Source organism: Eumetopias jubatus, unplaced genomic scaffold, assembly GCF_037043125.1.
Source record: "Eumetopias jubatus isolate StellerSeaLion01/CBP00866 unplaced genomic scaffold, mEumJub1_p1.0 scaffold_10, whole genome shotgun sequence".
NCBI lineage: Eukaryota > Metazoa > Chordata > Mammalia > Carnivora > Otariidae > Eumetopias > Eumetopias jubatus.
In genome coordinates, this window is record NW_028274816.1 from 74,244,974 (window position 1) to 74,821,689 (window position 576,716).

The window sequence follows — 576,716 nt, forward strand, 5'->3', positions numbered from 1 at the left end:
AAGTTTAAGAACCCCGTCGTTGGGCGGGGGACACCTGGCTGGCTCAGTTGGTGGCGCATGGGACTCTTGATCTCGGGGTCGTGAGTTCCAGCCCCATGCTGGGCATGGAGCCTACAAAAAAAAAAAAAAAAGAACCTCCTTGTTGGAAACCTCAGAACCCTAAATCAGAGCGATCAAGGTAAAAAGGATCCCAGGGGTCATGCTTTCTGTCTAGTATCGGGCGCGGCTCGTCCAGAGGGGAGTTGGCTCTAGCTGTGGTTCCATCTGAAGCTCCTGTTAAGTTCTACCTAACACCCCAACCCTCTACACTGGCCTGGGGGCTGCCAGGGAGTGCCACTCCAAGTACGGTCTCATCCTGAAACTATGAATCAGAAAATACATTTTCATAATATCCCCACGTAATTTGTATAGACATTAAGTTTGAAAAACAGTGTTTTAAGCACCCGACATTCCCTGGCCTCCCCAAATATACTATTTATGTCACCATCTTCCTTTCAACACACTCTGGGTTCCCTCGCCCACCTCCTCTGCAACTTTTTTTTTAATAATTTTTTATTGTTATGTTAATCACCATACATTACATCATTAGTTTTTGATGTAGTGTTCCATGATTCATTGTTTGTGCATAACACCCAGTGCTCCACGCAGACCGTGCCCTCTTTAATACCCATCACCAGGCTAACCCATCCCCCCACCCCCTCCCTGCAACTTGTAAGACCAAACATGGTCGTTATCATGAACTACATAAAATGACCACCTCCCACCAAGAATCAAGTTTCTTCCATTGCTTTGCACAGAGACTTTGATTTTAGGAAGGCAGCAGCTAAAAGCAGCAAAACAGTCCTCTGTGAAGCTAAGAGTTTCTGGGCCAGTGGAAAGGTGATTGGGAAGGTGGAGACCTGGGTCTCTGGGTAGAGGTATCTCTTCCTATAATAGAATGAGCAAGGATACAACATGGCAAGTAATCTAGACCATGGAGCTGGACGATCCCTGCCCTTTGGAAGCATTGCACAATGTACACAAGGACCTCCTTCTCGAACCTCCTTCGGCACTGACCTTATCTGTGCTGGAACTTCTTCATAGCATGTTGGAAATGTGTCCTCGGTCAAAAGAGCCCTGCCTTCTTGCTGTAAACCCAACTTCAGCCTCATCATGATTGCTCAGATGCTAACAGTGGCTGGAGATAGGGCTTAGGAAAAGTAAATTGGGGAGGTAATAAAGGCATATTGAAGATGGGTAGATGTACTTAAGTGGAGAAGCTTTCATTTTCCACTCTGCCTCCCAACTCCCTTCAGAGGGTTTGGCTGACCCAGCCATATCTCCAAGTCTAAGTAATTATAAACACTGCCGAATCCCCATCTAAGAATCAGTAGCCCATCTTGCACTTGTCGGTCCTGAGGAATCCTAAATGTGGGGTCCTTTGAGGGGAAATCTTATAAGAACTGGGAAGAAAAGTTTCCCATCCAGGCTGTCCGGTCCAGAGTACAGGCTAAATATCCTGTCTACGTATTCTGCATGGTGCTGATGAGAAGAGAACAAATGACAAAGAAAAGGAGGATCTTTGGCTCCCTACCATTCTCTCCTTTGAAGGTGCAGATTGGAAGATGGCCTTCTTTTCTTTGGGGTTTATATTTTAGTGCCTGGAGGGGTTAGTATCCAAAATCAAATGAAGTTCTTCTTTCAAAATATGAACATAACTTACCAACAATTAGAAAAGATTGGTGCAGAAAAAGAAGGCACTGCCCTTCCCAAACAATTGTTTTGTATTTCCATTGGCTTGGCCACTTTGGCAGATTAAGAAAAGGCATCCACAGCCCTATAGTTTTGCTGACAAATGAACCAAATATAGTATCTTGTCGTCATCCAGCTCCAGATGCAGCATGACCAGATAACGAAATAGTTCTATTCAAGCAATTTTCTGACACTTTATTCCAGTATCTGCCAGTAGGGTTCCCAACCAGTTCCTGTTGTCTAAATGTCACTGTTGCATGTGTATGTCATCTCATTTCTCATTTCCAGCTCTTTGGAGATTGGAGTGGTGCCAAAAATTAGCTTGGAGGACTTTTGGTCTCCCCATCCCCGTAAATACTATGAGAATCCCACCCCTATTCTTTGACGTGGATAATTGATTTATTCACAGTCTTATGTAAAGTGCTACAAGCCCTCCTTTCCAATTATACATATTTCTTTAATAAAACTTGTTGTTTCTTTGATAGAAATCCTAGAGGCAATACTAGAGATTAGGCAACTATTAGGAATGTATATTTTTAAGATTTTATTTATTCATTTGACAGAGAGAGAGAGAGAGCACAAGCAGGGAGAGAGGCAGAGGGAGAGGGAAAAGCAGATTCCCCACTGAACAGAGAGCCCAATGCGGGGCTCGATTCCAGGACCTGGAGATCAAGACCTGAGCCAAAGGCAGATGCTTAACCATCTGAGCCACCCAGGCGCCCCAGGAATATTTTTTAAAAACCTGCAGTTTTCCAGTATTTTTTTAGATTGTACATGAAAAGTTACATTTCTTTGTCTTTAAAGAGGATGGGAGTAACAGATTAAGACCATTGCTATGAGCAATGTATGTCAATATCAGAGTGCCCTGTCCCAAAAGAGGGTGCAGAAAAAAGTAATGTGCATATCTCCAACTGAGAGCACCTTTGTTTAGAAATCTAGCTTGCTGGTTCTTTTTGATACCTATGTCTCAATGGTTAGATTATAAAGACATTTCACTTCACATTTCAAATAAGGTAAAAGTAAGTATATCTAGATTTCCCTTTAGGACCCCAATTTCAGCCTCTGAGGAAGGAGGGAGTGAAGCATGATTGACTGGGAAGGGGCAGGAGGGAACTTTCTCATGTAATGGTCATGTTCTATACCTTGACAGGGATTGGGTTACACAAGTGTATATGCTTATCGAAATGCTGCAAATAAATGATCTAGATTTGTGCATTTCAAGGTATGTAAATACACATTGAAAGAAAAAACTAGAAATAACTATCAAGTGGTATGAATGCTAAAGTCTTCAAGAGGACATATATCTGCAATTTACTTTGAAATGTGTCAAAAACAAGATGGCTGAATGAAAGGAGAGCGGAATGGATAAATGGATATATATGTGCTAAAACAAGTGTAATACAATGTTAATGGTAAATGTGATACAACGTTAATGGTAAATGTAATACAATGTTAATGATAAAATCCAGGGGGTAGACTGATGTGAACAATGATCTTTTCCATTGCATGAAATTTTTCATAATAAAATATTAGGGGAAAATGAAAAACAATAAAACAAAAAAAGTGCACAGAAATTAAACATATTGCTAAATTACATTGCCCCCTTGAGCAAAATCACAAGCCAAGTGATGTAACTTCTAACGACTAAGTATAAATTTGTCTAACTAATTTATCGAATGGGGTAGGTTTCCTATAAAAATCAGAAATTATTGAAACTTATTATCTAAAAGAGAGGAATCGGGCACCTGGGTGGCTCACTCAGTTAAGTGTCTGACTCTTGATTTGGCTCAGGTCATGATCTCAGGGTCGTGGGATCAAGCCCCGTGCCTGGCTCCGCACCGCTTCTCCCTCTTCCTCTGCTCCTCCCCTTGCTCATGCTCTCTCTCTCTCATACAATAAAATCTTTTTAAAATAATAATAATAGGGGCGCCTGGGTGGCTCAGTCGGTTGGGCGGCTGCCTTCAGCTCAGGTCGTGATCCCCAGGTCCTGGGATTGAGCCCCACATCCAGCTCCCTGCTCAGTGGAGAGCCTGCCTCTCCCTCTCTCTCTCTGCCTGCCACTCTGCCTACTTGTGCTTTCTCTCGCTGTGTCAAATAAATAAATAAAATCTTTTTTTAAAAAAATAATAATAAAAGAAAGGACTCACCTAGGGTACAGCCATACAGGGTCCTCATGAACAAGGACATATATTGCTGTGGACTTACAGGAAATCCCACAGGCATCTCTAGCTAAATCAAGATCTTAGGACTTAATAATTACTTAGGGGAGGACATTGTGGTTTTTGTTTTTGAGATTAAGTAACAATATCTGGTCTGAATTTTAAAACATTGTTTTGTTTCATTGTGATTTTTTGTAACAGCTTTAAGCTATAATTCACATACCATAGGACCTGGTTGAGAAGTACTGATCTAAGCTTTCCTTAATGTGGATTTGAAGTACGTTTCCTTAATTTATTATATTTAGTAAGGGAAATTTTATCGATACCCTTCTTTAATTCAGGAGGATGAAAATGAACATTTGTCATTATTGTAAAACCTAAATAAAGTTACTTTTTACTTTTGATATGACCCACAATAATGTTTTCGTATGGGTTGGTCACTTCATAGAAAAAGAAAAAGATTTCCTACTCATCATCTGAATGAAACTGGACAAGCCCATTATAAAGTTCATATGGAAAAATAAACTGAAATAGTCCCCCCAAAAAGTCTGAAAAAGAAGAAAAATAAGGGGATTTAGCTCTGCAAAGATATTAAAATATTTTAAATCTACAATGATTAAAACTTTATGGAACTGGCACGTGAATAGACAGACAGATGGAACTAATTAGGAACACAGGAAATAAACTCAAATACTTATAAGACTATAGTATAATTAAAAGTAGGATCTCATTCGAAGGTAGAAATCTGGAGAGAAGTAAATTTCAATCCATACCTCGAACTTTAATGCAGAATAAGTTCCAAATGAATAAAATATATTAGTGTAAAAGGGAAAAAAAGAAACCATTAACGCATAAGATGAACCCATCCTTCCTAAGCATGACACAGTCAATTAAAGAGAAAAATCTTCAGGATGCCTGGATGGCTTAGTTGGTTAAGCGTTGCCTTCCGCTCAGGTCATAATTCCAGGACCGGGTCCTGCGTGGGGCTTCTTGCTCAGCAGGGAGCCTGCTTCTCCCTCTGCCAGCATCTCCCCCTAATTTTGTGCTCTCTCTCTCTCTCTAACAAGTAAATAGATAAAATCTTTATTAAAAAAAAAGAGGAAAAAATCTTTAAGTCTTCTTGGCAAAAACCACAATAAGCACAGTCAAAATACGCAACTAACTGGGAAAGTTGTGTTTCAACTTATAACACAGATAAAGGGTTAATTTCACTAATAGAGTTCCTATAAATCAACAAGAAAAAGACCTATAACCTAATAGAAAAATAGGCCAAGGCTATCAAGTAGACAGATCTCCAAAAAGGAATGTAAATGTCTGTTAAAAATGCAAAGATATTTAACCTCATTCAAAGCAAACAAAAGCAAATTAAAAACCACACCGAGATATCACTCTTTCAATTATCTAACAAGCAAAGTTTAATAACACAATATGTTGATGAGAGTGTGGAAAACTGGCATTCTATACGCTGTTGGTGGGAATACACATTTGCACAACTCATTGGAGGACAGTGTAGCAATTTCTATCAAAATTACAAATGCATTTCCCTTTATCTCATAGATTATACTTCTAGAAGCTTATTCCTGCAGATGCTTTCATGTTCGCAAAACCTCATATAAGGTTATTGAGTATAGCATTTTTACAGCAAAATATTAGAATCACACTAAATGTCCTTTAGTAGGTGAACAGTTAAATAAATGCAGAGGGAATACTTTGCAGGTGTAAAAATAAGAAAGCTCTTTATGGAGTGTTATGGAATGATTAACTATATATAATGTTAAGTGAAAAAAGCTGGATGAGGAACACCATGGTTAGTATATTACTATTTGTGTGAAAAGAGGGAATGTGTATATTTAATATATGCATACTTGCTTAAAATATATATGGATGGATACCCAAAAGACAAAAATATTGATTGTGCCAAGGGAGAGAAACTGGATTGGGAGAAAATCTTGTCATTATATACTCTTTGGTAGCTTATAATTTGTGAATATTGCAAAGGTAATACCAAGAGAAAATTAGTTAATTAATATGTAGCTAAACCAGGAATGATGGCTGTCCTTTCTTTCGCTGTTGTAATGAGCATTCTTATAAAACAGTTACAGAATATTTATCACTACATATTTATATTCTTTTAAACAGTTACATTTTAAAATGACTCAAAAACACAAATTATTTTTGAGCTGTTTTATAAAAAGGTATGTCTTTTCCTTATACATATGTACTATTTCACTTACAGAAAATGTTTCTGTTTTTCTTTTTAGTAAATCAGAAATGTACTGTTTTGGGGCACATGCGTGGCTCAGTCGTTAAGTGTCTGCCTTTGGCTCAGGTCATGGTCCCAGGGTCCTGGGATCGAGCCCCGCATTGGGCTCCCTGCTTCAAGGGAAGCCTGCTTCTCCCTCTCCCACTCCCCCTGCTTGTGTTCCCTCTCTCGCTGTGTCTCTCTCTGTCAAATAAATTACATAAAATCTTTATAAAAAAAAAGAAATGTACTGTTTTTATTCTCTGTTCCAATTCTACTTGAATACCGAATAATTATAAGATTTATAGATGGTAAATCCTGCAAGAATTCATTCAGTGGATATTTATTACTAGATTAATATAGCAAAATTCATTAATAGTACTTTTTCACTTAGAAGTCTTCACTGGGTCTCTTAATTTTCAAACTTGGGTGTGTGGATGGTTCTAGGAGTGGCCCTGTAGGGACACACAGACTCACAAAGAAGGTTGTCTACACCAGTCCATATCTCTTTAAATATACCCTCGAATAATGTGAGTTGGAGGTGCTGACCCACCCACACCCTCGGTGGAAAATCCATGTACAACTTTTGGCTCCCTAATATCCTAACTACTAATAGCCTACTGTTGACTAGAAGCCTTACCAATAACATAGTTGATTAACCACCTATTTGTATATGTGTTATATACTGTGTACTTACAATAAAGTAAGCTAGAGAAAAGAAAAAGTTATTAAGAATGTCACAAGGTGCAGGGCGCCTGGGTAGCTCAGTCGGTTAAGCATCTGCCTTCAGCTCAGGTCATGGTGCCAGGGTCCTGGGATCGAGCCCCACATGAGGCTCCCTGCTCAGTGGGGAGCCTGCTTCTCCCTCTCCTTCTGCCCCTTTCCCTGCTTGTCCTCTCTCTCCCTCATAAATAAATAAAATCTTTTTAAAAAAGAAAGAAAGAAAAGAAAATCACAAGGGGCACCTGGGTGGCACAGTAGGTTAAGTAAGCATCTGACTCTTGGTTTTGGCTCAGGTTGTGATCTCAGGGTTGTGGAATGGAGCCCTGGGTCAGGCTCTTTGCTCAGTGCAGAGTCTACATGGGACTCTCTCTTTCCCTCTCCCTCTGCCCCTCCTCACCCCCACTCTCTCTCCCTCTAAAATAAATAAATAAATCTTTGGGGAAAAAAAGAAAATCACAAGGAAAAGAAAATACATTTACAATACTGTACTGAAAAAAAAATTCAGGTATAAGTAGACCTGCGCAGTTCAAACCCATGTTGTTCAAGCGTCAACTGTGTATGTTTTCAGGTACATGGAGGAAATTTAAGATGGTTCAGTGGACTCTGAGAAAGAAGTCTAGATCCCACTTTATAGTCGAGCACAACCCTGAATACTTGTTTCCCTCTCCCAGATGGGACTTGCAATTCTAACTCCTTCCTTCCCTTCTTTTGCCCCCAGTGCACACTGGCTGGGATCTATATTACTCTGGTGTTCCTATGTCATGATTTTTCCAGGGCACTCACAATTTCAAATACTATGTTCCCAATTTTGAACCATGAGATCTGAATTCTGGTTCTGGAAATATAGTTACAGTATACCTTGGCTAAATTCTAGTCTGTTGACCTTAATCAATTTCTTAGTATTTCTCTCTTGGGAGTTCCTCCCCAGAAAAATATGAAAATTGGAGAAGAAAAGTTCCTAGATGCCTGGTACCTCAGATAGATGAGCAAGTTATAAATGTACTGACCAGGAATAAGGCTCTGACAAGGGCAGTACCCTGCCCAGTCTACAAGTACTCAGGCTTGCCTTCCCCCCCTGAGTCCTCCCAGACCCTCTGGCCAGGAAGCTCTCAGGCATCCCCCAAGGCTCTAAAACCCAGAATCCAAGGTGGGCATTATTAACCTCTCATCTCCTGTGTTCTAGATAATATTCTTGAGCAATCCTGTGCAAATGCCTTCAGAGGCCAGGTAGTAAAGTCCTGTGAATATGTAAAAAGATCTGATTTAAAGGGATGGTCAGACAGGGTGAGCAGGAAACCTGCACCATAAAAAGCATTCCCATTCAAAGAAAGAATTGTTAAAATTTTGCTTGCCACACGAAATACTGGCTGTCCCTTTGCAGCTTCTGGTTTGGAGGGTCTACAGTGGCATCAGAGAGAAGGGATCTTGGATAGAGTTCTGTAAGCTATAAAGAATACATTCCAGGAGCGCCTGGGTGGCTCAGTCGGTGAAGTGTCCGCCTTCGGCTCAGGTCATGATCTCAGGGTCCTGGGATCGAGAGCCCCGTATCAGGCTCTCTGCTCAGCGCGGAATCTGCATCTCCCTCTCCCTCTGCCCCTCCCCACTGCTTCGGAGCTCTCGCTCTCTGTCTGTCTCAAATAAATAAATAAAATTAAAAAAGAGAATACATTCCATGCCTAATTCTTGGTAATCAGCTCCTTCCAAGATGGGCTTTTTTTTTTTTTTGGTGCCTTTGGCTACATGCTGTTTCTTCTGGAGGTCTCCATGGGCAACCCAAATCTCTCTATGATGGCCCCTCTTCAAGACTTTCTAAGATAGGCTACCACTGCTGATTAACTTCATTTTTTCTCTGTTCTCCTAACACTACATCATGAATAGGCTACATTCTGGAAAAACAGGATTTTTTATGTTTTTGTTTTTTTAATGAACCCTGGTGTCTGGTTAATGCCAATCCTTTTTTCTCTGTGTATTCTCCAACATTCAGACCCTTTCTGCTAATTAGGAGTGACAGATGAGTCACCTGTCTGGTGATCTCCCCAAGGGAAGAAAAATCTTGCTTCTCTTACTGATCTAGGAGACCTTCAGGAGTCACCACATGCTCTGAAAGCTTCTGTCAGAGAGAGGAAAGGTCAATGTGAAAAACCCAGTGCAGACAGAAGCTAGACATGGGCAGATGTCCAGCCATCCCTAGCATCAGACAGTAGGGACAGATGGGGCTTCCCACTGTTCAATGCTGATGGGATTTTTGGGAGTCCAGGCCATCAAGTAGAGGTAAATGTCACAGACTTATTAAGGGCAAGGGCTGATCGTCCAATGTTGGCAGGCTCATCAGCTTAGCAAAGGGTTATGCAGCCTAAAGCAAAGGAGTACGTAGGTGCCAACAAGTGACCATACAAAAAACAGAAGTCAGTTAGCAAGGGGTCAAGATGAGGCACTTATGTGGACTAGAGAAGGAGAATTCTGGGTGGTGGAAGGTGGAAGGGGGCCTGAGTCCTCTTGCTCAATCCTCTAAGGTTGTTGCCTGAATAGAACTGCCCAAGGTTTTCTTTTTTTTCTTTTCTTTTCTTTTTTATTATGTTATGTTAATCACCATACATTACATCATTACTTTTTAAAAATTTTTTATTGTTATGTTAATCACCGTACATTACATCATTAGTTTTTGATGTAGTGTTCCATGATTCACTGTTTGCGTATAACACCCAGTGCTCCATGCAGAACGTGCCCTCTTTAATACCTGTCACCAGGCTAACCCATCCCCCCACCCCCCTCCCCTCTAGAACCCTCAGTTTGTTTTTCAGAGTCCATCGTCTCTCATGGTTCGTCTCCCCCTCCGATTTCCCCCTTCATTCTTCCCCTCCTGCTATCTTCTTCTTCTTTTTCTTCTTCTTCTTCTAACATATAATGTATTATTTGTTTCAGAAGTACAGGTCTATGATTCAACAGTCGCACAATTCACAGCGCTCACCATAGCACATACCCTCCCCAATGTCTATCACCCAGACACCCCATCCCTCCCACCCCCCACCACTCCAGCAACACTTAGTTTGTTTCCTGAGATTAAGAACTCCTCATATCAGTGAGGTCATAGGATACATGTCTTTCTCTGATTGACTTATTTCACTCAGCATAACACCCTCCAGTTCCATCCACGTCATTGCAAATGGCAAGATCTCATTCCTTTTGATGGCTGCATAATATTCCATTATATATATATATATATATATATATATATATATATATATATATATACACCACATCTTCTTCATCCATTCATCTGTCGATGGACATCTTGGCTCTTTCCACAGTTTGGCTATTGTGGACATTGCTGCTATAAACACTGGGGTGTATGTACCCCTTTGGATCCCTACATTTGTGTCTTTGGAACTCCCCAAGGTTTTCAAGGTGCTCTGGTCTTCATCATGAGATGAAGAATCACCTGCAGAGTCAGATGCTTTGCAGATTTGCATTTTTCCAGGAAAAAAAAAAGCGGGAGCTCTTTTTCTGGCATGAACTGAAATTCAAAAGGGGAATCAACACGTAGAAAGAGTCTTGACTAGGTTTGAGCCCAGCATTTCAGTGAATTTTAGAACTAACCCTCTTCTTAATGGAGGTAGCTGAAATCTTGATATCTGCAAGGACAGAGATGAAGCTCAGAAGCTGAGGCAGACCCTAAACAAAGAAATAAAATAAAATCAAGATTGGGCCTGTCACAGAAAACAGCATTAGTGGTAGATAGATGGGTATCTCTATGAGACAACATCCACAGTTTCCTTTGGGGATTACTTGTAACTTGAAGAAATAGGTGATATTTATTACACTAGCAGACTGTCATGTTTTACACAACTAAATTCATTTAGTTGAGACTTTCCACATCTCTAGTCATTCCAAAGTGTTTTTTTTCTTCTCGGATATTTGGACATTATGTTGAAACACTGTGGCAAAGCGCTTATGCTCAGATATAATAATTTTTTATTACCATTCTTTTCACGAATCCATTCTAAAAAGGATGGTACATAAATATTAGGATACCAGTAACAGCGAGATTTTACTACGTGCCAGGTGCCATTGTGGGCATTTTACACACATCATTTCAGTTAATTCTCTTAACAATCCTAAGAAGTAGGTGGCATTGCATCTCTCGTTTTACCCATGAGAGGGCTGAGGCACAGAAATGTGGCCACGCTATGACCCTAAAGAGGTTTCCATGCTAAGAGGTTTCACTGATAAGTCGGCACTAAAACTTGTTCTGTTTTAGCTTCCTGATGACCAGTCGACTGTGTTACTCCCTGTGCTGTGTTATCATTATTCCTGCCCAAGTAAGTTCTGGAAACTCACTAGATCTGTTTGTCTCTTGAAGTTTGAGTTAATAGACAATCACCTACTGGGCACTGTAATGCTTCTCCTCAGATCAATGCCAAAGCATCCCTTTGGAAATTTGTTTAAAAATCATATATCCAGGTCCCACCTCTCAGAGAATTGGATTAGGAATGAACGCAAGAAATCCGGGCTTAACACGCTTTCTGTGTGAGTCTGATATGCAGCTGGATTTGAGAAGCCTGATTTAAAGCAGTGGGCTCATGGGCTTGTGGGTTCTAGTCTTTTCTAATTAAACAATCTCTACCAGTAAAAAAAATTGGGGGTTAGGTAGCAACTATTTGTAGGTGTATTATTCATATATAATATACATGTATTATTTTGCCTTTATATTCTATATTATAAAACCTACAAAATAAAAGTCAAGGAAGGCTGAGGTGAGAATAAAGAATATTTGAAAAATATTTATTTTTCTCATTGAGTAATGTTCTCATAAAAATATGATGAACAATGAAATAAATACGCCACATTCTCTGATCAAATCTTGGTTTACACTCTGTTATACAGAGATTTTTCAGGTCTGGTTCTAAGTTTATTTTTGACATTAGTTTTAATGGTTGCCATAAGTGAAAAACACACAAAACCTCCAAATGGAAAAAGTACATTGTTGGCAGGACATATTCATTATTCAGTACCATCTGCTACTTAAGCAAAAGTTTTTGATGAAATGGGGCTAATAATTTCCACAGTCCCTGATGTAAGTCAGCACCTCTTGCAAACTAATTGGAAGATACATTGCATTTTTAAAAAAGATTTTATTTATTTATGTAGAGTGAGGGTGAGTGGGAAGAGGGTAGAGGGAGAGGGAGAGAGAAAATCTCAGGCAGACCCCAAGCTGATCATGGAGACTGCTGCAGGGCTTAATTTCCCAACCTTAAGCTATCGCTTGTGATAGCTTAAGCAAAGCTCATGTACGCTTAACCAACTGAGTCACCCACGTGCCCCAATACCTTGCAATTTTTTAAAAGATTTTATTCATATATTTGAGAAAGAGAGTGGGAGAGCACAAGCAGAGGGAGTGGCCAAGGGAGAGGGAGAAGCAGGCTCCCCGATGAGCTGGGAGCCGATGTGGGTCTTGATCCCAGGACCCTGGGATCATGACCTGAGCCAAAGGCAGGCACTTAACCAACTGAGCCACCCAGGCGCTCCCTCTGCATCTTAATAATGTCAACCTGCAGGCTTAAAATGAATAGCACTAAAACTTTTTATATGGGACATTTTTGTGTATTGATTTTCATTCATTAGGACCTGATAAGAGGATACCAAACATTTTTCTTTTCTTTAAAGATTTTATTTATTTATTTGAGAGAGAGAGAGAACACAAGTGGAGGAGAGGGAGAACCAGGCTCCCCACTGAGCAGGGAGCCTGACATGGGGCTCGATCCCAGAACCCTGGGACCATGACCTGAGCCAAAGGCAGATGCTCAACTGACTGAGCCACGCTGGTGCCCCCAAACATTTTTCATTAGACTTAGTACTTGATAGGATATTGTATGACCTTAAACATTGCTGAAAAATTATCTTCATGTTCTGGATATATTTTTTTTCTGGATATATTATATATATAATCTGTATGTATATACTCTCTTTCTCTCTATATATATAATCTATATTACATAATCTCTATATTATAATTTATATATATTTAATAATCTGTATATATACACTGTCACATATACATACATATTTACATAGAATATATACTTATATTTACCAGTGTAATTGTACATATATACACATGCGTATATATACTTTCATACAGCACATATAAGTAACATATTTTTGTGTATATAAATATATACATTATATACAAATATACATACATATATAGTTAAGGTGACATTCATCATCAATGATAGCGGATATAAATGTATGTTTCTAGGGCACCTGGGTGGTGCCTCATGGCATGGACCTTCTCTTCCCTCAGGGTATCTCCCATACTGTGACCCAAGTCTGCTCAGCATATGACAAATGAGGGGACAGTTCAGTCCATTTTATTCAATAATCATGGAGCTTTATTTCTCATCTCTCTGGCTCCATGGGTTTAGATCTTTCAAGGCATCTGCTTAAGCATGCAATGACTTTTTATACTTAAAAAAAATCATAGATCCATTCGAGGAAGTCTCCAGAAAAATTCCTATACCTACAAACACCTGCACTAAAGGGGGGGGGGCTTGTTCATTGAAATCCTGAAGCCTCAGACTGAGAACCCCTTGTCTAAAGACATTTTATGTCCTCAGGAATTTGGTTTGGTTAGAGAAGCATCAGGATTTATCCACAGATTTTTTTTTTTTTAGAAGGACTCCAATTTCTCCAGTCAGGTCTGTGGTCCCTTGTGTCACCTGTAAGCACATAAGAAATCCTCTCTCAGCCCCACCTGAACCTTCTTGAGCATCTTAAAGACCTCCTTCAGGACACCCCCTCCTCCCACCCCCCCGCATAACACAAGTGATATGTTAGGACTTCTCACCAGAAAAAAAAAAACTACAACAGCATTTTGTTAAATACTCTCTAAATAGCCCATCGAAGACAATGCAGCTTCCATTTGCCGTGAATTAAAATCATGGTTTGCTCCAATGAAGTCAGCAGGTTACAAACCACATCTTGCTGTCACAGGAAGAGTATTGAGACTGGTTTCTGTTCCAGCCTGCCCTTCTTGCTCAGTCCATGTGGTCAGCATTTCCACACAGCCTCTGCTGGTACCCTCTACTTCCTTAAACTCGAGTCAGTCTGAATCTCCTCCACCCCGCTGAAGTCAACATCCCTTTTCAAATCTTTGTTCCTAGGTTTCAGTGATTTGTTAATGAGATAACTGATCCGACCCACTGTAATCTCACGCAATTTAACTTCATTCTTAAATTCATCATCGATTTTTCTCCTAAGAAATCTCCCATAATACTTCCAAAGCTTACATGATCTCTCTGAGCAATGTGTCTTGGCTGCCCCGCTCTATCCTGGGGCACCGTGCAGCAAAGAGGGGCAAAACCATGAAATTTGGAGTCAGAAAAAAGTTTAAATTTAGGGTCAGCAACTGAATGTCTTTGTGGCTTTGAGTTAGGCAGGGATCCCTACAGATCTCAGTTTCCTTATTTCTACAGTGGGAGTGTTGTTGAAAACCAGCCTCTGTTCTCGGGAGCCAAAATATGTAACATGAAGACAGTTTGGATGGAAAGAAGGAAGAAAATTTATTACTTTGCCAGGCACAGGAGGGCTGCAGCAGGCTAATGCCTGGGGTAAAAGGCTGAGGGGTTTTATAAGAAAGTACAGGATCTGGGCGGTTTCCATGGGAATCTGGAACGTGCTGCTAGCCAAGTGTCATGTCTTCAAGGTGGTCTCATGACCAGCGCTGCCACCTGCCATCAGAATCTCGTTACTAAGTATACATTGAGGTCAGCGAGATGTCAATATCGATACCGAGTTCCTGGAACAAAGGAGTCTACAGAAAAACAAGTGTGTGGAGGGTGCTTCAAGAGTGAGGAAGAGAGAAACGTGTTCAGTTTGAAGTTAAGCCTTGCTGAAGCCCTAGTGTGTTCATCTTAATTTCCATCCATCTTTAGGTTTTTTTTTTTTTAAGATTTTTTTTTTTAAATTTATTTGTCAGAGAGAGAGAAAGTGAGAGTCAGCACAAGCAGGGGGAGCGGCAAGCAGAGGGAGAAGCAGGTTCTCTGCTGAGCAAGGACCCCGACTCGGGACTCGATCCCAGGACTCTGGGATCATGACCTGAGCTGAAGGCAGATGCTTAACCCCCGAACCACCTAGGCGTCTCATCTTTACGTTTCTACAGTGGTTTCAGGAGCAAGGATATTTGCTGTGTCTGCTGTCATGAGGACTGGACTTTTTAATTTCAAAGTGAATATTTTTTAGTTTGTAAAAAACATAATTGGCTCTGTGGTTTCATTTTGTTGTATTCTTCCTTCTCTCTTTTCTTTCCATAATGCTCTTCATTTTTTTTTTTTATGGTTTCAACTTCTTTTTCTCCTTGAACAATCCAGAATACTTTCTTAAAAATCTCTTTCAGGGGCGCCTGGGTGGCTCAGTTGGTTAAGCGACTGCCTTCGGCTCAGGTCATGATCCTGGAGTCCTGGGATCGAGTCCCGCATCGGGCTCCCTGCTCGGCAGGGAGTCTGCTTCTCCCTCTGACCCTCCCCCCTCTCATGTGCTCTCTTTCCATTTCTCATTGTCGCTCTCTCAAATAAATACATAAATAAATAAAAATCTTTAAAAAAAAAATCTCTTTCAGATTGGGGCACCTGGCTGCCTCAGTTGGTGCAGCATGAGACTCTTGATCTCGGGGTTGTAAGTTCGAGCCGCACATTGGGTGTAGAGATTACTTAAAACTAATAAAAAAAAATCTTGGGCTGCCTGGGTGGCTCAGTCGGTTAAGTGCCTGCCTTCAGCTCAGGTCATGATCTCAGGGTCCTGGGATTGACCCCTCATCAGGCTCCCTGCTCAGTGGGGAGCCTGCTTCTCCCTCTCCCTCTGCTGCTCCCCGTCTTGTGCTCTCTACTCAAATAAATAAATAAAATCTTTAACAAATAATAAAACATCTTTAAAAAATTCTCAAATTGTTCTATTATCTCTTATTTGTGGGGCACAATTTCTCTCATTTAAAGAAATAACTGGCAACTGCCCCTTTTGATGGATTGTTTCTGGTGCAGCTTATAATTTTTGACTTTCAGCTTCTCTTCCATGAAGAATGTTTTCTGTGGGTGCCCCACGTGGCCTAGATTGGAGTACCCTGGAGTTTTGTTACTCGAGGATCAGCCTCTCCTCTGCTCAAAGATACTGTTCCGCAGTTGTCTCTTCCCTCCCATGCCTTTCAAGTTTGTCCTCCCTGCTGGATCATTCCACTCAGCATATAATCACGCTGTAATACCTCCTAATTTGTCTCGTTTTGCTATTTCCCTTTATAGCAAAACTTCTTGAATGACTTGTCTCTATTTGTTGCTCCAATTTTTCTCTATTGAAGTGTTCCATTCAGGCTTTCTCCATTCTCTGCTACTCTTGCTAAGGTCACCAGTGATTCCCCTGTTGCTGAAACCAATGGTCAATTCTCAGTCCTCATCATACCTTTGACCACTAGCTTTTGATCCAGTTGTTTACTGCCTCCTTCTCTTTTTTTGGACATTTTGTAGTTGGGCTCCAGAACATCAGTCTGTCTTTGTTTTCCTCCTATCTCAGTGCCCCTTGATCTCTTTCTCCATTGATGGATCCTCCTTATTATGTCCTTGACCCTAACGTGTTGATGTGTCCCAGGACTCACTCCTCATACCTCTTCTCTTATTTTCACTCGTTGTCTCAGGACTTGGGCATTTGTTATTTCCTGTGTCTGGAAAGATTCTCCAGATACCCACAAGCTTTGCTCCTTCACTCAGAAGTTCTGGGTTCTGAGTCATTTTATCAGTTAGCTCTTCCCTGATCATCCTATTAAACTACACTCCATCCCCTAACACTGTCCATCCTCTCACACCTTGATTTAATTTTCTCCACAACACTTACCATTATCCAACATACTTACTATTATTTGTGTATCTATTTATTGGCCAACTCTTTCACAAAACATAAATCCTCTGAGGGCAGGAACCTTATCTGTTCAGTTCACTGTTGTATCACCAGCTGTTGGAACAGTGTTGGGCACGGGAGGCATCTGATAAATATTTACTGAATGAGTGAGTGAATAAATGAATGGAAAGAGATGATATATTTCCATTACTTCCTAGACTGAGATAGATATCTCTCGACTTTCAAAATATATTTTTTAGTTGTTCAGTCTGTTCAGAAAGAAGGGAAATTTCATGTGCCAGTTTATTTTTATTTTTTATTTTTTTAAGGTTTTATTTATTTGAGAGAGAGAGCGAGCACAGAGGAAGAGGGAGAGGGAGAAACAGGCTCCCCACTGAACAGAAAGCTGGACACGGGGCTCCATCCCAGGACCCTGAGATCATAACCTGAGCCGAAGGCAGACGCCCAAGAAACTGAGCCACCCAGGAGCCCCTATTTTTATTTAAGATTTTTTTTATTTATTCATTTGAGAGAGAGAGAAAGAGACAGCATGAGCAGGGTGGATGGTCAGAGGAAAGGGAGAAGCAGACTCCCTGCTGAGCAGGGAGCCTGATGTGGGACTCAATCCCAGGACCCCGCGATCATGACCTGAGCCGAAGGCAGATGCTTAACCGACTAAGCCACCCAGGTACCCCTCAAGTTGCCAGTTTATAAAGAAATTATTAAACTACTAAGTGTCAATTCCACGTCAGAAGCCATCTATCAAGGATAGAGTTCTCACCCTGAGCTTCACGGGTTCTGAGAATGGGCTTCAGAGCTCTGTGAATGCCCTAAAAATGTTGTAGATGTGTATGTGCATTTTCCTTGGGAAAAGATTTATAGCTTCCATCATAGTCACACACTATCTGTGACCCAACTAAAGGTTTTGAATTATTGTTATCTTCCTTGGGTATTGATCAACTAAAAGCTAAAACGTTGGAAGATAAAAACTCATCATCTTCCTTTCCAAAGTCTCTTGACTTTCTTAGAAGCAAAGCCCTTTGTGTCAGGAGAAACAGCCACTGCAGGCATCCCTTTAAAATGTTCCTGATAAATTGCTACCCCTGCTGCTTCAGAAACTCATAAAGTAGCATTGTTAGACAAGTCCACGTTAGAAATTTCCACTTGGGTTAAGCTGAGATAGTTTTCACACGCTGGGTCTTGTTCAGGCCCTGGGACCTAGAAGAACATGTTAAATCCCCTTTTCCACTGGTTGGTTTCTCAGATTTGTAAAGATAGCATGATTCACACCTCCTCCCTCTTCCAAAGCCTTATTTCTTCAGACGAGATGTCTCCAATTTCTCTAAACGTGGGCCAGGGCAGCTCACCACACTGCAACTCCGTTTCTGAATTCGCCAATAGCCCAAGACTGAACACACAAAGGATACACACAGGAGTCCGGTCTCGCAAATTTGGACCCGATACTTGTACCAACGCCGCTTAGTGTCACAAAACGACTGTTGCCCCCGAGGGCAGCATGGATGTAGAAAAGAGACAGGTGGAGAATAGAGAGGGGGGAGGTGGAGAGACGAGGCAAAATCAGAGCACTTCTCGACTTCTGGCCTGCGGGAAAGGGAAGGCGGAGGGGAGCGAGGATGACAAATATGCTGAAGCAGAGAGTCTGGGGGAGGCAGAAGGAGGAAGACAGACAGACAGACAGAAGGGAGGCGAAGGTGGGACAGGTTAGCTAGCACCTCGCTGAATTCCAACACAAGGAGGTGGAAAGAGAGCGCTAAGGAAATGCGGAGTCGGTGTGAGTCTGGAGCAGCAAGACAGGGAGGTCGGGGTAAATCAAATGCTGCAGGGAGGCCAGAAAGGGGGGGAAGGGCAGCGAGCAGACGCCCCGCCCGAGCACCTGGGGTACTGGCAGAGTCGCCAAGGTGTGGGGCTGACGCAGGGTCTGCGACAGACAAGGGGATTATCTTGGTGGACCGTCGCAGCGCTTGGCCCAGCGCCTGGCCCAGCGGAGGGGCTCACTAACAGACCGCTTGGTGACAAGCGAAGGAGCAAATGCACCAATCTGGAATGAATGACCCAAGCTTCCGCTGCGTGCGACCGGGAGCAGCCTCAACGCCTGGAGGACGCGGGAGGGGCGGGGCGACGCGGGCGGCCAATGGGAGCCCGCGCCTCAGCTCCGGCCCCGCCCCCAGCCCGCCGCGCCGACGCCGGCGCGCGCAGTCGCCCGCCTCGAGGAAGTGCGCCCGGAGTCGGCGTCGCGGGCCGAGGTGAGCGCGCGCGGGCTGGGCGGGCCTGGCTGCGGCCGCCCGGGATGGGGCGTGACGCCGCCAGTCTCCGCGCGGGGGCTGGGCTGGGCCCCCGGGAGCAGCGGCGGGGCCGGCGGACGCGCGCCCGACGGTTTCGGAGGGAGCGGGGACGCGGCGGGTGCGGGGGAGGGGTGGCGGGCCGAGGGGGCTCTGGTGCAGCGGAGACGCCGCTGCCGGGAGCTGGCTCTGCGCCCCTGAGCCTGTGGACCCTGGACTCCCCGGCCACGCCCCTGGACCGGCACCGAAACCGGGCCGCTTTCTCTGCCTTACCCCGGAGGCTGGAAGAGAGCCTCTCTCCCCGGGGTGCTGTGGGCGTTGGGGAGCGAGAGTGGAGGATCCCTGGGTGGGTGCCCCGGCCTCCGGGACCCAAAATGCCGGTAGTCCCCCAACCTCACGGCGTTTGTGACAGCCCCTAAACCCTCCTCCCCCGAGCCCCCCAACGTTGGCAGCTCTCCTCCCCAAAACACAGGCCTTGCTTGGAGCCTCGTGGGTTCCAATTCGGCCGCCCCTTTTGAGCCTCCGAGGTTCCTAATCAGTCAACTCTGATACTTGTCTTGCAGGGGGATTGTGAGGATTAGAAATGGCATGAACAGGGCCTAATATGGAGCTGCTACGTAGTGTTGGAGAAAAAATTACTCATATGCTCGTTAAAGACGGTAAGGCAGAGTTTATTCAGGGGCGCTACTACAACGCGGTTTTGCAGGAGCAGAGAGCAATTGGGCCACACTCTGCAACGGGGAGGGGTGGAAAATTGTAGCCGAGGAGCCTGGTGGGGAGGTGGGAGGGCTCAGTGGATGGAAAATGACTAAGAGGCAACGTCCGGGGTAAAGGGAACTCTGGCTAAATCGACTTGACTGGAGTTTTGCTGAAGACAGGCCTGGGTGATACGGAATTTGATCAGATATCAGGGCTGGTCAGATACCAGGGTTGATGTAGAATTTGAGCAACTATCAAAGATGAGGGACTTTCCCTAAACCGGACTCAGCAAGAATCTTGCTAAAACGGGACTAAAAGGGTCAAGGACAGACCTGAAAGACCAGGCCTAGTTGAAAAGACTGCGGAGCTTGACTAAAGTTTGCTTAAGGAGAGAGTGTATGTCAATAGTAGGTACACAGCAAAGGGCTCGTATGCATAGGTATAGTAAGTATGCTTACCTAAGTTGTACATTTGAAGTTCACTCTCCTTTGTTACAGTTTTAATAACACCTACACATTTGGGATTACTTGAAATGTTTTTTCATAACAGGAGCAGATACCCATGAAGTCACTGGAATATAAACTACACCCTCTATAAAGTAATTTAATTTGGAATAATTGAGGCATTTTTCTTAGCATTTTTGTTAGGATATAATTACTAAAATCAGATTTAAGTATTTTGTAAGTTTTCTAGTTTTCCCTAAATGTCATTTTCCCTAAATGGTATCTAAACAGCCATGTTCATTCAGGAAGCAAATAAATTTGAATAAATCTACCCGTTAGTCTCTTGCTATCGGAAGTCTTTCTACTTGTTATTTGAAACTCAGGAGCCAGATAGATTTAGATAATGAAGGATGCTTTTATATTTATTCAACATTTATTTAATATTTATTTATAAGATTTTTATTTATCTTAGAGATGAGTGGCAGGGGCAGAGGGAGAGAGAACCCCAAAGGGACCCCGCGCTGAGTGCTTGGAGCCAGAAGCAGGGCCGGATCCCAGGACCCCAAGATCATGACCTGAGCCGAAACCAAGAGTCAGCTGCCCAACCAAGTTCACCACCCAGGCACCCCATTTGTTTATTTAAGTAGATTCCATGCCCAGTGATGTGGGGCTTGAACTCAAAACCCAGAGATCAAAAGTAGGACACTTGACTGACTGAGCCACCCAGGTGTCCCTTATTTAATATTTTAACATATGTATTCAAAACTGTACATTTTTTCTCTGGAACTTTAGTGGTTACCTCTAAATTTTGATACTGTGTTTTCACTATCATTCAATATGAAAACATTTTGATTTCCAGGGCACCTGGGTGGCTCAGTCAGTTAAGTGTCTGCCTTCTGCTCAGGTCGTGATCCCGGGGTCCTGGGATGGAGCTCCAAGTCCGGCTTCTTGCTGGGGGTGGGGAGTGGGGGGGGGCAGCCTGCTTCTCCCCCTCCCCCTGCTGCTCCCCTTGTTTATGCTCTCTCTCTCTGTCAAATAAATAAAATCTTAGAAAAAAAGGAAAAGAAAACATTTTAATGTCCATTGTGATTTTTTCTTTGGCTATAGGTTGTATTAGTTATTCAGTAATTTCCATATATAGGCATTTTCTAGATATCTTTTTGTTACTGGTTTCTAATTTCATTGCACTGTGGTCAGAGGATATATATTTTGAGATTCCAGTCTTTTGAAACTTATTTATGGATATGGTCTGCTTTGGTGAATGTTTCATATGAACTTGAAATGAATATGTATTCTGCAATTGTTGAGTCTGAATGTCCATTAGAATGAGTTTGTTTATAGTGTTCAGATTTTCTGTAGCCTTACCGATTTTTTTTTTTTGGTCTTGTTCTATCACCTATGAGGATTTGTCCCTTTAGACCTGATAGTAGGTGCATATACGTTTAGGGTTTTGTGTTCTAAATGATTGGACCCATTTATTATAATGAAATGTTCCTCTTTTTTTTCTTGAAGTCTCTTGGTCAGATACTAATATAGCCATACCAGCTTTTGTATGCTTGCTGTCTGCATAGGATGTCTTTTCCCCATTGTTTTGTTTCCAAACTTTTGTGTCTTTATGTATTAAATATCTCTTGTAGACACCCTGTGATTGGGTCTTACTTTTCCAAATCTGGCAGTCTTATAATTCGAATGTTTAGCCCCTTTACATTTAATGTGATTACTTATGTGGTTGGGTGTTAGCGTACCATATTGTCTTTTTTTTCATTTGATCTTTCTGGTTTTTATTCTCTTACTGCATTCTTGGGATAGTGAGTGTTTTTTAGCATCCTTTATTGGTGTTTTTTAGCTGTACTTCTTTGTATAATATTTTTACAGCTACCAGTATGTATCTTTAAATTATCAGAGTTTACTTTAACTTATTAGAGTCTACTTTAATATTTGTACCACTTTGTACTAAACAATTTACATTTCTCATTCCTGCCTCTCATTTAACACCTTTACACTTCCAATTTGTCACCCGACATGTAGCACCACTCACTTCCCACTTCCTGTTCCTCATTTAGCAATTCATAAATGTAATAACCTAACAACCTATTAATTCCATTTACCCAGTCCTTTGTGCTGTTTTTATATCTTTTACTTTTACTTATCTCTTTACACACTGTGGTTATTTTTGCTTTTAATAGTTGCCTTTTAAGGAAGTTAGGAGAAGTAAAAGCATAGTATTTCTGTATTTATTTGCCATATATTTACTATTTTTGGAGATCTTCATTTCTTTCTGTAGATCTGAGTTTCCCTTCAACTGGAAAGGTGTCCTTTAGCATTTCTTATAGTACAAGTCACTGTTGAGAGGCTCTTGGGTGGCTCAGTCAGTTAAACATCTGCCTTTGGCTCAGGTTGTTCCACGGTTCTGGGATCGAGCCCTGTGTCAGGCTCCCTGCTCAGTGGGGGACCTGCTGCTTCTCTCCCCATGTCCCCCACCCCCTCATGCTCTCTCTCACTATCTCTCTCCGTTTTTCAAATGAATAAATAAAATAAAAAAAAAATCACTGGTGAAAAATTCTCCTAGCTTATTTATCTGAAAAATGTCTTTACTTTTTTATTAAAATGTAATTAACATACAATGTTATATTAGTTTCAGGTTTACAACATACTGATTCAACAGTGCTATACATTACTTGGTGCTTATCACAATAACTGTAGTCACCATGCAACATTATTATAATATTATTGACTATATTCTCTATGCTTTTGATCTCTGTGATTTGTTTGATTATACTGTATAACTTGTGATAACTGGAAGTTTTTTATCTCTTTAATCTCCTTTATTTATTTTGCTCATAACCCCCACCTCCCTCCCCTTTGACAAACATCAGTTCTTTGTATTTAAGAGTCTGGTTTGTTGTTTATTCATTTGTTTGCTTTCTTTTCATATTCTACAAATATGTGAAATCACAAGGTATTTTTCTCTCCCTGTCAGACTTATTTCACTTAGCATAGTGTCCTCTAGGCCCATCCATGTTGTCACAAATGGTAAAATTTCATTCTCTTTTATGCCTAAGTAATACCCCATTGTATATATGCACCATATCTTTATCCATTCATCTAGCAATGGACACTTGGTTTGCTTGCGTATCTTGGCTATTGCAAATGCTGCAGTAAACATAGTGGTGCATTTATTTTTTCAAATTAGTGTTTTTGTTTTTTTGTATAAATATCAGTAGTGGAATTACTGGATCATATGGTATTTCTACTACTTTAAAAAATTTTTTTTAAATTTTAATTTTTTAAAAAAGATTTATTCATTTGAGAGAGAGTGAATGAGACAGAGAGAGAGAGAGCACAAGAGAACACAAGCCAGGGGGAGGGGTAGAGGGAGAAGCATACTCCCCGCTGGGCAGGGAGCCTGACATGAGGCTCGATCCCAGGACCCCGGGATCGTGCCCCGAGCCAGAGGCCGACTGAACCGACTGAACCACCCAGGTGCCCTGGTATTTCTACTTCTCAATTTTTTTCTGTTTTCCACAATGGTTGCACCAGTTTACATTCCCACCAACAGTGCATGAGAGTTCCCTTTTCTCTCCATCCTTGCCAACACTTGTTACTTCTTATATTTTTGATATTAACCATTCTGAGGTATCATTGTGGTTTTCTTTTGCATTTTCCTGATGATTAATGATGTTGAGCATCTCTTCCTGTGTCTCTTGGCCATCTGTAGGTCTTTGGAAAATTTTCTGTTCAGGTTTTCTGACCATTTTTTAATTGGATTGTTTGTTTTTTTGGTGTTGAGTTGTCGAAGTTCTTTGTATAGTTTGGATATTAACCCCTTATTAGTTATATCATTTGTGCATTTCTTTTTCCATTCACTAAGTTGCCTTTTTGTTTTGTTGTTGGTTTCCTTTGCTGTGCAAAAGCTTTTTATTTTGGTGTAGTCCCAGTGGCTTATTTTTGCTTTTGTTTCCCTTGCCTGAGAAGACCTATCTATAAATATGCTCCTAAGGGCGATGTCCAAGAGATTACTGCCTGTGTTTTCCTTTAGGAGATTTATGGTTTCCGGTCTCACATTTAGGTCTTTAATCTATTTTAAGGTAAATTTTGTGTATGGTGTAAGAAAGTGGTCCAGTTTCATTCTTTTGCACGTAGCTGTCCAGTTTTCCCAGCACCACTTATTGAAAAGACTGTCTTTTCCTTATTGTATATTCTTGCTTCTTGCGTTGTAAATTAATTTGACCATATGGATGTGGGTTTATTCCTAGGCTCTCTATCATGTTCCATTGATCCGTGTGTCTGTTTTTATGCCAGTACCGTACTGTCCCAATTGTTTTGTAGTCTATCTTGAAATCCTGGAACAGAGACACCTCTAGCTTTGTTGTTTCTCAAGATTGTTTCGCTCTTTGTTGTCTTTTGTGGTTTCATGCAGATTTTAGGATTATTTTAGTTCTGTGGAAAATACTGTTGGCATTTTGATAGGGATTGCATTGAATCTGTAGACTGTTTTGGGTAGTATGGGCTTTTTAAACATATAATTCTTTCAGTCCATGAGCGTGGTATATCTTTCCATTTCTTTGTGTTGTCTTTAGTTTCTTTGAACAATGTCTTACAGTTTTCTGAGTAAGGTCTTTCACCTCCTTGGTGAAATTTATTCCTAGGTGTTTTTTTTTTTTAATTTTTTTATTCTGTTAATCACCATACATTACATCATTAGTTCTTGATGTAGTGTTCCATGATTCATTGTTTGTGCATAACACCCAGTGCTCCACGCAGAACGTGCCCTCCTCAATACCCATCACCAGGCTAACCCATCCCCCCAAACTCCTCCCCTCTAAAACCCTCAGTTTGTTTTTCAGAGTCCATCGTCTCTCATGGTTCGTCTCCCCCTCTGACTTACTCCCCTTCATTCTTCCCCTCCTGCTATCTTCTTCTTTTTCTTTTTTCTTAGCATATGTTGCATTATTTGTTTCAGAAGTACAGATCTGTGATTCAACAGTCTTGCACAATTCACAGCGCTCACCATAGCACATACCCTCCCCAATGTCTATCACCCAGCCACCCCATCCCTCCCAACCCCCCACCACTCCAGCAACCCTAGTTTGTTTCCTGAGATTAAGAATTCCTCATATCAGTGAGGTCATAGGATACATATCTTTCTCTGATTGACTTATTTCACTCAGCATAACACCCTCCAGTTCCATCCACGTCGTTGCAAATGGCAAGATCTCATTCCTTTTGATGGCTGCATAATATTCCATTGTGTATATATACCACATCTTCTTTATCCATTCATCTGTCGATGGACATCTTGGCTCATTCCACAGTTTGGCTATTGTGGATATTGCTGCTATAAACATTGGGGTGCACGTACCCCTTCGGATCCCTACATTTGTATCTTTGTGGTAAATACCCAGTAGTGCAATTGCTGGATCGTAGGGTAGCTCTATTTTCAACTGTTTGAGGAACCTCTGTACTGTTTTCCAGAGTAGCTACACCAGCTTGCATTCCCACCAACAGTGTAGGAGGGTTCACCTTTCTCCACATCCGCGCCAACATCTGTCGTTTCCTGACTTGTTAATTTTAGCCATTCTGACGGGTGTGAGGTGGTATCTCATTGAGGTTTTCATTTGGATTTCCCGGATGCTGAGCGATGTGGAGCACTTTTTCATGTGCCTGTTGGCCATTTGGATGTCTTCTTTGGAAAAATGTCTGTTCATGTCTTCTGCCCATTTCTTGATTGGATTATTTGTTCTTTGGGTGTTGAGTTTGATAAGTTCTTTATAGATTTTGGATACTAGCCCTTTATCTGATATGTCATTTGCAAATATTTTCTCCCATTCTGTCGGTTGTCTTTTGGTTTTGTGGACTGTTTCTTTTGCTGTGCAAAAGCTTTTTATGTTGATGAAATCCCAATAGTTCATTTTTGCCCTTGCTTCCCTTGCCTTTGGTGATGTTTCTAGGAAGAAGTTGCTGTGGCTGAGGTCGAAGATGTTGCTACCTGTGTTCTCCTTTAGGATTTTGAAGGACTCCTGTCTCACGTTTAGCTCTTTGAACCATTTGGAGTCTATTTTTGTGTGTGTGTAAGGAAATGGTCCAGTTTCATTCTTCTGCATGTGGCTGTCCAGTTTTGCCAACACCATTTGTTGAAGAGACTGTCTTTTTTCCATTGGACATTCTTTCCTGCTTTGTCAAAGATGAGTTGACCATAGAGTTGAGGGTCCATTTCTGGGCTCTCGATTCTGTTCCATTGATCTATGTGTCTGTTTTTGTGCCAGTACCATACTGTCTTGATGATGACAGCTTTGTAATAGAGCTGGAAGTCCGGAATTGTGATGCCGCCAGCTTTGCTTTTCTTTTTCAATATTCCTCTGGCTATTCGGGGTCTCTTCTGGTTCCATACAAATTTTAGGATTATTTGTTCCATTTCTTTGAAAAAAGTGGATGGTATTTTGATGGGGATTGCATTGAATGTGTAGATTGCTCTAGGTAGCATTGACATCTTCACAATGTTTGTTCTTCCAATCCATGAGCATGGAACGTTTTTCCATTTCTTTGTGTCTTCTTCAATTTCTTTCCTGAGTATTTTATAGTTTTCTGAGTACAGATCCTTGGCCTCTTTGCTTAAATTTATTCCTAGGTATCTTATGGTTTTGGGTGCAGTTGTAAATGGGATCGACTCCTTGATTTTTCTCTCTTCTGTCTTGGTGTATAGGAATGCCACTGATTTCTGTGCATTGATTTTATATCCTGCTACTTGACTGAATTCCTGTATGAGTTCTCGCAGTTTTGGGGTGGAGTCTTTTGGGTTTTCCACATACAGTATCCTATCATCTGCAAAGAGTGAGAGTTTGACTTCCTCTTTGCCGATTTGGATGCCTTTGATTTCTTTTTGTTGTCTGATTGCTGTGGCTAGGACTTCTAATACTATGTTGAATAGCAGTGGCGAGAGTGGACATCCCTGCCGCGTTCCTGACCTTAGGGGAAAAGCTCTCAGCTTTTCCCCATTGAGAATGATATTCGCTGTAGGTTTTTCATAGATGGCTTTTATGATATTGAGATATGTACCCTCTATCCCTATACTCTGAAGAGTTTTGATCAAGAAAAGATGCTGTACTTTGTCAAGTGCTTTTTCTGCATCTATTGAGAGGATCATATGATTCTTGTTCTTTCTTTTGTTAATGTATTGTATCACGTTGATTGATTTGCGGATGTTGAACCAGCCTTGCAGCCCAGGGATAAATCCCACTTGGTCATGGTGAATAATCCTTTTAATGTACTGTTGGACCCTATTGGCTAGTATTTTGGTGAGAATTTTTGCATCCATGTTCATCAAGGATATTGCTCTGTAGTTCTTTTTGATGGGGTCTTTGTCTGGTTTTGGGATCAAGGTAATGCTGGCCTCATAAAATGAGTTTGGAAGTTTTCCTTCCATTTCTATTTTTTGGAACAGTTTCAGGAGAATAGGTATTAATGCTTCTTTAAGTGTCTGATAGAATTCCCCTGGGAAGCCATCTGGCCCTGGGCTTTTGATGGGAGATTTTTGATGACTGCTTCAATTTCCTTAGTGGTTATAGGTCTGTTCAGGTTTTCTGTTTCTTCCTGGTTCAATTTTGGTAGTTGATACATCTCTAGGAATGCCCCCATTTCTTCCAGGTTATCTAATTTGCTGGCATAGAGTTGCTCATAATATGTTCTTATAATTGTTTGTATTTCTTTGGTGTTGGTGGTGATCTCTCCTCTTTCATTCATGATTTTGTTGATTTGGGTCATTTCTCTTTTCTTTTTGATCAGTCTGGCCAGGGGTTGATCAATCTTGTTAATTCTTTCAAAGAACCAGCTCCTAGTTTCGTTGATCTGTTCTACTGTTTTTTTGGTTTCTAGTTCATTGTTTTCTGCTCTGATCTTTATGATTTCTCTTCTACTGCTGGGTTTAGGCTTTATTTGCTGTTCTTTCTCCAGCTCCTTTAGGTGTAGGGTTAGGTTGTGTATTTGAGACCTTTCTTGTTTCTTGAGAAAGGCTTGTATTGCTATATACTTTCCTCTCAGGACTGCCTTTGCTGTATCCCAAAGATTTTGAACAGTTGTGTTTTCATTTTCATTGGTTTCCATGAATTTTTTAAATTCTTCTTTAATTTCCTGGTTGACCCATTCATTCCTTAGTAGGATGCTCTTTAGCCTCCATGTATTTGAGTTCTTTCCAACTTTCCTCTTGTGATTGAGTTCTAGTTTCAAAGCATTGTGGTCTGAAAATATGCAGGGAATAATCCCAATATTTTGGTACCGGTTGAGACCTGATTTGTGACCTAGGATGTGATCAATTCTGGCGAATGTTCCATGGGCACTAGAGAAGAATGTGTATTCCGTTGCTTTGGGATGGAATGTTCTGAATATGTCTGTGAAGTCCATTTGGTCCAGTGTGTCATTTAAAGTCTTTATTTCCTTGTTGATCTTTTGCTTAGATGATCTGTCCATTTCAATGAGGGGAGTGTTAAAGTCCCCCACTATTATTGTATTGCTGTCAATGTGTTTCTTCGCTTTTGTTATTAATTGCCTTATATAATTGGCTGCTCCCACGTTAGGGGCATAGATATTCATAATTGTTAGATTTTCTTGTTGGATAGACCCTTTAAGTAGGATATAGTGTCCTTCCTCATCTCTTATTACTGTCTTTGTTTTAAAATCTAGTTTGTCTGATATAAGGATTGCCACCCCAGCTTTCTTTTGGTGTCCATTAGCATGCTAAATGGTTTTCCACCCCCTCACTTTCAATCTGGGGGTGTCTTTGGGTCTAAAATGAGTCTCTTGCAGACAGCATATCGATGGGTCTTGTTTTTTAATCCAATCTGATAGCCTGTGTCTTTTGATTGGGGCATTTAGCCCATTTACATTCAGGATAACTATTGAAAGGTATGAATTTAGTGCCATTGTATTTCCTGTAAGGTGAGTGTTACTGTATATTGTGTGTGTTCCTTTCTGATCTGTGCTGCTTTTAGGCTCTCTCTTTGCTTAGAGGACCCCTTTCAATATTTCTTGGAGGGCTGGTTTCGTGTTTGCAAATTCCTTTAGTTTTTGTTTGTCCTGGAAGCTTTCTATCTCTCCTTCAATTTTCAATGAGAGCCTAGCTGGATATAGTATTCTTGGCTGCATATTTTTCTCCTTTAGTGCTCTGAAGATATCATGCCAGTCCTTTCTGGCCTGCCAGGTCTCTGTGGATAGGTGTATGGCCAATCTAATATTTCTACCATTGTAGGTTACATATCTCTTCTCCCGAGCTGCTTTCAGGATTTTCTCTTTGTCTCTGAGACTCGTAAATTTTACTATTAGATGTCAGGGTGTTGACCTATTTTTATTAATTTTGAGAGGGTTCTCTGTGCCTCCTGGATTTTGATGTCTGTTTCTTTCCTCACATTAGGGAAGTTCTCTGCCATTATTTGATCCAATATACCTTCTGCCCCCCCCTTTCTTCTTCTCGGATCCCAATTATTCTAATGTTGTTTCGTCTTATCGTATCGCTTATCTCTCGAATTCTGCCCTCGTGATCCTGTAGTTGTTTATCTCTCTTTCTCAGCCTTTTTATTTTCCATCATTTGGTCTTCTATATCGCTGATTCTCTCTTCTGCCTCATTTATTCTAGCAGGTAGTGCCCCCATTTTTGATTGCACCTCATGAATAGCCTTTTTGATTTTGACTTGGTTAGATTTTAGTTCTTTTATTTCTCCAGAAAGGGTTTCTCTAATAACTTCCACGGTTTTTTCAAGCCCAGCTAGTATCTTTAAAGTCATGATTCTGAACTCTAGGTCCGACATTGTACTAATGTCCGTATTGAGTAGGTCCCTGGCTGACGGTACTATCTCTTGTTCTTTTTGCTGAGGTGATTTTTTTTCATCTTGTCATTTTGTCCAGAGGAGAATACATGAATGAGAGAACAAAATGCCAACAGGTTAACAACGTCCCCAGCAAATATACTCTATACAAATCAGAAAAGATCTGAAACCAGGGGAAAAGAAAGGGAAAGAAAGAAAAAAGAGAAAAGAAAGAAAAAAAAAAAGAAAAAGATAAAAACAAAAACAGAACAATACAAAAAAATAAAAAACCAAATAGATCACATATGATCAGTCTAGTGCAAAGATCAGTGCCACACACTAGATTTTGGGTGTGTTTTAGTCTTTTAGAAAAAAGTGCCTGCTAAAATTTTAAAGGAAGAAAGACATATATGTACAAAATAAGGGTTGATACAATGAAGGGATGGAAGATGAGTGTAAAGATGAAAGTTATAAAAGATTTTATAAAAGGAATTGATACGATAAGAAGTTGTTTGAAAAAAGAAAGAAGATTTTAAAAAAATAAAAAGGGAGAGAATGTGATCAGGCAGGAGACTAGAACAAAGCCATACACTAGTGATTTAGGGTATATTTTGATCTGTTAGAAGAAACTGTATCTCAAAATTTTAAAGAGAGAACAACTTATATATATATGCCAAAAATAAGGGTAACTACTCTGAAGGGGTAAAATATGACTCTAAAAATGAAAAATAAAAAATGTTTTTTTAAAAAAAGGGATTGATAAGATGTTGGTTGAAAAAGGGAAAAAGAAAAATTAAAAAAAAAAACAGTTAAAAAAATTGACTCATGGTAAAAAAAGCCATGAATTCTCTGTGCAGTATTCCCCTAGCGCTGGAGTTCTCCGGTTCTCCTTGATGGGTAAACTTGGTCTTGGCTTGCTGGCTGTTCCTGCTGATCTTCTGGAGGGGGGGGCCTGTTGCCGTGGTTCCCAAATGTCTTTGCCGAGGCGGAATTGCCCCGCCCTTGTCGGTCGGGGCTAAGCAAGCTGCTCGGGTTTGCTCTCAGGAGCTTTTGTTCCCTGCAGGCTCTCGGTGCAGCTTTGGAGGACCAGGGTGAAAATGGCGGCCTCCCAATCTCCGCTCGGAGGAGCCGAGAACTTGGGGCCCTGCTCCTCAGTGCGCCCCCAGAGAAAAGCAGTCAGTCACCCCCGGTCTCCGGCCCCACTCCGTGCTCACCCGGCCTGTGACCGAGCATTTCTATCTCTGGCACCCGACCCCGTGTGGAGTCTCCAAACCCAGCAGATCCCTGCGGTGCGCTCCCGCGCCGCTCCTCCCCGGGGAGGAAGGGGAGTCTCCCCGGCTCTGCCGCTTGTTGGGTCCCTGCTGGAGGAGCAGTGGCCCGACTGGGCCGCGGATCACAGTTTATGGCCACCCCGAGCTGAGAGCCCGCGCCTCGTCTCCGTCTCTGTAGCCGGCTTCCCCGCTCTGATACCTGGGAGCTCTGCCGCACTCAGGCACCCCCGGTCTTCCTGTGACCCCGAGGGTCCTGAGACCACACTGTCCCGCGAGGGTTCCACCCCCCGCTTAGCCACTGGAGCGACGTCCCTCCGCGGAGCCGACTTCTAAAAGTTCCGATTTTGTGCTTGCAGCTCTAGCACTTGCCAGAAGCGGCCGCTGGAGGCCCCTCCCCCGCCGTCTATCCTCCTGAATATTGCCTCGGATTCACTTCTCCGCACGTCCTACCTTCAGAAAGTGGTTGCTTCTCTGTTCAGAGAGTTGTTGCTACTCTCCTCTTCGATCTCCTGTTGCGTTCATAGGTGTTCAGAATGGTTGGATCCCCATTCAGCTGAATTCCTGAGACCAGATGAAATCCAGGTGTCCTACTCCTCTGCCATCTTGCTCCGCCACCCTGTTCCTAGGTGTTTTATTCTTTTACATGCAGTTATAAATGGGATTGTTTTCTTAATTTCTCTTTCTGCTATTTCATGATTAGTGTATAGAAACACAGCAGTTTTCTGTGTGTTAATTTTGTGTCCTGCAACTTTACTGAATTCATTTATCAGTTCTAATAGTTTTTTTGATGGAGACTTTAGGTTTTCTATGTATACTCATGTCATCTGCAAATAGTGACAGTTTTACTTCTTCCTTACCAGTTTGAATGCTTTTTATTCCTTTTTCTTGTCTGATTGGTACAGCTAAGATTTATAGTACAATGTTGAATAAAAGGAGTGAGTATTAAGGAGGGCACGTACTGCATGGAGCACTGGGTGTTACATGCAAACAACGAATCATGCAACACTACATCAAAAACTAATGATGTAGGGCCGCCTGGGTGGCTCAGTCGTTAAGCGTCTGCCTTCTGCTGAGGTCATGATCTCAGGGTCCTGGGATCAAGCCCCGCATTGCATTGGGCTGCCTGCTCAGCGGGAGGCCTGCTTCTCCCTCTCCCACTCCCCTTGCTTGTGTTCCCTCTCTTGCTGTCTCTCTCTCCGTCAAATAAGTAAATAAAATCTTAAAAAAAATAAACATCTTTTTTAAAATTAAAAAAATAAAAAGGGTGAATGGACATTCTTGTCTTGTTCCTGACCTTAGAGGAAAAGCTTTCAGTTTTTCTCCACTGAGTGTGATGTTAGATGCAGGCTTTTTGTATGTGGCCTTTTTTTTTTTTTTAAGGTATGTTCCCTCTAAGTCCACTTTGTTGAGAGTTTTTATCATAAATGGATGTATTTTGTCAAATGCTTTTTCTACATCTATTGAGATGATAATGTGGGTTTTTTTTTTCTCTTGTTAATAAATGTGATGTGTTACATTCTTTTATGAATATTGAACTGCTTGATTGAGGTGAATGATCTTTTTAATGTATTGTTGAATTTGGTTTGCGAATATTTTGTTGAGGTTTTTTGCATCTGTGTTCATGAGAGATATTGGCCTATAGTTTTCTTTTTTTGTAGTGTGTCTGATTTTCTATTAGGATAATGCTGGCCCTGTAGAATGAATTTGGAAGTTTTCCTTCCTCTTTCATGTTTTGGAATAGTTTGAGAAGAATATTTATCAACTCTTTTTTAAATGTTTGCTAGAATTTACCTGTGAAGCCATTTGGTGCTGGACTTTTGTTTATTGGGAGTGTTTGGATTACTCATTCAATTTCATGCCTAGTTCTTGGTTCATTATAATTTTCTATTTCTGAATCAGTTTTGGAAGGGTGTAGGTTTCTAGGAATCCATTTTTTTCTAGGTTGTCAAGTTTGTTGGTATATACTTTTTCATAATACTCTTTTGTAATCTTTTGTGTTTCTGTGACTTGAGTTATTTTTCTTCTTTCATTTCTGATTTTACTTAACTTGAGTCCTCCCTCTCTTTCTCTCTTGTTTATGAATCTGGCTGAAGGGTTTACCAATTTTTTTTTAAAGATTTTATTTATTTTACAGAGAGATAGAGCACAAATAGGCAGAGCAGCAGGCAGAGGGGGAGGGAGAAGCAGGCTCTCTGCTGAGCAGGGAGCCTGATGCAGGGCTCGATCCCAGGACCCCGGGATCATGACCCGAGCTGAAGGCAGCCACTTAACCGACTGAGCCACCCAGGTGCCCCAAGGTTTATCAATTTTTAAAAAAGATTTATTTAATTCAGAGAGAGTATGCACAAGCGTGAGTTGGGGGGAGGGACAGAGGGAGAGAATCTCCAGTAAACCTCCCGCTGAGTGTGGAGCTCAACACAGGGCTTGATCTCAGGAGCCATGAGTTCATGACCTGAGCCAAAACCAAGAATCAGACATGTAACTCACTGAGCCACCCAGGTACCCCAAGGTTTATCAATTTTGTTGATTTTTTCAAAGCACCAGCTCCTGATTTCATTGATGTGTACTATTGTGTGTTTGTTTGTTTTTAGTTTCTGTTTTGCTTATTTCTGCTCTAATCTTTATTATTTCCTTTCTTCTACTGGTTTTGGGTTTTGTTTGTTCTTTTTCTAACTTCTTTAGATGTAAGGTAGATTGTTTATTTGAGATTTTTCTTCTTATAGTAGGACTGTATTGCTATAACTTCCTTCTTAAGAACTGCTTTTGCTACATCCCAAAGATTTTGGTCCATTGTGTTCTCATTTTCATTTGTCTCCATGTTTTTTTGGATTTCCTCTTTGATTTCTTGGTTGACCTGTTGGTTGTTTAATATGTTGTTTAGCCTCCATGTGTTTGTGTTCTCTTTGGATATTTTATTGTAATTGATTTCTAGTTTCATACTGTTGTGGTTGGAGAAGATGCAGGATATGATTTCAGTCTTCTTAAATTTATTGAGGCTTGTTTTGTGGCCTAACATGTGATATGTCCTGGAGAATGAATTGAAAAGACTGTATCCTGCTGTTTTTGAAAGGAATGTTCTGTATATATCTCTTAGTTCCATCTGGCCTAGTATGTTGTTCAAAGCCAGTTTCTTTGTTGATTTTCTTTCTGGATGATCTATCCATCAATGTAAATAGAGTGTTAAAGTCCCCTATTATTGTGGTATGACTGTCACTTTCTTCCTTCATATCTGTTAATATTTGCTTTATGTATTGAGGTGCTCCTATGTTGGGTGCATAAATATTTACAATTGTTACATCCTCTTATTGTATTGGTCCCTTTATCATTATATAGTGCCCTTCTTTGTCTCTTGTTACAGTCTTTGTTTTAAAGTCTGTTGTCCAATATAATTACTGCTACCCTGTTTTTTGTTTTTGTTTTTTTTAAAGATTTTATTTGAGAGAGAGTGAGAGAGCACGATCAGCAGGAGGGGCAGAGGAAGAGGGAGAAGCTTAACCGACTGAGCCACCCAGGCACCCTAACCTGGCTTTTTTTTTCTTCAGTTCTATTTGCATGGTATATGTTCTTTCATCCCTTCACTTTCAGTCTATATGTGTCTTTAGTTCTGAAGTGAATCTCTTACAGCAACATATAGATGGGCCTTTTGTTCCCCTATGTCTTTTGATTGGAGCGTTTAGACCATTTAGAGGAATTGTTGATAGTTAATGTATTTGTTGCTATTTTGTTAATTGTTTTTTTGTTATTTTGTAGTTCTCCTCTGTTCCTGTCTTCTCTTGCTCTCTTTCCTTGTGGTTTGATAGCTTTCTTTAGTGTTGTGCTTGGATTCCTGTCTCTTTTTTTGTGTGTGTAACTATTACAGGTTTTTGATTTGTGGTAACTACTAGTTTCATATATAATGTGTATAGCAGTCTCTATTTAGTTGATGGCTGCTTCAGTTTGAACACTTTTTTTTTTTAAGATTTTATTTATTTGACAGAGACATAATGAGAGAGGGAACACAGCAGGGGGAGTGGAGAGGGAGAAGCAGACCTCCTGCTGAGCAGGGAGCCCGATGCGGGACTGGATCCCAGGACCCTGGGATCATGACCTGAGCGGAAGGCAGATGCTTAACGACTGAGCCACCCAGGCGCACCCCCCCCCCCTTTAAAGTAGACTCTGCACCCAGCGTGGAACCCAGCACAGGGCTTGAGCTCACAACCCTGAGATCAAGACCTGACCTGAGATCAAGAGTCTGATGCTTAACTGACTGAGCCACCCAGGTGCCTCAATTTTGAACACATTCTAAAAGCAGATGTCTTTATTTTAATTCTGATTTTTGAAAGATGTTTTTACTGGATGTGGAAATCTGGGTTGATGGTTCTTTTTCTAGAATTTGCATTTGGTTCTTTTTATAATTTCTGTTTCTCTGTAGAAAGTCCCTATTTCTTCTCTCATTATGACTATATTTTTCTTGCAGTCCTTGGACCATCTTTGGGTTGGTTTCTCTTGAATGGTTTTTCCATGACTTTAAGTCATATTTTCATGTTTTTAAATTAAATAGTTTGGGGTTACATCTTAGATATTGTGGATGGCACATTGTAGATGCTAAGGATTCTGTTATCTTCCTCTGAAGAGTATTGAGTTTTGTTCTAGCAGGCAGTTGAGTTACTCACTGATCACCTTTGACTTGAATTAGCTTTTTTTTTTTATTTTTTAAAGATTTTATTTATTTATTTGACAGAGAGAGACACAGCAAGAGAGGGAACACAAGCAGGGGGAGTGGGAGAGGGAGAAGCAGGCTTCCCGCCGAGCGGGAAGCCCAATGTAGGGCTCGATCCCAGGACCCTGGGATCATTACCTGAGCCAAAGGCAGATGCTTAACGACTGAGCCACCCAGGCGTCCAGCTTTTTTTTTTTTTTTAAGATTTTATTTATTTGACAGAGAACAAGAGTGCGCAAGCGGGGGAGCAGCAGGCTCCCCACTGAGCAAGGAGCCGGATGTGGGCCCCGATCCCAAGACCCCAGGATCATGACCTGAGCTGAAGGCAGATGCCCAACTGACTGAGCCGCCCAGGCGCCCCGAATTAGCTTGGTTTTATACCTTGTTAGGACAGATCTCTGGAAAGCCCACAGTGGATCCTGAAGCCTTCTAACTTGATCAGACTAGACTAGTAGACTGGGTTTCCTCTGCGGATCTCATTGAGGCTTGTCTTTAGGCTCTTTTAGGGCAGGTTTAGAGTATGTCTTATTCTAGGATATGGTCTTTACTCCCAACATGCAGCCTTTCTGGTATCTCAAGATGCTTTGGGTATTAGTGAGGTCTCTCCATTGTCAGTGGTCAAAAACTCCACTATCTCTCATCACTGACTGGCATTTGTATTTCTTTTGCTCCTAACCTGGTTGCAACTGCTCTCTGTTAAACCTTGCATAGTTTCACCCTGCTCATGTGCAGTCCAACCCTTGGCTCACAGGGAAACCCCACATGGAGTTCTGCCTGACCCCCCCCCCCCCCCCCGCCCGGTCACAGCTCCATTCTCTCCACTACGCTGTTCTTGAGAATCCAGATACAAAAGCAGCTCCAAGTTCTGATCTCTACCTCCTCGGTTTGGTGAGACCACTGAACTCTCTGTGAGCTGCAGCTTCCTGCACTGTTGTTGGGGAAATTGTCCCCATGCAGAAAGCCAGGATGATCGTGGGTCTCACCTCATGAGTTTTTCTTCCCTTGGGGATTTCATTCTTGTCTGCCTGTTGTCTAGTGCTTGAAAACAGTTGTCTTACAAGTTTTCTCCAGTTCTGTAGTTGTTTACAGTGGGTGGGCCAGTGTGTACTGCCAGTTACTCTGCCATGGCCAAAAACCGAATTCCCCAAACATGTATTTACTGAGCACATAATATTGTAACACCCTGGTTTCTTATGAATATATGAATGAAACACATGGGTTTCTTTATGAAGAAAAAATACATGCACGGAGGTCTGCATGAGAAACATGTAACATTGGGGCGCCTGGGTGGCTCAGTTGGTTAAGCGACTGCCTTCGGCTCAGGTCATGATCCTAGAGTCCCGGGATTGAGTCCTGCATTGGGCTCCCTGCTCAGCAGGGAGTCTGCTTCTCCCTCTGACCCTCTGCCCTCTCGTGCTATCTCTCATTCTCTCTCTCTCAAATAAATAAATAAATTCTTTAAAAAAAAAAGAGAAACATGTAACATTGGCTTAATCCCTCTTACCTCGCTCTTTCTTTTTTTGCTTGAAACATTTTCTTTTCTTTTTAGTTTTTAAGTGATCTGATATGGGATACATTGTTTGAAGTGCTAGGGATGAAGACATTCCTTATTATACCTCAAGGAAAAAGCAGCTTTTATTTATTTATTTATTTATTTATTTATTTATTTATTTACCATGTATTTATTTATTGTAGAGAGAGAGTATGGGAGCCAGTGGGCTGGGGAGGGGTAGAGGGAGAGAGAATCCTAAACAGATTCCATGCTGAGCACAGAGCCTGACGTGGGGCTCGATCTTATGACCCTGAGATCATGACTTCAGCTGAAACCAAGAGTTGGATGGTTAACCAGTGACCTACCAAGGTACCCTGGAAAAAGCAGTTTTTATTTTTTCTTTGTATTTTTTTTAATTTAAATTCAATTAATTAACATATAGTGTATTATTAGTTTCAGAGGTAGAGTTCAGTGATTCATCAGGTGTATGTGACTTCCAGTGCTCATTACATCACGTGCTCTCCTTAATACTTGTCACCCAGTCAAACCATGAGAGACGATGGACTCTGAAAAACAAACTGAGGGTTCTAGAGGGGAGGAGGGAGGGGGGGTTGGGTTAGCATGGTGACGGGTATTAAAGAGGGCACAGTCTACGTGGAGCACTGGGTGTTATGCACAAACAATGAATCATGGAACACTACATCAAGAACTAATGATGTATGGTGATTAACATAACAATAAAAAAATTAAAAAACATACTTGTCACCCAGTTACCCCATCTCCCCACCAACCCCCCCCCCAAAAGCAACTTTTAAAAGCTGGAGTGTTACACTGATCTCTGATTAAGCCAGACAGATTTAGTGATTAGGTGTGTTTGTTTGTTTTGTTTTTATTGTCGCAGTTAGTGTTACAGGGAAATGATGACCTGTAGCTCTTTAATAACATTCAAGGATTGACCTAATGATCCAATATTAGAATCTTATGCAAGAAAGTGAACTCGAAATAGTACATGATTCTTTAAACATTTCTAAATACTAACTTTGTCATTTAATATTTCTCTTTTCACTGTCTTAGTTACTATCTTCTAAATTTTTATACCAGTTGCCATAAAACAGTGCTCACTTAGTTCAAGGCCATAGGAATGTTTTTGAGGTAGTTATTATTTGTTCTAAGTCTTCTTTAAGCCCGGGGTTGAAAATTTCAGTTCCGACAGGTTTTCCTAAGTTCCCAAATAGTCCAGTTTTCCATGTGGCACTCAAAAGAGATCACCTAGAAATTTCATTGCATCTTTTGGGGAAAAATCAATTTGTTCTCTTCAACCTCCTATTTATTACAGAAGCATCAGATTATTTCAACATTAGCCTTTATTTCTAGGGCATTGATGTCTTCATTCAGCTTTACTTTTTGGTCTGCAGACGTACAGATGCAGATAGGAAGTGTCCAGAAGAGCCGTTTGCTAGGAAACCAGTAGTGAAAATGCTTCACATGGTGCATTTCATTTTTCTATTTGGCTTGCACATTTGGAGACAGAGGGAATGTTGTAAAAAGCTCAGGGTGATGATGCCAGTTTAGATACAATATTAGCGATTTGCTTGGTCAAGGTTATAATCTTTCTCATGTGGGGGGTGTGCATTCGTTCTCACCGATCATGTGTCCCTCTTCTCTGCACAGCCCTGGCTCTCATTCCCTCTCTAGGGCCCCTGTGAGAGCCTCCGTGAAGCCTTGGTCTTCCCCAGCGACAGGTCCACCCCAGAAACACTTCACCTAAAAAAGGACTTGCCAAGCCAGAGGATGCCTGTCGAGCTGGGGCAGGCCCTGGTCCTGCCACCACGGCTGGCGAAGGCCGAGGATGCCCCATTCTCCGAACCAGATGCTGCCCCTCGAGGGGAGCTCTCTAACCCCGAGGCCGCACGCCAGCTTTTCAGGCAGTTTCGTTACCAGGTGATGTCTGGGCCCCAGGAGACGCTGAGACAACTGCGGAAGCTCTGTTTCCAGTGGCTGCGGCCAGAGGTTCACACGAAGGAGCAGATCCTAGAGATTCTCATGTTGGAACAGTTCCTGACCATCCTGCCTGGGGAGATCCAGATGTGGGTGCGGAAACAGTGCCCCGGCAGCGGGGAAGAGGCCGTGACCCTTGTGGAGAGCTTGAAGGGAGACCCCCAGAGACTGTGGCAGTGGGTAAGCAGAGGGTTGAAGGTGGCAGTGGGTAAGCAGAAGGTCGAAGCTGCCAGTGACTCACAGGGCTCCTCTAGGGCCTTTACCAGGTGTGTTTGTCTTTTTCCTGACCCTCAGTGTGTGTGGTTTTCCATACTAACAACCCGTTCTCCAATTCGCTGATACCAGCGAGGTGTCTTACAGTTCAGTTCAAATCTGACACTAATATTCTCGGGTTGGCAGACTCAGTGGGATAAGGGTCAGTCTCATCAGCCTGCTCCCATTTCAGACACCAAGCACAAATCACCTGTGTACATTTGGAGGGTCCCACAACCCCCTCCTCGGGTTAGTTAGTTTACTAGAATGACTCCTAGGAGGAGACTTCCCTGGCGTCTCTGGGCGTGCCATCCTCCCAGCACTTCTTTGTGGCCACCAGCTCAGGAGCTCCCTGAACCCCATTGTTTAGTGGATTTTAGGGAGGTTTCGTTACTTAGGCACGATAATCATTGGCCATTGGTGACTGAACATCTCCAGCCCATCTCCCTTCCTCAGGGGTTGAGGGTTGGGGCTGCGAGTTTAGTCCTCTGGTCACCTGGTTGGTTCCTGTGGTGACCAGCCTCCATCCTGAAGCTACCTGGGGGCCCACCGAGCGTCACTTTCTTAGCATAAACTCAGATATGGTTGAAAGGAGCTCATGATGGCATATGCTCCTCACTCCTGTCATTTAGGCAGTTCCAAGGGTTTTAGGGACTCTGCCAGGAACCTGGGACAAAGACAAATACATATTTCTTACTATACTACATCAGTATATCCCCATATCTCCCTTAATTCTAAGGCTCTCTGACTCAACACTTTCTCGTCATTACAAATAGAAGATAAAGTCTCTTGTCCCATTCCATCTTTCTACTAAAGTCTTTGAGAAGTTATTCAAAAGATACCTGAGTTTTAATTGGTGGAGACTGTCCGGTAGAAACACATTATTAATGGCGTGTTCAGGGTCTCCTAGGCTTGATTTAGGCCTCAGCTTTTGGCCCCTCTCAGGATGTTTTCCTCACAGGTTCCTGCTGGTCTAGATAGAGAAGCTGGTTTTCCCTACTCCATGTCCCTAAGGACTGACTTATTATCTGTTATAGAGCGTTACCTTTGTGTCTTTCAGAACCCCTCAGTCTGGATCTTTCGGTAATTAGTAATATGTGGTCTCTAGATCAGCATCCAGGTTCTAGGACAGGAAATCTTGTCAGAGAAGATGGAATCTGCAAGTTGCCAAGTGGGGGAAGTAGAACGCCATATTGAAGTGGGGCCTCAGGAGCTGGGACTTCAGGACTCACCCTGCGGGCTGCTGGAGCCTCCGAGCCATCCAGTGAAAGAGGAGTCTGACATGGAGCAAGAATTAGGTGAGGGGCAGTTACTTGTGGTGTGTGGTGCTTTCTTGGGGAGTTTTGGGGATTGTGGTTAGAAGGCCTCAGAGTGAGTTGAAAATGATATGCTGCTCAGGTGAGGGTATCTCCAGAAAGTTTGGAAACAGGGTAGACCTACTGAATCCCTCTGATGTGGAGATTCAGTCTGTGAATCTCCTTTATCACTGGGCCAGACCATTTGAATGTTGGTTCTGAGGAAGGGGGAGGGAAGGAGGGGGAAAATACGGGGGAAGCTGTTTGGAAGGTTGTGGGGAGTTGGAGTTTGTTAGGGAGGTAAACACGAGTCTTGACATCATGGACAGTGGGACAGGCATCGGTTCTCATTTGGGACAGTTTTCATCCGTACCCTCCGGGGAGTGGTTTGCGACGACATCTAGAGTCTTCAGACTTTCTGTTCCTCCCTTCAGTGGTGGCTGCTACCCCGCCTCCTGGCCCACCAGAGGAAAGGCTCATCAGAGACCAGGACTTCGGAGCCTCCTTTCTCCAAGCAGCACCTCTGGTGAGCTGGCTTCCCTGCCTCTCTCACCCCAGAGCGGGGCTCGAGGGTGTCAGCTGGCAGTCAGGAGGATGGAAAGGGGACGCGTTCTCAGAAGCGGAGGAGAGAGGACCGCCTAGCAAGGACAACAAGAACAATACACATGGAATGAAACCTGAGTCTCGGCATTTCCCTCGAGGCTGAACGTTTAGTGGATAATGGAATCTGGGTCCTGGAAGAAGTGGCCCTCTTGTTTCTCCCTTTCCTGTTCCTTGGGCTATGCTGAGAAAAGGCTCTGTTTCATTTCCTGGTCTAGGCCTCGCCCGATAGGAGTCAGTCTGAGATTTTGAATGCTTCTAGCTAATGTGGGTCAGGTGGCCTCCCCCAACTTTACAGAGGCATAATGGACAAACAGCGAACTGACCATATTTCGAGTGTACAGTTTGGTAAGTTTTTGATACATACACACGTGTGTGAAACCATGACCACAATCAGGATGATAAACATACTTGTTACGCCCAAGGGTTTCCTTTTGCCCTTTTGTGATCCCTCCCTCCTGCCCCCTGTGCTCCCCCGATCCTGAGATCATGAGGCCCCCACTGAGCTGCCTTCTGTCACCATACGTTAGTTTGCATTTTCTAGAATTGTATATAAAATGGAATCCTGCCATCTGTACTCTTCCCTTTGTTTTTCTGCATGTAATATTGTTTTCTTGCTTCTTTGAATATTTTCTCAGTGGTTTTTAACCGTTGGACTATGATGGACCTGGGAGTCATTTTCTTCATGTTTTTGTGCTTGGGATTCTTTGGGATTCTTGGATCTGTGGGTTTATAGTTTCCAACAAATTCGGAAGAATTTTGGTCAGTATTTCTTCAACTGTTTTCTATCTCCCTTCTTTCTCCACTTCTTTGCAGACTTTGAGAATAAGACCCCCATGGGCTGTATACGATGATAATGTGCGGACATATGTTAGATCTCTTGAGGTTGTCCCAGAGATTATTGATGCTCTTCTCTCTCTTTTTTTAAAAAAAGTCTGTTTCATTTTGGATGGTTTCTGTTTATGTGTCTTCAGGTTCACTGATCTTCTCTTCCACAGTGTCTAATCCACGCTTAATCCCACCCAGTATAGTTTTCATCTCTAGAAATTTGAACTGGGGCTTTGTTATATTTTTCATGTCTACACTTAACATATTGGGTCTTTCCTACACTTTCTTGAACGTACAGGATGTGGCCATACCATCTGTGTTAATGTCCTTGTCTACTAATCTATCACCTCTGTCATTTCTGAGTCAGTTTGGATGGATCGATCTCATTTCGAGGTGTTTTCCTGCTACTTTGTGTGCCCAGCAACCTTTGTTTGATTGGACGTTGTGAATTTTACCTCAATGTTGGGTGCTGGGTATTTTGACATTCCTCTAAATGTTGTTGAGCTTTGCTCTGGCATGTGGTTGAGCTACTTGGACGTAGTTTGTGTTACGGCACCAGAGAAGTCTTTAGTCTGGGCTTGCTTTTCCCACTACTGAGGCACTACCCTTCCGTGTATTCCACCTGATGCTGCCTGATGTACAAGGTTTCTACTCTGGCTGGTGGAAAATAACTATTTCCAACACCATGTCAGCTCTATTTCCTCCGCTTCTTTTGGGGGATCTCTCCCAGACTTCGGGGGAACCCCTGTACGTCTCTGGAGCTCTCTCTGTTCGGCTCCCTACTCTGGTCTTCTGCCCTGCTAACTATAACTGCCTTCACCACCCCAAACTCTGAGCTCTTTCTGCCCGCACCTGGGGTGCTCTCTCCCGGGCCAGTGCAGGGCTCACCTAATTTGTTTCCTCACTTTCAGGGATCGCTGCTCTGCTCTGCCTAGCAGGTGATGTCTGTGAACCATTGTGTCATATATTTTGTTCTCTTTTTCAGTTGTTTCAGGTGGGAAGGTAAATCTGGTCTCTGTTACTCCATCTTGGCTGTGAACAAGTTTGGGAACAGGTTTATTTTGAATACGTAGTTAAATTAACAACTCAGAAAAGTTGTGCTTGGCTAAAAATAAAGTTTTTCTGGAACCTGTACGCCTTGATCAAAGCATTGTTTCAGACCTTTGGGGAACCCTTCTTGGGACTTGCCTCCCGAGGTACTTGGAGTGAAGGTCAAGGTAGGGAAGCCAGTAGGTGGTGCTTCCAGGTATGAGCCTCAGCTTCCCAGGCTCAGAGACGGAGAAACCAGAATGCCTCTGTAGTAAGGAAAAGTATCCGTATGAAAGATCTGTACAATTTCTGAACATATTTTAACCAATAGAATTAAGCATTAACTATACATAACATAACAACATTATTCATGACTTGTTTTGGATAGCTCAAAAGACTAAAAATGTTCAGCACCACTGTGTGTGTGTGTGTGTGTTTCCTTATACTGAGCAGGCAACTGATTAATAGCCACTCAGTCCAAACAAAAGTCACTCTTATCCAACCCCAGTATCCCTGCTCCAAACCCTGACAAAAACTATTTGCATCAGAAGGACCTTGATATTTAATGGATGCTTTGTGAAGTGAAGGAGATATTAAAAAAGATGGAATCACTCCCTCTGATCTCTTTTATAGGTTAGGAGCTTCGTGAATAATGCCAGAATAATGAAGTAGCATCCCTACACAGTGGTCCTTCATTGTTAGGAACTGTGACTGAGTTAGAGCCTCACGTAGATAGACTTGGGGATGCGTTTACTCACATTCCTGTTCGCAGCCTTCAGGAAAGGAACAGTGCGAAGCACTCTGCAAGTCAGCTGTGCAGTGTCTCATGGACCCACAAGGTGGTGCTGTCTCCATACAAAATCAAGATTACTTTTTTTTTTTTTTTTGGTGTGAAATGACTCATTTATTTCAGTGAATTATTAACCCAGAAGCCTAGCCACAATTATTCTAATCAGACTGTTCAAGCAACTCTGACCATTGAGGAAAGACCTAATCAATGAATTAAAATCACAAAACATGCTGCCCAGTGTCACCTTTATCACAGAATAATAAAACGTTGGGATCAGAAGGGCCTTCAGAAACAAATCACGAGAGACTCATAACTATAGAGCACAAACTGAGGGTTGGTAGAGGGAGTTGGGTGGGGGATGGGCCACGTGGGGGATGAGCACCAAGGAGGGCACTTGTTAGGAAGAGCGCTGGGTGCTGTGCACAAACGACGAACCACTGAACTCTACTCCTGAAACCGACATTGAACTGTATGTCAACTAACTAGAATTTTTTTTAATTTTTTTATTGTTGTTAATCACCATACATCATTAGTTTTTGATGTAGTGTTCCATGATTCACCGTCTGCGCACAACACCCAGTGCTCCACGCAGAACGTGCCCTCCTTAATACCCATCACCAGGCTAACCCATCCCCCCAACCCCCTCCCCTCTAGAAAGCTCAGTTTGTTTTTCAGAGTCCATCATCTCTCAGGGTTCGTCTCCCCCTCCGACTTAACTCCCCTTCATTCTTCCCCTCCTGCTATCTTCTTTTTTTTTCTTAACATAGATTGCATTATTTGTTTCAGAGATACTGATCTGTGATTCAACAGTCTTGCACAATTCACAGCGCTCACCATAGCACATACCCTCCCCAATGTCTGTCACCCAGCCACCCCATCCCTCCCACCCCCTACCACTCCAGCAACCCTCAGCTTGTTTCCTGAGATTAAGAATTCCTCATATCAGTGAGGTCATATGATACATGTCTTTCTCTGATTGACTTATTTCACTCAGCATAACACCCTCCAGTTCCATCCACGTCGTTTCACATGGCAAGATCTCATTCCTTTTGTTGGCTGCATAATATTCCATTGTGTATATATACCGCATCTTCTTTATCCATTCATCTGTCGATGGACATCTTGGCTCTTTCCACAGTTTGGCTATTGTGGACATTGCTGCTATAAACATCGGGGTGCACGTACCCCTTCGGATCCCTCCATTTGTATCTTTGGGGTAAATACCCAGTAGTGCAATTGCTGGATCGTAGGGTAGCTCTATTTTCAACTGTTTGAGGAACCTCCATACTGTTTTCCAGAGTGGCTGCACCAGCTTGCATTCCCACCAACAGTGGAGGAGGGTTCCCCTTTCTCCACATCCCCGCCAACATCTGTCGTTTCCTGACTTGTTAATTCTAGCCATTCTGACGGGTGTGAGGTGGTATCTCATTGAGGTTTTCATTTGGATTTCCCTGATGCCGAGCGATGTGGAGCACTTTTTCATGTGTCTGTTGGCCATTTGGATGTCTTCCTTGGAAAAATGTCTGTTCATGTCTTCTGCCCATTTCTTGATTGGATTATTTGTTCTTTGGGTGTTGAGTTTGGTAAGTTCTTTATAGATTTTGGATACTAGCCCTTTATCTGATATGTCATTTGCAAATATTTTCTCCCATTCTGTCGGTTGTGTTTTGGTTTTGTGGACTGTTTCTTTTGCTGTGCAAAAGCTTTTTATGTTGATGAAATCCCAATAGTTCATTTTTGCCCTTGCTTCCCTTGCCTTTGGCGATGTTTCTCGGAAGAAGTTGCTGCGGCTGAGGTCGAAGAGGTTGCTACCTGTGTTCTCCTTTAGGATTTTGATGGACTCCTGTCTCACGTTTAGGTCTTTCAACCATTTGGAGTCTATTTTTGTGTGTGGTGTAAGGAAATGGTCCAGTTTCATTCTTCTGCATGTGGCTGTCCAATTTTCCCAACACCATTTGTTGAAGAGACTGTCTTTTTTCCATTGGACATTCTTTCCTGCTTTGTCAAAGATAAGTTGACCATAGAGTTGAGGGTCCATTTCTGGGCTCTTGATTCTGTTCCATTGATCGATGTGTCTGTTTTTGTGCCAGTACCATACTGTCTTGATGATGACAGCTTTGTAATAGAGCTGGAAGTCCGGAATTGTGATGCCACCAGCATTGCTTTTCTTTTTCAATAGTCCTCTGGCTATTCGGGGTCTCTTCTGGTTCCATACAAATTTTAGGATTATTTGTTCCATTTCTTTGAAAAAAGTGGATGGTATTTTGATGGGGATTGCATTGAATGTGTAGATTGCTCTAGGTAGCATTGACATCTTCACAATATTGGTTCTCCAATCCATGAGCATGGAACGTTTTTCCATTTCTTTGTGTCTTCTTCAATTTCTTTCCTGAGTATTTTATAGTTTTCGGAGTACAGATCCTTTGCCTCCTTGGTTAAATTTATTCCTAGGTATCTTATGGTTTTGGGTGCAGTTGTAAATGGGATCGACTCCTTGATTTTTCTCTCTTCTGTCTTGTTGTTGGTGTATAGGAATGCCACTGATTTCTGTGCATTGATTTTATATCCTGCTACTTGACTGAATTCCTGTATGAGTTCTCGCAGTTTTGGGGTGGAGTCTTTTGGGTTTTCCACATACAGTATCCTATCATCTGCAAAGAGTGAGAGTTTGACTTCCTCTTTGCCGATTTGGATGCCTTTGATTTCTTTTTGTTGTCTGATTGCTGTGGCTAGGACTTCTAATACTATGTTGAATAGCAGTGGCGAGAGTGGACATCCCTGCCGCGTTCCTGACCTTAGGGGAAAAGCTCTCAGCTTTTCCCCATTGAGAATGATATTCGCTGTAGGTTTTTCATAGATGGCTTTTATGATATTGAGATATGTACCCTCTATCCCTATACTCTGAAGAGTTTTGATCAAGAAAAGATGCTGTACTTTGTCAAATGCTTTTTCTGCATCTATTGAGAGGATCATATGATTCTTGTTCTTTCTTTTGTTAATGTATTGTATCACGTTGATTGATTTGCGGATGTTGAACCAGCCTTGCAGCCCAGGGTTAAATCCCACTTGATCATGGTGAATAATCCTTTTAATGTACTGTTGGACTCTATTGGCTAGTATTTTGGTGAGAATTTTTGCATCCATGTTCATCAAGGATATTGGTCTGTAATTCTCCTTTTTGATGGGGTCTTTGTCTGGTTTTGGGATCAAGGTAATGGTGACCTCATAAAATGAGTTTGGAAGTTTTCCTTCCATGTCTATTTTTTGGAACAGTTTCAGGGTAATAGGTATTAATTCTTCTTTAAATGTTTGATAGAATTCCCCTGGGAAGCCATCTGGCCCTGGGCTTTTGTTTGTTGGGAGATTTTTGATGACTGCTTCAATTTCCTTAGTGGTTATAGGTCTGTTCAGGTTTTCTGTTTCTTCCTGGTTCAATTTTGGTAGTTGATACATCTCTAGGAATGCCCCCATTTCTTCCAGGTTATCTAATTTGCTGGCATAGAGTTGCTCATAATATGTTCTTATAATTGTTTGTATTTCTTTGGTGTTGGTGGTGATCTCTCCTCTTTCATTCATGATTTTGTTGATTTGGGTCATTTCTCTTTTCTTTTTGATCAGTCTGGCCAGGGGTTTATCAATCTTGTTAATTCTTTCAAAGAACCAGCTCCTAGTTTCGTTGATCTGTTCTACTGTTCTTTTGGTTTCTAGTTCATTGATTTCTGCTCTGATCTTTATGATTTCTCTTCTCCTGCTGGGTTTAGGCTTTATTTGCTGTTCTTTCTCCAGCTCCTTTAGGTGTAGGGTTAGGTTGTGTATTTGAGACCTTTCTTGTTTCTTGAGAAAGGCTTGTATTGCTATATACTTTCCTCTCAGGACTGCCTTTGCTGTATCCCAAAGATTTTGAACAGTTGTGTTTTCATTTTCATTGGTTTCCATGAATTTTTTAATTCTTCTTTAATTTCCTGGTTGACCCATTCATTCCTTAGTAGGGTGATCTTTAGCCTCCATGTATTTGAGTTCTTTCCGACCTTCCTCTTGTGATTGAGTTCTAGTTTCAAAGCACTGTGGTCTGAAAATATGCAAGGAATAATCCCAATCTTTTGGTACCGGTTGAGACCTGATTTGTGACCTAGGATGTGATCAATTCTGGAGAATGTTCCATGGGCACTAGAGAAGAATATGTATTCCGTTGAAGTTTACTTTTTTATCAGAGTCCGTAGTTCTGTCCTTCTGGAATAGGAATTGAGATTTTTTTTCTCCTCTTATAAAAATGAGGAGAAGGCAAGATGGGTGCAGTTGTGTCTTGCCTGTAGAGTGAGGGCTTTATTCACACATCCCTAGCTTCTTGGCAGTTCCCTGATTGAGTGTGTGGCTTCATGTGGAGGTATGCTGTTTAGAGCCCTCCTGAAGCATCTTTTCTGAGTTTAGAATGAGCTGATTATGGACCTTGGGGATTTTGGTGGCCACACTCTCTGTTGACTTATACTGTCTTTTGGCGCTTCCATTGTGGTGCCCATGGAACCGGCTGTGTGTCCAGCAGGCCGGGCAGCCGAGCAGTCATTCCTGTGCTCGACATGCCCATTACTCTCTCTGGGACTGCTGGAGCAAGGGTCTGTGTCTTCTGATTGAAAAGACTGAGGGGTCCCGTATTTAGCAAACTGGTTATTTGCTCAAACTGGTTATTTTCAGGAGGTTGTTAAGGTAGCTTCACTCACAGATTAACAAAATAAGCTTATAACTCTGAATTCCTTTAACAATCAAAAATTCTAAATTAAAATTCAAATTAAAAATATGGTTATAGAGATGCCTGGATGGCTCCGTCGGTTAAGCATCTGCCTTTGGCTCAGGTCATGATCTCGGGGTCTTGGGATCGAGTCCCATGTCGGGCTCCTTGCTGAATGTGGAGCCTGCATCTCCTTCTGCCTGCCGCTCCCCCTGCTTGTGCTCTCTCTCTCTCTCTCTGACAAGTAAATAAATAAAAATCTTTAAAAAATGTCATATTTAATACTTAAGTATATGGTAAAATATATTTAAGTCACTTTTCGCTTTTTTTAAAAGATTTTATTTATTTTAGAGTGGGGGAGCTAGAGCCTGAGCAGGGGGAGGAGCAGAAAGGGAAAGACTCTCAAGCAGAGCCCCACACGGGGCCGATCTGGGACGCTGAGATCATGACCTGAGCTGAAATCAGGTGTCGGACACTTAACTGAGTCACCCAGACACCCCCACTTTTCACATTTTTTCCTAAGAAGAAATCCAGACCGTCTTCTGCTTTTTAAAATTTTTGCTTAGTATCTGCTCGTTGCAGACTTTTGGTGTCTTCATTCTTTTTCAGGTCTTCCGCTTCCCTTTGGTGTGCTGTGGGGCACACTTGATTTAGGACCGAGAATGCCTTCCCTGGGTGTACCTGTGTCGTAGGACAGTCTCGTTTTCTTATTCGTCCTCCTTAGTTTTGCTCCCCGTAGCGAGCTATTCATGATAATAATGGATGGCTCTCGGCTTTGAGGTTCCGGAAGGTGCACAGAACGCCTTAATTCTCTCTGCAAACCCCTGGTGGGGCGTCTGGGAGGCCGAGCATCCCGTCGACCACTTGTAAGATAATAACAGTAATAAACGTAACCCTTCCTGAGGAGTTATTTGCCGAGGGCTTTGTTTCTGCTGGACCGCATATATCGAATGCCTGCTCTGTGCTGGGCATCGTTGTGGGGACTGAGAACGTGCAGTGGAGGGTCCTTTTCTCATGTAGCTCACATGCTAGTAGGGGCAGCTCTTAGAGACTTGTGCGTATGCGCGTGTGTACACACGTACGTACACGTAAATGTTTGATAAACTGATGAATGCTACGAATGAAGACTACAACATGCTGTGAAAACAAGTGACGCATTATTTGTTAGCTTTTGAGTTTCCTACTCTAATCAAGTGAGGACGGAGACTCACAGCTTATATAACTTAAGATCACACAGGTGGCAGTGGCAGATCTGGGACTCGAAACCTGTGTGTCGGTCTCCAAGGGCTGTGATATTTATGAGTCGTGCCATTGTACAGACTGAGTCTCTAACAGTCAGCTCCTTGGTGGGAAGATTGGAATTTGAATTCACAGGAGACTCCAGTTAGGTAGCGTTCCCAGTTTTGAGTCTCTAGTCTCCAGTTTCCTAGGAAAAGAAGGGCTTGTTTTGGGGGATAATTGAGGCGCACCTGGCTCCAGCGAATCCATCGATTTTCCACTAAGTGGGAGGAAAACTGGTCTAATGTTAGACCTTAAACTCAGAACTGTTGGGGGCTTTCCAAGTGTGCACGGAAGCAGCCTCTGTCTCTGCTCTGAATCCACTGATCCGTGTCAGGGAGACAACGCAGTTGACTTCCTCTTGGGCTCTTGCCACCTTTTTGCTGATTTGTGCTTGCGTTTCCAACTCCTTCCCTTTTAATTTCTTTTCCCTCTTGAATTTCCAGATTTTAATGAAATATTGGGACTATCAGGCTCCTACCGTTCAAAGACCTCTATTATAAGCACTGAGTTAAAAAAAGAAAAACAGTAACGGACAGTGTAGAAAAGGCCTCTGCCTTCTCTCTGTGTCCTTCACTCTTAAATATGTGCAGCTGGAAAAAAAAAATCCAGAACTTTAAAACCTGAATGTTTTTTAACCAGGGCAGGAGATAGTGAAGTGGAGACTGTGGTTTTCCCCTTTGGCCTCTTCTGGTGAGCCACCTCTCGTGATTCCTTAGATCTTTGGGTGGCCAGGCCGCTAGGGCACGTTCCTGTTTTCCTCTAGGTGGGGAAGGCTGGTTCACAGACCCGCAGTGGTGTCATGGCATTGTGTTTTCCAGGAGCAGTGGAGGCACCTGGATTCCACTCAGAAGGAGCAGTACTGGGATCTCATGCTGGAGACCTACGGGAAAATGGTCTCAGGAGGTGAGGGCGTGCGCTAGTCTGACGGGAGGAGGCATTAAACATTTCCCGTGTCCTGTTAGAGACAGCTGCTCCACATGACGTCCCCTGGGTCAGGGAGGGCATGAGGGGCACGGCTGGGGACTGGAGATAGCATTTTAGTGAGAGCTTCCTTGTACTGGAAGGATTCCGTGTGCCTGGAACTGTCATGGCTGCATTCCATGTAGTCACTCCCTAAATCTGCGGGATAGGTGAGGGTCTTCCCGTGTTGGAGATGACCAAGGTGAGTGTCAAATCCAGCCATGTGCTCACTGTTACGTAGGTCGTAAGTGCTGAGTTAGGATAGAACTCAGTGTGGCTGACTGAGTCCACGCTCCGTGTCACTAAACCACAGTGTCCCAACCAGCCGTTGGTGGGGCCCAATCATGAGCTTTGCACCTGCCAGGTGGTATGGAACCTCCCTTCTGGTCACCCGTCCAGACTCTTTTTTGTGACCTTCACTATGTATCTTAGTCATCTTGTGAGTTACCGCGGTCTTGGAAGCTCCCAATAGCCTAAGATAAGTTGCCTTTTTTTTTTTGTTAAAGATTTTATTTATTTATTTGAGAGGGGGAGAGAGAGAGCACACGAGCAAGGGGAGAAGCAGACTCCCCGTTGAGCAGGGAGCCCCATGCGGGGCTGGATCCCAGAACCCCGAGATCGTGACCTGAGCTGAAGCAGACACTTAACTGACTGAGCCGCCCAGGCGCCCCAGATCCTTCATAGTTCCCTTTTACAGTCAGATTGTACCTTTGAAGGACACAGCTTGGTCCCCAGTTCTCCCCATTCATCTAGGCTTCCTGTTATCTCTCTGCGTGCCAGGTATTTCCAGTTCCAAGTCTGATCTGACTAATTCAACAGAATATGGGGAAGAGCTGGTGGGACTGCACCTTCCTGTCGGCGAGAAGATCCCAAGACCCACCTGCATAGGTGAGTGATCTTTCACTGGGCCTGAGCCATTTCTGACCTCCTGTCATTAAGTTGGAAGTGGTGGGGGAGGTACTAGGACCTGCTGTCTGACCTTGTCTGTGAGGGGCCATGATCTGGTCGGTCCAGTGGGAGCGCTGACATGGGGTCTCCCCATCTCTGGTGCGGGGCTGTCGACGCATACATATGTCCTCAGGGAACAGAGGCCACACATTGGACCTGCTGCCTTCGGTCTTGTCTGCCGCGACAGCTTGCTTTCTCAGAGAGAGTGAAGATCAGGGCAGATGGACACCGATACAGATATGAGTCGAATTCCACTACAGAAAGCTGGCACAACCGCAGTTACTGCCCTTCCTGGCTCTTTCGTTTTTCTTCTTTCTTTCTTTATTCTGGTCTAGCGAAATGAGAACTAATGAAGACAAAGAAACGGAAAAACATGTTCGATCTCTGAGCCACCTAACTTTCACTGAACAGCAACGACAAACACTTCCTATAAGTCATGTATTTTAAGGCTGGAGAGGAGGAGCTATGTGACCTTGTTCTGTTGTAGTGCAGCAGTCACCCTTTGTTCGCTGCACTCTGTTGAAAACATTGCAGTCACGTAACACCTACCTGTCATGCTTACCTCCACAGCCCCCCCTTCTCTGTAGACAGAAGACCCCAGAGCTGTGAAGGAAGAAAAGGGCCAGGGATGACAGTTGCATGACAAGTCATTCTTTCTCCCCAGTGGGATCGAATGAATTATTTTCCTTTGCTAATATAGTACAGAGACCACAAGCATCGAATGAAACATAGGGTTTTAATTCCAGCCGATACATTTATCATAAGACTATTTCACAAGGATTCCTTTGGAGCAGTATTTTTCAAACTGGGTTGCATGACGAGTCAGTGTATTGTGAAATCATCTTCTAGGTTGCAGCCAGCATTTAAAAAATTGCAGTGATAAGACCGAATAGAGAATACCAGAATGCAGGTAGAAAATCTCAAATGTCAGGGTAGGTAGCATTTCAGGAAATTTTTGTTATAAATATGTGTGTGTGTTCTGTATTTCAGTATGAACATACTTCTTACTGTAGGTGGCAGACAAAAGTTTGAAAACGCTGCTTTACAGGTTGTTGCAGTAGGGTTTTTGTTTTAATAGCTTCAGGTTCCCAGCAAAGTTGAGTGGAAGGGACAGAGATTTCCCATATGCTCCCTGGCAGAGGGATTTTATATGTGACATATATGATGATAGATTTGTGATACATAGCTCATGTATCCCCACTCATTCTTTTTTTTTTCCTTCTCTCCCTCCTCCTTCAACCCACCTGCTGACATGGTCCCCTTAGATCTTAACCTTGAAAGAGACTGCTGAGCATCTATAAAGCTAGCCTGCCTTAACTGGGCAAAGAAATGCCATTGTCGGTTCCTGAAAGAGAGGCTCTGTAGGAAGAGAGGCCAGGGAGGTAGACATGTGCAGGGTGGACTGGAAGGTATGCTGGAGGAACCCTGTGGAAAGTCGATGCCAGAGCCAGGGGTGCAGGGACGGGCACAGACTAGTGTGGGAACAAGTAATAGGACCAGAAAGGGCTGGTCCTGTCTCAAAGATGCAGCAGTTAGCCAGTCTGCCAGGTCTGGACTCACACCAATGGGGCAGAAGTCTCGGAAGAGAGCATGTATGCTGTTTGACCATATGGAAGAATCGTTCCTAGTTAAAGCAGGCCAGCAGGGGAGTAAACCTCAGGAAGCCATGTACTCACCTCTGATCAAAATCCCAAGGGATTTGCCCCCCCACCCCCCCAAAAATAAGGAAAATGAATCTTCAGTAGTTATCTGGGAGAATACTGCAAGAATATGAAAGAGTCTTGGAAGAAGAATGTTTCATCAACATTAGATCTATAAATATTAAGAGTCTGTCATTTTAGTCTGGCTGGTTCAGTCAGTGGTGCTTGTGACCCAGTCTTGGGGTCATGAGTTCAAGCCCCACGTTGGGCGTGGAGCCTACTTTAAAAAAAAAAAAAAAAGGAATCTGTCATTTTAGAAAGGTGAAGTCATGATGGGATACTGATATAAAAATAGCCTCACAGACTGATGGAACAGAAAAGGGAACCTCAGAAGAGACACTGGTCTGTATGAGGATTTAGCGTGTGGCGGGGGAAGAGGGAGTGCAGATCCATGGGAGGAGGGGTTCTTCATGAATTGGCTTAAATTTGATGAAAAAGATATAAATATGAAAATAATAAGGAAAGATGTGGGTGAATATTTGACTCACGTCTGGGGTGGGGAAGATTTTATCAGTATAAAAGCTACGGAAGAAAACTGTTAAAGGAAAAGATTGGTAGAGTTGAGTATATTTAAAAATAAAAGACCCCCACAACTTACACATATACATAAATAACTCCAAACATGAAGAACCCCAAACAACATTGAGGTAACTAAATTGGTGAAAAACATTGTTCATTAACCTGACAGATTAATGATTATTTTTCTTAATATGGAGAGAGTTAATGCAGGTTAATAAGAAAAAATGACTTTTCCAATAAAAACATGGACAGCAGTCTTAGGAAAAATAGCTCATAAATGTGAAAAAAGTCATCCTTTATTAACTAAGGAATTAAAATTTATAATAATGAAAAACATTTCACCGCTCTCAGTGGCCAATATTTTAGAAATATTCAGTATTTAAGTATCGAACACTCCCCTTCGCTTAGCCCAGCTAAGCAGGAGGGCGTAGTCTTTCTGGAGATGGATTTGCCAGTCAGTGTCAGGAGCCTCAGAAAGAGCGTCATGTCTGTTGACAGGGTAGTAACACTTCAAGGAACCTAAAGTAGTCAGAAATGTGGGCAAAAATGGAGGAAGAAAAATCGCAGCATTATTTACAGCAGCCAAACTACAACAAACAACTTCGATTTCCACAGTGGAGAATTCAGTAAGTCATGTGCTTAGTATTATGTGTTTATGGTGATGTCTCCATGATGGACTTTTATTCAGCTTTTAAAATGATATTTATAAAGGCTTCTTTAAAGACAAGAGAAAAGTACCTTTGTCATTTGAGAGGAATATGTTCTAAGACTCTGTGGATTAACGAGTCAGGTCTAAGTTGTTAGCAGATTCCTGGGTCTCTAACAGATAATTTGAAGACACTAATACAGGAAAGAGAAAGGATCTAACCCTAACCCGAATTTATAAAAGTTGGACACAAATTCTGCCACCAAAATAAAAGCTTTTACTCTATGTATCATTTAGTGGTAATAACCAGAAACTTAGGAGAAAAACAAAATCTTTTTAAAGATTTTTATTTATTTGAGAGAGAGAGCGAGAGCATAGAGGGAGAGGGAGAGGGAGAAGCAGACTCCCAGCTGAGCAAAGAGCCCCTTGTGGAGTTCAAACCCAGAACCCTGAAACGCTTACCGACTGAGCCACCCAGGCGCCCGGAGAAAAACAAAATTTTAACTGTTAATCCGAGTTAGTAAAACACAGGGAATGCTGCATTCAGGCACAGACTGAGGGATCCACTTCTGTGCCACAGCTTCACTGTGCATTAAAGCCACGCAGTAAAGTGACACATTAATGCATTTCATGAAGTTTTAGGTGACTCGTGAATGGGAGCATCCATGTGAAATTGGTAAATACCGCCATTTACAATTTAAGTGCCACAAAGCCAGGTATGGACCTGTGTATGCAATATGATATCAATTATGTAAAAAAAGAAAGAAAAGCATGCACATACATACATAACTATATATGTAAACTATGCATATGTCTAGGTTAAACAAACACCGGAAGGAAATGTATAATCATGGTTGCTACCTCTGGGTAGTATGACTGAGGTTGGTTTGGTTTTCTTCTGTTTTTCTCTCCAAATTGTTTTTAATGATCAGACTTATGTTTTATGTAGAACCAGATAAAAACGAATCCTTTTTCAAAGTAACACCCTTATATAATACCCTTGTTTTTCCCGGGCCTTAAGAAATGCATGCTGCTCGGGCGCCTGAGTGGCTCAGTTGGTTAAGCGACTGCCTTCGGCTCAGGTCATGATCCTGGAGTCCTGGGATTGAGTCCCGCATCGGGCTCCCTGCTCAGCGGGGAGTCTGCTTCTCCCTCTGACCCTCTCCCCTCTCATGCTCTCTCTCTATCTCATTCTCTCTCTCAAATAAATAAATAAAATCTTTAAAAAAAAAAAAAGAAATGCATGCTGCTCGTGGTAGCCTGGCTGGCTCGGTCGGTGGAGTGTGCGACTCTTGATCTCGGAGTTTTAGGTTCAAGTCCCATGTCGGGTGTGGAGATGACTTAAAAATAAAATCTTAAAAAAAGGAAATGAACGCGGCTCATTTACGGGGGCAGGGGCAGTCGGCAGGGCCCTCTGCGCGCTCCCTCTGCTGTGAGACGTTCTCCTCGGCCCCAGAGCTGGATCACTTAGCCTGGACCCCGGCCATGAGTGCCAGGCGCTTAGGCTGGATGATATTATCCTTCCTCACTCACTGATGCTCCCTTGACAAGAAGAATTAATGTTTCATGATGACCCTTTTTTCTTCATACCAGTTAGAAAACAGGGCATCCCATTGATTGATTTCAAATCTTTTTCTTCTTCCAGGAGACAGGCAGGAGAATGACAAAGAGAACGTGAATTTGGAAAATTGTAGAGGCCAGGAAGCTTCTGATGTCTCCTGTCAAGCATCAGGTGAGGCTCCTTCTCAGGCTTCCTTGGGTGGCCTCGTCAGTGAGGATGAACCAAGATGCTTTGGAGAAGGGGACAGTCTCCCCGAGGCTCTGGAAAACCTTCAGGGTGAGGGGCCAGCGAGCCAGCTTTCGCCCCACGGAAGGAATTCTGGGAAACAGCACTTGGCTAATCCCCATCCGGAAGAACTGTCCCTGCTGTGGCTGGAGGAGAAGAGAGAGGCCTCTCCAAAAGGGCAGCCGAGAGCCCCCATGGCCCAGAAGCTCCCCACCTGCAGGGAGTGTGGGAAAACCTTTTATAGGAATTCTCAGCTGGTTTTCCACCAAAGAACTCACACCGGAGAGACGTACTTTCAGTGCCCCACCTGCAAAAAAGCCTTTCTACGGAGTTCAGACTTTGTGAAGCATCAGAGGATCCACACGGGAGAGAAGCCTTGTAAATGTGATTACTGTGGGAAAGGCTTTAGCGACTTCTCAGGATTGCGTCACCATGAGAAGATCCACACGGGAGAGAAACCCTATAAATGTCCCATCTGTGAGAAAAGTTTTATTCAGAGATCCAACTTTAATCGACATCAGAGAGTTCACACAGGAGAGAAACCTTACAAGTGTTCCCGCTGCGGGAAGAGTTTCAGCTGGAGCTCGAGCCTTGATAAACATCAAAGATCCCATTTAGGAAAGAAGCCCTTTCAGTAGTCAGGCTCTCTTAGCCCAGTTCTGGCTCTGGTCCTTTTAAAAATACTTCGTTCCATCTGGAGAAACTGCAGCTCTTAAAGACCAGCCCTGTTCTCTCTTCTTTTATCATCATGGATGAGAGAGGAGAGTTACCTGAACACGGCTTTGGATTGGGAGGACATGGTGGCCTCTGGGTTGGATTTTGCCTTGGTTTATTTTCTTGCTTCTGTGTCAGGAGAAGGAATAGTCTTCATCTTTCAGCTCATTTCTTGTTTTGGAGATCCTGTTTTATAAGTGCTGTCTGGGGAGAGTTTAACTGGATGAGCCGCAGTTGCTGCTCGTGGGAAGAACCTCAGGTCAGCTCTTTAGGTTGGGGGTCCTAGAGCAGATCTCCTGTTACAGAAGGGGCAGCGGAGAGGGCCAGGGAGCTCCCGTGTGTTCTCTGTCACACAGGTACAAAAAATTAACTTCAGGTGTCCCTCGTTTTAAATAAACTTCTTAACGTCACTCTCTGCCTTGTGTCTCTAGTGTCGACTGTGTTTTAACTGTAACTCAAAGTGCATTTTCTCATAGAAGACCCTAAATGGTGGTTGAGCTCCTGATCATCCCGTACAAACTTACCAAGTTTATCAGTCAGCTGAAGAGTAATAGGAAATCACTAACCTGGTGTCCAGGTGTGAGAACTCGGTTAGTGCTGGGCATTCTTTCTCTCAGGTAAGTGTGTCATCCCTGGTGTCCTTCTGAGCTCACCTCCCACTTGCTCAGCTGCCGCAACCTGCCCCTCTTTCTCCTGGCTGTCAGTTTTCCAAAATGTTGTGTGCTTAAAAATGATTTTTTTCTTTTTTCTTTAAGTGGGCTCCATGCCCAGCGTGGAGCACAGCGTGGGGCTTGAACTCACGGCCCTGAGATCGAAACCTAGGCTGAGATCAAGAGTCGGGCGCTTAACCGACTGAGCCACCCAGGCGCCCCTAAAATGATCTTCATTATCTCATTTGGTCAGTAGGTATTAGGAATAAGTCAGTAGTAGTGATCTACTTTGAGTTCTGTGTGGAGGTGTGACCCAAATATCTAACCAGCACACTTGTCCTTTCTTCCAAATCACATGCCCCAAAGTGTCCTGCTCTCAGAGAGTGAGACTTCCGTCTTCCTTCCGTGTTGATCCTCCTCTTGCCTGCTCTTGTTTTATTGTTGCTGAGGACCAGGAAGGATGAGGCTCCTGAGGAGGGCAGAGCTGTCCCTCTGCAAACAGATTAATCTGGAGGCACGAAACTAGGTTGTCGGCAAACCATGGCAAGTATGTTACAGGTTGATGAAGAGAGACAAAACTCCAGTTGGAATTCCTGGATTCCAGAGGAATTTATTAACTCCCTTACGGCATGGAGGTGAGGAGTAAGGCCCCTCATTAGGGGGTGCAGGAACCACAGGGCAGAAAGCAGGAAAATCATGGAGGAAGTAGCATTTGATTTTGTATTCGGTACAGCAGAGATTTGTAGGGTGTTGGGATTTTATTTATTTATTTATTTGACAGAGCACAAGCAGGGGGTGGTGGCAGAGGGAGAGGGAGAAGCAGACTCCCTGCTGAGCAGGGAGCCGGACTTGGGACTCCATCCCAGGACCCTGGGATCACAACCTGAGCCGATGGCAGACACTTAACTGACTGAGCCACCCAGGCGTCCCGGGATTTTATGTTTTAGATCAGCAGTTCTGCAGGTGTGTTCCCTGGACTGGCAACATTGGAAGTCTGTTAGATTTACTGAATCATAAATTCTGAAGGGTGGGGCCCAGCAGTCTTTGTTTTAGCCAACCCCTCAGGGGGACTCTGATGCCTGCTCAAGTTTTAGGGCCACTGTTCTAAATCATAATTCATTAAGGGTATGTAGGATTAAGGGTTCTAGAAGGAATACTGGGCCCTCCTGGACTCTTCTTAGCATACAGGCCTCCCTATAAGAGCTCTTTAGAATTCTGGAACTCTTTGGGCTTCCAGTGAAAATCTGTTCCGCAGAGAAAAACCTAGAAAACTGTTAGGTTCAAAAGCTTTAGGTGAAGAGTTTCTCCATAGGTCCCTCTGAAATGATCTGAAGGATGAGAGAGATACAAGGAAACAACCTACCTCATTCACAGTTGTGTTCTCAGCGGACCGAAGGTGTTGGACAAATTGAAGGCATGTGTGAATTAACGAAGGATAAATATCATATGTATACTTCCCTTATCCTCTAGAGCAGTGATCAGCAAAATATGGCCCACCATCTGTTTTTGCAAATACAGTTTTATTGGAGCCCAGCCACACCCAGTTATGTATGTGCTGTGGCCACTTTGGGTCACTGCAACAGAGACAAATGCCCTGCAAAGCCTAAACTGTTTACTGTCTGGCCCTTGACAGAAAAAGTTGGGTGATCCCTAATCTAGAGTACTGTTTCTCAAACTGTGATGTGTGTACGTATCACTTGGGGAGCTTGTCAAAATGCAGCCTCGGGGGTGAAGCTGAAGTGTCTAGTCCACAGAGTAGCCGGGAGCTAGAGCACTGATTTCAGTGCCGCACACCAACATCGGGGCTCAAGGCTCTGTGGTTCGTTTCTCTTGGTCACTTCAGGATCATGTATGACTCTGCCGCTCTCAAAGCTGGGGCCAGACACACTTAAAGAATCAATCACTTTATTAGGAAAGGTGCAGTGTTTTGAAATGCTTCTCCCCTAGTTCCTGGGTCTGGACTCCTCCGGCTCGGCCTTCTCTCCAGGTTCCCTACAAGAATTCTACAGAATTGTGAGTATGTGTGATTCCTTATCTCTACGTCTCCGTCTCCCCTCGCCCACTTGTCTGGGCAGCCTCCAGCCCCGCCTTGTTTTCTTAGTGGTTGTGCAGGCAGCTAAGTCTGGAGAAGCAAAGCGACTCCAGCTAGAACCCACTTAGATGGCTTCTCCTTAGTCTTCAGGTTGAAAGTCCACACGTAGGTGGGTCCCCGCTGACGAGTCCTGTACACAGGACAAGGACAGATGCTGTGGCGGTCCTGCTTATCTGCAGGAATGGCCCTGATGAACATCACAGGCATGGGGGGTGTCAGATCCTTCAGCGTTGCCTCTGTGATGATCCCAGCCTGAGGACAAGAACAGGAAAAGAGCCAGCTTAGATGAGATCCAGAGCCTGGCCAGCCAGCCTTCTGTCCACAGACCCAGTAGCTGAGAGCCTGGGAAGGCCTGCCTTTCAGGTTCACTCAGCAACCCACGTTGGAATGCATCTGAGATGCGGAAAACATTATTTCTACTGTTTTCCAGCCTAAATCACTTTTTGAAGGAGAGTTCTAGAAGTTGTTACGTGCCATATACAAATTAATCCCTTTGAAACTTGAGTCTCTTTGTATTTTTTCACGCATTCATTTCATAAGCATGTCAGAGGCAACTGTTTGCTGGGTGGTCCTGCTAGGTGCTAGGGATTTAAGGACGGGTAAGACACAGTTCCTGCCAGCAAATGCTTTAGATTTTAAGAGTTTGGTGATGTCCTGTTCAGTTTCATATGGGACCTCATCCACCCTCAAGAGCATTTGGACTTTTTGAGCAGAGCTATGTTCTCTCTGTAGTCATGTGATAGGGAGCTAACTATTCTGTAGCTTTCCAGCCTCTTTGGTTTTCTGAGATGTCCCACTAGACTGATCTAGGACGGTTTTTTTTTTTAAATTACTGAATTTATTTATTTATTACTAGTCCTGAGAAATGTTCTGAGGAACAAAAGGGTTCCTTCATGAAACAAGCTTGGGAAATGGTGCTTACCACTACCCTGGGCTTGAAGCTTTACAGTGCATGCTAGCACACTGAGGACAAGAAATCCTAGCAGTAAAGAAAAGAGATGAACTTCATTTAACCTGGGGTTCCCCAAACTTATTTGACCACAGGACTTTTTTTCTTTGCAACCTATTTGTTTCCCATGGTGCTAGTGTTTTATGGAGCATACTTTGGGAAGTGTTGACATAGACTGATTCACAGATTCCTTGCCTTTGTCCTGGTGATGGGGCTCCTTCTACGGATAGAGCTTGGTTTATTTTCCATGAAATTTATTTAAAGGGGAGAATGTGCCTTTTCAGTTGTATTAGAAGTTGGTATGAGGCATGCAGAATAACAGAACCAAGGTAAATGGTGGGGACCCCCTTAAGCCCAACAACCGAGTGTTTAGGGCAGGGAGTGGGAGCAGGGGTAGAACCTTTCTTTTTTCCCCACCTACCATAAAACCAACCCTTTTAAAATGTGCAAGTCAGTGTTTTCAAATTACAGTCATCACTTTGTAATTCCAGAATATCTTCATCACTCCCAAAAGGAACTAACCATTAGCAATCACCATTAGTAGTAGGGTATTGGTGTCTCCAGTTATGGTGGTTGAACTCTCTATTCGAATGGCATAGTCGTTGCCATCTCTTGATCTTCAACCTATTGTGTCTTTGAATCTAAAGTGTGTCGCTTGTGGACAGCGTACAGCTGAATCAGAAAAATCCATTCTGCCATTCTCTCCTTTTCAACTGTAGTGTTTAATCTGTATACATTTAATGTAATTACTGATAAGGTAAAGTTTATATCTGCCACTTGATTATTTGCTTTCTGTGTCTTCTTTTTTGTTCCTCGGTTTCTCCTTTGCTTCCTTCTTTTCTGTTCAGTAGATATATTTTAGTGTACCATTTTGATTCCCTTATTAATGCTTTTATTGTTTATTTATTTTTATTAGGTTTTTAAATTTTATTATGTTAGTCACCATACAGTACATCATTAGTTTTTGATGTGGTGATCTATGATTCATTGTTTTCGTGTAACACCCAGTGCTCCATGCAGTACGTGCCCTCTTTAATACCCATCACCAGGCTAACCCATCCCCCCACCCCCCTCCCCTCCAAAACCCTCACTTTGTTTCTCAGAGTCCATAGTCTCTCATGGTTCATCTCTCCCTTCGATTTCCATCCCCCCTTCATTTTTCCCTTCCTTCTCCTAATGTCCTCCATGCTGTTCCTTATGTTCCACAAATAAGTGAAACCATATGATAATTGACTTTCTCTGCTTGACTTATTTCACTTACCATCATCTCCTCCAGTCCCATCCATGTTGATGTAAAAGTTGGGTCTTCATCCTTTCCGATGGCTGAGTAATATTCCATTGTATATATGAACCCCATCTTCTTTACCCAGTCATCTGTTGAAGGGCATCTCGGCTCCTTCCACAGTTTGGCTATTGCGGACGTTGCTGCTGTGAACATTGGGGTGCATATGCCTCTTCTTTTCACTACGTCTGTGTCTTTGGGGTAAATACCCAGGAGTGCAATTGCTAGGTCATAGGGTAGCTCTGTTTTTAAATTTTGAGGCGTCTCCACACTGTTTTCCAAAGTGGCTGTACCAACTTGCATCCCCACTAACAGTGTAAGAGGGTTCCCCTTTTTCCACAACCTCTCCAACATTTGTTGTTTCTTTCCCTGTCCATTTTTGCCATTCTAACTGGTGTAAGGTGGTATCTCAGTGTGGTTTTGATTTGAATTTCCCTGATGGCTGATGATGAACATTTTTTCATGTGTCTGTTAGCCATTGGTATGTCTTCCTTGGGGAAGTGTCTGTTCATGTCTTCTGCCCATTTTTTGACTTGATTATTTATTTGGGTATTGAGTTTGAGAAGTTCTTTATAGATCCTGGATACCAGCCCTTTATCTGTAGTGTCATTTGCAAATATCTTCTCCCATTCTGTGGGTTGCCTCTTTGTTTTGTTGACTGTTTCCTTTGCTGTGCAGAAACTTTTTATCTTGATGAAGTCCCAAAAGTTCATTTTTGCTTTTGTTTCACTAGCCTTTGGAGATGTATCTTGAAAGAAGTTGCTGTGGCCGATGTCAGAGAGGTTACTGCCTACATTCTTCTCTAGGATTTTGATGGATTCCTGCCTCACATTGAGGTCTTTCATCCATTTTGAGTTTATCTTTGGGTATGGTGTTAGAGAATGGTCGAGTTTCATTCTTCTGCATGTGGCTGTCCAATTTTCCCCGCACCATTTATTGAAGAGACTTTTTTCCATTGCATATTTTTTCCTGCTTTGTCGAAGATTATTTGACCATAGAGTTGAGGGTCCATATCTGGGTTCTCTATTCTGTTCCCTTGGTCTATATGTCTGTTTTTGTGCCAGTACCATGCTGTCTTGGTGATCACTGCTTTGTAATATAGCTTGAAATCGGGCAACGTGATGCCCTCAGCTTTTTCTTTTTCAACATTTCCTTGGCAGATTGGATAAAAAGACAGGACCCATCCATATGCTATCTACAAGAGACTCATTTTGAACCTAAAGATACATCTTTTATTGTTTTAAAAAATTATTTTCTTAGTGGTTTCCCTCGGGATTATAATTAACATCAATGTATAAAAATCTACTTCAGGCTAATAACAACTTAATTTCAGTAGTATATAAAAACTTTATTCCTAGATAAGTTCCATTCCTTACCCTTCCTATGCTGAAGACCTCGTGTTGTTTTCATTATACAAATTACATCTTTTATGCTTATGAGCACAGATTTATAGTTATTGCTTCTTGCAGTTGTCTTTTAAATCAGATAGGAAATCATGGAACACTACATCAAAAGCTAATGATGTAATGTGTGGTGATTAACATAACATAATAATAATAAAAAAATCAGGAAAGAAATAAAAGTTACAAAAAAATTCATTTATACTTTCTTTTATATTTACATACATAATTACCTTTACTGGTATTCTATTTCTTCATGTGGACTTGAGTTACTGTCTTGTAACTCATTTCATCCTGAAGGACTCCCTTAAGTATTTCTTATAGGTCTGGCCTGCTAGTGGTAAATTCTCTCTCTCTGTCTCTCTCTCATTGTGAACTCATGACCCTGAGATCAAGACCTGAGCTGAGATCAAGAGTCGGATGCTCAACAGCCTGAGCCACCCAAGTGCCCCTCTTTCTTTCTTTTTAACCTGGGAATGTCTTAATTTCTCCTTCAGTTTTGAAAGATAGTTTTACTGGATATAGAATTGTTGGCTGACAGTCTTTTTCTTTCAGCAGTTTGGCCTTTCATTCTACTGTCTTCTGGCCTTCCTGGTTTCTTATGAGAAATCAACTGTTCATCCCATTGAGGATGAACAGTTGTAGAGCCCTTGTATGTGATGAATTGCTTTTCTCTTGCTGCTTTCAAGATTCTCTCTTTATCTTATAACATGTCAAGGTATGGATTTCCTTTCCTTTTCCTTTCTCCTTTCCTTTCCTTGTTTCTAAATAGGCTCCACAACCAGCATGGAGCCCAATGCAGGGCTTAAACATATGACCCTGAGATCAAGTCCTGAGCTGATACCAAGAGTCGGAGGCTTAACTGACTGAACCACCCAGGTGCCTCAAGGTATGGATTTCTAAGTTGATCCTATTTGGATTTTGTTGAGATTCTTGCATGTGTGGATTGATGTTTTTATCAAATCTGGAAAGTGGTCATTATTGCCTCAAGTATTCTTTCTGGCTCTGTTTCTCTCTCTTCTTTTGGGACTCCCACTGTGTGGATGTTCGTATGCTTGATGGTATTCCTCAAGTTTTTAAACTGTTCATTTGTCTTCATTTTATCTTTCTGCTTCTCAGGTTGGATAATTTAATTGATGTATTCCAAGTTTGGTGATTCTCGCCTACTCAAATCTTCTGTTGAATCCCTCTATTGAATTTTCATTTAAGGTATTACAGTTTTCAGCTCTAGAGTTACTACTTGGTTTTTTAAAATGTAATTTCTATCCCATTATTAGTATTCTCTGTTCAGTGAGACATTGTTAACATACTTTCCTTTGGTTCTCTGAACATATTTAAAATGGCTGATTAAAAGGCTTTGTCTGGTATGTCCTGCTTCTGAACTCCCTTAGGGACCATTTCTGTTGACTGCTTTTTCCCCTTTTTGTTTCTTTGCATGTCTCATAATTTTTTGTTGAAAACTTGAACATTTTAAATAATATAATGTGGAAACTCTGGTGATCAGATCTCCCTCCACAGGATTTGTTGTTTGTTTAGTGACTTTTCTGAACTTATTCTGTAAGTCTTTGTCACATAGCACTATGACTACTGAAGTGGCCTGCTCAGTTAGCTTAGTGGTTAGCAAGTAACAGGACAGAGATTCTGGTAAGTCTTACAGATTTTGCTCAGGGGCTCTGTGTATGAGTTGGGCATGCCTTCAGTGCTCAGCAGGGCAGTTTAACACTGTGCCTTAGCCTTCACTTCCTGCTTTCACAGAGCCTCGAGGTCAGCCACAGGTGAGCTTCCAGCCTTCTCACGTGTTTCTTGAGCATGTGCACAGTGCTGCACATGGGCGTGGCCTTCTGGGTTTCCAGTGACATGTTGGAGTTCATCTCATTCTGCAGCTTGTCCTTGTGAGTTTTTGGTTAGCCCATTATTCGCACTGTTATCTACCACCTCAGGCAAGCTGCAAGGTTAAACAGTTGTCTTTGACTGTTTTCAGTCACCAGTTTTGGTAGACACTGTTTCAGTACATGCCCTTGGGGAGACAGGCTGTTGCCTTGGGTGAGCTCCCACTCAGGTCAAGTAGAGACAGACTTTTAAATGGGGTCTTCTGGGAAACCAACAAGTAGGGGAAATTATGACAGTTTTCTAGGAATGGGGCTTTGAAAGTACTCCAACTCCATTTTGCCTCCTCCAGTGGCTGGGAGGCTGCTGTTTCAAGGCCACCACAGAGTTGGTGGGGATGGGTGGGAGCAGAGCAAGTTAAAAGGCTGCAAAGCTTGCTTTTTTTGCTGAGGGTTGGACATTTTTCTTTAATAAGCACTCTTTGGGGGCGCCTGGGCAGCTCAGTCAGTTAAGTGTCTGCCTTCGGCCTAGGTCATGATCCCAGGGTCCTGGGATTGAGCCCTGCGTCAGGCTCCCTGCTCATCGGAGAGCCTGCTTCTCCCTCTGCCTCTGACCCTCCTCCCTGCTTGTGTGCACGCTCTCTCTCCCTGTCTCAAATAAATAAATAAATCTTAAAAAACCAAAACAAAACACGTTTGGATTCCTGAAAGCCTTTGGTTGATTTCTAGAGTTCTTTTTTTCTTCTTTTTAAAAAGATTTTATTTACCTATTTATTTGAGAGAGAGAGAGAGAGAGAGAGTGAGAGAGCACAAGCAGGGGGAGCAGCAGAGGGAGAGGGAGAAGCAGGCTCCCTGCTCAGCGTTGAGCAGGGAGCCTGATGCGGGGCTCGATCCCGGGACCCTGGGATCATGACCTGAGCCAAAGGCAGATGCTTAACTGACTGAGCCACCGAGGCACCCCGATTTCTAGAGTTCTGTGAAAAAGTCGGTTCTGACAATTGTGGGGCAGTGTTATGATTTTATGGGGGAGAGGATTTTTGGATGTTCTTACTCTTAATTTTGCTAAAATCTTTCTGGAGGCAGAAACAGAACCAGAGTTCTTGGTGGGTGGGTATTGCTTTTTGGGAAGTTATTATTATGAAGAAACAAGGTAATAAAATATTGGAGGTAGATGATTGGAATCCGTGTTCTTTCTCCATCCCTCACAGTGCCAGTGCTCGTCTGAACTTCCCTAATGGTTCAGTTTGGTGTTTTTTGGTATTCTAGTTCTGGCCACCCTAGGCCACCCTATACCTACAATCCATGTGTGATCCCCACTGACGGAATCTTGGACAAATGTTCAGGTGGAGGGGGGATGTCAGCTTCCTTCTCAAGGTTCAGGCTGTATAAACACTGTCCTGCTTCATTGTCCTCTCTGTTTGTTAACAGGCCCTCGATTGGTTTCATTGGGCTGCTGTAACAAGTTACTACAAATTTGATAGCTTAAAACAGAAATGTCTTCTTTCACAGTGCTGAAGGCCAGAGTCTTAAATCAAGGTGTAGGCAGGGTCTGTTCCTTCTGGAGGCTCAGAGGCAGAAACTAGCCCATGCCTCTCTCCTAGCTTCTGGGGGTGCTGGCAGTCCTTGGCGTTCCTTGGCTCGTAGATGTATCACTCCAGTCTCTGCCTCTGTCCTCACAGGACATCTGTTTCTGTGCTTCCAACATGGCCTTATAAGGATACCAGTCCTTAGATGTAGGGCCTGCTCTGCTCTAGTATAGCCTCATCTTAACTCCTTATCTCTGCAAAGACCCTATTTCTAGACAGGGGCACATTCTGAGGTTCTGGTAGAATTTTGGTAGACACTGTTTAATCCAGGACAGCTCTGTATGTATATTTATAGGACCTTCTACGATACTGTAGATCTTCTAACAGTTTTTCCCCATTAACTTTGTACCGATTGCTGGGAACAGTTAAGTGTCACTTACCAAGCAGGGTATTTGACTAAGCACTTCTTCCGGGTCGTGTGTATAACAAACGTAAACTTGTTCTCGAGTTACCCATCCTTGCTCGTGTCATTTATCCGAGCCAGTCTCACAGTGACTCCAATTTTTAATTAGGCTTCAGTGAGAAATCCTTTCAGAATGTCCTGTGAAATAGTATCCACTGGGCTCCCTTTGCAGATGGGGGCAAAGTAAAAGGCAGAAGGGACGCCTGCCCTCCTAGGGCTCATGAATGAGGAAAGTGACTGTGGTGGCGGCGGGGGGGGTGGTCAGCCAGTAGCATGGATAGCCGACTCCCAACACTTTTGGAGCACTCTCTATGTGCCAGGCAGGCCCTATTCCAAGGGTCCTCCATAGAAACTAATTTAATCTTGGCAGCAACTCTCTTTTCCCATTTAACACTTGAGGAAACAGATTTGGAGAGCCAGAACCACATCCCAGGGTCACAGCGGCAATAGATGGTGGTGCTGTGATTCAGATCCAGCCAGTCGGGGTCCAGAGCCCTTGCTTTTAATCACTGCACTCTACCCATGCTGAAGGTCTGTGCTCTTTGCACCATCCCTGGCTGCACAAAAGTGGCTTGACAGCCTCAAGGGAAGGGTACCTCGGTCAGAAGATTCCAGGGCATCCCTTTTCAGGATCACACTCTATGGAGGCAGTATTTTTAAGTTAATCAGCCCACAGAGGATGCCCTGAGGCTCCCCCCAAGACTTACCTGTGCATCCCAGCGAGCGCCTTCCATGAAGAGGCCATGGATGTAAGCCCCTTCCCGAGGGGGGCTCCTGAAGTCTTCCCTGTTCTTCTTTGTCACGTCACACTGCAGGGCCATCTGGTCCAGTGGCCACTCATTCTTGCGGGCTGTGGACTGCATGATGGCGGTCAGGAAGGACTGGGGGTTGAAGAAGCCTGTCAGCCACACTGTGGAGGGCATTGCCAAGTCTCCTAGCCAGGCCTCCAACTCTTTGATTCGGTTTAGAAGGTCCAAAAACCAGGCTCCCAGGCCTGCCGTGGAAGGGTAGGCTCGCCTGGCCCAGGGCTCTGGCACTGTGTCCAGGTACAGAGCGTTCTGTAACATCTCCATGTCGCTGGTCATGGTCAGCTCCCCCTGTAGACAAAGAGCAGGAGGGCGAAGAGTGAGGGGGCAGGAAGTCCCTGGAAATAACCTGCCTTAGGGACCTCTGGCTAGTGGCACACAGCTAGACAGACAGGAGATGGTGACATACAGACTGTCCCTGTCTAATACTTGATTTGTAGACTTTAAAACCCTCCCTGCTCCACGATATCAGAGTCTACACCCATCTACTGACGGTAGTTAATGTCCACTGCGGACCTCAGACCCCCTGTGGGTTCCCTGCTCCTTCCACCCACCCTGAAGTTTGGGTTCTCCTCCCACCTCTGCAACAGCCCTGCAGGCTTCTGTGCGCAGCTCAGAAGCACAAGAGGCCCAAGCCTGGAAGATCTGTGTGGCCCCAAGTCAAGGATTTCCTCCGGAATCAAGGTATTAGATACATAGTCCACTTGAAGGAACCCTCTTCCAACCACTACGTGAAATTTGTAAAGAAAGGTTCCATTGAAAACCATTGTTAAATTTGATTTTGTAACTTTGGTTATGACAAGGATCTCCAGCAATTTCTTGAAGACCCCATCTCTAGCACAGCAATTTCTGCACCGGGGTTAGAGTATGCGACAAGGCTTGTGTTAGGGACCGAATGTTTGTGTCCCTCCCCCACCCACCCAAATTTCTATGTTGAAATCCTAACCCCCCGTGTGATGGTATTAGGAGGTGATTGGGTCACGAGGTGGGGACCTCATGAATGGGATTAGTGCTCTTGTTATACGAGAGCCCCCAGACAGCCCACCCCCTCGCCCCTTCTGTCTTGTGAGGACAGGGTAGAAAGATGACTGGCTGTGAATCAGGAAGTGGGCCCTCCCCAGACACCAGATCTGCCTGTGCCTCTGGGACTGTGAGAAGTACATTTCTATTGTTGATAAGCCACCCAGGCTGGTATTCAATTATAGCAGCCTATGTGGACTGAGGCCGCTTGGCTTGCCCCAAGTGCAGACTGCTAAAATGTCGGAGAGGCCTCTGTGTGGCCTGGAATCACCTTGCTTGTGGGATAGGAGACCTGGACCATGTAATTCTAGGCTCAACTCTTTCTCCTAACTGTCGCATACTCTAAGTTAAAAAAAAAAAAGTTAAACACACCTTTTTTTTTTAAAGATTTATTTATTTATTTTGAGAGTGAAAATGAGAGAGAGAGAGAGAGAGAGCACATGAAGGGGGGGAGGGTTAGAGGGAGAAGCAGGCTCCTCGCTGAGCAGGGAGCCCGATGCGGGACTTGATCCTGGGACTCCAGGATCATGACCTGAGCCGAAGACTGAGCCACCCAGGCGCCCCATAAACACACCTTTCTTAAAGAGGAACGTATTTCGGGTCCCAAGTGACAGCTAGAGACTAACCCTCTAACCCCTGATTTATAGGAAATAGATGAATAACTTCTTTGTGAACTTCACAGAGAGACTGTAGCTATTTCATATATACTTTCTATACATGGAGTCGAGTGGCTGGGCTATTTTCAGATATAAATACCTTAATATTTTAAAGAAAAGGCAAACATCCCAGTCAGACCAGTGCCAGGTCAGCCAGCCTGAACTACAGCCTGAGTTACAGATGTTTTCCCCTCAAGTAAATGGACTCTATTACAGCGACAGAAAACATTTCCTTCCTTGTGTGTGCTCAGCTGCATGGAGGTGGCTGACCAGAGCATGGGGAAGGGTTCTGAGGCCACCTCAGGGTGTCCTGTGTGGGTAGGTTTCCCCAAGGGTCTTCTGACATGGACAGTATTATCGGATTGAAACAAAAAATTGTTCTCTTTACTGGACTCTCTACTTCAGAGGACCCTTCTGAAAAGATGCTTTAAAAAAATACTCAAGCTCGTGAGACAGAGTCTTTGTCATGCCTGCAGTGAGTGTGGTAATTCATTATTGATTTTTATTTACTATTTTTTAGAGTGTGTGTGTGTAAATGGGATTTGGTGGGGAGAGGGAGAGAGAATCTCAAGCAGACTCCCCACTGTGTGTGGAGCCTGAGGCTGGCCTCGATCCCACGACCCTGAGATCATGACCTGAGCTGGAACCAAGGGTCAGACATTTAACCAACTGCGCCACCCCACTAATTCATTATTATGTGCAGTTTATAACTTAGGTATTAATAAAGTTTCCCTAAAAACTGTTGATTAATAAAATAACATTAAGTATCAAAATTAAATTTAGTGCAAAGGGAAAAAAAGGAGTTCAAACCCTCTCTTTTATGAGACCCTGTCTGTGTAACTTTTTCTTGCCTTATTACACTATCTAGGACCACCTTTACTATGATGAATGAGAGTCATAAGGGTGGACATCCTTGCTTGTTTCCAAACTCAGAGGGAAAAAATTGTCTTTCATCATTAAATGTGGTCAGCTTTTCTTAGATGTCCTTTATTTAGTTGAGTAAAGTCCTTTTTCTTATTTTTCTGATATTTAAAATCAAGATTTGGTGTTAAATTTTTATAAAACCCTTTTTTTTTCATCTTTAAAGATGATCATACGGTTTTCTTATGTAGTACATTCATACAGTGAACTCCATAGATTGATTTTTGAATGTTAAAGCCAACCTTGTAGTTCTGGGATGAACCGCATGTAACCATGATGTATTATCCTTTTCTTGTCTTGTATGATTTCATTTACCAACATCTTGCCAAGGATTTCTGTATTTGGGTTTATGAGGAATATTTGTCCCTTATTTTCTTTTCTCATAATATCTTTGGTTTTGGTATCAAGTCAATTCTGGCCTTATAAAATTTATTGGGAAGTATTTCCATTGCTTTCTATTTAAGCTATTTGAGGGGCGCCTGGGTGGTTCAGTTGGTTAAGCATCTGACTCTTGGTTTCGGCTCAGGTCGTGATCTCTGGGTCCTAGGATCAAACCCCACATCAGGCTCTAGACTCAGTGGCGAGTCTGCTTGGGATTCTCTCTCTGCCTCTGCCCACCCCCACCACGCTCTCTAAGATAAATAAATAAATCTTAAAAAAAAATTAAGCTATTTGAGATAATTGTAGACACACTTGCAGTTGCAAGACATAATGCAGACAGGTTTTGTGTACCCTTTGCCCAAGTGTCTGCAGTGCTAATATTTTGCAAAACTACAGTACAATATCACAGACAGGATGCTGACATTGGTATGGTCAAAATATAAACATTTCCATCACCACAGCATCCCTCATGTTGCCCCCTTCTAGGCACACTGACTTTCCTCCTGGCCTCACCCTTTCCATAACCCCTAGTAATGACTGATCAGTTCTCCACTTCTATAAATGTGTCATTTCAGCCGTATTACATAAATGGAATAATTTATAAAACCTTTCACATTCTGGGATTGGCTTTTCACTCAGCATAATCCCCTGGTCGTTCACCCAGGCTTTTCATTGTACCAAACAGTCGGTTCCTTTTCATTGCTAAGAAGTATTCCACGATATGCATGGTAGGCAGAGTAATGACCCCTCCAAATATGTTCACGTCCCAATCCCTAGAACCTGTGAAGATGTGACCTCATGTGGCAGAAGGGATTTTGCAGATGTGATTAAGTTAGGAGTTTAAAATGGGGATGGGAGCTTATCCTGGATTATTGGGGTTGGAGGCAGGCAGGAGGGTCAGAGTCAGAGATAGATTGGAAGATGCTTTGCTGCTGGCTTTAAAGATGGAGAAAGGATCCATGGGTCAAGGAAGGGAGAACCTGGGCAAGGCAAGTGAGTGGATTCTTCGCTGGAGCCTGCAGAATAAATATAGCTCTGCCCAAATCTTGACTTTAGCTAAGTGAGACCCATTTCAGACTTCTGAGCTCTGAAACTGTAAGATAAAGTCTTGAAAGCCACTAAGCTGGGGTAACTTATTATAGCAGCAAGAGGAAACTTATACAGGATAAGTATACTCTTAACCCCCATCACTTATTCCCCGCCCCCCACTCTTCTCTCCTCTGGTGACCATCAGCGTGTCCTGTATAGTTAAGGATCTCTTCTTGGTTGGTCTCTTTTTTCCCTTTGCTCATTTGTTTTGTTTCTTAAATTCCACATATGAGTGAAATTATACGGCATTTGTCTTTCTCTGACTTGTTTTGCTTAGCATTATACTCTCTAGATCTATCCATGTTGTTGCAAATGGCAAGATTTCATTTTTTAAGGCTGAGTAATATTCCATTGTGTGTGTGTTCAATTACATATTACATATTATATTTATATATATATATATTTACGTATATATAATCACATGTTCTTTATCCATTCAACTATGGATCAATACTTGGGCTGCTTCTATCTCTTGGCTATTGTAAATAATGCTGCAGTAAACATAGGGGTGCCTATGTCTTTTCGAATTAGTGTTTTTATATTCTTTGGGTAAATACCCAGTAGTGGAACTACTGGATCATATGGTTGTTCTATTTTTAACTTTCTGAGGAACCTCCATACTGTTTTTCCACAGTGGCTGCCCCAGTCTGCATTCCCACCAACAGTGCAAGAGGGTTCCTTTTTCTCTGCATCCTTGCCAACACGTGATGTTTCTTGTTCTTGTGTTGTTGATTTTAGCCAATCTGACAAATGTGAGGTGATTTCTCATTGTGGTTTTAATTTGCATTTCCCTGATGATGAGAGATGTTCGATTACTTCTTTTTTTTTGGTGTTAGGTTGTATCAGTTCTTTGTATTTTTGGGTACTAACCCTTTATCGGACATGTCATTTGTAAATATCGTCTCCCATTCTGGAGTTGTCATTATTTTTTGTTTTAGCCATTCTGATAGGTGTGTAGTGATATCTTGTGATTTTAATTTGCATTTTCATAATGGCTAATGATGATGAGTGTCTTTTCATGTATTTATTTCTCACCTGTATACTCTCTTTGGTGAAATGTCTTAATATCTTTTGCTTATTTTCGAATTTTTTTTTTTTTTTACCATTGACAATGTAAAATTATATATTCTTGATATTAGTCCTTTTTCAGATATGGGGATGCAAATACTTTTACCCAGTCTATGGCTTAGCTTTTCATTTTCTTAAAAGGGTCTTTTTTAGAGCAAAGATTTTTAATTTTGATGAAGTTCAGTTTATCAGTTTTTTATTTTATGGCTTGTGTTTTTTGGTGTCATATCTAAGAACTATTTTCCTGCCCCTGCCCCCCAGCTTGAAGATTTCTGGGTTTTTTTCCCCCCTAGGAGTTTTATAGTTTTAAGTTTTACACTTAAGTCCTTGATGCATTTTGAGTTAATTTTTTACAAGGTGTGAAACTTAGCTTGAGGTCAGTATTTTTGCCTATTATGTCAAATTACTCCAGCACTGTTTGTTGAAAGGCTTTCTTTCCCCCATTGACTTGCTTTTGCACCTTTGTCAAAAATCCGTTGGGAAGAATGAAGGGGGGAAATCAGAGGGGGAGACGAACCATGGGAGACAATGGACTCTGAAAAACAAACAGAGTTCTAGAGGGGAGGGGGGTGGGGGAATGGTTTAACCTGGTGATGGGTATTAAAGAGGGCACGTTCTGCGTGGAGCACTGGGTGTTGTGCACAAACAATGAATCATGGAACACTACATCAAAAACTAATGATGTATAGTGATTAACATAACATTACAAATAAAAAAAAACTAATGATGTATGGTGATTAACAAAACACAATAAAACAAAACAAACAAAACAAAAAAATCAGTTGGGATATTTGGGAAAATCTATATCCAGTTTCTTTATTCTGTTTTGTGTGTCTGTCCCTCTACCAATACCACACAGTATTGATTACAATAACTATATAATAAGTTCTGAAATTAGGGAAACTGCTTCCTCCTACTTTAGTCTTTTTCAAAATTGTCTTCACTATTTTAGTTCCTTTGCTTTTCCACATAAACTTTAGAATGATCTTCCCTGTATCTACAAATGGTTCTTGCTGGGATTTTGGTAGGAATTGCATTAAACCTGTGTATCAATTTGAGTAAAATTGACATCTTTACTATGTAGTCTTCTAATCCGTGAACACAGTATGTCCCTCCATTTATTTATATATTCTTTAATTTCTCTTATCACTGTTTTATAGTTTTCAGCACACAAGTCCTATACATGTTTTGTTAGATTTGCATGTAGGTATTTCAGTTTTGTTTTTTTTTTAATCTAGAAAAATGTTTCTATGGCTGATGTCAAAGAAATTACTGCCTGTGTTCTCTTCTAGGATTTTTATGGTTTCAGGTCTCACATTTAGGTCTTTAATCCATTTTTGAGTTAATTTTTGTATGGTATTAGAAAGTGGTCCATTTTCATTTTTTGGCATGTGTCTGTCCAGTTTTCCCAACACTATTGAAGAGACTGTCTTTTCCCCATTGTATATTCTTGCCTCCTAGTCGTAGATTAATTGACCATATAATTATGGGTTTATTTTGGGCTCTCTGTTCTGTTCGATTGATCTATGTATCTTTTTTTGTTCTAGTACCATACTGTTTTCATTCCTACAGTTTTGTAGTATACCTTGAAATCTGGGATGGTAATACCTCCAGTTTTGTTCTTTCTCAGGATTGCTTTGATTATTTGGGGTCTTTTGTGGCTCCATATAAATTTTAGGGTAATTTGTTCTAGTTCTGTGAAAAATGCTGTTGGTAATTTGATAGGGATTGTATTGAATCTGTAGATTGCTTTGGGTTGTGTGGACATTTTAACAATATTGGTTCTCCCAGTCCATGAGCATGGAATATCTTTCCATTTGTATATGTGATCTCCACTTTCTTTCATCAGTGTCCTATAGTTTTCAGAGTATAGGTCCTTCACCTCCTTGGCTAAGTTTATTCCTAGTTTTTTTTTTTTTCTTTTTGTTGCAATTGTAAATAGAATTGTTTTCTTCACTTAATCCTAGCCAAAAGGCCAAGAAGCAATTAGAATTGTTTTCTTATTTCTTTCTGCTCCTTCATTATTAGTGTATTGAAACAGTATGAACAGGCTTTTGTATCCTGCAACTTTACTGAATTCATTTTTTACTTCTAATAGTTTTTTTGGTGGAGTCTCTAGGGCTTTCTGTGTATAATATGTTTTTTTTGCAAATAGTGACAGTTTAACTTCCTTACCAATTTGGATGCGTTCTATTTCTTTTTTTTTTTTTTTTTTTTGGTCTCATTGCTGTGTTTAGGCCTTACAGAATTAAGTTGAATAAGAGTGGTGAGAGTGAGCCTACAGTCTTGTTGCTGATCTTAAGAGGAAAAGCTTTTCAGTGTTTCACCGTTGAGTATGATTGTTAGTTGTGAGTTTTTAATATATGGTCTTTATTATATTGAAGTATGTTCCCTCTAAACCCACCTGTTGAGAGTTTTTATCATAAATGGATATTGAATTTTGTCATGCTTTTCTGTATCTATTTAAATGATCATGTTTTTAATCCTTTCTCTTGTTAAAATGGTGTTTCACATTGATTGATTTGTGAATATTGAACCACCCTTGCATCCCCGGAATAAATCGTGGTGAATGATTTATATAATGTATTGTTGAATTAGATTTGCTAATATTTTGCTCAGGATTTTTGAATCTATGTTCATCAGAGATACTGACCTGTTGTTTTCTTTTTGTGTGTGTGTCTCTGCCTGGTTTTGGTATCAGGGTAATGCCATACTAGCTTTATAAATGATTGATCTACTACTTTTATGTTTGCTTTGACTCATGAAATTTAAAAAATAATTTTCTTATTTCTAATTATGGCCTTTTCTGCTTAAAAAGTCTCTTTACCATTTCTTGTATGGCTGGTTTAATGGTGATGAACTCCTTTAACTTTTGTTTGAGAACTCTCTTTAAATTCTGAATGGTAACATTATTAGGTAGAGTATGCTTGGTGTAGGTTTTTTACTTTCAGTACTTTGACTATATCATGCCAGTCCCTTCTGGCTTGTAAAATTTTCTTTTCTCTTTTAAGAGAGAGAGTGCGGGGTATGAGAGGGAGAGGGAAAGATCCTTAAGGAGGCTCCATGCTCAGTGCAGAGCCTGACGTGGGCCTTGATCCCACAACCCTGAGATCATGACCTGAGCCAAAATCAAGAGTCAGACACTTAACTGACTGAGCCACCCAGGTGCACCCTGGCTTGTAAAATTTCTGCTAAAAACTCAGCTGATAGCCTCATGGGGTTTCCCTTGTATATAACGTTGCTTCTCTTTTGACACTTTTTAGATGCTCCCTTTATTTTTAATCTTTGACATTATTATATGTCTTGGTTTGGACCATTCTTGAGTTCATCTTGTTTGGGACTTTTTGTGGTTCCTGGACCTGGATGTCTGTTTTCTTCCACAGGTTAGGGGAGTTTTCAGCTATTATTTCTTCAAATAAATTTCCTGCCCCTTCTCTCTCTTCTTCTGATGGATTAATCTGCTCCCGGTCCCTCACTATTATCCCTCCCCACTGTATGTAGGCCCTCTATCCTTTGTTGTGCAGAAGCTGTTTACTCAGCCCTCACTTCCTTTTCAGGAGGAACTGTTCTATATATAGGTGTAGACTCGGTGTGACCGTGGAGGGGTTGAGTTCAGGGTCTACTTACATCACCATCTCAGATTCTCCCCTCCTCCTCCCATATTTTGGGGTTGGTTTGTTGGTGACAAATTCCGTTACGATTTTCCTTCATCAAAAAATGTCTTGATTTCCCCTTCATTCCTAAAATATTTTCTCTGGATATAGGATCATACTCTGTGTGATACCTCACAGGAGGGCTATAGCATAAGGAAGTCTGCATATGGATTTCTCCTGACTCTGCCTGTGACTTTTTCCTTCATGATCCAGCTGTGTGTGTATTCTTACTGTCCCATTATAACAATCTCAGTCATATGTATAACTGTATGCTAAGATCCAGCCTTCAATTGAGGGAGTGATCTGGGGACAGGCTCCCAACACAACAGCATATTATTACATCTTGTTTATCTGTTCTGACAGTTCTAATCAGTACTTTGGACACCTGGACTATTTATATTTAATGTAATTATCAATATGACAGAGTTTAAATCTACCAATTTTTTTTTAAATTTATTTTAGTGGTTGCCCTAGGGCAGGGGTTGGCAAATTTTCTGTAGAGTGTCACATAATAAATACTGCAGGCTTTGCAAGCCACACGATATCTGTTGCAGCTGCTCACCTCGTCAGTTGTAACACAAAAGCAGCTATAAACAACGTGTAAATTAATGGCTGGCCATGTTCCAGTAAATGTTTCCTTACAGAAACAGGTTGTGGGCTGGATTTGGCCTGCAGGCCAGTAGTTTGCTGACCCCGCCTCTAGGATTTACAGTATATGTCTTTAAGTTACCACAGTTTACCGTCAAATAATATGCCACATCGCGTACAGCATATTAATTGTGTTTTCCCCTCTTATCTTTTATGCTATTGTTGACATTCATTTGGTTCTACATATGTTATAAAGCCCATAGTAATTACTATTTTTGTTTTAAAAAGTTAATTATTTTTTACGATTTTTAAGTGATAAAAAATGTCTTTAATACAACTCACATATTTACCATCTATGGAGACAGTTGTTACTTTGTGTAGATCCTGATTTCTTTATAGTATCATTTTCCTTCTGTCTGAAGAATTTCTTTTAACATTCTTATATTTTAGGCCTACTGGACATGAGTTCTCTCAGTTGTCTGAGAACATGCTTATAGGCATACCTCAGAGATACTGTGGGTTCCGTTCTAGACCACTGCAAGAAACTGTATATTGCAATAAGGCGAGTCAAATGAATGTTCTGGTTTTCCAGTGCATGTGGAAGTTATGTTTACATTATACTGTAATCTACTAAGTGTGTAATAGCATTATGTCTAAAAAAACAATGTACAGGGGCGCCTGGGTGGCTCAGTCGTTAAGCAGGTTGGAATCAAGTTCTTCCAAACTCCTCCTGTTCATGTTGGTATTTTGACCTCTTCCCATGAATCACACATGTTCTTGATGGCATCTAGGATGGTGAATCCTCTCCAAAGGTTATCAATTTACTTTGTCCACATGCATCAGAGGAATCACACAATCTACGGCAGCAAGAGCCTTACGAAATGTATTTCTTAAATAGTAAGATTCGAAAGTTGAAATGACTCCTTGATCCATGGGCTACAGAATGGATGTTGTGTTAGCTGGAGTGAAAACAACATAAATCTCACTGTCCATCTCCATCAGAGCTCTTGGGTGACCAGGTGCATTGCCAACAAGCAGTAATATTTTGAAAGGCGTCTTTCTGAGCAGTGGGCTTAAAATATTCAGTAAACCATGTTGTAAACAGATGTGCTGTCATCCAGGCTTTGTTGTTCCAATGATAGAGCAAAGGCAGAGTAGATTTAGCATCATGCCAAAGGGCCCTAAGTTTCTCAGAATGGTAAATGAGCATCGGCTTTAACTTAAAGTCACCAGCTGCATGAGCCCCTAACAAGAGAGTCAGCCTGTCCTTTGAAGCTTTGAAGCCAGGCATTGACTTCTCTGCAGCTATGAAAGTTCTAGATGGCATCTTCTTCCAATAGAAAGCTGTTTCATCTACATTGAAAATCTGTTGCTGAGTGTAGCCACCTTCATTAGTTATCTTAGCTCCATCTTCTGGAGAACTTACTGCAGCTTCTACATCAGCACTTTCTGCTTGACCTTGCACTTTTATGTCATGGAGACGGCTTCTTTCCTTAAACCTCCTGAACCAACCTTTGCTAGCTTCAGACTTTTCTTCTGCGGCTTCCTCACCTCTCTCCACTTTCATGGAATTGAAGAGCGTTAGGGCCTTGCTCTGGATTAGGCTTTTGCTTAGGGGAATGTTGGGGCTGGCTTGACCTTCTATCTAGACCACTAAAACTTTCTCCCTATCAGCAATAAGGCTGTTTTACTTTCTTATCATTTGTGTGTTCACTGGAGAAGCAGTTTAATTTCCTTTAAGAACTTTTCCTCTGCATTCACAGCTTAGCTAACCATTTGGTATAATGGTTATATAAGGGACCTAGCTTTTGGCCTCTCTTGGCTTTCAACATGCCTTCCTCACTAAGCTTAATCATTTCCAGCTTTTGATTTCAAGTGAGAGACGTGTGACTCTTCCTTTCACTTGAACACTTAGGAGCTATTGTAGGGTTATTAATTGGCCTAATTTCAATACTGTTGTGTCCCAGGGAAGAGGGAGCCAAATGGAGAAGGTGAGAGATAGAGGGAGGCTGGTCAGTGGTGCAGTCAGAACACATAAACATTTATCAAGTTTGCTGTTTTAAATGGGCATGGTTGGGGCACCTGGGTGGCTCAGTTAAGGGTCTCCCTTTGATTCAGGTCATGATCCCAGGGTCTTGGGATTGAGCGTTGTGTTGGGCTCCCTGCCCAGCAGGGCGTCTGCTTCTCCCTCTGCCTCTCCCCCTGGCTTGTGTTCTCTCTCTCTAATAAATAAAAAATATTTTAAAAAATGGGCATGGTTTGTACACTCCAAAGCAATTACAACAATAACATCAAAGATCACTGATCACAGATAACCATAATAATAATGGAAAAAGTTTGAAATATTGTGAGAATTACCAAAATGTGACACAGAGAAACAAAGTGAGCAAATGTTGTTGGAAAAAATGAGACCTATAGACCTGATCGATGCAGGGTTGCCACAATCCTTCTATTTGTAAAAAACAAAACAAAAAAACAGTATCTCTGAAGCTCAGTAGAGTGAAATGCAACAAAATGAGGTATGCCTGTATTTAGTTTTCTTTTTTGAAAGTTTGTTTGTTTTTTGTTTTTGTTGTGGCTACTCAAAGAGTTCTGGGTTTATCCTTTTCTTCTTTTTAAAGATTTATTTATTAGAGAGAGAGCGAGAGCGGGGAGGAGGGGCAGAGGGAGACAGAGAATCTCCAGGAGAATTCCCACTGAGCAAGAAGCCTACCACGGTGCTCAATCCCATGACCCTGAGACCATGACCTGAGCTGAAATCAAGAGTCAAACACCCAACTGACTAAGCCACCCTGGCACCCCTATCATTTTCTTTTTGGTGCTTTTCCTTTAGTATTCATGATATCTCTCCACTGTCTCCACCTTGCATAGCTCCCTGCGAGAAGTCTGCTGTCATTTCTCTCTTTGCTCCTTTGCATATTCTCCACCCCCACTCCCGCCTTGCCCCTCATCCTGCCTGCTTTACCCTGGGGTTTCACCAGCTTCATCATAAGGTAACTTTACATAGTTTTCATTAGGTATATTCTGCATGGGGTGTGTTGAGCTTCTTGTGCCTGTGGATTTGTTTTTGACAGATTTGCAAAACCATGGCCCTTATTTAAGTATTTTTTTTTTTGACCCTCTCCCTCACCTCCATCTTCCTGGGACTCCAGTTACATGTGTTAGACCGCTAGATATTATCCCACAGGTCCCTGATGTGCTATTTACTTTTTTTCAGTATTTTTTTCCTTCACTTTGGGTAGTTTCTTTTGCTATGTTTTCATCAGCTGTAAATCTTCCAAAGGTCTCATTTTTCATTTGGCTATTGCATTTTCCATCTCTGTACGTTCTGTTTATATGTTCCATTTGTACTTCATCACGTTTGTATTTTCTTCTGTCTCCTTCAACAGACACAGCAAACTCAGGATTGTGTCCTAACCACCCTGCCTGCGAATTCCATCATCCTTGCCATTTTTGGTGCCATTTCAACTGATCCAGTCTTCTCCTGGATATGGGTCATATATTCCCGCTTCTTTACATGTCTGTAATTTGTTTAGTGCATGTCAGATACTATGAATTTTACATTTTTGAGTGCTGGATTTTGTTGTATTCCTTTAAATAGTGCTGAAAAGAATTTTTAAAGATTTTATTTATTTATTTATTTATTTGACAGAGAGAGAGAGAGAGTACAAGCAGGGGAAGCATCAGAGGGAGAGGGAGAAGCAGGCTCCCCGCTGAGCAGGAAGCCCTATGCAGGGCTCGATCCTAGGACTCTGGGACCATGACCTGAGCCAAAGGCAGACGCCCAATGACTGAGCCACCCAGGTGCCCTGGGAAAGAATTTTTTTTGCCTGCAATTAATTTACTTGAACTCAGTGGATCTGTTGGCAGCTTTAATTTCATCTTTGCTGTTGGGGGAGTACAGACTAGCTTTCAGTCTTAGTCTGGGTCCAATTTAGTCCTTTTACTAAGTTGATACCCTTCTGAGAATCTTCCCTGAAACTTTGTTTTTTAATTTCTCTGTATGCCAGCTAGTGGGAACTATTCCCAGCTCTGTGTGAGCTCTGCGGATTGTTCTCTCTGCTCCTGTGTCATGGTTCCTTCCCAGCCTTGGGTAGTTTTTTTCTCACTCATGTACAGAGCAGTAGCCAGCCAGAGTCTCGGTCCCTCTGCGGATGTCTGAGGCTTTTTGTCTGGGCAGCTCCCTGCCGTAGGCACTCTGCCCTACACACCCCACTACCTTGGCCTTTCTGAGCTCTGTTCTGTGTGTCCTCAGTTCAGTGGAACTGTGGGGCTCTTTCCTGAGCAGTAGCCCGATTTCCATAGTAAGTCTGTACAATGAAGGGATCGCCTTTCTTCTTCCCTTTCTGCCAAGTATCACAGTCGTGTCATACACATTTGTCCGAATCCCTGGAATGTACACCATCAAGAGTGAGCCCCAATGTAAACTATGGACTGTGGGTGATTGTGGTAAGTTACTGTAGGCTCCTCAGTTGTAACAAGTGCACCACTGTGCTGGGAGACGTGGATAGTGGGGCAGGCTCTGTGGGAGGGCAGGGAGGATGTGGGAAATCTCTCTATGTTCCTCTTGATTTTGTTGTGAACCTAAAAACTCTAAAAAAATGAAATCTTAAAATATATGCCATACTTAATTTTTAACAGCATTTGGACTTCTGAATTCATTTTGATAGAGGAGCGTAAAATGTGTAACTTGGCTTTCCTAAAAATTTCTCACATCTGCTTAAAATATGATGTTAATTTATTCTGATCACGATTTTGCATTTGCTAATTGAATGTGGGAGTGAAAGAAACTTCAAGAATGTACTGTCTCTGAGGTTTTGCCAGTTTGAGAGTGAAGAACAATTCCGGAAAAGAGGAAACCATTGGATCCTCTGTATCACTGATTAATATCTGTACTTGCTTGCAGGTCAAGAGTCAGAAGAAAACTTACCGAGAAAACACTGAATCCCTGTCTTAGGAATTTGCTGCATTTCAGGGTCCTGTGACTTGCTTGCTGCATGTCAGCATGGCAGGTGAATCTAGAACTAAAGGCTGGGGTCAGTGGGGAGCCCTTATCATAGATACAAAGGCTAGCTGGCTCTGACCTTAACCACTTTATTCATCCCTATAAAGACATGCTTTCATAATCTTGAGTAAAAACCTTATTTTTCCTATAGGTCTTCATTCTTTGAAGTCAGTGAGCTATTATTAGTTTTTTTTTTTTTAAATAAAAAAGCTCAGATTCCTAGGCTGCAATCTAAGGACTCCAACCTCCAGAGGGCCAGGAACGTCCATTTGGAAAGGGCACTCCTGATGGGTCTGAAGCAGCTGGTGCCCTGGGCTCACAAGGGGGTCAGCAACACCCATGTTCTCCTCCTCGAGGGACGGCAGGCTGCACCCTGTCCTGACGGTCAGTTCCTATCTGCTTTTTCTTCCCTGTGAAAATGGTCTTTGTAACCAGCTTTCATTTTTCTGGAGCAGGGGAGGGCATCCCTGCTCCAGAACTGTGGAGGGCAGTGGGAATGATATGGGCCATGCCCCTCAGCTTCCAGACCGAGAGTGACCGCAGTCCATCCAGCTGGGTCTTCTGACAGAGTGCTGGAAGGCCTGAAGGCATGTGGGCCAGGGTGGCTGTCTGGTGAGTGGTGACTGTAAGCCGTCCAAGGGTCAAAGCAAGGCCCTATCAGAACTGCACTATCAAGTCAGCACACAATGGATCAGAGTAAAGAGCTGGAGTAGTTCTCCAAGTCAGCAAGCTGGACTTCAACTTTGAGCATCCTTCACGTATTTAGAAACAGGTTTTGTGAATTAGCCACCGGAAGCTTGGGGAAAAAAAATAGTCTGATGTCCTAAAACATCTGAATAATCAAAAACGATTCCTGGGGTGCCTGGGTGGCTCAGTCAGCTAAGTGTCTGACTTCAGTTCAGGTCATGATCTTGGGGTCTTACGATTGAGCAGTGGGGAGTCTGCTTGTCCCTGTCTCTCTGCCTCTCCCCTTGTTTGTGCTCTCTTTTCATATATGGCCTTTATTATGTTGAGGAAGGTTCCTGCAACCCTACTTTGTGGAGGGTTTTTTTTTTTTTTTATCATGAATGGATGTTGTACTTTGTCAAGTGCTTTTTCTGCATCTATTGAAACAATCATGTGGTTTTTATCCTTTCTCATTTATGTGATATGTCATGTTGATTGATTTGTGAATATTGAACCACTCCATCTCACGGATAAATCACACTTGATTGTGGTGAATGATTTATTTAATGCATAGTTGGATTCAGTTTTCTAGTATTTTGTTGAGAATTTTTGCATCTATGTTCATCAGAGATACTGGCCTATAGTTCTGTTTTTATGTAGTGTCTTTAATCTGGTTTTGGTATCAGGGTAATGCCAGCCAAATAGAGTGAATTTGGAGGTTTTCCTCCGTCTTCTATTTTTTGGAATAGTTTGAGAAGAATAGGTATTAACTCTTCTTTAATGTTTGGTAGAATTCACCTGTGAAGCCATCTGGTCTTTTGTGTTTTGGGGAGTTTTTTGATTAGTGATTCAATTTCATTGCTGGCAATTGGTCTGTTCAAATTATCTATTTCTTCCTGATTCAGTTTTGGGGGTTATATATACTTTTAGGAATTTATCCATTACTCCTAGGTTTTCCAGTTTGTTGGCATATAATCTTTCATAATCTCTAACAATCCTTTGTATTACTGCAGTGTTGGTTTTTACTTCTTGTCTTTATTTTCTGATTTTGTTTGAGCCTCTTTTCTCTCTCTCAAGAGAGCGAGCGTGCATGAGTGGGCTGGGGAGGAGGAGAGGGAGAGAGAAAGAATCTTGGCATGGAGCCTGATGTGGGGCTTGATCCCATGACCCTGAGATCATGACCCGAGCTGAAATCAAGAGTTGGATGCTGGGGACACCTGGGTGGCTCAGTTGGTTAAGTGTCTACCTTCGGTTTGGGTTGTGATCCTGGGGTCCTGGGATTGAGTCCCATGTCAGGCTCCATGCTCAGCAGGGAGCCTGCTTCTCCCTCTGCCTCTCCCTGCTGCTCCTGTTCTTTCTCTGACAAATAAATAAATAAAATCTTAAAAAAAAAAAAAAAAGTTGGATGCTCAACCGACTGAGCCACCCAGGCACCCCCACCTTGCTCTCTTTTTCTTAAATGAGTCTGCCAAAGGTTTATCAATTTGTTTGATCTTTTAAAAAAAACCAGCTCCAAGTTTCATCGATCTGTTCTATTGTTTTTTGTTTTTCGCTTTGTTTTGTTTTAGTTTCTATTTCATTTATTTCTCCTCTAATCTTTATTATTTCCTTCTTTCTACTGATTTATGCTCCTTTAGGTGTAAGGATAGATTGTTTGAGATGTTTCTTGCTTCTTGAGGTAGGCCTGTATTGCTATAAACTTCCCACTTTGAATTGCCTTTGCTGCATTCCAGAGCTTTTGGATTGTTTGTGTTTTCATTTGCATTTGTCTCCATGTAATTTTTTTTAAAGATTTTATTTATTTGAGAGAGAGAAAGAGAGAGTGCGAACGCATGAGCAGGGGGAGGGGTGGAGAGAAAAGCAGACACCCCACTGAGCAGGGAGCCTGACGTGGGGCTCGATCCCAGGACCCTGAGATCATGACCTGAGCTGAAGGCAGACGCTTAACCAGCTGAGCCAGCCAGGCACCCGTCTCCATGTATTTTTTGACTTCTTTGATTTCTTGGTTGGCCAATTCATTGTTTAGTAGCATGTTATTTAACCTCCATGTGTTCTTTCCAGATTTTTTTCTTGTGGTCGATTTTTTTGTAGTGTTGTGGTGTAGTTTTGTAGTGTTGTAGTCAGAGAAGATGCATGGTGTATGACTTCAATCTTTCTAAATTTGCTGAGATTTGTTTTGCAGTCTAATACGTAATCCATCCTGGAGAATGTTCCATGTGCATTTGAAAAGAATGTGTATTCTGTTGTTTTAGGATGGAATGTTCTGAACATATCTGTTAAATCCATCGGCTCCAATGTGTCATTCGAAGCCATGGTTTCCTTGTTGACTTTCTGTTTGGATGATCTCTCCATTGATGTGAGTGGGGAGTTAAAGACCCATACTATTATTTTATTACTGTTGATTACTTTATTATTAACTGTTTTAAGTATTTGGGTGCCCCCACGTTGAGTGCATAAATATTTACAGTTGTTGGGGCGCCTGAGTGGCTCAGTCATTTAAGCGTCTGCCTTCGGCTCAGGTCATGATCCCAGGGTCCTGGGGTCAAGTCCCGCATCGGGATCCCTGCTCCCCTGCTGTGCGCTTGCTTGCTCCCTAACAAATAAAATCTTTAAAAAATATTTACAATTGTTATATCTTCTTGTTGGATCAACCCTTTATGATTATGAAGTGTCCTTCTTTGTCTCTTTTTAGTCTGTTTCAAAGTCTAATTTGTCTAAGTATTGCTACCCCACCTTTCTTTTCACATCCATTTTCCAGATAAATGTTTCTCCATCCCTTTGTTTTCATTCTGCATCTGTCTTTAGGTCTGAAATGAGTCTCTTGTAGGCAACAAATAGATGGGTCTTATTTTCTTATTTACTCTGTCACTCTGTGTCTTTTGATTGGAGGGTTTAGTCCATTTATATTCAAAGAATTATTCATAGGTATGTATGTATGTATTGCCATTTTGTTACTTGTTTTATGATTGTATTTATAGTCTCTGTTCCTTTCTTCCCTTGCTCTCTCACTGTAAGTTGGCTTTCTTTAGTTACCTGTTTGGATTCCTTTCTCTTTATTTTTTGCATATCTATTACTGTTTTGACTTGAAGGTACCATTAGGTTGGTGTATAACATCTTCTGCATATAGCAGTCTATAGGAAGTTAATGGTTGCTTAAGTTTGAAATCTAGAAGCACTAAATTTTTACTCCTTTGTCCCCCATATTTTAGGTATGTGGTGTCATAATTTATATCCTTTTATCTTGTGAATCCCTTGAATGATTTTTATAGATACAGGTAATTTTACTGCCTTTGTGCTTCCTCCTTTTCTTCGTCCTGCTTATGGTCCTTCCTTTCTACCCAAAGAGTCCCCTTTAACATTTCTTGTAAGGCTGGTTTAGTGGTGACGAATTCCTTTTTGTCTGGAAAACTCTCTCTCTCTCTCTCTTTCTGTTCTGAGTAACAGCCTTACTGAAGAGTATTCTTGGCTGCAGATTTTTTCCTTTCAGCACGTTGAATATATTGTGTCACTGTCTTCTGGTCTGCAAAGTTCTTGCTGAAAAATCCACTCATAGCCTTAGGGGGTTTCCCTTTTATATAACTGCTTTCTTTTGCTCCTTCTAAAATTCTCTTTATCACTACTTTTTGTTGTGTGTCTTGGTGTGGACCTTCTTGGGTTGATTTTGTTGGGATTTCTGTTTTCTTCCCCAGATTCAGAAAGTTTTCAGCTATTATTTCTTCAAATAATTTTTCTACCCCCTTTTCTCTCTCCTCCTTCTGGGGAGCCCTACCTTCTTGAATGTTATTATGCTTGATGGTGTCACTGAATTCCCTAAGTCTTTTCTCATTTTGTGTAATTTTTTTCTCTCACCTGCTCAATGACTTTCCATTACCTCTGTTCTGGTTCATTAATTCATTCCTCTACTTCTTTCCTCCTATTTATTCCCTCTAGGGTATTTTTAATGTCATTTATTGTGTTCTTCATCTCTGATTAGTTCTTTTTTATCTCATCGGTAAGGGTCCCACTGATGTCCTCCATTTTTCCTCAAGTCCAGTGAGTATCTTTGATCATTACTTTAAATTCTCTATCAGGCATATGACTTGTATCCATTTCACTTAGGTCTCTTGCTGCTGTTCTTTCATTTGGGACATATTCCTCTGTGTCCTCATTTTATCTGTTTGTGTCTGTTTCTCAGTGTTAGGAAAGTCAGCTGCATCTCCTGCTCTTGGAAATAGTGCCCTGTTTGCTGGAACCTAGCACTTCAGGGGTGTCTCCTGTGTGTGTGACGTGTGCCTTCCTGTTGGGGCTGAGCCACTCTTTCCTTCAGTCCAGTCATCTGCAGTGGCTCTCTTCACCTGTTGTGGGCAGGGTTTGGTCCATGTCCTGTGAGTGGGCCAGTCTGGGGCCACTGTGGGTTTGAGTTGTCAGACCAGGCGTTTGCCAGAGATGTAGTGGCAGCAAACTGCAGGGCGTTTTTCCTGTATTGTCCCCTGAGCAGCTTTCATTGTTGGGTGGGGCTGCCGTGTGCAGGTGCGCGCGCGCGTGCGTGCGTGCGTGCATGTGTGTGTGTGTGTGTGTGTGTGTGTGGTTGTTCCCCCCCCCCACCCCCCAAGGCAGAAGTCACTTTTGAGTGGTGCTGGCCCAGACATGGAGCTGCTTGCACACTGCGAGCTTTGAGTTACCACTTTGGATGGGCTCTGGCCCGGAGTGTATGGAGGGGGGCAGCTCCGCGATGCGTGTGGGGTGTGCAGCGCTGGCAAGGTTTGTGCGTTGGTTCTCTAGGGAGGGGACCTGCCGCTGCCCTGGGGATTAAGGCCAGCTGGGTTGGAGGGGGTGGATCTGCAAAGTGTGTGAGCTGGGGTGGGGGGGGATGTGGTCTTAGCAAGATTTGCACTGGGCTTCTGGAGGAGGGAACCCACAGCATCAGGCTGGAGGCATGGGGCGCAGTGGAAGCACGTGGTTCTCACCGGTGGTGGTGTGGTTATGCTGGAGGGCAGGGGAAGGGAAACGGCTCCTGGCAGCTCCTTTGTTCCTGGAGGAGTCTCCCTAGCATCTCTGCCCCTCCAGACTTGCTCTGAGATCAGTAACTAACTGTCCCTCCCCTATGCCCCAGGCATTTTTCAAACTGCTGCTCTATGTTGTATCTGCACAGGCCCTTCATTCACTGTGCTGCCTCCTTAAGGGCGGGGACTCCGTTTCCTCTAGGCCTCTGGCTCTCCCAGAGCTGAGCCTGCTGCTTTGTAAAATTCTAGGTTTAAGTCGCGCTGGTCATATGAACTCATGTAATTTGGCCTCTCTGGTTTTCAGAGCCGGGTGTTACGGGGATCCGTCCTCCCGGTGAGGACTCCTTGGCTGATGGTCTGTCTCCCCTTCTGTCTGTAGCCGCCTGCCTCCCATGGATGGCCACAGTTGCTGTAGCTCCACACAGTGTCTTCACCCTTCCCACCCTCTTTGCTGTGGCCTCTTTAGCTTTAGTTGTGGAGTCTGTTCTGCCAGTCTTCGAGTCATTTTCTGGGTTAGTTACAATGACGTGTTACCTTGTTGTATCTGTGGGCGAGGTGAGCTTAGGGCCCTCCCACTCCACCATCTTCCCAACCTCTTTCCTAAATATGGTGTTTAATTTATGCTTACAGAACTAGTCACATTTTAAGTGCTAACCTATCGTTGGCTGCTACTGTAGACGGTAAAGGTCTAGGAATTTAGCTTCTCATAGAATTTATCTACCTAGGCAGAGGATTTTCTGGGCCCACTGCCATGAGTATATGGCCCTTTGAAAGTTATACCTAGTTAATATAGAGAAACAAATTGGCCTTTAGGAGTTTTGTACATCAGGGTTTTGTGCATTTGGTTAGTGGGACTCAGGACCTTTGGCCAGTCAGCTTGGATACTCGCAGAACCTGTCTTCATTGTGTAAGGCTAGGAGCCAGATGTCTTACTGTGGTGAATTTCTCTGTGGGAACATGGTTATGACAAACTGACCTCTCTTTGGTGCTTACCCTATCTTCCTCTACCACTTTTGTGTGCTTTGAGCTCCTACAGTCCTCGAGCTTAGCATTACTGTGCCTCTCAGTTCAGCTGATACTTTGTGGGTGGTAGCCTTATGGTTTCCCATCCAGCCAATTACGAATGGATACAAATAAAAGTTTATCATAAATGCTAAGAGCATTGACTTCATGATTTAAAAAAGACCTCTCCTGACTTTGGTGTCCCATCTGGGCAGAGCGTTTGGGTTTGTCTGTCTGATGTGCTGGGTAGTGTGAGTTGCCCTCTGTCCTCTGTGACTGTTGTCAGTCCGAATGTGTCAGACACTGCGCAGTGGGGCCGTCCTGTGGACCCTCCCGTTCAGGTGGCTCCTGTCTCTGCTGCCTTTCCTTTCTCTCTCCCCTAGGCTTAAACACTCTCCCTTCCCTGAACTCGGCTGCCGTCCCCTCGCACGCTCCTTTTCCATCTTTTCCCTCCACCTGCTTGTCTTAACACTGTGCTTCACAAATGGCCCATCACCAGAATCACCTGGCCACTGCTTAAAGCCCAGCCACAGCGGTGGGACTGGGACGTGTGCTGTGACAAATCCCCCGGGGGGCCCGACGGCCAGGCCATGAGACTGGGTTTAGATGACAGCATTTTAAAATGCCTGCTCTCCAGCTCCCAGAAGGACCAGGAGAGAAAGGCAACCCACAGCTGTCCTGACTGCCTGTCACACGTCACATTTACTCACCTGAGTGGACCCTCTGCTCTGGTCGAAGCAGGTGACTCAGAGCAGGGTTAGGGCTCCTCTGTCGGCCGTCTGGAAGAGTCTTCTCCTCCTCCCGCCTGTTGAACTCCCACCCTTTCTCTGCTGGAGCCTCCCCTGATGCCACAGACTTGTTTCTTCCTTTCTTTTCCCACATCTCTCTGTGTGCCCTGTGTTATGATCTGCCTGCCTGCTCGTTCTTCCAAGGCCTCCTTCCGGAGAAGCCTTTCCCCTCTCCATCTCCCCTGCACCCTCCAGTGGGGAGTGCTCAGACCTGCCCAAACTGCTCATGGTCAGCTTTGCTTGAACTAGACTGAGAGCAAACAGACACTTCCTCACCTGCCCCCTTCATCTACACACAGGCATGCTCGCGATTCATGCCACCCGACCACGGCCATGGCTCTTGGACGAAAAATGCACGAACTGGAAGGCGGATGGGTAAATAGACTGTGCCAGTTGCATGGACTCCGTAAGCTGAGAGTGCAGCAAACCCGCTCGAGGTCATTACTAGTGGAGACCTGTGTACCGCAGTAATAGAGCTGCATACTGTGACCTGCCAAGTCCTTCTTTACATTTGAGATCGTCCTATGGGATGTTGTATTTCATTTGATTAGAAGCTGGACCGTAATTTGGAAACATTACCAAATACTGTCTTCACCATCCCTTTCTGTCTGTCCTTTCTCCTTACTTCCCTCCATGTATACTAGGGAGGAGGAAATTAACAGATTAAAAAAAAAGAGGCCCACTAATGTAGAATTTGCAGTCTTGTTCCATAGTTTCTAGGTGACTACTTGTGACAAAACACACAGTTGTTTCTCCCGCGCTCACGTAACTCCGAGCTACAAAACTGGGTTCTCACCTTCCCTCTGTCTGGGGCCGCAGTTCTGTTAACGTGCCCGTGTATGCTGACAACAGTCCCCTTCCTCAGCTCCTGAGAGGCAGCAGGACCCCCCCGTGTGCCTGTCACAGAGGTGCCCGGTAATCACAGTGCTCCTCTGTGAGGGTCCGGGCCAGGCCCCTGACGTAATTACCTCCTGGCACATCAAGTAAACGTGTTTAGGTAACTGGGGGTAGAAACAGACTCTTCCATTGCTCAAGAGAAATGCAGAGTTTGTGCAGTATCTTGGATCTTTCCTGCAACCTCGGAGTTGTAAAAAGATGACCATTCTTTCCCCTAATGAGGCGATAATAATTATCAGCTAATACTTTGGGGGTACTTACTACACACTAGGGATTGTTCTAAACATTCGATGTAAATGAATTTATTTCATCCTTCCCCAAAGCCTTATGAAGTCAGACCATCATCCCTCTTACAGGTGAAGAAGCTGAGACACAGTGAGCTCTAAGCCACTTTAAGGCCTCGAGAGAGGAAGTGACGCTGGGGCCATCTAGTTCTAGAACCTCTTTTTTTTTTTTTTAAAGATTTTATTCATTTATTTGACAGAGAGAGACAGAGAGGAAACATGAGCAGGGGGAGTGGGAGAGGGAGAAGCAGGCTTCCAGCCGAGCAGGGAGCCTGATGTGGGGCTCGATCCCAGGACCCTGGGATCATGACCTGAGCCGAAGGCAGACGCTTAACGACTGAGCCACCCAGGTGCCCCTAGAACCTCTACTTTTATCCAGTGCTCCTTTGCACCCCCACGAAAGCAACTATGTCAGTAGAAGACACCAGGCTGTCAAAATTTTCGTCTAGCTTGCTCCTCAGAGTGTGGTCTCCTTGGGCAGCTCGCATACACTGACCAGCCAGTCTAGCACATTCTAACTTCAGTACGGCTTCAGACTTTATAGAACTTTGGGTCTTGGCCTCCCTGCAGCCTGGCCGCTTCCACTTTCTGGGAGTGATGCCTTCTCAGGCATTCGGATTGGTCTAGGACAACTCTCCAGCTCCCAGGTCCCCGGTAACCCCTCCTCCCTCTCTGCCCTGGGGGGTCCAGCTGTGTCCTCTGGCCTTGCCCCTTCCCACCAAGACCCCCCCCCCACCCCCTACCTTTAAGCCGAGGTCCAGCTCCCTCAGCGAGCGCCGGATCTCCCTGGTGAGGACGTTCATCCGCTCACACTCCTGGAAGGCGACGACGATGTAGGGGGTGCGCTCCTCCACTTTGGCCAGCAGCTCTGGCATGTTAAACTCGTCTGTCACTCGCTCGAGGATTTCTTCCAGGAGGGCCTTGACCTGCCCCGCAATGGGAAACACGGGGTTAAGAAGGGCTTCGAACCCTCCAGGACTCCATTCCCCCGTGACACGGAGGTAAAGATGCCAGTCGCCCACCCACGGGCTGACCAGCTGAAGAAGAGAACACAGGTGCCTTTCCAAGAATCAGGAGTTGGGAAAACCCAGAGGCTGACCTGGTTAGCAGTGGGGATCAAACTGGAAAGGCACAGGATAGCCCAGGGTGGTCATCTGAGACCATAGGAAGCTGCAGTGATGAGCAGTAGTGATGAATATATATAAATTCACACTCTCCATTCTGAGTTTCCGTGAGGCTGCCCTGCACTTTCTGTCCTTGGGTCCTGAAAGAAGCATCCCCATCTATCATGTCAACCTCCTCCCAGCCCCACGATGCCTTTCACCACACAAACTGTCAGCCAATTAGAGCAGGGGAGCTGGAACCACCAGGGTGTCTCTCCTGGAAGATGGGAACCGAAGCACTGAGATCCTGGGTTATTCGGGAGCAAGCACTTGGAGGCTGAGTCTGCCATTTTGAGGTAAATGAGTAAGGCCAGGAGGTCTGTCAGCAGAGAAAGAAAAACGGAACAAGTGCGGACATAATAGAACATGTGGCCAATGGGGAGGGATGGAGGAGGGCGCACACCAGCGAGAGGAAGCCAGCCCTTCCCGGGTCATGAGAGCTTGGCTCCAGGAGCACCTGCTGGGATGGGCATTGTTCCTCATCTCCTATAACAGCTCCCCATCTCTGCTTGTGAAGTCCCCTCCTCCCCATCGTTTTGGGGTGCCATCATGGGGCCCCATCCTCCCATGATCTAAGTAGGCCGACCAGATCCTCATCCCCAGGAGCAGAAAAATGTGAGTCTCAAGCCTGAGATTCAGGGACAGGAAATGGATGGAGCCACTGACCCAAGTGCCCTGAAAGGACACTCTTCTTTCTCCCTAGGACCTTGGAGCCATTGGGATTTCTGTCCTTTCTCAGGTTGATTCCTTTGACACAGTGGGCTATTTCTTGCCTGTTTCAGCTAAATTCGCCTCTGTTGCTTGCAACCAAAGACCCTTGGCTCAGTTAATAAAGTTCTGTTATGCATTAACCATGTGAGTGTGAGCAAGTCAGCTAGGCCTCCATTTTTATCTATTAAAATTTCCAAGAGCATCTTTCTCCACCTGCCCCCTCCCCCCCAACTCCCAGGGCTGACGCAGAGATCAAATCGAGGGAGCTGATGGATGTGGCGGCATCTGAAAGCTATACAGAGCTACAGAAAGGATTATTAATATTCACTTTGCCTTGTATTGTTAACACACAATACAGTCTCTAGAAAAAGAGCTGATGTCTGAAAAAGGAAAGTAAAACCTCCACTCCCTGTCAGAAAGGGGTCTCTGGGGCTGTCACAGCAAAAACCAGAACAGAATTTTAACGGTACCTGAGAGGTGCTGCTGGGATAGAAGACAAATGACTAAATTTATATCATGTTTCTATATCTAGAGCGGAATTTGAAGAAACAGCCCCATATCAGTGAGCGGCCATTCGGACACTGCACAGAGAGATGAAAAGATAGTCTGGAGGCACTGTCCCAAAATACACGGAACATGGAGAAACAGGGTTCTCTTCTGTCTTGATCAGGCCGAGCAGGATTTGGAGACCAGGCCAGAGGACAGGGAGGACAGCCAGGGAAGGGAGCAGGTGCACAGACCTGGAGGAGCCCAGGACGGAGGACTGCCAGGGAAGGGAGCAGGTGCACAGACCTGGAGGAGCCCAGGACGGAGGACTGCCAGGGAAGGGAGCAGGTGCACAGACCTGGGGGAGCCCAGGACGGAGGACAGCCAGGGAAGGGAGCAGGTGCACAGACCTGGGGGAGCCCAGGACGGAGGACAGCCAGGGAAGGGAGCAGGTGCACAGACCTGGGGGAGCCCAGGACGGAGGACAGCCAGGGAAGGGAGCAGGTGCACAGACCTGGGGGAGCCCAGGACGGAGGACAGCCAGGGAAGGGAGCAGGTGCACAGACCTGGGGGAGCTCAGGACGGAGGACTGCCAGGGAAGGGAGCAGGTGCACAGACCTGGGGGAGCTCAGGACGGAGGACTGCCAGGGAAGGGAGCAGGTGCACAGACCTGGAGGAGCCCAGGAGAGGGGGGACTGCCAGGGAAGGGAGCAGGTGCACAGACCTGGAGGAGCCCAGGACAGAGGACTGCCAGGGAAGGGGGCAGGTGCACAGACCTTGGGGAGCCCAGGACGGAGGACTGCCAGGGAAGGGGGCAGGTGCACAGACCTTGGGGAGCCCGGGACGGAGGACTGCCAGGGAAGGGGGCAGGTGCACAGACCTGGGGGAGCCCAGGTCGGAGGATTGCCAGGGAAGGGAGGAGGTGCACAGGGAGGAGGTGCACAGATCTGGAGGAGCCCAGGTTGGAGGACTGCCAGGGAAGGGAGCAGGTGCACGGACCTGGAGGAGCCCAGGACGGGGAGCACTGCCAGGGAAGGGAGCAGGTGCACGGACCTGGAGGAGCCCAGGATGGGGAACACTGCCAGGGAAGGGAGCAGGTGCACGGACCTGGAGGAGCCCAGGATGGGGAACACTGCCAGGGAAAGGAGCAGGTGCACAGACCTTGGGGAGCCCAGGACGGGAAGGACTGCCAGGGAAGGGAGCAGGTGCACAGACCTGGAGGAGCCCAGGACGGGGAGCATTACCAGGGAAAGGAGCAGGTGCACGGACCTGGAGGAGCCCAGGACGGGGAGCACTGCCAGGGAAGGGAGCAGGTGCACGGACCTGGAGGAGCCCAGGACGGGGAGCACTGCCAGGGAAGGGAGCAGGTGCACGGACCTTGGGGAGCCCAGGATGGGAAGGACTGCCAGGGAAGGGAGCAGGTGCACGGACCTTGGGGAGCCCAGGACGGGAAGGACTGCCAGGGAAGGGAGCAGGTGCACGGACCTGGAGGAGCCCAGGACGGGGAGCACTACCAGGGAAGGGAGCAGGTGCACAGACCTGGAGGAGCCCAGGACGGGGAGCACTGCCAGGGAAGGGAGCAGGTGCATGGACCCGGAGGAGCCCAGGATGGGGAGCACTGCCAGGGAAGGGAGCAGGTGCACAGACTGATAGAGGAGTGGGCTGCAAGGGATGTGGTCTAATTATTTCCACAAGCAAACTCCTCTGCCTTTTTTTTTTTTTTCTTTTTGGGAAGTTAATGCTGTTCATAAAAACCAAGCATTACAGACACTTATAATATTAGGAACAAAATCCTGTCTCAAAGGTGGGAAAGACACTCTTCACGGCTGTTGTCTTCGTTTCTAATTCCTGCAGATGTCCTTCAACGCACAAAACTCTGTCCATCATGTACCAGTGATGTTCGTCTGTCCTGCCTCCCCTCTCCTCTCTGTCTCCGCTCCAGGCTCCCCGTCCTCTGCCCTCTGTGACTTTCCATCCATCACTAGTGAAGTCATGCTGCACTTGCTTTTCACCTTATAATAAATCCTGGACACATTTTCTTGTTAGTACATGTAGATTTGCCTTTTTAGAAAGATCGTATATATTTTATATATGTACCGGGATATATATATATATTATATATAAATATAGTAACATAATAGTATATTATATATATATTATTTCACTGCTTTGGCATACCACAATTTATTATGTCACTTTCCTTTTGATGGATATTTGGTCTGTTTATCATTTGTACTACTATAATTTGCAGTACTATAATCAATCCTGTAATAAATAAATAGACCATAAAATCTGTGCACTATGGAGTGTGTCCACTGGTTGAATTCCTAGAAATAGAATTACAGGGAAAAAATATGTACATTTTAAATATTAGTAGCTATTGTTTCAGAAGTTAGACCCCCACCAACTGAGAGAAAATGCCTGTTTTTACGCCCTCACGACTGGATACTGTCGCTTTTAAAACTCTCTACCATTAAGTGAAAAATGATGTTTCACATACCTTCGTGTAGTCAGGAGTGACATTGAGAACTGTGCTATTTTTATCGGTCCTTTGTATTATCGTGTGACTTTGTGTCCCTCTGTCCTTCCCTCTTCCTCCACATGTAAGAACTCTTCATATAGTGGCCGGATCTGCCCCCTTCCCAGTGTTTGTGTGGCAGAGTTTCTCCTAGCTTGTTTCTGACTTCGTTAGTGGTGTTTTTAGCTTTGCAGATCTTTTTCTTTTAAAGATTTTATTTTATTTATTTGAGAGAGAGAGCACAAGAGCGGGTAGGGTCAGAGGGAGAAGCAGACTCCCCACTGAGCAGGGAGCCCGATGCGGGACCCGATCCTGGTACTCCGGGATCATGAGCTTTGCAGATCTTTTAAATTTTTCCAGTCACCAGATTTGTCAATCTTTATAGATTTGGAGTTGCGCTTTAAAAAAAAAAAAAAAAAGTTTTAGACTGCCTTCCTCTTTGTACGATCATAAACGCATCCACCCAGGTTTTCTTCCAGTACTTTTCATGCTTTCATTTTTAAAATGTTTAAGTGTAGGGGCGCCTGGGTGGCTCAGTCGTGAAGCATCTGCTTTTGGCTCAGGTCATGATCCCAGGGCCCTGGGATCGAGCCCCGCGTCGGGCTGCCTGCTGAGCCGGGAGTCTGTTTCTCCCTCTCCCTCTGCTCCTACCCCCGCTCATGCTCTCTCTCTTACTCTCTTACTCACTCTCTCTCTCAAATAAAGAAAATCTTCAAAAAAAAAGTGTTTTAATGTAGCCATCTGAAAAGTACTGCGGTATAAGGAGTCAGAGCACCTGTTCCGCTTTCCTCCGGACGACTAGCCACTTGTTCAACGCTAGCGAAATCCAGTAGTCAAGGGCAAATGGGGGAGACAGACTACCTCGTCCCCTGTACAGGAAGGGTGTACGTCCGAGGGAGGTCAGAGTGATGGGCTGGATCGTGTCCCCCTAAAACTCACATGTTGAAGTCCTACCCCCCAGTGCCTTAGAATCTGGCTGTGTTTGGAGTTGGCGCCTTTAAAGAGTTAAATTAAATTAAAATGAGGCTATTTACATGGCCCTAACTCAATCCGACTGGTATCTTTATAGGAAGAGAACAGTTAGACACAAAGAGAGTGGCACCAAGGGCGCACGAGCTTAGAGGGAGGGCCTCACGGGGCCACAGGAGATGTTGGCCATCCACAAACCGACGAGAGAAGCCTCAGAAGAAAAGCAACCTTGCTGACACCTTGACCTTGGACTTCCAGCCTCCGGAACGGTGAGAAAATACACTTGTTGTCTGAGCCTTCAGGTCTGTGGTACTTTGTGATGGCAGCCTAGCAAAGTAATATGGCCAGGCACCCCCCCGCCCCCCCGATGAGTAACAGGCTCATCTGCCTGCAAGAGGCCATTTGGGGACAGCAGTTCTGGCTCAAGTCATCAGAAGAGCCCATGGAGTCCCAGCAAGAACATCCAAGCCTGGACTGAAGACCGTGGTGGACGGCCGTGTCTCCTCCCCAGCTGCCCGGCCCCCGGCTTCTGTCTCTCCTTCCCCCGGTGCCTGGCGGCCCAGGGGTACACCTGTCCCAGGTTCTCGTTCAGATGGCAGTGGGCAGGGAGCAGATTCGTGCAGTGTGCCACCTCTGGGTCACCTCCACTTAACAGTAAAACACGTTCTCCGCTCTGGCGCTCTGCCACTCCACTGAGCTGTTGTGTTGGTGTGAAGGAGAAGGCGTGAGCTCAGCACGCAGGGCCCGGCCGCATGAGCAGCATACCCACAGTGGCCCTGCACGGGCCATTCACCTCTGCAACAGGCCCACATGTCATTTCTGGAGCTGCCAGGAACGAGAAGCTTCTCTGAACCCCGCCTGAAGAGCCCTGAGTCTTTTCCTTGTATAGCCCTGGCCTTTTTCAACGTTAGAGCTAGGAACAGTTTTTCATTCCAGCTGGTTTGGCTTCTGGACAACATAACATTTCTTCTCTTCCTTTTGTTCTCAAATTCTATCTTAGGCCATCAAATAGTGGGATCGGCTGAGTAGTGTTTCTTGAACTACGCTCGCCTGCAGCCAGATCACCAGGGTGCATATACCTGCGCCTAACCCCGGACCCCAGAGGCAGAATTCCAAGCTCCCGGGCTTGCCCTGGGGCATGTTAAGATCTGAGAACTACCGTATGGACCACTCCACTCCACACCTTTAAACAAAAGTCCAGCTACCTTAGTAGGAGGCGGGTTGTTTTCCTAAAATCTATCCCTGGACCCTAAGTGTCGCTAACTACCCAGCTTCCTAACCTTTAGTCTTCCGGGTATGTTTCCTTGTAAACCCAGTTAAAGGAATCCAGGCTGCACTGTGGAGCGGAGGGGGAGGGGGGATTTCATCTGGGGAGAAATCAGGGGCTCCTTCCTTTCCTGCCCTGCGCACCACGCACGCCAGGAGCAGGGCCCTCAGATGGGCTCCGGTGGTGGGACCTCACCCCAAGCCTCACCCCAGGCTGCCTCTCCATTCCACGGTGCCCCTCTGCCTTCCTGACATTCCTGGAAGTCCTGTGCCCAGCGTTGGAAGACTCAGATCCCGTGTCATTCACGCCAAGAGAAGGCATTTTCGTTTTCAAGAGTGACTACGCCAAACGAGCATCTAGTTGGTGGCATGAGGGTGGCCCTCTTAAGGACAGCCGCCCACCCCGCACTGCTCAGTTCGCTGAGAAATCATGAGGTCCCTCTCTAGCTCCCGACGCCACCACTGTTCCCGCCTTGCTTCCTTTTGGCAGAGAAATGGTCTTTGGGTGAACTAGAAAAGCCAGCCGAGCCCAGTGGCAGGCATGTCCTGTGGCTAAGCCGGACAACCGGCGCGGTGGGTCAAGGCTGCGCCAGCCACGTGCGAGTGGAAGGCGCGCAAGGCGTGGTCTGCGGTGCCCGTGGTGGGCGACCAGCCGGAGGAGCGGCTTGCTGTGCCCACCTCGGGCGCCCGACAAGGGGCTCGGCAGTGCCCCCCGCCCCCCGCCCCCGTACCTTTTCTTCCCTTGTGGCTCCTCCTCTGTCCCCAGCGTGGCTGTCCCGGGGCTGCAGCTCCAGCACCGTGCGGAAGAGCTTTTCCGAGGTCTGGGTCAGGAAGCCGATCTCGGCATTGGGGTGCAGGCCGTAGAGGTAGGGCGACTCTGCAGGCAGCTCGGCATCGATGTACTGAAAGTCAGGGGCGAGCTCACTGACACACAAACCGAGACGAGTCTCCCGCTCCCACTCTGGTTCACCCTCCGAGGGGCCGTCTGTGGGCCCCCGCGGCCCTCTGGCCGTCCAGGCGAGCGCCGCTCACCGGCTCTGGCTGTCGTGGGCAGCTCTCCACCTGGCGCACATCCCTGCAGCCAGCCTCGTCCTGACACCGTGTTACCCTGTGCCGGGCCAGTTTTCCAGAACGTCCATGCCCATGCGGGCATTCTCTTTTTCAGGAAGCTTAGAGGACCAGATCTGTCTCCAGTCTCCCCCCCGCGCTGCCCGCTCCCTGGTCTACACCTGTCCCTCCCTCCACACACAAGCCTTCCCAGAGTCCTTGAGAAACACTGACCCCTACCTCGTGTCTTAACTCAAGCCCTCCTAGGACCCCCACTCTCTTGCCCTTAAAGTCCTTTTCTTTCCTATTTACCGGAGTCAGAGATGACAAACCTAAATGCAAACATGGGACCACGCATGCACAATCCACGTGTGAATCGAGCGGTGGAACAAGGCGAGTTTTGCTGTTAACCAGGGAATTCCTGCCTCTGGCAAAAATTATTTGAAATAAAACATTTTTTAATTGTGCCATCCGAAGAACGCATCCCTGCGGTCAGTTATGGTGGGCCACCGTTGGCTGTCCTTAAAAAACCGTCCCTCACTTTCTTCTCTGTTTTCTGGGTACCCCCCACTTCCAGTGCTTTCCATTACCATGAGAAAGCGCCCCTCAAGGTGAGCTCCTAATTTGATTTTGATTTCCTGGTGTATCCTCTTGTCTAAGTAAAAGATGGCTCATTCCTTAAAGGCAAATTCATGTGTTTATTTTTGTATCTCTCCCAGCCCCCAGCAGACTCCTGAACTCTTCGTAGGTGCCCTGCAACCATCTATAAACTGGCGGATTAAAGAGAGATGTAAAGAAGATGAAAATCTGGGTCAGTCATTTGGAACTGTGCAAACTCCGCCTCGAGCCTCTTGTCGGATGGTCTGGCGGACACTAGGGGGCGCTCTTGCACAAATTTCACGGCCTTCTCGTCAAGCAGTTTTTTTTTTTTTTTAAATCCCTTTTCTTTAAATAGTCTTACTGTTTGAAATTTCTTTTCATAGGTTCAAGTTTTTCTGGTTTGAATGACTTTGGCAGTTTATCTTTTTCAATTTTATGGTTTTTTAAAAAAAATATTTATTTAAGTAATCTCTATACCCAACGTGGGGCTCGAACTCATGACCCCAAGAGTAAGCGTCACCCGTTCCTCTCACTGAGCCAGCCAGGCGCCCTTCTGTTTAAATTTTATGAATTCAAAACTTTTTTTTTTTAAGTTTGCAGCTAATGTTTCTATGGTATTTCCCTTAAGGTTGGTATTCAGAGTTATTTTAGGCATGTTCAAAAGTCAAGCAACAGAAAAGGTTGTTTTTTTTTTTTTTAAATTATCTTTTAATATATCTTCCATGGCAGGATAAATAGGCAAAGATGAGCACTTTAAAAATAGCTGTGGTCCTAGTAAAATGAGAACTCAAACAGTACAGAAAGAGCTCCCTAGGAATGTGTGTGTGTGTGTAATGTGCCGGTGTTTGCATCAGTCAACAAAGAACAGGAGGAGTAAATGATCTGCCCACAAGGTCATGTCCCTCTGAAGATATTTAGAATCGCTAAACTTTACTCAAAGTTGACTAGGTTCTTAACCTGGAATTTTGCTCCTCATGGCTTTGTCAATATCTTGGATGAAAACAATCAAACGAATGCCCCAGATGTTATTTGTAGAAAAGAGCAACAAATAGAATTATTGAACCAAACATCAAGAATAGAAAGATCTCCGAAAGCTCAATTGTATCGCTAATTTGAGGCCGGGAATCCTACAGCTCTCAAATCAAATAGGGCAAACTTGGGGCTGAGAACCACACTCCATATGAGCTCTGTTCTATAGGCCATTTTCCCCTGGCCCTGTGTGAACATCCCTGGTCCTGCAGGACAGACCTGAAGGAAGACCCAGGTCCTGTAGGAGCAGAGCCTTACCTGATGGTAGCCAATGTAATCTAGGTTGCCCGGGAGTGGGAAACCTGGTGCCAGAGACAGCTGTCCTTCTAGCATTTCTGGTCGGATGAATTCCTCCAGATACGTCCTGCAGAGTCTCCTGTCCCAGTCATCTGTGATATGGCCTCCATACATGATCTCCCCAAAGAGGTAGCGCAGATCATCATAGGGGACCTGAGAGACAGGGAAGAAAGACCTCCACACAGACATCGGGGCTGCCCTCATCTGTGGGCAGAGCGTAAGCCACAAGACGGGATGTTGCTCAAGATTAGGAGCAATGTTGTACTCACCTGCACACCCCTAGTGCCCAGCAGGGTCAGGCATACCTGGGAGCTCGTTAAATGCTTGAAAAATTACATCCAAGGGTGAGCAGAGGCAAGGTGCCAACCCCCTTGCAAAAAAGCCTTCCCTTTCTCATGGTCATTAAGTCGGGCTCTACCGACAAGTCCCTTCCATGGGCGAATGTCACATGGAACAAAGTAAAGACCAGGGTACTTTCCTAATTCCCTACCATTGCTTAGCATATTCAGGTGCTCCTTTTGGCCTCGCACTGGTCCTGGGCTGGCCTTTCCTTCCTGTACTTGGAGAGGGTGGAGACCATTCGCAGTGCACGCTCCTTCTCCCCTGTGCTTATGCTGCCTCATCCTTCTGAGAGGCGCCCCCCCTGCCCTGCACTGGCCAGAAACTCTACCTTTGTGTTGGCCTCCAGAAAGTTGTAGAGCACGTTCACAGAGATGGTGAGGTCCCCGGTGTTGAAGGGGTATGAACGATTCCATCCCTGTGGCCCAAACTTCCGTCTCTCTGCCACCACCCCATGAAAGTAACAAAGAGCAAAGAGGATGCTCTTAAACTCCATCTCCCGGGAACACATCTCCAGCGTGTCCTGCAAGGAAAGTTGCATCCAACGTTAGCACAGATCTGCTGTTATGCAGTGCAGACCAGCGTATGGGTTATGGTGGTTGGAAGGTGCGTTGGAAAAGTTTCCTTTATGTGCTGGTTAGGTTTTGAGCTAAAGACTACAGATTGCATTGTGGGTAGGCGTGGGCTTAGGGTTCAAGGGGACCTTGGGGAGGGGGTGGGCTCTAGTTTAGAATCGGAGTTAAGGTTTAGATTCAGGTTATTACAGGGTTTGGTTTGTAATTCATGTTTGCACCCACGGATGTGCCGATTAAGTTCGCAAGCGCAGCTGATGGAAACCAGGGTAGTGGGTCCTGAGGGGGTGGCATGTGTCAGAGGAATGTCACTTTGTGCTGGGGTGTGGGGGGGACTCCTACAGCATCATCTCAAATTTCTCCCCTTCCTGCCATGCTTCTCTTGCTCATCTCGGAGCCAGAGTACGTGTGGTCATGGCCCGTGTGACCGAGGGGGAGGATGGGAATCAGAGCCACGAGGGAAAGAGGAGTGCCGTGCCCTTGACCGTGACAACTGCTCTTCTAAACTTGAGCAGGGGTGGCCAGCCATGCGGCTGCAGGAACAGGAGCCCAGAGAGGTCCTGCCTGCAGCGCATAAGGCGTGGGGTGGGGTGGCGGGGAGATGGGGCTCATGAAGAGGGGATGAAAGAAGGGACAGAAGGAAGGAAAGCGAGAGCGTGCAGAGGGAGGCAGCGGGTTGTCCTTGGCGGATTTTAAGAGGGGATGGCGGTGACGGTGTGGCAGACGGGGAAAGCCTGTATTTTCAAGGGGTGGATGGACAAGAATCCTTAGATTGCCTGGAATGAACAATGATTTCCCCTGAGTGAGACCCTTTGTGACCAGGGAGGGGCAAGACGTTGCAGACAGAGCCTACGAGGGGCGCTTTCAGGGCTCGAGCAAACTGGACCGGGTTGAGTCCTGCCGTTTCATCTGAGGACTGGTCCTTAGACTTGGCTCACCTGGGCAGGAAAAGCAGAGGAGACAGGACCAGTTAAACTTGTAGTAGACCTGACTTTTCCATGAGGAACCCAGGACAGTCTCTGGATAGATGGGGGTCCCCCTGTGCCTTTGTTGGGTACCATATTTGGCAGAAAGGTATGGATATGAAAGGTCATAGGTGGCACAGAGCACAAAGTCACTGCCTCGTGCAAGCAAGGACTTAACTGCTTTCTGGATAGAGCTGTTCTCTAGAGGCATGTAGGATGCTTCCTTTGTTATTATTATTTTTTTTAAATGGGAGAAGTACTTTTTTTTTAGATTTTATTTATTTATTTGAGAGAGAGAGAGAGAAAGTGAGAAAGAGAGAGAGAGAGAGAGAGCACGAGCAAGGGGATGGGACAGGCAGAGACAGAGGGAGAAGCAGGCTTCCCGCGGAGCAGGGAGCCCGACGCGGGGCTCGATCCCAGGACCCTGGGACTATGACCTGAGCCGAAGGCAGACGCTTAACTGACTGAGCCACCCAGGCACTGGGCCCTGCTGAAAAAGACCTCTAAGCACAAAGACAAGGGGTCCTACATTAAGATGCTGAGGCTGATTGATGGTGGCACGCTCAAACAAAATCAGAATAAAATAATCATCCCCAAACAGCTCAGGTAGCAGGGATAAAAAGAGCTCAGTTCTGCCATATGTCCCTTAAATGGGCTAAAATAGGGTTCTGAGGGAACAGAGTGAATAACAGGCGGTATTAACCGGCTCTCTGTTCCAGGGCACGTAATAGAAGCAGAATGGAACAATTAAAACACGTGTGAGCAATGAATATACTCCTAAATCTCTCTGTTTCTCAGAATGAGTTACTGAAGATGGCTATAAATGGGCCGAAGCCCAACTGTGCTAGAGCCTGAATAACCAGGAAAAGCCTTGCATCCCTTGGGATTTAGATCCCCGCTAACCAAGACTGGACGTGGAGCTTGCAGGGACAGGAACCCAAGAGCAAGGGTCCATGGGGAGGCTGAGAAGATGAAGCTGTGTACAGATGATAATAATCCTACTGAGGCATAATTTTGTAATATTAATTACCAGGAGATCCAGCATCTGAGACACCTACTGCCCTTCTCCCTGGATCTGTCCAAGACCCTCAAGGCAGAAGATCGGAAAATGGTCTGTGTGTACTTCAAGAGAGCTAGCTAACTGCATCCTAGCGCCTTTTTCTTTTCAATTATGAATTAAAAAAAAAAATTCCCGGTAGAATACACAACATAAAATTTATCATGTTAACCATTTTTAAGTGTCCATGTCAGTGGCGTGATGTGCTCTCACACTGTTGGGCAACCGGTGACCAAACAAATGGTCTTGCTTGGAACCAGCTACCAGCCTCCTGGACAGAAGGCTGTAGGCTTCAGAGTTAAGGATGTGTATTTCCCCTACGTGGAATACGAAACATAGAAAATTTAGAAGTTCTGGCCACTGGTACGGAGTACTTAGAGGAGTTTAGTGAAGGCCTATTTAGGAACAAAATTTTTTAAAGAAAGGGCCCCTGGACAAGAGAGCACCCTATTTTCCACTCCATGTTGCGATGGGCAGGTGTTTCTTAACAAAAATGTCAAGCGAAAGGATCCCGAATCTCCTGGCAATGTTCCCCCACTCCCTGTTCCAGATTATGAGTGGGGTTTGGAGTTGGGATGGGAAAGGGGAGTGAGAAGGGAGGCTGGACACGTTTCGCTTCTCCTTGGAAGCTTTCTTCTCCAAGTGGGGCCGCTTGATCCCCACGCTACAAGAGGTCTCACGTACTCAATAAAATCTCCTCAGACCCTGACTGCCATAGAGCCTTCAAGTGTAAGTTAGACCAGGCGCCCTGCAGGCCCCTAGTCCTGGTGGTTTATGTTGGACTAGTGATAACAGTTGCCCTGTTGGACGGCTGGTTTCAGGTTTCCGAGTTGACCCCTCTGGGACTGGTGGTGAGTTTTAGCATGGGGTCTGTGAAGCCAGAGATCCGCGGGTGCTATTCTAAGACAACATCAGAGAGGGCAGATCCTAGACCCCTCCCCTTGGACTCCACCAAGGTCCAGTGTGGTGGATGGACTTCAAGGTGGCCCCATGGCCTTGGATCTCCTGGCATTCACACCTTTGTGGATTCTCCCTTCCCAGGAAGCTGGAGCTCCCCAAGAGAGCAGTAACTAGACAGGCTGCCTTCCTGAGAAGGTGAAGAAAGCCTGAGCTGCAGACTTCGCAAGTCAATTCATACATAGGGTTAGTCACCCCTGGGCCTCTCTTGGCCTTTAAACACACGCTCCACCCCACGAGTCTTGGATTCCCACTAAAGGAAGATTCCAGTACGCAGTGGCCTACGTCTGAACCTTCTGCCCTGAGAGTCTCAGCTTCACTGTAGCACGGTGTTCTCCAAGGGGGCAGTACAGTGGAATGCCCTGGAGAGCCTGTTGGCACACAGGTTCCTGGGCCCCCACCGCAGAGTTTCTGATTCAGTGGGGCTCGGGTGCAGCCTGAGAAGTTGCATTTCTACCAAGTTCCCAGGAGGTGCTGTTGTTGCTCCAGGGACCACAGTCTGAGAGCCTGCCACGCGGTGACGTTCCAAGTCCAGATCCCACCCCTGACACCTGGGCTGTGGGAACCCTGGACACTCAGGACGCATGCAGATGGCAGGTGTTCTCATCTGAACATGCGCATCCGTCCCCTGCTTGAAGACAGCGTGCTTAGCCAGTAAATGTGTGACCAGCGTAGCACATCTCCTCTGTGGGGTATTTCATTAGCAGGGAGATTTGCGGAAAGTTCCCCCACACCTCTTGCCGAAGAAAGACCCCAAGCTTGGCTCCCCCCCGGGGGGGGTACTGGGGAACAGACAGCTGGGTGGTACGCAGCGGGCACTGGGAGGAGGTCAGTCACAGAGGGGACACACCGCTCCACAGCCCCTTGCAGCAGGGTGCTCTTCGACCCGCTGAGTCAGCCCATGGTGAGGTGCGCTGCTCGTCCCCCACGCCCTTCCCGGGGCTGTACCTGAGTGAAATTGTCCAGGGCCTTGTGCAGGTTGGCATGCATGCCTGTGGGAGGCTCGTTGGTGATCTTGATGGAGTTCTCCAGGATGCCCTGGGGGATGATGTGGCCCTCCGGGGAGGGTGCAGGCTCCGCACTGATGAAGACCCTCAGCTCCGGGTGGCTATTCTCACCATACTCTGCCAGCTTCTCTTCCAGGGTGCCGAGCCACTTGGCCACCAGGTGGATGTTCTAGTGGGAAGGAAGGCCCCCCCCCCAAAATCAGGCACCGCTTAGTTTTGTTAGTGGTGGATGGTTTCAGGAAGGCAGCTATGGGGGGCGGGGGGTGGCCTTCAAAAAAAGCTCATCACAGCAGGTATCTTGGGTTTCCCAGTGATGGGACCTGCCAGTCCCTGGCAGTTGAACCCTATTCTCTTATCTCCCAAGTCTCCCCACAGTGCTCAGATGTGATGCTGCACAGGAATCCCCTGCAGGGCTTCTCAAAACAAAGATTCTTGGGTCTAGGGTGAGGCCCGGGAATTTGCATGTCTAACAAGTTCTGGGCGATGCCGAAGAATGCTGGTCTGTGGGCCACACTTGAAGCCTCGAACATACAGTCCAGACGCTCCAAATCCAGATCCCCAGCTCTGACACCTGGAGGATTTGAACCCTTGATAACTCAAGAGCAGGTCCCATGGACCAGCAGTGTTGGCATTCCCTGGGCGCTATCTAGAAATGCAGACTCTTCGGCCCTACCCAGATTTCCTGAATCAGTGCATTTTAATCAGATCCAGCCGTGATTTATATGCATGTTAAAATGTGAAAAGCACTGATTTAAACTTCTTCTCGCTAGCTTTCTTGCATCCTCTCTCCCTCTCTCCTAACCATTCTGCTAATTGTTGCCAGACTTATCTTCCTAGAACACATGGAGACATTGCTGCTCATACGCCGGAAAGGCTTCTTACTCCAAGCCCAGCTCCTCCGTCTGCACCCTTCTCCTCCCCCACCCCCCCCATGTGATTCCTATCCGCCTGTCTGTCTCTCTGTCTGACCCTACGTTTATTTCTCAGCACTACTTTGCAGAATCCACCTTTCGCTGTAGCCAGGATGGTTTCTTTGCAATGTTTCATTATGACGGACAGATAAAAGCTCCTCCATAAATATTTGAGGAAGCCTGCTCGCAGAGCCTTAACTACACAGATCAGCACAGCGCACAGTACTTGGCCCTGGCAACCTGGTCTCTGAGTGCTGATTTCTCTTCTATAAAAGGAGAAAGACCAAGAATGTTGGCCCTACGAACGACGTGGATGGAACTGGAGGGTGTTATGCTGAGTGAAATAAGTCAATCAGAGAAAGACATGTATCACATGACCTCACTGATATGAGGAATTCTTAATCTCAGGAAAGAAACTGAGTGTTACTGGAGTGGTTGGGGGTGGGAGGGATGGGGTGGCTGGGTGATAGACATTGGGGAGGGTATGTGCTACGGTGAGCGCTGTGAATTGTGCAAGACTGTTGAATCACAGTTCTGTACTTCTGAAACAAATAACGCAACATATTTTAAGAAAAAAGAAAAAGAAGAAGATAACAGGAGAGGAAGAAAAGGGGAGTATGTCAGAGGGGGAGACGAACCATGAGAGGTGATGGACTCTGAAAAACAAACTGAGGGTTCTAGAGGGGAGGGGGGTAGGGGGATGGGTTAGCCTGGTGATGGGTATTGAGGAGGGCACGTTCTGCATGGAGCACTGGGTGTTATGAACAAACAATGAATCATGGAACACTGCACCAAAAACTAATGATGTAATATATGGTGATTAACATAACAATAAAAAATTAAAAAAAAAAAAGAATATTGGCCCTACGTATTTCAGAGAGTCGCCGCAAAGAGCCAGAGGTAATGGATTTGAAAGGGCTTTGTGGACCATAAACCGCTATGTAAGCATGAGGGGTGGCTGCTGAAATGAACATTTGTTAAGGAATTCATTTATAATCCCTGTGGTGGAGCCAAGGCTTCAGGAGGCTGCCTGGGAATGCCCGGGCTGTGTTAGCCAGGCCGGGCCAGCGACCCACCAGCGAGCCCTCCACTCCTCCCGGGGGAAGTCCAATTCCTGAATTTAATCTGGGAGAGCTTTCAGGAAAGGACGTCGGCAGATGCGAGAGTCCTCACTTCAGCAAGGCCAGGGCACCCCGACAGAGGTTTGGCCCAGCCCCAGCTCCCCTGCAAGGTGCATGAGCCAGGGATGAGGGGACAGGCAGTGGCAGAAGAGGGGCCGCCCTTATGTCTTGTGGGTTCAGTGAAGTTACCAGCAGGAGGCGTTCCAGATTGGCACCCACCACCAAGAGCTCTGGGTGCAGAGGCTGAGGTCCAGTCACACCTGTGCTGCTGTAGTCACGCGTGTAATGGAGAACACAGAATGCAGGGCACAGAAGGGCAGAGCAGTGGAAAGTTCTGTGATACGCCTGGGAAGAGGTTAGCGGGCAAACAAGACCCGGCTTCCACCGTCTTCAGCTGGATACCTACTCCCCGAGCAGGCTCCAGACTGGGATGGAAGTGGAGCTATTTCAACTAGAGAGGGGGGCGGGGGCCTGTGAGCGCCAAGGGCCAAGGAGTCATGGGGAGGGGTGAGGGGGACCCCAGAGGAGGGAAGGAGAGAAGATCAGGCAGTGAGACGGGCAAGGGTGTGGAAGGAAAGGCGGGGAGAGGGGCGGAGAGCCCAGAGGAGCCCAGACATTATCCTGTGAGGTCCAGACAGGTGGGGGCCAAGAATGACCTTGACCATGGCAGAGAGGGCGTACCTGCAAAATAACCCAGTGGCCTTTCTTGGCAGCCAGGTCCAGCGCCGCCTCAGCCACTATTTCCTGTCCTTGCCCCAAAGACACGTTGTGGAAGTTCCTGTTGTTGAAGGTGTATCCGAGCTTTTTACCTGAAAGGGGTATGGAGTTTTCCTTATTCCCTCTTGTGTCTGCCATCTTTGTTGTCCCGTGCTCCCGCGGAAAGGCCCGTCGCCATATCACTGCTCAGACACGGGCGTGCCTGAACCCTCATGCCCTTCCCTGTTCCTTTCGGGAGTGTGTTGGGGGGGGAGGGATACCTCTTCTCGCTCTCTGTTCCCAAACAAAAGGAAGCACTCATCTGAATTTCAACCCTTCCCCTTCAGTTAATCCCCAAGGATGGGCTGAAGTGCTGATGCTCTTCTGGATAACTTCACTTGAAGACCAGGCATTGGTCCACTACCCTAGAGGCTGAAACAGCCCGCAGATGAGCAAGTATGTGGGTGTGGCCCCTCCTGACTTGCTTTGTCCTCTGACTACGGATTCTCCCTGGAACTCCATGGGGAGGGATGGCTGGTAGAGGCAGGACTCAGGTAGCTCTGGCTTCCTGTACCTCACTCCGTATTAGCCTCCTCTGCTATTTTTTTCCCAACACATAGAAATGTCTTGTCTCACATGAAAAACTGCTCAACATCGCTCGGCATCAGGGAAATCCAAATCAAAACCTCAATGAGATACCACCTCACACCTGTCAGAATGGCTAAAATTAACAAGTCAGGAAACGACAGATGTTGGCGCGGATGTGGAGAAAGGGGAACCCTCCTACACTGTTGGTGGGAATGCAAGCTGCTGCAGCCACTCTGGAAAACAGTATGGAGGTTCCTCAAACAGTTGAAAATAGAGCTACCCTATGATCCAGCAATTGCACTACTGGGTATTTACCCCAAAGATACAAATGTAGGGATCCGAAGGGTACGTGCACCCCAATGTTTAGAGCAGCAATGTCCACAATAGCCAAACTGTGGAAAGAGCCAAGATGTCCATCGACAGATGAATGGATAAAGACGAGGTGGTATATATATACAATGGAATATTATGCAGCCATCAAAAGGAATGAGATCTTGCCATTTGCAACAGCGTGGATGGAACTGGAGGGTGTTATGCTGAGTGAAATAAGTCAATCAGAGAAAGACATGTATCATATGACCTCACTGATATGAGGAATTCTTAATCTCAGGAAACAAACTGAGGGTTGCTGGAGTGGTGGGGGGTGGGAGGGATGGGGTGGCTGGGTGATAGACATTGGGGAGGGTATGTGTTATGGTGAGCGCTGTGAATTGTGCAAGACTGATGAATCACGGATCTGTACCTCTGAAACAAATAATGCAACATATGTTAAGAAAAAAAAAAAGAAAAAGAAGAAGATAGCAGGAGGGGAAGAATGAAGGGGGGAGAAATCGGAGGGGGAGACGAACCATGAGAGACGATGGACTCTGAAAAACAAACTGAGGGTTCTAGAGGGGAGGGGGTGGGGGGATGGGTTAGCCTGGTGATGGGTATTAAGGAGGGCACGTTCTGCGTGGAGCACTGGGTGTTATGCACAAACAGTGAATCATGGAACACATCAAAAAGTAATGATGTAATGTATGGTGATTAACATAACAATAAAAAATTTAAAGAAAAAAATAAAATAGATGGTACATGATAAATGTAAGGAAATATTAAAAAGAAAAAGAAATGTCTTGTCTCCTCATTTTGCAGGACTGAGAGGGATGAGGAGCAAGAGGCAATACAAGAAAGGGCTTGGCTGCAGGTGGAGATGCTCTGCATGCTGGGAAGGGCGGCTGCTATCAGGAGCGCGGCAAAGGACCTGCTACAGTAAACACACATCACAACCATCTCAAAGGGTGTTCTGCCAGCCCAGGAAGATCTTTATACAAAGCAATTAACCTTAGGTTCGAGGACCACTTCTGCTTGGGTGTCAGCTATTAGGCCCGTACAATAAAGTTTAGACAAATTACATAATATTCTTTAGACAGAGGATCATAAAAGTGTATATACTGCCATGCAGGAATCATTGCGCAATTTTCTTCTGGGAAGATAAAGTACGTGACAGAAAAGAGAACAAATAAATAGAAAAAGGCTAAAAAAAATATGTCCTTAAACATTTCATTTCAGCGGAATTGAAATTGAAGATGCAATTCGATACTTGTGCAAGAAAACTTAAACCAAACTGTCAATACTGGATATTTCTTTTAAATACTAACAAAAAGTACAGAGTCTCCTTCGTAAGTCTTTATGAGACAAGGATGATGACTTTCTGCCGCGAAGGAAGAGTTACTAGAGATTCAATTGAGATGAACCCAAGAAACGCCCTTATTAAACCATAAATCCTTGCTGGCAACAGACGTGATGTTAGCTTTGGAACCAGCAGTATAAACAACTTATTCCAGAGAAAATACCAGGATGAAAGGTGCCGGGATTATTAGACAGTCTCCTACTCACAAAAGAGCCAATTTCTTTTCTTTGTCAGAGAGATGTAGGAGAAGAGGGGCTCACTGAAGATTAGTTTGCGAGCCATGGGCTGCGGAGACCGTTTGGGGCAGAGGCCGGTATGCCTGGGGGGGGTTCAGGTTGCATTAGTCTAGGCTTGAGGCATGATGACGAGGCTGACGTGGACATGTTGAGAAGGGGAAGCATTGATGGGATGTGCAAGGTCGGAATGTGCCAGCCCTGTGATGTGCCTTGTGGGGTCCTTCCCTTTGCAACTGTGGGGCTCTCGGGACGCCCTTCCCTGTCATCAGCAAGCCCCTCTCGCCAGCCACGTTCCCCCGTGGCTTTTCACCTTCATGCTGTTTTGTACCTTGGATTCCATGCCCCCCACTCCCCCCTCCCTTTAACTCGTCTTTCCTTTCCTTTTCTGATCTTCCTTCCCACTCTCCACGTGGCAGTGTTACCTGGGGTGGTGTCCATTGTAAACCTCCTTTCACACCTTCCCAGCGTGCTTCTTTGTCTGTCTCTGAGGACGTGGCAACTTCCGTGGCCCTCTCCCGAGCTCCATGTGCCCATGGGGCTGGGAGGAAGGGGAATGTTTTTCTAGCTTCCTCTTGCTGCTTGCAGGTGATTTCTTCCCATCCCCATATAGAAACCCCTTTTCTTTTTAAGCATGTGCCATCTGGCTATATTATCTACTCACTTCTATATTCTCTGCCTTCCACCAACTTCCCAGTGAGATTCACTTCCATTAGGGGCTCTGGAATTCCGTTCAAAATCTTCCATATGTCCCGTTTCATCATTATCCCAGTAAACCTCGAGGTTGTGACAGATGACTCAGCCAACCTCCAGCCTCATACCTCGTCATCTTCAAAGAACTGAACTCCATCCACTTCCGTTACTCACTCCCCATGGCTGTACCCAGGACTTCACTCTCGCTGAGGATTATGTCGGACACATTCTTCATTCGTGTCTACTCCTATCGCTTTCTACTTTCCAGGCAGTTCCCTCTGTTACTCCCTCCTCATCTGTTATTCTACTTCAGTGAAATGCCCAGTCCATTGGCTCCTCTATTTTTTCTACTCCTCACCTTGACTTCCCTCTTATTTTAATATGGATTCAATAATCCTTAATTGGAACGATGATCTTACAAAATCCTCAATTCTGGTGCCCCTTCTATTTCTGCGCCACCCAACTTCTGCTAAATTCATCCAATCCTGGATGAATTAACAAGAGAGGAAGGGAAACATTTGGTGAGTTGGAGCCACCCCAAGTTCATGATTCTCATCCTCAATGCTGTTTGGCAATTTTCCGTGTGCCCAGAAATTGGCTGTATTGCCCATTCCTTTTCTCTTTAAAAGGCCCCACCCTACTTACTCCCAGCAGCTTGCTTCATTCTCTACTTCTCTGGGGAAACATATGCCATGTGGCAGGAACTCCTTCAGTTTTCTGCCATTTTATCTGCTCATCCCTGTATGTCCCCGTCTCAATGGAAGAGGTGTCCTCCCTCTGCCTTTCACTCTTCTGTTCCCTGAATCCCATCTCTCCTTGTGTCATCAACCTTTATCTCCCTATTCGCTCTCCCACTCCCTGGCACATGAACCAATTGGTCTCTCTCAACACAAAAAACAGTATTTTGCTAATCTTGAAGCTGTTCGCCAAGACTGCACTTGCTTCACCTCACCAAGTTCCAATGGACTATTAAAAAAAGAGAGAGAGAGAGAATAGGGCCAGGAACAATAAGGAGGCGGCTGCATGCAAAGTGTTGATAATCTGGCTACAGAAACACTAAATTGAAAACATCCTTTGAACACACTGGGTAGCAGGTTTGCAAAAATTGAAGTGAGCTCATAGTTCTGACCAGCACATTGGAGAGAGAGAAAGGAAACAGTGGAAGATAAAACAGTGGTAGATACAGCTTCTTCCTGATCACAACATGGACATAACAGAATTATTTGTTAAAACCAGATAACTAGGGCGCCTGGGTGGCTCAGTTGGTTAAGCGACTGCCTTCGGGTCAGGTCATGATCCTGGAGTCCCGGGATCGAGTCCCACATCGGGCTCTCTGCTCAGCGGGGAGTCTGTTTCTCCCTCTGACCCTCTTCCTTCTCGTGCTCGCTATCTCTCATTCTCTCTCTCTCAAATAAATAAACAAAATCTTAAAAAACAAACAAACAAACAAACAAACCAGATAACTGAACAAAGGAGGAGAGAGACCGAGCAAGATCATGTGAGAGTCAAGTGAAAGACAGAGAAGATGCCTGTGAGTTAGGGTGGAAAGGGGAGTCGTGGGTTAGGAGGGCCAAGGACGAAGCTATGCTTCGAAAGGATGTAGAGGAGGGAGCCAGCTGCGCTGCCTTAAAATCTTCATTAGAATGTCATACAACGCTACTGTATTTCGAACATTTCAAAGTCTTTTCATGTCCGAGATTTCATTTCTATCCTACCGTAGCCCTAGGAGGCAGGTATTATGGGTGATTGGAAAAAATGGGTGATTGCTTTTAAAAGAAGCAAAGGCAAGAATAAATGTGCGAATAAGGAAGTATGGCTCATTCAGGAAGGAGGTGATGAGGAAAAAGAGAAAGAGGGTTACATTAAAGCACTTTAGGGGATTAATCTGAGAAGGCAAGAAGGAAAGCAGTGGGGGTGGATGGTGCTAGGTTTTGTGTTAAAACAGAAGCCAAGGAAAGTGGATGGAATTTTCTCTTCCTCCCCGCCCCTCCTGCCCCCTTCCAAAGTTGTTGAGGAAGGAAAATCCTGGAGGGGACCAAGGCACAAACGTGCGAGAAAAGCATAGATTCCTGGTCAAGGGTCAGTGGATGAGCTTTAAGGGACTAGAGAACTAAAATCTTACACAGAACTTTGTGGGTTCAGTGCATCTAGTTTGGGGGTGGTGGAATGAGAACGAGGCAACAAATCTTTCATTTGACTCTCAGGTAGGTAGGCTGGTTGGTTCATTCATTCATCCATTCATTCATCCATTCATTCATTCAGCTCCATGCCCAGCGTGGAGCCCAATGTGGGGCTTGAACTCACAACCCTGAGATCAAGACCTGAGCTGATATCAAGAGCCAGGTGCTTGACCGACTGAGCCACTCAGGTGCCCCTGACTCTCACGTTTTAAAACCCTACCCAATATTAAAAACTGCCATGTTGAAACAAAGGGATAGAGAAATGAAGGAGTTAACACAAATCACAAACTCAAAAATGGGCAAGGATGCCAAGCTTTATAAGAGTCTATGTGGAGTAAAACAGTGAACTGTCTGATACACGGACTCTCCCCAAGCATAGAGACAGTAAATTTACTTAATCAGTTGGGGCTAGAGAGAGAGGAAAGTGTGAGTCAGTTATGTAGATTCCTGACTCGAGAAGAGGAGCCCATCAGGCAATCTGATTTGATTCAAGATGCAGAAAGCATGGCTGTCACCAGAGTGTATGTTCTAAATGGGTGAATTAGAAAATAAATCAAGCCATCAAGAAGGCAAGGAGGGAGAGGGCGAGAAGCAGGCACAGGTGCCTAAGTAATCTGTAGCTGATGAACAGTAATATTGCCTCTAGTAAGGAAATACACGTTAAGATTAAGCCAAGGGCAGGGCTGAGATGATGTATTCAGAGACAACCGATATGGATCAAGGAGGGGTCAGCGTCCCTAAATGACAGAAAGCGTCAAAGTACATGATGGAAGAGATGGAGGTCAACTGGCAAAGAACAGTAGGAAATTGCTCATAAACAGGGTATATGAAAGCTTCCAAAAAGGAAAATACTGAATCAAAATGAGGGAACTAGATTTTGCCAATATGAAAGGAATAAAACCTCCAGAAGACAGAAGGAATACAGAACTCTTTAAAAGGGTGAAAACCAGGAATAACTCAGCTAGGGTAACAGTTCTTATGACATCCCTTCATTTGTTAATTCATTCAACAAATATTCACTGAGTGTCTTCTCTCTGCTAGTTATGCTTTTAGGTATGGGTTAAAAAATGATAAGCAAGAGGACATGGTCTTTGACCTGAGGATCTTAATGAGAAGCTGGTAGGCAAATGCAAATTAAAATTATAGAAGAAGTGTTTATTTATTGATTTGAGAGAAAGAGAGAGCAGCAGAAGGAGAGGGAGAAGCAGGCTCCCTGCTGAGCAGAGAGTCCGATGTGGGGCTCAATCCCAGGACCCTGAGATCATGACCTGAGCTGAAGGCAGATGCTGAGCCGTCTGGTGCCCTTAAAATATATTTAATTAGAAGTGTATTGAATGCTCTGAAGCAAATACATGTATAACAGGGAATCACTGGTCTTGCAGGGATGTCAGAAGAGGCCAGTACCAGCAGCATGAGTGGGTACTGCACTCTTGAATTGCTGGGGAAAAATATTTCAGATAAAAGAAATCTCTTGTGAAAATGCCCTAGGTCAGGAAGGCTCATAGTGTGGCTGAGGATCTAAAAGGGCTGTGTGGCTGGAGTAGAGTGAGCCTGGGGGAAGGAAAGATCCAAGGCTTGGCAGAAAGCCCAGGCCATGCTGGCCACACAGATCATGTCAACGGTACCAGACTTTCCCTAAGAACAATGGGAAGCCACTAGAGCCTTTTAAGTAGGAGAGGGATACAATCCGATTTGAGATTTAGCAAGATGTCTTTGGCTGCAGAGTGGCAAAAGCCTGCAGTCGGGGGGAGAAGACTGGGGATGAGTTAGGAGGCCACTGTGTCAGTCCAAGTGAGATCACCGTGACTCACACCAGGGAAGCAACGATGAAGATAGAAACAGTGAGATCAATCTGAAATGGATTTCGGAGGTAGAGTCAGTAGAACTAAATGTGGTGCGTGGTAGAGGGAGTGTCTAAGGGTGACTGATTCCAAGGTTTTGGGGATGAGCAACTTGGTGAATGGCAGTGGTATTTACCAAGAATAACAGAGCAAAATTTCTGGAGGTAAAAGAAGTTAACGACTTTTCCACTTAAAATGGCATGCTGAGTGCTGAGCAGATGAATGGAAAAGACCCCCACACACCGAACACAGCTCATGGTATTCCAGAATACAAGCTAGAGAGATGATCCTAAACTTTCCAGAACAGAAACAGGTAACCAACAAAGAAGAGAAGAACAGCACCCTACGGGCATTTGACCTCAACCAAACATAACTGACTTCTTGAAGACAATCGAGCAACGTGGACGCATTCTGAATAAAAACCATTTTGCACCTTGCAAAACTAGTGAAAAAAGTATATAGGCAAAATTAAAGCCTTTTTAGACACCCAAGGATTCAGAAATTTTACTTCCCATGATTCTCTTCTGATGGTGCATGCTAGCAAAACTGGGGTGAAAATTGGAGATAAAAGACACAGGATCCAAAAATGATAGTACTTGACTTGACTATAAAGAAAATAAGTCCCAGGATGGCTAGAGTGCAATTCATCTATTTTAGAACAGAACATAAGTGGGCTCTAGGTAGAACATTTTCGGGAGGGATCCAGTGGATTCTAGTCAATACATACAGTAAATAAGAAGTGTGCAATATTAGTGATAATGGCAGAGGGGGCATTTATTTCTTCTCCCAAGAACAAGGAAGAGACATTCAGAAACTCTAGGAAGAACTAAAAGCTATCCAAGAAAATCATCATCTAAATATGAAGCAAACTGAAATTTGATAGGACTTTGAAACTCCGCGCTGAGAACATTCTTCTTTGAGAGACCTCTAGAGATTAGGACACTGGATCCATTGGAAGAAGGAAATGCAATCCTAGCATGTTTACTTGCCTCTTTGGTGACTAATACGTGTATGTTAATTATGACATAAATGCTACTGGTTTTCAAATGTTACAGTTAACTCGTAGACCAGGCATGAATAAAATTAATGATGGTAACAGAGTAGAATGAATACATATTCATCCTTGTCTATGGAAAAAGTAAGGCACAGCTGATGCAAGTTGGCACACTGAAGTCTCAGCTTACAGAGCAGGAAGTCAAGAGAAATGATCTAGAATTCATAAAATAAAACGTTAAGTTTCACTAACACTGTTTAAGTTAACAGAGCCAATAGAGGAAGTAAACATTTTTTTAAAAGACTTTATTTATTTATCTGAGAGAGAGAGCCAGAGACAGAGAGGGTGCACAAGCAGGGGAACATCAGAGGGAGAGGGAGAAGCAGGCTCCCCGCTGAGCAGGGAGCCCGATGCGGGGATCGATCCCAGGAGCCTGGGATCATGACCTGAGCCGAAGTCAGATGCTTAACCGACTGAGCCACCCAGGCGCCCTGAGGAAGTAAACATTGTAATATAGATACCAATATTTGGGAGCTTGCCAACAAATTAGGTAATTGGATAAAATAGCCAAATTCTTAGAAATAAATACCAAAACTGACTCAAGGAGAAATTAAGAAAATCAGAATTGATCTATAACAAACAAAGTGAATGACCTAGTAATTAAAAAACTTCCCACCAAGAGAAGCTCAGGTCCAGGTGGCTTCACCACTGAATTCTATCATACATGAAGAATTAATATCAATCTCTCAAAAGTCTTTCAAAAACAGAAGAGGAAGGAACACTTGCCAAATCATTCTGATGTTACTAGTTTTGTCATTATACCCCCAAAAAGACATCACAAGGAAAGAAAACAACAGGTCATTATCTCTTATGAATATAGATGTAAAAATCCTCAAAGAAATATTAGCAAGTTGAGTCTAGCAATATATAAAAAGGATTATATACCAGGATCAAGTGAGATCCCAGGAATGCCAGGTTAGCTTAACTTCTAAAAATCAATTAATCTATAGAATAAAGGACAAAATGATATCATCTTAATGGATACAGAAAAAGCATTTGAGAAAATCCAACACGTTCTCATGATAAAGGAAAAAAAATCATCAAACTAAAGGAAACTTGCTCAATCTGATGAAGGCTATCTATAAAAAACCCACAGCTAACATCATATTTAACAGTGAGGACTGAATGATCTTCCTCAAAGATCTAGAATAGGCCAAGGGTGTCCAAGCTTGCCATTTCTACTTAAAACTGTGTTATAAATTTTAGCCAGGTCAATTAGGCAAGAAAAGGAAATAAAAAGCCATCTAGATTGGAAAGGAAGAAGTAAAACTATTCATAGATCACATAAACTTGCATCTGCAAAAAACCTAAGGAATTCACAAAAATTATTGGAACTAATAAACAAGCTCAGCAAGGTTGCAGGATAGAAGATCAATATACAGAACTATAAAAAAATCATTAACAGTGACCATTCCAAACACAAAATTAAGGAAATAATCACACTTTATAACAGAATCAAAAGGAACAAACTACTCAGGAAAGAATTTTTTTTTAAAGTTTATTTATTTATTTGACAGAGAGAGACAGTGAGAGAGGGAACACAAGCAGGGGGAGCTGGAGAGGGAGAAGCAGGCTTCCCGCTGAGCAGGGAGCCCGATGTGGGGCTCGATCCCAGGACCCTGGGATCGTGACCTCAGCCGAAGGCAGACGCTTAACGACTGAGCCACCCAGGCGCCCCAGGAATGAATTTAACTAAAGAAATGCAAGGGGATTAAGAGTACACTTATTGTGATGAGCACTGAGTACTGTATAGAAATGCTGAATCATTGTATTGTACACCTGAAACTAACATAACCCTGTATGTTAATCATATTTCAATTTAAAAAAATAAATGCAACACTTTTATACTCCAAACTATAAAATATTAATAAAAGAAATTAAAGAAGATCTTAATAAGATTCTATGTTGATGGATCAAAAGACTTAGTATTGTTAAGATAATACTTCCTAGATTGATCTACATGGAATATTATCCAGCCATGAAAGGAATGATATATGCTATAGCTCCAACATGGGTGAACCTTGAAATTATGCTAAGCGAAACAAGCTATCAATGAACTAGGGTTATAAGATTAGTAGGAAATAGAGAAGCAACTACCTGGAGGACTAAATTTAGAAATTGGCAAAAACAAAACCCCAAACCCCCCAAAACTCCAAAAACAGAAAGCAAGTGTCTGGAAAGGGGTAGACTGGGGAGGGCTGGCTGGAGCCGAGAACTGTTGCTTTTCATTTTGAATTCTTTATTATCCATATTTTAAAAATGTGCGTCACTTGAAATTTTAGGAGACTATAAAAATATACATAAAAGTAGTGCGTACGATAATTCTTTCCCTCCCATAGATACCCATTCTTCTTCATCTTTTTTTAAAAAGAGCATGGAGCCCGACATGGGGCTTAATTTCATGACCCTGAGATCAGGAACTGAGCCGAAACCAAGAGTCACATGCTTAACCGACTGAGCCACCCAGGCGCCCTCATCTTATCCATTCTTTAGCACCGAATCAGCTTCATCTCAACGACCCCCAAGCACTAGGCATGGACTATGGAGTCCTTTCATTACATAATGAAGAGACTGCTCTTGGAGATACATTACCTGGGCTTGGCTCTAACCTGTCAGGTCTTTATTTAGCTTTGTGAAATGTTGTCGTTTTGCCAGTGTTATAGTTTCGATTAGTCATCCGTTTGCTCATTCCTTCATTTAATGTATATATTTCTTGAATACCTACACACAGTGCTAGGAACTGGGGATATTCTGGTGACAAAGACACCCGATCCCAAGGAGCTCTACTCTCTTAGGAAGGCACAGTAGTCACTAGACAATTATAAGGTGATGGACATAAAGAAGGGCACTCTAGGAGTGCATGGGAGGGGAACCTACAATCTTGGAAGTCAGCAGGGCTTTCTGGAGATGGTGACTTGAAATTGGGATCTGAAGGATGAATAGAAGCTAGCCTGGTGAAGGGGATTCAGGAGGGGGCATAGCAGCCTTGGGAGAATGGCTGCCATGTAGACTGCAAAAGAGGGGATTTAAGGGAAGGCAGGCAGAATGGCAGACCCCCAGAGATGTCCCTGTCCTAATACTCAGGGCCTGTGAGCACACGACTTTACAGGGCAAAGGTTCTGCAATGTGAGTTAATGTAGGACCTCAAGATGGGGAGCTTATCCTGGATTACCTAAGTGGCTCCATATAATCATAGGACTTTTTATAAGGAAAAGAGGAGGCGGTAAGACCCATTTATGATTTCTGATCTCCAGAACTGCACAATAATACATTAGTGTTATTTTAAGCCTCCAGATTTGCGGTAATTCATTACAGCGGCAATAGGAAACTGATAATGGAAAGAGGGCGGGAGAAATAGGGAGGGACGGGAGGATGAATTTCCCCGGATGACATGTTAAGGAGTTTGGATTTTATTCTCAGGGCAGTAGGGGCCTTGAAGGGTCATACTTGTGTTTCAGAAAGATTGCTTCAGGCAAAGTAAGGGGGAAGTGGGGGAGGTGGGTGGCAGGACCAGGTCGCCTCATGAACCTGCTAGCGTGGACTCTTCCACACACCGCCCTGGACGGTCCTTTCTCTGGTGACGGTCCCCTGGTGTTGGCTCAGCAACGACCCTGACTTCTCTATGTCAGAAAATACCGAGTACTCCATACTGAGCTTTGAGCCAGGAAAAGAGACACGGACGGATGGATGCAAGGAGTGAAAGTTCCCGGGGCTGGGGCAGCCTCGGCTCCAAGAGGAGGTTTTCTCACCTTGGTTCTCCACGTCCTTCAGGGGGTCCACCCCTGGAGACAGGATGAAAAACATGGGAGTGGCTGGTCCTGATTCCTCAAATGAGGTCGCAAAGTCTGGCGCTCTTCCCGCCACGTATTGGCTTCCCAACTTCTCCTCGACAAAATCTCTGCCGGGAAAGAAGTACACACACGTATATCCATCACAGAACTGTGACACTTGAGACAGGGAGGCCTACAGACATGGCAGAATGTACTCAAGGTCATGGGCTTGGTAGTTAGTTACAGAGTTGGGGCCAACTTCCGGTTCCCTAGTTGTTAAGTCGATGCTTAGAACCTGTGCCGCTATTGCTGGCCTGCTGGCCTAGATCAGGGCTTGTTCTGAATCCCCATCCGACCACGTCACTGCCAACTCCTCTGGGAAGCCTGGGTGTCCTGTCCCATCACCACCATCTGCCGGAAGATGGCCAGGATCAATGCTTTCTGGAAGCCTGCAGAGCCTGCAGGCAGCTACATCCTTCATACTCCTTATGCCTGCGGTCTCCCTTCCCTGCTCAAGATTTAAGGCCCTCCGTCTTCCTATGCTCTCATGCTCCTATCTCTGTTTCATCTTATTCCACTTACCAACGTTCCTTCCTAAACCTTGCAGCTGCAACCACTTATTGGTCATCTGGCCCAACTCTTGGCCACAACTCTTCCCCAAAGACACTATTCTCTCTGCAGTCTCTTCTGTTGGGCTCATTTCCTGCCTCTGACCTACCTCAGGACTGAGTTGGGATCGCTTTCCTCCTCACCGATGACTGCTATTTCCAAACCATGACTTCTCCGTGCTTGGGGGGCTGTGGACACCACGTTCCCCTGGCTGCATCACCACGACCCCTGCACGTCGATGTCGCCCACTATTCCACCATCACTCTACTCCTTCCCTGAACACTTGACTCATGGACCATCTCCACTAGCCCGAGTGACATCAACATCCATGTGGATAATCCTCCAGATTCTTAATCTTCATATCTTCCCCCATTCAGCCACCTGAATTCATGGCCACACCTTCATCCTTGTCATTACTTGAGGACTTTTTCTATATCTGAAACCTTACATTGAAACATCGCACTCTCTAAGACTGTTGAATCACAGATCTGTACCTCTGAAACAAGCGCAATATATGTTAAGAAAAGAAAAAGAAGAAGAAGATAGCAGGAGGGGAAGAATGAAGGGGGGTAAATCGGAGGGGGAGACGAACCATGAGAGACGATGGACTCTGAAAAACAAACTGAGGGTTCTAGAGGGGAGGGGGTTGGGGGGATGGGTTAGCCTGGTGATGGGTATTAAAGAGGGCACGTTCTGCGTGGAGCACTGGGTGTTATGCACAAACAATGAATCATGGAACACTACATCAAAAACTAATGATGTAATGTATGGTGATTAACATAACAATAAAAAATTTAAAGAAAAAAAGTTCGCTGTTTAAAGGGGAAAAAAAAAAAGAAAGAAACATCGCACTCTCTGACTAAAGCCTCCTATCAGCAATTCAACAACTGACCCTAATTCCACCTCTTGTTTGCCTGCATTGGTGTCATGACAGATGTAGGATTTTCAGTATTTTGGTCTCCCTGTTTTCGTTTTTAAAAATCATCCCCTTACTCGGGCACCTGGGTGGCTCAGTCAGTTAAGCATCTGACTCTTGATTTTGGCTCAGGTCATGATCTCAGCATCAGGCTCCACGCTCAGCTTAAGATTCTCTCTCTCCCTCTGCCTCTGCCCCTTGCCCCCTTTCCTGCATGCTCTCTCTCTCTCTCAAAAAAAGTTAAAATAAATAAGTAAAATAAAATCATCTCCTTACTCTCTTCGTTTCTTTCCTATACAGTGTAGACTCCATGGCCTATAACCTTAAAAAACAAACAAACAACTTCTTGAGGTACAATTGACATACCATAACACCCATCTATTTAAGTATACTATTCAAAAATTTTTGATAAATTTACTGAATTGTACAGCTTTCACCATAATCCAGTTTTAGAACACGTTCGTCATGCCAGTAAGATTGCTCCTGCCTACTCTAAGAATTACTGCTCCCACCATCCAGCCCCAGGCAGCTGCTAATCTGCTTTCAGTCTCTACAGACTGCATGACTTATGATGTCCAGTCTTATCTCACCATGACTTATGATGTCCAGTCATTATCTCGCCATGACTTATGAGGTCCAGTCATTATCTCGCCAAAATCCTCACTCCCCCTTGCCTAACTCCTACCCTGACACGCCAGCTTGAACTGAGCCACACTCTGGACCAACTTAACTCTGCATCTACACCTGGGCTATTGGATGTTGCCGTGGAAAACCATCCAATGGTGAAGACTTTCGTGCCGTTACCAACATAGGATCGTAACGAGGGAAGCCCTCAATGCTGCTGGGAGTTCTTCGGGTTTTGCTGGTCGGCCTTCTCGCCCACTTGTCACAGACTCTATTTCAAACTCTGCATCCTCCTCAAACTCCAACCCTGCCACCTCCTCTGACACACAGACTCAACTGATGGCCTTGCTCCCGACTTCTCAGAGAAAATAGAAGCCATTACACAAGATCCTCCCCAGTTTTCTTCATCCTTCTACTACCTCAGCTACAGCCTCAGCTCGTCCTCTCTCCCTTCTTTGTGGTCAGAGAGATGTTCTTCCTCTTTTTTTTTTATATGAAAAGATGTTCATTGTCATTAGTCATTGGGGAAATACAAATCAAAACTACAATGAGATACCACTTCATACCCATTAGGATGGCTATTATCAAAAGGAGGAGGAGGAGGAGGGGAGGGTGGGGAGGGGCAAAGGTTTTCTTCCTGCCGTGGATGACCCTTGCGCCTCTGCTCCGGGCACCATTATCTCTCACCACATCAGGGGTACCCAGCATCCTTCTCAATGCTGATATCGACGAGCACCTCTTTCTAAACTGTCCACTTAGATATTAGGAAAATACATGGCAAACACAGAGCCATAGGCCTTGTGGGATTTGGGATGTTGGTACAAAAGCTCCTGTTACTACGAACACATGACCTTTGTGCTCAGCTCTGCTAGTTGGGCCATGCTGAGACTGCCCCATGCCTGCCCTGGGGTTCTCCACTCTCCCGTGTCCCTTACCGCATGGCGTAGGTCATCCGGTCCGGCCGCATGACTCTCATCATGCAGAGGCGCTGCAGGGCTGTCTTGTTCTTCCACTCCTGTGGAAACTTCTCCTTCTCGGGACATTCCGATTCCACAAACTTTTTCCAGCTCTTGGCAGATCCCTCAATGTCCCGATCCAGATTATAAAATCCTTCCATTGATGCAAGTGCCTGAGAAATTTTAGAGAATCTTGCTCTGAAATGCAGTTTCTCCAGAAAGCTATAATTTTCATTGTGTTGGGGGAGGGGGTCAAAGAAGAAGATCATAGTGTAGATATAATTCTGTCTCATTCATACTCTTGTCTGGAATCTTGGACCTTTCCCCCCAGCTAAACTCAAGGAAGCAGAAGGCATTGATTCAAGTTACCTTCTGCAAACTGCACCAATAACGTGCAAGATTTAGCAAATAAAGTGTTTGGATTATCAGGAGCAGCACTTGCCTGCAGGGTATTGTCTGGATGGAGGGACAAGAAAGGATGCCATGAATTTTCTGGTCATGGAGCCCAGACCTTTTAAGTCTCTGACTCCTTTGTTCCAGGACTCACTCCGCTGGCAACTCCTGTCGAGTTCTCTCTCAAGGCGTCCCTAGCATCATTGACTTCGTGTTAATGCCAACACTAAATTTTCCATGAGTTGCTTGTTTCCGTAAGAATGAAGCACAAATGCATAACTTGGTAGTCAAATGTCTTCATTTAGTGCTTCCTTCCGATCCATCCAGTGAACCAGGCACCCTGCTTCCCTTCTACTCTGTCCAAGAGTATCTGTGGCCAACCTTGGAGCTGTGCCAGCCTCATTACCAATTCAGCTCCCCGTTTACTCTGCTTTCACCATGTGAGAGGTCCTTGTTCTTTCCTCTCCCCAATTCCACTCCTTCCTTTTCTTGTGCTGGTCCTGATTCGTATGTGTTAAGGTCCTACAAGTTGTTAAAGTCCTGTTCATAATTAGCAACCTCTCTCAGGTTCATCCTCTCTAACCTAGAACACAGAACCTTCCCATCCTCCTTGTGTGTGCTACTTGGAACTACCTGTGGAGTTGACATCTTTAATAAAGGGCCTGACGCAATGTTTAGATGTTTGATTGTGATGGCTTTAAAGTCTTATCCCTCCATCTTCCTTTTCTGCTCCACATCCAGGCAAGCTGATAAGAGCGTTGGCCCTCCCTCCTCTTGTGCTGGAGGGAAGTTGTGGCATGTAATCTCCTGCCCACGTACAGGAATACTCACCCTGGCCCCAACCCTAAACTACCAAAAAAACTCCAAGGGGGTCTCCTTCCTCGGCTCCCCCCAAGCCATTTTCAGACTGCTTGGGAGCTCCTCTGCTCTCCCAGAAAGACTCATTAGGTGAGTAATAAACTCTTTAATACTCTCTTGGTATGTGTGTGGCATCATCAGTCTTGATATCAGAACAAAATTTTGGGTGGGGTTTCTTCTCATTCCATTTCTCCAGAGTGCCCACATAAACATTAGTCACTTGGGACATTTATCTGCAATCTTTCCATGATTACTCAACTCTGCTTGTATGTTTGGTCTCTTCAATGAGATTAAAAACTAGACTATGTCCAAACCACCTACCAAAATGCCACGAATTTTAAGGATCCCGATACATTCTTTCTATTTGAATTCATTCATTCATACATTCAATTCAACATTTACTGAATGTCTACTACATGCCAGGTACTTGGGTAGACAAAGGAAAACAAGAAAGGACACATGCCTTCCAAGGAGCTTGCAGTCCCAAGTTAAGGAGAAAGAGGAGATGAGGGAAGCCTTAGCAGGTATACACAATTCATTTGGGCAGAGACAGAGATAAAGAGAAGGCAAGGGCATTTGTAGGGTGGGGTCAACAAGAGTCAAAGTCTGGAAAGGGAAGAGTGTGGGACATGTGAGAAAGCAGGGTGACTGCAGGAGAGGAGTCTTACCAGTGACCGGGGGCAGGTAAAGCTGGAGAAGGGCAGAGACCCTTAACCTGGGCTTGCCTCGGCTCATTTCTCATGCGGATGAACCCATGTCCTGTCTTTATGTGCCCTTTCACATGGGCTCTGTGGTCCCCCAACTTCACCCTGGCCACTTAGCAGGGGATGGGCGTAACTCGTACTGAGAAGTGGGGTGGGGAGCAGTGTGTAGGATGGAGAAGGGAGCACCAGCAGTCGAAGGTTCTGGTCTCAGCCCCCCTCTTAGGAGCCTCCTGTGACTCAGAGATTGCTTTTAAACCTTTGTGGGCTTTGATTTTCTCATTTGGAAAATGAGGCCAAGTCATCCTTGTCTGCATAGCTCATTTTCTAATGCAGATACAAGTGCTTCGAAGACTATAAAGGCCTCCCTGGTGCTTCCTTGGGGTGCCTACAGTTATTGAATTGCAGTTGCTGGTGTACTTGTCTGCCACTTCCCACAAGACGGTGAGTTCCCTGTGGGCAAGAACTTTCTTAGGCGGCTTTGTATGTCTTGGCCTTGCAGGCTGCTTGGCACTTAGAAAGTGCTCAATTAATAAAGTTTGACATCTGTGTGGACAGCGGGAGGGCTCTTGACAGGCTGAGAAAAGCTGCCGCTGCTGTAATCACTTCTCTCTGGGCTGAGGAACTGGCTCCCATCTTCCTCCCAGCCTGCATCACCATTAACCCTTCTGAGCACCCATTACCCCCTCCGGCGACACCGCAAAACGGAGCAAATGATGCTCTGATCAGTGTCCCCAGCTGCCGCGACTGGGTCTGGGACGGACTTTCTTGAAGCTCTGGGTTGAACACAATGGCCCCATTTAATCTCCCAAATGAGGGAAAGGGATTTCTAGCCTTCTAATAAGCTAAATGGAAATGACTAATTAACCTAATTGCATTGGACTGTGTAGCAAAACACAACTGTGCTCAATTGGCATCCGGAGGGGTTGGGGAGAGGCTGACAGGGATGTGCATCACAGATGAGATTTTTATAATGAAGAAACAGAACATGCCCATTACCTTCAAGTTCAGCATTCGGCGAGATTTAAGATAAAAAAAATCCTTACAGAGGCTAAACAATAAAAGCACTGTTTTATCACCCAGATTTCACTCATTACCCGCTTATTAGTTCTTTTGGAGGGCAACAAGGCAATTGACCTTCCTCACAGATAGAATTAAAAGACATTTTTTATCATGTCTTATTCAATCATATTTGTTTCTTTAGGCTAAAATCCAATGGAACACTTAAAAGGAGCCTTTATCAAAGGCTTCAGGGATGTACGCGACACACTGCGTTCTGTTTCAGCTGCTCACATCTGGCCCTGTGCTTGAGTTGGACGGGTCTGGACTCTGCCGCTCCCCATAACACAACTCACAGAAAGAGAGAGAAAGCTTCATGCATTTCTAAAAGCCTTTGAAAAGCCAGAGAAGCCTAGCCCACAAAACCAAACAAAAAAGCAAAGCAAAGCAAAGCAAACAATCCGCCTTGTGAAAAGAGAGATGGAACCAGGTGGCTCAGAAGCTTCGGAGCGGAGTAACGTAAAATGAAAATAGTAGGGAGTGGCTTTGAATCCTTTATTCTTTCTGACTTTTGCTGCAGAGGGTTTTGTGGGATAACATAGACAAAGGCAACTGGACTTGATCCAAACTCACAATTCCTCAATGTTTTTCCTTCAGTGGGCAAATGCCATCAGGCATGACCCACATCAACCACAGCGTACGTACACACCACAGCTGGGTGATGAATAATCGTAAATCTTAGGCGTGAACTGTGTTCCCCAAAAAGACATGTTGGAGAAGTAACTTCCCAGACTTGTGGACGTGGCCTTATATTTGGAGACAGGGTCTTTGCAGGTTCCATCAAGGTGAGATGAGGTTACTAGGGTGGGCCCTAAGCCATTAGGACTGGTGTTCTTGTAAGGAGGGAAGATGGTCACCTGAAGACCATGGGGATGGGCTGAGTCTGCCACAAACCAAGGAGCACCTGGGGCCACCAGAAGCTGGAAGATGCAATGGAGGAACCTCTCCTAAGAGGCTCTGGAGGGAGCATGACTCTGCTGACACCTTCATTTCAGACTTCCAGACTCCAGAACTGCAAGAATACCCAGCTTGGGGTGCTTTGTTATGGCGGCTCAAGGAAACTAGCTACTGCAATCAGTTCACGTTTACTGACCATTTACTGTCTGTTCGAACCCCATGAAATGGGTATGATGACGGCCATTTTGCTGATGAGGAATGAAAAGTTCAGAGGAATAAGATAATATGCCAGAGGCCACATACACTCAAACTTGAACTTGAACCCAGGAATGTCTGACTCCAGAGCCTGTGTTAACCAGTCTATCATTGCAGCAGTTCTGCAAAGGGGCTCAATCAGAACTGATTTCCAGAATTTATCTTCCATAAGGGCACATAGGAGGCACGATTCTCAACTCTAGGTCTACACTGTCCAACAAGGTTGTCAATGAGCCGGTGAAATTGGCTCATGTGACTGAGGAACTGTGTTTTTAATCCACCTAATTGTAATTATTTTTAAAATTTAGGTTTAGAAACTGGAACTTGCTTTCATAGTTGGAAAACTTTTAAGTATGTTTGGAACAACTGAGGTATAGGAATCAATGATTTTAAATCTAGATTTTAGGAAATCTAAATACTTTATCAAGTATTTTTTAAAAGATTTTATTTTATTTAAGTAATCTCTACACCCAATGGGGGGCTCAAACTCACAATCCTGAGATCAAGATCACATGCCCCAGGCGCCCCTTAAATATTTCCAATGAAAATTTAACATCTGAACTGAAATGAGCTATTAGTATAAAAAATACACACCAGAATTCAAATACAAAAATATAAAATATTTCATTAATAATTTTTTTTAAAGATTTTTTTTAAGATTTTATTATTTTATTTGAGAGAGAGAGAGAATGAGAGACAGAAAGCACGAGAGGGAAGAGGGTCAGAGGGAGAAGCAGACTCCCCGCCGAGCAGGGAGCCCAATGCGGGACTCGATCCCAGGACTCCAGGATCATGACCTGAGCCGAAGGCAGTCCCCCAACCAACTGAGCTACCCAGGTGCCCTCATTAATAATTTTTATAACAATTGCATATGAAACGGTAATTTGGCTACACTAGGTTAGAGAAAATACATTATTAAAATTAATTTATTTCCTTTTATATTTTTCAATGTGGCTACTAGAAAATTTTATTTTATTTTTTTTAAAGATTTTATTTATTTGTCAGAGAGAGAGCAAGCGAGCACAAGCAGGGGGAGTGGCAGGCAGAGGGAGCAGCAGACTCCCTGCTGAGCAAGGAGTTGATGCAAGACTCGATCCCAGGACCTGGGATCATGATCTGAGCCGAAGGTAAACGCTTAACTGAGCCACCCAGGTGTCCCGAAAATTTTAAATTACATATGTGACATGAATTATATTTCTTTCGGACAGTGCTACTCTAGAGTACGTCAATTCACTCATATCTTATGTAGCCTAGAAAAGTTGATGGTTTTCTACACATATCTTCACAAATCTCTGCATTTATTATGATTTTTCTTAAGCATTTTAGAAATTGTTGTGAATGGGGTTCTTCCTTATTTCTTTTCCAATGTAGTGTTCCTCTTCTTATTTGCCAGATGGAGCCCAGGATGACAAATGCAGTTAATAGATGAAAGTCAAATCACACCTTTATTATTTTGGCCAGGGATCAGCAAACTACAGCTTGCAGACCCAATCTGGCTCACCACCTGTGTTTGTAAATAAAGTTTTATTGGAACTCAGCCATTTCCATTTGCTTCCATATTGTGTGTGACTGGCAGAGCTGAGTAGTTGTGACAGAGTCTGGCCCTCAAAGCATAAATATTTACTATGAGACCCTGTACAGAAAGTTTAATGGAGCTTGATTTAGATACAGCCCTGATTTAGCTACAGACGATGAAAAGAATAGCTGCAGACTCTGAAAAAGAAGTTAGAAAAATATTTTGGGCAGTAGTGGCATGAGTGGTATTAGCCTTGAATTTCCTAAGATGGTCCCTTTGAAGAGGAGAGCATGCATATAAATATTAAGTTGTGGGCTTCCGTTATAAAGTAAATCAACTTGGGTGGCTCTCAAGGGAATTATGCTCCGCGAACAAGCCAGTCTGCAAAGGTTCCATACTGCAGGATTCCATTTACATAACATCCTTGGGAGGATAAAATTACACAAACGAAGAATCGATTAGTGGTCGTCAGGCATTAGGGGAGGGAGCACGTTGTTCTGGTTAAAAAGGGCAACATGAGGGATCCCTCTAGTGACGGAATTTTCTGTATCTTGACCAGGGTGGTGGTTACATGAATCTTCACATATGAAAAACTAAACACACATTCACACACAGGTGCATAAAAATTAGTGAAATCACAGCAATATCAGTGGATTGTATCAATGGAAATTTCCTGGATGTGATGTTGCATGACAGGAATGCAAGATGTTATCGCTAAGGGACAGAGGGTACAGAGGATATTTCTGTTTCTTATAACTGCATGTGAATTTATTTATATTATCTCAAAAATTTAAACAAATCAATAAAAAAATATAAAGAGAAAGAGAACCAATCCTATTACTTTAGACTCCTTCTTCTTTGTCCTATGAACCATGTATAAGATGGAACAAACATGGAAGATTACAAACAGGGTTCATTCTGTGTAGATGCCAGAGCTCCCAAAGCACCAGCACCTGCTCTGTGTACTCATTCAGGTGTGGACCTAACAGCTGCCCACGTGGACAGCAGGCCAGGCCTCTGCAGTGGGTGGTCACTTCGTTAACGTTACTGCCCGGCATCACGTCACACCCTGTCCATGCATGCATGGTCCCTACAGAAAGGAGCTTATAGTTTGTGATCTTTTCATAGAACAACGTTCGTAGAATCCCAACTAAACTAAACTAAACTGCACAACATGGGAGCACCCGGGTGGCTCAGTACGTTAAGCGCCTGCCTTTGGCTCAGGTCATGATCCCAGGGTCCTGGGATCGAGCCCCGCATCGGGCTCCCTGCTCAGCAGGGAATTTGCTTTTCCCTCTGCCTCTAACCCCGCCCCGCGCTCGTGTGCATGCGCATACATGTACGTTCTTAGGCGGCTTTGTATGCCTTGTACTCTCTCGCAAATAAATAAAATCTTTTTAAAAAATAAACTAAGCTGCACAACATGGCAAGAAAATGGGCTTTGCATTAAATGGGAACAGATACCACCTACCTCCTGGGTGAACGTGAGAAGAAAATGCATTTCGAAGGTGTTCAATAAATGTGAGCTATTATGAACCACTGAGAATCCCAGGCTGGAATGCATCCCCTGCTTGGAGGCTGAGTTGGGACTCACATTGACATGCCTGAACAGAGCCTGGCATCTGTCTGCTTCCTGGAAGCCCTGTTGCAGCACCCCGTGCCAGCCCCAGGGCCTCACAGAGGAGTGCACGTGCCAGCCCTAAGCGCAGGCAGGCGCAAGGCAGGGAAGCTTGCAAGATCTTACCGCTTCCCCACATCCTGGAGGCAGAGCCCTTAACTTGCATGTACCTGCTCCTCTACAGAGCCTTCTCAGCAGGCCCAGGAAGGGTGAGCTCTGCTGTGGGGGGCCAGGTAAAGGCATGCACCTATGTTTAACACAGCTCCCTGCAAGAAACCTCAAAGGAAGCCCTGCTGACTTCATGGGGAAAAACTCTAAGAGATGAGAACCTGACTTATTCCTGGAGGCCTTTCCTACTGACCTTGATGCCTCCCCAGGCCTGATGGGAGAGGAAGCCCACGGGACTGGTGACACCCGTCTGTCCTGGAGATCGAAGCAGGAAATCCAGCTCTGCCGCATCAACTTCCCGGTTCATGAGGAGAATCTGCAATGTAGAAGAATGGTACCACATTTCTTTAGGGGGTGGGAGTCACAGGGTTCTGGAGATCTTGGGGTTGGCACTCAGGGTAATTATTGATTGCTGCTTTGAGCCCTAGAGTTTGCCACCAGTTTTGGTTGTTGAAAGAGGGTGGAGAGTAAGAAATTGGGTATCTCCACCTCACACCAGTCAGAATGGCTAGAATTAACAAGTCAGGGAACGACAGATGTTGGCGGGGATGTGGAGAAAGGGGAACCCTCCTACACTGTTGGTGGGAATGCAAGCTGGTGCAACCCCTCTGGAAAACAGTATGGAGGTTCCTCAAACAGTTGAAAATAGAGCTACCCTACGATCCAGCAATTGCACTACTGGGTATTTACCCCAAAGATACAAATGTAGGGATCCGAAGGGGTACGTGCACCCCAATGTTTATAGCAGCATTGTCCACAATAGCCAAACTGTGGAAAGAGCCAAGATGTCCATCGACAGATGAATGGATAAAGAAGAAGTGGTATATATACACAATGGAATATTATGCAGCCATCAAAAGGAATGAGATCTTGCCATTTGCAACGACATGGATGGAACTGGAGGGTGTTATGCTGAGTGAAATAAGTCAATCAGAGAAAGACATGTATCATATGACCTCGCTGATAGGAGGAATTTTTAACCTCGGGAAACAAACTGAGGGTTGCTAGAGTGGGGGTGGGGTGGGAGGGATGGGGTGGCTGGGTGACAGACATTGGGGAGGGTATGTGCTATGGTGAGCACTGTGAATTGTGCAAGACTGTTGAATCACAGATCTGTACTTCTGAAACAAATAATGCAACATATGTTAAGAAAAAAGAAAAAGAAGAAGATAGCAGGAGGGGAAGAATGAAGGGGAGTAAGTCGGAGGGGGAGACGAACCATGAGAGAGGATGGACTCTGAAAAACAAACTGAGGGTTCTAGAGGGGAAGGGGGGTGGGGGGATGGGTTAGCCTGGTGATGGGTATTAAAGAGGGCACGTTCTGCGTGGAGCACTGGGTGTTATGCACAAACAATGAATCATGGAACACTACATCAAAAACTAATGATGTAATGTATGGTGATTAACATAACAATAAAAATTAAAAAAATATATCATTATCCAGAAAAAAAAAAAAGAAATTGGGTATCTGCGCAAATCACTCCTGGGTGTGTGTGTATTCGCCCCAAATAACTAACCCTAAACCTTGGTTAGCAAGCATTTCGTACATCAGTCCTAAAGGCCACGGAGTACATCTCCGCAATAGAATTAAGAAGATGACACATACAGGGGTGCCTGGGTGGCTCAGTCGTTAAGCGTCTGCCTTTGGCTCAGGTCATGATCTCAGGGTCCTGGGATCGAGCCTCGCATCGGGCTCCCTGCTCCGCGGGAAGCCTGCTTCTCCCTCTCCCACTCCCCCTGCTTGTGTTCCCTCTCTCGCTGTGTCTATCAAAAAAATAAATAAAATCTTTAAAAAAAAAAAAGATGATACGTACAAATGACGTGATTTGAGGAGAATGTCGAAGTCACATGTAGATATACGCAAAACAGAAATGCATACATGAATCAATAATGCAAAAGTTTCCAGAATAGGGGAGTGGCCAGCAAGCAGGGGTGAGGAGATTAATTTGATTAAACCTTCTATATGTAGTTTTGAATTGGGTGTTGGAGAAGCTAAGAGGTGGGACTATCTAGGCAGGGAGGGAAGGTGCTCCGGAGAGGGACTAAGGAGTGGGCAGAGGCTAGGAGGGGGAGTTGGTGAGGAGTGTGCAGCGGAAGGTAGAGTGTGCTCTAGAGCTAATAAATGATTCACACCGAGAGGTGCTTGGGAAATTGTCCAACCCCCTTTAAATGGTGTTCTGTGCTCAGAACAGATGGGAATGCTAAGAAATAATAATGTGGCAAGTTTGAGGAAGAGTTTCTAAGGGAGGAAAAAGGCCTGGTAAAATGAGGTTAAAATATTTATGAGGAGAGAAGAGCGAAAGCTAGGGTTGGAAGCTCCTTGGGGCCTGGGGGCAATGAGTGTCAGGAGGGAAGATGCTGGGGTTCAAGTTCTTTTTTTAAGTAGGCTCCATGCCCAGCATGGAGACCAACGTGGGGCTCAAACTCACAACCCTGAGATCAAGACCTGAGCTGAGATCAAGAATCAGATGCTTAACTGACTGAGCCACCCAGGTGCCCCAAATTAAAAATTTTTTAAAAGTAATCTCTGTGCCCAATGCGGGCTCAAAGTCACAACCCCAAGAGCAAGAGTTGCATGCTCTGCTGACTGAGCCGGCCAGGTGCTCCAAGGTCTTTTTATGATGGCCACACTCATCTGGGCTGGAGAGGGAACACAGAGGGTAAGGGGGAGAAGCCATACTACCACATCCCCGTGCATTCAGGCTTTGCAACATGCAAAAAGAGTCAGCCCAGAAGTGATCATAGACTGTCCGGTGTCTAGAATTGAAAGAGGCCTTCAAGATAATTTAGTGTGTGCTTCCAATTAACTTAGGGAAAAAATTCCCAATCCTAAATGATTAGAGGGATAAATGCAAGAAAATAAAATTTTCTTGGCTTTTTGAAGTTGATAATAAGTGGAAGACAAGGCTTTTCTCATTAACACTGGAAGTTCCTGATGCACCCAAACCCTTGAGAATCAGAGTTCTTAAGGACCTCTTCAAGGCCAAGGCTGCCATGGCTATGGAAAGCATTTGTAACTTCTTATTCCATGGGAAGTTTGGGACATTAAACCCGCATCTCTCAAGGTAAATAAATAATGAGGATGCTGCAAATTTTCTTACAGCATCTCAAAAAGTATCTAGTTATTTGTATGGCCATTGAGTTTCATTGTTTGTGCCAGTTTGGCACAAACTGGTAGGCTGCTGGAAGGCTATGTTGAGGAGGATCTTAGGTAATCCGAGGAAAACAAGAAGTACAACAGTTGATCAGCCATGGCTGCCATGAGTGGGACAATCGTGAGGCAGCACGTGTGCACCATATTGGACCTTCTTGTCCGATGCCTCTGCTTAGAGCCAAACTGTCTTCACATTCTATGGGAAGCGTTATGAAAAGAAGAAACTTTCTTTACACCTGCTGGTTGGGCACTGGAAAATGACCTCTTTTCTAGAAACTTCTTCAATCCACTTTTACCTGAAAGGTAAGCTGAGCAAGATAAGTCAGCTTATCACACTCGAAAAGCCCACGGGTGGTGTACTGGTACACAGAGAAGGTGATGCTGTCTATCAGATTGGTCACGCGCTCCTTGAGGCTCTCATCTGGGGCAGCCTTCTCCACAGCCTTCTGGAAGACGATGCTGAACGCCTGGGGGCAGGAGGTTGGACACTGGTAATTTACACAGATCTCTTTGTATATAGCCAGTAAACTTAACCTGTGAAGAATATTGTAATTTGCCAGCCACAGAAATGTTTTCCCAGCATATCCTGCCAAGAAGGGACCGTGGCAACAAGACAACATGCTATTAGCTTTTTTCTTAGTTTGCTTATATGAATTATTATGTTGCCATGAAGTGGGCAACGCTTTGAGGCATACAGACAAGAGCCTACAGTTTTGACCAGTGAAAAGTAACTATCCAGTAGCCCAAATCATTAAATTAGATCCAGGAAGTTTTGTTGGATAACTACCCGCAAAAAACACAGCCAACAATAACCAGTTGGGATTAATGATCCCAGCCAGTAAATTCCAGATTTCTTGATGGTAGAACCAAAATGTGTTGGACAAATTTGTTGTCTTAAAGGGCCCCCTGTAAACACCCTGGGCACTCAGAATATTTTAAAATAATTATTTTTCCATTTGGGAATGATCAGAATCTCATGTGTTGTATTTCTTCCTATGAACTGTGCATTCATTTGGAGAGTCCACTTACATGTTCCTTATTTCCTGATAGACCCTTCCTTCAATCAGAGAGCAGGGAGCATAGCCTGCTTTGGCTATATCTTCTGAACATGAAGGCTTTCGTATGAAATACCAATTTACATGAGTCAATTTTTCATTATTTTAAAGTATACAGCATTTATAAAAGTAAATATTAGTAATGCTACATTTTGAATGTGATATTTATACAACGCATCAGTAAAGGAAATCGAAATCAAGCTATCATTGGGCCTTTTCAATTCGTGGCTATGCAGATTTCCAGTCTTTCTCTATTTTCCTTTCGTGGCTTCAAAAAGAAAATAAAAAAATTCTTAGGTCTTTCTAACACCAGGTATTGAACCTCAATGGAAATGATATACAATCTGTGTCTCGATATTTCCTCATTTGCAAAATGGGGGGGAATATGAATTCCTCTATTTCATAGTTCCATTGTGTTTCTTGTTACTGAAACCCTTGCAGCCTTCCTTCTTCATTCAGTGTTGAGGACTGCAGCAACATCTTCTGACCACCCTCAACCCAATCCCCTGGGATGTTTCCCTGCACTTGGAAGGCTGGGGATTGGAAGAACAGCTTGGTAGAAGCAGATCTTGCCCTGCAGTTCCACACAGAGCAATCTGAGAAACTTCCCCTTGCAGAGCAGGTCTGTAGAGACCATGTGGGTAGCTTCCCTCTGCCCCCCAGTGGTTAGTGTGGTATTTTTTTCCCCTAAAACTCTTTCTTGAAATGACAGCAATCAGTAAATAATTTCTAGTTACTAAGCTTAAACAAAGTGATTCGCAAGTCAGGAAAAGATCAAAAGAACATTTAAGGACCTAAGTACACTCAGCATTTTTTTTTTAAATTTTTTATTGTTATGTTAATCACCATACATCATTAATTTTTGATGTAGTGTTCCATGATTCATTGTTTGTGCATAACACCCAGTGCTCCAGGCAGAACGTGCCCTCCTTAATACCCATCACCAGGCTAACCCATCCCCCCAACCCCCTCCCCTCTAGAAACCTCAGTTTCTTTTTCAGAGTCCATCGTCTCTCATGGTTCGTCTCCCCCTCCAACTTACTCCCCTTCATTCTTCACCTCCTGCTATCTTCTTTTTTTTTTCCTAACATATATTGGATTATTTGTTTCAGAAGTACAGATCTGTGATTCAACAGTCTTGCACAATTCACAGCGCTCACCATAGTACATACCCTCCCCAATGTCTGTCACCCAGCCACCCCATCCCTCCCACCCCCCACCACTCCAGCAACCCTCAGTTTGTTTCCTGAGGTTAAAAATTCCTCCTATCAGCGAGGTCATATGATACATGTCTTTCTCTGATTGACTTATTTCACTCAGCATAACACCCTCCAGTTCCATCCACCTCGTTGCAAATGGCAAGATCTCATTCCTTTTGATGGCTGCATAATATTCCATTCTGTATATATACCACTTCTTCTTTATCCATTCATCTGTCGATGGACATCTTGGCTCTTTCCACAGTTTGGCTATTGTGGACATTGCTGCTATAAACATCGGGGTGCACGTACCCCTTCGGATCCCCACATTTGTATCTTTGGGGTAAATACCCAGTAGTGCAATTGCTGGATCGTAGGGTAGCTCTATTTTCAACTGTTTGAGGAACCTCCATACTGTTTTCCAGAGTGGTTGCACCAGCTTGCATTCCCACCAACAGTGTAGGAGGGTTCCCCTTTCTCCACATCCCCGCCAGCATCTGTCGTTTCCTGACTTGTTAATTTTAGCCATTCTGACGGGTGTGAGGTTGTATCTCATTGAGGTTTTGATTTGGATTTCCCTGATGCCGAGGGATGTGGAGCACTTTTTCATGTGTCTGTTGGCCATGTGGATGTCTTCTTTGGAAAAATGTCTGTTCATGTCTTCTGCCCATTTCTTGATTGGATTATTTATTCTTTGGGTGTTGAGTTTGATAAGTTCTTTATAGATTTTATATACTAGCCCTTTATCTGATATGTCTTTTGCAAATATTTTCTCCCATTCTGTCGGTTGTCTTTTGGTTTTGTGGACTGTTTCTTTTACACTCAGCATTTTCTTTACACTCCACTAACTCTGGCTTGCTTTTCCTTTTCATCCTAAAAAGGACTCCTTGTCCTGCTCTCACTTCCAGTGTCTGCAGAGCCCGGCACCAGGCTGACTTCCATTTGCACGACCCCTCTTGGAGGTCGTCTGCTGCACACACAGTCTTATGGTAAGTCTTATGTTAAGTCCACCTTGTTGCCCTTCCAGGGCCCTTGTCCATTGCCTTGTACCTTAGATATGTTTCATCTTGTCATTTATCAGATTGTGGGCACACTGAGATCAGGTCTCAGCAACTTTCTTCTCTTCCCTAGAATCCAGCCCAGCTCTTCATGTATGGAAGTCACTGGAAAGATCTGTTAATGAATGACTGTGTCACACTAGTGCCCTGAAGAGCTTAGGCAGAGCATGAGAGATGCTCCAGACCAGGGATCTCAAACTCAAATGCCTCCAGGGACTGGGTGTGTAAGACCAAATTGGGAGGGGGGGAAAGAACATGGTCACAGGGAGGCACAAGCCCATCTGGGAGCAGCCATCCCTTAGCTCTGGCAAATACGTGCCCTGCGTGGAGCGCAAGCTCAGTGTTGCCAAATCTTACACGCTTTCATGGGAAGCCAGAAATTTGGGTTTGTATGAAATCTCCTCACTTTTAAATCTTCACACCCAAGAAAGGTATATGAAAAGCCCTCTGAAAACAGGTCAACAGGCCTTCAGCTCTGTGCTCTTTGCTTCTACGTGATTCTTCCCTTCCCTGTCTCTTTGAGAAACCTCATTCCTGCAGCTGGGTCCCACAGGGAACCTCAGAAAGGTGCTGTCCTTCTCAGGACACCCTGAGCACCTGGCAAGTGAAGTCTCATTAACCCCTCTCCTTGCCTTGGGCTGAGTTTTGAAGAAAAATGACAATCACATGGGTTTCATCTTAACCATGTTATGAACTTCCAAGCTTGTTCACGACTGGCTCTTGAAGAGTTTTTGCTTGTATGAAAGCAAATAGACACATGTGAATATATTCCTGCTCAAAACAATTTAGAGGACTGGGATGTGCGGCCCCTGCTCTGAGAATGCCTCTCCTTTCTCTGGAACAACAAATATCGAGTCCAACCTCAGACCAAAGCCAAGACCACAGAGACTCCTGTGGCTGGTTTTTCGTCAAATCACACAAGGCTTCGAAGTGTACTGTTGTTTTGGTGCCTCTGAAGACATTTCATCGCCTTATCATTAAGCATTTAAATATGAGTTCAATGACCAAGCTGGTTGGCGATTCTTAACAACAGTATGGGGCCCCAAAATGCCCTCCTCCCCCAAATAGCACTTCCAATGATGAAACAAGCCTCTACCAGGATGCTATTGCTGCAAAACAACTTACAACATCTTTGGGAACACATATTTTCATGGGTTTCATTTAATTTCTTTTCAACTACTCTCAGAACTAGGGAGCAATCTTGCAGTTATGAGGCTTATCATGCTAATTTTCATACTGTCTTAAAATATTTCATAATTCTTTCATCTGTTGCTTTGACCTGAATACAAGGTTAAGTATTTCTTTTAAAAACATAAAATATTATTAATTTTTTAGAGGGGTGGGAGGGGCAGAGGGAGAGAGAGAGCATCTTAAGCAGGTTCCACACCCAGCGTGGAGCCTCGTGTGGGACTCGATCTCATGACCCTGAGATTATGACCTGAGCTGAAATCAAGAGTCAGATGCTTAACTGGCTGAGCCACCCAGGTGCCCCAAACCATAAAATATTATAAACACATTTCATGTAATCTGCAGAGACCCTGAGTTGAGGGAAGGGGACATGGAAATGGTTAAACGCCACCTGCAATTTAATGAGCTCCAGGTCCTGGAGACATTCTGATTTCTCACCGGCTCACCTCCATCCCCACAGCGTGGCCCCCCATATGGCAGTTTACCTTCCCAGAGTAAGCTGTGTGCTCTGAGTGTGTGTATGAGGGTGTAAGTGTGTGTGTCTCTCCTCCGTTAAGTCAAACAAGGAGGTTGTTCAGAAATACCCCACTACCCCTGTTGCCACTTCAACTGTGGTATTTCCGTGAATACCCTAGGGGAGAAAGATAGACTTTTAGCGACTTGCTTAAAATTTATAGGGCTTTATTTTTTCATTAGTAAGTTAAGTTTAGTCAGCACTTACAATTTGCTAACGTCTTTGGTTTAGAAATATTTCAGCAACCATAAAGCAGTAGCTTTGAGGATATTAGGGTAATAAGACAAGTCACTTAAGGATGGGCTGCGATTATTGCCTGCTTTGGTCTTTAACTGGTATGAATGACATGCACCTTTGGTTGTCCCTCTATCATATTTTAAGATCTTTGGGGGCAGGGGTCACTTCTGATATTTCTTGGTCCTCCTCCCCGCAATCAGTAAGCTCAGCACCCACCACGTCATCTGTGCTCACTGAGTGAGTCAGCCATCTTCTGTTCCAGCCGAAGTAACCCGTGAGTCCTGAATGACCCAATTAAAGAGATGAAGATTGTAATGCTGGTCTGAAGGCACTGTAGCTGTCTTCCCAGACTTGATCTGGAAGACCTGCCCTAGCTAATGAAGCCCACAGATAAGCTCTCACAGAGAGTTGTGGTGGCTATATTACGATGATTATGCAAAAAACTGCAGGTGTAAGTCACCTTGAGAGAAAACTGGTACATCGGGTGGATCTTGCTGAGGTCATTCATGATGAAGTAGAGCAGAGAGGCTCGGGCAGCTGCTGGCCGGTAGTGCTCTCGGGCCTCATTGATTTTCACTTCTGTCACCTTGGCCTCTTGGACCTGTTAAGGAGGGAAACAGTGGTCCATTGTTCTAACCAACCCATCAGCCTGGCCTCTCTGTGTCAATAGACGTGTCTATGTGCGGAGGGAGGGATGGGTCTGGGTGGGGATGGCAGCCAGAAGGTTAGGAAGCTGCCATGTTAATTAATTAATTAATTAATTAATATTTTGGAGAAAGAGAACACACATGTGCTTGTGCATATGTGCATGGGGGAAGGGGCAGAAGGAGAGAGAGAATCTTAAGCAGGCTCCACACCCAGTGTGGAGCCTGACGTGGGGCTCAATCTCATGACCCTGGGATCATGACCTGAGCCGAAATCGAGAGTTGGACCCTTAACTGACTGAGCCACCCAAGTGCTCCATGCTGTGGTATTTTTTTAGTAGTGCTTCAGTGAGAAAGGAGGCGACATACTCCATCTTTCATGAGGGTGAGAGTGCTAGCTCTTCCAGCTGGGAAGTGTGGGCCATGCAAGCTTCTGAGCTCCATTTCAAATGAGAAAGATTTCATGGAAAAAATATATATAACTTGAAAATAAATAAACTTATGTATGTATGTATGTGTATATATATATATATATTTACATATATAGTACTTGAAAACAAACCAGAATTCCAGGCAGTGAAAATCCAGTGAAGAGAGGAAGAAAAGATGGTGGAGGAGTAGGGGACCCTATTTCAACTGGTCCCCGGAATTGAGCTGGATATCTACCAGACCACTCTGAGCACCCATGAAACCAGCCTGAGATGTAAGAAGATCTGGATCTCTACAAACAGAATATCGCAGGCGGTTGGTTTTGAGGTACGAAGCGGGGAGCCCTGATTCCGGGGGCAGATTTTGGAGGATAAACGGCAGGGGGAGGGAGCCTGTCCGTGGGGATCCTCCACCGCCAGTGAGCGACAGCCTTGAGTGCTGGCGACAGGGCACAGACTCACAGACCGGTAGCAGAACTGAAGAACTTTGGGGCAGCCCCCAGGATGGAAACCCAGAGTGGAGGGGTCATGCGTGCGATCTGGGAGTGGCTGGCGGTTTTAGAAGCACAAAGGGTAGAGACGTGCCCCAACCTGGAGGCAGGACTGGGGGCGCTGCAGAGGGGCGCACAACCCAGGACACTGCAGTTTATAGCAGTATGGACAGAAACGGAGACAGTGTGGCCTGGAGAGCTCACTGAAGAACAGACTGCAATCTGCTCTGAGACAGAGGGCTGGACATGGTCTCTTCTGCTCTGACTTGGGGAAGAGATGCAGAAAGCTGCCAGGGAAAGCTGCCAGAGAACAAAAGCCCCCAAAACTGATTCCCGCTGAACCCAGCCCCTGCCACAGGTGGGCAGGGCAACTCCGCCCAAACAGGGTTGCCTGAGTCACAGTGCGGCAGGCCCCTCCCCCAGAAGACAGGCTGGGAAAACAAGAGGCCAGCAACCCTAAGGTCCCAAGAAAACAGGTGCATCTTGCTTGGGTTCTGGTCAATAATTTGGACTCTATACATTCCCTCAAACACCCATCAACAGAATGACTAGGAGGAGGAGCCGCCAAAATAGAAGACTCAAAGATTATGACTTAGGCTGCAGATTTAGAAATGCATGCAGATATAACCAAGATGTCAGAGATGGAATTCAGGCTAGCAATTGTGAAGACAATGGCTAGAATGGAGAAATCAATTAATGGCAACATAGAGTCTCTAAGGGCAGAAATGAAAGCTGAATGGCAGAACTTAAAAGTGCTATCAATGAGATAGCCTTGATCCAATCTAGATCCAATCCAATCTAGATAATCTAACAGCTAGGGTAAGTGAGGCAGAAGAACGAATAAGTGACCTGGAAGACAATTTAATAGATAAAAAGGGAAAAGAGGAGGCCAGGGAAAAACAACTCAGAATCCATGAAAATAGAATCAGAGAAATAAGTGACACCATGAAGCATTCCAATGTCAGAATAATTGGAATCCCGGAGGGAGTGGAGAGAGAGAGAGGACTAGAAGATGTATTTGAGCAAATCGTAGCTGAGAACTTCCCTAATCTGGGGAATGAAACAAACATTTGCATCCTAGAGGCAGAGAGGACCCCTCCCAAGATCAAGGAAAACAGCCCAACACCCTGGCATGTAATAGTAAAACTCACAAATCTTAGAACAAAGGAAACCATCTTAAGGGCAGTTAGGGGGAAGAGATTCCTTTTGTACAGAGGGAGGAACATCAGAATAATGTCAGACCTATCCACAGAGACCTGGGCAAGCCAGAAAGGCCTGGCAAGACATATTCAGGATACTAAATGAGAAGAACATGCAGCCAAGAATACTTTATCTGGCAAGGCTGTCATTTAGAATGGATGGAGAGATGCAGAGCTTCACAACCAGCAGAAACTGAAAGAATATGTGACCACTAAGCCGGCCCTGCAAGAAATATTAAGGGGGGTTCTATAAAAGGAGAAAGACCCCAAGAGTGATATACAACAGAAATTTACAGGGACAATCTATAAAAACAACACCTTCACACGCAACATGATGACAATTAATTCATATCTTTCAATAATCACTGTCAACATGAACGGCCTAAATGCTCCCATAAAACAGCACAGGGTTGCAGACTGGGTAAAAAGACAGGACCCATCCATATGCTGTCTACAAGAGACTCATTTTGAACCTAAAGATACATCCAGACTGAAAGTGAAGGGATGGAGATCCATCTTCCATACCAGCAGATCTCAAAAGAAAGCTGGGGTACCAATTCTTGTATCAGACAAATTAGATTTTAAACTAAAGTCTGTAATTAGAGACACAGAAGGACACTATATCGTTCTTAAAGGGTCTATCCAACAAGAAGATCTAACAATTATAAATATCTATGCCCCCAACATGGGAGCAGCCATCTACATAAGCCAACTGTTAGCCAAAATGAAGAGTCATATTGATAACAATACGTTAATTGTAGGAGACCTCAATACTCCACTCTCGGCAATGGACAGATCATCTAAGCAGAAAATCAACAAGGAAACAAGAGCTTTGAATGATACACTGGACCAGATGGACCTCATAGATATATACAGAACATTCCACCCTAAAACAACAGAATACTCATTCTTCTCGAGCGCACATGGAACTTTCTCCAGAACAGACCACGTACTGGACCACAAATCAGGTCTCAACTGATACCAAAAGATGGAGATTATTTCCTGCATATTCTCAGACCACAATGCTTTAAAACTGGAACTCAATCACAAGAAAAAATTTGGCAGAAATTCAAACACTTGGAAGCTAAAGACCACTCTGCTCAAGAATGTTTGGGTCAACCAGGAAATCAAAGAACTTAAACAATTCACGGAAATCAATGAGAATGAAAACACATTGGTCCAAAACCTATGGGATACTGCAAAGGCAGTCCTAAGGGGGAAATACATAGCCATCCAAGCCTCACTCAAAAAAATAGAAAAATCCCGAATTCACCAACTAACTCTACACCTTAAAGAACTCGAGGGAAAGCAAAAAACAATGCCTAAGCCATGCATTAGAAGAGAAATAATAAAAATTAGAGCAGAGATCAGTGAATTAGAAACCAGAAACACAGTAGATCAGATCAACAAAACTAGAAGTGGTTCTTTGAAAGAATTAATAAGATCGATAAACCACTGGCCAGACTTATCCAAAAGAAAAGAGAAAGGACCCAAATTAATAAAGTTACGAATGAAAGGGAAGAGATCACGACTAACACCAAGGAAATAGAAACAATTATTAGAAATTATTATCAACAACTATATGCCAATAAATTAAGCAACCTGGCAGAAATGGACGCCTTCCTGGAAACCTATAAGCTGCCAAGACTGAAACAAGAAGAAATTGACAACCTGAATAGGCCAATAACCAGTAACGAGATTGAAGCAGCGATCAAAAACCTCCCAAAAAACAAGAGTTTAGGGCCTGATGGATTCCCTGGGGAATTCTACCAAACATTCAAAGAAAAAATAATACCTATTCTACTGAAGCTGTTTCAAAAAATAGAAACAGAAGGAAAACTTCCAAACTCATTCTATGAGGCCAGCATTACCTTATTCCCCAAACCAGGCAAAGACCCCATCAAAAAGGAGAATTTCAGACCAATATCCCTGAGGAATATGGATTCCAAATCCTCAACAAAGTCCTAGCTAATAGGATCCAACAATACATTAAAAGGATCATCCACCACGACCAAGTGGGATTTATCCCTGGGATGCAAGGGTGGTTCAACATTCGCAAATCAATCAATGTGATAGATCACATTAATAAGAGGAGGGAGAAGAACCATATGGTCCTCTCAATTGATGCAGAAAAAGCATTTGACAAAATACAACATCCTTTCCTGATTAAAACTCTTCAGAGTATAGGGATAGAGGGAACATTCCTCAAGTTCATAAAATCTATCTATGAAAAACCCACAGCAAATATCATCCTCAGTGGGGAAAAGCTGAGAGCCTTTCCCTTAAGATCAGGAACACGTCAAGGATGCCCACTCTCACCACTACTGTTCAACATAGTACTAGAAGTCCTAGCAACAGCAATCAGACAACAAAAAGAAATAAACAGTATTCGAATTGGCAAAGAAGAAGTCAAACTCTCTTTTCGCAGATGACGTGATACTTTGTGTGGAAAACCCAAAAGACTCCACCCCCAAATTACTAGAACCCATACAGCAATTCAGTAATGTGGCAGGATACAAAATCAATGCACGGAAATCAGTTGCTTTCTCATACACTAAGAACGCAACTGCAGAAAGAGAAATTAGAGAAACGATTCCACTTACAATAGCACCAAAACCCATAAGATACCTCGGAATAAACCTAACTAAAGAGGTAAAGGATCTATACTCTAGGAACTACAGAACACTCATGAAAGAAATTGAAGACGACACAAAAAGATGGAAAAATATTCCATGCTCATGGATCGGAAGAATAAACATTGTTAAAATGTCTATGCAATCTACACCTTCAATGCCATCCCGATCAAAATTCCAATGACATTTTTCAAGGTGCTAGAATAAACAATCCTAAAATTTGTATGGAATCAGAAAAGACCCGAATTGCCAAGGAAATGCTGAAAAAGAAAAACAAAGCGGGGGCATCAAGTTGCCCGATTTCAAGCTATATTACAAAGCTGTCATCATCAAGACAGTATGGTACTGGCACAAAAACAGACATATAGACCAATGGAACAGAATAGAGAACCCAGATATGGACCCTCAACTCTATGGTCAAATAATCTTCAACAAAGCAGGAAAAAACATGCAATGGAAAAAAGACAGTCTCTTCAATAAGTGGTGCTGGGAAAATTGGACAGCCACATGCAGAAGAATGAAACTCGACCATTCTCTAGCACCATACTCAAAGATAAACTCAAAATGGATGAAAGACCTCAATGTGAGACAGGAATCCATCAAAATCCTAGAGGAGAACATAGGCAGTAACCTCTTTGACATCGGCCACAGCAACTTCTTTCAAGATACATCTCCAAAAACTAGTGAAACAGAAGCAAAAATGAACTTTTGGGACTTCATCAAGATAAAAAGCTTCTGCACAGCAAAGGAAACAGTCAACAAAACAAAGAGGCAACCCACAGAATGGGAGAAGATATTTGCAAATGACACTACAGATAAAGGGCTGGTATCCAAGATCTATAAAGAACTTCTCAAACTCAACACCCAAAAAACAAATAATCAAGTCAAAAAATGGGCAAAAGACATGAAAAGACACTTCTCTGAAGAAGACATACCAATGGCTAACAGACACATGAAAAAATGTTCATCATCATTAGCCATCAGGGAAATTCAAATCAAAACCACATTGAGATACCACCTTACACCAGTTAGAATGGCAAAAATGGACAGGGAAAGAAACAACAAATGTTGGAGAGGTTGTGGAGAAAGGGGAACCCTCTTACACTGTTGGTGGGAATGCAAGTTGGGACAGCCACTTTGGAAAACAGTGTGGAGGCTCCTCAAAAATTTAAAAATAGAGCTACCCTATGACCTAGCAATTGCACTCCTGGGTCTTTACCCCAAAGACACAGATGTAGTAAAAAGAAGGGCCATATGCACCCCAATGTTCATAGCAGCAATGTCCGCAATAGCCAAACTGCGGAAAGAGCCAAGATGCCCTTCAACAGATGAATGGATAAAGAAGATGTGGTCCATATATACAATGGAATATTACTCAGCTGTCAGAAAGGATGAATACCCAACTTTTACGTCGACATGGATGGGACTGGAGGAGATTATGCTAAGTGAAATAAGTCAAGCAGAGAAAGTCAATTATCATATGGTTTCACTTATTTGTTGAACATAAGGAATAGCGTCGAGGACATTCGGAGAAGGAAGGGAAAACTGAAGGGAGGGAAATCGGAGGGAGAGATGAACCATGAGAGACTATGGACTCTGAGAAACAAACAGGGTTCTAGAGGGGCGGGGAGAAGGGGGATTGGGGATTGGTAAGCCCGGTGATGGGTATTAAGGAGGGCACGGACTGCATGGAGCACTGGGTGTTATACGAAAACAATGCATCGTGGATCACCACATCCAAAACTAATGATGTACTGTATGGTGACTAACATAACATAATAAAATTTAAAAAAAAAAGAAAATCCAGAGAAAACAGCATAATAGAAATTTCTGTTTTAATTTTTATGAAAGAGTTAATGTGTAAATTCACAAAGAGGATCTCTTTCGTTCTTTTTTTTTTTAACAAAAATGTAATTCCAGCGTAGTAACATTCAGGGCATATTAGTTTCAGGTTACAATATAGTGATTCCACAACTTTATATATCACCCAGTGCTCATCATGAGAAGTGTACTCTTAATCCCCATCAACTATTTCACCCATCCCCCTACCCACCTCACCTCTGATGACCATCAGTGATTTCTCTAGAGTTAAGAGACTGTTTTTGAGTCTTCTTTTTTCTTTGTTCGTTTGTTTCTTAAACTCCACATATGAGTGAGATCATATAGTATTTGTCTTCATCTGACTATTTCACTTAGCATTAAAGTCGCTAAATCCGAAGGGCACAGCAAGATGGTGGAGGAGTAGGAGACCTGGATTTCGTCTGGTCTCAGGAATTGAGCTGAATAGGGATCAAACCATTCTGAACACCTACGAACTCAACAGGAGACCGAAGAAGAGAGTAGCAACAACTCTCTGAACAGAGAAGCAACCACTTACTGGAAGGTAGGACGTGCGGGGAAGTGAATCCGAGAAGCGATCGGGAGGACAGACGGCAGGGGAGGGGGCCTCTGGCGGCCGCTTCTGGCAAGTGCTAGAGCCGCGGAGCACAAAATCAGAACTTTTAGAAGTCAGCTCCACTGAGGGACGTCGCTCCAGTGGCTAAGCGGGGGGTGGAACCCTCGCGGGACAGTGTGGTCTCAGGACCCTCGGGGTCACAGAAAGACCAGGGGTGCCTGAGGGCAGCAGAGCTCCCAGGTATCAGAGCGGGGAAGCCGGCTGCAGAGACGGAGCCAAGGCGCGGGCTCTCAGCTCGGGGTGGCCATAAACTGTGATCGGTGACAGTCGGGCCACTGCTCCTCCAGCAGGGACCCAACAAGCAGCAGAGCCGGGGAGACTCCCCTCCCTCCCCCGGGAGAAGCAGCGCGGGAGCGCACGGCGGGGATCTGCTGGGTTTGGAGACTCCACACGGGGTCGGGTGCCAGAGATAGAAACGCTCGGTCACAGGCCGAGTGTGAGGGTGAGCACGGAGTGCGGCCGGACACCGGGGACACGGGAGTGATTGACTGCTTTTCTCCGGGGGTGCACTGAGGAGCGGGGCCCCGAGTTCTCAGCTCCTCTGGGTGTAGATTGGGAGGCCACCATTTTCACCCTGGTCCTCCAAAGCTGTACCAAGAGCTTGCAGGGAACAAAAGCTCCCGAGAGCAAACCCGAGCAGCTTGCTTAGCCCGGACTCACAAGGTTGGGGCAATTCCGCCTCCGGCAAAGACATTTGGGAACCACGGCAACAGGCCCCTCCCCCAGAAGATCAGCAGGAACAGCCAGCAAGCCAAGACCAAGTTTACCGATCAAGGAGAACGGCAGAAATCCAGCGCTAGGGGAATACAGCACATAGAATTCATGGCTTTTTTTTTACCATGATTCATTAGTTTTTCAAAGTTAATTTTTTTAACTGTTTTTTTTTAATTTTTCTTTTCCCCTTTTTCAACCAAAATCTTATCAATCCCTTCTTTAAAAAAACATTTTTTATTTTTCATTTTTAGAGTCATATTTTATCCCTTCATAGTAGTTACCCTTATTTTTGGCATTTATATGTAAGTCGTTCTCTCTTTAAAATTTTAAGATACAGTTTCTTCTAACAGATCAAAATACACCCTAAATCACTAGTGTATGGCTTTGTTCTAGTCTCCTGCCTGATCACATTCTCTCCCTATTTTTTCAAATCTTCTTACTTTTTTCAAACAACTTCTTATCAATTCCTTTTATAAAATCTTTTATAATTTTCATCTCTACAGTCATCTTCCATCCCTTTATTGTATCAACCCTTGTTTTGTACATATATAAGTCTTTCTTCCATTAAAGTTTTAGGAGGCACTTTTTTCTAACAGACCAAAATACGCCCAAAATCTAGTGTGTGGCACTGATCTATGCACTAGCCTGATCATATCTGATCACATTCTCTTTTTTTTGGATTGTTCTGCTTTTATTTTTATCTTTTTCTTTTGTTTATCTTTCTCTTTCTTTTTTCTTTCTTTCCCTTTCTTTTCCCCTGGTTTCAGGTCTTTTCTGATTTGTACAGAGTATATTTGCTGGGGACGTTGTTAACCTGTTAGCATTTTGTTCTCTCATTCATCTATTCTCCTCTGGACAAAATGACAAGACAAAAAAAAATCACCTCAGCAAAAAGAACAAGAGGTAGTACCATCAGACAGGGACCTACTCAATACGGACATTAGTATGATGTCGGACCTAGAGTTCAGAATCATGACTTTAAAGATACTAGCTGGGCTTGAAAAAAGCGTGGAAGTTATTAGAGAAACCCTTTCTGGAGAAATAAAAAATTAAATCTAACCAAGTCGAAATCAAAAAGGCTATTAATGAGGTGCAATAAAAAATGGGGGCACTAACTGCTAGGATAAATGAGGCAGAAGAGAGAATCAATGATATAGAAGACCAAATGATGGAAAATAAAGCGGCTGAGAAAAAGAGAGAGAAACAACTACAGGATCACGAGGGCAGAATTCGAGAGATGAGCAATATGATAAGACGAAACAACATTAGAAAAATTGGGATCCCAGAAGAAGAAGAAAGAGAGAGGGGCAGAAGGTATATTGGAGCAAATAATAGCAGAGAACTTCCCTAATGTGGGGAAGGAAACAGGCATCAAAATCCAGGAGGCACAGAGAACCCCTCTCAAAATCAATAAAAATAGGTCAACACCCGACATCTAATAGTAAAACTTACGAGTTTCAGAGACAAAGAGAAAATCCCGAAGCAGCTCGGGAGAAGAGATATGTAACCTATAATGGTAGAAACATTAGATTGGCAACAGACCTATCCACAAAGACCTGGCAGGCCAGAAAGGACTGGCATGAGATCTTCAGAGCACTAAACGAGAAAAATCTGCAGCCAAGAATACTATATCCAGCTAGGCTGTCATTGAAAATAGGAGAGAGAAAAATCTTCCAGGACAAACAAAACCCAAAGGAATTTGCAAACATGAAACCAGCCCTGCAAGAAATATTGAAAGGGGTCCTCTAAGCAAAGAGAGAGCCTAAAAGCAGCATAGATCAGAAAGGAACGCAAACAATATACAGTAACATCACCTACAGACAACACCATGGCACTAAATTCATACCTTTCAATAGTTACCCTGAATGTAAATGGGCTAAATGCCCCAATCCAAAGACACAGGCTATCAGATTGGATTAAAAAACAAGACCCATCAATATGCTGTCTGCAGGAGACTCATTTTAGACCCAAAGACACCCCCAGATTGAAAGAGAGGAGGTGGAAAACCATTTACCATGCTAATGGACACCAAAAGAAAGCTGGGGTGGCAATCCTTATATCAGGCAAATTAGATGTTAAAACCAAGACTGTAGTAAGAGATGAAGAAGGACACTATATCCTACTTAAAGGGTTGATCCAACAAGATCTAACAATCGTATATATCTATGCCCCTAACATGGGAGCAGCCAATTTTATAAGGCAATTAATAACAAAAGCAAAGAAACACATTGACAACAATACAATAATAGTGGGGGACTTTAACACCCCCCACACTGAAATGGACAGATCATCTAAGCAAAAGATCAACAAGGAAATAAAGACTTTAAATGACACACTGGACCAAATGGACTTCACAGACATATTCAGAGCATTCCATCCCAAAGCAACGGAATACACATTCCTCTCTAGTGCCCATGGAACATTCTCCAGAATTGAGCACATCCTAGGTCACAAATCAGCTCTCAACCGGTACCAAAAGATTGGGATTATTCCCTGCATATTTTCAGACCACAATGCTTTGAACCCAGAACTCAATCACAAGAGGAAAGTCGAAAAGGACTCAAATACATGGAGGCTAAAGAGCATCCTACTAAAGAATGAATGGGTCAACCAGGAAATTAAAGAAGAATTAAAAAAAATTCATGGAAACCAATGAAAATGAAAACACAACTGTTCAAAATCTTTGGGATACAGCAAAGGCAGTCCTGAGAGGAAAGTATATGGCAATACAAGCCTTTCTCAAGAAACAAGAAAGGTCTCAAATATACAACCTAACCCTACACCTAAAGGAGCTGGAGAAAGAACAGCAAATAAAGCCTAAACCCAGCAGGAGAAGAGAAATCATAAAGATCAGAGCAGAAATCAATGAACTAGAAACCAAAAGAATTGTAGAACAGATCAACGAAACTAGGAGCTGGTTCTTTGAAAGAATTAACAAGATTGATCAATCCCTGGCCAGACTTATCAAAAAGAAAAGAGAAATGACCCAAATCAACAAAATCATGAATGAAAGAGGAGAGATCACCACCAACACCAAAGAAATACAAACAATTATAAGAACATATTATGAGCAACTCTATGCCAGCAAATTAGATAACCTGGAAGAAATGGGTGCATTCCTAGAGATGTATCAACTACCAAAACTGAACCAGGAAGAAATAGAAAACCTGAACAGACCTATAACCACTAAGGAAATTGAAGCAGTCATCAAAAATCTCCCAACAAACAAAAGCCCAGGGCTTCCCAGGGGAATTCTATCAGACATTAAAAGAAGAATTAATACCTATTCCCCTGAAACTGTTCCAAAAAACAGAAATGGAAGGAAAACTTCCAAACTCATTTTATGAGGCCACCATTACCTTGATCCCCAAACCAGACAAAGACCCCATCAAAAAGGAGAATGACAGACCAATATCCTTGATGAACATGGATGCAAAAATTCTCACCAAAATACTAGCCAATAGGATCCAACAGTACATTAAAAGGATTCTTCACCAGGACCAAGTGGGATTTATCCCTGGGCTGCAAGGCTGGGTCAACATCCGCAAATCAATCAACGTGATACAATACATTAACAAAAGAAAGAACAAGAATCATATGATCCTCTGAATAGATGCAGAAAAAGCATTTGACAAAGTACAGCATCCTTTCTTGATCAAAACACTTTAGAGTATAGGGATAGAGGGTACATACCTCAATATCATAAGAGCCATCTATGAAAAACCTACAGCGAATATCATTCTCAATGGGGAAAAGCTGAGAGCTTTTCCCCTAAGGTCAAGAACACGGCAGGGATGTCCACTCTCACCACTGCTATTCAACATAGTATTAGAAGTCCTAGCCACAGCAATCAGACAACAAAAAGAAATCAAAGGCATCCAAATCGGCAAGGAAGAAGTCAAACTCTCACTCTTTGCAGATGATATGATACTGTATGTGGAAAACCCAAAAGACTCCACCCCAAAACTGCCAGAACTCATACAGGCATTCAGTAAAGTCGCAGGATATAAAATCAATGCACAGAGATCAGTGGCATTCCTATACACCAACAACAAGACAGAAGAGAGACAAATCAAGGAGTCGATCCCATTTACAATTGCACCCCAAACCATAAGATACCTAGGAATAAATTTAAGCAAAGAGGCAAAGGATCTGTACTCAGAAAACTATAAAATACTCATGAAAGAAATTGAGGAAGACACAAAGAAATGGAAAAACGTTCCATGCTCATGGATTGGAAGAACAAACACTGTGAAGATGTCAGTGCGACCTAGAGCAATCTACACATTCAATGCAATCCCCATCAAAATACCACCCACTTTTTTCAAAGAAATGGAACAAAGAATCCTAAAATTTGTATGGAACCAGAAGAGACCCCGAATAGCCAGAGGAATGTTGAAAAAGAAAAGCAAAGCTCGCGGCATCACAATTCCGGACTTCCAGCTCTATTACAAAGCTGTCATCAGCAAGACAGTATGGTACTGGCACAAAAACAGACACATAGATCAATGGAACAGAATCGAGAGCCCAGAAATGGCCCCTCAACTCTATGGTCAACTCATCTTTGACAAAGCAGGAAAGAATGTCCAATGGAAAAAAGGCAGTTTCTTCAACAAATGGTGTTGGGAAAATTGGACAGCCACATGCAGAAGAATGAAACTGGACCATTTCCTTACACCACACACAAAAATAGACCCCAAATGGTTGAAAGACCTAAACCTGAGACAGGAGTCCATCAACATCCTAAGGGAGAACACAGGCAGCATCCTCTTTGACCTCAGCCGCAGCAACTTCTTCCGAGAAACATCGCCAAAGGCAAGGGAAGCAAGGGCAAAAATGAACTATTGGGATTTCATCAATATAAAAAGCTTTTGCACAGCAAAAGAAACAGTCCACAAAACCAAAAGCAACCGACAGAATGGGAGAAAAAATATTTGCAAATGACATATCAGATAAAGGGCTAGTATATAAAATCTATAAAGAACTTATCAAACTCAACACCCAAAGAACAAATAATCCAATCAAGAAATGGGCAGAAGACATGAACAGACATTTTTCCAAAGAAGACATCCACATGGCCAACAGACACATGAAAAAGTGCTCCACATCGCTCGGCATCCGGGAAATCCAAATCAAAACCTCCGTGAGATACTGCCTCACACCAGTCAGAATGGCTAAAATGAACAAGTCAGGAAACGACAGATGCTGGCGGGGATGTGGAGAAAGGGGAACTCTCCTACACTGTTGGTGGGAATGCAAGCTGGTGCAGCCACTCTGGAAAACAGTATGGAGGTTCCTCAAACAGTTGAAAATAGAGCTACCCTACGATATAGCAATTGCACTACTGGGTATTTACCACAAAGATACAAATGTAGGGATCCGAAGGGGTACGTGCATCCCGATGTTTATAGCAGCAATGTCCACAATAGCCAAACTGTGGAAAGAGCCAAGATGTCCATCGACAGATGAATGGATAAAGAAGAAGTGGTATATATACACAATGGAATATTATGCAGCCATCAAAAAGAATGAGATCTTGCCATTTGCAACGACGTGGATGGAAGTGGAGGGTGTTATGCTGAGTGAAATAAGTCAATCAGAGAAAGACATGTATCATATGACCTCACTGATATGAGGAATTCTTAATCTCAGGAAACAAACTGAGTGTTGCTGAGTGGTGGGGGGTGGGAGGGATGGGTAGCCTGGTGATGGGTATTAAAGAGGGCACGTTCTGTGTGGAGCACTGGGTGTTATACACAAACAATGAATCATGGAACACTACATCAAAAACTAATGATGTAATGTATGGTTATTAACATAACAATAAAAATTTAAAGCAAAAAAAAAGCAGTAGAGATGAAAGAAAGCGTAAAATCAGGACATTGTAAGTAGGAAGACATATTGCGTGAGAGAAAACATAGAACTAACTAGGACTTCTAAAAATAAGAATTCAGTTATTTAAATGAAAAAGCAGTGCACAGGTTAAATAATGGACTAGCATTGGAAAGAGAATAAGCGAACCAGAAGACGGATCTGAGGAAACTGCAACAGAAGCAGCTCAGAGAGAAAAAAAAGATGAAAAATATATAAGACGTTGTGAGAGTTGGCAGACAGAATGAGAAGATTCAAAATACATCTAACAGAGGGAAGTAGAGAATAGAGAGAAGCAACAGTTGGAGCTATAATAGTTGAGAATTTTCCAAAATCGATGAAAGACCAGAGCTCATCATCATCAAAGAGAATTTACTATCCACAGGCCCTTGAAGAAATAATTATTTGCTTCGGTTAGAAAATGATTGAATCCAAAAGGAAGAAACAAGGTCTGAGAATTTCTTAAATATATGGTTCATCTAAATAACAAAGGCCATAAAAAATGGCCACCTTGGGAATAGTAGGTAGAACTAAAATATAAAACAGTAACAGAAGATGGAAAAGGATGATCAAAGTATTCTAAAGTCCTTATATTGTTTGGAAGAGGCTAGATATATCACTTTATATTAGACCTTGTTAAGTCAATATATATATTGTTAAGTCGCATATAAAATGAAATATAATTTCACATATAAATGAAATAAGATTCATCAATAAAATAAAACAATTGTGCAAGATTGTTGAATCAAAATCTGTACCTCTGAAACAAATAATACATTATATGTAAAAAAAAAAAAGAAGAAGAAGAAGAAGAAGATAGCAGGAGGGGAAGAATGAAGGGGAGTAAGTCGGAGGGGGAGACGAACCATGAGAGACGATGGACTCTGAAAAACAAACTGAGGGTTCTGGGGGGGGGGTAAGGATGGGTTAGTCTGGTGATGGGTATTAAAGAGGGCACATTCTGCATGGAGCACTGGGTGTTATATGCAAATAATGAATCGTGAATTGTGATTAACATAGCATAATAAAAAAAAAACCAAAGTAAATAACTTCAAAATCAGCAAAGGATAGAGAGGAGAATAAAGAAAAAGGAAGGAGGAAAAACTAAGCGTGGTGGCTAGAAAACACAAATTAAGATGGTAGGAAGAAATTCACTCTATCAATAATGTTAATAAATGTAAATCAGTTAAATTCAGTAATTGAAGACATAGATTCTCAGAAGAGGCTGGACTGAACAAAAATCATACAATTATTCAGAATGGCGTTCTGAGATTCATACGTTTCAAGCTCACCTGGGTTCTTAATGCTGTCCATTAACTGTGTTTCCTGAGTCACCTTTCATTCCTATTTCAGCCATTGCAAACTTTTACTCTGCTCCCCAACCTACCTACCTCACCACCACTCCTTTACTCCCAGCAGGTGAACATGACACGGCTCTCCCCATTTATATAAAGACCAACAGGAAAGACTCTCCTTCATTTCTTCCTCTCCTGATTCCTTTAAGTCTCTCTCTCCCTAGCTCAGTTGCCTACATGGATCCATGGATCATGGATCTCATTTCTAGGCTCCTGTTTGTCCCCAGCCCCTATCACATTGGAGCTAGCTCTCCATCTTTCTATTTAATTTTTAAAAGATTTTATTTATTTAAGAGAGAGAGAGAGTGCATGAGCAGGGGGGAGGGGCAGGGCAGGCAGAGGGAGAAGCATACTCCCTGCTGAGCAGGGAGCCTGATGTAGGACTCCATCCCAGGACCCCGAGATCATAACCTGAGCCAAAGACAGATGCTTCCCTGACTGAGCCACCCAGGTGCCCCTCTCCATCTTTCTAAAGAGAAGCTCACCATCTGTGACCTGAATGGCATTTCCCCTTTCTTATGTACCCCACTGTACTAATCATTTCTTCTTCTTCCTGTAAATTTACCTTCTCTTCTTGCCTACTGCTCTTCCTTTATAATCCATGCATCCTCCCAACTCCTGGCCAGGATCTTAGTACACTCAGTCTCTCCCATCTCAGGGGATCCATGTCCTTCTTAAGTTACAATCCTTTCTCTCCCATTTCAAAGTTTGGCTTCTTTAAAGGGTTATTTATACTCACTTTCCCTTTCTCAGCTCCCATTTGCTCTCATTCTAATGTAGTCTGGCTTCTGCTTTCATGGAAATCATTCTCCCCAAGATCACTGATGACTCCTTTTTGCAAAGTTCAGTGGCCACATCTCAGCCATATCTTATTTGAGTCCTCAGCATCATTCAACACCACTGGCCTGCCTTCTTGAAATGTTTTCTCTCACAATCTCATATTTTCCCTGCTTTTCCTCCCATCTCTCTGCTCTATTCCACAGTTTACATCTTCTGAATTTCTCTTAATATGTATTAGTCTTCTTCCATGCTCTACTTCCAGTCTCATCATTGTGCACACATATCCCCAGTGACTTCATCCACTCCTGGTTTCAATGACCAACTACTTGTTGATGACTGTCAGCACTTTATCACCAGCCAAGATCAGATATCCAAAAACCCATGGGACAGACCTGTGTGAATGGCCCAGAGGCACTCCAAACTCAACACAACACAAACTAAAATAATAATTTCTTCTCATCCCTAAATCCATTTCTGCTCCCATCTTTTAGATATTGGCACCTTTACCTATCTAGGTGTTTATTCCTAGAACCTGAGACATTTCCTTGACTAAAACTTTTTTTTAAGATTTTATTTATTTATTTGACAGAGGGAGAGAGAGAGCGAGCATGAGCAGGGGGAGCAGTAGAGGCAGAGAGAGAAGCAGGCTCCCCGCTGAGCAGGGAGCCTGATTTGGGACTCAATCATAGGACCCCGGGATCATGACCTGAGCCGAAGGCAGATGCTTAACCGACTGAGCCACCCAGGTGCCCCTAAAACTTTTATCCATATATAACCATATGTGAGTTGGGTTCTGTCCACCCCCCCATCTCTCTTGCCCAAGACAGTGGAACTTCTACATAATTATTGTACAAACTCTGCACCATCCTATCTAGAGATATGGAGGCCACAGAGAACCAGCAGTAAAACCTAGTGGTCACATATTGGCCACGGAGACGATGCGAGGCTGGAAATCCCTGCTCTTAGTGTCTCTCCCTCCAACCTCAATTGTCTGTTATCCCAGAGTGGGCATGAGCTGGTCTACCTGCCCCCATCATTACTTTTCATTTTTCCTACCCTGTCCCTACCTGGAACAGAGGCTTTGATATTTGGAGAAGTTCCAATAATCTGACAGAGTGTATTCCCTCAAAGGTGTGCTGTTACAGTACTGAGCAGTATCCTGCTCAGAACCAGGGTCTTGATTGCTCCTCTGATCCGGGAGCAGGGCTGGGAATGTTGTTGAGCCTGCATAGGACAACAGCCTGCCCACAAAGGGTGAGAGGCTCAGACACCCTCAAGTCCTGTCTTCCAGTCCCCCACAGGGGAAATAAAAGCCTTCCAAACATTGTGGGATAAAGGAAGGAAGCTATATACTGCATCATCTCCCAGGATGACAACCGTTTTTAAGAGCTGAGCTTCCTGAGAATTCACTGAAATTCCCTCATGGCAATTGGACTTGTGAGATTTTTGCAGGCTGGTGGGTTTTCTCAGAGTGCAATCATGCCGAACCAGCCAATGCTCACAGCAGTGGGACTCCTTAGCTTCGGGGCAACCGCACACACTGGCTGAGGATGAAGTCTGAGCTACCATCCCCCGCATGGAAGACGAGGCTGGGCACAGACTTAATGCTCATCAGACTTCCATGGAGTTGAGTTGTCAAACGCACCTCCCAGAAGGTGGGAACTCCCTAACACGGGGTGTGAGCTGGTCGACTCAGGAATCCCGCCTCGCTGGACTTTCTAGAAGGAATTTGGAAACATGGAAAAAGTACTTGGGAATTCTGACTTTGTGTTTTTTTTCCCAAAATCTCGGGACTCAGGGGCTGGGAGGAGGGCCTTGCCGCCCAACCTTGGCCGACAGGGCAGTTTTACCTTCTTCTCAACTTCGGCGGCTGTCTGCTTGGTGGTCTCCAGGTTCTCCACTAAAGCCGTGTCCCCCAGGAAGTTCCCAGATGCTGAGGACAGGCGAGATAGCAGGTTGTCTTCTAACGTCTTCAGGGTGATTTTGAACCCATTCTGCTGCTTCGTGAGATCTGACTGCAAACATCAAGTAAGGCAGAGTCAGATGGGGAAGCCCTGAGCATCCTGAATAAATAAATGCTACGGGGTCAAGTTTCTTCCTTCAGATGGATGAAGCGGGAGACAGGACAGCATGAGAACAGACAAGCAGATGAACTGAATCCCAAATGCACCATTTATTAGTCATGTGACTTTGGGCTAGTTTAGCTTCTTCTTCTTTTTTAAAATATTTTATTTATCTGACAGAAAGAAAGAGAACACAAGCAAGGGGAAAGGCAGAGGGATAGGGAGCAGCAGACTCCCCGTTGAGCAGGGAGTCCAATACAGGACTCGATCCCAGGACACAGGGATCATGACCTGAGCTGAAGGCAGACGCTTCACCGACTGAGCCACCCAGGCGCCCCACCTTCCTGGTTTAAGTTAGCCCCTTGGCTTTTTAATATCACGCTACTTTATTTTCTTGGAAAGTCTTGTCATTACCTCGAATGACATTATTTGTCTACGCTATTTATTTTCTGTGTTCCTCCACTAGACTATAAGCTCTGTGAGGGTGGGAACATGGTCCCCCAGTCCGTGGTATTTTGTTATAGCAGCCTAAGTTGACTAAGACACTCTCCTCACATGGTGGTTACTTCTGGACTCATGTGTGGGCCCAAGCACGTTCACAACCCTGGGCCAGGCTCTGCTCTTGGTGACAAGAGTGTCTGGTCTCCCAGCTGTCTTTGGCCTCTCTGTTCTTCATCTTGCTCCAGTCTCTGTTTCCCAACTGGACATTCAGGCAGCTAAATGGTGATGGCCAGACCCCACCACCCCCCAAAGTCTAGCAAAGAACCATGCTGCTCAGCTCCAGGAAAAGCAGCCCCCACACCTCACCCAAAATGGGGAGCAGGGTCTCGTGGCCGGGCATTTTCATCCTCCCTTCCTTGGTGGATACCCCACGTACCTTCAGCTGCTCCAGGTCCGGCCTCTCCATGCTGACCACAGCGGCCAGCAGCTGGTCCTCCAGGCCGTCCCTGGTCACCGTGAAGTTGATCAGGGTGGCCTGAGCCTGCAGTTCGGGCTGGTAGTGAGGATTGGCTAGCTTGGTGTGAAGGATGAGCCGGAACCTGGGATTGTATTCACACTCTTTGTCTCCAATTTTAATGAATCTGGAACACGAAGGGTCATGTGAAGGTGGGTTGTTTTCCCATGAGAATCGGTTCAGTGACAGAATTCTAGATGTTTTTCTGTGAGATCGTGGCAAGCAATATTGCCACATTCGGATTCCTCCCAAGCATGTCTAGATTGAGCCCTGAGATCCTTGTTTGCCTTCATGTGGGGCATGGGAGTGGAGGGTGAGAGACTTTCTCCCGCGGCCGCCATGTTTGATTTGACGTGCATGGCTGTTGGGAGAGCCATTCCCACAGTAGTCCAAGTAGGTTGGTACATTATGAAACTTTCCCAGCAGATGGCAGTAAAGTGTTTACAGAAAAGGACACCATCAGTTCGCACAAAGGTGCTTGATAGGCTTGCAAAAATAGGGCGTCCTTTTTTTCATGGCTGACGGAGAACTATGGGTGGCAATGGTTAATTCAGCAAATGAGCACATCCTAAGGACACGGAAAGGCAATTTATGGCCTGGGCAGTGGGTAAAGCAACCCTCCATGATAATGCTCTCTCTCCTATGTGCCTATTGTCCTTCATCCTCTCTCACCCTCTCCCTTCTGCCAGACACTTGCTAAGCCTTGATCACTTGCCAGCCCCCAAAGCAACAGGGGCTCATCAAAGGGCCAGAGCGCTGAGTTCTCAGAACCCAGGAGTCTAGCTTGGATAAAATGCTCACGCTTACAAGGCAGTCTGCATTTTGACCACTTCCTTTCTAGAATTCCTCCAAAAGAGTGCACTGTTCCCATGTAGGAGGAAGTCAAGGAGGACGTGACTGATGGGAGCAGTTATTGCAGGAAACTTTCTCTACGAGTCAAGGGCAGCTAAGTATTCCCTCTGCGGAAGTGAGAAAGGTGTGCGTGCTGCAGGAAGCCGGTGGCAGGAGTTGAGGAGAGGATGCTCAGGGAAGAGCAGATCTGCTCACGTTTCTGGGAGCCTGCTCCTCAGGAAGGATCAGCGACATGGCGGAGTCTTACCGTCCTTTCTTGATGACCTCTCTCCCAAGCAGGGGTCCCAGAACAGGATCAACGGACTCTTCTAGGTTTTCGATCAACACCATGTCTCCAGCCTCCAGGGCACGCTCTAGGGTTTGGAGATAGCTGGGGGGAGAGAGTTGGGCAGTATGAGCCTGTGGCAAGGTACAGATGCACAGGAAATGTAACAGGACAACTGGGGCCTCCATGGAAGACGTGGGGGTGCAGCTGCCCGGGCTGACCTCAGTGGGCCCATTTTTCTCTATTTAAAAGGATATTTATTTGATCTTGTACAGTTTCAGAAATAAGGAAACATGACAAAATACAAAAAAGGACACAAAAATGAATGGGACCCTTTCATTGGTCATTGGTATTTTGGTGTTGAATGTGTATGTTTGGATATATTTTCAAGTTGATTCCTTTTATTTTATTTTATTTATAATTTAATTTATATTTGCATTTATATTTACTATTGGATTCATACAGCACGTTTATTTTATAATTTAGTTCCTGTACATAAAATGTATTGGAAACATTTCCCCACGTCATTAAATATTCTCCTGTAACAATTTTCTTTTTTTTAAAAGAATACATTTTAATTTTATCATGTTATGTTAGTCACCATACGGTACATCATTAGTTTTTTTTTTTTTTTAAAGATTTTATTTATTCACTTGAGACACAGAGACACAGAGAGAGAGAGAGCATGAGCAGGGAGAGAGGCAGAGGGAGAGGGAGAAGCAGGCTCCCCGCTGAGCCAGGAGCCCGATGTGGGACTCGATCCCAGAACCCTAGGATCCTGGCCTGAGCCAAAGGCAGATGCTTAACCATCTGAGCCACCCAGGTGCCCCACATCATTCGTTTTTGATATAGTGTTCCATGATTCATTGTTTGTGTATAACACCCAGTGCTCCATTCAATACGTGCCCTCCTTAACACCATCACCAGGCTTACCCATCCCCCCACCCCTCTCTCCTCCGAAACCCTCAGTTTGTTTCCCATAGTCCACAGTCTCTCACGGTTCATTTCCCCTGAGCCAAATGACCTGAGCCAAAACCAAGAGTCAGAGGCTCAACCAACTGAGCCACCCGGCCGCCCCTAGAAAGGAATGTTTTAATCAAAGTGTGGGAAGAGGCTAGGATGAGATTATCTGGTCCATGACACAGATAAACATATACCCTGGTATACCTTGGGATTCATTTCTCCTCTTATCCTCTCTAGAAGAAGGGATCCATTCTGGTAGTTTATATTTGCTTTGTTTAACTGTTTTTGTAACATTGCGTGTTTGATTTAAACAATGCTGGCTGATCTGGACCTCTGGGCAGCCACGTTTGGGACAGACGACCAGAGCAGTAAGCCTCACCTTGGCGGCTGAGTGTTGGAGAGGATAAACCTTGGATTTCTAGCTGAGGACCACCTGCTTCAAACACTGCCTCCATCAGTTTTAAAAAATATTTAATACATTAATTTACAATTGCGGTGAAATGTACATAACATACAACCTGCCATCATCGCTGCTTCTAACTGTACAGCTCAGGGGCACCAAGCACATTCACACTGTTGTCACCACCATCCATCTCCAGAAGTTTTCCATCTTGCAAAACTGCAACTCTGTACCCCTTAACTAATGACTCTCCATACCCATCCTCTCAGGCCCCTGGGAACAACATTCTGCTTTCTGTCTCTGTGGATTTGACAACTCTAGGAACCTCATGTAAGTAGAACCATATAGTATTTGTCCTTTTGTGACTGGCTTATTTCATTCAGCACAATGTCCTCAGGTTTCATCGATGTTATAGCGTGTGTCAGAATTTCACTCTTGTTTGAGGCTGAATAATATTTTATCATATGGATATATAACACATTTTGTTCATCCATTCATCTGTTGATGGATACTTGGGTTGCTTCCACATTTTGAATATTGTGCATAATGCTGCTATGAACATAGCTTTTAAAATGGTATACTCTTGGGGCACTTGGGTGGCTCAGTTGGTTGAGCATCTGATTCTTGGTTTCCACTCAGGTCATGATCTCAGGGTCGTGGGATCAAGCCCCACGTTGGGCTCCCTGCTCAGTGAGGAATCAACTTGTCCCTCTGCTCCTACCCCCACTCATGCTCTCTCTCTCACTCTCAAAATAAATAGATAAAATATTTAAAAAATTAATATGGTATACTCTTGCAGACATTAATTTGCTTCTGTGAACCTCAATCTCCCCAGGTGTGAAATGGTACCAGTAACGCTAACCTTATCAGCTGTGTGGATTAAGGAAAGCATTTGAGATAAGGTCCCTAACACGAAGATTGGCACATACCCAACCGCCTCACAAATGATCTCTGTTCCTACCTTTACCCCCACGGCCCTGTCCTATCCCGCTCATGTATCCTGATGGCACAGAACAAGAACTGAGAACTGAAAATACCAAGCTAGGTTCTAACACAGTTAATGAAGCCATGAGGTGGGAGGTGTGGAGGCCTGGGGCGGGTGCTGGATAGACATTCTCCGCGTCATCCATGTCCCTTTGGGTGGTAAGTCCCCCGTCGGGTACGTGTGAGGCGGCATGGCAGGTACCAGGGCTCTCGAAGGTTCACAACTGACTTGGGTGCTGTGCCTCCAGCTGCAATGTCCCATCGTTCCCCAGGAGAGACAATGTTTAGGTTTGTGCTCTGGGGCTCTGGGCCGGAAGTGGGAACACTGGGCGGAGAAGTGGGCTCGAGGATGGGCTGCGACAGGCACAGTTTGGCTGAATGTGAGGGAGACTTTGTGAAACCCAGAATTGTGCCTGACCAGGGAGGACGTGTCCAAGGAGAGAAGGGAAGGGAATGCTGGACGGTGGAGACAGGACTCCTGATGGGTCGGGAGGCTCACGCACACTCACGCATGCATGCGCACGCACACACTCACACACACACACGATTTCTCACGACAAAGAAAAGCAGAGACTTGGTACCCACGCATCTTTCATTGGGAGGTTTCCCAAAATGGGAAGAGAAACAGGAGAAGCCTTGTGGAGGAAGCAGCGGAGGGTAGACACAACGCACTGGGGCCTAAGATCCCCTCGAGACACTTTTTTGTGCCCTCTGCACACACGACAAAAAGGGAGAAGGGATGTGCTCAGCCACCTACCCCTTCTGGCCGATCTGGGTGACCTGGAGGTTCTCGCCGTATTTGTTCTTGATCCACTTGATGCCTTGCAGCTGCGGGTCAACCATGAGGGGCCAGCGCTCACAGCTGAGGAGGATGGTGGCATTCTCCGTGGACATGCGGTCCGCGGGGAGGCCCTGGTCCTGCCAGGCGGCCACATCGGCATCATCCGTCAGCATCCTTAGGGGATCCAGGGTGGGGGTGACGGGGATGGGGACCTGATGAGGCAGAAACAGGACACCCGCTCAGAGCAGAAGCTGGGGGAACAGGGGAGCGCCCAGGAGCTCCCGAAGTCGGCACAGCTCCTTCAAAAGCACGATCAAAATCCCCCCAGAAGCGTGCTTTCTGGTTTCGTGATTATTTCTGGAAGCAGGTTTTCTTCAAGTCCCGAGAGCCTTTTTTTCTCTTGATGGAGGAACAGCAGCAGAGATCCGGCCTCTGTGACCCTTCGTTCTTGGGTATACTCGCCTAAATTGAATTTCTAGCATAGATTATGTGTGTATTATCAACAGTCTCCTCCCTGCCCTTACTCGTGTTAATAGGGTCCCTTTCCCCCTGCGTTCTGATTCTCGTGCATGCTCTCCGGAGCAGATCCCAGGCCTGGCTGGGCTTACCCCCACCTGTGCCAGCCCACATCACCCTTTCCGTCATGCACGGCAGTCATCACCTGCTGACAGAGGCCCAGCTTGCAAAGAACCGGAGATGCTCCCCTTTCTCCCAGTCCAGAACACCCCCCACTTCTGGGGTTGCCTGCATGACCTCCCGCTTCAGACTCGCTTGCTGGTGCATGCTGGGAAGCCCGCCAGTGCACCTCCGGGCCCGAGGATGCCTCCCTGGGACCTGGTTCCCTCTGTGGCCCCCGTGTGTGCCCCAGATCCCTCCTTTTCTTTTCTGTTGACCTCTCTCAGCTCATCCAATTCTTCTACAGCTACTATTTTCCACTAGGGACACGCATACTTTTTTAACTGGGGTAAAATCCATGTCACTTAAATGAACCATTTTAGAGTGCATGATTCAATGGCATTTGGTCCTTCACAATGCTGTGCGACCATCAGCTCTATCTGGTTCCAATACAGTGTCCTCAGCCCTAAAGGAACCCCATACCCTTTGGCAGGCCCTCCTCATTCCCCTCTACCCCAGCTCCCAGCAACCACTAGTCTACTTTCTATTTACCTCTTCTGAATAGTTCACATAAATGGAGTCATACAACAGGTAACTTTCTGCTTCTGGCTGCTTTCTCTTAGTAAAATGTTTTCGAGGTTCACACACACACACGACCCTTTAACCTCTCCGTCCCTCTCTCCTCTGTGGTTTGTCTTCCCTGTTACCTCAGGAAAGCGTGTCCAGTCTAGCCCCTTTCCCTTAATCTCACTCACTAGGGTATCGGATGGCCAGCACTCTACCATCAAACAAACCTTGAAAACAAGATCTGCCTCTGGAGGTTCTTATCCTGGGATCAGGAATGTATTTCAGGTCCATTTTATGCACTAAAAACATTCCTGTGAGAAGAAATCCGTAGGTCTCACTGGAGCGCCAAAGGGGTCATGGCCTAAAATTGCTTAGGAACCCCCCAAAAGCCAGAAAAATCCCCACTGAGCTGCCCTTGAGCTCCTCACTCTTGTGCACCAGTTAATTGTCCTTTTAACAATTTCCTTTCCCATGGTGTCCAAGATAAATAAATAGCAGCTTTATTTTTGTTTCTTTCCTAGTGCCGTAAGGGCATGTATGTACGTATGTATTTCCATAATAGTTTTTATATCGCTATTTAACAAATCATCAAGTGAGTAAGGTTTTGGGAGCTGATCTATGGAACCAACCGTCACCAGACAATAAGAGTTTTATGTTCTGAGGATCTGCCTATGGACACATTCTGGAATACAACTCTTCTGTACGTAGTGAACTTTTGGGCTGACTCACTGCAGCCACTTTCTGTGAACCTAACCTCCTCTACGGGACGGTGACCTTCTTGTGGGCGTGTGGGTCTTTGAACGGCTTTTGTCCTCCTGTCTGGTGGAGAGGGAGGACATGCAGAACCCTCAGTGAACATCTGTGGATCGAGGATGACGAGTGATGACAAAGTGGACAAGGTTAGGAATTATTCTGACTATAGGCTCCAGCCCTGAGCCCCTTTCAGCCAGGGACCAGCATTGCCCCCCGCAATCATCTCAGTAGAAATGGAGGGGTGGGGAGCAAAATCCACCCACTTATACTAGGAGGACAAGCTGAGGACACATGACTGAAGCAGGCAGAGCTGTTTGCTTAAGGGTGTCCGGGTTCCCATGACCAGGATCTTGGCCCTCCCATGGCTCTGAAGTTTGGCTCAAGAGCAGGGAGACTGGAGGGAACACACAGGGTGCTTCGGATGCCTCTTGAGTTTTATAGTTTCGAGGCAGCCTGCTGGGCAGTGGATCAGAGTGTCTCTGGAGAGCCCAATGGAGAGGCGAGATCTTGTCCTCAGGTGGCCCAGAGGGCAGTGGAAGGGAACGTGGGTGAGCGGAAGGAAGGACATGGGTGCCCATGTCACATGCAGGTGAATGCTCAGGGGGGCGTGGCGGGAGGAAGTCGGCAAGAAGGAACAGGAAGATCTGGAAGGTCAGTGTCCCGTGAGCTCACTGGTAGCCCCAGGCTGGTGAGGTCAGGAGAAATTCAGGCTGTACCTACTTCCAGCCGGCTCAGGTAGGGTCTCCAGGTCCCGTCCAGGAGGCTCTGCCGGTATCTCTTCGTAAAGAAGCCGAGGTAGGACACAAAAGCTGTGGTGAGTAAAATGTCTCCGCATAACTTGCTCTCCTGGTGTCGGAAGTTCTGCACGGCTTCTGCCCACCTCACGTTCTCAGAGGCAAGTCCTCCCACCTACGAGTTCAGGGACCAGACAGGAGAGAAGGCTCATCATCCCACAGGCTCTACATAGTGCCATGGACTCAGTCACAGAGAATGCACAGTGCACGTCTGATACCAGAAGACTCGGGACATCACCTGTGTGGCCCTTTGGATCACTGGGGACTTGTACTGGCCACGGCACACACTCAGTAAACACACCTATTCTGTGCTGTGCATCATGTGGGCTGCAGGTGGATTACAGGCTTTGAGCGCAGGCTTCCGGGCTCTGCCCTTTATAAGGCATGAAGACAAATACCACCCACCTCCAAGAGCTGGGGAGAAAATTAAATGTGATCATGTACGTTCATCACCTAGCGCAGTGCCTGGGCTGCAGGACCTATTATGTGTTCTCCCCCTTCTCCTCGCCAAGTGCTGGGAATCGGAAAATAAATAAAATCACTTCCAGGCGCTATAAATAATTCACAGTGGGTGGGCAGATAGACACGGTAATTAAGACAGAGTTAGAGGTACCAGAACATGGGTGTGCACAAAGTATCAAGATGGTAGAACACGTCCTGACTGTGCCTGCCCCACTTTGGTATGGCACACCTCTCCGTGGGGACCCCTCTCCGGGGAGGAGAGGCCTCCTTTCTATGGATATGGCAGAGCTGAGTCTGTGTTATGACTGACCCCTCGTCCTTCCTCGAAAGATGGCATCGTAGAATGTCACAGCTGAATGGGCCAACCCAATCATCCCCATGCCTGTTTATAGATGACACAGATAAAGACCAGAATGTTGAAGTATCGGGCCAGGACCTCTAGGTGGGTAGAGACGGGGTTGGATTCAGAGCCTGTACACCCTGCCTGCCTTCCAAGGGGACCGATTCAGAAAATGCTTCACCCAGGCAAAGAAGGCTCTGCTAAGTTCTGCAAACGAAACAGAGAACGGGATGGAAGACAGGCCAGCTAAGAGGTCTGGAATGCTTCTTGCCTCTTTGCGGAAGAGCTACCTCTAAACTGAATTGTTCAGTTCAAATGATCATCTCAACGCAATGCAAGAGCAGGTCCAACAAACAAGTACACAGACACACTCCTGTGGAAGAGCCTTTCCTCACTAAAGCACAGCTCAGTTCCATCATGTTGTGACTCGTTTCTCCTTCAACGAGAAAAAGCTGTCTTCATTTTAGAAACACATTGTGGCTGGAATAAAAGTAAAAAGGTATTGACTCCACCTCCCATCATTGGAGACCAAAGTGCTGTAAAGGCTCTCTGTGGAAGAGAAAACATGCCCAGCGGACACTGCTTTGCAGGATCTTAGCTGATTTAGGACAAGAAATATAAGCCATGGGGGATTTCAAAAAGGCTATGAATTCTTTGACACTCCCTTCAACAAGAACTGGCACCTGGGGTGCCGGGATGGTTCATTCAGTTAAGCATCCCACTCGTGGTTTTGGCTCGGGTCATGATCTCAGAGTTGTGGGATCAAGCCCTTAGTCAGGCTCCCTCCCCCCCGCCACCTCTCTTCCTGTGCTCTCGTTCTCTTTCTAAAATAATTAAATAAAATCAAAAAAGAGTTGCTGCCTATGCTCCTCCTCCCTGAACCTGAGACTGCTTTGGCCAATAGAACGTGGTGGAAGGGATACTGTGTTTGGCTTTTGGTCCCAGGCCTTAAGAGACTGGAAACTTCTACTTCCTCTAAGAACCCTTGTGCTTGGAGCCCTGAGTCCCCGTGTAAAACGTCTAAGTACAGAGGCCTGAGACTACATGGGGGAAGCTCTGCCCTTCTAGTGGTTCCTGCCGAGGTGCGTGGGACAAACCAGCCGGCCACTCAGTGGCCCAGGTAGCTACCACCCAGAGCCGAGAACCTGCCAGTTGCAACCTGCCCAAATTCCTGACCCACAAACTTGTAAGAGACAACGAAATGGTGGTTGTGTTATATCACTAAGTTTCGGGGTAGTTTGTTAGCAGACACCCATGAGACACACAGCCTGCTGTGACCCTCAGATTTCCTCTCTTAGGGAAGCCAGAGCCTGCGTGTGTATGTGTATGTTTGTGTGCACACGTGTGAGTGTACCCATGCGCATGGGCAAGGTTATGCTCACAGACGCTCAGGGTCAAGAGGTGTCATTCTTCTCTGCTTCTGTCTCAGTCCCTAATCCTGGTCATGCCTTTATCATCAAACATTCCACAGTTAAGAGCTGCAGAGCTTGCCTGTTGAGTGGCTAGCTTTGTCTTGTAAGGCTTCCTCTGGTCGAGGCGCATATATGCACGTAAGCATGTCACGTCTCACCCCGCTGTCTGATAGATCAAGGGCTCCCATCCTCCCAAACGTCTCTGTAGGGAAACTCTCTTGACCAGACCAGGGTGTGCATTCACACTTCTCAGGACTCAGGCCCTGCAACCCAGCACATTTTAATATCTGCTCCCCCTACCCCGCCCCCCCCAATCCTAGTACATTTTAATATTTCCCCCCAAGTCAAAGCAGAGCTAAGCTGTGCTCATCTATTTTGTACCTCGGCAGCACTTGACGAGCTCAGCTAATATAATTATGGCTCAGGCTGCTGAGGCTCACACTCACCAGGCGATTTGCAAGGGAGATGGTGCCTGCAGTCACTTCAGCTTCTTGCTGACATTTGAGTTTATCTGCCGTTGCTTTCTCAAACTTGGCTGTGAGTTTGGCCAGGTTTTCATTAAGGTGCTGTTTAGGAAGGAACACAAGGTCTATCATTAATTCCAGCCTAAGTCATCACCTCCAGTGGGGCCGAGATAGAGTCATGTGTAGGTGGTTTTTAAGGAAGGCCCTCCCAGGGCAGGAGAGCTGTAAGGGACTGGAGAAGGCAGGGCAGAGAAGGAAAGGTAGGCAAATTAGGGGTGATCTCAGGTGGAGTCCTGGGGGAAGCCTAGGTCAGTCCTGACCCAAGTGAGAGAGCTTTTTCCTACCTTGGTCCTTGGTGTGGGGCTAAGAGGGGTGATGGACATGGGGGTGGGGTGGGGAGCATAAATTCTGTCTCTCCTTGTAGTGGAAAAAAAAGGGTTGTAGGAGCCTGCCAAAAAACTATACCAGTGTGCTATTAAAAGCAAAAGTGCACCAAAGCCTGGGGTGGCCTGAAAATGGTCATTAGGATGCCAGGGGTCCTGGGAGGGTCCTCCCACTGGAAGTCTAGGGTTTGGGATTGGGCCGTGTGCAGCCTAAGTCCTCTCCTTGCTTTCAGGTCCTAGGAGGACAGGTAACTTTTGCTTAACCTCACCTATTCTGTCCAATTATCCTGAAGTAGAGGAGAATTTTGTAAGAAGACACGGTTTCAATGTTTTCTAAATTCATCAAGAGTTTAGAATTGAAGCACGTAGCTTGTGTTGCCCTCAGAATACGTATTTACATACACGAAGACATAGGGACACATGGTAGATACCTCTAAATATGTCTCATGTCTACGCAGTAACTGGGATTTGGGCTGCTTTGCTGGCCATTACCATGTCCCAAGAGAAACAAATCAAGGGCCAAGTTTATACAGCCAAGCAGTTTGAAAAGCAGGTGGTGAGCCATCGATTGACGATGGCAGACTGGCCACACTCATTTACTTCCTCTTCTTCCCAAGACTTCTCTAAAATAATTTTGAAAACATCATAAATCCTTAACCCTAATCAACTGTTGAGGGTCACTGGAGAGTGAGGGTTTCCAATCGATTTATGTTAGACTGGGCTCACAGAGGAGTGGAAACTGCCAGAGGAGGGCACAGGAAGCTGCAACACAGTGCGGGCCTCAATTCACCAAAGGGGGCATGCAATGGGGATTTGGAAATGTCAGGTGGGATGGAGGGGGTGCTGGAAGTAAGAGGGTTCACTGGAAGCTGACTGATCCTCTATGCCCATCTCCACCCCCAATCCCAGTGTCCAATGTCACCAGGCATTCATGTCGCCAGCAGGAGATTCAATAGTGGCAGAGGGAAGACATCACATTCTGGCATCGAGGATGCATCCGACATTATTCAACTGATCCTGAAAACAAATTCTGCCTCTCAGTCAGCTCTGCCCTTGCTTGCAGAGCTATAACCAGCTTTTGAGCACTACTCTTTTAAACATGAAAGGACAAGAAGCCATTTAATGAAGGCTAGATTAAGGTAAACAAGAGGGGGAAAAAAAACCACCTGAGAAAAGAGATAACTTTCATCACAAGGGCACAGTAAAGCATAAAACCCTTTATGAATAGTTTCCTGGGAAAATTCAAGATGTTTCATCCATAAAACAAGAAGAGAATGCTAGCAAAAGGAACAGAGGAAAAAAAAAAACTGTTGCAGACGTTATTTTCTTGTTAATGTAAAAAAAATCATAAATTAAAGGGAAGGGTTAAAAGACGAATTTGAGGAAATCTAGAAAGTATAAGAAAACATAAAGTGACTCTGAGGAAACAAAGGACTCAACAGAAGGTCCAACAGCCAACAAACATGCATTCTAGAAAATAAGATCAAAAAGTAAACAGAAGGGAGATTACCAAAGAAATAATACAAAATAATTTTCCAGAGTCAAAGAAAAGAAGTCTCCACATGCTGAGTACAATGAATCTAAAAAATGGCAGCTAAGCACATCAATGCAAAGTTTCAGAAACCAAGAATAAAGAGAAAGGGGTGCCTAGGTAGCTTGACTGGTTAAGCGTATGACTCTTGATATTGGTTCAGGTCATGATTTCATGGTCATAAGATCGAACTCCACATGGGCTTGGCACTGGGCCTGGAGCCTGGGATTCTCTTTCTCTCTCTCCCTCTGCCCCTTCCTCCACTCGTGCTCTCTCAAGAAAAAAAAGAATAAAGAAAAAAAAATGTAAAGACTTTCAGAAAGGTGGAAACAGTGCATTGACAAAGGAATGGGACCCTGACTGCTCATCCGACTTCTCACTAGAGAAAAGGGTAAGGCATTCAGTGTTCTAAGGGGGATAAAAAAAACTAGCCTCAGAATCCAGTACTCAGCATAACTGCCTGATCAGTTTAAAAATCAAATAAAGATATTTCCAGACTAGAACCATTCAGAAAATTTACCTCTTACTTAACATTTCTGAGAAAGTTACTTAAGAGTGAGCACCAGCAAGCAAGAGAAAAAAATCAAGGAAAGAGAAGTCAAGAGCTCCAGAAGTCACTGGAACCAACCCAAGAAAGTAGTGAACATGTTTCCTCTCCAACACTGATTGGAACTCGGAGTCTGGGACAAGAGTGAAAGGTCTTTTTTTTTTTTTCTTTTTAAAGATTTATTTATTTGACAGAGAGAGACACAGCGAGAGAGGGAACACAAACAAGGGGGAGCGGGAGAGGGAGACGAGACTCCCCGCGGAGCAGGGAGCCCGATGCAGGGCTCGATCTCAGGACCCCGGGATCATGATGTGAGCCAAAGGCAGATGCTTAACGACTGAGCCACGCAGGTGCCCCAAGAGTGAAAGGTCTTGAGGGCAAAAATGGAAGTGGTAGGATACTGGATTGCATGGAGAGTTGAAGGGAAATTGAGGCTATGCAAAAGGAATGAATGGCAGAGAAAGAAAACACAAAGGCAACTGGAAACTCCAGGGGGAGGGGGAAAATTGTATAAAAAAAAAGGAAATGAATTAAACAGAATTGTTTTAAACAAGAAGCAGACTCAGACCTATAAATACAGAGAATAAACTGATGGTGGCCAGAGGGGAGGAGGAAGTGAGGGTGGGCAAAAGTGGGTGAAGGGGAGTGGGAGGTCCAGGCTTCCAGTTACAGAATGACTGAATCATGGGGATGAAAGGCACAGCATAGGGAACATGCAGTCAATGATGTTGTAATAGCGCTATGTGGTGACAGGTGGTGGCTACACTTGTGGTGAGCAGAGCAGAACATAGAAACTTGTCCCATCACTATGCTGTACCTCTGAAACTCATACAACATTGTGTGTCAACTATCCTCGAATAAAAAGAACTATTTTCTTAATCTCCTTTTTGGACTGTTTAATGCTTACAGATAGAAATAGTGATTTTTGCCTGTTTATTGTATATCCTTCACATTTTCAGAATTTATTAGCCCAAATAGCATTTTGTGGATTGTTACTAATAAATAATAATTTCTATAAAAAAGGGAAACATAATTCTAATGGACCAGTTAGATCTGCTATGAACAATATAGGAAGGTTCATAGAAGGCAAAGGGAATTTACTGATTTTTCAGCTTTCCCAGTCAGTCAGTGAACAGAACATGGGACACTTAATTTTGGTTGCAGAACAGAACGGAGATATTTTGCGTCTCGGTGACTCAAAAGCAAAAGTAACAGTCAGTAATGGTAAGAGAAGGTGGGAGGCGGGAGGTCGGGGGAAGAGCTGAAGGAACGGGTAACAATTTTATCTTGAAAACAGACGGTTCCAAGGAAGCTGCCTCTATATGCCAGGACAAGAAATACAGGTTACGTCAACTAAAACTAGTTGTCATGACGGTATCAAGAAGACACACGGATAAACATCTTAGCGCCTCATCTGGCAGAGTGCCAACCTGCCTGCCTAAGGTATATCAAGAAACAGGGATGCCTGCACAGTATAGAGACAGGAGCTAGACATTCAGATGAGCCGGGGCCAGGAAGACGATGGAAGCTGGTCAGGGGAGGCTGGCATTGAAAAACACAGGCATTGGTGGGAACCTGGGACAGACCTGGGTTGGATGGGAAGGTGCTACCCAACTCTAGGATTGGTTCACGATATTCAGGAATCTGAAGATTTTAGGACCAGCCAGAAATCAGATTTTTACGAAAATCTCCTGTTGATTTAAATACTGGTGGTTAACGAAATCATTGACAAAGACGGAGTGAGTGTGGGCCAAAGGAAACGCGCAGAAGCTACTAGTATGAAGGCCCTGAGTAGCTTGACCAGTCCTTTGAGACAGACGCAAGCACGCAAAGGGCGGAAGACTGTGGTTTCTCATTAGATGGCTTTCTCTGATATTTTACTTACGTGTCAGTATGAGCTCTGTGAAAATGCCTTACTTGTTTTTATTACCATTCTTTTTATAAATTGTTACATTAATATATGCTCATTACAGAAAAAAGGAAAATATCTAATACGCAAAACCCATCCAAAATATAACACCTAGATAAAAGTGCCACTCTCCATGTTTTTATGTATTTGATAATCTGTCTGGATATACGCTTCCTAAAAAAAGAAACTTTATCTTGGATATAATATTCTTTACTTGGAATTATCCTAAAATCCTAAAAATAAGGCTTGGGGACCGGAGGAGGCTGGCAATGTCTTCAGGGTCACGGAGGGAAAAATTTCCTTGCCCGGGGTAGGCCTCACGTTAGGGGTGGGTATCAGGCCTCTGTCGTTAGTGGGGGGAGTGTCCAAACTCTTGGGATGCTGATAGGCATGTGGATGAGGAAAGGATGGAGAGGAAGTTGTTAAAAGCAAGAATACATTTAAAAAAATATTTTGGCAGAAAAGAAGTGTCTTCCTAAGGTAGCCAAGTCTTTGAAAGATATGCTTATTGCTTTCACAGGTTGAGTGGGCCCATCATGTGAATGTTGGCTAGTGAATAGGTATAAACATTTTGAAAACATTCCCTTTGCACCAAATGTTCCTTTAGTTAAAATAACTTGAGTAAAAAAAGAAAAATCTTTGAAAATGCAGTTCTTAAAACATTTTTCTGGGAGAGACTGCAGAATACAAAAATTATCAGGAGGATTTTGCCCTTCAAAATCAGCCATGGGGGTGTTCAGGGGTTCTGCCCTGGGTGTTCTTTGAAGAGGGCCATTGTTAAGGTGATCATCACCTGTTTTAAGTAGACTGGACCCTGAACCTCTGGATTTATGAAGCCAACATACCGAGAGATTAGCTGCTTTGCCCAAGTATCTTTTCTTGAGAGAGAGAGATCGGCGGCAAGGTTCTTTGAACTAGTGCCCTCAGCCACAGAGTTTAATCTAGCAGTCAATACACCCGTGTCATATGGAGCTCACTTCTCACCATCTATAAAGCCCTTTTGACCAATCTGCCGCAAGGCTCTTACTTGCCTGGAAGTGCATGCACAGAAAGGAAAGCCCCAGGAAGTGTTTTGGACTGCACTTGACCACAGGAGCGACCGACCACCAGAGCTAGCACGTGTCTTGGGAGAAGGAGGGAGAGCAGAGGTAGGGTAGCGGTGGTCATGGTGATCGTGGCAGTGGCCTCAGCCCCACGTGGCTCTGTGGGCACGCTCTCTCCTCCTCGTCACTATGATCTCAATAAGCGAGAGGTTACTGTGTCCATTTTACTTCAGGAACCTGAAGTGTGGGCATTTTAAAGACCTTTCTAAAGGTCATACATCTGCAAATGGTACAGCTCGGACTGGGTTTTCAGCTGCTCTCCCGTCCTGAGGGATTCAGATTTCTAGTTTTGGTTGTATCCGTTTTAACGGCAAAAGGGAAGTTCAAGGGGGGAATCTCCCTGAACCAGGTGTAAGTCCACGATCACCCCACCCCCCAGTCCAGAGAGAGGCAGATCTACTCCAAACATCACCAAGAAGTTAATAAAAGCTACTGACCCTCGCCATTTTACATTTATGGTCAAGGGACCACCCCCCAAACCACAATGTACTACTTGCTTCTAAAAGCTTCCATAGAACACTGCAGATCACAGAAGACCAACGGTCTGCTGGATTTGTCTCACATGGACTGTAGAGTATTTGAGAAAGAGCAAAAGGTGCCTCAGTTGAAAAGTCAGGAGCTTTGGCATCCCACTTTGGTTTCCCTGCCTCTTTTTCAAAACCGGGACACTTGGGCGCTGGGATGTGGGGGCACATGCAGTTGGCACCAGAGGCTGCCCCGTGGGCTGCGGTGGGTGGGGGGACTCCGGCCTCACTTACGGTGATTTTGGCTTTTATGGCTGCCAGATTCTCCTGGGCGGCAGTGAGGTCTGCAGTGGCTCTGCTCAACGCCTGGCGCTTGGGTTCCACGTCGCAGAAGACCTCGTAGAACCGCACGATGTTGATGACCCAGGAGCAGAGACCCGCAGCCGCGTACGACTTGGTGGCCACGAACTCGGGGCGGAACTCTGGATCCTGCAGGTACGGCCTGATGGCCTTGAGGCAGCTCTCGGGAATGTTCTCCTTGTCGAAGTTGATGAGGGAGTCCAGGAAACCGTCCACTTTGGCCATGGTGATCTTGGCGGCCTTCCAGCTCCGGTCCTTGGGCACCCGGCCCCCGGGGGCCGTGAGGGTCATCACCGCCGCACTGACGTTGCTGACAGCTGGAGGCGGGGCCCCAAACGACTTCAGCTCGGTCAGGTTGGTCTGCGGAGAGAGGATGAGGTGGTTAGGGAAAAGCGAAAAGCGGACGGGCTTTCTTTGTCCTCGGCCGCTCGTGGACTTGGGTTCCAGGGCGATCATTCTGAAAGGGCTGCTTTGAAGCCTGCGGAGCCCTTGGAAGTTTAAATGTCATGACTCATCCGAAGGAAACCAAAACTACTCCCCAGTGGCTTCAGACTCCCCCCCCACCACCCCGAATGGCTAACCGAGATTCAGCTCTGTTTGTTCAGTCCTTTAAGGCTACTCACAGCCCATTAGAAACACCCAATTATTTCACATTCAACAGAAAAATAGAAGGATGCCAATATACTCTGAAAAAGGCAGCATGCTATGAATAAAAGATAAGGTTATTATAAATTAATTTCCCATCTTGGATTGAAGAGACTAGCCCTGTAACCCAACAAATTTTGTTTTTCTTAAATTAAACTGCTTTGTTCCATGAGCTTATTCTAACTACACTTGACTGTCCTGATAGCAAAGTGACAGTTCCCGCCAGGAAATAATTCAGACCGAAAGCCGGGCACAGTCACTGCCCCTGCTTAGATGTGGGGTCGTCCTCTGCTCCAAGCATCACTTGCACCAGAAAGATACGGCCGACCGGCCTTGGCAAGTCACTTCAACTCTCCAGGTCTCTGTACTTCCATCTATAAACTGGAAGCAGGGGGATGCACTCGTCTGTGAGTGAAGCTGTGTCTTAAATGCGTGTGAAGTTGATTTAAGGTTTGTCATGACCATCCGTGAGAAGCCCATGACCTGAAAAGCTCTTGTTTTGGGGGGCTGATTTTGGAAGTGGGGGAGAAGTCCTGATTTCAAAGATTATGGCCCCTATGCCAAATTAATTTCCAGCCCAAGAGGGCCTGGAAATCTACAAACGGCAGGGGGGAGGGGATTACTTCTCGCACCTAATGAGAGTGCATGGGAAGATGCTCTTTGCTTCTGAAACTATCTTCACATTTGGTCATGAAAACTCATCAGAGGCAGGGATGGGAGGACAATGTACGTGCGGGGGGGGGAGGGGGCAGAGTCAGAAACAAAACCCCACGATTTTTTTTTTTAAAGATTTTATTTATTTATTTGACAGGAGAGAGGGAACACGTACAAGCAGGGGGAGCGGCAGGCAGAGGGAGAAGCAGGCTCCTTGCTCAGCGGGGAGCCCGATGCGGGGCTCGATCCCAGGACCCTGGGACCATGACCTGAGCCGAAGGCAGATGCTTAATGACTGAGCCACCCAGGCGCCCCCAAAACCCCACGATTTTAAACCAGTTTAAGTTCAGCATGCTCAATGTCCTGAATTAAGAAAATATAAAAACGTATAGAGATGAAATGGAATCCTACAACCCAGGTATGTCGCCGTTAATATTTCCATGTAATTTCTTCCAGTCTTCTTTATATTCAGTCTCTCTCAGTAAATTACTCACAGCCTTTCTGGTAGTAGTGACAGAAGACCCAGCTCAAGTACAAAGGGGACTTTTTCGCTCAAGTATCTGAGGGCGATGAGCTGGGAGCTGGCTGTAAGGATGAGTGGACCTGCGTTCAGAGCATTTACGGGCTCTCTGGATCTTCTCTTGTTTCTGCTTCGCCTTGCGCACACTTCTGTTTCACACAGCAGTTTCCTTGTGATGCAAGGCATACCACCTACCCCTCTGCTGTCAGCCTGTGCCATTGTCTCTGTCTGTCCCTGAGCTCTAGCCACGGTCACCTCCTTCCAGCGCATTGACTGCAAGCTCGTCCCCACCCCAGGACCCCTGCCTGGAACACTTCTTGCTAAGCTATTTGTGTGGCTTATCCCTTCTCATTCATCAAGATCTCAATTCAGAATTCAGACGTTGCCCACTCAGAAAGACTTTCTCGTCAGCTTCCCCTTCTCATCATTTTCTATCAGCACCCTGATGATCTGCAGAGAACTCAGGGCCATCAGAAATGATCACCAACTTTTTCCTTATTGAATTTCCATATCCTCATCTGAGGATGAGAACAGGGACCTCATCAGTCTTGTTAACCACTGTCGCCCCAGTGCCTAGAACAGAAACTGGCATGCAGCAGGTGCTCATCAACATGGGTGTTCAACAATCACCTGCAGTGAACGGGGCTCGGCAGCTAAAGGTCACGGCCATCACTTTGCAACCAGAAGGGGAGGAGACTTTTTCTCCAGAGCAAGTGGAAATAAAAATGTCCTGGGAGGGGGCGCCTGGGTGGCTCTGTCGGTTAAGCGGCCGACCCTTGGTTGCAGCTCAGGTCATGATCTCAGGGTCCTGGGATTGAACCCTGTGTCGGGCTCCTTGCTCAGTGGGGAGGCCGCTTGAGATTCTCTCTCTCCCTCTCCCTTTGCCCCCACCCCCCCGCTTGCATGCTCTAAATCAATCAATCAATCAATCTTTAAAAAACTGTCCTGGGAAATGATCTTGTTTAGTTAGGTGGGGCTTCTGTCGCCAGTCACTGCAGGGCAGCCCGATATGGTTCTCCTAAGAGGAACGCAGGATGGAAGAAACAGTTCTCAGAAGGTAGACGGAGATTTCAGCAAGCCAACAGCCCACATGCTTGGTTTCTGCACCCCACTCCTGCCATCAGGCTCTTGCTGTCCCTGCTGCCTGATGCATTCGCTCTTCTCCAAGTTTTTACTCCAATTTCTCCTTCTCTGTAGAGTGGGGTCGGGAGGGTGGTAGAGGTGGGGCAGGAGAGCCGGTCAGGATCAGAGCTCCAGGGAGGATCCAGAGCCACAGGGGACGGACGGTTTGATATCATTCTAACGTCCAAGGGGAAGCCCCTGGAGGGTTTTGGGCAGGGAGTGAAATGATGTGGTTTTGCTCCGAGAGCTTTTTGCGGCTGGCCCCACTGCAGCAGGGCAGGCTACACAGTTGTTCAGGGAGGAGACTGAGCCAGCCGGGGGCCAGGACTCTCAACAGCAGAGATGGTGGCAGGTGACCGGGTTTGGGACATATGTTGGAACTAGCACAGGCAGAAGTTTTAAAAAGAGGCATGAGACACAGACCTGTACCCCTGAAATAATACATTATATGTTAATAAAAAATTTAAAAAAAAAGAGGCATGAGAGAATGTCGCTTGTTATTCTTCTCAAACAGAATTTGATGTCAAACATTCAATTTCTGGAAACCTTTCCACAAATTAACCACGTGGATAATGCTTTGCAGGACATTCTTCACATAGATCTTCGTGAAAAGCTTGGATTAGCTCTTTGGGAATGGATTTGCTGGGTCAAAGGGCAGGGCACATATTTAGTGTTCTTTGTACATACTATCAGCTTCCCCAGAAATTCCAATTCCAGCTTTCAGTGTTGGAGAACGTTTATGTTCGCTCCCATTCAGCATTGGTCACATTAAAAAAAATTGTTTTTTTAATTTGACAGGCTGAAAATGCGGTAACATTGGTTTAATTCATATATGTGCATATACATATTTACTAGTGATACTGTTTCTTTTCATGTTTTTAAGCAATTTGAGTTTCTTGTTTCGTGAATTGTTGGGTATTGACCTTTGCCTACGTTTCTGCTGGGCTGTTATCTTTTTATTTTTGATTACTGTATTAGTCAGCGTCCCTGCAGGCCAAAAAGATGATATAACATCCTGGCTAATTTAAGGGGAACTAAGGAAAGGAACTCTTTATAAAGAGAGATGGCCTTCCCCTGGGCTGGTAGCACAGTTGGGCTGGGTGCGGCTGGGGTGTCTCTGTTTCCACCCCTGGAAACTGCGGTTGGAAGAAGCGAGGCAGAGAGAAGAGAGGGAAGAAGGAGAAGAAGAGTGAGAGAGAGGGTGGGTGAGAGAGAGAGAGAGAGAAAGAGAGAGAGAGAGGAGGGAAAAGGAGGGAGGGAGGGACAGGGTGGGAGGAGAGAGGGAGGGAAGGGGAGGGAGGGCGGGCAAGGGAAAGTGTCTGATGCCACCCAAGCGAGCCTCCCAGGTCATGGAGAAAATAGAACCCTCCCCCCTCTCATGTGCTCTCTCTCTCTCAAATAAATAAATAAAATCTTTATAAAAAAAAAGACACAGAAAAGAAAGATAATGAGTATATACATGAATAGGAACATATATGGGAACAAATATGTATCTGGCTCATTCATGTGTACACACATAAACATATACACACGAATATATACATATCAATCACTGTTTATACTATTTTTTGAATCTGATTTTCACTGAGAATTATATCTGAAATTTTCAATGTCACTGTTTTTGTAAAACATGATTTTAAATAAAGTATGCAGTTTCCTCTCATTTAGATGAGCTGCAATTTATTTCACCAACCCCATATTGCTGGACATTTAGGTTATTAAATCTTTAACAGCTGCTTAAATGATATGAACTTAAAGACATCAGACACAAGTAAAACATAAATCAAACTGGAGGTAATTTAGATTTACGTTTAACTTTTAAGTTATTTGAGAAGTAGCAGACATCCTTGTAATACTGAATCTTCCCATACACAGACTTGGTATATATATTTGTCTATTCATATCTTATTTTATGTTCTTCAACAAAGATGTGAAGTTTTCTTCACATTGTTTCAACAAATTTATATTCGCTTATTTGTATCTTGTGCTTTGATTGCTCTTTTCAAATATCATATTTTCCAACTGGCTACTGTTTATATTAAGAAAGCTATACATTTTTGTAAATTATTTTGCAATGGGCCCTTAACTCTTCCCTATTATTATTTTTTACAACAGGTATTTTGTAACATTTACATGATGATTATTTTTCAGTTTATTGCATTGGCTAGAAATTCTAGGACTTTTTTTTTATAATGGTGACAGGGATCATTATTATGCTTTTTCTATCTTAATGGGAATGCTTTTAATGTTCTACCATTGGATAGGATGTTTTGTCCTTGGATTGGGATTGATTGCCATCTGTTAGCGCAATATCCAAATATCCTGGTATTCCTACTTTACTGAGAGTTTTGATAAGGAACGGATGCTGAATTATGTCAAGTCCCATTTTGACATCTCCTAAAATGATGATGAAGCTTTTCATCTTTGACTAGGGGGTTGGGTATGGTTACACGCATAATCTCATATAGGGAAAACTCGCCAGTTGGTGGCATAGGTAAATCTGACTTACTAGTATTTTATACAGGTGTCTTACACCACTGTTCATAAGTTAGATTCATCTGAGGTTTTATTTTCTTGTGCTATCTCTATCACTTTTAGTACCAGGCTTAATCACATAACATAGGCCTTAAGAAGTCCTGTCGGAAAGAAGTCCATTCAACTTGGAAACTCTAGAATTTTCCAAAGTATTACAGAATCTGTTTTTTATGTTACTTGCTAATATTAAAAGTCAAATGCTAGGGACTCTACGTTGAGCACGATGCAGGGCTTGATCCCAGGACCCCGAGCTCATGACCTTGAGCCGAAACTAAGAGACGCTTAACCGACTGAGCCACCCGGGGGCCGGATGGATAATTTTTAATAATGAAAATGTCATTATATGTTATTTGTATAATAAAAAAATGAGTTCACTGTAAAAAATACGTAGGGAACAAAGAGAAAATTCTAAGTAACTTTGTAGGGGGCAGAAAAGGCCATGAAATTACAAACAAAACCATTCCTCCCCTAAGGCAGGAAAAGTTACACTGGATTTATTTCAGTTTAGCTATAAAAGTGAAATAAAACTGCCAAAGCAGAGACTCAAAACGTGCAGAGACTTACTACCAGCCTCTGATTTACAGGTGTTCTTTATGCATTAACTACAGATTTATTAAGTTTGAAAATGATGAGAAAACAGGCAAGTGGTCATGAAATACCAGAGTTCTGTGAACGCAGAGGGTTTAAGGATACTCTAGGGGTCCTTGGGTCCACAAAGCAGTAACGCCCTCATCACACTTGGTACAGGCTGATCCATTCCACTTCACCAAGTGGGGTGATGGAGGGTGGGGGTGGGGAGGCGGGTGGGGAGGGGGGTGGGGAGGGCAAGATGTGCAGAGGGGCTCAAAAGGTACAACTTCCTGTTATAAGAGAAGTAAGTCCTTGGGGATGTCTGGATAGCAGGGTGACTGTAGCTAACGATACTGTGCCGTGGATTTGAAAAGAGAGGAAACCATAAAAGTTCTCATCACACACACAGAAATCTGTAACTGTGTGTGGTGATGGATATTAACTAGACTTACTATGGTGACCGTTTCACAATATATACAAACACCGAAGTATGATGTCATACACCTGATAGGAATATTGTCACATGTCAGTTATACTTCAATTAAAAAAAAGTGCTGTCTGAGACCCCATAAATGCATTCTGCAACCTGTAGACTGTAAACCCTGGTCCACGGTTCAACTTCTTAGTGATACTGTGGGCTGGTAATGATCTTGGCCAACCCACCTTCAGAGACTCATCATCACGTCACTTCCTGAGGCGCCCACTCGTGCACCATGGCTCACACACTCCCTTTCCCCATGCATCCGTGTCTCTGCAAACATTGCTCCTTTCCGAGATGGTCTTCTCCACCCCCTGCCCCATCCAGGAAAATGCTCTTCCTTATCGTCCTTGCTTCATGGGCATTCTCTTCCCAAGTTCCTACCCGGCCAGCCAGTTAGCCGTGTCCTCTTCTGTGCTCTTGAGCCACTGAAATTGTAGCTTCTTTCTGTTTGTGTAATACATGAACAGAGTTTGCAAACTCTAATAGGGCCAGAAGGCTTAGAACGAAACCCATGCCTGGTAGACTCTGACTTCAGCTCTGTAGAAGTCATGGCTTACAATTTTTTCTGTTTCTTCTAGAGTTTACTTCTTATCGATAAGGAACATGCCTCTGCTGCTGTTTTATTATTCATTCATTCATTCATTCATTCATTGAGAGAGAGCGCATGCATGCAAGTGTGTGCGTGCGAGCAGGGGGGAGGGGCAGAGGGAGGAGGAGAAGGAGAGAACGCCAAGCAGTCTCCCTGCTGAGCATGGAGCTTGATCTCAGGACCCTGAGATCATGACCTGAGCTGAAATCAAGAGTCAGATGTTTAACTGACTGAGCCACCCAGGTGCCCCTATTTTTCATTTTAGATGTTAGCAAGTGACTTCCTACTTAGAGTGTGAATATTTAGCTATTTTTACTGCCCTCCTAATTATTATGGTTATATCAAATTTTTAGTTAATGTTCAGAATGAATATGACATGATTATAAATATTGTTCACCTTGGGTTATATTTTCTTTCTAGTATATCCTGAGTTTTTTTTAAATGAAATTAAGAAGTACTTTTATTACTTGTTTCCTGTGGAAGTAACTTTTGGACAAACACCCGACAGAGGGAACCAGGATGCAGGGGGGCTTGGGGGAAGAGGACTTCCCAGTGAGCTGATCGCTCGTTCAGAGGCCTTGGGGTGGGACTGTGCTGGGGGTGTCTGAGACACAGCAAGGCCGGTGTGAGGGGTTGGAGTGACAAGAGGAAGACTAGTCACTGGTGTAGCAGAAGAAGGGAACAACAGTAGGGTCTCGTGGGCCACTGTGGATTTTATTCTGAGTATGATGGGAAGCCAATGGAAGATTCTGGAACACAGGGATGATGTGGTCAAACTGCTGTTTGATTACTCAGCACCTGGATGGCTCAGTTGGTTAAGCCTCCGACTCTTGATTTCGGCTCAGGTCATGATCTCGGGGTCGTGGGATCAAGCCCCGAGTCAGGCTCTGTGCTTAGTGCGAGTCTGCTTCTCTCTCTCCCTCTGCTCTTTCTCTCAAATAAATAAATACAGTCTTAAAAAAAAAGATCACTCAGGTGGGTGGCTACCATCTGTTAGTTTCTTTTCATACATTATCTCATTCCATCCTTGTGACAACCTAACGGGACTGCATCACTATTTTTTTTTCAAGTAATTTTTTTTAAATTTTTTATTGTTATGTTAATCACCATATATTACATCATTTGTTTTGGTGTAGTGTTCCATGATTCATTGTTTGTTCATAACACCCAGTGCTCCATGCAGAATGTGCCCTCTTTAATACCCATCACCAGGCTAACCCATAGGCTGAGTGGAGAGAAAATCATACCCAGAGCCACATCCAGTGAATGGCACAGCCAGTATTTGGTCTCAGCTCATTTTAGGAACTATAACCCCTCTGTCAAAAGATCTTATGAAAGACGTTTGCCTTATTAGCAAGACACGATCAGCAAACACTTCATGTGTGTGCGTCAGTGAAGTCGTCTCGTGGTTTGTGCTGGGGGAATCAGAAGAGGGCGAGACGGATCTAGAATTGTAAGTCTGAGCTTGAAATATGGGTAGGATGGGGGCAAGAGGAGAGGTGGCGGCGGGGAGGGGTACAGGCTCATCAGAGGCCTGGACATGGAAGTGGTTGCCGCTGTGAGGGGCTGGGAGAAGCTACCAGGTTCAGGCTGAGAAGTGGGAGCGTAACTGGACTACCCCTCCAATCCCTGGTCCACCCCCACGGTACCCAGGTTCCCAGTAGAGACTCCGGTGTTTTCTCCTGATGTAGGGTGGGGGTCTGTTTAGGGCCTTCGAGGCCCTTGGTGCCTTAACCTTTAGGGCATAAAAGATAAAAAATCCTGGAATGCATAATCCTAGAATCCTTCATAAAAAGTCCTACAATGCACTCATCTCTCAAATTACAATTTACATGGGACTAAATGTCACAGGATTCTACAGAGTTCCTAATTCCGTTTTAGATTTGCCCAGGCCTGAAACTGCCAGATGCCAAAGTGAGGCAGGAGATGGAGGTTTCAGAAGGCCGGCGTCTGCCTCTCAAACGCCTCACCTGCCCTGAGGGTGTCAAAGCAGAGGAAGAGAGAATTTTTCGTGAGACCTGCTGGTGAGTACCCCCTGCTCTGCCTTCAAGAGAGGACGTGTCGGCAAAGCCAGCACGGGCTGTCTTAGGCCTTGGCCAAGGGGTCCAAGTGAAGGGAAGAGAAAGCACCCTGATGACTGGGGGAAGGGTCTCCATGTGAGCATCCCAACAGAGAAAGGGTCAGCTTTTCAGTCCCGCTCTGACATCTGCTGCTCATGACCGGAGTCTGTCTGCCCCATTCTCTTCCCTTCTGCCCTTGCCTCTCAGCCACGGTTATCCACATGGGAAAGCAGTTTAATGGTGAAAAAGAGAGGGAAGAAGTAGCTAACCAACCCCCCAACCCCAGGACACACATACATGGAGTACATCTCCAGGGAACCTAAATAAAAGTACCTTGTGAATACATCTCAGAAGTCATGCTTCGTCTACCAAATGGTTACGTATAGGAGTTGAATTTAATGGACACACAGCTACGTGTTGTTGACGTTTGAATATTTGCTAATTTTGATTACCTAGTTTTTTTTTTTTCATATTTTGGAGCCAACATGGGTTTTCGTCTCCTATCTTAAGTATTTTCTCAGGGCTTATAAGGCTCATGTGTCCTGTCACTTGTAACGGGTGAAGTGACCATGGGGTACATAGCTGGGAGGTCTCTGGACTTGGATTCTGAGGGTGTGAGTTGAAGTCTGGCTCTAATATGGCTCTGGGCAAGTCAGTTCTCCTCTCAGGGTCCTTGCTTTGTTATCTGTGGAGTGGAGGGTCCGGACTAGTCAGCATCTCCTGTTCTGGTTGGTTCTAAGACTCGCATCCCTGGGATTTCCTCGGTAGTTTGCAGGAGCCTGATATGCCCTCAGTTTCAGTGAATGTTTGGGGGCGCCTGGGTGGCTTAGTTGGTGAAGCGTCTGCCTTCCGCTCAGGTCATGATCCCAGGGTCCTGGGATCGAGCCCGGAATCAGGGCTCCCTGCTCAGCGGGGAGCCTGCTTCTCCCTCTGCCCCTCCCCCCTGTTCATGCTTGTTCTCTGTCTCTCAAATAAATACAGAAAAATTCTTAAAAAAATAAAATAAACGAGTGTTTGCTGAATGAATAAGCCAATGACAGCTGGATCCCTAAACCCTCCAACTTTGCCCTTGGATCTCTTTGGGACGCCAGGGTGGCGCGCTGTCTGGGTCACGGGAGCCGCTCCCCTCCCCCACCCCTGGGCGGGGAGGGGCGAGCACATGGGACAGACCATCCTCCTACCTTATTGAGGGTGTTGAGAGCCGCCTGGGCTGCCATGAGCGCCGGCTCCGCCTTGGCCAGGTCCTCCTCACAGTCCTTCTGCTTCTGCTTCACCTCGAGCATGATGAGGGCCACCCTCCGCTCCTCCTCGTCCGCCACGGCCTTCTCTCTGCTCACCTTGTCCGTCTCTATGCCGACCACTTGAATCAGCTTGTCCGCGTCGTCATTCTTCTGCCTCAGCTCCCGTTCCTGGGCGGCCAGCTTGGCTTTCAGCCCATCCACCTGCAGCAGAGAAGCCCTGGGCTTACGGGGAGCAACAAGAATTTGGACGGGGGCGGGGGCCCGGGGATCTGACCGCCCCCCCCACGGAAAAATGCCAACTCCCGATGTGAAGGAAGGTGCAAAGCTGAGCTCTCCTCTGGGGCCAAGTGCCCTGAGCTGGGAGAGGAGAGGGATCCTGGACTCCCTCTTCCCCCTCCCTCTACAGTAAACGTGGTAGAAGAGTCTAAGCAACACACACCCTGACTTTTCTTTCTCCTTGATGCCCACGTGACTTAGGCTGCTTCTCACGGACATCGGTGCCCGTGTCTTATAAAACTCCGTGTGCTTCACGTAATACTTTCCACACAAGTGGGCATGTCCTAAAAATCGGTCATTATTTCATGGATATTGGCCAATGTGAGGTATGCCAAGAATTTAGCCAGCGATAAAAAGCGAGTATCCATTGTGTATCTGGAGAGACTGTGCGAACAGACAGTGGCCAGACCATATATAAAAGTAGAACTCTGACCCACAACTGCAACCCTCCTGGGGCCCAGGAGACCGACCCATTATGTACCATCACTAGCCCGGGAAGCTGTAATGGTACTGACTTACTGCTGTTAAGTCAGTCAGACTTGTAGGAAGTCACACTCCTGTCTCCGTAACAATCCAGGAAGACAAGCAATAAATAACCTCAGTAACAGTTGGCCCCAAATGGCCAGAATGTGTTTAATAGTGGCCACCTTCCTTGATTTTTGTCCCTGCTTCCAACTTAGGACCCACCAGAGAAGGTCAAACACGCTCCCCTAACATCACATAGGCTGCCCAATACTAGTGCACCCACCACCAGCTTCTGCAGGGCACCAGCCTCCACTGGGATACACCTGACACCTTTCCTTTCTTCTCACCGTGAAGCTCTCCCCACCCCTCTGCCTGCCTTTGAGTCTCTGCCAAAACCCAGGTGCTGCATGGCTCACTCCCTTGCTAGAGCTAGCTCTGAAGAGAGAGCATTAGCTTCTTCTCACTTGGTTGGTCTCAGTTTATTCCCACAATCCTTATGAGAGAGATGACCAGGTTACAGCAGGACAGCAGAGAGAATTCCAGTGGCCCAGACCAGAATCCAGTGGGGCTCTCCATCCAGCCTCTGGATTCATACGCATTTTGGAGGAAATAATGAAGCATTGGGAACATCCCTATGTAGGAAACCATTTATTTCTCCGATCCGCTGGAGAAGGAGACATGGTTTTCTCTGTACATTCAGTTCAGTGGAGTGTGCAGCTTCTCAGAGTGTGGTCCCGGGACCAGCAGCCCCAGCAACAGCATCCCCTGGGTACTTGCTAGAAATGTAAACTCTCGGGCCCACTCCAGATCTACTGAATCAGGAATTCTGGAGGTGGGCCTGGTGACCTGTGTTTTCATAGGCCCTCGGGGTGATGCAGATGCCCACCTCCGGGTTTGTCAAGTCACTGGCCTGGTTTTATGGCCCTTTCACATGCAAAGAGAAACCGCCTCAGATCTGTTTCTTTCTGGGAAGTAAAAAAGCCATTTGTCTTTGCAATACGGCCCATAAACTTTACATTGCAGGATGACCTCCTGTCTCTCATTTTCCTGCAGTCCATTTCCATGCAACAACCGAAGATTTTTTCAGAGCTCCTGGAACATGCCAAGCAGATTCGAATGCTTTATGATGCAAAATGCAGAAGGGGAAAAATAAAACGGAGGCTTAGACGCTGCCGATAATTCCCTTTTCACGGCAGATCAAAAGAAAAGAAAAGGAAAGCGGGGGGGGGGGGGGGGCACAGGAGGAGAGAATGCTCTTTAATTTTGTGTATTCATGGAAACTGAAGACTTTTTGTTAACCTCAAATGAAGGCCTGCTCCCTAAACGAGTCTTATATGCCCGTGCTAGAAGGTTAATCCATTTCTATCTCCCGTTGTTCAGCTGCAGGGACTTATTTCTACAAGGACAAAGATGCAATTGTAAATCAAAATGATTGAACCACATAATCACCACAGTCAGCAAACACACCAGTAACTTTTTGTTCCTTTTTAAATCTTGGGAGATTTGAGAAAATTGGTGTGGGTTTTTTTTTTCCTTCCTGTTGTTATTTGTTTGTTTGTTTTGCTGATTGCAGATAGGGCTGATGACCTCGGGTCCAAGGTAAATAATCACCAGCACTGTGAACGGGAGCTTTATGGCTCTTCAGCTGTGATGTGAGGGTCTCGCCGGTCAGAATGAGGCTGCTCCCCACCAAGCTAAAGAGAGGGCGTCAGTCAGGCTCATTTTATGACTCTTCTGCAATAGAATGGGATGTTGAAATAGGTCACTTTAAAATTTCCTCTTCTCTTTTCCTTCATTCAAAGCATTTGAGCCCCTCTTTGGCTCTCTTCCTCTTTAGACACCCACCCCCACCCCCGGATAGGAGGCTCAAGAAGGACAGTGTCACGACCAACAAAGAGAGCCTCTCCTCAGTCTTGCCAGCCCCATGAATGTTCATCAGGGGGGAGGGGGTGTCAACTGAGTGGGGTGACAATAGGCTGGTGGTGAGAGACCCTCCCTTCTTCGAGGATCAGGAACATGATGCTAAAGAGAAAGGCTAAGCTTCCCAGGCCCCTCTCCTAAGAGCCACAGAAGGAGGAGAGAGAACCTGGCACAATCCACAGCAATCCCTACTGTGCAGACGGCTGGAAGCCCAGAGATATCTTCCTTCTTCCTCTGAGTCCCTCTGGTCACCCACCATGTTCTCATATGAATTCAACACTTCACACAGACTCTCCTCTTAGATGAGAGGTTTCCCATCTGCAGTAGACCCATGGTTGCCTGCCTAATAAAAACTTCTCATCCCTGTTCTGGAAACAGAGTTGGAATTTCCTTTGGAGAACGCTGCCTTCCCAAGTCCTCATAGTTTGGGTGGAGCCGACTCCAGTGGTTGTCCTTTGAACCTCGCTCGGCCAAGGAGAATATCCAAGTCACAGAGAATGGTTCAAGTCTGGGCAGACCGATGATCAGAGGAGGCCAATCATAGCCACTGACCATTTATCTAGGAATTGGCAGAAAATCCTGGGAAAGGCAAACTCCTCCTTACAGTGGGGTTGCAAAGCAGACAGAATGTGAGTCTGAGGTTGCCAGGGCCCAGGGGGGCTGCCTGCCTGAACAGGGACATTTAGTGAGGGTCTAGCTCCAGCCCTGTCCAAATTCAGCTCTGTCTCTGAATTTTCTTGGTTTTATTTGTTGTTGTTGTTTTGCCTAAACCAACTTCCGTTGAATTTTGGTCAGCTGCCATCAAAAGGATCCTGATAAATATATCATGTAATCTCAAAAATTTTTTTCCCTCTCTCCTGTCTTTTCCTTTTCTTTCTTTTTTCTTTTCTTTTCCTTCATGCTAAGTGAAATTGAATTCTTTTTTTTTTTTTCACTTGCAACCGCAAGAGTCCTGATGAATAATCATGGTAAATTATTGAACCGTCAACTTCAGGTAAATTTGGTAGCCTGAGATTATTTGAAACCCCAGGATAAATTGAATTTAAGAGTCTCCAGACAGACTTGAGAAGTAAATGTTTTTTTTTTTTTTTAAGATTTTATTTATTTATTTGAGAGAGAATGAGAGATAGAGAGCACGAGAGGGAAGAGGGTCAGAGGGAGAAGCAGACTCCCTGCTGAGCAGGGAGCCCGATGTGGGACTCGATCCCGGGACTCCAGGATCATGACCTGAGCCGAAGGCAGTCGCTTAACCAACTGAGCCACCCAGGCGCCCCGAGAAGTAAATCTTATATGCAGGGAATTGGTAACAACCTATAGGCCTTTTATGAACACTTCTTCAACCCAATAGCCCCTCTTCTTCATGAGTACCCTGAGCCAGATACAGAGCGAGGGTGACAGTAGGTTCTGAAGATGCCAGGAGGAGACAGAGTGAGACCCCAAGTCAGAGTTGGGAGTTCTGACTGTGCCAAGAGAAGGAACAGAACAGAAGGGACGCCAGGTGTGAAGCTCTCATCTGAGGCAGGAGCAAAGACAGATGATGCCACCCAAAGACCCAGGAGAAGAGCCACCGTCAGCAGAGCCAGTGAGAGCTGGAAGACCACGCCATGTGACTTCACCAGCTGCCTCCTGAAACCACCACCACCACCACCACCCAGATGGGAAGGAGCAAATGACCCTTCACAGGGAAACAGCCCCGAGGCAGAGTTAGACTCTGAACTGACTGCCCTCCAGAGACTGAGTTTTTAACTTGAAGGGACCAAGGCAAACTGAAATGCAAGATTAAGAACTCTCTACTCTTGGGGCACCTGGGTGGCTCAGTTGGTTGAGTGTCCAGGTCTTGGTTTTGGCTCAGGTCATGATCTCAGGGTCATGGGATTGAGCTCTGTGTTGGGCTCCATGCTCAGTGGGCAGTCTGCTTCCCTTCTCTCTCTGCCCCTCACCCCCACTCATGCACTCTCTTTCTCTCAAATAATCTTTATTAAAAAAAAGAACTTTCTACTCTTAAATGAAAAAGGTGGATCTGTAGCTAAGTTAAATTCAGTTATAGAAAAATAAAGTTACCTTTATGACCACTTGAGGCTAAGCATGAAATTATGTTTAAAATTTATCAACTTTAGATGATTATATAATTATCAATTATTATCACTCTTACCAGTATAATTATTACTCCTAATACTGCTATTGTTGCTAAAGAAATTTGGAGTCCCTCTGAGCCAGAGTTGTGACATTCACTTAGCTCACTCCCACTAGATTATGAATCCCCAAAACTGTCCTAATTGGGTAGTAGGAGAGTGATACCACATAACTCAAATCATTACCTTTATAGCAAGATTATGATGATACACTTAGGGCTTTTTCTACCCAAGGAACAATTTCAGATGAAGGGTTTTTAACAGAGTTAGGAAGCCAAGTTGATACCATTTTTACAAGAAGAATCATCCTCATAACCATCCATTAGTATGAAATACACACCAGGTACACAGTATTGGGGGACCTGTCCTCCACCCCCACTCTGAGCTTATAGGTGACTTTAGAACGTGTTCATTTGGTTGATTGCCTGGCCATCTGTCATCTACCCATAATGTCCCTTTATCTACACAATTACAGAACACTTACTATGTGCCAATGAATCCTGGTTTCTGCACTTATATGACTGCTGATGGTATAGCATGAAATACACAAGAGGAGAAACACAGTTCCGGGATGGAACCACAAAGATTGGAAGGCACACCTGCTCAGAGCTTAAAAAGGGCCTCTGGGAGCAGGGGCTAGCAAACTGTGTAGGCGCCGACAGTGACAAGCTGACAAGGGGTGGGGGTGCACGTAAAGACACGGAGACGTAAACTAGCTGTGGAGATTTGGGGCAACTATAGCCAGTTGGAAGTACTGGATGCCAGGGTTGCAAGGGGGTAGATGGGAGGAAGAAAGGGTGGCACACGGGCAAGGATACAGTTTGAAAGTTCTAGAAAAGTTCAGAGAATCTGCAATGTAGTATCTAAAACATTAAAGTCCACAGAAGAGAAGACTCAAGCTTATGGTTTGAGCAAAGATCCTCCAATAGCAGGACAGAGGCTAGGGCAGAGCTGTGTTGTCTGGTTTGGTAGCCACCAGCCCCATGTAGTGAATGAGCACCTAAAATGTGGCTTGTCCCACCGGAGATGTGCTGTAAATATAACCACACACGCTAGTTTCTAAAGACTTGAAGAAAAAAAAATACTTCATTGATAACATTTTTATACATTGATTACCTATTAAAATAAGATTTTGGATGTGTCGGGTTAAATAAAATGTATTCTTAAAATATATAATTATGTAAAATTAAAATATATGGTTAGAATAAAATTCACTTATTTCCTTTTACTTCTTTTGATACAGCTACCAGAAAATTTAATTTGCATATATGACTGGCAGGATATTTCTATTGGATAGTACTTCCAGAATACAGTGGGGGATACTAAGCAGAATGCTATGCATTCACTCATTCATTCATTCATTCATTCAACAAATATGTAATGAGTGCCCACTCTGTCCAAGTGCTGTTTTAGACACATTATTGAACCAAAGAGATAAGGATCCTGGTCTTTACGGGGGTTGTATCTAACAGATGGAAACAGACACCAACTGATGAATCACGGATCTGTACTTCTGGAAGAAATAATGCAATATATGCTAAGAAAAAAAAAAGAAGAAGAAGATAGCAGGAGGGGAAGAATGAAGGGGAGTAAGTCGGAGGGGGGAGACGAACCATGAGAGACGATGGACTCTGAAAAACAAACTGAGGGTTCTAGAAGGGAGGGGGTGGGGGGATGGGTTAGCCTGGTGATGGGTATTAAAGAGGGCACGTTCTGCGTGGGGCACTGGGTGCTATGCACAAACAATGAATCATGGAACACTCCATCACAAACCAATGATGTAATGTATGGTGATGAACATAACAATAAAAAATTATTGAAAAAAAAAAAGAAACAGACACCAAAAAAGAAAGGTAACAAGTATATTACATGTTGGATGGGGGTAAATGCTATGGGAAAAAGATAAAGTAGAGCAGAGTAAGGGATGCAGGGGTGGTGTGGGGTTGCAACTGAAAACAGGGGCATCAGAGTAGGATTCAATGAGAAGGTGACATTTGAGCAAAGAGGAGGAGATGAAGGAGTGAGCCATGGGATGAGAGAGGGAAGAACATCCAGTGCAAAGGCCTGGTGTTGTCTGAGGAGACAGCAAAGCAGTGGCATGGCCAGAGAGAGAGGAATATTGTGGGCATGAGGTAGCAGGAGATGAGGTCTGAGAGTCTGCAGGGTGCAGTGGGAGAGGAGCCTGGGGCGCCATTTTAATGAGGGAAATGGAAGCCATCTCAGGGTTTGGGGCAGAAAAGTGACATGTTCTGACTTATGCTTTGAATGGATCATTCTGGCTACTCTGTTGATGACGGACCAAAAAGGGGCAAAAGGAGAAGCAGACAAATGAGCCAGAAAGGTACCCTGGTTGCCCGGGTTAAAGACGCCAGTGACCCAGATCAGGGGAGTGGCAGCATAGGAGGTGCGCAGTGGTGGGATCCTGGGCATATCTGAAGTTAGGGCCAACAGCGATTTTCTGATGTTTGGGCACAAGAGAGAAAGAAATGAGAAGAGTCAGGGACAACCCCAAGTATTTGGCCTGATGGGTGATGCAAGAAGTTACTGGTGACCCAGGTTCAGGATGGGGGTGGGGGGGACTTGTGGAGTTCAATGTGTTGAAATAATCAAGGTAATACGTGTTACCTAAACACCTAAATCAAGGTGTTGAAAACAGGGAGACAGCAAGAGGGGTATATTTAAGAGATACATAAAAAAGTAGAGAATTTGTTAATTCTTAACTGAGACAAGGGGAGGAATCTAAGGTAACTCCCTGGTTTCTAGATAACGGGTAGATGAAAGCATGACTTGTTGACGTAGAGAATTTTGAAGGAGAAGGAACCAAAACTGATGCCAGGATTGGGGAGGCTTCTCCACTAACCATGTGCAGGCAGAGCTGGGTTCACCTAAGGTATAACCAGTCTTCTCCTGGGATGATCGATAATTTCCAGAGGATAGGTGAGCAGAGGGAGAACAGGTGCTGCTGGGGGGACAGTATTCTGAGGGTACTGTAGGTGGGGTGGGGGGAGACAGGAAGAGGAAAAAGTGACCGATGTTAAAAACAATCTGATAGGACTGCATTCTGGGATTCTATCTCATGCTGTTTTCTAGAAGTTTAGAGATTGAGAGTACTGAAAAGTGCTGGGAGAGAAGATGCTACCTTTCTACAACAAAGGTACATGCCAGGTAAACAGCTAGCGCTTTGGCTAGTATCTGAGTCCCTCGATCTGGCCTGAACTGTAGCTCTGGGAAGGGCTGTTGTCAGAGCACAAATGGACACAGAGTAGTGTCATGGACAACCGTCACATGTCACATGTGGACAAACACCGAATTTGAACAGATCTCACCATGCCAGTGGGTAAATAAAGAAAAAGAAAAAAAGGGTCTTTGTAGAAATACAGAACAAGGAAGGGAAAAGAATCTAGGAGACTTAAGAAGAAGGACACAGGTCTGAAAACGGCACACTATCGGATCTAGAAAAAACATCAAGGAAGCTGTCCACTGTCATCGGTAGGATGGTGTCAATGACACGGTTGCAGGCAAACAGGCTGAAATTAAAAAAGCAATAGGATGTGTTGGAAGGAGAAAAGGATTAGGTGAGGAAGGGCGGTTAGGATATTAAAAATGTAATAGCATAAATAGAGTCTTCACTGGAAACCTAAAAAGCAGAAGCAATGTTACCCACTATTAGATTAGAATTGTTGAGGATAAACTTGAAAAGCTCTCCTAGAATGTAGAGGGGAAAAAAAGCCAAAAGGATGAGATCAGTGAGTGAGGACATAATAGATACAGGGCACAGAGAAGCCACTGGCAAATCATTGCTCCTGGAGGAGAGGCCAAACCAGATGAACAAAACCAGATAACAGAAAATGGCCCAAGCAGAAGAAATTCTATGTGAACAGATCGCAAGGGCTCACTGCATCCCAATAAATGAGCTGAAATCCTCTAGACATATTGCATCCACGATTCAAGAAACTAAAGTGGGGAGAGAGGACAAGTCAGAAGAAGTGAATTCAACAGTTATGCCAAAGGCACAGCTCTGTCATGATGACAAAGCAAAAGCCTTGGATATCTACAGGAACACGGGATGCCCAAGAACTAAAGTTGATCACAATTTGAGTTTAATGCTGCAAATGCAGGAAAACCACACCCACCAGATGACTCTGCTGTGGGCAAACAGAGCACAAGGGGGGCCATCCAAGGGATCAGCAATGTCTGATGGGCATGTTCCCTTTGGAAGAGTAAGTAGAAAAATATTACAAGGATAGGACAACAGGGACTTCTTTCAATGGCCAACCACTTGGGAAGATATGAGGAAAATGCAAGAAATGAGACAGGATTTAAGAAATCAGGTTCCGATGATGCTTTGACAGACAATACAAAGAAATAAAAGAAAAACTGGTATAGATTCATCTCTTTGGTTTTGAAGATGGAAGGGAAGCAGACGGGAGAGGAAAGGAAGGTAGCAGAAGAGGAGGAGAGGGGTAACAAGCAAGAAAGAAGAGGTGCTCCAGAGGATTCCATCATTAGAACCTGGGAGCAGACCAGACCTGCGGCTGACAGTGTGACCCTCCTCAGGGAGAGCTCAGCCTTAACTCTTGGAACAGTTTCTGGTGACACTGAGGCCTCTGGAAAACCATACATGATTCTCAGGCCTGGACTGTGATCCATCCAGTTCCCCGGAATGGAGCGCTCCCACTCCCTCTCAGTGCTCTGAAGGCAGGAGCAACAAGAGACCATCACCCACCTGCGCAGAGGTGCTGTGAAGCTTCAGCAGCCCATTCTCGAGACGCTCCATTTTGGACTTGAGCTCTTCTCCATTTCTGCGCAGCAAGCTCTGGTAGAGTCTGATGAACTCCAGGAATGATTTGGGAGTTGTGTAGTTGTAGCGCTGCTCATTGCTCAGATAAGACTGAGACATCTGGTTGACACTTGTGTGGACAAACGCCATGAACTTGCTAATCGACTGCTTGACTGTGGGCTGAAATCAAAGAGTGGGAAACAAAGCAACTGTCTGGACATGAAGACTGGAGGTGACAGCCCACCCCACTCATGGCCTCAACACATGGAAAGTTTTGCTCCAACAACTCTACCCAGGCCTGAACTTGAACCCTGAAACTCTGGACATGGAATTCCTTGTACCTGAGGTAGAGAGGACCTTGAAGAGTGTCTCCTTTGCTCTCTTACCTCAATGCCTTCTGTGTTCTGTAAGAAGCGGAGGCTGATGGACTCCAATGCCTGCCGAGGCCACTCGTGGAACCAGTCGATGGCCGTGCAGTTCACAATGGCTGGGAACTTCCTGCTGCGGACTCTCAGCTTGTCTCCCACAGGGGAAAAACAGAGAGTCACCTGAGAAATTAGAAGGGTGGGGAGAACCAAGAAAGTGTCAGGGAGATACTCACAGAGAGACAGTTATGGCTTTGGGTTCTTCATTTCCCAGAAAGTTGGGAAACACATTCAACAGAGGAAGAAAAAAAATCTGTCAACACTAGCCAGGCTTCTAGCCAACAAATTAAGAATGCTGGGACTGCATGAGGCAAGAGGGAGCCTACTGCCCTTGAAGCAGATGAGAAGGGCAGCCTTGCAAAATTGCTCAGGTGAAGAAAGGCAATCCACCTTCCCAGCCCACTGCCAGTGTAATCAATGAGGGCAGCCGTGTCCAAAATATCAGCAGAGGCTCTTATGAACCATCTCTGGTCCGCCTACCCTGGGCAGTAAATCCTTCTATACCTTCAGTTGTCGTCGGACCCGATTTACAAAAAACTTCCAACAGTTCTCTCTGTTGTCAACAAGACCTTGGCTCTTGACTTCGTTCCTCACATTGTTTATGATGTTTTCAACTTCATCATCAGCGTAGAGGTCCGGGATCTCTCCTGGGAGAAACGGAACACAGATGGGTGGCTTTGGCATCTCTCTGCATGATACAAATAGGACGTGAGAGGCTATCCAAACTTTGGACACAGGGCCTATGATTTTTTGGCCATGTTCCACCACTCTTGCTGGTGGAATTGGACAGACACCATATCTACTCCGAACTCAGTGCAGGTGGAGGGATGACACTTTAAAGAATGGGAACAGGGTAATGGCACCATTTTGTCCTGGGCCAGCAGCCTGTAGCACAAAAGCTTTCAACTCTCTTTACTTCTTTTGCCTAAAGCATTTATTTACTAACTACTGTTAGTAAGAATTTTGCTCCTGAGGAACTTAATATTTAGTAGGAGAAATAAAACAGATGTAAAATACCTATAATATAAAACCACAAGTGTAAAGGGCCCATGAGAAGAATACAGATAAATCCATATATTGATGAAGAATGAGCTATCCCTTTCTATTAAAGGGAGAGAGCAAGAATGGTTTTAGGGAATCTAAAAATATGATAAGTATGACATCTTAAAATCAATGGGGAAAAATGAACATTCAATACATGGTATTAGGAAAACTGGGATCTGGAAAAAAAAAACTATGGTTGGATTCTTATACTCCATTGCACACTAGGATAAATTCCAAATGGATCAATATTTAACCATAAAAAATAAAACCATAAAAATGGCAGAAGACATGAGGGAAATATTCTTATAACCTCTGAGTGGGGAAGGTCTTCCTAAGTGTATCTCAAAGTTGGTATGTTTTTAAAAGAAAGATAAATTTGGTAAATATAAGTTGACACATTGTATGTACAAATAAAAAATTATATAAAAAATAGAAAAAAATGCCATGGTGAAAACATAGGCAAAGTATAACAAGAGCAAAACCAAAGAACCAATTAAAATATGTTTCCAAAAGATGACATACAAATGGTCAACACGTACATGGAAAGGTGCTCAACATAATTAATTATCAGGGAAATGCAAATGAAGATCACAATGAGATATCACCTCACACCTGTTGGGATGGCTATTATCAAAGAGACAAGATATAATAAGTGTTGATGAGGATGTGGACAAAAGGAAATCCTTGTGCACTGTTGATGGAAAAGAGTACAGAGAAATTGAAGGAAATTAAAGGTAGAACAAGTGCCATGTGATCCAGCAATCACACTTCTGGGTATATATTTGAAAGAAAAAAAAAAAACAGATCTTGGAAATATCCATACTCCTCTATTCATTGCAGCATTATCCACAATAGCTAAGATATGAAAACAGCTTAAGTGTCAATCAACAGATGAATGGACCAAACAAATGTGACATATATACAGAAATATTATCCAGGCTTTAAAAAAGAAAATCCTGTCATTTGTAGTAACATGGTAAACCTGGGCGGGCAGGGGCAGCATTATGCTAAGTGGAATAAGCCACAGGAAAAGAAAAATACCGCAGGTAAAACTTATATGTGGGATCTAAAAACCCCAAAAAACAAACAAAAAAAACCCCTCAAGAGTGGCAATCCTTATATCAGACAAATTAGATTTCAAAAGCAAGACTGTAATAAGAGATGAGGAAGGATGCTATATGCTACTTAAAGGGTCTATCCAACAAGAAGATCTAACAATCGTAAATATCTATGCCTCTAACATGGGAGCCGCCAATTTTATAAGGCAATTAATAACAAAAGCAAAGAAACACATTGACAACAATACAATAATAGTGGGGGACTTTAACACCCCCCACACTGAAATGGACAGATCATCTAAGCAAAAGATCAACAAGGAAATAAACACTTTAAATGACATACTGGACCAAATGGACTTCACAGACATATTCAGAACATTCCATCCCAAAGCAAAAGAATACACATTCTTCTCTAGCGCCCATGGAACATTCTCCAGAATAGATCACATCCTAGGTCACAAATCAGGTCTCAATCGGTACCAAAAGATTGGGATTATTCCCTGCATATTTTCAGACCACAATGCTTTGAAACTAGAACTCAATCACAAGAGGAAAGTCGGAAAGAACTCCAATACATGGAGGCTAAAGAGTATCCTACTAAAGAATGAATGGGTCAACCAGGAAATTAAAGAAGAATTAAAAAAATTCATGGAAACCAATGAAAATGAAAACACAACTGTTCAAAATCTTTGGGATGCGGCAAAGGCAGTCCTGAGAGGAAAGTATATAGCAATACAAACCTTTCTCAAGAAACAAGAAAGGTCTCAAATACACAACCTAACCCTACACCTAAAGGAGCTAGAGAAAAAACAGCAAATAAAGCCTAAACCCAGCAGGAGAAGAGAAATCATAAAGATCAGAGCAGAAATCAATGAAATAGAAACCAAAAGAACAGTAGAACAGATCAATGAAACAAGGAGCTGGTTCTTTGGAAGAATGAACAAGATTGATCAACCCCTGGCCAGACTTATCAAAAAGAAAGAGAAATGACCCAAATCAACAAAATCATGAACGAAAGAGGAGAGATCACAACCAACACCAAAGAAATACAAACAATTAAAAGAACATATTACGAGCAACTCTATGCCAGCAAATTAGATAACCTGGAAGAAATGGATGCATTCCTAGAGATGTATCAACTACCAAAACTGAACCAGGAAGAAATGGAAAACCTGAACAGACCTATAACTACAAAGGAAATTGAAGCAGTCATCAAAAATCTCCCAACAAACAAATGCCCAGGGCCAGATGGCCTCTCAGGGGAATTCTACCAAACATTTCAAGAAGAATTAATACCTATTCTCCTGAAACTGTTCCAAAAAATAGAAATGGAAGGAAAACGTACAAACTCGTTTTATGAGGCCACCACTACCTTGATCCCCAAACCAGACAAAGACCCCATCAAAAAGGAGAATTACAGACCAATATCCTTGATGAACATGGATGCAAAAATTCTCACCAAAATACTAGCCAATAGGATCCAACAGTACATTAAAAGGATTCTTCACCACGACCAAGTGGGATTTATTCCTGCGCTGCAAGGTTGGTTCAACATCCGCAAATCAATCAACGTGATACAATACATTAACAAAAGAAAGAACAAGAATCATATGATCCTGTCAATAGATGCAGAAAAAGCATTTGACAAAGTACAGCATCCTTTCTTGATCAAAACTCTTTAGAGTATAGTGATAGAGAGTACATACCTCAATATCATAAAAGCCGTCTATGAAAAACCTGCAGCGAATATCATTCTCAATGGGGAAAACCTGAGAGCTTTTCCCCTAAGGTCAGGAACGCGGTAGGGATGTCCACTATCAGCACTGCTATTCAACATAGTATTAGAAGTCCTAGCCACAGCAATCAGACAACAAAAAGAAATCAAAGGCATCCAAATCGGCAAAGAGGAAGTCAAACTCTCACTCTTTGCAGATGATATGATACTTTATGTGGAAAACCCAAAAGACTCCACCCCAAAACTGCGAGAACTCATACAGGAATTCAGTCAAGTAGCAGGATATAAAATCAATGCACAGAAATCAGTGGCATTCCTATACACCAACAACAAGACAGAAGAGAGACAAATTAAGGAGTCGATCCCATTTACAATTGCACCCAAAACCATAAGATACCTAGGAATAAATCTAACCAAAGAGGCAAAGGATCTGTACTCAGAAAACTATAAAATACTCAGGAAAGAAATGGAGGAAGACACAAAGAAATGGAAAAACGTTCCATGCTCATGGATTGGAAGAGCAAACATTGTGAAGATGTCAGTGCTACCTAGAGCAATCTACACATTCAATGCAATCCCCATCAAAATACCATCCACTTTTTTCAAAGAAATGGAACAAATAAACCTAAAATTTATATGGAACCAGAAAAGATCCCGAATAGCCAGAGGAATGTTGAAAAAGAAAAGCAAAGCTGGCAGCATCACATTTCCGGACTTGCAGCTCTATTAAAAAGCTATCATTATTAAGACAGTATAGTACTGGCACAAAAACAGACACATAGATCAGTGGAACAGAATAGAGAACCCAGAAATGGACCCTCAACTCTATGGTCAAGTGATCTTTGACAAAGCAGGAAAGAATGTCCAATGGAAAAAAAGACAGTCTCTTCAACAAATGGTGCTGGGAAAATTGGACAGCCACATGCAGAAGAATGAAACTGGACCATTTCCTTACACCACACACAAAAATAGACTCCAAATGGTTGAAAGACCTAAACGTGAGACAGGAGTCCATCAACATCCTAAAGGAGAACACAGGCAGCAACATCTTCAACCTCAGCCGCAGCAACTTCTTCCGAGAAACATCGCCAAAGGCAAGGGAAGCAAGGGCAAAAATGAACTATTGGGATTTCATCAACATAAAAAGCTTTTGCACAGCAGAAGAAACAGTCCACAAAACCAAAGGACAACCGACTGAATGGGAAAAGATATTTGCAAATGACATATCAGATAAAGGGCTAGTATCCAAAATCTATAAAGAACTTATCAAACTCAATATCCAAAGAACTAATAATCCAATCAAGAAATGGGCAGAAGATATGAACACACATTTTTCCAAAGAAGACATCCAAATGGCCAACAGACACATGAAAAAGTGCTCAACATCCCTCGGCATCAGGGAAATCCAAATCAAAACCTCAATGAGATACCACCTCACACCCGTCAGAATGGCTAGAATTAACAAGTCAGGAAACGACAGATGTAGGCGGGGATGCGGAGAAAGGGGAACCCTCCTACACTGTTGGTGGGAATGCAAGCTGGTGCAACCACTTTGGAAAACAGTATGGAGGTTCCTCAAACAGTTGAAAATAGAGCTACCCTACAAACCAGCAATTGCACTCCTGGGTATTTACCCCAAAGATACAAATGTAGGGATCTGAAGGGGTACGTGCACCCCAATGTTCATAGCAGTAATGTCCACAATAGCCAAACTGTGGAAAGAGCCAAGATGTCCATCAACAGATGAATGGATAAAGAAGAGGTGGTATATATACACGATGGAATATTATGCAGCCATCAAAAGGAATGAGATCTTGCCATGTGAAACGACGTGGATGGAACTGGAGGGTGTTATGCTGAGTGAAATAAGTCAATCAGAGAAAGACATGTATCATATGACCTCACTGATATGAGGAATTCTTAATCTCAGGAACAAACTGAGGGTTGCTGGAGTGGGGGTCGGGTGGGAGGGATGGGGTGGCTGGGTGATAGACATTGGGGAGGGTATGTGCAATGGTGAGTACTGTGAATTGTGCAAGACTGTTGAATCACAGATCTGTACCTCTGAAACAAATAATCCAATATATTTTAAGAAAAGAAAAAAGAAGATATAGCAGGATGGGAAGAATGAAGGGGGGGAAATCGGAGGGGGAGATGAACCATGCGAGATGTTGGACTCTGAAAAAGAAACTGAGGTTTCTAGAGGGGAGGGGGTGGGGGGATGGTTTGGCCTGGTGATGGGTATTAAAGAGGGAATGTTCTGTGTGGAGAACTGGGTGTTATGTACAAACAATGAATCATGGAACACTACACCACAAACTAATGATGTAATGTATGGTGAGTAACATAACAATAAAAAAGAACAAAGGGAGGAATATCAGAGAAGTATTACTTTTAATTGCATCTCCATTTTAATAGGCGTATGTGAATCTTATTTTTATATAGAAGCTTTAAAAGAGAAATGTGAACTTGAAGCTTCACGACCTTGGAGCAAGCTGATTGCATTATGTTTTCACTGGGCAGGGCTTCAGAAATTCATTTACACTTGAAAAAGTTGTCTTCTAAATGATAAATATACTTAATTGAGAAATAAAATTTCAAATTGGTAAAAGTATATCAACTTCTGTGTCTCCGACATTATTTTAGGAGAAGGTGACCTGGCTGGATTGGAGCCAACTGAAAACAGGGTGAGGCTGGCAACATGCCTGGTATATCCAAAACTATTAGTTTTTAGAAGCACATTTTTACCTTTTTGGCTTGTTTCAGAAATTAGACTTTAGGGTACAGGGCGGAATTGCTGTTGGCCCCACTCTCATTACTTAGTAAAATAATAAAAGGTGAGGCAACACTGTAGGTAAAATACTGTTCAAAAAGGTGGTGGAATGTTAAGACAGTATTTAGAATGGGGAAAATGGACTGGATTGGAAGAGAAAAGGAATAGGAGCTAAGAAGGCCAACTTCTGTATATAAAGTAATTTTATGGTAGAAATCAGTGTGAGGCTTAGAGACAGCACAGTAAAGAACCTGGGACTCTGGTCCTCATCAGAAGCAATCCAAAGGTTGTACACAGAGTCTGTTGGTACATGATCAGGACCAGGGACCAGTGGTTCTCCATGGGTGATGGCAAAATGACCTGGGGTACAAGTGAGCAAAAATTTGAAGCAGACAATGATTCAGAAGCAGTGACATTCATAAAGATTGCATGGCAGAAACAACCCTGGAATATATTACATATGACATGAGATAGACTATGGAGAAATATACTGTGATCATGGTTCTGGATTTCATAAACTCAAGAGTATTCAGCCAGATAGCCAGGGGGTGGACTGTGGATACCAGGGCTTTCTGAAATGCTGAAAAGCTGGAGGCAGAAATTTTGTTCTGGAAGATCCATGAACTGACTCTGTTTTCCTTAACCCAGATGAAGAGGTAGTTTTGCAGATGCCGAAATTGGTTTAAGAGCTCGGAAAGCATATTCTATGTTTAATGACTACAGATGCAAAACTATACACCTCCCATTTCTGTAAATGCATAATTTAAGTACTCTATTGTCTTGTATTCTTGGATATATACATTTATATATATCTTGAGTTAAGTTTATATATATGCATGTGTGTATAACTTTTTTTTTTTCTTTACCCAGAATGGTTGACATGATTCCTAAATTTCTAAATAAATAAGGATAGTAAAGTATCACAACTGAACTTTCCAATGAAGTTCTATCTTGCATGGACAGTGTCACGGGATGGTTGACAGCCTCTGTTAAGATTTTTGGAAACCAAAGAAAAGAATTTGAGATATTCTACATTGCTTGTTGCTTCTTTGCTTCCATCAAGTTCTGAATCCTTCATTAAATTAGCAGCCTAATCTTGACCTATTGTGTAAATTTTCTGTGTGCACACTCTCTGTGTATCTTTTTGCCAATGTCTAATCTACCTGAAATACTGCACACATTCTGGTTTTTCTCTGTCTTGAATATGGGGAGGGAATAGCACCTTCTCTCTGGGCTCAGCAGATCTGTAGACCCTTAATATATTCTTCTTCTAATAATCAGATCTAGTTCCAGTCAGACAGCCCCAAGATTACTATATGTTTTGCAATGAAAGGAGCCAGGATAAGGAACAGTGCTAACCCTAAAAGGATCTTAATGAACCAGTCCTCTACTCTATCAGTTTTCTCTCTCATTTCGATGACCTAGCTCTCCGGGCCTTGGACCACCTTGGGATGACTCTGACTCTAGGGGGAATTTACACTCAAGAGCAAAGAGTTTCTTACCAGATGCCAAGAGATCATTGATGAGCACAAGGAACTTCTCATCAGCCACCTGGGCATCGGTCATGAGAAACACCGTGCTGAGATTCTTCACTCCAGCTTTCAGGCACAAACCGGCCAGGTCCAGCTGTGGAAACAATCAATATTAAAGATCTTAGGGAAGAAGGCCGGGGCAAGATGGCGGAGGAGTAGGAGACCTGGATTTCCTCTGGTCTCAGGAATTCAGCTGGATAGGGATCAAACCATTCTGAACACCTACGAACTCAACAGGAGATCGAAGAAAAGAATAGCAACAACTCTGAACAGAGAAGCGACCACTTCCCGGAAGGTAGGACGTGTGGAGAAGTGAATCTGAGGTGATATTTGGGACGATAGTCGGCGGGGGAGGGGCCTCCGTCGGCCGCTTCTGGCAAGTGCTAGAGCCGCGGAGCACAAAATCGGGAACTTTTAGAAGCCGGCTCCGTGGAGGGACGTCGCTCCAGGGGCTAAGTGGGGGGTGTGGTCACACTCGCGCGACAGTGTGGTCTCAGGACCCTCGGGGTCACAGAAAGACCAGGGGTGCCTGAGGGCAGCAGAGCTCCCAGGTATCAGAGCGGGGAAGCCGGCTGCAGAGACGGAGCCGAGGCGCGGGCTCTCAGCTCAGGGTTGCCATAAACTGTGATGGGTGACAGTTGGGCCACTGCTCCTCCAGCAGGGACCCAACAAGCGGCAGAGCCGGGGAGACTCCCCTTCCTCCCCCGGGAGGAGCGGCGCGGGAGCGCACTGCAGGGATCTGCTGGGTTTGGAGACTCCACACGGGGTCGGGTGCCAGAGATAGAAACGCTCGGTCACAGGCCGGGTGAGCACGGAGTGCGGCCGGAGACTGGGGACACGGAAGTGACTGCTTTTCTCTGGGGGCGCACTGAGGAGCGGGGCCCCGAGTTCTTGGCTCCTCTGGGGCGAAGATTGGGAGGCCGCCATTTTCACTGTCCTCCTCCAAAGCTGTACCGAGAGCTTGCAGGGAACAAAAGCTCCTGAGAGCAAACCCGAGCAGCTCGCTTAGCCCGGATGGACAAGGGCGGGGCAATTCCGCCTCCGGCAAAGACATTTGGGAACCACGGCAACAGGCCCCTCCCCCAGAAGGTCAGCAGGAACAGCCAGCAAGCCAAGACCAAGTTTACTGATCAAGGAGAACAGGAGAACTCCAGGGCTAGGGGAATACTGCACATAGAATTCATGGCTTTTTTACCATGATTCATTAGTCTTTAAAAGTTAATTTTTTAACTGTTTTTTTTTAAATTTTTCTTTTTCCCTTTTTCAACCAACATCTTATCAATCCCTTCTTAAAAAATTTTTATTTATTTTTCATTTTTAGAGTCATATTCTATCCCTTCATAGTAGTTACCCTTATTTTTGGCATATAAGTTGATCTCTCTTTAAAATTTTGAGATACGGTTGCTTCTAACAGATCAAAGTATACCCTAAATCACTAGTATATGGCTTTGTTCTAGTCTCCTGCCTGATCACATTCTCTCCGTTTTTTCTTTCTTTTTTTTTTTAAATCTTCTTTCTTTTTTCAAACAACTTCTTATCAATTCCTTTTATAAAATCTTTTATAATTTTCATCTTTACAGTCATATTCCATCCCTTCATTGTATCAACCCCTATGTTGTACATATAAAAGCCTTTCTTTAAAATTTTACCAGGCACATTTTTCTAACAGACCAAACTACACCCAAAATCTAGTGTGTGGCACTGATCTATGCACTAGCCTGATCATATTAGATCACATTCTGTTTTTTTTGTTTCGTTCTGTTTTTGTTTGTTTTTATCTTTATCTTTTTCTTTATTTTTCTCTTTCTTTCCCTTTCTTCTCCCCTGGTTTCAGGTCTTTTCTGATTTCTTTAGAGTATATTTTCTGGGGACGTTGTTAACCTGTTAGCATTTTGTTCTCTCATTCATCTATTCTCCCCTGGACAAAATGACAGGACGAAAAAAATCACCTCAACAAAAAGAACAAGAGGTAGTACCGTCGGCCAGGGACCAAATCAATACGGACATTAGTATGATGTCACACCTAGAATTCAGAATCATGATCTTCAAGATACTAGCTGGGCTTGAAGAAAGCATGGAGGTTATTAGAGAAACCCTTCCTGGGGAAATTAAAGAACTAAAATCTAACCAAGTCGAAATAAAAAGGGCTATTAATGAGGTGCAATAAAAAATGGGGGCACTAACTGCTAGGATAAATGAGGCAGAATAGAGAATTAGTGATATAGAAGACCAAATGATGGAAAATAAAGAAGCTGAGAAAAAGAGAGATAAACAACTACTGGCTCATGAGGGCAGAATTCGAGAGATAAGCGATACCATAAGAGGAAACAACATTAGAATAATTGGGATCCCAGAAGAAGAAGAAAGAGAGAGAGGGGCAGAAGGTATATTGGAGCAAATTATAGCAGAGAACTTCCCTAACGTGGGGAAGGAAACAGGCATCAAAATCCAGGAGGCACAGAGAACCCCTCTCAAAATCAATACAAATAGGTCAACACCCCGACATCCAATAGTAAAACTCACGAGTCTCAGAGACAAAGAGAAAAATCTTGAAAGCAACTCCGGAGAAGAGATATGTAACCTATAATGGTAGAAATATTAAATTGGCAACAGACTTATCCACAGAGACCTGGCAGGCCAGAAAGGACTGGCATGATATCCTTACAGCACTAAACGAGAAAAATCTGCAGCCAAGAATACTATATCCAGCTAGGCTGTCATTGAAAATAGAAGGAAAGAGAAAAAGCTTCCAGGAGAAACAAAAACTAAAGGAGTGTGCAAACACGAAACCAGCCCTCCAAGAAATATTGAAAGGGGTCCTCTAAGCAAAGAGAGAGCCTAAAAGCAGCATAGACCGGAAAGGAACACAAACAATATACAGTCAGAGTCACCTTACAGGCAATGCAATGGCACTAAATTAATATCTTTCAATAGTTACCCTGAATGTAAATGGGCTAAATGGCCCAATAAGAAGACACAGGCTATCAGATTGGAGTAAAAAACAAGACCCATCGATATGCTGTCTCCAAGAGATTCATTTTATACCCAACGACACCCCCAGATTGAAAGTGAGGGGGTGGAAAACCATTCACCATGCTAATGGACACCAAAAGAGAGCTGGGGTGGCAATCCTTATATCAGACAAATTAGATTTTAAACCAAAGACTGTAATAAGAGATGAAGGAGGACACTATATCCTACTTGAAGGGTCTATCCAACAAAAGATCTAACAATTGTAAATAGCTATGCCCCTAACATGGGAGCAGCCAATTATATAAGGCAATTAATAACAAAAACAAAGAAACACATTGACAGCAATACAACAATAGTGGGGGACATTAACACCCCCCACACTGAAATGGACAGATCATCTAAGCAAAAGGCCAACAAGGAAATAAAGACTTTAAACGACACACTGGACCAAATGGACTTCACAGACATAATCAGAACATTCCATCCCAAAGCAACAGAATACACATTCTTCTCTAGTGCCCATGGAAGATTCTCCAGAATTAATCACATCCTAGGTCACAAATCAGGTCTCAACCGGTACCAAAAGACTGGGATTATTCTCTGCATATTTTCAGACCACAGTGCTTTGAAACTAGAACTCAATCACAAGAGGAGAGTCGGAAAGAACTCAAATACATGGAGGCTAAAGAGCATCCTACAAAAGAATGAATGGGTCAAACAGGAATTTAAAGAAGAATTAAAAAAATTCACTGAAACCAATGAAAATGAAAACACAACTGTTCAAAACCTTTGGGATACAGCAAAAGCAGTCCTGAGAGGAAAGTATATGGCAATACAAACCTTTCTCAAGAAAAAAGAAAGGTCTCAAATATACAACCTAACCCTACACCTAAAGGAGCTAGAGAAAAAACACAAATAAAGCCTAAACCCAGCAGGAGAAGAGAAATCATAAAGATCAGAGCAGAAATCAATGAAATAGAAACCAAAGGACAGTAGAACAGATCTACGAAACTAGGAGCTGGTTCTTTGGAAGAATTAACAAGATTGATCAACCCCTGGCCAGACTTACCAAAAAGAAAAGGGAAATGACTCAAATCAACAAAATCATGAATGAAAGAGGAGAGATCACAACCAACACCAAAGAAATACAAACAATTATAAGAACATATTAAGAGCAACTCTATGCCAGCAAATTAGATAACCTGGAAGAAATGGATGCATTCCTAGAGATGTATCAGCTATCAAAACTGAACCAGGAAGAAATGGAAAACCTGAACAGACCTATAACCACTAAGGAAATTGAAGCAGTTATCAAAAATCTCCCAACAAACAAATGCCCAGGGCCAGATAGCGCACCAGGGGAATTCTACCAAACATTACAAGAAGAATTAATACCTATTCTCCTGAAACTTTCCAAAAAAATAAAAATGGAAGGAAAACTTCCAAACTCGTTTTATGAGGCCACCACTACCTTGATCCCCAAATCAGACAAAGACTCCATCAAAAAGGAGAATTACAGACCAATATCCTTAAAGAACATGGATACAAAAATTCTCACCAAAATACTAGCCAAGAGGATCCAACAGTACATTACATTAAAAGGATTCTTCACCATGACCAACTGGGATTTATCCGTGGGCGGCAAGGTTGGTTCAACATCTGCAAATCAATCAACGTGATACAATACATTAACAAAAGAAAGAACAAGAATCATATGATCCTCTCAATAGATGCAGAAAAAGCATTTGACAAAGTATAGCATCCTTTCTTGATAAAAACTCTTGAAAGTATAGGGATAGAGGGTATTTACCTCAATATCATAAAAGCCATCTATGAAAAACCTACAGCGAATATCATTCTCAATGGGGAAAAGCTGAGAGCTTTTCCCCTAAGGTCAGGAACGCGGCAGGGATGTCCACTATCAGCACCGCTATTCAACATAGCATTAGAAGTCCTAGCCACAGCAATCAGACAACAAAAAGAAATCAAAGGCATCCAAATCGGCAAGAGGAAGTCAAACTCTCACTCTTTGCAGATGATATGATACTGTATGTGGAAAACCCAAAAGACTCCACCCCAAAAAAGCCAGAACTCATACAGGCATTCAGTAAAGTCGCAGGATATAAAATCAATGCACAGAAATCAGTGGCATTCCTATACACCAAAAACAAGACAGAAGAGAGACAAATCAAGGAGTCGATCCCATTTACAATTGCACCCCAAACCATAAGATACCTAGGAATAAATCTAACCAAAGAGGCCAAGGATCTGTACTCAGAAAACTATAAAATACTCACGAAAGAAATGGAGGAAGACACAAAGAAATGGAAAAACGTTCCAAGCTCATGGATTGGAAGAACATTGTGAAGATGTCAATGCTACCTACAGCAATCTACACATTCAATGCAATCCCCATCAAAATACCATCCACTTTTTTCAAAGAAATGGAACAAATAATCCTAAAATTTATATGGAAGCAGAAAAGACCCCGAATAGCCAGAGGAATGTTGAAAAAGAAAAGCAAAGCTGGCGGCATCGCAATTCCGGACTTCCAGCTCTATTACAAAGCTGTCATCATCAAGACAGTATGGTACTGGCACAAAAACAGACACATAGATCAGTGGAACAGAATCGAGAGCCCAGAAATGGACCCTCAACTCTATGGTCAACTAATCTTTAACAAAGCAAGAAAGACTGTACAATGGAAAAAAGTATCTTCAACAAATGGTGCTGGGAAAATTGGACAGCCACATGCAGAAGAATGAAACTGGACCATTTCCTTACACCACACACAAAAATAGACTCCAAATGGTTGAAAGACCTAAACGTGAGACAGGAGTCCATCAACACCCTAAAGGAGAACACAGGAAGCAACCTTTTCAACCTCAGCCACAGCAACTTCTTCCGAGAAACATCGCCAAAGGCAAGGGAAGCAAGGGCAAAAATGAACTATTGGGATTTCATCAACATAAAAAGCTTTTGCACAGCAAAAGAAACAGTCCACAAAACCAAAAGACAACCGACAGAATGGGAGAAAATATTTGCAAATGACAGATCAGATAAAGGGCTAGTATCCAAAATCTATAAAGAACTTATCAAACTCAACACCCAAAGAACAAATAATCCAATCAAGAAATGGGCAGAAGACATGAACAGATATTTTTCCAAAGAAGACATCCAAATGGCCAACAGACACATAAAAACGTGCTCCACATCGCTCAGCATCAGGGAAATCCAAATGAAAACCTCAATAAGATACCACCTCACACCAGTCAGAATGGCTAAAATTAAGTCAGGAAACGACAGATGTAGGCGGGGATGCGGAGAAAGGGGAACCCTCCTACACTGTTGGTGGGAATGCAAGCTGGTGCAGCCACTCTGGAAAACAGTATGGGGGTTCCTCAAAGAGGTGAAAATAGAGCTACCATACCATCCAGCAATTTCACTACTGGGTATTTACCCAAAAGACAGAAATGTAGGGATCCGAAGGGGTACGTGCACCCCTATGTTTATAGCAGCAATGTCCACAATAGCCAAACTGGAAAGAGCCAAGATGTCCATCGACAGATGAATGGATAAAGAAGATGTCGTATGTATATACGATGGAATATTATGCAGCCATTAAAAGGAATGAGATCTTGCCATGTTCAACGACGTGGATGGAACTGGAGGGTGTTATGCTTAGTGAAATAAGTCAATCAGAGAAAGACATGTATCATAGGACCTCACTGATATGAGGAATTCTTAATATCAGGAAACAAACTGAGGGTTGCTGGAGTGGTGGGGGGTTGGGAGGGATGGGGTGGCTGGGTGATAGACATTGGGGAGGGTATGTGCTATGGTGAGCGCTGTGAATTGTGCAAGACTTTTGAATCACTTATCTGTACCTCTGAAACAAATAATGTAATATTTATTTTTATTTTTTATTTTTTATTGTTATGTTAATCACCATACATTACATCATTAGTTTTTGATATAGTGTTCTATGATTCATTGTTTGTGCATAACACCCAGTGCTCCACGCAAAATGTGCCCTCTATAATACCCATCACCAGGCTAACCCATCCCCCCACCCCCTCCCCTTTAGAAACCTCAGTGTGTTTTTCAGAGTCCATCATCTCTCATGGTTCGTCTCCCCCTCTGACTTACTCAACTTCATTCTTCCCCTCCTTCTATCTTCTTTTTTTTTTTTTTTAACATATATTGCATTGTTTGCTTCAGAAGTACAGATCTGTGATTCAACAGTCTTGCACAATTCACAGCGCTCACCATAGCACATACCCTCCCCAATGTCTAATACCCAGCCACCCCATCCCTCCCACCCCGCACCACTCCAGCAACCCTCAGTTTGTTTCCTAAGATTAAGAATTCCTTCTATCAGTGAGGTCATATGATACATGTCTTTCTCTGATTGACTTATATTAGTCAGCATAACACCCTCCAGTTCCATCCACGTCGTTGAACATGGCAAGATCTCATTCTTTTTGCTGGCTGCATAATATTCCATTGTGTATATATATACCACATCTTCTTTATCCATTCATCTGTTGATGGACATCTTGGCTCTTTCCACAGTTTGGCTATTGTGGACATTGCTGCTATAAACATTGGGGTGCACGTACCCCTTCGGATCCCTACATTTGTATCTTTGGGGTAAATACCCAGTAGTTCAATTGCTGGATCGTATGGTAGCTCTATTTTGAACTTTTTGAGGAACATCCATACTGTTTTCCAGAGTGGTTGCACCAGCTTGCATTCCCACCAACAGTGTAGGAGGGTTCCCCTTTCTCCACATCCCCGCCAACATCTGTCGTTTCCTGACTTATTCATTTTAGCCATTCTGACTGGTGTGAGGTGGTATCTCATGGAGGTTTTGATTTGGATTTCCCTGATGCCGAGCGATGTGGAGCACTTTTTCATGTGTCTGTTGGCCATTTGGATGTCTTCTTTGGAAAAATGTCTGTTCATGTCTTCTGCCCATTTCTTGATTGGGTTATTTGTTCTTTGGATGTTGAGTTTGATAAGTTCTTTATAGATTTTGGATACTAGCCCTTTATCTGATATGTCATTTGCAAATATTTTCCCCCAATTTGTCGGTTGTCTTTTGGTTTTGTGGACTGTTTCTTTTGCTGTGCAAAAGCTTTTTATCTTGATGAAATCCCAATGGTTCATTTTGCCCTGGCTTCCCTTGCCTTTGGCGATGTCTCTAGGAAGAAGTTGATGCGGCTGAGGTCGAAGAGTTTGCTGCCTGTGTTCTCCTTTAGGATGTTGATGCACTCCTGTCTTAGCTTTAAGTGTTTCAACCATTTGGAGTCTATTTTTGTGTGTGGTGTAAGGAAATGGTCCAGTTTCGTTCTTCTGCAGGTGGCTGTCCAATTTTCCCAACACCATTTGTTGAAGAGACTGTCTTTTTTCCACTGGACATTCTTTCCTGCTTTGTCAAAGATGAGTTGACCACAGAGTTGAGGGTCCATTTCTGGGCTCTCTATTCTGTCCATTGATCTATGTGTCTGTTTTTGTGCCAGTACCATACTGTCTTGATGATGACAGCTTTGTAATAGAGCTGGAAGTCCGGAATTGTGATGCCGCCAGCTTTGCTTTTCTTTTTCAACATTCCTCTGGCTATTCGGGGTCTCTTCTGGTTCCATATAAATTTTAGGATTATTCCATTTCTTTGAAAAAAGTGGATGGTATTTTGATGCGGATTGCACTGAATGTGTAGATTGCTTTAGGTAGCATTGACATCTTCACAATGTTGGTTCTCCCAATCCATGAGCATGGATCGTTTTTCCATTTCTTTGTGTCTTCCTCCATTTCTTTCATGACTATTTTATAGTTTTCTGAGTACAGATCCTTTGCCTCTTTGGTTACATTTATTCCTAGGTATCTTATGGTTTTGGGTGCAGTTGTAAATGGGATCGACTCCTTGATTGTCTCTCTTCTGTCTTGTTGGTGTATAGGAATGCCACTGATTTCTGTGCATTGATTTTATAGCCTGCCACTTGACTGAATTCCTGTATGAGTTCTCGCAGTTTTGGGGTGGAATCTTTTGGGTTTTCCACATAAATTATCATATCATCTGCAAAGAGTGAGAGTTTGACTTCCTCTTTGCCGATTTGGATGCCTTTGATATCTTTTTGTTGTCTGATTGCTGTGGCTAGGACTTCTAATACTATTTGAATAGCAGTGGTGAGAGTGGACATCCCTGCCACGTTCCTGACCTTAGGGGAAAAGCTCTCAGGTTTTCCCCATTGAGAATGATATTCGCTGCAGGTTTTTCATAGACGGCTTTTATGATATTGAGGTATGTACTCTCTATCACTATACTCTAAAGAGTTTTGATCAAGAAAGGATGCTGTACTTTGTCAAATGCTTTTTCTGCATCTATTGACAGGATCATATGATTCTTGTTCTTTCTTTTGTTAATGTATTGTATCACGTTGATTGATTTGCGGATGTTGAACCAACCTTGCAGCCCAGGGAGAAATCCCACTTGGTCAAGGTGAAGAATCCTTTTAATGTACTGTTGGATCCTATTGGCTAGGATTTTGGTGAGAATTTTTGCGTCCATGTTCATCAAGGATTTTGGTCTGCCATTCTCCTTTTTGATGGGGTCTTTGTCTGGTTTGGGGATCAAGGTAATGGTGGCCTCATAAAATGAGTTTGGAAGTTTTCCTTCCATTTCTATTTTTTGGAACAGTTTCAGGAGAATAGGTATTAATTCTTCTTGAAATGTCTGGTAGAATTCCTCTGGGAAGCCCCATCTGGGTATTTGTTTGTTGGGAGATTTTTGATGACTGCCTCAATTTCCTGAGTGGTTATAGGTCTGTTCAGGTTTTCTATTTCTTCCTGGTTCAATTTTGGCAGTTGATACATCTCTAGGAATGCATCCATTTCTTCCAGGTTATCTAATTTGCTGGCATAGAGTTGCTCATAATATGTTCGTATAATTGTTTGTATTTCTTTGGTGTTGGTTGTGATCTCTCCTCTTTCATTCTGATTTTGTTGATTTGAGTCATTTCTCTTTTCTTTTTGATACGTCTGGCCAGGGGTTTATCATCTTGTTAATTCTTTCAAAGAATCAGCTCCTAGTTTCATTGATCTGTTCTACTGTTTTTTGGTTTCTAGTTCATTGATTTCTGCTCTGATCTTTGTGATTTCTCTTCTCCTGCTGGGTTTAGGCTTTATTTGCTGTTCTTTCTCTAGCTCCTTTAGGTGTAGGGTTAGGTTGTGTATTTGAGACCTTTCTTGTTTCTTGGGAAAGCTTGTATTGCTATATACTTTCCTCTTAGGACTGTCTTTGCTGTATCCCAAAGAAAATGTGTTTTCATTTTCATTGGTGTCCATGAATTTTCTTATTCTTCTTTAACTTCCTGGTTGACCCATTCATTCCTTAGTAGGATGCTCCTTAGCCTCCATGTATTTGAGTTCTCTACGACTTTCCTCTTGTGGTTGAGTTCTAGGTTCAAAGCATTGTAGTCTGAAAATATGCAGGGAATGATCCCAATCTTTTGGTACCGGTTGAGACCTGATTTGTGACCTAGGATGTGATCAATTCTGGAGAATGTTCCATGGGCACTAGAGAAGAATGTGTATTCTGTTGCTTTGGGTTGGAATGTTCTGAATAGGTCTGTGAAGTCTCTTTGGTGCAGTGTTTCATTTAAAGTGTTTATTTCCTTGTCGATCTTTTGCTTAGATGATCTGTCCATTTCAGTCGGGGGGTGTTAAGGTCTCCCAGTATTATTGTATTGTTGTCAATGTGTTTCTTTGCTTTTGTTATTAATTGCCTTAAAAAATTGCTGCTCCCATGTTAGGGGCATAGACATTTACAATTGTTAGATCTTCTTGATGGATAGACCCTTTAAGTAGGATATAGTGTCCCTCCTCATCTCTTATTACAATCTTTGGTTTAAAGTCTAATTTGTCTGATATAAGGATTGCCACCCCAGCTTTCTTTTGGTGTCCATTAGCATGGTGAATGGTTTTCCACCCCCTCACTTTCAATCTTGGGGTGTCTTTGGGTCTAAAATGAGTCTTCTGCAGACAGCATATTGATGGGTCTTGTTTTTTAATCCAATCTGATAGCCTGTGTCTTTGGATTGGGGCATTTAGCCCATTTACATTCAAGGTAAGTATTGAAAAATATGAATTCAGTTCCATTATTTGCCTGTAAGGTGAGTGTTACTGTATATTGTCTGTGTTCCTTTCTGATCTATTCTGCTTTTAGGCTCTCTCTTTGCTTAGAGGACCCCTTTCCATATTCGTTGTAGGGCTGGTTTCGTGTTTGCAAATTCCTTTAGTTTTTGTTTGTCCTGGAAGCTTTTACTCTCTCCTTCTATTTTCAATGACAGCCTAGCTGGATATAGTATTCTTGGCTGCAGATTTTTCTCGTTTAGTGCTCTGAATATATCATGCCAGTCCTTTCTGGCCTGCCAGGTCTCTGTGGATAGGTCTTTTGCCAGTCTAATGTTTCTACCATTGTAGGTTACAGATCTCTTCTCCCGAGCTGCTTTCAGGATTTTTTTCTTTGTCTCTGAGACGCGTAAGTTTTACTATTAGATGTCGGGGTGTTGACCTATTTTTATTGATTTTGAGAGGGGTTCTCTGTGCCTCCTGGATTTTGATGCCTGTTTCCTTCCCCACGTTAGGGAAGTTCTCTGCTATAATTTGCTCCAATATACCTTCTGCCCCTCTCTCTCTTTCTTCTTCTTCTGGGATCCCAATTATTCTAATGTTGTTTCGTCTTATCGTATCGCTTATCTCTCGAATTCTGCCCTCGTGATCCTGTAGTTGTTTCTCTTTTTCTCAGCCTCTTTATTTTCCATCATTTGGTCTTCTATATCGCTGATTCTCTCTTCTGCCTCATTTAGCCTAGCAGTTAGTGCCCCATTTTTTATTGCACCTCATTAATAGCCTTTTTGATTTCGACTTGGTTAGATTTTAGTTGTTTTATTTCTCCAGAAATGGTGTCTCTAATAACTTCCACGGTTTTTTCAAGCCCAGCTAGTATATTTAAAGCCATGACTCTGAACTCTAGGGCCAACATCGTACTAATGTCTGTATTGAGTAGATCCCTGGCTGACGGTCCTACCTCTTGTTCTTTTTGTTGAGGTGATCTTTTTCGTCTTGTCATATTGTCCAGAGGAGAATAGATGAATGAGAGAACAAAGTGCTAACAGGTTAAGAACGTCCCCAGCAAATATACTCTATACAAATCAGAAAAGACCTGAAACCAGGGGGAAAAAAGGGAAAGAAAGAAAAAAGAAAGAGAAAAAAATAGAAAAAAGATAAAAACAAACAAAAAGAGAACAAAACAAAAAAAAACAATATGATCAAATATGATCAGACTAGTGTATGTATCAGTGACACACACTAGATTTTGGGTGTAATTTGGTCTGTTAGAAAAAAGTGCCTCCTAAAATTTTAAAGGAAGAAAGATTTATGTATGTACAAAATAAGGGTTGATACAATGAAGGGATGGAAGATGACTGTAAAGTTGAAAAGTATAAAAGGTTTTATAAAAGGAATTGATAAGTTGTTTGAAAAAAGAAAAGATTGGGGGGGGCGGAGCAAGATGGCGGAGGAGTAGGAGACCTAGATTTCGTCTGGTCTCAGGAATTCAGCTGAATAGGGATCAAACCATTCTGAACACCTACGAACTCAACAGGAGATCGAACAGGAGAGTAGCAACAACTCTCTGAACAGAGAAGCGACCACTTACTGGAAGGTAGGGCGTGCGGAGAAGTGAATCCGAGGCGATATTCGGGAGGATAGACAGCGGGGGAGGGGCCTCCGCCGGCCGCTTCTGGCAAGTGCTAGAGCCGCGGAGCACAAAATCGGAACTTTTAGAAGCCGGCTCCGCAGAGGGACGTCGCTCCAGTGGCTAAGCGGGGGGTGGAACCCTCACGGGACAGTGTGGTCTCAGGACCCTCGGGGTCACAGAAAGACCGGGGGTGCCTGAGTCCGCCAGAGCTCCCAGGGATCGGAGCGGGGAAGCCGGCTGCAGAGACAGAGCCGAGGCGCGGGCTCTCAGCTCGGGGTTGCCATAAACTGTGATCTGCGGCCCAGTCGGGGCACGGCTCCCCCAGCAGGGACCCAACAAGCAGCAGATCCGGGGAGACTCCCCTTCCTTCCCGGGGAGGAGCGGTGCGGGAACGCACTGCAGGGATCTGCTGGGTTTGGAGACTCTGTGCGGGGTCGGGTGCCAGAGATAGAAACGCTCGGTCACAGGCCGGGTGAGCACGGAGTGCGGCCGGAGACCGGGGACACGGGAGCGACTGCTTTTCTCTGGGGACACACTGAGGAGCGGGGCCCCGAGTTCTCAGCTCCTCCGGGTGGAGATTGGGAGGCCACCATTTCTGCCCTGGTCCTCCAAAGCTGTACCGAGAGCTTGCAGGGAACAAAAGCTCCTGAGAGCAAACCGGAGCAGCTTCCTTAGCCCGGACCGACAAGGGCGGGGCAATTCCGCCTCCGGCAAAGACATTTGGAAACCACAGCAACAGGTCCTTCCCCCAGAAGATCAGCACAAACAGCCAGCAAGCCAAGACCAAGTTGATCGATCAAGGAGAATAGGAGAACTCCAGCGCTAGGGGAATACTGCACATAGATTCATGGCTTTTTTTTTTTTTTTTTTTTACCATGATCCATTATTTCATCAAAGTTAATTTTTGTTGACTGTTTTTTTTTTTATTTTTCTTTTTCCCCTTTTCAACCAACATCTTATCAATCCCTTTTTAAAAAAAAAAAACAACATTTTTTATTTTTCATTTTTAGAGTCATATTTTATCCCTTCATAGTAGTTACCCTTATTTTTGGCATATATATATAAGTTGTTCACTCTTTAAAATTTTGGGGTACAGTTTCTTCTAACAGATCAAAATATACCCTAAATCACTAGTGTATGGCTTTGTTCTAGTCTCCTGCCTGATCACATTCTCTCCCTTTTTCCTTTTTTTTTTTATTTTCTTAAAACTTCTTTTTTTTCAAACAACTTATCTTACCAAGTCCTTTTATAAAATCTTTTATAATTTTCATCTTTACACTCATCTTCCATCCCTTCATTGTATCAACCCTTATTTTGTACATATATGTCTTTCTTCCTTTAAAATTTTAGGAGGCACCTTTTTCTAAGACCAAAATACACCCAAAATCTAGTGTGTGGCACTGATCTATGCACTAGCCTGATCATATTTGATCATATTCTGCTTATTTTGTATTGTTTTGTTTTTGTTTTTATTTTTTTTCTTTTTTCTTTTCTTTTTCTCTTTCTTTTTTCTTTCTTTCCCTTTCTTTTCCCCTTGTTTCAGGTCTTTTCTGATTTGTATACAGTATATTTGCTGGGGACGTTGTAAACCTGTTAGCATTTTGTTCTCTCATTCATCTATTCTCCTCTGGACAAAATGACAAGACGAAAGAAATCACCTCAGCAAAAAGAACAAGAGGTAGGACCGTCAGCCAGGGACCTACTCAATACGGACATTAGTACGATGTCGGACATAGAGTTCAGAATCATGACTTTAAAGATACTAGCTGGGCTTGAAAAAAGCGTGGAAGTTATTAGAGAAACCCTTTCTGGAGAAATAAAAGAACTAAAATCTAACCAAGTCGAAATCAAAAAGGCTATTGATGAGGTGCAATCAAAAATGGGGGCACTAAATGCTAGGATAAATGAGGCAGAAGAGAGAATCAGCGATATAGAAGACCAAATGATGGAAAATAAAGAGGCTGAGAAAAAGAGAGAGAAACAACTACAGGATCACGAGGGCAGAATTCGAGAGATAAGTGATACGATAAGACGAAACAACATTAGAATAATTGGGATCCCAGAAGAAGAAGAGAGAGAGACAGGGGGGCAGAAGGTATATTGGAGCAAATTATAGCAGAGAACTTCCCTAATGTGAGGAAGGAAACAGGCATTAAAATCCAGGAGGCACAGAGAACCCCTCTCAAAATCAATAATAATAGGTCAACACCCCGACATCTAATAGTAAAACTTACGAGTCTCAGAGACAAAGAGAAAATCCTGAAAGCAGCTCGGGAGAAGAGATCTGTAACCTACAATGGTAGAAACATTAGATTGGCAACAGACCTATCCACAGAGACCTGGGAGGCCAGAAAGGACTCGCAAGATATCTTCAGAGCACTAAATGAGAAAAATATGCAGCCAAGAATACTATATCCAGCTAGGCTGTCATTGAAAATAGAAGGAGAGATAAAAAGCTTCCAGAACAAACAAAAACTAAAGGAATTTGCAAACACGAAACCAGCCCTCCAAGAAATATTGAGGGGGGTCCTCTAAGCAAAGAGAGAACCTAAAAGCAGCAAAGAGCAGAAAAGAACACAGACAACAGACAGTTAACAGTCACCTTACAGGTAATACAATGGCACTGAATTCATACCTTTCAATAGTTACCCTGAATGTAAATGGGCTCAATGCCCCAATCAAAAGACACAGGCTATGAGATTGGATTAAAAAACAAGACCCATCAATATGCTGTCTGCAAGACACTCATTTTACACCCAAAGACACCCCCAGATTGAAAGTGAGGGGGTGGAAAACCATTTACCATGCTAATGGACACCAAAAGAAAGCTGGGGTGGCAATCCTTATATCAGAGAAACTAGATTTTAAACCAAGACTGTAATAAGAGATGAGGAAGGACACTACATCCTACTTAAAGGGTCTATCCAACAAGAAGATCTAACAATTGTAAATATCTATGCCCCGAACATGGGAGCAGCCAATTATATAAGGCAATTAATAACAAAAGCAAAGAAACACATTGACAACAATACAATAATAGTGGGGGACTTTAACACCCCCCACACTGAAATGGACAGATCATCTAAGCAAAAGACCAACAAGGAAATAAAGACTTTAAATGACACACTGGACCAAATGGACTTCACAGACATATTCAGAACGTTCCATCCCAAAGCAAGGGAATACACATTCTTCTCTAGTGCCCATGGAACATTCTCCAGAATTGATCACATCCTAGGTCACAAATCAGGTCTCAATCGGTACCAAAAGATTGGGATCATTCCCTGCATATTTTCAGACCACAATGCTTTGAAACTAGAACTCAACCACAAGAGGAAAGTCGGAAAGAACTCAAATACATGGAGGCTAAAGAGCATCCTACTAAAGAATGAATGGGTCAACCAAGAAATTAAAGAAGAATTAAAAAAATTCATGGAAACCAATGAAAATGAAAACACAACTGTTCAAAATCTTTGGGATACAGCAAAGGCAGTCCTGAGAGGAAAGTATATAGCAATACAAACCTTTCTCAAGAAACAAGAAAGGTCTCAAATACACAACCTAACCCTACACCTAAAGGAGCTGGAGAAAGAACAGCAAATAAAGCCTAAACCCAGCAGGAGAAGAGAAATCACAAAGATCAGAGCAGAAATCAATGAACTAGAAACCAAAAGAACAGTAGAACAGATTAACGAATCTAGGAGCTGGTTCTTTGAAAGAATTAACAAGATTGATAAACCCATGGCCAGACTGATCAAAAAGAAAAGAGAAATGACCCAAATCAACAAAATCATGAACGAAAGAGGAGAGATCACAACCAACACCAAAGAAATACAAACAATTATAAGAACATATTATAAGCAACTCTATGCCAGCAAATTAGATAACCTGGAAGAAATGGATGCATTCCTAGAGATGTATCAACTACCAAAATTGAACCAGGAAGAAATAGAAAACCTGAACAGACCTATAACCACTAAGGAAATTGAAGCAGTCATCAAAAATCTCCCAAGAAACAAAAGCCCAGGGCCAGATGGCTTCCCAGGGGAATTCTATCAGACATTTCAAGAAGAATTAATACCTATTCTCCTGAAACTGTTCCAAAAAATAGAAATGGAAGGGAAACTTCCAAACTCATTTATGAGGCCAGCATTACCTTGATCCCAAAATCAGACAAAGACCCCATCAAAAAAGAGAATTACAGACCAATATCCTTGATGAACATGGATGCAAAAATTCTCACCAAAATACTAGCCAATAGGATCCAACAGTACATTAAAAGGATTATTCACCATGACCAAGTGGGATTTATTCCTGGGCTGCAAGGCTGGTTCAACATCCGCAAATCAATCAACGTGATACAATACATTAACAAAAGAAAGAAGAAGAATCATATGATCCTCTCAATAGATGCAGAAAAAGCATTTGACAAAGTACAACATCCTTTCTTGATCAAAACTCTTCAGAGCATAGGTATAGAGGGTACATACCTCAATATCATAAAAGTCATCTATGAAAAACCTACAGCAAATATCATTCTCAATGGGGAAAGGCTGAGAGCTTTTCCCCTAAGGTCAGGAACGCGGCAGGGATGTCCACTCTCACCACTGCTATTCAACATAGTATTAGAAGTCCTAGCCACAGCAATCAGACAACAAAAAGAAATCAAAGGCATCCAAATCGGCAAAGAGGAAGTCAAACTCTTACTCTTTGCAGATGATATGATACTGTATGTGGAAAACCCAAAAGACTCTACCCCAAAACTGCTAGAACTCATACAGGAATTCAGTAAAGTCGCAGGATATAAAATCAATGCACAGAAATCAGTGGCATTCCTATACACCAACAACAAGACAGAAGAGAGACAAATCAAGGAGTCGATCCCATTTACAATTGCACCCAAAACCATTAGATACCTAGGAATAAATCTAACCAAAGAGGCAAAGGATCTGTATTCAGAGAACTATAAAATACTCACGAAAGGAACTGAAGAAGACACAAAGAAATGGAAAAACGTTCCATGCTCATGGATTGGGAGAATCAACATTGTGAAGATGTCAATGCTACCTAGAGCAATCTACACATTCAATGCAATCCCCATCAAAATACCATCCACTTTTTTCAAAGAAATGGAACAAATAATCCTAAAATTTGTATGGAACCAGAAGAGACCCCGAATAGCCAGAGGAATATTGAAAAAGAAAAGCAATGCTGGTGGCATCACAATTCCGGACTTCCAGCTCTATTACAAAGCTGTCATCATCAAGACAGTATGGTACTGGCACAAAAACAGACACATAGATCAGTGGAACAGAATCGAGAGCCCAGAAATGGACCCTCAACTCTATGGTCAACTTATTTTTGACAAAGCAGGAAAGAATGTCCAATGGCAAAAAGACAGTCTCTTCAACAAATGGTGTTGGGAAAATTGGACAGCCACATGCAGAAGAATGAAACTGGACCATTTCCTTACACCACACACAAAAATAGACTCCAAATGGTTGAAAGACCTAAACGTGAGACAGGAGTCCATCAAAATCCTAAAGGAGAACACAGGCAGCAACCTCTTCGACCTCAGCCGCAGCAACTTCTTCCTAGAAACATTGCCAAAGGCACGGGAAGCCAGGGCAAAAATGAACTATTGGGATTTCATCAAGATAAAAAGCTTTTGCACAGCAAAAGAAACAGTCCACAAAACCAAAAGACAACCGACAGAATGGGAGAAAATACTTGCAAATGACATATCAGATAAAGGGCTAGTATCCAAAATCTATAAAGAACTTATCAAACTGAACACCCAAAGAACAAATAATCCAATTAAGAAATGGGCAAAAGACATGAACAGACATTTCTCCAAAGAAGACATCCAAATGGCCAACAGGCACATGAAAAAGTGCTCAACATCGCTCAGCATCAGGGAAATCCAAATCAAAACCTCAATGAGATACCACCTCACACCAGTCAGAATGGCTAAAATTAACAAGTCAGGGAACGACAGATGTTGGCGGGGATGTGGAGAAAGGGGAAACCTTCTACACTGTTCGTGGGAATGCAAGCTGGTGCAACCACTCTGGAAAACAGTATGGAGGTTCCTCAAACAGTTGAAATTAGAGCTACCGTTCGATCCAGCAATTGCACTACTGGGTATTTACCCCAAAGATACAAATGTAGGGACCCGCAGGGGTACATGTACCCCAATGTTTATAGCAGCAATGTCAACAATAGCCAAACTGTGAAAAGAGCCAAGATGCCCATCGACAGATGAATGGATAAAGAAGATGTGGTATATATACACAATGGAATATTATGCAGCCATCAAAAGGAATGAGATCTTGCCATTTGCAACGACGTGGATGGAACTGGAGGGTGTTATGCTGAGTGAAATAAGTCAACCAGAGAAAGACATGTATCACATGACCTCACTGATATGAGGAATTCTTAATCTCAGGAAACAAACTGAGTGTTACTAGAGTGGTTGGGGGTGGGAGGGATGGGGTGGCTGGGTGATAGACATTGGGGAGGGTATGTGCTACGGTGAGCGCTGTGAATTGTGCAAGACTGTTGAATCACAGATCTGTACTTCTGAAACAAATAACGCAACATATTTTAAGAAAAAAGAAAAAGAAGAAGATAACAGGAGAGGAAGAAAAGGGGAGTATGTCAGAGGGGTAGACGAACCATGAGAGATGATGGACTCTGAAAAACAAACTGAGGGTTCTAGAGGGGAGGGGGGTAGGGGGATGGGTTAGCCTGGTGATGGGTATTGAGGAGGGCACGTTCTGCATGGAGCACTGGGTGTTATGAACAAACTATGAATCATGGAACACTGCACCAAAAACTAATGGTGTAATATATGGTGCTTAACATAACAATAAAAAAAATAAAAAGAAAAAAAAAGAAAATATTAAAAAAAAAGAAAAGAAAAAAAATGGGAGAGAATGTGATCAGGCAGGAGAGTAGAACAAAGCCATACACTAGTGATTTAGGGTATATTTTGATCTATTAGAAGAAACTGTATCTCAAAATTTTAAAGAGAGAACAACTTATACATATATATGCCAAAAATAAGGGTAACTATTATGAAGGGAAAAAATATGACTCTAAAAATGAGAAATAAATTTTTTTTTAAAGAAAGTGATTGATAAGATGTTGGTTGATAAAGGGAAAAAGGAAAATTCAAAAAAAGAAAAAACAGTTAAAAAATTAACTTTGAAAAAGTAATGAATCATGGTAAAAAAGCCATGAATTCTATGTGCAGTATTCCCCTAGCGCTGGAGTTCTCCCGTTCTCCTTGATCGGTAAACTTGGTCTTGGCTTGCTGGCTGTTCCTGCTGATCTTCTGGGGGAGGGGCCTGTTGCCATGGTTCCCAAATGTCTTTGCTGGAGGCGGAATTGCCCCGCCCTTGTCGGTCCGGGCTAAGCAAGCTGCTCAGGTTTGCTCTCAGAGCTTTTTTTTTTTTTTTTTTTAAAGATTTTATTTATTTATTTGAGAGAGGGAATGAGAGACAGAGAGAGAGAGAGAGCACATGAGAGAGGGGAGGGTCAGAAGGAGAAGCAGACTCCCCGCTGAGCAGGGAGCCTGATGCGGGACTCGATCCTGGGACTCGATCCTGGGACTCGATGATCATGACCTGAGCCGAAGGTAGTCGCTTAACCAACTGAGCCACCCAGGCGCCCATCGGAGCTTTTGTTCCCCGCAAGCTCTCGGTACAGCTTTGGAGGACCAGGGTGAAAATGGTGGCCTCCCAATCTCCGCTCGGAGGAGCTGAGAACTCGGGGCCCCGCTCCTCAGTGCGCCCCCAGAGAAAAGCAGTCAGTCACCCCCGGTCTCCGGCCGCACTCCATGCTCACCCAGCCTGTGACTGAGCGTTTCTATCTGTGGCACCCGACCCCGTGTGGAGTCTCCAAACCCAGCAGATCCCCGCGGTGCGCTCCCGCGCCGCTCCTCCCAGGGGAGGAAGGGGAGTCTCCCCGGCTCTGCCGCTTGGTGGGTCCCTGCTGGAGGAGCAGTGGCCCGACTGGGCTGCGGATCACAGTTTATGGCCACCCCGAGCTGAGAGCCCGCGCCTCGGCTCCGTCTCTGCAGCCGGCTTCCCCGCTCCGATACCTGGGAGCTCTGCCGCACTCAGGCACCCCCGGTCTTTCTGTGACCCCGAGGGTCCTGAGACCACACTGTCCCGCGAGGGTTCCACCCCCCGCTTAGCCCCTGGTGCGACGTCCCTCCGCGGAGCCGACTTCTAAAAGGTCCGATTTTGTGCTCCGCGGCTCTAGCACTTGCCAGAAGCGGCCCACGGAGGCCCCTCCCCCGCCGTCTATCCTCCCGAATATCGCCTCGGATTCACTTCTCCGCACGTCCTACCTTCCAGAAAGTGGTCGCTTCTCTGTTCAGAGAGTTGTTGCTACTCTCCTCTTCGATCTCCTGTTGAGTTCGTAGGTGTTCAGAATAGTTTGATCCCTATTCAGGTGAATTCCTGAGACCAGACGAAACCCAGGTCTCCTACTCCTCCGCCATCTTGCTCTGCCCCTCACAAATAATGCAATATATGTTTAGAAAAAAAATAAGAAGATGGCAGGAGGGCAAGAATGAAGGGGTGCAAATTGGAGGGGGAGACGAACTATGAGAGACGATGGACTCTGAAAAACAAACTGAGGTTTCTAGAGGGGAGGGGGGTGGGGGGATGGGTTAGCCTGGTGATGGGTATTAAAGAGGGCACGTTCTGCGTGGAGCACTGGGTGTTATGCACAAACAATGAATCATGGAACACTACATCACAAACTAATGATGTAATGTATAGTGATTAACATAACAATAAAAAATTTAAAGTAAAAAAACGATCTTGGGCAAGATGGCCTTATTGAAAGAGATCCCCAACAAGCTCTTTAGGAATGGGATCATTTCCTTATCTACTTTAATGGGAAATAGAGCGAAACAGCAATGGGAAGTAGGAAGGAGTGCTATCTTGTAACGACAAGTAGGGAAATTCCCAGACCCCAATTGTAGTAGAGGTGGACAAGTAAAATTAAACAGTGATGATCTTTAATTCATATAATCACTGTGGATGCTATACTAGCTTCTGGAGCTCCTCTGTGCAAAGAGGTAACAGCTTTCCAAAGGGACAGAGATAGTCCCTGTTCATCTGTGTTGCTTATATCATCATACAAGTGAATGACCTGCCCCAGAAGGCAAGCAATTGCTCTTGGTCTTGACAGAAGAGTCATATACTTGGGGCTACCGACCTGGGTGATGAGTATATCTTATGCTAACACTGTTTTGTGTTCTTATGACTTGCTCCAGCAAAAGCCTTGTGTTGGAATAAAATATACTAGGGAACACACACACACACACACACACACACACACACACACACACACACAATCATCTGGTAGGAAATTATATCCATTCAAAGCTGCAGGTGGATGAAGTTTTGGGCTAGGATGCCAAGCCCTGAATTTTTCCAGCTTAGTCAATCTTGGTTCAATCTCTGCATCCCTCTCACAAAGCTCAGCTGTCAGTCCCTGATCTTGTTCCTCTCACTCGCACCACTCAAAGCTCATTTTCTAAGAGCCTCATGCATTTCCTTACAGCAAAGCTTCTTTCATGTCCTATATATCATTCCCCTTTAAAGTTAGTGAACTTCCTTTAATATCAACTGTTCTCAACCTTATGCACTACAGAATTAGTTAAGACAATGTTTCTCATTGGAACCATCTGGGGGGATGCTTTGAAAAGTCTTGATGCCCAGGCCATTCCCCAGACTAGTTAAGCCAGAATTTCTGGAGGGTGGGATGCAGGCATCAACAGTATTTGAAGAGGATTCCAGTATATAACCAAGGTTGAGAACCACGGTCTTAGATCATTCTGTAAATGTGTATTTCTCATATGCACTAACTTGTTTCCTCTTTTTTGGAACCACTGAAGACCTGGTGTATGACCTTAGATCCAGCCAGTCGTGGAGAGGCTGAGCTGTGCTTTCAGAACAGCAGTGAGCACCGCTGGCTGAGAGATTATGCAGGCAGGTGGGCAGATCTGGCTCTAGGCTGGCTGGAATTCTCCCAGGGACAGCAAGGGCCGCATCCTGGTGGAAATTACATCAGGACTCCCGACCCTGTTGTAACCTCTGTTGTAACCAGGCACAAAAGAGAAGGGCAAAGTGACCTCTGAAGGTTGTACAAATGCCTTTTCCCACGTTCCAGAGCATGCAGCAGGGCTGCTAAGGGCTCAATGTCTGGGACCAGGAAATGTCACTGAAGCTCCCAGTACCCGGTGGGTACTGGAACAGTCTTTCAAAATACAAATTTCTTACAGAGCTTGGGCAGACTGTCAGAATTCCTTCAAAGTCTACCAGAACTGCCAGAGAGCTGTGTGCTACATTTGACAGAGAGGTGCCTCAGATCTGGTGAGAGCCAAGGTTACCCAGATGGAGCTGAAGCAGCTGAGGTTTTACAAATGCAGAACTGAGTCTAATAAGTAAAGGGCCCCGGGTGTTGCCGGCCCAGAAGCGAGGAAGTGAACGGCCAGTCGCTTATGGGGAGGTTCTGAGCAAGGTGAGTGAAGAACTAAGGAAGGGTGACGGGGAGTTGTGGGCAGTTGGAGGAGGACTGGCTCTTACCTTGAAGTCTGGGATCTGGTAGCCTTTCCGCAGCGTGATCTGGAATACATCCATGGAGCTGATGAACGCCGCGAGCCTTGTCAGACTCTGCTTGCCGCTCCCACCCACGCCGACCAACAGCGCATTTCCCCGGGGGGACTCCAAGATGCGGCTGATGTGGCAGCTGAGGGGAAGGAGCAGAGGTACGCGGCCTGGATCAGACTTTCCTCCGTGAGGAGCCTGCACTGGAACCCCCTTCGGAGGCCCATCGTGGGCTGAGCTGCAGGAAACGTGAGTTGCACTGTCCCCAAACCTGGCCTCACCTTCTTGCCCAAATGGATGGAAGTCATTCCTGCTTTTTGCTTTAAGCCAAAGCCTCTGGTGAACTCTGGTGGAGGAAGAGCTCATGGCAGCCAGAAAGGACTGGAGGGGACCCGGGCTTACCCTCCCTCCCCTCCCCAGCTGAGCCTGACTCTGCCACACCTCCCACAGCGCTCAGCCTCACCTACCTGTGCTTTCAGGCAAGAGGAGGGGCCAGGAAAAAGAGAAGAGTAGGAAAAAAAAAAAATCCAGGGGAGGCTAAAGTACAAGCAGGAACAGAACTGTTTGTTCCACTAAAGAGAGAAGCAAAATTAAAGTCAGCAGAGTAACAGGGAGCCTTGTTGATGCCCTTGTAAGGAATGCGGATTCTTGGTGTCAACCTACAAGACATCCACTTGTTTGGCTTCTGGATTCTTCCCCTTTTAGCTCTACTCACCTCTCTCAGTACCCATATTCCCACCCAGCAATGATGAAAGATCCCCAGGCCCTGGTCTTAGACTACCTCCTGCAGAGGACCCACCTCCCTGACTCACCAGGCCTTCCTCAAATGCCGCTCTTCCATCCACCTGTCCATAGACCCTCCTGCACGTTCTTCTTTCTCCTTAGCGTTATGTATAGACCTTACATAAGGTACCTATATTCTTCATTTAAAAAACTCCTATTCCCTTTCTTTCCTCATCTTAAAAACAGTAACTATTCATTGCACAAAATGCATAAAATGCAGGAAAACTACAATTCTATACTAGATAGCAATAAATACCACTGACATTAATTATAGGCCCTTCTGGACTTTTTCCTAGAGTCTGTGTGTTTATATTTATGGGTATATACACTTATTACACCTGAAAGCTCAATATATATCTACCCTATTGTCAAATCGGGTTCCGTTGTATACTAGACAGAGCTTTGAAACCACTTTTCCATTTAGCCATATTCTTGTGAGTATTTTCCTACACCACTGAGTAATTGCTAAGCCATGCTTTTAATGGTGAAACAACAGAATAAAAACCTTATCTGCAATAGCCCACTACTGGATATTTAGGTTGTTTCCAACATTTTCCAGTCATAAATAATGCTGTGGAAATATTTTTTGTTTCTATCTTTCATCATGTCCACAGGATAGATTCCTAAAAGAAAATCGCTGAGTCAAACAGTAAGACAATTTTTTTGGCTTTTGATACATACTGAAAAGCTGCCTCCCAGCATGGTGGCACGAATTTGTTGTTTTCTTGGGTAGAATTGATCAAAAGGTGGATCTATTATTTTGAAGGGTGAGAATATGTTAGATTATGTGGGTTTCATGAGAATGTGTTATGTCAGAAAACTTGGGAAATGGATAAAAGGAAGACGAGACGACAGGTGTTGGTGAACTTGGACCTGGACGAGTGCACAGAACAAGAACTCAGGGGGAGTCTGACCGAACAGAGCAGAGTGTACATCTGAGATTGAACGGCATAGGCTACAATCCTGTGTCTCTATCTTGTGTTAATAATATTACAATGACAAATATCATATTCACATTAAGTAAGGGTCATCGGGGGTGGGGCAACTTAGGTCCAGCTAATCCCAATTTGGAGGGAGTGTGGGGGTTGCCAGGAGAGTTTTGATGAGTGGGACTTACATATCAACAAAGCATGAGCATGTATGAGGTTACAGGGCTCCTGTTGACCTTCTGTGGCTTGAGCTTTTTACTACTGCACATTTCTGGCATATACTGATGACTGGGTCATAATCAGCATCAATAAACGAGATGTTTGTGGGTCCTCACTGTCTCCTCTCTCCTGTGGGATGTGTTTACTATTGAGAAGGAAGCCCCAGCGGGAGGGCAGGTAAGCCAACAGTGCCCACCTACCAGCAGGTGGAAAGAGTCTGGCCCCCACTCTTGTTGACACTGGGTCTTATATGTATATTTTTAAATCTTTGCCAATTGAATGGTTGATACAATGATTTAAATTTTTATTCCTTTGATATCTATGGAATTAAACATTTTTCTTATTAATCATTATATATTGTTTGTTTTGTGAATTTCCTTTTCATGTCCATGGCCCACTTCTTTTTTTAAAGTTTTATTTATTTAAGTAATCGCTATACTCAACGTGGGGCTTGAACTCACGACCCCGAGATCAAGAGTTGCATGCTCCTCTGACTGAGCCAGCCAGGTGCTCTGAGTGCCCACTTCTTAACTGAAGATGAAGAGTTCTAGATTTGTAAGACCCCTTTAGGTATGTTCTGAAACATCCCTCCAATTTGTCACTTTTACCTTTTCATTTTAATGTGCTTTTGTATGTGCAGAAAATTTTAGCTTTCTGGATTTAAAATTGTTAAGTCACTAACTTTTTGTAGTGAAAATTAATTCCCCCAAGTATTTAGGAGTTATTTATTGACCTACACTTAGTTCTTTTGCGATTTTGCTTTTCCCCTTTATAATTATTTAATTGGGATATTTCTGCTCTGTCTTGTATAAGATAGATTTACAATTCTCTGGCCCCCGTATTAAATCCTAGTTTTGAGACAGTGGAAGGGTGTGTGTACTCATCTCGTATCCTCTACAGTCCTCGCACATTGAGGGTATTCGGTAAATGTTGGTTAAACTGAAACAGAACACATACCTTACGTCAGTGTCACATCTGGAGGGATGTACGCAATCATACATTATGTGAGGGGCAAGGACTCATCTGCTTCGTGTCTGTATTGGAGGGTGCCTGACTCCAAGGATAAAAGAGAAACTGAGGTGCTCAGATACCCAGGCCCTCTCTTTGGAGGAGAAGTCCACCTGGGTTCTCTGTGCCGCCCCACACTCCCTCTATTCTGGAAGGCCTGAATTCAGCTTAGCATAGTCCCTGCTATTCAATATCTAAGTGGGAAATGCATCATTAGTTCTGAAGTTTCCAGAGAAGAACGGTTCAGACTGCAACTGTCAGCATTAGACTCCAGCTGGGGATTCATTAACAACCTCTGATGAGGGCAAAGGACTCTGCATTCAAATTACAACATTTAAAAAAGAAGATCAATATTCTGAAAGGCTCCTGGGCGAGAAAACCAGTGAGGTCTAAGTTAAGCTCATTACTGAATTTCTGCGAGATTAAAAACAAAAACTGAAGATGTACCACAGCACAGCTGGAGGAAGTGGGCTTACTGAAGGCTACACACACACACGGCATGCACACACACGCGTGCACACGCATGCGCACGCGTGCACGCCGCAGACGTCCTAGAATGGACAAGATACACAAAGGAAGGGGCCCAAGAGAAGTACATCTTTTTCGTAAAGTGATGCTAAGAGAAAGAAAAAGAGGCAGAACAATCTCTGTGGGAGCCAATAAGCCCAGGAAAAAATAAAGATTATGCCAAAAGCAGTGGAAAAGACTTGGTGTGAAGCTTTAAGGAAATGCAGACCGAGAATCTGCTGAAACGGTGAAGACAGTCAGCGGGAGAACACAGTGGTACCATTAAGGACACAATAGCACAAAGCAAAAGCCTAGCATCTCTGGACTGCTTGTTAAGCACAAAGTGCCGGACACACCAGTAGCAATAACCCTACGACATAGACATTCTCACTACCCTCATTCCCAGAGGAGGAAAGTGAAGCTCAGGGAAGTTCAGTGTCCTTTGCTGAACACCGCAGCTAATTAGTGGCAGAACCAGGATTTGAATGTGGATCTGGCTCTGTCTCTAGAATCTGTGCCCGTAACTCGCTACGTGGCTCTCCGTGGTCAGGTTCAACATAAAAGGGCAGTAAGAATTAGCAGCAGAGCTTGGGAAAGGTGTCAGGGAATTGGACCAGAGAGACTGGTAAGAGCTCAAGTAGTAAGAACAAAGAGCCAGATTATAACATCAAAATGAGCATATGCCTCATCGCACCTCTGAACAGACGCCCTTACCCTCGCCCCTCGACCAGTCCTGCGTGTTCCTGGGGAGTGCTAGAGCCTCCACCCTGCTCAGCCTCACCCTGCTTCCACCTTGGGTATCAGAAGTCGGGACCTTCCCGGAGAGAGCCCAAACCCCTCTGCTTTGGGCACTGCGCTCCAGGCCACGAATCTTCTGTCTCTCTTAGGTTATGTTTCTCACTGTTGGTTGTCATTCCACTCTCTGGCACAAGGTGGGGTGCTTCTGCTCTCTGTGGCTGGTAGAGCCGGCAGAGGGCCGAGGAGCCCCGGGGAGGGGAGGGCAGTACAAAGACCATGTCATGGGACATCGTTGTTTTTAAACAAATGTACCTGAAATTATATGTCCAAGTATACTTTAATCTTGAGAACTGCCTCCCTTGAGGTAGTTCATTATTCCAGTTATTTTGCCATTGCTAATGCAGCTCAGGCTTCTCTCTGGAAACCATCTTCAGAGCCTCTTAAGGAACCTCAAGAGAAAAGCCAGTTTTCATAGCCTTATTTTTTTCTAAAAACCAGTATTAGTCAATTTGATCACCCATGTTGGAAACTGCACTGAGTGAATCACTTGCTATTCTCCCAAATTAAATTTACCTTGAAAGGACAGAGATTTGCCTCAATTCCAAGACTATGACACAGGCTCTGATAGCTATTAAAGAGGGGAAAATGCTCACTGAACTTTCCTGAGGTTCGGGAATGGATGTCCCAAAACCTGGTCCTGGCCACTGACTATGCACCAGACACTGTCCAAGGTTTTGGGGATTCAGCAGTGGGCAAGACTGAGTCTGCGCACAAGGAGCTTGCACTGGATCAGGAGAGACAGAAATGTAGATGAGGAAGCACCACAGTGTGATGGCTGAGAGCAAACGCACTGGAGCCACAGTGCGTTAGTGTAAGCTTTGGCTTCTCGGTTTCTGGGGTGCGGGGCGCTAGGCAGCTTTTCCCATCTCTCTGGGTTGTAGCCTCCTCATGCATAATATACAGAGATAAGAGCAGACCTTACTCTCTTCAGGGTTTTTGTGAAGACTAAATGAAGTGATGTACGCAAAGCTCTACGCACCAGGTCCGTGGTGAGTTCTGTGTCCAGGGTAGCTCCTACGTATCATGTCAAGTGCTGCCTTTCCAGAGAGGTCTTCCTGACCACCCTATTTAAAATTGCAATCAACACCCTCCCTACCCTCCACTAGCACTCTGTATCCCCTTTCCTTCTCTGTTTTTCCTCTACGTCATTTACCCTAAATGAGATGCTAAGAATTTTTGTTGAGTACCTGCCATATTCCAGACACTGTCCTAGATCTTAGAGATCTAGCAGTGAATAAAAAAAAGATCCTTGCACTCATAGTATGCCTAATCCATGGATATGTGTTAGATGGATGGGTGGGTGGAAAGATGGATGGGTGGATGGGTGGGTGGATAGATAGATGGGTGGGTGGGTGGATAGATAGATGGGTGGGTGGGTGGGTAGATGGATGGATGGATGGGTGGGTGGATGGATGGATGGGTGGATGGATGGGTGGGTGGATGGATGGATGGATGGGTGGGTGGATGGGTGGGTGGATGGATGGGTGGGTGGATGGATGGATGGATAGACGGATGCGTGGGTGGATGGATGGATGGATAGACGGATGCGTGGGTGGATGGATAGATGGATGGATGTAAACAGATAGATTAATCATGACAAATGCAGCACGGCAGTCAAGTTATATAAGGTGAGGACCCAGCAGCGATAAATGACTTCAGCAAGAGGGGGCTCGGTGGTGACTGGATAAGAGCTTCTTTATTCAATTGGTAAGAAATGGATCCAGAAGAGAATGAGAAGTGAGAAAGTATGATAAGTATAGACAACCATTTTGATGAGTTTTGTTGTGAACAGGAGCAAAAAAAAAAAAAAAAAGGTGGAGATGGAAGGAGATGTAAGAGTGAAGGAACAGTTCATTATTTTTTATAATGATAATGTGGCATGTTTGTATGTAGATGCACATGACCCAGAAATCACTGAATTAATGATGATGGCACAAGAGGGGAAAAGCGAGGAGGAGGGGGGAGGGAGAAGGAATAATTTAATTTTAGGAAGGAGTCAAGTCACTAAGAAGGTGCTGAGAGATGGGATCCAGGATGCACATGGAAGGACTGGCCTTCGATAGGAACAGGGATGGTTCATTTACTGAAAGAGTAGAGAAGGCACAATTTGTGGGCGGGATGCAGGTGGGCTATTAGATTTGATGGCGGGGAAACGAGAGAATTCTCTTCTGGCTGCTTTCGTTATCTCAGTGAAGGAAGAGATGTGCTCATTAACCGGGAACAGAGAGAGGGCAGGGATGGTAGGATCTTGAGAAGAGAAGGAAAATGTGGGATGCAATCATCACAGGCAGGGCAAGAGAGCAAACTGCCCAGGGTAGGGGAGGTGTGTTTCCAGCAAGGTCAAGGGCCCATGTGATATGTGTGGCTGAAAATCTGAAACACACCAAGCCTAAATGGTGGTGGTTTTTCCACAACAATCTTCAGATGCTCGGGAGCAGGTGTGGAGTAAGACAGTGCGGTTTACCTAGAATGGGGTTTTGTCACACGGACATAATGCCAGGAAACTTAGGGAGCTTGCACCAGGATAATGGAGCTTATAGTGGTTGAGGACAGTAAAGACATGGTAGGCAGAGGGGCGAAGGAGTCTGAGAAAGTGGTTGGCTCCATGAAATGAAGTTTTGATGAAGCTGAAGAATAACTATTTTTATTTGGGGCAACGTGGAAGGATCTCGAAGTGAGAGAAGTCAGACAGAGAAAGACAAATACCATAGGATCCTACTTATATGTGGAATCCAAAAGAAAAAACAAAACAAAACAAAACAAAAACCCACACAACAAAACAGACATATAGAAACAGAGATCAGATTTGTGGTTGCCAGAGGCGGGGGCATGGGGGTGAGGAATTAGGGGAAGGTGATCAAAAGGTACAAAATCCCAGGTATAAGATAAATGAGTTCCGGGGAGGTAAAGTATAACACGATGACTAGAGTTAACAATGCCATATCGTATACATGCAAGTCGCCAAGAAAACAGAACTAAAAAGTCCTCATCAAAAGGAAACAAAATTGTAACCTGTGAATGACTGTTAATCTTACTGTGGTAATCGTTTTGTATTCTACACATATGTCAGACCACGATGTTGTACACCTTAAACTAATGCAATGTTAGATGCCAGTTATATCTCAGTAAGACTGGGTCAAGAAGGAATTCCCTGGAATAAAAACCAGAGCAGGTGAGGGGAAGGGTAGGAGGTACAGTTCAGAGGGTAGGCTGTTTGAAATGGAGATTGTGGAGACGGATTCATCGCTGATGACAGAAGTTCTGGGGTAGGAACGTGGGAGCGAGTGGCTAAGGGGGGACTGGAGCTAATGAGGCCAACGGGCAGAAAGACTAGGTGATACACAAATGCTAGCCAGAAAGAACGATGCGGTCGAGGAGGGAAGTTGGCCCAAGCACCCAAGTCGTTGGTAAATGTTGGGGAGGGACTGGATGTCAGCAGATGGCAGTAAGAAGGCGAGGTAATAAGTATGAAAGTCTAGTTACTCGTGCTTTTGAGGAACTGGGGTTTGTGAAGGATAAAGGGAGAAATGGTTTAAATGGGCCACTGAAATGAGGTGGGAGAGAAGGAGGGTCCTTAGCTCTCTCTAGGGCCTGGGGTACATAGAATGGGGGAGGAAAAAAGAGCTTTCCTCAACTCAGGGGTCAGTGAGGTTTCACTTAGAATCATCAATGAGGGGAAGTTCTGAGAAGTTGAAGATGAAGTGGGTTTTGCTGCTGAGGTCCACGGGTACCAGGGGACAGGGTGGAAAGATTTTGGAAGGTGGGATGTGACTCAGTTGGGGAATGTAAAGAGCCATCAGAGGGACAGAATTTGGGGTAAGTATACATCATCCAGGAGGCTTGGTGACTACTCTCACTGATTCCGTCGACAGCAACAACACTTACGAGGGTATTTAATTTTTGAAATATGTGAGCATTTAAAGAAAAACCCTCCATCTCATTATTTTAAAGTTGGCCCTCAGACTCGTATGGGGTGGGAACACGGGTCTTGAGCTGTTCTGGTGCCTCTTTTATGATCTCAAAATTTCCCTTGGTGTCACTGTGGTCCTGCCTAGGGATCATAAATGACAGACAAGGAAATAAATCCAGTTCTGCCCGAGTTCAGCATCCTGCTGCCTCCTAGGGCCAGTGGAAGATGCTGCGGCCACTGCTCTACCAGCGGCCATCTTGACCTCCCTGGCAGAAGCACAGCTGCTTTCCTGGTTTGATCAAGGTGTCCTCAAATGCCCAAAAGAGACGTCTGACATTGGGAAGAAGAGACAATTGAGGAAAGGCAGGAACAGCAGCACACTTACACATGGCGCATGGCGTCCTCAAAGAGAACCAGGTCCATCACTGTGTTGACTTCATTGTGGTTCTCCAGGGCTTCCACCAGAGTCTGGGTCAGAAGTTCCCATGATTGGACGGGCATGTACTTGGGCTCACCGATACCACCGGCAAAATGGCAATACATGTTCAGGCTTTGGGTCTGCTTCACAGTCTCATCAATATCCTGGTGGTGGAACATAGGCATAAGAACCCCGTTTACTGACTCAGTTCTGGTTCCACAGAGAGTAAAGACCCCTCATTTGCTTTTTCTCTCTGGACACTTCCTGCAAATTAAGTATCAGTGCTGCTTCCACCACTTCCTTTCTCCTGAGCAGCTCTTATAAAGTAGAAGTTTAACATTCATTTACCAGCTCCATGAAGTCATGGGTGATGTTTATTATTCCCTGTGGGCTGAGGATGGGACATGGAAGGTGGAAGGTACCCTTCCCATATGCACAGTAAGAGTCCAATTCTGGGCAGAGGAGTGGATGGGAACACACGGATAGATTTCCCTAAGCAGGGGCTCTTTCGTCACTGCTGGGTAAAGGGGTCCATGCCCCAGTGCCCTCATCTCCCCCACATTTGTTCCAACAGCTCTTGCTTCCCAGTCCACAGCAGCATCATAAAACATCCTTTCCTCTTTCCGGTGAGATAGCACACTGGAGGCTTCCAGCCCCAACTTCATTGGCTCAGCCCGGAGAACTTGGTTTCTAAAAAAATGCTTCATGAGCCACCCTTAGATGACTGGTTTGTTTATGAGGATCCTGATAATCTGAAAATGTTCAGAGTAGAACCCCCTATGTATGAAATTTTCATAAAGATACGAGCTGGTTGTGTGTTGATTCTTGCCCACAGGGCAGACCTTACCATGTTTAATAAAAACCTAGTACAACTCAATTAATTTAAAAGATAGCATGTCTGTGTCTCTTTACTACCAATGTTCCTCTAAGTATCAAAGAGGCAGCTAATCATTTTTAATTTAGAAAGGAACTACTTACTTATCAAAACCCAAATCTTAGAGACTTCAAAAGGAAGAAAGGTGGTAGGGGAAGTAAGTCCAAGAAAGAACATGCTTTCTAGTACCTAAGTAGGAATTTATATGAGTATGAGCAACTGTCCCCACCTGCCATTTTTTTCTTCCAAAGTTCTGACTGGGAGAAGCACCTGGGAAAGAGGAAACCTGCATGCTCTTTACCAGCAGGGACGTTACCCTGGGAATGAGTCACTACTGTAGGGTTAGCTTTGTAAGCCCAAGGGGTAAGAGTCATCAAATCTAATGGAGGGGAAGTGAGGATGACAGTCTCGTCCACAGAGAAACCAGGACTGCTGCCTGGTTTATAAGAATGAAATGGAAAGAGTTAAATATCAAAGAGTTATTATACTTTGAAGGTGATTTCAGGGCCATGGAAAGCCTTTGAACTATTCTGGCTTTGCCACACATGAACGGTAAATGTTTAATGCAAGGCAAGAGAGCCATTCTTGCTCGCTGCAGAAGGCACGTGGGGAAGTGATGTGGGAACCCATTTACCCAGTTTGAAAATGGCTAATATACTGGGAATTGGTCCTGCTGGAAGTCAATTTACACTAATGATCTACTAGAGGAATGACTGAAGTACAGTTCTGAAAAGCCTGGTCTACAAAGACTCTTTGATGAACAAAACAACGTGTCTCCGATGTTATGATCAGAGTCAGGCTATTCAGGAGGGAGAGAGAAAATCAACCCGCCTGGTGATTCAAAGATTTCTTAATAGTGACACCACATCACACAAGGGCTACTTCTCAGAGAACTTTAAGATTTCACTGGTAGAAACAGGACTGTATAACTTCCTTGGTGGAAACGCGGCAACTTTTCTTTAATACCACTGTCAAGATTTGATGCAGCCAAAGGTACTTCCGGCTGGCATTTCAAATGTTGCTGGGGAAGGATGATGGCAGTATTAATTATATCTTAGTCTATGATTAAAAGAGTGTGTTCTTAGGATACAGACCTACATGCGAACCTCTATTTCAAAGGCTGAGTGTTGGTACTCCAAAGTGTCAGCTCAAATCAATGGGAAAAGAGAGTCAAGGCTGGTTTGCAGAGCTAACAATGAATACATGACTTGGCAAATGCTACAGCTACAGTGCTCAGAGGGGCACCTAAGATGTGAGAGTACTGAATATTGGGACATAGAAAAATGATAAGGGGGGGAATTTCAGGGTGTTCATACTAGTAAAAACCCAACTGAGATAAGTTACTTAAAAATGCTGTTTAAGGGGTGGCTCGGTGGCACAGTCAGTTGGGCGTCTGGCTCTTAGTTTCGGCTCAGGTCATGATCTCGAGGTTGTGAGATCGAGCCCCCACATGGGGCTCTGTGCTCAGTGCAGAGTCTGCTTGGGATTCTCTCTCTCTCTCTCTCTCTCCCCCTCTGCCCCTCCCGCTTGTGCTCTCTCTCTCTGAAGTAAATAAATAAATCTTTAAGAAAAAATGCTGTCCTATCATGTAGGTTGGGATGGACTGTAAGTATCTTCAGAGGTAGATCCACGATGGTATCAGGAAAAAAATCTGGTGCTAGACCTAACCAGGTGAGCTTAGGGACAACATGGTATATTTAAATACAAGTTTTGGTTATTTCTAAGTTCAAGAGAGGACAAGCAGTATGTGTGGAAAATATGTAGTTCTGGTCAACTTTTAGAAGGCTCAGTGTTAGCTGTGGGGTAACTTTGACACTAGAAGTGTAGAATGAACTTAGGCTGTGTTAATGTGTGCTTCCCAAGGCATATTCTATGGCGTATTTGTTCTGCAAATTATTAATAGGTTTTATGAAAGGAAAAGAGTTTTAGGGTCTCATATATTTGGGAAATGATAAATGAATCAGGGTTATTCAAGAATTTTAGGGCTTTTGGGGCGCCTGGGTGGCTCAGTCGGTTAAGCGACTGCCTTCGGCTCAGGTCATGATCCTGGAGTCCCGGGATCGGGTCCCGCATCGGGCTCCCTGCTCGGCAGGGAGTCTGCTTCGCCCTCTGACCCTCTTCCCTCTCGTGTGCTCTCTCTCCATCTCTCATTGTCACGCTCTCAAATAAATAAATAAATAAATAAAATCTTAAAAAAAAAGAATTTTAGGGCTTTAATGTGCTAAAAGTATTGTGAATTTCCAAGAGAGGGAAAGAATATGAAGTATTTCTCAATTTATTATGGATATTTTCTTTCCAAAGAGTGTATTATAGTGCAACTAGTTAGTAGTGTAACAAAATTATAGTGTATAAGAGGGAATGATGATCTTGCTTTTGGCCAGACCTCAGCTGGGTTGTGTGATGAAAGTCAGACACCATGATTTCAGGGGGGGGACCTGATGGAAAAGTAATCAAGATGAGGGCAAATTTCTCTGGGTTTGAAAACAAGCCATGTCAGAGGTGGCTAAAAGAACACAGGCTATTTGGTCTGGAGGAGAGAAGACCCAGGAAGGACAAGACAAATGATCCTAAAATATGTGAAAGTTTTTCGGGTAGACCTAAAATTAGTGGACAGGGAAATAAATTTTAGATCATTATTAGAAAAAAGTTCCAGCCTTTAAAATTGTTCTCAAGGTTCCAAATTTCAAAATTGTTTCAAATTCCCAGTCATTAGCAGCTCCAAAATGGCTCCCTTCAGAAAGATGAGACTGGCCATTTTCAAGGATGTTGGAGCATCCACTGGGATGACCAATCTGGGAAATGCTACTGAGAGGAATCAGTATATGATGAGGAATTGGATCAGATGATCCCCATAGACCTTTTCAACACTGACATTCTATGATTAATTTGTGCCTTTTGTTGTCCTAGCATTTTTCACCTCAGCAAAATAATGATAGATTTCCTTCCCTATCTAATCTCTGATTTTTCCTCCCAATTTATGAGCTAGATTTTATCATTTGGGTGATTATCTGCATAATTATTATTTTTCAAATGTAAAAGAATTTTTTGCAAAGCAATACTCACGTCAAAAATTTTCTTGACCACTTCTGTCTGGATTTTATCAAAAAGATTAAAGTCCTTTTCTTCCACCATCTTATCTCGATAAACCCGATTTGATTCATGCAGATAGAGCTTTACTAGGTCCTGTGTGGATTTTACACATTCTACTGAGGAGAAGAGAATGCCCTTTAAAGAGAATAGAGAAAATCTCATGTGAACGACAATTTAAAACTACAACAGCTATAATTTATTGAACCAGTTATGTGACAGGTACTGGGCTAGAAGCTTTGCCAGATAAAACTCATTTAACCACCATGATGATCCTACAAAATAATTTTTACTGTATCCATTTTGTACAATGTGGACATTGGGATTCAGAAAGACAGGAATTATGCCTAATGTCATATATATAGTATGCAGTCTTAGTACAAAACCACAAGGTTTTGAAACTAGGTCTGCCTGACCTAAGAGCCTAAAATTTTGACCATTACATTCCAAATAACCACAGTGAGGAGAGAGGTAGCTTCTCTGCTATATTTCAATTCCCTAAGTGCCAACTTGTCCCCAGTCTAGGGGACAATCCATTTATTTATTTCTAGTAGGTTCTCCTTCCATACACCATAGGGATTATTCCAAATATTTACTATTCTTTTAAAATTTTTCTCTCACCTCACCTCTCTCTGTTACTATTAGTCAATGTCTTAGCCTTCTTTTTCATTGAAAAATGGAGACCACCAAGATTAGAGTCTCCCAATGACCTCAACAGGTCCTATAACTTCAAAATCCTCTAAACCTGTGTTTTCCCCATTGCTTTCTTTTTTATCATAGAGGAAAAGGGGCCATTTAATTATTCCTCGTCACCAATGGAATAATGCTCTGACTCATGAGCAGGGCATAAAGTTCTGGTTGTAATAGGACTACCAGTCTAGTTCCTCATGATCACTCTTCTCACCACTTCCCATAAAATCTAGATTTCAGTTTCACCAAATTAAAATTATTTTATGATGCTGCATATTTTCTGTGCCTTCATGCCTTTTGCTTTTCTTGCTATGCTCATATTTCGAGATCCAATTCAAGTGCTATCTCTTTCTTGAAGTCTTCCATGGCACCTCCCTTTCTGCCCAACAGCATACCCTCTGATGTGCCCCCACTTAATGCTTTATATATACATCTATTTGTTTCTAAAATCATTCTTCTTTGTACAGGTTTGTTTCTTCCAGGTCATGATGAGTGTCTCAAAGGCAGGGAAACTGACAGGCTTCATTTTGGGTGTGGTTTATTTTTATCATTGTATTATTGGCATCTAGCATGGTGCCTGACATAAACTAGATTCTCAATGAGTGCTCACTGAAAGAATGAATGGACTAATACCGAATCCTTCAATTACTATAACCTAGCAAGAACCTCCATCAAGATTTCTGCTTTTGGTAGTGGCAGAATACCGGATTACAAACCAATCCACCGAAGTCAACTATAAAAGACAGGAAAATTATCTTTATTTTTTAAAAGATTTTATTTATTTGACAGGGACAGAGAGAGAGAGACCAAGCAGGGGGAGCAGTAGGGGGAGAGGGAAGAAGCAGACTCGCCCAATGCAGGGCTCAATCCCAGGACCGTGGGATCATGACCTGAGCTGAAGGCAGACGCTTAACTGACAGCCATCCAGGCTCCCCAGGAAAATTATCTTTAAAGCTTCATCTTTCTAGAGGCATTACGGAGTTACCAAGGTAGCGAGGACTCAAAGGGCTAAATTACTAGAGAGAAGAAAAGGAAGAAAATGAACCCCAAATCTAGCACCATTTCTTTTTCCTTTGGACATTTGCCAATTCACAACCAATGGCTTATAGGTTCAGAAACTGAAAAGACAGAGAGACAACTGACAGGTTAAGATGCTGAGCAAATTTTTTTTTAAAGATTTTATTTATTTATTTTGACAGAGAGAGAGAGAGAGACAGCGAGAGAGGAAACACAAGTGGGGGTGGGGGGTGGGGAGGGAGAGGGAGAAGCACGTTCCCTGCTGAGCAGGGAGCCCGATGTGGGGCTCGATCCCAGGACCCTGGGATCATGACCTGAGCCGAAGGCCGATGCTTAATGACTGAGCCACCCAGGCGCCCCGATGCTGAGCAAACTTATCTCAAGGGGTAGGAAGGATGAAAATTGAAGTTCAGGGATTACCAAGAAGAGGGTCATGGTGAAAACCCCATGGGAACCCCTCAAATGGTTATACACTAGGAGTATGAATGAATCACAGATCATTTTGTCCTCACGGAAACTGGAGCCCAACTTCAATCTCCTCAATCCCCAGTAACTGCTTGGCAGAAGCAGAAGCAGAAATATGTAATCTCTGAAGGAAAATAGCATCAACTAAACCCTCAAATTATCTGCACATTTTAAAACTCGTAATGTCTGGAAATAAAACAGAAATTACTGGGAATACCAGGGGATACCACCAAATCAAGAAAAAACTGGCCCATAGAAGATCTAGGTATTGGAATTATCAGATACAAATTTTAACAAAACTATCATTAATATGACTAAGACATTAGAGGACATCACATAAAGAATTTCATCAAAGAATTGGAGTCTTCAAAAATGAATCAAATGGAAATTCTCAAATTACAAACTACCCTAAATTACAGTTACTGAAATTAGGAACTTATCAACGGGGTTAATAGCAGTATAGACAGAGCTGAAAATAGAATTAGTTTAAAAAAAAATAGAATTAGTTTACAGAAAGAGAGAGTAGCACAAAATATTCAGATTGAATCACAAACAGAAAAAAAGAAAGAGCATAAGGGACATATGAGACACAGTGAAAAGTTCTCATATACATGTATTAAAATACTAGAAGAAGAAGAGAGAGAAGCAGAAGCAACATTTGAAAAGATACTGACTGGGACTTCTCTAAAACTGGAAAAAAAAATACAACTGAAAAGATAAGACATCAAACCAGATTCAGAAGTGCTATAAACACTAAGCAGAATAAATAAGAAAAATAGCACTTAGACATCTTGGGCATAATAGTGACATTTTTGAAAATCAAAGACAAACAGAAATTCTTAAAAGTTGGCAAGTAAAAAAAAACACATGTACTATCAAAGGGACAGTAAGAATTGAGAGATAATTTATCCCCAGAAACAATGGAAGCCAGAGGACAGTAGAAGGATACCTTCAAAATGCTGAAATAGCTGCCAACCTAGAATTCTAATACCCCTCCCAAAATTCTTTTAAAAAGTAAGAAATACATTTTCAGTTAAATAAAAACTGAGAGATTATTTTCTAGCCGATAGAAACTACACTAAATACTAAAGGAGTTCTTCAGGCAGAATGAAAATGATTCCAAATGGAAGAATCAGAAATAGAACAGGAATATGAGCAATGGGAAGAGTAATATGCAAGTAAATCTAAATAAATGTTGACTTGGGGCGTCTGGGTGGCTCAGGCAGTTAAGTGTCTGCCTTCAGCTCAGGGCATAATCCCAGGGTCCTGGGATCGAGGCCCATATCAGACTCCCTGCTCAGCATGGAGCCTGCTTCTCCCTCTCCCTCTGCTCCTCCCCCTGCTCACTCTCCCCCCTGCTCACTCTCTCTCTAATAAATAAAATCTTAAAAAAAAATATGCTAAGACAAAAATATTAGTGTATTGTGGATTTTCAGTATACATTTAATTAAAAAATAGACTAAAATTGGAGGGATGTAAATTGTTCTAAGACCTTTGCATTATATGGCAATTGATAAAGTACTAATTTATAAAAGAAAAAGAGATGAAATGATGCATTTGGTAACTATTAGATGAACAGTAAACAGATGCAGGCTAAAAGAGGGAGAAAATAAAAGAATAAAAAGTAATTAGAATACAAAAAATGAGGGGCGCCTGGGTGGCTCAGTTGTTAAGCATCTGCCTTCAGCTCAGGTCATGATCCCAGGGTCCTGGGATTGAGCTCCACCTCGGGCTCCCTGCTCAGCGGGAAGCCTGCTTCTCCCTCTCCCGCTCCCCCTGCTTGTGTTTCGTCTCTCACTCTGTCTCTGCCAAATAAATAAATAAAATCTTTAAAAAAAAAGAATACAAAAAATGAGAGGAAAGGAAACATAGAATAGTTAGAACATACTGAAAACAGTATAAAGTAGATTTAATCCTAATATATATTATATAAAACATCAAGTATAAATGAACTAAATATTTTAATTAAAAGACTATGATTATTAGACTAGTTTTAAAATATCCAACTAGATGTTGCCTATAGGAGATATACCTTAAACGTAAGAAAAAAGAGGCTGAAATAAGAAATTGGAAAACAATATAGCATGAAGGAATTGGAAACAATATAGCATGAAGGAATTGGAAACAATATAGCATGAAGGAATTGGAAACAATATAGCATGAAGGAATTGGAAACAATATAGCATGAAGGAATTGGAAACAATATAGCATGAAGGAATTGGAAACAATATAGCATGAAGGAATTGGAAACAATATAGCATGAAGGAATTGGAAACAATATAGCATGAAGGAATTGGAAACAATATAGCATGAAGGAATTGGAAACAATATAGCATGAAGGAATTGGAAACAATATAGCATGAAGGAATTGGAAACAATATAGCATGAAGGAATTGGAAACAATATAGCATGAAGGAATTGGAAACAATATAGCATGAAGGAATTGGAAACAATATAGCATGAAGGAATTGGAAACAATATAGCATGAAGGAATTGGAAACAATATAGCATGAAGGAATTGGAAACAATATAGCATGAAGGAATTGGAAACAATATAGCATGAAGGAATTGGAAACAATATAGCATGAAGGAATTGGAAACAATATAGCATGAAGGAATTGGAAACAATATAGCATGAAGGAATTGGAAACAATATAGCATGAAGGAATTGGAAACAATATAGCATGAAGGAATTGGAAACAATATAGCATGAAGGAATTGGAAACAATATAGCATGAAGGAATTGGAAACAATATAGCATGAAGGAATTGGAAACAATATAGCATGAAGGAATTGGAAACAATATAGCATGAAGGAATTGGAAACAATATAGCATGAAGGAATTGGAAACAATATAGCATGAAGGAATTGGAAACAATATAGCATGAAGGAATTGGAAACTATATAGCATGAAGGAATTGGAAACAATATAGCATGAAGGAATTGGAAACAATATAGCATGAAGGAATTGGAAACAATATAGCATGAAGATACTGACTAAAATAATGTGGAATAGCCACACTACTCTACAAAATTGACTTAAGGCAAGAGCCATTTTTAGAAATAAAGCGGTGTATTTAATAATAAGAAAACGGTCAGTCCACTAGGAAGATATACTAATTCTAAATGTGTGTGCACCTAATAACCTAGTTTCAAAATACATAACGCAAATATGACATAAACAAAAAGAGAAATGGACATGTCCACAACTGCACAATTGCACCTTTTTAAGAAACTGACAGAACTGACAGAACAAGTCGTCAAAAAAATCAGGAAGGATATAAAATATTTCAATGACATGATTTACAAGCTTGACCTAAATTGGCATATTGATTCAGCTACACTCAGCACCTGAAGAATGCACTATTTAAGAAGTGCACATTGGTCAAATCTTGGGACATAAAGCAGATCTCAACAAATTTCAAAGGAATAAAATAATTGAGTATATTTTCTGACAACCATGGACTTAAGCTGAGCATCAGTAAGAGAAGGATAGCTAGAAAATCTCTCAATTTTAGAAAATAAAGCAATACTTCCAAATATCCCATGGGTTAAAGGAGAAACCATAGGGGAAATTAAGAAATACTATGAAGTGAATGATAATAAAAATACAACATATAAAAGTCTGCATGATACAGGGTATGGCATAGTGATAAATTCATAGCCTTAAAATGAATGTTTTAGAAGAGCCGAAAGGCTGATGATTGATGACACAAGTAGCCATTGTCATGGAAGTTAGAAAAAGGAGAGCCTCAAACCTAAAAGTGTGAAGAAAGTGATTATAAAGAAAAGAGCAATTATTAATATAAAAGCAGTTATCAAATAGAGACAGCAAATAAAGCAAAAAAAAAGCCTATAATATTAGTATATTTTTCAGTTTCTTTGAAAAGATTAGCACAATTGATAACTCCTTAGTAAGGCTGATAAAAGAGAAAAAGAGAAAATCAGAAAAGACACAAATACTCAATATCCAGTATAAGAAAGAAGACATAATCTCAGATACAACAGGTATCTAAAATTAGAAATTGAGAGCATTGATATCGTACCACAACTGACACATGAAGAAACAGAAAATCTGAATTGGCTAATGTGTACAAAGAAATTGAACTCATACCTTAAGATTTTCTACAAAGAACTCCAGATTGTTTCAGCAGTAAATTCTTCTGACATTTAGGAAGGCTCACTACAATGTTTTACAAAAGCTTCCAGAGAGTAGAAAAAGAGGGACCAGCTCCCAGTGCATTTTATGAGGAAAGGAAAATTACAGGGCCATCTTATTAATAGAGTTGCAAAAAGAATATTAAAAAATAGCAAATGGAACCCAGCAAAATATAAAAGGCTCAACATGTAGCAATTAAGTTGGGTTGATTAGAGGAATGCAAGGGTGATCTAAGACTCAAAACTAATCAATGTAATTTATCACATTTCTAGAAACAATGAGAAAAAATCGATATGATTATTTCAAGAGCAACAGAAAAATCATTTGTTAAGTTTCAACGTACATTCCTGGTTAAAACTCTTAGGAGACCATAGACAGGAGGAAATTTTCTTAATCTGTCAAAAAGCATCCCCCGAAACCTATAGTAAGCAACACACTTAATGGTCAACTATTACAAGCCCTTCCCTCTAAAATTAAGAATGCATCAAGAGGCCACGCATACAACTTCTCTTCAACATCAGTTGTAGCCAGCACAGTAAGACAAGAAAAAGAAATTATAAGATTAAAGGACTGGAAAGAAAGAAATTACTATCACTAGTATTTTTTTACCAATAACATGACTGTATATGTATGTATAAACATAATATTAAACGAAGCTACAAAATAATATTTGTCATAGGATTCTATTTTGGTAACGTCCAAAAATAGGCCAAAAGAGCTTAGGGTGTTAGAAGTCCAGACAGTATTTACCTCTGGGAGGGAAAGAAAAACCAAATGGAAGGGAGAAAAAAGGAAGAGCTTTAGGATTGTGGGAATGTTCTGTTTCTTGATCTGAAGATCTAAAATCCTTCTCGTGCTTACGTAGGTGTGATGACTTTGTGATAATTAACCAAGCTGTGAGCTTATGACTCATGTGCTTTCCTACATGTATGTTATACTCTGATAAAAGTTTATTTTTGCAAAAGAAAGAAATTCCATTAGGTCCCTTTGGCCCCGCCCACACCCATCTCTCCGCCTCCCTCCTCCTCGGCTCTCCTAGGTATCAAGCAGGAACCAGAGGCAGACAGCAGGAAGAAGCACCGACCAGGAACCCCAACTTCTTGGACTTTCACAGGGAGGTGCACGATCACTTGGAGCTTATAACCCCGGGAAAGCCAAATGCTCAGGATGCCTGGCAGTTAAGGGCTGAGTCGATGTGAGCACACTAAGCACAGACTCCGTACTTTAGTTACGAGTCATATTGAGATGGGAGCGGTTAATGATTTTTGCCACTCAGAGCTCTATCAGATCATGTCCTGATCAGGACAGTGAGGGGAGTGCAGAGAAGGTCTGAATTACTGAGCCTTGGGTCAAGCTGGATGGAGGAAAGCAGCATGTTTAGGCAACGCCTGTCTTCCGGCAGACATTTAACCACCCACTCATGCTTCAGACAGGGAGGCGGGGAGGCAGGCAGGGGAAGCTGTGGTCAAGCTCTGAGCCTGAAACTGCCCTCTGGAGGAGGAGGGGAGGGGGCTGTGTGGTTGCAGGGAGGCAGGCGCTCCAGGGAAGGATGCATTTTCCCCACCCACCCTTGTGGCAGGTGGCTGACAGCTGACTGGCTACAGAGAGCCCAGAAGATTGCCACTCAGCCTGCCTGAGTTAGACAAAGACATGGGCCTTCACGACCATTCATGCTGTCACCTAGCTGGTAACTTCCCCCAGCCTCTCTTAAATTGGGATAATAATGTGCAACCCAAAGGGCTGTCATGAGTATACATTTCAGGATGTGTGGGTGACAAGGCGTCTGTCCGGGCAGGAGCTGGATGCTTCTGGTAGAGGAGACTTAATGCCCTCCTCCCTTCAGCTCTGCCCTATGAGCAATGTGCATTTGTTCCAATGACATTAGCTGCATTGAGATTTCAGAGAGGGGGTATGTGATAACAGAGATCTTTCTCTGTTAATACTCAAGATGAGAGATGAGAGTGGGCATGCACAAACTTTACTACTGTCCTGGCCTCACGGCTACAATCTTCAGGCTTCACAGGCTTCGAGTGGAGTCTTTCTTGCTGCCTCATATGTGCTTCTGCTGTGTCAGAAGCACATATGAGAAGGACAGAATGGTGTGGTGGATGGAGGGCCTGGCCAGGAACCCAAAGACCCGGATTCTTGCCCCAGTTCCTTCACCGGCTGGCTGTGTGCTCTCAGGAAAATCTACAGAATCCCTGGGGGGGTCTCTGTTTCTCCTCATTTTTAGCAGAGTTAATGTTTAGAAGGTGCATGACCCAGGAGGGCTGTCCTGAGCCAGCTCAGGTGTGTTCTCAAAGACCTGCCCTCACGTGGGTCTCGGTGTCTCCACCATTAAGTTCAGCCATTCCGGAACACAGTTGTTAGGTCTCTGAACTAATGTTTGGGGGATTTCTGCTCTTTACAACCAAAAGTCTTGGCTGGACCCTGCAGGCCCTGTGTCCTCACGGTCTGGACCTTTGCTAGTCTGAGGTTCCCCGGAATTCTACCCGCACAGGCAGTGTGCCCTGGGTAATGAAATCCAAATACACGTGCTCACTGTGGCAGGTCTGCCTCACTCCCTGATCATGCCGACTGACATCCCCCAACAGGTGTGGCCTCTGCTTGTTATAAAAGGCATCCTTCCCTCTATCCTTGCCCAGGGCCCTCTGGGGGAGGAGTCTCTGAAAAGCCGTTTCTGCCCATTCCTGTCCAGGAGGGGAAAGGTGTGGACTCCACCCTGTGAGGATGGTGTGTCTGACCAAGAGAAAGAGGGGGCTGGGCTTTGCCACATTGCCCTCTGGACGTTGTGGCCACGAAGGGTCAAGAAACGGAGAGCAACAGGCAGAGACAGGCTATCACCATTCAGAGGAGCAGGTGGAAACATCTCAAATGGCTGTGGCCTGGAAAGGAACCTGGAATTTTAAAACAGAGGCTTCCCAGGGGCTGGCAGATGGTATCTCAAGAATATTACGACATGGCTTTCTTTAGGAAGCAGATCTACCCTGCATGACTCAGGGGACATTCTTTTTGATCCCAAGAACAATGGGTATATCACCAGGGCCTGCAAAATAGTTTTCTCTGCATTCCTTCCAAGGCATGCTGGAATCATTATATAACATTTTCTTCAAGATGCCGAGCCTTCTCCAACCCAAAGGAATCAACTCAGAAACGCATCCTGGGAAATGACGTGTTTGTCACTGGCAAACAGAACTCTATCTGGTTGACGTCCTTCCTCGCGGATCCCATGGCACCCTGTTTACCTGTTCATTATGCTCATGACTCCATATGAACTGTGCCTTTGCCTAAGAGTTTGGCATTAACTACTGTTTTACCAAGAGTGGAAGGGACCAGATCATCACTAAGCCTTCTGGGGCATCTCTGAATAGATGGACTCACCTGGAAAATGTTGGCAAAGTCTCTGAGGTTGAAAACATAGTGGAATTTGATCGCTGTGGGTAGGAACGTGGTGGCAATTTTCTGGTGGAAGGTCAGGGCCAGATTAATGAGCTGGGGGCTGGATTTCTGCAGGGCCACTGGGAAGTGTCTGAACGTTAGGTGCTGAGTCAAGATGGTGCCGTAGATGGAGGCCAGGGCGTCTGCTCCCGGGAAGGAGACGACGAACACGCTGAAATGACGCTGCCCAGGGGAACAGGCATGTGAGTTAGAGCATGAGTTAGAGTCAAAATCGCCTTCTGGGGATTTGGGTAAAATAATGAGGAATTCTTAGAAGGGCTTTGGATTCTATAATCTGGTCACATTTTTCACACTGAACCTAAACTTGGGTTGAATCTAAATGTCTGGAGGAGTAACAGGCTTTGGGCCTTTAGTTGAAGATGTCAGCAGGTAGTAGGAAGAGAACAGAACTTGAACTCAGAGCATCTGAGTCCCAACAAGTATTTGATACTGAAGATCCACATGACCTTAGGAGAGTCACTTCACCTCTCTGAAGTTTCCCTACTCTGAAGAAGGAGTGAAATCAGATGGACTCCATGACCCCTTCCAGCTCGAAAAGCTTCATGGCTCTGGGTCTAGGAGTATCTTTGTCCCCCTAGACATGCAAATCAGCATCCTGTATGGTTTGTCACTTTCAGAGGCTGGACAGGGGGAGGGCCAATGATTACTTGTCACTGAGTGATAGCCATCCTGGTAAGACAGAATTTATTCAGGATTCAGGACCTGAGCTCCTCCCATACCTGAAGCCGTGGGTTGATGGTAAAGCTGCCTGCAGTGGGGTTCATACAGGAAACATACTGGACATTCTTGATCTCCTTCAGGGACAGCTTGCTCTGATCGTACCTGGAACAGGCAGAAACCACAGTGACAGATGGGTGAGGGTCCAGGCAGGTAAGTGCCTTGTCAAGGTGAGGTGGGATGTGTCCTATCATTCATGTGTGTGGGTGGTTAAAAGAAGAGTCCAGAGGAGCGCCTGGGTGGCTCAGTCGGTTAAACGGCTGCCTTCGGCTCAGGTCATGATCCCAAAGTCCTGGGATCGAGCCCCGCATCCGGTTCCCTGCTCAGTGGGAAGCCTGCTTCTCCCTCTCCCGCTCCCCCTGCTTGTGTTCTTTCTCTAGTTCTCTCTCTGTCAGTTAAACAAATAAATAAAATCTTTATTAAAAAAAAAGTCCAGTTCCATTGGTAGAGATTGAAAAAGAACAAGAGCTTAGGACCAAATCCTGAGGGGTCCAACATCTATGGGAGTAGTGTAGGAGAGAGAAACCATAAAGATGGACTAAGGGGTAGGGTAGAGATCCAGGGTGTATGGCACCCCAGAAGGCAAAGGAAACCAGTATTTCCAAAAGGAGAGAGCAGTCAACCGTGTCCAGTGCTGTAGAGAGAAGAAGAAAGACAGTGACCCAACCCACTGGGTCTGTTAGATCTTAATAAAGATAGAGTTGGGGGTGAGCAAGAACAATGGTTCAGCAAAGTAGAAGAAACAGAAACCAGGTAGTGGGGTGAGCAGTGATGGGGAAGGTGGCAAAGTGGAAACAGAGCAGAGAAATTTGGCTTTGTAGGGAGAGAGAACAGGCCAATAATTAGAAAATGATGTTTCTGAACACAATAGAGGAAATCTAGGTGAGTCTCAATATTGAAGAGAAGGAACTATTCAGGACTTGAGGGGCAGTTAACGCAGGAGGTGGGAGAGAGCAGAAGCAAGAAGCTGGTGATGGTTCAGCTTCAGGGAAGGTGTGTCAGGACCAGGGAGAAAGGGACGCAGGGGGAAGCAAGTAAGTTGTACAGATGTGGAAGCAAGAAACAAAGATGGCGCCCGTGGTCACCAGCGGAGGTGGGGTGGGAAGCTTGCCGACAGACAGAAGGTATGATATAGCCATTGCTGAGAGTGGAAATGCAAAATGTCAAGGCAACAGGGCAGGATTTCCAGAGAGCTTCTACCGCCCACCTAAGTCCATCAGACCATGAGTCTGACGTAACACTTGTGTGCAGGGCTGAAGGGTTCCAGAACAGTCCAGGTGCTGGTGCGCACACTGCAGACGGCGGTATATGGCAGGCATCCCACAAAGACGTGAGGAATGACTGAAAGGCAACTCAGGTCACCATCACAACCATCATTCTCTCTGAGCTCCCTCTTCACACTGACCACTTTCTCAGCAACTCATTCAATGTGGGGCAGGAAGGTGAGCCAAAGTGGTCTCCAATCACGGATTTTTTTTTTTTTTTCTGACAAGTTCAGACTTTTTGCCAGGAACAATTATGCTGTTTCAAGAGACAATGTCAGACCCTGTGAGTTGTTCTGAAAGAGACAACGGCTGTTAAGGCCTGCAGACGTCTGCACACTCCATAGCGTGTGAGCTGTTCTCACTCCAGTACCCGCTCGGTGCTACGGGGCCACAGTGAGGGACAAGAGTGTAATTCTGCTCTGGGGGTTTGGAGAAGGTAATTTTTGAGATGAATATTGAAGAAAAAAGTAGTTTTTTTTTTTCCCCCTTAGATGAGACTTCCCACGTAGGCATTAAAGCCCCTGTCTGAAGAAGTCCCCAGGAAACAGAATCCCGTGAGGAATGTGGTTTGCCATGGGGATTCTCATCTGGCACCAGCACTCAACTGTGGTTTGTGGCTCCAGTGGAACAGCCTTCAGCCCGCCCCCCGCCCCATCCTGTGGGCCCCAGGCCCTTTGCATGCATGCTTACCAGTGGCCATAGTCCAGATGCTGCCGGATGATGGTGTGGGGCTGCACAGTCCCGTAGGCGTCCACCTCGGGCATGTTCATGTCATCGATGAAATAGATAAGCTTCTTGTTGCCTGGGGGGCCATAATTTCTGCCAGCCTTCTTTTCTAGAGGCTTTTCCAGGACAGCTGAGGAGATGAGCCAGTTAGTGAGGGAGGGAGGTTCAAACCTCAGATGCCAGCACTGAGAAAGAACAGGTGTCAAGGACAAACAATGGTGCAGCATGCACCTGCCTGCAAACAGCAGCAGTTACTACCAGATCCAGGACATTCTACAGGACCAGTGGTGATGCTGGGAATCAGCTGGTAGTGAGGGTGACTGCATCAACCAGGCATTCAACACCTTACAACGTGCCCTGTGTCAGGTCCTTACAAATGCATATGACCTCATTGAATCTGTGCAACATCAGTGCACGATTAGTATTATCATCCCATTTTACAGATGAGGACACTGAGGCTCAGAAGAACAAAGGCACTTTTTTAAGGTGAAGCCAGGATACAGATCTGGAGCAGTTAAATTTCAGAGCCCAGGCTCCATCTATCATACTTGTGGTCCCCAGTTTTCTTGGTTTATAGAGTAGAAACAGAAGATACCTTCATGGTCTCAAGGCCTGGGACTCTACCCTCAAGGAAGTCTACAAATAACTGGATCCTGGGTAGACCTGCTTCCTCTAGGTCAAACAGTACAGGAGCATGGAGGCTGTGGCTCCCACATCGGGGTGGGTGGGGGCCCCTTCCACACCTGGGGGATAAGACAGGAGCTACTGGATAGTTTGTCAGCAGAGGTCTCAGAGAGTTCACCTCCTGGGGTTTTCCCCGAGGGGGAATAAGAACAACAGCCCTCAGAGAATTTCCCAGAAGCTTCTAGCACCTTGAAGGGCTCTTCCGCTGCCTTCAGGTTATCATCAGGCTCCTTGCAGAGCAACTCCGTGCCTTTCTGGAGACTTAGCTACAGACTCTCTTCTGGAATCATTCCTTCACACACCACCACTGCCCAGCCTGATGGGACTTGTTGAGAACAACCTTAAGTAATGGAGTGGAGATCTATGTACTTGTTTTTTTCAATAAAGCAATTAAATATGTATTGCGAGAACTGACACTTCTTATTACAGCTGGAAGCTCTAAGAACCATCTGATTCCTTCTCTTGAAAAACAAGTGTGTAAACAAGGAGAAAGTGTCAATAGACATTTGGAGGTGACAGATAGGAAGACAAGTTCCTTCAAGAAGCCTGAATATTCTAATTTTCTGGTCCTGAGTTAAATTAAGTGTTTCAAATATGAATTAGATTTAAATTTAATTAGCATCCAATTAACATACCCTATCAACCAATTAATCACCCAACACCTTTTTCCCCCCTAAAGATATAACAAGTATATACGAGATCTGTCAAGATGAAATATAATTAATGGGCTGCCAAGGACATGTTTTTGAGAACAGTCCTTCTAGTAGGAAATTCTCCTCTTGGGAGGACTTGTTTCTCCTCTCCCCAGAGCAGTGATATTCGAAACAACCCCTGGAATGAGGCAGACCCCTCTAATTTGGGTTGATTAAGCTCTTTATGCTTCTAAAGGGTTGTTGAGGAGAAAAGCATGTCAGTTAGCAAGAAGTGGGCTTGGAAGGCACTGGGTCATCCCAAAAGGATGATGTTGAATCCTCCAGGGAGGGAGGACTCCCTCAGGAAAGGCATATACATTTTTGATCCCTCCGTGACCAAGCTCTGCTCCAAGTCACATCTCGGATAGCACGGGAGTTAAGTGATTGTTTCCATGCAGAACTGGAGAAACAGAGGTGGATCTCAGTGTTAGCAAACAGGTCGGCGGTGAAGGCGCTCAACACGCGAGAAGTATAAAGAACTGTGATCCTCCCCGCATACTTCTGGGTTTTGCCTTGTCGTAAACAAGTCCTGACAGTCAAGCCCATACCTGCGCCTGGAGTTCATCTGCTCCATCTTTTTTTTTAAAGATTGATTGATTGACTGATTGATTTAGAGAGCGTGAGTGAGCGAGCAAGCACAAGTTGGGGTTGGGGGGAGAGATAGGGAAGGAGAGACAGAATCTCAAGCAGACTCCCCACTGAGCACAGAGGCTGATGCAGGGCTTGATCTCACAACCCTGAGATCAAGGGCTGGACGCTTAACTGACTGAGCCACCCGGGCACCCCCATCTGCTGCATCTTACCCAGCTTCTCCACATGGACCAACCTCCCGTTCAGCTGGTAGCCATGTCCTACGTTAGCTGCCCTCTGCTTTTATTCACATGGTCCCTTCTGCAATATTTCAACACCATCGTGCATTCGAGGAGCGATTTCAGTTTCAAAGTGGGTTCCCATCTGTTCTCATTTCACTGTCTCCACGATGACCACCCTTTGCCCATCAGCTCTCACCTGCTAGCTATGACATTCTCCCAAATGGCCTCCCGCTCAAAACAGCAGACAGGAGTCCCCTTGCAAGATGTGAATCAGATCATGCCAGTCTCCTGCTTAAAACTCACCCGGGGCATCCCATCTTGCCTGGGGCAAAAGCCAGTCTGGGTACATCCACAAACCTTGTGTCTCTGTTTTTCTCTCTGATGCTCCCCTGTCCATTCTCTCTGCTCCAGCCATCCTGCTCTGCTATTCTCGCTGCCACAGGGCCTTTGCTCTGGCTGATGCCCCTGCCTGCAATCCTTTCTCCCAAAGGCCAGCCCAGCTTGTGCTCTCATTTCCATCAGGCATTTATCTGCTCAAATGCCGTTTCTCAGTGAGCTCTACTCTGCACAAGGGCCAAAGTTAACCCCTCACCCCCAACCCCCTGTGCCTACTTCATTGTTCTTAAAATTTCACTTAAAATGCTCTATATTCTACATATTTATCTTATGCATTATATTACCTCCTCCACACTATAAACTCTGCAAGAACAGGAATCATTCTCCTTCTCACTGTCCTAACCCCAGCACCTAGAACATTATCTAGCACACAGTAGAGTGTTCAAAAGACATTTAAGAAATGAGTGAATTTTACGACAAACCCCATGAATGGCAAAGAAAGATACATCATCACCATTTTGTAACTAAGAAAACAGAGCAGAAGACATGAACAGACACTTCACCAAAGAAGAGATACCAATGGCTAACAGACACATGAAAAAATGTTCATCATTAGCCATCAGGGAAATTCAAATCAAAACCACATGGAGATACCACATTACACCAGTTAGAATGGCAAAAATTGACAAGGCAAGAAGCAACAAATGTTGGAGAGGTTGTGGAGAAAGGGGAACCCTCTTACACTGTTAGTGGGGATGCAAGTTGGGACAGCCACTTTGGAAAACAGTGTGGAGATGCCTCAAAAAATTAAAAATAGAGCTACCCTATGACCCAGCAATTGCACCCCTGGGTATTTACCCCAAAGACACAGATGTAGTGAAAAGAAGGGCCCTATGCACCCCAATGTTCATAGCAGCAATGTCCGCAATAGCCAAACTGTGGAAAGAGCCGAGAGGCCCTTCAACAGATGAATGGATAAAGAAGATGTGGTCCATATCTACAATAAAATATGACTCAGCCGTCAGAAAGGATGAATACCCAACTTTTACATCCACATGGATGGGACTGGAGGAGATGATGCTAATGAAATAAGCAGAGAAAGTCAATTATCATATGGTTTCACTTATTTGTGGAACATAAGGAACAGCATTGAGGACATTAGGAGAAGGAAGGGAAAAATGAAGGGGGGGGAATCGGAGGGGGAGACGAACCATGAGAGACGATGGACTCTGAAAAACCAAGTGAGGGTTCTAGAGGGGAGGGGGTGGGGGGATGGGTTAGCCTGGTGATGGGTATTAAAGAGGGCACGTACTGCATGGAGCATTGGGTGTTATACAAAACCAATGAAACGTGGAACACTACATCAAAAACTAACGATGTAATGTATGGTGACTAACATAAGGTAATAAAATAAAATTAAAAAAAAAGACTAAGCAAAAAACAAAACAGGAAACAAGGGCTAAGGCAGGTTGCATGCCTTGCCGGAATTGGGGTCCAGGTCTGTAGATACTGATTCTAGTGCCTCTTTCATACATCACTCAGGGAAAGAGCCCTTGGAAGCCCTCACACCCCAGTCCCTGTCTAGGGCTGCCCCGGCCATTCCTGCCCCATAGATTCCCCCAGGCTCTGAACTCAGAGCTGGGTGTCCATTCACCTGTGATGCATCACTAAAGACGCGGCTCTCTATGGGGTCCCTGGCAGGCATGTTATCACTGACTCCTCAGAGCAGCCCTACCACATATTAAGAATCTTTGAACAAACAAGAAAACTGAGGCTTAGAGAAAATCAGGGGCTCTATCCCAGGTCCCATAGCTGCTAAGTGGCCAAGTCAGGACTCTAACCCGGGTCACCTGGCGTAGTCGGTACCATGAACCATTTGAATACTCTCAAGACATGGCTTCTTCCTTTGACAATGCCCCAGTTTGGTGAACTCACTGCCTGACCACATTTTTGACAGAGATCATCAGCAGTTAATGATGTCTGACTTCGTACCGATTTTCCTTTTCTTGAAACTCTTTTCTTTCCACATCATCTAATTTTTTCATGTGTTAAGACATTTCCATTATTATTGGAAGGGCTTTGCAGTTTATTCTTTCCAAATGTAACATGCTCTGCATGATTGTAAAAAGAATACATATTCATGATGTAAAGATTAAAAAACAGAAAATCATAATGATGAAAGTGACAATTATCTGGGATTTGATCACCTCTCAGGAGCCATGAGTTTCAATATTTTGGTGCATTTTATCCCAGTCTATTCACTCTGTTCAATTTTTCCTCTACAAAATCAGAATTATACCACATATTCTGCTGTGTGCGCGCACGTGCGCGTGCACACACACACGCAATCCACGTATTGTCAACATTATATAACATATTCTCCTAAAACATGATTTTAATTGCTGCACTGTGTTCCATAATTTGGAGGTACCAAAATTTATGGGATGGTTTCTCTGTTGTCTGAAACGTATGTTGTATTCCATTTTTTTTATACTCTGAAACTACCTTTGCTCATCCTGAGCAGAGTGTCCTACCCATGAGGTGACATATCTTTCATGATTCATTTTGTGTCATCTCCTTTTTGAAAGACAGCAAGGCAGGTGGACAAGAGCTGACTACCTGTAATGACAGAAGTGTGATGAGGCTCCTGTGAGGTCGAGAGTCTGATCAGATCTTTTCTGGTCCTGCCCAACCTCAAACTTCTACTGACTAGGTTATGGAGAGTCATATTACATGAAGATTCAATGCCTGAATTCCTATCTAATTAGTGCAGTTAAGCCCTCAAATATTTGCTCAACTAATAATTTAAATCACAGTTGGATGATAAGAGAATTCCAAATTGTGAAGAGCATCATCTTTAGCCTCCTCTCGTTATGCTGCAAATATAAGCCCATCGATGACTCGGTCCATTTCTTTGCTTCTCCTTTTTCTCTTTCTAGACCATCCTGTCTATGGGTCACTGCAAATTCCTTTAGTTTTAAAAATTACTTATATTTTCTAAAAGAAGAAGAAGAGGCTTCAAGTATTTGAAGAGACATAAAACAGACCAATTAAGAGACTAAACAGGGATTCCAACATAATACAGGAAAAGAAACGTATTTGGACCCATCATCTAGGATGACACCCTTATTGTAACCAAATAAAAATGTATTGCACGCTGTCCTTTATGAACTGCCAACCTGAAATCTCAGAACTAAATCTGTGTTTAATTACAGCAACCACGTCATCCTGGATTACCGGAACAAATCCGCCTCTCACTTTGTATGAACAAAAATTTCCCAGGAGCTAAATTCTAAAGGGCACGTATTAAGGATACTTACAAAAGGAATATTAGGTTACAGAATGGGCATGATCTTCAACAGGAGATATAAAAGTAATTTAAAATGATCTTTTATCATCCTAACCCTCAACAAAGCCCAAGGGTGGATCATTACATTGTAACACAGGAAAGGGAATGAAAGCAATGCAATGGGTTTGCGGGGGTTGCAGGAGCTGAGGGAATGGGGATGTGCGTGGGTCCCTGCCTCCCACAGCGTGAGGTGTCAGCATTCTAAGTCAGCGCTTTGGGCAGCTGTTGGAGAGAAGTCAATAGAAATCTGACGTTTTGATGACTACCTGAAGGGCCTATTTTATTTACTATCAAAGGGAAAGATATCCATGTGCTCTAGATATCAGATGAATGGGAGCAAAGTTGGCATTCTATTATGGAAAGCGAGAAGCATGACTTACAGTCTTATTAAAGCAGAAAGCGGCTATAGCTCGATGAAATAAGACAGCTTGGCTATTAACTCATTGTGTGACTTTCAGGGAAGTCACTTAACACCTGTAAGCCTCATTTTTCTCATCTCACAAAAACGGAGACTATCAGATCTGTGATGGATACCATCTCCAAGTTCCTTCTCTTTAGTCATTTTCCAGCTGGGGTGGCCATGTTCCAAATCACTGGGGATCCTGGAGAGCTGTTATTTCCTGATATGGGCACTAACTCTCCCCTTCATCTTTTTCTTTTTTCCATTTGGAATGCAGATGTGATATGGCTGGAGCTGCAGCCATTTTGCCACCCCGAGGGAGCAGCTAAGAGAATAGGTATTATAACATTGGTATCATTGAGCCACTGATTTAGCATTAGCAACTGCCTACCTCAAGATTTCTTGTTGCATGAAAAAAAATCTGTTTATGTCATTACTGTCAGATTTTCTGCTGCATGCAGGCAAAGGCATTACTGACACTGTCTCATTGGATAGGGAGGGTTAAATGAACCAAAGGGGTAAGACCCTTAGCCCAAGGTTTGGCACAGTATAAACATCACATAAAGCATGTCCTTTATGTCCTTTAGTATAGTTGAAGTTAAACCCCCCAAACCACCTTTTTTTGCTTGGGTTCCTTTTGTTTTGGCAGTAGGGCTTCAAAATTATTACATAGTATTTATAGATCCTTAAATTCAAGAAGGATTTGATATTATTATTGTTTTTAAAGATTTTATTTATTTGACAGAGAGAGACACAGTGAGAGAGGGAACACAAGCAGGGGGAGTGGGAGAGGGAGAAGCAGGCCTCCCGTGGAGCAGGGAGCCCAATGCAGGGCTTGATCCCAGGACCCTGGGATCATGACCTGAGCCGAAGGCAGACACTTAACGACTAAGCTACCCAGGCACCCGGATTTGATATTATTATAATAATAGCTTCCATTTACTAAGCACTTATTGCACGTTAGGACTCATTCTGAGTCTTTTACATATTTTATCTTGCTATTTGAGAACAAAAAGAATGAACTGTTGATCTGCTCAACAACATGGGCAAATCTCAAAATCATGCTGAGTGAAAAAAGCCAGACAAAAAGGAGTGCATATTGTAATTCCATTATAGACAATTCTAGAAAATGCAAACTGACCTATTGTGACAGAAATAGATCAGTGGTTGCCGAGGTATGGGCAGGGTGGAAGGGTAAGGGGGGGAAGGCACTTTCAGAGGTGACGGATATTTCAACTGTAGTGATGGTATCATGGGTGTGTAAATATTTCAAAACTTATCAAATTGTGTAATTTAATATGTGCCATGTGTTGTATGTCAATTATAACTCAATGATGCTTTTTTTAAAAAAGGGAAAATGTAAAAAAAAATTCTGCTACCTTTAGTCGGAAAATGGATAAATAGGTTGTGATTTATTCACACATTGGAATCCTGTACAGCAGTGAAAACCAATGAGATAGATCTACATGTATCAAAATAGACAATGGTTTAAAAAGTTGCTAATGGAAGTTACAGTGTGATATATATTTAAAATGTAACTATGACACAACAACATTATGCATTTTTATGGGTACATATATGTACAAGTGTAAATTTGCATCTTTTCATCTGTCTGTTTGCCATCTGGATGTCTTTGGAAAAATATCTAGTCATATCTTCTGCTTACTCTTTAATTGGATTATTTGTTTTTTGGGTGTTGAATTGTATAAGTTCTTTATATATTTTGGATACTATCCCTTTATCAGATATATTATTTGCAAATATCTTCTCTCATCCCATAGGTTGCCTTTTATTTTGTTGATTATTTCCTTCTCTGTGCAGAGGCTTTTTATTTTGATGTAGTCCCAGTAGTTTGTTTTTGCTTTTGTTTTCCTTGCCTTAGGAGACATATCTAGAAAGAAGTTGCTTTGGCTGATATCAAAGAGGTTACTATCTGTATTCTCCTCTAAGATTCTTATGGTTTCAGGTCTCGCATTTGGGTCTTTCATCCATTTTGCTCAGCATCACTGATCATCAGGGAAATACAAATCAAAACCACAATGAGCTATCACTTCACACCTGTCAGCATGGCTAAAATCAACAACACAAGAAACAACAGGTGTTGGCAAGGATGTGGAAAAAAAGAATCCTCATGCACTGTTGGTGGGAATGCAAACTGGTGCAACCACTGTGGAAAAGAACATGGAGGTTCCTCAAAAATAGAACTACTCGAGATTCAGCGATTGCATTACTAGGTATTTACCCAAAGGATACAAAAATACTGATTCAAAGGATACATGCACCCCAATGTTTTTAGCAGCATTATCTACAATAGCCAAACTATGGAAACAGCCCAAGTGTCCAGCAACTGATGAATGGATAAAGATGTGGTGTATATACAATGGAATATTACTCGGCCATAAAAAAGAATGAAATCTTGCCATTTGCAAAGACATGGATGGAGCTGGAGGGCATAATGCTAAGTGAAATAAGTCAGAGAAAGACAAAGACCATATGATTTCATTCATATGTGGAATTTAAGAAACCAAACAAACAAGCAAAGGGGGGGGGAAGAAAGAGAAAGAAATCAAGAAACAGACTCTTAACTACAGAAAACAAACGGATGGTCACTAGAGGGGTGGTAGGAGGGGGGATGGGTGAGCTAGGTGTTGGGGATTAAGGCACGTACTTGTGATGAGCACCCAAGTGGTGTACGGAAGTGGTGAATCACTCTATTGTACACCTGAAACTAATATGACACCATGTGTTAAATGGAATTTAAAAACTTAAAAAAAGGTTTAAGTTTGGAATGATACACATCAGTTTTAGTACTCAGTCACAGAGGGCAGGAAGGAGGATGGGCGTGGTGTGCTGGCTGTTATTTGCAAAGCTAAGATTCACTGCAAAATGACAAAATGTTAACATCTGTGAAATCTCGGTGGTGGGTACATGGGCACCTGCTATATTATTTTTTGGACTTTTCTGCATGCTTGAAATATTTCATAATTTTTAAAATTTCATAATTTTAAAAAACTTAAAAAAAAAGTTTAAGGAATTCTCCAGCTCCCTCTTAGCATCTAGCTCCCCCTGCCAGGGGCACCTGATATTATCAGTTTATTGTACGTCCTTCTGGAGATATTCTAAGTATATATAAGCATAGATATATGAGTGTGTGTGTGTATGTGTGTGTGTAATCAATATAACCAACAAAATATTTTTATTTATCTCTTTTTTGTTTTTTTCTTCAAATTTTTATTTAAGTTCTAATTAGTCAGCATAGTGCAATGAGGGTTTCAGGAGTGGAATTCAGTGATTCATCACTTACACACAACCTCCAGAGATCATCACAACAAGTGCCTTCCTTAATACCCACCACCCATCTAGCCCATCCCACACCCACCTTCCTCCATCAACCCTGTTTGTTCTTTTTCTTTTTTAAAGTAGGCTCCAGCCTCAGTGCAGAGCCCAAGGCGGGGCTCGAACTCAAGACCATGAAATCAAGACCAGAGCCAAGATCAAGAGTCGGACTCTCAACTGACTGAGCCACCCAGGAGCCCCGTGTTCTTTACCTTTCTCTTTTTAAACACGACACATTTTGGAGCATACCATACACTCTGTGTCTTGCTTTTCTCATGCAACAAAGCTGTGGACATAGTTCCAACTCTGTTCATACAGAATGTCCTCATTCTTTGTAATAATGCTTAGCATTCTGTCACATGGATAATTAGGCTACTTCCCACCATTTGCCACTACAGACCAGTTAGAAATGCACATTTTGCACATCTGTCTGGGTGTACTACCTGCCCTTTGAAGCAGAATGCTTCACAAAACACATTCTATCTTTCTGTAATTACACAGGGTCTTAAGTACGACCAGCAATGAAAATACTCTGCTGCAAAAAGAGGCAAAGAGGGTTGGGGTCAGGAGGTGGGTGGGGGAATCTGCCTCTTGTCCAGGTCACAGCAGCTACCCTTGGAGTTCTTGCATCTCCTTTTTGAAATTTTCTATTTCCTCTTGGATATCAGCTTTCTGGCTCCCCCCTTTTCTAAGGGTTGTGGGCACCCTTTCTCTTGCCATTTTGTTGCCTCCAAAATGTTTTAGGCTAAGAAGCCAAAGAAACAAAGTTGTTTGGATTGTGACCAAAGAAAGCAGCAGGGGGTTCCCAGTAAGGGAATTCAGCATTTTTTTCAGAGTCAAGGGTATGAGCTCTGCTGCGTGGACTCTGGCATTTAGGGTGGCTCCCTTGGGGCTCTGGCTGACTCCCCAGTTCCTAGTTGCTTCTGGATGGGTGAGGTTAGAGATCCCTGCTTCATCCATCCCTAGTGTGGAGAGTGGATGGGACCAAGAGGCCACTGGGGAGTTCACAGGACGCAGAAATGTTGTGTCCAGCTGCAGCGAGGAGCCAGCATTATCCTGGGTCTATCTGACAGCAGTCTGACGCTTCTGGATAATTCTCTGTGTTCCAACAGGAGAGGAGAGGAAAATCCTCCAGGTTAGGGGCCCAGAATAAGAGAGAGAGGTCTGGGCAGTGCAGGCAGCTCATCTCCTTTTCGTTGATTATAAGTTTTTATTCTCCACTTAAAGTATTTTTTTACATTAAGAATCCTTATAATAGGATTCCAGAAAACAACTCCTCCAGAATCCTTGAATGGTCCCACCAATGATAATAGCACTAATAGCAAACATTTATTGCCGTTTTCAAAGTATTTTCTTGCCAGGGAGGCAGTATTAACCTCAGGGTTAAGAGCGCAGGCTTTAAAGTCGGACTGTCTGGGTTCAAACCCAGGCTCCGCCACTTACTGTGTGGTCTAGGGTAGCTTATTTAACTTCTCTGTGCCTTGATGTTCTTATCTATAACATGGGGATGGTACAAGGACTTACTTCATGGGGCCGGATGGGATTAAAGGATTTAAAAATGTGTAAAATTCCAGTCTCAGGTTGGTGCCTGACACATACTTGGTGAGCGTTTGATACACGCCAGTTGTTGTTATTAGCACAGTTATAAGCAGCGTGAGAATTGCAGTGAATGGGGAGGGTTGATCATCTGACCGGTCACTGGACTCTAGGCTTACAAACGAGCACAGAGGCCTCTCTTCCCGTGAACAAGAAACTCTGGTGGGCAGACCAAACAGTGTTCCGACGTGAGCCAGCCAGGCATGTGAAGTCTGCTTACCGCCTCCGGGTGCTGGTCGGCAGCTGGAAATGGGTCACGGTGGGAGTATTTACGCTACAGAAATTGGGATAGACTTTGTTGCTCACATAGACTTCAGATAATGGTGGACAAAACATGTTAAGTGCCTCATACCTTATGAAGAGCAAAAAAATGGCATATTCTTCATCTGCCTTCGGCTCAGGTCATGATCCCTGGGTCCTGGGATCGAGCCCCCACATCGGACTCCCTGCTCGGCGGGGAGTCTGCTTCTCCCTCTCCTTCTGCCCGTTCCCCTGCTTGTGCTCTCTCTCTTTCTCTCAAATAATAAAATCTTTTTTAAAAATGGCATATTCTTTGGTTATTCAAACAGAAGATGCTCACGTCACTGACAAACAAGTGAAGTCCTGACATGAGTCTCCAGCATTTCGAGTTGTCTTACTTGTTAATATTCATGTGCGAACTACAGGAGCTTGCTGGATTGAGACAGACAGTGTGCAACATTTAGGAGCATGACAGGGGATGCAGCCCAGAGGCTCACTTGATGGAGAGGTGGAGAGTGTCTCTGTTGCTGAGGGGCTCCGGGTGCCTGACTGCTCTGAGAGGCAGGGGGCAGAGAGTGGGGCCCCCAGCAGCACCCAGAGCTGGCTGGGATCCCGACCCTGGAAGAACTGGCAGGATAGTCAGGAGGATGGAAGGAAGCAAGCTCTACTCTCTGTGGGAGTTGGGGATGCGGAACGGTGCCAATACTAAGCTGGATGACTCCGGGGTTCTTGCTGGGAGGGGTCGTGGAAGGATGGGGTAAGTGACACTGGTCCAAGCTGAGCAAGAGGAAGTTGAAGTGAAACCTGTTTTGCAAGTCTGCTGGCCTGGATGTCGGGCAGGCAAAGTGCCAGGCTCACTTTCCATGTACTAAGCTATGGCTTCTAATTTCCCAGTGTGCAAATTCTGGTGCCCGGAATTCCTGACTGTCCGTGGTTTTGCAATGCAGGTGTGGCCATGCACTGTGGTCTCACATGCGAACCACAGCCAAGTTGCAGGGTGAGGAGTAAGAGCAGGGTGCCCCCCCCCCCCGCCCTGCCACTGCTCTCCTGTCGCCAGGAGCTTGGCTTGGGCACCTCTTGAAAAGGAAGCTGCTTCTAGGGTTCATGTGGTGAGTGTTTCTATACACAAGGAGACCCTACAGGTAGTGAGGGTCAAGGAGAAAGTGACTCTGGCAAGGGCAAAACTCCTTTTTCAGGGAGCCTCTGACTCTGAAGCTGCACCTGGAGGATCCGAGCCCACTCGGGAGCCCAGCACATCAGCTCCCAGTGAAAAGCACCCCCCATGTGCTCAGAAGACTGGATGCACCCCGCCGGCCCTGCTGCTTGATGGTGACCTTGGGTGATCGCGTACTGTTACCCGAGCCTCAGTTTCCCTGTCTATGAGACAGGAAGGGTGAAGGCAAAGATCTCTAGGATGCTTCCACAAGCCCGTGGCAATCCTTCACCGGGTGTCAGCTCTCTTCGGCATCAAGGTACTGAACACTGTTCTGTGTTGAACTCCTGGCCTGGGAGGGATTTGAGAGGCCAGGGAGGAAGGTAGGAGACAGGATGAAGAAAAGTACAGTGCTGAGGGTGCTGGAGGAGTGGAACAGAGGTGCCGCGGAGGAGAAAGGAAGAAAGGAGAGGCAACAGCAGAGTGCGGGCGCAGGGGAAGTCAGGCTGAACAGGTGCCCGATGCTTTGTTCCATTTCCACGTCAGGGCACGTGGCCTCTCAGACACCCCCACCGCCCCTCCCCTCCCCTCCAGGCACTCCAGGCCCTCACCTTGCAGCATCGCCGACGTGGTGTAGTAGTTGAACGGCACGTTCTTCACCAGGTACTCCTCAGCATCCAGGTTGGCCAGCGTGGTCCCCACCAGCACCGACTTGCCTGTGCCGGTGGTCCCCACCAGCATGACCGGCCGCCGCCGCTCCACGAGCCGCTCCAGGAAGTAGCACACCCGGATGGTCTCGCTCGTGTGCACCAAACAAGCCTGCAGTGAGAACCCGGTTAGCAGGCCAGGGGCTCATGGGAGAAACAGGTTCCTGGCAAAAACATTCTGGACCATTTCAGAGGCAGAGTGGTGCTGGCTCGCTACCTTGGGCAGGAGTGTCTTCCTTCATGTGCACAGTAAGCTCATTCCATAACCTCATTCTCTGGGGGAGAGCACCCCCCCTCCTCTCTGCGGCCTCCCTATTGGGCTTGGAAAACTTCTGCCTTGCTGTCTCCCTGCTCTGCCCCCCAGGTGGAGTCTGGTAATCAAGTTACTTAGTCTTTGTGGGGGATCTGTGGCTTCCTTGCACCTAGGATTTCCTCTTGAAAGGCATGTAGCTGAGGATGGCCAGTTCCTGCAAGGTTAAAATGCTGGGACACTGATAGAAGCTGCCACGAGAGGTCCTTGGCGCAATTGTACATCCTCGGTCACTCAGCCACACTCACCTGCAGAGGCATCTCGGGGTCAAATTCAAACTGGGGGATGAGCTTGGACCAAGGCTCGAATTTCTTGGTCTCTGGGTCTATGTAGTAGTCAAAGATAGTTCCCTGGGAGGGGAACTTGACCGTCTTGAACTCCGTCAGCCACCACCTGCTGAACTCTGCCCGGTAGTCCACGAGCTGCCAACACAAAGCAGGTCAGGGGGCGAAGCTCTCCAGAGCTTCCGAAGCCTGGACAGGCTGCCCTGGCTTCAGGCAGAAGGTCAGGGTGGGGAACATGAAATGCTTTGCCTGATGGAGCAGCTTCTCTGGGAAGGATGCTGCTTCCCCGAGGATCAGCCCAGACAAGGCCCAGCGGCACAGGGGCCAGCCCTGAGTGGGTGCATGTGCCATTGCTTAACCACGTGGCTTAGCTGCCCCGGCATTGTGCATCTGAGAGTCCTTGTGGGGTGCGGGGAGGGGGGTGTAAGAACACTGAGGGGGGTGCTTGACCACAAGATGGGCAAACGCGGCCAAGAGCTCCTGAAGAGATAGATGGACCCCCATCCTCCCAGACTGCCGAGACTCAGCAATTCCAGGGTGGCAGTCAGGGACGGAATGAATAACACGGTGGCTGTTGACATCTGGGGGCATAGGTGGTGGGGTGAGAAGAGCCTCAGTCCCCTCATCTGTAAAATGAGCATCCTAGAAAGAGGACTTCTAAGGTCCCTTCAAGAGCTAAAATTTCTAAAATGTAGGAGCAACAGAGATAAAGCTATACTGGTCTTTCTGATGGAAGGAATAGGTAGAGATGTATAATTTACATGCATACGTATTAGATCACGAGCCCCTCAGGATAGGGCTGGGCAGCCAGCGGACTCATGATCTCATTGTGTCCAAGCTGAAACACACAACATGTATGCACATGTGTGCACACACACACACGCCCCCCATAACAGACCTGCTTCCTACTGGCAATAAGCCCATTCTTTGAACAGATAGACCTAGGAAAAATCCCCAAAAGGAAAACCTAAAAAGAGACCCAGATTGGGCATTTTATTTTAAATTTTTAAAAAATTTTTTATTGTTATGTTAATCACCATACTTTACATCATTAGTTTTGGATGTAGTGTTCCATGATTCACTGTTTGTGCATAACACCCGGTGCTCCACGCAGAACGTGCCCTCTTTAATACCCATCACCAGGCTGACCCATCCCCCCACCCCCTCCCCCAAATCCTTGAAGACTTTTAACTTTCTAGAAAAAACCTGGGGGTTCTAGATTCCTATGGAAAATCCGAGGCAGCGGCCACCTCTAGAACAAAGGAGGTTCTGTGGATCTTCTGCTTTGCCCACCTCCAGTTCCACCTTGAGCCCCTCGGTCAGTGAACCAGCCACGCCACCGGCCAGGCTGCACCAGCTCCGGCTCCTCCTCAGTATCCCGCACTTGACCTCACCTCCACTCCAATTGGACACCAAACACAAGGTCACCTCTGCTGAGTCAGCCAGCAGTGCTTTCTTGGTTCAGTTCCTTGGGCGTCTCTTCAGCAGTGACCTTCATGAAGAGGCCCCTTCAGACACCCCCATCGCCTTTGGATTTGGACAGTCCTGTGGCCCCCCCATTCCTGCCCTTTGAACTTGATGACGCTGAGGAGCATCTGTATACTTTGCAGAAGAGTTTGGGCTGTAATATCGCCTCACCTGATGCTTACCATGCTCCAAGTTACCCTGGCTAGTACAAACTGCTCCTATTTGATATATGAAAAGACAAAAACTGAAAAGGATGGCCTCCAGAAGCACACGGAGGTGCTGCAAGTTGGACTCAGGTGTTTGGTCCCCCGAGCTGGTGCTCTCTGAGACATCGCTTGCTTCTGAGAGACCATTTCCCGGGATCCCAGCAAAGTATTTAGTGAGAGCATCCTTTTGCTTTTGGAGCTTCTACTCGGATATGGGTTGCATATTGAATTTCTCCTTTGCTTTAATGACAGCTTCACAAACACCAGCACCACCGCTGCTCCTGATGTGAATATTTTGGCCGCCTTCCTGTTTTTCTACTTACGGCACTCTTTCTGGGGTTTGGCTTGAATGCAGCTTGTGTTGGGGTCTTGGGCCTTCCCTGCTGCTAAAAGCTTTCTCCCTTGTCCTCTCCCCATGTGCTAGCATGGCGGCCTATGGCTCCAAGTGCTCCAGAGCCCAGGACACCTGGAGGGATGCTTTCTCCCAGGCCTTTTAAAAAGAGTTGAGTGGATTTATATGTATACTGCGATAGAAAAACTGACCAAGTGTCTTTGTCCTGATCCCCCACTACCTGCTAAGCACCAACACGGGGGAGAAGCCCAGCAGTGGTTGCTATCCGACATGTGAGCCACTGAAAGGTCAGGGCATGCGTTTGATGGAAAGCAGTAACCTATGCCTTCTGGATCTCAGTATTTCAGTGAGACCTCGTCCATCCTGCTGGATTCCTTGCCTCAAAGGGGAAATGGAAAGCTGTCAAAGAAACAGTCCATGGAGAAGCTGCAAAGACTGCAAGGGGCAGTGTGAAATTCTCATGGGCATCTCCCCCTGCCCAGCGTCTGGCTCTGGCTCTGGCTCTGGAGATGGGGAGAGGTACACATCCCAGGAACTTGTGAGAGCTGATTTCTGAGTGTGGAACACCAAAGAACATGTCAGGGAGGGAAGGGAGGTAGGACGGATGCTAACACCCAGGGCCTGTGAGAATGGACAAGAAATTAATTGTTCATTCTAAATTCATTCTCCTGGCTCACCGCCATTTTGGATTCTAGAACACGGCTTTGCCCTAGAGGCTGAAACTTTCTACCTCTCTCCTCGAAAGAGCCTCCAATCAACCCAGACCAGAAAGAGTAAACCCTAACTCTCCATGCACCACAGCTTGGTTTGATCCCTTGCGATGGGGAGGGGGGGGGTGGTGCCAGATACTTGCTATGAAGCTGAGTATTTCTGGTACGAGATGACTACTAATAAGGATGTATGTGCACCAGCACAATTCTAAGAGCTTTGCACGTATCTTTCATGGACGATCAGAACAGTATCCCTTCCTGTAATCCTTACAACAGCCTTAGAAACTGGACACCGCTGTCAGCACCCTCATTGCCTTCATACACAGGTGGGCGGTTAAGTGGAGAGAGGCGAAGCAGTTTGCCCAACATCCCCCAGATACTAAGTGGCAAAGTTACGATTCGAATCCAGAGTCCGTGCCCTCAGCCCCTATGGGACTGCCTGATAGCTGGAGTCGGCTGTCCAAAGCTGGCTTGCCTAACCTTGAATATGATGTTTCCAGATAAAGAACTTTTAATTTGGAGGAAACTAAGCCAAGAAAATGTCTGGGGAGGGGCGCCTGGGTGGCTCCGTCGGTTAAGCCCCTTGCTTGCCCCCTGCTCCAATTCATGCTTGCTCTCTCTCGCTCAAATAAATTCAGAAAATCTTTTAAAGAAAAGGAAAAGTCTGGGGATATGGGAAGGGTCAGGGAATGGGATGTCACGATATTCCAAGCCAACATCCCTACCCCCATACTCGAGGCTACAGCAGCCAAAACCGTGATAATAGTGATCTGGTTTCCTACCCCTAGATGTCAATTAACCTTTGGTCCACGTTTCTGTGGACAGCTTGGTGTTTCGGGGAATGGAGAAGAGCTCGTTAACTCTGGCCTGGTACAGAGTTGTCTGTGCTTGTTATGGAATGCTAAACAGATTCCTCCCTCTAAAGCTTCTATAACACAGCGTCATTCTATCAAACACGCATTACCTTGCAAAGTAGTGGACCTACACCGCCGTTTGTTCCGAAACGCCGCAACTCTCCAAGAAATCAGGATATATTACCAACTCCTAAAGCAATAGCTCAAAACATAGCCAGAGCTCATCTGTCTCCCTCCAAGAGGCCCTTCTCTGGGGGCTGATGTCTTTAGCTGAGTGATGGATGGATAACAAAAAAGTTTGATGCCTTCATGTTTTTTTTTTTTTTTTAAAGATTCTATCTATTTGAGAGAGAGAGAATGAGAGATAGAGAGCAGGAGAGGCGGGAAGGTCAGAGGGAGAAGCAGACACCCTGCCGAGCAGGGAGCCCGATGCGGGACTCGATCCCAGGACTCCAGGATCATGACCTGAGCCGAAGGCAGTTGCCCAACCGACTGAGCCACCCAGGCGCCCCTGATGCCTTCACGTTAATTCTGATATTTAGCTGTCCTCTTTTCCCAAATCTTTGCTGGAAGATCGGTTTTTGCCACTGTGGGCTTGCACGTGTTAACCACGGCATGTCCTCTTACCTGATCCTGGACCATTGCTCCGCCAAAAGCCCAGATGGCAGCAAACACAAAATACAGCTCGTAGGTTTCCTTGGGGCAGTCCGCAGGGATGTCCTCCTCGGCCAGGAGACATTCGAGAAGGTGGCACAGCATCTGGACCATGCTCTGCTCTGGGATTGGAATTATCTTCTTAAATCTGCAAAGAGAGACCCAGATGCATCGTATGACACCGGATTTTCTATCCTGGAGGCCTGCTGGAACCTACTTGGTTTTGGCGGACCTGTGACCCGTCAGGTTCTTTGGGATTGCGCGGGGCTACATAAGCCTTTACTCTCATCGGCTCCTCACCAAGAAGGGCCCAGAGTGCTCGGAGAAAGTTCTTTCTCATCGCCCTGCCCTCTGGTACCCTCCCCATCTGCTCCTCCCTTCTCTGAACACTGACTGTCCCTCTCAGTCCTCAGGGGACGGGGGCTGCTGCGACACAAGGGGGTAAAATCTCAGTGTCACTCCCTCACAATTTCCTCAAGAGTCAAGGTGAGTGCAGGGCTGAGGCAGGACCTTCCACTCCAGGTCCCTCAGTTCAAACACACGGAACACATGTTCTCCGGAACCAGAGTCTTACTGGGGGGGAGGGCAGAGTGGGCCCCAACAGATGCTCATTTTACACACTCATCATTTACTTGATGGAGTTCGCCTTCTGAAAATACACCTCACTTTGCGCTGGCCTGGTGTGTATACTTTTCATATTGGATTTGGAGGTCTGGACCGAAAGGCAGGTAGCAAGAGATGCGCAGAGGTGCATCTATGCCCGAGGGGCCAGGAGTGTGTGCATGGGTGTGCCCACAAACGGGTACGCTCAGCCCCCGAGTACACACACATGCACACGCACACACGGGTACTCTCATCCCCCCATGAGTACACACACATGCACACGCACACACGGGTAATCTCACCCCGCCACGAGTACACACACATGCACACGCACACACACACACACACACATACACATGCTCTCACCCCCCAAGAGAACACACACGCACATGCACACACACGCTCTCACCCCCTAACGAGTACACACACACACACGCACACACACGTGCTCATCACCCCACAGGTGCGCACACACATGCTCTCACCCCCCCCACGAGTACACACACATGCACACAGACGCTCACCCCCCGAGTACACACACACGCACATGCACACACGCTCACCCCCCCGAGTACACACGCACATGCACACACACGTGCTCACCCCACCCTGAGTACACACACATACACACACACACACGCTCTCACCCCCCGAGTACACATACACGCACACGCACACACACGCTCTCACCCCCCATGAGTACACACACGCACATGCACACATACACTCTCACCCCCCCCACGAGAACACACACATGAACACGCACATGCACGCTCTCATACCCCGAGTACACACACACACGGACATGCACACACACGCTCTCACCCCCCCAAGTGCACACACTCTCACCCCCAAGTACACACACGCTCTCACCCCCACGAATACACACACATGCACATGCACACACGTTCCCATACCCCGAGTACACACACACGCACAAGCACACACATGCTCTCATACCCCAAGTACACACACACGCACATGCACACACATGCTCTCACCCCGAGTACACACACGCACATGTACACACACGCACATGCACACACACGCTCACCCCCAAGTACACACACAGACACACGCACACATATACTCTCACCCCCAGAGTACACACACGCACATGCACACACATGCTCTTATCCCCCCACGTGTACACACACGCACATGCACACACACGCTCTCATCCCCCGTGGACACACACACATGCACGCGCTCCATCCTCTGCAGTGGCTCGTGTTTGCTCGACTCTAATCTGGTGGCAATCCTACAGCAATACTACTAGGAGGCAGTCCCGCAGTCTAGGCATTACTTCCATGAGGGAGAAATTAAGGACTTGACAGGCTTTCCTTCATTTCTTCCACACCGATCTGTGAGGGGAAGGTTCACGGCCAGCTGTCTCAGGCCCGGTTCTGGGTGAGGCACCAAGGTAAGAGGGGCCAGCTACACTGACCATTCCCAACAGGTCCCAGACAACTACGGGGGCCTCTGGTCTTCTCAGGGGTAGAGAGGATCAAAGTGGGAGACACTGCAGGGGAGAGAAATTAGCATTTGGGGCTTGGAAGAGAACTCACAGGGAAGGCAGGTGCTGACCCAGCACAGAGCCAGGGAAGGGGCTGCACGGTGGCTCTGAGGTGGCAAAGGACAGGTGCCCGGGAAACCCAAGGACACCTGCTTATCTCACAGCGGAGTGTGGAGAGGTGGCTTGCTGGCGCAGCCTGTACCCCAGTTCATCAAAGCAAAGAGGGGTGAGCATTTCCTGGAATCCAGGTGCGGTCCGTGAGCTCAGGGCCGCTGGGGGGCTTTGTAGGAGGAGCTGTTCAGGACTGGCTGGTGGAGAGGCATTTCTTACTTCAAGAAAAGGCATCTGGGAGGTCTCCAGTGATGGCGGAGGGGCCAAGGAACTCGGGATCTTCGAGAGTCTGATTTGACATCTGCCACACTTAGGGTAACTTGGACCATGCCGGTTCCAGCCATTAAGATCTTTCCTGCCCTTTCTCTTCTCTCTGTCCCCCTTCTACCCCAAGGGTGCAGAAGCTACAGCTGGTGGTGGGGGGCTGGTGCAGAGGAGTAAAGAGAAAAGATGTCAAAGACTCCTTTCCCACCGCAGGTGGAGAGCAGGAGGCAGGCCTGAGCTGGGGCAGGGGCAGAAACTTTCCCTGTAAATGGAGTTTGCTTTTACAAGTTTTCACGTGTGTGTGACCAGAAGCGATCACGTACCTCTGTATTACTGCAGAATGACCAGAAAAGTCATAAATGGTGACTTAGATTTCATCTAGGGGCAGGAGGACGACCAGCCACATAAAATGGTTTTTGAAGGAGCAGTGGGAGACAAAACCAAGTTGCTTTATCATCCCCCCTTATGAGGCCGGCTTGTTTAACAAAAAAATTATTCCATGCGGACAACCCCACAGCTCTGTAGTACCAGGGCCCCAGAAAGCCGGCCCTACGAGGGAAGTCTGACTTTGAAGCCAGCGCCTTGTTACTGAAAATCGTGGTCCCCAGGGCACAGCACGGAACCTCTGCCCCCTGTCCACGGATGCTTTGCCCTCTTAGGAATTTTGTGAGCATTCAACGCCACCCCACGAGGGCACCATAAACCATGGACGTGTTTCGTCCTTGATGGCCACAGAGTTCAGACACTGGGCGGGGGAGCCGTCTCTGGATAGACTGCCTGAAGTCAGCACCTCCAGAGCTTGGTGCAGAGGCTGGTGCAAACGTGCGTGCACACACAAATACTCACATAGATAAGAGTTTGGCATCTCTTGTCCTAAGTGCCCAGAGTGGGAAATGGCCGAACTTTTAGTGAGAGGCTCTAGCAGATGAATGTCTCAGCAAATGATAAAGGACAGGGGTACGTTCACTATTTTCTGAAAACCTTCCCTTCCCGTGGCATTTTAACTCAGCTGCCCTGGCCCCCCTGTGCCACTGACCACTTGTGCCCACTTCCCGACCTCGTCTGCTGTCCGGGCTTCTTTATCTCCTTAGATCCCAAGGCCATAAAGAGCCCACAGGCCACAGAGGCTGGAGACTTTTCAAGGGTTTTGGAAAATATAGAAGATCGGGAAAATAATTCTTGGTCAGGACAGTGCCCGGGCTTCCTGCAGCCCGCAGATCCCCTTCCACCCCCACCTCCATGCTTGTGAGCTGGTCCCACGCACGACAGACCAGTGAACACGGAGTCAGCGGTCGTTCCGAGCAGCGGCCTTCATTTCCCAGAAACATTGTCCTGACCCTACCTTGGTGAAGGTTCGGGAGCTACGGATCCCTGAGTCACACCGCCTCCCCAGCACCGACCTCTGATGGAGGTACTTGGCTGAACCATGAGGCTGGCTGCCTGACTCAAGGAAGGGCACACCCACTGGCAAGAAGGGGTAAAATAAAAGCAGGTCCCAGACCTCGAGCCTCCCTCTGCAGGCACCTGCACTCTTCTTGCTGTAATAAGTATCCTCCTGGGTAAGAGCCCTTACTCTCTTGTTTACGGGGTAAGTAGTCAGCGCTTACTGCTTTTACTTTTGCAAACCTGTAAGAGGAAAAGTGAATTTTCAGCGTCCACAGGGGCAGGACTGGTGGAATGACACATTATATCAGGTCCTGCATTATCTGGGCGGTGGGCACACCCAGCCAGCAACAGGAAGTGGGCCCCGTTTATCACTTGACATGTGTCATCGTCACCTCTAGGTCTGTTGATCTGGCATGTGTTTCGTTTATAAGAGGGCCAGCTCCATGCCCTGCAACGTGAAGAATCTCACGATTGTCAACTCGTAGCGCAACCCACAAGCTCTGGATACACCCATTATGCACACACGACGGTCACTTTGCATCTTTCTCCTCCTCACTCACCATACTTCTTGCCTGAGCAGACAAGAGGCATCCCGTGGCCATCGTAATGTGTGCTGCCCTCTGCCACCTGCCAGACCCGGAGGGGAAGGCTCCGGGGACATCTGGCTTCAGGGACAGAACAGAACATCAGCGGGATAGCAGGTGTGAGCTGACAGGCTCTTTACTGCAGTTTTAAATTGTTACCTTCCTTTACTCCCTGGCCTACCTGGTTCTGAGTGTGTCCAAGCATGTTGGGAGGTACTTGTCAAACAGAATGGTGAGGTTGGCTCTCTCTGTCTGCATTTCCCTCCTGTCAATCCAGCTGCTCACCGGAGGGTTCCACCCCAGGTCTGCCGGGTTGATGTACAGGATTCCTGGGGACACAGAGAATTCTGGTCACTGAAGCCTCCACAGGTGACAGTAGATTCCTCACCCCCAGGGAGTTGCCTTCTCTGGCAGAAAATGTACAGGAGACTGGACTCTGAAGAAAGAGAGCTGGCCTCGGTTTGAGAGGGTAAGTGGGTTTGCTATCGGGACCAGCTCCAACTGACTGGTAACAGTTGACGGGGAGCAGGGTTGAGAAAGGCTGTGTGGCCACGTCCAGGCTCAGGAGGAAAGAAGACTGTGATTACCCATCCTTGTCATGGTGGCTCCTAAAAGGATATATCCATGTCCCAATCCTGGGAGCCTGTGAACATGACCTTATTTGGCAAAAAAAAGCCCTTCCCTTGCAGATGTGATTAAGGATCCCTCGATGAGACTGTCTTGGATTATCTGGGTGGGATGTTTACAGGTGTCCCTGTGAGAGACAGAAGAGGCAAGACACACAGAGAAGGCCACGTGACTAAGGAGGTGGAGGTTGGAGCCATGGGGCCACCAGCCCAGGCTGGAAGGTGCAAGGCAGGACTGTCCCCTAGAGGGCTGACAGCTTGACGTTGGATGTCTGACTTCCAGAATTGTGAGGGAATACTTGTCTGTTGTCTTCAAAGCCGTCGGGTTTGTGGTGACCTGTTATGGCAGCCCTAGAGAATGAATACAGAATTCTCTGGACCCCATGTTCCCAGCTGGGTCCTCGAAAGGGAATCTGATGTTATGGCAGAGAGCAAACTCACTCTCCTTATGCCCTAGGCTGTGCTGATCAATTTGGAAGGTGGAGTCAGAGGTAAGTTAAGGTATACAGTTGTCATCTCTCACCAGGATGCAGTGAGAAGAGCAGTCCTTGGTCGTCTCCACTGACGTGGGAAGAGGGAACTGGCCTAAAAGCAGCCTCAGCTGAGGCACTTCTGGGCAGAGGACCATTGCCCGGCTCAGAGGCCTTTCCCTTCCCATCTCTGAATTAAGAAAATCCCATGGCCCTGGCCTTAGAGCACCTGCTCACCCTCATGGACACCGATCGGAGCAGAGAAGCAGGCCAGAGGTCTGCGTGAGCACCATCTGGCCCGTTTGGAGCTTCCTTCAGAGCCAGCCACACCCTGTGTGATGCCAGGGGCACCCGTCTCCAAGTGAGCGGCCTGGTGGGTCTTCTCCTTTCTTGGGTCGTACCTGCTCTGGAGACAGTTGCTGGTGTGGCCGTCCGCAGGTGGCCGACCTCGAAGAGCAGCCTCATGGTGGGATTCAGGGGGATCCTCTCATTGCTCGCCAGGGTCAGCACCTGGACACAGGGAGGGACATGCCAGGTAGGAAGGAGGGAGGACGGCGCGGGGTGGGGGTCTGGATTTGGCTGATTACTCCCGGTGGGGATTAAGGATGACTATTTTCTTCATTATGATTACAAGTATTCTCTAAATATTCTACAAGAATCCTCTACCTCTTGTCTTGTAGCCTCTCTACCTCCATCCCTGTGTGTACAATGAATCAAAAAATAAGTTCTCTAAAAACTGGAAATGGAGGTCAGTGATTTGAATGTGCTAGACCATACTGGGATAACAAGACTATTTTTAAAAAGAGTATAGGTTTCATTTTACTGTTTCTTTTAAAGTAGTTCCTCTGGGGGCGCCTGTGTGGCTCAGTTCGTTGGGTGTCTGACTCTTGGTTTTGGCTCAGGTTATGATCTCAGGGTCCCGGGACTGGGCCCCATGTCAGGCTCTGGGCTTGGCGCTGCGTCTGCTTGTCCCTCTCTCTCTCTGGAATAAATAAAATCTTAAAAAAAAATAAAGTAGTCCCTCTGGGGAAGGAGGTGGGAGGGTGGGCAAAATGCGTGAAGGGGAGAGGGAGGTACTGGGCTCGCAGTGATGGAATGAGTAAGTCATGGCGATGAGAGGCACAATGTAGGGAATACGGTCAGTGGTTTTGTAATAGCGCCGCATGGTGGCAGATGGTACCTCCCCCTGTGATGAGCACCACCTAACACAGAGGGTTGTCCAGTCACTATGTTGTGCATCGGAAATTCTCGTAACATTGCGTGTCCACTGCACTTCCATAAGAAAAAAGTAAATCAGCCCCTCTGGGAGGGCACACATTTAGTTCAATGATTCTGTCAATGTTGAAACCACCCTAAACCTTCGAATCCAGAAGTGTTTTCTGAATAAATTCAGGAGCAGCCACCAGCTTCGCGGCCACTTTACTGGTGTCGATTTTCACTGTTTACAATAAAGAAAACAGACTCTCCATGGATAATGGTTTGTCACCATTGAGGATGGCTGACAGGCTTAGAAGGTTTCCGACCCTCGGTGTCCTTATTTATAAAGAAGGAAAAACTAAAGGAAAAAGATTTGAATTAATGACGGAAGATTCTTTCCAGCTATGACTATTAAATTCATCTCTGTGCTGACGATTCTGAAGACAGTTATGACAATGCTAAAAATGCAGTGATTGCGCGCATGCAATTGTATGAGGTTGTTAAGTAGCCTTATTGTGGTCATTTTACAAGATACACATCAGCACATCACACACCTTAAACCTACACAATGTTATATGTTAATTATATCTCAATGAAGCTGGGGAAAAAAATAAAGACACTAGTCTTCCAGCGACTCCTTACTTGGGGCCAGCCCTCATGTGGGATCGAGATTTCCCCATGCACCTGGGAAACTGGTTTCCTAGATGATGAGGGATGGCCTGGGCATTTCCCTTCCCCCCTCGATACCTTGTTATCATCCATGACAGTGTTCAGAGACTCAATCCACATTGGATCTATGTCGCCATCCAGTAAGATCCACTTGGGTCCGTCATGGGTGATGTTGGCTAGCTCCCGCATGATGGAAGAGAACAGTCCTAAAAGGAACCACGAATTGCTCACCAACCATCTCATCATCGATGCTCTTTCTCGTCAGACAGCCTTTCCCTCTTTGCCATGACACCAGCAGAAGGTGTAAATGGAAAAGCCAGGTCAGAACTGGATATGTATTTTAATCTATTGAAATCTGACAGCTAGTGCTAAGGTGCCACCGTCTCTGAGTCTCCCTCTGACTCTTTTAAGAACATCATCAGCAAAACATTAACAAAATCTGATGGTACTGGCTTAGGTGACAAGGGACGCAGAGAATCGTTTCAACAGGCAACTAGGATGTGATGGATTTACAGAAAACCTTTTTAGGTAAGATTTCATCCTTTGTGATGGCAGCCCAGGCTTTGAGAGAAGTTCCCAATGTGATTCTAATTGGCACTATGTGAGATTTAGATCTTAATTTGGATGTAATTGATTTTTATGATATTAAGCTTTCCCAATCGATAATATGGTATGTCTTTTCATTTATTCAAATGTTACTTTATGTTCCTTAACAAACTTTTACAGTGTTTTCAATCTATATCTGGCTAAAAGTACTCCTAAACATTTCATAGTTTTGTTGCTTTTGCAAATCGGATTTTTTTCTGTATTTCCTTTTTTTAGCTGGCTATAGAAAGAAAAGGTTTCAAATTCTTTGTATTTATTTTATGCTTAGTTACCAGTAGTAAATTTTCATATTAATTTTAGTGATTTTTTTTCAAAATGCCTCCTGAATTTTCTAGGTATAAAGTTGTATAAGCAGCAAAATAATTTTTTTCCTTTTCTCTAGCTTATACCACATATTGTTTTCTTGTCTTACTGCATTTTCTAGAATCCCACACCAAGCAGTGCTGAATAATGATGTTGGTAGTGGCTCCCCCTTATTACTGATTTTAATAGAAATGGCTTCAGTTTCTCGTCATTCAGAATGCCCCTCTCCCTTTGGGCTTTAGACGAAGATTTATTTATAAAGATTTAGATTTATCATATTTAGGGTATTTCTATCTATTCCTATTTTACTTAGAATTTTGAAGTTAGGAACAGCTCCTGAGGTTTTAACACCTACTGTTGAGCACATGATTTCCTCCTTTAATTTTGCAAAGCTTTACATGAAAACTTAAAAAAAAATATTCAATCTATCCTTGCATTCTTAGAGTAGATTCTACTTAATCAAAGTGTATTCTTATTTTTATTAATGTAGAGATGGGATCTACTTGGTGACGTTATTCAGGATTTCTGAATCTATGTTATTAAGTGAAATTGGGCTCTTTTTTGGTTCTACATAAAGGCTGATATCAAGATTATTCTGGTTTCATAAAATGAATTGAGAGGTATCCTTTTTTTCATTACCATTTTGGAACCATTTTTTTTGCTACTGTTTTAAATTGTCCTTTTCAATAGTTTATTCATTTTCTGCTTCTTATTGAGTAAATTTTGTTAATATTATATTTTGCTAAAGTATTGATTTCTCCTAGTTTTCCAAACATGTATCATATAATTAAGTGATCTCTTCCATCTTAATCTTTATTTGCTGTTACAGCTTTTAATTCTTAATTGGATCTAATTTTACTCTTCTTCCCCCATCAATCTTGCTCACAATGGACTTACTGATCTTTACAAAGAACCCATATTTATGTTTTATTTATCCTTCCTATGATTTTTTTTTTGGTTCCTTCCCATTAATTTCAGACTGTATCCTTATTAAGTTTCTTCTTCCTGATTTTCTTCAGGTTCAGTTTACCACTCTGGGTAATTTCTTAGGATGGACACCTACTTCCTTCATTTTTAGCCCATCTTCAAAAATAAGAAGAGTTTAGAGTTCTTCTTTATTGGTCTTAGGCATGCTCCCTATGGTCTTAGGCATGCAAGGTGTTTTTTTTTTTCTTTCACCCAGGGGGTTAAGTGAGAATCTTTTTTTTTTTTTTAAATTAATTAATGTTTTAAGTAGTCTCCACACCCAACCTGGAGCCCAATGCAGAGCTCAAACTCAAGACCCTGAGATCAAGACCTGAGCTGAGATCAAGAGTTGGACCCCTGACTGAGCCACCCAGCTGCCCTGTGAGCATCTCTTGATTTGTAAGCAGTACAACTATTTTTGGTCATTTTCTTACTGTCCATTTCTGCATCTATTGCATTATTATCAGACAATGTGGCCTGTAAATTGATATTTTTGAATTCATTACAGTTTCTTCTGTGCCCAACTAAACCTCAAATTTGTGTAAATGTTCTAGGAATGTACCAAGAAAGGAATATTTTCTACTTCTAAGATGCAAAGTTCTTAAATGATGTGTTCTATTGAGTTTGATGATGTATTTCTCAATTTCTCTATGACTATGCTTATTTTTTTCTGTCTATTGGATCTGTCCAATTTTGAAAAAAAGTATAGCAGTAATATCCACCACATTTCTATTTTTCTCAAGTTCCTGAAAAATTTTTAAAAAGTTGTCTTCCATCTACTTCGTAGTTCTCTTTGTGAATACAGATTTATGATTATAAATCTTTGTCAATGTCTCCATATTGGATGAATACTGTATATTTAATAAAACTTTAAAATTACAACACAGCTTAAAGTTTGAATTATATGAGCTTAAATTTAACATGGAATAATAAGTGCCTGAGACTAGCCAAGAAAATTGTAAAAGAATATTAGGGAGGAACTTACGCCATCAGACATTAAAATGTTATGATTGTGAACAGAGCAGAATGACATTCGCATAGGATTAAATAATGAATGGGACAGAACAGAAAACCCAGAATCAGATCTTGATATATGTGACAGGCTGGTGCTTACATTCAGAGGGAAAGGATGGATTGCTTAATAAATGGTCTTGGCACATTCAATTATCCATTTGGAAGGAAATATGAAGTTGATTCTCTACCTTACCTCATACTAAGCCCCCAAATAAATTCCAGATGGATAAAAGAGATGTTCCTGTAAAAAGTATCTTCAGGACCAAATTTATAATACTGTATCTATAACTGAAAATGAGAAAGAGTAATAAACTAAATAGGAATCCCAGATGCCAAGAGAATGGACAGATATAATTTCCTCTTTCAAAAAGTGCATGGCTGGGGTGCCAGGGTGGCTCAGCTGGTTAAGCAACTGACTCTTGGTTTCAGCTCAGGTTGTGATCTCAGGGTCGTGAGATCGAGCCTGGCGTTGGGCTCCTTGCTCAGCATGGAATCTGCTTGGGACTCTCTCTCCCTCTCCCTTTGTCCATCCCTGCTGCTCACTCTCTCTGTCTCTCTCGCCCTTTCTAAAATAAATGGATAAATCTTTTAAAAATTAAAAAAAAAAGTGCATGGTAATTATGCCACAAAGTGCCTGCAGACAAGTGGTAGACAGGAAAAACCATTAGTGATGCATAGAACAAAGGGTTACTACCTCTGATATATAAAGAATTGTTACAAGTGGATAAGAAAAGAATACAGGGAAATAAAATTGCAAAAGAACCAATTACTAAAGCCAATAAGGAGGAAAAGATGCTAAGCCTCATTAATGGTGAGTGAAATAAAAATTAGAGAGGCTGCCCACTAAGTCCCCTTGTTCTAGGCCTCTGACTGAAGGTCCTAAATTAGAATCCAGGCGGTTGGATCCTGTGTAGTCAGACACCGAGATGGGAGGAGGCAGCTGGGAGGCCCTCATTCCAGAAGCCGAGTGGGTTTTAGAAAGAGGTCCTATCAGTTCAGAGTTTTCTTTTCAGCTCTCTCCCAGCGACAGTGCCCCTTTCCAGCATCTACCAGTGATTTCAAAATCTTGAAACGTGACACTGGAGTTAGCACTAAGTGAACAGGAGTCTGGGACCCTCTGAATCACTGTAGAAGGGATAATGGTCTGTGGTGAACGGTAATGAATGATGTCTTCAGCCAGGCCCTGAGGCCCCGTTGTCTGTAGTGATGTCTCCCTAGCACTTCTGGGGGCTGACAGGAACAGGTGCCCACTGTGGGAAGCCAGAGCATGCTGCGCCGCCCCTTTGGGAATGAGCTGTGGGCCTCCCTACCCCACTCGTGTCTTCAATCCACTGCCAGGCCATGTAGGGACTCTGACTTGTGCTGCACAATCACAGAACCACGGTTGGAGAATGCCTGCCCTGCTTTCTCCTCTTTCGATGCCCTCTCTCAAGGAGCAGCTGGAAGGGTCTCCAAGGAGAGAGAATCTCCCAACGGTTGAGGTTCCCCTCCAAGCCAAAATTGGGGTCTTCCTTTCTTTAAGATTCTTTCCACCTCCTTCTCCCACTCCAAACCGATCAGGCCAGTGTTCTTCCCTCTGAAGTTCACCCTTGGATGTAGATTCAAGCCTGCCCCCCAGGGCTCAGGTTAAGCGGGAATTTTGTCCCAGGGGCATCCTGTTCTTACCATCTTTCCATTCTCTGGTGGCCGGATTGATGATGCCAAAGAGTTCATCGTTCGTGACTGCTTTGGGGTTGAGGTCAGCCCAGATGGGGCGGCGTTTCATGATCTGATAGGTCTTGCGCAAGGATTTCAGCACCTGAGACTTGCCAGTGCCGGCGCTGCCCACCACGAACACGGAGTGTCGCACGGCCAGGAGCTCCTCCAGCTGGACCACCTGGGGAGACACACAAATCAGCCAGAGGGACCAACTTGTCACTCACTGACATCCCAACTGCTCTCCTGTGCCCCAGGCTGGTATCTGAGGGGAGACCTGATGTCAACAGAGGAAGGGTTTCTCACCTCCAGATGTGGTGAGGGGTCCTAACTGTGGGGGCAACATTCTCATTCATCATTTGCCATGTAATTATTAGTCACCAACTAAGTGCTGGAGAGTATACCAGGTGAGGGAGATTCAGAGAGGACTCTCCCCCCCAGTCCATGATCTTTCAGGCTAAAGGGGAAGACTAATTACTATAATCAAGTTATTTATAAAGTGCTATGTGAACAGATAGGAAAAAACAACTGATTTTGTACCGATAAAGGGAATAAGAAAGGCTTCAAAGAAGTGGGGGCATTTGAACTGGGGCTTCAGGGGTGAGTTTGTCAAGATGAATAGGGGGATTTGTAAGCAGAGGTATAACAGCACAAAGGCTGGTGGTGTGACAGAGCCTGATGTGGTTGACCAGATGGTTTGATGAGCCTGGAGTCAAGGAGCTCCTTGATAAGCACTGAAGGTCTTACCACTCTTACCCTGGCTTGTCTCCAGGCTTGCCTTTCCACGCTGTTGTAGGAGCACATTTACTGTAATGAAAATCTGATCATGTCACTGCCATTCCTCTGTCCCTTCGGTGGTTCTCCAGAGCTTTGGTGATGACATCCCAAATCCTTAGACTGGCTTACGAGGCCCTTGTGCAGACTGGCCCAAACCAGCTTCTCTCTCTCTCCTTCCCCAGTGTGCACATTCCACGTAGACAATTGGGGTTCCTTAATAATGTTCTTTCCTGAGTCTACGTCTTTCAAGATGTGGTGCCTTCTGTTCAGAAGTTATCCTTTCTCCCGCCTTTTTCCCATCAGACCTGCATCATCCCTTAGTCTGCAGTAGGTGTCCCATACCTACATCCTGGTACTCAACATTGCCATGGTTACTCTTCTCCCTATTAGATTATCAGCTCTGTGAAGGCAGGCAGGACTGGTTTTCTTATCGTTTTATTCCCAGTGTCTAGCAGAGAATCTGGCACATACTAAGTGCTGAACAGATACTTGCTGAAAACATGAAGGATGGCTGGAAAAGCTGGGTGGCCCCTATCATGAAGGGTCTTATATACCACGGGCTAAGGCACTGAACTTTAATGTAGATCGAGTATATTTTGCACTATAATACGCCTAATGGCTGAGGAACATGAATGGGTGAGGTAAGGTACTGGAATATGCACAGTGCGGTGGGACATTACAAAGATTTCCCCCCGTACATCCTATTTATTCTACACTTTACAACATGATAAAAAGTAACTTCTCTGTTTTTTTAAAAAATTAAGTGGTACAGGTGTTAAAATGAAATATCTAGAACTGTACAACCCGGGAATCAGGAGGAGAGCATTACTGCTAGGCTCAGTATAAAGGAAGCAGATGAATTTCTCTTTGGGGGATGAGATGACTTGTTTCCACTGTGGCAGGATAACTGAGACACCGGGTTGTGTTTTCCACAGCATCAATATTTTCCTCTTCTTTGTCCGAAGCTACTGCAGGTTCCTCGGGTTCAGAGCCCAAGAGCACCCAAAGCAGATTCTCAACCCTGGCTCTTGTTTTTGTCCTTCAGGAACTTAACGAAGGGTCTTCCCAGATAAGGATGAGGGAAGCGTCAGGAGGGGTCTGTGGGGAGCTGATATCTAAGCTAATATATGAATGAAAAAGAGTTAGCCACATGAAGATCCACGGGAGACATTCCAGGTGGCGTGACAGTGAGCACAAAATCATCAGGTTCTGGGGCGCCTGGGTGGCTCAGTCAGGTCATGATCTCTGGGTCCTGGGATCGAGTCCCGCATCAGGCTCCCTGCTCAGTGGGGAGTCTGCTTCTCCCTGTCCCTCTGCCTCTCCCCTCCGCTCATGCTTTCTCTCTCTCTCTCAAGTGAATAAGTAAAATCTAAAAAAAAAAAAAAAAAAAAAAATCCTCAGGTTCTGGCTGCAAGCTTGGAGGGCTCAAGGAACAGCAAAGAAAGGTGGGGGTGGGGGAGCGAGTATAAGACGAGATGAGAGAGGTAAGCAGGGGGGTCAGTTATGCAGGAACTGGTACTTGGAATTTTATTCTAAGTACAACAGGAAGCACTGGAGGATTTTTAGCATGAAACTAGCCTGAGGGCATTGCATTTAAAAAAATGGAGGGGGTTGGGAGGGAAATGGAAGCAGTGCTCTTGTTATTGAACAGAGACTATGTTGTATTCTTAAGATTTTTTTTTCCCCATGAACAACTACTTACGCCTTCCCTGATCCCGAAAGCCTTAAAATCACTTTCTAGTTCCACCAACTTCTTTTCATTTATTTCAATAGCATTATTGAGATAGAATTCAAGTGCCATAAAAGTCACCTTTTGAAAAGTATCTGATCCAATGGTTTTGAGCCTATTCACAGGACCATCCAGTCATTACCACTACTAAAACATTTTCTTCACCTACTCAACCATGAGTAGTCACTCCCCATCCCCCGACTCCTACCTCAGCCCTGTGCAATGCCTCTATTAAATTAGATTCTTCTGGACATTTCATATAAGTAGATCTATAAAAGTATGTGGCATTTTGTGAATGGTCTCTTTCACGCATAATGTTTCAAGGCTCATCTGCACTGTAGCATGTATCCACACATCGTTCCTCCTTATAGCTAAATAAAAGTCCATTGTGTAGGTAGATCACAAGTTGTTTATCCATTTATCAACAGATGAATGAGTTATTTCTATTCTCTGCTGATTATGAATCCATCAACTTTTGACAGTATCTTTTTTTTTAATTTTTTATTGTTATGTTAATCACCATACATTACATCATTAGTTTGTGATGGAGTGTTCCATGATTCATTGTTTGTGCATAACACCCAGTGCTCCACGCAGAACGCGCCCTCTTTAATACCCATCACCAGGCTAGCCCATCCCCCCACCCCCTCCCCTCTAGAACCCTCAGTGTGTTTTCCAGAGTCCATCTTGACAGTATCTTTTGCAAGGTAAATATATAAGTATCCCCATCCTTCGCTTTATCTTTTCTCCTATCTTCTTCCAGGCACATTATACTTTTATACTGCTATGTTTGATAATATTTATATTCTGTTCTGGCCTTGTATTTGGACCCTCTCTATTTTCTGTGATCGTAAGGGTTGAAGACTGATCGTGGCTTACGTTCTTACAGCTATAGAGATTTTTCACTACAGAAGAAAGCTTTTGCCTGGTATACATTGCATTCTCTATGGGCCCAGTGTCATGACTTGACAGAGGATGTTCTCAGCATCAACCCAAGGTCAAATGGATACTCTTTTCTTAACACTCCATATGTTGATCAATACCAGGTTATGTTTACTTAAAAAAAAATATTTGGACCATGACTTTTTTCTCTTGGTGTTCTTAATTGCTTTCCTTTTTCTTTGTTAAAAGAAAAGACATATGCCTCAGGCCCCATAACTGAGAAGTTTAATAAAACACAAAAGAACTTTCATCTTGTTGCTCTATTCTTGCTTTGAATGTATCCATTTTTGAGGTCTTTTTGTTGGAGACCATGGACTTCCTGCCCTAATTTGGATTCACTTCTTTCTAGGTCTGCTGACAGCTAAAATGCTAGGACTTTTTTTTTTTTTTCTGATTCTTGATTTTTTTGAAACCCATGGCATTTTTATTTTTCATCCTCATTTTTCCATAGTATGTCTTCAAGTAACTTACTCAAAAGGGTGCACAACCCTGATGTTTATTGCAGCATTATTTATAATAGCCAAATTATGGAAGCAGCCCAAGTGTCCATTGATAGGTGAATGAAAAGAAGTGGTTTATAGATACAATGGAATATTACTCAGCCATAAAAAGAATGAAATCTTGCCATTTGCAATGACAAGGATGGAGCTAGAAAGCATAATGCTAAGTGAAATAAGTCAGTCAGAGATAGACAAATACCATATGATTTCACTCATATGTGGAATTTAACAAGCAAAACGAATGAGCAAAGGTAAAAAAAAAAAAAAGAGAGAAATAAACCAAGAAACAGACTCTCAGCTATAGATAACACACTGATGGTTGGGCGCCTGGGTGGCTCAGTTGGTTAAGCGACTGCCTTCGGCTCAGGTCATGATCCCAGGGTCCCGGGATCGAGTCCCATATCAGGCTCCCTGCTCAGCAGGGAGTCTGCTTCTCCCTCTGACCCTCTTCCCTCTCATGCTCTCTCTCTCTCATTCTCTCTCTCTCAAATAAATAAAATCTTTAAAAAAAAAATAGACAACACACTGATGGTCACCAGAGGGGAGGTGGGTGGGGGATGGGTGATGTAGGTGATGGGGATTAAGGAGGGCACTTGTGATGAGCACCGGGTGATGTATGGAAGTGCTGAATCACAATATTGTACACCTGAAACGAATATTACACTGTATGTCAACTGGAATTTAAATAAAAAGAAAACACCCAAAAAGCCAAAAAAATAAATAAAACACTAAAAAGGGGATACATAAGAAATAAAATTTAGGACCCTTTGATAATACCTTGAATGACAACTTGGTTGGTACACAATTGGTTTTGAAACCCTTTCCCTCAGAACTCTGAAGGAATGGACTCCTGGTCTTCTAGTGCCCAGTATTGCTGATGAGAGGCTCCCATGTTGTCCTGAACCTCACTTCTACCTTGGGTCCCCTGTGCCTATCTCTTTAGCCCATCATGCAACCAGGAAACTTACCATTTGCTCTTGACCCCTGATTTCTGAAATTCCATTACGGTGTGTCTCTGTAAAAGTTGATTCGAATCCATTCTGTTCAGTACTGACTGAGCCCCTCCAATCTCATGTTTCTCCAGTTCTAGAAAGCTCTTTCTAAAATTCTCATTGGCAACATGTTGCACAGAGATCAATCCTCTCCATGTCATCTTGACTCTTGCACTTTCTGTCTCTTTGTGTATCATATATATTTTGTTATATACACATTTTATATCTACATATAGACGTAAGTGTCCCTATCCTCACAAAACAAATAATATACAGGGCGCCTGGGTGGTTCAGTCGGTTAAGCGACTGCCTTCAGCTCAGGTCATGATCCTGGAGTCCCGGGATCGAGTCCCACATCAGGCTCCCCGCTCAGTGGGGAGTCTGCTTCTCCCTCTGACCCTCTCCCCTCTCATGCTCTCTCTCTCTCTCTAATAAATAAATAAAATCTTTAAAAAAAAACAAATAATATACATTGAATAAAAACAAAGTATATAAAATATACATTTTTAAAATTATACACATACATACATACATACATAATTTTGTCCTGGGGGAGTTCCTTGACTTTACCTTCCAATCATTTCACTGAATTATCAGTGACATAATTCTACACTTCTACATTCCAAAGAGCTCTTTACAATTCTCTGATAGTTCTTTTTATTTTTTTTATAGCATCTCATTCCCTTTTTATGGGCATTGTTTTCTTAATTTTCTTAAAGGATACTAATTAGAACCTTCAACACTTATTCACACTGGCTTCAGCTGCCGTGTGCGAATGCGTGGGTTTGTGTGTGTGGGAGGGGGTTTGTCAGTCTGCCTCTGTCTCTTGCGGGGTTGGCTTTCTCCAGGATCTGGTGAGCCTCAAGGGTAAATGAAGAGCTGCACTGTGTTTTCTAGAAGGCAAGGATGGGTGGATATGCTCGGGGATGCCTTCTCAGAATGAGAGCTCGTGCCGGTGGTTGGACCTCAGCCTTTGTTCTTTCACTTGTGGGTGAGTCAGCGGCTGGGAGAAGAGTGTAGGGAGCCAGATGGAAAAATTATAGGGTAAACTGACTTCATGATCCCCCCTCGGCTGTTTCCAGTTCTCTTTCTTGCTCCTGTCCTCCTTCACTAGCAACTCCAAGCCTGGGGCCTCCCCAGGGTTTGGCTGGGCAGACGGGCTGACTCCAGAGCCCTCCTCTCCTACGGCCTTTCTGAGTGGATTCTGGCCTGCAGCCCTCCTGCCCTGTGGGATCTGTCAACCTGCTTTCATCCTCTTTCCAGGAACTGATCAAACTATCCCCTTCTAGGTTCTACACTTCTAAGTCCTCTGTCTCAAAAAACAAAATTATATGATCACTGTTAGGGATCTCAGGACACCATCTCAAAGCAGAGCCTCATTAGGCATTTTTGATGAACGGACTTTTGAGGGTGGTCAGGTGGATGGCACAAACAAGAAGTGGGTAGAAAATGCCAGCTGTACCAAGAGTCTTTAATGGAGAGCATCTGTCTTATCAGCGGGGCAGAAAGCAATCATGAAGAAGGAGGAGAGAGAAGGAAGGACCCAGAATGTGGGCTGACCAATAAATAGGAAAAGTAAGATTCTGAGTAGGCAAAAACGCAGAAAATGGGGAGGTCGGGTCATGTTGCCTCAGCAGACTCCCTGAGTGTCCGTGGACTGTTCTGGTCGCAAGACATCAGCCCCCGTGCCCTGTGTATCAGGAGCCTCGTCGGGTCTAACTCCCCTCCAGGGAAGGGGCATCTCTTGGGATCAGAGCCTTTAAGAGGAAAGCCCTCACTCTGTCTGGCATTCGAGGCCCCCTATATCGTGGTCTTACCCTTCAAGTCCTACTCTCACTCTCTGCCCCCACGCCTTTCTGTTTCCTGTTGCTGGGTGTACGATCTCAGTGTTTCTCCACCCACCCTTCCAAAACCCTTTGCCTCCACTGGGAAGCCCATCTCTATCTTGACGAAGTCTACCCACTGCACTTGGGAAGAGGGAGGTTGCGTGTGGGGACGGTGGACAGGCAAAACCAACCACAGCTGGGAAGGACCAGGTCATGTTTTGTTTTCTTTGGTGAGATGGAAGCTCAGAGATGGAGAGATGGAGGCAGACGCCAGGTCTGTTTACACAGACCCAGGGCTTCATCTCTACCAACGGTATTACATGCTTGAAACGCCTCCTGGTGTGGCGTAGAAGGACTGTGCCCCCCTCAACCCCCCAAGCCGGTAACCTCCTCCAGGCAGAGCACATCCTGGAGAAGTAATGGCAGCTCAGGGTCCTTGTCTGTAAAGTGCCTCATCTGCTCCGTCGGCCTCAGGGGTTGTGGCAGGTCAGGTGGGATATGTCATACAAAGGCACTTGTGAACTCTATGGTGGTATTCATGGGGTTCCCAAAGGTATTACTGCACAGGAGAAAAAAATCTCTCCATGTTCCTGTACCCCAGGATCGTCTTTTGTGGCACTTGTCACATCATGCTCCAAGGTACGGTTACTTGTGTGCACGTACTTACACATTCTGGAATGTTAGCATCTGCAAAGTTGCTCAGTAAAAATAATGGACTTCCGGAAAATGGGATGAGGGAAGACCACTCAGAAAGTACAGAACTTTGTATCCAAAGCCTGAAATATTTGATAATGCATCCTAATCCCAATAAAAACACTAGCTAGCACAGTTAAATCACAAGAGCGTTTGCACCTTGCCTCATGTTGGCCAATCCTTTGTAGCTTGCTTTTCCAACCGATCTTCCTTCCTTCCTAAGTTTATTTACTTTTTTTAGTCATCTCTACACCCACATGAGGCTCAAACTCACAACCTCAAGGTCAAGAGTCACATGCTCCTCCCAACTGAGCCATCCAGGCAGCCCTATTTTATAAGATTTTTTAAAAGTCATCTCAATGCCCAACGTGGGGCTCAAACTTACATCCCTGAGAGCAAGAATTGCACACTCCACTGACTGAGCCAGCCAGGTGCCCCATTCGGGGGACCAGTCCTTCCTTTTCCAAGAGGTAGGCCATGGGTATACGACCATTTTAATCACGGTTAAAGATCTGTTCTAGACGGAGCCTTCTTCATGCATCTACTGTCTTAATGCAAGGAGAAATGTCTTCACCTGCCCTGAGCCTCTCCAGAAAGCAGTAGAAACCATCGTGGCTCCCAAGGCCGTGGAACCTGTCATACTCTCCCTGAGGTTTCAAGGTTTTTCCTGAAAGTCTATACCTACTGCTAAACATCTTCATTTTCTGTAGCTGCTCTAACAAATGACTGCTGATGTGGTGGCCTGAAACAACACAGAGCCATTCTCTTACAGTTTAGGTGCTCGGAAGTCTGAAATCAAGGTACTGACAGGGCCAGTCCCTTCTGGAAGCTCTATGAGAGAATGTTTTCTTGCCTTTTCCCGAGTCTAGAGGCTGCCTGCGTTCCCTGGCACTGGTCCCTTTCTCTGCCTTCAACACCAGCCAAGGCTGGTGGAGGTTTTTCCTATGGTGTCCCCAGGACACTCACCCTCCTGCCTCCCTCTTTTACTTATAAAGACCATTGTGATTATAGAGGGCCACCCAGGTGACCATCTCCCCATCTCAAGGTCAGCTGATTAGCAACCTTAATTCTATCAGCGACCCTAATCTCCCGTCGCCATGTCACATAACATAGATTCTGGGATGGGGATGCGGACATCTCGGGGTGAGGGGAGGGGGGCGGCATTAGTCTGCCTACCACCCTCAGGTTATTTTAATTGTGAGAAAGCTTGTCCTTGATCACTTCAAAGTGCTTACAAGCTCAGAAACTTGCCTAAGAACAAACACGGCGCCCATATTCTACTACTATCAGGTCCTCCCTAATCCTGTCTGAGGTAATTCACAGGAAAAGAACATGTGCGAGAGCAGAATGGGCTGGGGCTTAGCCCTCTGTTGGACTGTGAGCTTTCTGATGGTAGGGGTACCATCTTTCCCTTGAGTTCCCCACCACACATTCCACAGCGTGGGTGCCCCAGTAAAGAGCTCTTGAAATGAATTATTCCTAGGTAGGGACGTATTTGTACATCTAAAGCAACCCTTTGGATTAAGAATGACCCATCAACCAAGAAAAGCAGTAAGCGACAAAAAAAAAAAAAAAAAAAAAAATCTCAGGAGGGAAAACCCCGGTGTACCTTGAGCACAAAGTTGTCCTCAGCCTGGAGCTTCAGATCCACTACTGCCTTCCGAACCAACGCTTCGAAGTCGAGGTCTCTCCTCCGGGGGACGTCCAGGGCAGGAAAGAGGTCCCCAATCAGGCCCATGAACACTGGTATGTCGTCAGTCACGATCTTGGGGATGTTGAAATCTCGCAAGGAGCGCATCAGGACTTGGTCCTCGGGGCGGTCAGGGTCCCCTCGCTTCAGGGATCCAGCCACCACCAGCACAGACTTGATGGCCCGCAGGCCCCAGTCATAGTGATCCTGAGGGAAGGAGGCACAGGTCAGGCAGGACCTGCTGGGATGCAGAACGCCCTATGCCCATGCTAGTACCCATAAAATTATAGGCAGGTGACTTCTGAGGTCAAGGCGGAGGCTCAGGAAAGGACCAATGACATGGAATATCGTGGTGGTCACAGATCCCAGCTCCCGGTCTGGCTAATGCTACTTTTCAGCTGTGATGACAATGATGCAGACCCAGAGCATACAGGGGGTTGGGGGCCAGGGAAAGCAAAAAGAACCACCTCCCGACCTATCTGGCTACTTCTTGCACGTTCAGAGAGCGGAAGGGCATCCGGGAGGAAGCCACGTTAGCTCTTAGGGATGGTCGAGGCTAAGCTCACATGCTCTACACCAAGGAGGCCTTCAAACGCTCTGAGAAAAGCAATGAAGAAAAATTACCAGTAGCAACTCGTAGAAAGGCAGTGGCAAGAGTTTAAATCAAGAGGCAGGGGTGCCTGGATACAAAGTGGTAGGAAGAAAATGAGATGGATTTGAGAGAGATCCAGAGGGTGGAATGCAGAACCATTCATCCTTGATTAGATGGAAAAGAAAAATGCCTGGAAAAGAAAAACGCCAAGGATGACTCCCAGCGTTCCAGGATTAGCCAGTGAGTAAGGGAGGGTTTTGCATTCTGAAGCACAGAATGCAAGAGAAGTAGGCTGGGGTGGGGACCAGCAGGAAGATGGGCTTTAGATGCCGAGTGAGAGGAGCTTTTCTCACACTCAGGAGAGCTGTGGTATAGACCGCTGAATATACAGGTTTAGAGCTCAAAAGAGAGGTTCGGGGTGGATTTGTGGCTGTCAGCTGCTGGCCTGCAAGTCAGTGGTGGTGGGGAGCTGGCAGTTGATGCCATGAGCAAGGGGCCCAGGAAAGCATGGAGAAACAGAAGAGGTTTTTAAAGAAATCCACCTGGGACAGATTTCACGGGGCTGAGTGCGCCCGTGCTGTGGCAGCAAAGATAGTTCTAGTAAGAGGGAAGTAAGTAAGAAAGGCCTGAAGGGAGGAGAAGCTCAATGGGAACAGCCCAAGGAAGCCTGACTGGCTGTCCCTGTCACCAAGAAATTCTCCACCCAAGGCATGAACCTTGGAGGTTCTTGTTCCTGTGTGGGGACCTGCCCCAGGTAGAAGCCACATTTAAGGACAAGCAACAATGACCTCTGTGGGACTCCTTAATGCCTAACTATCTCTTCCCAACCCTTTCCCCATCCCATGGCCCTTCAGGTAGAGACAATTCCCTTCCAGGGAATTTTGTCGGCCACGGAGGTGTTTCTCATGGGAACTCGATCTATGAGGTGTTGCCAAGTAGTCTATGAAAAAAGTTCAGGGGCGCCTGGGTGGCTCAGTCGGTTAAGTGGCTGCCTTCTGCTCAGGTCATGATCCCAGAGCCCTGGGATCAAGCCCCACATCGGGCTCCCTGCTCAGTGGAGAGCCTGCTTCTCCCTCTCCCTCTGCCTGCCTCTCTGCCTACTTGTGCTCTCTCTCTCTGTCAAATAAATAAAAAAAAAATCTTAAAAAAAAAAAAAAGAAAAAAAGTTTGGGGGCCAAATAAGGTGTTTTTTTGTTTGTTTGTTTTTTAATGCTAGGCTAAGAAAAATGAACACGAATCTTTGTTGTAGAAGTGGTCAGAGCTTTTGCTATTCTTACAGACACACTGACTCTCTGTGAGAAGGCTCTAGTACATTGGCCCAGAGCTGGGCAATCACATGGGACTGGTGGTCCAGCCAAACTGGGGAGAGTACCTGTTTAGACAGCAGCTCTTTGCACAACTGGTAAAGGGTGATGAACTTTCTGGCTAATGACCGTGCTTCAGTGAATCCTTCTGCTACCAGCATGATCTCGCAGATCAGCTCAAAGTCTGGAACCACCATTGCACAAGGCCTGTGAACAGGGAGACAGAGGGCCAAGATGGTTTCCCAGCCACAGCTGAAGGGGGGCTTGGAAGACAAGCGACATTGGCTGAGATCACGGACAGACGGATCTGTGAGTATAAACCCTTAGCTCTTAGCAAGAGTTTCATCTAAGACTCCCAAGGATAAAAGGGATGAGTTGACCAAGCATAAAAGACATGAACACTCTGGTCCAAGGTGATGGATGATGGTAGCAGGCAGGGGCAGAGTTGGGGCTACAGCTCATCTTGTAACCTGGGGCCAGCGTACCTTACACAGGCACAGGTTAGTAAAGCTTTAGTAATTCATAATTTATTAGTTACTTCTGTAACAGATTAGGGGCTAAGTTTGAGGAATTAGGTCTCTCCTGGGGTCTACAATCTATTCCTCATTTTCAAAACATATCTCTCCTCCAAACGTAGACACTTGGGGCTTATTCTGTGCTTACATGCATACAAATGTAAATATCTAATGCTGAGGTCTAAAGTAAATACCCATTAACCCCATCTTGCCACAAAATGCACATATGAGGGGCACCTGAGTGGCTCAGCTGGTTAAGCGACTGACTCTTGATTTCAGTTCAGGTCATGATCTCAGCATCTGAGATGGAGCCCTGCATCAGGCTCCATGCTCAGCACGTTGTCTGCTTGGGATTCTCTCTCCCTCTCCCCCTGCCCCTCCCCCTGCTCGCATGTTCTCTAAAATGAATAAATAAAATCTTTTTAAAAATGTCATACATGAGAATACAGAGGGGAATTTTTGTCTCTCTATAAGGATTTGCTGTGGTTTTCCCCCCCTCTAGCTCTAGAAACATTTGATTTTAAAATTACTTATTTTTTTTTAAAGATTTTATTTATTTATTTGAGAGAGAGAGAATGAGAGATAGAGAGCACGAGAGGGGAGAGGGTCAGAGGGAGAAGCAGACTCCCCACTGAGCAGGGAGCCCGATGCGGGACTCGATCCCGGGACTCCAGGATCATGACCTGAGCCGAAGGCAGTCGCCTAACCAACTGAGCCACCCAGGCGCCCCTAAAATTACTTATTTTTAAAATTAATTTATTAAGTATGTAACAGGAGCCTAAGGTCATTCACATTTCCTTAACTGCATTTTCCCTACACCGATATAAAATTTTCAAAAACATATCATTCAAGAACATTTTTCCTTTAAATTATTTTACATTGTATTGAAATTCAAAGGCGCAACCAAACACTTAGATTCTCAAAATTATTTTGCAGCCTGAAATAAGGTGAAGTACGCATCCATACAACAGAATGCGTTAAGACCGTGGGAAAGAATGCTATAGGAGGAAAACTATTTAGTGGCACAGGAAAATAGTTAACAAGGCAGGATCCTCACTTATGTAGGTTCTTTTCCCAAGTTTGAAAAAAGCAACACTCTGCCCACCGGATATTGGAAGGGAGGACGCCAAAGGGTTTTAACTATCTCTGGATGATAGTATTTAGACAGGGAGAGCAAGTGTTCTAGAGTCAGACTGTTTGGGTTTGAACCCAGGTTCTGTGGCTCGCTACTTGGGCTCCTAGCTAACCACAGTAACTGGGGTACCGACCCTAGGCAATTTGCTGACCCTATTTTCTCCCTGTACAAGGGGGATACTAGTGGTACCGACCTCACAGATAGGGCTTTTGTGAAAATGAAGTATAAAAGTAGACATTTGTATTTATTGTTTTTACACATATTTTTCTCCCCCCACCCCAATCCAATTTTCTGGTATAAATGTTCCCTTTAAATTCGGGGGGTGGGGATGTAAAGAGTAATTCTGATCAGGGTGATAATCCACCTCTGTTATTGCTTGTAAACATGAGGCTCACTTAAGAAATACTTTGTGCAAACAAAGAGCCACCACTTTGGGTAACCAACAAGCTCTGGGTTACAGTGGGCACTGGCCTGGGGCTGGGGCAGGGATGCCTACACCGCACCTGTGACATAGGGATCTGCCACCGCTGGAGTGCACGGGGACCCGACTGAGGGGCGCAGTGCACAGGGAAGCTCTTCAGCGGTCTCCTGGGCTCCGTGTCCCCACAGAGCAGGGGCTCTGGGTCCCCAGATGAAGCCGATCTCTGTGTCACGGCTCCCACTGCCTCTCTGTCTTAGGTAATGGTCCAGTAGGCAGAAAATCAGAAGCCATGAGGCATCTTTTGTTGTTGGGCTGACTTCTCTTTGCTGAGACAAAGAACGGAGACTGCAGCCCCTTCTAGAAAATGCGTTTGTGTTTTCTTAACACAATAAAGAAGATTTAAAAGCATGGCAATGTCCACCGGTGGCCCAAGGTGAAGTATAAGAGGTGTTCTCATGCCTCGTTACTAGGAGCGTGATTCAGTACTGCTCTTGTTTAGAAAGCAATTTGTTAGTGTGTGTCAAGAGCCTTAAAATGCAAATATTTTCCCCCATTCTGTCGGTTGTCTTTTGGTTTTGTGGACTGTTTCTTTTGCTGTACAAAAGCTTTTTATGTTGATGAAATCCCAATAGTTCATTTTTGCCCTGGCTTCCCTTGCCTTTGGCGATGTCTCTAGGAAGAAGTTGCTGCGGCTGAGGTCGAAGAGGTTGCCGCCTGTGTTCTCCTTTAGGATGCTGATGGACTCCTGTCTCACGTTTAGGTGTTTCAACCATTTGGAGTCTATTTTTGTGTGTGGTGTAAGGAAATGGTCCAGTTTCATTCTGCATGTGGCTGTCCAATTTTCCCAACACCATTTGTTGAAGAGACTGCCTTTTTTCCATTGGACATTCTTTCCTGCTTTGTCAAAGATGAGTTCACCATAGAGTTGAGGGTCCATTTCTGGGCTCTCGATTCTGTTCCATTGATCTATGTGTCTGTTTTTGTGCCAGTACCATACTGTCTTGATGATGACAGCTTTGTCATAGAGCTCGAAGTCCGGAATTGTGATGCCGCCAGCTTTGCTCTTCTTTTTCAACATTCCTCTGGCTATTCGGGGTCTTTTCTGGTTCCAAACAAATTTTAGGATTATTTGTTCCATTTCTTTGAAAAAAGTGGATGGTATTTTGATGGGGATTGCATTGAACGTGTAGATTGCTCTAGATAACATTGACATCTTCACAATGTTTGTTCTTCCAATCCATGAGCATGGAACGTTTTTCCATTTCTTTGTGTCTTCCTCAATTTCTTTCATGAGTATTTTATAGTTATCAGATAAAGGGCTAGTATCCAAAATCTATAAAGAACTTATCAAACTCAACATCCAAAGAATAAATAATCCAATCAAGAAATGGGCAGAAGACATGAACAGACAATTTTCCAAAGAAGACATCCAAATGGCCAATGGACACACGAAAAAGTGCTCAACATCGCTCGGCATCAGGGAAATCCAAATCAAAACCTCAATGAGATACCACCTCACACCCGTCAGAATGGCTAAAATTAACAAGTCAGGAAACGACAGATATTGGCAGGGATGTGGAGAAAGGGGAACCCTCCTACACTGTTGGTGGGAATGTAAGATGCTGCAACCACTCTGGAAAACAGTATGGAGGTTCCTCAAAAAGTTGAAAAAAGAGCTACCATATGATCCAGCAATTGCACTCCTGGGTATTTACCCCAAAGATACAGATGTAGGGATCCGAAGGGGTACGTGCACCCCAATGTTTATAGCAGCAATGACCACAATAACCAAACTGTGGAAAGAGCCAAGACGTCCATCGACAGATGAATGGATAAAGAAGAGGTGGTATATATACACAATGGAATATTATGCAGCCATCAAAAGGAATGAGATCTTGCCATTTGCAACGACGTGGATGGAACTGGAGGGTGTTATGCTGAGTGAAATAAGTCAGTCAGAGAAAGACATGTATCAAAGGACCTCAGTGATATAAGGAATTCTTAATCTCAGGAAACAAACTGAGGATTGCTGGAGTGGTGGGGGGTGGGAGGGATGGGGTGGCTGGGTGACAGACATTGGGGAGGGTATGTGCTATGGTGAGCGCTGTGAATTGTGTAAGACTGTTGAATCACAGCTCTGTACCTCTGAAACAAATAATGCAATATATGTTAAGAAAATAAAAAAGAAGAAGATAGCAGGAGGGGAAGAATGAAGGGGGGTAAATCGGAGGGGGAGATGCACCATGAGAGACGATGGACTCTGAGAAACAAACTGAGGGTTCTAGAGGGGAGGGGGGTGGGGGGATGGGTCAGCCTGGTGATGGGTATTAAAGACGGCATGTTCTGCGTGGAGCACTGGGAGTTATGCACGATGAATCATGGAACACTACATCACAAACTAATGATGTAATGTATGGTGATTAACATAACAATAAAAAATTAAAAAAAAAACAGAAAAAGAAAAGAGCCTTAAAATGCACCTCCGTCTTAACTCAGTGATTCTGCTGCTGGGAAGTCAGCGAAAGAAAATAATCATGCATATAGAGAAAAGGACTTATATACAAAGATGCACATTACAGCATTATGTACACATTTCTTTTAAATATTAGAAACCGTCTTAATATTTAAATATGGGGGGCTACTTAATTACACCGTGGACCATGTGCTTGGTAGGATAAAATGTAGCCGTGATATTAGATTTCTTAAGAATATCTAATAGAAGAGATGATTTATGATAGGATTATGATAGAGTATGAAGTGGAAAAAACCAAAGCAATATGAAACTGTGTCGACCACAAATGTAGGACTTTAAAATACCCTATATAAAGGAGAACAGAATAGAATTAAGCAAGACATAATTTTACCGGTGATAGCATGAAAGGTGGTTTTATAAACTCTACTTTTTTATGTGTTCCAAATTTCTTCTAATATATATGCCATACATTTTCAGTGGAAAAAATTAGAAGCAGTTTCTCTCTCAGGCCCCTGCATGGGGCAGGGCTGACACTCACCTGAAGAGAGACTTGAGGTTCTCTGGAAGTTCCGTGCGGCCGGCGTAGCCCGGGTTCATGGTGATGAAGATTCCCACAGAAGGATCCAGGCTAATCTCCTCCCCAAGGAAGTTGAACCGCTGCTTCTTGTCTCGGATTGCATCTTGAATGCTTTTGACCTGGTGAACAAGTCGACGGAAAAGGTCTGCACCGTGTTCCAGGGGCGGAGTGATAGCTAAGGCTGGGAAGCGTGATTACGCCCGGTGCGGACACCGGCTCTGTGGCCCCTTTCATTGAAGGACAGGCGCAGTGACTGCACCCTGGACCCTCTACTGATGCTGCCCGTGCAAAGGAAATCTGGTCACCCACATCCGTATTGACAGCACAGCAGCTAAGGGGTTGGGAGTGAGCAGCAAACAGGTATCTATCCCTACTGACCACTCACCAGGCACTGTTCCGAGGGCTTCTTACGTATTAATTCATTTTCTCTCCACCAAGATCCTTCGAACCCCTTTCTTTATGATGGCCCAGAAGCACTAGGCAGTGGGGTAGTTCACCTGACCTTGCACAGCTAGTAAGTGGTCGTGTTCTGGACTTGAATCCAGGCAAGTGGATTCCAGAGCCTGGGCTCTTGGCCCCTGCATGATGGAGGGAAGACCAGGACCTAGCCCCCGGGGTTGTTCTGAGGATTAAATGAAATCAAGCCTGTAAAGAGCTTAGCATACAGAAAATGCTTAAGAACAGCCGCTGACATGGAAATTGTTAACGTGGTCCTCAGCCTGGCTCCTCAGGTTACGTCTCTAGAACAGACAGCGTGAACACAGCTTACCTCTTTAGGGATCGTGTGCCCTGCAGATGGCAAAGCAAGGCTTGGAGCCACATCCCCAAGGGCTAGGAGTGCCTTTCTAAAGAGATCAGACTTTTTCTTAAAGTAGGAACTGAAGCTGAAGCTTGACCTGATCATTCCAGATCACCCTCACAGCAGTGGGTGGAAAGACAGAAACAAAATCACCGTTTTCACACACAGCGCTTTGGAAAAGCGTGTGCAAAAAATGATCAGCGACGGGAGGGAAGACAAGAAGGGCACACTTGTTCGGCCAGGCCCCAGAATGTCTCCGAGTTATCTGGAGCTTCTTGGGGTTCCTGAAAGCAAAGCCTGAAAGCGGGGGGACCAGTGCAAGGTTTTGAATGAGCTCCAGTCACATTGGCCATGGTCAGGGTGTTTAGAATAGCCAAGGGTTCTGGGGAGACTGGGGTGCAGGTGCATGTGTAGATCTGGGGGAGAGAGGACAGACTTAAACAGAGAAGGACATGGCCAGAGCGGGAGCATTTATGAAAGAGAAAGAAAGAGAGACAGATGAACAGACTGACAGCAGGAAGTGAAAGAGAAAGACATGAAGCCGCTGGACCACCTACCACGGAGGCAGGCTCTCTCCAGTGTCAGGCTGGGCAGAACTCACTGGAACGTGGGACAGGTCTACAGTTAGGATTCCGCTCCTTTCCCCAAGTGAAGCTCTCAAGACCAAAGCATTTGAGCTCATGGCAATCAGTTTGAGACTGAAACGTCTCTTCTGCGTACAGAGTGGCAATACCCTTGTAGGGCAGGTGGTCTTCAGCTCCCCGCACATGTGGGGCTCCCGGCACAGTCCTGCACAGCACCTCCTGCCTCCCCATCACCCCGCTGCTTATGTGGGTGGTAAAGAATGGGCTCTCTCATGGAGTCTCAAACACAGGTAGGCGTAAACCGATACCAAAAGGGCCAGGGACACTCCTCACTCACGGGGGTCTATTTCTCTGCTAAAAACTCATCGCTTTGAAATGAGGCCCTAAACTCACCCGGCATAACAACAAAAGAATAACTGACATTTACCGAGCACTTGGTATGTACCAGGCGCTTCTCTGAGTATTTCGTGTGAGTTATCCCGTTAAGTCCCTTCAATAGCCGGATGAGATGGGCAGATCCTTATTTTAAAGATAGGGAAGCTGAGCCAAAGGCAGTTAAAAAGCAGTGCTACACTTATGCGAGATGCTGAGTTTAGGGAGGCAAGGCGAGGGGTATGTGGGGACCCAATGCTATTTCTGTAACTCTTCTATAAGTCTATTATCTGTTAAAAATAAAAAGTTACAAGAAAAAAAAAAAAAAGAAACTTGCCAGCTCTCTAACAGTTGGTACGCGGGCAACCCGAGTTACCAACCAGGCAATCTGGTCCCAGAGCACATGCTCTTATTAGCCGCTTCCCCAAACTGCGTTTTACCAGGACACCATGCCAGCCACGTATGGTGCCTCATCAAACATGCACCTTTCAGGGGGATTTTATTTTGCTCTGAAAATAATCATAATTTAGAGACATGTGTTTCCACAAGGTAAGAAAAGGCTCATTTGCCACTCATTAAACACACACACACACACACACACACACAGAGAGAGAGAGAGAGAGAGCGCTACGTAGAAACCAGTGTTCTCGACCGGGGGTGATTTTGCACCTGCCCTCCCCAGGGGACATCTCCAGCCATGGCTGGAGACATTTCTGTTGTCCCAAGTAGGGGGGAAATTTCTGAATTATCAGACTCAAGACATCGAAAATGCCAAAAGTTGGGAAAACCATGATCCTCAAAATTGAACATTTTACCAATAAGGAAATTGAAGGCAAGAAGATATAAGTTAATTCTGGTATTTCTGCTCATCCCCACTGCTGCACAGTGCCCCCATCAGAGCTGCAGACTGGTCCCTCCCCCTCGGCGCGCCTGTGTCCTCCACTCCTTCTGCCCTGCCTGCCGTGGGGAGGACGTGTCTCTGCAGCCCGCTAACCTGGACCAGCAGGGCCTGAGCCTGTGCATCTTGAGATGCACCCATGCTCCACAGCCCTCAAGATGTTTCCCTCACTTGCCAGTCTCCCTCTCAGCTCTGGTTCTCAAAGTTTACTGAACGTGAGAACCACATGGAAAGTTCTTTAAACAAAACAAAACAAAACAAAACAAAACAAAACAAAACAAAACAAAAAATAACCCGTGATGCCTAGGTCCTGTCCCGGACCAATGAAATCAGAATCTTTGCAGGTGGAGACTGCATCTGTGCATCACTATGGGCACTTCTACTGTGCAGCCAGGGGCGAGGAGACTGAGGAGAAGCAGCAGGTGTCTACATTTAGTGTACAAATCCCTGGGGATGGTTTGGAATGTGGATTGTGTCACAGCCGGGCTGTGGTGGGTCTGGGTCTGCGTTTCTAATAAGCTCCCAGGGGAAGCCGATGCTGCTGGCCAGTGAAGTGTCCTTGCCATTGGACCCAGCTGCCCCCTACCAATTACAGGACCCTCCACTGGCCCCCAGCCAGATGGGCTCACTTTCTCTTCCAGCCTCCACAGCCTTTCATCATCCCTCTCTTGTGGAGCTTGCTTTCTGCCTTCTGCTTTAGAGGCATGCATAGGTCTGACCTCTATTGTGGGCCGGTCCTGATTGCAGGTGATCAGTCCTGGATCCTGGACAAGCCTCGTGTGCATGTCTGACCATGTGGGGCGCCTGATGGGATCTCTTAAGAATGAGGTCTTTCCAGATGAATGGATAAAGAAGATGTGGTATACATATACAACAGAATATTATGCAGCCATCAAAAGGAATGAGATCTTGCCATTTGCAACGACGTGGATGGAACTGGAGGGTGTTATGCTGAGCGAAATAAGTCAATCAGAGAAAGACATGAATCATATGACCTCACTGATATGAGGAGTTCTTAATCTCAGGAAACAAACTGAGGGTTGCTGGGGTGGTGGGGGTGGGAGGGAGGGGGTGGCTGGGTGATAGACATTGGGGAGGGTATGTGCTATGGTGAGCGCTGTGAAGTGTGCAAGACTGTTGAATCACAGATCTGTACCTCTGAAACAAATAATACAGCGTATGTTAAAAAAAAAAAAAAAGAAGCTAGCAGGAAGGGAAGAATGAAGGGGGGGAAATTGGAGGGGGATACAAACCATGAGAGACTATGGACGCTGAAAAACAAACTGAGGGTTCTAGAGGGGAGGGGGGGTGAGGGGATGTGTTAGCCTGGTGATGGGTATTAAAGAGGGCACGTTCTGCGTGGAGCACTGGGTGTTATACGCAAACAATGAATCATGGAACACTACATCAAAAACTAACGATGTAATGTACGGTGATTAACATAATAAAAAAAAAAAAAAAAGAATGAGGTCTTTCCCTTCCAAGACTGGAAACTGGTGGGGATCATGGAGGGTTCTGCCCCTGCATCCTCCCAGCCAGGCTGGAGCTTTGTATCAGACACACTCATGAAGGCTAACGGTTATACCATCTTTCCTGCAAGTGACAGGGGTTAAGGAGGTCACCTGCTAGCTCAGGGCTGCCTGAATCCTCTCAGCTTTTTCATCTGAGCCCCTCTACCTTGCCCCTTCCATTCTAGGGAAGTGGCTCACTCTGGGGTCCAGACCTTGCCCCCAAATGCCATGTGTTACTAAAATCCTGCCTGGCTCACTTCATGCTTCTCTCTGCAAAGGCAGATTGGAGTTTGCAGGAAGTGCAACCCACTCACCACTTTGTACATCAAAAAAAAAAAGTATTTCCATGTTTTCACCTTAGACCTTAAGCTCCTCTATAAAGGGTGTTACATGGGAAGCTCCCTGTTTCTGAGACTCTAGCATGTGTTCATCACCCTGAGTCCTTGGAACACTGCTGTGGTGACCTCTCAAGGCCTTGCTAGTTGATCTGCTGCTTCTCGCTGCTTCCTGCCTTGGCCCCAGCACACCTGGCCATGGGGAAGGAAGGGACATGGCAGAAATGCCTGGCCAGGGAGAATGGAGGGAGACAAGGGGCTGGAGGGAGACGGGGGTGGACTGTGTCCTGTTGACATGCATCTCTGGACCCAAGGACTAGCAAGCTGATTGAAGCCAATGGTATTGGCAAAATTCTGGGGGAAGAAAAGAGGAAGTAGTATTTTATACTTTTTTAAAATAGCAGAGTAATTGCTCTTGCAATTGCCACACTTTTTCCCAATTGTATATGCAATTCGGCTTGACCAATCTGACAGAGACATGAAAATACCCACCTCCAAGAGCACTGGAACACACGAACTTTTGGAGAAGTTACTGGGAATGAGAGTGCAGGCAGGCAGGGAGCTGAGAGGAGGGGACAGAGAAGGGGGGAGGGAAGGATGGGAGAGAGCTGTCACAGCTGGTGTGGCTTCTGAACCGATATGCCAGCCTGGATTGCTGCGGGAATAATTAAGTGCAATTTTCTCCTTGGACGGGTATAGGATTTTAAACGGGATGGGCTCAGATTCTGCCCAGGCTGTTGTCAGACCACTTTCTTGAGAATGTCTCTCCTGCAGGTGTGTTCCGAGACTGGAGTGTGAAAGCATTGGGGAATTCTGGGTTGAATTTATTTCATTTAATTCCAGAAGCAAAAAGGAACTGACCTTGGAGAACCTACTAGGACATCCTGTTGGGCAGTTTCAAAATAAGGTGAATTCACCGTGTTTATCTATTAATTGCTAGGGACAATGGCTGGTGAATATTGCCTCATCATTCAGGACACGAAATTTGGGAAGACAATCTGAGGTTGGGCCAGCTGAGAAGAAGTGAAGGGTGTTGAAGAGGCTGGTGAGACCAGGGTGTTGACCCTCCTTCCGTGCCCCATGTCTCCCGGTCTCCTACTGCCCTTCAACCTGTGGCCTGCAGTGCTCAGGTAATAATGATAGTAATCACCACCACCATTATCATCATCAGTCATCACTGTCACCACCACCACCACCACCATTACTGCTATTTCCACACCACCATCATCATCATGACCACCATCATTATGGTCACCATCATCATCATGGCCACCACCATCACCATCATCTTATCACCACTATTTCCACACTATCATCATCATAACTACCACGACCATCATCACCATGATCACCACCACCACCACCACCACCATGGTTATCACCATCATCACAACCATCATCATGACCATCATCACTACTAATATCACCACCATCACCATCATCATGTCCATCACCATCAACACCGTCACCACCATCATCATCATGACCATCACCATGACCATCACCATCATCAACACCATCATCACCACCACCGTTATCATGGCCATCACCATCACCACCACCATCATCATGGTCATCACCATCATCACAACCATCATCATGACCATCATCACTATTAATATCACCACCATCACCATCATCATGGTCATCACCATCATCAACACCATTACCACCATCAGCAGTATCACAGAGAATAATATTTATCACATGCCTACTATCTGTAGGGCTTTAAGTGCTTTACACATATTAACTCATTTAATAATTATTATAACTGCATCTAGTAGGTACTATTATTAACTCTCTTTACAAATGTGGGACTTGAGACGTGGACTTGCTCAAAGTCACCCAGCTTGAAGGTGGCAGGACCAGAGCTGAACACTGGCTGTGTGGTTTCAGACGTGACCTATACACATAAGCACTTCCCCACCTCCTTGCCTGGTTTAGCCCACCCTACAAGAACCTGTTTAAGATCCCAATTGCATGTGGGATTGCTCCCACAATCTCTGGAGCCCAAGATGAGGTCTACACTGACCCTCGTCTGGCTCTCACTGCTTCCCACTGGCTCTTCCCCAGGGCTCCTTGGAGGGACACCATGAGATGGCCCTTTGGCAACCCCATTGCACTGGGGCACCATGGGGGGTAACTATTCAGGCTAAGTGGTCCTGGATATCAGGGAGGACAGTCATAGTAGCACAACCTGGCTGGTGAGGACAAGAAAGGCCCTCTGCGATCTGGGGCCAGCAGCCAGAAGAGGGGATGCAGAAACTGCTACCAGCAGAGATGAAAGAGGTGGACGTTACAGTCGGTAGAACTAACAGAGGATGATGGGCAAGGGAGTAAAAAAGATGGGTGATCCATGAGCTGCCAGGCGTCTGCAGTGAAGGAAGGAGAAAAATCCCAGGTACACTGTATAATTATGGTTATCAATCCAGACATTCATGGCCATGAAGAGCTTAAGCTTCTCTCCCGACTCTCAGAACCATCATAGGCCCAGAATTCATGCTCTGAGAAAGCTCTACTTTATTCGTGTTACTCCACATCCTCTATCCCCAAATTCACACAAAGCTTAAAGGGGGCATTAATCCTCGTTCTTCTAAGTTCTGAAGTGGCCACACACAGAGGTGAATGCAACTAGCACCATGTGTTTTGGTCTAACTCGGGTGTTTTTTTCTTTTTTTAATTGAATGAGTTGCCAACTTTCAGAAACCTGGAGATTTATTTTTTTTAATAAAAATCTGGACTTTCAGCTTCTCTTTAAAATTTAAAAAATCTGGCAACACTGACATATATTCTGACAAGGCAGAGGCATGCTGGTAAATGTTTAAGACTCAGCTCACCAGGAAAACAAAATGCCCCTGATTTAAAGGATTTGCCAGTTTCCATTGGAAAAATACTCCCATCACAGCTGATTTCAGCCGCAATGACACGCGGAGAGTCGGCACCCATGAACCAAGCTAGTTGAGGGTTTTCAGTCTAAGAGAGTGTTCTGGCCAGCTATTTGACTTACTGCTGCCACCGACTCCTACCGAATCAATCTGAAGGAAAGGGAAAACCACACATCACCACTGTGAACGAGAGAAGAGCTGCACAGTTTTGCAACTTGCAAGAGCTTCACCAAGAGACAGTCCGGATTCACAAGAATCCCTGAATGGCAGCACCAACTGGCTGGCCAGTGCAAGAGATGGAAAGACTGACTACCTTGGGGGGGAGGGTAAAGGGCAGGGACCCCACAGAATCCCCTGACCACTTATGGCTCCCGGTTGGACATGAAGGTGAGCCATGGAATCAGCGGATGGTGTGAGCTCTGCTCCTGTTCCAGCCTGTGTGGACGGGGACAACATGTGGCATGGGGACAGCATGCTGGGGGGGGGGGTTCCTATCAGGAAGCAGAGGCCAGCGGGAGGGGGAGGATGCTGCTTCTGCCAGCTTCCCCACCACGGACCACCCTCTGTCTGCAGCAACCCCCACCTCCTCTTCCACTGCCCTTGCCCCCAGAAACATGTCAGTCAAGCTAAGCTTCTGCCTTGACCCTTTGTTTGGGCCTGAAGGAATTAAACCAAGGCCTAGAAGGACCAGAGTCCTTCCTAGCTTTGTTTTTCTTTTTTTGTCCTGTATACATGTTGCTCTGGAAATAAAGACAAAGGGTAGGAGGAACATCATATGGTTGGGTCGTATGGAACCCAGGCACAAACTGGGAGGCCAGTCATGCCAGTATCCCAAGAGCCATCACCACATGGCTTCCTTCACTCCCACACCCTTATACTGCCTTGTTGAGCTGGTAGCACTGGGAAACCACAAGGTCCCAGTGGGAAAGAGGGGCACTCAGTTTATAGGAAGGAGGACAGAACAGGCGCTAGCAAAGGCTGTGCTTTGCTGGAGTGACTGGGGGGCCTTGAGGGAAGGCTGGGGGGCTCCCGCTGAGGCTGCGGCTCCAATCCGGACCCTCCCGAGAGACCAGTGACTTCACTGCAGCTACTGATTTTCCTTCTGCTCAGCCCCTCCTTAAAACCACTGCCAAGCAGAGGGCCATTTCCCCTTCAGAAAATTCCAGAGGCTTCCTGCTGCCCCTGAAGAAGGCACATCACAGCAGTGTTGTCCCATCCTGTGAGTCAGGAATCAAATCACTTCTAGAGCACTGAAGAGTGCTCGTGCCCATCTCAAGAACTAACGCTGAAGTTAGGGATCATGTCCTATACAACCAGGGACCCTTCCCCCTAGTACTGAGCATAGCACTCATTGTGCTGTAGGTGGTTCATGGAGGAGATGCTTTCTGGATGAGTTGAGAGACAAGTGGTCACGGAGATGTGACCCAAACATGACTTCCTTCCTTCAGCAACATTCACCCTGTGAGCCTCGCTTTATATACAATAAGGTGAATTGGACCAAGGGAGGTAGAGCAACTTTCCCAGATTCAGTTACAACAAGGAAGACATTTCCAAAGTCCATGGCCTTTCCGAGGAGCTGGGCGCTCCCATCCGGTATGATTCTCTCCTTGCCCCCAGGAAGCAGGTGGGACCTGTCACAGAGGAGGAAATGGAGTCCCATGGCCAGTAAATGGATTCACCTTGGTGGGGACCCACAGAATGCCCATATCCTGCACCGGGGCCAATTTTAGAAGGCAGAGGGAGGGGCATGGAGTCCAAGTGGGGAAGGGGACACAGAAGAGGATGAGCAGAGGTTGACAGCAAGAGGATATATAGCCTTCCACAGTGCTTGGCAAGAAGACCACGAGGCTCCCACCAAATTCCGGCCCCCATACCTGCACGGCCACCACTGACAAGACCTCTACTGAGATTCGGTTAAACTCATCAAAACAGCCCCAGGCACCGGTCTGAGCAAGGCCTTTGTAGATGTTGCCGCAAGACTGCAATGAAACGTACAAAGATTAAATTACTCTCAGTGCCGGGCTCATCATCACGCATCTAAGTCAGTTCCCATCCTGTTTGTGAGAGATACTTCCAGTCCCCTAAAGACCGCTGGTTCAAAAAACTCCTATTAAAATTTCAAGGGCAATTACATTTTTGATGGCCATGGGTGCCAACGTAAGTCACGGGGTCAAACAGAACCTTTTTAAGACACTTGGACCAAAATCCCTTTAAAATGTCATCGGGCTTGCATTACTGTTGATTCTGTAGCTTTCAAAATCCCAGGAAATGAATAAAATTTTGTTTTTTGTTTTTTTGGGTTTTTTTTAGACTATACATACAATCAATCAATCAATCAATCAATCAAGCCTTCCACTCAGCCTTTGGCATGTGCTGATAAACAAGTTTATGTCTGTATCTTTAGAGCCGGGCCCAAACACCCAGCCCTCCCAGAGTGCTAGGAAGCTGGAGATGGATGGAGAAAATGATAAGATCCATTGAAAGTGAATGACAGGTAAAGATTTTCAAATGAGAGCAAGAAAAGAATTTCAAAGGGGAGATGGCATATCTGTCCTAAAAATAAAAACCATCTGGGCATTCGGTGTGAATCAGTAAACCATGGAGTCAATACAAAGGGGGAGGTTATGGGGGGACACTCTCAAGGCCATTGGCAGGGTGACACTGCTAAAGCGCTGGGAAAGTAAAAAAGTCCCATTTGCTTCTGTAATGTGTGTTTGCTGACCATCAGCTCTGTGCACAGCTCATGCTCTGGACACAGAAGGGCTTAGTCCCTCTAAGAGCTTCTAGTTAGTTAGGCTGTGGAGAGAAGGCATACAGACAACACATGTAAATTGCCACAGGAGCAGTGGTTCCAATGGACACAGTAAAAGACACAGCTGTCATGGCGTTCAGAGAGGAGTGAATCGAAGCGCTGCTAGTGATCAGTGTTGCCAAAGAGCTGAATTTCAGACAGTATTAGGACAGCATTTCCCAAAGTTTATTTCATGGGATGCCAAATCCAGGAGATGCTCCTTGAAGAGAAGGTGTGTGCGTCAATCGAGTTTAGGAAACACCACATTCTAGAACGCTCTTTTGCTAATTTATGACATATATTAGAATTTTAAGGGAAGGACTAAAGAGTCCTGCCCATGAAATTCAGTCAGTGTTTTAGGGCCAGGATTTTTTGCTTTCCTCATGGGGCTTCTGGTTTTCTCAGGATGCGCGCTGGCGAACATTCATGTAGTGGACAGAACGGAGGAAGGGAAGTCAGAAGATCTGGGGTGCTGGTATCTCACAGAACTGTATGCTCTCTTCAGAACACACCGTGGGAATGCTGGCTGATTAGTATGTGTGTAGGCAGAATGCAAGGGGATAGGGAAACGGGTAAGGGCTTTCTGGGAGCAGTAAATATTATGGGCACAGGATGAGCAAAATCACAGTATGTCCAGGGAAAAATAAAGGTGTCATTTGGGCTGAAAAGTTGACTCACAAAAGGAGGTCATGCTTATGAAAAGCCTTGAATTATCTGAAGGGACCGTGGAGGTCTGTGGAGGTTTGGAGCAGAGGAAAGCAAGATTAAAGCAACATTTTAGGAGATCCGATCTAACATCCCATAAGCAAGCGTGTGAAAAGGACAGAACGATAATCCCCACCTTTCATTAAGCTCCCTGAATTAATGGATTCCTCTATTCATGCAAAAATGCTTTCTGAGCATGTACTATATGGGTCAGGGACTGTCCTAGGTCATGAGGAATCAGCTGTGAACAGGGAGACAAAGCCACAATCTTCATGGGGCATACATTCTAGGGGAGAAAACAGACAATGACACAAAAAGAAGAAAAGGTCAGATAATGACAAGTCTCAAGGGAGTCCTACAATGATGTGGTTATTTTGGACTGAGTAGCCATAGATGGTCTCTCTACAGAGGAGGTGACATAAATCCCAGCTGTTGTGTCCTATAGGTGGATATTACTATTAATGTATTCATGGGTATGTATGTCTGTATATATAACACCTGACATGCATATATACAGTAATATACATTCTATATATTACTATATTTAACAACCTATCAAATTTCACAATTACTTATGTGGCAGTTTGGGAATCAAAAGTCCATGCTTTTGCAGATGAACAGTGGTTCTGAAAGATTTTGAAGCTGTGGACCCCTTTCATCAAGTGGAAATCCAATAGAGAAGACAAAAAAAGAAAAGGGTAAAGTTTCCATAGGTGCATACTGGTCACCCCCACACTTTACCCCAAGGGCCTGAGCACAGCCTGGGACCCCACACCACCATATTTTTTCATGCCACCACAATAGTATGAAGGTACTGTTAGCTTGACTGTGGTGTCACCTAGCACAAGACACCAAATTTCTGGGCTAGGATGAGGGCAGTAAGAATAGGGCCAATGGTCTGGGAGCTTTGAAAGACCGGCTGAAGGACGAATCAACACTAGGACTAATTGCAACTATGGAAAGAAAGACGTAAAAAATCAGGATGTCTAAGATTGCCACCCTGGGCCACAGGGGAAATGAGAACCTTAGCATGCATGGCATGGGGAAACTGGGCAGGGGGAGGATGGGGGGGTCAGCAGGAAATGTCTGAGAAGAGAGTGTTAACCAAACATGAGGGTATCCAAATGCCCTTCCTTCTAGTTGGGAAGACTTAGTTCTTGGGTGAGGCTGGAAGGTAGATTCTGGAGTCATCAGGACCCAGATAAAATGCGAAGTTATAAAAGAGGATCCAAGAAGGAGACCCAGATGGCAGGATCAGAGAGTTATTGCGGAATATAATGTTTCAGAGACCAAGAGAGTAGGGTTTCTCAGGAAGGAATGCATGTTCTATAACGTTAATGCTGCAGAGAGGTCCAAAAGAATCCCAGGTCTTTCAGGTTCAAAACCATTTGCTACTGCAGCTATAGCATCTCTGAATTGAGGTCAAGGGGGACAGTACTGTTTCTGTGACATAAAGAACACCTTAGCACCAAAACTGCAATGGTTTCCAGAGGAACTGACTAGGCTTACGGGTTTTCCAACCAGAATTAACAGAGGGGAGCCATAACTTTGCCTTTTTCCCAAGTCTCCACATTGTTCTGTGTCCACCCCAATACCTGATGCCTCTTGTGGGATCACAGAGGCAGAAGGCATTGTGAGGGTCCCTGACTACAGCCCATCTCTCCTCTTTACCCTCCCCCAGTTTCACCACACAGCCCTCCCCACATTCACCAGGTATCATTCCGTTTGTTAAAGTCTCTCATGTTTTCTTTTCCATTTATACTACCCCAGTGTCTGGTGGTTCACCCTCTCCAGTTTGAATAACTGCGACGTTCTTGGCGAAAATTTGCCCTCCTTCCAGTCCCTTCCTGCCTCCATTCGTCTGGCTACCCAAGGAGTCTTCCTCAGATGCCACCCATTTTCGTCATGCTCCCACTTGAGTCCTGAAGCCCACAGGATCTTCGTGAATGGCCACCGCTTCTGGGGCATGTTCTCTCCATGGCTTTGTGTCCCTCCCCTCCTTGTGGAACCCCTATCTCCCATAATCTGTCCGCTAGTCTGCTCTCATGCACTTGGCCGCTGCTCCATATTTCTTGCTAGCTTGTTCCCTGGGGATACAGAAACAAGTTGTTGGGAGTGTTGTGAATGACTCATCAGAATGATGCCTGGTGAAGCGTGGGACAGCTCTTCCTGACCCTCACTCTGTCCTTTCCTCATCCCAGCAATCCCCGTGAGGATAGCTTAAGGGAGAAGTCAGAGTGAGGAGCAGGGAAAGGATGATGATGCACAGGAACTTTGTCATGTCTTTGAAGCTGACGTTTTAATGGGTTAGGCAGTGTTAAAATGGCACACACCCTGTTTGGCACTCACCCAAACCTTACACAGCCTTGGGTCTCACATCCTCCAGGATGTTCACGACAAGCGTACTCTGTGCTCCTCCCTTCTCTGAAGTATTCCAGGGATTAGAATCTGCAGAACACACATTCTACATGCTATTTGGTATCTCCCCTAATCATTTCATCTATCTCTCTTGTCTATCCAGATAGACTGGGTTATACTTTGTCTGTCTCTGTATCCATCCATCATTTATCTATCAACCTATCATCTCTCTCATCTCTCTGTCATCTATCCATCAACCTATGTGTATTTATCTGTATCATACATCCATCCATCCATCCACCCACCTACCCACCCATTCATCCATCCTTTCATGATGCACACACATGCTGAGCAATGGTGATACTAAATAAATTAACTTGATTGCTAGAGAGTGTTTTGTGATGAAAATAATTCTAAACAGCTGGACAACAAAGGGAAGAGGAGGTTTGCAAACAGCTCAGTGAGGATGTTGTTTACATAGGATATTTGGTGCCTTGGAAGAGACCACCATCCTTTTGGTGTATTTTCCTATAGTCATCCCTATAATTCTTGCTCTGATCTGTGTCTTCATAGACTTGACCAAAGCTTTGCACAGTCCAGACAAACTACAGATAGACCCCTCTTCTCATCCTGTACCCTCAGAGGAATTGGTGGAGTATCAGGGTTCAGTAGTAAGTTTTGAAAGAATTGGCCTCCTCACCATGGGGCCAACTCATTTATTCCTGTTTGGCATGCCAAGCATAAATTTGAAGAAATCCTGCTGATTTTCTTCAGTCAATACACCAGGTCTTCTACATCTAAATGAGTGTGTCCTCTGGAATGTCCCTCTGGGGAGAATATACTTATTCAGCAATGCTGCCTTTTGCTCAACTATGGGAAAATCTAGAAACCTAATCCTTAAAGGTTGAGTTTATAGGAAAAAAAATATCCCTCTTTTAGCCTGATTTAAAGAGAAATACTACTTAAAAAAATTTTTTTAGAGAGAGCACACATGTGCGCACACATGCTCACATGGGGGGGCAGAGGAAGAGGGAGAGAGAGAATCTTAAGTAGTCTCCACACCCACCATGGAGCCCAACTCATGGCTTGATCCCATGACCCTGAGATCACTACCTGAGCTGAAATCAAGAGTCAGATGCTTAACTGACTGAGCCACCCAGGTGCCCTATTTTTTTTTTCTTAGAGAAATAGTACTTTAATGTGCTCATCAATAAAAGCAGCCATGATAAAATTTAGACTGTGTAGAATATGAGGAGGACAGCTGTTTGGCATCTGAATCCTCATTTTGTTTGCTTGCTATGAGCAAACATGGTGCTTTAGGTTTCTGCAACTCTTTGCACAGCAAAATTTTCCGTACAAGAGAAATTTTAAACTTACAGCAGATGAATCTCATTTAGAGTTCTATATGTTAGCTCACAGTCTCTAAGATTATTTTAAAATTAAATTTATTTTGTACCCCATGTATCATGATTTATACATGTAAATATTTAATCTACTTAATGCTATGGTTTTTTCCCCCCACTCTAAATTTATTTACACGCCATCCTGTTTCAAAAGGAACTTAAGACAGTTTACCAAAATAATACAATAAAACAAAATTAAAATAACAAGAAAGTGAGACAATTTCATTACACTTAAAAAAAATCTATATGACATCTAGCAGAATATTGCTAACTAAGAAGTGACCTATGGGCCTCTTGTTTCTCTTGGCTTTTCTCTATGTCGCAGAACCTGGAATACATTTAAAAACTAAAAATGATGAGCACCTGAATGAAGAACATTGGCCTTGCACTTGACCTTCGTGGGCATCACTTGTTAGGAGTGGAATTTAATCTAGTCTGCCTTCAGAAGTCACACCTGCCCTCGTAAAATATTTTGCCCTTGTTGAAATACTGGGAAAGTGCCCACTTTTCCAGAGAAGCACAAATTTGACTTTTATGTGAGGATTTCATGGGAGCCACTTGTGAGCCTTTCCGTGGTTCTAGGTCAAACAGTATATGTAAGCCTTTGGATAGATGCTCAGCCTCTCCTTTATACAGGTGACAAAAGATCTCAAAATGAAGCTCATCAGCTTACAGGGAGGTTAACAAGCTCCAGGGATCAGAGATCCTCAGGTCTCCTGGGATGGAGCCAGCAGACACCTCCGTGTCTGGACCTCTGAACTGGGCCAGGTTGGCATGAGTGAATCTGGACCCATGGAGGCTGCCACCCAGTTCCTAGTCCCCACCCCTGCCCTGCTCCAGTTGAGGCGTACCTTGTAGTCCATCTGCTCTGAGCAGTTGAACACATACACCATGATGCCCAGTGCTCGGCCCAGGTCCTTGGTGGTCTCTGTCTTGCCAGTGCCTGCAGGTCCTGCTGGGGCTCCACTCATGGTCAGGTGCAGAGACTGGGTGAGGGTGATGTAACATCTGTCAAACACAGGAGCACGTAGGTCATTGCCAGGGCCCCAGGCGGCCTGACCAATGGCTCTGGCCCTGCTGGGTCCTAGGGAGATAGAGCTCGGGTTCCAGGCCACAGGAGACCTGACAGCTTCTCTGTAAAGGAAATCCAGAGCCCCCACTCCCATCTGTACCCCATGGTGCTGTGGGGAGAACTCTCCGAAGGGTCATCTGATCCTGATTTTCCCTCCCTCAAGGGCATCACCGGCTCACAGCCAGGCTCTTTCTGATCTTGCCCCTGTTCGCTGCCCATCTCTCCCAACCCTCCAGCCCCAACGCCCTAAAGTGCCTTCATGGAGAGCTATTCTCACATGTCCATGCTACATTCTGAATGTCTGTGTGCTCCAGCTCCCAGTTCGTATGTTGAAATCCTAACCCCCAGAGACTATGGTATTGGGAGGTAGGGCCTTTGGGAGGTGATTAGCTCATGAAGGTGGAGCCTCATGAATGGGATTAGTGCCCTTACAAAGGAGGCTCCGAAGGCACCCGTTGGCCCTTCCACCATGCGAGCGCACAGCGAGAAGACAGCAGCTCATACAAGAACCTGACCATGCTGGTGCCTTGATCTTGGACTCCCCAACTTCCAGAACTGTGAGAAATAAATTTCCATTGTTTATAAGCTACCCAGTCTGTGGTATTTTATTACAGCAGCTTAAATGGACGAGGAGACCCAGACACACGAGGACTGCATTCGTCCCTCTTTCCCCCATCCAGCCCTAGCCCTTCTGGTCTGCCTGAGTCATGTCCTTCTTCAACACAGCAGTCTGTAGCCTAGCCGGTGGCTACTCACATCTTGGGTCTCATATGTGACATTATTTCCCCCACTTAGGAGTATTCCCGGACCCCTTGACACTGGGGGGAGTGAGCAGATGCCCCTTGGCTGAGCTCCTCCTCCAGTGTGTTCCACGCCAGCTTCCAACGATACATACCACACACACTGTTCATACAGATCTTCATAAGACACATGAAAACGGGGCCATGTCTTATTCATTGTTTCATCTCCAGAAACTAGCACAGCTCTAGCCACATTAGGCCCTTAATAATTATTTATGAAACAAATTCATGAGTGAAAGGATCGATCACTCCATCTGTTTAACCCTCCCGTGACTATCTTTCCTAATGACAATAAAATAAAACCAGCTTTAAGCTTCTTTCTAGTACTTTCTATTTTTTAGGTTTATTTATTTTTTTAGGGAGGGGGAGGAGGGGACAGAGGGGGAGAGAAACTCAAGCAGACGCCTCGCTGAGCGTGGAGCCCGACGCAGGGCTCAATCCCACGACCCCGAGATTAAGACCTGAGCCAAAACCAAGAGTCAGATGCTCAATCAACTGCGCCATCCAGGACCCCCTTGTTTCTGGTACCTTTTAAAAAGGGTAATAATTACCTTTGGGTAATAAACACATTAAAAGATGTTGAAAACCACTGGTCATTAGGGAAATGTGAATCTAATCCACAATGAGATACCATGATATACCCGTGACGATGGCTATAGTAAAAAAGACAGACTAGAACAAGGGTTGGCAAGGATGTGAAAAAACTAAGAACCTCTACACAGCTGGTGGGGATGGAAAAATAGTACGGCTACTTTGGAAGACAGTTTGGAAGTTTCTTAAAAAGTAAAGCTTACTGGGGCACCTGGGTGGCTCAATTGGTTGGGTGTCTGACTCTTTGATTTCTGCTCAGGTCCTGATCTCAGGGTCGTGGGGCTGAGCCCCGAGTCAGGCTCCCTAGGCAGCAGGGAGTCCACTTGGGATTTTCCCCCTCCGCCCTCACCCCCGCTCACACTCTCTCTCTCTCAAATAAATAAAGGAATCTTAAAAAACAAAAACAAAACAAAACAAAAACGTAAAGCTTACCATGTGATTCACTAATTCCCCTTCTAGGACTTTACCCAAGGAAACTGAGCATTTATGTACAGACAAAGACTTTACCCAAGGAAACTGAGCATTTATGTACAGACAAAGACTTTACCCAAGGAAACTGAGCATTTATGTACAGACAAAGACTTTACCCAAGGAAACTGAGCGTTTACGTACAGACAAAGACTGCTAGGAATGTTCCTAGCAGCAATATTCTTAATGCCAAGAAACTGGAAATATTCCAAATGTCCACCAATTGTGAATGGATAAAAAATTATGAGATGTATCCATGCAGTGGAATACTATTTAACAATATAAAGGAATGAAGTACTTATGGATAGGTGTTACAAGAAGAGGGAACCCTCGAAGCATTATGCTAAGTCAAAGAGGTCGGAATCAAAATATTGCATAGTGTATCATTTCACTGATGCAATGTCTGGAAAACAGAGACAGATGGTGGATCTGGGGCCGCCTGGGTAGAGGACATGGGATCGATCACAAAAAGGGTGATGGCCAAGTTTGAAACTGGATGGTGGTAATGGTTGTACAACTCTACAAATTACTAAAAGTCACTGAATCATACACTTCTTTTAAGTTATCTCTACACCAAATGTGGGGCTCAAACTTATAATCCCGAGATCAAGGGTTGCACACCTCACCGACGGAGCCAGCCAGGCGTCCCTGAATTGCACACTTGTGATGGGTGAACTGTAAAGCATGTAAACTATACCTCAAGAAAGCCACTAAAAATGTGCCATTGGCCTTTTTTAATACCTAGCAAATTAAACCACAGGCTCTCCACCTGCAGCCTGGACCAGGAGGGGCCATCCAAGGGGGTCTCTGAAATGAATTCTGTTTCTGAATCTGATGTCTAGAGTTCACCTCACACCCCAGACTAATGCCCTTCATGCCAGATGGTGATTGTGTCTCCACTAGAACCAAACTGGGTTTGAAAAGACTTGCAAGGAGTCCCTGAATTCTCCTTTAATTGAGTGCAAAATTCCTGTATGTAGTTTTGCCTTTGTATATGAAGCCCAGGAAGGTAGGTTTCCCAGGAGGACAGGACAGGTGTACGGAGTTGCCATGGCAGCATTTAGGTGCTGGTCTCCCCCTGGAGCCTCACTTTCCCCTGTGGATTAAGCTCATGTTCAAGTTGCTGACCTGTGGAATGGACCACAAAGCAGGGTGAGTCAGGGCGAAGGGCAAAAGCTCAGGCACTGTTACCGTTTGGAAATGCTTCTCTCCTCTAACATTCCTAGCTAGATCATCATGGAGGCGGTGCACAGCTTTAACCATAGCTGCCCTTGTGGGCTGGGTTCTGGCTCCAGACTGGCCCCAGTGCCTTCCACACCTCCCAGCCTCAGGCTTCTTCCAGGACTCTCCAGGGCGGGCTGCAGCCCTGTACCTCCCAGAAGGAAAGGCAGGAGGACTGGCAGAATCCTGGCCTCCTGCCAGCTCTCCTCCCGACTCCTCCCCCCCCCACCCCTTCTCTGTCTTCCTCTGCTGGCTGGAGGGCACTCCCAGACCTCTTCTCTCTGCAGGTGCAAGGCTCTCAAGGAATCCGGGAGTCCAGAAGCGCAAGGTTTCACAGAAATAGAATTAGCCCAGAAAACTCTAGAATCTCTGGAAAGAAATCCTTGGAACTGGGTGTCAATCTCTTTTTGAGCTTCTATGAGTTTCTGATTATCTCCAGAAGAAGCACTTGGGGGCAGGAAGGGGAGTCCCCAAAATCCCCAAAACACAAAAAACATTTTTCTTCCCAAAATAGCAGAACTCTAGAGCTAGAAAGGATTTCTGAGCTCAGCTAATCCAACAGCCTTATTTTACAGATGGAAAGCCTAAGGTTCAAGAAGGGGAAGTGGGCTAAGGTGTTCTAAATAATGAAGGCAGGAGCAGTGGGCTGTTAGCTTGGGCCATAAGAAAAACACAAAGGAACGGCGTTTCCCTCTTCTGCATGAGGATTGCCATTATGGTTGGGCCACTGGCCGGCACGCTGTCCTAGGCCTCAGGGACACGGGCTCCTGCTCTAAAAATTCCATCTGCGGTCTTGTTGGCTTGTCCATCTCTGTACCCATCAAGCCATCCACTTCAGTCTGTGCCTGTTTCCCACAGAGGAGGCTGGATCACACTATCGTGGTCTAAGGCAAGGACTCTGGGGTCAGACAGAGGTCAGAGGTCACCTCTGCTCCAAAGTGTTTGCGCAACTGAGCCAGGATCGCCACCCTTGGTGCCTTACAAAAGGTGTCCCTGGAATCCATCACGTGGGTTTTGCTTTGCACCAAGGAGTTGACTATGTTTGCGGCTTTAAACCAATAGCAACTGTGGGATTGGCAAGGTGTCAAGGACTCCTGTAGGAGGCGCTCTTGCCTGGCCAACTGGCCTCAGTGTAGCTAATGGATCGATTTCGTCTGGCTGTTCCTGGGCACACAGACCCTTTTGTGTCGGCACAGACCGCAGGGGTTCTGGCCTCTTCACCAAGCCAGCCTCTCTCCCATCAAATCCTCCCAAGAGGACCACAAAGCCTTTTCCTCCAGTGGGGCAGGGTTTATTATTCTAGAAGGCGGCCCCTTCCACAGTGGGCCAGTCATAACTGTTTGAGAGGCTTTCCTACTATCAAGCAGAAGTCAGTCTTGTTCTCTTTGGGCAAATGACTTCTACAGGTCTTATTCTTATCTCCCCCCCACAAGCTTTTGTGAGGATAAGATGAGAGATAGGAAGGGGCCTTGAAAAGAGAAGGTCAATCCAAGTGTAAAGTATCATTTTTGAAGGTGACAAACACATGCAATGTAGCTTTTCTTTTTTGATACAGTTATTCAATTGGCAGCTTAAAGAAAACATCAAAGCCAATGCATCTTGATTTCAGCTATAAATAGCCTGTTGCTATCCCAGAAATCTGGTCTGACTAATCTTAGAGCTGGTGAAATCACAGTTGGTTTGTATTCATCTTCTACTGCTGTATAAGAAATCACCGTAAACTAAGTGGCTTAAAATAACACTCCTGTATTACCTCCCGCTTTTAGGTCAGAAGTCCAGGTGGCTCCTCCACAGAGGGTTTCACAAGACCAAAATCAACGTTATTAGTTGGCTGGACTCTTATCTGGACACTATGGGTAAGAATCTGCCTCCTAGCTCACTTGAGTTCTTGGCAGAATTAAGTTTCTATCAGTTGCAGGACTGAGGTCCTGTTTGGTTGCTGTTGGCCAGGGGATGGCTTGGCTCCTAGAGGCCATTCTCCCATCCTTGCATATGGCTCCCACTGCCTTCAAAATCAACAATCGCTTGCCAAATTTTTCTCATGCTTCAAATCTCTCTGATCTCCCCTTCTGTCCTCAGCCAGGAGAAAGCTCTGCTTTCAAGGTCTCATAGGATTACCTTGGATCCACCTGAATAATTTCCCTCTTGCCATAAAGCAAAACGTTATCATGGGAATGATACCATGATATTTACAGTTTTCACCCGTACTCAAAGGGGAGGACCTCGTACAAGGAAAAAGGTCACTGGGAATCACATTCTTGGAATTCTACCTACCACATGGTCCAGTAATCATAACTGTGGAATGAACATGGATGCCAACAATATTTCCCTGGTGGGGGGGCCTCTAGTAACATCAGCAGGACTCAGGTCCCTGATGTTCGTTATCTCTATCGATAACTTGAATGAAGAAATAATTGATTATATACAAGATAGACTGAAATTCTAAATAATCTCAACAACTAAAAATGATGGGGTTGACCCAACAACATGAAATTTAGGAAGGATAAATGTAAATTACTCTTCCAAGAGCTTGCACATATACAGAATGGGATGGAGGGGAGAGGTGGTTAGATGGTAACTCACAGAAAAATGATCCAGGGCTTTTAAGAGGCCCCAGGCTCAAAATGAGAAATAACACCGATAGAAGAAGGCTGTCCTCAACATCAGCCTAAAACAAATTTGTCCCTCTTATAGCACTGTAATATTTAAATTTTGAACGCTGTCCTTAGCATAAATGCCCCTGATTCTAAGATCTGTTCCTTATGCCATCTGGTTATGAAATCCTTCCTCACCTAGTGCTCATCTTTCTCTTTGCCCACACTAGTTGGTAAATGTCGCTCTCAAAACATGACAGAAAGAACTGAGAGAAACGGCTGACATGTGATCTCTTTAGCAAAATAACAGCACACTGGGTCGCCTGGGTGTTTCAGTTGGTTAAGCATCCAACTCTTGATTGCAGCTCAAGTCATGACCTCATGGGTCATGAGACTGAGCCCTGCGTAGGGCTGTAACTCTGTGGGAAGTCTGCTTGAGGATTCTCTCTCCCTCGGCCCCGCCCCCCTAAAATAAATAAATCTTAAAAAAATAACAGCACACCTAGTTATGAAACCTGAGTAGGTATAATTATGCTTCATATTGTGTGTATGTCTCAAATATGACTGGACATTCTAGAAGCGACTCAGAAAACTAAAGAGAATCAGGACTAAAATTCTTAGAGTTTTTAACAGAGGGCAGTAGATAGGCAGAATAAGAGATACATTTATAAAAATCAATGTTCTCCTATATGCGAGTGAAAAGAGGGGTAAAGGAAGATATGATGAAATTAAGCAAAGATTTCTTAGCCACAACACCTAAAGCATGGTACATAAAAGACGGACAGATTGGACCTCAACAAAATTAAAAACTTCTGTACTTCAAAAGATACCATCAAGAAAGAAAAGAGGTAAGCAGGAGACCGGGTTACAATACTTACAAACATGTGTGCAATGTAACCAGAAGATACAAGGAATTCTTACAACTCAGCGAGAGGACAAAGATCTCAATCAAACAGTGGGCAAAAGATTTGGACAGGATTAGGCCAAAGAAGATCTGCAAATGGCTAATGAGCACGTAAAAAAGATGCTCAACATGATTATTAGGGAAATGTCAATTAAAACTCAGATGAGATATTACTTCACACCCACTCAATGGTTATAATAAACAAGACAGACAATAACAAAGTTGTCGAGGCTGTGGAGAAATGAGAACCTCAGACTCCGTTATTAGTGGGGGCGTGAAATGAATCAGCCACTTTGGAAAATAGCGTGGCGGTTTCCCAAAAAGTTAAACATAAAACTGGTACCACCCAGAAATTCCCCTCCTGGGTATGTGCCCAAGAGAAATGAAAACTTACATCAACACAAAGACTTGTTCACAGCAGCATGATTTATAATAGCCCGAAACTGGAAATAACCTAAGTGTCTATCAATGGGTGCCTGGATAGACAAAATGTGTCCTATCTATAAAATGGGATATTATTCAGAAATAAAAAGGAACAGATGATGGGCACATGCTCTCTCACGGACAAAGCCCCAAAATTGGGTGTAAAATGAAAGGAGCTAGACACGAGGGACCACAAGTTGTATGGCTCCATTTCTAAGAAATGTCTGGAATAAGCCAAATTTATAGAGACAGAAAGTGGGTTAGTGGGTTGCCTGGGGCTGGGGGCAGGAATGGGCATATAAATGTGCATGAGGGACCTTATTGAGGAGTATTGAAATGTTGTAAATTTGATTTATGGTGATGGTTACACCACTTGATAAATTTACTTAAAACCATTAAGTGGTATACTTGGAATGGGTAAAACTTTTTTTTTTTTTTAAGATTTTATTCATTTGACAGAGAAAGACACAGTGAGAGAGGGAACACAAGCAGGGGGAGTGGGAGAGGGAGAAGCAGGCTTCCCGCTGAGCAGGGAGCCCGATGCGGGGCTCTATCCCAGGACCCTGGGATCATGACCTGAGCCGAAGGCAGACGCTTAATGACTGAGCCACCCTGGCGCCCTGGGTAAAACTTTTTGATACACGAAAGAAACAAAACCTCAATCAGGTTGTTTAAAAACATATATATTATAAAAATATATATATATTATGAAAAAACCACCTTATATAGCAACAAAATTTTTAAAAACACTTAGTGATAATAAGAAATTCTCAAAACCCATATAATGATACTTAGACACTTTTCCGACGTAACTGCAAGATATTCAAACATAATTGAAGATAGGGATAAACATAAAAAATCACAATTTGTAAAAAATGGCTCCTTTCCAAATTAACTTGAAGATATTAAGGCTTGCCGACCAAAACCCTAACCATTTATATTTTGGAACTTGAAAAATGATTCAAGTTCATTTGAAAAGAAACAGAAGAGCTAAAAATATATACATATTTATGTATATATATTTATATATTTATGTATATGTTTATACATATGTATTTATGTATGTATATATATTTATATTTATATATATATAAAAGATGACATGTACCTTAACTATATAAATAGAACTCAGGACGAAGCTATAATCCTTAAATAGTATGGCACAGTGATGGGCATAAAGATGAGACAGAATAGACACTTTGAGGTAGTTTGGTAATTCAGAATTTTGAATGTGGTAGAGCAAACATCACAAACCGGTGAGGGAAATGGTACATTACTCACTAAAAAACGTTGCGCCCGCCAGTTACTTAGAAACAAATCAAATATTCCCTGCCATAGTTTCTGTGAGTGTTCCTTGCTCAGGATTGCACACTTATGGCAAGCCCTCTGGCTACACGTCTGTCAATCAAAGTATCTCCCACCTTCCCAGCCGTAGGCACAAGGCTCGGGGTGGGCAAAATAATCAAGCTCACTGGTTGCAGTAATGCACTCAGAGGCTGGGATCCAAACAGGACTCACCAGGGTCCCTTAAAGGAATCGGACCTCTGGTGCTGAGAAAGAGGGGAGGGGGTCTCTCTTCCTCCTGGACCAGGAGTCGCAAAGTCATGGGCGTGGAGACCACCCTTGCAACCATCCAAAGAAAACCCATGCAAGAAAGAAGTCAACACTCAGAAGGAAACAAAGCCATGATAGGAGAGCATCCCATTGCTGATGTCTCCCTTGTCCAGGCCCTGGAGCTGCTACACTGAGCGAGCTAGACTCAAACAGGTCCTCCTTCTGTTTATGTTAGTTTGGGTTTGGCTTCTATCACTTGTAACCAAAAGTCTTTTGGTAAAAACACTCACCTGACTCAATAGGCAAAATGTTTACCAAAGAAATTTAAAACATTAAATGGAAAAATAAAACAAAATAAACTGCAATAAAATATAGGTGAATATTAAGCTGATCTTGAAATGGTGGGGACTTTCTAAACATAAAAGTAATAAAATGGGCAATGACAATTATAAATAATTTACAGGAGAGGAAAGTCTAATAGCCAATAAACACAGAAAAATGCCCAAGCCTTTGAGTAATTAAGGACATCCAAATCCAAGTGAGATACCATATTGACGTACAAAATTAGTATTTTTAACAATGATACTGAATGCTGGTGAGGACATTGTGAGGTGAACATTCTCATAAACTGCTAGTGAGAGTGGGAACAATATTTGTTTCAAGAATAATTTTAAAGTATGTGTCATCTCATTATCCTGCCTCCCGGAATCTCTCCTGGGGAAATAATGAGAAATACAGTAAAAAATTATGTATAAGCAAGTTCAGGGCAGATTCATTTTTAATAGTAAAGGCTTAGGTGGGACTTAAATATTCTGTAATATGGGTATGTTACGTAAATGATAGGATACTTATAAAGAGAAGGTAAGTCAGCTCTTAGAGTGTTTCAGAAGAATTTTTGAGGATACTCACATGATATAATGTTATGGTTTTTATAAAAAAGCAATCTATTGTATTTTACATAAAGCATATGATGGCAATTGCATTTTGTCAAAAATCTACAGGCAGAAGGAAACAGACGAGATATTAACAATGGTTATCTCTTTGTTTGCAGAATACTAAGTTTTCCGATAAAAACTGCAGATAAAAACTTAGAAAGCATAGGACTTCTGCTAGCTTTGTCCTTACCTGGCAAATCTCCTGCAAAGACTCTGGGGTCAACTATATCTCACCTCCTTGCAGTAGTTCCTGAGAAATTAGGAGGGACTCAAACTTGATAAGCAGTTGATTAAAACCCTACTTAGCACAGCACAGGGTGGGAAAAGGAGCAGCTGGGTGTGAAGGTGACGGAAGGGGAGTTATGGGAGGAGGAGGTCATCCAAAGGTTGAGAAACAACTTACACAAATTGCTTTTGTTCAGCCTGAAAAAGCATTTCCATTTAGTTCTTCAGCTTAGTGCTGTGGCCAAAGTCCCGAGAGTGGTGGAGTCATTGTACCCACTTGTATATTCAGGTCCCATCCAGGCAGTGGGAAATTCCAAAGAAATAGGCATAATCAGTCGGACGTACTGTAATGTGGGGATGCTTTTAATGAATGTGCAAAGGTTGTATGGATCAACTGTCCATTTGATTAATTCCTCTGGCAGGAGAGAATTAAATGCACTTAGGCTACACACCAGCAAAGGCTGAATGCTCTTTAAAATGTGATTTTCTGTGCTAAGGCCAATTTTTTTTTTTCCGGGCAAAACATTTCTTGAGATAATAAAAGTCAAGGAGAAAATGGAATTTTACATATAAATATTCACTACGTACCACTTTGTCAGAAAAGCATCTAAAGTGCAAAACAAGGTCAAGGTCTATATAGTATTCACCATTATTTGCAGTAAATCTTCCTTTCTAGTTCTTATTTGCATTGTTCCACAGAAGGGGTGATAAATTTCTGTTTTAGAGATAATTCCTTGCGAAAGCTTTACCTTCTTCCTCTCTAGAAGGCGTTCAACATTAGTGTACTAGAAGTTTCTAAATCCAAATGAGGCAATTATCTTCTTCAACCCTTGGGCAAGTGTAAAGGCTCAGGGAAATGGAAAAGTCTTGCACTTTTTTTTATTAACATATAATGTATTATTTGTTTCAGAGGTACAGGTCCGTGATTCATCGGTCTCACACAATTCACAGCGCTCACCATAGCACATACCCTCCCCAATGTCCATCACCCAGCCACCCCATCCCTCCCACCCCCCTCCACTCCAGCAACTTTATCACTTGGAATGATAACATCCGATATGTCCGCAGAAAGGAACGAGACATATCATGATAGGTATAGGAAAGCTGGGACACATACTCAAGTCTCAAAAATTGTTTCACTGAATCTGCTCAAGGAGTGAATTTCTTGAATGCCTGTCATGTGCGCAACATGGTGTTGGGTCCCCACGGAGCAGAGCAGTGAGTAGATCAAAGTCAACATTACCATGGAACATACAGTCTAGGGCAAGAGAGGCATTAATGGAATGGCTCAAATATATAATAGCTTCATTATTCTGTTGCAAGTGATGTAAATTCCCAAACTATTAGCTTATATTCCAAGGCTGGCGGAAAAACTCACTGCCAACGAGAATCCTGGACCGGATTTCCTTCCTGTTTAGGGTTGGTGTCTTACTGAGAATCACTATAAAGACAAAGACACATGAGAGGGTCCACTCTGAATGAAGTCTGAGGTGGGAAAACTTTTCCTTTGGCCCACACCAAATGAGCACCTCTAGTGGACTGATCTCAAGTGAAGGCCAAGTACAACCCTAAGATGCCCAAAGCCCCCGAGACTTGCCGTAGGCCAAGTACAACCCTAAGATGCCCAAAGCCCCCGAGACTTGCCGTTGCCAACACTGTCCCAACCACAGAGAAACTCGCGTCTCTCTCGGAACGGATGTTATCTGCCTTTTGTCCTAAGCTGGGGCAGGGAGGAGTGTTGGTCCCCAGCCCAGAGCAGAAGACAGAGAAGCTGTTCTTCCTTCTTTGGGAGCCAAGGCAGAGTCTTGTGTGGATCCCTCTCGTGAGTCAACCTTCTCTTTGATTCTGTCTATTCCTACCATCTGGGTCTTCAATATTCAACCACTATTCATTCATTCGACAGATGCTAATTTCAAGGTCTACTAGGTGCTGGTGACACAGCAATGAACCAGACAAAGCTCCTTGACTGCAAAGAGATTCCATTCCAAAGGGGAATGCAGCCAATAAGCAAGGAAGCAAGCAAATCTTTGCAGAATGTGGGAGATGTTAGGAAGAAGGTAAACAGAGGGAACCATCCGGGTTATTGCTGTGTGTGTGTGTGTGTGTGTGTGTGTGTGTGTGTGTGTGTGTGTGTGTGTGTGGTGGGTGTGTGTGTGGTGGGTGAGGCTGGATTTTAGTAAGAGAGGTCATGGAAGGCGTCCTCAGATCTGAGGACAGAACGAAAGGATGAGAAGGTGACTATGGAACAGTGAGCCTGAGCAAGGCATTCCAGGCAGAGGGAAACCCGTGTGTATAGAAGGCTCTAATTTAAGGGGATCAAGGAACAGAAAGGAGGCCAGTGGGGCTGGGGTGCAGGGACTGAGGTGTCAGGTGATGGGCAGGAACTGCTGGGTCCCAGGGGGAATTCAGATTTTAGTCTAAGTTCAGTGGGGAGTGACCAGAGACAGTGACGTGGCCTCAGCAGGCTCCCCCCTCCACCCCCCAAAAATGATACACAAGAGTAAATATGGAAAGGTTTGAGGGCAACTGTGGGTGGAAGGTCCGACTGGGCAGGAAAATGAATTAAAAAAATGAACACCATGGGGGCAAGCAGGAGAGATGAACCATGAGCTCTTGTTCTATGGATAATGTTGGGATCTTCCCACATCCCATTTCATCCCATGAGCACCGTGATTACAGTTCCACTCAGCGTTCCCTGGAAATACATCTGAGGATTTGACCGGAAGGCTGCAGGTGGCAACATTTAAAAACAGGTGAGGGAAAATTAAATAAAAGATAGCATTGATTCTATGTGGCCATTCTGACCTTCACAATTCATGACTATGTCTTTGCCATCTACAAGTCACTTACTTAGAGTGAGCCAGCCATTCATGTACGCAACTCAGTTTGGAGAAGAAAGGATTTAGGCTCAAAGGAATTATAAGGGAAAAGGGTGCACACTTGGAGTAGACTTTACAGAAATCTCAGCAGAATTAAAATAGCCTGCCCTCACTCTCCTTTGCCCAAGCTGTGCTGTCAGATACATTTTCATAAAATAGAGTTTTCGTCGTTTTACTCCTCTGATGAAAAATTCCCAACAGTTTATCACTACTTACTGGATAAAGAAAGTATGCTGCACACTTTATGGTCGGACTCTGCCCACCTTACCAGGCTTATGACCAACCATATCCTCCCAAGTCAAGAGTCTACCCCCTCTTCTAGGAACAGGTCTTGGATTCTCCCATTTCCATGTCTTTGCACACAAAATTCCATTTTTCCAGAATGCTTATCAGTAGTTCTTTCGCTTCTGGGGATCCTAGACCACCACTTTAATAAGTAATGGATGCCATGGATCCTCTTACCAGAAACAGTGACATGTGCACAGATTTCTATACAGTTTCATGGACAGCCTGGCAGTCATTCTAACCTACTGAAAAACTGCTGGAATTCTACACGTCCTTCCAGGTCCAGATCGGTTACCATGCATTCCCTGGTGCATTCCCGGTCTTCTTCCTGTGGTGGGCGGGATCCTCATGCTTGGAGGGCTTATGGCTAAGTCACTTGCTTGGAAATTTGTGGCAAACGACTGTGAGCCCTATTTTATACTATGGCCCTGCACGCCTTCCCCTTGTGCTATTTAAATTTTTATCTACATATGTCTTATTTCCCTCACTGGAACTGGAGTCTAAGGGCAGGAAATGTTTTAGTCACCTTTGTACGCCCAGTGACTACTTCGGGGACTGGTGTGAATTCATTCATAAATTAATATGAATGACAGAGACTATGGTTCTCCCAAAATTTTAAGCTCCTTCATGGAAGGGACTACCTGGCTTTGATCTGATTCCCAGAGTAAGAGGTGCTCAAGAAATGTGCCAATCGATTGGTAAGAAAATAGAAATGGGGGCGCCTGGGTGGCTCAGTCAGTTAAGCATCTGCCTTTGGCTCAGGTCATGATCTCAGGGTCCTGGGATCGAGTCCTGTGTCAGGCTCCCTGCTCAGCGGGGAGTCTGCTTCTCCCTCTCCCTCTGCCCCTTCCCCTGCTTGTGCTCTCTCACTCTCATTTGAATAAATCAAATCTTAAAAAAAAAGAAAATAGTAATAGGATCTACTGAGCACTTCCTACACTCTGAAACTCCTTATGAGCATGATTGTCCTTTGTCCTTACAAACCTCACGTGAGGTGGGAGTTACTACCTCCATTTCATAGAGGAGAAAACCAAGAACCAGAATTAGGTCAAGTTTTTCAAGGTCAATTAGCCGGTATGTGTTAGAGCTGGTGTGAGAATCCAGGTGTGTATGACTCCCTAGTAATTCCTCAAAAAAAAAAAAAAAAGAAATCACAGCTCACTGATTTGCTCTGGGGTTCATTCTGAGAAGGGCCCTGCCCTACATACTTTCAGTTTTATTTTTACATGTGTTGTGTGGCCAGGCCCAACCCCCTACAGCTCTGTGGACAAGTAGCAAGTGACGGTGGCCTTGACCCCGGCTGGCCTGAGGCAGACCGCAGTCGGGTTCTCTGTGAGGGGCTGACGCCAGTGCTCACCTGTCCGTCAGAGGCGTGATCACCAGGCGAGGCGTATTTCCCAGGTACTCGTAGGAATAGAGAAACTGCGCATCACAGATGTTGGCAAAGCAGTGTTTGGCCTCATCATCCCAACGATGCCGCAGCTGGGACAGCCAGAGGAAGGCCTGAGCACTGTCCACCTAAAGAGAGGGTGAATCACTGTCCAGCAGGGAGCATGGGGCCTGCTGGCCACAGGACACACAGGGCTCTGGATGAGCTGGGTGTTGTCTGCCAGTCAAGAGTATGTGCTGGGCCCCCCGTAGCACAGAAAGCACGAGCTGTTCTGATGATACTCACTGTTGGGAGCAGCCACCATGACCCTCTCCCGGCTCTCTGGGCAGCACAGAGTCTGGGACCTCCATGTTTGAGCTGTATGTGAGCTTCTCCCTTATCCCACCATTCATGGTGGAGTTGCCCACCAAGAGGGACCCTCCTGAAATGTCTGGGACTCACCTTCTGAGCAATCATCTTGGCCACCACATCCCGGGCATGCACATCAATGGTGCATATGGTCATGATCTTCTGCCGGTCCCCTTTGGAGAGATGGCCAATTAGCATGGTGATGAGGGTTTTGAGCTGGGCCACTTGCTTCTTGTAATAGTCCTTCATGGCATTCTCGCAGCCTTCCTCCAGCCTGGCAAACGCAATGCCCACCTCTGTGGTCCACCAGATCTGAGTGCAGGTCAGGGCCACCTGTGGCACAAGGAGCCACTTAGTAAAGCCATCACCTCACCAGGACTCTCTCCCAAACCAGCCCACTCCCCCATCAGCCAGCAAGAACCAGAATGGAATCACATGGGTGACGTAAGCCCCTTCCCTCCCTCTTCCAACAGCCTTGATTAAGCGAGCCACTTGTCTCCATCTCCTTGGAGATGGGAAGTGGTTCCAAGTGGGGAAAGCGCTTTCTGCCCTTGAAAAAAATGTATTGTTTGGTTGAAAACAACCCAAGAGTCACTCTGGTCAATGTCAGTGGCTTTTAGAAATCGCTACACTGATCTTTCCATTTTTACCTCCCAGGCAAACCATCGTTCCTGTGCTTGGGAGGTTAACAATATGCTGACTGAACATCTCAATAGCACTTAGACTTTGTTCTGTTCTTCCTGAACTTTTTGTGGTCTGAGTATTCTAGCTTAGTGAGCCACCGATGATCATTTGTGGCACATTTCTGCTTGTCCATAACACTTTTGCTACATATATTTTTTTAGTTTTTAAAACCTGTCACCTGGAAAAGCCCACTCTTGAAGATCAAGGTGAATTACAGCAAAATTCAACGTGGTCAACAGGATTTGTGTTTTTCAGAGGTTCGAAACAGATACATGGAAAAGGGATTCGAATGAACATTTCTTCTGTTTGCTGAGAACTTAATATGGAAAAGGCATTATTCTGATTATTCGTGGTGGAGAATTTAGATGCATTGATCATCTGTTGTATCGTTTGATTTGGGAGACCCTGCTCTAGAGATCCATCCCAATAGCAGAAGGCAACACATTTTCTTGCCTCAAAATTCTGATTCAGGTAAACAAAGGAATCCTGACAGGAATGATCCTCTTTGTGAAAAAGAGAAACCCATCATATAAATGTACCATTCTCTCATTTATCTGCTTTTGCCTCTGGGTTTAGACGTACGGTTCTGCCTGCGCTGTGATCTTGTTGGGATGGTTTGAATGTGACATGCCAATTGCACAGTTAAAAGACTTCTTCCCTTACCCTCCTACACTGTTGGTGGGAATGCAAGCTGGTGCAACCCCTCTGGAAAACAGTATGGAGGTTCCTCAAACAGTTGAAAATAGAGCTACCATACCATCCAGCAATTGCACTACTGGGTATTTACCCCAAAGATACAAATGTAGGGATCCGAAGGGGTACGTGCACCCCAATGTTTATAGCAGCATTGTCCACAATAGCCAAACTGTGGAAAGAGCCAAGATGTCCATCGACAGATGAATGGATAAAGAAGATGTGGTATATATACACAATGGAATATTATGCAGCCATCAAAAGGAATGAGATCTTGCCATTTGCAACAACGTGGATGGAACTGGAGGGTGTTATGCTGAGTGAAATAAGTCAATCAGAGAAAGACATGTATCATATGACCTCACTGATATGAGGAATTCTTAATCTCAGGAAACAAACTGAGGGTTGCTGGAGTGGTCGGGGGTGGGAGGGATGGGGTGGCTTGGGTGATAGACATTGGGGAGGGTGTGTGCTCTGGTGAGTGCTGTGAATTGTGCAAGACTGTCGAATCACAGATCTGTACTTCTGAAACAAATAATGCAACATATGTTAAGAAAAAAGAAAAAGAAGAAGATAGCAGGAGGGGAAGAATGAAGGGGAGTAAGTCGGAGGGGGAGACGAACCATGAGAGACGATGGACTCTGAAAAACAAACTGAGGGTTCTAGAGGGGAGGGGGGTGGGGGGATGGGTAACCTGGTGATGGGTATTAAAGAGGGCACGTTGTGCATGGAGCACTGGTGTTATGCACAAACAATGAATCATGGAACACTACATCAAAAACTAATGATGTAATATATGGTGATTAACATAACAATAAAAAAATTTTTAAAAAGACTTCTTCCCTTGGTGATTAACATAATAATAAAAAAAAGAAAAGAAAAAAAAAGACTTCTTCCCTTCAGCAGTACTGACTTCCTTCTCATTTCTTCTGTTTGTCTACACTTGCTGCCAAGTCTACACTCGCTGCCAACATTTTCCAACCTTCCTCTCCCGTCTCCACCCCCCCGGCAACATGACACCACCTGGCACTCCACTGAAATGGCCACACCAAGTTCAGGGATGCCTCTCAGCCTCTTTGTTTTGCTTGATCTCTTCCAAGTGCATGGCATGACTGACCTCTCACCCACTACCGACAGTTTTGTTTTTGGTCTCCATTATGACCATTCCCTGGCTTTCCCTCTATCTAAAAAGGCACCGTTTCTCATTCTGCTTTACCGGCTCTTCCTCGCTGACCCCATCTTTGCATGATGCTCAAGGGTTTGTTCAACATCCTCATCTCCATCTACGTGTTTTCCAAGGCCATCCTCTCTACACCTATGGCTTCAATTACCGGTAGACATCTGCAACCCCCAAATGCACCAGCGCCAGCACTGTGCCCCTAACAGGGAAGGCAGGAGGGTATGTTGCAGCCAGAGTCATCTAAACAATTCTCATTAGTTCACACCTCTCCCTCATCGCCCTCCTGAGAAGCCTGGAAAGGATTCAGATACATCTCAGAAGCAAGTCAGACTCCCTCAGGTGGTCCATAGGAACTGGCTTTGAGTTTCTTCTGCAGGACACACCTGCTGCCTCTCACTTCCTCCTCCCCTTCCTCTTGCTGCAACCACACTCAGTTCCTCAACCACAGGATGCTCTTCCTTGCTTCTGAGCCTTTGCTCACGGTCCTCCCCATGCTTGGTGGCTCTTTCCCTCCATCTTTCACTTGTTTGCTTCTACTTCAGACCTCAGATTCTGTGTCCTATCCTCAGGGGGGTGGTCCCCAGACCCTACTAGCTAGCTCTGTGCTCCCAGAGTACAGGTCTCATTGGTAAGCGACTGACTTTCACATCAGTCTGTAAACTTCGGCAGGGCAGGGTTATGATGTCTCGTTCCCTGTTGGGGGTCTCCTGTGTTCAGTGAAGATCCTAGCATATCCCAAGCAGGTTGGCTCAATGAGTTGAATGGTTTACATTTTCTCCCTAGGGTAGTCAGTGAGGGTAAAAATGGCCAACCCTTGATTCTCCAAGGTCATGGTTGGAGTGGGTCATGGCTGACAATTCCCCTGTTCTCTCTTGCTAACCCCCTCACAGACCAGCCTCTTCTAACTGGGAAGCACATAGTGAGTTTGGGGTCTGGTGTGCCCTGAAGGCTGCAGGAGGCCCCCAAGGGAGAGGACCTAGTGAAGGACAGGGGCCCACAAAAGTCCTGGTTAGAATACCTGAGCTGGATAGTCAAAGAGCCACTGTTCCCTTGGCTTTTCTTCGTAGGCAACTACACCTTCTGTCATCCCGTGCCTCACTGTGGCCCTCATATGAGCAAGCACACGGTTCAACCATATTTCTACCTGAAAAAGAACTCTGAGTGAGATGCTGGGTTCTGAGGACTGTATGATCACTCACCCTGAGGGAGAGAAGAAAATGTACAACCCCAATGGCTGCCAGAAGGCACAGGGAGCCATTTTGTTTCTGGACCCAGGACAGTGGTTGGTGAGAATGAGGCTCAGTTAAAAACAGGCCCATGTGGAACATACAGGACAAAGCAGCAGGTTAAGGGAAGCTTCATTCGAGGAAGTCTTAATCTGGGTTGAGCAAGGTCAGTAAGTCAGTGGGTTCTCGTGAGCTTGTCCACACTGAGGATGGCGATGTCAGTTAGAATTACATTTTCCAACTAAATGCTTTCTGGTCTACCAATGGACACATCCCGAATCAAACCTCAGGGTTCCTTCTCATAAAACTAAGAATGCCTGATCATTTCCTGGAATTAGAATTGCTTTCCAAGAAACATGTGGATGAAGGTAGACCTCTGTAAAAGATCTTTTCTCCAGGTATGATTTTGGACTCAACTAGAAGCCCCAGGGACAAAGCTTTGCTGGATCACTTAGGATAATAAACAAAGAAGGGCTTATACTTTAGCGGTGATGGGAAAGGATAGGAAGGAAGTCTAAGGAGGGAACCATCCCATGTTTTGCGCTTCTTGAACTGTACACGGGAGACTTAGAGGTAGTAGTTCCTGGAGTGGGATGGGATCTGGCTTTCCCAGGGCTAGGGCTGTGGAAGGAAGTGACTCTGAGCTGTATTTGTACAGAGAAATGACATCTTAGGAGAATGGCTGATTTCAAAGAGCATTTTCTCCATGGTAAGATGTCAGCATGCTAGATTCCCCTGTGGGGTGCCCCAGGCGTTGTCATGTTAAAGCCTCCCTGTGCTGCTAATCATTTTAAAATCCTTTTTTTGGGCACCTGGGTGGCTCAGTCGTTAAGCATCTGCCTTCGGCTCAGGTCATGATCCCAGGGTCCTGGGATCGAGCCCCGCATCGGGCTCCCTGCTCAGCAGGAAGCCTGCTTCTCCCTCTCCCACTCCCCCACTTGTGTTCCTGCCGTGGCTATCTCTCTCTCTCTGTCAAATAAATAAATAAATAAAATCTTTAGAAATAAATAAATAAATAAATAAACAAACAAACAAACTCCTTTTCTAGTTGACTGGGGTAGTTGTTTATGTGCATTTTATTCCTCTCCACACAGGTCTTTGGTTAGGAAAAACAAATGGATATCGACATGTGTCCTTCCTGGGGAGAGGAGAGCAGGGACTAGAAATGTTTCTGATGTCAGTTCAAGTCAAGAGAAGCTGGCAGTCCCGGGACACAGACAGCAGTTCTGGCTCAAGGTCAAGACGGCCATCCTGAAGGTTGAGGCTGCCCGCATTTGAATGCAGACACTTGAGAGGGAAAGGGATGAGAAGGGAGGGAAAGGGACTTTTACTCTACCCGACCGCTGCAGTCACAGGGCTCGCTGAAGGCCACATACTCTCCTTCCTTGCTGTACATGCCAAGACTTATCTTGGTTGGTGGCTCACCGGCGTCCGGTTGGAACTGCATCTTTGCCACATTGTCAAAGAGTTTGGAAAGATGGCGCTGGACCTACAAAGGAAAATCGTGCCAAAGGATTGGAGGATGTGTCCAGGAAGATGCTCCTTAGTACTGTTCAGAGGTCTACCGTGTGACAGCCATTAGGGGTTGGATATCAAACATTTAGAGGGAAGCTTGTGGGAACGATGGTGGTATGAGGTCAGAACCAACTGCACTGGGTAGGAGTGGCCAAAGGAGTATAAAATTGGTGGGAATTGTGAACTAGCCACCACCCAATGAAGCCACAAAAGTTTGATTCATGTCTGCTAGATCTAAATGGAAACAGACTGGAGAAAAAAAATGATCGTTAGTTCATAAACCCTGTTCCTCAGGAGATAGGCAGAGGATAGTCTGCAGAAGGGCAGCGGTGACAGTGACCTGTGGAAGAAGTTGCCCAGATGCTGGAACCATTTCGGTGCAGCAGGAGGATCCAAAGCCAGGCAAGCATGCTTACCCCAATCAGAAAGCCTAGCCACGCCAGGACTTCTCCCTTGCAGGTTGTCTCATGATACAGAGGCCCTTTACAGTAACGCCCCAGGGGAATGTTCTGGGAGGGTTGCTGGAGGGCCACAGCATGATCATGAGGTGAGGGAGATGGCAGGTTGGAGAGGAAAAATAAACAGAAAGCTGCTCTTTGGTAGAGCCTTTTGAGATACAGGGCCTTCAGGCTTCTGGTACCCTGAATTGTAACCCTAAATCTACAACAACCACCTCTCTGGCTTATGAGAGGAGAAATTCTGTATGTGTTGAAATAAACTGTGAGGTACTTGAGGAGATCCCACCCACAGTGACTTGGGATGAATATCTTGATGGGATGGAGCCTTCTTTATCCAAGAGAGAAAGAGAGACAGACAGAGAAAGGAGAGGGAGGGAGAAGCTTTAATAAAGGAAACAAAAGTAATTATAAAAAATGCCACCTTGTTTTCAATTAAATGAAAGAAACATGAACCTTACAAAATATGAGGTGAAGATGAATTGGTAGTGGTAGGGAAATAATGTAAGGAAACAACAAATAGTAAAGGACCAAATCAAAACAAATACAATATGGCAGATGAGCTTGAGAACCTATGAAAGAATTCCAAGGAAGAGGGATAAGAGATGAAAATCTGTATGAATATATGTAAATACATATGAATATGTGAAGGTAATATATATAGCACAGAGAAGATAGAATCTCAAATTTTGGAAATACGAAGGGGAAAAAATCCAGATAAATGGAATAGAAATATTATTTTAAAGCATACAGAAAGAAAGCTTTTTCAAGATACCGAAAGCCCTAGTTTTCAGATTGGAAAAAAAACCTCATCATGTGTTGGAAAAATGAACAAAGTATATAAACATATACAAATTTTCTAGAATTAAAATTTAACTTAAATTTTGATCTCTACAGAAATCCAAAAAGAAAGAACTTAGGCTACCTAGAAAGGTTTTGCGGGGGAACAAAGGCAGGTAGACCTCAGATGACGTCTCAGATGATGTCTCAGAGCTACGTCTGAGGGGATTTGGGGAGAAATTGCTGTGACCCATGAATTCCGAACTCAACCATTCCATCACTCACCTGTAAAAACAGCTGAGAGTCACAGATATAGAAAGAATTGGGGGTTAGCCTCTCATGCGTCATCTCTCAGGATGTTGGGGGCGAAGCTACTTAAGGATTTACTCAAACCAAGTGAGAAATAAATAAAAAGTATTTAAGAAGGAGTACATCATATATAAAGGGTCTGGCAATGATCTCGGACTTTTCCTGTGCATGGAATTAATGAACATATAGTTACAAAACAGAATGTTAGTGTGATAAATATTTCACCGCCACCATATCTGGGCTACTCTACAATGATTCCCATCTATAGTAAAAAAAAAAAAAAAAAAAAAAAAAAAAAGTGGGGGGAGCTTTAACTCTAGGGATAAATTCTCTTTAGCACTTGCTTCTTACCAATAAACCCAAAACATCAGTTCAGTAACTTGGAGAGTTAATGACAAAGACAGAAAACTAATGTGTGGGTGCCATCTTTTGGCTCTGTTGGAGCAGCTCCCATCTATCATTGGCGATGCAAAAAGCTAGAACTTCTATGGAGGGAAATGGGGCGATATCAAACTCGACCACATAGCACTTACCCTTTGACCCAGAAATCCCACTTCTAGGAATGTACCTGGAAGGCAGACCTCCAACAATACAATACTCCAAAGTTATTCAATGCCACGTTATTTGGAATGGCAAAATAGTATAAACAACCTCTGGCCAAACTATGGTGTAGTCCCATGGGGTGCGATGCAGGTGTATTAAAAAAAAAATGAGGGAGATATATTTAAATTGATAGGGAGTGATTTCCAGGACCCATCACTACAGAAAAAAAAAAAAACGGTGTTCAAGTATATCTAGGACGCTACCTTTTGTGTGAGAAAGGAGGGTAAATAAGAAAACGTATGTGTGCAAATGTAAACGCACATCTGCTCATGTTTGCAAAGACAGACCAGAAATGAGTGGGACCGGTGACCTACCAGGAGCGGAGGTGAGGAACAGGAGTAGTCAAACTACTTTTTGGGTAGTTTGACTTTAGAATGCTACACATTCAAACAATCCAATTGATGAGGATGGGAACAAACCTCCAAAACTCAAGGCAAAGAGAAATAAATGAACTTGACTATACTTCAGATGAACAATGAAATCACGTGGAAGGGGGAAAAGAACTCATCCAAGTCACTTCGGAACAGGGTGTTTTGACTGGCTATCCTCACAGGAAAAGTGGAGAATTAGAAAGGAATTCTGAAGTCTTGTCAGGGTGAGAAGTGAGGAGAGCTATGGGAACATGCATGGAGACATCATCCCTCCCTCCTGCCGGTCACTTGGGAGACTCAGACCTTTGGTCTAGGACAGTCACTCGCAAAGTGTGGTCCCCAGACCAGCAGCATCATGTGGGGAAACCCTTAGAAATGCAAGTTCTCCAGCCCCACCCAGACCTACAGAACCATCTGAAGCTCTGGGGGGTAGAGCTCAGAAATCTGCCTTTTCGCAAGCTTTTCAGGTGATTCTCATACCCCTGAGCCGCCCGGTGACTCTCAAGTTTGAGAACCACTGTCCACAGCTCCAAATACCAACAGTGCACCAATTAGTTACTCTAATACTAAGGAAAAAAAATAAAAACCAACCTTGTAGCAAAGGGGCTATTTTACAGATGAGGGAAGTTTGTCAAAGAGAAGGGACACCCAAGACTACATGGCCAATGAGTGGCTAGAGCCCCCAATTTTGAGCTACTCATACACACTCCTTCCACAAAATCACAAAATGTCGAGTTAATACAACCTCCAGTCTTCTCTCCTGTGGAAATTTTAGCTATAACTTTGGACAGCGATGTCCTGGATCGCTCTTCAGAATCAGATCAAAGGCGTTCCCTGTAAAGGCTTAGCACCCCCTCCACGTTCCCCATCCTCAAAGCTTCCCCCTTTAGGGGGCAGTGGCCACTGATGGGCAGGGGGCACCCTGAGAAGCACAATGGTGGGCAGCGAAGATGCTGGTGGGAGCACAGGTCTGAAATACGCACGCTGCCAGAGGGAGGAGGCATAATGGGGAACCTGAAACCCTCCCCACCGGGAGCCCGCTCCATCCTTCCGAGCGTTTCCACGAATTCTCCTTCAGCTTACCTGTTGTGGCGCTGTGCCGTTGGAAAGGGTGTCTAACAAGTCAGAAGAAGACAGAAAGTAAAACCGAGGGAAGGCAAGCCTTTTGGTATCCAGGTACTCGGCCAGGGCCTTCTCACACAGGTATAACCTGAGGGCACAGACACAGAATTTCCTGATTAAGTTTGCTTAGACCCACAGGTGCATGCATAGACTCGGCCAAAATGAAGACAGACGCAGCGTATGGACTACCTGCAGAATCGGTGCAAGAAACACTTACGGGTACTTGCAAATATACACACTGGTGCATTTCCACCCAAATAAATGGCACCTGACATACAGGCAAACCAAGGTGCGTGCGCGCGCACGCGCGCGCGCACACACACACACACACACACACACACACGCTCGCTTGGACAGTTAAAGAAAGTAAAGATCTCGGAGACAGAATCAGAAAAAGGAAACATTGCCCTCCTCAGGACAAAAAGGGGAGGCAGCAAGCAGACCGTCACCTGCTCTGAAGATCTTCCAGTTTTTCGTAAAGACCTGGTTTGTTGGTGGCTTCCACTACATTGGGAGTCTTCTGGGCGGCATAAGCTAGCTCTTTAAAGTCTATGTCAATGCCTTCGAATCTTTTAGAATCCTGAAATAAACACGTGGGGAAAAATGAACTATCGCTTTCTTGGACTCGAAGATCCCTCGTGTAGCAAGTGAGAAGCAGAAACCTGTTCTGGGGATGTTCTAAAACTCAGAGAAGGAAATATCCTTAGCTTGAAAGAGCTGTTCCTGAACATTTTGGTTGTAAACCTCCTTTCTGTTTTGGAAAAATCACAGAGGAGTGCAAAGTGATTTTGTGTATGTGGGTAATATATCCATCAATGCATCTCCTCTATTGGAAGTTCAAGTTGAGAAATTTAAAAGTATTTGTTAATTCATTTATTTTATTTTTTAAAAAAGATTTATTTATTTTTAGGGGGGGGCGGGAGGAGCAGAGGGAGACAGAGAATCTCCAGCAGACTCCCTGCTGAGTGAGGATGATCCTATTACTATTTTTTTTTTTAAGATTTTATTTATTCGAATGAGAGTGAGAGAGCACAAGCGGGGGAAGGGGCAGAGGGAGAGGGAGAAGCAGACTCCCCGCTGAGCAGGGAGCCTGACATGGGATTCGGTCCTACGACCCTGAGATCATGATCTGAGCCGAAATCAAGTGTCAAATACTTAACCTACTGAGCCACCCAGGCGCCCCTGTTAATTCATTTAAAAAGTAACAATATTAAACCCACAATGGTAACATAACACACTTTTATCTAAAATAGTTGTATTTTCCACAACAAAATAACTTAGAAGGTAGCCTTGTTTCACTTTTTTACCCCAAATTTAATGTCTGACTTAGGACATGACCAGATTTTCTTTCCTGCTCTGCATTCAATCTGTTGTGACTTCACATGTCCAGTAGTCTCTGGAAAACTCCCGTGTGTGCACAGAAAAATGAGAATGAACAAAAAGGCAAGTAACATCTTAGCATTATTACTAAGACAGTCTTGACCTTGAGGATCCCCTACGAAGGTCGGGGTCCTGGGACCATGCCTTGAGAACCGTTGGGGTAAAACACATACTTCCTGCATCAGCTGGACAGCAGATCCAGTGTGTCTTCTGGGTCTGCGCAAAAGTTGATGTAACCAAAGAAAGATGTTCTTCAGCAAATGTGATGTCAAATTAATTATCATCGTTTCCCTCAAACATACAACTGCTCAAGAGTGTAGTTGAAATGCCCGGGACAATAACATGCAGGCTTTAGCCCAATATCTGGCACCTGGTCAGAGCCTGTGGTATTATTATTATGTGACAACAATCATAACAGTGAGTGCTGTGTGCACTCTTTAATTACACCCCTGAAGTGGGTACTGGTATTTGTCCCAGTTTACAGGAGGAAACAAGAGCACAGAGAGGTTAAGTAATTTGCCCAAGATCCCACAGCTACAAGTGGGAAAGCTAGCCCCTCTCCCAAGAAGATTTAAAAATAGGATGGCAGGGTAAATTATGACTGATCCATGAGGTATTTTGTTCCCGTGAAAGATGAGAAAGTAATCTGGCTTATTCAATTTGGCCTAATGACATCTCTCTCGGAACGGTTTCCGGCTGTTTTTCATTCCAGATGTACAACCTGTAATCTGCATTAGGGCGTGGAATTGTGGGATAAGCTGGAAAAATACAACGTTTTGACGGAATGAGCTTTAACTTTTTAAGTGGGGCCTGAACGACACGTGATGTTTTGGAAGGAAACTAATTTGGAAGCCGAGAACTTGCTATACCAAAGGGAGACAAGAGAACGTCTGCAAAATAAAAAATAAAAAAAAATTTTTTTCTTAATGAATTCGAGTTCACCGAGAGGTGGGTAAGCTAATGGCACGTTAATTAGGACAGATTAGAAGGGGCAATCAACCACAGGGAAGGTAGTAATGAGAAGAATGCAGATTTTCTCGAAATTCATTGTTTAGGACAGAGCGGAAGGCTGGTGTTAAGCGCGTGGCTCAGGCCAGAGGTGTCACAGAGTGGCTCCCTGCTGAGAAGGAACTTGCATTTGCCTGGAAACAAGGCTCCCTTCCAGTGGCTAGCTGCTCTGTAATCATCTGTGGAGCAACTCAGGACTAGCTCATCCCAAACTGCGGTAGCAGATAGTTTCTGCTTCCTCTCTTGTATATACATTAAAAAAACAACAACAAAACCCCCCCAGAACCCCCCCCAAAGAAACCACCACCACCACCAACAACAACAAAAAACACACCATGTTCTCCTTCCTTTTCCCCACCCAATCCAGGGACAAACAAATTGGTGTGCATTTCACCTTCTCTCTTTGCCTGCCTTTTGATGGCTTGGAAGGCCCCCATGTGTGTGGGAGGTGCCTCTGAGTGAAGCCAAGGCAAGCAAAGAAGGAAAGGTCTAGAGATGAGGGAACCAGGGGCTCCTCCCTTCACTCAAGTAAGAGAACAGAGAGAGCAGGATTTCCTCAGCAGGTACCTGGGGCAGCTGAGCCCGGATATCCTCGGAGCCAATGAATATACTTTCCAGGTGAGACCACGTGCGCTGCACATGGAACCAGGCAGAGATGACAGCATCAGCCGTGGACAGCTTCTTCTGCCAGCCAGACACGTCCTCCAGGAAGAAGGCAATGTACTTGGACATCATCAGGTTCTGCAGTTGGACTTGGTTGTCCTCCAGAACCTCGATGAGGTCCTCATCTGACTGCAGCTGGGGGACGTTGGTCCGCGGGTGGGGCTCGCACTGGAATTCCCTGCTGGCCCAGGTGGTCTGCAGCTCCTTCAAGGTCTTCTCCATGGCCATCTCTTTCACAGCTTTGTCCACAATGCCCCGGACCTCATCCTCAAAATGGTGCAGCTGGAGCTGCAGGAGATGGGCCAGGGTGGCGTCCTCATCCATGGTGAAGCTCGCACCCATGGCTTGCATCAGCTGCCTCCAGTGCCGCTCCCGGACAGCTGGGTTCTGCAGCTCGGCCACCGCCCTCAGGGAAGTCAAGGTGTTCAATACCATGTTCTCCAGGCCTGTGAATGCATCCCAGGCCCTGACCTCCTTGTCGAGGTTCCGGATGTGCCTGGCGAACCGTTTACACTCCCAGTCCAGAGCCTCCACGTTAACCTCCTTCCACCGGGTGGTCTCCCAGGCATAGATGCTGGAGGTCACCAACCCAATGGTGTCCCAGAGCTCCTTCAGCTGGCACACCTCCTTTCTGCACTGCTTCAGCTGCTTGTAATCAGGAACATTGACTTCAAACAAGCCAGCAGCCTCGGAAATGGAGGCCATGGTAGACTCCATCTGCTGTATCTCCCTGTGCCTGGCATCCAGAACTCGGTGAGGATCAATGCTATCAAACCTACAAAACACAATGTGTTCCCTTTGTGAGTATAGCACCCAGCGGCTCATCTCCTGGAATCACCCAAGTGACACCGGTTCAAATCTTTAAGTGCTTAGTATTTTAGCAAAAAGCAGTAATGGTCACCAAGGCCTGGGAAGAAAAGGCCCTCTGGTAGGTAGGGGTGGGGTAAACACGGCCAGCTGGAGAAAACGCCATGCAAGGGGAACACCATGCTTGGATCTTTTCTTCACATCTGAGAAGGTAAAATGACTCCTTTCCCTTTCCACCAGCCCCAGCTCCCCCATCCAGGTGTAGAGGGGACCACCCCTTTGTTCAAGCTCCCTTTAGACTCTGCCCTTCACTTGTTGGCTTCTGGAGCACCTGACGTAAGGGGGCACTGTCATGCTACTGTTGATGCTATAAAGCCAAAGCTCTGGCCAGGAGCTACAAGTCGTAGGTGGTCTATAAGTGAGCAAGCTGGCACTTAGAAGCCCAACCCTAGACCAAACTTGGCATCACTCCCTCTGGGGCACTGGTTCTCAGTCTGGGTGGCATATTAGAATCTTCTGGAAGCTCTGAATGATCTCCACGCCTGGGCTGCTCCCCAGTCCAATTAAATCAGACTCTTTGGGGGTGAGACCTGGGCAAAGGCATTTTGCTTTCAAGCTCTCCGGGTGGTTCCAGTGGGCAGGTTGGTGTCCTTGATGCTGGTGAAGCTCCCACTGGTAGCCTGCACCCTCTTCAGGCAATACCACCTCCAAGTTTGGGAACCATGGGTAGGGGACCCTGAAGACCAAGCACAAAGCCCTCACAAAGGCCCTGTACAGTCACTGTCCCATTCCTTCACTATGTCCCTCGAGTCAGGCTCCTCATCTTCTTAAGTCCCTCCTCCAAGTTGTCCTTGATCTCCCTTTCCCCCATTCTGGCCTGCTCCCTCCTACATCCTGGGTAGCCTGTGCTTCTGGAGCCAACTGCTATAGACACTGTATCTAGCTTTACAGTTGTAGTTCACATTTCCTCACCCTCTTCTCTCCAGTGCTCAGGGCATGCCCCCACTGCCCCTGACCCTCACCCGCTTTACAGTGCTACCCCTCTAGACCTGTGTTCCTGGCATAGCCTCTCCTCCAACACAAGGGCCCAATGTGCAGGGGCACCTGGCTGGCTTAGTCGGTGGAGCATGTGACTCTTGATCTTGGGAGACATGAGCTTAAGCCCCATGCTGGGTATAGAGATTACTTAAAAATTAAAAACAAAATAAAGAACCCTACATACAAAGGAACCCACATGGGCAAACAACACTTCTTTGATCAGAAGCATGCAGAATCGAGGTGTTCAAGGAGCCTCTTCTTTTCCTTCCCTAATCTCCTCTCTCCCCATCACTGATCTTAGGTTTCTTCTTTCTGTGTGCTTGGAGGGCTAGATATCGAGGCACCCTGACTTCAGGGTGAATACTGTGTTCCTCTAAAATCAGAATAGGGCAGGGGTGCCTGGGTGGCACAGTCCGTTAAGCAACCAACTCTTGGTTTCCGCTCAGGTTGTGACCTGAGTCATGCGATTGAGCCCCACGTCAGGTTCCACACTCAGCAGGGAGTCTGCTTGAGATTCTCTCTCTCCCTCTCCTTCTGCCCCTCCTGCTCATGCTCTATTTCTCTCCCTCTCAAATAAATAAGTCTTAAAAAAAATTCAAATATGGCATCATGGGGTTCATCATCAAGGGGAAAGTTGAGAGGAAATGAGTGACCGGAGGGTTGGTCAGGTCCTCCAGTCTAGCACTCCTGTGTGTGTGCCCATATGTGTGTATACGTACGTATGTGTATGTTGGGTGGGTAGTGGGGTAGGGAGGGGAGGAGGCCATACAAACTCCTATTCTTGAACTGCCTCCTCTCTCAGTTGTCTTTGGAAATATTTAACTTGATGGATGGAAAGTAATCCTAATTGAAGTCATTTACCTGAACTGCTTGCCACTTAAGACTAATTACCATGCAACACAATAACAGTTATGCATACCATTAAATTAGTGTCAGATTAACTTTGATGCTTGCTATGTTTGATTCTGTTTGTTCCATCTAAACAGTTTTTGGCTCGTGTGCTATGGTTGTGCATTTACATCTTAAGAGAATGAGACTGCTTCATGTGTGTCTGCTGGACACTGCTTCAGATGTGTCACATCATGACACATCTTCGCTGTTCTCCAGCTCCTGAGAGTTCCAGAATGGAACATGAGATTGAAGTCCTCAGAGCTGAAGAGGGTCCTTCGTCTATATAGGCAAGGTGCTTTCTCCCCCAGGAGACCAGTGGATAAAGAACCAGAAGGAAAGCAATATAATATTCTCATGGCAAGTGGTCCAGCAGGAAAAGCTGACCATGCATGAGCAATCCGTCTGCTTATTCTTCATTTCCAAAGAATAATTGTCAGGGTTGCGTAGGTTCTACTTTTTATCTTGACTGGAGTGACTTGCAAAGCGAATTTTGCCTCTTGCTGTACAAGATCTACCAGACAAACTCTAAAAGCCCACATTCTGTTTACTTTATTAATGGAGTATAATTCAGGAATAACTTATTAGGTAAGATGTGAGCTCCTACAGTGTTTGAGGGTATACACAAGAGAAAATAAATGGTCTTTCCAACCATTCTTTCCTTAACACATGTGAACACCCTTAAATCAATACTGGCTCCTCAAATATCTGGAAGAAGTGATCCTTTGTCAAACCTACTACAAACTTCATCTGCCTCGTGACATAATTTTTGTTTATAGTTTAAATTTGTGGACGGTCATTTCCTGTAGCTGAGCACACATAAAAGTTAATTTGGCCTAAGTAGTGAAAAGAATCCCTAGACGTGAGGGCAGGTAACCCTCTTCCCATTTCAAAACTCTAGTGCACATTTTCAGGATATTCACAGAGCTGATTAATGTGTCTAATAAACTAAAAGTAGTTCTCCAAGCCCTAGGGGAACAATACAGTATAAGAACAAGAAAGCAATAGGAGGGAAGGGGGTGTAGTAAGTCTTTAAAATTGAAATAATAATGCAAAAGTATTTTAATCTAAGAGAGAAATGCCTACCAAGTTGGGATGAATAGAATTGAGAGAAATGGAAATTTGGTGCTCATGAGAATGATCGCAGAAAAATGACTGACTTAGGCTTGACCTAGACATAGTATGGAGAGAGACAGAGGGAGGAATGAGTGAATTGAATTAATTATTGGGAAGCCAGCAGGTGGTACATACTGACCTCAGAACCACGCCTGTGCGCTCAGTGATGACACACCCCTGCGTCCTAAAACTCCCCTCCTCCCATCTGAACCTGGGATCTTCCAGTTCTTTCCATTCAGTGGCCCTCGTGTCAGTGAGTAGTGGAATGCTGCCTTCCACTTACTGGTCCAGGATGGAAGACAGAGAACGGTGCCAGTCTTCCTGCTCATCTTCCGTATTCAATCGATCCTGCTCATTCCCCTCCTAAGTCTCTCCCAGATCTGTTCTCTCTCCATTATCACAGCCGCTGCCTCAATCCAGGGCTGCTGCCATCACTCTCCCACGGAGCACTTGACCTTGAGTCAGTCTCGCTCCATCCTGTTCTCTGTAGCCATGGGATACTGGTGTTTACACTGCGTCATCCTCACGCTTAGACTCCTCAGTGGTTGATCGTGGCCAAAACCTGGGTGTGTGGATGACTCCATTCTCACTCCCATGCTCTGCATTTTCTTACTGTTTTTTACATTCTCACCCTTCTGTGCCTTTGCCCGGAATGCCCTCCCCTCCCACTCGTCTTTTTCCAAATGGCTAATCTGCATTTTCCCCTTGGCTCAAGCACCATCTTCCACAGGGGATGTGAACGGCCTCCTCAGGGGAGGCTCCAGTTGGCCACCCAATGAACATGTCTGAGTACTCACGTCTGAAATCGTCCCTGAGGTTGGGGAATATGTATCATCTTAAAATCCCAACACTTACATTGTTTTTTGCTGACTCCATTGTTGAGACCACAATCTCTTCTTCTCTATGAAAACCTGAATCAGGTGAATGAGTCAGATTAACTGGAAGAACAGGGTCAAGCTGAACTAATGACATGTCTTAGGGCACCGATATGTCCATGGGAGATTTGGTGACTAATCCTGCCCTTTACTTCAGCTACTGAAGAGACAACGGACACTACGTAAGCAAGACAGAGGCCCTTCTTTCCTCCTGTCTACTGTACTGGGCCATCTGGAGAGCCTTGCTTTCTCTAGTTGTCATATAGGATAGTACCCAAGGCGAGGGTGTCTTCAAGAAAGTTCTCTCAACCATTCACAGAATCTGGTAGCCAGTCAGCTGAAAACACTAATGGTGTCCGTTGAGCTGGAGCTCATCGAGATCAAGTGCTTTGGCTAAGAAAGCCCTGGGTAACCTTGGTCTTGATGTGGGTAAGATGACTGGATGTCATGGCATCATTCCTTAAGGTCAAGAAGACTGCACTTAAAAGTCAGGAACACTGAATCAGAGAATGCCACTAGAAGTGTGGAATGTTCCTTTCACTCAAAGGGGCAAATTCATCTCCAACTGTCAGAGTTGTGGAAAGCCCTTGACTCTGAGTGTGATGATTTAGCCAATTACTGTAAAGTGAGGGAGCTCAGCTAGGAATATGCTGATACAGCTCAGAGTTAAGAACTACAGAAGGAAGCCACACGTGAACATGAAGAACCTCTACCCAAGCAACCGGACATCACCCAGCATCTGACAGGCTGCAAGAGCCTAATGAGACACTCACTTTCTTCTTCCTCCTCAAAGACAAGATCAACGTGAGCTTCACCTGCAATCTAATCAGGAACGGAAACTTGCACTCACAGAGGAATGTGCCAGGGTCTGCATTTTAGAAATTCATAAATGATCTTAAAGGAAGGAACCAGAATTAAAATCCCTTGCCACACAGTGCCTTAAAATGTCAAGCACACACATTCACATACACCAAAGTAAGAAACCAAACTGAGGCATGAGTTGATTCCCACTAAGACTCCCTTCAGCACTAAATCCCCAATTCTGCTCTAGTCCTGATGTTTTCTTGAGAAGAAGAGAAACACATCACAATTGAAGTAATGTTTGCCTTTCCACGCTGCTGCGAGCAGTTCTTTTCAAAGTATTCTCTTGCAAAGATTCATCTGCATGTCAAATTAACAGATGCAAATTTGGAAAACCCAGCAAAGAGAAGCAATATCCTCCCAGCCAGCAGATACAAGTGCTAAGAAAGAAAAAACAACGCAGCTATCACATTAAAAGAACACCACCAGCTGATCAATACACATGCAGGATATAACTCTGAAGGAGGGATACCATGTTTCCAACGGACACACAAAATCAGACCAGCAAATGGGTGTTGTTTGCTTTTTTGCAGTTATCAGAAGACCCTTTGGGAAAATATTTCCCCAAATATCTCTGGAGTTCCTTTTTTGAAAAAAAATTTAAGGGACAGTTAATGTAAAGACATTCATGTCATTGCTTTCATGACTGTTGCCATTGGTGGGACTGTTGCCACTAAGCAATATTACTCAGCTCGATAACCCACCTCCTTCACCAGCTTTGGCTCTGCATGATTGGTGTTGAATTTCAAAAATTCAATTGCATGTCCGAAGGAGAGTCCAGAGAATATGTCTCAGACTCTGAAAGAACAGTCCCAGAAGGAGTTTCGCCACTGTTTAGAGCAATAGATATTTCCTTGGAACAAGGGCATAGCTCCAAAGGCAATTTTTCTAGAGGGATACAGACTCATTTGGAATTACATGCCCTGGCATGACTGCTTAAAAGGGAACCAGTGACTTCCCCCTAGGGCAGCAAGTCTCAAACTTGGCTGCACATTGGAATCATCTGAGGAGCTTTACAAACCACTGATGCCAGGTCTTGTCCCCAGAGAATCTGATTTAGTTGGTCTGCAGGCAGACTGGACACTGGAAATCTTAGAAGCTCCCCAGGTGATTATAGTTTGCAGCCAACATGGCGGCACACTGCCTTAGAGCCTCATGTCATACACATGTCCATCTTATGCAGAGTTTACCCATCTGTCCTGCCCTGCCTCTTAACGTACGCCTGTTGTTCTCTCCAGACCCAAGTACAGTAACTGGGAAACAGGAGCTGCTTAATAAATGTTTGGTGAGTGAATAACAAGAACAGGTAGGTCCTTCCTGTCTGCCATGTTGGGTGACCGACTGTTCCAATTTGTCTGAAACAGAGGGACTTCCCTGGAAGTGTGACTTTCAGTGCTAAAACCAGAACCACCAAGCGAAAACCGGGATGGTTGGTCATCCTCATGCCAGATACTATGGTACACACTTGCAAAAATTACTTCTTTCATTCTATCAACAACCTTATGAGATGGATCCTACGATTGACTCCATTTTATAGATGAGAGAACTAAAAGCCCAGAGTTAGTTTTTGGCTTCGTTTGTGGCTTTAATGCATTGCCTCCCCCTGTAATATTGTTTTCCATGGGTAGGTAACCCTGGCAATTAAAAGGTCACTTCTTACACAGGGCGTTTTCCAGTTTGGAGCCCTCCAAACTTGTCTGTCCTAAACTGTAGTGGAGAGCCAGTAGGAAGTTCAGCTAGGCAAGCAGAAAGCAAGTCATGGAGCTGGAGTGAGGGAGGGGCCCATCTCAGCTGACACATCAGCAGACACAGGACATTGAGAACCAGCTTGTTCTGGTTGGAGCCCCTGACACTGAGCAGTGGACCACGTGCAGACCCCTGGGTACACTTACTTCTCCACCAAGGGAGGATTTGCACTAAACTCGTGTGTGTATGCGCGCGCGTGCGGGTGTGAACCCATCTGAATGATGCTGCCTGGTCCTATCGTTGTCTTAAGTAAAGACCCCTTATCACAAGTGGGGACGGATCTAAGCAGAACTAAGCAGAAAAAGAAAGAAATCCATTACCTCAAATCCTTCCCTTAGGCTTCCAAAGTGCCTCCCAGAACTATTTTCAAATTCTATCTGCCACTTTTTTAAACCAAAAGAACACGAGTCTGTGAGAATTTAGAATACGAACAGCTTTGTCAAAAACCTTGTGATTTGATCACATACAGTCCCTTAACAAACCTGAAGACACGGAGTTTCTAGCCTTTTGTTTTTAAGGCACGGTGTTTGTGCAATCTTTGGTCGTCTTGTCCGGGCCATGATGGGACTCTGCCCATGTTAGCACCAGGTTCTAACCAACAGACCCAAGTGGGGAGGAAGACTTAACTAGTCTTCATCTGCTAAAAGAAATTCGATAACTCAAGCAGAAGACCCTCAGTTACCCAATGATTGCCATGTTGAAAAGAGAGGAGTGGGTACATACCTGAAGGGGGCTTCCCTGCGGAACTGCTCCCAGAACTGCTGTTGTTCAAGGTCAAAGGCTGAGCACCTCTGGCGGAGGAGGGCCACTTCATTCACCTGCAGCGGCGCTACATGCTGCCTCACGGTGACAGCCATCTTTTTCACGTTGTTCCACTTCTCAGGCAGCTCCTGCGAAGATGACCTCCATGTGGTCAGACCCACACTGTGCTCCCCCTCGCCAGCAGACCTGACGCTGGACGGCACCCAGATGTCTCCGGGTCCGCTATAAGGCTATGCTGTGACACCATGACATCATGTTCTCCCTTCCCCTGACCTGTCGCTCCTGGTCGCCTGCTTGCCTGGCTACGTACGGCCTCCTTCCCACCATCCACCACTAACCAGGTAACCCGTGCCCTTTTCTGTATTTTCTCAGAGTGCTTGATTATTTTCTTTTATGCCTCACATCGCCTTAGTCCATCTTAACGTTTTTCAGACTTGCTTTTTTCCCCTGAATCAAAAACTTGGCTCACCAATCCCCCCTCCAAAACAAAACCAAAAACACTTCATCCACGTCAATTCTCCCATCAATCTCCAGCATTGTGTTGCTTCCTATTTATGGAGTTTCCAGAATGTGCTAGAGAGCACACATCCATCACACAGATAGTTCCAAAACACAAGCCTTGGGTCCTCACCAAGCCCCATTTCTCATTTACCTCAACCCACCTCACCCCACTCTGAAGTTCAGAAACTTTCCCTCTATTTCTTTTATTCAGAAAACAAACTTTGTACTGACCTCCAGCTGCTTAAACACCATTTCGGGCAATTCCTGTTCATAGGTCTTCAGCAATTCAATTGTCTGCTGTAAGGGCTCAAACATCTCATCGATGCTGCTCTGTCGTTCTTTCAGAGCCATAAGGTGTCCCATGACCTCGATCAATCCTTCGAAGTCTCCTTTTTCAACTTTCTTGAGCATGCCGCACTCACTATTTTTTATAAACACTTCAAGGTCGGCCAAGCTAAGCAAAACAAACAATGTGAAGAAATATTTCCCCTTCTACTCCTCAAAAGGAAGGTTTATTTATTTCCCCAACAATAACAGCTATTACTATGGAAAACTTCCCACGTGTCCAGCACTCTGCATAGATTCGACCCTGACAGTGAGAATACAGTCCTCTTTGGAATGGTCACAGGGGTCAAAGACAGAAACCTCCATGCTGGAGGAGACTCAGGAGACAGGACACATTAGTGGGACAACTGGCGAAATGTGAGTAAGGTCTGTTCATCAGCTAGTAGCTCTCCACCCATATTAGCTTTCTGGTTCTGATAACTGCATTATGGTTATACAAGATGGTATCATTTGAGAAAGCTCTGTGAAGGTACAAGGGAACTCTGTGCTATTTTTGCAACTTCTTTTGGCAAGTCTGACATTATTTCAAAGTGAACTTCAGAAAAAAATTTCAAAAAATTGAAAATACAATATTATGGCCTCTAAAGTGATACCACACTTGGGTTTAATTTGGACACTTACTAGAGGTGTAACCATGGCCAACTCATTTAACACCTCTGCGTCTCAGTCTCCTCACCTATATGATTGGGAAAATCATTTCTGTCTCACTGGTTATTGTGGGAGTGAAGTGACATTCAGTCTTTATTTCAAAAATATTTATTGAGCATCTATTACACAAAATGAGGTCTATCAATATATATTTGACCCAACCATGCTTCCAGGTTCTGAGGAGAGAATGATAAATGAAACAAAGGCTCTGCCCTTATGAAGTATAAATTCTAACGGGAAAAATAAATAGGAAACAAATCAATGAAATAAATTGTATGGTTTCACATGGTGTTGAAGGCTGTAAGAGGACAGAGACTATGGATGGTTCTATTTTCTATGCAGCGGTCAGTGAAGGCCTTTCTACTGAGATGATACTTGAGCAGAAATGGAAAGTATGGGCAGGAGTGAGCCACAGAAAGGGGGGAAGAGATTCTGAGGTACAGGGAACAGCGTGAGTAAAGGCACTGAGCCTGGATTCAGTCTGACGTGTCCGAGGGAGAGGGGAAAGGTCATGGGGCAGAAGCATGAGAGGAAGAGGAGGAAGCGCAGAGGGAGGAGAGCTGAAAGTATCAACGGGGCCAGACACCGCGGGGTCTTGCTCGCCAGGGTAAGGAGTCCAGATTTCATTCTAAGCATGAGCATTCTGAATAGGAGAATGGCATGACTTGACATATTTTCCAAAGATCTGTAGCTGGAGGAGGTGATGATGATGGTGGTGGCATTGGAGGTGGGGAGACAAGAATGGAAACCAGGAGGGCATTTAGAGACTCTAATTGTTGTCCAGGTGACAGGAGATGATGATGACGGTGACTCTGGCCTAGAAGGTGGACAAGAGGAGTGGTCAGGTTCAAGATAATTTCACAGGTAGACACTATAAGACCCACTGATGGATTGGGAGAGAGACGTGAGGGGATGAGAGAGATCATTAACTCCTGGCAATGAGGTCAATGACGATGCCATGTAAAGATACGGGGAAGAACTGGGGAAGACTGGGTTTTTTGGAGAGAGAAGGCGGAAGAGGAATAAATTTAAAATATATTATGTGTGAGATGCCTCACAGACACCAGACACCTAGGGGAGAAATCTATCAGCCAGCTGAATGGAAGTGTCGAGTTCTGGAGAGATGAGACTGAAAACATCAATTGGGTAGTTATTGATACACAGATGCATTCACAGTTTGGGGTTAGATATCACCTGGAATAGGACTGTAGATAGCAAGTTCAGAATTGAGGTTTCAGGAAGGCTAATATCTAGAAGAGATGAGCCCAGCCAAAGAGACCAGAGACCGAAAAGATGGGTCCAGTGAGTCAGAAGCAAAACCACAAAGGTGAGGTATCCTGAGAGCCACGGGGAGAAGCTGTTTGGGAAAGATGGAATAATCAGCTATGCCAAATCCTGCTGAAGGGCACGAGTAAGGTGAAGATGATCATCATCACGGAATTCAGCCATGCGACCATCACTGGTGATCTCGATGAGAGTGGTTCTGGTGGAGTGCTCTGGGAAAAGCCTAACTGCTGAGTAAGCCGGAGAAGAAGATGGAGACTTCTGTGTCTAGCTGTATGACACACACAATAATACGGATAAATAACCCTTCCACTGAACCCATGAAAATGCTTAAACATATATTTCAACATCATTTAAAAATGCATTGCTAAAGTGGCACAAAATTAAGGAACTTCGGGAGGCTGAACCAAGCACTAAGCAAGGGTCAAAGTGGTCTTTCTGTGATGGTTTCTACTGAACCCCAGAGACAGTAAGCTGCTATTTTGATTGCCTCGTGGGATGTGGGGATGGGGAACCGGTGATGCAGCCTGGGGCCCACACAAGGTGAGGAGGCTGGCAGGAAGTTGCACTTAGAGTTGAGACACCATAAAGGTGAACAAGAAATAAATCCACTGCACAGAAAGGGCAAGTATGGAAACGTCCTGCTTTAGCCTGGGCACTAGGTGGAACACTGCACGTTGAAATGCAAGTGGTCTGGGGTTGGAAGAGTCCCTCGATGACAGGCAGAAACAGATGGAGGGATACAGACTAGACTCCAATCCCCAAAGGATTCCCACAGATATTCACAAATTCCAAGGAACATGATATTTACCCTCCAAAGTCATAAAATACACAAGGAAAAAAGTCACCATGAGTAGGAGCCTGCAGAGGCACTGAAATGAAACCTGCAAAGATTTCAAATGTTGGAATTCAGAATATAAAATGGCAATATTTCATGTATTTTTAAAAACGAGTTCCCGTTTAAGTGCCTTGCTTAACTGTTTGTGACCCATGTGGCAGGAAAAAGTGCCTTCCTTGTAGTTTCTCAGACACCAATTTAAGACCGATTAAGAAAAATAACTTCAACATTCTGACCACAATATAGCAGTTAAGACAGAAATGCTCTCTTTAGGAATCACCCTTCAGAAACTTAAATAGGCTCTTACAGTCTCAGGAGGTCACAGGCACTGTCCCTGACCCAACTGTAGGTTCAAATATAAATTCAACATTGCCTGAGTCAGGAATAGAAGCAATTTCAGAGGCTCTCCAAATATACTCAGAATCTGTGATCCTGCATGGACCTTTGCTTTCTGAGAAGCGACAAAACTTACTGAAAACTCTGGGCTGTGATGGCATTACTCTGTGAAGAGAAGCACAGCAAAAGCCTTTAATCAATGCGTTTTAGCAATTCAAAAATGATCATACTGTGCTACACTGATGGGCAATTCCAGGAGAAAGAAGCTAATAATTTTTGGTAGGTCTTTATGTTAACTTTAATCTATGGCATGGAGAAACAAAACATTTTTAAGTTGACAAATCACAAGTTGTCTTCAGATCATCCTCTAATGAACATATTCTAAGACTTAAAAAAATGAGTAAATAAAGGACAGGCCTCAATATTTGAGCAAAGAACAAGAGAATACAAAAATGAACAAGCAAAATTATAAAATAACCAATAGGGCACCTGAGTGGCTTAATTGGTTAAGCATCTGCCTTGCGCTTGGGTCGTGATTTCAGGGTCCTGGGATCGAGTCCCACGTTGGGCTCCCAGCTCGGCAGGGAGTCTGTTTCTCCCTTTGCCTCTGCTGCTCCCCCCTGCCTGTGCTCTTTCACTCTCTCTCAAATAAATAAATAAAATTTTTTAAAAAAATAAATAAAATAACCAAATAGAAGGGCTAAAACTAGAATGTATTCATTAAAATTTAAAGCTCAATGAATGGATTAACCAGGAGACTTAAAGCTGAGCAAATCAGACAGCTGGGTGATAAAACTGGAAAAGTTATCCAAACTGCAGTGCAGACAGACAGATGTAAACTCTGAAATCTGTTAAAATATGTGGACAATGGTGAAAAAAATCTCACATAAGTTTCCTAAGAGCTCAGAAGAAACCAATAGAGAGGATGGGCAAGAAGCAATCTCTGAGATCCTTGCTGAGAATTTTCTTGAGCTGCTGAAAGACAACGTGAGTTCAAGAAAACCCAACAAATTCAAGGTGGAATTAATATAAACACACCCTTAAGCGGGGGGGGGGGGCGCCTGGGTGGCTCAGTTGGTGAAGCATCTGCCTTTGGCTCAGATCAGGATCTCAGGGTCCTAGGATGGAGCCCCGTGTCAGACTCCCTATTCAGCAGGGAGTCTGCTTCTCCTCCCTCTGCCCCTCCACTCTGTTCCTGCACTTCTTTTTTTTTGGCTTTCTCTCCCTCCCTCAAATAAATAAAATCTTAAAAAAAAAAAAAAAAAGAAACCCTTAAGGTACTTCATACTGATAACATCACCAAAAAGAAAAAATCTTAAAATTAGCTGATTAGCTTCAGAGCAAAGGCAGATTTTGACCAAACCAAACAAAAAACAAAAATCCCTCCAAAATCCAGACTGATGGCTGACTGCTCAGAAGCCAAAATGGCAGCCAAGACACGGAGGAATAATGCCTTCAATAAACTCACAGAAAATAGCTGTTATCCTAGAACTCTCCCTTCTACAAAACCATTTTTTTTCAAGTACAAGGGGAAAACACATGCCTTTTCAGACAAAGAAAGAACGAGAGTTTCACCAATAGACTTAAAATAATGGAACTTCTAATGAACATAACTCAGGGAACTGGTCTGTAATGTAGAAAGAGGCAATAGAAAAATGTTAGTAAATTTAATTGAATTTAAATAAATAAACATTGAGTGTATAAAATGAAGTGGAATTTGTGGTGTTTATAAATAAATAACAGAGAACAACTGAAATCACTGGGAATGAGACTATCATTTGATGAATGAACAGTTGAGATCAAACTATTCTAAAGTCTTCGTATTGATTGTGAGAAGAGTAACAAAAGTGACAAATTTATTCCTTTTAAGGATGCTTATTAAAATAGCTATGGTAACCATTACAACAGTAGACATGGATCATGTAACATCTAAATTAGCAGAAGGGAAAAAAATGGAATAAAAAACCCCCAAAATTCAACCCAAAAGGAGGCAAGGAAAGGAAGAAAAAAAAGAATAGAAAATATATAATAAAATGGTAGTAGAATAGATATTAATGAACAAAATCCCCCAGTTAAAAGACATATATTGCAATTTGCAACGACATGGATGGAACTGGCGGGTATTATGCTGAGCGAAATAACTCAGAGAAAGACATGTATCATATGACCTCACTGATATGAGGAATTCTTAATCTCAGGAAACAAACTGAGGGTTGCTGGAGTGGTGGGGGGTGGGAGGGATGGGGTGGCTGGGTGATAGACATTGGGGAGGGTATGTGCTATGGTGAGCACTGTGAATTGTGTACGACTGTTGAATCACAGACCTGTACCTCTGAAACAAATAATACATTATATGTTAAAAAAAAAAAAAAGAAAAAGAAGAAGACAGCAGGAGGGGAAGAATGAAGGGGGGGAAATCAGAGGGAGAGATGAACCATGAGAGACTATGGACTCTAAGAAACAATCTGAGGGTTCTAGAGGGGAGGGGGTGGGGGGATGGGTTAGCCTGGTGATGGGTATTAAAGAGGGCACGTTCTGCGTGGAGCACTGGGTGGTATATGCAAACAATGAATCGTGGAACACTACATCAAAAACTAATGATGTAATGTATGGTGATTAACATAACATAATAATAAAAAAAACCTGTTATATAAAAAAAGACACATATTAAGGTGAATAAAACATTCAGTTCTATGCCAATTATTAAAAAAAAAATCTCTCCTGATATAAAGGCACAGAAAGATTAAAAGCCAAAGGATAAAATGAGAGACACCAAGCTAATATCATACAAAGGAAATTGGTTTCATTATATTCATATAAGACAAAACAGACTTTAATATAAGAAATATAGCTAGTAATGAAGATTTTTATATATGGCTGAAAGTTCTAATTTGCCAGGAAGATATAAAAAGTCAAACTTGGGATGCTCATTTAACATAACCTTAAAATATAAGAAGCAAAAAGGGACAGAATTACAAGGTGAAATTGACAATCTCCCATCAAAGTGGAAGGTTTTATTTAAGCTTTTTATTTTAAGTAGGCTCCACACCCAGCATGGAGCCCAACACAGGGCTTGAACTCACGACTCTGAGATCAAGACCTGAGCTGAGATCAAGAGTTGGACACTTAACTTACTGAGCCACTGAGGTGCCCCAAAGTGGAAGATTTTTGGTACAACTATTTCAATAATTAATAAACTAAGCAGACAAAAAAGGGCAGTGAGGATACAGTGGATTTGAATAAAACCATTAACAAGTTTGATCAAAGAGTCCTGCACAGAACATTCCAAGCCCCAGCAGGTACAGAATACACATTCTCTTCAAATGTGCACAGAACATTTATAAAAATTGACCATACTGTGCAGTTTAAAGCAAACTTCAATAAATTTCAGAAGCCTATTATATACATCACCTTTTCTGACCACAATGCAATTGTTTAAAAATTCAAAACAAAATATAACTGGAAGGACTTCCCAGGAAGATGGCAGAGTAGGAGGGCCCTAGGCTCACCCTGTCCCATGGATACAACGAGGTAACACTCACAGAAGAAACCACCCGAAGACTAGCAGAATACACCTCACAACTAAACGTAGAGAAGAGGCCACATCAAAGAGGGCAGGAAGGGTGGAGACAAGGTCAGAACTAGATGAACTTGCCCAACCAGCCATGGGAGGGAAGCAACCGAGGGCACAGAGAAGGGAGAGAAACAGACCCTCTACACGAAGGAGCCCACACAGGGAAAACAAATCCCCGTAACATTTGGCTTGGAAAACAAGAGAGGCAGAATGTTCTAAGTTCTTACAACCACTGGGACTCAAAACCTGGAATTTTAAAAAAATCAGTGGGCTTGGCTCTGAGAGAGCAGAGAGGCCAAGAGGAAACTGAGCCTCTGCCCTTAAAGGGACAGCACAGCAAAAAGCCCATGGAGACACAGCAGAGAAGGAGCCCTTTGAAAGGTGCCTGGGGCATAGAGGAGGGAGAGTTATTTACTAATCTCAGAGCATGTTCTAGAGGCACAGAAATTGCTGGGGAACTCCTGCAGGAACAGAGGGACTGGCAGGTGCCACTTCCCTCTCCTGCCCCCCAGCATAAACACATAGGCACCTGCAGGACTTGCTACCTAACTTGCTAGCACGACTACTCCACCCCCATGCTCAGCTACCTACAATCTGTCCCTCTGGACAGCCTGCCTCAGTCTGGGCACTGCAAAATCCCTCCTACAGAAGAATGGCAGGGTGCAAAACTTGCTAGCATGGCTGCCCCAACGCACTGCCCCCACCATGCTGTGCTTTGGCTACTACCCTCTATAATTTGCTCTTGGCCAGGGCCAATACAAGGTGATGCCACAGGCCTGACAGTGTGCAAGCAGCCCATACGGTGGCCAGGACCACTCCAGTCTGGGGAAGGAAACAGAATTCCAGAGCCAGGAGGCACAGAGATCAACCCAAGGAAGCTCACACCAGGACACATAGCAGTTAAGATGGCAAAAAGTAGTGATAAAGAGAGAATTTTAAAAGCAGCAAGAGAAAAGAAAGCAGTTACATACAGAGGAAACCTCATAAGGCTATGAGTGGATTTTCAGCAAAAACTTTGCAGGCCAGAAAGGAGTAGAATGATACCCTCAAAGTGCTGAAAGGAAAAAATCCGCAGGCAAGAATACTCTATCCAGCAAGGCTGCCATTCAGAATAGAAGGAGAGATAAATAGTTTCTCAAACACACAAGCATTAAAGGAATTCATGACCACTAAACAGACCCTACAAGAATGTTAAAGGGGACTCTGAGTGGAAAGGAAAGACCATTAAAAAGACTCTAAGGAAAGTAGGAAGCACAAACACAATAAAAGTAAGCGTACCTGTAAAAATCAGTCAAGGGGCTCACAAAATAAAAGGATGTGAAGTATGACACCATATACCTAAAATGTGGAGGACAGAGAAGTAAAGATTGGATTCAAAATTAAGTGACCACCAACTTAATATAGACTGCCATATGCAAACCATGTTATATACAAACCTAACGGTAACCACAAATCAAAAACCAGTAATAGGTATGCAAAAAATGAAGAGAAAGGAATCCAAGTATATCATTAAAGAAAGCCCACTTATCAATAGAGAAGAGAACAAGAAAAGAAACGAAGAACTACAAAGACAGCCATAAAACAAATAACAAAATGGTGATAAGTACATACCTATCAATGACTTCTTTCAATGTCAATGGTCTAAATGCTCCAATCAAAAGGCATAGGGTGACAGAAAGGATAAAAAAAAACAAGACCCATCTATATGCTGCCTCCAACAGACTCGTTTCAGACCTAAAGACACATGCACATTGAAAGTGAAGGGATGGAGAAGCATTTATCATGCAAATGGATATGAAAAGGAAGCCGAAGTAGCAATACTTACAATAATACTTAACAAAAGACAAAGAAGGATGTTAGATAATCATTCAGGAGACAATCCAACAAGAAGACATAATAATTATAAATACTTATGCACCCAACATGGGAGCACCCAAATACTTAAAGCAGTTTACAACAAACATAGAGGAAATAATTGATAGTAATACAATAATAGTACGGACCTTTTACATCCCACTTACATCAGTAGATTATCCAAACAACATCAACAAAGAAACAGTGGCTTTGAATGACACATTGGATCAGGTGGATTTAACAGATATAGTCAGAACATTTCATCATAAAACAGAATACACGTTTTTTTCAAGTGCATATGGAACATTCTCCAGAATAGATCACATATTAGGGAACAAAACAAGTCTAAATAAACTCAAGATCAAAGTCACTTCATGCATCTTTTCTGACTACAATGCTATGAAATTAGAAATCAACCACAAGAAAAAAGTCTGGAAAGGGCATAAAAACATGGAGGTTAACTAACATGCTACCAAACAATGAATGGGTCAATCAAGAAATCAAAGAGGAAGTCTAAAAATCCATGAAGATAAATGAAAATGAAAACACAATGGTCCACAATCTTTGGGATACAGCAAAAGATGTTCTAAGAGGGAATTTTATAGCAATATAGGCCTACCTCAAGAAGAAAGGAAAAACTCAAACAACCTTACACCTAAAGGGGTTAGAAAAAGAACAAACAAAACCCAAAACCAATAGAAGGAAGGAAATAGTTAAGATTCGAGAAGAAATAAATGGAAACTAAAAAACAACAACACAAAACAAAAACCACAATAGAACAGATCAATAAAACCAGGATCTAATCTTTTGAAAAGATCAACAAAATGCATAAACCTTTAGTCACTCATCAAAGAGAGAGAGAGAGAAAGAGAGAGAACGCAAGCAAAATCAGAAATGAAAGAGGAGAAATAACTGACACTACAGAAATATGAACTATAAGAGAATATGATGAAAAACTATAGCCAACAAATTGCACAACCTAGAAGAAACTCCTAGAAACATATAACCTACCAAAACTGAAACAGGAATAGAAAATGTGAACAGACCAGTTATCAACAATGAAATTGAATCAGTAATCAAAAAACTTGCAACAAACAGAAGTCCAGGACCAGATGGCTTCACAGGTGAATTCCACCAAACATCTGAAGAAGCATGAATACCTTTTCTTCTCAAACTATTCCAAAAAATAGGAGAAGGAAAACTTCCAAATTCATTGTATGAGCTCTGCATTACCCTGATACCAAAACCAGATAGAGACACCACAAAACAAGAGAACTAAAGGCCAATATCTGATGAACATAGATGCAAAAATCCTCAACAAAATGCTTTTAAACCAAATCCAACAATACATTAAAAAAAAAAATCATTCACCACGATCAAGTGGGACTTATTCCTGGGATGCAAGGGTAGTTCATTAATTGCAAATCAATCAATGTGATACATCACATTAGTAAGAGAAAGGATAAGCGGCACCTGGGCAGTGCAGTTGGTTAAGCGTCTGACTCTTGGTTTCAGCTCAGGTTGTGATCTCAGGGTCCTGAGACAGAGCTCTGTATCGGGCTCTGCACTCATCGGGGAGTCTGCTTGAGATTCTCCCTCTCCCTCCTGCCCCTGCACTATCTCTCTCTCTCACTCTGTCTCATAAATGAGTGAATGAATGAATGAATGAATGAATGAATAAATATCTTTTTAAAAAGATGAAGGATAAGAACCATATGATCATTTCAACAGATGAAGAGAAAGCATTTGACAAAGTACAACATCCATCCATGATAAAAACATTCAACAAAATAGGTTTAAAGGGAATATAAACACAATAAAAAATAAAAATTTAACACAATAAAGACCATATGTGAAAAACCCACAGCAAACCTCATACTCAATGGGGAAACACTGAGAGCTTTTCCCCTAAAGTCAGGAACAAGACAAGGATGTCCACTCTCACTTTTATTCACCATAGTATTGGAAGTCCTAGCCACAACAATCAGATGAGAAAAATAAATAAAAGGCATCCAAATTGGCAAGGAAGAAGTAAAACTTTGACTATTTGCATCTGACATGATACTAGTTACAGAAAACCATAAACTCATCACCAAAAAAAATGCTAGAACTGATAAATGAATTCAATAAGGTTGCAGGATACAAAATCAATGTACAGAAATCCACTGCCTTTCTAAACAATAATGAAGCAACAGAAAGAAATTAAGCAGTCCCATTTACAACTGCATCAAAAATAATAAAATACCTAGGAATAAACTTAACCAAGGAAGTGAACAACCTGTACTCTGTAAACTATAAAACATTAATGAAATAAATTGAAGATGACACAGACAAATGGAAAGATATGACATGGTCATGAATTGGAAGAACATTGTTAAAATGCCCATACTACCCAAAGCAATCTACAGACTTAACGCAATCCCTATAAAAAATACCAACCGCATTTTTCACAGAACTGGAACAAATAATCATAAAATTTGTATGGAACCACAAAAGACCCCCAGTAGTCAAAACAATCCTGAAAAAGCTGGAGGTATCACAATCCCAGATTTTAAGATATACTACAAAGCTGTAGTAATCAAAACAATATGGTACTGGCACTAAAACAGACACATAGATCAATGGAACAGGATAGAAAGCCCAGAAACAAACCCAAGATTATATGGTCAATTAATCTTCGACAAAAGAGGCAAGAATATGCAATGGGAAAGAGTCTCTTCAACAAATGGTATTGGGAAAACTGGACTGCTCCATGCAAAAGAATGAAACTGGACCACTTTCTTATACCATGCACAAAAATAAACTCAAAATGGATTAATGACCTAAATGTGAGACATGAAACCATAAAAATCCTAGAAGAGAACACAGGCAGTAATTTCTCTGACATGGGCCATAGCAACATCTTACTAGATATGGTCTCCTGAGGCAAGGAAAACAAAGGCAAAAATAAACTATTGGGACTACATCAAAATAAAAAGCTTCTGCACAGTGAACAAAACAATCAACAAAACTAAAAGACAATGTACCGAATGGGAAAAGATATTTGCAAAGGACATATCTGATAAAGGGTTAGTATCTAAAATATACAAAGAAGTTGCACAACTCAATACCCTCAAAACAAATAATCCAATTAAAAATGGGCAGAAGACATGAACAGACATTTCTCCAGAGAAGACATACAGATGGCCAACAGACACATGAAAAGATGCTAGGCATCACTCATCCTCAGGGAAATATAAATCAAAACTACAACGAGACATCAGCTCACACTTGTAATGGCTAAAATCAACACCACAAGAAACAACAGGTCTTGGTGAGGATGTGGAGAAAGGGGAACCCTCTTACACTGTTGGTGGGAATGCAAACTGGTGCAGCCACTGTGGAAAACAGTATGGAGGTTCCTCAAAAATGTAAAAATAGAACTACCCTGTGATCCAGTAATCACATTACTGGGTATTTACCCCCAAAATATCAAATACTAATTTGAAAGGATATATGCACCCCTACGTTTATGGCAGTATTATTTATAGTAACCAAACTATGGAAGCAGCCCAAGTGTCCATCGATAGATGAATAGATAAAAAAGATTTGGTCTATATACAAAAGGGAATATTACTCAGCCATAAAAAAGAATGAAATCTTGCCATTTGCAACAACATGGATGGAGCTGGGTAGCATAAGGCTAAGCAAAATAGGTCAGTCAGAGAAAGACAAATACCATACGATTTCACTTATATGCAGAATTTAAGAAACAAAACAAACAAAGGAGAACAAAGAAGCAAACCAAGAAACAGACCCTTAACTAGAGAGAACAAACTGATGGTCACCAGAGGGGAAGCAGGTGGGGAGATGGGTGAAATAGGCGATGGGGATTAAAGAGCACACTTGTTGTGCTGAGCACTAATGTATAGAATTGTTCACTCTACTGTACACCTGAAACTAATAAAACACTGTATGGTAAGTAAACTGGAATTAAAATTAAAACCTTAAAAAAATCACTAGAAGAACCCTATGTTTGGAAATATCAAATATATATAACACATCATCATGGATATTAAAAATATTTAGAACTAAATAATAATGGAAATATTACATACTAAGAACTGTGAGACATAGGTAAATTGCACTGAGAAGGGAATTCATAAATTTAATTGTTACATTAACAAAGACAGCTCAAAGTGAAGAAGCAAAGTAGCAATCTTAACTTTTCCAAGAAGAAAAAAATAAATCCAAGGGAACAGATAGACATAATAAACATAAAAGAAATTATTGAAATAGAAATTAAATTATAATAAAGAGGATCAATGAGTTTATAAGATGGTTCTTTGTAAATCTCTGGCAAGATTAATCAAAGTAGTCAGAAAGCATGAATAGAAATGAGAAGAGGGACATAATCATAGATTCTGGGGAGAGTAAACAGATAAGATAATATTATAAATTTTATGACAATAATTTAAAGATTTACATGAAGTGGATATATTCCTAGACAACTATGACTTAATAGGAACAGAAAACCTTAATATCCCTATAACCGTTAGAGAAATTATAAGTAAAAATCTCATCAGAAAGAAAACACCAAGCCCAGATGTTCAACAGGAGATTTAAATCAAATCTTCAAGGATCAGAGAATTCCAATCTTACCACTAAATCTTCCAGCGAATAAACAGGAAGGATTACCTCCTAACTCATTTTATGAAACTAGCAAAACCACAGAGCAAGATCAGAGAAAGTACAAGAAAAGTGAAGGCCAATCCCAGTCTCAAACAGAGACACGTCAACAATAAACATATTTGAAAACAAAAATCAATCAGTGGATACTGGGAAAGATAATACTTTGTGTTGGGCTTTTGGGCTTTTCTCAGTAACACTCAGTTGGCTTAATATTAGAAACCAGTATATTCACCACTTTAACATTTCGATGGAAAAAAACAGAATTATCTTAACGGAGTTAGAAAAAGCACTTCATAAAATGTTATCTCCGTTTATGTTAAATCCCCTTAACAAATTAGGAATAGAAGGGAATTTCTTTAGGGGCCCCTCGTTGGGAGAACATGTGACTCATGATCTCAGGGGTCATGAGTTCGAGGCCCACACTGGTGTAGAGATTACTAAAAATAAATAAACTTTAAAAAAAAAAGGGAAATTCTTTAATTCCATAAATGGAATCCACAAAAACTCACAGCAAGGGTTGCCTGGTGGCTCAGTCAGTTAAGCATCCGACTCTTGATTTTGGTTCAGGTCATGATCTCAGTGTCCTGGGGTCGAGCCCCACATTGGGCTCCGTGCTCAGTATGGAGTCTGCTTCTCCCTCTCCTTCTGCTCCTCCCCCTGCTCTCTCTCTCTCAAATAAATATATAAAATCTTAAAAAAAAATAATAAAACCTCACAGCAAAAATTATGCTTAGTGGTGAAATGTTGTAGCATTTCCCTTTAAGATCGGACAAGATAAGGCTACCTGTCATTACCACTTTATTCAACATCAAACCTCAATTTCTAGCCAGGGTGGCAAGAAAAAAATAGTGATAAAATGCATTTAAAAAACAACAACACTGAGAAGGAATAAATAAAACTATTATAAATTTGTAGATGACTATGTAACAGCAAATCCAGAAGAGTGCACAGCTAAGTTATTGCGATTAATAAGTTAATTTAGCAGAGATACTTGATACAAAATCAATAAGCAGAAATCAATTCCATTTCCACAGAAAATAAGATTTTAAAATATCGTTTATACTAGAAGCCCGAAATTAAAATGCCTAGGAATGAATCTTAAAGACATGAGACTTATTTTAAAGGTAAGGATTACAAAATGTCACTGAAAGACATTAAAGGCATACAGAAATGGAAAGATGGAAGTGTTCTTGGGCAGGAACACTCAGTGTGTAACGATGACCCATTGTCCTCAGATTGAACTAGAGTCACTGCAAATATAACCAAAATCCCAACACATCTCTTCTCCTACAAATGGATTTTTAAATTTATGTAAAAGAGTAAGAGCCAAGAATCCTGGAGACAGTCTTAATGACAATGAACAAGGCGGGGACTTGCCCTGCCAGATATTGAGAATTAGGGCAAAACTAGAGTAATTAGGACTCTGTCATACAATGCAACAGCAGACAAGGGGCTACTGAATGCAAAAGATAAAACCACAAATCTTTTAGGAGAGCATCATTTGGCTCTCAGGGTGGAAAGGGATTTATTTAACAAGACAAAATAATGCAACAAAAAAGATGAACACATTGGGCTACATGATGATGCAAACATACTGTAAATGCAGTGGGAAGTCAGGCCACACAATGCGAGACTGTATTTGCAATATATACAACTAGCACAGGACTGACCCAGGATATATCAAATATCAAAAAGAAAAGATTCTAAATATCATAAAGAAAAAACGAAGTCCGCTAAAAAGTGGGCAAGAGCTTCTTTGTATGTGCAAAGAAGGGGCAACACAGAAACCCACCAGAAACATAAAAAGATGAGCCACTTTATTCATGATCAGAGGAATGTCAAATACCGACCACAGTGAGACACCACTACACTGACAACACTGGAAGGCACCTGAGAGGAATCCCATCGTTGTCTCCATTCAGGGATAAGGAAGTAGTGTCAAAGGACAAGAACTCTGTGTTTCTCCTGTTACACTGACCAGGAGATCCTATGAAGCCGTACCTGGTAGAGGCACCTGGCCACTGCCATCACTATGTCCTGTATCAGCCATGTACTCTGATGCTGGCCTCTGGGGTCTTACCCCACCTGGAGAGGGGGCAGTCCCCCAACCAGCCTCTCCCAGGGCTGGCTGACCTGTTCCTAGAGGCGCTAAGGGACTTGCCTTTGAGCATGCCTTTCCTATGCAAACTAATCAAACCAGAGTCCATGTCTCTAACCACCTCCTCCATCTGGCTCTCACACTCCAGACCACTATCCACCTGCTCTAATCACTCCGGGGCCAGGAACCAAAAAACTAGAGACAGTCCCTCTGGCCCCAGAGCCTGCTGAAATCATTCAAGAGAGTCCATCCTCATCCGGCTGACCCTGTCTTGACAATTCTGTTCCATGGAAAGCACAGTGAAGCCTCCTGCCCATGTTTTCTGTTTTCCCTCTGTTCCCTCTGCCTGATTGACCCTAGTGCCTCCCCGTGTGGCCCCAGGGGACATGGTGTGTCTTGTCGTCTTAGAATCTATTAGTGCAACCAAAGACCTTTCCAATGGCAGTCATTTTCCACTGAGTCTTGGTTGGCCCTGCCACATGTAAATAATAATAAGACCTACATTTTGCAACATGCCTGCGTGTCCTTGGATGGCCAGACCTATCAGCGGAGGTGGACCACGGAGCAGCTATGTTCAGAGACATCTCTGCTTCCGCCCCACCTCCTCCCAGCGCTTCCCTTTCTTGCCTCTCAGTTCCTCAGTGAGCCAAAGTTCTTGTGAATGTGGAAAACTGGCCCCTTCGTCCAGAACACCTGGAAAATCCACTTAAAACATCCCACATCTCCCGGACTTTCCTAGAGCAGGAGGACCATTATCCTCACAAAGTCTCTTAAATTCATTGGCAAATAGCTGCACCCTTGATGGGGGTGGGGGGGTATTTCCTCTCTGCTCCCAGGGCTAGATCAGTGAGCAGGGTAGTGGTAGCATTAAGCAAGACCACCCCCAACTCAAGGAAGGGGTCAGGTTGGCTCTCCTGGGCACAGCTGACACCCAAAGGCCGAGGGCTACACAGAGGGACTGTGACGCCCCTCCCCCGCAGGCTTCCAGGTGGGGGTGGTGGTTGAGATTCTGACAGTGGCAGATTTGTGGGGCGAGGCAAAGGTGACATGACTGGGGGACCGTGCACCAACCCATTTACCCAGAGGCCGATGTTCTGGCTGGGAGAGCCTGGCACTGGACAGTCGAGGTGCACAGGGGAACAGATCATTGCAGATCCAGTCTGCCCCATGGCTAGGATGGCACACACGGGCATCGGGCATGTGGGGATTTAGTGACTTGCACATGGCACAGCTGGATAATCTGAGACAAGGAGTAAGTGGTAGAAATAAGATGGAAGAGGCCCATCAGACCCCCTTTAAGCCACTTCCCAGGCTTAAAGAGATTTCACAGTCAGAGTGTTTTGCAAAGGGAGCTCGGATCTGCTATTATCGCAGAGAACATTATTCACCATCTACTGAGTGCTTTTCACACGTGGGGCACCAAATGGAAAATAAAACAAAAAGAGACCCCCGTCTGGTGAACCGAGGGAAGGGCAGAACTAAATTTATCACCGGTGTCCAAGGGCCTGGAACCTTAGCCAGCTGTTTTCACTTTGAACTGAACCAATGAACCCATCATCGGGGTAAATATGAAGAAGATGACAAACATGGCGTCCCCAACGGCCTGGGAGGCTGGAAGACACTAGAATAACGGTATTACCTGTTGGTGACATAGTCAACGAGATGCTGTTTGAACGTGAGGCTCCACCTCTTAATTAGATTCAGCAGAGACACTTTCAGGGGTCGGAGGTCAATTTTCATCCAGCCGTCGAACACCTTGATGGGCTCCAGCCTACACACTTCTCCGTAGAGGCTTTCGTAAAAGTCGATCTGTGCTTTAAACTGATGGAGAAGGGGAGGATGATTCTCTGGAATGCCATCTTCTGTGTGGGCTTCCATCTCCCCGGGGGTCAGGACACGCCCGTAGGACAGAAACTGGCTCAGGAGCTCCCTCCGGTCTGCCACGTAGAGGTAGGAATACTGGCTGAAGGCATTCCGGTAGCCACAGCAGAGGGCCATCATGCTCTGAACCCTGTCCAGGAGCGTGCTCCTCATGCTTGCCAAAGGGGCCATGCTCTCCACGTCCACCTGGGGGAGGGGCGAGGCGACAGCAGGCTGGTTATGGCCACGCTTTGCAAGAAATTTGCAGATTGGGCTGGAAGGCAGGGTGGTTGCTGATTCAGTACCTGGTAGTGGGGAGAGCCGTTCTGGGGGGAAAGCCGTGGCACCAGAGACGATATTCCAAAAATGCTGCTGACCAGACCCTCAACAGCGTCATAGAAACCACCCTTCACTCCATACTCCAGGGGCGGAGAGAAAACTAATTCTGGTATGGCTAAGCTCAGCTGGGCTTCAAATATCGGGGTGAGGCCTGCCTTACATTCTGAAAAACAAGGAAAGCACGTACGCACCAAACAAAGAAGAATGGTTAAAATGGGCGAAGGGCAGCAGCCATTTTTTTAAGGCGCTCAGAACATTTCTTTCCTTGCTATCACCTGTTTGGGTAGAGGAAAATGGAAATGTAAAATTTGCTAACTCTCTCCCTCCCCCTCCCCGAAAAGGTGAAGGTAACAGTCTTGCCATGTTTACCAACAGGGGAACCACTGACATTTTGAATAGGTCAATTCTTGCGCTGGGCTGTGCTGGGCATTGCAGGACATTTACCCTCCTGTCCTTGGAGGGCACGTCCCAGTGACTGAACAACCCAAGCCATTCCCATTCCATATTCCCAAATGCCTGGGTCGGGGGAGCGAGGTGGGCCAAATGGCCTCTAGTTGTGAGAACAGGTTGATTTTGTAAAGCTCGGTTCTCAGAAGCAGCTGATTATTCCCTAAGCACAACCCATGCAATCCCATCGGTAGCCACTAGGTGCACTGTGGCGCGCTTGTCAGTAGTTGGGTTGGCAGGAAAAACAAGGTTACCGCCCTGCCGGTTCTGATCTTTTTCCACGAAAACAGAACTTCTTTTAATTCTGTAGTCCTAGAGTGATAAAAAATTTAAAAACGGCATAAATAATTAACAGGTCCCTGATTCCTTGCTAGACTAACTTGCCTTGCTAAATTTAAATCAAAATATAACAGGGAGCAAGATGTTGCGAGTACAAGATTAGTGCTTAAACTTTTATTAATAACCGCTTATATTCGTAGGTCTCCTTGACTGTGGAAATATTTGGGAGACCGTGATGTGCTGGCTGCTGTGGGTGGTGGAAACCCCTCGGAATCCATTACCCCCTTCCTCCCCAGAAGCAGAGATAAGAGTGGGTATGTGCTGCATTTCCCAGCCCTGTTTGCAGTCAGGTTGGCAATAGGCCTGGCTCACTGGTGGGACATGGAGAAGGGTGATGGCTGCCACTTCTGGGCTGTGGCCCTGGAGGCAGCAGGGAAGCCATCCCTACACTCGCTCTTTTCCCCGCTCATGGACAAGAGCCAGGATGTGGCGGTGACCCAGCTCAACCACAGAAATGAGAGCAAGGCCCTAGAACGTGGTGGAACCACCTGTCCGCTAACCGGAAGCACTCCCCTCGGTCTAGAACTTGGGGGCTAGACCTCTTTGTCCTGTAAAGCCACATTACTGATGGAGTTTTGGTTACCATAGCTTCGTCATTCACCCCAACTGAGATAACTGTGGGATCCTCAAAGCTATGTAAGACCAGGGCCTTGCCTTCAAAATTGTGGGGCTGATAAATTTGTATTACTGGATTCAGGAGCATCCCACCAAATGCATATTTGACTTAAGGGACTGCACAGAAATTACCCTACTATCATGGAATAGTTTTTTAAAATGCCTATAATATGATTTGCATACATATTCATGATATACCCTGCATTACTATATGTATGAGATACTGATAAATTAATAGATCGGGTTACATACAGTTTATAGGATGTAAAAGAATCATGAGACCATTTTGACTCCATGAGATTTCAGTCCCGTGTGCTGCTGTGGGAACCGACTGCCTAGGTTTGATGCAATGACATCATCATTACCATACAAGCCAGACTATCTTGGGGGTTCTACCACCTTGGTACAAGTTAGTCACTTTCGGAGTTAAGAAGGGGAAGAGCATTCCTGGACAGAGTGGGGAGCATCGAACCTAGGCAGGGTTTACATCTTAAGAGGTGACAGGGAGTCCAGCCCAAGCCGTGGGAATGGTGTTGGCCTCACCGAGCACAGGAAGGTGGAAATGCTGAAGGAGAGCTGGCAGAATAACGCTGTCCAGCTAGGCTACTGCAAAGGGTCACTGTGCTTTTCTTCTCAGAGGCTACCCTTCTTAGGTTCCCTGTCCTCCCCTCTTAGAGAACCAGCGCCTTCAAAATTTCCTCTAGAGCTCCTTGGTTCAGGCACCTGCGAAGTCCAGCTCCTGCACGTTCTATATCGTGAAGGAAGTACATTTCTCCTTCCCGCCTGTTCCATGGAAAGAAGGTCACTATGGCAATCTTGAAGGACCACCATCACGTTCTCTCTACCCTCCTGCTCCCCCTCTCACTCTCCCACAGGAGGAGGACAAGGGACACCCCAGACAGCCCAGCTCAGGAGAGCTGGATAGGCATCGGTCAAGCATGGAGTCACTATGCTTAGGAAATATTTCCCATGCAGTGCCTGTGCCAAGTGTGCTGGGGCAAATTCTAGGATCTTCTAGAGGATGGCTGAGGCCCCATGAACCTCTAACACTAGACAAGGTTTGGTCGGTCCACTAAGGTGAACACTGTTGGTCCCTAGGAGCCAGTTCTCCAGTCTCAGAGGCTGTGCTCGGTGCCCCCACTGGCTACTTGCCCCCAGGCTCTAGAAGGTGAGGCCCCCACCATGCCAACTATCCTGGAACCTGTTTCCTGATGCCCAATCTCCTTGATTTGGAGCACCCTGCAAACAAAGAGCATGTCTCTGACCTCAGTCACTCCACCTACCAAGACCATGGGAAGTTTGCCCATCTGCGCTACACCCAGTGCTGGGCCTTGCTTCCCCCTGTATCATCAGCCCAGTATTCTCATGCCCTCTTGTTTGGGCTGGGTATCTAGACATGGAACTTGACCTAACCATCTTACCACTGGATTTTCTTTCTTTCCTTGGGTTGGACTTGATGTCCTAAAACTCTCTCTTAAACATCTTCATCCTCTGGCGTCAAACTATTCACCTCAGCCTTTCCATTCTGATGAATTCATCAATGGGACCCTTACCAAGTTCCTCAGAATCTACCAGAACGTGAAGGTTTAATTCAATATTTTCCTGCACTCTTCCTCTCTTTCCATCCCACCACTTACTAGCCAAGGTTGGCCCTGTATACCTTAACTCAGTTTATTCATCACAAATTCAAAGCTATTTTTTAACAGCTTCAGAGAATGCCCATGACCTCCTTAACATTCCTTTTCCTTGTGAAAGCTACCTCATCCCCAGCTTGCCTCTTTGTCACACAGAAAAATTTCTGTTTCTTCCACTTAACCTGGCTATGACAACCTCCCTGTGTTCTCAAAAGCCTACAGAGATAGAGTACATTAAGCTTGAAGGCAAAGAATGTCCCCCTCCCATGGCCATGAGCCAAGTCCAGAGGGAGCCGCCATTACTAACTGTGCTGTCTACTGCTTCAAATTCACCCTCTTTACGAAGCTTTATTTAGATTGAATTGGCCCTTATGTTTTTGTTTTTGCTATGGGCTTCACTATCTTAGAGCCTGGCTTACCACCTGAGTTCCAAGAGTGAGAAATCTTTTCTCCGGGAGCAGTGTAGAAACTCAATACCTTGGCTATTTTATTATGTACCATTCACAAAGCATCCACAACATTTTGGGAAAAGGCACAAAGCACTCAATCGCGCTTGACTTTTAATCAACAGGTGCTACTGTTATCTTTCCAGTAGTAACACGCATACATAAGCCAGTAAATACCAGTGTTCTCCAGGAGGTACTTGAGGGAGCATTCGATGGCAAGAAAAAATCCATCCAGCAACATCTCATCAACATAGTTAACGTAAGTCTTCCAGATATTAGAGGTTGGGTCTGCTGCGAACAGACCTAGGTTTTCCTATAAAATAAAGAAGAATGGATTTAAACCATGTTTAATAATATGGAAGGACTGATCTAGTTATCATTGATGGGAAAAAAAACAACACTGGGGCGGGGGCAGGGGAAGAATTCTTGTGAAAAGTTTGCTATTACATATATATCGAGTCCGTTCTGTCTCATGGGCATAACCACTGAGTGAAAGGAACACGAAGTTAATCTGTGAAGGGAACATGGGGTCTCATCATGTCCTGGAGAAAGGAGGGTCAGGCCACTTTCCCAGGAAAAATGGGACACAGGGTGTGATTTATAAGTGCAGATGGACGTGCTATGGAAGAAGCTACATCAAGGCAGAAGTTAAAGCAGAGAGAGGAAGGGACTCTCTGGGTAGAGGGCTTTAGGATTCAAGGTGTAAGAAATTTGGGGTTCAAGCAAGTAAAGCATTTCCTGGCTAGTCCTCAGAAATGAGCTGGAGTGTTTTGTTTGGGGCATTTACTATTAAAAGCCATCATGCTGAGTGACTAAGAAAATGCATACACATAGGGCACCTGGGTGACTCAGTCAGTTAAGCGTCCACCTCTTGATTTCAGCTCTGGTCACAATCTCAAGGTGGTGAGATCGAACCCCGTATTGGGCTCTGTGCTAGGCATGGAGCCTGCTTAAGATTCTTTCTCTCCCTCTCCCTCTGCCCCTCTCCCTCTTCTCTCCCTCTCTAAAGAGAGAGAAAAAAAAAGAAAATGCATACACATAAAGGAACACGTGTGTGTTCCCTCCTTCCACCCTCTCCCTCCTTCCCTCCCTGACCTGATGGCATGGCATACACATCCCGCTTACTCATCACCATTTTCATTATCAAGCCTTCTGACGTCAACTTTCCATTTATCCCAGATCCTCAAACAAACTGCTAACTACTTTGCAGAAAGTACATTTTGTAGGCGACGCACACCCCCTTACAAACATTTCCATGTATAAACCCCCCTGGATTAAAAAAAAAACCCTCATGATCCTGTCTTTATGTGACAAAACTCTAAAATGTCTAAAATGCATTACATACCCCTTTCTTTCCGAAATAGATAGATTTTCTTAATGACTTAAAGCCATCATCACACAAATCATAAGACACTGACAACATCAAGTTGCTCTCAGATGTTATTAAGTGTGTGTGTCTGTCTGCTTTATTTTTTAAAACATTTCGTTTTTATGACTGCTTTGTATAGTTGTTCTATCTCCTCCCTAATGTCACACCATCAGTATGGCTATCTCTACATTTCGAACTCTCACCTGAGCTCTACTATGGTCTAAGGAGCAAAAATGTTGGAATTTCTGTGAACTAAGAAAGAAATGACTCGAGTTTCTGATTCTAAGCAAGACAGAGGAATGAGATCAGACCTGCCCTTCCACTACATGTAACTACAGAACTGGATCTAATAAACAATTCTTTGGGGGCAACTAGAGAACAGGGATGTGATCCTTCAAAGAAGGGAAATCCTTAAGCTGAGCTTTGCAACCACCTGACTTTCTACTTAGAGGCACTTTCCAAACCATGGCTCAGGGATGTGGACTACAGTGACAGACACCCTTCCGCTGGGCAGAAAAAAAAAACAGCAATGGGGGTTTGGGGCTATGGAGATCGTGGAGTCTCCCTGAATCTTTGACTATGAAGCTGCACATCCTGAGGGCCAGTCTCAGTAAGGCTGGGCAGAGAACAGTTGTCATAAGCTGCACGGAGATCGTGTGGTCATACGGTACTGGACAATGTTCGTGTTCTATCAGAAATAACAGAAGACCTTGAAGATAATGTAGGAATTCTGCTGAGACCCCAGAAACACCATGCTTTGGGGGTTACGGTTGCCCTAGAGTAAGGCTTCTTTAAACCCATCCTCACAAAGCTTAACATTGAGCCTCAACAGGATCAAACTGACCCACTGGTAGGTTAAATGCCTGCCAAAGCAAACACACACAGTCTTTAAGGGAAATAATAACTACACTCTAAAGTGGCATCCAATATGATTAGAACTGAACAACAACAACAAAAAATTACTAGACATGCAAAGAAGCAGGAAAGCATGACATTTAACAGAGAGAGGAAATAATCACCAAGAACAGACTCAGCAAATAATTGCCATACCAATTCTGGAATGCCTCTTCCTCAGATTTATTTTATGTGAGAGAAAAATAAATTTCTGTCACATTAAAAAAAAAAAAGACTCAGAAAATAAAATAGATGTTGGGATTAGCAGACAAGAGTGTCATAATTTGATTTAAAAACTCCTCAAAGTTGATGAAAAACAAGTTCGAGAAGCTCACAAACTCCGAGCTGGGTGAACGGAAAGCAAACCTATTTGGGCACATCACAGTGAGACAGGAAAAAAACAAAACAAAAAACAAAGATTAAAAAAAGAATCTATTAAAAGCGGCCTGAGAGAAACAATACATTACATATAGAGAAACAAAGACACAAATTACGGCTGGCTTCTCCTCAGAAACATTGGAGGGGAGGAGACAAGGAAATAATTTTTGTTAAGACGAATAAAACTGTCTATGCAGAATTCTATATCCAATGAAACTATCCTTCAAAAACAAATGTGAAATAAGGACATGTCAGAGAAACAAAAACTGAGAGAATGCAGACTAGATCTGCAAGAAAAACTAAAGGGGGTTCTTCATTCTTCAGGCTGCAGAGAAAGGACCACAGGTGGGAAGTCCGTTTTCCAGAAAAGACAAAAAACAAGTCTGGAAATGGTGAGTATGTGGGTGAATATAAAATACTATAAGTATTTTTTCTTGAGTTTTTATTTTTTTTAATAATTCTGAGAAATCAGAATATGAAAAAGAAGTTAATAAGAAGGTAGGAAAGGAAGAACAGAAAAACAAAACAGATGAAGGAAACAGGAAATGACAAGATGGTGAGCTAAATCCAATCATCCCAATAATTATGTTCAATGTAATAATCTAAACGTTCCAGTTAATCAACAGAGTTGTTAGGAAAGTAAGTCTCTACTATACTGTCTTTAAGAGAAGAAATTCGAATCAAAGGAAACAAACAGGTTGAATGTAGAAGGGCAGGAAGACGGCTGGGGCAGAGTAGGAATGGTGAATCTGGAAGGCAAGACTAGAGTATTAACAGGAAAAAAGAGACCTCAGGGCAAGGGAGTATTCTGAGAAATAAAAAGAGAGTTTCATAATAATAAAGTGGTCAATTCATCAGGAAGTTATAATAATTATAAATGTGTTTGTAGTAAAAGAGTATCAAGGGACACCCAGGTGACGCAGTCAGTTAAGCATCTGACTTGGTTTCAGCTCAGGTTGTGATCTCAGAGTCCTGAGATCCAGCCCCACATCAGGCTCCATGCTCAGTGCGGGGTCTGCTTAAGACCCTCCCCCCTCTCTACCTCTCCCCCCTAAAATAAGTAAATCTTTTATTTATTTATTTATTTTTATAAATAAATCTTTTAAAAAAGAACATCAAATACTGATGAAAACTCTGACTGCGCTAAAGGCTTAGACAATCATCCAGAGTCACACGTGGAGATTTTAACACTCCACCTCCAATAATTGGTAGAACGAATGGACAAAAAATTCAGAAACCATACAGAAGATCTGCACAATACTATCAACCATTTTGAACTAATTGATATTTATAGGACACTATACCCAAAAATGGAAGAATAAACGTACTGTCAAGTGTGCAAGGAACATGCAATAAGATGGACAGTTTTCTAGGCTCAGTGAATTCCAAATGATTTTGATCTTAGAGAGTATTTTCTCTGACCACAACTGGACTGAACTGGATTTCAATTTCATGAAGCTATCCAGAGAAGCCCCCCAACACAGGGAAATGAAACAATGCACTTCTAAATGACCACGGAGTTAAAGAATGAGTCACAAGCAAAAAAAAAATTTAAGACTGAATGACAATGGAAATGAGGCACAGGAAATTTGTGGAATGGAACTAGAACACAGCTAATGGGGAAAATTATGTCAAATGCTTGTATTCAAAAAGAAGAAAGGCTTAAAATCTATACCCTAAGTTTCTGCCCTTGGAGGCTGGGGGAAAAAAAAGATGAGCATCATAACACTAAATTAAGAAAAGAAAGGATAAAGAACAAAGAACAGAAATTAATGAACTAGAAAACAGATAAATAAAATTAATAAAGTCTAAAGTACAACGTGTTACTTGCTTTGAAGCACAGATAATCCCAGATAGCAACTGTAATTTATTCCTGACTGTGGGCATGAGATCAATCGGCTAGAACTGGCCGGTGCAGGGCAGATGGGGTAGGGTTGAAGCCAGTCACCACTCAGAGCTCCCATCCATAGTTACGTCTTTGATAGCAGACACGAGGTTGCCCTGATCACAAGGCAGGGAAGAGCCTTACTGCATGAAGTGTGGAAGCCTGCACTGTTTCTTCTCTTTACCAAAGACAGGTAAGGGAGACCATGGTCATCTTTCATATCCTCGGGCTTATAGAGCTAGGTGTTGGAGATGCTGCTAGGGGTCCGCGTCAGGCTGTGCAGGCAAGTTGGGGCTGGTTAGTACAGAAGCTAATTTAGGGTTCTGTACCAGGCACGTCCTTCTATCTCCCTGGGGTTTGGCATGGGACTTAAGTCATGCCAATGTCTTTACTACCATTAAGAAAGTATTAATTTTGACACACTGATACCAGAATGTGTCTTTCCTCTCTGCCTGTTAGCTTTAGTTCTCTTGTTATCATTATAAACTTCCATCCCTGAATGCAGAAGACACAGCATCTGTTGACTGTTCTCATTTTCAAATCATTTCTTGCACCCAAACATGCTTGCCGATGCTCTCCCTCGGCTAGAGGTATGTGTTTCTGAGAGGCTGGTTATTACCTGAACGAGGGCATGAATCTTAAGTCCAGATTCTCTGATGAGATGGTAATATTTTTCCATCCGGTCATGCTGATCATCCATGGAAAGAACGCATTCCTTTTTTCCATCTTTTCTCTTAAATATTGGAGACACCCATGTTTTCATGATGTTTTGAATCTCTTCCACATTGTCTTTAGCTTTCTGAATTCTTTGTTCGAGATCATGAATGCTGTTGGTGATTTGAATGACATAATCCCAAATGCCTGTACCCCCAAAGAAACATAATTAATCAAAATAGCTAAGGCCTAGTTGCTATAAAAGGAAGGGATTTAATATTTGTAGGGTTTTTTTTTTTTAAAGACTTTATGTATTCATTTGAGAGAGAGCGAGAGAGAATGAGTGAGGGCAGAGGGAGAGGGAGAAGCAGACTCCCTACAGAGTGGGGAGCCTGATGCGGGACTCGATCCCAGGACCTTGGGATCATGACCTGAGCTGAAGGCAGACGCTTAACCGACTGAGCCACCCAGGCATCCCTAATATTTGTTTTAAAAGGCTTTTTTGCACAGGTTACTTTGTTATCATGGGAGCCTTTTTCTTCTTAGTTGTGTTGAACAGCCAAAGCTTACCACAACCCTGATTATGGAGGGAAAGAAACAAAGAAGTAATGCTTACCAACCAAGCACACAAAAGTTGGCACAGTGGCTGGGACATACCCCAGTGCACCATGAGGATTTCGTTTGGGTTAATGGACCTTATTTTTTTTAAGCACTTTTGCTTTATGAAATGTTGAAAATATTGTTCCCTCTTGCGTATAAAATAAAGTTCAAACTCGCTTAATATGGTGTTCCAAGACTGCCGAGTTGACTGTAACTTTCTTTTGAAACTTGACCTCTTTTGAGGACTCTAAGGAGAATTAATCTCCCTCTCCTGTGATTCATCATGCTTTATTTTTATCTCTGTGATGGCTTTTTATCGTAGCCTGTTTTGCATGATTTATAGTTGTGCATATGTCCGTTGTCGCAACTAAATGTGAGCTCTTTGAGGGCAGGAACCACGTCCCATACACCTTATATCCCATATTACCCCCCCATCCCTCACAGAGTACCCTGCAAATGTTAATCCACCCACGAAATTAGTACTGAATTGGAGGATACGTGAGAATTAAACGCACAGTACCCTCATTTAGGATGTCTACAGTCTAGGAGCATCTGGTGGCTCAGTCGGTTAAGCATCCGACTCTTGATCTTGGCTCAGGTCATGACCTCATGGGTCCTGGGATAGAGCCTCACACTGGGCTCCAAGCTCAGCAGGGAGTCTGCTTGAGATTCTCTTCCTCTCCCTCTCTATCTCCCTCTACCCCTCCTCCCACTTGTGCGCTCTCTCTCAAATGAATGCATCTTTAAAAAAAAAAAGAAAGGTGTCTATAGTCTAGTGAAGAAAATTAAGTAACAGTGATAATGCAGTAAACGCTAACGTGCCCAATACATGCTGGAGACTATGCGAGGTGTCATGCAACCTCTGAGCCTCCCCCAGGACATGGTGGCAAGATTTTCTAAATCTACTAATCATACCCAAAGAGAAGGAAGACAAGACTGGCCCGTCTTGCCTTCTCTGCCTTGGATAGGTTCTGAGAGGGCAGGCTTGTGTTTCAAACACAAACCAGATTACTGTGGGGATCATGCATGGTTCTACCAACTTTATCAGGAGCTTGACCCCAACCTCCCCACCAGATTCCAGGCAGTGCCCCATTACCTTCTGTTTTCCAGTTCAGAGTCCCCTCTGCAGCTCTCAGGCAGAGATCGATATCCCTCAGCTCTTCCTCCACTAATGGAAATTCCACCTCTGCAAGAGTCTTCACCACCTTGTTGTACCAATTTGCCATCAGCTCCAACTTAGCCACGAGCTGCCGATAGAATTCCCTGGAGGAGAACATGGCTGCCGCTGTCTCAGGAATGCGCTGCATCTGCCTGGGCTCAAGATAACTCATTTCCTTCAGCACCGAAAGCAGCTGGAGAAGAGAATCGGCATTAAGTGGCTGTAGCTCCGTGGCAGGGAAAAGCAGCAGTTATCAGTCAAGGCCTGGAAAACCTCAGCGCCCCAAAGACCTTCTGGGTCCCTTCTCAACTATTGCTCCTACCTGTTCCTTAAACCTAGAGAAAGGAAATTGAGTTTTAGGCAGAAGGAAGAGGACTCAGAGGCAGAAAGTCTTACCACGTCTGTAAGTCCCAAAGAGCAACAAAAGAAAAACTCAAGAAAGGTGGCATGAGTGACAGGAGAGGTCTGCCTTGATGCTTTTGGGTATGTGGCTGACTGAGCCAGTTAATTCCCATGGAGGGGCAATGGTGCAAGGGAGGGGAATCACCAGGTCTACACTAGCCACATGCCTGAGAAGCCTCAAATTCAGACTTCCGGTATTCTCTCCAATCAGGTCACACACACAGTCACAGACACGGACAGAATTGAGAGGAGATGCCCATTGCACAACTTTAGTTGCTAGATATAAATCATTTGAAATAGCCCTTCATTTCTGGAAGCCTGTGTTGGCATGTCTTTGGGTTTTAGTTTTTATTTATTTATTTATTTATTTAAGCTATTCATCTTTTAAATTCTGTAGGTGGCAGACGTGCTCCCTGTTGTCGTATGGTAGAGAAGCTGACGCCGTGGATTTGTGAACAGTCCTCCACAACTCTCATGATGGTTTTCCTTCTGTTTCTGTGCGATTGTTAGACTTGTGCAGAACTCTGTCACAGTCTGTATGATATCCTGCAGCATCATTTTTGTATTCCCTGCTCTCCATCCCCACTGGTTCACGAGCTCTTCAAATGCAGGAATGCGTGCGGTCTTTGGTATTCTTCTTTAAATTTTTTATTGTTATGTTAATCACCATACATGACATCCTTAGTTTTTGATCAGTGTTCCATGATTCATTGTTTGTACATAACACCCAGTGCTCCACGCAGAACGTGCCCTCTTTAATACCCATCACCGGGCTAACCCATCCCCACATCCCCTCCCCTCTAGACCCCTCAGTTTGTTTTTCAGAGTCCATTGTCTCTCATGGTTCCTCTCCCCCTGCGATTTGCCCCCCTTCATTCTTCCCCTCCTGCTATCTTCTTTTTTTTCTTAACATATGTTGCATTATTTGTTTCAGAGGTACTGATCTGTGATTCAACAGTCTTGCACAATTCACAGCGCTCACCATAGCACATACCCTCCCCAATGTCTGTCACCCAGCCACCCCATCCCTCCCACCCCCCACCACTCCAGCAACCCTCAGTTTGTTTCCTGAGATTAAGAATTCCTCATATCAGTGAGGTCATATGATACATGTCTTGCTCTGATTGACTTATTTCACTCAGCATAACACCCTCCAGTTCCATCCACGTCGTTGCAAATGGCAAGATCTCATTCTTTTGATGGCTGCATAATATTCCATTGTGTATATATACCACCTCGTCTTTATCCATTCATCTGTCGATGGACATCTTGGCTCTTTCCACAGTTTGGCTATTGTGGACATTGCTGCTATAAACATTGGGGTGCACGTACCCCTTCAGATCCCTACATTTTTATCTTTGGGGTAAATACCCAGTAGTGCAATTGCTGGATCGTAGGGTAGCTCTCTATTTTCAAATGTTTGAGGAACCTCCATACTGTTTTCCAGAGTGGCTGCACCAGCTTGCATTCCCACCAACAGTGTAGGAGGGTTCCCCTTTCTCCACATCCCCACCAACATCTGTCATTTCCTGACTTGTGAATTTTAGCCATTATGACGGGTGTGAGGTGGTATCTCACTGAGGTTTTGATTTGGATTTCCCTGATGCCGAGCGATGTGGAGCACTTTTTCATGTGTCTGTTGGCCATTTGGATGTCTTCTTTGGAAAAATGTCTCTTCATGTCTTCTGCCCATTTCTTGATTGGATTATTTGTTCTTTGGGTGTTGAGTTTGGTAAGTTCTTTATAGATTTTGGATAGCAGCCCTTTATCTGATATGTCATTTGCAAATATCTTCTCCCATTCTGCCGGCTGTCTTTTGGTTTTGTGGACTGTTTCTTTTGCTGTGCAAAAGCTTTTTATCTTGATGAAATCCCAATAGTTCATTTTCGCCCTGGCTTCCCTTGCCTTTGGCGATGTTTCTAGGAAGAAGTTGCTGAGGCTGAGGTCGAAGAGGTTGATGCCTGTGTTCTCCTTTAGGATGCTGATGGACTCCTGTCTCACGTTTAGGTCTTTCAACCATTTGGAGTCTATTTTTGTGTGTGGTGTAAGGAAATGGTCCAGTTTCGTTCTTCTGCCTGTGGCTGTCCAATTTTCCCAACACCATTTGTTGAAGAGACTGTCTTTTTTTCCATTGGACATTCTTTCCTGCTTTGTCAAAGATCACTTGACCATAGAGTTGAGGGTCCATTTCTGGTCTCTCGATTCTGTTCCACTGATCGATCTGTCTGTTTTTGTGCCAGTACCATACTGTCTTGATGATGACAGCTTTGTAATAGAGCTGGAAGTACCGAACTGTGATGCCGCCAGCTTTGATTTTCTTTTTCAACATTCCTCTGGCTATTTGGGGTCTCTTCTGGTTCCACACAAATTTTAGGATTATTTGTTCCATTTCTTTGAAAAAAGTAGATGGTATTTTGATGGGGATTGCACCGAAAGTTTAGATTGCTCTAGGTAGCATTGACATCTTCACAATATTTGTTCTTCCAATCCATGAGCATGGAACGTTTTTCCATTTCTTTGTGTCTTCCTCAATTTCTTTCATGAGTATTTTGTAGTTTTCTGAGTACAGATCCTTTGCCTCTTTGGTTAGATTTATTCCTAGGTATCTTATGGTTTTGGGTGCAACTGTAAATGGGATCGACTCCTTGATTTGTCTCTCTTCTGTCTTGTTGTTGGTGTATAGGAATGCCACTGATTTCTATGCAATGATTTTATATCCTGCCACTTGACTGAATTCCTGTATGAGTTCTAGCAGTTTTGGGGTGGAGTCTTTTGGGTTTTCCACATACAGTATCCTATCATCTGCAAACAGTGAGAGTTTGACTTCTTCCTTGCCAATTTGGATGCCTTTGATTTCTTTTTGTTGTCTGATTGCTGTGGCTAGGACTTCTAATACTATGTTGAATAGCAGTGGTGAGAGTGGACATTCCTGCCGCATTCCTGACCATAGAGGGAAAGCTCTCAGTTTTTCCCCACTGAGAATGATATTCACTGCAGGTTTTACATAGATGGCTTTTATGATATTGAGGTATGTACCCTCTATCCCTATACTCTGAAGAGTTTTGATCAAGAAAGGATGCTGTACTTTGTCAAATGCTTTTTCTGCATCTGTTGAGAGGATCATATGACTCTTGTTCTTTCTTTTGTTAATGTATTGTATCACGTTGATTGATTTGCGGATGTTGAACTAACCTTGCAGCCCACGGATAAATCCCAGTTGGTCGTGGTGAAGAATCCTTTTAATGTACTGTTGGATCCTATTGGCTAGTATTTTGGTGAGAATTTTTGCATCCATGTTCATCAAGGATATTGGTCTGTAATTCTCCTTTTTGATGGGGTCTTTGTCTGGTTTGGGGATCAAGGTAATGGTGGCCTCAAAAATGAGTTTGGAAGTTTTCCTTCCATTTCTCTTTTTTGGAGCAGTTTCAGGAGAATAGGTATTAATTCTTCTTTAAATGTTTGGTAGAATTCCCCTGGGAAGCCATCTGTCCCTAGGCTTTTGTTTGTTGGGAGATTTTAGATGGACTGCTTCAATTTCCTTAGTGGTTATAGGACTGTTCAGGTTTTCTATTTCTTCCTGGTTCAATTTTGGTTCTGATACATCTCTAGGAATGCATCCATTTCTTCCAGGTTATCTAATTTGCTGGCATTGAGTTGCTCATAATATGTTCTTATAATTGTTTGTATTTCTTTGGTGTTGGTTGTGATCTCTCCTCCTCCATTCATGATTTCGTTGATTTGGGTCATTTCTCTTTCCTTTTTGATAAGTCTGGCCAGGGGTTGATCAATCTTGTTAATTCTTTCAAAGAACCAGCTCCTAGTTTCGTTGATCTGTTCTACTGTTCTTTTGGTTTCTATTTCATTAATTTCTGCTCTGACCTTTATTATTTCTCTTCTCCTGCTGGGTTTAGGCTTTATTTGCTGTTTTTTCTTTAGCTCCTTTAGGTGTACGGTTAGGTTGTATATTTGAGACCTTTCTTGTTTCTTGAGAAAGGCTTGTGTTGCTATGTACTTTCCTCTCAGGACTGCCTTTACTGTATCCCAAAGATTTTGAACAGTTGTGTTTTCATTTTCATTGGTTTCCATGAATTTTTTTAATTCTTCTTTAATTTCCTGGTTGACCCATTCATTCTTTAGTAGGATGCTCTTTAGCCTCCATGTATTTGAGTTCTTTCTGACTCTCCTCTTGTGATTGAGTTCTAGGTTCAAAGCATTGTGGTTTGAAAATATGCAGGGAATAATCCCAATCTTTTGGTACCGGTTGAGACCTGATTTGTGACCTAGGATGTGATCTATTCTGGAGACCGTTCCATGGGCGCTAGAGAAGAATGTGTATTCCGTTGCTTTGGGATGGAATGTTCTGAATATGTCTGTGAAGTCCATTTGGTCCAGTGTGTCATTTAAAGTGTTTATTTCCTTGTTGATCTTTTGCTTAGATGATCTGTCCATTTCAGTGAGGGGGGTGTTAAAGTCCCCCACTATTATTGTATTGTTGTCAATGTGTTTCTTTGCTTTTGTTATTAATTGCCTTATATAATTGGCTGCTCCCATGTTCGGGGCATAGATATTTACAATTGTTAGATCTTCTTGTTGGATAGACCCTTTAAGTAGGATATAGTGTCCTTCTTCATCTATTACAGTCTTTGGATTAAAATCTAATTCATCTGATATAAGGATTGACACACCAGGTTTCTTTTGGTGTCCATTAGCATGGTAAATGGTTTTCCACCCCTTCACTTTCAATGTGGGGGTGTCTTCGGGTCTAAATGAGTCTCTTGCAGACAGCGTATCGATGGGTCTTGTTTTTTAGTCCAATCTGATAGCCTGTGTCTTCTGATTGGGGCATTTATCCCATTTACATTCACGGCAACTACTGAAAGGTATGAATTTAGTGCCAATGTATTGCCTGTAAAGTGACTGTTACTGTATGTTGTCTGTGTTCCTTTCTGGTGTATGCTGCTTTTAAGCTCTGTCTTTGCTTAGAGGACCCCTTTCAACATTTCTTGGAGGGCTGGTTTCGTGTTTGCAAATTCCTTTAGTTTTTGTTTGTCCTGGAAGCTTTTTATCTCTCCTTCTGTTTTCACATTATTTTTTTAAAGATTTTATTTATTTATTTTTCAGGGAGAGACACAGCGAGAGTGGGAACACAAGCAGGGGAGTGGGAGTGGGAGAAGCAGGCTCCCCACTGAGCAGGGAGCCCAATGCGGGGCTCAATCCCAGGAACCTGGGATCATGACCTGAGCCGAAGGCAGACGCTTAACGACTGAGCCACCTAGGAGCCCCTCTCCTTCTATTTTCAATGACAGCCTAGCTTGCATATTTTTCTCGTTTAGTGCTCTGAATATATCATGCCAGTCCTTTCTGGCCTGCCAGGTCCCTGTGGATAGGTCTGTTGCCAATCTAATGTTTCTACCATTGTAGGTTACGTATCTCTTCTCCTGAGCTGCTTTCAAGATTTTCTGTCTCTTAGACTCGTTTTACTATTAGATGTTGGGGTGTTGACCTATTTTTATTGATTTTGACAGGGGCTCTCTGTGCCTCCTGGGTTTTGATGCCTGTTTCCTTCCCCACATTAGGGAAGTTCTCTGCTATAATTTGCTCCAATATTCCTTCTGCCCCTCTCTCTCTTCTTCTTCTGGGATCCCAATTATTCTAATGTTGTTTCGTCTTATGGTATCACTTATCTGTCAAAATCTGCCCTCATGATCCAGTAGTTGTTTATCTCTCTTTTTCTCAGCTTCTTTATTTTCCATCATTTGGTCTTCTATATCACTGATTCTCTCTTCTGCCTCATTTATCCCAGCAGTTACTGCTCTCATTTTTTATTGCACCTCATTAATAGCCTTTTTGATTTCGACTTGGTTAGATTTTAGTTCTTTTATTTCTCCAGAAAGGATTTCTCTAATAACTTCCATGTTTTTCAAGCCCAGCTAGTATCTTTAAAATCATGATTCTGAACTCTAGGTCCGACATCGTACTAATGTCCGTATTGAGTAGGTCCCTGGCAGACAGTACTACCTCTTGTTCTTTTTGTTGAGGTGATTTTTTTTCATCTTGTCATTTTGTCCAGAGGAGAATAGATGAATGAGAGAACAAAATGCTAACAGGTTAACAACGTCCCCAGAAATATACTCTAAACAAATCAGAAAAGACCTGAAACCAGGGGAAAAGAAAGGGAAAGAAAGGAAAAAGAAAGAGGAAAAAAAAAGAGATAAAAACAAACAAAAACAGAACAAAACAAAAAAAATAGAATATGATCCCACAGCTCATGAGGGTAGGGCTCTCTAGGACTGACTCTTGATTTCAGCTCAGGTCATGATCTCAAGGTTATGGGATGGAGCCCCATGTTGGACTCCGTGCTCAGGGCAGAGTCTGCTTATTCTTCTCCCCCTGCTCCTCCCTGACACTCTCTCTCAAATAAATAAATAAATAAAATCTTAAAAAAAAAAAAAGGGTGAAGACCAGGATGCCTAAAAGCCCAGCCAAAGGCCTCTTTTTCCATTGGATCACATCTGCTTCGCCTGTCACTTGGGCGGTTCCACTAAACTTAGCACCCACAGAAGTTCAGAGAGGCCTGGGTGACTTCCATTTCCTAGTATATTAAAATCCAAAGGCAAGATGGCAGAGGAGGAGACCTGGATTTCGTCTGGTCTCAGGAATTCAGCTGAATAGGGATCAAACCATTCTGAACACCTACGAACGCAACAGGAGATCAAAGAGGAGAGTAGCAACAACTCTCTGAACAGAGAAGCGACCACTTACTGGAAGGTAGGATGTGCGGAGAAGTGAATCCGAGGCGATATTCGGGAGGATAGACGGCGGGGGAGGGCGCCTCCGTCGGCCACTTGTGGCAAGTGCTAGAGCCGCGGGGCACAAAATCGGAACTTTGAGAAGTCAGCTCCGCGGAGGGACGTCGCTCCAGTGGCTAAGCGGGGGGTGGAACCCTCGCGGGACAGTGTGGTCTCAGGACCCTCGGGGTCACAGGAAGACCGGGGGAGCCTGAGTGCGGCAGAGCTCCCAGGGATCGGAGCGGGGAAGCCGGCTGCAGAGAGGGAGCCGAGGCGCGGGCTCTCAGCTCGGGGTGGCCATAAACTGTGATCCGCGGCCCAGTCGGGCCACTGCTCCTCCAGCAGGGACCCAACAAGCGGCAGACCCGGGGAGACTCCCCTTCCTCCCCCGGGAGGAGCGGCGTGGGAGCACACCGCAGGGATCTGCTGGGTTTGGAGACTCCACACGGGGTCGGGTGCCAGAGATAGAAACGCTCGGTCACAGGCCGGGTGAGCACGGAGTGCGGCCGGAGACCGGGGACACGGGAGTGACTGCTTTTCTCTGGGGGCGCACTGAGGAGCGGGGCCCCGAGTTCTCAGCTCCTCCGGGTGGAGATTGGGAGGCCACCGTTTTCACCGTAGTCCCCCAAAGCTGTACCGAGACCTTGCAGGGAACAAAAGCTCCCTAGAGCAAACCGGAGCAGCTTGCTTAGCCCGGACCGACAAGGGTGGGGCAATTCTGCCTCCGGCAAAGACATTTGGGAACCATGGCAACAGGCCCCTCCCTCAGAAGATCAGCAAGAACAGCCAGCAAGCCAAGACCAAGTTTACCGATCAAGGAGAATGGCAAAACTCCAGAGCTAGGGGAATACGGCACATAGAATTCATGGCTTTTTTACCATGATTCATTAGTCTTTCAAAGTTAATTTTTTTACTTTAATTTTTTAACTTTTTTTTAATGAATTTTTCTTTTTCCTTTTTTCAACCAACACGTGCCATTTTCAGAGACGCCAAGATGTAAAAAAAAAAAAAAAGTGCATCCTATGATCAATGAAATACAGATTGATAAAACTAGAAAATAACTTAAATGCCGATAGGGAATTTAAAATAGTTTAAAGAAGTAATTTACAAATATATATATATTTTTCCCATATAATTGCTATCCTGGCCCCAAAGGGGCAAATCTGATCATGTCCCTCTAGAATATGTTTCTATTCATTCTTACTAGCACAGCCATTGTCACATGGCTCGAAGCTGGAGCTAAGTGATGTTTGCAGCTCTTCTTTCACTTGTGCATTTGGTTGTCTCCCCTTGACTCACTTTATAATTCAGGTATTAATTTCCTCTCCTCCTCTCACCTATGAACACCTATAAAGCACCTACTACCTGCTGTGCATTGGGGCAGAGAGAGTCCTTGCTCTGGAGTATACGGAGGAGGAGTGGTCCATTCTCAATATGGTCTCATCCTGAGGGCTGCATTCCTACAATTATAACATCTAGACTGTGGCCTAGTTGGAAATCCAGAAACTCCTCACTTTGGGCATTTAACATTCAACATTGCTCACAGTGAATGCTGATAAAATTATGCCAAGGAGTTAAATGAGTTAAATGACAGGCTCATGTCATACCCAAGTGAAGAAGTGGACCCTCCAACTCCCTTTGCTGACTTTTATTCCAGTCGGAATTGATGTTCTACTTAAACTGTAATTTTCTCAAAAGACACTCACATGCTATCAGCTCTGTTTCCGGCTCTCTCTACATGCTGCATTCCTGGAGATCATGCCATTGAGACAGAAGTAGGCAATTGCTTTTAGCTCGGGCAGCCTACACTTTTGAAAATTTTTTTCCTGCTATACTTCCGGATATGGACTAGCTTTTGGTTTTCATGTTCTCCAGCCTGTGTTTTCCATGCTGCATAAGGGTCTTCTGCTCTTCTGACCAGATAGAGCAGGCTCTCTCAACCTCAGTACTACTGACATTTTCAGACAAAAACTCTTGGTTGTGGGGTGCTGTCCTGTGCATTGTTAGGAAGCTTAGCAACATTCTCAGAATCTACTCACCACCCTACGCCATTGGCATCCAGTCCATATTTGACAACCCAAAGTATCTCCAGGGGGACAAAACTGCCTCAGTTGAGTAGCAGTCATCTACAGTCTTCTTTCCAAAGCTACTCCTCTGTGACGTATCATATATGATCTAATAAAGATACAACTTTGCATGTTGAGGTTCTAGCTCCCAACTAGCTGGTGGGTTCCTTGAGGGCAGGAATGGGGTCTTATACTGGATTGGCCCTCCCGTGTCTAGTCAACGGCCTTCATGTGTAGCATGCATTCAAGGTAGATGGAGTCAACTGTTTGGTACTACGTGGTAATGCTGTTACCCCATCTGTCCAAAGATGGGGAGCAATATCTATTACCTGTTTAAATAAATATACCTTCTGGAATTCTAGATAGTGTCTATCTAGAATATGATAAACTTTCAGATGAGTTCATCTTGAGTGTAACTGCCATTCTAACTTTGTGTCTGAAGTCAAGTTCATCATAAAGCTCTTATTACACACATAGGAAAGTTTAAAAAATTATTTTGCAATATCTTCTGTTGTGCAAAATCAACACAAATCTATTGGCCAACTGTGGAGCAAAAGGTGGACATTGGACAGCTTGAGAAAACACCGCACCACAGGATTCATCCCCAATAGGAGATCCAGGGTGGAAATTCTTCTCAGCAGCTTCTGCATATTCTTATAAAAAGCCTTTTCGCCTTGGAAATCAGTAGAGTTAAAGGAGTCCCTTCAGGAACCCAAAAGGAAGTTCCTGCTGCCTGACTTACCTGGGGGTTAAAGTTGACGGCAATCTGCTTCGTCTCTGAGTCCCGTTTCAGGAGTGGCCGGGAAAGATTGTACTGTGACTTTTCTGACACTGTCTGACACCAGTCCTCATAAAGTCTTGTCTCGTACCTGCCAGAACCAGAGACAACAGTCACCTCTTACTCACCCTCCCGGTATCTGGCAATGCCCAACTGAAGACAGAAATATCTTAACGTATATATAACCCAGATATCTACGTATCTTTATGTGCACATGTATATCATGAACTGAAGATACTATTGGTAAAATACCTGAATTCATTTTTTTTAAAGATTTCTATTTACTTGAGAGAGTGAGCGAGAGAGAGCGAGCACAAGGGGGGGGAAGGGCAGAGGGAGAGGGAGAAGCAGACTCCCCACTGAGCAGGAAGCCCAACGCAGGACTCGATCCCAGGTCCCTGAGATCATGACTGGAGCCGAAGGCAGACGCTTCACCGACTGAGCCACCCAGGCACCCCTCTCTGAATCCATTCTTAACTTAGAGTCAGTGGCTCCGCCAGGCATGTAAGCTCCTGCAGGTAACACCTCATTTCGAAATGTGGCCCAGCTTAAATCAGAGGAGAGTAGAAAGAAAGGCTCCGTGCAATCTTTGCAGGGCATAAGGGGAATTGTGATTAGTCTCAGTAAACATTGGAAGAAGTTATTGGCAAAGATTTGCTCTCACACTAATCTTCATGCAGCCCAAGACGTCCATCGCTAGGTTGTTACACGCTGAGCCCCTCCCACGTGCTGGGATTGAGGGACAACGTGATGAATCAACACCCCATGGTCAAGGCAGCTAATGCTGTGGAGCATGGGTAAACAGAAAATACAGAAGCACAATCCTGGAGAGATGGACAGGGCGGTCGGCATCTAATGGCAGGGCTGAGTGTGCGATGAGGAGAATCCCGGGAAGGCTTCATGGATGAGGGGCCGTGGGGAGGCTTGACCGAGTCTCAGAGGATGAGCAGAGGTAGGACAGTGAGAGGGAAATGCACGCTCTCAGCAGAGGTGAGAAAGGGTGGGCCGGGATCTGGGAACGCCTGAGGCCGGAGGGGGCAAGGGCCAAGGCTGGAGAGGGGGGTGAAGGCCACAGGGACGGCGCTTCACGCGACACAGACAAGAGTCGGGGGGCGGGGGGAGACACTGAAGGGCCCCCCAGCCAGGGGATGTGCCGACATCATCGGACTGGGGATCTGCTAACCGCGCGGCAGCGTGGGCGACTGAAACTGTGCCCGCAAAAGACTTACCGCGGCTTCAGCGCAGGGACAACTAAGAGTCCACGTTAATTGTCGTTCTCATGTTTTCTCTGAAAGGACCCAGGAACTGTTTCTAAAACTCATTTTCTCTTTCTGCAGCACAGACGGTTGCATTCTGCTTAGCGAGCAGCTGCTGTGATTTTCCGTGACACCGATCTCAAGGTGCCACGAGGAGCGCCCTACTTCCTCTAGCTCTGCCGAGTTCACGCTCCCAACAAAACTACCCTGGAAAGTGTCTGTTCCGAGCACAGAGCTGCCCTCCCCAGAGACCCTGTGTCGGTGACCCAGAAGCGCCCTACTCACAGACATCCTGGTTCCATCATAAGACACAGCACCCCCGCCCCTCGCCCGGGGGGAAATCTGCACAAACCCAGAACCACAAAAGGCCTCACGGGGGGGGGGGGGGGGGGCGGGGGGGGCGGGCTATGCCATTTGCAGAACAATGCAATCCCGGAAGTTGCTTACTTTTCCAGCAGTGAGAGCGTATCTTCATATTTCTGGGTCATTCGCTTTCCTTCGGCAGAGTCCATGCAACTATCCCCACAAAAGAGAAGAAATGGCATGCATTCAGAAGACGTCAAAAGAATGATCTAAGTAACCAACTGGAGCCTATAAAGAACAGATTGAATAGCTTCTTGGGCCGGTTTCCAAAAGCCCCTCAATGAGCCCGCCGCCTTCCTTGGGAACATCACCCACCGGCCACCAGAGGGCACCTGCACTTCCTGAAATTCAGGCAGCCCCCCAGGTGACAGGGGTGGTGGAACACGGCCACCACCCACCCCTAGCCCAGCCACTCACGCATGGGTAAGTGAAGTCCTTCCAAAATCTCAATGAAAGGGAAATTGAGACACGAGAGGAAAATTCTAGGTGTTTGCTGTATTTAAGGAAAAAAAACTATATAATATTATGCGTTATAACATTGTAACAGAACTATGTAACATTAAACAATGTTTTATATATGTGTATATACATATATAATAACACACCCACATACATTTCTCTGAAATCCTTCCAGAACATGGGATGACAAACCCTTCTACTCATTACTCATGGACGTGTCTAAACGAGGTTCCCCTCCCACCTCTTAGGCCCCCAAATGTGAGCACACCGATGCACATTCGTGCATGCATGCACGGACACACACACACACAGAGGCTTCCACGAGGATGCTGGGAGCCCCAGAGGAACGGAAGCGGAGTCTGGCTGCAGGCACTGTTACCCGCACCGTTACCTGCTTTTGATGCTCCTTTGCAACACAAAATGAAGAGACCAGCCTCTGGGGAAATTGGTGAAGTATCTGCACTTTTCAGGACCTTCACATGAACAGTGTCAGAGGGTCTGTTTTTGTTTGTTCTGCTGGCAAAATGAAGCTGCTTATTGCGAAGATTTTTAAAAATCTATTTGGTCTTTAAACTGATACAAGGTTTCTTCACCAGATCTCCTGAGCTTTCAGTGTAAGCCCTCATGCCTGCACAGAAAGCACTGGATTTCCTGGAGGGCTTTTTTTTTCTTCCAGTCGCTTAGTCCCCTTTCCTGGTGAATGAGCAGATGTGTCTGTCCAGGCAGCAAGGGGACGTGGAAAGGGCTTCGGACCAGGTGGGCCGGCTCCCCCCGCAGCCCTACCCTCATGAGCTGTGGGATTTCTGCAAGCTCCCAAACCCCAGATCTCAGTTTTGTTTCTGGAGGAGAAGGCAACCAGAGGGGACAACGGTTTCCCACACCAGGGCCCGTGCCAGGCGCCTGGAAGTTTGATAAATCACAGGAGTCAATGTACACTCCCCGTAGGTTCTACTTCCCTTCATGGTGAGGAATGGAAAACATTCTTAGGAACCCATTTGTATATACGGTTGACCCTTGAACAGCACGGGGGTTAGGGACGCCAACCTCCATGCAAAGATCTGCACATAACTTATGATTCCCTAAAAACCTGACTACTAATAGCAACTGTTGACCGGAAGCCTTCCCAATAACATAAATAGCCAACGAACACATATTTCCCACATTACATGCATTATATACTGTATGCTTACAATAAAGGAGACTAGGCAGAGGAAAACGTTAAGAAAATCATAAGGAAGAGAAAATACATTTACAGCACCGTAGAAACTCTGTCTAGGCAGCGCGCCCAGCAGCCCCCGGATCTGTCTCCTGCTTCAGCGGTGTGTGCCGGGGACAGACCTGGCACCACCCCTTCTTCCAGCCTCCCACCCCCCTCCGACCTGTTTCCCAATCTCAAGCTTTGGAACCATCTTCTCAGCCATCCCCTGAGCTTGGCTCCTTCTTGCTGACCAACCACGAGCTCCCAGGTTCATCAGATTTACTCCACCCACGTGGAGGCCACCGTTTGCCGCCTGGTCAGCCTACACCTGCAGACCACCTACACCTCCCTCCCTCCAGGCTTCTACTTCAATGATGTGGCCTAAGATGTGAAGGGTAAAACCTACGATGCCATGGAAGCTGCCGAGGAACTGGACAAGAACTTGAACCAGGTCCTTCCGGGTCCGCCGGCCCTGGGTTCTGCCTGCGCAGACCCCCACCTCCGTGAATCCCGGAGAACCACTTCCTAGATGAGCAGGTGAAACTTCTCAAGAAGACCATGAGCACCTGCCGCACCTCCGCAGGCTGGCTGCACCCACGCTGGGCTGGGCAGGTGGCTCTTCCCCTTGGAAGGGCTCACTCTCAAGCACTCCGAGGAGCTTCCGGAGCCTGGTGTCCTTGAGGGGTCCTTTTCGCATAGTCCCCTAGTGTCAGGGCTTCTGCCTGAATCTATCTTTCCCTGCATCCGCTAGGCAGGTTTTAACCACCCTGGAGCCCTTGCCCAAGCCCTGGACCAAATGGAAAAAATAAAACTTTGTAGCAAAAAAAAAAAAAGAAAAGAAAAGAAAGAAAGAAAAGAAAAAAAAATCTGGGTGTAAGTGAATCCACGCACAGTTCAAAACGTGTTGTTCAAGGGTCAGGTGTATGTGATAGGATACAGTACGATTGTGAATTCATTTTTAAACAAATGCGACTTCTCAGGGGAACTGTAAAAGACACTTTGGGGTGCCATTCAGATCCCTGCTCCAAGCCCGGGCACTCTTAACCACCCTTCCATCGCCATCGGCCGCTGATGTTGGCGGCTGATAAAGTGCAGCTGCCTCTCTCTCGGGGAACAGCGGCAGCCCCTCCCCTGGGCCAGCCCACATCCACCGGCAGGTCTGAGAAGATGAGGGCTCAGCAGCACTCAGGGCCAGGGTTCCTGTGGCTGGGGACTCCTGAGCCCCAGACTGTTCCAGTTCTTTCTGGGCTCGCCCTGGGAAGGTAGGCCTGTCTGTTTCCCCTCAGTTTCTTCCTCTGCAAAACAGAGCTCCGCTAGCTCAGGCCCCATCAGATGTTGCAAATGGATTGCCTGCTGGGCCCACCTGACCTGCAGGCCTGTTTATCTGATCTGTGCGCAGTTTGGGGAAAGGGGGGGGGATACTTGCTAATTCTAAAGTTGGCCACTTGACATCCACCTCCCAATTTTCAGCTTCTCTCGGAATCAGCAGATGGCTCATACTGAGTCTTGCTTTTCCACTGGGCGGCAACGGATGGGGCGGGGGTGACCCCCATTGGACCCCATCCTGGCTGTCTTGCATCATCTTCCGGGCCTCCGAAAGCGTTCAGTCTTACCACCTGGGCCAGACCATCCCTAAAGCCCTACCTGGTGCCAGAACACCTGTGAGACCAGTGTCTCCCCGTCAGTCCCTCTGTTTCTGTTTTGTTTGCCCTTCGAGCACCCTCGACACAGTTCTTTAGAAAGAGGGGTTCAGAGAGACTGCCCTTCCTCGAAGCATCCTGAACGCGATCCTGCAAACAGTTCTGTCTCTCCCTTCTAGCAGCTGAGGTGCTTCTGTACCTGGCTTGGCTTCCAGGCTCGGCTGAGCGGCAGGCCAACAGTTTCCAAACCTGGTCAACCTTCGGAATCGCAGCAAGGAGCTTGCTAAGGACATGGATTCATAGGCCCCACCCTGCTTCAAGATTCGGATTCTGGCGTGGGAGGTGAGGCCTAGGAATCTGCATTTAACAACAGCCCAGCGTACGCTAATAGGCAGAGTCCTCACACCACGCTTCAGGAAACTCAGGCTTCATTGTTTTCCCACAACCTTAGTAGAGGGGAGACGTGGTGTCAGAGATGTGTTGGTAGAACCCCACAGAGCTTGAAAAGCTTGACTCATTTACTTCTAGAAACCAATCTCATGGAGCAAGAAGAGACAGCCGGTCATCCTTTAAGCCTCAGTTGACACCAAGGGGCCCCCAATTAGTCCAAATGTATCGATCTCACTCCCGAATGTTTGCGCCCCCTCACCCCAAAATTCATATGTTGAAATCCTAACCCCCGATGGGATGGCATTAGGAGGTGGGGCCTTTGACAGGTGGTTAGGCCAAGAGGGGGGAGCTCTCACGAAGGGACTAGTATACAAGTTAAGTAGAGGCTCCACAGAGGTCCCCCACACCTCCTGCCCTAGGAGGACACAATAAGAAGGCAGCCATCTGGGGCGCCTGGGTGGCTCAGTCGTTAAGCGTCTGCCTTCGGCTCAGGTCATGATCGCAGGGTCCTGGGATCGAGCCCCACATCGGGCTCCCCGCTCTGCAGGAAGCCTGCTTCTCCCTCTCCCGCTCCCCCTGCTTGTGTTCCCTCTCTCGCTGTGTCTCTGTCAAATAAATAAAATCTTGAAAGAAAGAAAGAAAGAAAGAAAGAAAGAAAGAAAGAAAGAAAGAAAGAAAGAAAGAAAGAAAGAAGAGAGAAAAAAGGAAGGAAGAAAGAAAGAAAAAGAAAGAAAGGAAGGAAGAGGAGGAAAGGAAGGAAGGAAGGAAAGAAAGAAAGAAAGAAAAAAGAAAAGAAAAAAGAAAAGAAGCCATCTGTGAGCCGGGGTGGGCCCTCACCAGACACCACATCTGCCGGCACCGTGACCTTGGACCTTCCCAGCCTCCAGAGCTCTGGGAAATGTTTCTGGTGTTTGTAGACCACCTGGTCTATGGTATTCTGTGTAACAGCACAAATGGACTGAGATGCTGGTCTATTCCTGAGTATGCAGATGAAGATGAATTTTCATGCCTGAGCTGAGTGAGTTGCGTTTCTCCAACACTCAAAATTCCAGAGCAGGAGCTGAAGCCTAAACCGAACCCGCCTTTCAGGAACCAGTTACTCACGGATGGGAGATGCGCTTGAAGTTGTCAAAGGGCCCCTGGATGCGCTGCCTCAACTCCTGTGCCCAGCGGAGACCCCCGGCCACAGTGGGCATGTTCTTGTGCACCGATGAGAACCCTGGGGACACAGCACAGGCAGAATGAGTGAGGCCCTGGCCCCCAGCCCCCGCTCTGCCCAGGAACACCTCCCCCCAGTTACCCCGCGTTTTGCGTCCTGTGCCTTCACGTGCTAACGTCACCCTGGGCTCACACTGAGATGGGGGAGCTCCTGGGAGATCGCCGTGTAGGCTCGGGTACAGAGGAGTGACCTTGGGGAGAACATTAAATGCAGTCAGAGGATGGGGGTTCCCAGCTCGGCGCTCTCTGGCCTTCTGGCTCCATGCCAGTGACCTTCCACCTGGCGGTATCAGCTGCACCTAGGGGGCTCTTTAAAACTACTGATGCTTGGACCCGGATTTCGCCTTTCTGATTTAATCGGTCTGGGTGGGGCCTGGTCGTCTGTATTTTCCCAAAAGCTCTGGAGAGGAATTCAATTGTACATTCAGGGTTGAAAACCCTGCCTTCAACAGGCAATTTAATCCCGTTGGGCCTCTGGTTTTTTCACCTATAAAATGGGAATAATATCTTCCCTGCTTAATTTCCATGGTTTCTATGAGAATTCACTAAGGTTATGAGACAGGCCACGTGGATTGACCAGAGTTAGCAGAGTCTGGATAGCCTTTAGTCCATGCAGTGGGCTTCTTTGCTCATAATTAGTTGTCATGATTGAAGAAGAATTAGATTTTTTTTTTTTTTTTAAATCTCAGTTGGGGGCGCCTGGGTGGCTCAGTTGGTTAAGCGACTGCCTTCGGCTCAGGTCATGATCCTGGAGTCCCGGGATCGAGTCCCACATCGGGCTTCCTGCTCAGCAGGGAGTCTGCTTCTCCCTCTGACCTTCTCCCCTCTCGTGCTTTCTATCTCTCATTCTCTCTCTCTCTCAAATAAATAAATAAAATCTTTAAAAAAAATAAAAAATAAATCTCAGTTGGAAGATTTGGTGAGAATCAGCCACTGCTTCTAACTAGCAACTGAAGCTGAATAGTGGTCTCTTCCTTTATTTTGCCACAGACTCCACCACTCCCTGATATCTTATACTTAACCCAGATCTATACAGTCACTTTCTGCCTGAACTCCACGGTCGGCAAAATTCTACAATGACACTAACGACCCTCACCCTTGCATAATCCTCTTCTCATTACTGTGTTGGGAAACGGGCTACAATGAGAAAGCACTCCTGTGATGATGTTATGTTAGAGAGCAAAAGGGAAGTGATCCCAGGTGGGCCTGACTTAATTAGGTGAGTCCTCTAAAAGGAGAGCGTCTTCTCTGGTTGCTAGCAGAAGGAGAAGTCAGGGATTGGAAGCATGAGAAGGAGTCAGGGTGCCACTACCCGCTTGAGGATGGAGGTGGCCACATAGCCTGGCCACACGGCAAGGAAGGGGACTGGCTTCCAGTCACTAAGTGCCCCTGACCCCCAGGAATTGCAGACCTCAGGCCGACAGTCACAAGGAACTGGATTCTCCCAATAAAAGGAACTGGAAACTGGATTTCCCTCCCCCCCAATCCTCCTGATGAGAACTTGGCCTGGCTGACACTTTGATGTCAGCCCTGGGGCACTCCTGGTGGAGAACAAGGCACATCAAGCTGGGCTCTGACCTACAGAACTGTGAGCCAAAAGATGGGTGTTGTTTTCTTTAAGCCACAAACATCACAATAATTTGGTGGGCAGCAGTTGAAAACTAATAAGGCCTCAGAAGGCATGTGAGCTTTCAGATTCTGTATCGAACCAGAAGAAGGCATGACGATGATCCCACACGAAGCTGAGGCCAACAGATTTTCTGGCAATGACCTCCTACCTGGAATTAGTTCTTAATGACCTCGCTAGGAAACCTGCTTATCCACATAGTGGTCCTGCTACTCTCTTGCTTAAAAACCTTGGAGAAGTTCCTGGTGCCTGAATAATGAATTCCAGATTCCTAAATCTAGCCCCAAACTCCATGGCTCACCTGATCTCCCTCCATACACCTGCTATAGGCAGGTCCAACCGGTCACCTTCCACATCCTCTCCTTCATTCTCTGCTTCAGAGGCCTTCGCCACTTCTCCTTGGCCATCCATCCCCCCACCTTGCAGGGCTTGGCTCAAGGCCATCTACTCCACACGTGCTCCCTCAGATCTCCCAGCCACAAGCCATCTTATGCCGTTAATGATTCTTTATGACGCAAGCTGAACACTACTTCTGCTCCATGTTCTTGTTAATATCGTTCATACTAATGTGTTCTTTTCAGGATTAATTCGTTTATCCCTTACCCTGGACTGCCTCTGCCTATAGTGCCCACAAATGTGTCCACACCTAGCAAGGACTCAAGAAATATTTGTAGAGCTGAACTGGACTTGTGTTTGACTTTCAATCAGATAAGACAGGGCACCTAAGAATTGCCATAAAAAATGGAGAAATCACACCTCGGTGTGGTGCCACCCTTTGTCAGGCTCCTGCTGGTTCCTCCCTCCAGAAGCATGGCTGCTATGGCCTTGGAAGGGATCAGGAAGTTTTCTTGGGCATGTAAAACTCTACCGTGGAACTGAGGTATGTCGGAGATGAAGCAGCGTTGGCAACACTGACCAAGGGTCAGCTCCTACATATGCTAAGGTCTCAGCCAGAGGCAGGCAAGACCTCATTGCTCTGGGTCGGCCACCAATCTCAGCCCCAGACACAGGGAAATGCACAGTTTAGTGAATTCTGCAATTACCCAAGATGGTCTGAAATTTCGAGCAAGAAGGTTGCTCTTTCTTTTCTTAGAGAATATCATGGATCTCTCGTGGCCATTTCACAGATATAAGAGGAGCAAGTTGCACCCTTCCTGGTAACACAACTACCCTCATCCAAATCTGCAGGCAACAGACCTACCAAGTTCTGCCTCCTCCTGGACACGCTGACTGTACATCGCCCTCACTGTATCCAGGTCTTTGATGAACATCTGGATGAGCAGCAAGTATTTTTCAGATGCATCTTGTGCTACCAGCGGTCTTTCCAGGAGTTTCCCTGCTATATCCAGCAGCTGCAGAGGACACAGAGAAGAAAAGTCACAGATTCACCCTTTCTAAGGTTACACACATCCTGTGTCCTGGCTTTTCTTTCATATGTCCACCAACAGAAGAGGATCAAAAATTGTTATTGTGACTCTATCAATAATTATAAATAGGTGGATATTCATAGTGTGCCCCCTCTCCTTTACTTCTTTTTTTAAGATTTTATTTATTTGACAGAGAGAGTGAGTGCCCAAGTTGGGGGAGGGGCAGAGAGAGAGGGAGAAGCAGGGAGCCCAACGCGAGGCTCAATGCCAGGACCCTGAGATCATGACCTGAGCCAAAGTCAGACGCTTAACCGACTGAGCCACCTAGGCACCCCTTTCTCCTTTGTTTCTAAAGGGGAAGGAGTCCTGTCCGCTAAATTACCTGTCAAACCCTGATGTGTTGAAAGAATCTGAGTAAAGGGCCAAAAAAGAGAAAACTAAAGATGTCAGAGAGGTGAAGTTCTCCATTAAAAAAAGACCTAAAACAGAGGTGGAGGGTGAAGAAGCTAAGTGGGCTGGGTATTGGGGAGAATGTGGAAGGCTAAAATTTGAGGGTGGGAGCAAGAACTAATTCTGGAACTAATTTCTGGAATGAGTTCAGATGCTTGGAGAGGAACCCTACTAGTGTTCCCATATTATTTAGGGAGCCGCACTATTTATAAAAGGTTGTGTGCATCTACACTCAATGGCTAACGAAGCCTGACCCGCTGGGTCACCTGGTATCCTAGGATAGCGCAGACTCACCCATCTGAGGGTTGAGCCTCTTCTATGATTGTCCCACTGGTCACTGAAGCTACCTGAGGACATTTCCAGCGACTAGAAACTTATCCACTTCTCAAGGAAGTCCATTCCACCTTTTAATAGCCAAAATCTGACTCCTGGTAAATGCCACTGACCAATCCTGGTTCTAATCCTTAAGCCTTTACAGAGTAAGTTCTTTTGTAGTTTACGGAAGGTCGATCATGTGCTACAAAAGTGTCATGTCTCATGACAAGTCTCACTCAGAATACTCACTATGCAGCCATTTGTCTACTCATCATCCTAAGCCACCTCCCTGTTCTTCTTCCATATTACTCCTGCCCTGCAATAAAGGGCAAGGGTACAGTCTTCTTATTCTAGTTGCTAGTAGCTGACTCCTATAACCAGTTACTCTGGGTTTGCTCCAGCTTGAATCAACCTGGCAGCACTGGTTAAACAGCAGGGTGCAACAGAGCCATGGATTCAGGGTGGTGACCATAGTAGATGTCTCCACTTTTAATGGCCACCCTACTGATAAGACCCAAAGAGAGCATTCCAGAATAAACCCTTTAAAAAAAAAGTTTATGTATTTATTTAAGTAATCTCTACACCCGACATGGGGCTCAAACCATGACCCCGAGATCAAGAGTCACATGCTCTTCTGTGGGAAAGAGAGACCAAAAGTAACAAAGACTAGAAAGGAACAGAGACAGGGCACCTGGATGGCTCAGTTGGTTAGGCGACTGCCTTCAGCTCAGGTCATGATCCTGGTGTTCCAGGATCGAGTCCTGCATCGGGCTCCCTGCTCGGCAGGGAGTCTGCTTCTCCCTCTGACCCTCCCCCCTCTCATGTGCTCTCTCTCTCAAATAAAATAAATAAAATCTTTAAAAAAAAAAGAATGGAACAGAGACAATATACAGGAATAGTGACTTTATAGGTAATAAAATGGCACTAAATTCATATCTTTCAATAATTACTCTGAGTGTAAGTGCCCTACAGTTCTCTAATCAAAAGACACATGGTATCAGAATGGATAAAAAACAAGACCCATTGATACGTTGCTTACAAGAGGCTCCTTTTGGACCCAAAGACACCTCTAGATTGAAAGTAAGTGCGTGCAGAACCACTTATCATGCTGATGGACATGGAAAGAAAGCCGGAGTAACCATACTTATATCAGACAAACTAGATTTTAAACCAAAGACTATAATAAGAGATGAAGAAGGACACTATATCATAATAAGTGGGTCTATACAACAAGAAGATCTAACAATTGTAAATACTTATGCCCCTAACTTGGGAGCAGCCAAATATATAAGTCAATTAATAACAAACTTAAAGAAACTCATTGATGATAATACAATAATAGTAGGGGACCTTAACAACCACCCCACAGCAATGGACAGATCATCTATACAGAAGATCAACATGGAAACCAGGGCTTTGAATGACACATTGGGCCATATAGACATCCTAAAGCAGCAGAACATGCGTTCTTTTTGAGTGCATATGGAACATTCTCCAGAATAGATCACAAACTGGGTCACAAATTGGGACTCAATGATACAAAAATTTTGAGATCATACCATGCGTATTTTCAGACCACAACACTATGAAACTTGAAGTCAACCACAAGAAAAAATTTGGAAGGACCATAAGTACATGGAGGTTAAAGACCACCCTACTAAAGAATGAATGGGTCAACCAGAAAATTAAAGAAGAATTTAAAAACTACATGGGAGCAAATGAAAATGAAAACACGACAGTCCAAAACCTTTGGGATGCAGCAAAGAGTGTCCTAAGGCCTGCAACACAGGCCTTCCCCAACAAGCAAAAAGTCTCAAATATACAACCTAATCCTACACCTAAAGGAGCTGGAAAAAGAACAGTACATAAAGCCTAAGTCCAGCAGGAGAAGGGAAATAATAAAGATTAGAGCAGAAATCAATTTTATAGAAATGAAAAGAACAATAGAACAGATCAACGGAACTAGGAGCTGGTTCTTTGAAAGAATTAACAAAATTGATAAACCCCAAGCCAGATGTATGAAAAAGAGAAAGGACCCAAATAAATAAAATCATGAATGAAAGAGGAGAGATCACACCAACACTGCAGAAATATAAACAATTATAAGAGAATATTATGAGCAATTATATGCCAACAGATTAGGCAGTCTGGAAGAAATGGATAAATTCCTAGAAACATATAAACTACCAAAACAAACAGGAAGAAATAGAAAATTTAAACAGACCCATAACCAGCAAAGAAATTGAATCAGTAATCAAAAATCTCCCAAACAAACAGGAGTCCAGGACCAGATGGCTTCCTAGGGGAATTCTACCAAACATTTAAAGAAGGTTTAATATCTATTCTTCTGAAACTGTTCCCAAAAATATAAATGGAAGGAAAACTCCCAAACTCATTCCATGAGGCCAGCATTACCTTGATTCTAAAACCAAAGACCTCACTAAAAAGGAGAATTACAGACCAACATCCCTGATGAACATGGATGCCAAAATTCTCAACAAGATACTAGTTAATCAGATCCATCAGTACATTAAAAGAATTATTCACCATGACTAAGTGGGATTTATTCCTGGGCTGCAAGGTTGGTTCAACATCTGCAAGTCAATCAACATGATACACCACATTAACAAAAGAAAGAACAAGAACCCTATGATCCTCTCACTAGATGCAGAAAAACCATTTGGCAAAACAGAGCATCCTTTCTTGATCAAAACCCTCAACAAAGTAGGGAACATACCTCAACATCATAAAGGCCATATAAAAAAGACCCACCATGAATATCATTCTCAATGGAGAAAAACTGAGAGCTTTTCCCCTAAGGTCAGGAACATGACAGAGATGTCCACTCTCACCACTGCTGTTCAACATAGTACTAGAAGTCCTAGCCTCAGCAATCAGACGGACAACAGAAAGAAATAAAAGATGTCCTAATAGGCAAGAAGTAGTCAAACTTTCATTCTTCGGGGACGATGTGATACTCTATGTAGAAAACCTGAAAGACTCCACCAAAAAATTGCTAAAACTGATAGAGGAATTCAGCAAAGTTGCAGGATATAAAATCAATGCACAGAAGTCTGCTGCATTTCTATACACCAACAATGAAGCATCAGAAAGAGAAATCAAGGAATTGATCCCATTTACAATTGCACCAAAACCACAAGATAGCTAGGAATAAACCTAACTGAAGAAGTAAAAGATCTGTACTCTGAAAACTATAGAACACTTATGAAAGAAATTGAGGAAGACACAAAGAAATGGAAAAACATTCCATGCTTATAGATTGGAAGAACAAACACTGTTAGAATGTCTGTACAACCCAAAGCCATCTATACACTCAATGCAATCCCTATCAAAATAACACCAGCATTTTTCACAGAGCTGGAACAAACAATTTTAAAATTTGCATGGAACCAGAAAAGACCCTTAATAGCCAAAGGAATGTTGAAAAAGAAAACCAAAGCTGGAGGCATCACAATTTCAGGCTTTGAGCTCTATTACAAAGCTGTAATCATCAAGACAGTATGGCTCTGGCACAAAAAAACACAGATAGATCAATGGAACAGAGTAGAGAACCCAAAATGGGCCCTCAATTCTATGGTCAACTAATCTTTGACAAGGCAAGAAAGAGTATCCAATGGAAAAAAAGTGTCTCTTCAACAAGTTGGTGGGAAAATTGGACAGCCACATGCAGAAGAATGAAATTGGACCACTTTCTTACACCATACACAAAAATAAACTCAAAATGGATGAAAGACCTAAATGTGATACAGGAATTCATTAAAATCCTAGAGGAGAACCTAGCAACCTCTTTGACTTCAGTCGTAGCAACTTCTTGCTAGACATGTCTCCAAGGCAAGGGAAACAAAAGCAAAAATGAACTCTTGGGACTTCATCAAGATAAAAAGCATCTGCACAGCAAAGGAAACAATCAACAAAACTAAATGGCAACCTACAGAATGGGAGAAGATATTTGCAAATGTCTTATCAGACAAAGGACTAGCATCCAAAATCTATAAAGAACTCACCAAACACAACACCCCAAAACGAAAAAATCCAGTCAAGAAATGGGCAGAAGACAGGAACAGACATTTCTCCAAAGAAGACATACAAATGGACAACAGACACGTGAACAAATACTCAACATCACTTGGCATCAGTGAAATGCAAACCAAAACCACAATGAGATGGTTTTGATTTGCAAATCAAAACCACAAAAACACCTCACACCTGTCAGAAGGGCCAAAATTAACAACAACCGATGTTGGTGAGGATGCGGAGAAAGGGGAACCCTCTTATACTGCTGGCGGGAATGCAAGATGGTGCAGCCACTGTGTAAAACAGTATGGAGTTTCCTCAAAAAGTTGAAAATAGAGCTACCCTACGACCCAGCAATTGCACTACTAGGTATTTATCCAAAGGATATGAACATAGTGACCTGAAAGGGCACCTGCACCCCAATCTTTATAGCAGTAATGTCCATGATAGCCAAACTGTGGAAAGAGCCCAGATGTCCACTGACAGATGAATGGATAAGAAGATGTGGTACACACACACACACACACACACACACACACACACACACACACACACACACTGGAATATTATTCAGCCATCAAAAAAAATGAAATCTTACCACTTGCGACGACGTGGATAGAACTAGAGGGTATTATGCTAAGTGAAATAAGTCATAGAAAGACAAACACCATATGATTTCACTCATATGCAGAATTTAAGAAACAAAACAGATGAACAAAGGGGACGGGAAGGAAGAATAAAGTAAGATAAAAACAGAGAGGGAGGCAAAATAAGAGACTCTTTTTCTTAAAAGACTTTATTTATTTATTTGAGAGAGAGAGAATGAGAGACAGAGAGCATGAGAGGGAGGAGGGTCAGAGGGAGAAGCAGACTCCCTGCTGAGCAGGGAGCCCGACGTGGGACTCGATCCTGGGACTCCAGGATCATGACCTGAGCCGAAGGCAGTCGCTTAACCAACTGAGCCACCCAGGCACCCAAAATAAGAGACTCTTAACTACAGGAAACAAACTGAGGGTTGCTGGAGGGGAGAGGCGTGGTGGGATGGGGTAACCGGGTGATGGGCGTTAAGGAGGGCACATGGTGTAATGTGCACTGGGTGTTATATGCAACTGATGAATCACTAAATTCTACCCCTGAAACGAATATTACACTATGTTAACTAACTTGAAATTAAAATTAAAGTTAAAAAAAAAAGAGTTGCATGCTCTTCTTTTTTAAAATTTTTATTGTTATGTTAATCACCATACATTACATCATTAGTTTGTGATGTAGTGTTCCATGAATGTTTGTGCATAACACCTTGTGCTCCACGCAGAACGTGCCCTCTTTAATACCCATCACCAGGCTAACCCATCCCCCCACTCCCCTCCCCTCTAGACCCCTCAGTTTGTTTTTCAGAGTCCATCGTCTCTCATGGTTCGTCTCCCCCTCCGATTTATTCCCCTTCATTCTTCCCCTCCTGCTATCTTCTTCTTTTTTTTTCTTAACATAGATTGCATTATTTGTTTCAGAGATACAGATCTGTGATTCAACAGTCTTGCACACTTCACAGCGCTCACCATAGCACATACCCTCCCCAATGTCTATCACCCGGCCACCCCATCCCTCCCACCCCCAACCACTCCAGCAACCCTCAGTTTGTTTCCTGAGATTAAGAATTCCTCATATCAGTGAGGTCATATGATACATGTCTTCTGACTAAGCCAGCCAGGCACCTCCAGATAAACTCTTTTGAAAAGTATTTTTACATCGCTGTGTTTCTAGAAAAGCATTAATAATCAACCTGAGAAGCCCGATTCTGCTCAGTCTTTTTCCCTAGCTAGTTCACCCACAATACCTCTCTACTGGACTGACAGGAACAATTGCTCTCTGCAAGGAACAAAACAGCGGGAAGAGGATCCTTGCCCTCCTTTGCTGAGGGTGGGGGGCGAATGGAGCACAGCTGCACTCCCCACCCTACTGAACAAACCTTGAAGGCATGCTCCAAATCAAGGGCATCATCAAAGGCTTGACTGAAGACAGCCCCCAGTCTTCGGTCAAGATCTTCTACTCTTCGGTTAAATTCACACACGTCATTTTCGAATTCCTGAAGAGACGTCATGTGGACAGAAGACAAACATGATTTCCACTATGCTCTTTACTACATTCTGTGTCCTTGAATCGGCTATGCCAAGGATTCATTGTAATTTTCTAAACTACACCTTGGCATCGATTAGTTTTTGCTCATGTAGACAATTACCCTATTCTTGCAGTATTGTCTTCCTAGACAGTAGGCAAAAGGGTAAAGTGAGTCAGATGGGAGGCTGTCACTGTGTCACTCCCTCTCAGAGCCCCTCCCCTCTCCTACCTCCCGAAGCCACAAGGCCAGCTCATACCACCCCAAAGTCCACCCTGGCAGTAACAGCGCTAGCAAGGAGGCTAGTCTATCATTCCCACCTACACTCCTTCCTCCCCCAACTCAAAATCCCATATTTTTTTTTTTTTGAGTGTAAACAAACTAATCTGGCCATTAGAAGAAAAGCAAGCCAATTAAACGAATTCCCACGATTTCTTCGAAGTACACTTTAATTGGTTAGAGACGGCAGCTAGCCATTGTTCCTTCGGTTGCCAAATTTAGCAAATAAAGTTGTAAGACACCCAGTTCAATTTAAATTTCAGATCAACAGTGAATATATACATATATTTTGAGTGTAAGCATGTCTCAATTATTGCCTTTCATTGGACAGCCCAAAGTGTGTTCTCTTTCTTAGAATGTACAAATTTCCCAAGAAACTTGGTTAACTAAAATCTCTAATCTGAGCGATCATTAGCTGTTATTATTGCATTACAACACTGATGCATAGTCTTACAAAAAGACAAAAATAGAAAAGCATAGCATTTTTCTCCATCCCAAACCCAACCACACTAACATTTTAGTACATGTCCCTGTGTGTAGGATTTAGTGTGTTGTTATTTTATCATTTGGTAGGAAACACATGGTATATACCCTGCTTTGTTACCTGCCCCCCCCCCTTTTTTTCCCTATTGCAGACTCATGGAATTTTTAGAAAGTGATATCTTCTAGGTTTGGCCAACTAACCCCCCACTGTCTGAAGGTGCTCAGAGCAGATTTCTGCTCAATTCCCTTCTCCTCTTCCCCTCATATACTCTTGCAATGCCTTCTCCCATAATTCAGTCACTCCTTTCTCAGCATTCCATTCCCTGTCTCTGTACTGACTTTTGCTGCTTTTTTTCCTGCTGCAGGCTTGGACCCACAAGTCTCAGATGTCCCCAGCTACAGGTGACATGTGGGCTCTTGTGTCCTTGATCCTGGACACTGCAACTCTGGCTCTTTCCTCCTCTTGAGGACTCCCTCGGGAACCAGGGCCATAGGAAATACACAGGGAAAATGCAAGTAAACACCCAGACCTTCCTGCCTGGAGGCATCTGAGAAAAAGAAAAAAGCTTACAAGTAAGCCTTTCCAAGCCTCACCATGCTCCGGGGGTCCAAGCAGTCATAGGAGGACTCTGAAAAGACCCTGTACATCTCTTGAAATCCATCGTACATTTGCTGGACCTGCTGACTCAGGGCATTCCCTCTGATGCCACTAAATTCAAGCTTTCCCAGTTGGTGGAAATCCAGGGCTGTGTTCAGGAGATCCTGCAGGGACAATTCACAAAATAGTCAAAATGGTAACAACAGGGGGCGCCTGGGTGGCTCAGTTGGTGAAGTGTCTGCCTTCGGCTCAGGTCACAATGCCAGGGCCCTACTTCTCCCTCTCCCTTCGCCCCTCCCCCTTCTTGTACTCTCTCTGTTTCTCTCTCAAATAAATAAATAAAATGGTTAAAAATAAAATAAAATAATAACAACAGTAGCAGCAGCAGATAACATTCACATTAGTATCAGGAAGGACTAGAAATCATGGGGGGGGCGGGTGGTTGCTTAGGAAAATATGAAGGCTGATTAGTATCGGGACCTTATTATCAGATTGGGTTGGTATAAATAACCCTTGGTGAAACTCACTAACAAAGCAAAGAGAAAGTACACATAAATAAAATTGACACAAACCAAAAAAAAAAAAAAAATCAAATTTATGCCTCAGCCTCTTTCCGTGTTCTCGAATAAATAATAAAACTTAACAACATTATTTGTGTGATGGGTAGCTTTACTTCCGATTTTTAAAAAAATCCATTTCAAAGGGAGCGTGTCATCTAGTTCTAGAAGGACAGCTATCTTAGGGCATACTGATGGAAAGCGGACCCTCCAAATAGTCTCTAGCACAAGCCAAAGAGGGAGACACCACCACTCCCGCCGAGAAAAGTCAAGTGCAGGGTGCTCTTGCCAGCGTCTGCAGCCACGGGACCCCGTGTGGCCGGCTGGGTGACAGAGGCAATTACATGACATCTTTGTGTTGGGCTTCTTCATCTGTAACAGGGTAATAATAGTGGGAGTGAAGTAAGTCAGTGCTGGCTTAGGCTTTAGGCCAGTGCCTGGCACAGACTTAGTACGCAGTAAGTGTGTATTACTGTCACTGTGGTCATTGACAGGGCAGTGTCCCCGCCGTGGTCAGAATTAAGTGACAGGTGGACAGCCCAGAGCCTCAGGGAGGACCCCCTCCCAAGCCCCCAGGAGCCGCTTCATCTGACAGGAGCCTCCAGAACACACTAACATGACAGATTGTATTTATCTCTCACGAATACCCATCTGAAATCACAGAACCTGCCAACCAAGACTCTGTTACAACTTCCAGTGTAGGCGCACACGTCTTCAACAGGAGAGAGGAAGACAATAATGCCCTTTGGGTGGTCTTGGCACACATTTGGTGTGGACCCCCGAGAGGGGGCCTTCTACCCTGAGGGAATCTGAAGAGCAGGTAGAGGGAACACTGTGTTACAGGGCAGAAAACCCAGCGGGTCCTGGTTCCACTCCAGGAAGTCCCTGCTGCCAAGGGCCACCACTGCGGGTAGACCAGTCAGCCCTAGTGAAAGCCTGCCCAACTCCTTTCTCTCTCGCTGGGACACCAAGTCCCGTCATAGCGACACAGGCACCAGGAAGTGCTAAGATGGGGCTGATTTGACCCACGTTGCCAGAAGGGTACCTCGAAGCCTGGGGCAGCCCATCTAACAACCTTTGTAGTTGGCTGTGCTTAGGCATGTTTGTCAGCAAGCAGCTCCAGTCGGGGAGGAGAGAAGAGGAGAGAACCAGCCAAGGAAGAGGAAGGAAGACATCCACCTGGACCAGGGGCTCTTGCCTCTGATGGTGGGAAATGGGGCAGTCTTTATTTAAAAACACGGTTCAACTTTACACACAGGGAGGAAAACAGGAATGAATTTGATTTAAATGAAACTGACTTAAATAGTAAATCAAATCATTCAAAAAGTGCTTAGTTGTAATCAGTGTGATAGGAGAAAGGTATTTGTGCTATGGAATGTCACCTGGATACTTATATTTCCTAATTCCGTGGAATTTCATTTTCAATTTTTAAGAAAATACTCTCTAACCACGTTAAAAGACAGATGCATCTCGACAGGTTTGATGACATCGGAAAACTAGATGCTATTTTGTTGCACTATTTTAGTCTCAAGGATACTTGAAGCAGGGTCTTGGGCCCCAGGAATACCATGGTATCTTCAGCCCCTGGGAGTCCTAGATGCCGAAGAAACATTTGTTGAATGAAAAACTACATGATCTGTAAACTCGCACTTAGCTACAGCACCTCCAGAAGGCGACAGGTCGGCAGAGAACCTAGGAACCAGGGACTCCAGAGCAATTGGAGAAAATAAGAAAAATTAGACAAGAAAAGAACATTACATAGCATGGTGGGATTGTGCCTTTAAGTGTTTGAAGGGCCTCGGTCAAGTGCAAGGCAGAACCTAGCATGGTCCTACTCAGAGGGCAGAAATAAGGCAAATGAGGGAAGAGGAAAAAAAGTGGATTTGGCCTCAACTTGCAGGTTGCATCTGTAACATGTCTTGTACTTGACCATGTTGACCTATCCGAAATGGCAGTTTCATGTGGTTCCACTTAATAAAACAGAACCGTCTCATGGCTAGAAATGCCCGACTATAGAATGGAGCACTAAGAGAGGTAGTGAGCTCTCCACCACGGCAGGGATTTTAGGAGAAGTATAACCTCAGAGGCATTGTAGAGAAGATTCCTGAATCAGGCAGAAAGTTGTCTCCCAACTGTGGAAACAGATGCCTTGTAACGATGGTTGACTACAAGTTTGATTCTTAACATATTTGAACATCAGTTCTCTTCGTTGTTTATTTAGAAATCCTCACAAGACAGATAAAAGGCAATTCAAGCCAATATGAGGCTTAACTGACACTTAAAAATATCTTAGGATCAAGGGCCCGAAGTCCTTGGGTCCACCCAACCCTGCTTGGGCCCTATTCTTTGCAACGACGAGCAACCTTTAATAGGAGTGATGTGGGGGAGGGCTCCATTTGTGCTGTGGCCCCGTGAGGCATGGAGTCGAAAGCCGGGATAATGACCAGCCCCACAAACACAAGCCTGGTCTCGAAGGAGAGGTCACGCCACCTATCTTAAAAGAAATGTCTTCAGAATTCATTAAGGGAGAGCACAAAGCAGGCATTCACAGATGAAAATCTTGAAAGGTCGCTGGGTAAAAGACTGTTTTCTTTACCTTTCGACAGAGGCCGACCTTATGCAGCTAATGGTCTCCTACGTGGCCACATGCTCTGGCCAGGCTGAAAGGGAAGCCGCCCCAATTAGGCTCAGAATGAAGGAGGCAGCAGAATGGCTGCAGATGGTGGAAGGAGCGGAGAAACTCGGTGCATATTAGGTCAGCTGATTACCTCTCTCCTTGCTAATCACCTCGCATAAAGCCTCAGCAGGAAATCATTTTGTCTCCAAGTGAATCACAGCTTTACAGCAATTTGATAATGAAAGAAATGAGGTTCTCTCCAAGCTGCTTAGGACACTGTTTTGTAGGGAAGAGGCTGCAGGCAGAAACAGAAACAGGGGGTCTGCAGGCTCTCCATGACTAGGGCACAAAAATGAACCCCGCGCAGGGTGTGTATGCACGTGTGTGTGTGTGTGCGTGTGTGTGTGCGTGTGCGTGTGTGCACGTGTGTGCGCGCGTGCACGTGTGTGTGCATGTGTGTGCGCGCGCGTGTGTATATGCACTGTGCGTGTGTGTACGCACGTGTGTGTGTGTGCGCACGTGCACGTGTGTGTGTGTGCGTATGTGTGTGTGCGCACGCGCGCGCGCTGGAGCACCAAATTGGGAGGCAGGGTGAGGGAGGGAATCAAGAGGCAGCGGAACCCCTTTTTCCCCTTTGAATTTTGACTGTTCCAATTGCAGATTTTATATACTTTTGGGATTTCCTTAGGAAGTCATAAAGTCCAAGAACTAAGGACCTTTCACGCACGGGGGGTAGGTTATAATTTGACCCAAATGGGTTATTTAGAAAAAAAGAGGTAGGGATCAGGTGGTAGAAACTGGGTACAAAAAGGCATAATCGAGTGTATGAGGGCAAAAGAAAAGCCCCAAGTCAGTTTGAAACCCTCTCAACGCAGGACACAGGGATGGGGACCTTCGGGGCTCCCTGGGAGATTCACAACTTTGCTGGAAAGATACTATGTCCCTGGCTGCAAACGCCAGCCAAATCTCCCTGCGCCCTGGGACCACAGGCAGGTGAGTTTACGAGTCACACTTAGCGAGGGCACGGATGCCCAGCTCTGGCTGAATGTCGGCGGCCCGCCGGAGCAGGAGATAGGCTCCTGAAACATGTCAGTGCTTCATTTTCCTGTTCTTCCTTTCCCTCCCTGAGGGCTGGCTCCATCAGAGCTCAGCTGTATCCTGGCGGGAGTGGGGGTGGGGGGAGGGGGAGGTTAAGCTGAGAGAACACAATCCCTCTGCACGCTCAGACCTGCGGATTCTGCTCAGCAACTTACAGCTCCCCCAGCCCCCTCCTCGCCCAGCCCCCACTTTTGTTTTAGCAGGTGCCCAGAGGGAAGAGGCCATCTGCACAATAAAACTTTCCTGTGCCAAAGAGCAGGGAGAAAAGCAATACAAAGCAGAGGGGAAGAAATCCAAGGGAGCTGCAGGGATGAAAAGCCAGCCTTTTTACAACATAACCCCGGCCATGGGCGTGCAGAAAGGTAAAGGTACGGGTGTCATTTCACTAACGTGGCTTCGTGTATCTGTTAATTCCTGCTGCCCACGTCTCGGTGGCCACATGTTAGAACAGCAAGATGAAGAAGGTGAGGTTCGTGTTAATTCTTGCTGGAAAGAAGCAGATTAATCCCGTTTCAAAAGGGCACTGATCACAGAGATACACAGAATGTTAACTACAGGGCCACATGAAATATGCTCCCAGAAGATCAATAGCCCCGTGTCCTCTGCACTGAGCCCAGGAGGGAAGCGATGGGGGGGCCGGAGGGTAAGGGGATGAGTCAGAGCGAACATTAGGGAGAAGAAACTTGCAGAAGGGAAGGAAGGAAGGAAGAGGAAAGAAGAGGGGGATCTGACCTCAGAGCGGAGAGGGAAGCCAGAGCGAAGGACAGGAGGCTGGCGTAGGGGAAGGAGCAGGAAGACACAGCGTGGTGACATTCAAGCCATCCTCCAACTAAACTGGGGCAACTGCTTTTTATGCATCCGTGCCCTTGATTCAGAGAGAGAGAGCAGCCTGCGAGCCGCTGGTGAGGGTAACTCCTGGGAGACCGGTGGCCATCGCTGCTTGTGCTTCCTGAAGACACCCAGCAGATGAGATGCCCCGATGTTAGAATAGCTGTGTATATGCAAAGTCATATCGTTAGCGTGTGCACAGGGCCTGACGACTCAGGGCTCCCCTTCCATTGCCGGGGGCGAGGAGAGCCTGCAAGGGGGTGCTGGTCGCCAGGCTGGGCAGGTTGGAGCAGGTCTGTCACCTGGGCCAAGCAGCGGGGAAGGGGTTGATCCCAAGAGGAAGACAGAGAAGCAGGAGGTACTTAGGGTAAAGCTAGATGCCAATTATTTGTACTTTCCACGATCCGGTGAAGGATTTAAGGTGTGCCTCGCGTAAGATCTAGCTTCTGGCTCTCTCGCTTAGACACTTTCTCTGTCTCTATGCCCTTCCCCGTCTTCTTTCCCTGGAGAAGTCCTACTCCAGTTTCGATATGTATTTCCTCTCATGCTCCCTTCTTTCCCAGAGCCCCTCTGGATTAGGGAGCCCTCTTTCCTGCTCCCAGTTAACACACCTGTTTCACATTCATCGTGGCGTTTAATACGCCCCAGTGACATTCCCTGGTTCTGTGTCTGCCCTTCTCTGGATCCCCTCCATTCGTCTGCCCGCCTTCTCCTGCTATTGATTCCTCCTGTGTGCAGCCGGGAGCCTGACAGTGAACGAGAACACTCACCTGCACCATGAGCAGCCGCCCCAGGAATCCATCCAATCGCTCGAAGACCAAAGAAGACTGGAAATCCCACTGCCTGACCTCCTGGTTCTCTTTGAAGTAAGTACAGAGATGCTCCCTTCTGTCCTGAAACCCCTGCTTGAAGAAGCTCAATGTGTCCACGGCCATGTGCAGTTTTCTCTGACTTTCCTCCACCTCACTTCTCAGGAGGCCCTCTGGGTGGAGATAATTAGAGGCCTGGGACGCAAACAGATCAGGGGGCGCTGAGCATGCACGGGCACAGGGCACCCTACAATTTTTGCCCATCCCCTCGACTCTGAATGGAATAATTGGCAAAGGAGTACTTTTCAGAAGCATCCTCTAGGAGACCTCTGACCCCATCCTCAGTTTCGCAGGTGGACTGGGACCTGGGCTCGAGCCAGACTGTGTGGGATTGGCTCAGGGACGGGCCAGTGCCAAGCAGAGGGACCACGGTGAACTTCATTTGGGCCGGCTGGGGCTGGGGCTGGGGGAGGTGTTCTTTCCTGGGTGTTCTCTTGTGACTAATTGGCTTTCTATAGTCAAGTAATTCAAAAGCAAGAATTCTATGAGAACCCGTTTCCAAGAGCCTTGAACCTGGAAAGCTAGGAGGCTGAATCAGGACAACCACCTTCACCGCCGCTGGGTGGGACAGAAATAACCCCGTTCTGGTGACGTCATCTGAGCCCTTCCTGTCCGCCAGGGCTGGAGCCAGCCTTACCTCGGGCTTTTGGGGTACATGAACTGATAAATTATCTTCTTGTCAATGCTAGTTTTAGTTGGGTTTTCTTTTCCTTCCAACCACAAGAATCCTGGCTGACAAACAGGCAGCGATGGAAGGGTGCTGGTCTAGTAGTCAACTGGCTTCCGGTCCTGGATTGGGTGATCTTTGGTGACTCAGTTAACCTCCTCAATCTTTATCTTTAAATAAATTTATCTTTAAATAAATCTTTAAACAAATTAATAAGGCTCTCCCTGCCCATCTCACAGGGTTCATCTGAAAGTGGCAAGGTCTCGAATGTCACAGCATCTGGCAGGCTGCAATGTGCTCTGCAGATGTTAGTTACCAATCACTCTTTATATATGTTCATTGTGTTCTCGGGGTCCCAGCTCCTTAGAGGTAAAAGAAGCCAATCTGGGAGGCAGATCACCCAAGGCTCATTATGGTCCCAAGTTCTGTTTACAGACAGACTGCCTGAGGTTTATGCTGTGCTGGTTGGTGTTGCAACGGAGTCCCTAAGGAGGAGTGTGGAGTGTGTGGTCCAAGAAGCTGTCTCTCTCTAGCTCACAGGCACTGAGTTCATAGTACGTGGATGGCATGGGCACACTGGATGCAGATAGGTCCTCGTCTTAATTGAGGCACAGAGGAGGTGAGTAATTTGCCCAGGCACACACAGCGAACAGGTGGTGATGCAGAATTTGGTACAAGGACGTCTGGCTCTGGAGGCAGCGTTCTTAACTGCTGGGCTTTGCCGCTGACCATGGGCACAGAGCGTTGAGGTTGAAACTCACCATGGCCACCCTTTGCCTGACCCCAAGTCGTGGGCAGAGGGGGAAGGAAGACTGGTCCTCCCACATATACCAGTACTGCTGAGGACACCTCTATAACTTATCGGTGGTGACAGTAAAATAATTGAAGCGTGAGAATCCTTTGGACCATAATTATTTCCCTGCCCTGAAAAAAGTGCACCCTTTACTCTTTCCTGTGACTCGGTGCCCCCGCCCCAGCCCCTGCCCCGGGGGGAGATGGTCAGGAATCCCGGAACGGCTGACCTGCTGGATGAGGAGGTTGCAGATCTCCTGGAGCAATACGGTGAGCCGCCCCGGGGAGCGATAGAACTCACAGGTGGCCCAGATCAGACAGACCACGTGGAGCAGGGGACGCAGCCGTGGCTTCACCTCGGGAAACTCCAGGCTCTCGAGGAGCTCCAGGTGGCGGGAGAGTGGCGTCAGGTGCGTTCGGATGTCCCGTGCCTCTGTCAGAGCTGGAAGGAATTGAAGATGGTCACGTTCCCTGCTTGGGGCTCATACCCACCCAGTGGAGCCCAGGTGCCTGGGACCGAAGGACCTGCAGAGCAGTGTCTAGAATTTCTGGACAGCTGAGATAATGGTCCGACGAGTCTCTCTGACAAAAGCCCCGTATCTGGACTTCTGTCTTTCTCTGCTTCCCCAGTCCAGTGCCCTGTATGTAGAAGATACTCTGCTCCTGCTAGGTCTGAGGCCATCCAAAGTAGATGAGGAAGGACAAGCTTTAGAGTCAGAAAGATCTGCCTTCAAATGGGAAGTTCTGACTAAAGCAACACAAACAGAATCCGTACACCGTTAGCACAGCCCCTGGACCCGAGCAGGTTGATCCATGAAAGGTAATGTCTCTGATAAATATTTGCTAATAAAGTGTCTCAGCGAGCCGGTACCGAGGAGCAGTCACAGGGAATAGAGAAAGAGCACAGACTGATTACGGTAAGATTTTCAAAGCCGGGACAACCTCCCACCATTTCCTTTGAACACAGCCAAGGAAAGAGAGGTGCCTTTCGTTAGTCACCTTGTGGAGACTGAGAGGGAAAGGAGGAAACCCAGTAGTGTTGGGGACTAATTCTGCAGATCAACTGAGAGGAAACGCAAAAGCCCATTGAATGAAACTGATCTGATTTATAAAGGCTGGTTCTTTCCCGGGCAGATAATCAGGCACTGTCAAATAAGACCAGATGGTCTTAGGTTATATTGTGTGGATGAAGTTCTGCATTCATCCTAAAGGAAGCTCAAAATATACACTATTTTGTTTCAGTGTGCTAGGCATTGTTCTACTCACTAGACATAAACCATCTCATTGCAAACCTTGTGCAGTAGCATCAGTACTCCCACTTTACAGGTGAAGAAATCAGGGGCGCCTGGGTGGCTCAGTCGGTTAAGTGTCTGACTCCTGGTTTCGGCTCAAGTCATGATCTCAGGGTTGTGAGATCAAGCCCCATGTCAGGCTCAGCTGCTCAGCGGGGAGTCTGCTTGAGATTCTCCCTCTCCCTCTCCCACTCATGCTCTCTCTCTCTCAAATAAATAAGTAAATCTTAGGGAAAAAAACAAGTGAAGAAATCAAAACCTACATATCTTGCCTAGGGTCTTCTCCCCATGAATCAGCCAGCCCTGCCTGGCTGAGCCAAAGCAAGATCACCCCAAGTTTTCAGGGTTGAACCCTGGCTTGATGGCTCTGGGGCTTGATGGCTATGGGGCTCACTCCACCAGGAGCTGCGATGCATACGTTTGTAGTTTATATCCCAAGTGGGAAGTCGCATTCGAATCAAGTTTTTGAAAGTCCCATATCACGGTAAATTGAAGGGGGGGTGGTGACCACTGTGTGGGGTCGGTAGGTACTCGGCTCTAGCAGCCATGCTAATGGGCACGTGCTCTAGCTTTCACACCTGCCGCAAGAGAGGAGGCCCAGGACGTCAGGCTAGAGAAGACTTCTCTTTATGATACCTTTACAAAAAGTCAAACCTTCTAATCCTTTAATCCTATAAGTAGGCATTCCCCAGATGTTTAAGGGCATGGGATTGAGGGCTGGCTCGCCCAGTCCGGGGTGCGATCACAACTTGGCTCACAAGGCAGGTGAAGAAAGAAATGCACAACATTAGGCTCACACCTCTTAAAAACTGTAAATATAAACAGCCAGTTGCAGAGGGATGCCCAGTGCTTGGCTGGTCAGTCATTGACAACAGGCTCTTCAGGGACAAAAGCCTTTACTACACGTAGCATTTGCCAGTTTCTGGGGTATAGATATTGCCGACCTTCCCACCATGTCTGATTTCTAGCTACCAACTCGACTTCTCTGAGTGAGTGCTGGGAGGGGGGATTTGAAGAGTTGCATACAGCAGGCTCTCACAAGACACCGCAGGCCAGTCCCAGCTGGCTCCAGCCCACCGCTGGATGCTGACCTGTACACATGTCCACCTGCAAGTAGCCTGATTGGCTGCCAGGCCGTACAATGCCAGTCCTGCCCCCTGGTGGCCAGAGATGAGACCTCTCCAGCGAGGACCTGTTGCTTCCCGTGGCCCAAGGGTCTTCATTGCCTGTTCCACTTCTGACAATCTCGTTCCCACATTGTTGCCTCCACCCTTTTAACCTCCTTCTTTCCTTTTCACCGTTTTCCAGTTCATGCCCACCGATCCAGGGATATTCTTTTCTCCCTCCCTTCAGTCCATCAGTGAGCCAAAGAATTAATCGTGACTAATAGGAATAATACACACAGTGGGTCTTTCTAGGATCAAGACAGATGCTCTGAAATTAAATTAGAAATGGGAAGATCAATTGCCAGCCTCTAAAATCTTCTTAAAAACAACTTTAAGTCGTTATTTTTAAGGAATCTCTACACCCAATGTGGGGCTCGAACTCACAACCCTGAGATCAAGAGTCGCGTGTGCCACCAACTGAGCCAGCTGGGCATCCCTCTAAAATCTTTTTATTCTCAGAAGACCCCATCAAAATTTCTGACCATGCCTTTGCCTAACCCCCTAGTCAAAATCCCTTGGGGGCTCCTGGGTGGCTCAGTCAGTTGAGCGTGTGACTCTTGATTTCAGCTCAGGTCATGATCTCAGGGTCGTGAGATGGAGCCCTGCATCAGTATCCGCACTCAGCAGGGAGTCAGCTTGAGATTCTCTCTCTCCCTCTGCACCTCTCACTCTCTCTCTCAAGAAAAATTCCTTTCCTTGCATCATCAGAATTCAGTTATATATACTTTGAGGATTTCTATTGTTATTGTAGTGTTTATCTGTTACTATTAGGATGGTATTGTTTTTTCTCATTTCTGTCATCTCCAGCAGACTCTACTGCAAAGAGCTTCCCGAAGCCCGCCCAGGAAACCAAATCTTTTAGAACTATTGATCAATGAGAATGATTATAGTCTATTAATTCATTAATGTGAAAAATATATATGGGGCTCTAAATAACCAACTCGTAAATATACTTTCACTGCATGAAGCTTTATTTCAGAGCCTCGAATTTCAGCCATCTGCATGACTCCTTCATGTCTGCATGCAACCTGTAATACTACCTGCTTAGCGCTTTTCTCTAAGTCGGCTCACATTTTAACCTGAATAAAATCATGTAAGATGAAGACTTCAAATCACTACCACAAATGGAAGGCAGGTATCAGTTGCCAAAAACAGTCAGCCTTTAACACATTTGTAAAATATGTCTGTCCATATGTCTCCCGTGATCATCTCTCACAGCGGGAGTGACACACACCCGCTTTTGGGGGACCCCCCATCCCATCTGAACTGAAGTATAAATTGGGGACAGCAGTTGATTTTCCCCTGGGACACAAAATCTCTCAGTGAAGCAATAAACGGGGGCCCCAAGAGGGATCTCATTCCAAGCCAGCTTTATGTGCCGGCAGAGTGACGTCTGTGGTAAGATTTTGGGGCCCAAAAGTACCTCGAAGACTAGCCTCTTATACCAGCTTCTCCTCTGTTATTCAGCATATGTTAGGAACCCCACCACTGGCACCTTTATTCCTTTAGCTGAGGGGTTTCCAAACGCCACTCCATGAGGAGGAGACAGTGGGGCTGGGGCCGAAAATGGGCTCTGGACGCGGGACATGCCCCTCTTTCACGGACCAAAAGTGCCTTGACTAGGTTTATATTTTGGACTTCCATAGAAGATTGTGCTTGAAGAAAGAGTTCTGAGAGAGAAAATAATGTTTGAAAATCACTGCTTGGATTAAGCTTAAATCCCATGACGTTGCGAACATCTTCAAAAGCCCATTCTGACCTACAGTGCTGAGGAACTGGAGGAAGTCTCATAGGAGAAAGGAAAGAAGCAAAGGGCCCGGACGAGGGGAGAGGGAGCCCTGAAAAAAATTTACCCCCTTCGAATTATAGACTTTGCTGGCTTGGCAATTTTGACAAGGGCCGATCTTGTCTGGTGCTCCCGTGGCCAGGAAATCGCAGTCCCATGCAACAACAGGAACAGAAAAAGCGAATGGAACTAGAAATGGCACAGAGACTTCTCAAGGAGCTGGGGGCGGAGGGAGCTGAATTCCAGAGGTAAGAAACTCCATCGTGCACGGGTACAGTACAATACAGTCAATAGAACTTCACTGTATCATCCCACGGTGGCCCAGGGAAGCCTACGCGGGAAGGGTGTGCGCCATAACCACAGTTACACACTAAAGCCCAGAGAGGTTAGGTGACTTTGCTGAGGTCACAAAGCACTGACAATGCAAACTGAGCCCAAGGGAGCTGCTTTCCTGCTTCCAGACTTGGTGTTCCTGCTGCCAAGCTAGATTGTGTCAGGTTGGGAGCTTTTAAGAACGGTAAGCTGGGGAAATCAGAGAGAGAAGATAATTCGGTGCTAAATAGGAAATTCGCCTCCGATGTATCTAGGAAAATTCTGGCTGGTCCTCACCTGCTCGGACGTCTCTGAACATGGCCTGGAAAGCTGGGAAGTAGCTGCTTTGAAGCTTGTCCAGGAGCGTCGCCATGCCCCTCACCTTTATGGCTCTCAGTTGATTATAAATGTAGTCCAGATCCTCAGACCTACAACACCGTGGAGAAGGGTGAATCCAGGGAACCGGGGTCATGCTGTGATGACCCACCCTCAGATAGAGGAGGAGCCCTGCCTCCAGCTACTTCCACAGAGGAACGGTGAGGGCCAACGCCGGAGTTGGGGACGGGGTTCAGAGGGACAGCTCCGGGAGGTAGCAGCAGGGAGTGCGGCTGTGACCATTTGGTGGCTCAGAAGCGTGGCCGCTGGAGGTCATTTGCTCCGGCCATCAGGTTTGGGGCAGGAGTGAGAGAGGTGTTGTCAAAGCAGAGCTGCTGGAGAAGGGCTCCTCAGCAGGTCAGAGGAATGGTCAGAGACGCAACAAGAAGACTGGGCATCTCAGCACGGCGGCACAAACAGGGCCGGAGCCCGGCAGGCATGCCCGGTCATGTGGCACGGACATGCTCTCCCATCCAATGCCAGGACAGGGACATCTGCCTCAAACACCCTTCTGTGTCCTTTTGAGTGAAGGATTAAGCAGCACAGCGATAATGAGAAGCAAGGGAGTGGGGGAGTCAAGGGGTGGGCGTGGAAGGAGCAGAAGCAACAGTTGGGTCTTTCTGGAATCCCATGGGGCTGGGACACCGTGGAGGATGGGCTCTCCAGCCCTACTGATGATTGGCTGGGACGTAGAAAAGGCTGTTCTGCAGGCAGCCAACTGCCAAAACCCCTCTCTCTTTCTCCAGATCCTTACAAAACGTGTGTGCATAGAGCTTGGACTGTCCAACGAGGAGGGAGTAGATGAGCAGAAGAAAAACAGGAAAGAGAGTTCATTAATTTTACATTTGGTTGAAAGCGCCTCTGAAGCAATGTCTGAAGACAGACCGGAGCTCAAGAACGGAGGGGCGACTATTGAAACTCGGGGAAAGTGAGTATCTTCCAGTGCACAGGAAACACTGAGCTGCCTGCCCGCCCCAGGGGTGAGGAGAAACAGCTGGGGGTGGGACCAGACTCAGGGAATGCCCCTGACAGCGCCCCCCTCAGGCCACTGTCCTCTGGAAGACATCTACGCCCGAGGACTGGAGCATGCGCCTACCTGCTTTTCCAGAACTCCAACTCCGCCTTAGGGGTGGGGCTCTCCCCTTGCTGGAGTGACTGGGAAGACTCTCTCTTGAGCACCAGCTGGACTTGGCGGCTCCACTGGATCACGGCCGACTCAAGGGCATAGATGATGGACTTGTCGCAGTCCAAGCTGTGAAAAACACAACGAATCTCCCGGGATACTGGAAATAACTCTGGGTGTCCCCCGCCCCCCCAAGCAGAATTCCAAGTCTTTTAGGAGGAAAAATCTACCTTGGCCAGGCATTCTTAGCTTTTGATGGAGGACAGACTCTGATATGGGGTCAATAAGAAAAAATACAGCTCCTCTCTCCTCAGACAAAATGCCAATGTGTGCACGTGTACATGATTATTTCAAGGTTTGGGGGTTCACCAGTCTCCTGAAGACTAATCCTACCGAGACTTTTCATCACTGCTAGAATACGCTGGCCAGAAAATATTCAGATGACCATCCACCCCTTGCTTGAGCGCCACCCATGTCAGCAAGCTCCCTCCTTGACCAAGCAGTGCGATCCTTAGTAGATCAGCTCGTCTGGGGAGAAAGTCGGTCTCCACCCTGAACCACATCTGCCTCTCTGCCAGTTCCCTCACTTGGTCTGAGTTCTGCCTTCAGCAGCAAGAGGAGTCAGGCTCCATCCTCCACAAGGCAGAGCATCAGCTGTCTGAACACCACAGGCGATTTCATGATGTCCTTGGCCTTTCCAGAATGCTGAGGAACCAGCATTCCCCCTCATAACGCTTTTCCAAAATAAGTGAAGAAAACTCGAGGTGTTTTGGAAGGGAGTGAGCATCCAGAACCCATTTTGGTGGTCTTTCCACAAAGCTTCCATGGACAGCAGGTCATGCCATGAACCCAGGACACAAGTGACACAGAGAAAGAATCTATCATCCACATTGTCCTGTCGGATACCCACCTTCGCTTAATTTAATTCATATTTGCTGAGCGGTGATACAGCACAAGTGATTATGGAAGGTATTGAAAGGAGAAGATATGCACCGCCCTGAAATACGATCCAGCCTTCTGGGAAATGATCAAATTGAACAAAGCGAGACCAACCCAGCGATGATTACATACACACGCACTGAATGTTATTATGTTAAAATATAAAAGGAACAGGAAAAGGGTAATTTGAATTTATTTACTTAGAAAATTGAATATTTTTTATTAAACCACATTATGTTTTCTAGTTAACTGGGAAATTGCTTCAAATTATATATGTCGCCAGTTACTTCCAATAGCGAAAAGTCATTACAAAAGTACATTGGCATCCCGTGCGTTAACTTTTTCTCCAGATCAAATCACGGGCCCTGAGGCAATGCATTTGCAAACTCCTGGCAATATGGCAGACCACGCTCACGTAGGAAGGTGGTCTCTTGCCACAGACACAGAAGTGCTGGGTAGAAGATAAAAAAGATGTATCATTTAGATACACAGGCTGGCTTAAAAGAAAAGGGAAAAAATCCCCATGGGACAGAAGCAAAGCTTTCTCAGAACTGAGGGAGGATCTCACCCCCCAAAGGAGAAGAGGCTGAGGTTTTAATGCCCACCCAGGCATGGGAGGTGTGGGCTTCAAGTCTCCATGAAGCCAGATTTATTTCTGTTCGGAAAAAAAAAAAGAAAGAAAAATCCCCAAGACCAGACAGAAGTGTTGAACTGCGGGGGGAGCGGTGTATGGAGCCATAGCAAGGGCCACCAGGGTTAGTTCTGTGACATTACGTGCCGCGTAAATGCTGGGAAGAGGCGCGGCTGCCTCCCAGCCCGGCCCTGGGTCCTTGCCAATGATGAGCCACTGTCCTGATAAGCAGAATACTGAAATCGGTGTGGCTGCTCTCAGCCCTGAAATAATTCCGATGGCCTTCAGACACTTCAGGGGGAGGGACTGGGGCAAGGGTGGTAATCAGCAGAAAACACACAGCCCGGGGATGCTTAGGCAAACAGGCTGGTGTGTGGAACGAGGAGATGCACAGGGTCCGGAACAGAAAAGTCGCCAAGAACCACATTCCGGTAAAGCAGCCCCTCCCGGGTTGAATTGCAGAGGCTCAGATGGCCAGGCTGGTGCTACTTACACGGTCTCACTCTGAGAAGCCGCCAACTCGAGTTTTTCTGCACCCACTGGAAGAGGCAGCAAGGTTTTCCCCTTCACTTGCTCTAGGAGAACCAGGAGGTCACACTGGAGGCTGTGGGCGTGCCTCTGGACGTCCTGACAGACCACGTGGGGCCAGTCGAGGTGGTTCTTCTCATTGGCCAGGACGGGGATAACCACCTGGAATGGACGTGCAGGGGGCAACAAAGGTGGGCATTCTTCTTTGGAGACCTTAAAGAAGGACTATCTGAGAAAGGCCCAGAAACCTTTTGCAGGTCCCTGTGCTGTAGGGCTGACAACTAAGAACCAAGGTTATGTACTGCCTGGACACCTGGCAAAATCGGAGGGTCGCGAATAGCCTACCGGCAAATTTCCCTGCCCACCCAGCTCCTGGGGATTAGCCAAACAGCCCTCCTCATCAGGGGGACAGGCAAGGGTGCTGCTATTTCAGAGTAGAGGGCTTCCTCCAACAAGCCAATCCCATCCCCCCACAGGAGCCAGTGGGCATCCCAGCCTTGGGATCCTACCAAGCTTGCCTCCCATAGCTTTCAGCTGTTCACTGTGTTCCCAAGTGCCACCCTGAGGGACACAGCAGCCTCCTCCGAGCTGGGAGTGTGTGTGACTAATAAACTGCTGTCAGTCTCATCGGTCCAGTGTTGTGTGCTCGGCCAGCCCCAGAACTCTTGGGCAGGAGCCCCTCCCTCATTAACAGAGTGGATAAGAGGTGATTGAAACTGTCACAGGGGCTGGAGGCAAAATAGAGGACAAATGAAGGTAAGGATGCCCATCTGCACGTGGTATGACGGGGCATCTTTTTTTTTAATAATTTTTTATTGTTATGTTAATCACCATATATTACATCATTAGTTTTTGATGTAGGGTTCCATGATTCATTGTTTGCGTATAACACCCAGTGCCCCACGCAGAACATGCCCTCTTTAATACCCATCACCAGGCTAACCCATCCCCCTACCCTCCTCCCCTCTAGAAACCTCAGTTTGTTTTTCAGAGTCCATCATCTCTCCTGGTTCGTCTCCCCCTCTGACTTACTCCCCTTCATTCTTCCTCTCCTCCTACTTTCTCTTCTTTTTTTTTTCTTAACATATATTGCATTATTTGTTTCAGAAGTACAGATCTGTGATTCAACAGTCTTGCACACTTCACAGCGCTCACCATAGCACATACCCTCCCCAATGTCTATCACCCAGCCACCCCATCCCTCCCACCCCCCACCACTCCAGCAACCCTCAGTTTGTTTCCTGAGATTAAGAATTCCTCATATCAGTGAGGTCATATGATACATGTCTTTCTCTGGTTGACTTATTTCACTCAGCATAACACCCTCCAGTTCCATCCACGTCGTTGCAAATGGCAAGATCTCATTCCTTTTGATGGCTGCATAATATTCCATTGTGTATATATACCACATCTTCTTAACCATTCATCTGTCGATGGACATCTTGACTCTTTCCACAGTTTGGCTATTGTGGACATTGCTGCTATAAACATTGGGGTGCACGTACCCCTTTGGATCCCTACATCTGTATCTTTGGGGTAAATACCCAGTAGTGCAATTGCTGGATCGTATGGTAGCTCTATTTTCAAGTGTTTGAGGAACCTCCCTAGTGTTTTCCAGAGTGGTTGCACCAGCTTGCATTCCCACCAACAGTGTAGGAGTGTTCCCCTTTCTCCACATCCCCGCCAACATCTGTCGTTTCCTGACTTGTGAATTCGAGCCATTCTGACGGGTGTGAGGTGGTATCTCATTGAGGTTTTGATTTGGATTTCCTGATGCCGAGCGATGTGGAGCACTTTTTCATGTGTCTGTTGGCCAGTTGGATGATGACGGGGCATCTTAAAGAACTAAACCGAGTTGAGGATCTTGAATCTACCTGTAGGGTGAACACTGGTTGGGGTTCTGGCCACCTCATAAAGCTCCTCTTTTTTTCTTTGGTACTCATTTCTAGATCCCACGCTGGGATGTCAACAGATTTGAGCCAGTGAGAGGGGGGCCAAAGTCTCTCATCTGAACTTTTTGACGAAAGGAAATTCTCTTTTCTATCAGTCTGGAGCAACTGTAGCCATCCTGCTACCCTATGGAGCCTCAGAATAGGGTCAATACAGGGAAGAGACCATTCAAAGATGGAGAAAGACCAAGTCCTATGACCTCATTCGAGCTCCTGAATCAGGCTGCTCTTGAATTTTCTGAGCTACTTTATTATTTTTTTTGTAAAGATTTTATTTATTTATTTGACAGAGAGAGAGAATGCGAGCACAAGCAGGGGGAGTGGGAGAGGGAGAAGCAGGCTCCCCACTGAGCTGGGAGCCCGATGCGGGGCTCGATCGCAGGACCGCGGGATCATGACCTGAGCCGAAGGCGGACGCTTCACCAACTGAGCCACCCAGGCGCCCTCCGAGCTACTTTAAGTGGAGGTTTTGATCACTTGCAACTTAAAAAGTTGTAGTTAATGTAACTTACTAGGAACCTCTGCCTGTCAAATCTCACAGCTAAGGGAAAAGAATACTAGAAAGAAAAAAACCAGATCATCAGGAAATGTGATAATTGAGTAGATAATAAAAATAAAGACTCATCTGGTTAGTTGGATTCTATATATGATCAAAAAGTCCATGTGGCTATGAAACAGAGTACCTGGAACCGGGAGGAGAAGTCTAAGGGGCTGACCCTTGCCTGCTGTATCTGGAAACCATCGCTGAACTGAGAACTTACAAGGACAGGCGGGTAGAGAGTGCCAACAGAGAAAACGTTACAAACTGAGCTCTACTCATTCATGATAAGAAAGGACGCTCTTGGACCCAGGGCAGAAGGCCTAACAGGAAAGAGAAGATGAACGGGAATATTCCTAGGATCTCAAAGGCAGGGGTCTTATCTTATCTGGTCTTTTAAAAAATATTGATTTACTTATTTGAGAGAGAGAGAGAGGACACATGCAGGAGGGGCAAAGGGAGAAGGAAAGAGAATCTCAAGCAGACTCTGTGCTGAGCACAGAGCCCGACCCTGGGCTTGATCTCATGACCCTGAGATCATGACCTGAGCCGAAACCAAGAGTGAGATGCATCCACTGACTACACCACCTAGGCACCCCTCATCTGGTCTTTTTATACCCACTGTCCTCTGTAGGGTCTGGCATATAGGAAGAAAAAGTGATAAGCAGGCTCAGGGTTGGATTTTTGAGGGCTTTGAGTGATAGGAAAATAATGAATATGAACTTGCTATGAAATGAAAAGCTACCCATTCATTTACTCAATGAATATTTATTGAGCATCTACTACATGCTAGTCCTGCTCTAGATGCTGGGAAAGTACATCAGTGAAGAAGTCAGACAAGGATTCTTGATCTCATGAAGTTTATATTTTAGGGGAGAGACAGTCAATAAACAAAACATTCTGCAAAAAAATAAATAAAGCAGGTGAGAGGATCAGGAGTGTGCACTGGAGAGATTATAATGATAAACGGAGTGATTGGTGTAGGCTTCATTGACAAGTAACATTTAAACAAAGATGGGAAGATAGGGAGAATACTGTGCAGATCCTTGGGGGAAGTACATTATAGACAGAAAGAACAGCCAGTGCACATGCCCTATGGGAGCCTGCCTAGTGTGATCAAGGAGCACTGTGGAGGTCCGTGAAGCTAGAACTGGGTGAGCAAGAACAGCAGTGGTCAGTAAAAGGGGATGGACCTCACGTAGCCCTGCCTATGGGACTCTGATTTTTAATCTCAGAGGAATGGAAATCATGGAAGGGTTTTGAGCGAAGAGAGTAAAATAGTCTGCCATCTTTTTTTAGTAGAATCACTCCAGCTGCTGTGTTGAGAATAGACTGGAGGGGCCAAAAGTGAAAAGGGGGGATGCGTTAGCAAGTCATTGCTATAATACAGAAGACAATGGCTTGGCACCTGCGGTAATGGAGGAGATAGCAAGAGAGGGTTTGGTTCTATATACATTTTGAAGGCTCAGCCAATATGATTTCTTTTTTTAATTTTTTTATTGTTATGTTAATCACCATATATTACATAATTTGTTTTGGTGTAGTGTTCCATGATTCATTGTTTGTGCATAACACCCAGTGCTCCACGCAGAACGTGCCCTCTTTAATACCCATCACCAGGCTAACCCATCCCCCCACCCTCCTCCCCTCTAGAAACCTCAGTTTGTTTTTCAGAGTCCATCGTCTCTCATGGTTCGTCTCCCCCTCTGACTTACTCCCCTTCATTCTTCCTCTCCTGCTATCTTCTTCTTTTTCTTTTTTTTTTCTTAAAATATGTTGCGTTATTTGTTTCAGAAGTACAGATCTGTGATTCAACAGTCTTGCACAATTCACAGCGCTCACCGTAGCACATACCCTCCCCAATGTCTGTCACCCAGCCACCCCCTCCCTCCCACCCCCGACCTCCCACCCCCGACTCCAGCAACCCTCAGTTTGTTCCTGAGATTAAGAATTCCTCATATCAGTGAGGTCATATGATACATGTCTTTCTCTGATTGACTTATTTCACTCAGCATAACACCCTCCAGTTGCATCCACGTCGTTGCAAATGGCAAGATCTCATTCCTTTTGATGTCAGCCAATATGATTTCTTAATGGATTTGTTGTGGGCTTGTGAGGCCAAAAAGAGGCGTCAGGATGACTCCAAGGTTTGGGTCTTGGGGAGCAGGAAGAACAGAGCTGCCATAAACTGATGTGGGGAAGAATAGGGTAGAGTCCATTCTTGAGGGAAGACCGGGAATGTGTTTTCGGACACCTTAGAATCTGATACACCTGTTAGACTTCTAAAAGGGGACATTGAGTAGGTAGTTGGTTAAGGTAGTTGGGAATTCAGAGAAGCAAAGCCTAGAAATAATAAATGCAGTCCAATCCAGATGGTCTGTGAAACTCTGCAGGTGAACCAGTGCTTCCGAGGAACTGAGATTCTATAGAGAAGACAGGGTGTCCAAGGAGTGAGCCCCAGGGCTCTCCAATGTTAGGAAGCTGGGAGGAAGAGGGAGTACCATTAATGGAAAGGAGGGGCCATTGTGATTGACAGGTGGAAACCCAGAAGACTGGCATCCTGGAAACCAAGTGAAGAAAGGGGCTTCTGGGAGGAGCGGGTCATCACGAGCTGTGCCGAATGCCGCGCACAGGTCAGGAAGAGGACTGATAAAGGGTCATGCGATTTAGCCAAGTCGAGGTCACTGGCGACGTTGACAAGTCTTTTACTTTCTCTTCCATGCAATGTGGGGGTGGCTGTCAGATGAAACAGGAAAAGAAAGGGGCACAGCAAGGCAGGTACATCTTCTAGATGTTTTGCTGTAGGGGGGACCTCTTCTGTGGGATGATAGTTGGCGGGAGGAACGAGGATTTTGTTTGACGGGAATTAGCTAGTGGGGAAGGGAAAAAAAATGTAGGAGCGAGGAAAGAATTGTTGGCGTGATCTCTTTAAGGAGATGAGAACAGGTGGAATTCAGAGCAAAAGTGGCAGTTTTGAGTCTTGGGGTTGCCACCAGATGACAGCAGACAGTCCACCTGTAGCCACGGGAGGGATGGTGGGGGAGCATGAGCATGGGTATTGGCAGCATGGGATGGATGTAAGCATTTGTGGAAGTTTTAGTCCATTATTTCCATTTCTAAAACCCAAGGAAGAAGCAAAAGTATCATAGAGTGAGGCTGATAGACATTTTGGACATTTGAGGGGCACAAAAGTGTGTAATAGTGGTCTAGAAAAGCAAGAAAATGATGGGAAGTTTGGGGTGTCAGCTGGGAAACAAAAGGCCTATCACAGGTTCAGGGTCATGAATTTAAAGCAAAGCCGGCTGGTTTTTCTCGGCCCCACGGGCTTCAAGGGTGCAGATGTGGAACAGACAGAGGGTTGGATCTCATCAGAATAATGGTTTTGCCAAATGAATACGACAAAACAAGCAGAAGCCAGTGAGTCAGGAGCATAGGCAAGGGAATGATGATGATGCACCCAAGCTGGGTGGGGGAGAGCACATGGGTTCAGAGTCAGACAGCGGGAGGTGGCAGGACGGAGGGATCAGAGGCTTGGGGTAGTGGGACGTTGGGGGAGGTGAGCTGGAAGACACACGTCGTGGTCAGAGAAAGAGGCGCATAAAACTGGATCACGAGGGGGTGGTCTGGTAGTGCGAGGTCTGGGAATGGCCACGGGAAGGTAGGGAGGGGGACAAGATCGCTGGAGGGGGGAGGTTCAAGGATCCTAGAGGCCAGCTTATCGGAAAGATCGTTCATGTGTCTGATGAAGTAGCCATGTGTTAAGGCAGGAGGGATGCTGGAAAGAGCCCCAGTGAGCCGGGGACAGTGCCATCAGCACATGACGCAGCAATGAGGGGAGAGGGTGGCTTTGTCTGGTGACATAAGATCCAAACTGAGGTTTTCCAACATGGATCGAGGAGGGAGGATCCCCGTCCCAGCTCCAGGCTCAGAGACAGAAGGGCTGTGGGGGAATACAGCTCTCCTCCAGGGAGGGCAGTGATGGGTCAGGGCAAGATGATCAGGATGGGCCAGAGAAGGGAGGACGCTTTTAAGTAGGGTAGGTGACAATAATGCTTGTCCCTTAGGGCATGCCTACAGCCTAGCACACCATTGCAGGTGCCCTAATATATTCCTTCTAAATTTCAGGACAATCCTGCTGACAGGTCACAAGACACTGATGCATTTCACAGAACCAGGATGCGAACTCAGGCCCAGTTTCCACATCCCATGCTCCCCCTCCAGAAACACAAAACTTTGAAACGGCATCCAAGTCTCAGAGCTCTGAGAAAATAACCTGGCAGCAGCGAATGACGCGGCTGGGAGGAGGAAGACACGCAGAAGAGGGATCTAGTCCCTAAGTTTTGTCAATTCTGAGAAACATCTCTTGGATGCATTTTTTAAAAACCCTGTACTAGTGTAAGGAGATGGTGTTGAAATTTATAGCTTCTTCCCCTCACTGACATCACACCCCGCCCCCCGCAAACACGGGAGGACTTTTCTCAGTCACGTGGGCTCCTCGCGCTGTTGAGTGGGGTGTGGGAGGATGAGGGGAGCCAAGCTGGTCCACAGAGAGAGGCGAGTGAGCAGAGCACTGGGCCGGGAAAGGGGGGCTGAGGGGGCAGGAGGGGAACAGGGGGCTGAAGCAGCACAATCAGCTTTAGGGTGTGTAAAAGAAGTAGATGGGAGATGCTGTTGGAGGCTTTGAGAAATCCTAAGGCCTGAAGGTATTCTAAAAATAATTTTGGGGGCGCCTGGGTGGTTCAGTCGGTTGAGCATCTCGAGTCTCGGTTTCAGCTCGAGGCATGATCCCAGGGTCCTGGGACCTCGAGCCCCGCATCGGGCTCCCTGCTCAGTGGGAAGACAGCCTGAGATTCTCTGTCTGGCTGTCTCTAAAATAAATAAATAAATCTTAAAAAAAAAAAAAAGTGTTCTACCTACCCCTGTACCTCAGTTACCTCATTTCTCGGGCCTGTGGATTACTCTGTTAATGAGTGCTCCTTCCTTCCTTCTTCCCTCCCTCCCTTCTCTTTTTAGCAGAAATGGTAGCATACTGTACTATAATTCTGCATCTTTAAAAAAAAATTATCTTAAATTGCAGCATTATTCACAATAGCCAAGAGGTGAAAGCAACCTACACATCCATCCATGGATGAATGGATAAACAAAATGTGGTGTATACACATACAATGGAATAGTACTGAGCCTTAAGAAGGAAAATAATTCTGTTCACATGGTACAAGCCTGGATGAACCTTGAGGACATGATGCGAAATGAAATAAGCCAGTTACAAAAAGACACCTACTGCATGATTCCATTTATATGAGGTACCCAGAGCAGTCAAGTTCATAGGAACAGGAAGTAGAATGATGGGTGCAGGGGCCTGAGGAAAGGTGGAGTTAGGGAGTTGTCTAGTGGGTATAGATTAAGTCATGCAGGATGGTGGGGGCTCCTGAGGACTCGCTGCACAACAGTGTGTGTGGTTGGCAACTGGACCCTTGGAAATGGTTGGGAGAGTGAATTTTATCTGCTGTGGGGTCTTGTTTTGTTTTGTTTTGGTTTTTTGCCACAATAAATACAAATTATCTTAAGGACTGTTCCATGGCAATCATTCCTTTTAATTATAGATGGACCTTAATTCATTTACCCAGTCCCCTATGGATAAACATTCAGTTTGTTTCCAGTCTCTCTTAATGCACCAATGAACATTCTGGAACACTTGAGGGTTTGAACTGTTCTTTAAATTACTTTTGCTTGCTGGATACATGTCCTTGGGCGGTGACGCAACTCTGAGATGGGGCTGCCATTCCCCACACATACTAAGTGTATTTCTGTGTCCAAACCTTTGTTCAATCTGCTCCTAGGACCTTGAAAGTTACCTTGATGTCTATGTCCCCTAATCCTTCTTCTACTACACGCATGTCTCTATCCTCCGAACACAATGCCACTTCCTTCTATCATCATCATTCATGAGGGGATGTGATCCAAGCTTGGACCTCTGCAGTGATGGTGCTCAGACAATGCGTGGCTTTACCACTGCAGTTGTTAAAAGATTGAAATACATCCCTGTCTACTGAGAACCCTAGCTTCTCTGGGCTCACCTCCCCCCACCCAGGGCGACTCTGTTACCACCTGCCCCTTTCCTGGATTTCCCCCTCCCCAGGGCTTTCTGATAAAGCAACTAAAGGACTAATAATATCTGGCCCAGCAGGGAGCCTCCAGGACCTGGCTCCAGCGCTGTGGCCAACTTTAAGTGAGTTCTACCTCCACCCCAGTCATAGGACTTTTAAATATTTTATACATAGAATTGCATGGGTGGGATCTTGTCTTCTATTTCTTCGGTATTCCCGATAGCCTCTATCACACAAAACGTCATATAACCAGTACTCCGTTAATACTTGTTTTGTAAGCTGCAGGATCCAGGGCATCAAGCCTCCCGAAACACACACACACTCATCTTACAGGGAAGTTTACTCCCCTTCCAGAAAGGTCTAAATGTCCCAAGAATCTCGCCTGGAGCACCTTCTCTGAAACCTCGGGCACTCTCCAAGCTTGGGCTGCAGTGTCACAGAGGTACGCTCTAATCCACATCTCCGGAGATCTTCCTCCCTGAGCTCCGGGCAGACTCCTCCAAACGCCTGTTGGACATTTCCAACCGGATGCCTCAATTTCTTATCTTGGCACAGGGCTGACACTGGGTACATGGTTTTGTGATTTATGAATGAGATGAAATCAAAACCAAACCACCTCTCCCTTTAACTCCCCTTCGTAGGTAAGCACTGTGGATAGTCTTTCACCTCCGTTGCCTCGCTGACCCCAGAGAGTTTGCCCCCTTGTTCACCACTACCTGTCTTCCCCAGCGCCAGTTTACGGAGGGATTAAGAGATAGGGCGCCCTACAGAATGGTCGGGACCCACCAGGCACCCTTCAGACTCCAACCTCCTCCTGACTTTGGCTTGTCCCCAGACCAGGGCGGACGCAAGTCAGGGCCCTTTAAGCTTCTCACTGTGACCTGGCCCCTCCTCAGCTTGTCCCAGCTCGCCCCCACATCTCAGGTGTGCTCTGGGCTTAGTTCCCATCCCCTCCGGCCCCGCCCCTCTCCGCCCCGTCCTCCCCTCCCCCTCCCCAGCGGCTGCCCGCGCAGGGCTTCCGGGCCACCTGCCCACCCTCACCTCGGAGAACAGCGCGGCCAGGTGCTCCAGAGGGGCGGCGGGCACGTCCCCGCACAGCACGGCGCCGCGGAGGCTGCGGGGCCCTGGCGGCTCGGGCCCGGTGCGCAGGAAGAAAAGCCCCTTGGCGCGAGGCGAGCCGGCCTCGGGCCCCGCGTCCAGCCCGGGTCGCACCGCCAGGCCCCCGGGCCCGGGCCGCACCACCAGCAGCGGGCTCGGGCCCCCCGCAGCATCACTGCCCAGGAAGGCGTGCAGCAGCCGCTCCGCCTCGGCCGTGCCGGCGCAGCGCTCCCAGGCGCCGACGGCCGGCCGCAGGCTCCGGGCCACGTAGGCCCCCAGGAGTCGCAGGCGCGGGTCGGCGGCGCGGGGCTCCGGGTCGGCGTCCTCCGCGCCCGGCATCGCGCGCTGCCGCCCGCCGCAGCCGTTTCCCTGGCGACGCGGACGCGGCCGGGACTCCCGCCTCCGCTCCCCTCCTATTGGGCACGAGTCTCCTGGCCCCGCCCCTCCCAGCCCCGCCAGGTAGGAGAGGGACGCCGAGGGCAAGGGGCGGGGTCGTGTCGCTGTTGCTAGGAAACCGGCCGCAGCTCCTATATAATGCCAGGTCTCTGGGATTGCGGGTGCTTCACGGGTGACGGTCCAGTGCAATGGTTTATTGACGGGCTGCGTGGAGCGGAGGGCAAGGAGAGAAATGCTGTGAAGGGTTCTGCTGGCTAAGGTCAGATTAAATTCTTTTTTTTTTCTAAGATTTTATTTATTTATTTGACAGAGAGAGACTGCGAGAGAGGGAACACAAGCAGGGGGAGTGGGAGAGGGAGAAGCAGGCTTCCCGCCGAGCAGGAACCCCGATGGGGGACTCGATCCCAGGACCCTGGGATCATGACCTGAGCCGAAGGCAGACACTTAACCGACTGAACCACCCAGGCGACCCCCCACTTTTTTTTAAAAGGTTTTGTTTAGTTCAGATTAAATTCTTGAGAGGACTCCAGACACTGCAAATATAATGGTTCTCGCACCTACTCCCCAAATGTGTAATTCAAACTCGAAAACTATGTCGAATCATAAAACAGATGTAAACGATTTCAGTAAAGTTTTTAATTTCTTTTCCGTGATAACTTAAATACTTTAGAACAGTGTTTATGTGACTACTGAGCAATTTGAAATATGCTGGTGCGGCTGAAGAACTGAATTTTTAAATGTAATTTACGATTTAATATTAAATTATAATTTAATTTTAGCTCAGTTTCAGAATTTCAGTATCCATTATTAAAAAATAAATAAATAAAAGGTTTTTTTAGTGTCCTGTTTCGTTCCTGCCTTAAGTGGGTGCTCAATCTGACAAATGGGGACTCAAACTCTGAGATTACTTTGATTTCCATCAGTATGGTCCCAATCGGTTCTTCTTAGGTGCACACAAGTGCTTTTAAATATACAGGATGTTCAGAGTCTGCAATATACCTGATCTTATCTTCAAAAAAGGATAAAGTGAAGCACGTTTCCTGACCTCAGAAATTATTTGTCACCTGCTGGATCCCTCTTCATTACAGGGCTATAGATAGCTTGGCCCTTTGCATTGCATGTGAGGGGAGAATGGGGCACGAACAGGGACAGCCTGGCAGCATGAGGCCTCCAGGTCTGAAATGAGCTCCTCCTCTGCCTACCACCCCGATTTTCGTCACCAACCAGAAACTGCAGAATTTCTGGTAAAAAAGAATGTTTGTAACGGGCTTCAAAGGAACATTAACAAAACTTATCAAAGGCAACTCAAGCTAACAAGAGCCCCTCAGGAAAAGCTGGTAGCTAAAAAGTAAAATGATTGATTTCATAATAACCAGGGCACAGGAGGTGCTATGATGAAAAATGTTCACAATAAAAAACAAACAAACAAAAAAACAAAAAAAACAAAAAAATGTTCACAATAGAAAAGGAATCTTTATGTTTGTAAAGCGTGTTTTATCATTGCTAGTTTAAGCAGTAGGCAGACCAACTGTGAGTAAAGGGACAAAGCAGAGGCACTGAAATGATTTTATCTTATTTTTTTATTTTAAGGATTTTATTTATTTATTTGAGAGAGAGAGAGAGGACATGCCTGAGTGGGGGGAAGGGCCAGGGGAGAGAGAGAATCTCAAGCAGACTCCCCCTGAGCACAGAGCCTGACATGGAGCTGGATCCCACGACCCTGAGATCATGACCTGAGCCAAAACCAAGAGTTGGACACTCACCCGACTGAGCCACCCAGGTACCCCACACTCGAATGATTTTAAGGTGAATTTGATGATTGACGTTGCAAAAAAAGCATCAGGGAAAGATAGAAGTATTGGGGGCTTCTTACACATATCATACACATAGTTCTGTAGAGTTTTTATTTTGCACAGAGGAATGCATTATATTGTTTAAATGCTTAGGGCCTCCAAATGTGTGAATTCTGATCAGGTTTTATAGAGTGACTTCAGTGCCATTAACTTCCTATAAGCTCTTCAAATAAAGTTTCTACCACCCCAACCATGGCCTATTTTGCCCTCCATTCTTACTGTGCTTTTGGCCCAATATACATAAAAATAGAAACCCAGGAGCCTGTGGAGATGACTTGAAGATGTCTGTCTGAGAGAGAAGGCTCCCAAACACTGGCAAGCCCACCTTTTGCTTTTTTCCTCTAAAAACACACCTTCATCTTCATTTCAGAAGGAGCTGGGGGGGGGCAGTTAAATAGGATTTATTGAAAGCAACTGCCATCAAGTTTATATTGTGTAATTATAGTAAGGAAAATAACATAACAAATGTGTTAGCTATCTATTACTGGGTAACAAATGACATGATAAGTTAGTAGCTTAATAACATTTCTTATGTAGCATAGTTTGTGACAGCTCAGGAATTTGGGTGTAGCTTATCGGGGTGGTTCTGGCTGGGGATCTCTCATAAGGTGTCAGACAAGATGTCATCAGGGGCCACATCATCTAAAGGCTTGACTGGGTCTGAAGGAGCTGCTTCAAGACGGCTTGCTCCCATGGCTGGGAGTCAATGCAGGCTACTGGCAGGAGCCTTCAGTTTCTGAGCATGTGGAGCTCTCCGTTGGGTACTTGATGTCTTCACAACACTATGGCTGGCTTCCCCTAGACCAAATGATCTAAGAGAGAGTGAGCCAGACAAAAGCCACAATGTCTCTCACAACCGAGCCTTGGAAGCCCCACACTCATTTCTGCAAGAGTCCCGATATACAGATTCAGCCTATTCAGTGTGAAAGGGAAGTGTTCCAGGATGTGAAGAAAGGGGGACAGGAATCATCTGAAAGGCTGGCTACTACAAAAAGTGTTAAGGAAGATATTGAATTTGTGTAATTATTCAGATGAAATGATTTCCTTTTTTTTAAGATTTATTTATTTATTTGGGGGGGGGAGGGGAGAGGAGAGAGAGTCTTAAGCAGACTCTGCACTGAGCATGGAGCCCGACCCGGGGCTCGATCTCTTGACCCTGAGATCAGGACCTGAGCCGAAACCAAGATTTAGAGGCTTAATCAACTGTACCACACAGGTGTTTTGATTTCCATTTTTTAAATTAGAAACTTAAACTTGCTTCTATGAGCATAAGTTTTTTTATATCAGATTTTTTACTTTGCACAATTCCTGTTCAACACTTTTTAAAAAATCATCTCTTTAAATTCTAGATAGTCCTCATTGGCAAGAATTTGTTCACACAAGCAGGCATAATGCAAAATTTAAAGCCTTTACAATCTTTCAAAATTTAACAGTTGACATTATATTTACAGAATCTAACAGTTCTTTTCTTCATCAACAAACATTATGTTGAAATTTCTCATGATGCTGCTAATGGATATTGAATCTACATCAAACTTTTCCTAATGAAATATTCAAAATAATGAAGTTTTATTTTATTTATTTATTTGAGAGAGTGGGAGAGGGACAAGCAGACTGTGTGCTGAGTGCAGAGCCCAATGCAGGGTTTGATCCCAGGACTCTGAGATCATGACCTGAGCCGAAATCAGGAGTCAGACGCTCAACTGACTGAGCCATCCAGGCGCCCCATGATGAAGTTTACCATTCATTCTTCTTAAACCATACTTAAGTATCATATACTTTCTGGTGTATGTATAAAATGCTTCACAATTAAAAAAAATAGAAAAGGGATGTGCCATTTTTTGTACTCTGAATGTTATGGGGCAATTCATTTCAGGTACTGGGAATAAATGTATTATTATTCATTTAAATGCTCACCATACTCCATTAGACTTATAAAACTACACATCAAATATCTTTATCTGAGTTGGTTAAATTATCTTTAATCTGAGTTGGGTAAATTACCAAATTTTATAATTAAGTCTGTTGCTGGTCATCAAATTCAATAGGTGTTTTTCAGCTCTTCTCTTAATAATTTCTTGGCTCTGTTCAACTCAGGGTTTTCCAGATTCACTGTGTGGGAATGTTCTAGACTCTGATTTCAGAGATAGTCACCTACCTCTGGCCACACACTGTGATTCTCTGTGACTACTCTGTTTTTACCTGTCTCTTCAATATCGATGTTGGCTAGGCATCTCTCAGACCTTCTAGGGTCTTTTCACTTTAAAAAATCTCTCCCTGGGGCACCTGGGTGGCTCAGTGGGCTAAGTGTCTGTCTTCGGCTCAGGTCATGATCTCAGGGTCCTGCGATGGAGTCTTGCATCGGGCTCCCTGCTCAGTGGGGAGTCTGCTTCTCCCTCTGCCCCCCCCGCCCCAGCTCGTGTGAGCACATGCTCTCTCTCTCTCAAAAATAAATAAATAAAATCTTAAACTCTCTCCTTGTATGAACTTCTTTATCCCAAGTGACAATTCCTCCCATTATGGGGGAAATAGCTGCCAAATCTGTATCTCCAGCCCAGAACTAAGTAGGTATATCATTTTAGGGCGATACCTGTTTTCCTTCAAACCTCTGTAGAAATCCCTTTTTGAAACTTAGTGTTGAAGAGAAGTCTGAAGCCAGCCTGATTTTTGTTCCCTTGTAGGTAACATTTTGAAACAACGTGATTGTTTAAGGCAGCTTTTTCCTCCCTTTTTTAGGTTTGTGATTTTAAAAAAAATGTTTTAGGTTATAGCTAAAGTCCCATTGAATTGATTTTTTTTTTTTGCCTAAATTATGAGAGCGCATTTGGTTCTCATAATGATGGGTTTCTTTGCAGCAGGAAAGATTGTTCTATGGAATCTTTGATTATTACCTATTTTCTACTTGCACTTTCTGGTCTGGTTCTCTGGTAATGTAAACTGATAGAGTGTGCTCAAAATTACAAGTAAGGGATACATTTTGCAATACTAATTGAGGGTTTTTTTATTCCTATATGTTTCGATGTTGTCCTGTGGCTCTCCACTCAGTGAGTTAGTGACATTTAATGCCTCAGGGGAGTGCGGATATGGCTTCAAGCAGTTTATTGAATTTCTGAATAGTTTTCAAACACACAGCAGAGACAATAGTCATGAAAGCCGAGCTACTTCTTTTCTTTTACTGTAAGAGCTAAGCACTTAAGAGGGAGAATAGGTTTCTGTTGTATTGCTCGTTTGCTCTAATTGCAGGAGCTCAGCTTTGAGGACACAGGGTACATGGTCTGGAGACTGAGAGGCTCGAATGTGTATGCTAACCTGTAGATGCATAAGCGTATTTGCTAAAGAGGAGAGAGAATATGGGGAGGAGGGCTGGGGAAGCACAGTAGAGGACAATTTAGATATGTTGTAGAATTACTGACCCTTTCAGGAGAGTCCAAGCAAGGAGACATGACGTGACAGTGACTACAGAAATCCTGGGGTACACAGAAGGGGACACTTGAGCCTGGCTTCCCAGGGAAACCCCTGGTATGAGAGCAGCAATGAGTGAGAGCAGGGTCGAAGGAGAGTAAGCAGAAAGCTGACTCCCCCCTCCCCACTGGCACTCTTAATCTTCTGTGTTTCTAGATCTCTGTCTGTCTCTTTTCCAACTCACCCCTTCCCCTTCTCTTTGACTTCCTCTCTCTTCATCCTTCCTCTGCTTCTACTTCTCATTCTCTCTTGGTTCCTTCAGACATTCTTATTTCCATCAGTCTGGAGAGGTATAAACATACTCTCAGAGAAGAGGCCACCACTGCCCTTTGCTCCTTGAGGGGCCCTTTAGATACTGAGGCCACAGCAAAAATGAACTATTGGGATTTCATCAAGATAAAAAGCTTTTGCACAGCAAAAGAAACAGTCCACAAAACCAAAAGACAACCGACAGAATGGGAGAAAATATTTGCAAATGACATATCAGATAAAGGGCTAGTATCCAAAATCTATAAAGAACTTATCAAACTCAACACCCAAAGAACAAATAATCCAATCAAGAAATGGGCAGAAGACATGAACAGACATTTTTCCAGAGAAGACATCCAAATGGCCAACAGGCACGTGAAAAAGTGCTCAACATCGCTCGGCATCAGGGAAATCCAAATCAAAACCTCAATGAGATACCACCTCACACCCGTCAGAATGGCTAAAATTAACAAGTCAGGGAACGACAGATGTTGGCGGGGATGCGGAGAAAGGGGAACCCTCCTACACTGTTGGTGGGAATGCAAGCTGATGCAACCACTCTGGAAAACAGTATGGAGGTTCCTCAAACAGTTGAAATTAGAGCTACCATTCGATCCAGCAATTGCACTACTGGGTATTTACCACAAAGATACAAATGTAGGGACCCGAAGGGGTACATGCACCCCAATGTTTCTAGCAGCAATGTCCACAATAGCCAAATTGTGGAAAGAGCCAAGATGTCCATCGACAGATGAATGGATAAAGAAGATGTGGTATATATACACAATGGAATATTATGCAGCCAGCAAAAGGAATGAGATCTTGCCATTTGCAACGACGTGGATGGAACTGGAGGGTGTTATGCTGAGTGAAATAAGTCAATCAGAGAAAGACATGTATCATATGACCTCACCGATATGAGGAATTCTTAATCTCAGGAAACAAACTGAGTGTTAACTGGAGTGGTTGGGGGTGGGAGGGATGGGGTGGCTGGGTGATAGACATTGGGGAGGGTATGTGCTACAGTGAGCGCTGTGAAGTGTGCAAGACTGTTGAATTACAGATCTGTATCTCTGAAACAAATAATGCAATATATGTTAAGAATAAAAAAAGAAGAAGATAGCAGGAGGGAAGAATGAAGGGGGGGAAATCGGAGGGGGAGACAAACCATGAGAGACGATGGACTCTGAAAAACAAACTGAGGGTTCTAGAGGGGAGGGGGTGGGCGGATGGGTTAGCCTGGTGATGGGTATTAAAGAGGGCACATTCTGCATGGAGCACTGGGTGTTATGAACAAACAATGAATCGTGGAACACTACATCAAAAACTAATGATGTAATATATGGTGATTAACATAACAATAAAAAAATTAAAAAAAATAAAAAATAGATACTGAGGCCACAGTTGATGCAAAAGGAAGACACTGATCCCAGCCCTATAGGGGCCTGGGGTGGGACGATGAGGCCTGGTTTGCTCTGGGTTGGGCCAGAGGTTCTCAAAATGTGACCCGGGCCATCAGCAGCACCTGGGAGCATGTTAGAAATGCAAATTCTTCACCCCTGACCCAGCTCCACCCAAAAGGAAGCTCTGGGAATGTGTCTCAGCAAGTGTGTTTCGGAGGACTTCCAGATGATCCCAGCGCATGCTGAAGTTTGAGACCCGGGCTCTATGGAGACGTGCTCCCTGGCTTCCTCTTCACAGGCCTCTACCCTGGATGAAGGGAGTCTTCCAGACATCTGAGCTCACAGTGGGTTGGGACCTGTATTTTTCCAAGTAAATAATGCTCTCCGCTCGGAGAAACCACCCCGAATCCGAGACTCGCGTGGAAATAAAGACCACCTAAGTGAGAAAAAGCAGAGACTCTTTATTCAGAGCTTGCTGTAACAAGAGAGTCACTGAGACGGGAGGAAATTTATATAGTTAATCCCTCCTCCTACACACACACACACACACACACACACACACACACACACACACACACACACAGTGTATTAAAATAAGTCACAACCTCTTCTAACATTTACTGAGAGCTTACTCTGTACTCAGCACTGTTTTATGTGCTTTACACGTATTAACTTATCTCGTCCTCACAAAACCCTATGACTTACACACAACTGAAATCCCATTTTGCAGATGAGTTGTCTGCAGCCTAGAGAGTTGTTTTGTTTTTTTTTTTTTCTACGATTTTATTTATTTGACAGAGAGAGAGCACAAGCCGGTGGGGAGGCAAAGGCAGAGAGAGAAGCAGGCTCCCCACTGAGCAAGGAGCCTGATACGGGATTCCACCCAGGACCCCAAGATCATGACCTGAGTCAAAGGCAGATGCTTAACCAACTGAGCCACCCAGGTTCCCCTGGAGAGTTTAAATAGAAGGTCTCAGATTGTAGTGGTCCGGCTCCCAGAGCCAAAGCCCTTACCACTCTCCTATACTCCCTATTGTCCTTTGTGGACAGATTTCCCCCACGTGCATTTTCTGGTGCAGATCATGCAGCCCTATCTGATGAGCTTATGGGGCCCCGGAGCTAAGCTTAATTTCTGTGGGGAAATAGAAGAGAATGATGAGTAGCCTGGTATAGCCTCGAGGCAAACCTAATTTGCCCTGCTTGACCTGTGTCATCCAATTCTGAGAGCAGGATCAAAGGGACAATCACAAGGCTTTGAAGGGTGAGCTGCTTATTTCACTGGGCCTCAGAGGGGTCAGAAGAGATTGGGCAAGGCAGCCCAGGAAGGAGCAGAGAGAACTTAGGGCCTTCCCTGACCTTCTATTGCTCTCCTCCCGCGGAAAGATACCAGTGCCCACTGGTTGACCACAGGCTTGAGTTAAGCCCTTAAGATAACAGGGAAGACAGAAGAATGTCTGGTCTCCAAAGGAGTAGGAGCTCACAGAAACTCCCCAGACTGCCTGTCTTCCTCTTTGCCCACCTTAAATCCAAAGAGGAGGACCTCTGATTTTGATTGATCAAACTCCCGACATAGTATTTCGTCCAGAGTGAACCCCGGGGACACCCTTTCTTCACACACCCAGAGAATTCAAGAGGGTGGGGATTTCTCTTAGTGGAGAGAGGGGTCAACCAGCTCAATGTCCCCATGGCTGTCTATCCCATGCTCCCCCCATCCTCCCTCCACCACCACTGCCCAACACACACACTTTTGAGGCATGTTTGCTCACAGGGTTGGATAAGCAAGGTAGGGATGGAGCATTTTCTCTTTTTCCTAAAAGCAAAACAGGCCATCTTTTTCTCCATTTGGCCTTTTTGTCCTTTGAGATCTTCTCCCTCGTGGTCAATGTAAGCTGAGCTGGCCTCGCACTGGAATTGGTTGAGTCTAAGACACTGCAGTTAAACCCTAGACTTAGAAAGAGTCCCTCTCTGTTATTCTTCCCCCAGCTCTTCGCTAGAGAAAAAGGAGTCTTCCATGAGATCCAGCTGAGTTCACTAAAACTCTGAGCGGCCCTAGACAATCATAAACGCCTCTCTACTCTGCGCTCATTGCACATATTCCTGCCCCAGATCCTGTGGTGAGAAGTGACAGTTTCAGGGAGAGATTTAGATGTTTGGGATTTGGTGTTTCATCCTTCTCTTTCTGCTGTAGGTTGACATGATTTCGATTTACTGCTACACTGACTTTCTCTTGGTGACACAGCTTCCCAGGGGTCTCCGAGCTACACAGTGAGAACAAAGACCAGTCCAGCTCAGAATCTTCAGGAGCTTTACTGACCTATACAAAGGGCATCATGGAAATAAGCACAATGACTCTCAAGCCTAGCTCAGGGAAGTGGATTTTGTCAGAAGTGTGTATAGATTATGCTCTGCTCATACTGTTCAGTAACCCCTTACGTAGCCAGCATCTTTTCTTATAAAAACCTACATCCTATCACTTACCAGAATGTGGGATTCCCTCCCCAGTTTTCAATATCCAAGGGAGACATTCTTGCCCATGATCTTGTGGGTTCTCGAAATGCTCTGGTCATTCCCCCTAGTTCAAGGTTATTACTCACTCGTCAGTGCTAAGATTACTTTTCAGAATTACAGGTTCTATCCCTACTCTGCAGCCCCAGTGGTTAAGAGCTATCACAGATGGAGGAAAGTAAGGAATCTTAGCTCTGACCCTTTGACCTGGAGGTTATGTATTTTTGGCCAACCAACCAGACCATACCTCCCGGATGTATTGTGTGTAGCCTGAAATCGTTGGCCCAGAGAGGGTTTCTTTTTAAATGAATCAATAACCATCATTCTAATATCAGTGTATATTTTTATCCCTTAAAAATATAAAAGATGGGCCATTCTGGGCTAGCATGGCCACACCGTAATGATTGGCTACAGGTAAGAGGTGTAGCCCCCTTTAGATGGGGCTTACGCTCTCCGATTTGACCTAGTACTCACTACCCCCCACTACCTCCTAATGCAACGAACACACATAAGGTTAGGCTAAGAGACAAGATAGCCTAGAAATTGTGTCTCCTCATAGGCAAGACTAGTTGTCTCATAAGGGGTACAGTAGGGAGTGACGGGAGTCTACCCAATTTAAGCCAACCTCTATATGATGATTGGGGCTCCTGCCTGGATGGGGCTCTGCTGGAGAATGGCTACAGTGTTTCCTGCTTTGTTTTCAGGAATCTGTGGCAACTTTGTTCAAAACAAGCCCTCAAGGAGGGCCTGGCTGGCTCATTCGGTAGAAAGTGTGACTCTTGACCTCATGGTCAGGAGTTTAAGCCCCACCTTGGGTGTGGAGCCTACTTTAAGTACTTTAATTAATTTAAAAACATTTTTAACGATTTATTTATTTGACAGAGAGAGAGAGAGAGAGCATGAGTGGGAGCGGCAGAGGGAGAGGGAGGGAGAATCTCAAGAAAACTCTGCACTGAGCGCAGAGCCGGACGTGGGGCTCAGTCTCACGATCCTGAAATCATGACCTGAGCTGAAACCAAGAGTCAGGTGCCTAACTGACTGTGCCACCCAGGTGCCCCAAATTTAAAAACAATTTTTTTTAAATGAGCCCTCCAGCCCTAAAATTAGAACAATAAATTTGATTTTTCCCATTAACAAAGTAATGCACACTCATTAAAGAAAATTGGGAAAATGCGTAAAAGTAAAAGGAAATTGAAAAATTGCCTAGACTCACCACCACTGTTGTTAATAATTTGGGGTGACTTTCTTCCACTCACTTTTCTGTATACGCACAAACACATATTGTGTGTGTATGTATGTGTGTATATATCTGTATATACACACGTGGAAGACAAATAGAAAAGCAAATATTGTCCACTGCTAGATGGCTTATCAGTCTACATATTTTTTTAACACATAATGATGTGGATTATTCAATGGGATTTTTTTAAACACCAGAGAATTGCTCAGAATCCTGAAGTGACCGCTACGTTAGTTGCTCTATGCAACTGAAATTTTAAGGATGGGGCAAAATTCTGATATGGCGGCTCTCTGGGCCCAAGACCCACCTGCTGCTTGCTGGTGTCCTTGCCTTCAGCGTGAGTTTCTCCAAAGCATTCTCTATAGTAGAGTTCTAGATTGCTCTGAAGCAGAACCTGGATCTTGGGGGCGCCTGGGTGGCTCAGTTGGTGAAGCATCAGCCTTTGGCTGAGGTCATGATCCCAGGGTCCTGGGATCGAGTCCCGCATCCGGCTCCCTGCTCAGCATGGAGCCTGCTTCTTCCTCTGCCACTCCCCCTGCTCGTGCTTTCTCTCTGACAAATAAATAAATAAAATCTTTGAAAAAAAGTTATTTAGAACCTGGATTTTGCCCCCATGCTGCTTCCCCAGGGCGGGGGAGCCTCAATGGCTTATCCTTGCCCTTAGGGTAACAATGGGGCATACAGCAGTCCCTGCCAAGAAGAGTGAGGATTAAATGAGCTAACTCCTTTGAGTTAACTGCATAGTGAGCTTTCTCAATTACTGTTCACTATCACATCACTGTTCTTTCTACTGTCTACATTCTCTCCCCATGGTACATGGGACAAGGTCCCTGGGAGCCCCCAGATGCATGTCATTAAGGTCCATTTCCTGAGAAGGAAGGAGTTTTCTCTTCTTAAGTTTCAGTTTGGAAATTAAAGAAAAAGACTTTAATTCGTCTGGTCCGAGTCATGTGTCTACACCGGTGATGGTATGTGGTTGGAGTCTGTTACCAAGTGGTGTTGGCGGGGGGAGGGGTATGGTTATTTGTCTTTTTCAGTCTAATTTCACTAAGGGCAAAACCCTCTGTGTCCATCCATGTTGTGGCAAATGGCTGGATCTCATCCTTTCTTAGGGCTGCGTAATAATGATGTTTATCTTACTAACCATTATGTAAAGCGAGTAATTGCTGCCATCTCATTAGCAAACTTCATTCCTTCCTCCCACTCTCTGCTTTTCAGAGTATTCTTTCCCCATTTCCATCCTGTCTTTCCTTACGCTTTTCTGCTCCTGATACATAAAAGCCTCGTCTTCTAGTAGTCTAGTCAGGATGTCACATAATTTTCCATTTCCTACAATTTTAGGATCCTTTTTTGAGTCTCTAGAGTGAACATTCCCTTTTCTTTAATCTGAGGTATTTTCAAAGATCCCATGCATGGTGTGCTTATCTTGTTTTATTTTATTTTTTAAAATTATTTGAATGTAGTTGACACACAATGTTGCCTGAGTGTCGGGTGTATGATGTAGTGATTGGACAACTATTTGTTATGTTGTGCTCACCACAAATGTAGCTTCCACCTGTCACCACACAACACTCTCAGTGACTATATGCTTTTCAGATTATTCTCAGAAAATGAGAATTCATTTGGTAACTTCTTAGCTTAGTAATATGCCCACTTCGGGGGCACCTGACTGGCTTAGTTGGTAGAGAATGCAACTCTTGACCTCAGGGTTATAAGTTCAAGCCCTACCTTGGGTGTTGAGATTATTTTTAAAAAAACACTTTAATAAAATCCCACTCCATTATAATAACAACTCCAAGTAAATGTGAAACTAAAGCCTGGCTTTAGGCTCTGCTCAGGCTGACTTTGGGCTGGCTGGTGGAAGTAGAAGAGGGGGGGGGTTTCTCCCTGTTTCCTTTTGGGTGCTTCTCTTTCTCCTCCCCTGTTTCTGAGGCTGCCTCTGGGTCAGGGAGGTATACAAGGTGTGATATGGCAACCGACTAACTGCTGAAGCAAGCATCAAGATCCAGTGACCTTCTAATAAGCTGGATGTTAAAGGAATTAGCAAAAAAAAAAAAAAAAAGGAAAGGAAAATAATTCCACTCTTCTCACTATTGTTTTGAAAATACAGTTATTTCTGATTATGTTATTTCTGGACACATCATGGGTTGGTTGTTTATTAAATGATTTAATAGATAAATTTTTAGGGGTACCTGTGTGGCTCAGTTGGTTAAGCGTCTGCCTTTAGCTCGGGTCATGATCCCGGGGTCCTGGGATAGAGCCCCACATCGGGCTCCCTGCTCAGTGGGGAGCCTACTTCTCTATCTGTCTCTCCCCCTGCTTGTGTTCTCTCTCTCTCAAATAAATAAATACAATCTTAAAAAAATAGATAAATTTTTAAATGGTCTCCATTTAAATTTCTAATATAAAAAAATGTATCTAGATATGTCTCCCACCCAAGCAAATCTCTCTGGGATCCTCAATAATTTTTAAAAGTGTAAAAAGGTCCTGAGACTAAAGGCTTGAGACGAGTCTTGAAAGATGCTGGATCTCAAGTACCTGCTTTAAAATTTATAAACATAACTTAGATATGAGGATTTTGCTTGACCTCATTTCTTTGTAATCGCAGCTATCTGCTGTTGTGAGCCCGGAGATAATTAATCTTCAGAGATAACTTCCGAATTCCTACCCAGGGCACATATTATCTTCTGGGGATCACTTAGGGGCTGGGGGCCTGGGGTTCAAGGTGGGAGAAGGGCTCACTCTGTGTAGACCTATCTTGCTACCATTTCCATGCTACCAGACCAGACATATGTTGGCATAGAACATTCATCAAAAATGTTCCTCTTGGGGTTCCAGGCAGGAAGCTGGGCAGAAACCCGCCTGCTCCCCGATCCTCACTTCTCTGATTCTCCCTGAGTTTCTGCTCCCGTGCAGGAAGGTATTTCTCTCTGTCCTGCATAGTAAGGAAGTAGTTCTCCATGTATAGTCTATTCTGTGGTTCCTAATCAAGCTTGGATCATTGATACTCAGAGGTCAGCTTGCAATATCCACAAAAACACTTTCTTTCCACTATGTTGCTCTTGCAATTACACAAGATTTTTTTGCTACTGTGAGCTTGACAAAAGTCAATTTTGAAAGTCAAGGTTGAACAAAGATATCTTTCTCTGGTCTCTCTACATTTTCCCTGGGGGCAGAGTAGATGGAGGGTTATTGTTGATGTATGGTCTGGTGGGGAAGGTAAAAGGGAAAGGGTAAAAGGAAAGGCAGGAACCCACCACAGTTTAAAATCATCACCCTGTTGTGGGGAAATATTTTAATGCAATTTCACAGAATCCACTGTTAGTGTGTCCTGTTCACTGTCTTCTCCGGAGCCTCGAGGGTGGAGCTAAAATGTAGATGCTCTGTTTGTGGGATGCTTTCTCAACACCGCAGGAATGTCCCACTGTAAAGAAACTGCTCGATGTCTAGGCTCATCCAACATTTCGTCTTCTGGAAACTGCCTACAACTCCAGAGGTGGATGATTGCAACCATTTTAGATTATGTGTTCCATGTTTCCCCGACCATGACTATGGGACCAGGGATAGATATTTGGCCCAAAGTGTGACAGATTGCATTTTCAATTAGCAGTATCTTCCATCAACATGGAAGGACATTGCTTTTCCTATGATCTAAGCTTGCTATGCTCCCTTTAGATGGCAGAGCCTGTGTCCGTCCCCTCCCCTTGAACCTGGACAGGACATCGTGACTGTCTGACCTGGAGAATGCACTACGTGATTTCTGAGATTACATCGGATACAGCGTTCACCTGGCTCACTCTCTCAATATTTCCCTTTTGCACACTCCCTCTCTTTCTCCTATCTCAAGATACTTGCTCTTAGAACCCAGCCACCATGTGATGAGGAAGCCCAGGCCACGTGACGAGGACATGTGTAACTGTTCCAGTGGATAGCCCCTGTTGGGGTCCCAACCAAGAACCAGCATTAATAGGTGGATATGTGAATAAGGAAGCCTTGAAGATTGGCTCCAGCCCAGCCATCACTGGACTGCGATCACAGAGGGACCCTGAGCCAGGACTGTCTGGCTGAGCCCAGTCCATCCTTAGCATCATGAAAGATTACAACAATAAATGATTGCTGTTGTTGATGCTATTAAATTTGGGGCGTTTTGTCACACAGCCATGGATGACTGATACACAAGGGGAGTCATCATAGACTTTCAGGTTTTTGCCCAGGAATTTTGGAACTGGAGCACAAAGAGGTTGTGTCTGCTAGCCATAGGGGTTGGGCTCGGGAGATTGGACAGACTGAACTGCCAAGGATGTCATTTCAGTCAGGTGTGACCATGCATGAAAGGAACCACCTACAGAAGGAATAGAGAGTCTATTTGCAGAGAGAAGGAAATGAGAGTCCATGCCAGCTAGGGAAGGGGTATTAGCATGTTTTTGGATGACCTTCAACTTCTTAGCTTTGGAGAGGCCTGGTTATACATTCAGGCCTTCGATGCTTAGATCCTATAAGATGCTCTCCTATAATAATAATACTAATTAATAATAATAACATTTTCATGTTTTTGGCTCAACTGATTTGAGTACATTTTTATTTCTTATAACCAAATAACTCCTGACTGAACTATGTCTCCCAACCAATTTGAAATGGAAATGGACATACCATTGGCTTCATAGAAAATAAATTAGCCACAGAACAGTTTTAAAAATGAGAAGTTTTTGATGGTTTTGCTACAGCGATAGAGAAGGGGGCATTTGGCTCTATAACTTCCTAGTCTTTAGCTCTTGGCACGTGGCAACTCGGGGGGGGGGGTCATCGATGCCACTCACTAGATGTTTCCTGCTCCCCATCTGCCTAAAACATCATCAGACCCACACTTCCTGGCTCCCTAGCAGCATGGTGGGACTGTGTCACCAGATCTGACCAAGAAGATCTGAACAGAAGTGATAGGTGTCCCGGCTGGGCTGACACTTAATTGTCCCTACCAGACCCTCCCCAATTCTCTCCCCTGCCATGGTGGAAGGTGACATTGCAGACAGAAGCCTCTCCTACTATCTCTGAGAAACAGCAAGTTACAGATCCTCCTTCTGGAACTTTCAAAGCACTCATTCCCGACCTCTGCTCTTTCTGATTTGTCCACTCCCGACACACTGCAGCCTAGTGCGTGTCCTTAATTTTCTTCTTAGAATCTTGAAGGAAAACCTTTCTTACTCCTTCCTAGGGGTTTCATGCTTCCTTCTCATGCTCAACCAGAGAGGGGATCAGTATCCACAGTGACATTAGAGGTGAGAAGCTGAGACTCCTGAAATTCCAGGGACCCCAACATGAGACTTCTCCAGCTTTGGCTTGTTGATGATGGCATAGTAAGACCTTATTTTTTCAGATCTCACCAATTTGAAATTAATGACAGCCGGGATGGTTTAAGTTGAGGTTTACCTTCAAGAATCAAAGAGAAACCATTGAACAAATTATCAGAGTTAATGATATTTAAAGAAGGATATTTAATCTATTTAAGAGAAGAATCTTTTCAAGTATTTCAGAAATACCATTTAAGGCATATTCAGAACTCTGACCCATACCTCTTGACCATTTTTCTATTAATTACACCTTATTCTTACCTGTTCAAAAAAAAAAACCCTCCTGAGATTGTTCTATTAGGGAGCATGTTGTTAGTTGAATTTAGTCATTATAAGTATGTGTAAGCATCGTAATTAAATTACACTTTTCTGCTGCGTGGAGCACTGGGTGTTATGCACAAACAATGAATCATGGAACACTACATCAAAAACTAATGATGTAATGTATGGTGATTAACATAACAATAAAAAATTATTTAAAAATAAATAAATAAATAAATTACACTTCTCTAAACAAAAAATTCTCCAATTCAGAATTTTGTTTTTGCTTGGGTTTCCTTTCAATAATGAGTATAGGTTAGTGAGGTTTTCCTATACGTGTGTGTGTGTGTGTGTATTTGCTATGGTCATCATAGAGACATGGTGACTTAGGACCAATACACTGTAGTAATTAGTGATTGTTATAGTGAGCAAAAGACATCTCAGAATATGTATGGTTATGTGTTATTAAGTATTAGAAGAGCAATCAGGTTTTTAACTTTGTTTTAAGTGAGGAAAGCCATTAGCAGGAGATAATAGCAGGATTTTTAAATATAAGCTTCACACATCCAATGAGATAGGCTTTAATTACAAAGGAGTCAGGCAGTTGGTAAGAGACTATGACTCACTGTAGATTCTAGGAACTATGGAGGTGCTGAAGTTGGCCAAAGACGATGCCCTGTTTGGCAACCCTTTGTTTGCTGAACCTGAGCCCACCAGTATCTAGGTTATGGTGGAATTTCAGAAACTCAGAACAACAGCTGACCTTACTAGCCGCAGCGAATATGTGCCAAACAAAATAATACAAACAGACGAGTCTAGAGAAAGAGGGTCTTGAGTAAGATTCGAAATCTAAATCAATTTTCATGGTGCAACTTGATTGTCGGGTTAAATGGCATGGATATTTAACCACCAGTACTCTAACCACCTACGTTAACTACGAGAATTAACTGTAGGGCTCCTGGGTGACTCAGGCAGTTAGGCATCTGTTGCTCCCCCTGCTTGTGTTCTCTTGCTCTCTCTCTCTCTCTCTCTCTCTCAAGTAAATAAATAAAAAATATATTTTTTAAGATTTTACTTATTTGAGAGAGAGAGCGCACAAGAGGGGGGAGCGGGAGAGGGAGAAGCAGACTCCCCGCTGAGCAGGGAGCCCGATGCTGGACTCGATCCCGGGACTCCAGGATCATGACCTGAGCCGAAGGCAGTCACTTAACCAAATGAGCCACCCAGGCGCCCAGTAAAAATATTTTTAAAAGAAAGCATTATTTAGGCCCAATTTGAATATCGTACAATTCACCCATTGTAAATATAGAATTTGATGATTTTTAGTACATTTATACAGTTGTGGGCATCACCTTAATCAGCTCCTTCATATGCAGCCAATCCCTGCTTCTACCCGCATCTCCAATGGCCTACATTCCTTCCTTTTGGCTCGATGTTCACAAAAGTAAGCATGTGGCTACTTTAAGAGACACAGGTTATGTTGAAACGGCTTTATTTTTTTTTAATCCATAAATATCTGTTACTGACAAAAGTGGAAAAATCCTTAAGACTAAATCTTACTAAATTGATACCTGTTTACAGTACATATAGAATGTGCTTTGACAAGTAAGTGGAACGATGAGATCTGTACAGAAAGAGCAGGTGCGAGAGCCCTGCTCATCATGAAGCTTCCTTACGAGGAATGGAGAAACTGTGCAAAGAAAGGTACAGATAGAAAGGTACTTTTCATCAGTACTACCATATAATAAACACGGAATCCGTAAATTGGGCTAATGTGTATAAATGTTCATTACCCCCCCTTAGGAAATTGTGCCCCCAAACTAAAAATATTACAGTAAGAATTGCTTTTTATTTGAGAATTTCAAGAATTCTTTACTACAAAATGTCTAGTTGAGTTACAGAACTAGAGGACTATTTGCTACTACGAAGCGAATGAATGAGTCCTCCCATGGAGTGGCACTGCAGGGGTGCAGCAGGAGTGGGCGGCAAGGTGGAGCAGGGGTCTTCCTCTCCCTCTGGAGGGAGGGTTTTAAGGAAACCTACAACGTCGTTTCTCTCCCTGATGGGAAGTTGATGTGTTTGGCCGATTTACAAGATGGGTCTGATGGTGCGGACTTGTACTCTCAGTTCTCGCTTTTCAAGCCTTCACCAGGAGGACGGTAGTGTCATGAGGAGGGACTAGAAAGGTACTAGCCTGGGGTGAGTGCCCACCCCCAGCAGCCCAGGGGGCGACGCCTTCCCCTCTCCTCCAGTTGGAATGGAGCCTGGTGTCCAGACTCGGTCTTCAGGACACAGGTTCTGGAGGGAGGTAGAGTAACATCCATTTCAGCACAAAGCTTTTGCCGTGTATTCTCCTCTGTGGCTTGGCATGCATTCGCAAGCTGTCCTCAAATACAAACTTTACACCCCTGTGGGCTAGCCTCTGGACCCTTCTCCTCCAGCCTGTCCTCTCTCTGAAATTGGAACCGCCTCCCTCCAGCTTCAAGGACCACATCCAAATGAACACTTCCAATTCAGAATTCCCCAACGACACAGACACCCAGGATGATTTAGACGTGTCTACATGAGAGGGCATTCATGAACACTGTTGGTAACCTATTGAATGGGTAGGCCCTTCCATCTGCAGATGAGAGCATCCCTGGGTGGCCAAGAGACTATGGAGCCCACCTCAGGCTTTAGTGAGGAGTCTGGTGGCTACCTAGGGCATCTGAAAATGTCACCATAGGGCAGGCGTAATGGGATGTGTGCAGCTTGGTTGGGCCGGGGAGGAATGCGAAGAAAAGAAGGGGGTGCCAATGGGGAATGAAGGCCCTAAAATGTAAGAGCTGGATGAAGCTTCAGAGCTCATCTACTCAAAGCCCCTCGTTTTACAGATGGGAAACTGAGGCACTGAGAGAGATCGTAACTCATCCTTGGTCACGTGGCAAGATGGAGACAAAGCCAGGGCCAAAGCCATGCCTCCAAGAGCCTCAGCCTTGTGCTTTTATCTCCTGTAGTATGCTGCCTTCTGAAATTAAATATAGAGCCCAGGAAGACATATCTTTCATATTGAATCTGTCATTAAAATGCTGCATTTATAAAAAAAAAACATTTGAACCCTGAAAAATACTTCATTAGAACACAACAAGCTCCTTTGAAAATGCTCCAGAGCAAAATTTCCCAGGTTTGGGGAGGTTGGTAGAGGGATGTCTGTGGGAGGTAACATGTCAAACCCTTTAGGTGCTGCTTAGGGTCCAGGTCACCAGCAGCCCCTTCAGACGACCTTGGGTCAAGTCCACGGTTGCCTGTGGATGGAATCTGAGGATGGAAGGCTGGTGGCAGACAAAGTATCTCTGAAGAAAAATGGATCATTTGGCGGCAGGGTGGTTGGAATGGATCTTTCTCCTTGCTTGGAGAGTCATGAGGCTCTCCCGTCTTTTGAGACAAAGGGGGAATCTGTGACACACACAAGCAGTTGGGCATAAGCAAGGTGGCACAGTGGCCGAGAGCCATCACGGATGTGAATCTTTGGCCAGAGCAGGAGCCTTTGGGCTCATGGCAGGCTGGGCAGGAGCTTCAGGGGACTTGCCAGCTGTAGGAAGCAAAGCCGACCTTCCAACCGTGATGTCTCTGACAGGCCAGTTCTCTCCCTAACCTCCCAAAGATCAGAGGAGTAGTGCTCTTGACTGCATGGCCCGGAGCATCATCTTGTAGGAACAGGAGAAGTCAAGGATAAACCAAGGAGGCAAGCAGAAGTCTTGGAGTACATCTTCTTTGCTTGTTTTCACTGAGGGCTCTAAGTTTTAGAACTAACTACAAATTAGGGATGGAGGAAGGTACGTGGGGGAAGAGGGCAGAGCCAGGGAGATGAAAGGAAGGAAAGACTGGAGCGGCATAGAAGACCGAGGTTAAAATAGGAGTTTCTGGGTGTGAGAGTGGAAAGGGGGAGGAGAAGTTTGAGTTAAGGGAATGTCTGGGAATTTCTAGAAGGCAGACCCATCACCCAAGATGCTGGGGAGCCCTAAGGGTGGACTGCCCGTTAGGGGGATAAAGGAATTCTTGGGAAAGCCTTTGTGACTTACGAACTTAATGGAGCCAAGAGTTAACTGGAAGAAGCAAGAAAGGGAGGGTTGTAGGGATTGGGAGAGCCTCACTGCCATCAAAAATCAAGGAGACCCGTGAGATCCTTCAGGTCAGGAGAGGACCTGTGTAGAGCCCTGTCCATTCCCACCAGAGCAAAGGAGACGCCCACAAGGAACCAAACAAGCAGAGGGAAGTTTGGGGCTTTGGGCTGCCCTTTCGGGGAAAGGAGAGCTTTCATTGTGGGGATGGGATGGCCTTCCTATGTGTGCTAGTGGCCACCAGCCTGGTGGGGCTGGGAGTCCTGATGTCTGGGTTCCCGCCCAGAGCCTTCTCTTCTCCGCTATGTGAACTCATCTGGTCATGTGGCTTTGCTTATTCTCCCAATATGGGTGGGACAATGGAATAAAGGAGATATTTCTGTATCCCAGTTGAAACATAATTTTATGGATTTTGAAATGAAGGACTGAATTAGAGCAAGTCTGTAGACTTCAATTTTTTCCTTCCTTCCTTCCTTCCTTCCTTCCTTCCTTCCTTCCTTCCTTCCTTCCTTCCTTCCTTCCTGCCTTCCTTCCTTCCTTCCTTCCTCCCTCCCTTCCTTCCTTCCTTCCTTCCCCAAGGATGAAGCAGAAGAATCATTTAACCTAAGTAAGCATTTTAGCATTAGGTAGAATTTTCTGATCTGACTGACACCAGAGGTTTTAAACCGGACAGCAATAAGGCTGAAATGAGAAATGCTTTGGAATCAACCTATCAGACAACCCCTGAGACAGACAGACAGACAGACAGACAGGGCAGGAGAGAAGCATCATCCTGACGCCTGGGGAACTTGGTGCCGAGAAGATGCTTCCAACTCGGGATGAGATCAGGTTTCTGGTTTGGGGTGTATGTGTGTGCAGACACCTGGGGAGGGGATTTTCACACTTTCCCCTCTGTACCAGCAGGCAACCTTTGAGGGGAGGCTAGATTAGAGGGCAGTGGGTTTGGGGGGGAACCAGCTGTGAGAGACACACCTTTGTTTCTGGGAGTGGCCAACTGCTCTGTTTAGATTGGTTTCCTCCACCCCAACCCTCTTAGCCTTACCTTCTGGAACAAACTCTCATAAACCCTTGGGGACCAGCCCTTGAGAAGGTTTATGTGTTTGTAGGGGAGGAAAGCAGAGAGTGACCCCTGTCCTCACAGCTTCACAGTCCCAGTGATGCCACCCCAATGTGGAAGCTGAGAGCTGTGTTCATCACCCCCAGCCTTAACGCCCTCATGATGAGTCTTGAGGGGGAGACAAGAGCTTTGGAAATCTTGAAATAAGTGAGAGGACTCAGTCGATTGAGTTTTCTATGGATTGTAGACTTGGTGAGATTAAAAATTCCCAGGGCTGACACTGGGGCATTCCCTCTGCCTGGTCCCCTTGTTGAAGGACCATACATGTTGTATGCAGAACTGGGAGAACCTAAATCCCCAGTTTAAGGTCATTGCTTTTGGAATCGGAGTGTGGCGAGAGTCACATTTTCTTCGTGTCGTACCTTTACCCAACAGTCTGGGGCTGATTCCCCTAGCCCCAGCCCAAGGAAATGCCCTGACCCTGAGAATGGGGGATCCCCTTTTCTCCCCCCAGGCTCTGGTCTTGGGGAGGTGGATGCTGCTTAGTTCACTGTTCACTCTCCAGGGGGCTGTTACACCCTGCCCACTGCCCAGGTTGGAGGCAGAGAAGGGGCTGAGTAGGGCTGGCAAGGGTGGTCCCCCAACAAAGCTGAAGGCTTGGATCTGCCTGGTGCCCGAGTGTCCCCCTGCAGGGGAGGGGTGGGGAGCTGCCCAGTTAACCCCCAGACCCATAGCCTGGAGTACCATTTTCTGTTTGCTAATGGGTCTCTGTTGCTTTGATCCAGAGGAGGCACTGGTCTAGGTAATGGAACTACAGGGGGAGGAGGCAGAGAGAGTGAGCACTGAACAGAGAAGGGGCCAAGCAGGTGGGCAGTGGTGGGGAGAGAGGGGTGGGCAAGGCGCAGAACCACCACCTTGGGTCCTCCTTGGCTGGGGGCTGAGCCACCCTCTCTAGAAGCCTCTGCCCCCGCCTGCCTGACCTGCACAGTGGGAGACAGGCAGAGCCTGGGGTGATGGGAATGGCAAGCCCCTGAGGCCCAGGGCATCACAGTGCCCCCCCCCCACCCTCCACTCTCTGGCCATGGGCAGAGGCCTCTGGGGAGCAGAGCAAAGGAGGGGAAGGCAGGCCTGAGTGTTGGGTCATAGTTCAGACCTAGAGGCTTGGAGGAAGTGTGGAGATAGGTTGCCGGGGACGGCACCCCCAAAATCCCTGCACCCCATTGTGACTCTCCTCTGGGAGGACTGGAGCAAAGCCCCAGAGAGCTCAGGGGTCAAACAACTAGGGCTAGAGGAGGGGGCCCTGGGGGGCCGGCGGGGGGGGCACAGAGCTAGAACTGGGGGGGTTCCCAACATTGGGGAGGCAGCTGAAGAAAGGAAACCCCTCCCCATCTCCTGGGCCTTGGGGGAGGGGCACAGGGCAGGGGGTGCCCCGAGGGGGTGAACGAAGGAAGGGCCACTCAGTGGGGACCAGAGCGTTCCAGCAGGCAGAAGAGAACGTTATTGTGCTTATGGACACAGCAGCTCCCTGGCTCTGAGAGAGCGAGCAGGCAGTTTGTAGGCACTAGAAGATTTCTGTGACGCGGTTGTAGGTAAATGAACGAGACCAAGTAGCCTATTGGGTCAGCCCATTGACTGCACCTGCTGGCCGGTCCAAAGCCAGGCGGCTTCGGACCAAGGTCAGGCCAGGGTCTCTTGGCTGACAGAACCCAACGCTGAGCCCCCTGGAGGGGGGAGAGGGACATGGGGCTGAAAGGGAGTTAGTGGTGGTGGGCGTTGGGGGCGGGGGTGGGGTGGGACTGGGGCCTAGCCCCTCTCCTCACTCCCCTCGATGCTTCTTGGAAGAGTGAGGGACATCGCTCTAGATCCCAGTCTGAGTGTGCTGAGCCAGGCCACCGGGCTGTGTCTCCCCCCCCCCCGCTCCGCCCCCCCCCCCCCCGGGGGTATGGCTTTCTGGGCAGAGGCGGCCCACCCTCACCTCCTAAGGAGGGGACGAGCGAGGGGAGCCGCCCAGGGCCAGAGGCAGGCTCTGCGCCCCGCCCCGCCCCGCCCCGCCCGACGGCCCCGCCCCGCCCCGCCCCGCCAGTCACACGGTCACTTCCGTCTTGCTGGCTGTGTAGCAGGTGTGGTGACCGGGGATATAGTGCAGCTGTTCCACCGTGTTGTGTCTGCGGGAGGCGAAGGCCTGACGCTTGGCGGCCGTCTGGCTCTTGCCCAGAGTGGCATAGGAGTTACTGGAGGCACTGGGATGGGAGTGCATCTTGGTCATGCGGTACCGGTCCAGCACGGGCGTGGACACAAAGACGTCCGTGTGCGAGATGGCCCGCGACAGGGACTGCTCAGGGAAGGCCGTCCGCTCCGGGGACAGCAGCGGGTCCTGGGAGTGCAGGCGCTCGGTGGACAGCAGCTGCTCGTCGGACAGGATGCGGTCGTAGGGCAAGCCGAAGTCGTCGGGCAGGCCCCGCTCTGGGGACAGAACCCTGTCCTGGGACATGGCCCGGATGGGCCGGCGGGGTCGCTCTCGAGGTAAGGGCTTCTGTTGGGACATCTGGATGACGTTGAGGGGGAGGGTGCCACGGGCAGCCAGGTCCGGCAGGTGCCGCCTCCTCATGTAATACTCATCAGCCTCTTTGTCAGCTGGGGGGAGAGGGGGAGGGAGAAAGAGAGAGAGAGAAGTCAGCTGGGGTGACACTGTGACATCGCAGCCAGGACTGAACTAGGACCCCACAGCCCAGACGGGTGGAGGAGAGCTTCTCCACTGAATGTGCAAACCCAGTCCGGGGGGGCTTGTGAAATGCAGATTCTGATTCACACCTCCTGGTCCAGGGTGGACCTGGGAGTCTCTCTCACTGGCTCCCAGGCATTGCTGATGCCCCTGGTCCAGGACCACCCTGAGTATCCAGGGGGACATGAAGGTGCCCAGGGAGCTCAGGGCAGAGTTGCTGGCACGGCCAAGCCCCTCAGATCCTGCTCTAGTGCTGTTTCGACCACACTACGGTCCAGAAACAGGACGGCTCTGGCTGGAACACTCAAGGAAGCAGTTGGTGGCCTTCTGATGAGGTTCAGAGCCTCTCTCCGAGGAAGCTGGGTTGCTCCAGGGAAGTAAGATGCTCCAACCAGGAGGCACTGGTGAACATGCTTAGCTGGTAACTTAGGAACATAGTAACACCTTCTCTGAGTAACAGCCAGTGTCTAAGAAGCCAACACAGGGGCCTCCAGCCCCACATGTGCACAGAATCCAGCCAACACCTACTTCGACTGTGCCCACAACATGAGCAGCAGGCCAGAACCATCCTCTATGTGCACCTCATTCAATGCTCCACCCTTCTCTTCATCCAGGAGGCCCTCCCACACTCACAGGGACTGCTATACCCTTGAACTTACGCAGGACACACATAAGCCTGCTTTGCCCCAAACTTCAGGAACGAGGCTTCCTAGGGTTTTCCAAATCTCTGCAGAATGTGGGAATGCTGACTGTTCCACTGTTTGCCCAGAGGGTCCTGGATGGGTAGATCCTGCCTCCCTCTTCCCCGCCATTCATCAGATTCCTCGGATCATTAGGGATCCCCGCTTCTAGCCATAGAAATTCACCATTCTACCTTGGAGGTGGCTGATGTAGGTAGACCCAAGGGATGAATTTCATCAGGGTAGGTTACCCCGTAGCATCAAGCAAAGGCTCAGCCCCGCAGCTGGGTGGTCATGAAAATAGCCCCAGGGGGACGTGGAGGCAGAAGGTCCAAGGGTCAGGAGCTAGGAAAGAAGAGTCCTTGTGCTGTGTACCTTCTTGGCATTGTAAAGGGTCTTAATGGGTCTTCAGCCCACCCATGTTCAGAGGCTCCTTAGACTCACATGGCCTCACTCTTTATTCTTGGAACTCCACACCTGTCCCCTCAGGTGTAGTGCAAGAGAGAAAAACACAGGAGGATGTCACAGAGGCTGCAGAGGCAGACCCCAAGCCCAAGAAAACCCACTTACTTAGCCTCTTCAAGGATGAGTACTTGCTAGGGTGGGTCTTCACTGCAGACTCATAGGATGGGGGCAGGTGGGCCAAGTTCTGGAAGGAGCGGGAGAAGGAGAGGTCATAGGGCTCGGTGGCCGATGTCAGGATGTTGTTCATCCGTGGCTTCTCTACAAAAGAAGGGAGGGGTGCATGGCATTAGGGAAGACAGAGGGCAGGTAGGAGGGGAGGATCCAGGTTCTGTCTCTCACTCCTCATCCTGCTTTCCTGGTCTGCTGTGCTAGGACACGGGTGGTGCTGGTGACTCAGTTTCCCTCATGCCCAGTTCCAGTTGTCTACAAGCCTGGGGGCAGGTGCTGTTTTAGCTGTTACTGGCCACGCTGGTGGCTTGCCCTTCCTTGAATGGCAAACTCCTTCTCCCCATGTATGTCTGATGAAAACATAAGCCTGATAGAGCTGGAGGGGGGGGTCATAAAATTGTCTACTTTGGAGTGAAAGTTCTGTCCTTTCCCTCACAGCTCTCAGGCTCAGAAAAATCTGAATTTGAAAGAGGTGGAGTGACTGGTCTTGTCCACATATCCATGGAACTGGGTCCAGGACCCCAACTCCACCAAGACTCTATCCCACACAACCCATGATGTCATTCCATCCCTCATTCCATCCCTTACATGGGCCTTGGGCCTCCCCAAGCCCTGCACCCAACAGGCCACCGTGAGCTACAAAGCTATTTCCTCCTCCTCTAGTACCTCCCCTAAGGCCCCCTTGGCTATCTCTGAGCCATTGGAGGAAAGAATGTAGGCAAAATGCGTAGCACATCATTCCTCTTTCCTCCCTCCTTCCCTTGAGACAGAGCCTTGAGATTCCAAACTCTGAAGAGAGAGAAGGGAGTGTGTTCAATGCTAGACCGGAGTGGGGGGTGGGGAATGGGAGGAGGAATGGAAGAGAAGATGAGCAGGCAATGAGGTGGATGACTAATGAGGTGAATGAGCTGAGCTGGGCTCTGTGGTTGAGGGGAGAGAGGAGATGCAGGTGTGGGTGAGGGAGTGGTTGTGAAGGAAGGAAGCAAGCATGCCTTGGTGCTTGACGGACTTGCTGTGCCTCAGCAAGAAGTCAACAGTGGTACCATTCCCCCAAATGAGGTAGGCAGGTGGCTCTCTCATTGTCCCTCTATCCTCTATGGTTTGGGACCCCCAAGAAGGGCCAGGCTTTGGCTTCCCCCTGCCTCTTGGCAAAGAGAGTGCCGAACTATGGAAGTCAGGAATTCTGTGAAGTGGGGGGCAAAGAGGAGCACCTGCTAGGCTTGGTCCAAGGGCAGCCTCACTCCAGGGAACTCCCAGCTTCTCTATCCTTCCTGGCTTCACTGGTCCCCCCAAACACTGGGGATGGAGCCAGGGGAGCCCAGCCAATGAGCTGGTGTTCTTGCCAGCTCAGTACATATGTGAGGGGGTGAGGGATGCTCTACATCCCCAAGAGATCAGAACGTGCTGTGCAGAAAGAGCCTCCCTGGTATGGATCGGGATGGATGCCAGGAAGTGGAGTGGGCAGGAAGCTGGGAGCACTGCTATCCGGAACTGGGTGACAGCCACTGGTCCCCTAGCTCTCCTTTCTTCACTTTTGGTGATGCTGGAGAAGAATAAACTTCCCTCTGCCTCTTGGCATCATACTCCCACTGAGGGCATAGCTCAGCTCACCCACTTCCAAATGCAACATTTCTGGATGCTCTTCCCATCAGCCCCGCTTGTTCTCCAACTCATGCTGCTGAGCTAAGGCCAGCTCTTCTTTGTCTTCTGTCTCCACCATGATTACCCCTGCCCCCTTGCTTATGCTGTCTTTCCTATTGCAATGCCTTTCCTTACTCGTCCTCTGTCCAAATTCTCTCTTCACTCAAGACTCCTCACTATGGCAATGTCACATCTTTTCAGCCCACAGCGATATCCGGTCTTCAAGCCCCTATTGCTTTTCCAGGCAATCCCACCCAGTTTAGTTGTCTATGTGATCTCTGATCAGTTGACTTGAGCTGGTCTTGTTGATCACCAAAGATGGCAATGTCCTTGACAGCAGAAATCTTGCTTTCCAATTTGATGCCTTCATAGTGTTTGGCCCCAAATCAGGATCCAACTAATGCTCTTTGGTTAATCAAGTTGACACAGGCCATCTTCCCCTTTAATAGTCAGTCTGCCAGCTCCTGGGGGCAAGTGTAGCCTCCAAGGAAGAAATGCAGAGAAAGCCCTGCTCCCACCAGGCTGTGAGCTGCTGAAGGGCAAGGACCAGATCTACCTACCCTTGCCCCCTTGTACCAGGTGGAAAAAGAAAAGACCGGGAGAGGAGCTGGGAAGAATGGCTCCTCTTCTGTCCTCAGGAGGCTGTGCTTATGTTGGCTCCTTCTGGAGAAAACCAGCTCCTACTTATCCTTCCAGAATGTTCAGGAGTGAGTGGAGCACTCCTCGCTTGCCTTTTCTGGCTCCTCTTCCTACAGCTGTGTCATCACCATGGGCATCCCCCAGGCTCTCTGCTTCTGCCTTCTGCTTTTCTCTTTCAGCCTTCTCTGCACAGACTGCCCCCACTCCCAGGCCGTCTGTTCCTGCTTCCAAAGCATAACTCACATCTTCAGCTGTAACCTGCCTCCAGACTGCATCTCTGCATTTCTAGCTGCCTGCTGAATCATTTCTCTTGACTATCCTTTGGTTCTCTCCAGCTTCAGATGTCCAGATCCAAATTCACCATCGACAGCTTCATCTCCCCTACACACAGGCTGCTTTCTTGCCTCTCCAGATTGCATTACTAAAAACTCCCATTCTTCTAATTGAGCATAGCTCACCATTTTACTCACAGTTGACTCTTGCCAGCCATATTCAGTGAGTAAGTTTTCTCGATTCCTTCACCATCGTGTTTCATATCTGAACCTTTCTGTCTTTTCCCACTGTCCACATCACCCCTGGGACCTGCTGCTTCTTAACTGATCTCTCTAATGTCTTCTAGTTCTGGTTTTTTCCTAGACCCCACAACCTGAAACAGCTTATTAAACTATTGCTTTCATCACGCATTTCCACCAGGAGCCTCGCCCTAGAGGGGGACATCAAAATAGTCCAGTTCTAGCCTCCTAATTATAATGCTCAACACCTCAGTGCTGATGCAGAGCATAATCTCACAGGAGGGTGGTAAGTCTCTTTGCCAAGAGAGCTGCAGATTTTATCTTTGTTTTGAGTTTCTCTCTCACTAAAATTTAATGATGTTTTCACTCCTTCAGAGCAAAGACAGAGGAATGACTGATAGTTCATAATTTACATGGCTGTCTTGTGTCCTACCAAGTTTTGAGCGGGTGCCCAAAATAGTTTTTCTCTGCCATTCCAGATGTTATGTTGCGACCTGGCAGGAGGAAGTGTTAAAAAGGAAACTTGGTTTTGTAAACCTCTGGGGCTGCCTCCACACTCCCGTGCTCTACAACCTTCATCTTCCTCCCCTGCCCAGGGGCTAATGCTCAGGTCACCCAGTCTGGTTTTGAGTGTTAGCAAATCTTACTTGGTTTGGGGTGGATTGATAGGGTTTATATGCCAAGTCCCATGCCATTAGTAAATGGTACCACAAGCAGCCTTTGGCCAAGGAGAGTGCTCACTCCTTGCTGTGGACATATGGAATTGATGACCGCAAGAAGTGATCTAGATTGCACATGAGAATGGGCTAAGAGAGGGTCTCACTCCTTCCCTTTCATGGTGGAAGGTCACTCCAGTTTCAGAGACAGGACACGAGGGGGTCAATGGTGTAAGGGTGGGACTGAGCCACTGTGGGCTCCTTACACCTCCTGAGCATCAGTGAGTCATGACCATATGTCTGATGCCTGATGGGCATCAGTAGTCAGGATGGACCCACTCGGAATGGGGATGGAATACAGAGTGCTCACAGCCATCTCTCACCATGTGTAGGGGTCTGGGCAGCACTGCTTAAAATCGGATGGTTATACTGATGATCACCTGGAAATCATAGAAAAGAGATGTTTAAAGAAAAGTTCAGGCATTCCATTGTTGCTCCCGCGCAATAGCACCTCTCTTGACATCTAATGTGCTTCTCTGAGTCCGAGGATGCCCTTCTGAAACCTGATGCCCTGGAAAAGTGAAGGGCAGGAGGCAGTGTGTTAGGCGCAAAGAAACTTCCTCTGCTGTTTGTGTGTCTCTCTCCTTCTGCACCAAGGCTTCCTCTGTCACCATGGAGACCCACCCACATCTGTGGATCTGGCTGACCGGCAACAGAGGTTTGTTGGGGTGGAGGTGGGTGGAGAAGGAGGGATGGAGACTAAGGGCCATTTGGCAAGTATACACACATGGGGTGGGGAACCGGGCAGGGGAAGGAGATCCTTTTGGGGGGGAAGGGGTGTTTTAGGGTGTGGTTAGCCAGGAAGAGGATTCCCTAACTTAAGGTGCTTATACTTTTACGGGGCTTTGATTTGTCCTTTATACACAGGTGTCTGGGTGCATCCTCAGGTGGGACAAGCTGACGTGAACTGTCCACTGCTTGGGATCAGGAGTCCTGGGTGCTTGGCTCTGTCCTGCCTCTACATGACACAGCCCAACCTTTCCAAAGCATTTCTTTTTATTATAAATGGCAAAGTCCACATGGATTGAACAAGTCACAAAATTAATAGGGTCCCAGTTGCCAAAGCGCAGAGTTCAAGGCATTCTAAGGGCTTCTGAAACTGAATGCACCTGTGGTTTTTGCCACGAAAGAACACTTCATCCCTATGTTATTACTTTAATTCAACATTGTATTTTTGCTTCTAATTTCAACTAAAGCAAGGGGGGAAGGAGGCATGAAGTCTTTGCTTTAGTTTTTCTAAACCATGGTTTACAGCCATGCCATCATCTTGGGGCTAGAAGATCTGCTTCTGTTTCCCTTCATCTCGCTATTGAAACCATCTTTTACTACTCCTGGCATCTTAGCCTCTGGCTGCTCACTATTCAGCTTCCTCATGAGACCCCTTCACCTCTTGTATTCCCGACATACTGATGCTTCATGAAGGCTCTACCTTCTTGCACAAACTGACAGTTCTCAAATACACCTCTTGTTGAAGGTCCATCTGGTCTGCTCTGTAGGGTTTGATTCTAAACAGCTTACAGACATGCCTTCGAAATTCCTGCCCTTATTCCAAACCACTGTGTCCTGAAGCGAGCTGAGCCTTCTCATCATTTTATTGTCCCATGGTCAAGCTTCTGTCTGTCCGTGGCACTAATATTCTATGGGCTTGCAAACCCCAGTCATGGTCCACCATTTCCCTTCCTTCATTCTTCCCAAATCCTGTTCCTATAGCTACCTCCAAAATCCAGGCCCATAATATATCTTTTTGTCCAGATTCCTCTTAGCTCTAGACCCTGGCCATTTCTAAGACAAATCATCCTGGGTACTCCTACTAGACAAAATTTCCCCTACTAATGGAATTGTGACATCGTTCCTTTGGTTCAGACCAGACTCTTTAAGTAGTCATGGACATTATCCAAAGGGGATGTGGGTTTGGGCAGCAAGCTAGAATTTCTCACATAATGGTATTCTTCCCTCCCAAGACCGAATATTAAGCTATATCCAGGGAAAAAACCATTTGCCAAAGGTTGAATTAATGCTACATCGGACCTGGATTTAAGCAAGAGGAGAGAATCCAGGAAGGGAGATAAAGGATAATTTTTTTTTCCCTTTTTGCTTGTCCTCCAGAGGCAAGGAGAAAACCAGTTTCATTGCTCTCTGTTGTTGTTATTTTTTGGTTTATTTGTTTTTAGGCAATATGGCAGCATTAGAGACAGCTGTAAAAAATGGAAGAGCCCAGTGGAAGGATGGTGAGTGGCAGTTAGACAGAAACACTCTTAATCTTCCATATTAGAGTCTAGGTGCCACCGAGGAAAGGGACATCAATTCATTTCAGTTAATAATTCCTGGTCACTGGTTGTGCTCTGTGCTTTGTGCTAAACACATTCACCTACATTTTTTTTAAAAGATTTTATTTATTTATTTGATAGAGAGAGAGAATGAGAGATAGAAAGCACAAGAGGGAAGAGGGTCAGAGGGAGAAGCAGACTCCCCGCCGAGCAGGGAGCCTGATGCGGGACTTGATCCCGGGACTCCAGGATCATGACCTGAGCCAAAGGCAGTCGCTTAACCAACTGAGCCACCCAGGCGCCCTACATTTTTGAGAATGAATATTAAGACCAATTTTGATTTGTATATATGTTATTGGCCTACCCATTTCCAAACTGTAAAAAAACCTCTTTAAATGTCTTCTTTGAGGTAGTCCTTATCATTTTTCTTTACAGATGCATTTGCAAGCAGGATAAATGTCTTGCATTTAGATATTTTGTTTACAAGTGCAATGCTTTTCCTTTTGTTTGAATCACACTTCGAATGTTTTGCTAACATTTAATTAAGGGAAGAAATTTAAAGCATAAAGGAGAAAATTAAAACTGTCTTAAAATAACCACGATGACACTTTGTTATATTTCCTTTTCTTTCTCTCCCCCTGGAAATTACTATGTGTATGTTTACTTTCAACACACACACAATATTACAATGAATTACCTTTTGCATTTGTCATTTTGCACAAGTGCGAATCAGCTTTCAGCTCTTAAGGTGGAGAAAAATACAGATAAATACGATGATTTGATCCTCACATTTGTACAAAATAACAAATGTGTGAGGTTATTCATTGCAACATTTTTATAGTTTTTATAAAACTATAATAAACTAAAATTTATAAAAATTTATAAAATTTTGTAGCAAAGAAAAGGAAAAAAGAAGGAAACTAAATGTTCATAGGCATATGTACATAAACACACACAGATAAATACGTATAGGTTCCACAGATGTGAGTGTCTCAAATACATTACTTTTTTTTTTAAAGATTTTATTTATTTATTTGAGAGAGAGAGAATGAGAGACAGAGAGCATGAAAGGGAAGAGGGTCAGAGGGAGAAGCAGACCCCCTGCTGAGCAGGGAGCCCGATGTGGGACTTGATCCCTGGACTCCAGGATCATGACCTGAGCCGAAGGCAGTCGCTTAACCAACTGAGCCACCCAGGAGCCCTCAAATGCACTACTTTTAATCTGTTTCCTTTATACTTAATGGACAACGTATCTTGAATATATTTTCACATTTTGAAATATTCCTTGAAATATTTTATATGGGTTCATAATAGTCCTTTCTATAGAATACTCTATAGTACACATCTATAATGTAAGCATTAAATTATATAATTTAAGCCATTCATCTCTTCCTGGGAATTCCCTTAATTTGCTTTTGGTGTCGTATTATTTCATTACAACATTGGATTCTATTTGCATATATTTATAAATTTTTAAAAATATTTATTTATTTATTTTAGAGAGAGTGAGGCAGTGAGTGGGGGGAGGGGCAGAGACAGAGAATCTCAAGCAGACTCCCCCCTGCTGAGCATAGAGCCCGACACAGAGCTTGATCTCACCACCCTGAGATCATCACCTGAGCCAAAACAAAGAATTTGACACCTAACTGACTGTGCCACCCAGGCACCATTTGCAAATATTTATTTAATTCATATATATTCATAAAGAAAGTTTGTCTTTTTTTGGGCTAAGATATCAAGTTTGTGCATCAAGAAAATGATTTTGTTGAGTCAGGTGAATAGCATTCAAATTTTCTCTGTGCCCTGAAACTATTAATATAGCACATGAGATACCCGTTCTTTGGAAGTTTGGAGGAATACAATAATAATGTCTAGTGTCTTTGGGGGAGTTTTTGTTAGTACCGTATAGGAGGCTGCCTTAGTATTTCATTGACTGCACAAAAAATTTGGGAGATGGATGTTATAATCACCAATTTACAGGTAGGGAAACTGAGGTTTGGAGTGGTCAGTAATTGGCTTAACAGGTGAAGCTGGGGATGCAAATCCAGGCGGGCTTGCATGAAAGCCCCCATCCATAACCATTACATGCACTGCTTCTCACACTCGGCAACATTTTATTTACATATTAATCCATTCAGTTTTCCAACTCTAAATTCAACTTGTAGTTTCTATTTTTCCTAAATATATCTACTGGAACTTTGTAACTTTTTTAGCTTAAAACTGTAACATTCCTCAAAAAAAAAAAAAACCCTCTCTACATGAAATTCTGTCTTTTCTTTTTTTCCTTTAAATTTTTTTATTGGTATGTTAATCACCATACATTAAATCATTAGTTTTTCATGTAGTGTTCCATGATTGCTTGTTTGTGCATAACACCCAGTGCTCCACGCAGAACGTGCCCTCTTTAATACCCATTACCAGGCTAACCCATTCCCCGCCCCCAGAACCCTCAGTTTGTTTTTCAGAGTCCATACTCTCTCATGGTTTGTCTCCTCCTCCGATTTCCCCACCTTCATTCTTCCCCTCCTGCTATCTTCTTCTTCTTTTTTTTCTCAACATATATTGCATTATTTGTTTCAGAGGTACAGAGCTGTGATTCAACAGTCTTGCACAATTCACAGCGCTCACCATAGCACGTACCCTCCCCAATGACTATCACTCAGCCACCCCATCCCTCCTACCCCAGCCCCACTCCAGCACCCTCAGTTTGTTTCCTGAGATTAAGAATTCCTCATATTAGTGAGGTCATATGATACATGTCTTTCTCTGATTGACTTATTTCACTCAGCATAACACCCTCCAGTTCCATCCACATTGTTGCAAACGGCAAGATCTCATTCATTTTGATAGCTGCGTAATATTCCATTGTATATATATACGACCTCTTCTTTATCCATTCATCTGTCGATGGACATCTTGGCTCTTTCCACAGTTTGGCTATTGTGGACATTGCTGCTCTAAACATCGGGGTGCACATACCCCTTTGGATCCCTACATTTGTATCTTTGGGATAAATACCCAGTAGTGCAATTGCTGGGTCGTATGGTAGCTCTATTTTCAACTGTTTGAGGAACCTCCCTATTGTTTTCCAGAGTGGTTGCACCAGCTTGCATTCCCACCAACAGTGTAGGAGGGTTCCCCTTTCTCCACATCCCCGCCAACATCTGTCATTTCCTGACTTGTTAATTTTAGCCATTCTGACTGGTGTAAGGTACTATCTCATTGAGGTTTTGATTTGGATTTCCCTGATGCTGAGCGATGTGGAGCACTTTTTCATGTGTCTATTGGCCATTTGGATATCTTCTTTGGAAAAATGTCTGTTCATGTCTTCTGCCCATTTCTTGATTGGATTATTTGTTCTTTGGGTGTTGAGTTTGATAAGTTCTTTATAGATTTTGGATACTAGCCCTTTATCTGATATGTCATTTGCAAATATTTTCTCCCATTCTGTCGGTTGTCTTTTGGTTTTGTGGACTGTTTCTTTTGCTGTGCAAAAGCTTTTAATCTTGATGAAATCCCAATAGTTCATTTTTGCCCTGGCTTCCCTTGCCTTTGGCGATGTCTCTAGGAAGAAGTTGCTGCGGCTGAGGTCGAAGACGTTGCTGCCTGTGTTCTCCTTTAGGATGTTGATGGACTCCTAAAGGAGTCCATCCTAAATCCTGTCTCGGGTTTAGGCCTTTCAACCATTTGGAGTCTATTTTTGTGTGTGCTGTAAGGAAATGGTTCAGTTTCATTCTTCTGCATGTGGCTGTCCAATTTTCCCAACACCATTTGTTGAAGAGACTGTCTTTCTTCCATTGGACATTCTTTCCTGCTTTGTGGAATATCAGTTGACCATAGAGTTGAGGATCCATTTCTGGGCTCTCTGTTCTGTCCCATTGATCTATGCGTCTGTTTTTGTGCCAGTACCATACTGTCTTGATGATGACAGCTTTGTAATAGAGTTGGAAGTCTGGAATTGTGATGCCGCCAGCTTTGCTTTACTTTTTCAACATTCCTCTGGCTATTCGGGGTCTTTTCTGGTTCTGTAAAAACTTTAGGATTATTTGTTCCATTTCTTTGAAAAAAGTGGATGGTATTTTGATGGGGATTGCATTGAATGTGTAGATTGCTCCAGGCAACATTGACATCTTCACAATATTTGTTCTTCCAATCCATGAGCATGGAAAGATCTTCCATTTCTTTGTGTATTCCTCAATTTCTTTCATGAGTATTTTATAGTTTTCTGAGTACAGATCCTTTGCCTCTTTGGTTAGATTTATTCCTAGGTATCTTACGGTTTTGGGTGCAATTGTAAATGGGATCGACTACTTAATTTCTCTCTCTTTTGTCTTGTTGTTGGTATATGGGAATGCCACTGATTTCTGTGCATTCATTTTATATCCTGCCACTTGACTGAATTCCTGTATGAGTTCTAGCAGTTTTGGGGTGGAGTCTTTTGGGTTTTCCACATAAAGTATCATATCATCTGCAAAGAGTGAGAGTTTGACTTCTTCTTTGCCAATTTGGATGCCTTTGATTTCTTTTTGTTGTCTGATTGCTGTGGCTAGGACTTCTAATACTCTGTTGAATAGCAGTGGTGAGAGTGGACATCCCTGACGCGTTCCTGACCTTAGGGGGAAAGCTCTCAGTTTTTCCCCATTGAGAATGATATTCGCTGTAGGTTTTTCGTAGATGGCTTTTATGATATTGAGGTAGGTACCCTGTATCGCTATACTCTGAAGAGTTTTGATCAAAAAAGGATGCTGTACTTTGTCAAATGCTTTTTCTGCATCTATTGAGAGGATCATATGATTCTTGTTCTTTCTTTTGTTAATGTATTGTATCACGTTGATTGATTTGCAGGTGTAGAACCAACCTTGCAGCCCAGGGATAAATCCCATTTGCTCGTGGTGAAGAATCCTTTTAATGTACTGTTGGATCCTATTGGCTAGTATTTTGGTGAGAATTTTTGCATCCATGTTCATCAAGGATATTGGTCTGTAATTCTCCTTTCTGATGGGGTCTTTGTCTGGTTTGGGGATCAAGGTAATGGTGGCCTCATAAACTGAGTTTGGAAGTTTTCCTTCCATTTCTATTTTTTGGAACAGTTTCAGACGAATAGGTATTAATTCTTGTTTAAATGTTAGCTAGAATTCCCCTCGGAAGCCATCTGGCCCTGGGCTTTTGTTTGTTGGGAGATTTTTGATGACTGCTTCAATTTCCTTAGTGGTTATAGGTCTGTTCAGGTTTTCTATTTCTTCCTTGTTCAGTTTTGGTAGTTGATACATCTCTAGGAATGCACCCATTTCTTCCAGGTTATCTAATTTGCTGGCATAGAGTTGCTCATAATATGTTCTTATAATTGTTTGTATTTCTTTGGTGTTGGTTGTGATCTCTCCTCTTTCATTCATGATTTTGTTGATTTGGGTCCTTTCTCTTTTCTTTTTGATAAGTCTGGCCAGGGGTTTATCAATCTTGTTAATTCTTTCAAAGAACCAGCTCCTTGTTACGTTGATCTGTTCTACTGTTCTTTTGGTTTCTAGTTCATCGATTTCTGCTCTGACCTTTATGATTTATCTTCTCCTGCTGGGTTTAGGCTTTATTTGCTGTTTTTTCTCTAGCTCGTTTAGGTGTAGGTTTAGGTTGTGTATTTGAGACCTTTCTTGTTACTTGACAAAGGCTTGTATTGCTATATACATTCCCCTTAGGACTGCCTTTGCTGCATCCCAAAGATTTTGAACAGTTGTGTTTTCATTTTCATTGGTTTCCATAAATTTTTTTTAATTTTTAGTAGGATGCTCTTTAGCCTCCATGTGTTTGAGTTCTTTTCGACTTTCCTCTTGTGATTGATTTCTAGTTTCAAAGCACTGTGGTCTGAAAATATGCAAGGAATAATCCCAATCTTTTGGTATTGGTTGAGACCTGATTTGTGACCTAGGATGGGATCAATTCTGGAGAATGTTCCATGGGTGCTAGAGAAGAATGTGTATTCTGTTGCTTTGGGATGGAATGTTCTGAATATGTCTGTGAAGTCCATTTGGTCCAGTGTGTCATTTAAAGTCTTTATTTCCTTGTTGATCTTTTGCTTAGATGATCTGTCCATTTCAGTCAGGGGGGTGTTAAAGTCCCCCACTATTATTGTATTCTTGTCAATGTGTTTCTTTGCTTTTGTCATTAATTGCCTTATATAATTGGCTGCTCCCATTTAGGGACATAGATATTTACAACTGTTAGATCTTGTTGTTGGACAGACCCTTTACGTAGGATATAGTGTCCTTCCTCGTCTCTTATTACACTCTTTGGTTTAAAATCTAATTTGTCTGATATAAGGATTGCCACCCCAGCTTTCTTTTGGTGTCCATTAGCATGGCAAATCGATTTCCACCCCTCGCTTTCAATCTGGGGGTGTCTTTGCACCTAAAATGAGTCTCTTGCAGGCAGCATATCAATGGGTCTTGTTTTTTAATCCAATCTGATAGCCTGTGTCTTTTGATCGGGGCATTTAGCCCATTTACATTCAGGGTAACTATTGAAAGATATGAATTTAGTGCCATTGTATTGCCTGTAAGATGACTGTGACTATATATTGTCTGTGTTCCTTTCTGCTCTATGTTGCTTTTAGGCCCTCTCTTTGCTTAGAGGACCCTTTTCAATATTTCTTGAAGTGCTGGTTTTGTGTTTGCAAATTCCTTTAGTTTTGGTTTGTCCTGGAAGCTTTTTATCTCTCCTTCTATTTTCAATGACAGCCTAGCTGGATATAGTATTCTTGGCTGCATATTTTTCTCGTTTAGTGCTCTGAAGATCTCATGCCAGTCCTTTCTGGCCTGCCAGGTCTCTGTGGATAGGTCTGTTGCCAGTCCAATGTTTCTACCATTGTAGGTTACAGATGTCTTCTCCTGAGCTGCTTTCAGGATTTTCTGTTTGTCTCTGAGACTTGTAAGTTTTACTATTAGATGTCAGGGTGTTGACCTATTTTCATTGATTTGACAGGAGTTCTTTGTGCTTCCTGGATTTTGATGCCTGTTTCCTTCCCCACGTTAGGGAAGTTCTCTGCTATAATTTGCTCCAATATTCCTTCTGCCCCTCTCTCTCTTTCTTCTTCTTCTGGGATCCCAATTATTCTAATGTTGTTTCGTCTTATGGTATCACTTATGTCTTGAATTCTGCCCTCGTGATCCAGTAGTTGTTTATCTTTTTCTCAGCTTCTTTATTTTCCATCATTTGGTCTTCTATATCACTAATTCTCTCTTCTGCCTCATTTATCCTAGCAGTTAGTGCCCCCATTTTTTATTGCACCTCATTAATAGCCTTTTTGATTTCGACTTGGTTAGATTTTAGTTCTTTTATTTCTCCAGAAAGGGTTTCTCTGATAACTTCCATGTTTTTCAAGCCCAGCTAGTATCTTTAAAATCATGATTCTGAACTCTAGGTCCGACATCGTACTAATGTCCGTATTGAGTAGGTCCCTGGCAGTCGGTACTACCTCTTTTTCTTTTTGTTGAGGTGATTTTTTCTGTCTTGTCATTTTGTCCAGAGGAGAATAGATGAATGAGAGTACAAAATGCTAACAGGGTAATAACGTCCCCAGAAAATATACTCTAAACAAATCAGAAAAGACCTGAAACCAGGGGAAAAGAAACGGAAAGAACGAAAAAAGGAAAAGAAAAAGATAAAAACAAACAAAAACAGAACAAAACAAAAAAAACAGAATATGATCAAACATCATCAGGCTGGTGCATAGATCAGTGCCACACACTAGACTTTGGGTGTATTTTGGTCTGTTAGAAGAAAGTGCCTCCCAAAATTTTAATGAAAGAAAAACTTATATATGTACAAAAATAAGGGTTGATACAATGAAGGGATGGAATATGACTGTAAAGATGAAAATTATAAAAATTTTTATAAAAGGAATTGATGAAATAAGAAGTTGTTTGAAAAAAGAAAGAAGAGGATTTAAAGAAAAAGGGAAAAAAAGGGGAGAGAATGTGATCAGGCAGGAGATTAGAACAAAGTCATACACTAGAGATTTAGGGTATATTTTGATCTGTTAGAAGAAACTGTATCTCAAAATTTTAAAGAGAGAACTATATATATATATATATATATATATATATATATATATATATATATGCCAAAAATATGAGTAACTACTATGAAGGGATAGAATATGACTCTAAAAATGAAAAATAAAAATGTTTTTTTAAAAAAGGGATTGATAAGATGTTGTTTGAAAAAGGGAAAAAGAAAAGTTAAAAAAATTAACTTTGAAAGACTAATGAATCATGGTAAAAAATCCATGAACCTATGTGCAGTATTCCCCTAGCGCTGGAGTTGTGCCGTTCTCCTTGATCGGTAAACTTGGTCTTGGCTTGCTGGCTGTTCCTGCTGATCTTCTGGGGGAGGGGCCTGTTGCCGTGGTTCCCAAATGTCTTTGCTGGAGGCAGAATTGCCCCGCCCTTGTTGGTCCAGGCTAAGCAAGCTGCTCGGGTTTGATCTCAGGAGCTTTTGTTCCCTGCAAGCTCTCGGTACAGCTTTGGAGGACCAGGGTGAAAATGGTGGCCTCCCAATCTCCACCCAGAGGAGCCGAGAACTCGGGGCCCCGCTCCTCAGTGCGCCCCCAGAGAAAAGCAGTCAGTCACTCCCGTGTCCCGGTCTCCGGCCGCACTCCGTGCTCACCCAGCCTGTGACCGAGCGTTTCTATCTCTGGCACCCGACCCCGTGTGGAGTCTCCAAACCCAGCAGATCCCTGCGGTGCGCTCCCGCGCCGCTCCTCCCCGGGAAGGAAGGGGAGTCTCCCCGGCTCTGCCGCTTGGTGGGTCCCTGCTGGAAGAGCAGTGGCCCGACTGGGCCGCGGATCACAGTTTATGGCAACCCCGAGCTGAGAGCCCGCGCCTCGGCTCCGTCTCTGCAGCCGGCTTCCCCGCTCCGATCCCTGGGAGCTCTGCCGCACTCAGGCACCCCCGGTCTTTCTGTGACTCCGAGGGTCCTGAGACCACACTGTCCCGCGAGGGTTCCACCCCCCGCTTAGCCACTGGAGCTACGTCCCTCCGCGGAGCCGACTTCTCAAAGTTCCGATTTTGTGCTCCGCGGCTCTAGCACTTGCCAGAAGCGGCCGACGGAGGCCCCCTCCCCCGCCGTCTATCCTCCCAAATATCGCCTCGGATTCACTTCTCCGCACGTCCTACCTTCCAGAAAGTGGTCGCTTCTCTGTTCAGAGAGTTGTTGCTACTCTCCTCTTCGGTCTCCTGTTGAGTTCGTAGGTGTTCAGAATGGTTTGATCCCTATCCAGCTCAATTCCTGAGACCAGATGAAATCCAGGTCTCCTACTCCTCCGCCATCTTGCTCTGCCCTCTCTAAGTCTTTTCTTATTCTTAGTTTTCTGTGTTAAAATTTTCTGGATCAGCAATTTTTTCATATTATTATTCTTTTTCCAAGAACTCTCCCTTATACATATGTATTCTTTGTTTTGTCTTCAAATCTTATTTTATGCTTCTGAACTTGTTCATTTCTTCCCTCCTAATTTTCCTTGGTTTGGTTTGCTTTTGTTTTCTCATTTCTGGGCTCAAATCTTTGGTATATTTACTTTTCCTCTTTTCTGTTTATAATATAGGGTCTTTAGCTCTGATTTCATCTCTGGCACCTTCTCGTCTATGTTCTTATTGTTGCAATGTCCTAAATGATCTGTAATTGCACCCTTGGTTTTCCCTCTGACCCAAGAGTTCTTTAGTAGAGTGTTGTTACATTTTGAAGTGTTTGGGTGTGCTGGTTTGAGCTTTGGCCCTTAATTTTCTGTCTCATTGTATCGCGGTCTTTTGGGAATTTATTGAGATTTCCTTTATGGGCTACTATATAATCGATTTTTATAAATGTTTCATGAGTACTTAGAGAAAAGGTATATTTTCCTTTTGGTGGGTACAAAATGGGCATATATCTATTCAATCAAACACATGAAATACATCATTCAGTTCTCCTCCATCCTAATTCATTCGTTGCCTACTTGTTCTGTCAAAGACGGAGGGACGTGTATTAGGATCTCCTACTACTTTGTGTTCCTGTCATTTTCTCTTGGTATTTGTCATGGAATTGCTTTTATGTATTCCCTAGCCACATCATTCAGCACAAAAAGGCTCATGGTACGTATGTCTTCTTTGTGGCTACCCTCTTTATCAACATTAAATAACCCTTTCTGTCCTACTTAATGCCTTTTCTTGTCTTTAAGTCCTCTTGATCTGATATTTATATTGCCCACCCAGCTTTTCTTTTGTTTGCACTTGCCTGATGAACTTTGCCTATCCTTTTACATCTAACCTTTCAGTGTCATGTTGTTTTATGCTTGTCTCTTGACAGAGCACACAGTTTTCTGTGTGAAAATCTACCTTATGTACTTTGGCACTTTCTGGATTGCCTTGATAGCTAGAAGCAAGTCCTCCTGCTCAGGAAACTGTCCTCCCTTCTTTAAAATAAAAATATATGTATTTATTTTAGAGAGAGAGAGGGCAAGAGCGAGTGGTGGGGAGGGGCAGAGAAAGAAGGAAAGAGAATCCTCAAACAGACTCCCCACTGAGTGCAGAGCCTGATTCAGGGCTCAATCTCAGGACCCTGAGATCATGACCTGAGCCAAAACCAAGAGTCAGACACTAATGGACAGAGCCATCCAGGTGCCTCAAACTGTCCTCCCTTCTACTGTGGCCCCCATAGTTGTATGTGACATGACCCTGCTCCCCTTAATATAGGCCAAACTCTAGGTCATGGCTGATTTGACCAGATGTGAATACCACACTCAGCCTGGGCCAATTAGAGCTCCTTTTCCAGAAATGAGGAATTATAAGAGAGGTTTGGTCTCTCTGCATGGTTGGACCCATGGCGTGTAAACTATGTAGCTATGGGGCAGTCCTGTAGATTCGGAAGAGAGAAGGTCAGCCTTTAGAGACTGTGGCACATTATATTTTATAAAAACAGCCACAGTTATAGTTCTAGTCCCACATGTTCTCCTAGAACATTCCCACTCCAACATTAGAGGGAGTATCCTCTGCACCTCCTTAAAACTGTAGGGCTTTGGTGACTGCCACAGTAAGCACAGTGCAGCAGAAGTAATACTGTATGACTTCCACAGGGAGGTTGCAAAAGGTCATGTGGTTTTCACCTGTCTCTCTTGAGGCACACTCAACCTTGGATCCCAGCCACCATGCTGTAAGGAAGTCCATGCCACATGCAAAGCCTACAGGTAAGGGCTGGAAGCTCCAGCTAAGATATCTGTCCACAACCAACATCAACTGGCAGATGTGTGAGTGAGGAAGACTTCACATGACTCCAGCCCCCAGCCTTCCAGCTGCCCAAGCTATGCCCACTGAGCCCTGCCCCAATCACAGATTTATAAGAAAAAGAAATGTTGCCTTCATGGTATCATTCTCTACCACAAAGATTTTTATTTTGAGATAATTATAGATTCACATGCAACTAGAAGAAAGACTACAGATATCTTGTATACCCTTTAGCCAACTTCCCCAGTGGTAATATCTTACAAAAAACCATAGATTGTATCAAAACCAGAATACTGACATTGAGTCCGTCAAGGTGCAGAACATTTCCATCACTAGGAGGATTCTTCTTGTGGCCCTTGTATAGCCACACCCACTTCCTTCCTGTACCCACCCCTTCAGTAACCCCTGACCACCATTAACCTGTCCATCATTTCTATCACTTTTGTTATTTCAAGAATGTTATATAAATGGACTCATACGGCATGTAACTTTTGGGATTGGATCTTTCATCAAGCATAATTCACTGGACACCCACCAGGTTGTTGCGTGTATCAATAGCTCATTACTTTTTATTGCAGTGAATATCCTATGATCTGGGCGTACCACAGCTTAACTATTCATCTTCTGAAGGACATCTGGATCCTCAGTTTTGTTATATTACGAATAGTTACTATAAACATTCATGTGCAGGTTTTTGTCAACATGTCTTAATTTTCTAGGATAAATGTGCAGGAACACAACTGCTGGATTGTGTGGTAGTTATATGTTTAATCTTGTAAAGAATCTGCCAAACTGTCCTCCAGAGTGGCTGTGCTGTTTTACATTCCCATTAGCAACAAATGAGTGATCCAGTTACTCCACATCTTTGTGAGCAATTGGTGTTGTCACTATTTTTTATTTTAGCCATTTTTAGTTAGCTATGATAGCTGTGTATTGATATCTCATTGTGGCTATAATTTGCATTTCCCTAATGGCTAATGATGTTAAACATCTTTTCATGTGCTTATTTTTCATCTGTATATCTTTTTCAGTGAAATGTCTCTTGATTACTTTTGCCCATTTCTAATCAGATTGTTTGCATTTTTCCTATTAAATGTTGAGAGTTCTTTTTATATCCTAGATAATAGTTACTTGTAGAATATATGGTTTATAAATATTTCCTCCCAGACTGTAGCCTGTCTTGTCATCCTTTTAACATAGAGTCTTTTGTGGAACAAAAGTTTTAATTTTGATGAAGTCCAATTTATCAATTTTTTATCTTATAGACTGTGCTTTTGGTGTCAAGTCCAAAACTTTTTTCTAAGCCCTAGGTCCTGAAGATTTTTAATTTTCTCCTGTTTTTTTTTCCCTAGATATTTTATGTTTTACATTTAAGTCCATGATCCATTTCGTTTTTTTTTTTTTTTTTTTTTTAAAGAGAGAATTGGCGGGGAGGGGCAGAGGGAGAGGGAGGGAGAGAATCCTAAGCAGGCTCCATGCCCAGAGCACAGCCTGACATGGGGCTTGATCTCATGACCCTGAGACCATGACCTGAGCTGAAATCAAGAGTCTGATGCTTAATCAACTGAGCTACCCAGGCGCCCCATTTTGAGTTAATTTTTATACAAAGTATAAGACTTAGGTTTAACTTGAGGGCTTTTTTCCCCCCTTCCTTCCTTCCTTTCTTTCTGATGGCCAATTACTTTACCATCATGTCTTGAAAAGGCTCTCTTTCCTCCATCTAGTTGCTTTTGCATATGTTTTTAAAAGTTGGATATATTTGTTTGAATCTATTTCTGGGTTTTCTATTCTGTTCCATTGATCTACATGTCCTTTCTCTGCCAATACTAAATAATCTTTCTGTTTTTGTTTTTCAGGAACAGTCTTTTGTTTTTATTGAAGTATAGTTGACACACAATGGTACATTAGTTTTGGGTGTACAACATAGTGATTTGACAAGTCTATATGTTATGCTGTGCTCACCACAAGTGTAGTTCCCATCTGCACCATACAACACTATCACAATACCATTGACTATATTCCCTACGAATACAAAGTCTTGATTAACGTAGCCATATATTTCTTGAAATTGAGTAGTCTGATCCCTCCCAGCTTATTTCTCCTTTTAACAATTATTTTATCTATTCTAGTTCCTTTTTCACTCCATATAAATTTTAGAATAATATTGATTATATCTACAAAGACTCTTGTGAGGACATTGACAGGAATTTTGTTAAAGCTGTATATTATTTTGGGAGAATTGATATGCTTACTCTTTTGAGTCTTTCAATCCATGAGCAATGGTATGTCTCTCTATTTATATGGTGTCATTTAAATTCCTTTTACAATTTTACTATATCTTAAAAGTTATTTTCTTGGTGATTGCTCTAGGGATTACAACTATCTATCTATCTATCTATCTATCTATCTATCTATCTATCTATCTATCATCTATCTATCCAATACTCTGGAAACTGACCAAAGAGCATACAACAATCTGAGAAGCACCTGTACTTGAAGAACTGCCAAATTCCAGGTAGGAAAAGTGAGAGTTTCTGACATTCCTTTTTATACATGTATACATGTATTATACCCAATGATCAGTATTAAAATTATTGACATATACAATTTTATGTCTTTTCAAAAAGTTAAGAGAGGAAATGAAAAAAGTTATGTATAGCGTTTCTCACATTAACCATGCATTGATCATTTCCGGTGTTTCTCATTTCTTTCGGTGAATGTGAATTACTGTCAGGTGTACACTTGTTTTCAGCCTGTGAAGTTTCTTTAGTATTTCTTGTCAGTCAGGTCTGCTACCAGAGAACTCTCTTAGTCTTTGTTTACCTGAGAATGTCTTCATTCCACCTTCACTCTTGAAGGTTAATTTTGCTGCTACAGAATTCTTGGCTGATGGGTATTTTCAGCACTTCGATGGGGCTTCCCATCTGTCTCTGGCCTCCTTTGCTTTAGATGAGAAGTCAGCCATTAATTGTACTGGTTGTTTTCCATATGCGGTGAGAGGGCAGGGGTGTCACCTAACATCCCAAATCCAGTGGGTCCCTTCTGACTAGCACAGCTGCCAGTACTCACAGCTGGCCCCATCTTGGCAGAACCTCTGTGCTGACTGATCTGGGGGGAAGCTGGGAGAAGCCCCAAGACTGTCATATACTCTCCACTCCTGCCTTGAGTTCAGCAGTTTTTCAAGCATAAATGCTTCTCAGATGTTGTAAGCTTTTTGGTTAATTGTCCAGGGGACTGAAGTGGCTATTTTTATCAATTCTGTCCAGCTTTGTAGTTGCTTTATGGGGACAGGATTTGCTCACTGTCTCACTGGGCCCTGGCCAGCTTCACCCAGGTGCTTGGCACACCCTCCCCAGCTCCCTGTTTCTCAACAAGGCTGGTGGAGTCTCCCAAGTAGCCTGAAGACCTCAGTGCTCAGCCAAAGAGACGCAGGGCAGAGATCAGGAAGAAAGGAGAGTTGGACTGGGTCCTTAGTCTCTGGGGAGCTTAAAGGTGCTTTTAAGCCTTTCAGTATCAGTAAAATCCCCAATACATTTTGGGCCAAACATTGTGTATCCAGGGATAATGAGACCTGTGTCCAGATGTCATACACATTCACACACTTTAATAGTGAGAATATTGGCTGGGAGAAGTCATTTGGTACAGAAGACACTTCCTAGGAGCATCTGATGGTTTCCAAAGTTCCTTTACCCTGAGGTAAAGGGAATTACTTGTTGCTATAAGTGGAGACATTTTCAGAAATAAAGAGGAAGATTCCACAAGGGGCTTTTCCCCAGCTTTGCCTCAAGTTCAAGCTCAATGGCTCTCCACCTCCTCTGGGTGGGGAGGGGGCAATGATGATCCCATGTGAAGACCATCTTGTGCTCACATCAGAGCAGGCACTCAGGAGTACCTCTAGAACAGTGTTTCTGAAACTGGCTCCAGGAAATCTTGTGGATTCCTTGGAGGTACCTCAAGGGCTCCTATTTAAGAATAGAGTGTAGGGGCACCTGGGTGGCTCAGTCAGTTATGTGTCTGCCTTCGGTTCAGGTCATGATCCCAGGGTCCTGGGATTGAGCCCTGCATCGGGCTCCTTGCTCAGCGGGGAGTCTGCTTCTCCCTCTCCCTCTGCCCCTCCCCCTGCTTATGCTCTCTCTCACATAAATAAAATCTTAAAAAAAAATAGAGTCTAGTGGGTGGTGTTTTAGCCCTGCCCACCCACCTCCACTCCTCTACCCCCAACCCTTGCCTCGCTCAGAGCAGCTTGGTGTCCATCTGCCTCCCACATTGGTCTTCTACCTAAGGTTTCATTTGAAGAAACAGTGGTAGTGTTTATAAGTGTAAAATCTACTGGTCAAGTTTGGCTACTTCATTTTGCAGGTGAAAAAAAGAGGCCCAGAGAAGTGAAGTGACCTGCCCAACATTACAAAATTGGTGGCAAAGAAAGGCCTAGGTCTTAGGTTGTATTTTTTTTCACAACCCATCATTATCTGAAAGCTTGTGGTTTATTTAAAAAGTCTCTCATGTTCTCCAGCAGAGGTTCCCAGGAGCTGTGCATTTTCTGGTGGCTCTGCCCCTCTTTGCTAGCTGCACTTGGCTGTCAGTGTATATCTGGCTTCCCTGAAATACATACTCTGCATTCTGAGGGTGGGGAGAGAATGAAGAGTGGTTCTGGATCAACGAAGCTTTGGAGTCTACATACCTCATCTTTCCTCTTGGATATTCACCGGGTATGTTAAAGGGAGATGAGAAGTCCAGTCATAAATCATCCACCTTATTAGTTATTTGACCTGGAGATTTTTTTTTTCACCTAACACAGTTAGGGTGCCGACAGGAAACAGATATACATCCAGTTGGGTATTTTAGGGGGGCTTTAATAAGGCACCATTTACAAAGATGTGAGTAGAATGTAGGGAACCCATAAGGAATAGCACAGTGCCTTGGGGTGAGTAAGAGTGGGGGACTTTATTCAAACTGGGTCTGAGTAGGGAAAGAAGGAAGTGGCTTCTGGAATGCAAAGCAGGAGGGAGCTGTGTGGACAGGGCTCCCTGAGCTTTGGTTGAGGGCTACAACCAGGGCCCCGTGAATAGACCGGGAGGTAAGGTAGGAAACAGGTACCCCCTCGTCACTCTCCTCCATTCCTTTCTCTTTCCAGTACTCCCCGTTTACCAAAGCCAACTAACATCCACTAAGCAAGATAGCCGCACAAAGCAATCCATAAATGTTAGCACCCAGGAGGCTGAGTAGGGTAGGGAGTCGATATGGAGGATCGAATAGAAAAACTGTCTGGTGCAGACTTACTAACGCATTCTGACAAATGCGATTGTGGTTAATTCTGAAGATGGTCTTTGGGGGTTTGGGAAGATGGTGTTCTAGGCAATGGGTGGAGTTTTGGGGTGTGTGGGCAGGTAGGTGTTGACGCAGAAGGGAGGAAGGCAAGATTTGTGATGTACAAAGACTACAAAGGCTAAGCATCCCAAGATTTTGCCTGGAGCTCCTCTCCACCGTGCAATGCATATGGTCTGCTAGATTTGGCATCCCTGTCTGTCCCTGGACTTAATCAACCCATCGCATCTCCACTCCCTCAAACACCTGTCTCCCCCTCCCCCTCTCCCTTCAGGAAGTCCTAAGGCCTTGGCACAGTGCCGAGCCAGGGCCATCAGCCTCCTGATGGATTGAGTTGGATAACGTAACAATTAATTAGCACTCAGGACTCGTCGATCGATGTGCTGACAGGACTATAAAGTGACGAAACACAATCTAGATTCATCCGGGTGCCAAGGCTGCTTGAAGGGAGCAGAGAAGTAGGGCGGGGCCCTCCGCCCACTAAGAACATGTGGACCACAGGCAGTTAACAGGTCTCCTAGATTCGGATTGTCCCCCCTCACTTCTGCAGCTGCGAAGGCGCTGGAGCAGACAGCAAGTATCCTCACACTGGGGTCTGGTTTAACTGTTACAGGAGTTGGCCAGTTTTCTCTGCGGAGCCAGTAAATTGCAGGTGTGGATGTGTGTGCATGCACTCATGTGCCTGTGGGTTTGTTCCTCTGTGCCTTTGGAAGGGGAGCCAGGGAGAAGGAAGGGTGATAAGGTGTTGGACATCCCTGGGGACAATTCAGTGGCAGATGTAGCCAAAGCAGTTTCTGTTGCAGTGAGGCACAGGAAGGTTGTTGGGTACAGATAATACCCAAAGACATAAACGATGGTCGATCAATGGGAATCTTGAGACAAAATAAGGAGATACTATGCATATTGGTTCTAGATTCTCAAGTCTTGGGACCTATCACCACACTCTGGAATTGCTATGATAGCCTCCTGATTTCCTCCCAGCCTCCAGCCTCTGTTCCTGTGGATAAGTCTTTCTTAAATGCTAATGTGACCCTTGCCATCAGCTTGCAAATATTGCAAACTACCAATAGGTTAACACTTAGATGCCTTTGGAGCATGCTTTTTGAACGAGTGTCCTGAAGAATCATCAGAAGACCTCATTAAAAACTTCTGGGCCCTTCCCCCATCCCGTGAATGATGATTTAGGTGATCCGAGACCGGCTCCAAGAATTAGCATTTCAAAAGCATCTGAGATGATACTTCTGCAGCTGGAATCTGGACCACACTCTGAGGAATGCTGTCCAACATCACTGCATTTTCTAAGCTATGCGTGGTCTAGGACCTCTTCATCTCACTCAGCACACCAGCGGCTTCTCTATGATCCGCAACACTCATCACCGCCTCATGCTCTTCTCAGTAACCTCTTCCCACGTGGACTGCTCTTCTCCTTACTTCCCCCCAAACCCTTCCAATCCTTGAAGCTAGAACTCTGGTGTCACCTTCGTCAAGTCATCCTCAGGCCCTTCCGTGCACAGTGATATCCTTGACCTTCTGATAACTGATAAATCGGTTACTGCCAACATTTGCTTTTTTCCTTCTCTCTCTTCCATTTGCTCTTTCAAAGACGATTAAACACTCCTGCATGGGAGGAGCTTCTCCCCAGCTATTAATACACTGAACGTTTCTGGAGGTGGAGATCGATCCCATCTCTTTCCTGTTTACCTTAACAAAATACTCCCTGGGCTGGGCTCCTTGGAGGCGCTTGTGCAGTTTTTGTTTTGTTTTGTTTTGTTTTTGAATGATGAATGGATGAGTAAATGAATCAAGTCTTGAGGCAGAAGAAAATGGGCAGGAGGCCACGGTGATGGTCCTTGATTGCCTGTCCTACTTTCTATGTTCTTGCTCTTTATACCCTCTCCTTCATGCTCAGAGTGGCAGATTTTCTAGGCCGGTGGCCAGGCTTGTGGGTTGCAATATTTTAGATGTGTCTGAGTATAAGTGTGTGTGGAGGAGTCAGGCACCCCTCCTTCCCCACCTCAAATTCAGCCCAGGCTTTCATGTCTTCTTGAGGATCAGTAACCCTTCTAATGCAACACCATCTTTTAAATCTTGGTGGTATGAAGAGGTCAATGTAGGGAGGCAGGCGGGACCCATCACCACACTCTGGAATTGCTATGACAACCTCCTGATTTCCTCCCATCCTCCAGCCTCTGTTCCTGTGGATAAGTCTTTCTTAAATGCTAATGTCACCCTTGCCATCAGCTTGCAAATATTGCAAACTACCAATAGGTTAACACTTAGATGCCTTTGGAGCATGCTTTTCGAACGAGTGTCCTGAAGAATCATCAGAAGAACTCATTAAAAACGCATAAAAAATGAAGGAGACTCATTTGAAGTGTCAGAGGTGGGGCTCCTCCCAAGATGACTGGTTGGTTGCCAATGACACTGGCACAATGCCATTGTGAGGTCATCGATTCCCATGCTCCTGTGGGTTTCCCCTCCTTCTCTAGGTCTCGGTCTTCTCTTGCTTCAGAGGCTTTTTGACTCAGGGTCCCTGGGTCCTCCCCCTGGGAGTCTGGCTTTGTATGAGTGCCTCCCTAGTGGGCCTGCCCTGCTTCCCCACTTCAGGCAAGGATTTTAATTTTCCAGTCTGCCTGGGTTGTCATGCCCACAAAGGAAAAGAACATGTCTTCTGCCAGATTCACTTAAAAAGACAAAACTCTAGGTTTCCCTGGGAGAGCTGCCTGCCACCTGCTGTGATCACCTTCTTCAGGACAGATGTGGCCCCCAAGAGCCCTGAGACACCAGAGCTGTGTTTGGTCTGCCAGTGGTTATTGTAATCACAACAAAAGGAGGATTTTCCACCCTTCTGTTCCAGGGGACTGATCATGCTCCTGGCAATAAGAACTCAAGCAAAGCCCTGAGTGCTATTGAAATCCTACCCTTGGAAAATCAACCTTGCAATGCCCTGGAAATACCTGGAAGTGGGATGGGGCATGAGTGTCAGATATGTGATGAGATGGATCTGGGAGATGGTGGGATGGCCTTGGCCTCTGACACTGGGCCAAACCAGCACATCAGGCGGGCTTCTTAAAGGGTTTCGGACATCTGATATTCCCTCAGAAAGGGGAGTGTGGTGAGAGTTTCTGGCAAATCCCAGATTCTCCTCGCCCCCACTCACAGTCACCCCATCCTACGATTGCCCTCCAATAGCGCTTGATCTAGGCACCCAACACATCTACCGGATGACATGAAGTAGCTCAATATCTCAAAAGGTGACTCTGGTTGAAATATCGAGAATGGAAGGATGATTGATATTTAGAGGGCATGCAGTCTTTTGGGAAACCCCAAAATATCCCAAGTGACAAGTAGCTTACCAGAGGATCTGCATCCATCCTGTAACTACTACGAGCTATGAGTGTATCTGACATAGTATCATATTTTTCTTTAAGAAGTGAAAATTTTGTGTGTGTGATCTGGGTCCATTTTTAACCTACACATTTGTTCTTTACATTACAATACCAATTGGAGGACACTCTAAGCCTTGTGCCTGGCCCTAGAAACCACGTGCATTACTATCCCAGCACAAATGGAATTTATCTTTTTTTAATTTTTTTAAAAGATTTTATTTATTTGACAGAGAGAGGCACAGTGAGAGAGGGAACACAAGCAGGGGGAGTGGGAGAGGGAGAAGAGACTCCCCGCGGAGTAAGGAGCCCGATGCGGGGCTTGATCCCAGGACCCTGGGACCATGACCTGAGCCGAAGACAGACACTTAACGAAAGAGCCACCCAGGCACCCCTCTTTTTCTTTTTCTTTTTTTAGATTTTTATTTATTTATTTGACTGAGAGAGAGAGCACAAGCAGGGGGGATGAGAGAGGGAGAAGCAGGCTCCCCGCTGAGCAGGGAGCCCAACGTAGGGCTTGATCCCACGACCTGAGATCATGACCTGAGTCGAAAGCAGATGTTTAACCGACTGAGCCACCCAGGTGCCCCTCAAATGGAGTTTTTCTGTGTTAGGGCAAAGGCAATAATCTTTTTTCTTATCAACTACTATTTCTTGCATCAGACACTTAATATGCTAAGTAATTTACAAGTATCATGGCACTGAAACCTCACAAAAATTCCATGAGGTCATTCACACTGTATAGATTGATAATACCCAGTTGCCCAAGATTGCACAGAATGTAAATGGTGAACCTGGATTCAAATTCACAGGCAGAGACTCCAAACACAGTGCCCTTTTGCTAGAATGGGCAAATAAGGATTCTTCCGCGGCATCAGAGTTTCTAGGGGGATCTTGGTTCTTTGGATTTACCCACTGGTAGCGAATCGCTGATACTTGGGAGAAGAATCTCATGCAATTTCTGATCTACAGGACCTGTTCTTACACCCACCCCATGTGCCTCCTGGAGGGTTGTCCCCGACTCAGGCCAGAATAATGCAGCCCTTCCTTGCCTCGCCTTTCCCCATTGATGGTGATCTTCTGGCTTCCCATTGCAGCCCCTCTGTCATTCACAAAAAAGCCCCCATCCGATCAGTGCACGCAGCTCAGCAGAAGCCAGCCCCACCGCTGGAGACACAGGAGACTGGGCATTCAGGCAGGGAGTGCTCTCTTTCTGGGGACCATCATGCAGAGCACTGCATTCCAGGCAATGGGTCATGGCCCTCTAGAGGACAGTGAACATGCCGGGGGTCCTCTGCTCTTTCATACCTGCTTTCCTGCTCAGGAGTTTCCTAGCACAGTCCCAGCACACAGCCTCTTGCTGACCTTTCCACTGAGTTCCATCTGCATCCGTTCCCTTCCCTCAGCTCTATTCCTTCTTTCCATTGGCTACCTGCTCGGGTCTTTTTTTTTTTTTAATATTTTATTTATTTATTTGAGAGAGCGAGAATGAGAGAGAGAGAGAGCACATGAGAGGGTGGAGGGTCAGAGGGAGAAGCAGACTCCCTGCTGAGCAGGGAGCCCGATGTGGGACTCGATCCCGGGACTCCAGGATCATGACCTGAGCCTAAGGCAGTCGCTTAACCAACTGAGCCACCCAGGCGCCCCTACCTGCTCGGGTCTTATCCATCCGGAAGGACCAGCTGAAAGACGACCCCTCCCCTTGCAGTTTTCACCACCCCCTCAGCTGCCGGTGATTTGCCCATGCTGTGAACCCTCTTATGCTCTGTAGTTTCTTGGGGTCATTTACTATTTTCTAGGCTCTGTTATCCATGACATAAGGTGCATGCCTTGTCTCTTCTAACACACTGGGTCTTCATGATGGTGAGTGATAGACCATTCATCTTCATATTTCCCAAGCTAACAGTGCTTTTACTCAATAACCATCTATGGGATGAATAAATGAGTCCATCATGCTGGGCACCTAGGGAGATATGAAGGCAGATCTGACACCATCTTGTTGCCTACAGTAGGTGTCCAATAAACGTTTAAACACATGAAATAGGGGCACCTGGGTGGCTCAGTCATTAAGCGTCTGCCTTTGGCTCAGGTCATGATCCCAGGGTCCTGGGATCGAGCCCCGCATCGGGCTCCCTGCTCCGCTGGGAGTCTGCTTCTCCCTCTCCCACTCCCCCTGCTTGTGTTCCCTCTCTCACTGTGTCTCTCTCTGTCAAATAAATAAATAAAATCTTTAAAAAAAATAAACACATGAAATAATAAATACATGGATATACCATTGCGGAGGGTACACAAAACATCTGGAATATTTCGTCGAGTACAATTAGGGAAGGCTTCATAAAGAAGGTACATTTTGAACAAGGCTATAAAAGAGATGTGATTTTTGGACTGGGGGGATGGGAAATCAGAGGAAGGCACTCATTGCCTATAAAGGAGGGCCAAGGCCAAGGAGTCAGGTTAGAACAGATGGTTTGGAACGGGTGGAGGGTGAGTGCTGGGGACGGCAGTGAAACGGGCGGAATGAGGTTAGGTCAAGGCAGTTTTTAATGGCAGGTGGAAGACTCTGACTTTATCCTGAAAGGCTGTGTATTCCCAGACAGGAGGGGGATAGGAAAAAAGTCTTGTTTCCTAAAGATTGATCAGGGGCAAAGACTAGGAGGAGGAAGAAAAACGGGTTTGGCTGTGTTCGGTACTAAATGTTTGCATCGCCTCGAAATCCCCTTGTTGGACACCCCTACCCCCCAGTGTGATGGTATGAAGAGGAGGGACCTTTGAAGGGTGATTAGGTCATGAGGGTGGAGCCCTCATGAATGGGATTAGTGACTTGCTAAAAGAGATCCCAGAGGGCCCCTAGTCCCCTTCCTGCCAGGTGAGGGTACAAGAAGTTGGCCATCTGCACCCCGGAAGGGGGCTCACCCCAGGACCCGACCATGCCATCCCTGGTCTTGGTTCTCCCAGCTTCCAGAACCATGAGAAGCAAGTCTCTGTTGTTTGTAAGCCGCTCAGTCGATGGCGCTTAGTTACGGCGGGGGGACTAAGATAGGAGCGTACTGTGGAAATGCAGGTGGGAAGTCCGGGAGGCTGAATCAACTCTCTGATTCCTTCCAGACTGCGGTGTCCATAATTTATGGTGCTCATGTTTCATGAGCAAAGAGCCAGGTAGAAGACGTAAGGAGGTGCGGTCATAAATACTTGATCCCATTTCTTCACTGGGGGACTCCTTCCTGCTGGCAGTTGGTTTCAACACTTGCCTCAAACAGACAAGGCAGAACTCTCCTGGGATGACAACCGCAACCCCAAGTGCTGCCCACAACTGGCGCAGCCTCTCAGTCCCCTGTGAGGTTGTCTGGGGCTCTAAACCACAAGCGAGGAAGGGCAAGGGAGGACAGGTGCTGCATCCTGTCACCTGCTTCTTCCAGAAAGGCCACCTCCACCTGCACCAACACACCCATTTGCAGGTACTGTTTGCCCCGTGGAGTATTACCCTTTGATAATACTCAGCACAGACCCTGGAAATCACTGTGTGCTGAGAATTGGGAAACCTTGTGGTAAGAGGTAAGAATTCGTATTAGCCCCATCGTAGAGATGAGAACACCAAGGCATGGGGCAGTAGCTTGGCTTTTGGCCAAGACAGAAGCTGGGGAACCCACACTTTTGGCTGAATTGCCACCGTCTTTACCCTCACTAACCAGATCTGAGCTGCTGCTTGTTCCCCGATGTTTTGCGGCTGATCTTGTCACTGGCACTTGCTTCTCACATCAGTTACTAAGACAACTGAAAAGGCTTCACTGATCTCGGGGGAATCCTGACCGTAAGAATAGTGCAGAAAAATAACAGCCACCAGCTGATATCCCCAGTGGGGAAGAAAGGACAATTAATAAATTCACCCTTTGCTGTGCAATTCCATCTGGAAGCAAGTTCCCTTGTTAGGTTGAGAAACGTCTGCCAGCATCAGAGTTCAGCTCCCTTGCTATGAAATGTATCCTTGCTTTGTTTCCAAGAATATCACACACCGCTTCCTTTCTTCGTGAGTATGGGAAACCTTCAGCCAAGAACATCCTAAATAAATGACTAGCCTTGACAGCAGACTCGCCAGGGATGGGGCTGGAACTTCTACCACGGCGTGCTGAGACATCCCATCAAGTGTGATACTCTTTTTTTAAAATTTTTTATTGTTATGTTAATCACCGTACATTACATCATTAGTTTTTGATGTAGTGTTCCATGATTCATTGTTTGTGCATAACACCCAGTGCTCCACGCAGAACATGCCCTCTTTAATACCCATCACCAGGCTAACCCATCCCCCCAACCCCCTCCCCTCTAGAAACCTCAGTTTGTTTTTCAGAGTCCATCCTCTTTCATGGTTCGTCTCCCCCTCCCACTTACTCCCCTTCATTCTTCCCCTCCTGCTATCTTCTTCTATTTTTTTTTCCTTAACATATATTGCATTATTTGTTTCAGAGGTACTGATCTGTGATTCAACAGTCTTGCACAATTCACAGCGCTCACCATAGCACGTACCCTCCCCAATGTCTGTCACCCAGCCACCCCATCCCTCCCACCCCCCACCACTCCCGCAACCCTCAGTTTGTTTCCTGAGGTTAAAAATTCCTCATATCAGTGAGGTCATATGATACATGTCTTTCTCTGATTGACTTATTTCACTCAGCATAACACCCTCCAGTTCCATCCACGTCGTTGCAAATGGCAAGATCTCATTCTTTTGATGGCTGCATAATATTCCATTGTGTGTATATACCACCTCTTCTTTATCCATTCATCTGTCGATGGACATCTTGGCTCTTTCCACAGTTTGGCTATTGTGGACATTGCTGCTATAAATATTGGGGTGCACGTACCCCTTCGGATCCCTACATTTGTATCTTTGTGGTAAATACCCAGTAGTGCAATTGCTGGATTGTAGGGTAGCTCTATTTTCAACTGTTTGAGGAACCTCCAAACTGTTTTCCAGAGTGGTTGCACCAGCTTGCATTCCCACCAACAGTGTAGGAGGGTTCCCCTTTCTCCACAACCCTGCCAACATCTGTCGTTTCCTGACTTGTGAATTCGAGCCATTCTGACGGGTGTGAGGTGGTATCTCATTGAGGTTTTGATTTGGATTTCCCTGATGCCGAGCGATGTGGAGCACTTTTTCATGTGTCTGTTGGCCATTTGGATGTCTTCTTTGGAAAAATGTCTGTTCATGTCTTCTGCCCATTTCTTGATTGGATTATTTGTTCTTTGGGTGTTGAGTTTGATAAGTTCTTTATAGATTTTGGATACTAGCCCTTTATCTGATATGTCATTTGCAAATATTTTCTCCCATTCTGTCGGTTGTCTTTTGGTTTTGTGGACTGTTTCTTTTGCTGTGCAAAAGCTTTTTATCTTGATGAAATCCCAAAAGTTCATTTTTGCCCTTGCTTCCCTTGCCTTTGGCAAAGTTTCTAGGAAGAAGTTGCTGTGGCTGAGGTCGAAGAGGTTGCCGCCTGTGTTCTCCTTTAGGATGCTGATGGACTCCTGTCTCATGTTTAGGTCTTTCAACCATTTGGAGTCTATTTTTGTGTGTGGTGTAAGGAAATGGTCCAGTTTCGTTCTTCTGCATGTGGCTGTCCAATTTTTCCAACACCATTTGTTGAAGAGGCTGTCTTTATTCCATTGGACATTCTTTCCTGCTTTGTCAAAGATTAGTTGACCATAGAGTTGAGGGTCCATTTCTGAGCTCTCGATTCTGTTTCATTGATCTATGTGTCTGTTTTTGTGCCAGTACCATACTGTCTTGATGATGACAGCTTTGTAATAGAGCTGGAAGTCCGGAATTGTGATGCCGCCAGCTTTGCTTTTCTTTTTCAACATTCCTCTGGCTATTCGGGGTCTCTTCTGGTTCCATACAAATTTTAGGATTATTTGTTCCATTTCTTTGAAAAAAGTGGGTGGTATTTTGATGGGGATTGCATTGAATGTGTAGATTGCTCTAGGTAGCATTGACATCTTCACAATATTTGTTCTTCCAATCCATGAGCATGGAACGTTTTTACATTTCTTTGTGTCTTCTTCAATTTCTTTCCTGAGTATTTTATAGTTTTCTGAGTACAGATCCTTTGCCTCTTTGCTTAAATTTATTCCTAGGTATCTTATGGTTTGGGGTGCAATTGTAAATGGGATCGACTCCTTGATTTGTCTCTCTTCTGTCTTGTTGTTGGTGTATAGGAATGCCACTGATTTCTGTGCATTGATTTTATATCCTGCTACTTTATTGAATTCCTGTATGAGTTCTAGCAGTTTTGGGGTGGAGACTTTTGGGTTTTCCACATACAGTATCATATCATCTGCAAAGAGTGAGAGTTTGATTTCTTCTTTCCCGATTTGGATGCCTTTGATTTCTTTTTGTTGTCTGATTGCTGTGGCTAGGACTTCTAATAATATGTTGAATAGCAGTGGTGAGAGTGGACATCCCTGCCGCGTTCCTGACCTTAGGGGAAAAGCTCTCAGCTTTTCCCCATTGAGGATGATATTCGCTGCAGGTTTTTCATAGATGGCTTTTATGATATTGAGGTATGTACCCTCTATCCGTATACTCTGAAGAGTTTTTATCTCTTTTCATTTCAGCCAAGAAAGAGTGCTGTACTTTGTCAAATGCTTTTTCTGCATCTATTGAGAGGATCATATGACTCTTGTTCTTTCGTTAATGTATTGTATCACGTTGATTGATTTGCGGATGTTGAATCAACCTTGCAGCCCAGGGATAAGTCCCACTTGATCATGGTGAAGAATCCTTTTAATGTACTGTTGGATCCTATTGGCTAGTATTTTGGTGAGAATTTTTGCATCCATGTTCATCAAGGATATTGGTCTGTCATTCTCCTTTTTGATGGGGTCTTTGTCTGGTTTGGGGATCAAGGTAATGGTGGCCTCATAAAATGAGTTTGGAAGTTTTCCTTCCATTTCTGTTTTTTGGAACAGTTTCAGGGGAATAGGTATTGATTCTTCTTTAAATGTTTGATAGAGTTCCCCTGGGAAGCCTTCTGGCCCTGGGCTTTTGTTTCTTGGGAGATTTTTGATGACTGCTTCAATTTCCTTAGTGGTTATAGGTCTGTTCAGGTTTTCTATTTCTTCCTGGTTCAGTTTTGGTAGTTGATACATCTCTAGGAATGCACCCATTTCTTCCAGGTTATCTAATTTGCTGGCATAGAGTTGCTCATAATATGTTCTTATAATTGTTTGTATTTCTTTGGTGTTGGTTGTGATCTCTCTTCTTACATTCATGATTTTGTTGATTTGGGTCATTTCTCTTTTCTTTTTGAGCAGTCTGGCCAGGGGTTTATCAATCTTGTTAATTCTTTCAAAGAACCAGCTCCTAGTTTCGTTGATCTGTTCTACTGTTCTTTTGGTTTCTAGTTCATTGATTTCTGCTCTGATCTTTATGATTTCTCTTCTCCTGCTGGGTTTAGGCTTTCTTTGCTGTTCTTTCTCCAGCTCCTTTAGATGTATGGTTAGATTGTGTATTTGAGACCTTTCTTGTTTCTTGAGAAAGGCTTGTATTGCTATATACTTTCCTCTCAGGACTGCCTTTGCTGTATCCCAAAGATTTTGAACAGTTGTGTTTTCATTTTCATTGGTTTCCATGAATTTTTTTAATTCTTCTTTAATTTCCTGGTTGACCCATTCATTCTTCAGTAAGATGCTCTTTAGCCTCCATGTATTTGAGTCCTTTTCGACTTTCCTCTTGTGACTGAGTTCTAGTTTCAAAGCACTGTGCTCTGAAAATATGCAAGGAATAATCCCAATCTTTTGGTACCGGTTGAGACCTGATTTGTGACCTAGGATGGGATCAATTCTGGAGAATGTTCCATGGGCACTAGAGAAGAATGTGTATTCCGTTGCTTTGGGATGGAATGTTTTGAATATGTCTGTGAAGTCCATTTGGTCCAGTGTGTCATTTAAAGTCTTTATTTCCTTGTTGATCTTTTGCTTAGATGATCTGTCCATTTCAGTCAGGGGGGTGTTAATGTCCCCCACTATTATTGTATTGTTGTCAATGTGTTTCTTTGCTTTTGTTATTAATTTCCTTATAAAAGTGGCTGCTCCCATGTTCGGGGCATAGATATTTACAATTGTTAGATCTTCTTGTTGGATAGCCCCTTTAAGTAAGATATAGTGTCCTTCTTCATCTCTTATTACAGTCTTTGTTTTAAAATCTAATTTGTCTGATATAAGAATTGCCACCCCAGCTTTCTTTTGGTGTCCATTAGCATGGTAAATGGTTTTCCACCCCCTCACTTTCAATCTGGGGGTGTCTTTGGGTCTAAAATGAGTCTCTTGCAGACAGCATATTGGTGGGTCTTGTTTTTTAATCCAATCTGATAGCCTGTGTCTTTTGATTAGGACATTGAGCCCATTTACATTCAGGCTAACTATTGAAAGATATGAGTTTAGTGCCATTGTATTGCCTGTAAGGTGACTGTGACTATATATTGTCTGTGTTCCTTTCTGATCTATGCTGCTTTTAGGCTCTCTCTTTGCTTAGAGGATCCCTTTCAATATTTCTTGTAGGGCTGGTTTTGTGTTTGCAATTTCTTTTAGTTTTTGTTTGTCCTGGAAGCTTTTTACCTCTCCTTCTATTTTCAATGACAGCCTTGCTGGATATAGTATTCTTGCCTGCATATTTTTCTCGTTTAGTGCTCTAAGGATATCATGCCAGTCCTTTCTGGCCTGCTAGGTCTCTGTGGATAGGTCTGTTGCCAATCTAATGTTTCTACCATTGTAGGTTACATATCTCTTCTCCCGAGCTGCTTTCAGGATTTTCTTTTTGTCTCTGAGACTCATAAGTTTTACTATTAGATGTCGGGGTGTTGACCTATTTTTATTGATTTTGAGAGGGGTTCTCTGTGCCTCCTGGATTTTGATGCCTGTTTCCTTCCGCACATTAGGGAAGTTTCTGCTATAATTTGCTCCAATATTCCTTCTGCCCCTCTCTCTCTTTCTTCTTCTTCTGGGATCCCAATTATTCTAATGTTGTTTCGTCTTATCGTATCGCTTATCTCTCGAATTCTGCCCTCGTGATCCTGTAGTTGTTTCTCTCTCTTTTTCTCAGCCTCTTTATTTTCCATCATTTGGTCTTCTATATCGCTGATTCTCTCTTCTGCCTCATTTATCCTAGCAGTTAGTGCCCCCATTTTTGATTGCACCTCATTAATAGCCTTTTTGATTTCGACTTGGTTAGATTTTAGTTCTTTTATTTCTCCAGAAGGGGTTTCTCTAATAACTTCCACGCTTTTTTTCAGCCCAGCTAGTATCTTTAACGTCATGATTCTGAACTCTAGGTCCGACATCGTACTAATGTCAGTATTGTGTAGGTCCCTGGCAGACGGTACTACTTCTTGTTCTTTTTGCTGAGGTGATTTTTTTCGTCTTGTCATTTTGTCCAGAGGAGAACAGATAAATGAGAGAATAAAATGCTAACAGGTTAACAAAGTCCCCAGCAAATATACTCTATACAAATCAGAAAAGACCTGAAACCAGGGGAAAAGAAAGGGAAAGAAAGAAAAAAAAGAGAGAGAAAAAAAAAGAAAAAGAAAAAGATAAAAACAAACAAAAACAGAACAAAACAAAAAACAAAAACGAATATGATCAAATATGATCAGGCTAGTGCATAGATCAGTGCCACACACTAGATTTTGGGTGTATTTTGGTCTGTTAGAAGAAAGTGCCTCCTAAAATTTTAAAGGAAGAAAGACATATTTGTACAAAATAAGGGTTGATAAATGAAGGGATGGAAGATGACTGTAAAGATGAAACTTATAAAAGGTTTTATAAACAGAATTGATAAGAAGTTGTTTGAAAGAAGAAAGAAGAAGATTTTAAAAAAAGAAAAAAGAAAAGAAAAAAAAATGGGAGAGACTGTGATCAGGCAGGAGACTAGAACAAAGCCATACACTAGTGATTTAGGGTATATTTTGACCATCAAGTGTGATAAAGCAGGGGGGCCTGAAGGCAGCCCCGCACTCGTGGGCTCAGGTACAAGCTCCTGATGTCTCTGGAAGGATCTCCGTCTCCCCTCTGAAAATGGCTCCAGTTGTTACTGCCTCTGATTTTTTTTTTAATTTTTTTATTCTGATTTTTTAAACTATATAATTAATGCATGCAGTTGTTGAAAGTCTAGAAAATAAAAATGAACGAAAGAGAGACGTGTATTTTCCACCCAGAAAAATGGGATAATGCTGCATAAACCGTCATGATTTTAGATTAGATACTGTGATTCCTTGTCAAAGTCAATCACGAAGGGTTCTGTGATGACTGTAAATGGTAGCTGAGCCTTCAGCCATATGGATGTGTCCTTATCATTGTTGGTGACTTTGTTTCACTAACCACTTCCCTATGGTCAGATATTTAAGTGAATTCCACTTCCGTGGTATGAACGATACTTTGTATCTCTGCAGGCGGAACTCTGCGTGTCCTTGATTGCTTTCCCTCGGAAAAATTTCTAGACTCCGAATTCCTGGGTGAGAGGGAATGTAACGTTTAAAATTGTGGTTTAATTTCTTCTTGGGAACTGTGCCCATTGATACTTCGTTCAGTTCTGCATGAAGAGTGTAGTGTCTATATCCCCTTCTGCTGAGTAGCACTGGGTAGGACTTTTTCTTTTGGGAGTAAGTGGTTTTTGCCAAGTTGAAAGGTTACATTTCACTGATTACTAGAGAGATAAATCCCTTTTTTTTTTTTTTTTAATTTCCCCTATGTCTGACAGGGGAAATATGTTTGATACTTTCCTTGGCTCATTTCTTCCCCATTGGGATGATTAACTTATTTTTATCCTTTTATTAAATTTTTAAGAATTCCACCTATAAAGGATATCAATCCCACATCTACCACACATCACAACATCTTCCCTCTTTTTTTTTAAGATTGTATTTTTTTCAAGTCATCTCTACACCCAACATGGGGCCTCGAACTCAATCCCGAGATCAAGAGTTACACACTCTACCAAATGAACCAGCCAGGCGCCACACCCCCAATTTTTTTTAAATCATTTGTCTTTTCATTTAATTTTTTCAACTCACGCCTATCTTAAATTCTAATGTAGTCAAACTTATCTGTATTTTTCTCTATGTTTTGTCTCTCTGGCAATTGTAATAACTTACAATTCAGAAAGCAATTGTTGAGCCAAGACTCTGGGCTAGTGCTGGGGTATGCTCAGAAAGAGCATCCCCATTCCCAGAGGGCACAAATATTGTGGGTTATATTATTTAGGGTTTTCCTTCTGGCATTTTAATCTTGAATATACCTGGAATATATTGTGTTATGTCACGAGATAAGAATTTAATTTATTTTAAAGTGGTTCACTATTAAGTCCAATGCAGGCTTTCCTCACTTTCATGCAAATCCATCTAATCCTATCCCGAATAATTACCCGTGGAGGAAGCCCCCTGCTTTGGTGGCTCAGCGCAGAGACTATTCAGATGAATGATAGTAAGGGAGGGTTGCCCTGCAAGAGGTCTGCTGGGTGAACGCAAAGCCAGAAATGATTCCATGATTTCGAGAGTATTTTGATAGTAGAGGAGCAAGTAGGGGAAATCAAGGTTCTGACTGGGAATCTATCCTATAAAATATTAAGCAACAGTTGAATAGGAAAGAAAAAGAATGGCTAAGCTGGATCAGGGTGAAGCTGGCCTCCCTCAGGCTGCGGGCTTTGGGACCTGTGGCCCCAGGGCATCTCCTGTCAGAGACCTGGACCCCAGCAGTTTGCTTCTGGAAGCACTGGGTCTCTGCGCTGTGCATCGAACTACAGTGTGTTCTTTATGGAGGGAGTGTTTTTTTCCCCCGACAAATGTCTATGTCTCAGTGCTTTCCCTGCCGGCCCCAGTTCATCACACATGCGAATCCACGCAGCTCATTCTGTCTTTCTGCCACCGCTCATGCGGTCTGAATCATTACATTTTTCTTTTACCTTTAAATAGCTAAAGATCTAGCAGTGCAAATGTCTGTCCGTATTTTCACATGTGTGTATGTCTGTACACATTAAGTCTCATGCATTAATGCTTCCAGGACTATTTTCCTACTATTTTGTGAAATGAGCAAATTTAGATTTTGGCTTAGAATTCCATTATTATATTTATAGAATAATCTGGGGGAATAATTGAAAATCTTCCCATTCAGGGTCATGGCCTATATCTCCCCCACTCCTTTATTTAAATCCTTTATTATGTGCCTTAGTAAATACTTGTTGCCTTCCTTATATAAATCTTGTACATTTTTATATAATAACATCTCTTTCCAATGATTTTTTTTTTCCTTACTACAGTGGCTGTAAGTGCCTGGTTTGGTAAATAATATCAAGTAGCCCAAAACAACTTAGGGAATGTTATAACTTACCAAAAAGAAAAAAAAATGTGGAAGTAACTTCCTGGGACTTTATCATATTTCAGTTTTATTTTAAAGTTCTTCATCTTAAAAATAAAATGAAACAAATGGATGAACCAGCAAACACACAGTTATCAAATAAACCTAGAGGCTTGCTGATAGATCTGGCACCTGGATCAGACAAGGTGGTCCAATTCGAAGGTATAAGTAACCCAGGGATGCTTATATCTTGAATGACAGCAGGCCCCCACCTGTCTTTCTAGATGCAGGTTCACTGCCCTGACATTTCACCTCAGGCTCCTTTTTAGAATCTGTTGATGAGTCCTCATTATACAGCTGAGTTTTACAAACAAGCTAGAATTGGCTCATTCGGAAAAGGTCTTTGCTTCCAGGGCTGTGTGAGAACCCTTCTGCGTGATCAGCTCTGCTCCCCCCTAGCCACGTCCTTCGCCAGCACTCCAGGTGAGATCCCGCCTGCCTGCGCCAGGTGGGAAGCGAATACCATCTCCCCAAAGGGCAGCTCTTTATCACCCCATGTTACAGACCTATTCCTTTCCTGGGCATTTTACCCAAAGGATAAGCCAGCTTCTCGCTTTATCACCCATAGATGTGGGTTTCCCCAGCTAACGATTCATATGAAGAATGGTGGAAGCTACTCTTGGCCACTCCATCAGGACCTCTGGAATATGTCTTCCTGTTCCGTGAGAAAATAATTAATAGACTCCATAGGGATTAGATGGGCTTATGGGCAGGAATCAGTTAAGGTTGAAGCTTTGGAGTTTCACACATTCTTGATTTGGATGGAAATATACAAACCATACTGAAGTATTACTATAGGAGTCGGTGAATATCTCCAGCTGACTAAGTTGGTTTAAATTTTGTCTTGTTCCTCACTACTCTGGGTCTACAGTTGGATGATTTGTACACAGGCATTTTTACCCACAGAGGGACGAGAAGGATGATCATTTTCTTTATACCGAATGAATTTTTCGCATTGTTTATTTTATTCGATTATTAAATTAGGAATTGCCTGATGGGAAAGTTGGTCTTTTATAGGTACTTTGCCGGAAAGAATGACATAGATCCAGAGTTGGCAAATGATGGTCTGTGGGCCAAATCTGACGAACCACCCCTTTCGGAAATAAAGTTTCATTGGAATACAGCTACATTACTCATTCACATATTTACACATTATCTATGACTCTTTCATGCTAGAATGGTAAACTTGAGTAGTTTCGAGAGATACCATATGGCCTGCAAAACCTAAATATTAACTCTTCGGCCCTTTACAAAAAAATGTTTGCCAACCCCTGTTATTATTATTGGTAGGTATTATTATTAGTTAGTATTTTTGGTAGGTCATCCTTAATTCTTACCCAGTTTACCTAAAAGCGCATACAAGTTATCTTTTTTTTTTTTTTAAGATTTTATTTATTTGAGAGAGAGCTGTGGGTGGGGGCGGGAAGAGCATGGAGCTAGAATCTCCAGAAGACACCCTGCTGAGTGCAGAGCCCAGTGTGGAGCTTGATCTCATGACCCTGCGATCATGACCTGAGCCAAAATCAAGAGTTGGATGCTCAACCGACTGTGCCACCCAGGCGCCCCTCATATGAGTGATCTTACTCATTTTCCAAATTGTCTATCCCTGAAAAGCATCATGATATGGCTGTGTTCAAACCAGAAAGTCTGTTAAGAGTTTGACTTTGCCTGGTGGGGATGTGGCCGAACGTGTTCCAAAAACTTTGCAGGCTAAAATTTTTTTCCCCTCTGGTGCGTGGGATTCAAGTGTGTATGCTTACGTACCTGCACGGAGTAGGTGGAAAGCAGCGATATCCCTGGGGACAGTCTGTGGGCACATCTTTGACTCAGGTCTGTTGTGCAAACGAGATTAGCATTCTTGCCAGGCTCCCTCGTTTTCACAAGCAGGTGCAAACTGCATGCATTGCCTAGTATATATGATGCAGAGTATCTGCACGACCAGAAGTCATCTCTCCCTACCATACGATATTCATCAATAGTTTGCTTGAAAGAAACAATATCCAGGCAGAATTGTAGGAATAATATGTAAGCCATTGACTCATCCTAGTAGTTGAAACCGTATCTGGGCCAACCAAATCAGGAGAGGGCAGGAAGCTCTTGGCACAGTGTAACGCTGCCATCATGGACATTTACTGACGTACTCGGCTCTGGTAGCCTCAGTCTACAGAAGGTGGTTATGTCAATCAGCCCCATGAAACCCGTCATTTAGGATAACCTCGTTCATTACATCACAACATCCCCTTGGAGGAAACCGCTGGGAGAAAGTATCTTGATCCTGACAGCAATAAGCATACCTCTCTTGGCTGATGGACATAATTCCTTCTTTTTTTAATGATTTTATTTATTTGAGACAGAGATAGCAAGAGAGAGCATGAGCAGGGAGGAGAGGAAGAAGCAGGCTCCCCGCTGAGCAGGGAGCCAGACGCGGGGCTCCATCTCAGGATCCCGGGATCATGACCCAAGCCGAAGGCAGATGCTTCACCGACTGAGCCACCCAGGTGCCCTGGACATACCCTCCTTCGTACACGTTATGAATTGTCTACTCCAGAAGATTCCGTTTCTCTGGATGGCTGCTAAAATGGCCAGATCAAACGTACAGGTGAGGACACAACGGGGCTGTACGGTTTAGCTTCATTCCTGCCTTCAGAGTAGTCCCCTGCTTTTGTCTTACTTTCGCCGACTTTCAAGCCCTTCTCTCCTTTTGCAAAACTCCTCCAATTCCTTCGAGACAAAGTGAATAATATGCGGACAAGAAAAATCAAAGGAAAACAGGGACAACACAAGCCTGCTGGTCTTCCACGTGTGAGATGTGAGAGAACCTTCCGCGCCTCATTCCAGGGTTTTGGAACATGTAGGAGTTACTTTGCAAGACGGCGATTTAAAAGCAATAGAGCTAAACCATCTCTAACCGCTTTTCTTTCAAAAGGGGCGATTTAAAAAAAAAATTCAGATCATAGAAGTAATGTTGCAGAACATTGAAAAAATTAAAGGAAAATATAATTTAAAAAACCACCAATAAGCCCACTACCCAGAGAGTTATCTTGTTTCTTAAAACCTGTCACTCATCTCTTGTCCATAAGTCCTGCCCGCCTCCTCCAGGATACTCTTTTTAATAATTCTGGACCATATTAGTCTGCAGAAGGAAAAAAAAAAACCCAACAACTTGTCTTTCTAGAATACTTATTTTTCTGCCCCATTTTGCCACAAGTTACCGTCTGATGATTTCAGCTGTTGCCATCTGATAACCAAAGGGACAGGGGTCCAGTCTCTTTCTCAGGAGTTTTGGGGCCCCGTGAACCAGATGGCGCAGGTGTGACCCCATCATGTGGTTCACGCTAAAAGGTCTGCTATTCTTTTCAAAGCGTTCAAGATTGTAGTGTTTACTTGTGCCCCCCCAACCCCCAAATAAATAACTGATTGGAGAACAAAGCCGATACACTTGAGGCTGTTTTAAATATCCAAGCATTCTGCTTTCAGAGCAGATGCACACACAACATCAGATGGCCATAATTAGCACAATTCGTGAGAGTCAGCCTGACCCTTAGCTGGTGGCCAAACCCCAAGCCGAACTTGGACTTCTCGCTCTAGCTCTGAGCAGGGGCCGGGCCGGCCTTCCCTGGCCCAGGCACCCCTACCTCCCCGGCTCGCCCGAGAGGCATCTGCCCGCTTCTGCAGTGATCTTTTGGCATTTCTATTCGGCGAGACTTGCGGTGTTTTGCCAGACTCCCTTTGCAGCCTCTAATCCTCCCACAGACAACGGGAGGATTAAGTTGCCAGAAATGAACATGGTAAAGCTGCAGCTCGTGTGCAGTGGCGGCAACTCCAAGCAACTCCAAGCAACTCCAAGGGGAGCAAACAGGATGCTTTTCTCCCTTCTGGCTCCTTCTTCTTTTTTCTTTTTAATCTTGCAAACTTCCCTACTCGGCTCTAGAATGTGCCGATACACAGCGTCTGTGCTTGCTAACTGACACGCCCCGTTGGTGGTGCTCAGAAAACTCACCAGCTGACTTAGAGGCTCGGAGAGCACTCAGTGTCAGTATCTGGGATGAAACCTGTGTAAATAGCTGCTGAGAGGCTGCATTTAAACGTTGGTAAGAATGCTCTTAAAAAAATATATATATATATCCTGTCCAAGCAAAGGATACAACTTGTTTTGGAAAATGGCTCTGAAAACAGGGAATTCGAGGCAATCTGTGATCTCAAGGCATGTCCAGGAACTTGGTAAGGCAAAGAAGCTTCTGGAAGCCTATATGGAAAGCATTATGGCCTGCAGCTCAGTATACAGAAGTTCTTGTTGTAAATACTTCCCTGGAACGGAAGAACAAAAGCACAGGCTGAATAATGTGAAATAGGCCATCTACTAAGGAGACAGATGCTGGGTCTGATCCTGGGTTTTATTTATTTATTTATTTTTTTTACTCAATCTAAAAGCTACATCTGTCTCCCTTGAACTCTTCGTTCCTCCTCTTCTGTTTCTTCAAAGAAACAAAAGACGAAGGAGAGAAGAGCTAAAGTCCGGCCCCTTTCTTCGTAACTACTTTTTAAAAGGCAAGAAAGAATCGCTAAGAGTTTGTAGCCAGTAACTCAAATACGAGCTGCAAATATTTTTGAAGTCAGGCTGATTCGAGCAAGTCCCCAGAGGATTTTTGCTTAAACTAAGAATGGGATAAGGTGATGTTAGGGATTTGTAAAACAAAGATACCAAATCAGCACTCGTTTTATAAAAATCTTGCTTTAAGCACAAAATACATATTTCATTATGATCCTTAAAAACTTGGCTTTGAAGAGTAATATAATCCACCCATTCATACTGTATGAGATCTGCAGACTATTAATAAAGAATTCCATTTTTGTTAGTAAATAAAATTGGGGGAAATTCAGGATTGCAGACTTGCAGAAAAGTCTTAATCTAAACCCAAGCATTACAGACAGGGCATCATGTCCCATGAGGACCCGGTACCCCAATCTGTCATCCAAGGATTTATCCAGTATACCATGTGCATCCCAGGTGGACCCTACCAGAGGGTCTCTAGGATACAGTGGTGAATCAAGTAGAGCCTGTACTCATGGGGCTTGGGATTTACTGACAGCAACAGACGAGAAGGAGTTAACAAACGTAATTATTAATGGTGACAAAGTCTAAGAAGATAAGACATAAGGGATGGATGACAACAGAAGGTGGTGTTTATTTAGTTAGGATGATCAAGGAAGGTGTGATTACACTCTGAAGAAGTGGTATTTATGCAGGGGTCTTAAGGATGAGAAGGGCCAGCCATGGAAACAGACATGGGGTGAGGAGGAGGAAAGCATAAAGATGTGTGTGTGTGTATGTATGTGTGTGTGTGTGTGTGTGTGTGTGTGTGTGTGCAAAGGTCCTGGGGTAGGAAAGAGTTAAGCCAAGCTGAGCACAAGCCCAGCTGAGAAGCTGAAATGACTCGTGTAGCTATAGCACAGAGGTTGAGGGCAAGGAGCAGAGAGGCTTGAGATGAAGTTGGAGAAGAATCAGTCAGGACTCTGGGGCACTAAGAAGACTGCTACAATCTGCTACCAAAGAGGCAGTGGGCATGGAGAGACATGGACTGATCCAAGACATAAGTTTGAAGGAAGATGAAGATTTGCTGATGCACAAGGTACAGAAGATGAGGAAGTGACAGAAATTAGGCATGCCACTCAGATCTGAACAGCTCAGCCTTTGCTGAGATGGGGAAGGATGACAGATGCCCAGTCGAGAGTGCTATTTTGAATACATTAAGTGCGAGGTGCCCACGGAATGCTGCAAGGGTGATGTCAAGCAGGCGGTGGGGTCGGCCACTCCGGAGTTGAGAGGAAAAGCTGAGACGAAGTCCCCTGGAGAAAGGAGTGTATGCACAGGGAGGAGAGAGAAGGTCCAGGGAGGAACTGAGGAAACTTTAACCTTCACCCTGAACCCCAGGGCCCAAAAATGAGGGGGCAGTTAGGAGGAGAAAACAGGAGAGTGCGGTGTCATGGAAACTGGAGAAAGCAGGGCATCCCTGAGTGCCGCATCTGTAATCCTGCATGTCAAGGTGACCTTGGCCAGAGCAGGTTTGTTGGAGTCAGGGAATAGAGCCTGGTGGTTGTGAGTGGAGGAACACATGGTAGGTTAGACTGGGGACAGCAGGTGTCTACAACCATTACTGTTATTATTTTTATTTTTATTTGTTTTTATCTTTTTTTAGAGATTTTATTTATTTATTTGAGAGAGAGAGAGAATGAGAGATAGAAAGCATGAGAAGGAAGAGGGTCAGAGGGAGAAGCAGACTCCCTGCTGAGCAGGGAGCCCGATGCGGGACTCGATCCCGGGACTCCAGGATCATGACCTGAGCCGAAGGCAGTCGCTTAACCGACTGAGCCACCCAGGTGCCCTCCTGTTATTATTTTTAACTCTGGCGAATATGCATGACATACAATGTACCATCTGAACTACGTTCAAGTGCACAGCTCAGCGGCGTGATGTCCTTTTGCGGTGCTGTGCCGCTGTCACCGCCATCCATCCCCAGAGTTCTTTTCATGTTCCCCAACTGGAATTCCGTACCAAGTAAATAACTCTCCATTCCTTCCTCTGCCCCGGCCCCAGGCAACTACCTTTCTATTTTCCATCTCTATGAATTTTAGAGTAGGGTCACACAGTATTGGTCCTCTTGTGACTGGCTGATTTCCCTCAGCATAATGTCCTCAAGGCTCAGCCACGCTTTCCTGTACAGTGTTACGTATAGACCACACTTTGCGGTCTGCCCCCAACAGACACTTGGGTTGTATCCACCACGGGATGTTAAGAATCGCGCTGGGCACGCATGGTGCCTAGACACCTGTTGAGTGGAGTCACGGGGGTGGGCGCTGGAGGGGGGCATGCAGTCAAGAGAGGGTCTGTTTTGTTGTGGTGATGGTTGTTTCCTGAACTGAGAGAAGCCAGAGCATGTCTGCGTGTCACCGGCAGTGATTCTGGGGGAGAAGCAGAGACGATGCTGAGCAGAAAGAGGGACACGGAAAAAGGGAGGGAAAGTGACCAGGCTCTGTGATGACACGTGAGTGGGGAAGCTGCCCTTGGGCTGTTGGACGTGGCTAGACCTTCCTCTTTTGAAGAGAAGGCAGAAGACTTGGCTCCGGATGCAGACACTTTAGCAGTTTTGACTTCCTTCAAATGGCTTTAATTTTCTCCCTGAAGTATCAAGCAAGTTTATCAGCTGAGAGCTGAAAGACGGGAGGGTGTGGGAAACTTAGAGGAGAGAGAAGGTAGCAAATGATCACCTTAAAGCAACATTTCTCCATCCTGGCTGCCCATGAGAGTCACCTGCAGAACTTGCAAAATATTGCAGAGGTAGCCCTGCTCCCTCCCCCGCATGGTGGTTGTGACGTCCTTGGTCTCGGGTGGGTCCTGGGCATCTATAGTTTTAAGTCTAGCTTAGTTTAAAAACGACATCGTTTTAAACTACAGTTTAGCTTAGAGTTAGTGTAACTAACCTTGCAGTTAGTTACAGTTTGAACTCCCTAGATGATTCTAATGTGCCACCCGGGTGGAGAATGGCTGTCTCAGACTGGCAAAGCAAGCTTGTTAGAGAAAAATAATAGGATCGCTGGGATGGTCGGACCCCAGTTTGAGATTTGTGACCATAAATTTCAAGTGAAATGAGCCCGTACAGATTACAGTGTGTGCGCACACATGCGCGCGTGCATGAGCGTTCCCTGACAACATATTACAGTCCAGCAAACCTCTGTCTTCAGCCTTTTTCCCCTTTAAAAAGTACTTAAGAGCCCATCTACTTCTCGTCACGGGCTTCTACCAATCAGAGTGAGAGCTAATGTCATCATGTGCCAAACGCTGTGCTAAGCATCTTCTGTCCACTAATTCCTTCTGTCCTCACAATATCAACATCTCCATTTTATGAAGAGGCAAATGAGGCATGACGATAAAATCAGGCAGCCAACCTTCACACAGTTAATGTGTGATGATGGGGCAGGGGGTGGGGGTGGGAAATCATACCAGGAAATCTAGGCTTAGAGTGCACGCTCTTGACCATGGATGGCATCACACCAACTCTACGTGCACCGTCTGAACTGTGTACCTCCAGCCCTGCCCTTCCCAGGGCATGAAACAGAGAGAACAGAATCCACAAGAACACAGTTGCATGTGTGTTTTTTTTTGGGGGGGGGGCTTCATACTTTGATAAACCCTCAGGTGAGGAGGAGACCCCATGAGGCTCATGGGTACGCCCGTCAATGGAGGGTGGACCCGGGTGCTGCTGGGGGTGGGATGGGTGACCAGAGGGGTGAGTCAGAATGCACGCCTGAGGGCAGAGCTGAAATTCTCAGCATACTGGAGGAGAAGGGTACAGAGAGGGGCCAGGGGAGCTGGTGGGGGCCAGGGGACTGTTGGCATACAGCTATGTCTGAGCCAGACTTTGAAACCCTACTTTGCATGCCGCCATGGAATATGACACTGCCTGCCACTAAGGTCATTGGTGTTAGCGGGTCATATTGGGGGCAGGTGACCAGGGGCTGCAGTCTATGGCAAGACTGAAGGAGTGAGAAGAAGACTAAAGGTGAAGGCGGTCGTGTCTGGTTTATATCACTGGGCTGCAGGCTACATTTCCAATGGTCTTACGGCTACTTAACACAATTAAGCTCACTAAATGCAGAATTACCTCCCCAATCCTTCATGCCAGTTTCTCCTCCTGGCTTCTAGACTCCTGTTGGTGGTAGCAGGTTCCCCAAACTCAAAGGCTGGGGACGTCTCAGCATTATTTTTGAGTACGGTGCCTTCACCAGAAGGTGTTGAAATCGGGTTGGTCTTGGATGTAACAGGAGTAGAGCACCGGAGATTTTTATCAATACGCATGAAGGTTTAGAATGAGCATCAGACCGAGACCCTTTTAGACATCTCTGCAGAGACTATCCCTTGGCTGGGAATAATCCCTTAATAATAAATAAATAATCCCTAAATAATAAATAATCCCTTAATAATAAAAAATGGCTTAATAATTCCTAAGCCATTTATCCAACAGACATGGGCAAGTACGAGGAGCCACCATTTTGATGGGCTTCGCGGTAGGATGCTGGCTTCCCACCCGCTCCCTTGAGCGGATTTCCAAACATGCAGGAATTTTGCAAGGTGGTTCTTAAACCATAAGTAGGTGGAAATCAGTCAGAGTGGGAATATTTACACCATGGAAATCAGCCAACATAAATCAGGGCTCCCTCTCCAAACTGCCCCCTCACCTCAGGCCAGCATTACGGGTGTGCCTGGTTGCGATAAGCCACTGTTTCATTCATTTGGAACCTAATCCTTATTTGTCCCTGTGAACGAGCTCACAGGAGGTTGACTTTGTTGTGAAGGGTCATTTGGCTGGTGAGTAGCAGAACCAGAGTTGGAGCTCAGAGTCTTAAACTGAAGGTCTGAAGGAGGTATGGAATGAGACCCTGAGGTACTCTGCAAGGAGTTTTTGGCATCTGTTGCTCACGCCTGGGCTAGCGGGGCGGATACTTCCAGAGTTTGCTGTCAGAGATGCTTATGGTAAAGGTTGGGGCCTCACTTCTGAGGCACTGCAATGCTTGAGGAAACGCTCAGTTTATAAAAAGATTCCAAATTATCAGCGCACAATCCTAGAGGGAATGATGGGGACTTACATGCATTTTCATGTTAACGACTGAGATGATGTCATAACACTTAACAAATTCGTAATTTGGAGAGAATCCCTGGCACTCCCCTGAGCTCTCTCAGTTGGAGAGATTAAAGATTAAACAGAGAGCTCTGGACAAGGGGAGTTTCAAAGCATCCAGGCAGAGCAGAAGTCTCTGCATCATGAAGAATTTGAAGGAAAAAGGGTCTTCGTAGATCATGGGCAATGCAAAGGATGCTTCTAGTGGCCCATCAACTGGGACCCCTTTGCTAAGCTGGTGCATCTGTCCCCCAGCTCCTGGGATGATTTCCCTGGTCAGACCCCCATGTCGGGGAAGTGTGGGGTGGGGGCAGCCTTCCGCCAATGTCTGCCTGACAAGGGGTACACAAGGCCCACCCTTTTGTCTCAAGGTCTGATCAACACTCCGCCCTTTGTGCTCTCGGGTTCTCCACGGGGCCGGGCAGAAGCCCGTCTTCAGCTGAGCCCACATCCTTGCTTGGCTTTCTTGCCCTGCCCCAGCCTCCTTCCTTCCTCCCTTGAGAAAAGCCTCTCAAGAAAAGTGGTGCCCAAGAATCCCACCCCAGCCTCAGCTTCTAAGGAAACCAACCTAAGGTGGGAAAATCTTCTATTCTGGCGTCCAAGAAATACACAATGTCTTAGTGGTTATTTGGAACACCTTTTAAGGGTTTTCCTGGCAATGGCACGCCTCCTTTCCCCTTGCAGCACCAGTAGAAGGATTTCGGGGAATTCTGGGTCTTCCTGCTGAGACTTCACCCTCCCCAGCAGAGACACCATCCCCTGCTGTGGTCTCTAAAGGAGGTCTAGTGACCTCTAAAGGAGGTCATAGAGCTCTAGTGCTACCCGAAGGACCAGTCCTCCTTGGCCTCTACAACACCCACTCAAAAGCACAAGCAGATCCAAGAATGTGGGTGCATGCTGTTCATTTGGGAGCCAGCCCCTGGAATTGAGGCAAGGAAAGGAAACCAGCCTTGTATTTAAGGACCTGTGCTATGTGCAGAGCACTCCTGAGAAAATTTGGGGTGTCTCCTGGCATCATCCACAGAGGGAGGGACTGCCGGGGCACCCTTGTGCTGGCTGGTTCTCATCCCATGCTGGCTGACAGTGAACCCAAGGGGTTTAACTCCCTCATGTTTCTGGGCTTCTGCCACATCCAGTAAAGTCTTTAAGCCCAAAGATGTGCAGAGGATGGATGCTGTCCTTGTAAAGGAGTCTGAGGTCAAACGTCCCCTGAGCTGAGGCTGAGCAGCTGGGGCTGAAGGCAGAGATGGGCCAAGGTAGCAGACAGGTCTGCCCCAGGCACACACTCCATCATTTCAAAGCTTTTCTTAAAAACAATTCCAAAAAGGAGGGCATCATGAGAACTGTTTACTCACTTTCCCTTAAACACATTAAGACTAGTACCTTCATGACTCACCACTGTGTGATCTCAGACACCACCAGAAACCCATGTCCTGATGTCTGATGCCTGAAACATAGTAAACTGTCAATATTTGTGTACTGAACACAGGGGCAAGAAAACAAGATACGAAACTTTCAATCGGGATGTGAGGCATGGATCAGATCACTCTAACAAGATGAATAGTAGGACAATAAGCTGTGTCACAGCCGGGGTGGGACAGAGCTGACGTGGAGTGGAGAAGTCAGGGTCATGTCAGCCACCAACACACAGCCCAAAGTGGCTGTGCCCACCCAGGCGCTGTCCAGAGGGAAGAGGGAAAACAGGTGCATCGGAGCCAGAAGCCAGCAAACTGTCACCTACTCCCCTTTTCAGCTCTCTTTCTGAGAGCTTGGTCCACTTCCCTAGTTTGCCTGAGGGAGAAATTGTGCTGGAGAGCCCAGCAGTCGTCGGGTTTGCCTAGCAGTTAGGCACATAAAGAAGCTGGATCTTGGGTTTATATGCCCAGGTCTCTTGTGAGTCTAGTCACTGTGAGTTTAGCCTGCTGGGGACCAGCTCTGGGGCATTAACGGGATGGAGCTTCTGGATGAGGAAGACAGATGCTTGATTCCAGAAGGGAATGAATTCACCGCCACCTGGGAGAGCCCATGTGGTCAGCTAGGAGCATCCTCACAGGGACCTCCAAATTTCTGTACTTATGTAGTGAAGGAGCAGGAGGAGAGCAGGCGAAGGGAGCAGGCATATGGTCTCCACGGAGGATGGGAGAAAATCCACCTAAGTTGGCTTACGGGATCTCTTAACCAGACATGCAGTCTCCGTTGAGAATGAATTGAAGCTACTGCTCACTTAAAAGATGTTTTTCCATTAACAGGACTTCATGGAAGAAATACCAGAAACGCGCTTGGCACACTGAAGGTGACTGATAAATATTTGTTGAATAAACAAAATATAATCGGTCAGTGAACATATGAAAAAAATATCTAGACTCAGCGATCAAAGAAATGTCTAATAAAACATCAATGAGATCCCATTTCCCCCTTTTTAGATTAAACAAGTTAAGGGAAAAACCATATAGGGGTGCCTGGGTGGCTCATTTGGTTAAGTGTCTGACTCTTGATTTCAGCTAAGTACATGATCTCAGGATTGTGAGATTGAGTCCTGCATTGGGCTCCACACTCAGTGTGGAGTCTGCTTGTTCCTCTCCCTCTGCTCCACCCCCGCCTTCTCTCTCAAATAAATAAATAGTCTTTTTTTTTTTAAAGAAAAAAAACATATAGCATCAATAAAATAGCACATGCTTCTTGGGAAAAGAAAGGAAATAGGTACTCCTATAATTCCTGGAAATAAATCCGGTAATATGCATCAAAAATCAGAAAAAAATATACAGAGACCAATTTGCCTGGCCATTTCCTGAATGGGAACGGAGCTTTAAAAAGTAGTTGCGCAAACTCACTGGAAAATTATTGATAATAGCAAAAACTTAGAAACAATCTTAGTGTCCAACAATAGTAGATTAAGTGAATAAAGTAGAGAACTCTGAGCGATGATATGCCATTTGGCCTTTACAACTCATTATATAGATAAATAACACATTTATATACGCTAAGTGAAAAAAAAGCAGATTGGAAACAATATAATAGAATATGATTCTCTCTTTTTGTTATATGAATTATTTGCATGTAAACAGTCCAGAAGGATATATAATAAAAGGTTATCTTTGGTAGGATTATTAGCATTTTTTAAAAAAGATTTCATTTATTTATTTGAAAGAGAGTGAGCAAGAGAGAGAGCACGAGCAGGGGGGAGGGTCAAAGGGAGAGGGAGAAGCAGACTCTCTGCTGAGCAGGGAACCTGACACGGGGCTCCATCCCAGGACCCTGGGATCATGACCTGAGCCGAAAGCAGATGCTTAACCAATTGAGCCACCCAGGTGCCCCACTTTTTTGCTTTTTTTTTTTTTTTAGTAAGTCATGGTTTCTAATTTATCTATAATCTACTTACATTGTTTCAACAGTAAAAAGTTACTTATATTTTAAAAATTAAGGTAACTTAATTTTTTCCAGTTTCCAAAGGGACTTGATTTGACTTTGGAGGTGGGAACATGCAGTTACAAAGTTATACATGTAAGATTAAGAAATTCACCTCAAGGACTGCAAGAATGAGCTGTTACTTGGTGGGTGGTGTGCTCTGATTACCGTAACTTGGTGCTGCATTTATCTGTGAGTGTCCTGGTAGCTAAGGCAAAGAGGAACCAAAGTGGCAAGGTGGTTTTTATTTGGCCTGAAAAGGAAAGCAAACAGACTGATCTGAGGGGTACATTCCTCCAGGCATGCAGTTAACACAGGATGTGTTACCTCTGGAGGCCACTAGATAGATAATGCATTATTACATAGATTGTCACAATCTTGTTCAAGGAGATGATTTGGACTAGAACTTTCTCTAAAAAACAGAGGGTGTGACACTAAGTTGTACTTTGAAATCACAGAGTGTTCAAATTGGACAGAAGTAACCTCAGGGATTACTCCTTTCCAGACGAAGAAACTGAGGGTCAGAGTGGTGAAGTAATTCACTCGGTGAGTGGGGGAAGGGGGACTAGAATTGACTGATTCTTGATTCCTGGGGCAGTGGTCTTCTTACCACACCCCAAAGCCTCTATCACTCATGCCTCTAGCTTATCTGTGCATTCAGGACAGGACTGGCTGTGACCAGCCGGACAACAGTGTCCATGTCTGACACACCCTCTAGATCAGGATCTTTAAGGCAGGAGTCTCGTCTATGTCCCGCACCACTTGCACGGTGCTCTGGACACAGAAGGCGCTGGGGTGGGCTCATGGATTTACAGTCGATGAGGGGATCGTGCACAAGAGTGTCAAACAGGATCGTTTTGCTGTTTTATAACCTAATTTTACATAGCTTCGGAAGTTTAGGTAGCACTGGGCTCAATAACAAGCATGACAGCCCTAAATGAACACTTACTGAACCCCTTGCTAGGCACTAGGCTCGTTTCTAAGCACTGTTCGTACACTATCTCGTTTCATAGTCACAGCCCTAGAAGAAGATGGGGGGCTCTTCCTCCCTCCATTTAACAGATGAGAACACTGAGGCACGAGGCAGGGAATTAACCTGTGTGAGATGACACGTTTAGAAGATGGCAGAACCGGGGCAGAAACTCAGGCAGAATGTTCTAGAACCCGATCTTTAGCTACCAACTGCACCAACTCCAGCAATAACAAGAATGTTCATGCCTGCTATTTGGGGAGCTGTTTTCAGGGGCCAGGCCCTGTGCTTAGTGAATTCTAGCACACTGGTTAGATGCTGCTATCTGCATTCAATTGGGAGACAGATGGAAGTTATTCACCCCCAATCCAAGATAGCTGGCAAACCATGGCACTTGGCTTGAAACCCACGTCTCCGAAATGTCTGTGCTGTTTCTACTGTGTCCTGTACGGGAAAACAGAACCCCCCACCCCCACCCTCCTTGGACACATTCTGAACCTCTGCACAGGAACCAGGCAGGCTGAGCGAGGATTGTACTCACCTCTCCGATGGATCCCAGGGTTTGTGGCTTAAGCGCTACCTACACACACTCCCAGGCTGGGGGGTCAACCCCATCGCTCAGCAAGGTCGATCAGGTGGCTGATTCTGCTTGGGAAAAGTCTTGTCCAACCTAGAAAAGCCTTTAACTAAAGCTAGAATGGAAGCGGATGCTTCTTCTCCTCCCACCCGGGACTCAGACACTCGGTTTAGTGGATGGACAGGTTGTGCTACTGGGACCCCGTAGGGGAGGTAGGCATCAAGGGAAGGCTTCCTGGAGAAGGTGATGTCTCATCTGTTATATTAAGAAAGAACCAGAAGAGCAAGAGCTTCGGAGAAGCTGACATGGCTGAGGGACAGGGTTCCCTAGGTCACCCGTGTCCCTCGAGGGCTCTGCTCTGTGAAAGCTACAGACGGGAAGTGTGGTCTCCCTCCCCGTAAGGTTCCTCCTTATGTCCCACATATTTCCCTTCTCTCCTCTCCCATGTCCTACCCTAAGTCAGCCACTTCCTTCACGGACCCCTGCTTTCAGAGCTTCCGTTCCTCAAGGCGTAAATGATCGAACACACAGCATCCCTCTTCATCCTGCCTTCTTCCTCCTGCCACACTGGCTTCCTCTCTTCTACCCCCGAGTGGGACACCCCCCTCCCCAACCCCCCCCCACCATTCCCTCTGGGGAAAGCCTAGCCTGGTGCTTCTCACTGCTGTGGGCCAGTCATTAATGCACTTGTTCTGGTCTCTCATAGGGCAGCCTTGGATGACCTAAAGGGGCAGAGTTTCCAGACCAAGCGGTGGGCACCCAAGGTGAGAGGGAGGACATCTCTGCAGAGCCAGTAAGCAGCTCCCCACAGACACAGAACGATGCTTGTTCTCCTCACACCCCCAAGAAGTGAGGCAGCCTCTGGCATTTCCAAAGCTCTCCGTCCTGTCTGCCTCGCATACCTGTGGGGAGCCTCCAACCAGATGGCAGAGGCCAAAATGCTCTAGAGATGGGGAAGCCCTGTGCAAGTACCGCCATGTGTGATGCCGTAGTGGACTATGGGTGTGCGCCTTTTGAGTGAATCAGACTGCCTTTCCCGCCCAGGGTTGCTAATGGGCTTGGGGGTAAAGCCTGAGGAAAAGCCTCCCCTAACAGTGGCCGAGCACCTTCTGTCCATGCCCAGGCTTTGGGCTTTCACACACCACTATGATCTGGGTTACCTGAGAGACTGAGCTTGTGTAGACACAGAATCTGAATTCCACACCCCCCTCCCCCGCTGCCCCTGCCCGCCCCGCCTTTGAGAATCAGTCAATGCTTTAGGCAGTCAGACCTCCCTGGGAGGATTTTAAGACAGTGCTATTATCCCATTCAGGTATAAAATCTTGTCCCCAGTGCTCATTTTTCCTATAAATGAGAATGATTGATCTAGACTCTTTTAATGTGATACTCAGACAAATGAGCGCTTCATTGAGACTTAATATGATCAGATCACCTGTAAAGGAGATTCCCTCAGAGAGGCAAGGAGCCAGGCAGACGGCAGGGGAGATGGGGGGGGGGGGTTAGGGCTGTAGGCTCACAGCACATGTTTGGGAGAGACGGGGGCATGTTCATGCTTGTACACAACTACTTAGAAAGAGCACCTGGTACATACCAGGTAATTCAGTAGATCTTTGCCGGATGAATAAAAAGGAAGCCATAAGGGTGCATAGCCTCTTATGTGTGCAGTCCGCCATTTTGTATGTAGCACCCACCTGTGAGCACCACCCATGGGGGACATGACAGGGGAGCAGTGGCAGGGTAGACATAGGGGCGCTCATAGGGGTTGCCTTAACCACCAGCCGACCAAGGTCAGGGAGGCTGGCTTCACTCCTCAACAGCAGGACCACATCAAAACCCTGGGACAAGTCTCTCTTCAATGAATGGAGTACCCCGGGCTTCTATGATCAGGGAAGGGAGGGCAGGGTAGGAAGGACAGACAGCCCCCTCTTCATGAGCCCCTTCTTACTTGCTGACCTTTGGCAAAGGTTCCAAGAGGCTCACGGACCTTCCAAGGTCATTGGGAAGTTTTCTCCAAGCCACTGCCTTTGGGTAATAATAACTCATGCATCCGTCCCAAACAAGCGAGCATTTCCCCCGAGGTTTAAAAATCGCCAGAAGGCGTTGTGTTCATTTGGTTCTGCTTTTATTATATTGTGAACATTGGTACAAGGTTAAATACACACAGAGACAGATATCAGGAGCATACACATGAACATACTTGTACATACAGAAGGGTTATAGAGAGACAGACAGAGCACATGGATACACACAGAATGCAGATAAGGGCCCCAGGGTGCTGGCTACATTGGGTGTGCATCCCTGCACAGAACACAGCAAGGCATACAGAGAGCAAGAGTCAGTTGATAAACATCCATTAATTAAAATCCAGCCATTTGTGTTACATTTTTGACAAGACAATATGCATAGCCTTATGACATCTCCAAGGGCAAAAGGTCTAAGGAACCTCAAAGAGTTTTGTAGAATGGTCTCAGAGGCCGGGCTCTGAGGAGGAAAGAAGCAGACAGTGACCACAAAGATAATGAGGCCAGGAGACCTGACTGTCAGGCTGAGAAGCAGGAGTAATCGGTGGGGCGGGCGGGGGGAGGGTAGCGGGGGGAGGGGGACGACAATGGGGCCACATTTGTCAAGAATCTCAGTGACATCAAGATCAAAGGTCCTTCTCCGTCCAGACCCTCGGGCCCAGCCCCAGCTCCACTCTCCAGCCCTGCTGGAAAAATCCAGGCATTGAAGATGAGTCAACAGGAGCCCATTTTTGCTTTGTTTAAGTGACATCTGATGACTACGTTCCCGGCACCGGATACTAGGCAAAGGACGTCACCCCTGCGTGTGAGAACTGCCGTAAAAGCCTCCGTGCTGTCAGCCTCGGGTTCTAGCCCTGGCTCTGCAATCAACTAGCTGAGCTCTCTCGGACAAGTCACTTAACCTCTCTGGGTCTCAGTTTCTTCATCTGTAATATGGGGGCGCTGTCTAGTTGACCTCTAGACCCCTTGAGGCTCTTACAGAGGGAAATTCAGGTGCGTTTTAATAGCACCTTTTTCTGAAGGAAAAATGAAAAAGAAACGAAATGGTTGAACAGAGGTAATCCTGCTTTCCTGCCACCTATCTACCCCTTCATCCCACAGTCACCCCCAAAGGCCAGACCCTGAAACTCCACAATTAAACACCATGAGACCTGGCTCTGTGCCCAACGCCAACTCCTAGAAGGCTATTTTCTGTTCAGGGCAGACTTCTCAGGATTAGGAGCCAGCTAGAAGGGAGAGATGCCTCTGGAGTTTGTGAGCCCCAACTCCGCACCCGAGCACCTGGCAAAGAGGAGATGCTTTCAGCCTCAACCTCCCGCAACCTTCCATGTCAGAGCGGTGGGATTGAGTTTCTGGAGCGTCCGAGCTCTAAGCACTTCGGCCTCTCTTCCTTGGTTCCTGATGCTCAAGTAGAGGGACTTCAGAAACACCAAAGTGGGAAGTAGGGAAAACAGAAAGTGATTTGCTATCAAGGAACTGTCCAGCTCCTAGCAGAGCAATGGCCAGGGGAAATGGCGATTCCTCCACCACATCTGTCTTTCCACCCTTTCCACCATGAGCAGTGGGAACGAGATCCCTTCTGCTCTTGTCGCCTGTCCGCGGGGCACCACTGGGACCATGAAGGGTGTGTGACACGAGGCTCTTTTTCTTGGAATATCTCCAGGTGGCAGTGGTCCCCCTTACTGTCCATCTCCTCCATTGCTCAGTGCTCAGGAAGCACCACCTTGTGACCACCTGCGTTCCCTCTGCCCCATGCCCTTTCTCTGCCCTGGCCCTCGGCAGCTGGCTGTCTCCCATTCCCAGAGACGGGATTAAATCACCCCTGGGTCTTCTCTTCAAGCCCTCCTTAATTCCTGTCATCGGTTCTTAGCCCTTTCATGGTCTTTGCCATCTTGAAAATAGCATCTGTTTGCTTGGCTCTAGAGCAATCCTTCAGTCTCTGCACCCTTTCTAAGCCACTCACTGGAAGTAGTAGAAATCAGTAATTAAGTACCTGGCCTCAGAAGTCCAACAGACTCAAGCCGAGTCCTGACTCACCACTGACAAGCTACGGGATCGTGGTCACTTGTGTTACTGTGTTCAGTATAACCTATACTCCGATAGTGTCCACCCAGTAGAACTTTTTGAGAGGATGGAAACTCCAATGTGGTAGCCACTAGCCAGATACTCAAAATGTGGCTGGCACAGCTCAGGAAATGACACGTTAATTTTATTTCACGTGAAAAGGTTTAAATTTAAATTGCCGCACATGCTTCGTGGCTACCATATTGAATACATCTAATGGATATATGGAGGTAAATACATATGGACGTATCTGGACCAGTGGCTACCTAGGGTGCATCTTTGCCATGCATGAGGGAAGAGTTGGCCTTTTGAACAAACCAGGGAAAGTGTGGTATAAAATGTGTCCAGGGCTGGGGGGGGGTCTCCACGTGACACTGCCATGGAACCTTGGGCAGGTCGGTTCACTTCTGTGCCTCAATTCCTCACCTATAAAGTCAGGTAGTTGAGCAGTGTCCACCCAGGGCTGCTGTATCTGAGCACAGGCGCTGTTCCCAGCACTTGTCACAGACAGGCAGCACCATTCACAGAGACTATAGTATGACGGGTGTCCCCCAGAGTTGTCCAACCTTATAGTCTTGCCTCCATCCCTACCTATTCTGGGGCTTGACAAGGCTGATCTTCCAAAGTGCCTCTTCTGATACCTTCTGTAAGTCAGGAGGGGCATCTGCACTTGAGAAGACAAACTCCGCAGGGAATGGGCGTGGGGAGGGCATGCCTAAGGCACGTGGTCAGCTTTCCTCTGCCAGTGCTGCCTGGGGTAACCTGCCCGCCTTCCTGCCTTGGTCTCAGACCCCACAGATGTATCGCAAATGTTCATAGCCACCATTTAATAGGGACTAATTTAAGGCATTGCTCCTTATTAAAGCACTGAATCAGTATACATGTAGGCTTAGTAGACATTAACACTCCAGCCTAAATTAGCCCATTTTAAAGTGCTAACTAGCTAAGAGCTGTTTTGCCAAGCAGAGCCTGTCACTGCCTAGAGAAGGCAGAGCCACTTATGACTTGGTGGAGGGTAGAAGCAAAGGTGTGCATATGTGTGTGTGTGGGGGGGGTACATGTTCCCAAAACAGGGACAGTGGTGCTCCATAGCCCACTGCCTGCATGGCCCCTTGCTGGCATTGCCAGCCCCACACAAGGATGGAACAGCACCACCTCCTCTCAGCATCCTGCACTGTCTCTCCTACTTTAGCAATGCCATGAATTCTAGGGCCTGTGAAGTCCTGCCCCAGGCTGGACCCCGTGGCTTTGCAACCTTGCCTTTTCCAGAAGAGAAGCCTCCACTGGCTGCAGGTTAGTTATGCATCCCGAGGAAGCCAGCCCATGTGCTGCCGCCAGCCCTGGAGGCCCGCAGGACAGACTGTGACAGTGGGACTGCAGCATCCAGCCCCCTCCCTCCGTTCTTCCCCTTGATGACAGTCATGACGTTCAAGCGAAAATCATGAACATGCATGTGCTAAGCCCTTCAGATCCATCGCCTCCCTGACCATCTTTTTATAAAGATCATTAAGACTTTTTTTTTTTTTTTTTTTTTTGGAGAGAGAGAGAATGAGCGGGAGGGGCAGAGGGAGAGAGAATCTCAAGTAGCCTCTATGCTGAGCGTGGAGCCCGACTTGGGACTCGATCTCATGACCCTGAGATCATGACATGAGCCAAAACCAAGAGTCGGATGCTTAACCGACTGCACCACCCAGGTACCCCTATAAAGATCTTTTATAAATGTGAGGTTACAAGCACAGAGAGGAAAAGCAACTCCTACAAGGTCACACATGTCATTCCGGGGTTCAGCTGGAATTCCAACCCAGGTCTGTCTGGCCCCACAGTCCAGGCTCCTCCCGTTCCCTCCTCCCTTCCCCCTTCATCTTTTTTTCTTTTTCTTTCCCTGATTATATTGCTTCTTCCCTAATTGATTCTAGTTGAGGGTGAGAAAGAATAAGACATGGGTGTGTTGAGGATGTTTGAGGGACTGGATGGTGGGGGCCAGCACAGGGAAGGCTCTACAGGAAGATGCACCCTTTGGGCTGAGCCTTAATCACAAAAGACAACTTTCTATTTAGTGTGAGAGCTCCAGCATCCCCCACCCCCCTGTGTCCCACCTGCGGATTCCACTTGTGTAGGAGAGGAATGGAAAGAGAAGAGGGGTGGGCTGCTAGGCTAGAATCAGTAAGAGTCCCCTACTCGTCACCCCTTTCCCTTTTTTGCTTCCTTCTGCAAATGCTGTGTTTATTAAGCATTTCCTCAGAGCTGGGGATTAATACAGAAAGAAATAAAGTGCAATACCTGCTCCTTGAAATCCAGGCTAGGAGCAGGTGTGCCCAATAGAGAAATGGTCTTTAACACAACACTTCAAAGGTAGTGCTGCACGAGCCTGGAGGGAAGGAGCTGTCTGAGCCTGGTAGTGAGGAACAGACATGGGAAGAAGGTGAGGAGGAAAGCCCCATGGAAAGAAAGAAATAGAAAATAAGGTAGCTGCAGGGAAGATCTTAGGAGGAGCAAGAAGTCTGATGAGCGGGAGAGCTCAAGGTTATAGGAACATGGCTGGTGACAATTTGTGGCCAGGTTCAGCATCAAGGGAAAGCTTTTGGGTAAATGTTTGATAAGGTATGATTGGTTCCTAAAGGGGCATTTCCTTGGTGATTTGACTAACTCACTGCCATATTCAAGGCCAGCAGCCCAAAGTGTCTGGAAAGCCTTCTTTGTGCACATGTGGTCCAGCATCCTGGGCTGATGCACCTTAGCCACAGTGTTTGGCTCTTGCTTGGACCATTGCAGTGGCCTATTCAACAATTGTCCTGTTCACTTGGATGTGTCCACAGTCTGCCTTTCTCCTCACAACAGCCAGAGTGATTATTTTAACCCATAAATCAGACCATTTTCCAGGCTTCATGAAAATCAAGGCACTTGAAAATGACGGCTGAGACACAAGAATTAAGAATTTCTAGAAGCAATCCCAGAACATGAGGCAGGCTGGTCTTCCACGAGTGCAGTCTCCTTTTCCTTCATCTCTTTCCCCTGCCCATGATGCTCCCCTCTCTTCTCCCCTCTCCAGGTCAAGTCCTCAGGGCATCCCCTATCAGATTTGGTCCTAAGGAGAGAATCTAAGGGGGCCTGGCCTAGGACAGGGGTCCTGTGTCTCCTCCCTGCTAGAATCTGTGGTGAGTGGATGGACAGATGAATGGGTGGACTTTCAGTTGCAGCTTCCAGGCCTTCTTCTGGCTTAGTTGGGGCGAGGGCAGCCAAGAAAGAGGGGCCGTAGGAAAGGTCTCTGGGAATCCTCCAGAGGCAGCCTCCCTTAATAATTGAGACTTCTTTCCCTCCGCTTTAACTGTGTGATTTGAAAGTCTGGCCTGCAGCCAGAAGAACACAACTGTTACACATTTTATAGATAAATCAACCCCCTGATGGTTTAAAATGAAAGGGATGGGGAGAATGCAAACCAAAAACATATGAGCCAACATGCTCACTTAATTCTTGGAGGGATGGTGCGGTGGCTATGCCCGTGTCAGGAACAGTGGACAATGGCTGAGTCCTGACAGTCTGCAGTCTTCATACAACATGGCCAGGCCAGGGGCATACCTAGGGGATGAAGAGGTAGGCAGCTGCCTTGAGAGGAGCCTCAAGGGAAGATCCTGGATACGAGGCCCCTCTGTCCTAAATTCTGCCAATCGGCATTGAAAAGAGGTGGAAGGAGTACATGCATGCTTTGTGCAGACACCCAGACCAGCCATAACCCTGGCATGGGAAAGCCTAACTTATCTCTCTCCCCCAGCCCCTACCCTTCTCTGGCAATCTATCCAGTTCTCTTGGCCTCTGTGAAACTTGGTTCCATTTGGTGCCATGGGCAGCTGGAGCTGCCCGCAGAATGCCGCTCAATCTATGACCCCCAGGGAAGATAGGAAAAGGTACTGAAGTGCTTGGTAGAGAGGTCAGCCTGCCCAAGGTCACATAGCTAATGAGTGATGGAACCTGGCTTTCTCTGATTCCAAGATTCATGCTGTTTGATTAATATCCTTGATAGACTTGACAATGGATGAGAGGCTTTCACCTTGGGGTTGGATTTCTCCCAGACAGAGCTCGGTAAATTCTACTAGAGGCAGGGCAATCCAGTCATTCTATGTCGTCCAGATTTTCCTGGTTTTAGTCCTGAATTCCCCATGGTCCAGGGAACCCTTCATTCCTGGGCAGACTCACGATGGTTGTTCACCCAATCAGAAGATAAGTCGTCCTCAGCCATTTGGCTGTATTTTGGATGCTTTGAACAATATTAATGACCGGCTCCCAACTCCAGACATGTTGATGTAATTGATCCAGACTTCAGCCTGAGAACCAAGAGTTCTGAAAGCTTCCTAGGTGATTCTAACGTACAACCATGTTTGAGAGCCACGGGCTTAGCCTTAGGAATCTGCCCGACACCATTGCTGGTTACGCTCAGCTTCGTCTGTGTCCTTCTGTGATATGGTGATGTATATATTATTGTATATATTATATGATATATATTGTAAATATTATATGATATATATATTATTATATATATATTTCGTTGCATTGTATTATATGATATATATATTATTATATATATATTTCGTTTGCATTATTATATATATATTTCGTTAGCACAGAGTTCCAGAGTCCAAAACCTTTGGAATTTCCTAAATCCTGACAGTGGTCAAGGTGTCCTATTCCAGCTTAGCTCCCCATGATTCTCAGCAACTGCCCCTGGGGAATCCCAATGCAAGGGTTCCATAGACCACACTTGGAGAAAACTCTGTTTTCCCCGTCACCTTCTGAAGCTCCCTGTTCTCTGGAAGTCTGGTGGGTGTGCAAGGGTGGTTCATTTCTACCTAGACCTGGTAAGTGACCGGTGATTTCGGGTGAGGTCTGGACAGTGCCCCACTGTGGTGGAGGATTTGGCAAGACCACTAAGCAACATACAGAGCAAGGCAGGAAATAGGACTGGGGGTACCAGCAAGTGGATTCTAACAAATAGGAAGAGGGTGGCATATGGGGGGGGGCAAAAGGGGTGGGGGAAGGGAGAGAAACCCTCTGCTCCTGCCCCCCCTGTTTGTCTCTGAGGGGGAGAGAGCCCCCAGTCCTGTTCGGCACGTGGGCTGTGACCCCGTCGGACTGAGACAGCCCCTGGCTGAGCCCCGGTCTCCAACCAGTCTGTGAATGAGAACTGCCTCATGCTGGTGCAGCCTGACTTAATTGGTATTTTTCCTAATTATCAGATTTAATCACCACCTCTCTGATGAAATAATTTTTGACTCAAATGAGAAATTAGACTCAAATGAGGAAAAAAGAACAAGTAGGGGAAAAAAGCAAAGGAACAGAACTCAGTACAGGAAATATGTTAAAATTACTTTTTGTGTGTGTCGTGAAGCATTATTTCCTTTTCTGTTCTGACAGGAGCGCCCCAAGGCCAGGGTTTCGGAGGGACTCCTGCACTTGTGAGCTTGTCTTGGGGTGGGGGAAGAGCCTAGGGGCTTGGAGGTCAATGAACCTGGGCATCTCCAGCCCTAACCTGCCCCTCTAGCTTTGGTGCCTTTCCATATAGGTACCCCTGTGCCTGGCCCCTGCCCTGCTGATGGGTTGGAGGTGAAGGAGCTGGGGCTTCTTTTATTCTTTGGTTTTTTTTTTTTTTGTTTAAAGATATTTTATTTATTTATTTGACACAGAGAGAACGAGGGAGAGAGACAGAGAGCAAGCACAAGCAGGGGGAACGGCAGGCAGGGGAGAAGCAGGCTCCAGGAATTTGAGCAGGTGGAAAGCACGTGTGCTGGGAAGGGGAAGGGCGTCAAGCAAGTAGCAGGTGCTTTATCTCCTTCCAGGAATCAGGTTTGGCTGGCCAGTCAAGTAACCACAGTGAGCAGGAGCCGACCCTGCTGTATAGTTGCGGGGGGGGGTCCCCCGAACTCACAATGGTCATTAGCCAAAGCTTTCTGAACATATTCGGTGTTCATGGAAAAGTTAAATAAATGTCAGTGTTTGGGGGATCCGGGAAGGGTCCAAGGCCTGATGCGCAGAGCGGTATTGTTTTAAGAGGGACAGGTAGAGAGAAGACAGGAGCGTTTACTGAGGCCTCACCATGCACCACGCTCCGTGCTAGATGCTTGCCTATGTTTACCCCCTGCAACTACCTCATTTTAAGGATGACGGGCTGTGGCTTTGAAATACACCTATGAGAGGCTTAAACCTGAAGTCTTTCCGATTCCTAAGCCAGACCACCTTCTAGGGTCTCACCAAGGCTTTGGCGACTTGCCCATCAACGCCACCATGGTTTTTATGAGTCGAGGTCATGGTCGTTCACCTGGTGCTCCTGTAGCTATTGGTACAATTGGACCCCAATCGAAGAAGAAGTTAAGCATTTTGGAGCGTGTACTCTCAACCTTCCGTGACCTTTCAGCTCCCTGTCCTTCTCACCGCTCTTTGATTGGGCATTCTTGGGAAGGCCCAAGAAGAACATGAAGATCGAGGCGGGACCCCCACCCACCCCCAACAAACACCCCTCTCCCATCCGGGACTCCAATCACATCACACCTCACTTCTCAAAACCTTCCATAGTTCCCCCCTCGAGCCCCACAAAACGGGACCCCGATCTTTAAGTTGGCGTTTAAGTGCCAGCCCATGGGCTCGGGGGGCCCTCCCAGCCCTTCCCCCCGTCACTCCTTTATACCCCAATCAGAAGGGACATTGGGCTCCATTTACTCAAACGTCTCTCCCTCAACACACCCAACTCCTGGCAAAATCCCCACGTACAGCCATTACCCCACAGAAGTGCTTCTGGTTCACTGCCCTGGCTCCTAGCTTAGTTCTCTCCTGGAGACTCTTGAGGCTGGGGAGACTCTCCACTAGCAGGGAGACAGTGACACCGAGCTAACGGGACCCCCAAGGAACCAGGGTACTGGAGGCTCTCCCTTCCTCCTCCTGTGCTCACAACCTGGGATCCGGCCTGAGGCCTGAGTTGGGAGTCCTGGATTTACACTTGTCCTGTGTCTCCTGGGAGGCCCGGGAGGCCCAGGCGCGGTTTGCTGCACCTGCCACACAGCCACGGGCAAGGCCCTTTCTCTGCACTGGGCCCCAGCTGGATGAAGGAGGTCATCAGACCTGAAATGCTGCTGCGGATGAACGTTCTCCTGCCGCTTCTCAGCCCCACACAAATTCATCAACAGCCACTCCTCTTGCACCCCGCTACCCACCCCGCAGGGTCTGGAGGAAGCAAGATGGGAAAGGTCAGGAAGGAAGGCCTCTGAGCCCAGGTCTGCCTGCCCATAGCCGGGAGTCAGGCTGCACCCCCCTCTCCCCCACCTTCCTTCTGCAGTGAAGACAGATCGGACTCACCACTGGTGGAGCGTCTCCAGAGTGTAGTGGAGTGTGTGGGCTCAGAAACCGCTGGAGCAGAGCGTGAATAACGGGAACGGCTTCTGACTTAATTAGACTCCCCTGAAGCCTGTAGAGGCAGTGGGGAGGCCCCGTCCTCCCTCCTCCACGACCTGGGATGCTCTTCCCGTGCCAGCCAAGTCCAGATATCCTCCCCAGTCTCCCGTTCTCCTTCCTCCTTCATCAGCTCCTCCTCCTCTCTGTGTCTGCTCCCCCCGCAACCCCGTCACGATTACCCCCTACCTGCCCTCTGCCTCCACTCGATCCGGGGACCCCACAGTGCTACAGCGAGGGGTCTACTCGGTGTCTCTGCTCTGTAACTGTGAGCACAGGCCAAAGCCGGGGCGCGGGGGCATGCTCTGGTCGCGGGCAAACCGAAACGCACGCCAGGAAGAGGTGTCCTCCGGCCCCGGTTCCTAGCACGCCGGCCTGTGTATTTCCCGCCCCTTCTGATGAAGACGAAATCACACAGTGACTGATTTGGCTTGCACCTGGCTGAGGACAGAAGGGGAAACCATTAGGGGCTATGGATGGAGACACTTCTCTCTGGATACCGGCACTATTGATCGCTCTTTGTTGCGTGGGGGGCGGCTGGGCGGGGGGCACTGTGCTATGTGCTGTAGGATGTTTAGCAGCATCTCTGGTTTTTCCTTGATAGATGCCAGTCAACTGGCATCCTTCCCCTGAAATGGGTCAATCAGAAAGGTCTCCAGACATTGCCAGATGTCCCCTGGGCAGCGAAATGGTCCCAACTGGAGAGCCACGCTCAAAGCTTTGCTCATTTAGGCATCTGTGTGGTTGAAACAGAAGCCCCCTGGGCTCTGTGTCTGCGTGCAATTTCCCACCTCCCACCCTGCTTGTCAGAACCTACCCTCTGGCACATGGAAGCTTTCTAAGTTTTTTTTTTTTTCTCTTTTTCACTTGACAAATGGAGACATTTCCCCCTTTACAGGATTAACATGAAGGACAAATGAGATACAAACTATAAAGTACCACATCACATTATGGAAAACATATTTAAGGACTCCACTATGTTATTATATGCAAATGGGACTAAACCTATATACTCGAGGGAGAGTTCATTTTAAGTGATGATGGATAAGGGCACTCCAGAAGCTCAGTTGATTAGATTGGGAGATTTGTGGAAAATCGTTTAAATGGAGGAAGAGACTCAGCAGTCAGGGTGGGAGAAAGAAAGAAAGGAAAGAAAAAAATAAAAACCCATGACAACAGGTGTGAATAGAAAAATTTCCCTAGGGGCACCTGGGTGGCTCAGTCCTTAAGCGTCTGCCTTCGGCTCAGGTCGTGATCCCAGGGTCCTGGGATTGAGCCCCGCATCGGGCTCCTTGCTCGGCGGGAAGCCTGCTTCTTCCTCACCCACTCTGCCTGCTTGTGTTCCCTCTCTCCTTGTCTCCCTCTGTCAAATAAATAAATAAAATCTTTAAAAAAAAAAAAAGAAAAAAAAATTTCCCTAAAAGCCGGGGTAGCTAAGAGGCTAACAAGCAGTCTGGGGCAGACTTCTCCCTAAATGGAGGTAATGATTTAGGGAATCAACGAAGGGACCTAGAGCTCAGGGCTGACAGGGAAAATCAGCTACGCTGGGGTGAGCGGGAGACCCAGAAAGAATTTAGAGACGGATCAGCTAGCCAAGAGTGAACAAGGAATAAAACCCTGAGCCGGAAGGATCCAGACCAGGAGGACGGACACACCCACATTAGGAATATAAAGCAGCTCCCGAGGCCGACTCCGTAGGATGCAGCATGAGTCCCTGCTCACTCTGCTTCCCAGCACCTCCCATCTCTTCCTCTGGAAGGGGAATCATGACCCCTGATTTTTCTTTGAGGAATGACCCATTTCCCATTCTCTGTCCATGTGGCTTCAGGAATGGCCGTGAATATCACAGCCTCTCAGCTGCAGCAAAGAGACTCAGGGACGGGCACATAATCAAGCAAGGCTGATCAGTGACAATGAGCATCAGCCCTGGGACTTCTGAATACATTGCCGGAAAGGGTACTCTCTCTCTCTCTGTGAGAAGTGTTAGCTTGGAAGGATGTGAAGGAACCTGTCTGAGAACAAAGCCAGCATGGAACAAAGCAGAACGGAGAGATGGACAGAGATAGATTACTGACAACACCATCTGTACACCTGGATCCAGCCATGCCTGAAGTCTAGAACCCCAGGCATTTTCAGTAAAATGAGGCCATACATTCATACACTTCACTTTTTTTTTTTTTTTCTCAGTTTGAGTTGGGCTTCTGAAGATGCAAGTGTCCTCAGTAATGTAACGAGGCAGTGTGGTAAATTGGCAAAAAGGTCGGCTTAGGAATCAGGAATTCTAATCTTGGCTCCAGGTGCCCATCTCACATCTCTGAGCTTTACTCATCTCTGAGGACTTTGAACAAGGTGGTGTTGAAGGACCCTCCCCACTAGTAAATGTGATGATTCAGACCACTCTACTACTGATAGTTCTTGACTGCAAGTAGCATTAAGACTTCTTCAAGGCCAGTCACTGGACCCTGTTCAGCTATGTGTGTGTGTGGCTCCTGGTGATCTGTCTGGACAGCTGAGGGCTCACAGGGCAAAAGCAAAGTCAGGAAAGTTTTTCTCCACAGGAGACAGTCCTGTCCTTCCAAAGCTACAATAGACGAGGGTCTTTGGTGCCAATGCCCCCGATCAAAACAAAAAACCAATCTGATGATAGACTTTTGCCCTATAGTCTGAATGAGATCTGAACAACTTTTGAATCTAAAGCAACTTGGGCAAACATTTGGTTGGGCTTCTTCTGTTCACCGAGAGGCATTTTATGGCCCTTAAGGGAGTTGGCCTAAAGGTAAGTTGTCACCAGTGTCTTGCATTCAAGAAGGGTCACATCCCTAAGACTAGACTCCAGGTTCTTGGGAGGGGGCAATGCAAGCTAATTTCATTGCAAGCTGGAGTTCAAAAGAGACTGGCAGGCCAGACGGGGTATTTACAAAAGGGTCCTGGCATTAACAAAGTGCTAAATTGAAATGTTTCCAGTCTCAGAAAGAGTCAGGGGGCATTAATGCACTCCACCTGAGGCTAATCCTATTATTTGGAATTCTATCAGCCCGTTCTGGCTCGAGCCTAATCTCAGGAGTGAATTAGTGCAGGGGCTGCTTTTCATTCCTGCTGTCTATGCTGTGGTCCTATTTCCTGGGTACCTGGCTGGGTAGGTGGGATTCGCCCCAAATCCCACCATATGCAAACAATTATGGTTGATTGTGATAAGCCAGTGAGAAAGTATGTTTTATAAACAGTGAAAAACAACAGTGGACATCTATACTTTCTGCCCTAATTTACAGGCTTTCTCAGCCCGGTGATTTTCATATCCTCTGGATGCCCGAGAGAGGAAGAAAGAGCCTGTTATAGCCAGAAGCTCCATTCACCACTCATTCATTCATCTACTGCCATGGCTCTTGACGCCTCCAGATGGAAGACAAGACAATGGTCCACCTGTGCTTATGCAAGCCCATCCACGTGTGCGCACGGGCCTTCCCATGTTTTCCCTAGATTTGGGCTCAGAAAACTTTTTCTGCAAGAGGCTAGAGAGTAAATATTTTAGGCTGTGTAGGCTGTATGTTCTCTGTTGCAAAGATCCCACTTCACCGTTGTGATTCGAACGCAACCACAGACGGTATGTTAACAAATGGTGGGGTTGTGTTCTAATAAAACTTTATTTAAAAAAGCAGATGGGGGGCGCCTGGGTGGCTCAGTCGGTTAGGCATCTGCCTTCGGCTCAGGTCATGATCCCGGGGTCCTGGGATCGAGCCCCGCGTCGGGCTCCCTGCTCAGCAGGGAGCCTGCTTCTCCCTCTGCCTCTGCCTGCCTGCCTGTCTGCTTGTGCTCTCTCTCTCTCTCTCTCTGTCAAATAAATAAATAAAATCTTAAAAAAAAAAATTGGAAAAAAAAAAAAAAGCAGATGGTACCGGATGTGGTGGGCAGGCTGAGTTTGCTGACCCCTGAGCTATACACCAATTGTGCTGAGTGCTTTGGTTTACTAGTGTTAACTTAGCGATGGCAGTCTGCCTCTCTCTCCTGCATCCCTTCTGTATCTGGGGTTGGATAGCTATCTTCCCAGAATGCTTTGAGGACAGCTGATAAAGACAAGCAGGGTATAAGAGATGGCCCCTCCAGAATCCTCCTGGACCCAGATGCCAGAATGAAGAGTAGATGAAGAATGATGGAAAATTCTACCTCTGTTTGTCTGTTTATGGTCTCACCTTGGATGCTGTCTCTCCTGGCACAGAAAAGGTCCTGAAAGATCACATGGCCCAGCTTCTGCCCAGGACTGGGGTGTCTGACAGCCAATCTTATTGATTCTGCTGGTTGCGCCACTTTGTAGCGTGTATTTACCCATTCACCTCCTTGTTTTTCTCTTTAGCAGTACTTTGCATATTTACAGAGGAGATGTTTCATAATATTTGTTGAATATCCGCCAACTAGGTGTCTGGACTTGGGCTAGGCATTATTCCGGGTTCAGGGGGAAAAGGCGTGGTCTCTGGCCCCAGGGAGCTTACAATGGAGTAGACAGAAGGAGGAATCAACAAACACAGGACAATGTGTTAAGTGCTGTGCTAGGGGTGAGCAAAGAAAGCAGAAGAAAGGGCAGGTAGGCTCAATCAAGCACTATGGCAGACTCAGGAGGTGGGTAATACCAAGGCCCTGTCTCTTCCTGGGACAGAATCCCAGAGCATGGAGCACCATGGGGAAGGACTGGCTCACCTCTCCGCGACCACTTGAGTGCCATCGAGCTCCAGTCACCCGCTTAGAATCACAGGGAGCTATGGCAGAGACCCCCAAAGCATATTTGGAGGAATGAAGAGAGGCCCATTCAAGGGAGAAGGAAAAAAAAAAAAACCTCCCCCTGTTTGCTTCTTACAGCAGTTTTTGTTTATCTCATTAACTCGCAACCTGAAGAACAGGACCATCTGGCATGCGGGCATGTTAACAAGATCATAAATTAGGAGGAGAAATGAAGCCAGATTTCCATAATGGTCGCAAGACAGAAATCAACAGCGCTGGGACTGAATTTGCTGGGAAGGTAGGGTGGGAGGGGGCTGGAACAAAATGAAAATGCCTTAGCACATCCAGTCTGAATGAAAAACACAAATCCAGAGTCATTTAGAAGGAGCGTTTTAGAAAAAAGTGCTGGCAAAGCATCTGCTCCCTGGAGAAGTCTCTCTCCCGCCTGTCTCCCTCTTCCTGTCTCTCCGGTCTTCCCCTAGGACTGGGGCCAACCTGATTCCCCTTGTTCTCGTAGGTCATGATTACGATTACTATAATAGTTGCCTGAAAACTCCCCTTGCTTCTCATCTGGCAGAGGAAGACTTGCCCAGTGTACCAGGCTGCATGCTTGGACCCAAGCTCTGAGCCACCAGTGTTTCTACAGATTCTGAGTATTTTCTAGGACCCTATGCTGTGGGCCTGGCAAACACAGCACCGGTGGGTCATTAGCGAGAGAGAGGCCTTGCCCTCTAAGGGCCCGGCTGCTGAGTGCCCAGTACCTGCGCACACGCAGAGCGTTCCCCAGTGTCATGGCTCTGGGCTTCTTGAAAGAGAGAACCCCTCCCCTCCCCATTCCCCAGCAGGTGCGCCCCTCCATGTGGCAGCTCTGGGCCCCTTCCCCTCTTGGGCCACAGCTTCTCCCGCTCCTACCTCTGCCTCTCTGTGAAAACAAGTCTCCTCCAAGCACCTTTCCCTTCCACCCAAACTATCCTGATAATAAAAACACTATCTCAGGTTTAAAAATGTTGAGAAGGGGAGGGGCACCTGGGTGGCTCAGTGGGTTAAGCATCTGCCTTTGGCTCAGGACATGGTCTCAGGATCCTGGGATCAGGTCCTGTGTCCTGCGTCGGGCTCTCTGCTCAGCGGGGAGTCTGCTTCTCCCTCTCCCTTTCTGCACCCTCGCTCTCGAATAAATAAATAAAATCTCAAAAAAAAATTAAAATGTGGAGAAGGGGAGAAAATTACGTGCTTGTACTTACAGAAGGACATCAGAGAAAGGGGTCTGTCCTTTTCGTTTGATAGAGGGAGACCAAAACTATGCTAATTTTAAGGTACCTGATGGAGAAGAGGCTGATAGGATGACAATGGTAAAATAGCAAACTTTTTTTTTTTTTTCCGATTGGAAAAGCCACAGCATAATGGATTCACCAACGTTGCCTGCAAATTTCTCTCTGCTCAGTTTCTTTGAGGGCGGCAATTCACCAACAAATTTTTCAATTTCTTCCATAGTTTTTCACCAATTCAGGCTTTTAAATACTCTCAAAAAGTCAATTTTGGTAATACTTGGTTGCCTAGAAAGCTACTCTCTCTGTGGATATAAGAAATTTTATTTTCTGTATCTGTGGCTTCTTAACCCTATTTCACACCCTTCTTTTTTGTATTTGTGATTTTTTTAAAAAAAGATTTTATTTACTTATTTGAGAGAGAGCAAGCAAGAGGGGCAGAGGGAGAGGGAGAAGCAGACTCCCCACTGAGCAGGGAACCCCACGCGGGGCTCGATCCCAGGGCCCTGGGATCATGATCTGAGCCAAAAGCAGATGCTTAACTGACTGAGCCACCCAGGCGTCCCTAGTTTTGTGGGCTTGTATCTTTCTCTCTAGCCAGTTCTCATTAACATGGACATTCACTTCATATATTTTATATGTATTTTGGTTAAGCCACAATTCTAGACTCTGTTCTGCTAACTGATTCTTTCTAATTTATGAATTTATTTTTTTGTTGTTATCTTTCTCAGTTATGCCCTGATAATTTCCAAAGATTTATCTAATTGCATCTTTCTACATCCTGATACAAATGAGTAATTCCCTTGTTCTCATTCAGTTTTGTTCAGTCAACTCACTGACATTTTCTTTAGAGGCCAAGATAACGGTCTGATTTTGTAAATATCCCAGTCATAAGAAAGGAAAATATATTGACTTCTTTGTAGGTTAGTGATGACAATATTGAACTATTAAATATTTATGTAGATCACTATGGCCTTATTTGAGAAATGTTCCCCCTTCTTATTTCTGTCAATGTTCCTCTTCAATTCCAACTTTGGCTTTATATATTTTGATGTGATATTATTATGTATGTATGTATTTTGAGAGAGAGTGCGTGAGTGCACACACGCACGAGTTGGGGAGGGACAGAGGGAGAGGGAAAGAGAATCTCAAGCAGACTTCCTGCTGAGCGAGGAGCCCGATGCCGGGCTCTATGTCATGACGCTCAGATCATGACCGGAGCCAAAATCAAGAGTCGGACACTTAACCAGCTGAACCACCCAGGCGCCCCGACGTGATGTTAATATGTGCACAAAGAGATAGATCCATTAGCCCTCCATGTGTATTATTTACTTCATCAATAAAAAACACTCCACTCTAGAAATGATTTAGAATTCTACACCCTACTGCCTTTAAAAAATTTTTTATTTTTGTAGTTATTTGTGTCACTTAGTAGTTTTCTGTCTAGCTCTTAACTTAAAATTTTTTTACATGTAATTATGCAGTAGGTGTATTTCTTGTAGGTAACATAAAGCAAAGCTTTGTTTTTTGAACCATTATTTCTTGAAAGCCTGTATTTTGACAAAGGAGTTAAATCCATTTATCTTTATCTCAGATTTGATTTGTTCATTCCTATTTCTGCGTACTTTTATTGTTTGGGGTTCTTTTTGCTTTTTATGCCTCCTTGATTTATTATTTCCTATCATTAGTTTTATGGGACCATGTTTTGGTTTTCCCCCCTAAAATGTTAATTTTTGCCCTACAGTAATTACTTTCAACTTTACAAATATTGTCAAGCCTGTGTTTTTTATATTATCAAAATCCGTAATGAAACCGTACCTAGTGACTTCTACACATATGGGAGGAAAATGTTACCGAATATTGACATTTCCTCCTCTCCCTCCCAGATTTACCTGTCAGGCTTTCAAATATTTGGCCCCCTGATGAATATTGACCAATGACTATCCTTAGAGTGTCCTTTTTTCTCTTTCAAGAATCACATTTGCACTGTTTTGTAACTGCAGTGACAATCACGTTTTATGTGTGATGAGTCTCCAGGGTCCTCCAGTGCTGTGTCTTCTCTTGGGAACTCTTTGACTCTTTTTTTTTTTTTTTTTTGGTTGTCAGGTAGACGTTTGGAATCTTTACATATCTGAGGAAGCTTCTGTATTGTCTTGACAAGTAAACAACGCCTTGGCTGGCTGGTGTGTTCTTGGATCACAACCTTTCCCTCTGTCTGTCTGTCTCTCTCTGTCTCTATCTCCTGTCTCTCTCTCTCTCTGTCTTTGTCGCTTTCCCTGTCTCTCTGTCTCTTTCCTTCTCTCTCTCTCTCCTCTCAGTCTCTGTCTTTCTCTCCCTGTCTGTCTCTCTGTCTCATCTCTCTCTGTCTCTGTCTTTGTCTGGCTTTTTAGCAACTCTCTTCTGGAATGCACATCATCTGTGTCATGGAGATCTCTGTGACAAATCTAACTTGTTGTCCTTTGTAGATAGCTTTTTTTCTTGTTGTTCCCCCCCGCCCCCCCGCTACCTGGACACCTGCTGAATTCTCTCTTTATCCTTGACACTAAGAGGGGAAAAAAATCATCAGTATTTGTCTGTGTGTTGGTTACTTTCAGTTAATTTTGCCTGGGGAGTCCCATCCCATTTACTCATTCCTGTCTTTGTAAATTCAGAGAATTTTTTTTTTTTTTTACTTTGTCCTAGTTTATCTTTGTAAGTGATTGAATTCCTTTATTAAAAAAAAAGAAAACAAACCCCCTTTTTTCTCCTTCAAGAACTCCCTTTACATACAGGTGGATTTTTATTCTCTGGACTCAGGCTCCAAACACCTGCTTCCGGCCACTTCTGTCCATGGTTCCTTTTTGCTTCAGCATCTGGACGGCATCTCTGGCTTGTCCCTCACATTCCCATGACTGTTTCTCATGGAATCCGTTGCTCCTTGACATTTCCAACAGCCATATTTGCTCCTTGTCTCCTTTCCTTAACCTATCAAGGCCTTAAAAGAATGTTCCAGCTTGTCTGCTTATTATCTCCCGTTTTGACTTGTATTTTATTAAGTGTATGGCCTCTTCTACATCAGTGAAAAGAAATGCCATACCGACATGTTTCTGAATATTTTAAAAATCATTTCTTATCTCTGATTCTTGAATGCTACATTTATCTTTCTAGGTACTCCATATTTTTAATAGACTTCCCCGCTGCCCCCTCACTGACGTCTTTAAAAGAGATGGTCACTTCATTTGGGACAGCCCCATATGTAGTGACATTAGACTCTCCTCGGGGGCCCCTTTTTCTGTTCTGTCCCAGGTGCTGTACCCCTCACTCGGTTCCTCAGCTGGTGTAAGTTGGCACACACCGTGGACACCTCCAGCACAGGACCCTGATTGCTGTCACTTCTTTCCAACAAAGCTTCAGTTTTTTTGTCTTGTCAGTAACAGTGTGGGGGTGTCTGGCTCCTTCTTGGAACCCATCTAGGGAGCACACTGAGAGAAAACGTGGCCATGGGGACAACGCTCCGCAGAGTCAGGGGACTACCTGGTAGACCATGGCCCTGGGATTCTGGGGTGAACCTGGCCAAGTTCTGCTTCTCCCGACATGCCTAATATGGTGGCACATCACCTGGGACAACTCCTATTCATTATTTCCAGTTCCCATTCATTCATTTGATAAATGTTAGTCTGCCGATCCATTCAACAAGCGTTTGAGGATACTGCCGGGCTGAGTGCTAATTGCTATGGGTATGATTGAGAGAGAGAAACGAAAAGGTCCCCTGGCCAGACTTTCATTTCAGTGGGTCAAACACAGTCACCAGCCCCCGGTCTAGGGACACGTGGCGGCCAGCCAACAGGATGATGCAGAAGCTGCTGTTCCTTTAGATCCAGAGGTCGGGGAAGGCGTCTCCCCTTGAGGAGATGACCCAGAGTGGAGCCATGTAAGGTGACAGGAAGGCCATCTTCTGAGAGAACAGAAAGCGGACCAGCGTGCTGGAACACAGTAAGCAGGCTGGTGTCTTTGGCTAGCTCTCTGGGTTTGCTCTCGCCGGCTCCACTCTGTGCACCCCAGATCCCCTGCTCCTCTGATTTCTGTGGGGCTTAGTCAGCAGGCATCACCAGCAGGAGACAGGGTGGGGGGCAGTGCAGTCAGTTGGGGGTATCTGTTCTCCCAGCTCATGCCCACGTGGGTCACTGTGCATGGGCTCCAGCTCCTATACCTTCTCTCTAGGTCAAAGATTGCAACAACCCCCCACCAGTGCTAGCCCCCCGGGACTGCGCTATCCTCCCCCTCCTTGTTTTAAAAAAAGATTTTACTTATTTATTTGAGAGAGAGAGCAAAAGCGGGGGGAGGGATAGAGGCAGAGGAAGAAGCATGCTCCCCGCCGAGCAGGGAGCCCGATGCGGGGCTCGATCCCAGAACCCTGAGATCATGACCTGAGCCGAAGGCAGATGCCCAACCAACTGAGCCCCCCAGGTGCCCCTGACTGCGCTGTCCCTTGTTAGTTCCCCTAACCACGATCACCCTTTCTTCGGGAGCCCAGTGCTGCTTGCTTCCTGCTGGGAGACAGGAGCATAAAGTAACACTGCACATTTTGTCAAAACAGATGACTGTGCTCTGCCTCCCCCCCTCCCCCCATTCCTCAAATGCCAAGTTGTGACTTTAGCGCTTACTGAATTGGATCACTGTCTCCCCCACGTCTGCCTTCTTACTCATTTTCATCTCGTTTCTCCTGCTGTTGGTGGACACTTGAGGTGGGGATGCCCGCTCCTCTGGGAGGCTGGATCATGGCTGGATCCTAAGGAGCCTGTGCCCTAATCCTTGTGGGGGAGAAGCTGAACCCAGGGGGTGGGAGGTGGCCTCTGGGTCCCCTTGTGGGCAACATGCTTCCAAGTGAGGGGAGGGTGAAGAGGCATCTGAGCCTCTGGGGACTGAGGTCTGCAAGGAACCCTCCCAAGAGACGCCCCAGCCTCCTACTCACTGGGTGCTCATCATCGGCTGCTTGGAGCACAGAACTTTGAGCAGAGAACAGAGAGGTGCTCTGAGATGGCCCGGCTGGGCGAACAGAGGCGTTGCCCACAGTCAGCGACATGGCAGCCCCAGGAGGAGGGCACCAGCACCAAGGGCTAGTGCTGAGGTCGGGGAGAAGCAACAGCTCAGTCTGGAGCCCAAGCTCTGCTGGGGCCGTCAGGGATACAGGAGGAGGGTAAAACTCCGGAGATTCTGAGGATGACTCCCACGAGGCCCGTTTGATCAGGTGAACTTTACCCAAGGGTGGTGGGACACCCTCAACACCTGAGCTGCTTTCCTCCTTCTTGGGGCGGGGGGGACATATTCGTTTCCTACCACTGCTGTAACAAATGAGCACCCGCTCAGGGGCTTCACACAACATCAACTTATTACGTTAGAGTTCAGGAGGTCAGAAGTCTAAAATGGGTCTCTCTGGACTAAAATCAAGGAATTATGGGGCCGCGTTCCTTCCGGAGGCTCTAGGGGAGAGTCTGTCCCCCCGGCCCTCAGAAACTGCCTCTGTTTTTGGCTCGGGCCCCGTCTAACACCTTCGAAGCCAGCCATGCGGCACCTTCCGATCTCTCTCTCTGACATGCTCCTTCCTGCCTCCTGATTGTAAGGACCCTTGGGATCACATTAGACCCGCCCGGATAATCCAGGATAATTTTGCAATCTTAAACCGCCCTTGCCATGTAAATACCATATGCACAGGTTTCAAATATTAGGATGTGGACATCCCCGGGACCAATATTCTGCCTACCACAGGGGGCTCATTCTGTCTGTGCCAGAAGCTTTCTTCTGTCCTTGGGAGGGCACCGGAGCCCAGAGAGGGATGGCAGAAGCCATAACATTGACATCAGGGGACACTGCTCACTGGGGTCTCAGGAACAGCCATTCCTACTCAGGGAGGTTTGAAAAGGAAGGACATATGGGCCACGATGAGTGTGAATCAAGGCTTGGCTGGGGGGGGCAGTGTGCAGTGGCAGACATTCAGCCCCAGTCCTGGCTTCTGACTCCAGAAGGTTGGCTCCCAATGTCAAATGCACTCTCAGCCCTAAAACCCGAGCAGACTCAGGATGGGATCCCGGGGTTGCCGGGGGCCCTGTAAGTTCGGACCTCAGTTGACCCAGGCACACCCGTGAGGTCCTTCACGACTAGCACAGGGGTGCCCTGCCTTCTTCCCATGACACTGACCAGCATTCCAGGCAGGAGCCTCAGGGAAGGAGGGGATGGGGAGTCTGTGGTTGTAGCTCCTGGCATCACACTGTCCCTTCTCCTTGTAAGAGGAATGATGGGCTTCCAGCTTCATCTTTTGAGGATCAGGCTTGGACTGGCCTGATAAATGCCACAGTATCCTGGCATTCCTCTGGGAAGGACCCTGGGGTAACAGGGCTCCCCCTCTCCTAAGATGAGAACAAGCCTGCAGCCCTCCTGAGCGCTCACCATCTTACCAGAATCAGGCACAGTAACCCACTCTCTTGCATGTGTCTGCACGCACCTTGCACCCCAGTCAGTTGGATCCCTGACTTATGTGGGTCCTGTCTGTGCACAGTGTGTCCCTCTGTAAGCAAGCTAAGGTACCAGAACAGAGGCTCCCCTGCATTCCAACCACGGGCGGGAGAGAGAACCCATGGTGCCCATGCGGACATGTTTTAGGAAAGCAACAACACCAACAAACAGCTTTCGAGGAGACAGCTGGCCTGGGGAGCGAGCGGGCTGTGAATGGGAGCAGACCAGGGAGTTGTAAACTCCTCTCCCCCGAGTTGCTGAACTGGGAGAATTAAAAATATAAATTAAATAACGCATCTGTTCTCCAAGGTCCCTTCCAGCTTTAAAATTTTATGCTTCCATAAGCTTCTGGGGAAAAGAATAAACCAACCACTAATATCAAGGAGCTTTTGAAAGCTTTAAAGATTTTAGAAGCTGTATCTAACAGGAACAAGGAGGTTTGCTGCACACATGGAAAGGTCTAGTGGGAAAAGTGAATACGCAGCTCTCCATTATCTGAATGGAGGCTTATCCAAAGCAAGCCCTGCTTTCAGGGACTTACACCATTTCTATTCTGCCCAACTAAGCTCTCGAAACAGACGCTATTTCCCTTCCCCAACAACAGGAGCTACAAGAAGAGGCCCCTAATCCCTCGCATATCCCCACTCCCCCAAGAAGTGAGGACCAGTTAGGACACAGCACCCAGGCTCTCCCTCACCCCCGCCCCTCAGAAACAGGCTGGTCCCACAGGAAGCTCAGACTTGCATCCCATTTGGGTCCCACAACCACGGGGACGGCGGGGGGGGGCTCTCCTGCCCACCTTCCTTTAGCTGCTTTTCACTGATGCCAGGACAAAGTCACCTGCCACCTAACAGATAACAGGGGGAACTGAGAAGTCTTTGAGAACCGTTGCCAGACTACGGTCAAGGTGATGAAAATTAGAAGCGATCTTTAAAATCCGCCCATTGGGGGAGGGGTGGTCTGTACTTAAGTCAAACACCTGTGTGTGTGCATGTGTGTGTGTGTGTATGCAACCATCTGAAGGCAGAGACCGTCCCCATCTTGTTCATTACAACCCTGAGGCCAAGACCAGCACCTGGACATATTAGATGCTCAACAAACATTGAATGAATGCATGAATGAATTAGGAGGGAAATACATTTGTACCCACAGGAACTCACTCTGAACGGCTTGCAAATACATCTAGGCAGCGGTCCCCCTGTCAGATTGCCCAAATTGGCGAGAAGGAAGACCCAGAAACACGGTCCTTTGTTTATTAGGAATTTAGTGACCTTTGGGACATGGAAAAAGAAAAAGACCTTGGCTTAGAAGAGAGAGATGGGGTGAATGCCTAATTGACATAAAGGAGTCAAGGGTCAGCAGGAAGGAGGAGAGACAAGCCAAGCCTTAGGAGGCCAGCCCAGAGGAGGTGGGGGCCGTGAGTACATCCCTGTGGAGGGCTGTCACTGCTCCTGTCCTAGGATCAATGATGTCTGACATCCGTTTAGAAACTGTTTCCTGGGGCGCCTGGGTGGCTCAGTTGGTGAAGCGTCTGCTTTCGGCTCAGGCCATGATCCCAAGTCCTGGGATGGAGCCCCACATCGGGCTCCCTGCACAGCGGGGCGCCTGCTTCTCCCCTGCCCCTCCCCCCACATGTGCATGTACTCTCTCTCTCAAATAAATAAATAAAATCTTTTAAAAAAAAGAAATTGTGTCCTGCTCTCTAGAGGACCGTTGCCTTGCCAGATCCTTGATTTTAGCCCAGGGAGACCTTTTGTGGACTAGGGACCACCAGAACCGTAAGATTAAATAATTTGTGGTGTTTTAAGCCACTAAGTGTGTGGTAATTCGTTACAGCGGCCATAGGGAACTCACATCACCCTTTCCCATAGAGAGCCGGGAAAGGCAAACCCTTCCAAGAAGGCGGGTGGGTGGGCAGGCGATGGCAGGGTCCTGATGAATATGGAGAATTCTACCTGGGGACCCCTGAAAAAGCTAGGAGCGAGGGGCATGAGAAGTGTCCTGCACAACACACAAATCAGTCCTCTCCATCAGCCACCTCCCCACCAGGATCCCCAGTCGGCAGGTCTGATGACCGGGCTGTCCAGTAGAAAGGCAGTTCCTGAAATCACAGAGCCTTGGGTGGGAACTACATGCAGTCCTGCCATTTTATTGACCAGGTGCTGACATCCAGGAAAATGACTTGTCCAAGCACAAAGCTCGAGGACAAAGCAGAAGTGGCACTGGAACCTCAGGCTGCTCATTTCCAAGTGTTCGTCCTTTGCCCGAGACATGCCCTTGCCAAGGACTGAGCCCCAGCGCAGGGCTGCGTGACCTCCCACCAGAAGGCAATGTCCTGCTGAAATGCTCAGGTGAGTGAGCAGGTCTGGAGAGCCCATGTGATTATCTGTGACCACAGGGCCATCCAGCTCCCTCTCCCCATTGGCGACCGACCCTTGGGGACCTCATGTTGGGCATGCCTATATCTGAGTGGGTCACTTCGGGGCAGGTGGGTCTGGGGCTGTGGGTGTGGGTTGCCTGCCTCTCCTAAATGACCTTTATAGGCAGAGCTGCCTCCAGCACAGAGGGCATCTTGCAGGGGAGGCTGGTCCCCCCTTCATCAAGCTCCCTGACCCTGCACGGCCTGTTTGTCACTCTTAGATTTCTTCCCTGACCACCCCCTCGGACTGGGGCCTCTCTGGCTGGGGGATTCTAAGGACTTGTGGGGTCTAATCAGCATCCTTGACTCAATGACACTTGTGCTCCCCAGAACTCCGTTTCCTGAGAACCTTCTTCAGGGTGAGTTTTTGAGCACTGGGTTTGGGGTGTTGGTGGATTGAGTCTCAATCTCCATTGATCTGCTCAATTGATTGATCTCAATTGAGTTGAGAGCAACAAAACAGCAGGACCATTTGGAAGCTTTCTCAGAGGGGAAGGTGGGGAAGCCGCGTTTGCATGGGATCTCGGCCCATGAGACGGAGACATTGGACGCCTTTGGAAGGTCATGGCTCTGTGAAGCTCAGCGTCAGAGCAGTGGCCCAGGACTTGGGCAGAGAAGAGAGAGCATGCTGGCTCTGGCGGCTGCCTGGGCAGTGGGGCTGAAGTTGGAGAAACCAGGGTGGGTGTGACTCCAGCATTGTAGAGAAGTTTCCAGTTCCCCTGGGGGCAGGCAGCTGGGACATCTCAATAGGGAAGCTGAGAAAATTGCTGGCCAGGTCCAAGGGATGCGTTTCTGCTTCCTCCCATATGTCGACTTCCTGGCCCCCCCAAAAATGCCCCTTCCCTCCCTTTAGCTGAGGATGGTACCCTCCCTTCCCCCGACCCCTACACCAGCACTGCCCGTCCTGGAGGCTGAGAAGATTGCCTGCCCTTAACTTCTCTACACAATTCAGAAGGCCCACCAACTAGATCCTGATTTGGGGAAACCAGAAAACACTCCTTGAAAAGTGAGCAATGTGGCTGTAAATCAGGTCCTTAACTTAGTGCAATGTTTTAAAATATGCATTAGGTGCTTATTATGTACAGGAGACAGTAGATAGTAAAAAATGCTTTATGGGGCCTGATCCCTGTCCTCCAGGACCCGATAATCTAATATAGGACATATGCTCTCTATATGTATATATAAATGGGAACAGCAGCAATGCAAGGCTGAATGCGAGACATAATGAATATTAAAATAATTTAAAAGACAGACACAATGGTACAGGCTTCCTGTGCTAAGTAAGCCCTGAATGCCTGTAGGAGTCGGCCTCTAGTGGGAGAGGGACCGAAGCTGAAGCAGGGAAGGACGCAGTGTTGGGAGGATGGGGAATGGACCGTTGGGCCAGCTCCTGTGGGAGATGAAGCTAGAACAGTTGGAGGCCACGGGGTTGAAGACTATGAGAGATGGTCTGACGGGTTTAGTCTTTTGGGGGAGTAACAGGGACAACTGGAAGTATGTGAGAAAAGCAGAAAACATCAAGCCGTGGCTTTTTGATTCCTTCCAACAGACAACCTGAGCAACAAGCAAGGTGGGTCCTTGTGGGCTTGATTTGCTGGCTTTTGCCTGAAGGCAGGATGGGGCCTGCCCCAAGCTTCTGGCTCCCTTCCCCAGGGAACATGCTATGACCAGGGAGGTGCCACACTTTTCCTGAGTGACAAGACTAGAAGATCACTCTGGCAGGACAGGAAATAGAGTCTCCTGCCTTCTGGCCCCCAAATCTGTGAGAAACATGTTCTCTCGAATGATGGGCTAGGGCCCAGGTGGGGGTGGGGGTTGGGTTAATCATGATATTAATGATGACAGTTCTTCCAAATAGGAGGAAAACCCCATAAAATCTATAGATCACGTGGCTTCTAGTATATCATAAATTTAAACAAAACCCTCCGCACAATCTTAAATTCAATCCCTTTTCCCCAAATGCCTTATAGGTGCCTGACACATATTTACAGAAGGTACAAGCAGAAGATTTTCCCCATTATATCATGCTGGAAATACACGAGGCTACAACCTAAATGTCCATCAACAGGAGGCTGGTCAAATAAAGGATGGCACGTTTGTATCGTGAAGTATTAAAACTATTAAAACAAGAACACAACAGATCTGAGTGAGCTGACCTAGAACATTCCCCATGACATAGGATCAAGGGAAGTAAGTTTCAGACCAGTACAGAAAGCATGGTCCTGCTTTTGTACAAAAAGATAGGTGTGTAGGGGTGGTTGGGTGGCTCGGTCGGTTTAGCATTCAACTCTTGATCTCAGCTCAGGTCTTGATCTCAGGGTCATGAGTTCAAGCCCCGTGTTGGGCTCCATGCTGGGTGTGGAGCCTACTTTTAACAAAAAGAAAGATATGTGTGTATACACATAAGTAGCTGTGCGATAAGGCACAGCAAAATGCTAGAAAAGATTCTGTGAATGGCACGTAAGTCATGGAGGGTGGGCTTGGAGAAGAGGCTGCCCTGCCTACTCCTTTCTGTAACTATTGTAAATGGTGGGATTTGAGGAAATTTTGTTTTCTTTATGCTCTGCTGTTTTTTAAAAAAAATAAAACCCTCTTAAAAGGTTCATGAAGTGTTGGTGCTATTTAAAGGAGTCATTTAGCGGAGTGAAGAATAACAGCTATTATTTCTTGAGTGTTCGCTATATGGTTGCTATACACCTAGGTGCATGTGGGTTGCTCTGGCCGGGACACCACTCCTGAAAGATCCCTGGAGAAAAGGGAATGACTGTGTTCCGTGTTTAGGTTTTTCACAGGGCAGATTTTTCAAATAATGGGTATATGGTGTGACGATTCATGGCGATGGCCATCTCTATAAGAACAACATCTGAATTCACTCTGTTTTACTCTTCACCCTATCTCGAGTGTATAATATGCTGATTACTAAATAAATTTCTAAAACAAACAAACAACAAAAAAACTCTATATACTGCCCCACTGGTGTTTCCTCAAAAGTCAAAAACTTGGTTGCATGAATTATCATGAGATTTTCTGAATGGGAAAGTGAGCTTTAGTGGAATACTTTACCTAAAGTTGAAGATCTGTTACTCCTCCCTCCTTCCCTTTGTTCCTAGCTTCCTTCCTCCCTTCTTTCCATCCATCCATCCATCCATCCATTCATTCATCCATCCATCTATGTATCTATCCATCCATCCATCCATCCATCCATCCATCCATCCATCCATCCATCCACCTACCCATACATTCATCCCTCCTTCCAATCTTTCCATCCATCCACTAATTTAGCAAACATTTACGGAATGCATGCAGGGGAGTCTGTTGGGAACAAAGAAGAATACTAAATAGTATCAGACGATTCTCAAGGAACTCAAGACTAGCCCTCTGGCACTGTGACACAGCTCTTAGGCTGGATGGGTTGAAGATCACTGTTATGCAGTAGAGGAAGCCCACTCATCCCACTGCATCCCTTCAGGGGATGGAACCCAGGAGCCTCCACACAGGACACTGGGACCTGGGATGCCCAGGGAGGTGGCAGCCTATGTATCTGGGCAGGAGAATCCACTCTGATCTCATTAAGGAGTCTGAAGAAAGCTTGCTTTGTTTAGCTGGGAGGTTGGTGTCTTGCAATGATGGGGTAGCTGTGCTTCTGTGGGAGACCTAAGCAGAGAGCACTGGCGAGGCTGCTGGGGGGAGGGGGTCCTGGTGGGGCTGGGGAGGTGGTGATGGGCAGTGAGGGGCAGCATCCAGAGGCTCTCTCCAATGGGTGACATAGGACTGTCAGAGAGGAGATCCCCATAGGCCTGGGCTTGAGGATCCAAGTGGAAGAATGGGAGTCACTGGTGGCCTGAGGGTCATGGCTTCTGCCCTCCCCCTTTCTGAAGCCAGGACATCCTCAGGCACAGATGCTGCAGGTTGTACCTCAGTCTCCAGGAAAGGCAAGTGTAGTACCAAGGAAAGAGTACAGGTTCTGGCACTGAAGTCGTGAGTTGAAACCCTGCCTCCATCACTTAGTGACCTCACTGTCGTAGGCATGCGACTCAACCTGTATAAACCTCTGCTTTCCTGTAGGTAGGACAAACGGTCACAGGGATTAAATGAGAAAACCCTGGGGCAGCACCTGGCATGGGTGCTTTGTATTTATTTCGGTGTGTGTGTTTATGCTGCTGAGTGAGGCTTTTTTCCAACTCCAGATCGCCATTGGCCCCGGAGCTGTGGAACACACCACAGTCTGAGAGTCAGGCCAGTCTGAGAATTCCCCAAGCCCCAGCTGGTAGCCTGTCCTTCCTAGATGAGCTCTTACCTCCTCTTCTCAGCTCCTAGGCTTCTGGCAGGAGCCCTGAAGCAGGACCCACTTTGTCCCAGAGGGGACATCTACTGTGTCTGGAGATATTTATGATGGTCATAAATGGGGGAGAGGATGCTTCCGGCCTCTAGTGGGTGAGGGCCAGGCATGCTGCTAACCCTCCTACAACCCACAGGACAGGGCTCCCCAACCAAGAGTTACCCTTTCCCAAAATGTTCGTAGTGCCGAGGTTGAGAAACCCCACTCTTGAATCAAGAGTCAGGACGCTGATGCCCAGGCAGAGAGAATGTGATACGTGGAGGCCAAACGGAGTTGTTGATGTTAACAGCACCCTTTCTGAGACCTGAGCTGGGGACAAGCTTTTTTTTTTTTTTTTTTTAAGATTTTAGGAGTGCCTGGATGGCTTAGTCGTTAAGCATCTGCCTTCGGCTCAGGTCAGGATCCCAGGGCCCTGGGATCGAGCCCCACATCGGGCTCCCTGCTCCGCGGGAAGCCTGCTCCTCCCTCTCCCACTCCCCCTGCTTGGGTTCCCTCTCTCACTGTGTTTCTCTCTGTCAAATAAATAAATAAAATTTGAGAGACAGAGCGAGCAGCAGGGAGGAGCAGAGGGAGAGGGAGAAGTAGACTCCATGCTCTATAGGGGACTCGATCCCAGGACCCTGAGATCACGACCTAAGCCGAAGGCAGACGCCTAACTGACTGAGCCACCCAGGCGCCCCTGGACAAGCATTTTTCATAGTGATCGTAATGATGAGTCTAATGATGATATTAAAACAACTGACCCCTGGCATCTTCTTTCCCCATTCCCCATCGCAAAAATGGCACGTGACCAGCCTGGTCCGAAACTGGAAGCCTGAAGGTTTGCAGTGATGTTTCCCCCATTCCCCTCCTCCAGGGCCCTACTCCAGTGCTGGTCCTGGCACTCTGAAGTACCCTGTGATTCCACCTGCTGCCCAAGGCACCCTACTCAATCTCAATCTCACCATCCAGCTGTCTCCTAGTTGATGGATTGTTCTGCTCCCTGTCTCGCCTCCCTGAAATTCAGTCCCCATAGAGCTGCCAAAGTGATCTTTCAAAAAACATCACTTTAATTCACCTTGTGCCCCCGATTCAAACCCTCCCGCCGCCCCTCGGGATAAAATCCAAATTCCTTGATGAAGGTCCTTTCCTGGAGTTCAGTTCCTAGAATGAATCATGTTTTCCCCTCCTTGGAGCCTTTGTACTTCTTGTTCTACCTGTGCAGACGGCCCTTCCTGGGCCTCCCTCAGGCTTCCAATGTCCTTTCCCCTTGGAAAGGCCAACCCTGATCTCTCCAAAGAGGTCCACCTTATTCTTCTCCACACATCCCTGTTCATTCTGTCACGACATTTACACAACGTGTAATTCACTAATCATGCTGTTGACGTATCCTGGATCGCTACTGAACAAGCAAGGGCATGACCCAGGTATCACATGCACTGCTGTATCCCCAGCATGTAGAACAATACCTACCCCCAGCCCATGTTCAACAAACATTTGTCAAATGAATGAGCTGGCTCCTAAATTGATGCCGGGCGTTATAGTTGACAAACCACTATGGAGACCTATTAGTTATCTCTGGAAGGTGGGAAGTCAATGGAAGCTCCCATCGAGGGTTGTCTGACCATTGGCCTTGATACTGGTGGTAGCCACATTGCCCACTGGCTCCACTGGCAGCCACTCCATTCTGGGTTCAGGAGTCGTAGAGCTGGGGGCAGGGGCGTGGCTCAGTGGTTTCCTGATCCATTCCCAGTGGCAACACACACTTGGTAGGCAGCTGGGTCAAAATTGGAATTCGTGTTCTTGGAACACAGACCTCTTGGGACGTCGTGGGGAGAAGCCCCATAATGGTGGCATCGTTAGCATGCCTCCGAACTGGATAAGCCATTCAGCCTCCAGGGCATGCTTTGCAGAGCAGAGATTCACAAGGACTCTGCCCTCCCCACCCAGGGCAGAACAAGGAAAAAGGAGGGGAGGAGAGGAATGCGCAAGCTTTGGTCTCTGTTCCCTGTCCCATTGCCCCTTTTCTCTAAACTTGCTGGTTTTTTTTTTTTTTTTTCCTCCTTAGTACGGCTTTGCCTGGAATATTTTTGCATCTTCCTAAGGCTCATTAATTTCCAATTGTCCATCAACATCCACACCACTGTTAACTGTGTCCTTATTTTCACTTTTGGATGTCGAGTTGTGTTAACTAAACTTTCTTACTCCGTATTCTTGATGCTCTGGTGTCTGTGGCTGGGCTGACCATGGGGGAGGTACTGCCCCTCTCCAGCGTAGAATGACTTGCAAGCCTTTCATATGCAAATGAACCAATCCAGAGTCCCTCTCCTCCCATCTCTTCTGTGGGTCTCCTAAACTCCCGACCAAGATCCACCTGCCTTCATTGCTCAAGGATCAGAAATCAGGCAACTGAGAGTCAGAGCCCACTGGGATTATTCAAACCAGCCAAACCTAAATCTGTTTACCCTGCCTTACCTTTCCTGCTGAAACTATGAAAAAGACTCTCAACCATGCCCCCTGCCCCCACTGCTCCTGCCTCCTGACGGACCCTGGTGCTTCCTTTATGGCCTCGAATGGCATGCTGTGCCTTCTGCTTCTAAACACCTCTGAGTATAAAAACTTCTTCCATCTCCACAAACATTTCCATATCTACATGTCTTACTACCTATTCCTACCTACAAAACAAATCCTAAGTAAATTCTAAAACGAGCATTTTCTACTGAACTATATATCAAAAGATGATTTTCCTGTCTCATAAATATTTCCATTGTCAACAGATTTGACACACACTTTTTGGATATACTAACAGTTCCTGATGAAGATGGAAACCGTTAGTCACTCATGAATTAATTGATAAAACTCTAGGCTGAAAAAAGAAGTCCCTCTATGTTGCAAGCACTCTTGTTATGCCAGTGAAAATCCATTAATTATAGCTTTCTGTCAGCCATCAGCTGATTCAGAGACAATCGAGGGCTCGTCAGCTCTCTGCGGGCCATGGCAGGACCCATGTCAAGGTTGGGGGCTTGGCCTCATGCAAGACTAGATGCCTGGGGGGTGGGGGGGGTGTCTCTCTGGCCCCTCTTGCTCACACACCTGGATCCACTCCCGAGGGAGACAAGCAAAAGCTCATCCCTTTCTCTCTCAGCCCCAGATGCAAGAGTTGTTGGCTTTCTCCACTAGACTTGGGTCCATCGTTTTGACCGAGAAAATCAGATGACAGAAGCTGCTTCTGGGAGGCGGTCCCGGGGCTTAAGGACCCCGACTGCCAGGCAGTGGAAAAGTTCTTCCTTAATATGTCTGGGCAAAATCCCTCGTGCAGCAGTTGGAGCCCTTGGCTTCCTGTTCGGGCCTGATTGAGCCGGGCATCACCATCCTTCTTGCAGAAAATGTCCACAGACTTGCACATTGTTATTTGTTCCTCTCTGCAATATATCAAACAGATGGCTCATCCTCTCCTCCCGGGTCCTATTTTCTGGCCTTTAATCATGTTTGTTGCTTAATGTTGGCCAATGCACCGGGCAGCCGTTTGTCTGAGACCCGCACGGCCGGGGCTGGCTGCGTTCCCTCTTGAACTCGTCCGGGTTCTGGGGTCTGATGAGCAATCGCTCCCATCAGCAGGCTGGATATTAAACAGCTGGGGCTCTCTGCAGCCATTTCGGGGACTGGCCCAGAAGACAAGGAAGCAATTTCAGAGACAAGAAACAATTGCTTTGAAGACTCCGTCCAGTTCCCTCGAAGGGTTCTGTGGCTGAAGGCAGGCAGGCAGACAACAGAGGGAAGGAACTGGGCTCTGTGCTTCACACCCACACTCTGCTGTTCCCATTATGTCCCACTCACATCCCCAGCTCGTGCAACTGGGGCCTGTCACCCAGACTAGGGAGTGTGGACCCTACGAGAAATCCCCTTCTCTTAACCCCACATCCTGAGTGGCACAGAAAAGATAACACACAGGTTAAGTCCAGGCAGAGAGGACCTTCAGGTTATCATTCAATAAGCATTTACTGAGCGTCTACTGTGCGCCGGGCACTGTGCTGCCCACAGGGGTGAATGTGAAGGTAAAATCCACATCCTGCCCGCCCACCCCTTTGAGATTACGTCTAGAAGGCAAATAGATACATGCCTATAACCCCTCATAATCCCGGGCAGGCTGGGAGAAAGGCAGTTAAGAGGGACACATTGTTAATATTCGGGAGGCAGTCCAGAGGAATACAAGATTAATTCCATGTAGGAGGGCAGGGGAAGGCTTCGTGATGGATGAACATTTGGGATTCGTCGTGTATTCACAGTGTCTTTTACACCGTGGCCCCGTTGAATTCCCACAACGACCCAATGAGCTGGGCAGGATGATGCCCATCTGTCAAGTGGAATGTCGGGGCTCAGAGAAGTTGGGGGGCTCATCAAAGGCTACCCAGAGGGTAGGTGGTAGGTCTGCATGGAGCCTGGCTAAATCGAGGAGCGGCGTTGTGCCATCCTGCTTCTCGGGAGAGCAGGGTGGGTTCACTAGGGGATGCCCAGTTGGTACAAGGACACAATGATGGGGGCTCCAGTTTGGGTGTCCGATTCCTGACTTCGGCTCAGGTCATGATCTCAGGGTCGTGGGATTGAGCCCCATGTCAGGCTCCACGCTTTGCAGGGAGTCTGCTTAAGGATTCCCTCTCTCCCTCTCTCTTTCTAAAAAATAAATCTTAAAAACAAAACAAAAGACACAAAGGTGGTTTTAGCCCTAAACAAGGGGACCTAGCCCAGTCTGAGGGTTGGCAGAGGGGCTCCTCATCCTGGCCGCATGACTGTCTGCATCCCCGGTGTGGCACCCTCCGGGAGCACAGATCTCTCCAGCACACAGCCTCATCCATCCTCGTTAGCACATGGTCACAGAAATAACAGCTCCTCCTCCAGCATCTGTTTCTGTGGGGTTCAGAGCTCACCCCTGGGCCGTTCATACCCAGACAGAGAAGGGAGAGAGAAGAACCTGTGATGGGAAGGGGGGGAACCACTACTGGGCTTAGCAAAGCCAACTCCCTCTCACCATTGCACCTATGGACCAACCCCACGGGCATGCACTTTCTCCATCTTACAGACAAGACAGCTGAACGCCCGAGAAAGTTCTGGTATGACCCGGGAGATACTCACTGGTCTGACCCAAGACTTGCAAAGAATTGATGACACTTCTTCACACATGCTATGTGCTCAGTGAATGTCTTCCTGTCTCACTGAGGATGTTGCTCTTGTTAAGTCTTAGTACCTGGGCAGTAACTGTGGTCTGCACCGGTGGCGGGGTAATTCAGAAAGGGCTCCTCTGGAAGACCCCCCTGCTAAGGCAGGATTGCTGAGTGGGATTAGCAGCACGGGGGGGGGGGTTGGGGTGGGGTTGGGGGGAAGGCATGTCTGAGAGATGAGTGACAGGGACAGCACTGGGGAGGGACGGCACTGGGGGAAGAGGGAAAGAGACAGGTGCCATAGCTCAGGGAAGGCTGCAAGCATTACAAAGACTGCGTGCAGACAGGGCGAGAAGAGAGGGCCCTATGGAGCTTTTCTGGCATAATAAATATTCAGTTGGTCACCATGAATATTCAGTTAGGCAGAGATCCGCAGAGAGGCCCTTGAGGGAGCTAGGACAGACGGGGGACTGATTTCTTCTAAGAATCGCCCAACACCGAGGGGACATATGCCACAGTGGAGCACTGGACGAGAGCTAGAAGCTTCGATGCAGAGAAGTGGGTGACTGACAACTGGTAGGGGCTGAGGGTCCGCTAGAAAGATCTGACAGCAGTGCTCAGCTCAAGGGCCAGGCCACACAGTGGGATTGTGAGTCTTATTATTTACATTTGTCTGGGGCTCTCTATGGTCTGCTCTCCTGCTTGGCAGGTGCTTATAAAATCACAGAGACAGAGCGCCGAAGAGGATGTTAAAGACACACCCCATGGTGATGAACATAACATAATAATATAAATAAATAAATAAAGACACACCCTGACCCCTACTGTCGTGAACCACAAGTGAGGGACATGGCATGGCCGAAAGTTCCAGCCCTTACCCACTTCCCACAGTACATCCTCAAGGCGATTCGCTTCGCTGACTGGCTTCTCAGAATGGTTCTGTCAGAGGACACGGCTCTGTGGTGATGAAATAAAATGTGTGAAAACCAGCTCTCTTGTCCACTCAACATTTTAAGGACGTGGACGCCAGGAGCCAGAGAAGGGCGAGAGTCTTGTCTGAGTTCGTGGCAGAATCCAGGCCGAGACTGAGTTCTGCTCATTACTGTCTGTGAAGGAGGGTGCTCGCGGGGCCACGGCTGGCTCCTTTGGTGCCTACAGGTGAATCAGAAACAGGGGGACTCCTTTGGGTGGTCCCAGCCCAATGAGCAGGTGCCCACTGTGGGCGACCCTGAGTGATGACACTCGGGGAGGGGTTCTGGTGAGGTCTATGATACCATTTACATATTCTCTTTCCTCCTTCCAGGGTTCTGTCTCCCACTCATCTGCTTTTTAAAAGTGTGCATTGAGTAAATGCCTCCTGCATGCACAATGACACCTTCCTGACTCGTGTAGTAAAGACTATCACTGGGGGAGCACCTGGGGGCTCAGTCAGTTAAGCATCTGTCTTCAGCTCCAGTCATGATCTCAGGGACCTGGGATTGAGCCCTGCTCAGAGGCGAGCCTGCTTCTCCCTCTCCCTCTGCCCCTCCCCCACCGCGTGCATGCGGGTCACACTCTCTCTCTCAAATACATAAATAAAATCTTTAAAAAATAAGAGTAGGAGAAGAGAGACAAATCAAGGAGTCTATCCCATTTACAATTGCACCCAAAACCATAAGATACCTAGGAATAAATTTAACCAAAGAGGCAAAGGATCTGTACTCAGAAAACTATAAAATACTCAGGAAAGAAATTGAAGAAGACACAAAGAAATGGAAAAACGTTCCATGCTCATGGATTGGAAGAACCAACATTGTGAAGATGTCAATGCTACCTAGAGCAATCTACACATTCAATGCAATCCCCATCAAAACACCATCCACCTTTTTCAAAGAAATGGAACAAATAATCCTAAAATTTGTATGGAACCAGAAGAGACCCCGAATAGCCAGAGAAATCTTGAAAAAGAAAAGCAAAGCTGGCGGCATCACAATTCCGGACTTCCAGCTCTATTACAAAGCTGTCATCATCAAGACAGTATGGTACTGGCACAAAAACAGACACATCGATCAATGGAACAGAATCAAGAGCCCAGAAATGTATCCTCAACTCTATGGTCAACTCATCTTTGACAAAGCAGGAAAATGTCCAATGGAAAAAAGACAGTCTCTTCAACAAATGGTGTTGGGAAAATTGGACAGCCACCTGCAGAAGAATGAAACTGGACCATTTCCTTACAGCACACACAAAAATAGACTCCAAATGGTTGAAAGACCTAAACGTGAGACAGTCCATCAACATCCTAAAGGAGAACACAGGCAGCAACCTTTTCAACCTCAGCTGCAGCAACTTCTTCCTAGAAACATCGCCAAAAGCAAGGGAAGCCAGGGCAAAAATGAACTATTGGGATTTCATCAAGATAAAAACCTTTGCACAGCAAAAGAAACAGTCCACAAAACCAAAAGACGACCGACAGAATGGGAGAAAATATTTGCAAATGACATATCAGATAAAGGGCTAGTATCCAAAATCTATAAAGAACTTATCAAACTCAACACCCAAAGAACAAATAATCCAATCAAGAAATGGGCAGAAGACATGAACAGACATTTCTCCAAAGAAGACATCCAAATGGCCAACAGGCACATGAAAAAGTGCTCAACATCGCTTGGCATCAGGGAAATCCAAATCAAAACCTCAATGAGATACCACCTCACACCCGTCAGAATGGCTAAAATGAGTAAGTCAGGAAACTACAGATGTTGGCAGGGATGCGGAGAAAGGGGAACCCTCCTACACTGTTGGTGGGAATGCAAGCTGGTGCAACCCCTCTGGAAAACAGTATGGAGGTTCCTCAAACAGTTGAAAATAGAGCTACCATATGATCCAGCAATTGCACTACTGGGTATTTACCCCAAAGATACAAATGTAGGGATCCGAAGGGGTACGTGCACCCCGATGTTTATAGCAACAATGTCCACAATAGCCAAACTGTGGAAAGAGCCAAGATGTCCATCAACAGATGAATGGATAAAGAAGAAGTGGTATATATACACAATGGACTATTATGCAGCCATCAAAAGGAATGAGATCTTTAAGTCAATCAGAGAAAGACATGTATCATATGACCTCACTGATATGAGGAATTCTTGATCTCAGGAAACACACTGAGGGTTGCTGGAGTGGTGGGGGGTGGGAGGGATTGGGTGGCTGTGTGATAGACATTGGGGAGGGTATGTGCTATGGTGAGCGCTGTGAATTGTACAAGACTGATGAATCACAGATCTGTACTTCTGAAACAAATAATGCAATATATGTTAAGAAAAAAAAAGAAGAAGAAGATAGCAGGAGGGGAAGAATGAAGGGGAGTAAGTCGGAGGGGGAGACGAACCATTAGAGATGATGGACTCTGAAAAACAAACAGGGTTCTAGAGGGGAGGGGGGTGGGGGGATGGGTTAGCCTGGTGATGAGTATTAAAGAGGGCACGTTCTGCGTGGAGCACTGGGTGTTATGCACAAACAATGAATCATGGAACACTCCATCAAAAACTAATGATGTAATGTATGGTGATTAACAAAACAATAAAAAATTTAAAAAAAAATAAGAGTAGGGCGCCCGGGTGGCTCAGTTCGTTAAGCGACTGCCTTCGGCTCAGGTCATGATCCTGGAGTCCCGGGATCGAGTCCCGCATTGGGCTCCCCGCTCAGCAGGGAGTCTGCTTCTCCCTCTGACCCTCCCCACTCTTGTGCTTTCTCTCTCTCAAATGAATAAATAAAATCTTAAAAAAAATAGTAATTAAAAAAAAAGAATACCACCAAAAGGTGAAGTGATGTGTTTAAGTTTACAAAGGGCTTTTGGACCAAGGCAGTTTGAAAGAGCTAGCATGTGGGGCAGAGGCTGGGAGAGTCTGTAGCATCTGGAGGAGGTGAGTGGCGGGGGGTGGGGGGGGGAAGGCACTTCTGAGACAACATGCCCTTCTGTGTTTGGATCTCCTCGTCAAAAGGCAATGTTGCGTGCTCAGGAGGAGACAATGGAGTTAGTTCTAAGAAACGGGATCTGCAGAGTATCTTCAAATGATGTTTATTGTGTTAAGGTCAGTGGAACTCCTAAGAACTTTCTGGTGGCTAGAAGGGTCCATTAAGTGGTACATGTTGGAGACACACACACAGGACCCCATGCCCTGCTGTGGGGGTACACCCTTAAAAACAATGGGAGCCCTCTCTCATGGTTTCCGTGGAGGGTGGGGGTGAGAACTTCTGGGCTGTTCTTGGAGCAAGCTGTAAGGGGTCTGTGTTCTGTTCCCCGCGAAGAATGCCATTTGACATGATGCTTATGCTTGAGCATGCACTTCCTTTTGTGCAGACTTGGTGCGTGTTTGCCTAAGGAATGAAGACCTTGGGTCTCCTTAAGAAGGTGGAAGCTCCTTTCTCACCAGCTTGCTCATCTCATTACCACTTTTTAAGTTGAGAGTTTTGGTACATTCACGGTGCGTCAGGCACTGCCGAGGGGGTTTTATATGCATGGACTCGTTTGGTTCTAATCCTATGAACCCTTTCATCCCATATTGACTCTCCATAAGCTCCCCCATCCTCACTTTTTAGTGAAGTCACCGGTATAGGCTGTCATCCCTCTATTTATTCATGTATGTGCTTCCTGAAGAGTCTTAAAACATTTACTATGTGCCAGGAACTGTCCCAGGGGCTAGCGACAGGCCAGATGAGATCCCTGCTTTAAAGGGGCTCCTGTATTAGTCGGGAAGACACAGATCACAAACGGGTGAACCATTTTTTTTTTAGTAGAAATATTTATATAATTAAAAGAATTAATTATAGAAATACATTTTAAAAATAGAAATATTTTTATAATTAATATAAAAATAACCAATTCGTTGGATAAATGCCATGATGGACACAAAGGCCCTCTGAGAAGGTAGCATTTCAACTAGGGTGCAAAGGAGCTGATGATACACACAGGGTCCCCGAGAAGAGCATTGCACACAGGGGGCAGCACGTCCACAGGTCCTGAGGTGGGCGAGCACTCGGCTCATCTGGAACTCCGGGAAGGTCAGCTGAGCACCACAGAGGGAGGAGTGCATGGGGGAGTGGGAAGATGGCAGAGATGTAGGCAGGGGGCCAGATCGCCAGCGCCTCTGAAGGCCAGGTGCAATGGGCCATTGATGGGGGGGTGGTTTGAGCTTGGGAGTCACCTGATCAGATAAATGTCTTAAAAGGGTCACTTTGGCTGCTCCTTGGGGAATGCGTGGTAGGGGGACAGGGCAGAGAGGATGTGGGAGAGGAGCGGGCAGCTCTGTAAGACAAACAATGACTTCTGTCAAGGTGGTGGCAGCAAAGATGGATGGACAGGGGCCCTTCGAGGCTATAGTTTGGAGTGGAAGATTCACAGAGAAAGTGAGTGTGGGGAGTTACGGGAAGAGAGTAACAAAGAGTAAACCCGGATTTCTAGGTTTTGGCTTTAAACGCTGAATGGATGGCCGCCACTGGGGAAAACAGGTTGGCTTACTAGTTTATACAGCCAATGTAAGTTACTGCTTTGACTTCCGAAACTAAGCAGAAATATACCAGATGACCCAGAAATCTCATTCTTAGGTATTTATCCAAGAGAAATAAAAACTTCTGTCCAAACAAAAGCTCATAGCCTAAATGTGCTTCAGTGGGCGAATCAGCCTAAACACACCGAGGTACCATCTGAATCCTCAAGCCCTGGCAGCCACCGATCGGCTCTCTGTCCCAGCAGTTTGACCTTTTCCAGAATGTTCTATGAATGGAATCGTTAAGTGTGGACCTTTGGAGCCCAGCTCCCCTCCCTCCGCAGAATGCTTCTGAGAGTCGTCCTGGCTGTGGCGTGCCTCGCTGGTCCCTCCCTCTTTATCGTGGAGTACTTTTCCAGCAAGACTCCCGCCAAAAGCCAATTTTTAATGCATGTACATTTAAAAATAAACTTGACACATGTTTCGGAATAGGAAGGGAAGAAAAGCAAGGGGCCAGAAGTGAAAAATTCTGCGCACGGATGTACGACTTTTGGAGGTGGGGAGGATGGTGGTAGCGGCAGGGAGAAAGGATGCTATAGCTCAATGCCGAGCCTTCTGGATTGGTAGGTTGGACCTAAGTCCAAAGGCAGGTTCGCTGGGTAGCAAGGGAGCAGGGTCCCTCTGAGGGTCTGTGGGAGGGGAGGGACGGGGGGGAGGTGAGGGTTGGAGACAGTCGAGAGCCCCGCCTCCGCTGGGAGCCCCCGCTCCCCGTCACTGAGGGTCTGCTCTGTGGCCGCCACTTCCTGGGAGTCAGCCTGGCAAACGACCTCTGAGCATCCACAGCGGAGCCTCTGCTGCCCCCGGGGCAGGTCTCCCCCTGCTCGGGGCTGGCTCTCAGTGTCTCTGGGCCCTTGCCAAAATGATTAGCGTAGATTAGCGAGTGAGTCATCTCAAGAGGAAGGAAAGAGAAGGGCTGGGGAGGAAATGGATGCGGATGCCAGCCTGTGTTCCGGTCCTGAGAAAAATCAGAGTGTTTCCCAGAGACCTGGAGCTGGACTGAGGGTGGGGAGGAAGTAGAGAGGAGGAAGAGGGGGAGGGGAGGAGGGGGAGGGGGAGGAGAGGAGGAGGAGGAAGGCGGAGACGGAAGAGGAGGAGGGGGGAGGGAGCGGAGGCAACGTTCACATGGAAGGCAAAGCCTTCCTGGACGGATGCAGTGATGGAATGTGCGCACGGTTCTCCCCAGGGCTGCCCTCTGGGTCAGGAGACCTCGTCAGCTGCCCTCTCTCTCGCAAGCTGGCCCGACCTCAACCTACCATGCCTGGCTTTGCTTGAGGGGCTCCTGACCATCCCTCGAGGTGGGATTTGTCCCACCTCGTAGTGTGATCCTGCTTCCTGCTCACAGGCAAGCCTTGCTCGGCCCCACTGCGCATGTCAGGCACAGCTGGGCCAGCGGGGCGCGCAGGACGCTGACGGCGGATCGTGGGCTGGAGCTAAAGGGCCCTTCCAGCTTGCCACAGAATCCAGAAATTTCTTCTACAGTCTTCCTCACTGACGGGCATCCTTCGTAAAGCTCGACCACCCCTGGAGATGGGGTGCTCATGACATCACAGCCAGGGAGAAGGCCACGGGAGGAGGGAGGCAGAGAGGGAAGTGGCGCGCCCACAAGCCAAGGAAGGATGGGACTGCTGGCCATCACCAGAAACCAAGACACAGGCATGGGTCAGATTCTCCCTCAGAGCCTCAGGAGGGACTACGTCTGGAGACTTCTAGAACCGTGACACAATAAATCTGTTGTTTAAGCCACAGTGTGTACTACTTTGTTACATCAGCCCAAGGAGACTAAGACGCTCTTTCTTTCCATTCTGTCTGCCCTTCTAAGGTCTTCCCGCCCCCTCCTCCTACAAGACCCCTACCATCTTCACTCTGATCGCTGTAATGAGTCTTCCAAGTCTCTATTTGGTTCCTAACTTCTCCCTCAACTTCCTGCAGATCGTCCACCTCAGCGCTCCGTATACATTTCAGACTCAACTTGCACTGTATCAAACTAAAATAATCCTCTCCACCCAACTGTTTCCAAACACCCCACTTTCTGACACTGTCATGCTTTTCCTCACCCACATCTAAATTTTTTGATGACTCTGTTCTATCCCGTAAGGGAAATTTCTCCATTTGTCACCTTTTCTCGATACTCTACTTCTTACGACCTTAACTCAAGACCATATGACGGGATTGTTGCTATCATAGCCCACTAACGCATGCTTGGGTCCAGTCTCGCCTCCCCTTGGAGGCCAGGAGTCCAACGAAACTCAACTTTCACCCAGCTCGTTGCTCCTCAGGCACTTCCGGTCTTGCTGGCAACAATCAGCACATCCCAGACTAGCCCCAGGTTGCCCAACCTCAGCGCTGCACCTGGCCCATCTCCTGGATGTCCCCTCTACAGCCCATGGGCATTCCCACCTCGTATTGCGTGGGTTAATCTCACTGCCCTGGATTGAATGCATGCTTATCTCCAGAGCTACTGACCCTCAGCCAACACCGTGGGATGTGTTCACTAAAAGTAAGTGATGTTCTCTATCCAATGGGCCCGTGAGCTACTGTGGGTCAGGATCCATTAGTCTGTCTGCATTGTTCAGTAATAATAATTGAATTTATAACTGGTAACTGGTTTCAGTGGAGGCTGGGGGTAGATGAGTAGTTTCAGTGGTTAAGGCTGGTCTCATAGTATAATGCGCCTATATGACCAGGTCACTATAGAGAGACCCCCCACTATGAACAGACTTGGGGCTTCCTGGCACCTAGATGCTTTGCATGTGTGCTGGTGGTGCTTCAAGACCTGAGGGCGGTGGGGGTCCTGTGCATCAGCCTGCACCTGAGACCCCCAAGCCCCCTTGAATGCATACCCTTGTCTTGCCATTGCTCTGCTATATGTTTGCCCTGTAATAAAGCTGTTCTGTGAGTCCTTTTAGAGACCTTGAATACATAAGATGATTAGTGTGTAACACATGTAGGCTTTACTCATGCCTTTTTTTCTTTTCTTTTTTTTTAAGATTTTTTTTTTTAAGTAATCTCTCCACCCAATGTGGGGCTTGAACTCACAACCCCGCGATCAAGAATTGTGTGCTCTACTGATGAGCCGGCCAGGCAGGCCCCCTCATGCCTTTCTGACACATGAAATGTCCAGTCGGTTTCTCCCTCTGGTCTACCCCACACCTAATCTCTAAGGAGGTCTCAAACCCCACCCCTCCAAGAAGTCTCAACCCCCACCCCTCCAAGAAGTCTCAACCGCTGTCTTCCTGATCTTCGCAAAACGTGGCCTAAGGGGGCTTTAGCGATTGATTAAATTAATTCTGCCATCCTCGAGCATCACAGTTTAACTAAGAAGCCCCGTTCCAGCCAGTCATCAGCGATATAACATTCGGGAAGTGACTTAACCCACCGAGCCTCTGTTTTCTCGTGGGGGAGAAAAAAAAATAGGGATGCCAATGCCTACCAGAAAGCATCATTGCATAATCTGAACAAAATAATTTAGGAACAGCGCCTGACATTCAAGAAGCAGGCAGTAAATATTAGCCTTTCCCTTCCCTTCCTGTATATCCTTTCTCTTTCCAAAGAGACTGACTGTCAACTCCTTAGTAGAAGGAATTTTGTTTTTATAGTTGCATGGTGTCCCCCAAAACAGTAAGCCTGGTGGGACACCAAATAGACACTCAGGTCACAGAGTTCAAGCCGGCCAGACAAAAGCTAAGGCATGGTGTGTGCGGAGTGTGTTTTGATGGAGGCATACACACGCTGGCTCAAAGTTGGGAGCCTCCTTTTCCTTAGCTTTTTAATAGGATGATCAAAGAGTACTTTCATGAACTAAATAATGTAGGCAAAGTCCCTGTTGCTTAGGAGGGATGCCATAAATATGAGTTCTCCCTTTTGCTCTTTTCTCCCCCTTCTGCTCCCAGGGAGCTTATAAACGAGGCGGTTATTAGATCTTCATTGTATGCCCTAGCACACCAGCTCCCGGGGGACACACAATAGACAGTCCCATCAGAGCGTATGAAGTGTCATTAGAAAGCGACAGTCACCATAAACACAGAGCTGCCCAAGCTCACTGCCCACTGCTGTTCTTAGGTCTGATAAGCCTTCTGCTGGGTTCATCAGCTCTTCAACTTCCCAAAACGCCCCCTCGCACCCCACAGGGTACTTCCATCAGCCACAGAACATGACAGCCATGAAACACTGTGGATTTGGAGTGCAAGAAAATGGGAAGAAGGAAAATTCATGGAGGAGATAATGCCAAAGCAGCTCTGGGGAATCCACCGTAGAGGACCAAGGAAGAATTTGTCAAACCAGCCAGGGGATTCTGTTTGGAGAAATATGAAATGCCTGCCTCCTCTCTGGAAAGGTTTAGTTGGCGGGGGAAAAAAAAAAAAAACCCACACAAAACCAACCCTGCAGAGGCTGGAGTGGGGCGGGCTGTTAATGAGTCTGGCATTAAGAGATTTGTGTTAACTCAAGGAAGGTGGCTTCATTCCCAGGTTGGATTCAGCCTGTTCGGGGGAGCTGTAGGGGGTCTTCTTGGAGGACAGCAACAGTTAAGCTAAAATATTCAACTGCTCATTATTCCCACGGATTACACCATTTTCCCCAGAGTATTTTGGGAATGAGACAATTGCCCCGCATTGGGTGAATCAGCCCAGCCCTAAATTTTGGAGGATTTTGCCCTTAGGATGAAAAATTTCCTGAGTGCCACACCATGGAAGCTGGGTCAGGACAAGCTGGATCAGGCAGCTGGTCAGAGACATCCAGACAGAAGGAGAACAGTGGCCTGTCTCCTGGGCTGGACCCACCAGGGAACTCCATCTCCTCCCACACTTCTGCCCACGTGTGTCTACTGCAATTCCTTTTCATTCAATATTTGTCTAAGAGTGTTTTGCTGACAGCAGCCTTTCTGGGGAGGAGTGTTGGGGAATTGGATTAGGAATGTTATATTCTAAAGGTCAGAGCCACAGTAATTAACACGAACATGCTCGAATTGGGGCAGCCACGAGCAGCAAAGACCGGGGGGCTGTTTGGTCTCCATACCTCCCGAGGCTGCGAGTCTTTGACTTTGCAAACGGTCCCACCGTAGATGAAGGGTGCACCCGTGTGCATTTTTCTATGCATTTTTATCACACGTGGATTCGTGTGACCACCACCACAGTCAGCTGAGGCATGGTTCCAGCCAAGCACACTGCTTTGGCCCACACTCTTCCTCTGCATGCAATATCCTCCCTCCCTTGCTATTCCTTAGTTTGACCAAAGCCTGCCCATCCTTCGAGGCTCAGTCCATAGGTCGGTCGTCTCCTTTAAGAAGTTTGGTCCTATCTCTTGTCTAGTTGTGGATGGGAGATCTTGTTGATTTCCACTGCTTACCTTGCTATAGGTTTCCTTGTCTATCATTACCAGCTCCCCAATCCCTTGAGCTCTTTGAGGTGAAGGACAGTGCCTCTCATATATCTGCACCACCAGCACTTAGCCTTGCACCTAGCACACAGTAGGGGCTCAATCACTGTTTGCTGAGAGTAACTGAATTTTACCAAGAATAAATGTCCCGTGGCCGAGGGCAAAACCATATGCAAGCAACACCGTCATGTAATTAGGATGTAATATATGGGCTGGATACCAGCAAACTTGCAACGCTAAAACACTTTACTATCAAATTAATCAGAGTTTTTGCAAAGGTATGCGTGTGAGTATGTACAGTAATGCAATTACAGCTCTTTCTTCAGGACTGTTAAGTACTATGCTGATCCTCTCCTAAATACTTCCATGGAGTTTTTTTTTTTAAAGCATTATGCCTTTAGCTTTATCAAAGACCATTTTTAAAAAGTTGTTTTAAAACCACCTCTCTCCACCTGCATTTTCTATAAAACTATCGCTCCCTGCCTTCTAACTTAGCTGCACCCTGCCATGAAGTTACTTGGAATTGGGCATGAAGAAAATCATGGTCTCCGCTGTGGAAATGGGAAGGCTTTATCTTCCTAGTAACCAGATGTATCTAAAGAAGTGGTCCTCTTTTCCTTTTTGCTGTGGTTGCCAGGAAGCTCAGGGTCACGTCTGCTTCTCATTTACTGATTTTCCTTCATTATGTTAACTGTTTCCCGACTTCCTGTTATTTCTCCTGAGAAGTATAAACTATTGTTAAATAAAACTCTGCTGCCTGTTTGAGGAGAAGCTCCACCCAGATCTACACCCGAAGCTAGAAGCATCTCTTTGGGTGACTTCAGATTTGGAGCTCAGATTTCTTTCTTCTTCTTTTTTTTTTTTTATGTCGTTGTTATTTTTGCTTTGTTCTGGTCCACAGCATCTGCATCCACAGTGCCCATCCCTCCTGGCTCCCAGGTAATGGATGATCTCCAGAAGACCTCTACCTGGACTGCTCTGGAGGAGCGTCAGTCTCCCTGGGATTTCCTCCTTCCATAACCTCTCACAAAGGCATTCTGGTGCGCTATATTGCCTGCTGGCCCTTTTCATGAAACACGGTAACAGAAAAAGAGAGACACAAAATTCAGTTTTCTCCTTCCTTTCTTGATCTTGACTTTTTGACCCCTCTTCTATTTCCCTGGCTTTAGTTTTCACCTGTCATTTATGGTAAGATGTCACAGACCCTTTATATAAGGCAAATGTGCCCCTCCCCAACTCCAGTTCAAGTGTTTTGGACCCCATGACTTTTCCGGGTCTTCCCATCCCCCACCCACCTCGCTAGGCCTTCTCTCTGTTCCCAGAGCCCTAGTATTTTTTCTTTTTTTTAAAGATTCCACCTACTTAATTTGACAGAGAGAGACAGGACGAGAGAGGGAACACAAGCAGGGGGAGTGCGAGAGGGAGAAGCAGGCTTCCCGCTGAGCAGGCAGCCCAATGTGGGGCTCGATCCCAGGACCCTGGGATCATGACCTGAGCCGAAGGCAGACGCTTAACCAACTGAGCCACCCAGGCGCCCCAATTTTATCCTAGTATTGCTTCTGTTCCAGCACAAATAATATTACATCGCAATTGTTATGTCTGAGCATCACCCTAGACTATGAGCCTCTTGAAGACAAAGTGATGTGCCCCATTTTCTTTGTATTCCACGGACCCATCCTTAGCAGATGTGCGCAGCCCTTGTCTGAGGGCTCAGGCAGCTGCAAGAGAAAGGAAACTCTTCTTCGCATCCCGGGGTGTCCTTCGAGACTCCTGGCTTCTCGGGCCGGGCCAAGCACATGTTTCAAAGCTGTCAAATGCAGACTCCACTCAAATACCCAAGACTGCGGGGGCAGGGAGCGTGCAGAGCTCAGCGTCATCGTGGGTCCTTCAACTTCAAGCCAATTTCGAGCTGGTTCTCGGCTTTCTTTTCTCCCTAAGAAGTGTCAGGATGGACAGGATTTAGCCCTATCTCTGCCCCGCCCCCTTCCTTGCCTGACTGTGGGTGAAAGTGCTAATGAGCGACGGTTCGGCTAAACAGAAGGCTGCAGGTGACAGTGACACATCATTAGATTGGACCCTTGGTTCATCCGAGCCCAGCACTGCTGCGCTGCCTGGGACCCACAGCACCCTGCAGGCTCCCGTCCCAGGGGCTCCCTCCCAGCACGCCCGGGGTGGGGGTGGGAGCTCTGTCTGTTGCAGGGTTCTGTCCAAAGGCAAACTCCCATTCCTGGAATCTCTTAGCACGGATATCACCAGCAACCCAGGTGTGTGTCAGGCACTGGGCTAACCATTTTATGCCTCTTTTTATTTAATCCTCGAGATAGCCTTCTGAGAGTGGTACTGTTATTGGCCCCATTTGCAGGTGAGGACAACAAGGCTCAGAGAAGTTAAGTACTTTTGCTAAGGTCACACAGCTAGTGAAGGCTGAGCTGGTACGGCGGTGGCGGGGGGGGTACTCAAGACGCAGAAACTCTACTCTTCATGGTGGTGTTCCCTCTGCTAGTCTCTCAGGAACAAGGTTTTTGTGCAGTCACAGAAAGGGGTAGCTAGGTTTCCAGGTGGAAGAAGGGGACATGTGGGCAAGGAAAAAGCCAGAAACATGAGAGGCTCTGCTGGAGGGCAGATCCACGTGGATCAGGTCCCAGCTGCCCCCAGGCAGGATGACTCCTTGCTGGGTGCCCCGTGGTCATGCACCATCTGGAGTCTGACGCTCTGTTTCTTTAGCTATAAAATAGGGAGAGCCATATGAAGACATCAGTGTTCCGAGCTTCCGATGCCAGAATGTTGGTGAGCAGCCCTGAAGCCTGGTACCAAGGTGGTAAGGGTGATGATGGCGCTGAAGAAGGCACTCGATGCCTAGAAAAGGGGGTGACAGAGGAAGGAAGGCCCCCCCCCCCAGGGAGCGAGGCAGCACTGAAGTTTTTGCTACCTGGCTTTGCCCCTGGTCTGCCTCCGAGGGGTTGCTCTGGGCACCGTCCTTGTTAGGAACAGAAGGCCTCCAACGTTCTCTGGTTCAGCAGAGGTGAGCTGTCCTCAGGCCTGCTCGTGGCTCCCAGAAGCCTCCCTTGGAAGTTTCTAGCCAGTGGCTCCCCAGCGCCGGACCCGTTCATCAGGGGGCCAGACACAGCTCACGGTCCACCCAAAAGAAGTAGCGTGAACAAGGGGCACGATGCTGGATATACATCCGCTTAAGGTAGGTGAAAATGTCTAACACAGAGATGCACAGTGGGTGTGAATATATTTTGGGTTTTGAAATTCAAATCCATGGTGACACTTTGTTCACCTCACTGCTCTGCCATATACACACCCACTCCGGAGAATTTTGGAGAGTAACTTTAGTTTAGGTGTTCGGGGGTTTTGTTTTGTTTTGTTTTTGGTGTTTTGTTTTTTACTGCTCCTGGAGGCTCAAATCAGAAGTGACTCTTAAGACCCCTACTGGCTTCTCCGTAGGCTCATGCTCTGGCCCATCCACGGGTGAGCACCTGACTCCTGGTGGAGGTGGCCGTTTTACCCGAGCTCGGCTTAGGTAGTCTCGCACCTTCCATAGGCTAGAGTCCAAAATACATTCCTGTCTCCGATGGTTCCAGGTAGACCCATTTTTTGGGACTTCTGATCCCTCTTCCACAGGAGAGACCCTCACACCTTCCATCACTGTGATCTCTTTGGAGCCCTGCCCCTTGGGGGTAGCGTGGGCTATTTCAGGGAAGGCAGCCTGGGGGAGGCACTGGGAGAACCTTTGGTCTGGGCTCCTGCCAGTGGAGGACCTGGGGAGGGTCTTAGGGAGGGAGGAGTGCCTTGATTCATCAGAAGAGGTGGAAGCTCAGTGGGAAGATGGTGGTGGGCTCTCCTCCTCTCCCCATTTTCTGCTGCTGACCTCTGGACTTCACTGAGTCTTCTCCTTTCTCTCCCTCCCTGCTGAGTGGCCCTGTCTCTCCAGACCCAAGAATACTATTCGGACTCCTCCCTCCCATTGCAGGGACCAAGGGTCGGTGGGTTCCCTTGCTCCAAATTGTATTCTTCTTCCGTCTCTCTTCTTCCAGACAACCCCACAGAAGTCACTGGACAGGAGTAGCTGTTGGCCAGAGTTTAATGCAAATGATGACGCAGCAAATCGTAGCTTGGATTTCCCACCAGTCATCTTGGAGCTCTGCACCTCTTTCCCCTTTTCCACGGCTCCTCAATGTGAGAACTATCTGTAGGGCAGGTCCCCAGTCTTGGTCTTTCTTGTTTCCCGCTCAGCACTAAGCAGGTACTTGATAACTATGGAATGAATGAGTGAGTCAATGAATGAGTGAATTCACCCTGAAGCACCCCGAAGGCCCTCCAGCTGCCTCCTGTTCAGTTGGGATGCACGCACGCCCACTATCCCCCACCTTGCTGTATTGTTTGTCTTTCCAGCAAAGTACAAGGATGTCTGAATCACAAAAGAGAGCGAATCTCTCTTCTCCGTAAAGATGGAGAATACATGGAAGGAAAAGCTGTCTTTAGACCATAAAACCCTCTCTCCCCAGAGTGCTAAAAACTTGAGACCAAAAGAGAGACAGAAGGAGGCAGAGTTGCCTTCAGATGTTTCCAGAAGCAGGCAAACGATTGCTCAGAAGGGAGGGAAGACCAGTGTAGGAGGAACTAAGGTTTGTTGAGTGCTCCTAGGTGCAGGATAATTTCCCAGCAGCTTTATTTATGTCATACTGCCAATTTATAGATGACATTCAGGATTAGCTGGACCTGGTGACTTAAGCCGAGGGACAGCATCTCTTGCCTAAGACCACACAATTAGCAAGCTGTCGATCCAGGATCCAACTTGGATATGTGGGACTCCAGCGTGCACAATTTTCTTTAATTTTCTGGGGTCTAAGAGGCCTCTACTTTTGGAAGTTTGTACTCATGAAGTCTGTGGCTCCCCACTGCTCAATCCTAGTGTGGCCTATGTTCTCTTTGGGAATAAGAAAGGCAAGCAAACAATCTCGTGACTTCGGTCTGAGGTACAGCTGACAGGCATGGCCAAGTGCTGCCCAGAACGCTGGCTGAGAGCTCCTCCACCCTGAGATGTTCTTTACTCTTCCCCAAGCTCTGCGCTGGGCTCTGCCAGTGGTACACCTAGACCCCTTGGGTCCCCTCCACCCCTTCTGTGCACCTGTCCCCTAGGCGAAATGTGCTTCTGCCGCCAATGGACACACTTGCCTTTCTTCTTGGAAGGATCTTCTTGGGTGCGGAGAACTGGAAATAGGTGGAAATTCATGTCTCCCGGCGAAGCCCTTAGCCAACAATTGACAGGTCTGGGAGTAGCAAAGCCCAGCCCCCAGGCCAGCACTACGCTAGGTGTAATGAATACCCCAGGACCCCATGAGACCAGTCCTTGGGACTCAGCTCAAATTTGCATATCTGCTTCCTTCATTCCCTCACCAGACTCCCCTCGGAGGTTCTTAAATAAGTCACCTGTGCATGAATCCTCAGCTCAGGGTTAGCTTCTGGGGAACAGAGCACCCCGTCCTTTAACTTGACAATTCCCGGCTTGGTCCCTGAAGGTGAGTCAAATCTAGCCCATTGTTTCCCAACAAGATTAATGGCGTCTTTAAAATAGAATGAGTTTGTTACATATGCTTATGATTAAGGACTGAAAAATGTCAGTGCAAAATTCATCTATGGAAACTCTAACAGCCCCCCCCCCCCCGCCCCCGCCATGTGACTGTATCTGGAGAAGGGGCCTTACTTGTAATCAGGTAATAAAGGTTAAATGAGGTCATAGGGCGGGGCACACACCCCCACTGGACTGGGGTCCTTATAGAAAGAGGAAGAGACACCAGAGCGCATTCTCTCTTTGGGCACACCCACAGAGGACAGGCCATGTGGGGATGGCGCAAGAAGACTGTGGACCGCCAGCCAGGAAGAGAACTCCAACCAGACACCCATCCTATCCTGCTGGTGCCTTGATCTTGGCTTTTCAGACTCCAGAATTGTAAGAAAATTAATTTCTGGTTAAACCACCAGCGTGTGCTATTTTGTTATGGCAGCCCAAGCAGACTAATATGGTTACTAATGGCACAACCTAGGGCTTTTTTTTTTTAATTTTTAAAAAAAGATTTATTTATTTTAGAGAGAGAGAAAGAACTTGAGCATGTGCATGCATGAGCAGGGGAGGGGCACAGGGAGAGGGAGAATTGCAAGAAGACTCCCCGCTGAGCATGGAGTCCGACAGAGGGCTAGATCTCACCACCCTGAGATCCTGACCTGAGCCGAAATCAAGAGTCAGGCACTCAACCAACTGAACCACCCAGGCACCCCACCACACCCTAGGTTTTTATTTTTATTTTTTAATTTTTTTGAAGATTTTATTTATTTATTTGTTGGAGAGAGGGAGGGAGGGAGGGAGGGAGAGAGCACAAGCAGGGGGAAATGCAGGCACAGGGAGAAGCAGGCTCCCTGTGGGTCCTGATCCCAGGATTCTGGGATTGTGACCTGAGCTGAAGGCAGATGCTTAACTAACTGAGCCACCCAGGCATCCCCACCCTAGGTTTTTAAACATACCTTGATGTTTAGAGAATGATGAGGGACAAAACAGTTGGTAAAAATAATGCTTAGGTTGAAACATATCACTAAGTAATGAAATAGCTAATAGACAAAGACCATGTACCAAGCTTGGGGATTGGGCAATGCAGGAACGCTCTTACGGAGAGTAGAAAAGGTCGCAAGTAGGTACGGCAGGAATACTCATCCACCCTGGCCCAACCTGCCAAGGTTCAAACGTCACCACAACAAGTGACATCACATAACAAATGACAAGAGTCATTCATTGCTCTTTCTAATCTTATCATCACCAGCCCCACCTTCAGCAGTATCAGCCCCAATATCCCAGAGCCAAGGCCAACACTGTCAAGGCCGTGTTAGTTGCTCTGCAATCCACATCCACCACTACACCTGCTCCCAAGGACCTGGAGGCTTAAGGACACTTGCAGAATCAGCAAATGAGTAAGAGAGATACATGGCCCACCAGCATTAAAAACTACAGGCCAGCACACAGAGTGGAATGAACCTTGGGCCAGGAGAAAATGACTCATTTGGGGAATCCACCTATTTGGCTACCGAAGAGATCTGATCTATCCCACCATTCCAAGGGTGCTCATGGATTAGGGAACAAACCTATTATCAACTTGAACTTGAGATGTAGGTTCTGGGGCAATCTTTGGCCAACAAGAGACAGGAGCCAGTGGATAGGTCACCCAGCATCCCAATCCTTTAGGCTGACAATTCCAAGCTCTTTCCAGAGATTACACCTTAATCAAGCCCCTGCCATCTGCAGCAGCAACTCTGACTCTGCAACCCTAGATTGGCTTTCTCTTTCCTTCTCTTGTCTCCCTGCCCCTCACTATGGCTTCTTTGGAATAACCTCTCGGAAGCCAAGACCCTCTCCCAGGCTCTGTTATAAACTAAGGGGAATAAACTAAGGTAGCCACTATGTAGCCACACATGTGTTATACATAGGAGGCTAATGAGTTTTCTCCCAGCACAATTAGCTTTAGTTGGGTGGCGCTCATTATGTGAGCAGCCATCTGTGACTTTGACCTTATGGTTGGAAAGGCCAGATTTCCAATGAGGGTATCACTAAGTTGAAAATCAAATCTTACAACTCCATTAGGCTCTTCCAAAGTCTAAAATGGAATCCTTTACCAGAATGATTAAGCCAAGATGGTATTAATCAGTATTGTTCAGCTGCCTCAGGATCTATTCCGTTCACAATCAACAACTATTTCTCAGTGTCTACTGTGACAAGCTCTGTGCAGGGCAGATGGAGGCCCTGCCCTCATGGGGCCTGCAGTCTAGCAGGATAAACAGACATCAAACAAACAGTGAAGTAGAAGTACTTGGTAGAACTACAACCAAGAAGAAACACAGAGATGCCATGAAAGTGACTAGCAGGCATCTGATGAAGATCAGGGCGGTGGCAGAGTCAGCCATTTACAGATAATTATCATTTAACATTTATTAGAGACCGATATAGTTGTACAACTTGTAGGAAACCATGTGGATATACAAACACATAGGTGTCAGTCAGTGCCTGTATTAGTCTGTGGCTTGAATAACAAGGATTTATTTCTCACAAGGGGAAGCCTAAGATGAAGGTTCTGGCAAGGTAGGTTTCATATCCTAAGGTCTCTTCCCTTGGCTGGTAGGTGGCTGCCATCTTGCTGTGTGCTCACGTGACCTCTTCTTGGTGCACACAGGAAAGAGAGAGAGTGAGCTCTCTGGTATCTTAAAAGGGAGCTAACCCTAGAAGACCAAAGTCCCACTCTCATAACCTCATCTAACCCTAAACATCTCCCCAAAGCCTCACTAAAAAGTACCATCATATTGGAGGTCAGGGCTTCAGTGTATGGATTTGGACGGTGGGGCGGGGGGAGACACGAACATTCAGTCCATAGCAGTTCCTCTTTCAACAGCCTTTAACTGTTTCAATCTTTAAAATCTGTGAAAGAGATTTAGAAACGTGGTGGTAAGTTCTCCCTTCCCTCTCCTCTGTCTCGAATCTTCCTTCGCATTTCAGGTTAAAGACTACTGGAATATACTAGATAAGTAGAGACAAGAGTGACGTATTAGACTGGAAGGAAATTTAAATGTGGGAGAAAGTGGGGGCCAGGTACCAGCTAAACATTACAGAAAAATCATATTGTGTGTAAGTGTCCCTTTTACATAATGGAAAACTCTAGATGTGACACAAGACACAATGGAAGAAAGTGAGGATGGATTTGTCTGAGTCTCATGACACCCCTTGCCTTATGCTAAGCAACATGGGACTGCCATGCTTGTTAACCTGGAAAGGAATGGCGGAAGGGGTGGTCAGATGGCTGTGGGGCTCAGGCCAAGTTCAGCCTGCGTTAGCATTAGACACAGCTGCAAATACTTGTGGGGAAACTAGGAAGGAAGAAGAGGTGCGCTGGGCTAAGTCTGGACCCAGGTGACTGGACAAAAGAGTTCCAAAATAAGGCATCTCTCACGATATACACAACTGGGCTCTGGACATGCTCGAGGGGAGTGTGTACCTGCTTCTGGCCTCACATCCACTTTTCCCTCTGTGGTTACAGCCTCTTGATTTCCTCTCCAGCCATTCAATGTAATCCATTTGATGCAGTCTTGTTGGGACGACAAACCCCAAGCAAGTGAATAAAGATGCTCTCGGCCTTTGTGTCTTGAGTGGAGTCAGCGAACAGACGGACAAGAGTGGCTGAAGGTCATTCAGTCCATGGGAGGCACCCTCTAGAGGGTCTTGGGTCCTGAGTATTTCTCAGCCAGGATCTCCATCCTCCTCTTTTCTATTTTTTAAAGGTTTTCTGAATATCATCTTTCAAAAAATATATATTACAGCCTTATTGGTATATAATTCACATACTATATAACTCACCCATTTGCAATATACAACTCCCTGATTTTTAGTATATTCACAGAATTCTGCAACCATCACCACAATCAATTTCAGAACATTTTCATCATTGCAAAAAGAAACTCTGTGCCTATTAGTAATCACTCCCCATTTCTCCCCAGCCCTCCAGCCGTACACATGCACTACCCTACTTTCTGTCTCTAAAGATTGGCCTCTTCTGGACATTTCTTATGAATGGAATCACATAACATGTGGATTTTTGCAATTGGCTTCTTTCACTTTGCATTATGTTTTTAAGTTCTGTTGCTATTGTAACATGAGTCAGCCCTTCACTCTTTAGTGGCTGAATACTATTCATTGTATGGATATATATATTTAATTCATCCATCCATCAGTGGATGGACATTTCTGTTTTTATGCCTACCAGACATCCTTCCAATAAATCCCTTCTCTAGTTAGGTTAGGCAGCGTTGGTTTTCCTTGCTTGAAGCTAAACCACGGTAACAGACACTATGTTCTCTGTAGATGTCCATAGATAATATGTATTTCAGATGTGGTGGCCCTAGGGTTCAGGTGGCATCCAGCCCTGTGATTCATTCAACTTCAGCCTTTCGTACAGGACTCTCAGAGAGGTAGGCTGAGTGTGAACATTGGGGCAGCAAACCAGAACTTACAGATAACTGGATGGTTGGGGTGTCTACCTAAGGGTTCCTTTTGCACTGACTCTGAGCAGGCATCCACCCTGCCTCTGGTCCCAGGGGCATTGCTCACAGAAGTCATGGGAATCTAGCATAGCTTCCCATTCTTTGAGTGTCTTCTCAATGAACCATCCCTTCACCACCACTGAGCCTTTATTTAACCTCTCATCTCTGACCTTTCAATGTCCATCCTCATGGAAGAACTTAGACCTGCGTCATTTTGTTCTTTCTTACAAGCAAATCTGCTTTTAGGACCCCAGAGTTCCTGAAGGGCACCCTGGGTGTCAAGGCATGTCAAACCAGTTTGTTCCATCCATCAAACGAGGGGCAAGAGTGGTTGGACCCGTCGGTGATGTTTCCACTGTATTTGGCAACAGAAGCAACTCTTCAAATGGATCACGGGGGAATCTGACAGCACAGATGAGGCCAAGGACGAGCTACACTGGTTGTTTGTTTGTTTTACTTAAAGTACCTAAATCCATCTTGGAAGGTGGTGCTAGAGTCCCAGCCCCAAGCCCTGGTGTGTTTGTAGACCGAATAAATTAGTCTTAAGGAAACCGGAGGCTGCATGGAGGGGAAGAGAGAGTAGCTCTTGGGTGAGATCAACCCCGACAGTGGGGTTTCCTGAAGGATGGACACAAATTCACAGGGTGGAAGCTTGGAGAAGAAACCACTCCAAAAACAATCTTAGACTTGAAAACCAAGAGGCAGAATTAGGAACCCATGCCGTCCATAATGTCCCTCCCTTGGGAAGCTTGCTTTTCCCTTGGACCAAGAGAAAACGAGATTCAGTGTATAATCTCTGACTCACTTGATTCACTCTGATCTTTGAGCAAAGTCTGATGCAGTGACACAACCCTATGTAGTGAGGGGTGGGGCGGTATGTGCTCACAGGACAGAGCCACAAAGGGGGCGCGTCTCTGCTGTCACCTGTGTGGACATGGCAGCCTACCAAGGGACCCGCGTCCACCCAGGATTTGTGCGTGTGAGCAGCAGCAAGTCAGTGCTGCAAGTCCTCCTCGGTGGTATGGAGGGCAGAGGAGAGGCGCCCACAGCCGGAGGAATCAGCTGCTGAGTTAGAGACCCAGGCAGCATAAGCCAATCCCACCTTCCAGTGGAAGAACGCACGGGAGCCTGATGTTTATGATGCATACTCATCTATGCTTGGGACCCTCCCCAAATTGTCCCAAACCTTGATGCCTAACCCTATGTGTACCAGTCCCCAGCCTGGCTGAGGGGAAAACCCCAGCTTAGCAAATGCCCGCTCCAGCCACCAAGGCTCCTCAGTGACAAGGACGCTGTTCCACTTAAGCCTCTTTCAAAAGCCTCTTGCTGAGCTGTGTGTGTCAGATCAGGCTCGGGAAGGGATAACACTGCCCCAGCTCTGTTCGTGCTCTTTTGCTGTTCCAAAGCAAGAAGCGTCCAGAGCAAATGAGGTGGCAGGGTTCTCACCCTGCCCGTGAATCATGCCATCGTTCCCTCTGGTCCAGACTCCAGCCAGTTATGTTCAGAAATAGAAGGCCGCCAGGAGGCATGCACCGTGGGGCCCAGGTAACTGAGGTGAAGGTGAGTGCCTGCCATGCCCTCACACCAGCCAGCCAGAACCAGAGCTCCTTTTAGGGCAGCCTCCACACCCCCCTTCCTCTCTGCTCTTTTGTCTTCCCTTCAGAGATACGTCAGCCAGGAGAGTTCAAATCGCTCCCCCTCCAAAGCTCAGTGACTCTGATGACACGAGTTTATTTCTTGTTCATGCTATTCGCCACTGTGGGTTGGTGGCCATTGTGGGTTGGTGGCCATTGTGGGTTGGTGAAGGTTCGGCATGAGCGAGTCTGCACATCAGTCACTCAGGGACTCAAATTTTGCTGAGGTCACTGAGGGGTCTTGCAATCAAACGCTCAGGCCTGGAAGTAAGACACGTCTACTCGCAACACACGGACCAGAATTGGTCTCCTGGCCCAGCCCGATCATAAGAAGAGCAGAAAGCATGGAAATCCGCTGGGCCCAGAGTGGACAGAATGGGAGGCACTTGACAAACGATGAATGGAAAGATGAGCTTGTAGAGACAGGAAGAACCGATTGCAAATGTAACCCCATCCTTTCCTCGCTGCATGATCTTAAGCAAATTCTGGAAGTCTGTGAGCCTCAGATTCATTCAATAGGGCACCAGTAACTATTAGCCCCCTTCCCTCCTTCTCCTATTCAAATCCCTAAACACAGGTAACTTATCTTGAAGGACATGATTTAATAATCACTTTTACCCAAAAGGGCAAATGTAGATAACAACTTAATTTTATTGATTTTTTTTCCCAATTCCTATGACGGGTATTTGCATTTTGAGGGGCAGAGTTCAACTTTGACAGATAGGCTTGGACCTCTGTGGGGTGCAGCCCTCTGACATGTTTCCCATGATTCTCAGCCCCAATATCAATCCCCTCGTGGGATCAACCTCCCCCTTGAATGTGGGCCAGACCCAGGGACTTGCAGAAGTGATGGGTGTCATTTTTGTCACCCTCTCTCTTGACTGCTCTGATGAAGCAAGTTGTCTTGCTGTTGGGAGGGGCCCATGTGGCAAGGACTGGAGGGTGGCATCCGGACAACAGTCCCCAAGGAACCAAATCCTGCCAACAAATGCTGAGTGGACTTAGAATTGGGTCGTCCACCTGTTGAGCCTCAAGCTGACTGTAGCTTTGGCCTACCCTGTGATTTCATTCTTGTGGAAACCATTACCTAGAGGCACATGGGACAGCCACCCATGGATTCCTGACCCATAGCAATTGTGGGGTAATTGACGTGTGTCATTTTAAGCCACCAAGTTTGGGGATCATTTGTTACACAGCCATGGATAGCGGATACAAATCCTAGCATTCTGCTAGGTAGAGAAGCCGTGAATGGGTAGAATATATCCCTTCCGTCTAGAGACAATCTTGCTGCCACCACCCAGTCCCCACACTCGGCCTCCCCTCTTTTAAGCAGGGACAGTTCTCTCATTAAATCTTACCTGGCCATGCTCAGAGTGGGCTGTTTTACAATACACCTGTTCCTTCCTGGACCCCAGACTTCCTCAGGGCTGATTAACTCTGCCTCAGCTGTTTCAAAGGACCGGACACATCCGCGTTTCCCACCCCTATTACAGTTCTTTCATGAGGAGACAGCATGCTGCTGGGGTGGATAAAATCCGATTCTGGAGCCAGATCACCTGGTGTTAAGCTCAGTCCCACCACTTATCAACTGTGTGCCTTTGGGAACATTATTCCACCTCCCTATACTTCAGTTTTCCTAAGAGTAAAAGGAGGATAAAATAGCACTCGGGGTTTTCTGAAGGTAAAGTAAAATATTACACATACAGAGCACAGCGTAGTGGCTGGGAGATGGGTACGTACTCCATCGAGGTTAGCTACCATTAATTACAGACATCGTGCCTCACTTGACAGGTGGGGTATTTGTATCTGGTGAGCAGCTATACTTACTCTCTCTGGTCTCTGTGATTACACTCAAACTAAGGCAGTAAACTGAGGAACAGGCAGTCCAGGAATGGCCCCAGTTCAACTCAACTGAATGTGCTGCTCCCCTCTTGCCCTCCCAAGACAGAGTGCCATGGACAGATGTCAGGACACGCGTATAGGGGTTTTATTTTGCTTCACTTATAGGGTGGGCTAGAGTTCTCTGTTCTCTTCCCTTCCTGTTGGCCCTTGGACCGCCCACCTCTGATGTGAAGGGAGTCCTTTTGAAGAAGAATTCCCATCAGTGAGGTCAGGAATGCAACTCATGAAAGACAGGTTGTTCAGAAATATTTGGGGAATAACTGATTGATGTCTTAACTAATTAGCTAACCAAACTGAAGATGCTTCACTCTGAACAGTGAGGCCTAGGGTGGGACGGGACATGCCCATGTAGCCTTGAGGGTGTCCTGGGAATGGGCAGAAGAAAGCAAATGAGAGAGGGGTTCTTCTGGGTGTTTTGACCAACAGGCAACCAGAAGAAGCCTTAGAGAAGGCTTTTTTTTTTTTTTTTTTTTTTGCACAGGGCTCTTGAGCACATTCCTAATTTATAACACAGAGTGCCAAGCTGCTTCTAGGAAAATCTTTGTAGCTGCCACAGGGTTGACACAGGAGAGACTGCAATGCGGTTTTTGTGGTTGTTTTCTGGACACAAGGAATGTGGGAGAGGAAGCTGGAGCTGGTGAAAAGATGAAGGTGGAAGATCCGGGATATCTAGATCAACAGCTAAGGATGAAGGGATAGGGGAATGTTCCCCAATCCTCCCCACCTCCCCACATGTTACTCTCTCCCATTTCCAGGATTACTGGACTCTATGGGAATCACAGCTGGCAAATGGGGGTTGTTTTCTGTGCATCCATTATGTGTATACCAATTTTTATTTCAAATTATTAAGATGGATCTACTTTAGGTTCAAGTTTGGAGAGAGGTTCAAGAATAAATGTAACATTTTTCTTGCAGTGCTTTGAAGATAAATAATTTACAGAATCCCGTGTTCTTCTTCTTTTTTTAAAAAAAATTATTTATTTGAGAGAGAGAGCAAGAAAGAGAGAGAGAGCAGGAGCAGGGGAGAGGGGCAGAGGGAGAAGCAGACTCCCCGCTGAGCAGGGAGGCCAACGGGGTACTTGATCTCAGGACCGAAGGATCATGACCTGAGCCAAAGGCAGATGCTTAACCGACTGAGCCACCCAGGTGTCCCACATGTTCTTCTTCTGACAGAGGCACCATGGGCAGAGATGTTACCCGTCTTACATAGTGCCACTCTCCGAAGCTGTGCATAGCTCCCCAATCATCTCTTGGTAAGGTGTCACACTCCATCTTCCACAAATCCACGTAACCTCCTCTTAAACTTTCCTTTTTACCATCGGGGAATGTCTCCTGGCCCATTATTTCCCATGATACCATTCTAATTCTGTCATTCTACTTAGAACTCATTTGACTCCATCTTTGGGGCAAAAGAAGCCTCTCTGCCTACTTCATGAATACTGGAGTCTGAAAGCCAAGATGTGTTTGTCCTCACATAGCCCCGTTTTGTGCTTCAAATGGTCCACACTTTTAAGATTTCTCTCTGGCCCTTTGTCATTCTGTATGCAATGAGACTTAACCTTCTTAAGACCCTCTCTACTGGGAAATTACTCCTGTCATTTTGTGGGCTGTGGTGGACATTTGGTTTTGCCATCTGATAGCCAGTCTTCCTCCTTCTGGTAACCGCATCCTGGTTTCTGTCTGGGGACTGATATCCTCCCCCACTCCCCATCTGTGTGGCTGAGGTGAAGCTGTGCATGTTCCAGAGTGGGAGCCTGTTCACCTCAAGTAGATCAGCACATAGCCCCCAACCCTGTCTACAGTGACTGGCTCCACGTTGGGCTTAGAACTCTATCAGAGCTAATGAGACACAATGAGTGTTTCACTGGGACTTCAGGGAAGGAGATTTTGCTTTTCTTGCAGAACAGAAAACTTAGAGGATTTAAGGGCTGGAGCTGCGGTCACCATCTGGCTACAACCACCATCTGGTCTACCACGAGGAAGCCAATGTAACGAAAGCCAATGAAGATTAAAAGAAAAAAACAAACCTGGGGCACATGATAGTATTTCTGAACTCCCAATCTAGCTGTGCCTCAAGCTAGACCTAGCCCTGAGTTTTTCATCTTACACAAACCAATAATTTTTCACTGTCCCTAAGCCAGTTTGGACTGAATTCTCTGTCACTTGAAGACAAAGGAATCCTCACTAATACAGCTGCATTAGCGAAAGCCATTTTTATGCCCTAAAAGTGTGGCCATCTGAAAAGTCAAAGGAAGCAGAACAAAAGAATGCTGGAAATGGAAAGGATCTTGTTGATTGACAGCTCCAACCCCATTGATTAAAAGATGAGGAAACAGAGTCAGAGCGGGGATGTCTGTGCATGTGTCCACATAGCTGCTCAGTAGCAGAAGTGAGGGCAGGACCCAGATTTGACATCCAGTTTTCTTTTTCACCTCTTCCCACTTATTATTTTTTTTTTTGAGAGAGAGCGTGCAAGTTCGTGAACTCACGAGTGGTGGGGGAGGGGAAGAGGGAGAGGAAGAGAGAGAATCCCAAGCAGGCTCTCCACTGAGTGCGGAGCCCGACACAGGGCTCGATTGCAGGACCCTAAGATCATAACCTGGGCCAAAATCAAGAGTTGGATGCTTAACTGACTAAGCCACCCAGGTGCCCCATCACTTCTTCCCACTTAGATTGCAATGGATTCCCACTGTCTACAAGGGTGAGTATGTTTCCAATCGCTGTCAAGAGCTTACCAAGGTGAGCCACCTCTCTCTTCCTCCTCCATTTCTCCTTTCCTTCCTTCTCTCTGCTAGTGGATGTAGATTCTTTTCTTTTGATATAGATTCTTTTCCTTAAAAAGTTTTATTTTGAAATAGTTCAAGCATACAGAGAGTATGCATAAAAAAGTAAAATGACAGACACCATGTGCCCCATGTAAAGTTTTAAAATGTTAATACTTTGCCTTCTTTCCTCCAGATTTTTCTCTTATTGATAAAGAGGTAAGATACCCAAATTGTAACTGAAGTGTCACTGCCTTTCCCATCCCTCCTGCTTCACTTCTACCCCACCTAGCAGTAACTACTATCTCAAATGTGACTGTTATTCCTCCACATTGCTTTGTATTCTAAATGCAAGAATAAATACAAGAGTAGTAGATACTTCAGTGTTGGGATTCATAATTTTATGTCGATCATATTCCACATATCCTGTTGGAGCTTGCTTTTCTCACTTAGTATTATGTTGTAAGGTTTACTAATATTGATGGAGGTAGATTCCTTAGTTCTTTATTTGTGCAAAAATGCATTTATGTTGTCTTACCTCCTGAATGACAGTTCAGCTGGTTATAGACTCTCAAACCAGTGGTGATACTGCCAGTTCAAGTTTGTTCTGTGTAAGGGGCCTGTCGTTAGTGTCTATCTGCTTTAAAATGCGACCTGAGATTTGGGGTGTTGATTATTTCACTTGCTTGAAGGTCACTGTGTTTTCCAAATCCATGGATTCAAGTCATTCATCAATGTTGGAAAACATTTTATCATTATCCATTCAAATACTGTTTCTCCCATATTTTCTCTGTATCTTTTCCTTCTGGAACATATAACATATTAGTAGTTATACGTGGGATTTACAGATTTTAAACTATTTAGCCTAATTCTCCCTTTGTGTCCTTTTCTCTCTGCTCAGCATTCTGTATAATTTCTTGAAATGATTTCTGATCTACTAATCCTCTCTTTGGTGGTATCTGATCTATTATTTAACTTCCCCACTTGGTTTTTAAATTCAGCTGTGACTTTTTCTGCATCTAGAAGTTTTGTACTTGGTTCTTTTTTCAAAGTTAACTGTTCTCTTTTTAAGATCTTAATCTTTTGTTAGTAGAATAAACCCTTTTTTTAAAAAAATATTTTCAATAATTTTAAGGACATTTTTTACATACGTTTCCAAATTGCCCTATTCAGGTTCTAGAAGTCTAAATTATCAGATAGTTTGGCTCTATGGTGAGTTGACATCTTGTGGTATGTTCCTTTTCCTTCAGAAATCTCACAGTTTGCCTTTCCCCTATATTTCTGTTTTTGCTTATACTGAACACTCTAGTGGTATCACTGTCTCAGGATCAGTTTTTCTGTTTTATTTTATTTTTATTTTTTAAGAGATTTATTTATTTATTTTGGAGAGAGTACCGGGGGTGGGGCCGAGGGAGAGGGAGAGAGAGAATCTCAAGCAGACTCCCCACTGAGCGTGGAGCCCGACACAGGGCTCAGTCTCACGACCCTGAGATCATGACCTGAGCCGAAATCAAGAGTCGAACACTTAACTAACTGAGCCACCCAGGCGCCCCAGTTTTTCTGTTTTATGATGTAGTTTCAGCTTGGTGATTCCCTATAACTGTCCAGCAATATAAAATCAGACTTCAGACCTCTATGAAATGCAGTCCTGGTTTTGATTTTTCAGAAGAAACTTTTTTGCCCAACCAGATGCAGACAGTCAGAGAAAATCTTCTTTGCCACTGCCCTGTGATGATGATGATGATGATGATGATGATGATGATGATGTGTATATATATTAGGTGTAATATGGATGCAGTCCTTTGAAGTCTATGCTTCCCATTTTGCTCAGTCCTAAGGTTTTGTGTCCTTTTTCTGTGTGGGGGGAAAAAAAATTAAATCCCATAGGTTACTGGCATAAGAAAAGCACTCTTTTCCACCTTCCAAGAGTAAGCTGCAAAACTAGTCCATACATTTACCAATATGGTTTTAATGTCCTCTTTTTTCCCGGAAGCAGGGATTTCCCCTTCTTTTGAATCCAGCCATGCATTTTAATTTATTTGTATTTCATCCAAAAATTTTTAGTATGCCTAGTGTAAGGTTATCTTAACCCAGTGTATTGACCTCTCTGGATACCCTTGGCCATGTCTTTCCATTGATGTACTTGTGAGCCTCTGTGAAGATCTCCTGGCCCAAATGCATTCTCGTAGGTGCAAAAGGAATGTCCATCTCTGTGCCCTCCTTCGTGGTGTGCCACTGGCTTAGCTGACTGTGGTCTCTGTACTGATTGCTCTAGATCCTTCATATCACTCAGAGGCATATCTTGTGCCTTGATGTGCATACCTCTTGCCTCTAATTCCTGGGCTTTCCTGTTGCTACCGAGGCACGAGACACAATGGGGCTCTTTGACACGTGCGATGTCTTGTCCAGCAGGTCCCCAGTGAGGCTGCAGGTGAAGAGATGGGCAGTGCCAATGGCTTGCTTCCATCGCAGGTTCGGCCTGAGTATTGTGGCTTGCGCCTTCGATACTGCTTTACTACGTGCCAGAGATCCGGTTTCCCAGGGCGCTACTGGAGGCCCTAGGAGGTCAACCCCCAAATGCAGGAGAGTTGATGCCACATGGGACAACTTGGACCAAAGAGAGACCAGAGCTAGTATAAAAATTCTTCTCCCTTCCTCCTTCAAGATGGACTATTAAAACATGCAGTGGTTTTAGGTGGCCTCTCTAAAGACATCTGGAGAGACCAAGCAATCCACTGTGCTTGTTCTAAAAGCTGTGATATAACCCCTTAAATTTGCTTTCCTGACTTTCCAGAGTCGCTCCTGTTTTTTCCACATCCCCATTTATCCTTCCTGCCTCCCCCCCGCCCCGCCCTGGTCGCTGGAGTTGGACTCCTCCATTAACTGTTAACACCTAAGAATGTGCTCTAAGCTCCATTGTCTAGGGAACCCAGACTGAGATACTTATTTGCCATCTTATGGAATCTGTGGTCCCTCTGTATCCAATCAGCAACAACTGGGGGAAGGCAGAGAACCTCTTCAAGAAAAAGGTGCATTCTTTCCATTGTTTTTGTACAGATATCAGCCTTGAACAGTCTCTCCAAGCTTCCATTCTTTCTACCCCATGACCATATTTTATCTTGGTGCTGGGCACAGGCAAAGTGGAGAGGGTGTGTGGAAATAGTTTGCAGTATAAGATCCAGGCAAGCCAACTTCCAGATTCAGGCTATGGGCTCTAAGTCCTTGATTTGTACAACCCCTCCTTCGGTTTATATAATAAAGTTTAACAGTGGACACGGATGGAGCTTGAGAAATCCCCCTGGTGCTGTTATTTCCTCCTTCTTTTTGTTGAGAAAATTATCTTTTCCAGCCATGTCTCTCTGCTGAATCTGCAGGACACTTCTGATAGTAATCTTCATTTTAAATCGGAGGCTCTCTAAAATTTCATTGTGAAAACAATGTTCTTAACATAGTGCTTTATCCCCAGGAAAATGTTACATGGAAACACTTAATCATAAAATCTTAAAATTGGAGAGCTCGAGGAATCCCCCCACAATGCCTGGTATAGGGGAGAGATTCGATATTCGTTAAAAGACTGAACACATTGATACGAGGAAACGTAAAATGGT

General features: G+C 45.2%; 3 protein-coding genes across 10 annotated transcripts in view; 1 reads left to right on the forward strand and 2 right to left on the reverse strand.

Moving 5' to 3' along the window:
- The first annotated feature begins 18,959 nt into the window (after nucleotides 1-18,959).
- On the forward strand, nucleotides 18,960-57,911 carry ZNF18 (zinc finger protein 18). Of its 6 annotated transcripts, none has more exons than XM_088027963.1 (9): nucleotides 18,960-18,998; nucleotides 19,598-19,693; nucleotides 31,598-31,867; nucleotides 39,104-39,610; nucleotides 40,791-40,980; nucleotides 41,412-41,503; nucleotides 51,047-51,131; nucleotides 51,969-52,076; nucleotides 56,647-57,911. In XM_088027963.1, the coding sequence occupies exons 4-9, from the start codon at nucleotides 39,224-39,226 to the stop codon at nucleotides 57,423-57,425; spliced, it is 1,641 nt and encodes a 546-aa protein (XP_087884089.1). In that variant the 5' UTR covers nucleotides 18,960-18,998; nucleotides 19,598-19,693; nucleotides 31,598-31,867; nucleotides 39,104-39,223; the 3' UTR covers nucleotides 57,426-57,911. The 6 variants fall into 6 exon arrangements, with proteins under 6 accessions (XP_087884089.1, XP_087884090.1, XP_087884087.1 ...); XM_088027964.1 differs by having other exon boundaries at nucleotides 31,598-31,823; XM_088027961.1 differs by lacking the exon at nucleotides 31,598-31,867.
- A 2,320-nt stretch (nucleotides 57,912-60,231) lies between these two features.
- On the reverse strand, nucleotides 60,232-431,641 carry DNAH9 (dynein axonemal heavy chain 9). Its single transcript, XM_088027042.1, has 69 exons — nucleotides 431,246-431,641; nucleotides 421,576-421,772; nucleotides 419,486-419,641; nucleotides 418,312-418,442; nucleotides 413,689-413,900; nucleotides 411,901-412,134; nucleotides 406,027-406,194; nucleotides 404,524-404,640; nucleotides 397,589-397,739; nucleotides 394,647-394,761; nucleotides 389,940-390,008; nucleotides 388,201-388,327; nucleotides 378,140-378,395; nucleotides 376,409-376,650; nucleotides 371,441-371,576; nucleotides 367,749-367,945; nucleotides 367,223-367,650; nucleotides 350,167-350,389; nucleotides 349,396-349,562; nucleotides 341,246-342,116; nucleotides 338,740-338,870; nucleotides 338,252-338,378; nucleotides 334,472-334,624; nucleotides 332,928-333,053; nucleotides 329,446-329,685; nucleotides 328,972-329,132; nucleotides 314,515-314,671; nucleotides 308,281-308,385; nucleotides 298,984-299,141; nucleotides 293,970-294,108; nucleotides 291,925-292,212; nucleotides 282,827-283,037; nucleotides 278,351-278,478; nucleotides 276,808-276,916; nucleotides 275,492-275,639; nucleotides 270,820-270,994; nucleotides 266,568-266,741; nucleotides 265,914-266,121; nucleotides 252,669-252,834; nucleotides 250,716-250,818; nucleotides 249,919-250,158; nucleotides 240,183-240,344; nucleotides 236,213-236,409; nucleotides 227,653-227,815; nucleotides 204,277-204,400; nucleotides 196,669-196,811; nucleotides 196,126-196,287; nucleotides 195,686-195,919; nucleotides 186,107-186,367; nucleotides 175,684-176,109; nucleotides 169,435-169,554; nucleotides 166,701-166,889; nucleotides 164,022-164,257; nucleotides 160,900-161,022; nucleotides 159,723-159,927; nucleotides 158,633-158,797; nucleotides 140,673-140,813; nucleotides 135,258-135,428; nucleotides 132,001-132,123; nucleotides 124,322-124,515; nucleotides 121,217-121,365; nucleotides 109,192-109,319; nucleotides 106,420-106,647; nucleotides 102,252-102,443; nucleotides 101,543-101,734; nucleotides 99,340-99,510; nucleotides 92,239-92,421; nucleotides 68,397-68,786; nucleotides 60,232-60,495 (listed from the first exon to the last, which is right to left on the reverse strand). The coding sequence occupies exons 1-69, from the start codon at nucleotides 431,639-431,641 to the stop codon at nucleotides 60,268-60,270; spliced, it is 13,440 nt and encodes a 4,479-aa protein (XP_087883168.1). The 3' UTR covers nucleotides 60,232-60,267.
- Nucleotides 431,642-455,256: 23,615 nt separating this feature from the next.
- The window catches only part of SHISA6 (shisa family member 6), a 301,451-nt gene continuing 179,991 nt past the window's right edge, over nucleotides 455,257-576,716 (reverse strand). For 2 of the 3 annotated variants that reach the window (XM_088027235.1, XM_088027234.1), the window contains 2 exons: nucleotides 457,146-457,298; nucleotides 455,257-455,807 (listed from right to left, as the gene is read on the reverse strand). In XM_088027235.1, the coding sequence (XP_087883361.1) occupies nucleotides 455,257-455,807; nucleotides 457,146-457,298 (704 nt within the window). Of the gene's footprint in view, nucleotides 455,808-457,145; nucleotides 457,299-461,039; nucleotides 461,097-576,716 lie in introns of all 3 variants that reach the window. The other variant, XM_028124840.2, reaches the window with a different exon arrangement.

Coding starts and splice junctions, on each gene's coding strand:
- ZNF18 (XM_088027963.1), top strand. CDS start 39,224: ATGCCTGTCGAGCTGGGGCAGGCCCTGGTCCTGCCACCACGGCTGGCG. Junction 40,981..41,411: donor TGACATGGAGCAAGAATTAG/GTGAGGGGCAGT, acceptor TCCTCCCTTCAG/TGGTGGCTGCTACCCCGCCT. Junction 51,132..51,968: donor CGGGAAAATGGTCTCAGGAG/GTGAGGGCGTGC, acceptor TCTGCGTGCCAG/GTATTTCCAGTTCCAAGTCT.
- DNAH9 (XM_088027042.1), bottom strand. CDS start 431,641: ATGCCGGGCGCGGAGGACGCCGACCCGGAGCCCCGCGCCGCCGACCCG. Junction 292,213..293,969: donor AAGAGCTGCTGTCTAAACAG/GTACTCTCCCCA, acceptor TCCTTCCCTCAG/GATCACTATGACTGGGGCCT. Junction 109,320..121,216: donor GAAGGACGTGGAGAACCAAG/GTGAGAAAACCT, acceptor TACCCCTTTCAG/GTAAAAAGCTCGGATACACC.